This window comes from Narcine bancroftii, chromosome 5, assembly GCF_036971445.1.
Source record: "Narcine bancroftii isolate sNarBan1 chromosome 5, sNarBan1.hap1, whole genome shotgun sequence".
Classification (NCBI taxonomy): Eukaryota; Metazoa; Chordata; class Chondrichthyes; order Torpediniformes; family Narcinidae; genus Narcine; species Narcine bancroftii.
In genome coordinates, this window is record NC_091473.1 from 100,249,919 (window position 1) to 100,740,747 (window position 490,829).

The 490,829-nt window shown below is 40.7% G+C and overlaps 3 protein-coding genes and 2 long non-coding RNA genes across 17 annotated transcripts; 2 read left to right on the forward strand and 3 right to left on the reverse strand.

Annotated features, from left to right (window-relative positions):
* Positions 1-11,498: 11,498 nt before the first annotated feature.
* fggy (FGGY carbohydrate kinase domain containing) lies at positions 11,499-359,275 on the forward strand. 9 transcript variants are annotated; one of them, XM_069938509.1, is made up of 16 exons: positions 11,499-11,767; positions 21,203-21,390; positions 22,051-22,162; positions 35,632-35,783; positions 70,393-70,481; positions 146,700-146,815; positions 187,679-187,807; positions 206,002-206,105; positions 237,351-237,458; positions 240,151-240,212; positions 245,763-245,910; positions 248,575-248,649; positions 251,707-251,827; positions 281,292-281,366; positions 353,349-353,410; positions 358,791-358,865. In XM_069938509.1, exons 2-15 carry the CDS (start codon positions 21,214-21,216, stop codon positions 353,393-353,395), a joined length of 1,515 nt encoding a protein of 504 aa, XP_069794610.1. In that variant the 5' UTR covers positions 11,499-11,767; positions 21,203-21,213; the 3' UTR covers positions 353,396-353,410; positions 358,791-358,865. The 9 variants fall into 9 exon arrangements, with proteins under 9 accessions (XP_069794610.1, XP_069794609.1, XP_069794608.1 ...); XM_069938508.1 differs by having other exon boundaries at positions 11,500-11,767; positions 358,810-358,897; XM_069938507.1 differs by having other exon boundaries at positions 11,500-11,767; positions 281,292-281,386; positions 358,791-358,863.
* LOC138763785 (uncharacterized) lies at positions 103,427-109,077 on the reverse strand. Its single transcript, XR_011357785.1, has 3 exons — positions 108,628-109,077; positions 105,812-105,956; positions 103,427-103,537 (listed from the first exon to the last, which is right to left on the reverse strand). It is a non-coding gene; the product is annotated as an uncharacterized lncRNA (long non-coding RNA).
* Positions 268,473-313,666, reverse strand: LOC138763784 (uncharacterized). Its single transcript, XR_011357784.1, has 2 exons — positions 313,230-313,666; positions 268,473-269,314 (listed from the first exon to the last, which is right to left on the reverse strand). It is a non-coding gene; the product is annotated as an uncharacterized lncRNA (long non-coding RNA).
* A 13,722-nt stretch (positions 359,276-372,997) lies between the features above and the next one.
* LOC138763786 (E3 ubiquitin-protein ligase RNF170-like) lies at positions 372,998-395,350 on the reverse strand. 2 transcript variants are annotated; one of them, XM_069938516.1, is made up of 6 exons: positions 395,151-395,350; positions 392,375-392,465; positions 387,539-387,647; positions 378,532-378,605; positions 377,072-377,182; positions 372,998-373,482 (listed from the first exon to the last, which is right to left on the reverse strand). In XM_069938516.1, exons 1-6 carry the CDS (start codon positions 395,192-395,194, stop codon positions 373,174-373,176), a joined length of 738 nt encoding a protein of 245 aa, XP_069794617.1. In that variant the 5' UTR covers positions 395,195-395,350; the 3' UTR covers positions 372,998-373,173. The 2 variants fall into 2 exon arrangements, with proteins under 2 accessions (XP_069794617.1, XP_069794618.1); XM_069938517.1 differs by lacking the exons at positions 392,375-392,465; positions 395,151-395,350 and adding an exon at positions 388,382-388,649.
* A 9,415-nt stretch (positions 395,351-404,765) lies between these two features.
* Positions 404,766-461,465, forward strand: LOC138762761 (uncharacterized). Of its 4 annotated transcripts, XM_069936334.1 has the most exons (10): positions 404,799-404,858; positions 406,235-406,793; positions 408,221-408,270; positions 408,358-409,437; positions 413,768-413,977; positions 416,506-416,559; positions 453,526-453,606; positions 456,021-456,390; positions 458,382-458,609; positions 460,941-461,465. In XM_069936334.1, exons 3-9 carry the CDS (start codon positions 408,243-408,245, stop codon positions 458,425-458,427), a joined length of 1,869 nt encoding a protein of 622 aa, XP_069792435.1. In that variant the 5' UTR covers positions 404,799-404,858; positions 406,235-406,793; positions 408,221-408,242; the 3' UTR covers positions 458,428-458,609; positions 460,941-461,465. The 4 variants fall into 4 exon arrangements, with proteins under 4 accessions (XP_069792434.1, XP_069792437.1, XP_069792435.1 ...); XM_069936333.1 differs by lacking the exon at positions 406,235-406,793 and having other exon boundaries at positions 404,766-404,858; XM_069936336.1 differs by lacking the exon at positions 406,235-406,793 and having other exon boundaries at positions 404,766-404,858; positions 453,532-453,606.
* The last annotated feature ends 29,364 nt before the right edge of the window (positions 461,466-490,829 follow it).

The following is a 490,829-nucleotide window of genomic DNA, read 5'->3' on the forward strand; positions in this document are numbered from 1 at the left end:
GATACAAAGCTGCTTTTGCTTTATTCTTCTGGCATTGTTCTCAATATTTTTATGTTTTTCTTGCTTTTTTTGGCTTGAGTCTCAGCACTTAGTGGAACTCATTAATTGCAACTTGTAGCAGCATTGATTCACCACAGCTTACAAATAAAGAATACGGTCATTCGTTTCTTTCAGCATGCCATGAAGTTGACTTTATTAGTCACTAGACACCACACTGCATTCTTCAACTCCCCAAACACCACCCAGCTAAACTCCTCTGACCTTCTCATTGGCTCACAGCCACACAGGTGATCCAGACACAATCTCTCTCTTCCTCTTGCATCTGAGATTCATCACCTGTATACTGGCATCATAAGCTGGCACCACTCCTGATGAAGTTAAGTATGTGACCACGACAGCCACCCCTCAGTCTCCAAGCCATGCAAGGAGGGAATTGATTGGAAATGTCCCACCACATAATGGTCCGGAGGGCTGACAATTCAGCCCATCTTTATTTGAAACTTCAAGACAGAAGTTGCACAGTCCGACTGGGAAGGGTGTGACTGGTCCTCCGACTCTGGCTCCAATGCAGAACATGGAACGTCGATAGATGCCAACTTTAACCTGACGATGGAAACTGCGTCAGCTTTTCCATTCCTGTCGATCACAAAAGTCATTGGGTGGCATCGTAAGACCTGAAAAGGACTATTGTAAATGGGCTGAAGTGGTTTGCGTACAGCGTCATACCGAAGGAAAACGAGTATAGCGTTGTAAATCATTGGGCACAAACCCTGCACGTGTTGCTTGCCGCGTAGTAGTAGGTTGAAGTAATCTCATTTTTTTCCTGAAAATTATCACTATAACTAGCCAGATCATAGAGCATTGTGCTTGGACTCGGATACATGAACTCATGTATTTACCTTCCTTAGGTGCGGTGTTGGCCGCCGTTTATGATGTAAGCGAAACAACAAATTAAAGTTGGGAATTGTTTCATTAACTGGATAGGTTTTCCATTTCATTGACAATTCAAGTAATAGATATGGTTTTGATAATATATAAAGTGCTTTTGTAGACCATAACTGCTTCAAATATCACCAATGTTTGTAATGTCCTAATTTCTTTGCAGAGAAGCACCCTGACTTACAAAGAAACTCAAAAATAGGTTGTTTCTTTGTTTCGCTAAATGCTAAGTTCACAGTCTATTAACTCTTTTTCAATTTTATAAAAACATTTATCTCTTTTTCATCCTATGCTCACCTCCCTTTATTTTATTTCCAATTTATGATTTTATATTTAATACATAGTCTAACTTATACTCTCTATTTATAGACACATTGACATGATCAATCATTTATGACTTGGACATACAGGTCCTAAATCTTTTATCGAGTGTGCAATTTTGTTTTGGTTTTTAATGTTGTTTATTCATTGCTGATCACTAAATATTGGCCATTATCTTTACATTACCTTCAACTAACATGATCTATGATAGGAATGTACTGAAATTATACAGGTACTCCTCAACTTACCATTTTTTATTATTAATTTTTAAAATATCTTTATTCCATACTGAAAAAAAACATTAATGTACACAGCTGAATGCACATTAGGCATGAAGAATGTTTGAAGCATTGAGACGGCGAGCATGGTTGAGTCAGCATCGTGAAAGAGTATGCCATACAATACTGTTGCATGATACTGCCATTGCCTAGCATAGAGAGTAGTGTACTGCATATCGCAAGCATGGAAACAGATTGGAATTCAAAATTGAAAATACGGGTTTGAACCATCGTAACTTTGAAAAATCCTAAGTAGGGGAGCACCTGTAAATTATTTATTTTATATTACTGGCAAATCTGTCAAATGTGTACATCCTATTACATAATTTAATGGTTGCATTAGCTGCTGTGGCAGTCTCTTCTTAATGAGGCAGTCCTGTTGGCATGGTTGTCAGCCTTGAGATTATAGAGGCAGAATCTCAGTATGTCCTTGCCACAAAGGGCTACTCAAATATCCAGTGATTATCTACACTGTCATTGAGGTGCAAAATGCTACCTGAATGGGCTTTTCCAGGCATATACTACCAGGTTACCAAACTTTGTACTTCTGGATTTGCTCATGACCATTCTGAGATTGCATTGATATCCTCCAGGTGCCTTGGAATCCTCCCACATTCCAAAGTTGTGCAGTTTGGTAAATAGCCACTATGTGAATGCGTGGTAGAATCTGGGAGGGATGGGAGAATAATATGAGATTATTAAAGGATTAGTATAAATGGTTGCTAGGTGATAAATAGGAGCTCAGTCTGCTGAAGGCCTGATTCCAGGCTGTGTGATTCTATGACAAGAGCAGTTTTAAGGTTATCTGTAATGCACTGCTGTTTAAACCCATTTTTAAAATAAAATATGAGTGTTAAAATTTCTCTGTAGGTGCCAATCCTCTGGGACACCAAATATACTTTTAAAAATAAGTTGAAATTCTTCATGAAAGTTAAATTCTTATTTAACCGAGTTTAAAAAAAATGCCTGCTGCAGATTGTAAACTAAAGGTAAACACAGTAGTTACCAATTAGACAATTAAAAATAGTGATACTATAAATACTCTGAGATCTCCTCTTATCATTCTTCTCTTTGTTTACCATTTCTACTTGCTTTACATGAATGAATCATGAACTATTTGACACATCTTCCACAAAGAGACTATCTATAATTTCTGGGGTTCCATTGTGTGTTGAAGGTATGGAAAATTATTGTCTGGCCCCATCTTCAGAAGAGCACAAAGGGGAAAAAAGATGAAAGATTTATCAAAGATGAAGCACCAGCTTTTGCAGCTGTAATAGTAGTGTAAATTTTATCACTTTTAGAGACTGACATAAGTTTCTGCTTTATTTTCACTTAAAAATTATAATCTTGAGATTTCTATCAACGATACCCTACACCTTGACAGAGGATGTTATTGCACTCTACCTAGACTCTGAACTGTAGTAAATTCTTTTTTAATGGACTATTTTGGCTAGAAATATAATTAAAATGATACAACAGGAATGGCAGAATTTGAAACAGTGTACGAAGCTGAGAAATCTTTAAAAAGATATTTTTGCACTGGGATTTAATTTCCCAGAATAATTATTTCAAAATTCCTCAAATTCCTATGCAGTAAATGGTTATTATTTTTATGTTAAAATTTCAGCCTCTGCTTGAGTATATTTCCTAATATTTATTTTGTTGAATTGAAATTCTTTTATAGAATAGTAATGGTCTTTCGCCTAATTTCTCCAAGCCAACCAAATTGTCTATCAGAGTTAGTTCCCTTTGCCTGCATTTGGCCCTATTCATACATGTCTGTTTGATGTTCTGAGAATTTTTCATTTCAAATGGCTATTCCATTTTAATAATATTTACAACTGTGTATGTCACAGATTCTTTATGAAAGGCACCAGAGTGCATAAGGCAAAATCCTCACCAAAGAGCCATTTTAACCTGTATCAATGGGTGTGCTGCCCTTATGCACTTTTTAACCCATCCATACACGAAAACTACTTTCCCATATAAAATTTAGCAAACCAATCTTTGACATTGTGGTTGTAGGTGTACCACTGTGGGCAAGCATAAGCCCAATTTTTTCAGTCTTGTAAAATTAGTTCTAAATTTTATATATGCTCATTAGTGAGTTGTATAAAGGAAGGGGATAAGTCAGCATACAGGATGGAGATTGAAAACTTGGCTGAATGGTGCACCATCAACAACCTTGCACTCAATGTAACCAAAACTAAGGATCTGGTTGTTGACTTCAGGAAAAGAATGCCAGAGGTATACAATCCAGTGATCATTGGGAGATTAGAGATGGAGAAGGTGAGCAAATTTAAGTTCTTGGGATTCTCGATATTAGAGGGTCTTTCCTGGAGTCATCACACTAATGGCATCGTGAAGAAAGCACTTACATCCTCAGGAGTTTGTGGTGGTTTGGTATGACACCAGAAACCCTAGCAAATTTCTACAGAGGTGTGGTGGAAAGTGTGCTGACTGGCTGCATCATGGTCTGGTATGGAGACACCAATATGCCTGAGCATAAAGCCCTCCAAAAGGTAGTTGGCACAGCCCAGGACATCACACTCAAAGCCTTCCCCACTACTGAGTACATTGATAGGGAACACTACCGTCGGAGGGCAACAGCAATCATCAAAGACCCACACCACTCAGCACATGCTCTGTTGTCACTGCTACCATCAGGAAAGAGGTATAGGTGACATAAGATTCACACCACCAGGTTCAGGAACAGTTGCTACCCCTCCACCAATAGACTCCTCAATGACAAACTCGGTCAGAGACTCATTTAAGGACTCTTACTTGTGCACTTTATTGATTTTCTTTTTGTTCTCTATGTATTGCACAGTTTGTTTGCAGTTCTTAAATTGTTTACACTGTGCACATGTTATTTTTGCACTACCAATTAGGGCTAATTCTGCTGCGCCTGCAGGAAAAAGGAATCTCAGGGTTGTATGTGATGTCATGTATGTACTCTGACAATATATCTGAAATCTGTTATGATATTGTCCTGATGTGATGTGAATGCCAGTGAGATCCTTCAACTCTACACCTTCTACTTCTGTGCAAAATTTGTGTATTCAACCAGTCTGGTGTTACATTAGTAAAACGTGATGCATTTGGGATATTAGGACCTTGTAATAAAACTGCCAAAGTTTTCATTACTGTCTTTTAAGAGCGAAAAATCTTTATTCGTCATTTTAACCTTTTGCAGATTAAAGCTGTATTTCTGCAACAAAATGAAAAATATAACAAGACTAAGACTTTCACATTTTAAAAGCACTGAAGGTGACAAAAAACATAAAACAAATGTGTCGAGACAAAAAAAATGGCAGCATGAAATAATTCAGTCTGGGCAAAGTTCAGATGTACGCACAGAATACTAAGATTATAATGCAGGGCATTTTATCAATTTGGAGAAAATCTGCATCATTTCCTGGACTGCTATTAATCAGCACAGTAATTAAAGTAAACTAATGAAAGTAAAATGACAGGATTCTAACACTAGCATCATTTGACAGGATTTTTAATACTTATTTTGAACCAGAATATATCATGTAAACATGTACCGTGACCTTAACTTTTCAACAGTGTTGAAACCTCACAATTCAGTCAGAGAGTCCCAGAACTTTGTAAATATATGGGGAACTAGTGTATCAGTTAAGCAAACCGATTCCTGAAGAATGGATGAAATGGAGCAAGAGACACTATGGAACCAAACTGATACAGATGAAAATAAAAGCATGACTGAAGGGATTAAGTGGTTGGGTCATAAGAAAATAACTGATACAAAAAGGGCAAGGAGCATGATGAGGATAAATACTCTTGGTGGTTAGTGCAATGCTGTTTTAGCGCCAGCAACCCGGTTCGAATCCACCGCTGTCTGCAAGGAATTTGTACGTTCTCCTCGTGTCTGCGTGGGTTTCCTTCAGGTGCTGTGGTTTCTCCACCCTCCAAAAACATACAGGGGTGATAGGTTAATTGGGTGCACTCAGGCCTGTGGGTCAGAAGGGCCTGCTACCATGCTGAATTATTAAATTTACAAAAGCAGGAGATAAACAGTTGGCAATTGCCAAATCAACACAAACTCCCTCTTTTATGAAATGTGGCTTGAATAATCAATGTTGAAACAGCACTCATGCTTGGAAATTCAATATACTAATGATTTTTCTTTCTCATGGTTGAATAATGATAGGCTGCCATTTCTGGGTCATTTTGTCCTGTTGGGAAAATTCTAAAAGCACTTCCTGTTGAGGGCCACATTGACATCCCAATGCAAATTCCACATTAAGGACACGCAGAATTACATAACTAAATTTATCTTGATGACATCAGTGGATTTATTGGTGACCGTCTTATACTGAAGGCCTCGATTTGTGGTCTTCCCTTCAAATGAAAGCATTTTCTTTACATCCATGCTTTACATCCACACTTCAAAGCTTTGGAGACATCCATCAGGTCCCTTTGCAGCCTACGTTTCCCAAGTAAAATGAAATCTAGAATGTTCACCCCTTCCTAATGTATAGCTTGCTGTTCTCCTCCTCCTCAAGGTTTCTAAGGATCCTATGTAATTTTAGACATTTTTTTTCAATTTTAAAGACTGATTACTAATATGAAATGGTGAATAGCATATGGAATATCACTACCTGTCCGCTATTGTAGGTAGCTGCTCATTTATTCCCACACTCTACTTTGCGTTAGCCGGAAACCTATTCTACTACTTGTTCACATTCTCTGATTTCAATTCCTAATCCATTATGGAGAACCTCACCAAGACCTTCTGAAATCAGATGAATTACAATGAAGCACCATAGAAGCAGAAATGAGATTTAAAAATAGTCACTTTTAAGCAGACTCACTTTTTGTCTTCTTGGATTATTCTAATGCATGCACGATAGCCCTTCAGGTAAAATTTAATCCATATTCCCATTAATTTGCTTCCATCTCAGTTGTTGATACAAATGCATTCTGCTATTTTGATTTAGTATTTATTGATTTTTTTAAAAAAGTGGCAAGTGCATTATACCTCCAGAGGTATAAAATTTAAATAGGTCAAACCAGTTTATAAGAAACTCAGAGACTAGTTTTTTTTTGGCTTTGTAGGCTAGTTGATGGGACTCATTGCCCATGTGATCCAAAGGAATCTCTTTTTCAAAATCTAGAGAGTATATTCTAATATTTTTCCTCTTATTCCCTTTAGCTACTTATCAATGCATCTCTAAAAAAATTAAAACCGTCAAAACCATTTCAAGACACAGATAGAATCCACACTCTGAAAAAAATGACTATATTGAAAAATGTGAGATACAGTAGAAGTTGGTTAAGATACATAGCTTAGTCATAATCCACAATGATAAACAGCAGAGTCCAGCAACTAAGGCTATACAAGTGTTAGGATTCCAAAAAATAGAAATTTAGAGTAGCAATTGGTCAAGTGGAGATGAGACACAAGGAGATCAGGATCATTCAGGTAAATTGTCTTGTTGATGAGTCTACCTATATTTTTCTTGTGAAGTTCCCGGATGGTTTGATTACCTTCTGGAATGAAGTTCAATGAACAATATCTGACACTTAAAAGCTATTTCATTGGTTGCCATGACTTGTTTAATTTTTCATAACTGCTCGATTCAAAATAATTGGAAGCAGAATAAATCACACCCTCTGTGTTGCACAAGGTTGGCTAGGTTTCTTGCCCCCAAGCACAATTCAAAGCCAGTTTGAACTGACCTGGAAGCATGTATCAAAATAATCTTTGTACAGGGATAGTTACAGGTATGCTTCTGCTCTGTTGCATAATGTCAGGGTAAAGCAGCAAGAAGTCAGGGAGATAGAAACACAAGCAGGTTATCCTCAAGGGAACAATCACTTTGGAAAATAGGGAAATGGAAGACATATTTGATAATAGTACTGTGAAGCAAGTGGTATTTTCATTGGGTTTAGCTGTAAAGTTACAATAAAATTGTACAAGACTGGCTAATTTTAAGAGCTCTCAAATATTTTTTTTTAAAAATCCGTTAAAAGCACAGATTATACATTTGGATGGCTGATACTATGAATATCTGGTGTAGGCTTCATGGTCAAGAGCTTCATTGCCTCCAAACTATGAATATAAAATTTTGATTAGACAAGTTGAAATACTGGAACTATTTTTTTTGTGGAAGAGAGAAAGTTATTGCAGAATGAGTGACCCAGTACCCCCATTTAACATTGTTATCATGATAGAGTAAAAGTTTATCTTGGATGTTGGGAGAAGAATAGGTGGGGCGGGGGGGGGGGGGGGGTGTATGCTGGTACATTTATTGGTGCTGCTGTTTTACAGTTCCAGAAACCCACATTCAAGACTGACCTCATGCTGTCTTTGTGGAGTTTGCATATTCACTGCTGGGTTTCCCAGCATGGGAGTTCTGATTGTCTCTCACATTCTAGAGATGTGAGGTAAACGAGGAGTGATAATGGGTTATTTTGCAACAATAAATTAGTCCATGAATGTAGGTTAAGGGGCAAAAACAAAAATGAAGGTGGGCTCTCGGGCGCAAGAGAGAGAAGAGGTTGTAAGGCCATTGGGAAATTAAAAGGGGGGAAATGGGACTTCTGCAATTGCTCTGCTGGGAACCAGCACTGACCAAATAGCCTCTTGTTATATTACAACAACTGAGAGAACATGTTTTGCTAAAGAGGAGGCAGAGTCATCATATCTTGATGAAAATGTGGATAGAGGCTATGGAACTATAGAGAATAAATGGCCATCAAGACTAATTTTGACCACTGCAGCAAAACATTATCAAATTTTGGCCTCCTGAGCTACTCTATGTCGTAGATATTTGTATATTTCAGATCAATGGTTTTCAATGCTCAAAGCTCATCACTAATTGGATAAGCAGAGATCGATCAGTGGCACCCAGCATGGGTTTGTGAAGGGAAAGTCATGTTTGACGAATCTTGCTCAGTTTTCTTGAAGAGGTGACAAGAAAAGTGGATGAAGGTAGGGCAGTTGACATAATCTATTTGGAATTTAGTAGGACTTTTGATAAGGTTCCGCATGAAAGGTTAGTATGGAAGGTTCAGTAACTAGGGATTAAGAGATAGTGAGATGGGTTCAGAGGTGGCTGGAAGATAGACAGCAGAGAGTCATGGTGGACCACTGTCTGTCAGAATGGAAGCCTGTGATGAGCAATGTGCCTCAGGGATTGGTGCTGGATCCCCTGTTGTTTATCATTTATATTAATGATTTGGATGAGGGGGTGGTTAACTTGGAAAGCAAATATGCAGACGATACGAAAATAAGGGGAGTGGTGAATAGTGAGGAAGGTTTTCTTGGATTACAGAAGGATTTGGTTTGTTTGGAAAAGTGGGCTGAAAGATGACAGATGGAATTTAATGCAGACATGAGCGAGGTGCTGCATTTCAGGAAAAATAACCAAAATAGGACATAAGCAGTTCAGGGGAGGGCACTGAGGAATGCAGAGGAACAGAGGGATCTTGGAGTTATGGTACAGAGTTCCTTGAAGGTGGATTCCCATGTAGACAGGGTGGTTAAGAAGGCATTTGGTATGCTGGCCATCATTAATCATAGCATAGAGTATAGGAGCTGGGAAGTGATGTTGTGACTGTTTAAGGCATTGGTGAGGCCAGGTTTGGAGTATTGTGTTCAGTTCTGGTCTCCAAATTATAGGAAAGATATAAATAAGGTTGAGAGGGTACAGAGAAGATTTACAAAAATGTTGCCTGGCTTACAACATCCAGAGTACAGAGAAAGATTAAGGAGGCTGGGACTTTATTCATTGGAACGTAGACGGTTGAGAGGGGATTTGATAGAGGTATTTAAAATTATGAAGGGAATAGATAGACTAGACATGAGTAGACTCATTCCCCTGAGGGCAGAGGAGGTTGGAACAAGAGGGCATAGTTAAGGGTAAGGGGGCAAAACTTTAGGAGAAATGTTAAGAGGATACTTCTTCACTCAGAGAGTGGTGGCAGATGGAATGATCTTCCAGAGGAGATAGTTGCGGCAGGGTCCTTTCTGTCATTAAGAGAACGTTGGATGTGTATATGGATATGAGGGGGTTGGAGGGTGATGGGCAGAGAGTGGGAGCGGGGGGGACCTAGTGGAGTTGTTCAAGTGAACCGGAGCGGACTGAAGAGCCAATATGGCCTGTGTCCACGCTGTAAACTGTTATATGATTAGGTCAGCAGCAATTGATTGAACAGGAAAATTCCTCAAGGATACATTTGCAGAAAGGAATTCCTAACAGTTGGAGATAGTGCAAATGCAGGGAAGTTTCTATCTGACCTCTTCAATGCTGTGCATATAGTTGGTCTGTGACTCTAGTGGTAAGTTCAACAAACATTCATTCATATCCTGTGGCAGGAACATCAGACATAAAAAAATTGGTCCTATACTGGTAAACCTATCATCAAGGATAACATGCAAGCAAACTTTAGAAGGAGCATGCAATAGAAGATAAGCAATAATATCTGGTTAAAAATCTGCAGATTTGCCATAAACTCTCATGAATGTAGGGTAATTTACAAATTAAATTATTATTCATAAGCATCCTCATGCTCAAAGAATGTGGAGCTCCGAAGTAAAATACAAAGGTCAAGATCAAAGAAATAAATGGAGTAAAATACAAAAGTCTGCAGACACCTTGGTTGAAGTAAAAACAATACTGGAGGAACTCAGCAGGTCAAGCAGTGTCCTTTGTATAACAAAGGTAAGGATACATAACCAATGTTTCAGACTTGAGGTTATGAAAAAACGTAGATAGGCGGCCAAACTAAATGGTATGGCGAGGTGGGGAAGGGCAGGGAGAGGAGCACAGTCCCAATGGCAGGTAGCCAGCAAGCAGAGAGAAGAGGGATGGCTCTGTTAATGGAGAGGGAAGGGGTTGGAGAGCTGGAGGAAAGAAGGGAAAGGGAGGGAGGACAGAAAATAGGTTAGCAGAAACCAGAGAAGTTGATGTGAATGCCATCAGGCTGGAGTGCCCAGATGGAAAATTAAGCGTTGCACCTCCAATTTATAGGTGGTCTTGCTGGGACAGGGCACGAAGCCACGGACAGGCAGGTCAGCATCGGAACGGGGCACAGAATTAAAATGGTTGGTTACTGGGGATCCCCTCCCCCCAATGGGGACAGAGCAAAGTGATCTCAGTCTGGGTCCAGTCTCCCCCAAATTAGAGAAGTCCACACCAGGAGCAGATTCCTGTCCCCCCCCTCCCCCCAAACACCCATTGATACCAACAGTACCCTCTGTAAATAATCTGCTCAGTTTGAGTTTCACGCAACCTTAAAACTCCCCCCTCGAGAAAATAAAAGCTGCCACGTACTTTAAGGATAAATAATTCAAATAAGGTTCAAGATATTCCTACTGGGAAAAAAACCAGGTGATGAATTTCTGCCTGGACACTGGGATGGACGAGGCCAGGGAAATTCAGTCGCTGACATGCTTCCCGGCAGAAATATGAAAATAATAATGGGGGGGGGGGAAATCCTTCCGTAATTCTGGTTCATCTCTGTTCTGAAATGAGAGAGCGAAACAAAAAGGCGTCGGTGGTTTACTTTCCTCCGCAGTTCTCATGGGCGAGGAGACAGGAGGCGGCGGTGCAGGTCATCGTGGGGGTCAGTCGGCTTTCCGTAGCGCGCCGACGTCAGCGCCACCCCGCTCCAAAGTTGAGTGCGGTACGCGCCGACGTCAGCGCCACCCCGCTCCAAAGCTGAGTGCGGTACGCGCCGACGTCAGCGCCACCCCGCTCCAAAGCTGAGTGCGGTACGCGCCGACGTCAGCGCCACCTCGCTCCAAAGCAGAATGCGGTACGCGCCGACGTCAGCGCCACCCCGCTCCAAAGCTGACTGCAGGAGCCCTCGGGACGTGACACCACGGCCCCCTGTGATTCGCAGAGACGCCAACGCCGCCGCCCCTCCGATTGGCGTGACGTGTGCGTGCGTTCCCTGCTGACCCGCGCCACGTACCACCCAACCGAGCCGCCTCGCTCCCTTTCCCAGGCTGCCAATTAAACAGCAGCTCGTCAGCGCTTCCTTGAAACGCAGCCGTTCCCCTCCCTGGGGGCCTGGAAACTTGATGACTCGTGGCCTTAATCGCCCAATGGGGTTGCTGATGGTCTGTGCGTAAGATGCCAAGGCCATTGACCCCGGAAGGGCCGTTCGTCCCCTCCTTGTTTGTGGGTGTAGTCCTGCACAGACTGGAAAACTGAAATAACCAAACGCAAACTTCACCAAATGCTCCGGTAACGCAGCAAGTTTGTTTTTGCGAAATAACCGCCGGATAGTAATAACACTTGTAAAGTTGGCAACTGGGGTGCTTTGCTTATGAATGGAGTATGAGGTAGCTTTCCGACCATGAATTTGATGGCCTTAATTGTGCAGAGAATGCTCGCTGCTAACATTTGCAAAGAGGGTGCTGTAATATTCTCCACTTGTTGGGATAAGGGCAGTTCAAACAATACCTAGGCATCTCAACGCTATTCCAAACACTTCAGACCAAAGATCCAAACAATCCATCACTCGCATGCTGAACACCACCTTCACGTGTATAATGTTCATCAGTATATCCCTCCTCCTTCGGTTTTTGGGTTTCCAGTAACCCTGGAATTTCTTTACCTTGTGGGGAGCACCTTCAACTGTGGTTCCAGAATGTAGAATCACAATAAATAGCGGCTTTTCCCATGACAAACGGTTCTCAAAATGTAGTTCAAAAACAAGGATCGTGGCAAATAGAAATGGTGGGGGGGGGGGGGTGGGGGGGGGGGTGGGGGGGGGGTTGGGGGGGGGGTGGGGGGGAGAGGAGCAAATTTTATTTTGCAGATGTCAAGGCTTAGGGATTTTCAGAATTTTGCCGCTCTGTTTTGTCATTGATTCCATTGGGGACTGTTAGAAATATCTAAAAGATGAAAATAAATGTAGCTGCACAGACTCGATTAGAACTTCTTGTAAAACTAAAATGAATATATTAAAATAGTGTTTAAAGGACTGTAAAAACAACAAGTTAAATATTCATTTCTTTCATTAATTTTTAACCATATTATTTCATGTGACTTTTTTTTTAAAAAAAGCATTATTTTGTTGTATTGGTGATATTGGACCAGACCTTACCGACCTGCTCATAGTCCCCCGCACTTATACATGCCTGGCCCAGATGCAGAATTGCAATTGTGCTTGTCTGAAAGTCAATGAATATCAGGCACGAATCTCCTTTTCTAAAAATGTCTTTAACAACCAACACAGCTATCACTTCATATTTATCAGTTTTAAGTGCTGTAAATAGTTTTAATAGTTTACACCCCCCCACCTTTTTGCTTCAGTATTGACAAAGGGTTTCTACTGGAAAGGTTGACTGATCATTTCTACCAAAGGATGCTGCCTGACCTGCTGAGTTCCTCCAGCAGCTGATTGTTTGTTCAAATTTCCAGCATTTGAAGCTTTTATGTTTCTGAATTACATACAGAGTCCTGTGAAATCCCACTGATAACAGATTTCTAGACAGAAAAACACCTGTCAACAATTTCAGATTCGGTATTGCAGTCTCTCTTGGATTCCATGCCTTTGATTTTTTTTTGACCAACCTCCTTTATGAGTGTGAGTGCTGCTGTGTGAATAACTCTGAAGCAAAATTCACAGACTGTACAGCAGACTTTAATTAACTTAAACTTATACACACCAGTCTCAGTATCTTTGCTGGCTCCACATGTCTGGCTCTCAGAAGGGCTCAGCTCTAGTCTTTAGACAGGCCAGTGATTGACAGCCGGCAGGTGGGGGTAGCCTCCTAGGTTGCCTACCTGCAGGTATAGTGGTTGACCTCTACAATAGGCTCTTGGGAGTGTGACCAGTGTAGTGGTGGTATCACCACAATGAGACCATGTCAAAAGTTTTGCTAAACCCACCTAGACTGCATTAAATTCAGTGCCCTCATGGAGGAGTTACTTCAAATTAGTTAAACAAAAACTTCCTGAATGAATGATAAGCCTCCTGATTAATCTGTGCATTTCTTATTAGAAGTTTATATTATCTCTGACAATTGATTCTAATAATTTGAATGCCTTTAAAATTAAACTAGCTGGTCTGTATTTACTCAGATTATTGAATTGTAAAATTACAGAATAAGTTTAGAGAAATACTCTGATCATTGGGTATCACACCTGGGCCAGCAAGGATAAAATTATACCAGGTAAACTGTTTCCTTAGTTATCATCTTGCTGTTTACATAAAGGCAGTTCCTGGCTTATAATAGGGTTCTGTCCCTAAGAATAGTTCAAATCCTGAATCATTCATAAATTGGAAATGGGCAAGATCACACAAGGAGCTGTGACAAGAGTGTGAGCAGGTGTGGGAAGAGCAATCGCCAGTCGACTTCAATGATTAATTGAGTGAGGGAACACGTCTGCTCAAGGATTCCAGCTCTGCTCAGCCTATCCCATTCCCTGAGTTTTGTTGCAGCTTAGTGAGGTGGTGGTGGTGGGGTTGTAGGTTGGGGAGAGAAGGAACACAAAAATTCCCCATTCTTTCTCATCTACTAAAAGATGCTTGCAGCCCCACGGCAGTCAGCAAATCCATCACCAGGCATCCTACTGGTTTCCCAAATGCCCAGGAAAATACCAGGCTGGTGCTTGAAAAAGACGACATGTAATCCCACAGCAGCCAGCAAGTCCGTCGCTATATAGACTGAAACGCTGGCTAGTCAATCAATATATAGACCTCCAAGCAGCCAGCAAGTCCATAGGCTCAAACCATAATTCCCACAGAAAATACCGCCTCCACCTTAGCAGCCTTGCTCAGGTTCCTATCACATTGGCTAACTTCAAATCACTCGATTCACCTCACAGACCCACCCTTGAAGCTGTAAAGTTCAGGAAGTTGAATTTGTTTACAAATGTTTTAAAAAATCGTAATATTTTTGCAAAGTTAAAATTCATGTCAGGTCTTTAATAACTTATGGTCTTGCTATACGACCAAATCCCTTTGGATTTTCTTTGATTTCACTTGCCAGTAATTTTTTTGTACCCTCTCTTTACTTTCTAAATTTACTTTTAATTTCAGCCTTTCACTTTCTAAATTTACTTTTGATTTCACTCGTTCACTTTCTGTACTTAAAAGCTTTTGTTATATTAAGTTCTTAACATCTCTTCTTACCTTCCATGTAGTTTGAATCCAAGAGAGTATATATTTAGCATAGAACATAAAACAACACAGCACCACCCAGAAGCGGATCCTTCAGTCTATGGTGTCTGCACTGATATGATACCAAATTAAATGAATTTTGTCTGTCCATTTCCCTATATGTACATGTACTTGTGCCTAACTAAATGTCTCTTAAGCAATCTCATCTGCTTTCATACTTCACCCCCTGGCCACCACAGCACTGTGTTCCAGGGATTTACTACTTTGTGTAAAAATAATATTTGCCTTGCACATGCCTTTAAACTTTTCTCCATTCATCTTAAACTTATGTCTCTAGTATTTGACATTTCTATCCTGGTAAAATAAGTCTTGACTATCTACCCTACTGATTCTTCTTATAATTTTATAAACTTGTTTCAGGTCTTCCCGTATCCTCTGATGCACCAGAGGTATCAATATAAACGTCCATCCTCTCTATACGTTGTTTAAATAACTTCTGTAGCCTCTCCAAAGATTCACATTTTTACTGTAATGCAGAAACCAGTTTTGTACTCAAATGTACTTCAAATGTGGCCAAACCAGTTTTATGTAGTTGCTACATGGCTTCCTGAAAGTGCTGATCTTTTTCTTTGTGGATCCCTTGAACTGCCCAGTCCCAATGCTCCACATAGGCTTTAAATGACCCGTTAGAGGAACTGAGAGTTTTTTTTAAAACCCTCCATCCTCGGTGTCTGTGCCCAATATGCTGGTGCCTCTGCTGGGCCACGCACCATGAGGGGGGGGTTACAGACGCTGAGAGAGTAGCGGACTGGAGCACGGCACAAGAAACAGAACACTCCCCTGTTGAGAAGGGGAAGTATAAGAGATGACTCGATAGGAGGTGACCATGGCAGAAGACCAGTGAAGGGCTGTGATAGTACAGATTCTATCACCAATGTGTACAGATTGTAGTGTAGGTTGACTGTGATTGGCTGAGAGTGTAGCCACGCCTACTGGCAGGTCTTAAAGGGTTTCTCCTAGCCAGACCAGGTAATTCTGGACTGGTCGACCTACATGTGATACGCTCCAGTCTTCTTTTTTTTTTAAACTTTATTTAAAATTTTATGACATGAATAAAATAAAAATTACATTTAAAGAAATAATAAAAAATAAGATAATAAAAATTAGAATACTACATCATTAAACTACACAAATTAACCCCCCCAATAATTATAACACAACATTAATCATCTAATTTAAAATTAGTCCAACCCTCCCCCCAAAATAAAGAGTGAAGAATTAATTAACAATATTGTAAATAAAATAAAAAAAACCCCACTTACACAAAAGGATAAAACTTAACAACAAAAAAATTACTAACAACAAAAAAATATCAATACTAAAATAATACCCTTAAACATATATTTAAATCAAACATAATACATGTATTTAACAAATGAAATCCACTTTAAAACTAAGTTCAAATATTAAAATCATATATCAACCACATATCTGTTATTCAAAAAAATCATAATAATACATAAATACAGAATTTCCATTAATACCAAGTTTCCTTTATAATTCATCGAGAGAACAAAAACATCCCTTAGAAAAACAATCACGCTCCAGTCTTCTAGTTAATAAAAGCCTTGGTTTGGATCAACAAGCCTTTGATTCTTTCGACGCGCTTTACAAGGGCTAAGCGGCTGAAGGACTGTTTTGTTGAGTAAGTGTCAGGATTAGTGGATTCAAAGAGAAATGAGTCTGGACACGTGTTTGCAATCAAACAAAACGTTATTAACACAATAATTAATAAGATACAATTTAAAAGGGAGCATAGGAATATACGTATAGAATTTATAAGCATGGGAACATATGCACAGAATTTATAAGGGAGCGTGGGAACACAGGCACAATTTATAAGGAGCATGGGAACCAATTGTAGCGGGAGATAAACAGGGAAGAATGTTAGAAGTACTAATTTACACAGTAGTAATTTACACAGGCGATGCAGTTATTTGCACCCTATAAGCAGGGGTTATGCACCCCCTCCCAGACCCCTGAATAAGGGGAGGTGGATCTGTATACACAGGGGTATTCGCACACTCTTGGAATCCTGATCAGTTGAGAGTGGCGGCTCTACTGCCAGTATTGCTATATTGCAATTTGAGCTATAGCAATACCATGACTCAGCTTCACTGCAGTATGCACCTTACCTGCGACCCTTCCAAGTAATGAATGCAACAGCAACCTGGCATGGAGTGGTGTCCAAGGCTAGCACTACAAGGCAGAGAGAGAGTGAGTATCCTCAGTGCTGGTGCTAAATACAGGGTTCTAACCAATAAGGACTCTGATAAGGTGTACACTGACCAGTGGTCTGAGCCCAATCTTAACTGGCTTTCTACCTGCAGTTTGTAGCATTGCCTATAACTTTGTAACTTCAAGTGAAACAAAGAGTACACCATGTTCTGACAGGTGATGTGACATCCAAATGAGTTTTAGGTGGGGAGCCCACGTGACCACCAGCAATAGGCAGGGAGTCTTTCCCACACAACAAGGACCCACTCAGGCTGCAGGCGACTTGTGATCAAAACTGTGGGTTGCTAGAGACTGACTCACGGGAACCAGGTATCAGAACCAGAATTCGAGATGATGCTGAGGGCAAGAAAGGCTCCTGAAGGGTCTCAGGTGCTGAAGGCTTCCTGATTGTATTGGAGCTTTGGATCTGGAGTTTGGATTGCCAATGGTTTGAACTACCTGCAGAGGCTGCGTGATTGCTGGAGGGACTTTCTTTTGGTTCTCTTTCTCCTATTGTTAGAGGCACCAGGCAATGTTCAGGGTGACTCTATGTTTATAGTATGGCAGACAAAAGTTAATTATGTATATTACATTTTTAAAGGAGTTATTATGTGATAATAAAAGAAACCTTTGAATATTCTTGAATGCCTTTCTTTGAATCCCTGAGACTGATAAAAACCTTTTGCCATGTGTTTCTAGCTCACTTTTGGAGAATACCTTCTCAGACCAATAAAATTCATATTCCTTGACTGGCCTAGTTCCAAATGAATTATGAACACCATCACCAAATGCTTTCTTACTGACTTTGCCCAGCTTCGGTCCCTTACTTATATTAATTTAAAATTGCCTCACTCATGTTAACCTTCTGATAAGCTGGAAAAATATCTTCTCCTGAATGCAATTTAGTAATTTTGCATCCTTTATACCTTTTTGATTGACGACTTCTCAGTAAGTATGATGATTCAACTTATCCACTTGTACTACAGTTGTGTGTATTTGTCAGATATTTGCCTGGAAATTTGCTTCTCTACTTGGACTATTTGGAGGACCTCATTAAATTCCTAACATTGAGATTGCTTCTTTTCTATTTTTTGACTATTTGATGATCCACCATTATTTTTTAAGCAATTTTATCATCTCTTTTTACCACCTTCTCTAGCTCATCTGAAAACCTTGTAACCAGCAATATTAAGATGCTCATATTTTCTCTCCTTCAGTATTAGCTAAAATATTTTCACATCTTCAGTGTCTTCATTCATGCATCTGCCTGCTTAACTGAACTTGGCCATGTACCATTAAATACAAGCCGTCTTCTTGCATGTCAATTTTCAAATGTTTGTTAACTTGGCCTTTCAAGTTCTTTCGTTATCTGTTGGCTCCTTTTTCAGTTCTGCTTTTCTCCCTTTAAAGCTTTCCGTCCCGTGACAAGATTTTTAAAAACTTACTGCAGCAACATAATCAAACTTGCTGGTGATGAGCATTATTTAGGTGCTAATATTTTAGTCTGAACTGTTAGAATGATAGAATCCCACAACACAGAAATAGGTCCTTTGGCCAACTTGTTCATGTTGACCAATCTAGGCCCATTTTCCTATGTTTGGTCCATATGTATCTAAATGTTTCCCATCCATGTACTTGTCAAAATGTCTTTTGAACATGGCAATTGTCCTTTCATCTACTACTTATTCTAGCAGCTTATTCCATATATCCACCATCATCTGTGTGAATAAGGTGCCCCTCAGATCCATTTTAAATCATTTCCTTCTGACCTTAAATCTAAGCTCTCAAGTATTAGAATGGCTTATTCTGGGAAAAACACTATGATTATTTAGCTTATCTATGAACATCATGATTTTATAAAGCACTATAAGGTTTCCCCTTTTGCACTTCTATGTTCCAGGGAGAAAAGTTACAGTCTATCCAGCCTCTCTTCATTATCTAAGCTTTCCAGTCTCAATAACATTTTCATGAATCTTTTCTGCACCCTTTCAATCTTAATGATATCATTCTCTCTTTCCTCAGGATTGCTCCCATTGCCCAAGAGTGTAAAGCCCTTCTTCCTGAACTACTTCTCAAGCCATTTATTCATCTTCACTGTTCTATTTCTTTACTCACTAGGGTGTGGCACAGGGAGCAATCAGGATATGTTACCCTCAAGACCATGCAAATCCTAAGGAAAAAATTTACCTGCAGTATCTCATTCATATTTGGCACCAGTGTAGACGATGATCTCTGACTGTTACACTCCCTCTTCAGAATATTCTTCAGCTATTTATGTCTTTGATTCAGGCATCAGAGAGGCAAGATAACACGTATTTTCTCTCCTAATTATGGAATACCTAAACCTATTGATCATCCTTCTTTCTCCCTGTATGGTTATGGCTTTGGCTGCTGTTCAAATCAATATCCCATTCCCCATCAGTATTAAAACCAATTACTGGTTGGAGGGCCCATACCCTTTGTCAGCTCTATTTTGTCTTAGCATTCACCCAGTTTCTCTTTTGACTTCTTTCTTGAGCTGTGGGGTGACGACATCCTGAGTATGTTATCCAGCCTTAGTTGATGAACTTTAATGATATCAGCTGCTGCTCCAGCTGACAACATTTCCTGTACCTGCAGTGTTTAGGATATGGGAAGTATTCTGGAGTCCATACAACATATTTTGTACTGGTCTTAGGTGCCTTAGCTTGAACTCTTGTTAAATAACCTAATGAGCAGAGATAAAGTACCAAAATAACAACTGTTCCAAGATGTATAGGAGCAATAATCTGTGGAATTGGGCTCCATGCTATTCTTCTAAATATGCATACAACCCAGTTATGAAAGTGAAACCCTCCTGTTACCATCTAATGTCTGCCTCTACTGAGAGGAATTACTAGGTAACCATGTCCACCTGGCTATCTCACTAATTGGGCAAATGTCACATTCAAAAAGGATTTGTATAATTGATGAGCATTATAACATAAACTGCGAGCTAAAGTCAGACAAATTAAATGCTAACTGCCTTAAGTTACAAAATTCTAAAAAGAGATCAAAAATTATATCCTTTACAATTGCTCCACTGGCCAAAATCCCTGATTTTGTGTTCTGTACGAATAGTACTGTGTGGAACAAGTGACTTGAAATTTACCTGTTTGTGCTGCCACATCTACTGTATGCAAACATACAAATTCTTCATTCCATACAGTATAATAGTATGCTGTGACAAATTCTGACTACAGGTGATACCTGCGCTACAGAAGGAGGAGGGGGTTGCTTTCATAGAACACGTAATCATGATTTTCAATAATATGGAGCTAAGCTATCAGTGCAAGCATAAAGTTGAAAATAAAATCTTTTTTTTCCCCCACACAAATTTCATGAGAGCTCATTTTATTTTGTATCTTAAACTTTTGGGTAGTGCTTTGTGAATTCTGTAAAGACATATTTCCATTACCTCACAGATTTAATTATGGTACAGGTACTTCTCAACTTACGACAGTAATTGGAACCGAAGTGGACATAAGTCAGAATTTTGCCCCTGCATGTGAAGTGCTGAAGTCTTAAAACACACCTTTTAAACAAATCTTTCTTTCATCGTAGATTTGATGATAACAAAAAGCTTCCTAAATTTGTCGATCAACCTTGGTGAACCTTTCCACATTTTGGTCCATGCTTACCTTGCTAGTCGGCATCCTGGGGTCCATCATCTGGGCATGGCCATCTTTATTTCTGTGCGTACATTCGAGTCTTTGGTTGGCCCATGTGTGAGAGTTAAGCTCCCTAAATCTATTGAATTTGCGCCTTTAACTCTTGCGCATGCGCCAACCGAACTCCAATACGTGAACCCACCATGCATGCACCAACCGAAGACTCACTCAGTGAAAGGTAACAGGGATCCTGTTCTCCCTATTGTTGTGCACTTCTGGGACAACATGGTCTTGTCAACATAGCCCTGAATGAGGATGCTTGTCTTCTAAGTCCTTCAAATGCCATCTCCTCACACACCATTGTCTAATGATATCCTGTTCAATCCATACCTTGTGATCTACCCAACCACACTGAAAATACTGATCATTGACTAGAATGTTCATTCTGATCTTGATGCCCAAATTGCTAATATTCTTTTCAAACAAAGTATTGAGACCTAATAGCTAATACATGGAACTTTCAAAAAGTGTTGATGAATTAGAAATATGAAAAGTGAGGGTTGCTATGTTAGTTATCCCTTAATTGTTTTGTTATTCATGAATGAACAGATCTTTCTTATTTGTGACTCATTGACTTTGTAGACGAACCCAACATGCACTACTACATGGGGATTGATGTGGGGACCTCAAGTGTACGGGGAGCACTTGTAGACCAGAATGGCAAGGTGATCGTCCAGGCTGAACAACCAATCCAGATCTGGGAGCCGCAACTAGATTACTATGAACAGTCTTCTGCGGATATTTGGACAGCATGCTGTACAGTTTCAAAGGTACATTTATAAGAATTGTAACATGACAATATTGAACAAAAGAACTATTCATAGACTAAGCTGTATTTTTGTAAGACAGAATCCAGCACCTATTTAAGACATTGAAATGGAACACCATAGTTTTGTTAACTCTCAATGCATTTGTAAATACTAATGACAATGACACAAGTAACCTTAGTCCTTGTGCCAGTTGGCAGGAGGTACATGATTATTAATGAAACATTTCCAACTTTTCCTGAGTGAGCAATTGGCAAACAGTTACCTTCATAAAACCAAACTTTCCTGGCATGAGTTTTTGAGCATTTATGATTTTCTTGATGGAATGAATGTTGAACCATTGGAAAAGAGCACTGTTGTTGGTTATTTTGGAACCAGCTCATTTTTTTCTATGCTGTACTTCAACATTATATTTAACTGTCTCTCAATTGCCAGAAATAGACTTTGTTCCCAAGAATAATATGTTTACTCTAGAAAGTGACAGGCTCGATATGATGTCCAAGAGATTTTAAAAGAGCCCACATTTTTGTGATTAAAAACTTTGAAACTTCATTAGATAGCCACGCAAGTGAATTTTGAGGAAAATGTCATTATATGAAAAAAATATTGTAATGGTAAAAATTAACATTAAATTTTATTATTGCATTTCTTTTCATTTGATAGAAAATAGTTCAGGCAGTTGATCTGAGCTATATCCGAGGTGTAGGCTTTGACGCCACCTGTTCGCTTGTTGTACTTGATGGAAACTTTGAACCTCTAGCTGTCAATGCAGAAGGTAAATCTGTCATTATTTCCCATTACATAAGAGAGACATATATACATGCACATATATATGTGTGTATATGTATGTATAGAAGTTTTAGTTGTGATAAAATTACAATTAAAGGGTAAAAATTAAACCATGACTTCTAATTCTTTGCAGCATATTATTATGTAACATGGTCAGCTTTGCTTAAAGTAAAAAAATACCTTCAGAGTCATGCAGTACGATATTAATCCATGAAGAGTCTATTGTCATATACGTAAGTACAATGTACAGATTCAAAGAAAGTCTTATTTGCAGGTATATAAAGAATCCTTTAAGTATAATTACTACCTATGACACTATGAAGGGAAAAAAATATAATAAGAATAAAATGAAAATAAAAAAAATATCAAATGAATATTTATAGTTTGGCTCTACTTTCTAAGGAGTTTGAGGACATTCAACATGTTGTCAAATGCTCTATAAAACGTCTACAAGTGCACTGCAGAAAGTGTACAGCCTGGTTGCATCACAGCCTCGTTTGGAAACTCAATAAGAAGGCTGCAGAAAATAGCATACCTCGCCAAATTCATCAAGGGGACTGACCTTGCATCCATTGAAGGAACCTATGAGAAGCACAGGCTCACGAAAGCAGATACCATTACAAAGGATCGTTATCGCCTTAGTGAGGTTCTCTTCTCACTGCTACTTTGAAGTGGAAGGTACAGAAGCCTGAAATATAGCACTTGCAGCTTCAAGAACTTTTTTTCCAAGAGCTATCAGGCTCTTAAACCTTTGCTGATGTTTGAAGGTAGCAACAAAAAGAGAGCATGGCTAGGGTGATTGGGATCTTTTATGATTCTTGTTGCCTTCCTGAGGGAGCATCGCATAGATGCCTTCAGTGGATGAGAGGTTGGTGCCCATGATAGGTTTGGCTTTGTCTGCTACTCTCTTTAACCTTTTTGTGTTCCTATGCATTAAAGTTTCCTGGATTCGGAGAAATTACACTGCACAGTATTGCTTGCCAATTATTCACTATGAGATTGCAGGTTTACAGATTGGCAGGATTTATAATTTGTCCTCTTGACCAATTCAAGCATACTAAAAATCCAATCAACTATATCTAATGAAGCTTTAGTAGCTTCATTCTCTGTACTTGCCATAGGCTTCTTTTGTATTTTTCTTAATTCATCCTTGCAGGACTCTTTATCCTGTTGAGTCTAATGTGAGTGTTGATAAAATTATTTGAGAATATACTACATGTAAAGTTTGCGATAAACCAATGATTGTATGGCTTTGTTAGTGATAAACTTGTTGGACCAATTTGAATGAGTTTTTGAAGAAGTAATGAAGTGCATTGATAAAGGCAACGGAGTTGATGGAATCTTTATGGACTTCAGTAAGGGCTTTGGTAAGGCGAATGGGAAATAATGTCCAAAAGATTAAGAGCTCATGAGATCAAGGGCAAGTTGAAAATTGAATCCAGGAGCAGCTTAATTGTAAGAGACAGAGAGATTTGGTTCTGTGACTGAAGCTCATGACCAGTGGTATGCTGGTAACTGATTTGGAAGTTTTTTCAGGAGGCTTGATGAGTTAGTCTGCAGATTTTCTACCTGTTCTAAACATTTCCTTGGCATGGTAGTCCAGGTAGATATCACTATCTGAGTATAAAAACGTGCTTCGCAAACGTTCCGTAAACTTTTTCTCTCTCATCTTAAACCTAAGCCTATCTACTATCCCTCTGCCCATTTTACTAACTGATCAGATTTCAGATTTATTGTCAGAGAACATACATGACATCACATACAACCCTTAGATTCCTTTTTCCTGCGGGTGTGGCAGAATTACCTCTAATTGGTAGTGCAAAAAATAAACTGGTCTCAGTGTAAAAATATAAACAAGTAAAAGAAGTGTAAACAGATAATGAATGTAAATGATATGTACCTGGACTACCATGCCAGGGAAATGTTTAGAACAGGTAGAAAATAACATTTAAGAGGGATTTAGACAGACACATGAACTGAAAGAAAATGGAAGGATATAGACCCTGTGCAGGAATATCAGAATAATTTAGATCAGAAATCCCTATGCCAGAGTTGTAAGGAATTACTTAAGGTGGTATGTGAGTGGAAAGAAAAAGTTTGAAAACCACTGTTTTGACTCGTTATGTAAACAGTTTAAGAACTCCAAAGGAAATGGGGCATTGACAATTTTCCTAAAGCAAAATATTTCAGTAACAATTGGGTCTAGAGCAGTGGTTCTCAACATTTTTATCCTACTCACGTGCCACTTTAAGTAATCCCTTACTAATTCCAGAGCACCTATGGTATAGGGATTACTTAAGGTGTTTGGTGGTGGAAACCATTGATTGAGATTGATAGCATGGTTGTCACAGACATGATGATCTGAAGGGAATGTTCCTGAGTTGTACTTTTAGATGTTATAATATTGAAAACAGAAAACTAAAAAACCCAAAAATCTACGTTATAAATTAATTTTTAAAAATCTTAATAAAACAAAAATATAAGCACAGTGTTACAAGATCAAACCAGCAACCAGAAGGCATATCACACAGAGGTAAAGATGAACAATTACTTTATTAACAAAAATTCACCTTCAAACTTTAATTCAAAATTCCCCCCCACCCCCCACTTTTTATAACAATGCCCACTGGTTACTATGCAAATCTCTATAACAGTGTAAAACTAATAAATCCCCCAGCCTAAATATAACATATGTAATTAAAGTCTAAGTTATATTTCCAACCAGCCCACAGAAAAACTTAGACACAAAACAAACACACAACATACAAGACTCACAAAACTTCGATCTCAACCGAAGCAAAGATCACAAACAAAATTCAGTTTGTTTGGTAAACTGAAGCCAAAAGATCTTTGATAGAGAGCACATAATTCGAAGTTGTCTTATTGTTACTTGCAGAGAGAGGAGCAATGGCTTGGTCCAGATCCTTCTGGCTGCCTTCGGAATGTTCATCCTTTTCTCAAATCCCAACATTCTAAACTGTCTTCCAGACAATAACTCATGTTTTGGGCCTCCTTCCACTCCACAGCACCCCCAGTGGTGGTTTATCATCCAAGTCCAGAAATTTTTAGATCATTTTCTGCACATGCTCAGTTCATTTCCCACACTCTCAGCAGTCCACCTTCACCTTGGCTATCTAAGGCAAACTCACTTTTTAACATAAAACCACACAACACATAGGCCAATACACAACACAGAACTCTATAACACCTCCCCTGCTAAAAAAAAATTGTTCCACAAAACAAATTTTTAACAATTAATGGAAGTATTACATAAATAAAATAAAATAAACACTCCATTTTTTACAGTAAGTATGTGAAACTACTCAGATTACATATTGACAAACAATCTGCTATTATGTTATCCATTCCCTTTATATGTGTAATAATTAAATCATACTCTTGTAGCATTAAGCACCAGTTCAATAACCGTCTGTTCTTATTTTTCATTTTAGACAGAAAAACTAATGGATTATGATCAGTATATATTATTAATAGTTTTTGAGCAGTACATCAAAATGTTGCAATGCTAAAACAAACACTAATAACTCCTTCTTAATGGTTGAATAATTTCATTGATGGTCGTTAAACTTTTTCGAGAAGTACGAAATGGGATGTTTTACTTTATCACCATCCTTCTTCTGTAACAGTATAGCACCAAACACTTCATCACTAGCGTCCACAGCTAAAGAGAATGGCTTTTCAAAGTTAGGGGACACAAGTACAGGCTGATGGTATAAAATGGCCTTTAACTACAGAAACGCTTCCTGGCATGCATCTGACCAGATAAATTTTTCTTTCTTTCCAATGGGAGTGCAATTTCTGCAAAGTTTTTACAAAATCTAGGTTAGTAGCCAATCATACCTAGAAATCTCCGAAGAGCTTTCTTATTACCAGGGATAGGGAACACAGTGATAGCCGATACTTTTGCTCCAATCGATGCCACCTGTCCCTGTCCTACCACATAACCCAGATAAATTACAGTGGCATGTTCAAACTCACTCTTGTGCAAATTCACTGTGAGGTGTGCTTCCACCAGTCTCTGAAACAACTGCTCTAATTCAAGCATGTGTTCTTCCCAGGTATTCGTACTAATTACTAAATCATTGATATAGGCTCCTGTGTGCTCTAAACCCTGAATTACTGCATTAATCATTCTCTGAAATGTGCCAGGTGCATTTTTCATCCCAAAAGGCATAACATTATACTCATACAATCCCGAAGGTGTAACAAATGCAGAAATCTCCCTGCCTTTCTCTGTCAAAGGAACACACCAGTATCCTTTTAAGAGATCAATCTTTGTAAGAAACTTAGCCTTCCCCACCTTATCTATAAAATCACCTATTCTGGAAATAGGGAACACATCAGTCTTTGTCACCATGTTTACCTTTCAATAATCTGTACAAAACCTAATTGAGCCATCTGCCTTAGGCACCAGAACACAGGGTGAACTCCAATTTGAACTTGATTTTCGGATGATGTCATTTTTGAGCATATAATCCACCTCTTGTTCCAACAATCTGCTCTTTTCCTGATTAACTCGGTAAGGATGCTGCTTAATAGGCTTAACATCACTGACCTCCACATCATGACAAACCACAGTAGTTCTTCTTGGAACATCTAGGAATATATCCTTAAATTTCATAAGTAATGTCTTCATTGCTTCCCTTTCTAATTTAGTTAAATGCATTAACTTGATGTCTAAGATTAAACTCCATCCACCGGCAGACTTGATCTTATCCCTATCGTAACCAGGCCATTAACTAAGTCTGATTTCATCACTATTCTTTGGAAAGGTATAGGCTCTGCTTCACCATCAATGCCTTTAATTAAATTTTCATCTCCAGTATCGGTCTCCTCACCAAAATTCAAAACATTGCTTAATACAAGTGATTGGGCTGCTCCAGTATCCCACAGGATTTTAACTAGCACTTGATTGGATTCTTCTTTAACCAAAATGAAAACTTCAGTCATGAATGGTTTAAAAATATCCCTAACTTTCTCACTCTGATCACAGGCAGTTGGTACCACCCCTTTCTCTTTCTTCCTTTTCAGTACAGGACAATTTGCTATTATATGCCCTGGCTTCTTTCATTAGTGGCAAATAAGAGTCAAAGATTTTTCCTTCACCCTTTCATCTTCCTCTCTTCCTTTAACCTCACTTTTAGATTTTCTTTCCCCTCTACTTGGATTATCAGCAGTATTTCTTTGAAAGGTTTTCCCTAGTGTCCACTTAGGCTTGTGGGTTAAAGCATATTCCTCTGCGAATTTAGCCAATTCTTGCCAAGTTTTTCTATTTTTCTCTGCCAAGTACACTTGAATATCGTCAGGAACGCAATTTCTAATCTCCTCAATCAGAATGATTTCCCTCAATAAATCAAAGTTATTTTCTACTTTCATTGCGACACACCACCGATCAAAACACACAACCTTCCTATAAGCAAAATCCAGGTAAGATTGGGTTGCTGCCCTTTTTAAATTCCTCAATTTTTGTCTATAAACCTCTGGGACTAGTTCATAAGATCGGAGTATAGCCTGCTTTACAAATTCGTAATTAGCTGCTTGTTGTACCGTGAGACACAAATACACCTGTTGGGCTCTCCCTTTAAGGACACTTTGGAGCAGGAGTGACCACTGGTTTGGTGGCCATTTTAAATTTACAGCTACTTTCTCAAAATGGTAAAAATACTGGTCTATTTCAGCTTCCTCAAATGGAGGAACTAACCTCACTTCTCTACTGACCAGGAACTTCTCCTCATGACCAGCACGTGGGTTTTGGGCTTCTCCTCCTTGGTTTAGGGTTTGCCTCAATTTTGCTAGTTCTAGCTCATGTTTCCATTCTTTCTCTCTCTCTCCTCCCTTGCGGCTGCCCTTTCCTCCATTTCTGCCTGCCTTACTGGTTCCCGTTTGGCTTTCCTTTCTGTCTCTCTTTTTTCCTCTAACTTTAGTTTTGTCAAAACCAACTTTACCTCCTCTGAAGTTTTCTCCTTTGGAAACTGTTCTAATGCAGCTTCTTCAAAAGTGCTTTCTACATAAATGCTTAACAATCTTTCGGGCAATTTCCTTTTTTTTCATCCCAGTTCTTAACTGTAAGAAGTTTTAACTTGCCAACTCTTACCATCAGTTCTGACTTTTTAGCCATTTTTAAATTAACCACTGAAGGGTTAGCTATGAACTGGTCAATATTCATAGTTGCTGGTTTTTCTGCTGGTGATTTATACACTCACCGTTTATTTTTAATTTCAAGCTGGAGGTTGAGTCAAACGCAGACAACTGATAACTAAGCACAAGTCCAATCGCCCCCAAAGCTTCCACATTGGTGCAGGAGTCACATAATGGAGTAGAGGTCGATCGGGATAACCATCCCGCTCCAGAAAAATAGGAAAAAAGTTAGGAAAAAGCAAAGCATAACAAAAATAAAACATAAGAAATAGAAGATAAAGAGAAAGATGTCTCCCAAGAAGGAGAAAGTAAAAGCAACTGGAAAAAAAGACATAGAAAAGTCGCCGGAGAAGATAGAAGAATGCCTTACCTGCATGAAGGAACAGGACGCTCTGGTGGCGAGGAGCGCCCTACCCTCGAGGTCAGTACCTGCCCTGTGGAGTCGCGACCCACCAGCTGGTGCACTACAAAAATGGCTCTAGGAGCCAAACAAAAGTGCGCAACTGCGCAATCAAAGGAGAAGGAGGACACCAGCAGGAGGGGGGGCTCAGCCGAGGAGCGGGCTGTCACAGAACGAACAGCTGAGGGACGCCCAACACCAGGGCGCTCAGCTGGAGGACGAGGAAGCCAGCAGATGAGGGAGCAATGAAACAGTCAGGGAGACAGACGGAAGGATGACCGACAAGGAGATCAACGTCAGGAAGCACAACAGATGAGCATCCCAGGAGGGGAGGAATAGTAACAAGAGGTCCAGCAGGAAGAGGCCCGATAAAAAGATACAAGCAGCTCATTAGGAAAAACAGAAGAGACACAGACACAAAGGAGAGAAGAAGAAGACACAAACATAGATACAGACACAGAAGAAGAGGAAGAAGAAGACCAAGATCTTCACAGAGAAATAGAAGGTTAAACTGATGCACAAAGAGAAATAAAAGGTAAAACTGATGAACAGAATATAGATAAAGTATTTTTTGAAGAGCAAATGAGATCATTAAAAGAATGGTTGTCATTAGAGTTTAATGCAATTAAAAGGAAAATGAAAAGAGCAGAAGATAAAATGCAAAGGTTAGAACTGGTAATGACAGAAATAGGGAAAAGAGTAGAGAATGTGGAAGAGTGGGAAATGGCCGTTGAAATGGAAGTAAATGACTTAAGAGAAAAATTGGAAGAAAGAGACAAAAAAATTAAAAGAGACGCAAGAGTTGTTATCTCAGAAAATTGATATGTTGGAAAATTATAGTAGGTGAAACAACATAAAAATAGTGGGCCTGAAGGAGGGTGAAGAAGGCACAGATATGAAGGAATTTATAAAAGGATGGATCCCGAAGGTCCTGGGAATGACAGAAATGCAAGAAGAAATGGAAATAGGAAGGGCATGCAGAGCATTAGCTCTGAAACCACAGGCACATCAAAAACCAAGATCCATCTTAGTAAACTTTTTGAGATACACGACAAGAGAAAATATACTGGAACCAGCAAGGAATAAAGTTAGAGAAGATAATAAACCATTAGAATACAAGGGTCAAAAAATATTTTTTTACCCAGACATACATTTTGAACTCTTAAAGAGGAGGAAGGAGTTTAATACAGCAAAATCGATTTTATGGAAAAAATGTTACAAATTTATATTAAATCATCCAGGCCTACTTAAAATATTTATACGTGTGGAGCAAAACAGACTGTTCTTGGATCCAGAGAAAGCACAAGAATTTGCAGAATGTTTGCAGGACAGGAGAAGAGATGAAGAGATGTAACAAGAATGAAGAACGGCGATAAAGTATATATAAAGATGTAAAAACAATGTATGTGTAAAGAACTAAAGAGGGAAAAGAGAAGGGAAGGAAGTAAGGGGAAGAAAAAGAGAGAGCTTTGTTATATGTGTTAAAAAAAGTGTTTTCTGGAGAGGGCTCAGTAGTGGGGGAATAACTGTCATTGCAAAATCAGTTGATGCTGCAAACAAGATCACAATCCAAATGAAAAGGGGAGTTGTGGTTGCCCGACAAGGGATATGGAGCCACTCAGAGAGGGGAGGATCTTTTGGGGTTAAGGTATTAGTGGATGTGGGAACTGCGGGGTACTTTATGTTTTAAATGTGTTGTCGTACGTAAAGTGTAATAAGAGCAAAACTAAGAGATGAAAATGGGGAAAAGGGGGATGAAGGTGGTGAAGAGGTTGAAAAGAGGTGTATGCAAGATATAAGATGGCCATGTTGAACTATATGACTATTAACATTAATGGGTTACATAACCAAATTAAAAGGAAGAGGCTACTAAATTTATTGAAGAAGGAAAAAATAGATAGAGCATTTGTGCAGGAAATGCAGCTAACTGAAGCGGAGCATAACAAACTAAAGAGAGACTGGGTAGGACATGTAATGGCAGCATCCTATAATTCAGAAGCTAGAGGTGTAGCCATACCAGTTAACAAAAATGTATCAATCAAAATAGTGGAGGAAATAATAGATCCGGCAAGGAGGTATGCAAAGATAAAGTGTCAGATATACTCAGAATTTTGGACTTTGCTCAATATATATGCGCCTAACGAGGAGGATCAAAAGTTTATGCAGGATATTTTTTTGAAGATTGCAGATACACAAGGAAATATACTGATAGGAGGGGATTTTAACCTTAATTTAGACCTAATGTTGGATAAAACTGAACAAAAGACAAATAAAAAGAATAAAGTAGCCAAATCAATGCAGGAAATGAAACTTATGGATATATGGAGGAGGCAACATCCTAGAGTGAAGGAATTTTCATATTATTCGAGTAGGCACAAAACTTACTCAAGGATTGATATGTTTTTGTTGTCAGCCCATATTCAAGGGAGAGTCAGGAAAACAGAGTATAAAGCTAAACTACTACCAGATCATTCAACCCTATTATTATCAATAGAACTGGAGGACATCCCACCAAGAACATGTAGATGGAGGTTAATCTCCATGCTACTTAAAAGACAGGAATTTAGGGAGTTTATTGAATGCCAAATTAAAACATATTTTGAAATAAACACAGTATCAGTGAAAGACAAATTTATATTATGGACACAATGAAAGCCTTCATTAGAGGGCAGATAATAAGTTATGTGACTAAGATGAAAAAGGATTACAATTGGGAAATAGAGCAGTTGGAAAAGGAGATAGTAAGTACAGAAAAGGAATTAGTAAAAAGGAATGATATAACGAAAAGGAGAGAATTGGCGGACAAAAAAATTAAATACCGAACATTACAAATGTACAAGGTGGAGAAGAACATAATGAAAACAAAGCAAAAGTATTACGAACTAGGAGAAAAAAATACATAAAATATTAGCCTGGCAACTTAAACAGAACAAGCTAAAAGAACGATATTGGCATCAAGGAAAAAGGACAAACAAATTACATATAATCCAAAAGAGATTAATGAAAATTTTAAGTGATTTTATGAATAATTGTATCAAACTGAGAACGAGGGGAAAGATGACAAAATAGAGGAATTTTTAGCTAAAATTGAACTGCCGAAATTGCAAGAAGAGGAACAAAACAAACTAATAAAACCATTTGAAACAGAGGAAGTACAGGATATATTAAAAAAGCTACCGAACAATAAAACACCAGGAGAGGATGGATTTCCAATAGAATTCTATAAACATTTAAAGAGTTATTAATTCCTCCTATCCTGGAAGTAATGAACCAGATAGAAGAAACAGAAAACTTGTCAGATTCACGTAAGACAGCAATAATTACAGTAACACCAAAGACGGGGAAGGATCCATTAATACCAGCATCATATAGACCAATATCTCTACTTAACTCAGATTATAAGAATATAGCAAAATTATTAGCAAACAGATTGGCCGATTGTGTACCTAAAATAGTAAAACAAGATCAAACTAGATTTATTAAGAAAAGACGAACAGCGGACAATGTCTGCAAACTTATTAATCTAATCTATGCAGTTCAAGGAAATAAGAAACCAACAGTGGTTGTTGCTCTAGTCGTAGAAAAAACCATTGACAGAGTAGAGTGCAATTACTTATTTAAAGTGTTACAGAAGTTCAATCTACCAGAAAAATATATAAATTGGATTAAAGCATTGTATAATGGACCGTTGGCGAAGGTAACAGTAAATGGATATGTATCAAGTCACTTTAAATGAAATAGGTCAACTAGACAGGGATGTCCACTATCCCCCTCATTGTTTGCCTTAGCAATAGAACTTTTGGCAGAACTGTTAAGAATGGAAAATAAAATAAAAGGAATAAAAATAAAGGAGGAGTATAAAATCAGCTTATTTGCAGATGACATCATCGTATACCTAACAGAACCAGAGGTATCAGTAAAAGAACTACATAAGAAATTGAAGGAATATGTAGAAATATATCAGGGTACAAGATCAACGCAAATAAAAGTGAAGTGATGCCAATGAGTAACGCAGACTATACAGAATTTAAAAAAGAATCACCATTTAAATGGCAAGCGCAAGCAATCTGTTACCTAGGGATCAGGTTAGATAATAACTTAAGCCACTTGTACAAACTAAATTATCAGCCACTAATAAAGAAATTGCAGGAAGACTAAGAACATTGAAAGAATTACTGCTAACGTTGATAGGGAGGCTAAACTGCATTAAAATGAACGTGTTCCCAAGGATACAATATTTATTTCAAATGTTACCAATTCCTGTAACTGAAAAATTCTTTAAGGAACTCAAGAGAATAATAAAGAAATTCTTGTGGAAAGGGAGGAATCCAAGGGTAGGATTAGATAAATTAGCAGAGAGCTATAATCAAGGTGGTTTGCAGTTACCAAATTTTAGAAATTATTATAGAGCTGCAAAATTAAGGTATTTATCAGATTTTTACCAGACAACGGAAAAACCAGATTGGACTAAGATAGAACAAGATAAAATAGGGGAAAAGGTACCAAAACATATACTTTATAAGTGGGATGAAAAGCTGGTGCAATATAAAAACTCACCAGTATTGCATCATTTACTTAATACATTGTAGAAAATCCACTTAGAAAGGAAAAAAATGAATTATGAAATACCAAAATTACTATTGACGCAAAATCCGCTAATCCCTTTTACTATAGACAACATTTCCTTTAGAGAATGGGAGAGAAAAGGAATCAAAAGAATAGAAAATTGTTTTTTGGGAAGTAAATTATTAACATTTGAACAGTTGAAGAACAAATTTGGAATAACTCATGGTACAATGTTTGCATATCATCAATTGAAAGCTTATTTAAAGGATAAATTGGGAAACAGCTTGAGATTACCTGAAGGAAGCAGCTTTGAATAAGTGATTACAGACACAATGATAATTAAAAGATTTATAACCAACATATACATTAAGCTGCAAGATAAGGAAAATGAAATAAACTATAAACCTAAGCAGAACTGGGAAAAGGATATAAACATTAAGATAAAAAATGAAGTATGGCAAAAATTATGTTCTGGAACTAAGAATACAATAAACAAGGTTACGCATGATACAGTATAATTGGTTACACAGGGTATATATTACTCCTCAAAAATTAAAAAAATTGAACTCAACATTATCGGATAGATGTTTTCGCTGTAAGAAGGGATGGGAACAACATTACATGCAACTTGGGCATGTACTAAAGTAATTGCATTTTGAGAAGAATTAAATCAGATACTAAATAAAATTACAAAATATAACATACCAAAAAAAACAGAGATAATTCTTTTAAATAAAATAAGAAGTAGAGAATTAGGCTTCAAATTGGATAAAGTGCCAAAAAAATAATTATGATAGCCTTAGCGATAGCAAAAAAATGTATAATGTCAACTTTGAAAATGGAAGAGAGCATGAGTATACAGCAATGGGACATGGAAATGAATAAATGTATTCCATTGGAAAAAAATAACATATAATTTCAAAAATAAAGACACAATGTTTGAACAAATTTAGGAACCATACATAGAACATATCAGAGAGAGCTTGCCTACGACCTCCATCCCCTAAAATGAGAATGAATATGATAAGAAGACAAAACGACTAGATTCAGTGATGCATTTTTCTTGTTTATTTTCCTTTGTGTGAAGATATTGTTTTATGGTTTGATTGTATTGTAAATGTTGAATATTTATGGGTTTTGGAGGGGGGTGGGTAGAGGGGAGGGAGGAAAAGTGGAAAAAGAAGGGGAGAAAAGACCACTGTGTAAATTTAATGGGAAACATTTGTATATATTTTGGTTGATATGTTTCATAGCGTGAAAAATTAAAAAAATATTAAAAAAGGCTTCCAAATTGCTCTGATCCCGGACAATGTCCCAAAATTATGTTACAAGATCAAACCAGCAACCACAAAGAAGGCATATCACACAGAGGTAAAGATGAACAATTACTTTATTAACAAAAATTCACCTTCAAACTTTAATTCAAAATCCCCTCTTTTATAACAATGCCCACTGGTTTCTATGCAAATTTCAAGAACAGTGTAAAACTAATAAGTTCCCCAATCTAAATATCACATACGTAATTAAAGTCTAAGTTATATTTCCAACCAGCCCACAGAAAAACTTAGACACAAAACAAACAAAACACATAAGACTCACAAAACTTCGATCTTAACTGAAGCAAAGATCATAAACAAAATTTAGTTTGTTTGGTAAACTGAAGCCAAATGATCTTTGAGAGAGAGAGAGAGAGAGAGAGAGAGAGAGAGAGAGAGAGAGAGAGCACAAAATTCAAAGTTGTCTTCTTGTATTGCTTGCAGAGAGAGGAACAATTGGTTTGGTCTGGATCCTTCTGACTGCCCTCAGAATGTTCATCCTTTTTGAAATCCCAACATTCTAAGCTGTCCTCCAGACCATGACTCATGCTCTGTGCCTTCTTCCACTCCACAGCACCACCCAGTGGTGGTTTGTCCTCCAAGTCCAGAATTTTTTAGATCATTTTCTGCACATGCTCAGTCCGTCTCCCACTCTCTCAGCAGTCCACCTTCACCTTGGCTCTCTAAGGCAAACTCACTTTTTAACATAAAACCACACAACACATAGGCCAATACACAACTCAGAACTCTGTAACAACAGAGTCTGCCCTCAATAATTTGATATAGATTAAATTGTATTCATCAAAATTCATGCTAAGGATAGTTTAGGATTTGCTTTCCTATAGCATGTGATAAATGATCAGAAAATGAAGCTTTAGTGCTAGAAAATTTTTGCTATTTGACAATGTGTTGTGATATTTGGTTTGCAGCTTCTGTTTTTTGACTTGTAGAATCATGGTATTAAGAGGTATCTTATTCTGTGGTTTTGATAGTTTTCTGGTATATATGATGTAGGGGTGAACAACAGGAACATTATCATGTGGATGGATCATCGAGCAGTTGATCAAGTAGACCGAATAAATCAAACAAAACATTGTGTACTGCAGTATGTGGGTGGAATGATGTCCCCAGAAATGCAGCCACCTAAACTTCTCTGGTTAAAAGAAGTAAGTCTTTACTTTTAAACCTTTGAGCTTTCAATGAATATGTTCCAAATAAGTAATATTGAAAAAAAAATAGTCAGTGAATGTTTTATTTTTTATATAAAAGCTATAGAGGAGAAAGAAAAGCTCATAAAAATATGGATCATAACTGTTCTAGCTCTGCACCTTTCTCCAGAAGGAAACTATCTTGCGCAAATACTTATTTGCAGCCCTGTCTATATATATCGAAAGAGAAAATTTAAGGCTTAAGTATTTTAGATTTAGAGCATTAAAATCATCAAAGATTGTACAGATAGACCCCGACTTAATGATATTTCAAAGCAAGGATGATCAGAATCTGTACCTTTGATTTTGAGTTCTGATCTTTATCTGCACTTGCGATGTCTTGGCCATCTGCGCATACTAACTCCGAATGCCACGGCCACCCACACATACTAACTCTTGACACCACGGCTGCCTGCGGATTCAAGCTGCCAATGCCACGGGCCGCATTCCAAGCTCCCGTCGGGCTCATGGCAGGAGCAGGGATGTCGGGCTCACGGCGGGAGTGTGGATCTCGGGCTCTTGGGACCTTGGCAACCCCTTCTTTACGAAACGTAGAGTGCAATATAGTTTTGACTTGTGATCATTTTGACTGAGGATGAATGTCCTGGAACCGATCCCCATCGTAAGTCAATGTCAACCTGTAGTTGTGATTATGGTTCTTGTTCAATGTGTCTATCATATTCATACAATCTATTCATAGATTATGTTTTCAAGATTGGCTTTCATTATTATTAAACGCCTGTATATTGAATTTTCCACGATTACAGCAAGGGCAAAATGAACCTTGGGTACTTACCTTTCCCAGCAAAAAAGGGTAGATGGTAATATCAAAATAGAATTTTAAATGAGAGGCAGCTTGATCTTGGAAATTGAAGTAATAGAAAGCAAGATTTGATTTTTGTGATGCTTTCTTCATCGATATTCATAGTCACAGGTGTGCAGATTGCTGGTGGGTGGTAGCATTGGTAAGTAGGAGATGATGACAGATTCTGTCATCAAATGGAGTTGTTCTTCAGCATTTCTTTAATGGCAGGGTTGTTCTAACCAAGAATTCAGCAGATGTCTTCTCTTATGGTTCAAGTAAGCAAAGGTCCCATTAAAACATTTATGAATCAGTTAATGTCAGATACTGTTCTTGTAGGTGCTGTAATTTTCATCAGGAAATGGAAACTAAATCTTGGAAGATGCCTTTGCATCTCCCAATCAATTAGCTTCCAATTTTAGTTTCTAATTTTGTTGCAAGTTTTATTTAGGGGATTTAAATGAAAGTTTTTCTGAAGTTCTATAGTGGTCAGCTAACTAGCTGAGTTCCAATCCTGTTATGCAACCTACCTGTTGCATCAATGCATCTCCTAGTAGTTTTCTGTACTTTCTACATTTTTGTACGCTTTGGTGAAATTCCACTCTCCCACCTGAGTTTCTAAAATAATAACTTGGAATTAGAAGCCTGAAAAAAATGTGATGGAATTCAGGTACAACAAGATTGTGCTTGAAATGCTGAATTTTAGAAATTCTCATGGGAAAAGAGTATTCAGTCAGAGGTAAATTCCCATCTTAACCTTTGACAGGCACCTTTTCATTACAGACTTTGTTATGGATCTTTATAATTGAACGCTGAACTGTGGTATTTACTTTTCACTAAAGTCTTTCAGCTCAGTTAACTAATATCCTGATTGTATTGGAGGTTTGGATATAGACCTCAGGTTGCTGATGTTTAGAACATGAGTCTGTGTGACTGTATGGCCTGCGAGATTGCTGGAGGCAAATCCATTGGCACTTCGTGTCTCTGAGGTGTTACAAGATCAAACTAGCAACCACAAAGAAGGCATATCACACAGGGGTAAAGATGAACAATTACTTTATTAACAAAAATTCACCTTCAAACTTTAATTCAAAAAACCCCCCTTTTATAACAATGCCCACTGGTTACTATGCAAATCTCTATAACAGTGTAAACTAATAAATTCCCCAGCCTAAATATAACATGTAATTAAAGTCTAAGTTATATTTCCAACCAGCCCACAGAAAAACTTAGACACAAAACACACACAAAACACACAAGACTCACAAAACTTGGATCTTAACTGAAGCAAAGATCATAAACAAAATTCAGTTTGTTTGGTAAACTGAAGCCAAAAGATCTTTGAGAGGGAGAGAGAGGGCACAAAATTCAAAGTTGTCTTGTGTTGCTTGCAGAAAGAGGAACATCTGGCTTGGTCCGGATCCTTCTAGCTACCTTTGGAATGTTCATCCTTTTTGAAATCCCAACATTCTAAGCTGTCCTCCAGACCATGACTCATGCTCTGGGCCTTCTTCCACTCCACAGCACCACCCAGTGGTGGTTTGTCGTCCAAGTCCAGAATTTTTTTAGATCATTTTCTGCACGTGCTCAGTCCATCTCCCATTCTCTCAGCAGTCCACCTTCACCTTGGCTCTCTAAGGCAAACTGTCACTTTTTAACATAAAACCACACAACACATAGGCCAATACTCCATGGAGTCCCCATGGAGTTCAATGGTGAAGTAGGTATTTGCTGAAATTCATCAGCTCTTGAAGATTCTATTAGTAGATTTTGCACCAAGTTGAACCTAGTGGAGGATCCATGAGTCCCTTCATTTGCATGGGAATTGTAAAACAGCATAAAAATAAATGAAAGATTAGGGTATAGCCAACAGCTACAAAGAAACACACACACACACACACAGTGTGGCAGGTTAAGCTCACTCCTTTATTAAGGCTGCTTTTATACTGTTCAAATTCCTGCCGTTTTTGCTGATTGACTGAGTCAACCATATGAATAACAATAGCAGGCGGGAAAGTCCATGCAAATGAATGCCCTTCTTCTGCAGTCTCTTTCTGCTGAGTTAGCGGGTAGATTGACCAACGCCATTTTAGAGCTGTTAATGCTGCCCCAGATTCAACCTCCACTGGTTCGTTGTCCTGGGAATCGCTTTAGCGATCTCTATCCGCGTCTGCTGCCACGCGATGTGCCGGCCCGATCTCCGCAATTGCATGCCGCCACAAAGGTTAGTCAATTTTCTTGTATTTTTTTTGTTCTCATGGTATTTTATTTGTATCACGTTAGAATATAGAGCAGTGCAGCACAGGAGCAGGTGCCTCGCCCCACAGTGTTTGTGCTAATTAAGTTATTTCAACTTTTTGTGTTGATTGCAATATTTTAAAAAGTGTTTTTCTCTTAAATGTTTCAGATTGTAAAGGATTGTGAATCTTTAGGATTCTCAACTCCAGAGATTTTGCATTCTGCATGATTCAGCTGGAATGTGTTCAAACCTGCCTGCATCCCCCTTTCACCTCTTGCAATTGTTCTTTTTTTTAGAAGCAACTGGTGTCTCCCAGTTTCTTGGAGGGAAATTATTAGTGCAACTGACCCATGAGGTAACTTTGAGGGATTATTGGTCTCAGGCACACAAGCCTCATGCTATCAGAAGTCCTCTTCCACTGTCTATAAATGTTTCTGATGATAAGAGATACTTGGAAACAGCTGAAGTATATTTAAATAATTTAGAGAATCAAAAATTACTTTAAAATTAAATATATGAAGTACATCCAGCTGCTCAGATCAGTAAAAATCTCTTCTGAACTGTATGGTAGGTCTAGGGATGGAGTGAGAGATTAGATGTGGCAGCATTGAACCGTCAGCCTATTCTGGACTTGAATAGTGCTGGTTGCAGGAAGAGAAGTCCAGAATGTGCTGACATGAGCTATATAGTCGACAGTTCCCTTTGAAACCATTGACTGGCTGTCAGTGTGATATGACTTATTAATTCAATTCAAGCTAAGATTAACTTTTGGGCTATAGGGAAACAAAGAATACAGGGCTCAGACAGGAAGTTATGGCCAAAGATGAGACCAAACCTGATAGTTTTGAAAGGTAGAACGGACTCAAGAGTTGAACTGCTTCTCCTTCTTCTTGCATTGCTGTGTTCATATGTTGTTCTTTTTTGTTGTGTTTATACTGCCTTACCTTGGAGCAAAGAGGTGTAAAGAAAGTCAGAAGAGCGAGAGAGGGGAATGGAGGAGAAAATAAAGGGATGCTTTACACTCACCCACCCACCCACTTTCCCACTGCTCTACTTTCTCTCCCCATTATTCCTACATTTCATCATTATTTCCTGTATTGAATTTCTTCTCCCTTACTATATATTCCTCCCTCAAAGGTGAATTATTGTTCAATGGAAAATGGCAGCATTTAAGACTACACCCTAGAGAATATTAAGGAAGAGAACTGCCTGAAAGTTGGGGTCTTGCTCTGTGGGATCTGTGCATTCCTGGCGCTTTGAGTTTGCTTGAGCATGTTTGTTTAGTTTCTATACACCTCGTGGGGGTTCAGGATATAGATCACACATGTCAAACTGAGGCCCGCAGGCCAAATTTGGCCCGTGATATAATTATATTTGGCCCGCAAGATCATATCAAATATGTTTTAGAGCTGGCCCGCTGGCTGCCGTGCCAGTATAGCGCATGCACAGCTAATACTACAAATCCCAGAATGCTTTGCAAATGCGTTGGCGCCGGCCCGTCAGCCCGCTAATCGCCCCCACCTCCTCTGTTTACTTTCATTGGCATCTGCGACCTGTCGCCCAACTCACATGTAATAAACCCCTTACGAAAAATGGCCAAACCAAAGACAGAAAACAGGACCTTTCAAGACAGGTGGGAGGCAGACGATATGTTCATCATTTTAAAAGACCAACCTGTTTGTCATTGAAGCAAGTTGTTATTTTTTTGACTTGTTGGCTTGTGAAAAAAAATACATTTAAAAGGAGCTTAAAGGCTATAGAGAAATATTATTTATTGAATATTTTATTTCTCATTTGTTAATGCTTCTTCTGGAAAGAGTTTAACCAAAACTATTATTAAACATTTATTTTAATAAGAAAAAGTTTAACATTACATATGTTGAAAGAAGAGAAAACATGCAGATGTTGTTGAAAAATTTCAATAAATATTTAGTTTGGCCCACGACTTAGTCCAAGTTTTAATTTTGGCCCTCTGTGAATTTAAGTTTGACACCCCTGATATAGATATTAACATCTTTATCTTAAGTAATGTTTAAAAAGCTCAAAAATAATACATTAATGTTGAGGTATTAATAATTATTTTAATTAAATAGAGCTTCAAAATAATATTGGTACAATATCTTCATACCTGCTTAAATAGTCAAGTAGAACTGTACCTATTGGCAAAGGATGTGGTTCTTTTGATTTAAGCATAAACAATATTCACATTGGAATGAGTCTTCAGATTTGTTGTTCTGAATCTACCTTCTTCCACAATTCAGTCATGCAGTTTTTATTGACTGTATGTTCTTCAGTACTAACCACATCTATTGCTTTTAATATTTAGTAGGCAATGTTTATAACTGACTGGTTATAGCAGACGGTGTAAGTAACTGCTTCTTTGAGTTCATTTGACTTCATATTCAAGTTTTATGTGAAGTATACAATATTTTATTTTAATTCCCATAAATTATTCAGATAAATATAAACCACAGAAACTCCTTGTTCAAATTGTATTCACAATTGTAGTGAAAGATTCATTTTGTTAAATATGTTGCCAGACTTCAAAAAAAAGTTTGCAATAATTACACTGAACTATATTAATTAGAAATTTTAATAATGTGTTTATATTTACATTTCGGAGTTAAATTGATTCCATACCAGAAATATATTAAACCTTTCATGTTGACATATGGCTTGTAAATGTTTGTCAGATGCAAGCTAGAATTTGGGGTTTTTTAAGTTCCTCATTGCCTTCTCCACAATGAGATTTTCTTTCTTCAGCTGGACCTAATGATGCCTGCAGCTGTGTTAATGTGTGCCAAATGTGAACTCGTTTTCAGTCTGCTTTGAGCAGCTGGGGGCTCATAACCTTATAAACATGGAAAAGCCACAGTAACAAGGTTCAGGAAGTGCAAGAACAACAAAGCTGAGGGCTTAGCTTTAATCCCTAAGAAACAGCTTTGTATTAATTTTCCATGGGCATTTCTGAGAATGGTTTGAAGTTATGCAATGGGATGGTCCCATATTTGATCTCCAATCTATGCTGAGGTCAGTTAAGCAACATTTTGAGTGCCCTTTTTTTGTCTTATTATTCCTGGTATTAGTCCGTCCCACTCTGTGATGTAGGAACCATGTTTTTACAATGGGAAAAGCTCAAAACTTATTTGCCCCATTCATCTTGCCAGTTCAAAAGTACAGTATAGAAAAAAGTGCTATACAGTATTGTGAGAACTTGCTCATCAGAAAATATAATGGATTAACCTGCCCACAAGTAAGGTATAAATCAACATAATTTCGTAGAGTGATCATCTTGACAAGGCAATTGATGGATCAATTTACTGGTGTTCCTATATACAATCCATTTAATAACCTTCGGAGTGTGTAAATTTGAATAGTTAGCTAAGATTGCAACCTAAACACACATACAATGGAGGAAATTCTGAACTGAAGGATCAAAAAAATAAGGTAGAGAAATACAAGAGCTGCAGATGTTGGAATCTTGAGCAGAGAAAGAAATCCTGAAGGATCAGCAAGCCAGACATGGGTAGAAATGGTTTGTCAACATTTAGGGTTTGAACCCTTTGTCAAGAAAAAGTGATAAGGTGCCATGTATGGACTACACATGGTAAAGGAGAAAGCATCTATTATTTTTTAAACTGTTATTGTGGTTACATTTACGTTGTACCATTTTTCCAACAAGTACATGGTGAGGTCATTACATGTATTGTAACAGAATTAGGAAAAATGTAAAGAATGGTGTACTTGTTGCCTTTCAAATGTAACATGGACAGAGCATAATTTTACAGTCCTATTATTTGAGATGATGTGTGAAAATTTCTACGAATATTTGGATTGCACCAACACTATGATGTGTTAATGTGTTGAATAAAAGGATATATTTGTTTTGGTTAAATTATGTTTCAGTCATTGGAGGTAGGGCTCTTAAATCTTTTCATTTATACGATTCGTAAGGATGGCAAAAATCTGACAGAGTGAAACTCCCAGCTTTCCAGGACTGCAGTATACCATGAACTTGATATCATGCCAGTGTCCTCTTTCCAGGGGCGATAAGTATTTCACTTTCTATATTAACCTCAACAGTGCAAAAGTGGTTAGTTTCCAGTTACAAAAATCAATTTGTATTTTTATATAACCTTTTGGTTAAAGCAGTTATTTTAATGTCCGTCCTATGACATGCACATATTCCTTCATTTTTGTTACATTTATGAATACGATGGAATATCCATTGAAGACCAAGTAAAAGCCTGAGGCAGCAGAGCTATAGAGCTGCTCCAAGAGAAATTCAAATATTTTGGTAGGTCCTGCCAATGCAACTCAGATTTGTAGTGGTGTGTAGTATCAAGGAGGATCTCAGAGACTTGGAATAAACTCTCCTCTGCAGATAATGAAGACCTGAATGAATGTGAGGGACCAGCTGCTGAAGAAGGAGTGTAATTTGAACACCTTGAGGAAGAGCAGCAAAGGATGAATTAATCATAGAAGAACCATGACTTGCTTCTTTTCCTAAGTTGAAAATTCTCACTGTTCTTGTAACATCTCTCCCTTAATCCTATAACAAAGATTGAAAGCACTCAGCCAAGTCATATATCAATGACATACCAATCTTGTAGATTTAGAAGCAGATTTATAACCACATTGCAGACCATAGAGCCAAGTGATTAATATGAAGAATTTAATTCAACAAAGAATTGATTGCAGTTCATCTCTTATTTAGCAAATTCATGCTGCTTTCATCTCGGGAAGTTTTCTAAATTGACTGTTCATTTCTAGAAGTACCTCCCCTAGTAGCCTAAGCACAGCCTGGAAGGCTGTTATCCCTGGCTAGATACTTCAGATGCTTATGTTGCCAACTTTGGGAGTTTTGATCTTTGAAAGCCAAATTAAAACCCCATGGCTTCCACTCACCTGAATCCAGCTAATTTCATGATACAACACATATTCAACTGAAGTTATCTGCATTATTGGCACAAAATAGAAGTTCATCAGAAGGACTTAAAATATGTAGCTACCTATGACAGCAAATCTCATGGCTTATCAAGTAGCAAATAATAATGGAGCAGCAGACTAAAAAATCCTCCAAATTCATAGAACATTTAACAGTACAGCACAGGAACAGACTCTCAGCCCATGATGTCTGCACCAAACATTAAACTAAAACTGCCGCTTACACATGCTATTGCTCAATTCATATGTCTATCTAGAAGCCGATTAAACACTCTGTATTTTGCTTCCACCACTTTCCACCTGGCAACCCATTCCAGGCACAAACCACTCTCTGGTAAAAAAAAATGCCCTGCACATCTCCTTTAAAATTTCCCCCTTACCTTTAATGCATCTCCTCTAGTATATGATATTTTGCCCTCAGAAAATGTTTCTGACAGTTTGTCCGATCTATGCTCCTCAACTATAAATTTTTATAAACACAGTAATAAAATGAACTAATATCCATGGCTTCTTCCATGCCAGTATCTTCAATGTTGGGGCCCTAGTTAGTCAGGGATATTGGGCAAGCTTTATTACTTGCATGCATTATTGTAGGTTCCCATAATATTTTATTTCTAGTTCTATCATGAGAAAATATTATCAGATAGACAGGAAAAGATGTGCTCAAAGCTTTCTTTAAGAAATGCAACAACTGTATTAGATTTGTGTAAGGACAGCAGAAAACCTTATATCTAGAAATGGAATTCTAAATTATTATTTGGCCCTACTAAAGCATTTAATTAAAATATGGAATGAAATTAATGGTCAAATTGGGAACAAGGGGGGTGTTTCACCTAAAACACCCCTGGCTCAAAATATATTAATTTCATTAATGATTAATAATAAAATTCCTGGACACTTGGTCCTTGAGAGGGGTCATGTGTATAGAGGATTGTTATGAGCAGGGACAATTTATGACATTTGAGCAAATTAGGAATAAATATGATGTTTTAAATACATATTTTTTCTGCTATCTTCAGTTAAGATCTTACTAAAAGGACATATTAGGTCCAGCACTAACCTTACTGTAGTGTGGCAAAATAGAGACTTTGGTTTGAAAGGAGAGCACACAAAAAAAATGCAAAAATGTGTTCCTTAGTTTGGGCAGGACCCCTGAACAAGGGCTTGATAAATCAAGACCGTTGTGTCTGGGTTGTACCATCTGAAGTCTTAATAAACACTAGAAAGGCTTGTAAGTTTATAGCACATTTCTTTACTCACATCAAGCTACTAGATCACATATTGACGCAATGTCACTTACTGTGCATGCACCACTCTCAAGTGTGATGTGGCTCTTACAGTATTAGTGTTCATGCTCTAGCACAAAATAGTCCCAGGTTTCCTCAGTATATAACATCCCTCTTTCTTAAAATATAATTATTTATATTTTAAAGATTTATTACAACTTAAGGTTTCTTAAAAATAAATTGTTACTGCTTCTTTATCTGCAATTGCAATGAATAATTAACTATTCTATTCACACATTTGCAGTTCTATATTCTTTTCAGCAGAATTGCACTGGTGGTAGGATGTTGCTTCTCTACATTGTAGACCTTGTAGCAACTGTTTGGTTCTGCGGTTCCCCTGCTTCTTGCTGTGCAGTTGTTACAGTGTTGTTGGTTGAGGTTTCTCCTCGCGTTCCTTCACAAGTTGTTGGAATTACAGAAGCCTCTGATACTTCTGGTGTTTTTTGTGTCAGATCTGGTGCTGGACGAATGTGGGTCCTGTTTCGTCTCAGTTGCCTGCCATATTCTGTCTCAATTATGTTTGACCTTGGCATCTCAGCTTTTCTAACAATCTTTGCTGGACTCCAGGATTTTATCACTAGCTCTTGAACATGCACATGCTGCCCTGTGAAGAGTTATGGTAATGTTTGTGCATGTTTGTAATAATGTTGACAACTTTCTTCTTGTATTTTAGTCAACTTTCTTATTATTTCCTCTTGGTCGTCTAGTGGATAGATTTTCCTTGGCAGGGTGTCTTGTACTTTATGCCATTCAGAAACTCTGCTGGGGACTTCATGTTGGCCCTCAAGGGTATTGCTCGCAGTGACAGAAGAGCAAGGTAAGGGTCTTCCTTTGTCTCTCGACATTTAGTGAGAGTGGGTTTAATTGTCTATACTTGCCTCTCAATGAATCCATGGCCCTTGGGGTAATATAGTGATGGTGAACCCATATTCTGCAGCTATTTCTCTGAATTCATGAGATGTGAATTGGGTCCCATTGTCACATATCACTTGTCCGGGTTTCCCCTGTTCTGTGAAGAGCGCTAATACTGTAGCAGTGATGGTTGGTGCTCTCAGGTCCTTCACTTTCCTGATGAAGGGGAATTTGGAGTAGTAGCAGGACACAATGAGATACCACTCTTGGTTTTCAGTGAATAGGTCCGCTCCCACAGTGTGTCATGGCATGGTAAATATTTCAATGGGAATCATCTCTTCCTTTTGTCCTGTATTTCTGGCATGCTGGACATGTAGCCACCATTTTTTCAATGTCTTTATACATGCCTGACCAGTAAACTGCTGACTTTGAGTTTGCATTTCTCCATTCCCATGTGGCCTTTGTGTATTTTCTGGAGAATTTATTTTTGCATTGTCTCTGCTTTTATCAGCTGACTCCCTGCTAGCAGTACACTGTTCTCCAGGGATATGTCATCCCTGATAGATCAATACTGACATATTGTAGGCTGTACCTGTTTTATCCTTTCTGGCCATCCCTGTATCACCTGTTGTGAGAGCAGCTGCAGCACCTTGTCCATTGTGGTTTCTTCTTTAATCAGGTTTAGTTTGTTACTGGTCACCCTAATAAAATGATGTACTTTGATCTCCATGCCATTTATTTTGTATTTTTCGTTTTGGAGAAAGATGTGACAAAGCATCAGCAAGCACCATTTCCTTCCCTGGCCTATACTTCAAGATGAAGTCATAACATTGGAGCCGGAGGAGTAGCCTCTGTAATCTGACTGGTGCCTTGCTGAGGTTCTTTTTCTGGATGTGTTCAAGTGGGTGATGATCACTCTCTACCACAAACTGTCTCCCATAGAGGAATTTGTAGAATTTTTCATACGACCGCCAAAAGCTCCATTTCGATATTGGCACATCGGGTCTCTGCTGTTGTCAAGGCTTTTGAGGCAAAGGCTATCTGTTTTCCTTCCTGCACCATTGCTGCCCAAAGGCTCTGATGGAAGTGTCTACTTGTAATATGACAGCATTTTTTCTGTCCTGGTAGCTCAGTTCTATTTTTCTGCAGACCACTTCCTTAAGCTTGTCAAAATTTAATTGATACGATGGTGACCACTGAAACTCTACATCCTCTTTCAGCAATTTTCTGGCTGTGTGGTCTGACATGTGTGGGCTGAAGGAACTCATGTACTGGACTAGGCCAAGGAAGTTTCCTAGTTCCTTTATGTTCTTTGGGTGTTCCATTTCAACAATGGCTGCTACCTTCTCTGGGTTTGGCCTGACCCCATCAGGTGTGTACACCATTCTGAAGAATTAGCACTTCTTCTCCTTAATGATGCATTTGTGTGCATTGAGTTTGATGCTGGCCCCTCTTGTTCTCTCCATGACTTTGTGCAGGTGAAGGTCGTGGGTTTTCCCATCTCTACCAAAGATCTGGATGTTGTCTGCGATGCCGACAGCACCCTTACATCCCTTGTAGGACTCATCTATCTTTTGCTGGAAGATGTCTTGGCTCATCTTTGGGGCAAAAGGTAGTTGCAGGAACTTGTACCGGCCGAATAGAGTATTGAACATTGTGAGCAGTGTCGATTCTTCATTCAGCTTCATGTTCCAATATCCATTCTTTGCATCTAGTTTGCTAAAGATTTTGGATCCCTCTAGTTCAGAAGTGATGTCTTCCAGTGTTGATGTTGGATAGTGACCTCTTTTGATTGCTTGGTTTAGATCTTTTGGGTCCAGACATATCCTCAGGCAGCCATTCGATTTTTCATTTATTACAATGGAGTTCACCCAGTCGGTTGGCTCCACCACTTTCGCTATCACTCATTTTTCTTCCATTTCTTTGAGCTCCTCCTCTAGCCTTTGTTTCAGTTCTAATGGCACCTTCTTTGGAGTATGGATTATTGGTTTGCATTCTGGGTCCATGGTTATGTGGTATTCGAAATTTCTGAAGCACCCGACTGTGTCATCAAAGCATTCAGGGTACATGTCCATGAGCTCAACCTTATTTGTGATTGGAGGACATCACTCAAGCAGAATGTCACTGTTGATCGTCTTGGACATTACCTTCTCCCTGATCTCATTGTTTACAGAGATTAACTGTAATTCCTGACAACTATTCAGGCCTAGGATTGATGGTCCATTGGCGTCAACCACGAAGAATGTGCATATGATGCCCTTTCCTTTATGTCTGCCTTCTATTTGGACTCTTCCTAGTTGTTTAATCATGGGGCCACCATAGGCTGTGAGGGTGACGTTTATGGTTTCTAGTGTGCCTTCCTTTGGGTACCCATTCTCCATGTTCTCAGGAACATCTGATGGTACAGTCTGAGCGGGAGGAAGTTGCTTTGTGATTCAGTGTCCAACTTTATTTTCAAGTTGAATGTTGTCGGTTTGTTTCTGATGTTTCTTTTCACTTGGATCTTGGTGTGCAGTTCATTTTTTTCTCCCTTCCTTTTCTTGGAGGTCTCATGGAGGAGTGTTGTTTAAATGTCGAGCGTCAGTGTGTCTGAGTCACTGCTGTTGCTTCCCTCGACGTAGTGTAGTTTCCTTCTGTATTCTTGTTTTCTCTCTCTTTTCGTGCCAAATGTACACATCTTTTCCCAGTGATTGGCCCTCCACTTTGAACCATACATAGTGCATTTCTTGTGGTCATTGAAGGGGGGTAGTCTGCCGCACCTCCTACAGTTTTCAGATATCTCCGGCATCGACCCTTCTATCACTGTGCTGCATGTTGGCCTGCATGGAGAAAGATTGCATTTGCCTCCTAGTGGCCTCAAAGGCCCTAGCTGTGTCTATGACATCTGCTAGTTTCAAACCGTCTTTTCCTATGAGAGCTTTCTGCACTTCAGGATGAGCCCTTCCCCAAATTAATTGGTTTACTATTCTCTCCTCTATTTCTTTGAATTTACATTTCACAGCAATATTCCTTAACCTTGTGAGGAAATTATCTACTGACTCATAAGGCTCTTGTTTTAATCCCTGGAACTTGTATCGCTTTATTCTATGGTTGGATCATGGTTCCAGATGAAAGGAAAATTTTTCAAACATCTTTTCTGGGTTATTTTCTTCCTCTTCAGCCAGCTCCCAGCTATTAAACAGGTCTAGTCCTTGCTCCCCCATCCAAAGAAGGATGCAACTAACCTTTTCCTTTGGTGTAGCTCCCTTGAGGAAACCTTTGAATGCCAGGTTGCACTTCTGCTTGAACTTTTGATGTTGTTGGCTTCCCCATCCATTACTGGGTGCAATGCTGCTGCTGTGGCCATTTTCTTCTTCAGCACTGGTAATCAGATAATGGTACTTTTTCTTTGTTTTCTTCTTTAAGTGTTTTTTTAAAATTCTTTATGGTGTGGGTTTCGATCGATCCCACCACTGCCACCATGTTTTGTCTGGGTTGTACCATCTGAAGTCTTAATAAACACTAGAAAGGCTTGTAAGTTTACAGCACATTTCTTTACTCACATTAGGCTACCGGGTCACATATTGATTCAATGTCACTCACAGCACATGCACCACTCTCAAGTGTGAAATGGCTCTTACAGTGTTCATGTTCTAGCACAAAATAGTCCCAGGTTTCCTCAGTATATAACAAAGACAAAGGTGGGAATCAGATTTTGGTATAGAAATTGATCCATTTTGCTGGTCCAACTTATGTTGGGACATCATGATTAACACGATTAATGTAAGGTATTGGCTGGTGCAGTATAACTTCTTGCATTACCTATACCTTACTCCACAAAAGTTACATAAATTGAAGTTGGAAATTCAGATCAATGTTTTTGATGTGGTCAAGAAATAGGTATTTTCTTGCATTCAACCTGGACATGCCCTAAAGTGAGGCCTTTCTGGGAAGGTTTGGGTAATCTCCTAAAAATAATTACAGCGCTAAGGACCCTAGATAAGTCAGGTTATTTGTCACTTAATGGGAGTGAGGTGAAGCCAATCTTTTTCTTATTCTTTCTCTTTTTTTCTTCTTTCATCTTTCTTGGGGTGATGGAAGAGTTCTTTCTCTCTGCTATCTTTTTCTCCCTTTGGTTCAACATGGACATTGAATTTGCATTTTTGTAGTATTATAATTTTTCTTTCTTTATAATAATTAAATCACATGTTCACTCTTTTTTCTCACTTTATTTAATATCAACATGCAGATCGATACTTGTATTATTTTGTTAATATTATGGATAATGATTTCTTTCTTTTTGATTATTCTTCATTTTGATTGCATGTTGATTGAAAATTCTCAAAGTAAAATAGTCAGAAAATAAAGAAATGCACCATTGCTCCATAGGAACATAGGAAGTAGGAACAGGAGTAGGCCAAAAATGGCCCATCGAGCCTGCTCCGCCATTCAATACGATCATGGCTGATCTAATTTATGACTGAATCTACTGAATCTTGGCCCATGATTATTCAAGCATGGATGGTGTGGAGAATCTAGAGTGGCACACAGAAGTTTAATTGATGGAAGGAGCTTATCTCATCATAAACGACCCACTTACTTGCTCCATTAGCTATTACCTGGCCCAATTGGGACAGAATCTATAGCTTCCACTGACTCAGCCCACAAAACAGGATTGGAAATAAGTCATCCTCAAACCTGAAGGACTGCGTAAGAAATCAAATTTCCTTTTCACAGTTCAGTCCATACTAAACTAGTATGATTAACCATGTCCTGGGCTTTCTCTCTGATTAAGTTCTTTCATAGCTCACAATACTTGGTGATCATCTATGTAGCACTACCAAAGTTACACATCATGCCAATGTCTTTGTTAGTGTTTGGTAGGAATGAACATGTAAAGATACATCTTTGATGCTTAAAATGGACACAAATGAAAAAAAAAGAATGACATTGAAAGGTTGCCAATATTTATATTTAGAAATTATGAAGCAAAATGAAGATTTGGTCAGGTGATTGAGGACTAAATGTGAAAATACAGATGCACTGCCAGCCTGACCTTCCCTGATGTTCATGACTTTTCTTGAATCAGAAATTCCGAAGAATTGTTTTGATGAAGGCCCTTTGACCTGAAACATTAACTCTTGTTTTTCTTCCCACTGATGCTGTCTGACCTGCTTTCTCTGTTTTTATTTCAGTATCTGCAGGTTTTTGATCCTACTTTTAGAATGTATAGAATTGCATAGTACATTCAGGCAATAACAACTGTAGGACTGCAGCTTTACCAAAAAAAAAACTATTTTCTTGGACATTTGAGAGATTCTCAGACTGAAATCTAATGAAAAGAAGTGCAGAAGTAAAGTTCGCAACTCCAAAGAATGGTACTGTGCAGTTAACAGTGGACTTAAGATGGAGGTAAAACAGTTTTACACACATTCTCATTGTCTTGCTGTCTGCTTGGAAAATCAACTTCTGACTTTTGTGCTAGATATTGCTTAATCTTGCCCTTTTTTCTGGCATAAAAAAAATCTCAAATGATCATAATAATGGTGCAGGACTCAAAATATGCCTTTAACTGCATTAATCTGAAAAATAAGCATTCTTGTTTACTCACAGGACAAGCTGTGTTCAATCTGAATTATCTATTGACTGTATCCTTAAATAGAACATCATCTGTACATTTTGACTTTATTTCTCATGGAGATCAGGGTCATGTCACTGGTTGAATAAATTACAGGGAAATAAAAGGAGATTATGAATGATAGGGTGTTTGGAGAGCTGGCATGGATTTGATGGCCCAGTTGCCCTCTTTCCACATCATATGAGGTCATAGGTTAGGGTTTGGATCAATTTGAGATGCCAATCACTGCCATACCTCATTGTTAGATGCTTAGTGCTACATTAAATTACTGCTACATAGTGAAAGCAAGAAGGCTTAACTTACAAAGAGGTTTGTGTGCATCTGCTTGCATTGCAGGCACTCCTCAGTGCACTCCTATCCTTAAAGAGACCTTCGTGGCAACTTTCTGTCAGGACACCTGGCTGTAAACACAGAAAGTCCCTCAGGCCTCCTTGAACAAATAACCTGCTTCCTGCAGGCACTGCATCAGTTTGTCCAAGTCTCTCTGATTCCTAGAGAGCACCTTCCAACATTCTTCTTGTTGCAAAATCCTTTCTCTCAGTTATAATACTTGCTTGGACCTGGAAGAGTGTTTTTTTTTTCTTTCATTGTATGTTCCTTTAAAATCTGGCTGAAGATGTTGTACCTGGAAATCTAAATGCCAGCTGCTCTGAGAACTTGCAGCTGAGTTGATAATGTTGTGCTGAAGTTGATACTGCCAGTTTAAGTATCTTGGATGTCATCTCTCTTCCAATGACAACCTTAATGACAAGATCCAGCTTTAAATGTGCTGGAACAGCTTTTGGACGTCTCTGAATAAGAGTCTTTCATAACCGTGTCATTCGAATAGACACCAAAATATTAGTGTCGGAAGCAGTAGTGATCCCAATGCATCGAAAACATGGACAACATACCAATGACCTCTGAAGGCACTTGAAAAGTTCCATCAACATTGTCTTCAAAGCATTTTAAATAATAACTGGAAAGATAGAAGAACTAACATAAATATGCTAAATGAAGCAAAAACAACAAGCATTGAAGCCTATGTCATGAAGATGAACGTCTGCCAAAACAAATCTACTCCCACCTTAAAGAAGGCAAACGTAAAAGAAATGGACAACAGAAGAGATTCAAAGATGTCTTAAAATCCAACATGAAGAAATGTAACATCAACATCAATAATTGGGAAACCAATGCCAAGGACAGGAAACTCTGGCAAACCATCATCTGAGAAAGAACAGCTCCTTTTGAATCCAAAAGATGTGCAGAACTAGAAGAAAAGAGAATTAAATGGAAAGAGAGGCAGTAACAACTAAAGCCCGTTCTTCCATCTGGAATTACCTGTCCTGAATGCGGAAGATGGTTCAATGCCAAGATTGGACTCATAGGCCACTTGAGAGCTTATAAATAGATCAACGGAATGAAGCCCATCATTCTTGACTTCGAAGGATAGCCATAATGATGATGACTGTCAGTTTAAGTCTGGTGAAAGCACAGAGATAATGGAGGACCTTACCCGGTCTCGCAGCATCCATAGGAGGTAAAGATATATTACTGATGTTTAAGGCCTGAGGCCTTCCTCAAGGTATAAATAAAAGGCATCTGTATAAAAATCTTGGGAAAAGGAAAGAATGGGAGGTGGAGGAGTACAGACCAACAGTTAAAAGATGTTAATTGGATATGATAAGAGGACAGGAGAGAGGAAAGGTGAGAATTAATTTTAACTCTGTGAAAGGGTTCAGAGGGTAAAGGGGAGGGAGAGAGAGAGAATGCAAGAGAACAAGAGACATGGGGAAAAGTTGGGGAAGGGGTTTTTTCTAATGGAAACCGGAAAAGTAAATGTTAATACTGTGGTGATACTGAACACCACCTCCAGTACTGGAGGGGCTGAGTTCACCTGGCTGGCTGTCAATCAGCCGACCTGAATATAAACCTGAGCCGGCCCCTCTTCAGCCAGTCACATGGGGAGCCACCAAGGCATGAACTGTTGTACAGACTTTTCTGAGTTTGTGCTTGCTTGCTGCTACCTCAGCACACCACAAATACTATCCAGTTGGAGGGCGCCCAGATAGAATATGAGGTGCTGTTTCTCTAATTTGCAGGTGGTCTTAGACTGGCAGTGCAAAAGACCATGGACAGATGTCAGCAAAGGAATGGGGCGGGGAACTGAAATGGTTGGTCACTGGGAAATCCATGCTATTGCAGCAGACAGAGCTGAGGTACTCATTGAAGCAATCTTCAGTCTGCGTCCAGTCTCTCATGTGGAGGAGACCAAAACAGAAGCACCGTATGCAGTAGATGATTCCTGCAGATTCACATGAAATGTTGGTTCACTTGGAAGGAAGGTTTGTGGCCCTGAATGGTGGTGAGCAAGGAGGTGTGGGCACGAGGACCATCTTCTGTGGTCACAGGGGTAGGTGTCAAGGGGACGATTGGTGGGAAAGAAGAAGTAAATGAGGAAGTCACGGATGAAGTGGTTCTTGCAGATGGCGGAGAAGGGAGGAGAGCAGAATCTATGTCTAATGGTATCATGAAGTAGGTGGTGAAAATAGCAGAGGAGGATATGTTAGATGCTGAGGCTGGTGGGGTAGTAGATGATGACAAGAGGAATTCTGTCCTTGTGCATGGGGGCCAGGGCAGATGTGCAGAAAATGAAGGTTATGCAGATGAGTACCAAGTTGATGGTGGCAGAAGGGATACCATGTTGTTTGAAGAAGGAGGGCACCTCTAATGATCTGGCATGGAAGACCACATCCTGGGAGCAGATATGGTAGAGATTGAGGAATAGCTCCAGAGGAAATGCTCAATTTCTCCACCTCCATCGCATCTGCTCACAGGACTCCCTCCTCTACTTCTTCCCCTCTCATTCCCTTTTTCCTTCACCTACAAAACAGATGCTTGTCTATCTTTTCTACTCTTATCTTGAGGCTCAAGCCTGAAACGTTGTAAATATATATCTTTGCTTCCTATGGATGCTGCAAGACTGGCTGAGATCCTCCAGCATCTGTGTTTTTACTACAATCACAGTGTCTGCAGTCCTTCATGTTTTACTCAGTTTTAGCGTGGTATCTCTCAGGGAAACACAGCTGTGTTTTTCTTTTGATCTTGCCATTGAAGATCTCAATCTTTTTTTAAATTTTTAAAAATTTTTCACACTATGAACCATATTAACCAAAATACACACAAACATTTCCCTCTTGAATATACACAGTGTCATTTTCTCCCCTTTTCCCCCCTCCCTTCCCTCCCTCCTTCCCACCCCCCTCCCTACCCACTAAACGTTCAACATATACAATACAATAAACCCATTATACAATGTCATCACACAATGAAAATAAACAAGAAAATTGTGTCATCTACTTTTACACACTGGGTCAGTTCATTTTGTCTACATTCTGTTATTTTAGGGGGTGGAGGTCCGAGGTAGGCCCTCTCTGTTGTGTTCCATGTATGGTTCCCAAATTTGTTCGAATACTGTGATATTATTTTTTAAATTATGTTATTTTTTCCAATGGAATACATTTATTCATCTTCTGATTTCCAGGTTGACATTATAAATTTTTTTGCAACAGCTAAGGCTATCATAATAAATCTTTTTTGTGCTTCATCCAAATTGAGGCCTAGTTCTTCTTATGTTACTTAGAAGAAAGATCTCTGGATTTTTTGGTATGTTGCTTTTTGTGATTTTATTTAATACCTGATTTAGATCTTCCCACAACTTTTCCACTTTCTCAAATGCCCAAATTGCATGTACTGTTGTTCCTGTTTCCTTCTTCCAGCGAAAACATCTATCTGATACTGTTGGGTCCCATTTATTTAACTTTTGGGGCGTGGTGTATAGCCTGAGTAACCAATTATATTGTATCATGCGTAACCTCGTGTTTATTTTATTTCTCATAGTTCCGGAGCATAGCTTTTCCCATGTTTCATTCTTTATCTTTATGTTTAGATCTTGTTCCCACTTTTGTTTGGGTTTACAGCTTATTTCATTGTTCTCTTTCTTTTGCAGCTTGATGTACATGTTGGTTATAAATCTTTTAATTATTATTGTGTCTTTAATCACATATTCAAAGCTGCTTCCTTCTGGTAACCTCAGCCTGCTTCCCAATTTGTCCTTCAAGTAGGTTTTCAGTTGGTGGTATGCAAACATTGTACCGTGAGTTATACCATATTTGTACTTCATTTGTTCAAAAAATAAAGTATTTCCCAAAAAACAATTTTCTATTCTTTTGATCCCTTTTCTTTCCCATTCTCTAAAGGAAAGGTTATCTATTGTGAAAGGGATTAGTTGATTTTGCGTCAATAATAATTTTGGTAGTTGATAATTTGTTTTTCTCCTTTCTACGTGAATCTTCTTCCAAATGTTGAACAATTTGATACCTAGGTCTTCTTTGGCTTGGCTTCGCGGACGAAGATTTATGGAGGGGGTAAAAAGTCCACGTCAGCTGCAGGCTCGTTTGTGGCTGACCAGTCCGATGCGGGACAGGCAGACACGATTGCAGCGGTTGCAAGGGAAAATTGGTTGGTTGGGGTTGGGTGTTGGGTTTTTCCTCCTTTGCCTTTTGTCAGTGAGGTGGGCTCTGCGGTCTTCTTCAAAGGAGGCTGCTGCCCGCCAAACTGTGAGGCGCCAAGATGCACGGTTTGAGGCGTTATCAGCCCACTGGCGGTGGTCAATGTGGCAGGCACCAAGAGATTTCTTTAGGCAGTCCTTGTACCTTTTCTTTGGTGCACCTCTGTCACGGTGGCCAGTGGAGAGCTCGCCATATAATACGATCTTGGGAAGGCGATGGTCCTCCATTCTGGAGACGTGACCCATCCAGCGCAGCTGGATCTTCAGCAGCGTGGACTCGATGCTGTCGACCTCTGCCATCTCGAGTACCTCGACGTTAGGGGTGTGAGCGCTCCAATGGATGTTGAGGATGGAGCGGAGACAACGCTGGTGGAAGCGTTCTAGGAGCCGTAGGTGGTGCCAGTAGAGGACCCATGATTCGGAGCCGAACAGGAGTGTGGGTATGACAACGGCTCTGTATACGCTTATCTTTGTGAGGTTTTTCAGTTGGTTGTTTTTCCAGACTCTTTTGTGTAGACCTAGGTATTAGACTAGATAATAACCTAAGCCATCTATACAAATTAAATTATCAGCCATTAATGAAGAAATTACAAGATGACTTAGAACATTGGAAAGATTTACCACTAACACTGATAGGAAGAGTAAATTGCATTAAAATGAATATCTTCCCAAGGATACAATGCCTATTTCAATCGTTACCAATTCCCTTAACAGAGAAATTCTTCAATGAGCTAAAGAAAATGATAAGGAAATTCTTATGGAAAGGGGGGAAACCTAGGATAGTGCTAGATAAATGAACAGAATGGTACAAATAAGGGGGCTTACAGCTACCAAACTTTAAAAATTATTATAGAGCAGCACAATTAAAATATCTATCAGATTTTTATCAAACAAGGGAAAAACCAAATTGGACCAGGTTAGAGCTAGATAAAATAGGGGAGAAGGTACCAGAACATATACTTTATAAGTGGGATGAAAAGCTGGTGCAACATACAAGTTCACCAGTACTGCACCATCTGATGAACATTTGGAAGAAGATTCACGTAGAAATGAAGATCTCAATCTTAATGTGACTTTCACAAATGAAGTTAGGATGAATAAGTCAGAGTGACATTTTAAATTGTTGGAGGAAGGGAAGGATTTCAGTAAGGCCTTTGATAAGGTACCACTTGGAAGGTTTGTAAGGAAGATTCAGGTGCTAGGTATTAATTTTGAGATAGTCAAATGGTTCATCAGTGGCTAGAAGGTAGATGCCAGATAGTCACGGTGGATAACTGTCTCTCAGGATGGAGGATGGTAACAAGTGGTGTGCCTCAGGGATCGGTATCGGGTCCCCTGTTATTTGTCATTTACATGAATGATCTGGATGATGGAGTGGTAAACTGGATTACTAAATATGCAGATGATGCAAAAATAGGTGGAGTTGTGGATAGTGAAGAAGGTTTTCAGAGACTGCAGAAGTATTTGGACTGTTTATAAGACTGGGCTGAAGGATGGCAGGTGGAGTTTAATACTGAAAAGTATGAAGTTCTTCAATTTGGAAACAGGACATATGCTGTAAACGGGAGGGCATTGAAGAATGCAGAAGAACAAAGATCTAGGAATAACGGTCCATCGTTCTTTGAAGGTGGAATCTCATGTGGATAGAGTGGCGAAGAAAGCTTTTGGTATGCTGGCCTTTATAAATCAAAGCATAGAATATAGGAGTTGGGAAGTGATGTTGAGACTATTCAAGGCATTGGTGAGGCGAAATTTAGAATGCTGTGTACAGTTCTGGTCACCAAATTATAGGAAGGATATCAATAAGGTAGAGAGGGTGCAGAGAAGATTTACTAAAATGTTGCCTGAATTGCAGTATCTAGATTACAAAGAAAGATTGAGTAGATTAGGTCTTTATTCATTGGAAGGTAGAAGGTTGAGGAGGGATTTGATAGAGGTATTTAAAATTATGAGGGGGATAGATAGAGTAGATCTAAATAAGCTCTTTCCCTTGAGTGTAGGTGAGATTCAAACAAGAGGTCACTAGTTAAGAGTTGGGGGAAAAAGTTTAGAAGTAACATGAGAGGGAACTTCTTCACTCAGAGAGTGGTGCCTGAGCAGAATGACCTTCAAGAAGAGGTGGTCACAGCAAAATCAATTTTGTAATTTAAGGAAAAGTTGGATAGGTATATAGATTGGAAAGTTATGGGCAAAGTGCAGGTAGGTGGGACTAGAGGAAATCATTTAAAGATGGCCTGTTTCTGTACTGTAATTGTTATATTGTGGCGGCCCGCAATTGCGGAGATTGGGCCGGCACATCGTGTGGCAGCAGACACGGACAGAGATCGCTAAACCGACTCCCAGGACAATGAACTGGCGGGGGTAGAAGCTGGGGCAGCATCAGACCAACAGCCCTAAAATGGCGTGGGTCAAGCTGCCGAGCTAACTCAGCAGAAACGGGCCGGAGAAGGGCCTTCATATGCATGGATGTTCCTGCCCGCTATTGTTATTCATATGGATGACTCAGTCAATCAGCAAAAACAGCGGGAACTTGAACAGTATAAAAGCAGCCTTTCCAGTCCTAATAAAAGAGTGAGCTTAACCTGCCACACTGTGTGTGTGTGTGTGTGTGTGTGTGTTTCTTTATATCGGTCGGCTACAATATAGTTACATGGGTGAGGAGTACAGGCTAGCAGGTGATAGGTAGATATAGGAGGGAGGGTGAAGGAGCTGAGAGATGATGGGGGAGGAGGCAGAGGGCAGAGAAAGATACTGTCCAATAGGAGAAAGGAAAGGAAGTGGGTGGGGTGATGGAGGTAGGGAAAGAGATGAATGAGGTTGAGCAAGAGAATGCGGGTAAGGGGATAACGGAAATTGTAGAAGTTGTGGCGGCATGCCACTAGGCAAGAGAACCGGCCCCGCTTGTAATCCACGCGGTGGGACAGCCGGCCAAAATGGCGCCGTCGGGGGTCTCACCTTCTTCTCAACACCAGGCTCAGAAGCCTGTGCAGGGGGACCAAGTGACGCCTGAGTGAAGTCGGCGCCCCCCCCCCCCCCCAGCGCGGTTCTTAGCCAGGTCCGAGCTGGGAGTATAAGTTCAGCCAGCAGCCAGCAATAAACCAGTTTTGTGCTCACTGAGCTCTTTCGGTAGCAGTGTAGCTGCCACTACAATTGGTGACCCTGACTGGTTCAAATGTCTTTGAACCCAACATGAGCGAACCTGGGATCAGTGCTACAGCCGTCAAGCTGCCTGACTTCTGGGTTCAGGAGCCGGATACCAAGTTGGCCACACGGAGGCTCAGTTTCACCTCTGCCAGATTTTGTCTGACACCACCAAATTCTACTATGTGGTCGCCTCCCTGGACCAGGCTACCGCCAAACGTGTGCTGCACCTCATTCAGCATCCTCCCGCTGAAGACAAATACGGGACCATCAAGCGAGTGCTCACCAGATCCCTCGGACTATCCAGGCCTCATTGTGCCGCTCGGATGCTGCACCTCGACATCTTGGAGGACAGGTCCCTGGTGGAGCTGATGGACGAGATGCTCATGCTCATGGGTGATAACACCAACTGCCCACTCTTTGAGCGAATTTTCCTCGATCATCTGCCCGATGGCATCCGGCCGTTACTGGCCAAAGAGAGCTTTACCGACCCGAGGAAGGTTGCTCTGAAGGCCCAAGTGCTATAACGCAAGCGATTGCTTGAGGGCTCGGCAGTCCAGCAGATCATGAGGCACGGGCATGACCACGCCAAGCCTGCACCTAGTGCTGTGGTAGAACACCCGGACCCTGCAGGGGCCACCAAGAGCATAACCAAGGGCGCGGCAACCGCTCTCGACCGCTGCTTCTATCACCTGCGCTGAGGAGCCAAGGCTCGGAAGTGTCATCAGCCCTGCTCATTCCAGGAAAACGAGCAGGCTGGCTGCTGTTAATGGCTGCGGCAGCTGGCCAAGGGCGCAGCCTCCTCTACCTGTGGGACTCAGTCAGTGGCCGGCGCTTCCTCGTCGACACTGGGGCCCAGATCAGCGTCATCCCGGCCACAGCCATTGAGTCCAGGAACTGACCCCGAGGACCTTCCCTCCGTGCGGCCAACGCAACAGAGATCTGGGCTTATGGGAACAAGACAGTCCACTTCCAGTTCGGCCGGTGAAAGTTCTCATGGAGGTTCACCGTCTCGTCCCTTCCAACCCCCATCCTGGGTGCCGACTTCCTCCTCACCCATGGCCTCGTGGTAGACATTCGCGGTAGGCGCCTGGTAGATGCCCGGATTTTCCAGGTCATTCGCCTCGACACCTCCCGCACAGGGCAGCCACAGATGGCCACGATCAAACGCCCAGAGACGAGTTCCAGCGAATCCTGGATGAGTTCCTGGCCCTCCTCAGGCCACAGTTCTCTGCTGCCTCACCGTGCCATGGGGTGTTCCACCATATCCCCACTCAGGGTCCACCGGTTCATGCCAAGGCTCGCCGGCTCCCGCCTGACAAGCTCCAGGTGGCGAAGGAAGAGTTTTTGCATCTGCTGGAGCTGGCGATCAGTCGGCGCTCCAACAGCCCGTGGGCCTCGCCGCTCCACCTGGTCCCAAAAGTCTCTGGCGGCTGGCGCCCCTGCAGAGACTATTGATGACTCAACGAGGCGACAGTTCCTGACCATTACCCCATCCCTCACATCCAGGACTTTACGGCCAACCTGCATGGTACGAGGGTTTTCTCCAAGGTTGACCTGGTGTGGAGGTATCACCAAATCCCGGTGCACCCTGAGGACATACCCAAGACGGCCATCATCACCCCCTTCGGCTTGTTCAAATTCCTTCGCATGCCGTTCGGGCTAAAGACCGCTGCTCAGACCTTGCAGCGCCTCATGGACGGACCTGGATTTTGTCTTCATTTACTTGGATGACATCCTCATTGAAAGCAGGGATCGGACGCAACACAAGGCCCACCTGTGCACCCTCTTCTCCTGGTTGGCCGTCTTCGGCCTCACCATCAACCCAGCCAAGTGCCAGTTCGGGAAAGAGTCCGTGCAGTTCCTGGGCCATACCATGATGGCCGAAGGAGCCATGTCCGCTGCTACGAAGGTCGCCACTATCAAGAAGTTCCCATGCCTGGACAACCTCAAGGGTCTGCAGGAGTTCGCGGGTATGGTCAACTTCTATAACTGATTCATCCCAGGAGCTGCGCACATGATGCAGCCGCTATTTACCCTCATCACAGCCAAACACAAAATGCTCACCTGGACTCCAGTGCATTCGAGGCCACCAAGGACGCCCTCGCAAAGGCTACCATGCTCGCCCACCCGCACACCGACCTGCATATGTCGGTCTCCATCGATGCCTCTGCCACAGCCGTCGGCGCTGTCCTGGAGGAGCAGGTGAATGGACAATGGAATCCGCTGGCATTCGTCAGCCGGCTTCTCCGCCCACCAGAGCCCAAGTATAGCGCCTTCGACTGTGTGTTACTGGGCATGTACCTGGTGGTGCGGCATTTCTTGGAGGGGAGGACTTTTACCATCTTCACTGACCATAAATCCCTCACTCAGGAGCTCGCGATGGCAAAGGATCCCTGGTCGGCCCGCCACCAGCGTCACTCTCCTTCGTGTCGGAGTTTACCACCGACATTTGGCACAAGGTTGGGAAAGATAACATGGTCGCCGATGCACTCTCACGACTGGCCATCTGCGCGCTGACACCCGGCCTCGACTTCAACCAGTTTACCCGGGACCAGAAGTCCGATGAGGAGACGCGAGCCTTCAGGACTGCCATCACGGGCCTGTAGTTCTGAGACCTCCCGACTCCTAGTGGCGAAGGCACCATCCTATATGATGTCTCCATGGGCACCCTGTGGCCAGTGGTTCCACAGCAGTGGTGCAGGCAAGTCTTCCATCTCATCCATGATCTTTCGCATCCGTCCATCAGGTCCACGCTCCGTATAGTGGCAGAGCAGTTCGTCTGGCATGGGCTGCAGAAACAGATTGCGGGCTGGGTCAGAACATGCACCCATTGCCAGATGTCCAAGGTGCACAAGCACACCAGGGTGCCCGTGCAAGAGTTCGAGCACGTCCGGGAATGGTTCAGCCACATTCACGTGGACATAGTCAGGCCCTTACCAATTTCTCGGGGCAGACCGCACCGCTCATTGGCCCGAGGCGATCCTCCATGGACAACTGCTCCCAAGGACTGTTGCACGGTTGGGTCACCTGGTTCGACATTCCTGTTCACCTCACCAGCGATCGTGGCACCCAGTTCACCTCTGCGTTCTGGCCACAGCTCGCCAACAGATTGGGGATAGAGCTATACCGTACCACGGCTTATCACCCACAGGCCAATGGGCTGGTTGAGCATCTGCTCCACCACCTTAAGTCAGCACTTATGGCCCGACTCACGGCCCGCCCGCGGCACCTCTGCAGAGACCTTACGAGCGGCTGTACAGGGTTGTCTGGCGTTCAGGTCTACGTTCACGCTGGACATCGGCGGCAGGCAGGAGCTGTTTTCTGTGGACAGGCTGAAGCCAGCCCACCTCGACCCCACCGAACCAGTAATTGTGGCCCAGCCCAAGAAGCGAGGCCACCCTGCTAAAAAGGACATTGGCGCCGGTTCTGGGGGTGGCTGTATGGTGGCATGCCATGAGGCAGGCGAACCGGCCCCACTTATAATCCACACAGTGGGGCAGCCGGCCAAAATGGCGCCATCGGGGGTTTCCCCTTCTTATCAGAACCGGGCTCAGAAGCCCGCGCTGGGGGATCACGTGACTCCCAAGTGATGTCGATGCCCCCCCAGCGCGGTTCTCAGCCAGGTCCGGGCTGGGAGCATTCCAGCCGGCAGCCAGCAATAAACCAGTTTTCTGCTCACTGAGCTCAACCCGTCTGGTTGTGTGTTCTTTCGGTAGCAGTGTAGTTGCCACTACAAAGTCGATATTGATGTGAATGCAAAGATGGAATATAAGGTGTATTGCACAGTCATTTTGTTTGCTTATATCTTCACGGGTACAGTTTTTATGCCCTACTGATAAATAGAAACTCTGCCTGGCCACAGAATAAAGAATCTGAGGGTTGTTTGTGATGTCTTCTGTGTTTTCTGCCAATAAATCTGAACTTTGAACTTGTTATTCGCCCAATATTTGTATGGCCTCAAGCTGGCAATACATGAGGTCATGAACAAACATGTCAGTGTGGCAATGGGATGTGGATTAGATACAGGAGGTCCTTGCTGTTGTAGCAGACAGACCATAGGTGCTCAACAACATGATACCCTAATCTGCATCCAGTCTCCCCAATGTTGAGGAGGCTGGACTTGGTGCAGTGAATGACTCCTACGACACAAGTAAGGTGTTGCTTCACTTGGAAGGACTGTTCAGGCCCTGAATGGTGATGAAGGAGGAGTAAAGTGCAAGTGTAGCACTTCTTATAGTTACAGAGGTAAGGACCAGGCAATGACTGATGAGAAGGGATGAGTGGATGAGGGAGTCCTGGAGGGAACAGTCCCTAAGGGAAGCAGAGAGGGGAGGGGAAGATTTTTCTAGTGGTGTGATCATGTAAGTGGTAGAAATTGTGGAGAATGTGCGTGTTTTTTACTGGGACACCTTGTATCACTGCAAATTTTTGTCTCCCGCATCACCGCGTATTTTACGACTACCCGAACTGTTTCTACTGAGCGATAAATACGCGGTGATGCGGGGCGATGCGAGGTGATGCGGGGCGATGCGAGGTGACCAGGAAGTCGCGTTTTTTAAGGTCACATATCAGGTGGTTTTGTTTTCCCATCCAAAAGGCCCTTCACCATCATTTTGTGATCAAGAATCGCTGAAGATCAAATGTCCAGTTGATACTGTCCGACATATTCCAACGAAGAAACGAAAAAGTTATTATAACGACAGACAAGCTTGATATTTGTCCAGGGAAATTACTCCAATTTAACGATACACAAAGGAACAGCAGAGGCAATATTAATGCCGTATAGCTAGCTAGTAGGTAGCTTGTGCAGTATATATACACAATAAGATAATGCACTGTGCCGGTGTGTGCATGCGATGATCAATTGAAAAGCACGGGCGAAAAATCGAGACTTCCGTTACACCGCGAATTCATTACTCGCTGTGTTTCTACTGAAAAATTGTCCCTCGCATCACCGTGCATCGACCACCTCAAAAGGTGGACGACGGAGCACCTCGCATCTCCGCGCATCGGCCACTACCCGATGTGTTTCTACTGAGGAAAAATTCGAGGTGTTACCTCGCATAACCGCGCATCAACTCGCATCACCTCGCATTGCCCCGAATTTTGATCGCTCAGTAGAAACACGGCCAATTATATGTTTGATGAGGATGCTGGTGGAGTAGTAGGTGAGGATGAGGGGAGCTTTTGTCCTTACTGAGTCTGGGATGGGAGGTGTGGGAATGGGCCAGAACAGATCTATGAGAAATAAAGGAGATGTGGATGAGGGCCGAGTTAATGGCAGTAGAGGGGAAGCAATGCTTTCTGAAGAAGGAGGACATCTCAGATATCTAGAAATGGAAAGCCTCATCCTGGCAGGAGATGCGGTGGTGATGAAGGAACTGAGCGAAGGGAAAAGAATCTTTACAGGAGTCAGGATGGGTAAGATGTGTAGTCAAATTAATGGTGGGAGTTAGTCGATTTCTGAAAGAGATCTCTAGATAGTTTGACTCCTCAAATGGAGTTAGAGAGATCAGTTAGCAGAGCAGTTAGTTAAGGACTGCATGGTTAGCGTTGTGGTTCACACACTGCTATTGCAGTGCCAAAGACTCAGTTCAAATCTGTTTGTTTTCCCCATGTCTGCGTCCTTTCACCCTTCAAAAACGCATGGGGATTGGAGGTTAATTGGTGTATTTGGGGAGGCACAGGCTCATGGACCTGATGGACTTGTTACTGAGCTGCATGTCTAAATTTAAACTTAAAATTTAAAAAATTGAGAAAAGGGAGAGAATTATTGGAGATGGGCCAAATGAGGATAGTGTGGAAGTTGTGGCACAATTGATAAAATTGATGAGATCATTATACATGCTGGAGGCAGAACTAATATCGTCTTCAATATTGCAGAGAAATAATTGAAGAAGCTTGTCTGTGTTTACATTTTAATGTCATCAAATGGTAGTAATTCAATTTCCATACACAATTTCTTATGTTTAAAATCAAAAGATTTCTTCAGCAAATATGTTCACTAAAATTGTTTTTCAGTTGTTTGGTTGAGTATTCTGGTCAACTAAATGTTCTTCGACTCCTTAGGAAAAAAAAATGTACCTTTGTCAAAGGTCAAAATGCCATTTGCTGGTTTTTAGAATCCTATATTTAAATACTGAAACATTGGAAAAGAAGAAGGAATTATAGAATTGTTTTTCATCAAAAATATTTCATTCATTTTGCAGTGTTTTAAGTTGTGTTAGTTGATAAAGCATCGTGTTGATTTATGGAACTGAATGTGGAGAAGTGAGTCGAAATGGCAGCCACTGCTGTGCACAGGTTTTATTAGCTGTGATTAAAAATTCATGTCTCCTCCATAATTTAGCATGTGTGACATCTCCTGTCACAGAACATGGGCATGAATATGTGAAGGAAGCTGATCATTAAGTTCATGTTCAAATTTATTGCCACATATATCAAGGTACTGTGATAAAGTTTATTTTGCGAGTAGTCCAGCTCATATATAATGCAGCGAGTAAGACACAGTACAAAAGTGCAGAGTTACAGTGAGATAAAAGTTTATACAGGAAAGGCAACATAGTGTGTGGTTCATTAGAAGCTTGGCAAAAGCAAGAAAGAAACTGTTCTTTAACCTATTGGTGCATGATCTCATGGTCTTGAATTTTCTTCCTGATGGAAGGGGTTTAAAAGAGTGTAGCCAGAGTGGAATGAGTTTTTTTTTATATGTTAGCTGATTTCACTGGACCACAATTTTTTTGAAAAGCTTTCTTCCTGAAAAAAATTGGGGATTATGATAAACAACGTCAAGCTGAACCCAAAAATAATTTCAGATTTGCTGTATCATGAAGGAAGTTGGAGAAACATTAAATTAACTTTTTATTAAATTTAGTGTGTTGAATCACAAAATGATGTTGGCACATTGCGTTAGTTCAACTGACCTAAAAATGTTTGGCTGCTGATTTTCATTTATACTCAGCATCTGATGCCTCTTGTGTCAGTGTCCAACAATAGTCAACATTGGTCGCAATGTTCTGGTGAAACCTTTCACCATATTCATCATTAACTGCACCAAGATCAAAGCAGAAGTCCAAGTGTGAATGCAGAAAATTAATTTTCAATGGCGTTGAACTTCATGGTTTTGTGTGCTTGAAGCACGTTAGAAATATGACAGGAAATCACAAAAAAATAGGTTATATCTTAAAAAAGCAGTTTGTGATAGGAAAGTTTTAAGGTGATTTTCATGACAAGTCGCCTAAAATCCATAAAATAGACCCAGAAGTGTTCAGAGCAAAATCTTCATTGTTCAGTGTTTTCCAAGGCAGCAGGTTTACCCCAGGAGCTTAAAGGTGTCAACTATCTTCACCTCATCATTGTTGAAATAGACCAGAGGGTGAGCTCCTCCCCTCTTCCAGATCTATATTAGATCCTTGGTCTTGCTGACATTGACCTCGATCTTTCTTTTATATTCTGACATTGTTATTCAAAATTCTGCCGACGATAATCGTGTCATTTGCGCGTTTTTAGATGGAATTGGAGCAGTGTTTGGCCATGCAGTTATAGCAAGGGATTGAATGCCCAGGCTTGCCGAGCACTGGAGTTGATGAATGTGGAGGAAGGGCTGTCACTAATCCTCACTGACTCTGGCTCTGGGGTAGAAAATTAAAGATTCAATGACAGAAAGGAATGCTGATGTTAAGGCAATGGAGTTTTCGGATGAGTTTGTTTGGTATTACTGTGATTTTGTTGTTTTGGTGTTCCACAGTTGAGTGTAGGGCCAGGGTGATGGCATCTGCCATGAATCAGTTGTGACAGTAAGTGAAATTGAGTGGGTTGTGGGAGGCATCATCAACCTCTCGAAGCACTTCATAATGGTGGACATCAGGGACACTGTCACCACGTTCTTCTTTGGCACCGGAATGATAGTAGCCACTCAGGTGGGCATCCACCTGTAGGAGGAAAAGATTGAACCTGTGACTGTGAAAATTATGAACAATTGGTTTGTGCAGACTCGGAAGACATGTCCAGGGATTCTATCCAGGCCAATTGCTTTCAGTGGATTTGCTCTCCACAAGACTGATCTGATGTCTGTGGCAGTGTTAATGGGTACAGGTGTGCCTGAGGCTGAGATGTGTGCTTCTACCTCACTGCCCTCTTGATCAAATCAAGTGTAGTTCATAAATAAGGGATACACATTCTTGCTATTTTCTATTAAATGTATCTTAGATGTTTTAGGAACCGTCCATAAGGTACTATTGGCAGAACCTGGGAATGGATTTGTAGTCTTTTTTAAAGAATGTAAGATGAATTGAACTGTAAGGAAACAGGAAAATGTTCCAATTAAAATTGATTGGGACAGTCCATGTGAATAGCAGTGGCATTTGATTCTCATCTTTTAAAAAGTTGTTCATAAATCACTTTTCTTTACTTGCTTGAGTGTTTTTAATGAATTTCAAGTACTTTGTGTTTAAAATAATTTTACTTTTTAATAATTTTAAATATATTTTTAATATGGAGATATTTTGAACTGTTTTTCGGCACTTTAAAAATGTAAAGTTAAAAATCATGGAATATTTTGGGGAAGACATCTCAGAAATTGCCATCTTTGGCCTGGTCACTGCTTGCTTCTTGCATTGACTTGTAGGATGGTCTCCCGCAGTTTGGCCTCCATCTGAATTAATTGTTCTAATTGAATTAATTGTACTGCAAAACAAAGCAAAGTGCATGTCAAAGTCCATGTAGTAAATGGTCCTGCCCATTATCTTTTAGTTCCCAAATTGAATGACAAACTATAAGATGCAGGAAAATTGAAGATTGGTTTTCTTTGGCTTGGCTTCGCGGACGAAGATTTATGGAGGGGGTAAATGTCCACGTCAGCTGCAGGCTCGTTTGTGGCTGACAAGTCCGATGCGGGACAGGCAGACACGGTTGCAGGGGAAAATTGGTTGGTTGGGGTTGGGTGTTGGGTTTTTCCTCCTTTGCCTTTTGTCAGTGAGGTGGGCTCTGCGGTCTTCTTCAAAGGAGGTTGCTGCCCGCCAAACTGTGAGGCGCCAAGATGCATGGTTTGAGGCGATATCAGCCCACTGGCGGTGGTCAATGTGGCAGGCACCAAGAGATTTCTTTAGGCAGTCCTTGTACCTCTTCTTTGGTGCACCTCTGTCACGGCGGCCAGTGGAGAGCTCGCCATATAACACGATCTTGGGAAGGCGATGGTCCTCCATTCTGGAGACGTGACCCACCCAGCGCAGCTGGATCTTCAGCAGCGTGGACTCGATGTTTAAAAAACACAAATGACTAGAAACTCATTCTGAGGTGATTGCATCAGTAGTGTTCTGTCTCCAATATTTATTCAACTGAAAACCATGAATTTCCAAACAAATAATTTTAAAGTAACATTTAAATTAGAACTATTTTATGTGTTAATCTTGACATTTTAAATTGTGATTTATTATGCTGGTAAATTTATTTATTTATATGTATCTTTTTCTTTGGCTTGGCTTCGCGGACGAAGATTTATGGAGGGGGTAAAAAGTCCACGTCAGCTGCAGGCTCGTTTGTGGCTGACCAGTCCGATGCGGGACAGGCAGACACGATTGCAGCGGTTGCAAGGGAAAATTGGTTGGTTGGGGTTGGGTGTTGGGTTTTTCCTCCTTTGCCTTTTGTCAGTGAGGTGGGCTCTGCGGTCTTCTTCAAAGGAGGCTGCGGCCCGCCAAACTGTGAGGCGCCAAGATGCACGGTTTGAGGCGTTATCAGCCCACTGGCGGTGGTCAATGTGGCAGGCACCAAGAGATTTCTTTAGGCAGTCCTTGTACCTTTTCTTTGGTGCACCTCTGTCTCGGTGGCCAGTGGAGAGCTCGCCATATAATACGATCTTGGGAAGGCGATGGTCCTCCATTCTGGAGACGTGACCCATCCAGCGCAGCTGGATCTTCAGCAGCGTGGACTCGATGCTGTCGACCTCTGCCATCTCGAGTACCTCGACGTTAGGGGTGTGAGCGCTCCAATGGATGTTGAGGATGGAGCGGAGACAACGCTGGTGGAAGCGTTCTAGGAGCCGTAGGTGGTGCCGGTAGAGGACCCATGATTCGGAGCCGAACAGGAGTGTGGGTATGACAACGGCTCTGTATACGCTTATCTTTGTGAGGTTTTTCAGTTGGTTGTTTTTCCAGACTCTTTTGTGTAGTCTTCCAAAGGCGCTATTTGCCTTGGCGAGTCTGTTGTCTATCTCATTGTCGATCCTTGCATCTGATGAAATGGTGCAGCCGAGATAGGTAAACTGGTTGACCGTTTTGAGTTTTGTGTGCCCGATGGAGATGTTGGGGGGCTGGTAGTCATGGTGGGGAGCTGGCTGATGGAGGACCTCAGTTTTCTTCAGGCTGACTTCCAGGCCAAACATTTTGGCAGTTTCCGCTGACATGGTCTTTGCCCTCAGACAGCTCCAAGAAAAGTGCAGAGAACAAAACAAAGGACTCTACATCACCTTTGTTGACCTCACCAAAGCCTTCGACACCGTGAGCAGGAAAGGGCTTTGGCAAATACTAGAGCTCATCGGATGTCCCCCAAAGTTCCTCAACATGATTATCCAACTGCACGAAAACCAACAAGGTCGGGTCAGATACAGCAATGAGCTCTCTGAACCCTTCTCCATTAACAATGGCGTGAAGCAAGGCTGTGTTCTCGCACCAACCCTCTTTTCAATCTTCTTCAGCATGATGCTGAACCAAGCCATGAAAGACCCCAACAATGAAGACGCTGTTTACATCCGGTACCGCACGGATGGCAGTCTCTTCAATCTGAGGCGCCTGCAAGCTCACACCAAGACACAAGAGAAACTTGTCCATGAACTACTCTTTGCAGATGATGCCGCTTTAGTTGCCCATTCAGAGCCAGCTCTTCAGCGCTTGACGTCCTGCTTTGCGGAAACTGCCAAAATGTATTTATATGTATATATATATATATATATATATATATATATATATACACACATCTTTATATGCATTAATTTACATGTAAGAGTTTTTAAAAATTGTGATAAATAGTTTTATGCAGTTTCAATTAAAATCAGTAAAGCAAAAGATTTGATAAGTACCACATGAAAAGGATATTTTCTTGGAATGATGTTAACTGTTTGTTGTTTGAACTTTGCCAGAAACTCCAAAGCATTTGCTGGAAAAAAGCTGGTCATTTCTTGGATCTCTCTGATTTTCTGTCTTGGAAAGCCACAGGTGCAACTACAAGGTATTTGTTTATATGAAGTCTGGTATTGCTGTAATAAAGATTGTTCATTACTCCAGTGGGAATCTTCAAGGAGAAAGAAGTAAGCTATGCCAGAGTGGTTGGGGGTGTTGGCAACATTCCAGCCGGACCTTCTGATACTGAGCCAGAAGATGAGGTCATCTTGGAACTGGAGGATAAGCTAATCCTGGACAATGTGTCTTAATTTGACAAAGTAAAGATTGCTCAATGAAACACTTTATAAATTCCCTCACGGGCTGTGGGATGGGGGTAGAATTTGCAGGTGATGTTGTGGATCAAACTCATACTATGAAAGAGATCCTGCTGACATTTGCAAACTCCCTTTCCACTGCCCGGCATGACTCAGTGCGTCTGCACTCTCAGTGAAATAGTGGTTTCATGTGAAATATGAGAGGCATATGCAGTTTTCTATTTCAAGAAAATGATCTCAAGGAGTGAATGTTAGTTTCTGTTAGTTTTTGGACACAGGATAAAATGGTTTAATGATGGGAAGAAGAGAGCAAACAGTGAGAGATGTCACCAAAGTAATGCCACCTTCTGACCAAGCAAAATAATAGCTGACACAATAAAACTATTGTAGATTTGAACAATGACAGAGCAGACTAATTTTGGAAATCAGTTGTCCTACACAAATATTTTGTAGAGCATCCAAAAGCATTTTAGAAGCAAGGAATTGAAATGATATGGAAAATGTTGTTGAAAATCATATAAACAGAAATTAAATTTATATTTCACAAATGGGTGTATTCTAACTTTGATGCTAGAGCATATGTTACAATTTTGTAAGGTTCCTGAAAATGTAGTTGTTTTAGTAAAAACAAATTGTATCCAGTGTAAAGTATTTATTTACATTCTCTGCTCCAAACTGGATTCTGCAACATAAATTTTCAGTTGACATTCCAAGGCAATAGTAAAGGCCTTTTCTGTCTTAACTCGTAGATATACAAATTCTTTGATTCTGTTCAAAGAATAGCAGAGCCCTGCAAAATTTCCTGGAAGATATCTTGCCTTCAACCTCCAATGCTAAAGCATATCTGCCAAGGCCCATCACTCTCTCCTTCGGAATGTTTCTCCATTCCTCCCCAAAATAGAACAGCCAGATCACCTCTTGACATTCAAATGTATTAAATCCTCACCCATTCCATTCCAAATCAAAGGCTCCAAATACTACCATCCTCTCAATCTTGTAAGCCTGGACTTGTGAGAGGAGGAAAATGTAACACAGCATCTATTGTGACTAATGCTTTGGGCTTGGCTATTACTGCTTTTTGATTGGAGCCAAAAAGAACCAAGGTAATTGTTAACCCATACTTTGAAGCACATTGACTTCTGAGCACTTTAGGATATCCTAAGGCCATGAAAAGTACTTAGTTTTTGCATGTTTTTTTCATTAAAAACATCCACTAATGCAGCACTTTAACTTAAGTCATCATTTAAAGGCGTGATTCTTTGTCACCACAAGCGATATCAGGACAACTGATTATGCTTGGCCAAAAATAAATAGACATTAAAACATGTGTAGCAGGAGGAAAGAGCAATAAATGGGTAGATTGTTTACAAATAGGAATCAAGAGCTTGGGGTTTTGCATCTGAATGCACAGGTACTGATAATTGATCAATTAATATGGGATTGGGTGCCAGAATTAGAGGTACTGCTCCAATGCATCATTTTATAGTTAACAAAATGTTGGAGATATAATGAATGTATTATTGTATGATATGTTCTTATTTTTTTATTCCTGAAGATAAACACTGCCATACTTACAGGGAATTTGCTACTGGTGATTTCAGTACAAGTCAATAACAAGCAAAAATTAAAAGGAACGTCGTATGGTTATTTGTTAGATACATTATTACTAAAATGTTAAATAAAATGATTTTAATGCTATAATCTCCTCTTCCTTTTCCACTTCACTGGTTGTGTCTGTCCAAAATTCTCTCCTGTTATTATGTTGCCATCTAAGTTCCTTGTGATTAAAGGTACAGATGTACCCTGCTTTACAAAACTAGAGCGTTCCTACGGAACCTTTTGTAAGCTGAAATGGCGTATAACAAAGAAGTGATTTCCATTCATTTCTATAGGAAAATATTTGGGCGTTCCCAGAACCAAAAAAACCCACCAAATCATACCAAATAACATATAAAACCTAAAACAACACTAACATATAGTAAAAGCAGGAATGATGTGATAAATGCACAGCCTATATAAAGTAGAAATAATGTATGTACAGTGTAGTTTCTCTTAACAGAATCGGGAAGAAAGCGAGTTTTGACAGCCCCACCGGCCGCCCTTTGATCGACCCGCCGGCCGCCCCGTGACCACCCCGCCGGCCGCTTACTGATAGCTCCATCGGCCGCCCTGTGACTGCTCCACTGGCCTCTTTTTCATAAAACCAAAAATCCTTTTGTAAAAGCGAACACAGGTTGCTTCGTAAAAGTGAATTCGTGTAAAGAGAGCATTCGTAAGGCAGGGTATACCTGTACATGACTCTGAAACATTTTTTGTGTTGGAATTGATCGCTTTGATTGCTGATGAAGCTCTTAACCTCCTTCTTGTTAAGATAGAATATGTTACAGTAAAACCCAACATTGATTCTTCTGATGTCCAATTGTTGCTTAGTTCCCAGTGGAAGTGCCTTACTAATGTGATATTTTTGGCATTGTGTGCATATTACATGTGATGTTTTGGTGTGGAGGAAAATAGATAAAGTATTAAAGTCAGTAACGTAAAATGATAGGAGTTATACAATCAATTAACTTGAAGTGCAGTCTAATAATTAGAATTGGAAACTATTGAATATCATGTATTGAAACCATGAAATTGAATTCCACCCATTTTTACTGGATCTACTGACTGCTGCAGTTTGCAACTAAGGTCTCATTTGTCCAGTGCCTGTTGGGAAGCATTAAAGTGCAGATATTTTCATCTTATTGGCACACAGTGCATCAAATAAAGGAGGAGAATGGAAAATCTTAGCTGTTGCAAGCTGTTGCACAAATGCTGTAATCTTTTATAGAGCTTACTGTGAGGAAAGAAGAATTAAAAATTATTCTGGGGAACTGGTGAAAATGAAACTCGCATCCAAGCAGGGACCTTTTAATTAGAATTTGTTTCTGACTTTCTGTTCAATTTCCACCCTCTTTTATTGTAAGTGACTAAGGAAAGTCATATAATGTGGCTTTTTGATTCAGCGTTAACCCTAACCCTATCCCTAACCCTAATGTGCCACAAACATTTGTGATTTTATCATGTGAGTCAATGATGTCATGGAAAATGGCAGTCGATATCTGGTTCAATTTTCTGATGGGCAGGACTTTAACAGGAAATAGATGCACATTTTAAAATAGAGATAAAACACATTTTAGGAGCCAAGTAAAAACATATTTTTCCAATCCAATCCATAACCTTGACTTTTGTGATTGGAAAATGTCATTATTGCAAGAGGATCTATATTTTCTAAATCATGCATATTTGGGGTTTAGATAATCCCTTTCTCTCTGATGCGGAGCTTTACCTATGTAGAGGCACTTGCTAAAAGTTGAATCGTTTTTGGCCCAATGGAGGTCTTTCTCAAGTTCCAACTGTAGTTGATAGGAGAAGAAGCCTTGTAAAGAATTAAAATTTAAAATATTGTGTTAAAGTGAATTTGTATTGTTAAATGACATATTATTATTGTACAGGCAATGAGAAGCTGGGTAGGCAGTGTGCATGGGTAGAAATTATGTGTCAAAGTTTCAGGATGGCACCCTTTATTGAGACTGAAATAAGGGGCAATATCTATTTATCAAAGGGGATTTTATAAAGTGGGGCAAGGAGCTGGGGAGGGGGAATATGAGGTGATAGTGTATTGGATAGAGCTGGGAGAGGTGTAAGATTGAGAGAAAGAGTACTAGGAGAACAGGGAGGTAGAGAGAAAAGTAAGGTCAGGAATAGATAAAAAAGATATGACAACAGTGGAACCATTAGAGTGAGGGTTAGCTAAAATTGGAAAATACATTGTTCATGTTGCTGGATTCCTCATCAGGAGGAATATGATATGCTGTTATTCAAGTTCACAGTTGGCCTCACCCTGGCAATGGATGAGGCTGAGGACAGATATGATTGGCAACCAGAAGGTCTAGCTTGCACCTCCAGAAAAAGAAGAGGCCACATCAAGCATACCCAACTCAGTAGATTAGGTTGGATGATGTGCATGTAAAACTCGACCCCACCTGGTAGGTCTGTTGGTTGGTTTGTGGCCCTGGATAGGCTAGTTTTGCTTTTTTCTGTGATTACATTGTGCCTTCGAAGTTGCAAGGCTAATTCTTGCTAATTCTTCTTTATCCTTTGCTGTTTTGGCAGCAAACTGAGCGAAGGTTTGCCTTGCTTGACTCCTGACAACTGTGCCTTCCATGATGCATTCCTGGGCAGCAACCTGACATTTGTTGAAACACACCTCTTAGTTTTTGATTAGCACTTTTGTATTCCCTTATACCTATGACATGTTTACCTTAAAGATTGTGCATGAATTACGGAAAGGACACAAGGGTTCAAAAAAACATTTCACTTTCATCTTCTGGCATCCAGCGATGACTTTTAAATATTTGTCTTGCCAGAGCCTAGCCATGAATATGAAGATGCGATAATATGATTTTTCATGTCACAGGGACTGTTTGGTAAGGATATATCAGCAGCTATCTCCTCTCCTTTGTAATTATGGACAATTGAGCAGTATCAAATTTCTAAGGTATCTTTCTGGAGTGCCAGACAATTTGAAGTATCTTAATGAATTTTTTGACTAACCATGTTAGGCCTTGTATTTATTCTCTGGCATAATATCAGGGTCCACATAAATTCAGATACTTCAGTAAATCCATTTTATAGAATTTTGGAGCATAGAAAGAGTTCATCTGTTCTTATTCTGAGTTCTATTTGAGGGTTTGAAAGTTTTCAAAGGTACCTTTACTGTATATATGCCAATTTTGTCATTTTCCACATTCAACATTATTTTTTAGAAATGGCAGCTTAGTATTACCACTATGAAATTCTGGCAAAAAAGCATGATAAAGGTTATGATTCACATAGTTTTCAATCAAATCCCTTTGTTTTTGTTGAATAAGTGAGATTAGGGGTTATGAATTCCCATATTACTATTATTAGGTTCTGAGATTTGTTCCAGAGCCTATTTGCAATTCTGTTTGTAGATGCAATAAAATCATTGGGGCTAAAATTTATGATATAGTGAAGCAACTCTTGTGGGTTATCTACCAGAGTGACAGAGATAGAATAGATTGGGTGCCTTTTCCATTTAGTAGCCATCAAAATTCTGAATGGGAGCAGGCAAGGCCTCGTCCTGTTAGACACTTTATCAATCACCTTTAAAAATCCATATTCGTAACATTTGTGAGAAGCAATGTTGCAGTTAGCAATCCACATGCTGTGTCCTTAAATAACTACCATGAAATTGTCAGAAATGTGAAGAGCAGCTGTAAGAAACTAACTCTTGGTTCCACTGAAAATGATGAATGCATGTTGTACTACTACTTTGGATCTTTTCAAAATTAATTTCAGCAGGCTGACTTTTCCAATTAAAAGTAAGGTGATGGGAAGCTGCCGAATCTTATTTTACAATTGAATCAAAAGAAACTTTGATGATTTGTCATTACCTAATGTTAAGAGTGAAATTGAGAACAGTGATGCAATAAGGCCTGTATTTCTTCTGTTGTTACTTTGGGCAAAAAAAAATTGTTCAAAAGAAAAGAAAGACATAGAGCTGTAACAGACTTTTTAAAAATATATTTTTAGCACTGCTGCTGTCGATCTAGTTTTTATCTTTAAATGTGCTCATGGAGATTACAAAACACATTTTAACTTTAAAACCCACAGAGTCTTTGTTAAAGTTGTGTTACAAGTCCATATGCAGAATTGAGTTTGGGATGTACAGTACAAGCAAGATCCGACGGCTGCATAGAAATCATGTTAGCTTAATTATGGTATGACAATTTTATATTGACCACTCAATGAAGGCATTGTTCTGAACATACAATGGAGGCAAGAACTTGTGCAAGAAGAAGATTAGCTGTCTATGATTCTTAAGTGTATTTCGCTGGAAGATGGGCAGTAGGTACTGGTCCTTGGTTGTCAGTTCACGAATCACTATCAGATTGGCCACCTGTCGAATCTTCTGACATTTGCTTTGTGAACTTCAGTGGATCAATGTGTCACAAGAGGAGTGCAATTGACCAGCCCTTTAGTGCTGTAAACTAAGTTAAAATGTCTGCCTATGGTTCATAACATCAGGCCTGTATGTACTTTAGAAACTAACCTTCTTGCTTGTTTTCTAATTAACATATTTGGTTTTTTTCTAAGCACACAAGATCAAACTAAAAGTTTTTAAGCTCTGTTAGGAGATAGATTTAGAAGCTGGCATGTGGTTAAATTCGTAGAAGTTGGCTTTAAATCAAATACCCAGCATAAACTGGACTTAAACCAAATCCTTCAGACTGCTATTGGAAAATGCCCTTAGGAGAGGTGTGGTGTAAATTTAAATATGTTAATCTCTTTTATATAAAAGCATTGACAGCAGTTTTGGGACCTTCTAAAGGACATTTGTAGCTCTGCAGATCATTTTATGAAACCTTTTCTAACGAGGATTTATATTGGTTCTTTCATTCAGAAAGTTTGGTCAAAACTTTTGTAAAGCTTTTGTTAAAACAGTGAACATTGCAGTTAATATTTATTGTTTTGAAGCTGCCTTCGTAGTCACAGTATTTAGCAGCTGCCCAGGTCACAATGGGTACTCTTCATGAAGTGAACCTAAGGAACTAAGCAGATGACTGCAGTCAACAGCACAAGAACCTTTGAACACCAGCAGGCATTCTACATCTCTACAGAACAGTTTTTTAAAAAAATCTGGCTAACTCGCCACAAAATTGTTGCTGTTGTCTCAGTCCTCTTCATTGGCAAGGTCAGAGAAGATGGTAGTGAGTTATCTTCTCGAATCAAGGCACTGGGAAAAGACAAGATCTATCAAGGACAAAGGGGGGAACTTGTGCTTGGAGTTAGAGGAAGTGGGTAATGTCAGAAATAAAACTTCTCACACATGAGTCTCTTTAAAACTGATGACACGACAAGCTTTATTTACAAGTCTGCAGAGTTGGACTCAACTGGCTTCTCACCAGTTAAGCCCCGATACATACAGTGCATTGATTTTTATACCCTTGTTGTTTGCACTTCCCCTACTTATTAATACTGTTTTAATTGGTTAGTATTGCAAAAGCATTCTAAGTACAACTGCATTTTTAATTATCACGTTTGTTACGTACGCTGCAAACTCTACATACACTAAATTCTGTTTCTCACCCTTCTTATCAATCTTTTGTCTCCTGCATGTCTCTCACTATGACCATGGAAAGATATGTTTAAAAAAAACATATCCAGCTGAACCTTTTGTCCTTGGCTGCTAGTAAGCTCCCTGTCCGTTCTGGCTTCCCTTTTTATGATTAATCATCACATTTTAACTTAAGCCATTTTAACCTAAATTCTCTATATATAACAATCCACCCCTTTCTCTCTTTAAAATGTGTGTATGCAAAACCAGAGTCCATCAGGGCATGGTGGGCCTGAGTCACCCTTCCAACCGTTAAGAGGGAAAGGAGTGGTATTAGGAATCTGTATATAATGACCCATATTATTTCCTTTTTCCACACAAGGGGTATATGGATGTTGGGTGGTATTTTCTGCCCAGCATTTCTCAGGAACTGAGGTATGGGAAATAAAATTACCCTCCTTTCTTCCCCAAATGTGGTCCTGAAACAGGACCACTGTGTCTCTGCATTTCTTACATTTCACACCTGATAAAGACATAGGCAAACTAAGAAAAATCAAAGAACATAACAATAACATTGTGAATCAAGTCTTTCTGCGAAATCGCAAGGTAAGAGGTTTTTCTCCAGGAACACAAGTCCAATCTGAGTTCGTATCAGGGTCCTGAGGCGCCTCTACAGGTCCCTTAAATCTCGATGCGTGCGTCCACCCCTTCTCTCTTGTTCGTGCTGCAGCCTCTGTAGTTAAGAGAACTTGGTATGGACCTTCCCACTGGGGCTGGAGTTTTTCAGTTTTCCAGGTCTTGATGAGAATCCAGTCTCGTGGTTCCACTTTGTGTAAAGAAAAGTCTAGAGGCGGTGTTTGTGCCAATAGTCCTCTCTTTCGTAAATCTGTAAGAGAGCGTGACAGTGCCTGTAAATAGTTCCTAGCAAATATATCCCCTTCCCCCAAGGTGGGACACCCCTCAACTGTACTCCAGAAGGGAAGCCCAAACATCATTTCATAAGGGGACAACCCTACATCTTTTCGTGGGGCAGTACGAATTCTTAATAAAGCCAGGGGCAGACACTTTATCCAAGGCATTTTAGTTTCCACCATTAATTTTGTCAATTGCATTTTTAGGGTTCCATTCATACGTTCAACCCTCCCTGAGCTTTGTGGATGCCAAGGGGTATGCAATTTCCAAGAGACCTGTAATGCATTACAAATCAATTGCTGGATTTTTGAACAAAAATGTGGACCCCTGTCTGAGTCTATAGAATCCATTATATCATATCTGGGGATTATCTGCTCGAGGAGGAGGCGAGCTACTGTAGAGGCTGTAGCATTTACTGTTGGGAAGGCTTCCACCCATCGGGTAAAGTGATCTATTACCACCAACAGATACTTCCATCTTTGGACTTGAGGTAACTCTGTGAAGTCGATCTGGATACTTTGAAAAGGGCGTATGGCTAATGGTTGACCTCCCATGGTCCCTGTCCTCATCACCTTTTTATTAATTTTTGTGCATAGGTGACAATTCTGCACCTCCTGTTGGGCCAAGGTGTAGATTCCCTTACACACATATTCTCGAAGCACTGTGTCACATAAGGCTTGGGTGCCCCAGTGGCTCTGATGATGCAGGTGTTTTAAAATATTGCGAGTTATTTCTTTATTTAGAACCATTCTTCCATCTGGTGTCTTCCATGTTCCATCAGGCAGCTGGCTTGCGCCCAGCTGAGCCATGTCCTTTTCTTCCTTAGCAGTGAAAATGGGAGCCTTCTTTATGCCTTGTCTTATTGGGATTAAGGTCAGCAAACGGACTTCTTGTTGCATGGTTGCCCTTTTGGCTTCTTCATCAGCCAGTCTGTTTCCAATTGCTGTCGGGGTATCTCCCCTCTGATGGCCTGGTATGTAGACCACTGCTATTTCCTGGGGTAATGTCAAGGCTTCTAAAGTCAGAGTAATCATCTGTTCGTGTGCCAATTCCTTTCCTCTTGATGTAATTAGACCACGCTCCTTCCAGATCTTACCAAAGGTATGCACTACCCCGTATGCGTATTTGGAATCAGTGTAAATCGTTCCAATTTTCTTTGCCAGTATTCTGAGGGCTCTCTGCAAGGCATATAGTTCACAGGACTGTGCTGACCAGCTTCCGGGTAGTCTCGTGGATTCTACTACTTTCCAAGTATTTCCTTCTATTATAGCATACCCACTTCTTCTCATTCCGTCAACACATCTGGCGGAGCCGTCAATGTAGAATTCATATCCTTCTCCCAGCGGAGTATCGCAAAGGTCTTCTCGGGTCTTGGTCTGAAGATCCGTCAACTCGACACAGTCGTGCTCCACCTCTCTCTCTGTTTCACTGCCGTATAAAAACTAAGCTGGGTTGCAGCTATTAATCTTTGCAAACTGTAGATCTTCTCCAACCATTAAAATGGTTTCATACTTTAATATGCGAGAATCAGTCAGCCATCGATGGGCAGTTTGTGTTAATAAAACACTCACAGAATGGGAGGTGTACACAGTCATCTTTCCTCCAAAAGTAAGTTTACGTGCTTCCTCTACCAACAGAGCAGCAGCCGCTACTCCCTGGATACACGTCGGCCATCCGCGAGACACTGGGTCCATCATTTTGGAAAGGAAAGCCACTGGGTGTCGCTGACCGCCTTTTTCCTGTGTTAAAACCCCCACTGCTGTTCCTTGGTTATGAGTGACAAATAGCTGGAAGGGCTGTTTTAAAGAGGGCAGAGTGAGTACCGGGGCTCGTGTCAGGCGATGCTTCAAGTCCTCAAACCATCCCTCCTCCTCCTGGGTCCATTTCAATGGATATTCATTTTCATTTGTCAGCTTTTCATACATAAACTTCACCAACGCTGAGTAGTCCTCTATCCATAACCTACAGTAACCTAAGAGTCCCAGGAATTGTCTTATTTCCTTCTTATTACGGGGTAACGGCATTCTAGTGATTCCCGCAATCCGTTCAGAGGTAATCCGTTTCTGTCCTTTACTTATCTGGTGTCCCAGATATACCACAGTTCTCTCAACGAACTGTAACTTGTTCCTGGACACCCGTAGACCCTTTTTCCCCAGATAATTCAAGAGTCTAATTGTATCTCCCCTCATTTCTTGTTCCTTGGATCCTGATAATAGTAAATCGTCCACATACTGCATTAGTTGGGAATCATCAGATTGTGGATAGTCCGCCAGGATTTGTTCTAGCATTTGTCCAAACAGGTTCGGAGATTCAGTGAACCCTTGGGGCAATACAGTCCACCGAAGCTGTCTCCGTCTACCTGTCCATGGATTTTCCCATTCAAACGCGAACATATCTCTACTTTCCTCTTCTAATAGACACGTCCAGAAGGCATCCTTCAAGTCGATAACACTAAACCACTCATGGTCTGGGGGAATCCGACTCATAATAGTATAGGGATTAGGCACCACTGGGTGGCGGGTCTGAACAATAGCATTCAAACTTCTTAGATCCTGAACTAGGCGATAGGATCCATCTGACTTTTTCACTGGGAGTATAGGGGTGTTATAAGGTGACATGCATTCTTCTAATAGTCCGTCTCGTATTAGAGTCTCAATTACCGGCTGTAGCCCTTTTCTCCCTTCCAAAGAAATAGGATACTGACGTTTCCTTACCGGCTGATGACCTGGTATTAATGTGACATGTAAAGGTGGGATGTCCAGACCTCCTCGATTTCCCTCCTTATACCAGACTCTCTCGTCAATCTGCCGTTCATCCTCTTCCTTTAGAGCACAGAGGTGGACTCGCACTTCTCCGTCCACAGGGAGAGCACCCAAACCTAGGAGAGCCTGTAAGTCCCTTCCTAGGAGGTTAAATCCAGCCGACGGTAACAACAAGAGGTCTTGTACCCCTTCTCTTTCTTCCAGTTTCACTGTTACTTGGGGAATTATTGATACCATTCTGGGAGCCCCTTCTATCCCAGAAATTTTCAAATTACTTTTTACAGGTTCAGTCCCGATTGGCACAGTTATTACACTACTTCGTTCCGCTCCTGTGTCCACCATAAACACCACCGCTTCTCCCTTGGGACCAATTTTTAGTTTTACCAGGGGTTCCCTCTTATACTTGGTCCCTAACATTTGGAACCCCTGACCCCCCTAATCTTCTTCCATAAGTTCGAGGGCACGCAATTCCCTCTTGTATCGGGGGCATTCCCTCTTAAAGTGTCCTTCCTCATTGCAGTAATAGCACTTAACGAACCTCCGGGGTCTTCCCTCTCTTGGATATCTTGGATTGTTTAGAGGAAGGTTTTGTTTTCTTTCCCCTCTGGATTCGGCATTCATCTGTCGGATAGTCTGTACCATAACCTTTGTCGCCCTCTTTTGATCTTCTTCTTCTCTCTGCACATATACTTTTTGCGCCTTTTTTAACAGGTCGCTTAGGGGTTTTTCGCTCCAGTCCTCCTCCTTTTCTAGTTTCTTTCTAATGTCCTGCCATGATTTGGAAACAAATTCAATTCGAATAAGCTGTTCACCCATTGGTGTACTAGGGTCCACGCCCGCATACTGTTGGACATTCTTTCTCACCCTCTCCAAAAAATCAGTAGGGGACTCGTCTTTCCCCTGGTGGTTCCCAAATGCCTTGGTGAAATTGTGACCCTTTGGCACAGCCTCCCGTATCCCTTTAATTGTCCACTCTCTATATTGTCTCATACTTGCCAATCCCTCGGGTGTTCGTTTGTCCCACCTGGGTTCATTTAAGGGATATTTTTGTTCATGGGGTCTGGGGTCCCCAGGTTGTTCATATTCCCACATGAGGAGGGCAGCCCGTCGAATCATCTGCCTCTCCTGGGGTGAGAATAATGTTCCCATTATTGCCTGCATCTCTTCCCACGTATATGTGTTTGGTCCCAGGAATTGGTCGAGCTGTTCGGCCAGTCCTATAGGATCTTCCAATAACTTTTTCATTTCTTTCTTAAATCCCCGCACCTCTGTACTAGTTAGGGGAACATTCACATATCCCGTTCCCCCTCCCGGTCCTCCCATAGGAACTTCACTCAGGGGATTTAGGCTTATTGAAAACTTTGATGGTCCTGGACCACTCTGGGATCTTGTCCAGGGTCGGTTTACCGGTGGAAGTTTAGGGTCCGACTCCCTTAATTCATTCTTTTTTTCCCGGCCCCTTTCGGGGCAATCAGATTCATCACCTTTCCCCTCCGGTAATGAGCTTTCCTCGGGCGCAGTAGGCACCGGGGGAATATAAGGAGGGGGAAGGTTGTCCAGAGGTTCCCACTTCTTTTCTCCCGCTACCCTCAATTTAAAACATTTTGTTAAGGATCCTGGCCAGGGAACCCAACAAAATGCATATGCTGACTCTTCTTGATTCACCTTTGGTCTCGAATTTACATATATGTTTAATGCTTGTCTAACCCAATCCTCATCAGATCCAAATTTCGGCCACCAGACCGAGGAACCTTTAATAGGTTGTTTCGACCAAAGGAGACAATATTGAACCATCTTTTTCTTGTTTTTATCTCGATATCTTTTACTATCCCAATTTTCAAACATTCTCCCCAAAGGGCTGTCAAGGGGAACTCCCAGGAATTGTCCTGAATTTTCAGACGAGCCCTTAGATTTTGATCCTCCCATTTTCCCACCTAGATCCGTTTATCGTTGCTGAGGACCCTCTCATTCTGGACCCTACTCCCTTCTTCTCAGACGCCTCGTCGGAGGTACTGTCCCTCCTTCGGTTACCGCTGAGGTTTCCCTGGGGTCGACCCCTCTCTTCTCGGCACTTCGTCGGAGGTGCTGTCCCTCCTTCGGTTACCGCCGAGGTTTCCCTGGGGTCTATCCTAGAGTCCCACGACAGGGTCCTCACGCCACGACAAAAGCTCTATACCTGATCTATTACGTTAGGTTTTTTTATCCTAACAGGTGTATCCCGTTACACCTGTTACGCAATCCCCACACCACAATCGTAAGTCGTCACTTACCGGTGTCTTCTCGGGGATTGAACCGTCACCCTTCTCCTCTCCGTCTTGTCGTGTCACCTTGTCCGGATACCACTCGCTCAAGCCGCCCGAAGCGACGAGCAAGGGACTAGGAGCCGCTGAACTCAGTGGGGTGCACCACCTCCGATGTCCCTCTTCTCGCCTCCCCTCACGGCCGGAGTGTAGATCCCGGACGAGCCCCCATTTGTCAGAAATAAAACTTCTCACACATGAGTCTCTTTAAAACTGATGACACGACAAGCTTTATTTACAAGTCTGCAGAGTTGGACTCAACTGGCTTCTCACCAGTTAAGCCCCGATACATACAGTGCATTGATTTGCTGCTGAAGATCCAGCTGCGCTGGATGGGTCACGTCTCCAGAATGGAGGACCATCGCCTTCCCAAGATCGTATTATATGGCGAGCTCTCCACTGGCCACCGTGACAGAGGTGCACCAAAGAAAAGGTACAAGGACTGCCTAAAGAAATCTCTTGGTGCCTGCCACATTGACCACCGCCAGTGGGCTGATAACGCCTCAAACCGTGCATCTTGGCGCCTCACAGTTTGGCGGGCAGCAGCCTCCTTTGAAGAAGACCGCAGAGCCCACCTCACTGACAAAAGGCAAAGGAGGAAAAACCCAACACCCAACCCCAACCAACCAATTTTCCCTTGCAACCGCTGCAATCGTGTCTGCCTGTCCCGCATCGGACTGGTCAGCCACAAACGAGCCTGCAGCTGACGTGGACTTTTTACCCCCTCCATAAATCTTCGTCCGCAAAGCCAAGCCAAAGAAAAGAAGAACTTATTAATACTGTTTTAATTGGTTAGTATTGCAAAAGCATTCTAAGTACAACTGCATTTTTAATTATCACGTTTGTTACGTACGCTGCAAACTCTACATACACTAAATTCTGTTTCTCACCCTTCTTATCAATCTTTTGTCTCCTGCATGTCTCTCACTATGACCATGGAAAGATATGTTTAAAAAAAACATATCCAGCTGAACCTTTTGTCCTTGGCTGCTAGTAAGCTCCCTGTCCGTTCTGGCTTCCCTTTTTATGATTAATCATCACATTTTAACTTAAGCCATTTTAACCTAAATTCTCTATATATAACAGGTAAGGTACAAAATGAGTACTCTGTATTGATATTCACTGAGGATAAGGACATGGAGGACAGCAATAGATAGCATAATGTGGAGAATGCTCATGTGTTAGGATATTTTCCAATAAAGAAAGAGATGGTGCTGAGGGTTTTGAAGAGTGTTAAGATGAAATATATCCCCAAGGCCTGATGGGATGTATCCCAGGTTATTAAACTAAGCAAGTGAGGTGGTTTCTGGGGCCTTGAAAAAGATGTTTGTATCCTGACTAACTACTGTTGAGGTACCAGAGGACTGAAGTGTACCCAATGTTTTACTTTTGTTCAAGAAGGGAAATGGGGCAATCCAAGAATTGGAGACCAGTGAACCTTTTACCAGTCATAGAAAAACTATTAGAAACTATTGGATGTTACATGAATAGAGGGTATAAGATATGAGGAGAGATTGCACAAACCTAGGTTGTCTCTTGAGCAGTGGCAACAAAAGAGAGACCCGATAGAAGCTTATAAATGATGAGGGGTATTGATTGGATAGACAGAATCTTTTTTGCAGGGTAAAATGTCACATGCTGGAGGGCATGCATTGAAGGTTAAGGAGGAAAGTTTGAAGGTGATGTGTTGGGCAGGTTTTTAACATGGAGACTGGTGGCTGCTTGGAACAGGCTGCCAAATGATGACAGTATGTTTAAGAGGCTTCTAGTTAGACATATGCATGCGTTGGGAATAAAATTATATGTATCACGTGCATGCAACAGAGTTTTTAGTTTAACTTGGCCAGCATGTTCGCCACGCACTCGTGAGCCATAACTTTAGTTATGAGGAGAAATTGGATAGGCTAGGTTTGTTTTCTGAGAGCAAAGGAGGCTGAAAGGTGAACTAGAATGTAAGAAATATGAGTAGAAGGTATGTCATCTCACCCATCAAGTCTGCTCCGCTATTCATTAAGAACATTGCTGTTCTGGCCGTGGTCTCAGCTCCATCAATCTGCCTTTTCACTAAATTCCCTAATTTCCTCACAATGCAAAAATCTATCTAACTGTGAGTGGTTCTATGTTCTAACTGCTGAAATCTTCTGTTCCAACAAAATTTCCACACTGTTTTTGACATTTTTGATTTTTCCCTGCTGTTCATTGTTAAGCATAAAAGCAACAGCTCTCTCGTTTGTCAGCGGAGTGAAGGGACTGCCAGCCATATAGTGCCTCCAGTGACGCATGGCCTCCACTATATCCTGTGCCTCCTTCTCAATGGCTGAGTGCCTGAGTTTGGGACTATGGAGGGTTCAGGAAAATGCAACAGGCCTGCCAGGGTAAAGTCAGAGGCATAGCTCTGCTTGAAAAGGGATGGATTCATCAATAGCATGCATGGCAGCCTTGGCAATCTCCCTTTTAATGCCCTTAATGCCTCATGGGCCTCTGCCGATGGAGGAAAGGTGGTTGTTTTTACTGGGGGTGGGCTTTGTCCATGTAGTTGGTGATCCACTGGGCATAGTATGAGAGGAACCCCAAACATCTTTTGAATGCCTTGGGGTTCTGGGGCAGTAGATGTTCCAGCAGGGGCACAAGCACTTGGTGTTGGGAGCAATACACCATGCTCCATCACATACCCCAGTATAGCCAGCTGTGTGGTACTGAACACACACTTTTTTTCTGATTGTATGTCAAAATCAGGGTTCCAGAAACTTTTGCATGCTCTCATCATGTTCCTGTTGGGTACGGCCGCAGATGGTGACATTATCCAAATAGGGATACGTGGCTTTGAATTTATTATCATCCACCATTTCCATTTGGGACACTGACAGTCCATTCGTGAGCCCAAATGGGACCTGAATAAAGTGGTAGAGGTGGCTGTTGGCCTCATATGCCATGTATGGGCAGTCCTCTGGGCAGAGCAGTATCTGGTGGTACACTGACTTGAGATCTATGGTGGAGAAGACCAGGAATTTGGCGATTTCATTCACCGTGTCAGCTATGCAGGAGAGGGGGTAGGCATCCAATAAGATGAACCTATTGATGGTCTGGCTATAATCGATGACCATCTGGTGCTTCTCCCCACTCTTAACTACCACCACCTGTGCCCTCCAGGAGCTATTACTTGGTTCTATGATACCCTCTGCTAGTAGCTGGCCCACTTAGGCTTTTATGAATTCCCTATCCCTGGGGCTGTATCATCTGCTTTTTGTGGCAACAGGTTTGTAGTTGGGGGTGAGGTTCTGGAATGGGGTAGAGGAACCTGAAAGGTGGCCAGCCCACAGATCGGTTGCCCTTGACGGTGTTTCAGAGTGTGATTGGCCACATTCGGAAGGGGGTGGGCCCTCCAGGAATTAGTTATTTCTGACCATGATTGTGGGGCTGATCCATCAGCATGCTCTTAAGCTGACACTGGAAATCTAGCCCCAGTATGACTGGGGCCCAGAGATGGGGCATTACTAGCAATTTGAAATTTTTATTCTTCGTGCGCCTAACATTTAGGGTCACGGTACAGCACCCGCAGATTCCCGTGGAGTGGGACTTGGCTGCCAATGCTACCTTGTACTTTGCAGGGGACACTGGCAAGGCACAGCAGTGGACTGAGGATGGGTGTATAAAGCTCTCTGTACTCCCTGTGTCAAACAAGCATCCCGTGGTGTGACCATTTACCTTGATGTCCATCATCGATCTCACCAGTTGGTGTGACCTGTTCTGATCCAGCATGATGGAGTCCAGTGTCAACTAGCTGTTGGAGTCGCTGCTGCTCTAACATTGGGACAACTTCCCTCAAGATGGCCACCCAGGGGATCTTAAAGATGACTGCTCCCATGGATCGCATGTGGAGGGATCCAGAAGGGAAACCAAACCTGATGTTATCCCTTGTTGTCGGTCTCCTGTTCCCGCCGTTCAGTTCTCGGCTACAGGAAAAGGGTCGAGCCAAGATGGTGACGCGGTTGTGCCCTGGACGTGGCGCTGCTGCAAGGGATATTAGAGCGGCATACCTTAGCATGGTGCCCCTTCCTATGGCAGTTTGAACAGGTAGTGCTATGGGCCAGACAGTATTTTCTTGGGTGTTGGGTTTGGTCGCAGTTATTGCACTTTGTATGCTCAGTGGCTGCAATAATGGTAAAGGTCCCTGAGCCCCAAGGTAGTGGTGCTCCATCTGGCAGCTACGTAGTTTGCTGAGTAGGCCTCCACATTCTTTTGGGCTGCTTCTAACGGTCGGGCCAGCTGTATAACTTCCTGGAGGTCACCCTTTACCAGGAATCATTTGCAGATGTGGTTGAAATGGAAACCAGCCACTAATCTGTCATGGTAGGCTGCTGCCATTGCATCCTTGCATCCACAGTATCATCCCAGCTCTCTTGTAGCCCTCACAAAATTATCGATAGACTCCCAGGGCACTGGCGTCGGGTGCCCAGTAAATACCGGGGATACATTGAGTTCATAGGGGCCCCATATTGCTGTCGCAGGAGGGCCATTGTATTGTCATAGTTCTCACAGTCCTGTATTATTTTGCATTGATGCAAAAAGCAGATCATACTTATCGCTATCAGCTGTGATCTTGTAGTGTCTCATGAAAGCCTTCAAACAGTGTAGCCACATATTGAATTTAACGGAGGCCTCTGGTTCTTTGGGATCATTTTTCAGCTGCTCTACTTGTATCACCTTGTCCATGGCTTAAATTGTAGCTTGATCAATGACCACACGCAGACATGAAGCACACGGCCAAAGGCTTTAATATCGCGAAACCTCCAGCATACAACTACATGCTTCTCGCCCGGATCCAAGGCTGGAATTGAGGGATGAGACTCGGGCTCTCAGCCTTTAATGAGAAACTACGGAGAGGCGGGGCAGCCTGAGCAGTCCAGTCAGGTCCCCCACCTGCATTACTATGTTCCACCACAGTCCAGAAGGTTAAGGCAATTGTGATTCAGGGTATGCTAACTAATTTGATCCAAAATTAGCTGGTGATATGAGAAAGTGGGTAATGGTGGAAGGGTGCTATTTTTGATTAAAAATCTGTTATTGGTATTGGGGCCCTTATTATTTGTGATATATTTTCATTACTTGGATGTGAATGTATGATTAATATATTACATAGGAACATAGGAAGTAGGAACAGGAGTAGGCCAAAAATGGCCCATCGAGCCTGCTCTGCCATTCAATACGATCATGGCTGATCTAATTTATGACCTAACTCTACCTACCTGCCTTCTCCCCATATCCCCTAATTCCTCTATCATGTAAAAATGTATCTAACCGAATTTTAAATATGTTTAGAGAATTCCAAACATTCACTACTCTCTGATAAAAACTATTTTTCCTCATGTCTGTCCTAAATCTACTCCCCTGAATCTTGAGACTGTGTCCTCTCGTTTTAGTTTCCCCGGCCAGCTCAAAAAACCTTCCAACATCTATCCTATCCATACCCTTCATAATCCTATATGTTTCTATAAGATCTCCTCTCATTCTTCTGAACTCGAGCGAATACAATCCTAGACGATTTAATCTTTCATCATAAGTCAACCCCTTCATCCCAGGGATCAACCTAGTAAACCTCCTCTGGACTGTCTCCAAAGCCAGTATATCCTTCCTCAAATATGGAGACCAGAACTGGACACAGTATTCCAGGTGCGGTCTCACCAGTACCTTATACAGTTGCAACATTACCTCCCTACTCCTGAATTCAATTCCTCTAGTGATGAAGGCCAACATTCCATTTGCCTTCTTAATAACCTGCTGCACCTGCAACCTAACTTTTTGCGATTCATGCACAAGCACTCCCAAGTCCCTCTGCACAACAGCATGCTGTAGTTTTTCACCCTTTAAATAATATTCAGCTCTTTTATTTTTCTTGCCAAAGTGGATAACCTCACACTTACTAACATTGTACTCCATCTGCCACACCTTTGCCCACTCATCCAGCTTAACTATATCCCTCTGCAGACTCTCCACATCCTCATTACAATTTGCTCTTCCACTCAATTTGGTGTCATCCGCAAACTTGGCTACACCACATTTTGTTCCCTCCTCCAAGTCATCAATGTAAATGATGAACAGTTTTGGGCCTAACACTGACCCCTGCGGCACCCCACTTACCGCAATTGGATAGTGAGGAAAATTGTCTAAGGCTATAGATCAGGTGAAAAGTTGAGCGAAGCAGTTTCAAGTAGAAGTTAATCCTGACAAATGTGAAGTGATGGTTTTTGGGGAGTCAGGTAGGGCTATGACTTGTAGGGTAAATGGTAAGGTGCTAAGGAATCTTGCTGAACAGAGGAACCTTGGAGTTCAAGAACATAGTTGAAAGTGACAATGCAGGTGAAAAGGGCTTATGGCATGCTTACCTTCATTGATCATGGCTTAGAATAGAAGATGTTAAGACATTATGATGCAACATAACAGAACACAAATACTAGTTAGGCTGCACTTTGAATGTTGAATGCAATTCTGGCAGCCACAATAGAAAGAATGTGATGGTGCTGGATATTCACCATGATGTCGTCTGGATTGGAGGACTTCATTCGTGGGGGGATATTGGATAGGCTAGGTTTGTCTTCCTAGAGTAAAGGAGGCTGACCTCGAACATAAGAAATAGGAGCAGGTGTCGACCGTCTGACCCATTGATCCTGCTCTACCAATCTTCATTTTCACCAAGCCTCTTAATTTCCCTACAGTGCAAAAATCTATCTAATTGTGATTTAAATACATTTAATAAGGCAGTCTTCACTGCTTCCTTGGGTTTGATAGAGCAATATAAGAGACATAGATACTGTAGATAGGCTGAATCTTTTTCCCAGGGTAAAGATATTAAAGACAAGAGATCATCAGTTTAAGATGAGAGGAAGGGATATTAATTTTGGAGGTAAGATTTTCATCCAGAGTTTTTTAAAAAATGTCCTGCTGGAAGAACTCAGTGGGTTGACCACTATCAGTGGGAGAAAAGGAATGATTAAAGTTTTGGTTGGTGTCCTTTATAAGAACTCCAGCATATTTTATTTGCTCCAGATTCCAACATCTGTAGCCGTTCATATGTTTCCTGTTTACCTCGAGTGGTTGATATCTAGTATAATCTGACAAAGGAGATGTTGGACTCTGATACAATTTCTATATTTAAAAGATATTTAGACAGACATTTGAATAGGCAAGGCATTGTAAGATACAGGCCTAGTCCAGGCAAATGGGATGAGTGTACATGAACAAAAAGTGGACATGAATATTGTGGGCTGAAGAGCTATTTCTGAACTGTTCAGCTTTGTAACTTTACTATCTCAGCTGTAGGATTGCATTTCAAAATTACCACACTTCTAGCCATGCTGTTCTTATTCTAATAAAATTAGGCCCCTAAACAACATATAATTTTATTCAGATAAATCCACGATGTCACTTGGATAGGCACCTGTGGATGGTGTTCAAATGTGCCTATTGTCTTGCCCTTCTTAGTAGTGGAATCTCCAGACCTGGGAGGTGGTTTTGAATGAGCCAAGCCAGGTAACAGCAGTACATTTTGTAGATGGTACATACTGCAGCCATGCACGAGTTCTGGAGATAATAAATATTTTAGATAATGGATTCAAGATTCAATTTATTGTCATACTACATGAAATTGCTTTTGCCTGCTGTAAGGCAGACAGATTCGCCATTGGCAGAAATCACCTGAAGCTCCTCTTACAGTCAGAGAAAGAGAAGGAAAAGAAAGCCCACCCAAGTGTCTGTAAATTCACCTCCAGAACTTCCGCAGCCACACAGAGTCAAGTCCCGGGGTATACTATATTTAGGAAGGATCGGCAAGAAAGAAAAAGAGGTGGGGTAGTATTGATGGTAAGAGAGGAGACCGACAGGATTTACAGAAAGGATATCAACTCGGAAGATGCAGAATCTATATGGGTAGAACTGAGGAATAGCAAGGGGCAGAAAACGTTAGTGGGAGTGGTATATAGGCCTCCAAATAGTAGTGTAGAGGTGAGGGAAGGCATTAAAAGAGAAATTAGAACAGCGTGCAATAAGGGAACAGCTGTCATCATGGGAGACTTTAATTTGCATATAGATTGGAGTAGCCAAATTAGTAAAAATACTGAGGAGGAGGAATCCCTTGAATGTTTACGGGACGGTTATCTAGACCAATATGTCGAGGAACCAACTCGGGAGCAGGCCATTTTAGATAAGGGGCTAATCAACAATCTTGTTATACGAGGCCCTTTGGGTAGGAGCGATCACAGTATGATAGAATTCTCACTCGACATGGAGAGTGAAGAAATTAAAACCAAGATTAAGGTTCTGAATTTAAATAAAGGGAATTATGATGGTATGAGACGGGAGTTGAATAAGATTGATTGGGTGGTGTTTATGGGGGAGTTGACTGTGGATAGACAATGGAAAGCATTCACAGATCCAATGGAGAAATTGCAAAAATCGTTAATACCGGTTTGGCATAAAATTAAACCGAAAAAGGTGACTCAACCGTGGATAACAAGGGAAATTAGAGACAGCATTAGGTCCAAAGAGAGAGCATGTCAATTGGCCAAAAAAAGTACCACAACTGAAGACTGGGAGCAGTTCAAGATGCAGCAAAGGAGGACAAAGGGATTAATCAAGAGAGCAAAAATAAATTACGAAAGTAAGCTTGCGGCAAATATAAAAACTGACTGCAAAAGCTTTTATAAATATGTCAAGAGGAAAAGATTGGTGAAATCCAGAGTAGGTCCCTTGCAGTCGGAATCAGGGGAATATATAATGGGGAATAAGGAAATGGCAGACCAATTAAATTCTTACTTTAGTTCTGTTTTTACAAGAGAGGATACAAATAACCTCCCAAGGATGTTAGGAAACATAGAGACTAATGCAAGGGAGGAACTGAAAGAAATCAGTATCTCTAAGGACATGATCTTGGGGAAATTGATGGGATTGAAGGCAGATAAAACCCAAGGGCCTGATAATCTACATCCTAGGGTACTTAAGGAAATGGCCATTCATTTAGCAGATGCTTTAAGAATTATTTTCCAGAACTCGATAGACTCAGGATCAGTACCCATGGATTGGAGGGTAGCTAATGTTACCCCTCTATTTAAAAAGGGGGATAGAGAAAAAGCGGGGAATTATAGGCCGGTGAGCCTTTCATCAGTAGTGGGCAAAATGATGGAATCCATTATTAAGGATGTAATAGCGGAGCATATGACTAGCAGAGAAGGGATCGGACGGAGTCAACATGGATTTACAAAAGGTAAATCGTGCTTGACAAATCTATTGGAATTCTTTGAGATGGTGACAGGTAAAATAGATGGGGGAGAGCCAGTGGATGTGGTGTACCTGGACTTCCAAAAGGCCTTCGATAAGGTCCCGCATAAACGACTGGCTTCCAAAATCAAGGCTCATGGGATTGGGGGCAAAGTATTGATGTGAATTGAGAACTGGCTGGCAGGTAGGAGACAGAGAGTTGGGATAAATGGCTCATTTTCTGAGTGGCAGGCGATGACTAGTGGGGTGCCACAGGGATCTGTACTGGGACCCCAGCTGTTCACAATTTACATTAATGATCTGGATGAGGGGATTGGATATAATATCTCCAAATTTGCAGATGACACTAAGCTAGGAGGGGTTGTGTGCACGGAAGAGGGGGTCAGGAAGCTCCAGTGTGATTTGGATAATTTGAGGGACTGGGCAGATACATGGCAAATGCACTACAATGTGGATAAATGTGAGGTTATCCACTTTGGTAATACAAACCGGAGGGCAGATTACTATTTGAATAGTAATAGATTAAGAGATGGGGAAGTGCAGGGGTACTTGTACACCAGTCTCTGAAGGCGAGCATGCAGGTACAGCAGGTGGTTAAAAGGGCAAATGGTATGTTGGCCTTCATATCAAGAGGGTTTGAGTATAGGAACAAAGATACATTACTACAGCTGTAAAGGGCCTTGGTGAGACCACACCTGGAGTATTGTGTGCAGTTTTGGTCACCTTATCTAAGGAAGGATGTTCTTGCAATGGAGGGAGTGCAGAGGCGATTCACCAGGCTGATACCTGGAATGGCAGGAATGACTTGTGAGGAAAGATTGCGCAAATTGGGATTGTACTCACTGGAGTTTAGAAGATTGAGAGGGGATCTCATAATCTCATAGAGACATATAAAATTCTGGCAGGACTGGACAGAATGGATGCAGATGGGATGTTTCCAATGATGGGAAAATCCAGAACCCGGGGCCATGGTTCGAGGATAATAGGCAAACCATTTAGGACCGAGATGAGAAGGAATTTCTTGACCCAGAGGGTGGTGAATCTGTGGAATTCATTGCCACAGAGGGCAGTAGAGGTAGGTTCATTAAATATATTTAAGAGGGAATTAGATATATTTCTTCAGTATAAGGGTATTAAAGGTTACGGAGAGAAGGCGGGGACGGGGTACTGAACTTTAAGATCAGCCATGATCTTATTGAATGGCAGAGCAGGCTCGAAGGATTGAATGACCTACTCCTGCTCCTATCTTCTATGTTTCTAAGTCCAAACCTTTGGCAACCCGACTTCCAGATTTGAAGTTCTGACACAGTCAAGAATCCTTCAACGCCTTCGGCACCCCCTCGCATCCTGGTTCTGATATCTACTGCCCCTTCAGCCAGTTTTGACCCAGTCTCCAGCAGTCCATAGCCCAGTGTGAGCCTCCCGACAGCAGTCTCCAGCAGCCAACAGCCTCCGTGGGTTCCTCGCCTCGAGTCTCCAGCAGCCCGCTGCATGCATTGGTCTTTTAGCTGCAGTCCCCTCACTGGTCCGTCGTCAAGGTCATTGTCCCGTGGGTCATCTCCTCTGCTTCTCTTTCTCAGACAGGGGATGGTCTCTGTTTTCTAGTGCCCTGCGCCAGTCCTCCACTCCCTTGGAGTCTGTAATCCCTCGTGGTATCCATTAAGCAGGTTGCTTGTCCTGGATACTTTTGGGCTTCCTGATTGCTAGTGGAGCTGTAAACCAAGCATTCCATCTGACTCCCAGTTTGTGCATTACAGATTGTAAAAAGACTTTCAGGATATGCATCTCTCGCCAAAAGATACCCAACCACTGTCCTGCTGTTTTATCTCACCCAGCTAAGTTTTTGATCAGTGGTTAGTTACTACCAGGAAGTTTATGTGGGACAGTCTACCTGATGGTAGTGCTTGTTGAAGGTAATAATTGCATGACACTTGTTTGGTTCATATATTACTTGCTATTTGTTTGCCCCTTTGTGAAAGTTAATATATTTAATGATGTTGCCCTCTACTTCTTTCGTGGGAGGAGAATTCCACAGATTCATTACTCTATGAGAAAAACAGTTTCCTCCTCATCTTCATCCTAAATATATTCCCCAAAATGTATAAGGCTATGCTCCCTAGTTCTAGTTTCACCTAGCAGTGGAACCAACTTTCCTGCCTTTATCTTATCTATCCTTTTTCATAATATATGTTTCTGTAAGATCCTCTCTCATTCTTCAGAATTCCAGTGAGGAAAGACCCATGCAACTCAATCTCTCCTCATAGGATAACCTTGTCATCACTGGAATCAATCTTGTGAACCTCCTCTGCTCTGCCTCCAAAGCCAGTTTATCTTTTCTCAAATGATTAGACCAGAACTGCATACCATATGCCAGGTGCAGCCTCACCTGCAGCCTGTACATGTAATAGAACTTCCCTGCTCATAAATTCAATACTCTAGCATTCCATTTGCCTTCTAGATAAACTATTGCACCTGCAAACCAACTACTTAAAATTAATGGACAACACACCCAAGTTCCTCTGCACAGCACCGTGCTGCAATTCTTCATCTTTTAAATAATAATCTAGCCTATAATTATCTGCCATTTCCCTGTATCCTTTTTAAACAGTGGAGTGTCATTTGGTTCTTTGCAATCTATCGGGACATGCCCACAGTCCAGAGAATTTTGGTAAGTTACCATAAACCCATCTACCATAACCTCTGCCATTTATTTGAGTACCTAGGATGTATTCCATCTGGACCAAGGGACTTGTCTACCTTTAGACCTGCTAGTTTGCTCATGTGTAGATAATTCCCCTTGTGATAGTTCCCCTTGTGATAGTTTTGTACCCAAGTCCTCACCTCCCATTGTATTCTTAATATCACTCTTTGGCATGTTAGGTCTTCCATTGTGAAGACTCAAGTGAAGGTTTTCCAGTGTGAAAGTCATTCACTGCCTTGGCCATTTCCACGTTGCCCAATATTAATTTCCCCTTCGCATTTTCTACAGATCTATGATCATTTAAGCCACCCTTTTCTGTTTTATGAAATTATAATAACTGCTTCTCTCCGTTTTTATATTTTGTGCTAGTTTACTTTCATAAACAATCTTTCCTTTTTTATTGCTTGCTGAGTGATTCTTTGTTGCTTTTTAAAGATTTCCCAACATTTCATTTTCTCACTACTTCTACTTCATATTCATGAGATTTTAATTTGATGTCTTCCTTTATTTAGTTATCCAAGACTGGTTCTCCCTACCCTTGTTGTCTTTGTTTTTAACTGGGATATACTTTTATTGAACATTGAAAAGTCTTACTGAAAATCTTCATCTGTTTCTCAACTATTCCACCATCCTGCCTGTGCTCCCAGTCTATGTCAGCTAACTCATCCTTGCAATCTCCTTTGTTTAGTCATAATGTACTATTGCACCCTCCATTTGTATCAGAAATTAAACCATACTGTGATCACTTATTCTTGGAGTATCCCTAAGGACAACATCATTGATTTTGCCCATTTCCTTACACAGGTCCAGATCTATGATAGTAGATCTTGTGCATTTGGTAACCTACTATTCAAGAAACTGCTGTGCCCTCCTTCCCTTATCCACCTCTTAGCTCCTGCCTTTGGGACCGTGGTCCTCCCCCTTTCTCTCCCCCTACCATTTAGTTTGGACATTTGTCATTTTTCCATACCATGATGAAGGACTCAAGCCTAAAATGTTGGGTATGTATCTTAAAGTACACTATTTGATCAGCTGAGTTTCTCCAGCATTGTGTTTTAAGCTCAAAAAATATTTTATGGATTCATTCCAAGAACTCCTCCTCAAGGTTACCTCGAGTGACTTGATTCGCCCAATCTATGTTGAAGTTAAAATCCCTCAGGACAACTGCCATTGCATCTTGCATGGATCAGGTCCTTCTTGGTTTATTTCCTGTGCCATTGTAATGTTATTATTTGGCAGCTTATAAACTTCTTGCACCAGTGTTTTTCACTTATTTTTCCTAATTTCTGGCCAGATGGATTCTACATTCTGTTTCCTATCTTATCCTTAATTAAGAATGCTGCCCAATCTCCCTTACCTATCTACCCATCTTTCTGGATTACATGATATCCTTGGATATTTAATTCCCAATCATCTCCACCCTGCAACCATGTTCCTTTACTGGCCATTCAATCATGCCTCTTTGTACTGATTTGTGCCACAGGTTCACTTCCCTTGCTTCAGTGCTTCCAATACTATGGGCATATAGATAAAGGGCAGAGTGTTAGGGAACTTTTACAGCTGAATAATGTTTGTGTGTTTGCATTTCACGTTTCTGTTCCCCGTTTTTACATTTCTCTTTAAATTTTGCATTGGTCTCTGCATTGCTTCCCTCTGTCTTTCTGCATGGATTTCCATCCCCTTTCCATACTAGTTTAAACCCACTACAGCAGCTCTAGGAAATAATCTCCCCAGGAAATAAATAGCGGTGCTGCGGGACTTGCTGTAGCAGCCGCAGAGCTGCTGGTGTGGACCTGGGAGAGTGGGAAGTGGAGACACAGTGCTATTCTGCTGGCCCAGTCTTAATACTGAAAGTTCTGTACAGGCTTTAAGCAGTCTGTTAATTTATCTCCCGGTTCCCTAACTTCTGCTTCTAGGAACTTTTTTCACTTTGTACCACTTTTTTTCTGATATCATTTGTATCTGCATGCACCACATTAACTGGCTTTTTATCCTCTTCTTTCAGAGTGGCCTCTAGCTATTTACTGTACTGAGTGTGTATTTCAGCATATGGAAAATAGGATTATTCTGTAACAGCCCACCATGTCCACGCATCATGGTTCATTGAATAATTCATTGAATTATATTTTTCCAGCTTGCAATTGGAAAGATGATTTTACTTCCTCAGTAAAATCATAAATATAAGTACATTTCTTTAAATTAAAGGAAATAAGCTATGAGTCCAGTTCTGTAGTCCTCTTCCCTGATTAACTCTTATTTCTATGCCCTGGATTATTATAAATCTCCATAAGGTCACCTTTCACACTTCCGCATTCCAATCTTTACTTGTAACCATAGCTCTCCTTTCCAGACATTTTTAATTTTTTTAAATTTTGATGTACATGCCCTTCCAATAATGAACTCATGCCGTCCAAATTCCTCAATTAACCTGCAACCCCCGTACATTTTGAAGGGTGAGAGGAAACTGGAGCATCCGATGGAAACCAACAGAGGTCATTGGGAGAATGTACAAACTACTTACAGACAGCGCCGGATTTTAACCTGGGTCGCTGGTGCTGTAATAGCATTGCACTAACCACCACACCAACCTTGCGTCCCTAACAACATTCTGGTGATTTTTTTTCTGCACTCTCTCAATTGCTACCACATCAGAAATGTACATATTGCTCTTAAGTGTTGCTTGACCAATCTTTTGTACAGCTGCGACATGACATCCTAACTCTCTTACATAATGCTTTGGCCCACGAAGGAAAGTGTATCAAATGTACTCTGCTTCAACAGGACATCTTATAATTTTTGCTTTGGAATAGGTAATCACCATACAAAATGCACTCTACACTATCACTTTAGATTCCAATGTTTGTTTGTGCATCAATATTCTAACATTTCCTGCCATTTACTCTATATTATTTATCTATTATAATTTGACTTCCCAATGTACACCTTTACTCATCATGAGATTTACTGCCAACTTTGGTACTGCTTTTCTGGGAGTCATATCATATTGTATATGTATATAATACTGACATTTGTAGACATGTAGTCACTGAGTTTATTAAATTCATACATCAACTCCATCTGAGAATGTGTTTGCGATATGCATTATATCTGGCAAAAACTTCCTAGCCATGTGTGTTAAACCACTGTATGTATGTTTGGATGTGTTAGGACATGCTCATGCTCATTACTGACTGTGCCTGAGGCTCCTCCCACTGATCCCTGAATAAAGGTGACTGTACCACAGATCCTTTCTCAGTCCAAGACAGACAACCAGCATGGACGTGCCTCCATTCTGATGTGAATAAAAGCCTATCAGTTGTTTACAATTTCTAGTCTTTGCAGTTATTGATGGTGCATCAATTTTATTCACTGTTTTTTGATAACGGAGCAGATTCCGAAGCTGGAAAAGCTGGACATTGACCGACAATTGCCTGACGCATCCAACAGCTTCGAATTCTTTTGAAACTTTCCTGCAGGCCTCCTCTGTTATTAGAAAATGATAGGCTTGGGCTCTTGGTATACTTGGAGATGCCGAGTTGTACCCAGCGGTGATGGGCATAATGAAAAGCCAGTACCAGAGGAGGGTAAACAAGGGCTAAACTAGGCACCTCCTGGCTACCCAAAAACAACAACCTGAGTACCTTTGGGCCTTGCGAACTCTTGGACAGGCCTGCGACAGCAAGGCCGTGACGGCTGCGGTGAATACGGAGGACTTGATCAGAGATGCCTATGTCACGGGCATCAGATCCAGCTACATCCGAGAGACTGTTGGAGCAGGGTGAGCTCAACTTATAGAAGGCAGTCGAGCTAGCACTAGAGGTGGCCCTCAAAAACATGGACGCATACTCAGCTGACAATGCGGTCACCTCGTGGTTACTGCAGGCACCATCTTGGGAAGTGGGAGGGCCACAACCCTGCAGACATCACCACATCCAACCAGCAACCTAATGGTGGTACTCAGCGAGCACCCGAAGTGCTATTTCTGCAGCCTGCACAAACACCTGAAGAAACACTGCCCAGCAAAAGATGCAGGTGGCACTAGTTGTGGGAAGAAAGGACATTACTCAGAGGTGTGTAAATCCTAGTCACCCTCCAAACCCAGCAGCGTCATGTGCAGACCATAGGGGCTGCCATCTTGGATTCCGCCATCTTCCCAACCTTGCAGATCTGCATGTGGGCCACGGGGCCATCATCTTGGAACCAAATGCCTGAACACTCCACTGTATCTACAGAACCCACCAGTGTCTCAACACTGGCCTCCATCGGCTAGGTCAAGGGAGCCCTCACCAACGCGCCGGATCAATGATGGACATCGGGGTAAATGGTCACGTGACGAGCTGCCTGTTTGACTGTGGGAGCACAGCAGCACTACTCCTTCATAGTAAGACCAGTAAACCACAAAGTCTCTTTGGATGTTCACGGCTACTGTGTAGTGACTCTGACTGTATGGGACACTGACCACAAGGACTTTAAGCTCCTTGTGATGCTGCAGCTTTGCACTGCTGTGCTGCTGGGGCTGGAGTTTCAATGCCACCTTAAGAGTGTCATGATGGAGTATGATGGGCCCCATTCTCCCCCTCACCAGCATTTTTTAAACCTTCAGAAACAACCCCCCCACCCCACCCACCCAGCCTCTCCTCCCACTATTTCCAGCCAGCAACCTGCTGATTGCTCACCATGCATGAACTGCGGCCTTTCAACCCTCAAGATCATCCCTTCACTGTTGTCAACTAAACTCACCCCTGACTGAAAACCCATTGCATCCAAAAGAAGATGATACAGTGCCGGGGCCAGGGCCTTTATTAGGTCAGAGGTGCAATGGCTACTGAATGAGGGGATCATTGAAGCCAGCACCAGCCTCTGGAGAACCTAAATGGTAGTAGTAAAGAATGGGGCAAAGCACAGAATGGTCATTGTCTACAATCAGACCATTAATAGATATACGCAGTAGGACACGTACCCTCTTCTCCACATATCCGACATAGTAAATCAAATTGCTCAATATCGGGTATTTTCCACTAAAGTCAGCATAGAGGGCCGACAGTACTTGCCGGCCAGAGGGCCCCCAGTATACTGCCTTTGAGACAGATAGCTGCCTTTACCATTTCTCGAGGGTTTCCTTCAGCATCACCAGCGGGGTCTTGGTCTTCCAGCTGGAGATCGACTGCATGATAGACCAATACTAGCTGCAAGCCACATTCCCATATGTCACCATTTGCAGCCAAGACCCGCAGGATCATGACACCAATCTCCCAAAATTTCTCCAGACTGCCAAACTCCTTAATCTTACATACAATAAGGATAAGTATGTATTTAGCACAACTCGCGTCGTTATCCTTGGCTGCGTCGTAGAGAACAGAGTCATTGGCCCTGATCCCAACTGCATGTGCCTTCTTTTGGAACTCACCCTTTCCCACAGCCTTAAAACTCTGAAAAGGTGCCTGGGCTACTGCTTCGACTATGCTCAGTGGGTCCCCAATTATCTGGACAAGGCCCGCCCCCTCGTCAAATCCACTTCTTTTCCCCTGACATCAGAGGCCCTTGCGACCTTCAGCCGCATCAAGGCAGACATTGCCAAGGCCACAATGTATTTAGTGGATGAATCCACCCTGTTTCAGGTGGAGAGTGATGTGTCCGACTTCGCCTTGGCCTCCACCCTTAACCAGGCAGGCAGACCCGTAGCCTTTTTTTCCCTGCACCCTCCGGGGCCCTAAGATTCGACATTCCTTTATCAAGAAGGAGGCCCAGGCCATTGTCAAGGTGATACGGTGCTGCCTCACCGGCAAATTATTTACCTTGTTGACTGACTAATGTTCATGTTCATGTTCAATAATCAGTAGCAAGGTAAAATCAAAAACTGCAAGATACTGAAGTAGGAGAATCGAACTGTCCATCTACAATTATGATATCTTGTACTGGGCCAGAAAGTCAATGATCCTCCGGATGCCCTATCCCATTGAACATGTATGAGCCCTCTACGATGGCCTCTGCCACCCTGGGATCACCAGATTCTTCCACTTTATCAAAGCTCACAACCTTCCTTACTCCATTGAGGAGATCAGGAGCATTACCAGAAATTGCCAGTCTGTGCAGAATGCAAACTACGCTTCTGTCGAGCATCTGATAAAGGCTACCCACCCCTTTGAACGCGTGAGCATAGATTTCAAGGGACCTCTCCCCTCCTCTAACCGCAACATGTACTTCCTCGCCATCCCTGCCAGACATGACCACTCCCACAGTCACCAAGGCCCTGTGCAATCTATTCACCCTGTTTGGGTATCCCGGGGATCCTCTTATGAGTGACGAGCTGCGACAGTACTTGCCGGCAGAGGCATCACATGAGCAGGACCACCAGCTGCAATTGCCGAGGGAATAGCCAAGTGGAAAGGGAGAATGCTACCATCTGGAAAGCCATTCTCCTAGCCCTGAGGTCTAGAGACCTTCCAGTCTCCTGCTGGCAACAGGTCCTCCCCAATGTGCTCCACTTGATCAGATCACTCCTATGTGCCGTCACCAATGCCACTCCACATGAAAGGATGATTTTTTTTCCCCAGGAAGTCCGCTTCAGGGCTACTCCGCAAGTGAGAAGCCATAAGCCTGACCCACTGGTCGAAAGGATCCATTTCCTCCACGCCCCCCCAATACATCTATATAGCATACCCCGATGAGCAAGAGGACATGTCCTCTGTTCAGGAATCCCTGAGACCATTGCCGACCACCCTGCTCCCCCTTCATCTATGGCAGTGGTTCTCAACCTTTTTCTTTCCACTCATATACCACTTTAAGTAATCCCTATGTCATAAGTGCTTTGTGATTAATAAGGGATTGCTTAAGGTGGTATGTGGGTAGGAAGGGAAGGTTGAGAACCACTGCTCTAGACCCAATTGTTATTGAAATATTTTGCTTGAGAAAAATTGTCATTGGCCCATTTCCTTTGGAGGTGTGAAACCATGCATGTAATGAGTCAATTAGGTACAATTAAAACAGTGGTTTTCAAACGTTTTCTTTCTACTCACATACCACCTTAAGCAATCCCTGACTAATCACAGAGCACATGTGACATAGGGAATACTTAAAGTGGTATGTGAGTGGAAAGAAAAAGGTTCAGAACCGCAGATCTACTGCTATCCATGATGCATCAGTGTCATGGCATGTCACCTTTGCCCCAGTGGATGACTTGTCAGATCTGGCGCCATGCAAACACCAAGCCAATGCCAACAGCAACATACAGGTGTTGAAGACCAACCAAGATTGAACACCTGCCCCGCAGCCAGTACTATGATGGTCGCAATGGCAGACTAGACCACTCGAAAGACTCAATTTGTAAGAACATTTAATTCACTTCCACCCCACTGGACTCTTTCTTCACCCTACTGGACTCTTTCTTAAGATAAGAGGTGAATATGCTTGGATGTGTTAAGACATGCCCATTGCTGACTGTGTCTGAGGCTCCTCTCGCTGACCGTTGAATAAAGGCAACTATGCTACAGCCCCTCCTCAGTCCAGGACAGTCAACCACCATGGACGTGCCTTCGTTCGGTTGCGAATAAAAATCTATCAGTTTCTCTACAACTTTTAGTCTTTGAAGTTATTGATGGTGGATCACCAGGCTAATTGTACCACCAGTAAAATTTTAACTAGCAAATTAATTTCTATGTTAATAGATTAGATATAAAAGATCAAAGGTGTTCTCAAATTTAATTGTTGCACTCCAACATTTAGGTAGATCACTTCATATGCAGGCAGTTCTGGTACAGATATTGAGAATTTACCCTCATGGACTCTGGAATATGGAATAAAAATTCACTCTTCCAACATTTGTGCAAAAAAATAAATATAAAGAAATGCAAACTTATTTTCAACTTGCATTTCTTGACACATTCACAGGTAACATTACTTTGTGTTATGGAAAATCCTGATGTAGACCATTTCCTGGGAACCAGCCCTTTCCCATGATGCATATTTTTATTAAAAAAAAACACTTTATTTCATTGAGCCATAATCAAAACAAATGAGTGCCAGTTCAAAGAATAAAATATTAGGATTGATGGAAACTTTGTCAGGATGGTTTTAAAAAGGGTTAAAAAAAAAATGAGAGAAATGTTGAGATACTGAAAGGGTTTGAATAGTAATTCCAGATATTTTAGTAAATGCAACTGGAGCTCCAGTCTGATTTGAAAAGATGGAATTGTAAGTACACACATCAAGGTTAGAGTACTGTAGGGTGTTATGAAGTTTGGAATGGAAAAGTTCATGAAAAAAACATAAATTGAACCAAGTGAAGACAGGGATGATGAATAAATAGAGCTGTGGTTAAAAGCAGCAAGAGTATTGAATGAGCAAAAGTTGACAGAAGGCGCAAGAAGGCCAAGAATGCTTCTGAATATTTAAGGATGAAGGTGAATTAAGCCTGAATAAAAATTTCAGTAGCATGGATGGAGGTAGAAGCAATATTTGTATTGTACAAAGTATGGGGATAGTGCCGGAGGATTGGCGCATTGCGCATGTGGTTCCGTTATTTAAAAAGGGTTCAAGGAGGAAGCCTGGCAACTATCGGCCTGTAAGTTTGACGTCTGTGGTAGGTAAATTAATGGAGAAAATTCTTAGAGATATTACTTATAAACATCTGGATAGACAGGGTCTGATCAGGAGCACTCAACGTGGATTTGTGGGAGGAAGGTCATGTTTGACCAATCTGATTGAATTTTTTGAAGAGGTGACTAGGAATGTGGATGAGGGTAGCGCAGTGGATGTTGTCTATATGGACTTCAGTAAGGCCTTCGATAAGGTACCACATGGAAGGTTAGTTAGGAAGGTGCAGTCTTTAGGTATAAATTTTAAGATAGTCAAATGGATTGAACATTGGCTGAAAGGGAGAGGCCAGAGAGTGGTAGTGGATAATTGTCTGTCAGGCTGGAGGCCGGTGACCAGTGGTGTGCCTCAAGGATCTGTATTGGGCCCATTGTTGTTCGTTATATACATTAATGATCTAGATGATGGGGTGGTGAATTGGATTAGTAAATATGCAGACGATACTAAGATAGGTGGAATAGTGGATAATGAAGAAGGTTTTCAAGGATTGCAGAGGGATTTGGGCTGCTTAGAAAAGTGGGCTGAAAAATGGCAGATGGAATTTAATGCTGATAAGTGTGAGGTGCTTCATTTTGGTAAGAAGAATCAGAATAGGACATACGTGGTAAATGGGAGAGCATTGAGGAATACAGAAGAGCAGAAAGATTTAGGAGTAACGGTACATCGTTCCCTGAAGGTAGAAACTCACGTGAATAGGGTGGTGAAGAAGGCTTTTAGTATGCTGGCCTTTATCAATCATTGCATGGAATATAGGAGTTGGGAGGTGATGTTGAGATTGTATAAGACGTTGGTGCGGCCTAATTTGGAGTTCTGTGTGCAGTTCTGGTCGCCTAATTATAGGAAGGATATAAACAGAGTGGAGAGAGTGCAGAGAAGGTTTACCAGAATGTTACCTGGGTTTAAGCATCTAGAGTATAGGGAGAGATTGGACAGATTAGGTCTTTATTCTTTGGAGCGTAGAAGGTTGAGAGGGGATTTGATAGAAGTATTTAAGATTATGAAAGGGATAGACAGAGTGGATGTGGATAGACTATTTCCGTTAAGAGGAGGAAAGATTAAAACAAGAGGACATGTTAAGAATTAAGGGGCAGAGGTTTAGAGGTAACATGAGGGGGAACTTCTTTACTCAGAGAGTGGTAGCCGTGTGGAGTGATCTTCCGGGAGAAATAGTGGCGGCGGAGTCAATTGTATTATTTAAGAAAAGGTTGGACAGGTATATGGATGAGAAGAAGATGGAGGGTTATGGGCATTGTGCAGGGAGGTGGGACTAGAAAGGGGTGTTTGGTTCGGTGCGGACTAGAAGGGCCTAATGGCCTGTTTCCGTGCTGTAATTGTTATGTTATGGAATTGGAAATTCATTTTGAGATCAAAAAAGAATGGGGATGTTAAAAGCCTGTCATTGGGATGGAGTTCAATTCTGCAGACTTATGACTTTTGAATGTTCCATGATAGTCCTATTACAAACCTCAGGTCTTAACACTGAATTTCAGATAACCAAACTCTCCAATTTTTATCTAAACTTCGCAGTTCAGACTCAAAAGGTAACTGAGATTTCCTCCCTCCATGGATAATGCGTGAGCTACTGCCTTTCCATGATCTTGCATCTTCAACTGAAAAACAAAAGAATGGCCGATGTTATGAATCTAATATAATAACAGCAAATGCTGCTCTGGCATAATAAAATTCAAAGTTGCATTCCTCTAGAACGAATTACTTATAATTTGAGAAATAGGTTTAAAGATTTTTTGAAGATATGCTCCCCATACATGCAAATAACAGGCCAGTCTGTTTTGTGATTCCTTTATTCACTCTGCAACCTAATTTTGATGATAAGGTACTATTATTTTAGTATACTTTCTATGTTCGTCAGTATTATATTTTTTGAAATAAGTATTAAGTAGTGAAATAATCTTTTGGACTCTCTCTTGTAATATGATATCTAATAATTAATAGTAATGTAGTAGTATGCAATATTTATAATATATTCATTACTAACTATTAGAAATGATATTTCTATATAATTCCCGGTAACATATATATTTATAGATATATGTTAGTCGAAGAGTTTTTTTTTCTTTCCTTTTTTTTCTTTCTTTTCTATGGGATCCGTTCTTTAGCAGGAGTGTGTGGGGTACAAGGGAGGGAGTAAAACTATTAAAAATTGTCATGTATGAGAAAAAAACATTGTATATCAAATGTTCTGTAATTGATTTATATGTATTAATACATAAAAAAAATTAAAATATCAGCAAATGCTCAAAATGCTCAGCAGGTTAGGCATTATCCATGGAGACAAAATAGAATTAACACTTTAGATGGATGAGTTTTCATCAGAACTGAGAAACATAAATCAAACAAATTTTAAATTGCAAAGAAATGAATGAGATTATTCAAAAACAAAGGAAATCTCCACTCCTCACCCTTTTCTGCAACTTATGTCAATTTTGTTTACTTTTTTTACGTTGTTCACTTCTGATGAATAATCAACAACTTGAAACATTATCTTTGATTTTATTTTTACTCATAGAAACAGTACAGAAACAAGCCCTTTGGCCCTCAATGTCAGTGTCAAACATGCTGCAAAATTAAGCTAATTTTTCTTTTGCTTACATTTGATACATACTCCTTTATTCCCTGCATATTCATATGCTTATCTAGAAGCCTCTTAAACACAACTATCATATTTTCTATCACCACTATCCCTGGCAACCCATTCCAGACATCCACCACTCTCTGTGTATAAAAAACTTGCCCTGCACATCTCATTTAAACTTTTCCCCTCTCACTTTGGACACATGTCCTCTAGTATGTGACACTTTACCTTTGGAACAAGGTTCTGACTGTCTTGCCTATGAATGCTTTTCATAATGTTATAAACTTCCATTGATCTCCCCTCAGCCTCCAACTCTTCATATAAAACTACCGAAATTAGCCCAATCTCTCGTCATAGCTTCATACTCTCTGATTTTGGCAGTGCCTTGGTAAATTCTTCTGTATCCTTTCCAAAGCTTTCACATCCTTCCAAAAATTCACACAATACTCTTTGTGCAGCCCAAACAAATTTTTATTTCACTGCAACATGACTTCCTTATTTGTAAGTCCTTACTTGTGGAAGAAGGGCTCAAGCCTGAAATCTCAGTAATATATTATTATCTCCTATGAATGCTGGGAGACCAGCTGAGTTCCTGCAGACTTTCTTGTTTCACTTCCTTATTTGTATATTCAATGCCCTACCCAATCAAGGCAGTCGTGCCACATGCATCCTTCTTTATCACTCTGTTTACTTGTGTGGCCACCTTCAGTAAGCTATGGACTTCGACCCTCTGACCCCTCTGCACATCATTGGTGTTAAGAGTCATGTTAGTAACTCTGTACTTTCCCCTTACATTTGACCTTCCAAAGTGCAAACCTCACAGTTGTTCAGATTAAACTCTATCTGCTATTTCTCTTGCCATATGTGTAACTGATCTATATCATGGAGCATTCTTTGATCAGCCTCTAAACAATCTACAACTCCACCAGCGTTTGTGTCATCTGCAAATGTATGAACCCACCCACCAATATCTTCATCCAAGTCAGATAGAAATGACAAACAACAGAGGTCCCAACACTGATCCTTGTGGAACATCACTGGTCACAGACCTCCAGCCGGAATAACACCTTTCCTGTTTTCTCTGGGCAAACCAATTCTGACTCCAAATGAATCCCACGTAACCTTCCCTCTAGATCAGCCTACCACAAAGGACTTTGTCAAATGACTTGTTAACACCCACTGCCTTATCCTCATCAATCTCTTCATGGATGCTCACTGTCCTAGAATTTCCTGTTTTGTTTTTTTTTGCATTTGTAATATTTTCTCTTTCGATCACTTTCAAAATATATTTTTCCTTGTTGAGTTTGATATCACACAGCCTCCTTTCATTTTACTTCTCACCTAAGCTTTGGCTTTATAAACTCTTTCCTGTGATGTTAGTGGCTCCATAGGTAACCATAACTCCAGTGTCAATAGAGATAATAAATTATTGTGGTATGTCCATTCATTTTAATCCAGGGTTACCTAGTGTCCAAACTTTTCAAATTCCTTCACTGCATTATATTTGTCTATCTTTATTTTTCCAAACCATTGAATCTTTTATACTAGGAGAGGGAAAGATAAATACATTTTTGTTTAGCAAGCTTAGAGGCTCTGGTTCATGAAGACAAGCAGAATTTTCAGAACTGTCTCCAAATATCCACATTTATGGGCAAAATTAGTGGTGCTTATTCCTTCCATCCACTCACTGTTGTTTCTGGCTCCTCTGCAAGTGGCACGCCCCAAGTTTTCCACCAATTTCTGTTCCAAGAATCTAAATGTTGTGAATGAAGAAACTGGAGGTGATGAGAAGAAGCTGAATGGTTAGAAAGGCACGCCAAGATAAACTGAGAAACAAGGAAAATGTCAGTGTTAACAGGAAGGGAGCAGTGGGAAGGAAGAATACCAGCATGAACTGAAAAAAAGAAAAGATGGGAGTGATATCATCAATGACTGAGTTGAAGGAGGACAGAACTGTGCAAGTTTGTACTTTGGGAAAAGAGTAGATCAATTTCAATTTAAATTGAATGTAAAAGGGAGAAGAATGCTGACATGATAGAGAAGATTGCCAACATAAACAGGGGAAAGAAGAAGCAAATCAACATGAAATGAGGAAGGAGGTAGAAATATGTCTACATGAGCTGAGCTGCATGGGTTACCATGCTTCAATTTAGAAAGGAAGCGTTCCAATAAGTGAGAATTTCAAATTCAGATTCTGGTTTCAGATTTATTGTCAGAGCACATACATGACATCACAATCAACTCTGAGATTCTTTTAATGCATGCGAGACAAAATTATCACTTACTGGTAATGCAATGGTGTGTACATATAAACAAATAAGGAACTGTAAACAGATAACAAATGTAAACAAACCAACTGTGCAATACAGAGAGAATAAAAATCAACAAAGTGCACAAATAAGAATCCTTAAATGAGTTTGTTGTTGAGGAGTCTGATGGTGGAGGGGTGGCAGCTGTTCCTGAACCTGGTGGTGCGAGTCATGTGGCATTTATACCTCTTTCCTGATGGCAGCAGTGAGAACAGAGTGTGTGCTGGGTGGAGTGGATCCTTGATGATTGCTGCTGCTCCTCAACGGTAGTGTTCTTTGCAGATGTTCTCGATAATGAGGAGGGTTTTGCCTGTGATATCCTGGCTGTGTCCACTACCTTTTGCAGAGCTTGATGTTCAGGGGTATTGGTGTCCCCATACCAGACTGTGATGCAGCAGGTCCACACACACATCTGTAGAAATTTGCCAGGGTTTCTTGTGTCATATCAAACCTCCTCAAACTCCTGAGGACGTAGATGAGCTGATGTGCTTTCTTCACAATGCCTTTAGTGTGTATGGTCCAGGAAAGATCCTCTGATAAAGTGTCTCCAAAGAACTTAAATTTGCCCACCTTCTTCACCTCTAATCCCCCAATGATCACTGGATTGTATACTTCTAGCTTTCGCTTCCTGAAGTCAACAATCAGCTCCTTAGTTTTGGTGACATTGCACAATTCGGCCAAGTTTTCATTTTCCCTCCTGTATCCTGACTCATCACCTTTCTTTATACAACCCACCACAGTGGCATCATTGGTGGATTTGTAGATGGTGTTATTGTCATACTGAGCCACACAGTCGTAGGTGTAAAGTGAATAGAGCAGATGGCTAAGTACACGTCCCTGTGGTGCTTCGGTACTGATGGAGATTGTGGAGGAGATGTTCTTGCCAATTCTTACTGATTGTGGTCTGGAGGTAAGGAAATCCATGATCCAATTACACATTGGGGTGTTGAGTCCCATGTTTTGGAGTTTGCTGATCAGTTTTGAAGGGATGAATGTTGAACTGTAGTTGATAAAGACATCCTGATGAATCCATCTTTACTGTATAGGGCTTTGTGTAGAGTCAGTGAGATGGCATGCGCCATAATCCTGTCGCTACGGTAGGCAAACTGGAACGTATCCATGACACCACTCACACAGGACTGATAAGCTTCAACAACAGCCTTTCAAAACACTTCACTGTTGATGTAAGTGCTGCTGGCCGATTGTCATTAAAGAAACATAATGTCCCATGAACTCAGGTGGAAAAACAAGTAAACTGTATCTAGGGGAAGTAAAGTGCCTCCATGTCATTAAGATCACTCTAAATGTAATTTTAAATCATGTTAAAAATGTTCACACATTAGTAAAGTATGACACAGAGGCTTTGTACATTTATTTTCACATCAATGGGACAAAAATAGCTAAACTTTTATAAACTAATCTTTTTTTTTGCTCTGACGAGATGACAATTTAGTGTATCAAACAAAATTATTGTTAAGCTGTAATTAATAAAAATAAATAGTGCAGGGTATGGAGAAGAATACAAAAAGATAGTGCAGGGAATAGGGAAAACATTAGATATAAAAGATAGTGCAAGGCATTTTTTTTCTTGTGTGAGATCCAATGAAGAGTGTGATAACAGTAGGAAAGAAACTTTCCTTCAATCTCGATGCTCATGTTATCAAGCAAATGTATGTTTTGTCTGATGGAAGGGGAGAGAAGAGAATATGACTGAGGTGGGATGAGTCCTTTTATATGTTCGCAATTCTCCTGAGACAGCAACATTTACCACTCTCTGTAGTTTCTTGGGATCTTGGGTAGAGCATATCATACCAGGATGTGCTGCATCAAAATGGGGTATTTCTTGTGGTAAAGTTGGTAAGGGACTTCCGGGGCATGTCAAATTTCCACAAGTGTCGAAAAAAGTATAATCTATTATATGCTTTCTTGGTTGTAACATCAATGTGGTTAGACCAAGACGGGTAATTGATGATACGCATGACTAATGACTTGAAGTTCACCACCATTTCCACTTCAGCACCTGTGATGCATACAGGAATGTGTGCTCCTCTATATTTTTTGAAATCAATGGCTATCTCCTTCATTTTGCTTACACAGAGGGAAGGTTCTTATCCTGACACCATTCCACTAGATTTTCTATTTTCTCTTACTCTGCTTCAGCATTTTTTGAGGTCCAGTCATGTCACCTGCAAACTTGTCAATGGAATTACAACAGTCTTTAACAATCATGAGTGTAGAAGGCAGTGGTTTTCAAACTGCCCCCTAAACTCTCATTCCACCTTAAGCCATCCCAATGCCAGAGATGCTCTGTGATTAGTAATGGATTGCTTAAGGTGGTATGTAAGTGGAAAGAAAAATATCAATATAATAACCATATGTGTCTATTTAGACCTCTAATAACAGAAATAAAACCTGCCGTTCATTAATATACTTCGCCATTTATCCATCACGATTTCCCTCCCCAGGAAACATAGATATTTCCCCACTTTTGAGTATAGATGTCTAATTTATTGAATTGTTTGTAAGACGTGTTCAAACGCTGCCACTCTTGAAATGATGGTCCCCCCCAAATTCTTCCAACCTCTATGTATTTGTCTTCCTACCATTACACTTGTCTGAATCCAATTTTGAGAGTATTTATCCCCAAATAACCCAAGTGTGTCTTCCAAGACATAAGGTCTGGGGAAAAAAGGAATTTGAATACCTGAAACTTCACCAAAATATTTATGTATCATAATCCAAAATTCTTGAATTCATGGGACAAGACCAAAACGCATGTGCTAAGTCTCCTATATCCACCTCACAGCGCCAGTATTCAGGGGTATTTTTCAACTCTAATCTGTATAATCTTGCTGGATCCCAATTGAAATGATACGGAATCTTAAACTGAAATAGGCGCTCTTTCAGGTCTCTTGACATTATTTTGGCATTTTTACATATTTTGAACCATTCTTCCAACTCAAAAACCACACTCAGGTCTATTTCCCATGCTCTTTTAAGGCTGAATAATAAAATGAGGTTTTGTGACCTTTACCACATGCAGCAAATACAGTAGACAGTATCGTAGCGACTTGTGTGTAGCATATGAAGCAGTTGAAGATATCTCCAAAATTGTGACCTAGAGATATCTTACTGTTAGATTAATTGATTAAAAGATTTTAAACTGTCACCATTATAAAAGTTTCCCAATTTAATTATACCTTTACCCTGCCATTCTCTCCAGAAAAAAAAGAGGACTTATCAATACACAACTTTGGATTCATCGAAATACTCGAGGCTTCATTCAAATATGAATTAAATTTAAATAATCTGGCTAATTTATTTCAAAACAATTGCATATGTGATATAATTAGATGAGATCTTGCCTCAGGAGGTAACTTGATAGACAAACATTGTATAGGAGGAAGAACAGGACACTCAATATGATACCAACGAGGCGCTGTCTCCAGAGGGAGAGACTAATGTGCTAAATGCTTAAGAGTAAGAGCATAATAATAGTGCATTAACTCTGCAAACCTAAGCCCCCCCCACCCCCCGCCTCCCCCTTTCAACTGGCAATTGTAATTTAACAAGTTTTAAGCGTGGGCGTTTACCATTTCAAATAAAAACCTTAATTATTTTATCAAATTACTTAAAATATGTTAATGGATTTGCCCTGGTGACAATTGGAACACTATTTATCTTCAAGACATTTACTGTTCCTGACATTGACAAGTTAAATGATGACCATCTATCTCCAGTAATGGATCAAAATTTATATTTAGTAAATCCTCTAGTTGAGGGGAAAAATTAATACCTAAATATCATATACCCTTCTTTGGCCAATAAAATTGGCCAGGGTAAAAAGCAGATGCAGGACAGTACGCAGTCAATGGTAATACTTCTGATTTTGTCCAATTAACCTTATAAGCTGAGAATCTAGAATAAGACTTTATAATATTCAAAAGACATGGCACTGACTGACCAGGGTCCAACGCATAAAATAAAATTTCATATGTATTATGCATCAGTTTATGAACCTATCCTCCCACAGATATCCCTACAATGTTCTCATTCTCTCCAATAGCTGCTGCCAGGGGCTCCAATGCTTGACAGACTCACATACCACCTTAAGCATCCCTTACCTATCACAGAGCACTTGGCATAGGGATTGCTTAAGGTGGAATGTGAGTTTAAGGGGGCAGTTTGAAAACCACAGGTATCGTGGAAGACTAAGGAGGTGAGTATTCAATTTCTCTCAGGATTATCATGGAAGAGGTGTTATCACCAATCTTCACTGCTTCCAATCTGTAAATCAGGAAGTCAAGGATGTGGTTGCAGAGGGGATTGATTGTACAAAACTGTATGAAAGCACTGGCATATCATGAGAAAAGAATATAGTAAATAAATATAGTAACTTAGTACTGTAAAATTTCCTTAAACTAGCAGGTGTAGGACTTTGATGGTATCAGACTGGCAGATCTTTCTGACCATTTATTTTTATTCCAACACACTGCTTTTTATATGATACACATTTATAATAAAATTTCTCACAAGCCCAATATTTAAAGGGAGTGAGGGAAACAGAACCAGGTGAGTTTCAAAGTAGCATGGAAAATGGAGTCTTGGTGAATTTAAAGGGAATATGGAAATTGTTTCCACAATGTGTTGAAGGAAGTGTGGGACCCTTGGGGCCTAGTGTGTTGAAAGGACTGCAGGAACATAGGCCCCAGCGTGTTGATGGTAGCAATGGGATCTCCAGCTCTGGTATGTTGAAAGGAGCATGAATACCCTGAATGCCAGGCTTTTGAAGTGATTGTGAGAACCCCTGACTCTGGTGTCGTAAAAGGAGCATAGAAACTCTGAGTAATATATGATGTGGAGAGCACAGGCTGCAGCACCGGTGAGCTGGATACTGAACAATCAGATCATGGATTTAAATGAAGCATAGTTCATGCAGCAATAACTAACTCAGACATTGTCAACTTGATTGCATATAGATTTACAAATTATTACTTTAAATATGAGAGAGAAAAAATACTCCATTGTGAAGCATACATTCTGTGTTTGGTTATTTATTTTTTTATCCAAGAAAAACTAAAAGCACTTTGCACCTAGATTCACATTTGTGAAAATAACATCTGGGAAATATTATTTAAATCTTATTTGTGAATTGGTTACAAAAACATTTTCTTTGATGGTAATCCGTAACCATGTTGTGTGGGTTTGCAGCAATAAATGAAAATGAAACAGAAGAGAGGGACTGGGAGTGAAAGATGAAATTGATTTGGCGCAGGCTTCGATAAGACAAGAAGTTCTACACCACGTCTAGAACATCAGTAATCTTTATCAAATGCTGCATTTAAACACATTTCATCTCTAAAATTATGCCAATTTTTATGTTACCTCATTACTCTCAAGTATTTTGAGATTTGAAAATTAATTACATGCAACTTCATTTATTAAATTCTGTAAATATTACTTATTGTTTTAAGTATACTGCGATGGGTAAAATGAAGGAATACTAATATGATTAACATTTCAACAGCAGTATGAATTCTATAAATTAATATATATTCAACAAGCAAAAACAAATTGGTCTTGGCTGATGTAATATTAAACAGCATGCAATTTTGATAATTACGGCCTTTAAATTACTGGAGGTGTGTGTCTGTAAATACTTTTATATTTGGCTTTGTTCAAGCAAGATCCTCAAACATAATTGACCTCATCCTCACCAATCTACCAGCTGTGCAGGCATCTGTCAGTGGCAGCTCTGGTAGGAGTTTCTGTGGAAGTGAGGTACAGTCTTTGCACCAAAGACATCCCCCATCATGCTCTATGGTACAACCATCATTCAAAATGCAATTCAATCAGAATACCTCAAAAATGGGAAATCATGAGATACTGTGGAGTATCAGGCAGCAGCAGGAATGCATCCACCACAATCCATAACCTCATGGCCCAACTTAATCCCATTTCTATCTTGGTAATCAACCCAGGGGAAGAACTCTGCTTCAATAAGGAGCAGAGAAGGATAGAGTGAGAGCAACAGACACACTCAGAACTGGTCAAAAAAGAGCAGCTGTAATACATGTTCGTTGTACCGCAACAAGAGTAACTAATAGATAAAGCTATCCCACATCCAATGGATCAGATGAAATCTCTTGTCAAGTCATGAAGTCAGCTAACAGGAGAAGGCAGAAGAATATCCCATTCCTTAAGAAAGTTGAAACATTTGTAGCCTTGTTGCAGTCGACTGTTGAGGTGAGCAATGGTTAGTTCCCACAGGAGGCACCATTGGGAGAGAGCAGGAGGAGGAACTGTGGGAATTTCAAGAGACTGGCGTTTGAAGTGAGTGGTGATTAAATTCCACATGAGGCACCATAGGAAGAGAGCAGAAGAAGGAACTGAGTGGGAGTTTTAAAAAAACCCACCAGTTGAGGTTTGTGAGAATTAGTTTCAGGTGAGTATTAAACGAAGGTGAGGTCTTAAATTGAGGTGTTGCTGGTTGTCCAGGTGTGGGTGTTGGTGAATACCATCACACTGGCGCATCCCTGATAACTACATACAGGAACTATATCCAGTTGCAGTTCCTGACAGACTGCATGGCGACACTGGAGCTGTGCATGGATTGACTTTGGAGCATCCACAATGCTGAAAATATTGTGGAAAATACAGTGCCCTCCATATGTTTGGGACAGAGACATCTTCTTTCCCGTTATTTGCCCCTGTGCTCTGGAGTTTTAAATTTGTAATCAAACAATTCACATGTCATTAAAGTGTGCAATCCAGATTTTATTAAAGTGCTCTTTATATACATTTTGGTTTGACCACATAGAAATTACAGCACTTTTTATACATACCGTCCCAACATTTCAGGGCATCAAAATATTTGGGTCGCAGCAATGGTATGCATATTCAAGTAGTCATGTTAAGTACTTTATTGCATATCCCTTACCCAAACCTTAGGATTACCAAAATCAATTGTTTAAAACATCATTAAGAAGACAGAGCGTACTGGTAGACTCAGTAATTCAAAGGGGCTGGTTGGCCACGGAAGACCCCCACTGCGGATGACAGAAGAATTCTCATGATAATGAAGAAAAATCCCCAAACACTCATCTGACAGATCAGAAACATTTCAGGAGACAGGTGTGGAGGTGTAAAAGATTACTGTCTGCAGAAGATGTCATGAAATACAGAGGCTACACTAGTTAGGTATGCAAAAAAGATGGGCAGATTATAGTTTTCCAAGAAGCCTTTAAAAGAGCATGCAGAATTCTGGAAAAAGGTCTTGTAGACAGATGAGACCAAGATTAACCTGTATCAGAGTGATGGCAAGAGCAAAGTGGGGAGGCATAAAGGAACTGCCAAAGATTCAAAGCGTACCACCTTATCTGTGAAACATGGTGGTTGGGGTGTTATGAATGGCTGTCACAGGAACTGGCATACTTATCTTCACAGATGATATAACTGCTCATGGCAGTAGAAAAATTAATTCTGATGTGTATAGAAACATCTTACAGCTCAAGGTCAAGCAAATATCTCCAAACTCATTGGATGATGCTTCATTCCACAGCAAGACAATGATCCCAAACCTACTAGTAAAGCAACAAAGGAGTTTTTCAAAACTAAAAACTGGACATTTCTTGAATGGTCAAGTCAGTCACCTGATCTAAACCCAAATGAGCATGCCTTTCAAATGCTGAAGAGAAAACTTAAAAGGACAAGCCCCTGAAGCATGCAGGAGCAGAGATGTCTGCAGTAGAGGCCTGGCAGAGCATCACTAGAGAAGATACTCAGCACCAGGTGATGTCTATAAATCAAAGACTTCAAGCAGTCATTGCATGCAAGGGATATGCAAAAAAGTATAAACAAGGCTAATGTACATTGCTATGTCCAAAATATTATGGTGACCTGAAATGAGGGGGCTATGTATAAAAAGTGCTGTAATTTCTACGTGGTCAAATTTAAAACTGTGGAGCACAGCAGCAAATAAAGAAAAACATTTTGTCTTTGTCCCAGACATTATGGAGGACACCGTATGTTCAGTGAGTTGATCACACTGCAGTTTAAGGGCCTAAGGATAGATAGGGAATCAGTGAACTACAGGCAGAGCAGCAGCAGTAGAAAGTTAGAGCAGGAGTTCCCTGCAGTCATTTCCCTCAAAACAGTTAGCTTGTGCTTTTTTTTTAAGAACACGGCCTGGTTAGCTGGCTGGGCCAAACGCTTTTCAAGAATTTACCCTCCTGAAGGTTCTTTGAATGTCAGTTCAATTAGTTGGGTAAGGTGTACAATATATTATCCCGCTAACAGTATTGAAATATATGACCCACTAGTTTATTTTAGATGCTGTTCATTGAGAATTAAAAATTGAACCAGTCACTGTTTTAAAGTTGATCAACTTTGGATCAACCTATAAGATCCTCCCAGAAAGTGGCTTTTGTCAGGAGTCCACGCAAACTCATAAAAATCCTGGAAAAAAAAGTTAAAGGTTTTAGACGCATTGTTAATATTGTATGTGCTCTTGCCTTCCTAAAGCCTAATGGAAAAAGGAGAAAGTAAAATTAGTCTCTACATTTTCATATTAAATTTCTTCTTTGACCTTTCAGATTTCTTTGTACCTTTGATGGCATGTAAAACTAGCACTAGATTGAATCACCTTCTCTACCTTACCATATCTCATTGAGATGACCCTTTGTAACTTTCAATTTGTGCTTACCATTGGGTTGAGCAGTACATTTGCCAGCATTTGTCACACATAGTCAAGCTAACACAATCTTCCCTTGACATGCTGTGGTGTTACCACTATGTGTATAGATGTATATATGTGTGAAACTTTGTCAGTTACTCTGAAGAGATGGAGTTCCTGCAGAAACAGTACCGGGCTTCGACGAACTTTTCTCTTTTACACCTCCACACCTGCCTCCTGAAGTGTTTCTGATCTGTCAGACAAGTGTTTGGGGATTTTTCTTCATTATCATGAGAATTCTTCTGTCATCCACAGTGGGGGTCTTCCGTGGCCAACCAGCCCCTTTGAATTACTGAGTCTACCAGTACGCTCTGTCTTCTTAATGATGTTTTAAACAATTGATTTTGGTAATCCTAAAGTTTGGGTAAGGGATATTCAAAAAAGTACTTAACGTGACTACTTGAATATACGCATGATTGCTCCTGAGCAGCCGAAAACAAGTGCCGGGTGAGTCGATCGATGAATACATGCAGGCACTGTGGTAGCTGTGGCGAGCCTATGACTGCTGAGAAGTCTCTGCGGCCACTCAGCTCGAAAGCCTAATATAGGACACATGAGTGGCCGGGTTCAGCTCTGGCTATATCAGACAGAGGCTACTAGAAAAGGGCAATTGGAGCCTGCAGGAGGTAGTGGACTTAGCTAAATCGTTGAAGACAGTGCAGCGGAGCCCCGAAGCATTCTTTTCAGGTAACGCGGCCGCCATGTGGGGGACACGGGAGCCACCATCTTCGGACGCGGTGTCCCACGACACTACTGCCACTATTGAGTACCAGAAGTGCTATTTCTGCGGGTGTGGGAAACACCCCCGTAAGAGCTGCCCAGCCTGAAGTGCCACATATTCCCTGGCTGCCACGCTCAACCAGGTAGGCAGGCCCCTGGCATTTTTTTCCGGAACCTTCCAGAGCCCTGAGCTCCGGCACTCAGCCGTCGAGTAAGAGGCCCAAGCCATAGTGGAAGCTGTGTGCTATTGGAGGCACTACCTAGTTAGAAAACCGTCACCCTGCTGACTGACCAACGTGAAGTCGCTTTTATGTTTAACAACAAAGAGCAGGGAAAAATTAAGAAGAAGAAGATCCTGAGGTGAAGAATTGAGCCATCCACCTACAACTACAAGACCTTGCACCAGCTGGAAGCTCAATGAGCCTCCTGATACCCTGTCCCGGGGACATGCGCCGATGCGCAGCTGGATCATCTCCAAGTCCTCCACAACAACCTCTGCCACCCCAAAGTCACCAGGCTCTACCACTTTGTTAGAGCCTGCAACCTCCTCCACGCCAATCCCCAATATGCCTATGTGCAGTATCAGGATGGTCGACAGGACACCGTCTCCATCTGGGACCTGGTGCATGCAGGAGATCCCTCGATTGACCGGCCAATCCCCTCCTCTGATAACCTCAACCATCCAGCCCCACCTGATTTTGCGCCCCAAACTCCAACCGACCCAACCAACTCCTGCTCAGCCACCAGAGGCACTGCCTGTTGTGCAAGACACAGGCCCGGAAACGACAGCTTTGCCACAACAGACCCTGGTATGGTCCCAGTGACAGACGAGACCACCGGACAGGCTGAACCTGTAAGGGACTTTGGAACTGTAATGAACACTAAACTACACCACCCTGCTGGACTTCATTTAAAAAGGAGTGAATGTGGTGCTACCACTATGTGTATATATGTGCTGTACAGACTGCCCCACCCCCCTGATCCTGTGACCCCTCCCTCCTAGATATCTCCATAAAGGCTGTTACGCCCAAACCCCTCCCTCAGTTCCTGCCTTGGAACTGGGCCAGCAACATGCAAGCTGTGCTGACACTTTAAGCCTATTAATCATGACTCTCTGTGTTTGATTGGTAGTACACGTACATTTTTTCTTTGATGCAGTTCTTGGTTTGAGATTGTTCTCAGAAAATTCTGAGGATTTTACGTGGGTACTTCCTTCAAAATATCTCCAGACAGGGAGGAATTATTGTAAGCACTCTTGGCAATGTTACAACATGTGAAGGATGTTGGTTTTAAAGTACCTTAATTTTGAATTTTTCCTATTTCACAGGCATCCTGATGTTCTTAAACACAGGAATGAGCGAGTTGTTTCAATTTTTTAAAATAACTATTCAGTTGAAATACTAAAATTCAATTTTTCTTATTGCAAGCTTGGAAAAATAATCAAATCTTTCATTCATAGCATTGATTTACATTTATCTATACTTTTAAAAACACAATTTTAGTTGGGTATTACATTGCATGAGCTTGTTTACATACATAAAGACTGTCTGTGGATATTAATCATGGCTGAGAGAGAACAAAACTTCACAAGAGTCACAGAGTTTTACAGAATGGAAACAGGCCTTTTGGCTCAACTTGTTCATTCTGACCAACTTGTCGACCTAAGCTAGTCCTATTTACCTAAATTTGGCCTATTTCACTACAGGTTTTTCCTATATATGTCCTGCCTAATTATATTTTAAATCTTGTTACAGGTACACAATCCTTTATCTGGAGCCCTTGGGGGACAGTGTGTTCCGAATTTCGGATTTTTCCGGATTTCGGAAAGCCAGATTTAAGCCCACCTGAATTGTGCTACCGTATCCACCCCCACCCCCTTCCAGTTGCACTACCGTCCACACCCCCCTGCCCTCGCCCGCATGACTCGCGCTGCTGGTCTCCCCCACTCACCCGCCTGACTCGCACTGCCGGTCTCCCCCCTCGCCCGCCCGACTCACGCTGCCAGTCTCCCGCGCCCCTCGCCTGCCCTACTCGCGCTGCTGGTCTCCCCACCCCACCTCACCCGCCCGAGTTGCGCTGCCGGTCTCCCACCCTCGCCCGCTTGACTTGGTTGCCGGTCTCTCACCCTTGCCCACCTGACTCACAGTGCTGGTCTCTCACCTGCCCGACTCGCGCTGCTGGTCTCTCGCCAGCCTGACTCGCGCTGCCGTCTCTCGCCCTGGCCCGCCCGAGTCACGCTGCTGGTCTCTCGCCTGCCCAAGTCGCGCTGCCGTCTCTCTCCCCACTTGCTGGATTTTGGAGCTTTCCGAATTTTAGATGTCCAGATAAAGGATTGTATACCTGTATTGTATCCACCTCTATGACTTCCTCTGGCAGTTTATTCCATAAGCTTACCAACCTTGGTGAAAAGCATGGAACCTCAGGTCTTTTTAAATCTTTTGTAGCTGCAGTAATTTAACCGGTGTACACAGAATTTAAAGAATACACTCACTTGTTTTTTAGTAAAAAATGGAGTTGATTCCTCTTTATTCTTCCCAGACACAACAATGAATTCTTTATCCCACTCAGCCAAACCCCTTTGACCTTTTCATTGGTAATCCGCCATACTGCGTCCAGATCTATCACAACGTATGCAGCCTTCTGAACTAACCCGCGCATGTGTGCTATTACATCAGCGGCGACCAGCACCACTCCTGACACTCCTGCCATCGCAACACTTTCTCCTTTCTTCTTAAATCTGTGCCCTCTAGTTATAGACTTCCCTGTCTTGGTTTAAAAAAAACTATGACTATTTACATTAACTGTACCCTCATGTTATTTGTATACCTCTACAAGGTCCCCTCTCTGCCTCATACACTGCAGGGAGAAAAGTCCCAGCTTATCCAGGCTCTCCTTGTTACTAAACCTTTCAGCCCTGGTACCATCTTCATGAATTGTTTATGCTTCCTTTCTAGCTTATGGCATCTTTTCTATAGCTGGTGGCCAAAACTGCTCACAATACTCAAAGTGATCTCACCAACATCTTGAACAGTTGTTGCATGATGTCTCAACTCCTGTAATTAATGCCCTGACTGATGAAGGCAAGTGTGCTAAACACCTTCTTTACTACCACAGGTCGCCACTTTCATAGAACTGTGTATCAACATGGCTTCCTCTCTATCACCATCAATTCGGCTCTCACCCCATATCCTCCATTACCCACATACCTACCTTGGACCCCTCCGTCCCCTTGTCCTCACCTATTCCCCCAGCTGCCTCCGCATTCAACATATTGTCCTCTGCCTTTTCTGCCACTTACTACATGATTCCACCAGACACATCTTCCCTTCTCCTTCTCTCTCTGCCTTCTGCAGGGACTGTTCCCTCCATGACACCCTCGTCCATTCCACCCTTCCCTTGAATTGCCCCCTTGGCATCTACCCCAAGGACAACAAGAGGTACTCCACTTGCACTCACACCTCCTCCCTCACCACCATTTGGGGCCCCATGCAGTCCTTTCAACTGAAGCAACATTTGACTTATGAATCTGTAGGGGGTCATCATCTTCATCTGGTGCTCCCGTTGTGGTCTCTTCTATATAGAAGAGACTGGACGCAGAATGGGAGATCACTTCATTGAGCACCTTCGCTCTGTCTGACGCAATAGCAGGGATATCACAGTAGCCACCCATTTCATTTCCCCACTTCATTCCCTCGTAAATATGTCTGTACATAGTCTTGTGCACTGCCAGTCTGAACCCACCTGCAAACTGGAGGAACAACACCGTGTATTCCATCTGGGCCTCCTCCAACAGTAGGGCATTAACATTGACTTCTCCAGTTTCCATTAGCCTCACCCCTCCATCTTTCCCTATGTCTCCTTTCCTCTAGCTTTGTCTCCTTTCCCCCAACTCTTCTTTCTAGAGTTAAAAATACCCTCCCTTCCCAATCTCACCTTTCGACTCTCCTGTCATCATATCAAATTAACATAATTTGTCTATTGATCTGTGCTCTTCCTCATCCTACCCATTCTTTCCTTCTCCCCAGCCTTTTAATTCAGCTGCCTGCCTACTTTTACCTCATACAGTGAAAGGCTCAGGCCCGGAACGTCAGTTAGAATCTTTGCCTCCTATAGACGCTGCGAGACCTGCTGAGTTCCTCCAGCGTTTCTGTGTTTTTACTTGTACTCTGTTCCACACACTCTCTAGGGCCCTACTATTCACTACGCAAGTCCTGCCTTGGTTTAGCCTACCAAAATGCAATAGCCAGACTTATCTGAGTTAAATACTATATGGTATTTCTTGGTCTGCTTTCCTAGTTCACATAGATCCTGTGGTAATGTCAGATAGCCACACTCACTATGCACTATACCAGCCATTCTCAAAAGAGGCCCTTTGTCTCTCCTGGAGGCCACAGCACTTTTAAGTAAAAGCATTGTATTTTTTCATCACCCGTGACAAAATTTTTTTAAAAATGTTTTTTACCTGGTTGGTTGGAGAGAAGGACGGAAGAAAACAAAACTTGACACCTTCACAGGCAAGGGGGCCCATAAATTTTGAGCAGAATCCTTGGGGGTGGTGGGGGGCATATACAAGAAAAGGTTGAGGATGGCAGCACTATATCTCTAATTTTTTATCATCCACAAACTTGCTCTTCATGCTGATGACATTGCTAGACAGTGGACACAGCCAATTTCTGATTTCTATATTGGGACTTGAAAGAAAATGTTTGGTTTTAACTCCTGCTTGTCCAAATAGAAATCTTTTTTTCCAATTTTTTTTAACCTTTAACTTCACTGAAAATGTCTGTGCCACGGACCTTTGAGAACATTAGGCCACAACCTCAGCCAGCACATAGTACCTGCCTAACTGTTCTTAGATTTTCCAGAGAAAGTGCCAGGGGTACAAAAATCAGAATAAAAATGTGATTAAAAAAAAAAATCAAGTACTTGATTTGTATTTGCTTTTACATTCCCAGCAGAAACAATAAATATTTTTATAATCTCTTGCAATGTTGTCTATGGCATAAGAATGGATAATGTGATTTGATTTATTTTTACTATCTATTGTACCTGTTCGGATGAAAGATTCTAATTTGTAAAATTAAATCCTCATCTTTGATTTTCATTGCAAAAATTCTGATATTTGTTTGCAAATTAATGCAAAAATAAATAGAAATAGAAAAAAAATGAAATCCTCTTCTTTTTGATATCGTGTTTTTCTTTCTTTTGTAAGCATTAATAATAATGCATGTGTATACTATCACAAACAATCTGGAAATGCCATGAAATAGTTACTAAATACCACATGAATTAAAAACCAGGGGGCTGCATCTGACTAATTAGATTTCAGCATTTAATCTGATATTAGAGAACCCCAACCAACCCACCATTTTTCCCCTGCAGCCGCTGCAACCGTGTCTGCCTGTCCCGCATCGGACTTGTCAGCCACCAACGAGCCTGCAGCTGACGTGGACTTTTACCCCCTCCATAAATCTTCGTCCGCGAAGCCAAGCCAAAGAAGAAAGAAGAGAGAAGAGCATAAACTTTTTTGTTCTCTGTTAAAATTCAGAGTGGTAGGAAGGAATACTATTACCGTAACAAATAAATTGCAAATAAATGAAAGGCATTGATTTTTAGTTCAATCTTTGTGATTAATAACAGCATTAAAATGATAAATGGACTTTGTTGGATTAATTGTCTCTGAGAATGAACATCATTTAAAATATTTTAAATTTGATTTAGCAGTGCTCTTCGTAAAATTGGAATAATTGCCCATTAAGGGCAAGAAAAAAGGCAAAGTAAATTTGCCAGACAAGAGTAGACTAGGTCGTAACAAGGAACATTTCAAATGCCCTTTGAAAACATTGCTGGAATCTTATTTCATCAAGGCACATTTTCCACCTACCTCTAAACTGAAAGGAACCCTTTTTGAGACAAAGCCATCCTGTAACTGATTCCTATTTATCTTATTCTGTCCTTTAATGGAACTTGCAATATATTCGAGGCAAAAACTATTCAAATTTCCAGTGGTAACCAGACAAAAGCAAAAATATTGAGAAAACAGGCTGTGATTGTTAGACCCACTCAGCATTGTGGAAGAAAGATGAATCGTGTGGAATTAATTTTGTGCCTTCAGCAGAACGGTATAAACATGAATATTCTTCATCTTTGAATGCATTCAAGAAGTGAAGCACAAATTATATTTGATATTGCTATAAAAAGTAAAGCACAAAAATCTGCAGACACTGTGATTGGAGTAAAAACACAACGCTGGAGAAACTCAGCAGATCAAGCAGTGTTCTTTATATAACCAAGGTAAAAATACAGAACTGACGCTTCGGGCTTGACTCCTTTGAAGTATGGAAAAATGTCGGCAGGCGTCCGAATGTCTTGATTTTGCTTTGTTTCTTCAATTTGAAGTAACGGTTCAAGTTTCATAATCACAAATATAACATTTCATTTATCTCCCTATTAACACATTTTAGACTGAGAAGTGTCTGAGTATTGTACATTCACAGATATCAACTAGCTTTTGCTGATATCATGCCTCACCTTTTAAAAAAGGTAAATACTGAATCAAACTTCATTTTTCCATAAATCTAGATTTAGTATCTTTAATTAGCTTAATGTGGATGTAACTGCATATTGGCAATGTTCTGTGTTTTTGTTTTTGGAAAATTTTTATTTCAGAAGGAGTGAAAGGATGAACATGGGGGTCAGGGTTAATGTAATTGTTAACTTCTATATATTCTCCTTTCCCTCTTTCCAATCAAAGAATTCAGAGATAGGATAAGAAAATGGTGTTGAGATAGAAGAGCAACCATAATCCTGTTGGACAGCAGAGATTTTTCTTCTGTTCCACTTAATGTCGTTATGTGGCAGGCATTTCATAAACATGTACATGTGGGTCAAGGAATTCTGACTCATTGCTGTATATATAGTCTACATCAATATATAGAAACCCCAGTATGAGGTTATATTTTGATCAATGATGAACCTTGGTATATTTTTGCTACATTTGCAAAACAATAGTAAGTGGCTCCATAAAGGTACAAACTAAAAGGTGGTTTGGATTAATTTCTTTATTATGAATGAAGCTATCAGGACTGATACGACATACTCTTAACCAGAAATGGTCATCATCAACATCATCTCTGGTATTGTGACAATACCCTTGTGAAGGGCAGATAGCAGATAATGACAAAGCATAAGACTAGATTTTCTGAGTACAGCAGGGTACTCTCTGTGCAATCCAAACAGCAGAATGTCCTATTAAGAACCAAATGGGACATTCCATTCTGTATAAATAGGTACCCGAGTGAAACTGTGGTTATGCTCACCTGCATGAACAAGAACATGGACAAGAGTAAGAAAGCAAAAATTAAAGATGTTGTCTTTGGTCCTTGACCATCATGTTAGTGGAAGTATGGTGGACATAATGGAATTGTTAAGTGAGCTTCCTGTATGCATGGAATTGGCTGTAATATTTTCTAGTGATAGGTTTGGTTCGGTGCGGACTAGAAGGGCCTAATGTCCTGTTTCCGCGCTGTAATTGTTATGTTGTGTTTTATATGTCATTCATAATCTGCAAATTCAGGAAATGAAAGCATTTGTGGTTCATGAAGTGTTCCAAATTCCTGTATGGATCATGGATGTGCCACTGTCCATCATTCCCAGTTTCGGCAAAAATTCTGCAATCCTGACTCATTGTTTTTCAGAAATATAGCATGGACCATCTCTCCAAATACATCAATTAACCTACAATCCCCATACATTTTTCGAAGGTGGGATGAAACCAGAGTACCAGAGAAAACGCAGCCAGACGTGGGGAGAATGTAAAACTTACAGAGAATGTCGGATTCGAACCCTGGTCATTGGCACTGTAATCTTTGGCTTGGCTTCGCGGACGAAGATTTATGGAGGGGGTAAAAGTCCACATCAGCTGCAGGCTCGTTTGCGGCTGACAAGTCCGATGCGGGACAGGCAGACACGGTTGCAGCGGCTGCAGGGGAAAAATGGTTGGTTGGGGTTGGGTGTTGGGTTTTTCCTCCTTTGCCTTTTGTCAGTGAGGTGGGCTCTGCGGTCTTCTTCAAAGGAGGTTGCTGCCCGCCAAACTGTGAGGCGCCAAGATGCACGGTTTGAGGCGATATCAGCCCACTGGCGGTGGTCAATGTGGCAGGCACCAAGAGATTTCTTTAGGCAGTCCTTGTACCTTTTCTTTGGTGCACCTCTGTCACGGTGGCCAGTGGAGAGCTCGCCATATAACACGATCTTGGGAAGGCGATGGTCCTCCATTTTGGAGACATGACCCACCCAGCGCAGCTGGATCTTCAGCAGCGTGGACTCGATGCTGTCGACCTCTGCCATCTCGAGTACTTCGACGTTAGGGATGAAAGCGCTCCAATGGATGTTGAGGATGGAGCGGAGACAACGCTGGTGGAAGCGTTCTAGGAGCCGTAGGTGATGCCGGTAGAGGACCCATGATTCGGAGCCGAACAGGAGTGTGGGTATGACAACGGCTCTGTATACGCTTATCTTTGTGATGTTTTTCAGTTGGTTGTTTTTCCAGACTCTTTTGTGAAGTCTTCCAAAGGCGCTATTTGCCTTGGCGAGTCTGTTGTCTATCTCGTTTTCAATCCTTGCATCTGATGAAATGGTGCAGCCGAGATAGGTAAACTGGTTGACCGTTTTGAGTTTTGTGTGCCCGATGGAGATGTGGGGGGGGGGCTGGTAGTCATGGTGGGGAGCTGGCTGATGGAGGACCTCAGTTTTCTTCAGGCTGAGGTTGGCCTGGCACTGTAATAGCATTATGCTAACTGCTATGCGAACCGTGTCACCCAAGAAGGTGATGAATTACTCTCTCGGTGAGTTGACAACATTCAGCAGTGCATATGAAAGCTGTCAAATATGATGGATATCAAACTCCACTGCCAGAATTTCAGGATGATCTAACTATGGGCATATGGTTGGACTCTGCTTTCAGAAATTTATTGGTGTCTGTCATCATTGACACTGAAAACATTGCGGTTTAAACAGCTGAAAGTAGGAGCATGATTCCTGGAAGGCTTAAGAATTGGTCCAAAGGGGCAGGAACCTTGTTTCCTCCTTTACACCTTTCTGGCAAGACCTCTCTATTTGTCCTCATCAGTCTGAAAATCACAATAAGAACCATACTCATTTAGAACAGTGAAAAGGGGAAAACCTGGCTCAGGACTCACCTAGACTCTGCTAATAACTTTTACCTGGTGCGTTCAGTCTGATGGATGCTCCAAACGCTTCAGATTCCAGCATCTGCAGTCCCCTATATGTCTCTTTCATTCCAAATAAACCATACAGATCCAGGACACACGCCATGTAAAGATCTGGCTATAGGATGCATAATCCCAACATCTACCCTATCATGTCCCATAATTTCAACGGAAATAACCTCCCACTCTTCTCAATTTCAGATAGCACAAAGAACAATTTCCTCCCTGACCCCAAGTCCCAAACCTTCTTGGGAATCCCATAGATCCCAACTACTAATTTTTCTCTGCCTTCTCATCTGCTCCAGTTTGGTCCCAGGCAGCACATTTTCCATTGTGAAAGAAGTGTCACAATTCCTACGTCATGCTGGTTGCTCGTGTTCTAAGTGGTCATAAGAAGCCCAGTGTAATAATCATCCACCATTCTTAAATTTATGGACCATGCCCATTATCTTTTAAATTTACCAGATAAATGTAAGCACAACATGACTCGTTATGAAATGTCCAACTTAAATCCTAATATTAATGGTACACAAATGTTGCTTTTGAGTAATTGAGCAATAAGGATTTATATCCTCTGAAGATTAAAAAAAACCAAGACGCCTTATTGAAAAGGTATGAGGCTGTTCCCTCAGGCTAAAACAGTTAATACTAAGAAAAGGATGAGGTCGATTTATTCACTCAAATTATTTTGAATCATCAAGGTTTTCTAACTTAGATCTCTGCCTATGCTCAGTCAGTGAATATTTTAATTGAAATTTTTTAACAACCCCAGAAATTAGAGGGCTCAGGGCAGTTGATGTGGGATACATACCGTAATTTCAACTTGATGGTACATCAAGTTTAATTTTTTATGTTCTGATAGATTTCATATGGTACAACAAACTAAAAGTTCTAATACTGTTATGAAGGTTAATGAAATACTTGAATAAACTTCCATCCAAAGAAAATATTTTAACCAACCAAATCAATATGCTAACGATGTGTCAGTTCACATCACTCATTTTTCTTCTTTGTTATACCTAAGTAGTCAAACGAATACCAAAATGTAGAAAACAGTACTTAGATGATTGGCAAAAAACGTTGCTATGAAAAGTGGATTGAGCATTCATTATTCATGAAGCCAAAGTTTATAAGATGCCTCTTTACTTGTCTCTAATGGAGAATAGTGACAGGTCCTTTGAAAACAAAGCTGACTTTGGCGTGAAGCCAAAAGACTGTATTTCCCTTTGTATTTCCAGACAGATGGTTTTGAAATGGTCAATAATTAAACCAAATAATTCTACAATTTAAGAATTGCATCCTGTTCATCAAATAATTTGATATTTTAATTGATTCACTGACTTAAACTGGTTCAAGTTTGTAACCTGTCAGAATTTTGCATATAGCTAATTATTGATTGTATGGTTGTCTTGTTTCTTTTCACAATAAATCACAGCCATGTGGAATTTAATACCACATATCAAAGGAACTGCTCACACTAACCATCCGAGACTTTCGTATTCATGAAACAATGTTTATTTATTTGTATAGATGAAATACTTGTCCTGCATATGTAGTGTTTGTCTGTAAGTGAGTTATGTCTGGTTATATGCTTGCGTGTTTTGCACTAAAGAAAGGAGAACACTGGTTCGTTGGGTTGTACTTGTACAGTTAGATGACAATAAACTTGACTTGATTTAGCTTGACTGAAAAGTCTATCCTCAGTGTTTCTCATTCCTATGCAAATGAGCCCTTTGGAATCTTATTTTACACTTGTTAATTGATCAACAACAAAACCTGAAATATGGGAAAATGTTCTGAAATCACTGATGACAATATTGTAATAGCTTTCATGTAAATGATAGACTTTATAAAGATGAGGCAAATGTCTGAATAAAGGGAGGCTGGAGGGACTCTGCAAGTCAGGCAGCATCTGTGGAAAGAAATGATTAATCAACATTTTGGGTATGAAATCTTTATTTACGAACCATGTGTTTACTAGGATTTCAACTTGTCTGTGATAGGATGTTGTATTGTAGATTCATGATGAAGGTCAGAGCATGTGAAGTATACCAAGCAACATAATAGATCACAAACGGTCTACAAAACAAAATGTATGAGTTAAAGGTGGAATATTAGAAATTGTGTCCAACAAGATCAATGCAAAAGACACCGGTGCTAAGTTTAACAAAAACTTATGGACATAATTTGATTGTGTAACGTAGTTAATATTGAGAAAAATGCAAAGCTTCAGAAAAGATGCCTAAGTGACAAGCTGACTTTCATTTAGGTCATAGTGCAGTGTTTATTTCCAGAGGAAGAATAAAAGGGAAAAAGAGCAAAGGGATAGAGATGTATAAATTCACAAATTATTAAAAATAACAACAAGCATTATCAATTAATGGGCTGAAAAAGAGCAGGAAAATCACTAGGATTTAAAAGCTGAGAAATGTTAAATTTTCATTGAACTTTGTTTAAATCATACATAACTAATGTTTTGGCCTTGACCCCTTCATCAAGGTATGGAAGAATGTTGGCAGGCATCCAAACAAAAGGGTGGTTGGGGAGGGGTGGCAAAGGCAGGAGGTGATAGGTGGAGAAGAGAGGGAGGGAACAGCAATGATCATGGGGAGGAGGGATGGCAGGGTTTGTGGAGGGGGAAGGGAAGGAGAATTGGAAAAACTGGAAAGGGGGGGAAAAAAAGGTGAGTAGGCTAGCAGAAGCCAGAGAAGTCGATGTTAATGCCATCTGGCCAGAGAGTGCCCATATGGAAAATAAGGTGTTGTTCCTCCAATCTACTGATGGTCTGGGTGGGATAATACATAAGGCTATGGATAGACATGAGTATGAAAGTGTGACTGAGAATTGAAATGGTTGGCTACTGGGAGGCCTCAGTTGCTGTAGCAGAGGGAGTGGAGGTCCTCAGTGAAGTGATCTCCCAATTTGCGACTGGTCTCTCCAACGTGGAGAAGACCACAAAGGGAGCACCATATGCAGTAAATCAGCCCCGTGGATATACAAGTGAAGTGTTTCTTCCCTTGAAAGGCCTGTTTGGGGCCCCGGACCATGGTGAGGGAGAAGGTATGGGCGCAAATGTTCCACCTCCTGCGGCCACAGGGGTAGGTGCTGGGGGAGGGTGGGGGTGGTGTGATAGGTGGGGAGGGAATCACATAGGGAGCGGTCCCTCAGAAGGCAAAGAGGGGAAGAGAGGGGAAAAGGTGTGTGGTGGTGGGATCCTGTAGTAAGTGCCAGAAATTTTGGAGAATAATGTATTGGATCCCGAGCTGGTGGGTTAGTAGATGAGGATGAATGGGATTCTATGTTTGTTGGGTCTGGGGACGGAAGGGAACCAGAGGAGATGAGCAGGAAATGAAGGAGCTATGGGTGAGGGCTGGTGGAGGGGAAGCCACGTTTGTGGAAGAAGGCAGACATTTCAGATGACCTTGAGTGGAAGGCCTCATCTTGGGACAGATGCAGCGGAGACAGAGAAATTGAGAGAAGGGGATAGAATCCTTGTAGGGGAAAGGGTGTGAGGAACTGTTCTCGATAGTTGTGGGAATTACAGGATTTGTAATATATGTCAGTGGAGATGGAGAGATCCAGGCAGGGGAAATTGTTGTTTGGCATGGACCAGGTGAGTTTGAGATCAGGGTGGAAGTTGGCCATGAAATGGATGAAGTTGACAAGCTTATCATAGGTGCAAAGCACTTCGCTTCTTTTGGGACCAAAGACCAAACCAGCTTCCCTCTACCATCACCCTCCTCTACTTGGCATGGCTTGTCCTCACTTTAAATGACTTCTCCCTTAACTCGTCTCACTTCCTCCAAATTAAAGGAGTAGCTATGGATACTTGGATGAGTCCCAGCTATGCCTGCCTGTTTGTGGGCTTTATGGAGCAATCCATGCTGCAAGCCCACACAGGCAAGACCCCTTAACTCTTCAGTATATCGACAACTACATTGGTGATGCCTCATGCACCTGCAATGAGCGTGTCAACATCATCCACTTCACGGTCAACTTCCACTCTGATCTCAAACTCACCAAGTCCATCTCCGATAACACTCTCCCCTTCCTGGATCTCTCTATCTCCATCTCGAGAGACTGGCTTTTCACCAACATATATCATAAACCCTCTAATTCCCACAACTACACTTCCTCAAACTCTGTCCCCTGCAAGAATTCCATTCCCTTCTCTCAATTTCTCCGTCTGCACCGCGTCTGTTCTCAAGGTAAGGCCTTCCAGTCTAGATCTTCCGAAATGTCTGCCTTCATCCACAAATGTGGCTTCCTCTCCACCACCATCAACTCAGTCCTCACTCACATCTCCTCCATTTCCTGCTCATCTACCCTGGCTCCCCTCTGCCTCCCACCCCACCAGCCTCCACATCCAACACATTATTCCTCCGAAATGTCTGACACTTACTACAGGATCACATCACCAGACACATTTTCCCTTCTCCTCCCCTCTCTGCCTTACACAGGGACCACTCCCTACATGATTTCCTCATGTACTCAACTCTCCCCACCTATCTTCACCCCCCCCTCCCCCCCCACCACCACGGCACCTTACCCTGTGACCTCAGGAGATGCAACACTTACGCCCACATCTCCTCCCCACAGTCTGGGCCCCAAACCGGCCTTTTAAGTGAAGCAACACTTCACTTGTATATCCACAGGACTGATTTACTGCAATGAGTGCTCCCTATCTGGCCTTTTCTACATCAGAGAGATCTGTCGCAAATTAGGAGATTGCTTCACTGAGGACGTCCACTCACTCTGCTACAGTAACAGAGACCTCCCAGTAGCCAACCATCTCAATTCTGAGTCACATTCTCATACTCTATGAGAATGGCCTTATGTACTATCCCACCCAGACCACCCGCAGATTGGAGGAACAAAACCTTATTTTCCATCTGGGTACTCTCCAACCAAATGGCATTAGCATCGATTTCTCTGGTTTCTGCTAACCTGTTCACCTTTTTTTCCCCTCCTTCTTTCCAGTTTTTCCAGTTCTTGTCCCTCCCTTCCCCCTCCACTCCCCCAGCCATCCCTCTTCTCCCTGAACACTGCTGTTCCCTCCCTCCCTTCTACACCTATCACCTCCTGCCTTAACCCCCTCCCCATATACCCTTTTGTTTGAATGCCTGCCGACATTCTTCCATACCTTGATGAAGGGCTCAACCCTGAAACGTTGATTATGTATTTTTACCACCGCTACATAAAGGACCATCGGTTGAGGATGGAGATCTTGTCGCTGAGGAGGACTTTGCCGTCTGAGCTGCGCAGCGGGCTTTGGACTTGGGGTGAGGGGCCGTACACAGCCTTTAGAGCCTCGTAGAAACCCCTGAAGTCGCCAATGTCCGCGCTGAGCTGTGTTCGTTTGGCGAGGCTAGTCCACCACTCATTATGGATCTCCCGGAGTTTGCGCTGAAGATGGCTGCATGCGCGACGGAAGGCTTGTTTTTTCTCTGGACAGGACGGCTTTGTAAGGTGAGCCTGGTGGGCAGCTCGCTTCTTTGCCAGCAGCTCCTGGATTTCCTGGCTGTTTTCGTCAAACCAGTCCTTGTTTTTCCTGGAGGAGAAGCCCAGTACCTCTTCAGTGGATTGCAGTATGGTAGTCTTCAACTGATCCCAGAGGGTTTCAGGGGACGGGTCCGTGAGGCGGGTTGCATCGTCGAGCTTTACTTTGAGGTTTGCCTGGAAGTTTCCTCTCGCTTCGTCTGACTGCAGTTTTCCAACATTGAACCTCTTTCTGGGGGCTTTATTGTTCCTGGGCTTTGGCTTGAAGTGAAGGTTGAGCTTGCAGCGAACCAGCCGGTGGTCAGTGTGGCATTCCGCGCTAGGCATGACCCTGGTGTGGAGCACATCTTGTTTGTCACTTTCTCGCACCAGGATGTAGTCCAGGAGGTGCCAGTGTTTGGATCGGGGATGCATCCAGGTGGTCTTAAGGCTGTCCCTCTGCTGAAAAAGGGTGTTTGTAATGACAAGCCGCTGTTCTGCGCAGAGCTCCAACAGGAGGCGCCCATTGTCGTTGCACTTGCCGACGCCATGCTTGCCCAGGATTCCTGGCCAGGTTTCTGAGTCTTTGCCGACACGAGCGTTGAAGTCGCCCAGGATGACAACCTTGTCGGCTGTAGGGGTACGTTGGATGAGGTTGCGCAGGTCGGTGTAGAACTTGTTCTTTTCTGCTGGTTCCGCCTGGAGGGTTGGAGCATAGACACTGATGAGGGTGATGTGACGCTTGTTTTGAAGTGGGAGTCGCATGGACATGATTCGGTCCGAGAGGCCTGTCGGAAGGTTTTCGAGTTTGGAGGCAATGAAGCTCTTGACCATGAAGCCTACACCAGATAGGCGTCGTTCATCCGAAGGCTTGCCAGACCAGTAGAGTGTGTAGCCCGCGCCGCGTTCTTGGAGGCTGCCTACATCTGCCAGGCGGACTTCACTGAGAGCGGCTATGTCGATGTCAAGTCTGAGGAATTCATGTGCAATGAGGGCAGACCGACGTTCAGGTCGGTGGCTGTCAGTCTTGTCTAGCATGGTTCTGATGTTCCAGCATGCTAGCTTGAGTTTGTGAGCATCTTTTGAGGGGGGAGGACGTGGAGGGGGAGGACGTGGAGGGGGAGGACGTTGAGGGGGAGGACGTGGACCTGTCCTCGGGCCTGCGCAAAGGAGTTCTGACCGATGGTCAGAACACTTCCAATCTCTTTTCAGTACCAACCGCTCAGTCCAAGATTCCGCCCTGCTCCAGCTCCCTCAACAGCCCCTAAGGCTAGAGCTGGATGAGGTTCCCACCCTGGATGAGACATATAAGGCAATCGAACAACTGAAAAGTGGCAAAGCAGCAGGTATGGATGGAATCCCCCCAGAAGTCTGGAAGGCTGGCGGCAAAACTCTGCATGCCAAACTGCATGAGTTTTTCAAGCTTTGTTGGGACCAAGGTAAACTGCCTCAGGATCTTCGTGATGCCACCATCATCACCCTGTACAAAAACAAAGGCGAGAAATCAGACTGCTCAAACTACAGGGGAATCACGTTGCTCTCCATTGCAGGCAAAATCTTCGCTAGGATTCTACTAAATAGAATAATACCTAGTGTCGCCGAGAATATTCTCCCAGAATCACAGTGCGGCTTTCGCGCAAACAGAGGAACCACTGACATGGTCTTTGCCCTCAGACAGCTCCAAGAAAAGTGCAGAGAACAAAACAAAGGACTCTACATCACCTTTGTTGACCTCACCAAAGCCTTCGACACCGTGAGCAGGAAAGGGCTTTGGCAAATACTAGAGCGCATCGGATGTCCCCCAAAGTTCCTCAACATGATTATCCAACTGCACGAAAACCAACAAGGTCGGGTCAGATACAGCAATGAGCTCTCTGAACCCTTCTCCATTAACAATGGCGTGAAGCAAGGCTGTGTTCTGGCACCAACCCTCTTTTCAATCTTCTTCAGCATGATGCTGAACCAAGCCATGAAAGACCCCAACAATGAAGACGCTGTTTACATCCGGTACCGCACGGATGGCAGTCTCTTCAATCTGAGGCGCCTGCAAGCTCACACCAAGACACAAGAGAAACTTGTCCGTGAACTACTCTTTGCAGATGATGCCGCTTTAGTTGCCCATTCAGAGCCAGCTCTTCAGCGCTTGACGTCCTGCTTTGCGGAAACTGCCAAAATGTTTGGCCTGGAAGTCAGCCTGAAGAAAACTGAGGTCCTCCATCAGCCAGCTCCCCACCATGACTACCAGCCCCCCCACATCTCCATCGGGCACACAAAACTCAAAACGGTCAACCAGTTTACCTATCTCGGCTGCACCATTTCATCAGATGCAAGGATCGACAATGAGATAGACAACAGACTCGCCAAGGCAAATAGCGCCTTTGGAAGACTACACAAAAGAGTCTGGAAAAACAACCAACTGAAAAACCTCACAAAGATAAGCGTATACAGAGCCGTTGTCATACCCACACTCCTGTTCGGCTCCGAATCATGGGTCCTCTACCGGCACCACCTACGGCTCCTAGAACGCTTCCACCAGCGTTGTCTCCGCTCCATCCTCAACATCCATTGGAGCGCTCACACCCCTAACGTCGAGGTACTCGAGATGGCAGAGGTCGACAGCATCGAGTCCACGCTGCTGAAGATCCAGCTGCGCTGGATGGGTCACGTCTCCAGAATGGAGGACCATCGCCTTCCCAAGATCGTATTATATGGCGAGCTCTCCACTGGCCACCGTGACAGAGGTGCACCAAAGAAAAGGTACAAGGACTGCCTAAAGAAATCTCTTGGTGCCTGCCACATTGACCACCGCCAGTGGGCTGATAACGCCTCAAACCGTGCATCTTGGCGCCTCACAGTTTGGCGGGCAGCAGCCTCCCTTGAAGAAGACCGCAGAGCCCACCTCACTGACAAAAGGCAAAGGAGGAAAAACCCAACACCCAACCCCAACCAACCAATTTTCCCTTGCAACCGCTGCAATCGTGTCTGCCTGTCCCGCATCGGACTGGTCAGCCACAAACGAGCCTGCAGCTGACGTGGACTTTTTACCCCCTCCATAAATCTTCGTCCGCGAAGCCAAGCCAAAGTAAGTAACATAAAGGACATTGTTTGACCTGCTGAATTTCTCCTGCATTTTGTGTTTTTAATTCAACTACGGCGTCTACAGATTTTTGTGATTTACTTTGGTTAAAATCATACTTGGAATACAGTACCTAATGGATATTACGAACTAGAAAATAGACATAGCTTTACAAGGATGATTTTAGAACTAGGAAAGAACAAGAGAGCATCTTTCTTACATAAAATTATCAATACTATGTAAAATTATCTATTTGAATGGTGCTTTTGGTGGCTTAGCATTTAGTGTTGATGCCTTAAAACTCCAGATACCTGGTATGATTGTGACACTGAGTGCTGTCTGTGTGGAATTTCCATATTCCCTCTGCGAATGTATGGGTTTCCTTCAGGTGGTTTGGTGGAATAGTATGATTAAAAAAAACAATCAAAAGCATATTTTGGAAGATTGAAGTAAAGAGTAGAAGATGGCTTAGTTGTTCATGTGTTGTAAATATTGTGTAATTCTGTTGGGTGGTCAGTGACTAAACTGACTCTCCTACCAGGCTTGCCTGGTGAGGAGAGTGGCTAGACATGCTGTAGAACAAAAAACAAGACCTGTTATTTTTATTTTTTTTATTTTTTATTTTTCACACCATAAATCACAATAGCCATGATATACACTTTTTCTTTTTCACACATTTACAGTGACTTTTTCTCCCCCCCTTCCCTCCTCCCAAGCCACCCCCCCCCCCCTCATCCATTTTAGGTATACAATCTAGGTTGCATTAATTCAGTCAGACAATGTTGTCATTCAACAAACAAGACCTGTTAAAGGGCAGATGAACCCTCCAGTAAGGTCAATGCCCAACTAGCAAATCATGCAATGAAGCATAGAAAGGGGAACCCTTGCATCGAAGCTTGGCTTGACCATTTACTGCAACAGAACTTCCTGCAGCCGTCTTGGACCTTGTCACTGGATCCGGGAGGGGATGTTAAGAGGGTAGATCTGGACCTGTGCAACCCTTACTCACCTAAATCCATTCACATACACACTGTTCCTTTCTGAGGAGTGGGGTATTCTCATATCAAACCCCACAAATTGACTGAAAGGAACCATCATCATCCTAAGGGATGGATAGCCAGATTGTGGTTGTGATTCATGAGTAATCTATCCCAGGTCTCAACTACTGTTTTATGCTAGTTCCCTTTTGCCGTCAATTCCCCAATACTTCAAAAATTTACCAAATTCCTTTTTAAGTATCTCTATTGAACTAACTCAAGGTTTTACAAAATTCCAGATTTACACCACCATCTGTGAGAAGCATGGCTAAGTTAACAAAGCAACATTAACATCAATAATGTCTATATCCTGCGAAAAATCAATCAAATCGACACTCTGGCTGAGAGTCAGAAGTGTAATGGTCCAGATATCGGTGAATAACTTGCTTCTGATGCCTTGGAGCCTTTTCACTGTCAACAAGGTACAAGTCAGGAGCATGATGAAATACTCCTTCACTTAATTGGATGAGTGCAACCTCAAAAATATTTAAGCTGAACATCACAAATATTAACCACCAACCCCTCCCCGCTATAATTGTACCATAGCTCTATTTCTGTGCCAAATGCACAGTGCTTTACAATTACTTACCAGAGCTACATCAGTAATCCTTCCAAAACCATTATCTCTTCCACCAAGGACAAAGGCAGCAAGTTAAATGGGAACAGCACACCCTGCAAGTTCCTCTTCATACCACATCATTCAGACTCAGTTACCATTTCATCTTTGTCGCCAACTCCAACGAATACCTCTGTGGGTCTAATTTCGCCAAAACCATTACAGATTGACAAGTGTTGGTATTCCCTGGTCTGTCCATATTCTGTAAATGAATTATGAAAAGAATGTCAGCACCAAAGAGAAAAAAAAACAATAAGGCACCTTCTAATAATGAGGAAATTGCAGAAACAAATGTTAGGGAGAGATAACCAGGAATGGATTCCTTATTGTGTGCTTAAAAAGTTGTTTTGCCAGCTTTCAAATGAAGCATATAGCAAAGCAAGAAATTCTAAGTAACTTACTGAATCTTATGAGAAAACAAAGCTGGGCAGTGAATTTGTTAACAAAGGATTGTTATTATTACAAGAGAACCACATGTATCTCAGTTTTTAAACATGCTTTGACTTGCTTGAAATATATGATCTTAAGGAATAACAGGTTATATTGCAGGTGCAACATAAATCACCCAGATGGTGTCTAAAATTAGGAAACAAATTACAGCAATTATTTTGCATTCCGCTAAATGTGGATCATGAGTTTATTTTGGGAGTTTATTTTGCTAGCTCAGATTTGAAAAATCTTGGAATGTGATAATTATCAGTCGCGGCTAGACCTGTAGTCTGTTTATTGCTGGCATGAAAAATCAATAAAAATGCAAGCTTTAAATTCAAAATATAATTATCTAATTATTTAGAACTATGAGAGTTAAGTGTAGTTTGTGTTTAGCATATTATTCTGCAACAGGATTCCTTTTTTTTCCTATTTTGCTTTTATTCTAATTTCTCCTCCTTCCTCCAATCACGAATGCCAGGTTCTCTGTAATTTGAATGGTGGTGACATTTTTAGTTGTGTTCCACCACTTATAATAGATTCTGTTTTTCCTTCTCTGATTGTCTTTTTTTTAAATTTTGTGTATCCACAGTCTCTCCACACATCCAGGATGGGTTGAACTGCTTTTTCTTTTGCTGGGGAACTTTTGCTAGACCCATTAATCTGGCAGTGGGGTGGACACATTGTAGCAGTGTAGCCTATGAGAAAGTTGTAACAAGGAGAGAAGCTAAAGCAACCAAGCACAGTTGGCATGTCAGGAAAGGGCAGGGCAGGAAATGAGGAAGTTCTGAAAGGCTAAATCTCATTTATTTTAATGCCAGAAGCCTGACAGGTAAAGCAGATAAAACTCAAGGCATGATATTATGATATTATAATGACAAAAATATGGTTGAGCAATTGGCAGGACTGCCAGTTCAATTACAGTTCAGCTGTACAGATTCTATAGGGGAGGAGGAAAGAGAAAATGGGGAAGTTGTGATATTGGTCAGAAAGATCATCACGGCAGTACCTGAAGCACATATTTATGGAGAACATCTGTTGAGGGTCTATGAGTGGAATAATGAAGGGCAATCAGTTTGATGGAATTGTACTATAGATCCCTCAATATTGAGTGGGAATTAGAGGAGCATATAAGTAGGGAGAGCACAGATAGGTGTAGAAACAAGACAGTTGCAATTTTTCAGAGATTTGCCATAATGTTAAAGTGGGGCGGAGTTCATGAAAGATGGCCAGGAAAGTTATGAATCATGTAGATGACCCAACTAGAGAAGGGGCCAAACTGGACCTTCTCTTTGGAAATAAGTCTGTGTCAGTGGAAGAACACTTTGGGACCATTATCTAAAGAACTGTAGAACACTACAGCACAGAAAACAGGCCATTCGGCACTTCTAGTCTGTGTTGAAATATTATTCTGCTTGTCTCATTAACCTGCACCCAGTCCATAACCCTCCAGAACTCTCCCAACCTCTCCAATTTATTCTTAAAACATAAGAGTGAGCTCGCATTTACCACATCAGATGGCAGCTCATTCCACACTCCCACCACTGTCACCCTAATGTTCCCCCTAAACCTTTCCCTTTTCACCCTAAAGCCATGTCATCTCAAATTTATCTCTCAATCTCAGTGGAAAGAGCTTTCTGGCATTTATTCTGTCTATACCCCTCGTAATTTTGTGAATCTCTGATAAAGAATCTCCCCTCATTCTTCTATGCTCCAAGGAATGAAGTGTAGATCTGTTTAATCTTTCCCTGTCACTCAACTCCTGAAGATATGGGAACATCCTAGTAAATCTTCTCTGCACTCTTTCAATCTTACTGATATCCTTCCTGTAGTTAGATGACCAGAACTGCACACAATACTCCAAATTTGGCCTCACCCAATGTTTCACCATAATATCCTAATTTATATACTCAGTACCTTGATTTATGAAGGCCAAGATGCCAAAAGCTTTCTTTACAACCCTGTCACCATTTCAGGGAATTATGTATCTGTCTTCCCAGACCCCTTCGTTCCTCCGCACTCCTCAGTGCCCTATCATTTACTGTGTATATCCTACCTTGGTTTGTCTTTCCAAAATGAAAGCCAAGATGCCAAAAGCTTTCTTTACAACCCTGTCACTATTTCAGGGAATTATGTATCTGTCTTCCCAGATCCCTTTGTTCCTCCACACTCCTCAATGCCCTATCATTTACTGTGTATATCCTACCTTGGTTTGTCTTACCAAAATGCAACATCTCACACTTGTCTGGCCCATTTTTCTAGTTGGTCCAGATCCCTCTGCAAGCTTTGAAAGCCTTTCTCACTGTCCACAAATCCTCTAATCTTAGTGTCGTCAGTAAACTTGGTGATCTAATTTACTATGTTATCATCCAGATCATTGATATGGACAACAAACAACAATGGCCCCAACACAGATCCCTGCGGCGCACCACTAATCACAGGCCTCCAGTCTGAGAAGCAACCATCCACGATCACTCTCTTTTCCCATTCAGCCAATTTTGAATACAGTTGATAACCTCTCCATGGATACTTAGTGTCTGAACCTTCTGAACTAACCACCCATGTGGAACCTTGTTAAAGGCCTTATTAAAGTCCATGTAGACAACATCCACAGCCTTTCCTTCATCTACTTTCTTGGTAACCTCCTCAAAAACTATGGGATTTGATAAACACAACCTATCATGCACAAAACCGTGCTGACTATTCTTAATCAGCCTTTGTATATCCGATCTCTCAGAATAACCTCCAATAATTTACTTGCCACTGATGTCAGGCTCACTGGCCTGTAATTTCTTGGTTTACTTTTGGAGCCTTTTTTAAACAATGGAACTTCAATCCTCGACACCTGGTTAAGCACATTTTTAAAAAATTTTCTAGGGCTGCAATTTCTACACAAGTCTCCCTAAAGGTCTGAGGGAATATCATGTAAGGCCCGAGGGATATATCTACCTTTATTCACTGTAAGGCAACAAGCACCTCCTCCTCTTTAATTTCTATATGTTGCATGCCACTACTTCTTGTTTCTTTTCCCTCTTTATACACCATGCCAGTTTCCTGAATAAATACTGATGCAAAAAAAACTGTTTTAAAATCTACTTAATTTCGTCTACAGATAGACGGCAACTCTGATCTATCATTTTACACTTAATATACTTGTTGAAACTCTTTCTGTTTACCTTCACATTATCTGACAAAAAAAAACCTCATGTCTTAATTTTTCCTTCCTGATTTCCTTCTTAAGTATTTTCTTACATTTTCTATACTTTTCTAGTAGCTCATTTGCTCCTTGTTGCCTATACCTGCTCTTCATTGCTCTCTTCTTCTTAACCAGATCACCAATATCCTTTGAATTATGCTTATTTTAGAATATGGTAGTCATGCAAAATGATAGGACTAGCCCATGTTAAAATGGGGCAAGGCTGATTTTGGTGGTATTAGACAGGAACTTGAAAATGTTGATCGGAAGAGTCAATTTGCAGACAATCAGGACATAAGGCTTTTAAAAGTGAGATAGGGAGAGTTCAGGGCCACCATGTACCTGTTAGAATGAAGGGCAAGGTTGACAGGATTAGTGGTTGATAAGGGATATTTGAGGCTCTGGTCAATAAAAAAAATTGGTGGATTGTATTAAGTATAGGCAGATGGGGTCAAGTGATTCACTTTAGGAAATTTGAAGGACAGAAAACAAACACAAGATATGATTGGTAGATAAGGTAAATGATTCTATTATTATGAGGAAAAGGTAACTGGAGAGATAGTAGGTCCCCTTAAGGATCAGTACAGTTTTCTATATGTGGAGCTACTGGAAATAGATACTTTTTGTGTGAAATTGCAAAGGGGATGGTTAAGCACATTAGCAGGGAAGATAGCAGTGATAACCTGAAACATATTGACATAGTGAAAGAGGGGGAGGTCTCAATCTGTTAATTCAATCAACCATGTTTTTTCACATAGATGAAAATCTTCAATATAAGGAAATACCTGTGCAAAGTTTGAAATTCCCTGCTAGGTTCAAATGAAGAGACTATTGTGACAGAGTATTTAGATATGTTTTTGGGAGATACATTGGGAAAGGTTTGTTAGAGTAGGTCACATGTAAATACCTTAAAACAGATCTTATTTAAAATAATGGAGTTCTGCCCCATGCTAGACATGTTGGGGCCAACAGTCTTTGCAAGAGCTTTGGAGCGTGTCCAAGAGACTTCATTAATGGATTGTTGTCTACAAAAAGGCAACAGATGAAAGATCTTGATGGAGCCACAGATTGTCTGGAGATGTTCTAAGAGGGTCATGTGGTTTTGCAAGCAGAGAGAGTCAAACAGAGACTTTCTCTCAGAGAAAGAGAGAGAGAGAGAGAGAGAGAGACACACACACACACACACACACACACACACACACACACACACACACACACACACACACACACACACACACACACACACACACACACATACACACACACACACACAGATCTCACAGCAGCTGGAACTGGAACAGGACAAAGTGGCAAGCTGGTGGAAAACCTCATTTGGAAGATGGGTTGTGAGTTCTTAATTCAGCCTGGTCAAAGCCCTTGTGGTTCATGCAAGAGGAGAGGACTGGCTGTCTAATGTTTCACTTTGAATAAAAGAAAGAGTTTATCATCTGGAGAACCCTGAAGGTGGCAAGTTTTGTCAGCAAGACACTGGAGTGGCTGATTATAAAGGATTCAATTGTGGAGGTCCTGGAACGATATATCTCTCTCTGAAAACCAACAAGAACCTTCCTAAGTGGTAACCATTTACCTTTCAAGCACCAAAGCCTGCTGAACTTTATATATGTTAAATTCTGTGCAAAGTATAAGAATTGCCTGCAAGTGAACTTGGAGGAATGAGAAGTGAGATTGGACTGTGAACCAAATAACTTTTCTGAATTTACATGCACACATTAGAATTAGAAGGGGGTTAAGTTAGGATAAGTAAGTCAATAGTGATAAGTTAAAGTGTGAGTCTATTTTCATGTTTAAAGATAATTAAAAGCAACTTTTGTTTAAGTAACCATTTTCCTTGGTGAATATCTATTGCTGCTGGGTTTTGGGGTGCTCTGGACTCGTAACACTGTTATCACATGCAAAATCTGATGATGCTGACTAGTTACGCCATTTCAGGTTTTTCTTTGGCAGATCATTTAAGATCAACATTTTGTAATTTGAAATATTCAAATTTCTGATTTGCATTTGAGACCAGTTTTGAATGTTTGAAAAATGAATATGTTGTTTTGTCACTTTATTTTGAAGAATTTGATTTATAGATTAAATTTGAATCCTGGTAGCTGACTTTCTACCCATTTCAGTTGGCATCGGGCAGTGAAAGATTGCAGTGAATGTCTGCTGAGACCAGTGTAATGCCATGAATAATAGAAAGATCATGTACAGAAGTCTTTAGAACAGTAGATGAGATTGCAGTACGCAGACACAAACTGTTCTTTTGGGATGCTGTTGAGAACCTACTGTATCAATACTGAAATATATGCACTTGTGATCTGCCATTGCAGAATTTCCTTATTTTATGACCTGGAACATAGCTGCTCCATAAAAATGTGTAGGGTATGAGTGGAAAAGTTACAGAATGTAATTTGCATAAAATTCTGTCCTGACATTTTCACACTGCCACTGGAGCAGAAATGTTCTGCTGTTCAGTGTCTGTGTAAAAGTGCCTAGAGGTGGCTTATATCCTTACCATTTCATCTCTCTGTCAGGTTTAGTTGCCATACTCACTCTCTAAATCACTTCCTACTTGACAAATCTCTACCTGAGCTGCATGACCTACTCTAGTTCATATACTACAATTCGTACTGCAAATGTATTCATCAGAACTCCAACCTACAATAGAGAGAGTTTGCTTTTAGTGACAAGAGAATGATAATTGTTACATTGCAATGCATTATCAGTCATTCTTGAGGATGAAAGGGAACTGAGAAAAATGGGAAACAAACTAAATGTGGCGAAACCACTATTGTGTGGCGATGCACATGTTTGCAGCAGCGAACTGGCCCCGCCTGTCACCTGCAGTCGGCGGGCAGCCGCGGCAAGGCTGAGGTCGCGGGACTGGAAAGGTACGTGTGCGCTTGCATCATCATCATGCAAGTGCTGGGACGTTGGGGGCAGGACCGGAGATGGGCTTAAAGGCTGCAGCGCGGAATTCAAATTAAAACAGTTGTGATACTTGAGCTCCCAGCCTGTTGTCTTGGTCTCTTCACTGCACTCGCTCACAACCCGCTACAATTGTACGTATTTGTTAGGTGTTAATTACATGACCTTTCCTGGTTGACCTTGCTCTAACTGGCTGGCTCATGACTCCTCCCCTTTCTTCCTCATAAAGGCTGTCATGCCACAAGCCTGCCCCAGTTCGAGTCCGGGTCAGTGTGAGCGACCAACACGCGGATGTTGTCCTTCTCTTGCAAATAAAAGCCTTCAGTTTGGGCAACTTCAGTCTTTATGTAATTTATTGTGCATCAATTTTATTTGCAAGTATTTTTTTGGAACATAGATAAGTACATGAAGTTGGATCTCCTGGAAATCGATTTGAGAGAACCCGAGGCAGCTGACAAGTCTGCGTTCTGGTGCAGCTGCTTCAAAAAGTTCCTCGCAGCCTCCTCAGCTATCCAGGACGACAAGGACAAGCTCCATCTGCTCTACTTGTACATCTGGACCCCTCAACCAGCTGACTCGTATGCCCCCCACTAGCTCTCCAGGGGCCACCTTCCTAATCCTCACTATCCCTGCCAATCTGACAGTCGACACACAAACCCCTATCTCCCCCCCCACCCCACCCCGGCTCAGCCAAGTACCCCCACCAGGCCAACGGGGATAGATCAGCTGAACCCGACGGAGACCACTACGGACCCTCCAGACGGGGATTCACCAGTCACAATGCCAAAGAAGACCGCTGAACTGAACACCCCGATACTTTCTTTTAAAAGAGTGTGTGAATGTAGTGAAACCTCTATTGTACATATTGGTCATATGTAAATAATATGTTATTTTCTGGTTGATCCTGCTCTCATTGACCAGCTCATGACTCCTCCCCTTCCCCATGAAGGCTGTCATGCCACAAGCCTGCCTCCACTTCTAGTCTGGGTCATTTTGAGCAACCGACACAGGGATGCTGTCCATCTCTTGCTAATTAAATCCTTCAATCTCAGCAACTTCAGTATCTGTGTAATTGGTCGTGCATCATAGAGAAACATTGTTCACACCCAAAATGTTGACTGACCATTTCTGTCCATGGATGCTGTCTGACCTGTTGAGTTCCTCCAGCAATTCTTCGTTGGTGAAACACATTATTATTTGCTGAGAAAAATAACAACTGTCTGTGCTGATTTTATTTGAAATACAAGCAATGGCATACTATTCAGGCCTCAAAGTTACTTCAAAATAAAATCATCCATCCCATAAGGAAAATAGAGATTGTGGCAAAGTGTGCACCTCAGATATTTTAGAATAGATCATGCACTGGCCTTTTTTTTCTTGGGTGAATATTCAGAAATTGTCAATGACTTAGATTGTCACCCAACAAACGTAAAAATAATTTTCTGACTTAATTCTGGGCGGCACGGTTAGTGTAGTGGTTAACAAACACTGTTACAGCGTCAGCGACCAGGACCAGGGTTTGAATCCCACACTGTTTGTAAGGAGCTTGTACGTTCTACCCATTTCTGTGTGGGTTTCCTCCAGGTGTACCAGTTTTCTTCCACCATTCAAAACATACCAGATCAATTGGATGTAATTGGGCGGCATGGGATTATGGGCCTGTGGCGAATCTCTGCTAAGCTATCTGTCTTCCCTTCAGCTAGCCTTGCTGTCCTAACATCGGCTGTGCATTATCTCTATTGTCTTTCATTATTGTACTGTTAATTCTGCTAATAAAAGCCAGGATTCTTGTTTGACCACATCGTCTTTGTCTCCTTCGTCAACTGGCCTGTTATTGTGATGTGTGCCTAAACTTTTTTAAAACTGTTTTTAATTCTGCATGACTTGCTGAGTTTTTCCAGTATTTTCTGTTTTTCATATTGTAAAAAAAGTATCAAATAATTCATGAAAATATGTTAATAAATTCAGTGAAATGTAGTAACTGTTTCCTTTACTATTTTCTAGATCTCTCTGTACCTTGGTTTGTAAATGGGCCTACTCTGCACAAACAGGCTGGGATGACTGCTTCTTGAAGCAGATTGGACTCGAGGATTTAACAATGAACAATCATTCCAAAATAGGTACGCTGTAGCATCAGCTTTTATATATATATATATATATATATAATTTATATTAATTTTGGTATTTTAAAATGGGATGGTTTGTACTTGTACATTGTTTGTCATATAACAGAGATGTGTGGTTTGGTGCTGTATTGATAAATAGTTCTTATAATGAAACAAGATTCCTGGCTAATACATTGAGTACACAAGTTCCTCTAATATGTTCATGTGAAATTGCTTAAATTTCCCCCCATTTGGCTGATCCAGAGAATATTTTACTTTATTTAGAGGTTAGAAGAATTTGGATCAATTATTGGTTCTGTAATCTAAGCTTGCCAATTAAAAATATGTAAATGCATCTCTGCAAGTCAATATTAAGATTCTGGGGGTTACAATGCATTCCTATTGGCTGAAATGTGGGGTAAAAATGTGGTAAGTATTCAGCTTGCTTTGAACTTGAAACCCAAATTGAAAGCACGCAGGCATTCTAAGCAGAACTAATCGGAATTATGTGCATCCAATGTGATGTTACAAATTTTAACTCATTTAGAAACATGTTACATATAATTTTACTTCATGACTATGGTCAGAAAAATGTTACAGCACTTTTTATCATAATAATTGTTCTGACCCGTGATAATCAGTTAGTCCACATGAGAATAATTTTACACTGTTTTCTTGTTCCTTGCAGCTACTCTAGTGATAGAACATGATCATTTTAGTTCCCTTAAACAAATTACTTTTACACTCTGTCTTGCTGGCCCAGGCCAAGGCGATATTCCCTGCAGCAACCCACAAAACACTGCCTGCCACTGGGAAAGGGATTGATTTTTTGCATTGTAGTCTGGTTTGAAAATTCAAATGCAGAAAGTCACAGAAAGGGGTAAACCGAGTCAAGACCATCCTGGGCACCAACCTCCTATCCATTGAATGCATCTGTGTGAAGTGCTGCCTCTAGAAGGCAACCAACGTGGACCTGGTTACAATTTATTCTATCTACTATTTTCAGACAGAAAATAGCTTCAAGACCAGGACCTCTCAGTTCATGAACAGAGTTTTTCCCAACAGCTGTCAGGCTCTTGAATATCCCCTAACTGTTGGTCCTAAGCACCATTGATTTCTTTGCTAATTTGATTTCTTGTCACAAGACCTTGACTTCATGATAACTGGGAAGTTATTCACATCCTCCGCTCTGAAGATAGAACCAAAGTACAGGTTTAATTGTCCAGCTACTTTTCAAATCCCAGTTATAATTTTCCCTATTTCTGCATAGAGGGAACCTAAATTTGTCTTCATTAATCTTTTTCTCGTTACTTATTCCTTGTACAGTAAACACAAAGCATGCAATGTAGAGCAAATAATTAGAAGGCCTTGGTGAATGTTGAAATGTTTTCCTTTGTTCCAGGAGAAATAAAGCACAAAAATCTTGTGCAATTGCTGAAGGCATTTGTTATGCAACACCTGGACTACTGCATATAATTTATTAAAGGAGGGATATATTCATTTTACAGACAGTGCAAAGAATGTTTCCTTAGTGGATTCCTGCGATGAAGGGGTTACGAGAAAAGGTTGAGACGATTCCACTGCCATTTCCTCTGAAATTTTGAAGAGTAGAAACGTGTAGAAGTCAGAGCTACTTTGAGGAGCTGATTGTTGTGGATGTTCCCTCAGTTGGGGAAAATGAAAAAAAGAACCGACAAATAGTCTCAGAATTAAGGGACCTTGTTTAATTTTGAGTTAAGGAAAATTTTGGTCTCTCAGAGTGAGTCTTTGGGATTCTGTATCCATGATAGCTGTGGACAAGTATTAATTGTTATGGTCTTCTTCTTATCAAGTGGAAGGGTAATTGGCTAGTGGTTATTGTTCTTGCCTATCACTGTCGAGAAAATGTAGGTTTAGATTTTATCCAAATCTACATGCAACTACTCCCAGTAAAGAGTTTAATAAATAGCTGCTGTCATCTTCACCTATATCAAGATTTAGTGTACATCTGAATTTACACAGGTGAAAAAGAATCTTAGCATTTATAAATTTACATTTCTGACAGGGAAATTAATTTCAGAACTTAATTATGTCTGTGTGATTGAGACTGAATCTATGGTTGCCTGGAAACCAAATTGGCTGCCCCAAATATTATAATTCTACAATTTGGAAAATGTTGTACATGGGTATTATGGTTTGACATTTCATATATTTCTTTAACTTTCAAGGTGAAATATCCTGAAAGAATTTTCCACTGTGTAATCAGAAATTGTTACACAGCTGGCTTGCAGAAAACAGACACATTTTCCCAGTTGTAGGAGAATTATTCATTATTAGCGTTTAGGAACAAGGAAGTGCACGCTCAGTTTTGTACTGCATTTGAAATATCTTGTCACATACAGGCATAAATTTTTATTTTAGTTACGTAAATATGCTTTTGTTTATACAGAATTCTGAAGTAATAAAATGTTACAGGTGAATATTATTTTGTAAATTTAGAGAAGTCCATGTACCTGTAATTTGGACTTTAAAGAGAAATGATTCCATCAGTATAGCTCTAAATGTCCTTTATGTTTTGAATGTATAATCTAGGTTTCCTCATGACTCATCCAGAATTCATCTGCTAGGCATTGAATAGAGTGTCCTGAGGGTGGGTAATTCAGCTGTAAGAAGTGCTGATTTCAGCTAGGAAGGAATTAATTTTAATACTAATTTGGAGACAAAGATGAAGCACCTAGAACCAAGTCATCATAAGGTAAGAAACTGCAGATGGTGGAAATCTGAAATAAAAACAGAAAGTTCAGGCAGCATCTGTGGAGAGAAAAACAGAATTCAGTGAAATTATTTTTCATTAGAACTGTAAAAATTAGAAAGCAAGTGTGGTTCATATTGTGGACAAGGAGAGGGCAGAGGGAACAAAGGGAATCGATGATTAAATAGTAACAGATTGAACAGGTATGGATAAAGCTAAAGGAAAAGAAAGCAAGTGAAAGATTATTGAAGCAAATAAAAATAAGACAAAGTTTAGAAAAGGATAAGCATTTCATCTCAGTCAAGACAGAGACAAATGTGAAAAGATGGGTGGTGAATATAGGACTGAAAGAAAGTATTGTGTTTAAATGCATCCAGTGAACGAAACAAGATAGATGAGCTTAATGCTCAGTTTGAAATTGGCAGGTATGGCATTGTGCACTTCAATATGAAGGTCAAGTGGGAAAATAAGTTTGTCGTTGGATCCCGTCCGAGAAAAGGAATTTGATGAATGCCAACAAGATGGCTTTTTAGATCAGCTTATGGTTAAACCCATTAAGGAAAAGATATTTCAGGATTTTATATTGTGCAATGAACTAGATTTAATTGGGAAGCTTAAGGAAAGAGAACCTGTTGGAGGTGGTGACCACAATGTGATAGAATGCACACTGCAGTTTGAGATGGATTCTGTTATATTTTATATTATGTTTTTGGAGGATAAATTGTGGGGTTTTTTTAGTGTATGAGGCAAACTTGGGTTAGAAAAAGTCAAAGACAAGATAAAGCAAAAGAAAGGGTATGCAATATTGCAAAGATTAGCAGGAAGTTAGAAGATTGGGAAGATTTTAAAAGCCAACAGAAGGTAACTTAAAAGCAATAAGGGAGAAAAGATGAAATATGAACATAACTAACCAGTAATATACGAAACATTTTTGTAGATAAATAAAGGCAACAGTGGACATTTGACTACTGAAAAATGACTCTGAAGATGTGGTAATGGGGTACAAAGAAATGGTGAATGAACTGAATAGTTTTTTTGTATCATTCTTAACTGTGGAAAATACCAGCGCCATTCGATAAATGGGAAATAGTCAAGGGACAGAAGTGAGTGGAGTTAATATTACGAAGCAGAAGGTGCTTGGGAAGCTGAAGGCTCTGAAGGTTTTGAAAGAGATGGCAGAAAAGATTGTGGAGGCATTAATGGTGAGAATATTTTTGCTTTTCTGCGGTCTTTGACTTCCCTTCCCTTCAAGAAATTCTAGTCAGGAATGATTCCAGAGGATGGGAAAATTGCAGATATCATTTTACTTTTGAGAAGGGAGAGAGACAAAAGACAGGAAATTATAGGCAGATTAGCCTGACTTCAGTGGTCATTTTACTATGATTCTAGAGTCTGTTATTAAGGATGAGGTTTCAGGGTTCTTGGAAGCACATGATAAAAAGCCCAAAGTCAGCTTGGTTTCCTTCTGACACATCTTTTTTTTATGATCACAGATGAACTACTTAAATTCTAGGCTATTTCCAACAAAACAAACCCAGACCAAGGGCTCAGTAATGGCTAAGGCTCTCCTTCCCAATTTGAGATAGTTTCTGGAATGCTCTGGGATACAGGTGGCCCCTCCTTATCTTCAGATTTTTATTTGTTGCAATATACAGACAGTAAATATAAATTGTTACAAACACAGAATTTTACAGAGAAGGTGAATAGTTTGTATTTCACTTGAGGTTGTTGACCTCTGATATTATCAAATAATAGTTTAAAATAAATATCCCAGCACTTAGTAAACTGTAATTTTGATTAAAATATTTCATTTCAGTTGAAGTATTAATGCAGATTATCATAACGTTTAACTTGGAGGCTATAAGAAGACAAATGGAGTAAGACTTCATATGACAACATTTGTATTGCTATTTGATTCACTCGGTCATTAACATTTAGTCGACTATAAATGTTGCTATCAATCCCACCATTGTAAATCAAAGTTGCAGACAGATCAATGATTAGTGGTAAGTTTAATTAGGGTTGCTTTTATTCTTGTATTCTTGTCTAGAATATCTCTTTAATTCTAAGTGATTTTTTTTGACAGTCAGAAAATCATTGGTGCATGTCATTTATCTCCTCAATAAATAGAATGATCTGCACAAGGTATCAGCTGCCATTAGGAGTCCTTAACATCCTTAAAGAAATTTTGGAATACAAACAAAAAAAAAGTTGTTCTTCCCACACTCTCCACATTTCTTGATATTCTAGAATAATACCTCATCTCACTTTCTGTAGGTTGAAGGGGTAGCCTGCATGTGCCTTTTTGTTTGGCTACATGGAGCAATCCATGGTATAAGCCGATACAGACAAGGCCCCTCAACTCTTTCTCCACTACATTGATTACTACTTTGGTGCTGTCTCACGCACCCATGATGAGCTAGTCGACTTCACCCACTTTGCTGCCAACTTCCACCCCGACCTTATATTCACTTGGTCCACCTTTAGCAACACTCTCCCTTTCCTCGATCTCCCTCTCTATTCAGGAAACAAACTCTCGACGGACATCTTCCACAAACACACCAACTCCCACACCACCTCGACTACACCTCTTCCCATCCTGTTCCTTGTAAGGATTCCTTTCCATTCTCTCAATTCTTCCATCTCTGTCGCATCTGCACCCAGGACAAGGACTTCCATGCCAGATCATCAGTGATGTCCTCCTTCTTCAAACAACATTGCTTTCCCTTTACTACCATCAACTCGGCGCTCACCTGCATATTCTCCATTATCCGCATATCTGCCCTGGCCCCCTCCATCTCCACATGCAACAAGGACAGGATTCCTCTTGTCCTCACCTACCACCCCACCAGCCTCTGCATCCAACACATCCTCCTCCACCATTTCCATCACGTACTATGTGATCCCATCACTAGATGCATATTCACCTCTCTGCCTTCCTCGGGAACCGTTCCTCCGTGACTCCCTTGTCCATTCCTTCCTCCCCACCAATCGTCCCCTTGGTACCTTTTTTTGAATGAAGTCTGGCCGGGTGATGCGGGGCAATGTCCACTGGCACGAGTCTTGGAGCCCATACAGTTCAAAGGTTCAGCCACTCCGGTGGTTTTGTATGTTGCTGAGATCTCCGAAGACCACTGGTTGTATCGTTGGTTCCGTCGGAACAGTGGCCTGTTCACTCAGCCGGGTGATGGGGGGCTGAACAGTGACTGTGTCTACTGGATCTGTAGGGGGTGGGGAATTTGTTTGTAACAGTGGTGGAGGGGGAAGACACTCAAGTGGTGGGGGACCCTTGGGAGGCTTTGTTGGAGGTGGGATCACTACTTCGTCTGTCAGAGTGATACCTGTGGCCGACTGGTCACTGCTTTGGGGTATTGGGTGCACCTTCCGTGCCAGGGCCCCTGCTCGATCAGGTCCCAGATGGACATTGTATCGTTCTGTCCGTCCGGGTACCTTACCAGCGCATACTGGGGGTTCACATGCAGGAGATGCACTTCCTCGACCAGTGGGTCCACCTTGTACGTTCTAACATGCTTCCTGAGAAGCACCGGCCCTGAGGATGTCAGTCAGGCCAGCAGCGTGGTTCCCGAAGCCAACCTCCTAGGGAAGGAGAACAATTTTTCGTGGGGCAATGCGTTAGTTGCCATGCAAAGTAGGGACCTGGTGTCATGAAGCACCTTCGAAGGACCTCTTGCCACTGGGATACGGGCATCCCTTTCGACTTGAGGGTCAAAAGGACTGCCTTCGAGATTGTACCATTCTTCCTCTTCACCTGCCCATTCCCACGGGGGTTGTAGCTGGTGGTTCTGCTCGTAGCTATGCCCCTGGAAAGGAAGCATTGCCGCAACTCCTCACTCATTAAGGGGGAGCTCCGGTCGCTATGAACATAACTGGGGTACCCAGACAGTGTTGACAATATATCTTTGTCTCCTATAGACGCTGAAAGACTGGCTGAATTTCTCTAGCATTTAGGTGTGTTTTTATTAAAAAATGAGCCTGCTGGATATGTGTTGCATATGTACTGCCGACACCAGCAATATATGTAGATTTAAAAATTGCAAAGGGTTTTGTGTAAAAAAAATGCATTGCATATCTCAAGATTGTGCCATTTAAATTTGGAGTCTTAACATGCTTCAAGAGCACGAGTGATGTTGAGTGCCATTATGAAAAGAAAGCCTATACCCTCGTACTGAAATTTGCTTGTTAAATCAGCCCAATTTGGCATTGTTGTTTATGGATTCTGGTTGTGCTTTTTGTTGCAAATAATCATTTATTTTACAAGGAGCACAGGAGTATGATTACATAATTTCTTAAGGGTGGCTTCATCTGTAAAATATATTTAATTTCCCATGAATATTTTATGCAGATCTTTTTTCCATGGGTGTCTGCTTGCACTTCTGAATAAGCAGAAATTTTCAACTAAAAATTCAGAAAATTGAAACCATTATCTTATATGGCAACTGTAAACTATGTCCTCTAATCTTCATCTCCAAAACTCTCTGACCTGTTTTTAACCAAATGTAAGCTTGGAATTACATTTAACTCTGAAATAAGTATCTCAACAAGCATTTTCTTCATTCCCAGGTAATCGGTATTACATAGCACATTTTTGTTACTCCCTCAGCACACCTGTTGCTAAAACTCTCATCTGATCTATCTTGAATCAATGAAACCATTACATCACAGTGGGAGGCCATTCAGTCCATCAGTTCATGCAAACTGAGAAGAACAATCCTACCTGAACTTACCTCCCAGCAATTGATCAACAGGTCTGCAGGTCATAAGTCTTCAAGTACGAATTAAATAAATAACTCCATAACTGAGGTTGAACTAACTCCCTCATAAATATTTGGTTTATTCTTTCTTCCCTTTGTTCACAACAGTAAACATTAACAGTCTCCAACACTAGCCCAATTTACATCATTAGGGATGATTGAAAAATAAGAGTTTGTCAGTTTCTCCCTTGTTTCTTTTGATATCCTGGGATTCAGCTCATCCAGATCAATGATTTATCCACGTTCAAAGGTCCCTACATTCTTTAAAACTTGTTTATCCTGCTTGTCTTACACACCGCTCCTTAGCTTTACGATTAGCATAGGGCAGGATGGTTAGAATACGGCAACACGGTTAGTATAGTGGTTAGCAGTAATGCTATTGTAACCTGGGTTTGAAACCGGTGCTGTCTGTCAGGAGTTTGTATGTTATCCCCACGTCCACATGGGCTATTTCTGGGTGCTCCAGTTTCCTCCCTCCCTGCATAAATGTACGAGTTCTGTACTCTGATTCACGTTTATGGGTGACACATGCTCATGGGCCAGAAAGGCCTGTTCCCAAGCTGTATCTCTAAATTAAGAATGAGCATTGGTAGCCGCCTTTATGTGTTCTTAAAATTACTTTCACATCTACCTCCATGTTATTAGCCAGTTTAGCCATTTTACCCTCACCACTTTCTTCCACATCACTTAGATAAATTGCAAAAAGTTGTGGCCCCAGCTCAGATCCCTGTGGCACACCAGACATTACATCTTCTCAACCAAAGCAAGACCCGTTTATGCTTGCACTTAGTTTCCTGTTAACCAGCCAAACATCTGTCCGTGCCAATTGACTCAGCCTACATCATGAGCTTCTACTTTTCATGTAAACCTTTGATGCAGCATCTTATTAAATTTTTTTTCTGGAAACCAAATATATTGCACTCATCAGTTTCCTAGATCTACAGCACATGCTACTTTTCCAAATAACTCCAAGTAACTGATCAAACATTAATTTTCTTCTGAAGCTACACTTCTCTGCCTTTTGGGTTTTTTTTACAGTTACCACCCCTTTCTCCAACTCGCAATGGAGGTGTGTCCACCTTCCTGCTGATGGCCCCTTGCTCGGGAACCTTGCACTAATATCAGCCTCCTCATAGTTCAAGTCCCTTGCTGTACCAGTTGTCAGCTCCAAACCCCTATCTTGGCAAGTTTTGACAGTGAGATTCTGAGAATGAGGAATAATTGAAATGTACTAGAACTCGAATGAAGTTGGAGAACAGTTTTAGGAATGGGCAGTGACAGGATTACAGGGGTAGGCTTTGCGGAGTTTATCTTTTGTGAAAGTTTTAATTGAAATAAGTTACAAACTAAATTCCAAATTTAATTTGTTAGAATAGTTTTAGCTGTGGCTAAGAAATGTATTGCGAATACTTGGAAATCTGACTCCCCTCTACACATAGCATGACGGAAGATAGAGATGAACCTCATATTATGGGGATAACATACAAACTCCTGACAGACAGCACCGGTTTCAAACCCAGGTTACAATAGCATTACTGCTAACCACTATACTAACCGTGTTGCCGTATTCTAACCATCCTGCCCTATGCTAATCGTAAAGCTAAGGAGCGGTGTGTAAGACAAGCAGGATAAACAAGTTTTAAAGAACAAATTTGAAGTATTTATAAAAATATGGCAAACATATTTGGACTATATAGGGGCCCAAATATAATATTTTTAAAAGGTGCTACTTATATAAAAATATCTGACTTCCCCAAGGCAGGCTTTTTTACAAACCCAGCTGTAAGCCCTGACATCGTGAAGAGGGGTGGGAGGGAAGGGCTTGTGTTTATTTGGTTTTGTAAGAAAACGTTATATACTGTATATTGCAGCACACAAGCTGAGTCGTAAAACCCTCTAAAATCACTCAAAAAATAAAGATCAACTTATATGCCAGATATACTTTTGAGACCTTAAATACACCGAAGAAACCAGATTAATGTGGATTCAGCATATAAATTGATGTTGGAAGCACCTCCCCACTGCTGGCGCTGTTGCTCCCCGAAACCTCCCCACTGCTGGGCGCCACCATTACCGCTCCTTCCTGGGACCCCAACATCACCGTTGCCGCTCCTGCCTGGTAGGCTGAGGTTCCTTCTCCAACTAGGAGCATGATGTCGCCGCTCCAGTTCCATGGACTGGAAATAACCATGCGGTTATTTTTCACTTACTCAATTTACAGCTTTGTTACTTATGATTGGGGTGTTTTAAAAAAAAAATTGGATTTCCTGGGAGGCCCATACAGCTGAAAAATGGGGGTTGACTTGTACGCCAGATATACCATAAAACCATTATAATGAGGCTAAAACAGGGGGTGAGGTTGACATATGTGCTGGTTGACTTACATTCCAAAATATATGGAGGGTATATCTTGAAAATGTAAAAGTTTGATATGTATATTTATGGAACAAAAAATATTAAACAAAAAGAATGGGCAGTGATCTTCAAAAGGTGTTTGTGAAATGTCATTTTAATTTTAATTTAGCCATACAGCATGGTAACAGACCCTTTGGGCCCATGAACCTGTGTCACCCAATTATACCCAATTGATCTACATCCCTGATAACATTTTGACTCAAAGGAGGAAACTGGAGTACCCGGAGGAAACTCATGTAGACACATGGAAAACATACAAGCAGCGCTGGATTCAAACCCAAGTCCTGATTGCTGGCGTTGTAACAGCGTTGCACTAAATGCTACACTAAATGTGCTGCCATTTTCAGTGTGATAGGGAGCATAATGTTGTATTTAAATTAACAACATTATGTGATATGATCATCTTATGTATCTGTGCCGAAATTCCAGCATCAAACATAACATAACAATCACAGCACGGAAACAGGTCATTAGACCCTTCTAGTCCGCACCGAACCAAACTCCCCTCTCTAGTCCCACATAACATAACATAACAATTACAGCACGGAAACAGGCCACTAGGCCCTTCTAGTCCGCACCGAACCAAACACCCCTTTCTAGTCCCACCTCCCTGCACAATGCCCATCACCCTCCATCTTCTTCTCATCCATATACCTGTCCAACCTTTTCTTAAATAATACAATTGACTCCGCCGCCACTATTTCTCCCGGAAGCTCATTCCACACGGCTACCACTCTCTGAGTAAAGAAGTTCCCCCTCATGTTACCTCTAAACCTCTGCCCCTTAATTCTTAACTCATGTCCTCTTGTTTTAATCTTTCCTCCTCTTAACAGAAAGAGTCTATCCACATCCACTCTGTCTATCCCTTTCATAATCTTAAATACTTCTATCAAATCCCCTCTCAACCTTCTACGCTCCAAAGAATAAAGACCTAATCTGTCCAATCTCTCCCTAGACTCTAGATGCTTAAACCCAGGTAACATTCTGGTAAAATAACCAATTGTTATTTATAATAATAAAAACTAGAAATCACTTATAAATTAGATAAATGGATGAGAATATATTTATGGTTTTTGCACATGTAACATTAATTTCCCATGATAAATTAGCATACTTACCTCCAATGGCTGTTCACACAGGCAGGTGATTTGTGGTGATTTCAGAGACTGGGTGTTTGAGGTGGGGTAGGTTGAATGAAAGTTCCTCCAAATATAACTGTTTTAAAAATGTTGAGCAAATATTCTCCATTTTGAGAGGGAACCCCCCCCCCAGTTCCCTATCATCCCCATCCCTGCCATCCCCACCTCCCCCCCCCCATAGGTGCCCTCTTTTACCTTCGGTGGAAAGGTGACTCTCGGCCCCAAGCACCCAGTGGGAGAGAAGTAGGATGAGGCTATAGCTGGATTAATGCGGGAGCAATGGCCATCTTCCTTACCCATAATCCCTCACACTGCTAGAACTGCTCTGCATATCCCTGGCTCTAGCAGAGCAGTTCCAGCTGCTTGGAGGATTATGAGTTATGAAGATGACCATTGCTCTGGCACTGGGCTGTCACTGCGAGCCAGTGCAGCACTCCAATGAACTCCAGGCTTGACAGCACTGCACCCCTGCTGCTGTGTTGGGAGTTAGTTGGTGCAGGAAGGTGGGTTGACAGACAGCTGGAGGTGGGGATGACGGATGGACGCCGGGGGTAGTGGGGCAACAGACAGACATGGGTGGGGGGGGAATGACGGACGGTTGGGTGGGGGAGGGATGATGGACGGCTGAAGGAGACAGACATTGGGGGATAAGAGCAAGGTGGTTGCCATATTGTTGCAGACAGCCTGCAGTTCAGTTTAGACTGCAGGCTGGCCACAAAAATGTCAAGGGTTCCTGCAAGAAAAACTCCAGGATGGAATTTTAAACAGCCTGCGTTGCAGGAAATTTTCACAAATTTCCAGTTTCTCTGCGACATTGTAAAACTCATAATAGAAATGTGAAAATATAAAAATGTAATTCAGTTTTGCTTGGCATCCAATCAGGACAAGGCTGCCTATTTTCCAGCTTCCTTTTCCTCGAGATCACTACATTTCTTCCCAGGGATGTGTCAGCACCTCCTGCACATCTTATTAAATCTGTCCCAGAAGTTATCATTAGGATAGAAGTTTTGGAATCCCATCGCATCTTTCAAGTGTCCAGTGCCCAACCTGTGTTTTGAAGCAAGATGCTTATCTGCTTGATTATTAAACATATTATCAACTCATTATTAAGTGTTCACATGCTCAAAAGACCTAGCATGACGGGTGAGGCACCATCATCTCCTCCGCTTGGCTCACTGGGTATCGGTGGGAATGGTTATTGGACCCAATGAATGTATGTCCCTATTGTTGTCATTCATAAATATCTAGTATTACATGGAATCAATTTATAAAATTAAAGCTGATAAAAATATTATCTTGCGTTTGCTTTACAACACTTAAAGCACCTCCTTCACATGCTGAAAGCAATTAAAACATTGAAAGTAACTGAAATAAATAAAACTAGCAATACAAATAGTTTTAAAGTTAGGTAAGACTTCTGGTCCTAATCATCTCAGGGCCTGAAAGAAATGGCAGGAGTTATACCAGAGGCATATGCGATAATTTACCAAAGTTTTCTGGATTCTGGGCATGCCGTGATGAATTGGCAGACAGCAAACATCAATTTTTTAAAAAGCAAGACATCTGGATGGAAAATGTTCCATCCGGCAGAATCAGCATGGATTCAAGAAGCGAAAGCTGTGTTTGACAAATTTACTGGATTTCTTTAAGGATATTAACATTTGGATTGGATAGAGAGAAACAGATGGATGTTGTATGCTAAGATTTGCAGAAGGTTTTCGATAAGATGTCACATAAAAAACGTATCCATAAGATATGGATGCTAGGTGTTGGGGCTAAAGTATTAGCAAGGGAAAAGGATTGGTTAACCAATAGAAGGCAAAGAGCTGGGAGAAATAGGTGTTTCTTTTGTTATTCAGTGGTGAACAGAGTGCTGCAGGGGTTTGTCCTGGGCCTGCAAGTGTTCACGGTACACATCAATGATTTGGAAGAGGAGACCTAGTGTCATATATAACCATATAACCATTTACGGAGGAGAAACAGGCCATGTTGGTCTTTTGAGTCTGCACCAGTTCACTGATTTTGTGTGCCCTCTAATGGTCCTGTTCTTCTTAACCAGATATCTCTTGAAAACCAAAGTTCCATACACCTTCCGTACATCTTACCTGTAATTCAGATCCTGATTAGAATGTTTAATAAAAAGATTGAAAAGAATAATGGAACCTTTACCTTCAATAAAATTGGACTAGAAGATGGACATTCATCTGGGTCCTTTCCTTTTTTCAAAACAAAAGATATACTATCATTAAGATGAATGAAGCTTCTCATCCTTAAATGAGTCATCAAACACAGAATTCTCTGAAATGCGTGTACTTTAATGCAAGAAGCATAGTGGACAAGGTAGATGAGCTTAGAGCATGGATTGGCACTTGGAACATGATGTCTAAGTTTGCTGATGGTACCACACCGAGTGGAAAAGCAAATTATACAAAGGATGTAGAGATATTCAGATAGGTTAAGTGAGCAGGCAAGGGTCTGGCAGATGGAGAACAATGTTGGTAAATAAATGGAGTAAGGGGAATTATGAGGTGATCAGGCAGGAAATTGGAAGCTTAAAATAGAAACCGATGTTCTCAGTGAAAACTGGATGAAATGTCACAAATGTTCAGGGGATATTTATCTAAAGTTCTGCATAGGTACATTGCAAGGAGACAGGGAAGTTATGGTAGGGTACAGGAACTGTGCTGTACAAAGGCTGTAATAAATCTAGTCAAGAAGAAAATAAAAGCTTACCAAAGGTTCAGAGAGCTAGGTAATGTTAGAGATCTAGAAGATTATAAGGCTAATAGGAAGGACCTTAAAAGGAAATTAGGAGAGCCAGAAGGGGTCATGAGAAGGCCTTGTTGGGCAGGATTAAGGAAAACACCAAGGCAATCTAAAAGTATTTGAAGAGCAAGAGGATAAGACGTGAAAGAATAGGACCTATCAAGTGTAGCATTGGGAAAGTGTGTTTGGAACTGGAGGAAATAGCAGAGAATACTTCAGTATTCACTATTGGAAAATCATCTTGGTGATTGGAGGGATGACTTGCAGCAGACTGAAAAGCTTGAGCATGTAGATATTAAGAGAGAGGATGTGCTGGAGCTTTTGGAAAGCTTCAAATTGGACAAGTCACTGGGACCAAATGAGATGTACCCCAGGCTATTGTGGGAGGTGAGGGAGGAGATTGATGAGCTTCTGGTGATGATCTTAGAATAATCAATGGGGAGGGGAGAGGATCCAGGGAATTGGAGGGTTGTGGATGTTGTTTTTTTATTCAAAAAAGGGAGTAGAGACAGCCCAGGAAATTATAGACCAGTGAGTTGGTAAGTTGATGGAGAAGATCCTGAGAGGCAGGATTTATGAAAATTTGGAGAGGTAGAATATGATTAGGAATAGTCAGCATGGCTTTGTCAAGGGCAGGTCGTGCCTTATGAGCCTGATTAAATTTTTTGAGGATGTGACTAAGAAGAAAGAGCAGTAGATGTAGTGTACAGATTTCAGCAAGGCATTTGGGTAAGGTACATCCGTCAAGGCTTATTCAGAAAGTAAGCCTTTAATTGTTCTGTTTTGTTTTTCACGTGAGTCAGATATAGCTTTGTCTGCAACTCAGGAAAAAGTTTTAGCTTTTACTAGACTAATGGCCAGATGAGCAATTTTACTGAAATGGAAGGTTGATTCTTCACCTACCCATGCACAGTGTTTACATGATGTAATGTATTTCTTAAGCTTGGAGAAAATTAGATACAATATTAAAGATAGAAAATTTCAGTTTGTAAAGATATGGAGCCCATTCTTGGAATCCTGTTATGATTGGAAGAATTAACAACTCTGAAGAGTCTGAGAGTTCGCCATTCGATGCCTGGAGGTCACTATCTGATTCCAAACGTCCTTTTTAGTAACCTTGATTAGAGGGAGGGGGTAGATTAGTTTTTAATTTTATAAGCTTTCTTTTTTTAATAACACAAATAATTTGGTAAATGGGTTTAATTATGTATGTTAATAGTATGTTAATTGCTTTGTTTTTCATATGAATAGGCAACTAGCTAATGCCATTATATCATTCTTTCTGATTTTCTTTACATGTATTTGTTATGTAGCTCATTGAATTTTGTATGCAAGCTTATATATTGCACTCAATAAAAAAATATTTTAAAAAGCAAGAAATAAAGTAAGTAAGGAGGCAGGGGACATTGTTTTGTAGAACCAGAATTGGCTTGCCCTCAGAAGGCAAAGAGTGCTTGTTGACGGCTCATATTCTGCATGGAGGTCGGTGACCAGTGGATCTATTCTGGGACCCTTACTCTTTGTGATTTTTATAAATGGCCTGGATGAGGAAGTGGAGGGATGGGTTAGTAAGTTTGCTCGTCCTCAATTTTTCCTTGGAGCAATGGAGGATGAAAGGTGACCTGATAGAGGTGTATAAGATGATGAGAGGCATTGATCATGTGGCTAGCCTGAGGCTTTTTCCCAGAGCTGAAATAGTTGCCACAAGAGGACACAGGTTTAAGGTGCTGGGGAGTAGGTGCGGAGGAGATGGTGGAGGCGGATATGATAGTGTATTTTAAGAAACTTTTCGATAGGTACATGGAGCATCGAAAAATAGAGGGCCATGGAAAAGCCTAGTAATTTCTAAGGGAGGGACATGTTTTGGCACAACTTTGTGGGCCAAAAGGCCTCTATTGTGCTGTAGGTTTTCTATGTTTCTAAATGCAAGTTCATCCACTTTGGAAGGAACTATAGTTGGTCATCTTATTATTTAAATGGTGAGAGATTGCAGCATGCTGTTATGCTAAGGGACTTGGAGTGTTTGGGCATGGATTGAAAAAAATTGGTTTGCAGGTGTAAGAGGTTATCAAGAAGGCACATGGAATGTTGGTCTTCATTGACAGAGGGATTGAATTTAAGAGCAGAGAAGTTCTGCTGCAACTGTACAAGGTACTGGTGAGGCTGCATCTGGAGGACTGAGTACAGTTCAGCTCTCCTTACAAGATCAAATACAGGGATATACAAGGTTCTCGTGAGGCTGTACCAAGAGTACTGCGTAAAGCTCTTACCTCCTGACTTGAAAATAAATATACTGACTTTGGAAGCCATGCAGTGGAGGTCCACCAGATTGATTCCAGAGATGAGGAGAGATTGAGTCACCTCGGACTATACTTGCTGGAATTCAGAAGAATGAGAGGGGATCTTATAGAAACATATCAAATTATGAAAGGTAAGATGAAGACAGGAAAGTTGTTTCTACTGGTAGGTGAGACTAGAACTAGGGGACATAGCCTCAAGAATTGGAGGAGAAGTTTTAGGATGGACATAAGGAGGAACTCCTTTTCTAGAGAGTAGTGAATCTGTGGAATTCTCTGCCCAAGGATGCAGTAGAAGAGTGGTTCTTAAGCTTTTTCTTTCCACTCCGTACCACCTTAAGTAATCACCTATGGCATCTATATCATAGGTGCTCTGTGGTTAGAAGGGAATTGCTTAAGGAGGTATGTGGGTGGAAAGAAAAAGGATGAGAACCACTACAGTAGAGGCTACCTCATTAAATATATTTGTCACTTAAATAGATTTTTGCATATTAACAGAATTGAGGGTTGTTGGACCAAGGTGGGGAGTTGGAGCTGCCAATCAGCCATGATCTTATTGATTGGCAGAGCAGGTTTGATGGTCAAATAACCTCATCCTGTTCCTATTTCTTGTGTTGTTATGTAAAAAGCTATGTGTATCTTTCTCCTGGCAGTAGAAATTGGTGATAAATTGGACTGTGAAGAAGGTTTATCTAGTTCATCTGGGAAAGTGAGCCAAGAAATGGTAGGTGAAATTTGCCTCTGAGAAGTGTGAGGAGTTGCATTTTGTTAAGTTAAACAGGGAACTTCCACAATAAATGTTGGGGCTATGGAGAATGTTGTTGAACAGAGAGAGCTTTGGGTATAGGTACATCATTCCTATATCTTCTTTCTTCTCTTTAGCTTGGCTTCACGACAAACATGATGATGAAACAGCTTTTGGCATGCTTGCCTTCATCATTCAGGTCATTGAGTATGGATGGGAGTTGGGATATCAAGTTGTAACTGTACAAGAAGTTGGTGAGACCAAACTTGGAAAATTATATGTAGTTGTAGGCACTGAGGAAAGATGATATTAAGCTGGAAAGAATGCAGAAAAGATTCACGTTGGCGACATTAGGACTGGAGGTTTTAAATTACAAGGAGACAGACTGGATAGAATGGGACTTCTTCTCCTTGTGCTTTGAGCTGAATGGTATTATTATAGAAGTTTTTTTAAAAAATCAAGAGAGGCATAGTCATTTTCAGGGTGGGGAAGTTTAAACTAGAGGGTGTACATTTAAGGTAAAAGGGAACATTTCAAGAGGAGGGTATGTCAGAGAGTGATGGGTATATGGAATGAGCTGTCAGAGAAAGTGGTAGAGGAAGGTACAATTGCAATATTTAAAAGTCATTTAGATAGGCACATGAATATTAACATTTCTGAAGAATATGGACTAAATACAGCTTAGTGGAACGAGCTTGGATGGAAAACGTGCTCGACAAGTTGTGCTGAGGGGTCTATTCCTCATTTTAAAACTCAAGATCTCTTGATGTTTCCCATTCATTTGAAGGAGGCTATTGTAGGTTTAGCCTGTCACAGATTCAATGAGCAGGTTATTATCCCATTGGTTGAGAGGTCTTTGATGCATCCTGCTGCCCTATTAAGCTCCATTGATGCAGAGTAAAAGAGCAGCTAACAGCCCAGACCAGGTTAGGTCCACATCATTGCTAGAAACCAAGATTTCTGTGTGCAAGTGAGTAAATGGCCAGTGAGCTGAAGTGAGCCTGGAAGTTCCAGGCCAAAAAGAAATAAACTTATTTACCTTTTGCCACCTTCTCTAGTACTTCATTATAAGACAATTTTATTTTTATGCTGTGTTCAACCAAAGACTGATCATGAAAAGACTGACTTTAATATGTTGGGTTAATAGTTATGCAAATTGGGAAACTCTGAGCTCTGGAAGACAGTAGCCCCTGAAACATTCATGAACTGTATGCCACAAAAGTATTCTTTTGGAACACTGATTTGTCTAATATGCTTTGGGATTTCATCCAACCCAGCCAGATGGGATAAAACTATCTCAGACAGCTATTGAAGTCTCAAGTGACACTTATGCAGTCTGAAACCATCTAAAATCACAGCACAACCTGCCTCCAGCTCTGTTCAGTTGGCACTGATTCAGAGATACTATATGGGAACTGGGAAAAGCCAATATATGTGCAGTGGGAACTCTTCTTTACACAGCTTGGTGGAAAGATTGAAAAAGGTTGCTGTGTATTGGATGAGTATTGTTAATTGCTTGATTTATAAATCTTTGATATATCAGGTTTGTTAAAGGTAAAATCTATGTCTGATTTCTAAGTAGGTATTCCTTGCACGTAAGGGTTCTGCACTGTATTTCATATCTTGGCACTTCATCCTTTACTTTGATGTAAATATTGGTTCTGAAATTTTACATTACATGTTCATCAACTCACACTCAATACAAAATCCCGCATTGTCTTTTATCTTTGTTGCAACATGAACCCTTTGCTGTGGCTGGTTTAAATATATATTGCCAAGTTCACAAATTCACTCTAATTCTAATTGATTTTGTAAACATTAGATAGAATTTAAAGATATATCTTGTGAATTGATTCTTCTTCAACCTGACTTGGTAACTGATGTTGAGATCTGTTTTCACATTTGTGGCTTTTCCTGTTCTTGTTCTTCTTCTTTGGCTTGGCTTCGCGGACGAAGATTTATGGAGGGGTATGTCCACATCTGCTGCAGGCTCGTTGGTGACTGATAAGTCCGATGCGGAACAGGCAGGCAGGGAAAGTTGGTTGGTTGGGGTTGGGTGTTGGGATTTTCCTCCTTTGTCTTTTGTCAGTGAGGTGGGCTCTGCAGTCTTCTTCAAAGGAGGTTGCTGCCTGCCGAAATGTGAGGTGCCAAGATGCACAGTCGGAGGCGATATCAGCCCACTGGCGGTGGCCAATGTGGCAGGCACCAAGAGATTTCTTTAGGCAGTCCTTGTCCCTCTTCTTTGGTGCACCTCTGTCTCGGTGGCTGGTTTTCAAAACTGAAACTGACTATCCCAGCAAATCTTTCAAGGTCCAACAGTCATGGAGGCTGCCTATCAGTAGTGGGAACATTGATTGTATTTCCTCTTTCTAATTCAAAACATGTTAAGCAACCACAATTACCAGTGTTGACCTTACTAACTGCACAAACTCAATAGCTCAAAATGATACATGCCATATATCTGTTAGGGCATCAATTACATCTTTTTTATGATTTTCAAAAATGAACCATTGAAAATGGACAGACTAACCATGCTGTAATTTTGGAGTTGATGATCGGCTTAATTCCCGTGTATGTCTCATGGCTGATTTTATGAACTTTCACTTCCAGCCCATACCAGAAATCTTTGTGAAGAGGTCAGGGAGAGCAAGGGAATCTTTCCAATACACATGAATAAGCATTACCAATATCATCCAAATTCCTGTTCAACACTCAAATAGACAAGTCTCCGCAGAGGAAGCGTTAATTCAGAAAATATACTTTATAGCTGTAATTTTAAATGCATCTATACAGCACCTCCCTCAGGCAAGCTGAGGAGAGATCAGGTTTACAGAGCAGGGCTCAGATCCAGCAGGCATGTGAGGGCAAAAGTTTTGTTGCTGACTTGGTTTAATTGTGAAGTAGTACTGTATTTACTTGCTGCTGAGTTTTGTAACCTTGGAACACACAAATATTCATCTGTTCCTGTTCCAAAACAAGTTTAAAGATATTTTGTTATCGCATATTGTTTGTGGTGGATACAAATCTCTGTTGCTATGGAATAGTCCTGACTGATTTGAAAGGCGGAGCCTTGAAGGTAAATCACCTTAAACTGCCTCATTGTCCTCCTAATGCTGTTGTTTTGGATTTACAGCAAACAGTTACCACCCTAACATTGTTCTAAGCAGAATCTTGAACAAGAAGACTTTCTAATTTCCAAGAATAAATCCTACTTTTATTTCATTCACTTTAGACAGGGTAACCATCTTTTTAAACATTAGAAACAGTGTCTCTTTCTTCTTTTTTTGGCTTGGCTTCAAGGACGAAGATTTATGAAGGGGGGTAAAAAGTCCACGTCAGCTGCAGGCTCGTTTGTGGCTGACAAGTCCGATGCGGGACAGGCAGACACGATTGCAGCGGTTGCAAGGGAAAATTGGTTGGTTGGGGTTGGGTGTTGGGTTTTTCCTCCTTTGCCTTTTGTCAGTGAGGTGGGCTGTCCTGTGCCTGAAATTAGTACTGGGCTCCTTTGCAAACTCAACAAAGGAACATATTGTATGTCTTTTTTGCAAGGTTTCATTCAGAAAATTGTGATCTATGTGCAGTCCAATCAGAAATCCACACATACATACAATACACCAAGTTGTGCAGGTATGCTCCTTCTGATCACATCCAACTGCTTGCCCAAATGGATCACTTCATTACAATCCCCTCTCCTAACACCTACTGCAGATTCCATCTGGTGGTTCTCTATGTTCAGAAAGCTACGCCAAGATGCCCAGTAGGTCTAAGTATTTTGCAGTCTCATTAATTGTTTGCATTTAATATAGTATGTATTATAGGGACCCCCATCACAGTGCAGGTATTGTTTTCAGTGTTCAGTGTGTGCTGTCTACCTCTTCTAGTAAAATTAGCAATTTGTGAAAACATAACATTTTAAAATCATAAAAGGTTGACAATTCAGTAAGCTATTTGTTCCATTTTATCTATGGAATCCCACCTTCTAGCATGGCCCTTACAAATACAGACTTTTATTTATACTGCCTCAGGCAGTGAACTCCAGATGTCTGCCTGCATTTGATGAAAAATGTGATCAGACAAAATTTATTCACCTGAAGTTGAAAAGTTTTCTCCTTCTTATTAGCCAGATGAGTAATGTTTGAAAACATTTTATCATGTGCCTTGGATCTCAGCCTAAGTTGTTAATATATACACATAAAGGGAATGGAACCGGGTGTGGTGCTTTGAGGAACCTCACAGGTATGTTTTCAAGATACAAAATTACCCATCAATCATCACCCTGACACTGAGCCAAATTTGGAACTAATTTTCTACTGTAAGGGTTAAAATGCAAGTTGCAAGCAAATTCAGCAAGCAGCCAGTGGATGTTGACATATTTCATGCTGTCTCCTAGTAACATCTTTGCTTCAGGGTTATAGCTAGTTTTCCTTTGCAGGTTTGAGAAAAGCATTCAGTTTGATTTTCTTCGTTTTATAAAAATGCAGACATTAGAAGAGTTCTGACAACTTTTAATGACTATTTTAATAATTTTAGTACCGTCTAACAAAGTTTTAATTGCTTGTAATAATGAAGTAACTGATATAATGTTCAATAAATGATGGAAAACTCAACTCAACTTTAGTATGGATTTGTTTAAACAAGTCATAGACAACAACGATATTTCTAATTTCTGGAAGCGATTATAAAGGAAAATAGTTGCTATAAATGTTAGTCAATAAAAGATGGACTTTAAGACAATAGAAAGTTAGAAAGTTGGAAATTGGATTTGGAGTTCAGAGTGGATCGATTGGGCTCTGTTTAGAGGATTTCAAACTCAAATAGGCCCGATCATCAACAGCATCGCAAATGCTATTGAAGAACCAGTAAGCCTTACTAAAGGATTCCTTCAGTGTGTTTACTACAAGTTACTAAAGTTGCTGTTGCTTGTCCTTTGAGGACTGTTTTGGTTTTGGACTTTAAATTGTGCCTGTTCGATGTCTGAGTGCGAAGGTCGGCTTATTGGATAAGATGACAGCCGCCACTGAAGCTGTTGCATCTGTGGAGCTACGTGTTGAGAAGATGAAGGTCATGGAACTTAAAGAAGAATTACAATGGCGACAATTAAAATAAAACTATTCTTCAAGCAAGATTGAATAAGGTAATAGAAAGAGAGGAGGTGATGGTTGCTTGGAGTTTAAATCCCACAGAATTACTGTAAAAAAACACATCAATAAAATCTAAGATCAGCCACATGGAAATAGCTGAAGGTATGCCACAAGGTGATGATGTGGAGGATGGGCTCCAGAGTGGAGATAAAGTCAAATCTTAAGGTGACATCTGATATGCAGGATGATGTACAACCAGAAGATAGTGTGTCAAATTCTGAAAGCAGGAAAATCAAGAGATGTTTTTCTAGAATAAGCTACAGAGCTTCCTGTACTTCAAATGCTGCATATGAATGAGTTAAAGGGCAGGCTGAAATGGCCGCTCTTCAAGCAGAACAAGATGTGCTTGATGAGAACACGTCTTGGAGGAGCAGCTAAGGAGGTAGAAAGTGGAGCTAAGAAGGAAAATGGAGCATCTGGGGCTGAAATCAAAATTTGTTGCTACGGAGGTTAAAGTAAAGGTACTAACAAGTTTAAAAGGAGCTGAAGTTAGACAATCTATCTGAAATATCTGTTGGTAGGGTGTCACATTTGGAGGAAGTACATCAGAAAAGGAAAATATTTAATACCAAGGCAAAGCCAGTTAAGCAGTCAAAACTATGCTTGGTTGGACGTTAATGGACCATTAGGAGAAAGAAAAGAGGTTCAAAAATCAATTGACTATAAATGTTAACAAGATAGCAATTGTTAAGCTTGATAGGCTGTGGGAGCAGCAGTTCAAGAATGACTTTCCTGAGTACATCAGGGATGACCAAGAACCTTCAAAGGAAGACGAGCAGTTCTTGGAATCGGTGTCAAAATCTGCCAAGCTGGTTAATGATCATTATTTCATTGGATTACCTTCGAAGGAAAGGGAAATAAGCATGCCTGATAAAAGAAGCATTATCAAACAACGTACTCTGAATTTAAAGAAAAGATTCAAGAAAGATTCTTCCTTTCCTTCAGACTACTCCAATTGCATGTGTGCTATGATATCCAAAGGATATGCAGAGAAAGTACCAGATAATATCTTGGAACATGGCGATGGCAAAAAATGGTACTTGACCCACCACGGGATTTTGCATCCACTGAAGAAAAAAGTTATTATGGTGTTTGATTGTGGAGCAAGCTTTCGGGTGGTTTCACTAAATTCTCAATCCTGATTTGACCAGTACGTTGATAGGAGTCTTAACTAGATTCTGTAAAGAACCTGTTGTCATTACTGCAGACATTGAAGCAATGTTCCATCGGGCGAAAGTGCTGAATGATGACCGTGATTTGTTACGATTCGTCTGGTGGCCTGATGGAGACTATGGTCAGAACATGGTGGAATGCAGAATGACAGAGCATCTATTTGGAGCAGCTTCATTACCAAGTTGTGCACATTTTTGCCCTTAGGAAGTGAGGTGAGGACAATATGGATCAATTTAGCTCAAACTATAAGCACCATCCAGAATAACTTCTGTGTGGATGACTGTTTCCCTTCTGCAGCTAAAGTGCAGAAGCAATAGCTCTTTATCATTAATTAAGACTGATCTGTAACAAAGGGGGCTTTCTTCTTACCAAATGAACAAGTAACAGTTGCCAGGCCTGAAATAGAGAGAGGGCAAAAGAAATGAGGAATTTGGACTTAGGCCATGACCACCTTCCTATGGAGAGGGAGTTAGGGGTACAATTGCATGTTCAGTGTGACGTCTTTAAGTTCAAAGTCATTTTGAAGGACCAACCTCACACAAGAAGGGGGGATCCTGTCAACAGTCAGTTTGATATATGATCCTCTAGGAATATTGGCACCAATTGTCCTGTCTGCAAAGAAGATTCTGCAAGCTTTGAGTAGGAAAAGGATTGGTTGGGATGATGAAATACCAGAAACCATTGTACAGAAATGGACATGTTGGAATTAGGATCTTCATAAGCTGGAAGATTTCAAAATTGACAGATGCTTCAAACTGACAAATTTTGGAACTGTGACATCTTCTCGATTGCATCATTTTGCTGCTGCATGTGAAGACGGTTCTGGAACTGTTAGTTACCCGTTACTGCATGATAACCAGAACCAGGATCAGGTACGTTGTGGATTTGCAATGGGAAAGGCCAGAGTGGCTCCATTAAAGCCAGCCACTATCCCACGAATGGGATTGATGGTTGCTACCATGGCGAGCAGAATGGACACAATACTGAAAAGAGAGTTGCAGATGAAACTAACAGACTCTATATTTTGGACTGATGGCACCTCTGTGCTCAAATCTTTCTTTGGCTTGGCTTCGCGGACGAAGATTTATGGAGGGGGTAAAAAGTCCACGTCAGCTGCAGGCTCGTTTGTGGCTGACCAGTCCGATGCGGGACAGGCAGACACGATTGCAACGGTTGCAAGGGAAAATTGGTTGGTTGGGGTTGGGTGTTGGGTTTTTCCTCCTTTGCCTTTTGTCAGTGAGGTGGGCTCTGCGGTCTTCTTCAAAGGAGGCTGCTGCCCGCCAAACTGTGAGGCGCCAAGATGCACGGTTTGAGGCGTTATCAGCCCACTGGCGGTGGTCAATGTGGCAGGCACCAAGAGATTTCTTTAGGCAGTCCTTGTACCTTTTCTTTGCTGCACCTCTGTCACGGTGGCCAGTGGAGAGCTCGCCATATAATACGATCTTGGGAAGGCGATGGTCCTCCATTCTGGAGACGTGACCCATCCAGCGCAGCTGGATCTTCAGCAGCGTGGACTCGATGCTGTCGACCTCTGCCATCTCGAGTACCTCGACGTTAGGGGTGTGAGCGCTCCAATGGATGTTGAGGATGGAGCGGAGACAACGCTGGTGGAAGCGTTCTAGGAGCCGTAGGTGGTGCCGGTAGAGGACCCATGATTCGGAGCCGAACAGGAGTGTGGGTATGACAACGGCTCTGTATACGCTTATCTTTGTGAGGTTTTTCAGTTGGTTGTTTTTCCAGACTCTTTTGTGTAGTCTTCCAAAGGCGCTATTTGCCTTGGCGAGTCTGTTGTCTATCTCATTGTCGATCCTTGCATCTGATGAAATGGTGCAGCCGAGATAGGTAAACTGGTTGACCGTTTTGAGTTTTGTGTGCCCGATGGAGATGTGGGGGGGCTGGTAGTCATGGTGGGGAGCTGGCTGATGGAGGACCTCAGTTTTCTTCAGGCTGACTTCCCGGCCAAACATTTTGGCAGTTTCCGCAAAGCAGGACGTCAAGCGCTGAAGAGCTGGCTCTGAATGGGCAACTAAAGCGGCATCATCTGCAAAGAGTAGTTCACGGACAAGTTTCTCTTGTGTCTTGGTGTGAGCTTGCAGGCGCCTCAGATTGAAGAGACTGCCATCCGTGCGGTACCGGATGTAAACAGCGTCTTCATTGTTGGGGTCTTTCATGGCTTGGTTCAGCATCATGCTGAAGAAGATTGAAAAGAGGGTTGGTGCGAGAACACAGCCTTGCTTCACGCCATTGTTAATGGAGAAGGGTTCAGAGAGCTCATTGCTGTATCTGACCCGACCTTGTTGGTTTTCGTGCAGTTGGATAATCATGTTGAGGAACTTTGGGGGACATCCGATGCGCTCTAGTATTTGCCAAAGCCCTTTCCTGCTCACGGTGTCGAAGGCTTTGGTGAGGTCAACAAAGGTGATGTAGAGTCCTTTGTTTTGTTCTCTGCATTTTTCTTGGAGCTGTCTGAGGGCAAAGACCATGTCAGTGGTTCCTCTGTTTGCGCGAAAGCCGCACTGTGATTCTGGGAGAATATTCTCGGCGACACTAGGTATTATTCTATTTAGTAGAATCCTAGCGAAGATTTTGCCTGCAATGGAGAGCAACGTGATTCCCCTGTAGTTTGAGCAGTCTGATTTCTCGCCTTTGTTTTTGTACAGGGTGATGATGGTGGCATCACGAAGATCCTGAGGCAGTTTACCTTGGTCCCAACAAAGCTTGAAAAACTCATGCAGTTTGGCATGCAGAGTTTTGCCGCCAGCCTTCCAGACTTCTGGGGGGATTCCATCCACATCACATTCAAATCTCCCCCAACATCACATTAGAGTTCGATTGTCCAAGTAATAAAGACATATCCACAACAAAAGCTGTATCCTCAACATTAGGAGCATAAACATCAAGCAGTCCATGCCTCATTAAAGATTGTACAATTTAATTTTAATAATCTTCCACCATTTTTCTCTTCACTCTGTAACTAAAATGGTAGATTCTTATGTACCAAAATTGCCACACCTTTTGCCTTAGAATTAAACGAAGAATAAAAAACGTGCCCAACCCATTCACATTTGAGTTTCAAATGTTCCTTATCTATTAAATGAGTTTCCTTTGCCATTGCGACCACCGTTTCTTCCATTTCTTCCAGAAATCAAATTCCCTTCTTGCAGCTCTGCCCTCTTTGGAGACCGTGGAGGACCTCGTCGTTCCTGGAATTGCGTAATTGGTAAAGACTGAGCAAAATCCATAGCTTCTTTAGGATTATCAAAGAACTTTGGTTGATATCCATCCTGAAAAATCTTCAGTACCGCAGGGTATCTAAATGTTGCCTTATATCCTTTTTTCCACAATAATTCTTTCACAGAATTAAATTCACGTCGTTGAAACATAATTTTCTGACTCAAATTCGGATAGAAGAAAACACGATTACTCTGAACCATCAAAGGAGATTTGTTTTGCTGTGCATTTCTAATAGCCATATGTAAAATAGTCTCTCTATCACAGTAATTTAAACAGCGAACCAGAACAGGTCTTGGATTCTGTCTTGAAAAAGGTCTCCTTCTCAAAGCTCTATGAGCCCGTTCCAATATTATACCTTCAGAAAACTTATCTTGTCCCAATACTTGTGGAATCCATTCAGTGAAAAATTTTCTTGGATCTGGCCCTTCTATGCCTTCTGGCAAGCCGACAATTTTCACATTATTCTGACTGGATTGGTTCTCCAAATAATCAACCTTTTTTGCTAATTTTTTATTCTGAATCTGTAACGTTTCAATTGTTTTATTCACATCTTGCAATTGATCTTGTACATCAGATAATCCTTGATCACACATCTCAAGTCTTTCAATAGTTTCAACTTTAAAAGCTCCATAATCAGCCATCTGTTGAGTATTGACATCCACCAATGCATTAATCTTAGAAGTAAGATTATTTATAGAACCACCTAAATGCATCATTGAAGAAAATATCTTATGTTCAAGACTCTTGAAAAGTATATCAACTTCAGTAGATCCAGACATGGTGGGATTCTGCTGTTCTTGTGGAATCAGAGGACCTTCTATCCCTTCTTTTAATTTAGTAGCTTTTCTTGCAGTTTGACTCCGTGTAAGAGCCCCTGCCACAGACCCCCCAGAAGTGTCAGGAGGCTGATGATCAGGGTTATCTTTGATCCAAACCTCCTTTAAAAGCTTCGTTACGTCAGTATCTGGAAGACCTGTTATAACTGGTGGTATAGCAGTCAAATAACAACTCTTTAACTCTCCAACTGGTGGCGCCCCAGCTAATTCAGCAGTCAAAGTCTCAGTAGACGTTGTTTGAAATACTGGCATCCGGCCAGCCCTTTGTTCTAAAGGCAGCTGAAAACAACCTTCAGAAAGATTTACGGAATCAGAACGGAGCTCCAAGGCCGAATTCTTCGCTTGTTTTTCTGGATCCATTTCACGCTGAGTCGTAGCTTTTTGTAAACAAGCAGGCTCAGATAATTTCGGAAAATATAATTTTTTAACAATCTGTTGATGTTTCCTTTTACTTTTTGAGTGGCCTCAAAATCTTGATAAATTTTTAAAAATCTACCTGAAATCAGGAGTAAGACTGCAAATGCTGTTCAGATAAATTCTGAATAAATAGATTCAGTTACTTGCTTAATCCATTACTTCTCAACCTGGAATCATTTGAGAAAAGGCAACAGTGTGGATGCTCTGATTTAAAAGATGGTTTCTGAATCAGAGCAGAAAGAACAAGCAAGCAAGCGATGTTCATGCTCAATTTTAATTGGATAACGTCCATCAATTTTCAAAGCTTTCTGCCTCTTATAAGAGACAGATTTGGTAATTGATCTATACAGAAAATCTTGATCCTAACTTGACATACAAGTCCTCTTTTGTCCTGGATGGGATCAACAATCTTCCCCATCAACCAGAAATTTCGAAGCACTGTCTGGTCTATGATGATCGCGACATCCCCAGCAGTCAAACTGAGCATGAACTTCAACTATTTCTGTTGCTCCATCTTTTTCAGAACAAATCCGATATAAATTGCACCTGCTTCCACCTGCGGCACACATACATATCTCCATCAAGGAGATCTACCACAAAAGACAGGTGATCTTGAGACTCAAGAAAAGGGAGATCTCACAGTTAAAAAAATTATTAATGCTGAGATGGAGACAATCCGCTTTTGCCAGAGGAAGAGATTTGCAGATGAAATATCAAGTCTGAAGAAGGGAATGAATATCAAAAGGACAAGCCACATTTGTAAACTCAACCCTATTGTCAAGAATGGTGTTTTAAGAATTGGTGGGCGCCTTAGTAGGGCAGTAATGCCAGAAGAAATGAACCATCCTGTCATACTGGCTAATGATTTTCACATTTCAAATCTAATTCTTCAACACATTCATGAAGAGATAGGTCATGGTGGTTGCAATCATATGTTATCCAGACTACGACAAAAATATTGGATTTGTGATGCCACAAATTAACCAGAAAATTTATCATGAATTGTGTTGTTTGTCAGTGTGTAAATACTCCAGGACAACAGCTGATTGCAGATTTGCCTCTAGACAGAGTATCTCCAGATGAACTCCCATTTATATATTTATTTTGATTATTTTGGGCCCTTTGAAGTGAAGCGTGCAAGGAGTATTGTGAAGTGCTATGGTGTTATTTTCACATGTTTAGCTATAAGAGCAATTCACATCAAAGTGGCATCATCACTTGACACAGACTCTCATCAATGGTCTTTGGCGTTTTAAAGAGAAGCGTCATAAACTGGAATCAGACTCAAATCCGCAATGAACTATTTCAGAAAAAAACTAATTGGCTCTTCAATCCCCCTGCTGGCTCACATCATGGAGGTGTATGGGAAAGATTGATTAGATCAGTGCGAAAAATTTTTAATTCCATTCTAGGTGAACAGAAGCTTAATGAGGAAGGTCTTCAGACAGTTCTATGTTAAGTTCAAGCTATTCTCAACAGTCATCCAATCACTTAAGACTTTAACAGATCTAAATGTTCTTGAAGCACTTATCCCCAAACCATATTTTGCTTCTTAAAGGTAAACTGCCACCAGGGCAGTTTCAGAAGGAAGACATATATGTGTGCCGCAGGTGGAAGCAGGTGCAATTTATATCGGATTTGTTCTGAAAAAGATGGAGCAACAGAAATAGTTGAAGGTCATGCTCAGTTTCTCGGCTGGGGATGTCGCGATCATCATAGACCAGACAGTGTTTCGAAATTTCTGGTTGATGGGGAAGATTGTTGATCCCATCCAGGACAAAAGAGGACTTGTATGTCAAATTAGGATCAAGATTTTCTGTATAGATCAATTACCAAATCTGTCTCTTATAAGAGGCAGAAAGCTTTGAAAATTGACTTTCTGTTCCTTTTGAAATGTAGCTGTATAAACACTCCTATGTACTATGTTTGATTTTTTTGTAATGGTAATTTTTTAAAAATAATAATTAGGGCCCATTATTGTAAGGATTAAAATGCAAGTTGCAAGCAAATTTGGCAAGCAGTCTGTAGATGTTGACATATTTCATTCTGTCTCCAAGGTTACAGCTAGTTTTTCTCTACATGCTTGAGAAAAACATTGTTTGATTTTCTTTGTTTTTTGAACATGCAGACATTAGAAGAGTTCTAACAACTTTTATTGACCCTTTTAATCATAATTTTCATACCGTCCAACAAAATTTTAATGGCTTTTAATAATGTAGTAACTGATATAATGTTTCTTTTGAACAATTGAGATACAAATTTAAACTTCCAAATAGACATTTTTTTAGATATTTACAAGTTTGTTCAGTCTAAGCTTTCCGATTTTCCTTGAATCTTGGAAAAAAAATTAATATACCTTTTGATTTGCAGTTTTCCAAATATGGATTAATATCAATTATTTAGAATAATTTAATAGATTTAACAGTGGCCTAAATGATTGGGAAGGTGATTTGAACATATCGTTTTCAGACCAAGATTAGTTTTCCACTCATTTTGCTGAAACTTCATTTTGTGGATGACATTGTTTGCTACAATTTAAGGTGGTGCATAGGATACATATGTTCAAAATCAAATTATCTTGTTTTTGCTCGGATGTTGATCCAATATGCGATAAGTGTAAAATCTTTGAAGCCTCATTGATTCATATATTTTGGGAATGCCCTAAATTAGAAAAAAAATTGTAAAGATTTTTCAGACTTTATCAAAGATTCTAAAGATCCGATTAGAACCCTGCCTTCTCATTGCTTTGTTTGTTTTTTTCTCTAAAACAGGATATACTTCCACCTTTGAGAAAATTTTATCTTTTACCTCGTTAATAGCTAGATAAGCAATTTTAATGAAATGGTAGGATGACTCTCCACCTACTCATGCCCAGTGGTTACATGATGTTTAAACTTGGAGAAAATTAGATACGACATTAAAAATATTAAGTTTCAATTTGACATGATGTGGAGCCCATTCATAGATTACTATCATAATTGGAAGATTTAACAAATCTGGATGCTCCAGAAACAATCTGTCTAGTGCCTGAAGGTCGCTATTTGATCCATATCTTTACAATTTACAAGTTAACCTTGTTTAAAGGGAAGGGTTAGATTAGACAAGATTTTTCTTTTTTTTCTTTTTTTTAAATCAGTTAATATGGAAGTCATGGATCATATAATTAATTAGGATAGAATGCACCCTTTGTTTATACAAAGGGATTGTCTAATTTAGTCTTATATATTTTCTATCCAGAACTATATTGGAATATATTATGATAAAGGGATAAACTGTTAATTACCATACGGATAGAATTTGATATCTGAAAGAAATAAGTTAAACAAACAATTATTGATAGGTTTTTGATTTACATTATATGTTTAATTAGTAATGTGTACATGATAGGACTTGCTGTTTGTTATATTAGATGACTTTGTATGTAGGATTTATATGTTAAACTCAAGAAAAAATTGTGTTCCAACAACTTTTATTTACTATTTAATCATAGTTCTAATCACTGTTACTAAGTTTTAACGTCTTTTAATAACTGATGTAATGTTTAATAAACCGTGGAAAACTCAACTCAACTTTAGAATGGATTTGTTTGATTGAGTCATAGACAACAATAACATTCTAATTTCAGCAAGTGATTGAAAGGAAAATAGTTGCTATAGCCACTCTTCTTCAGATTCCAAATATATTCACTTCTCTGTCCATAAGAAGATAAGAAACAGGAGCAGGAGTTAACCAGTCAGAACCTGGTAATAAAAACACAGAAATGCTGGAGGAACTCAGCAAGTCTTGCATCGTCCATAGGAGGCAAGATATATGATTGATGTTTCTGGTCTGGACCTTTCTGAGGCCTGTTCCATCATTCAGTGAGATCATGTTTGATCCAATAATGGCCTCAGCTCCACTTTTCCATTTTTTCTCAGAACCTTTCATATTATTATAGTCTACTTTTAGATTTTGTCAAACAATCACTGGAATTTATTGTCAGTCTTGATTAAGGATCCCAACCTGAAATGTTAACTGTCAATTTCAATCCATCATTGCTGCTTACCCACTCTCCCTCCAGCTCCTCTTTGTTCATTAAAAATTCTAGAATCTACAGTTTTTGTTTCTCTAATTGCTAGAAGTTACTTCATACCTTAATTTATATAAGGCCTAATGTATAAATGATTTTGAATGAACAGGATCTCAGACCTTTAAATGTATAAATCCTTGAATTACTCAGACTTCTTCGGCATTACTAACCAGTATTAATTGCCCATCTATTGAAAAGTTTTATCTATTTAAAATGCAAGGAAAGAGTGGCAATATATCGCCAAGTCAGGGTGATATGTGATTGCAGGCGATGGTGTTCTGCCCTTGTCCTTGGAAGGTGCTTTTGGAGTATCCTGGAAAAGTATCAATATTGTATTTTGTGGACAGTATACACAACAGCCTCTGAACATTGTTGGAAGGAATGAATGTTTAGGATGATGAATGATGTCCCATTTGAATGGGTTGCTTTTTTCATGGATGGTGTCAAGCTTCTTAAGAGTTGCTCTTGCTGTACTTATCCAGATGAACGCAGAGCATCACATCATGCTCCTGACTTGGGTCGTGTGCCTTGTACTTGTTAGAAAGGCTTTGGAGTGTCCGGACCTGAATCACTTGCCGCATGCTATCCAAATTCTGAGCTGCTCATGTGGCCATGGAATTTGTATGCCTGGTCCAGCTGGTCCCAGAATATTGATGATGCACTCAAACTGGATGGAAACCTTGCTGGCATTTTTCTAAAATAACTTTAGAAGGCTTAACTGTATCATGGCATAGACTGGGAATTTACAACTAATGCAAATAAACCACAAAGAAGTCTTGATAAGGAACCATCAGTCTTTCCTTTACCAAAAATAAAGACTGTTATGTTTTCTAAATCTTATTATTGGTTGAAAATAAGTCACATAATAAAATTGTAGAGCTCGTCGAAAGAACCAAAGACTTGTTGATCCAAACCAAGGCTTTTATTAGCAAAAGACCGGAGCTCTTCACAGGTGGCCGACCAGTCCGGAATGATCCGACCTGGCTAGGGACACAACCCTTTAAGGCCCAGGTAATAGGTGTGGCTTAGCTCTCAGCCAATCGCTGTAAGCACAGTCTAGATACAGTAACTATATACACTATGTACATTGGTGATAGATATGTACTATCACACATTTAAAAAATGAAACTCTCTTGAATACAGCTGTGTATTCACTGGGAACTTTCATAAACCAAACCTGGATTTTCATTCTTGACCATGAGTTCATTGTGGGTATGATTGGCATGCATGCCTGCATCTTATCAAACTAGTTTCTTGCTGAGGGTATGCAGGAATAGGAAAAGGATATTTGTATTAAAGTGTGCAAGATTCAAGTCCTTGTCCTGTGAAGAAAGCATTTTTATTGCATCAAATGTTGAAAACTATTTAATGAGACATAAGCAAGAATATAATGCACTCTCCCTCTGCTATTAAAGGGAGATGAAAATGAAAATCGAAATGCTCTATGTAAACATTAAAGGAAATCACAAGGGATATATTCAGGCAAAATCATTGGAAAGGTCAGGGGAAAAATATTACACAAAAATGACAACTCTACTTAAATGTAATTTCAATTTACTTTGATCATTTAAATGTGAAAAAAAAAATCATTCTATATTCATTTTATCCAGCCAGACAGAGTGCTTTTCCAGTTTCCAAAACAAATATTCTGAGTGACATGAAACCCCATCAAGGTGACTGTGATGAGTAGTCTCAACCTTAAAATAATGCTTATTGCCAAGAATATTTGGAGGTAGTTGTCTGTGGCAAGTTGAATATTTATTTTCCATCCCATGTTTTCTTCACAAGATGGTAAAAGACTTTCATATTGAAACCACTGAAAATGTGGTGTGGTGGTTTAATACAGCTGAGTAGACTGCCAAGCCACTTAAAAGTTAACCACAAAGGTATAGAGCTGGAATTGCATTCTGGCCAGTCTGGGCAATAACAGCAGGTTTTTTTCCTTAAAGGATATTAATGAACTCATTGGGTTTTTTAAAGTATTTCAGAGCTCTTGAATATTGATTCATAGCAGTTTTATATCAACAGATTTTTAACGTATACACACGCACCCAATAATATTTGGGAGAAATAAACTTTTTCATTTATTTGCCTCTGTGTTGCAGTTTTAAATTTGCAATCAAGCAATTCACGAGATTAAAGTGCACATCCTAGATTTTATTCAAGGTTATTTGTACACCTTTTGGTTTGACCATGGAGAAATTACAGCACACTTTGCACATAGTTCCCCCATTTCAGGGCACCATAATATTTGGATCATTTGGCTGCCCAAGTGTTGGTGATGACTCCAGATAATTTTAATTGCTTCATTGCTACTGTCTGCAAAAGACTTCATGACGAGAAATACAGAGACTACACTGCAAGATGCAAACCACTAGTTAGCTACGGATTACCGTTTGCCAAGAAGTATTTAAAAGAGCCTGCAGAATTCTGGAAAAGGTTCCTGTGGACCGATGAGACCAAGATTAAACTGTATCAGAGTGATGGCAAAAGCAAAGTTTGGAGGCATAAAGGAACTGCCCAAGGTACAAAGCATACCACCTCATCTGTGAAATATGGTGGTGGGGGTGTTATAGTATGGGCATATCTGGCTGTCACAGGTACGGGTGCACTTATCTTCATTGATGATGTAACTGCTAATGGCAGGACCAAAATGAACTCTGAGATGAATAGAAACATCAGCTTAATTTTGAGCAAATGCCTGTAAGCTCATTAGACAACACTTCATCCTACACCAAGACAATTATCCCAAATGTCTTTTTTTTTCTTTCTTTGGCTTGGCTTCGCGGACGAAGATTTATGGAGGGGGTAAAAAAAGTCCACGTCAGCTGCAGGCTCGTTTGTGGCTGACCAGTCCGATGCGGGACAGGCAGACACGATTGCAGCGGTTGCAAGGGAAAATTGGTTGGTTGGGGTTGGGTGTTGGGTTTTTCCTCCTTTGCCTTTTGTCAGTGAGGTGGGCTCTGCGGTCTTCTTCAAAGGAGGCTGCTGCCCGCCAAACTGTGACGCGCCAAGATGCACGGTGTGAGGCGTTATCAGCCCACTGGCGGTGGTCAATGTGGCAGGCACCAAGAGATTTCTTTAGGCAGTCCTTGTACCTTTTCTTTGGTGCACCTCTGTCACGGTGGCCAGTGGAGAGCTCGCCATATAATACGATCTTGGGAAGGCGATGGTCCTCCATTCTGGAGACGTGACCCATCCAGCGCAGCTGGATCTTCAGCAGCGTGGACTCGATGCTGTCGACCTCTGCCATCTCGAGTACCTCGACGTTAGGGGTGTGAGCGCTCCAATGGATGTTGAGGATGGAGCGGAGACAACGCTGGTGGAAGCGTTCTAGGAGCCGTAGGTGGTGCCGGTAGAGGACCCATGATTCGGAGCCGAACAGGAGTGTGGGTATGACAACGGCTCTGTATACGCTTATCTTTGTGAGGTTTTTCAGTTGGTTGTTTTTCCAGACTCTTTTGTGTAGTCTTCCAAAGGCGCTATTTGCCTTGGCGAGTCTGTTGTCTATCTCATTGTCGATCCTTGCATCTGATGAAATGGTGCAGCCGAGATAGGTAAACTGGTTGACCGTTTTGAGTTTTGTGTGCCCGATGGAGATGTGGGGGGGCTGGTAGTCATGGTGGGGAGCTGGCTGATGGAGGACCTCAGTTTTCTTCAGGCTGACTTCCAGGCCAAACATTTTGGCAGTTTCCGCAAAGCAGGACGTCAAGCGCTGAAGAGCTGGCTCTGAATGGGCAACCAAATGTACTGCTAAAGGAACAAAAGAGTTTTTCAAAGCTAAAAAACTGGAAAACTCTTGAATGGCCAAGACAGTTGCTTGATCTAAATCCAATTAGCATGTCTTCCATATGCTGAAGAGAAAAGATAATGGGATAAACCTACAAAAGAAGTAGAAGCTGAAGAAGGCTGCAGTAGAGGCCTGGCAGAGCATCACCAGAGAAAATACTCAGCATCTGGTAATGTCTATGAATCACAGACTTCAAGCAGTCATTGCATGCAAGGGATACGCAACAGAGTAATTAACATGACTACTTCAATAGATATACCTTTGCTATGTCCCAAACATTAGGGTCCTGTAATTTCCACATGACCAAACCAACATGTATCCAAATAACCTTAATAAAATCTGGAATCTGCACTTTAATCACATGAATTCTTTGATTACATTAAAACTGTGGAGCGCAGGGGAAAATAAAGGAAAACTGTCTTTTTCCCCAAACATTATGGAGAGGTGGGGGGCTGTGTATACAGTTCAATTTTCAATTCTATTTTAAAAATCAATCTGTATATATATGTATGTATGAGCATGTCTATACATACGTATATACATGTGTGTGTGTGTGTGTGTGTGTGTGTGTGTGTGTGTGTGTGTGTGTTTATATAGTGTATACACACAGAATAATGTGTGTGTATGCGAGAGCAAAAACCCTTAGGAGTTTCCTTCACATTGTCTCCCAAAGCAACCTCATGTCTTCTTTTATTATACCTGATTTATTTCGTGACGTTTTCTCATATTTTCTATACTCCTCAAGTACCTCATTTGCTCCATGTTGCCTATACCTGCTATACACCTCTCCCTTCTTCCACACCAGATCCCCAAAATCCCTTGAAAACCAAGATTCCCTATACTTGCTAACCTTGCCTTTAATCCTGAGAGGAATATACAAACTCTGTACTCTCAAAATTTCATATTGTAAGGTCCTCCACTTACCTCGGACATCCTTGCCTAAAAAAAACAACTTATCCCAATCCACTCATTCAAAAATCTAAATCCTTTCCCATTTCCTCAATATTAGCCCTTCTCCAATTTGGAATCTCAACTGAGGCCTAGCCTTCACCACAATTGACTTGAAACTAATGGCATTATGACCACTGGACCAAAATGTACCCCTACACGTACTTTCACCTGTCCTGTCTCGTTCCCCAATAGGAGATCCAGTATTGCACTCTCTCTAGTTGCTACCTCTATATATTGGTCTGTAATGCAACCCCATGAGTATGATCATACCTTTCCTGTTTGTGCTGGAGCACAGTGGTGCAGGTGTAACCTCACTAGACTGTACAGGCTGACCTGCCTCCATCCCTGTAACTCCTCCCCGTAAAATCCTAATAAAGGCTGATAACTCTAGTCTCCTCCTTCTATACCAGCCTTGGATCTAGGCCAGCATCATGTAGAGACATGCCCAATGTTTCTGGATATTAAAGTCTTTAATCACGCACTTCGTGTCTGCTTGTGGTTATTTATTGTGCCACACTGTTCCTCTGCTCCACCCATATAGCCTCAGTAGAAGAGCCCTCTGGTCTCTCCTGATTGAGCCCAGCTATGATAATTTCCCCCACCTGCCCACCATTCTATCGCGCCTAAAGTAACAGAAGCCCAGAACATTTGAGCTGCCCGTCCTGCCCCTCCTGCAACCAACTTTCACTAATGGCCATAATGTCTTAATTCCACCTGCCAATCCATGCTTTAAGTTTGTCTGCCTTTCCTACAATGCTTCTTGCATTGAAATAGATGCACCTTAGAAATTTTCCACCACATACAACCTGTTGATTTTGAATGGTGCATGCAATTTTCACATCATCTTTTCCCTCCTCCACTCCTCTATCTGCTCTGGCACTCTGGTTCTCCTCCCCCTACAAATCTAGTTTAAATCAGCCGAAGCAGCACTAGCAAACCTTCCCGCAAGGATATTAGTCCCCCTCCAGTTCAGATGCAAACCACCCTGTTGGAACAGGTCCCACCTTCCCTGGAAGAAAGGCCAATGATCCAGAAACAAAACTCTGCCTCCTGCACCGTCTTTAGCCATGTGTTGAGGTGCATTATCCTGCTATTTGTAACCTCACTCGGACATGGCACGGGAAGCAATCCTGAGATCACAACCCTGGAGGTCCTGTCCTTCAACCTAGCACCTAACTCCCAGAACTCTCCTTGCAGGACTTCCTCACTCTTACTACCCACATCATTGATGCCAACATGACCACAACATCTGGCTGCTTACCCTCCCTCCTGAGAATACCGTGAACTTGATCTGAGATATCTCGGGATACTCAATTTCTTCCACAGTACATCTGTTGCCGTAACTTTGGAATCCCCTAGCACTACAACTCACCTCTTCTCCTTTTCCTTCTTAGCCCAGGACCAAACTCTGTGCCAGACACATGATCTCCATGGCTTGTGACTGGTAGCTTCTCCCCCATCCCAACGGTATCCAAAGTAGTATACATTATCAAGGGAAATGGCCACAGGAGTGCCCTGCACCTGCCAACTCCCTTTCCCTCTCCAGACTACCCTCATCTACCCTCTTCCTGCCTCCTAGGTGTGATAGTGTCCCTGTAACTCCTGTCTATCACCCCCTCTGCCTCCTGAATGATTTGGAGTTCATACCAACTCCAGCTCCTCTTCCTTAACTCGACTCGTCAGGAGCTGCTGTTGGATGCACTTCTCGCAGATAAAGTCGACAGGAATACTACTGACAATGCACATTCTGAAAGAGAAGCATTCCCCTGCCTTGTCTGCCATTCCCATTGTTTTTGACTTGAGGAACAAAATGTATGATATATAAAACCTCCCCTTACCTGTGTGTGCCTGCTGAAACCTTTTGGTTCCTTGAATAGGGTAGCCTTTTCTTCAACTCCTAATATCCCTCGCCTCTTACCTGTTCTTGCTGAAGCCTGTTGAGTCAAAGCCTTACCACTCTGACTCAGCTCACTCCGACGATGACCGCTCCGCTACACAGTCCCTCACTTTTATAGTGAATCTCAGCTTCTTCCATCTGTATCCTCAGTAAGATTCCTAATGACAATATGCCAAGTCTTCTTTGACAGGATCTCATCAGCCCTGGACTTCAAACACTTAAGAGGACAAGGAGAATAAGGGAACATAACCACCTGCAATGTGCCACACTGCATGATTTAATTTTTTTTAATTTAAATTTAAATTTTAAATGTTGACATAGAGCACGGTAACAGGCCCATTTCAGCACACAAGTCCATGCGCCCAATTTACACCCAATTAACCTACATCCCTGCTACATTTCAAACAGTAGGAGTAAACCGAAACACTTGGGGAAAACAAATTTCATGACACATGTTCATAACAATAAACCTGATTTTGATTCTGATATTACTGCTACTTCATCATCACTAAGTCAGAATCATGGAGCTTTTAACCATATAACCGTTTACAGCACGGAAACAGGCCATGTCGGCCCTTCACGTCCGTACCGGTTCATTTGAACAACTCCACTAGCTCCTCCGCAAACTCCTGAGGAAGTAGAGGCTTTCTTCATGATGCCATTGGTGTGTTGGTTTCAGGAAAGATCTTCCGAGATAGTGACTCCCAAGAACCTACATTTGCTCATCCTCTCAGACAATTACATTAGAAAGCAACGATTTTACCACATAGATTCAAAAATAATAATAGTGTAGCAGTTAGCGCAAAGCTATTACAGTGCCAGTGACACGTGTTTGAATTCCACACTGTCTGTGAGGAATTTATACATTCTCCTCGTGTTCATGTGGGGTTCCTTCCTTTCCTCCCATGTTCCAAAGACATTAATTGGCCACATTGGTGTATTTGGACGGCACAGGTTTGCTGGCTGGAAAGACCTATTCCATGCTGTATTTCTAAATTAAGTTTCAGTTTGGCACTGCCATTTTTAGCTATCCCAACATCACATTATTACGAATTAAAAATAAAATAGCATTGTGCGATTATGAACCCATCTTCTTGGATTACTAATTTAGTATCAATGTATAGCAGATAGTTTTTTTGAGGAATTTCTAAAATCATGAAGAAATAATTACCTTTGATAAGATCATTTCTGTTATTAAACTAAGTATTCTGCTCTGAAAAATATCACCTGTATTTGGTTTCACTGAAGAACAAATGGGCAATGTTCTATATCACCCAAAATAAATCAAATAAAGGTTCACGCCCAACCTATTCTCTGCTAATGGGCAAGCTACAATTTGGCCAAGTTTCTGGACAGAAGGAAATTAGGTAGATAATTCATAATCAAGAAATATCTGTGATTTTTGATGGAACATACACACCCTTGTTTGGTGAGGACAAAATAAAACTTAGCTTAGATGCATAATAGAGATGAATATTTTGTGGGTTGTCATTGTCTCATTTCAAATGTGAACAATTTCATGGATCTAGGTACTGCTGGAAATATGAAACCATACTCAGATGTGAAATGATTAAAGGTACACGATCCTTCATCCGGACATCTAAAATCCGGAAAGCTCCAAAATCCAGCAAGTGGGGACCAGCGGTCGGGGGAGACGGCTGAGGGACCGCGGTCGGGGAAACGTCCAGGAGGCCGAGGGACCGCGGTTGGGGGAGGCGGCCGATGGATCGCAGTTGGGGGAGACGTCTGGACCACCGAGGGACCAGCGGTCGAGGTGATGGCCAGGCGACTGGAAGGGGGTGGGGTGGATACGGCAACACAATTCGTGTGGGCATCACTGCCTGGTATGCAGGTGCCAATTCTCAGGACAAGAATAAACTCCAGAGGGTTGTTAACTCAGCCTGTGACATCACAAGCACCAGACTTCATTCCATCGAAGACATCTACATGAGGTGATGTCTTAAAAGAGCAGCCTCTATTCTCAAAGACCCCACATTCAGGCCATGCCCTCTTCATTCTGCTACCATCAGGGAAAAGATACAGGAGCTTAAAGACGAGCACTCAAGGGCACGAGGACAGCTTCTTCCCCACTGCCATCAGATTCCTGAATAATCAATGAACCAAAGACCTTACTTTTCGTGCACTATTATTTTTATTTTTTTTAATTTATCGTAATGTTGCAAGATGGTTATAATATGAATGTTTGCTCGATGACGCTGCCGCAAAACCCCGAATTTCATGACTTGTTCACGACAATAAATTCTGATTCTGATTCTGAAAAGTGGAACTAGTAATGCCTAAGTTACCAGAAACAATTAAGGTTCAAAACACCTTTGGAATACACAGGTTGAGAAGGATTTCGTAAGAGAAGTAGTTATTTATTTTCATTTCATTGATTTCAACAAACAGCATCAATATCTGTGTCAATATCTTGTCTGCATGAACCTGATTCAGGTCTAAATGTAATGTTCTATTACTGAACAATTTTTTTTCTTTCTGATCCAGGGAATCATGTATTGTCTCCTGGCAGCAAGGTGGGAAATGGCTTGACTTCAGTTGCTGCTCAAGAGCTTGGACTCCGCAAGGGAATTGCTGTGGCTGCATCTATGATTGATGCCCATGCTGGAGGTTTAGGTATTCTGAAGGGATGGGAACTAAACAGAGGGTGCTCTTAATGTGACTTTAATGAAAGCTAGTTTATATTTTCATTAATCATTTTATTCCAAATTATTATTTATATTATAATAATAAATAAAAAATAATATTAGTAATAATATACCTTGATGAAGGTCTCAGGCTCAAAATGTTGGTTGTATACCCCCTCCATAAATCTTCGTCCGCGAAGCCAAGCCAAAGAAAGATAATATACACTGCTTGGCCTGCTGAGTTTCTGCAGCATTGTACTTTTATTTCAGTTGTTGTGTTTGTAGACTTTCGTGTTTTACTCTTAATTATTATTAATGTAGTTACTGTATTAAGGACTATATAGAACATAAAACAGTACAGCTCAGGAACAGACCCTTTAACCCACTTATCTGCCCAAATTAAATGAAAACTCTGCCATTTGCACATAATACATTTCCTATCCTAGCATATTCATGCATTTGTCTAGAAACCTCTGAAATGTTACTGTAATATTTGCTTCCACTAATACCCCTAGCAGCCCATGCTAGACACCTACGACTGTCTTGCACTGCAAATCTCCTTTAAACTAACACCAGCCCCCTTCCCATTTTGCCCAAAATACATGCCCTCTCGTACAAGGGTGGCAAAACTGTGGCTCTTTGACCTTTAATATGTGGCTTGTGGAAAATTTGAATATTCTATAAATTACGACCATTACCCCCCCCCCCCACCGCCCGACTCACGCTGCCGGTCTCTCACCCACCTGACTCACGTCTTTAATAGCCTGATATTTGTAGCATTGTATTTTAGTCATAAAAATATAATTATAATAAAAATAATTTTGTAAGGTGGAAATCTGATTAAAATATCTCTCATTTTTTGGTTTACCTTTTTACATATTTGTGTCTTTGTGATTACTGAAACTAATACAAATTAACAGTTTAAAACTGCATGCATAAATAAATATTATTGCATTTAATATGCATTTCTTAAAATTTATATAAAATTTTTGTAACAAAATGAGTATGTAACAATAAAAACGTACGTGTGAATTTTGTTCATGTCCTGCGGTTCTCAAGCATCTGAGCTTTATCGTTTGTGGCTCTTACATTAAGCAAGTTTGGCCACCTCTGGCTTCTACCCTATGATTCTTTTTTCACTCAAGAGAAAACAACCCAAGTTTGTCCAACTTCTCTCTCCTTCATACTGTCTAGAAAAATGGAACATTTTGTAGCTCCAAAATAAAATCAGGAAACACTGGGAACATCTTACAGGCACTTTGCAAAATCAAGAAGTCGTGAAGGCTGTTCAATAATCTGTCACATTGAAAATTCAGGATCGAAGGTATAATTTTTCAGTGATAGTTTTGTTCCTGTAATTTGGCTCTTTGATGCTGGATGATAGAGATTATAGGCTCTGAATGAAAACTCTGGCGTAGGTTGTACGTTCTTTCTCATTTTGTTGAATGAGAAAGTGTGAATTTGCATGTGGCCTGCAACTTTGAATCAACTTAAACTAACTGCCTTGGCTGTCATTAACCAAATAACATTATAACACTTTTCATTGAACTACCATTATATCTTTTGATTCTCTATTTAATGTGTGCTCCATCCAAAAATTCAGGTACAAATCATCTTAGGATATATATTTGCTTTATAAATATCCAATAACCTATGTTTACAGAGGACTGCATTGAAATCTCTTATGTTAAAAAGAGCTGCCCGCATGCACTCTTCTGTCATCTACATCATCTATCAACTTCAAAGACTTGGACAGCTTTTTTCAAAATTTCTCGGTCACCAATACACTCAGTTTCCCTGTAACAGGATCTTTCCCAAACACCACCATGGACATTTGCCAGATAGTATAGACTACAGATCATTCCTTTACAAAGAAAGTGAGTGATGCCTTGATTGCAGGGAAAGACCTTCAAAACTTTTCCAGTGCAAAGAAGACATTAGTTTGAAAAACTTTACTGCCTGGCAGACTTCCAAGATTTCATTCAGCAGATTAGATATAAAACCCATGTCACCAGCAGATTGCCATACTCTAACCAGAACGCATAAAACAGCAGGATGGAGAACCACTTGTTAATACCATTAAAAAATACAGAGCGCATCCATGCATGTTATTTAAGGAAAGTTTTTATTCTTCAGTAATTCCCATTGCCTAATTTGTTTGACATTTTTTAGAGGATTACCAGATGATTGCTAATAGATCACGGCTTTTCTTTGTAGTCTTGGTTCATGATCCACTGCATGGCAACAAATAAATTGATACCCATTGTTATTCAGCAATAATTATTTAATTGGGAACATTGTTTTGGTCAATTTCTCCAAAATCAAGCTCTCTTGCTAGGTACAACTAATATTTATTTATTAAAAGTAAATGAGAACGTGCGGAAAAAATCATTCTCAAGGTACACAACAGAACATGAAGATAAGGTTAGAGTGGATTGAGAGAATGTAAGGATGTAAAAATTTGTTTGAAATGTTAAAAAGTATTAATTGCATGAGTAGCCACTCATTGCCACTCAAAATCTTTATTTCTCCCTCTACTTTTCTACCTCTCCCACAATTTGTCCAATACCCCTCTGTACCCCTCACCCAACCATTTCCCCCTTAATATCTGAAATTTTACATATTATTAACATAGTCTTGATAAAGCATTCACACCCAAAACATTGACTGACCATTCTACCCATAGATGCTGTCTGATCTGCTGCGTTCCTCCAGAAACTCTTAGTCTTTACAATCACTGGGCTGCATAAGAACCCTGTGATGCCTGCAGGCCATTATAATATTGACTGCCTGTCTGCCATCCCATCACCCCATTCTCTCCTCCAAAAATTTTTGAGCCCAGCCCTTTTATTCTCCTGAACCTCCTCGACACAATGACCCACTTTCCAATGTCATAGCACCTAGTCCTGATCTGCTGATCCCCAGAGGTCCTTCCCTTCCCTTCCCCACCCTTTATACATCAATTCCAGGCCCTGATTCTTTCTGACAGCTAACTGAGATCCATCCCCCTTCTTTCCTATTGAACATAGCCTCAGACAGAAAACTGACTGCAAGCACTTTGCAAGAACACTCACTTCTTCCCCTCCACTATCAGACTCCTCAACAACAAACTCAATCAGGGACTCATTTAAAGACTCTTACTTGTGCACTTCATTAATTTTTTAAATCTCTCTGTATTGCAAAGTCAGTTTGTTTACATTTGTTATCTGTGACAGCGGTGTACAGTTTTTTTTCACTACCAATAAGTGGTAATTCTACCTCACCTTCAGAAAAAAAGAATTATATGTGATGTCATGTATATGCTCTGACAATAAATCTGAAATCTCTCTTTTTTCAACTCCTGGACCAGATCTCAGTCACAGAGAACATACTTTTCCTTTTACATAAGCAGCACACAAAAACAGAACTGAAATTTTGGTTCAGTAACATCTAAATGATGGCGGTTTGAATCAGCAAACTTACGGCCAAAATGACTGTTGAAATACTAGGTAATGGTGAGATGTTGTGTATTTAATAGGTACGACAGTTATTAAAACTTTTTAACAACAGTTTAAGACAATTCATTGGAACAACATCTCCTATTTCGCCTGGGCAGTCTGCAGTTCAATGGTACAAATCTTGAATTTTCTAATTTCAGGTAATAAATCCCCTCTCTCTTCTGAGTTTGTTCTGTAGTTTCTCCTCCCTGCCCCAACCTAATTTTGTCCTATTTACCACCTACCCCCACCCAGACTTCACACATTCTCACCCCCACTCCATTTCTGGTTCCACCCTCTTTCCTCCACATTTTCCCCAGGATTCTTCCTCCTCTAACCTCACCTGTCCCCTCCCTGCCCCCAAACACTCCCACTAGTTGGACCTGGTCTCTCATTATACTATTATTGTCACTTCCTTTTCTCATCAGATTGCTATAGTGGCAGCCTTTGTCTCCACTTATCATCCTCCTGCACCATGTATGACTCACCTTCCTGAGCTATTTTTTTCTTGAATCTCTGTCTGTCATCTGCCAATCAGTTGGCTCTGTCCATCATCCTTTACCCTTCCATGGTTCACCAATCTGGGGAAGCATGGTTGGCGTAGCATTTAGTGCAATGCCATTATAGTACCAGTGATCGAATTGGGGTTCCGATCCCACACTGTCTGTAAGGAGTTTGTATGTTTTTTCCGTGTCTGCATGGGTTTTCCCCGGGGATCCAATTTGCTCCCACTGTTCGAAACGTACCGGGTGTAGGTTAATTGGGTGTAAAATGGACACCACATGCTCATGGGCCAAAATGGCCTGTTTCTGTGCCATGTGTCTAAATTTAAATTTAAAATCTTCTACTGGCCCCTATCCAATTCTTCTCACCTTTGTCTTGGATATATTGGTTAACACCATGAAGTTCTCAGTCTTGGTGAAAGATTCCGGCCTGAAACATCAACTATTCTTGTTCTCGCTGTGATGTTGTTTAACTTGCTGAGTTCCTCTAGCAGATTGTTTTCGAGGTTTGTCAAATCTCTCCTTATAGCTAATACACACAATAGTCAAGCAGAACAGCACATAGTGGGAAGAGAAACAGATATGTTTTTTACACAGCTGCTGTGTTCTGGGAAATTATTCCCAATTTTACAAAACACAGTTTGTGTAAAAAGATCATAAAAGGACTTACCGTTCTGAAATTTTACCTCTGCGACCCCTAGACATTTACATGGATCACCTGCAGTCTAAACTGAATTACAGGCAATCTGTGAAAATGGGCTAAGGAATAGGATGTAAATACTGTATTTCTGGTATTCTGTCTAAACTCGCGGTATGATAAGGATATTTGGAGTTTAGGTCATTCCTGTGTGAACGACCATTCCTGGATGGTAGGGGAGACACATCAGAACTGAAAAAAAATAAGTTCTCTGTAAAAAAAAACATAAGAGTTAACGTTTCAGGTTCACTACCCATTGTCAGAACTGAAAGGGAGAGACAAGAAGCTTGTTAAACTGCAGGAAAGGTTAATGAGTGAATATGAGCTGTTAATGTGGAAATGTAGATAAAATAACATTGACAAAAGGCTGTGGATGCTGTGAAATGTAGAGCTGGAAGATCTGCCTAGCAGGTCAGGTGAGCATTTTCTCCACTCCAGTTGGAAAAAAAATGCAAAGAAAAAACATGAATAAACTGTACAGCCAGAAACCAAATTACCTGACGTTGTAGAAGGCTGTAACTTGTCCAAATGAAAGATGAGGTGTGTTCCACAAGCTTGTGTTGGGCTTCATTGTAACTGAAAGGAGGCGACAGGTGACCAGTGAGTAAAGGAGTAGGATGGAGAATTAAAAAGGCAGACTCTGGAAATCTCATGGACCCTGTCTCTGGCCACAGATGTAGCCTGATGTGCTAAGTACTTTCAAAGTCTTGTTTTTATTTTAGGTTTCCAGCAATAGAAGTTTTTTTATATATATTCTAATTTCTATTGTATTTATTTGAGCCATTTGGTTGGAATTGTGAAGGACAGTACCTTTCTTCCCTAAAATGAACTGCTGCATGAAATTTCACCCTTTGCAACAAAATATCAGTGAGTTTTTATATCAAAGAAAGTGTTATGTTAATTTTATGTTTTAATTTTAAGATACAGCACAGTGAACAGAACCCACTGTCTGACAAGCCCACACTGCCCAAATACACCAGTGTTGTCAATCAATTTACCAACCCCAAATGTCTTTGGAATGTAGGAGGAAACCGGAGGACACCCATGCAGACACAAGGAAAAATAAAAACTCTTTATAGACAGTGCTGGATTCAAACTCAGGTCACTGGCATCGTAAGAGCAATGTGCTGAACACCACACTAACTATGCCACCCCAATGTCCTTCACTGGCATTACAGCAGCAGGCAGAATGAAGAGAAGTGGAATGAAAGCCAGAAAATGTATTACGACCAGAGTTCACTATCAAAAGCAAATGGTCCCCTTCCTGTGGACCCATCATTTGAATATATGTCCACAGTCTGTTTGGATCAGCAGCAGATCACGCTGAACACTCGTGCACCTCAGGTGCTGTGTGCCCAGCCCGCTCCTGTTCTCAATACTATCTGCTACTGCAACAGATCTAGCTCCAACAGGATCATCAAGTTTGCAGATGACATGACAGCAACAAGGTGGAAACTCTCATGAAATGGTCCAAGAATAACAACCTGAGTCTCAACGTGGACAAGACGAAGAAGATGATTGTGAATTTCAGGAGGTTCAGGGTCAACCACCTTCTACCGAACATTAAAAGCTCGGTTGTGGAGAGAGTAGAGCGCACCAAATTCCTTGGAGTCCACTTAAGTAGTGACCTATCCTGGATGGAGAATATCTTCTCACTTGTCAGGAAAGCACAACAGCGACTGCACTTCCTGAGAAGACTGAGGCAGGCAAGGCTACTGACCACCAGCCTGTCAACTTTCCAAGAGATCATCCTGGCTGCTGCTTCGCAGTGTAGTATGGTTGCTGTGGAGCAGTGGTTCCCAACCTTTTACTTTCCACTCATATACCACTTTAAGTATTCCCTATGCCATAAGTGTTCTGTGATTAGTAAGTGATTGCTTAAGGTGGTAGGTGAGTAGGAAGGGAAGGTTGAGAATCACTGCTCCAGACCCAATTATTACTGAAATATTTTGCTTGAGAAAAATTGTCCTTTGGAGTTATGAAACTGTGCACATAATGAATCAATTTGGAATGATTAAAACAATGGATTTCAAACTTTTTCTTTCCACCCACATACCACCTTAAGCAATCCCTTATTAATCACAGAACACTTACGGCATAGGGAATACTTAAAGTGGTATGTGAGTGGAAAGTAAAAGGTTGGGAACCACTGCTGTAGAGCATTGGATTAGAGGTCAATCCACAGGACCATAGTAGTGACAGGGAGGATAAATGGGGTTTCCCTCACCACCCCCCCACCCCTGGATTTCCTCATCTCCAGACCCTAATCACTGCAGATTGGCAAGAACATCTCCACAATCTCGATCAGACCCCAGAGCACCACAAAGCTGCTTAGTTAGGCCCCTGCTCTATTCTTTTTACACCTATGACTGTGTGGCTCAATATGACAACTAAATCATTTACACATTTGCTGACAATACTACAGTAGTGGGCTGTACAGGAAGTGGCAATGAGTCAGCATAAAGGAAGAAGATTGGAAACTTGGCTGAATGGTGTACTAACAACAACTTCTCACTCAATGTCACCAAAAACCAAGCAGCTGATTAGGAAGGGAAAACCAGAGGTGTACAATCCAGTGATCATTGAGGGATCAGAGGTGGAGAGGGTGAGCAAATTTGAATTTCTGGGAGTCACTATCTCAGATGACCTTTCCTTAGCCCAACATTCTAAAGGCATCATGAAGAAAGTATATCAGTTCCTCTACTTCCTCAGGAGTTTGCGGAGGTTCAGTGTGACATCGGAAACCTCGGCAAACTACACAGATGTGTAGTGGAAAATGTGTTGATTGCTGCACCATAGCCTGGTATGGGGGAACTCATACCTTTGAGCAGAAAGCCCTGTAAAAAGTAGTGGTTAGAGCCCAATACATCACAGGCAAAACTTTTTCCACCATTGAGGAAATCTACATGGAACGCTGCTGTTGGAGAGCAACAGCAATAATCAAGGATCCACACCATGCAGGACATGTTCTGTTCTCATTGTTGCCATCAAAAAAAAGGTATAGGTACCACAAGACTCGTACCACCAGGTTCAGCAACAGACATCGGACTCCTAAACAGACTCATTTAAGAACTCTTGCTTTGCATATTATTTATTACTGAATATTTATTTTTTCTGTATTGCACTGTTCGCTTACATTTATTTCTTGGCTTACGTTTCTCTATTTTGCATACCTATCATTTTCTTGAGTACAGTTTACACTACTGATAAGTAGAAATTCTTATAAAATTATAAAAATAAGAATCTCAGTATTGTATGTGATGTCACGAATGTACTTTGATAATACACAAACTCATCTACAGGAGTTAAAACACTCTATTGTGGTCGTATTCGGAACATTGAGGGAAGGATTGCTGTGGATGAGGCATTGAGGCAAAGGTCTGCAATAAATGGAACATCCGGATCACCCTGTAACGGAAGAGGAAGGATTTTAGACCTATGATTCGGAGGATGTCAGAGTTTTAACTGGGGTTTGAATTAAATCAGCAAAGAGGAAGAAGGGATGGTCAAATAAAACACTGCAGTTAAGAGGGACTGAGCCACTGACCAGATAAGGCTGGTTCCACCTTAAACAATTTAGGCACAGGCCTCAACTCTTCAGTTAAGGCCTCAATCTGTCTGTGCTTGTACACCTCACACACACAAAATTTCACATGAGATGTCAGGGCATGTACCAAACATGTGTGACCTCATGCATGGAAACCTTTCATCAAATCATAATACCTTTTTGTTTTGTTCTCAAAAATAATGGTGTGTTTATTCATGACTAAAACTTGGTCTCTATTGTATCTCTTTCTGTATGGTATCACTTGAAAGTATTAAGTGTTAACAATAATGTGACTAATTGTAATGTGAAACAATGCCAATCCACTGGTTTTGGGATTATATTGCTCTTAGTGTTCCTGAATCCTGTTATCAGGGTTATGGTCTAAAGTTTGGTTTCTGTCCCAGAATGATTCACCCACAGACGCATGACTCACAGAGTACTGCTTGTTTGAGGGACTCTCCCTCTGTCTGTGCTACTGAAGAACAGAGCTCCCTTTCCTATCTGCATATCTCAAACAGGATGCAGTGGCATAGAACACTACCACAGATTGCAGGGACTGGTACTACCATCTGGGATTTCAAAGAATAGAACATTCTTTCAGGGGACTTTTGAAAAAAAACACCAGCTTAATTTACATGCCTCATGTTTCAAATAATGTCCACTCTTGTTTCCTTCTTCATATGCACAGTTCTTTTTTTTACCATAACAAAATAATTGTTAACTATAAATATTTAATAATAGTTTATAATGTATGCAACAGATTTCTTTTTATCCATTTACATTTTTTCCTTTTTGCTTTGCTTTTTAATTTCTCCTATGTTCTTATTTGCTGCCCTAAGCTCAAGCTTTTACAAGCAATGCTGCTGAGCCAAGGCAATGAAAGATGTGTAGGGAAGCGAATGCATACTGGCACCACTTGGAATTGTCTCTTGTCTTTTGGGATAAGGAGGCTATGCTCAGTCTCTTTGCCTGAGAGCAAAAGAGATGGCAAATTTCAAAGGTATGCGATTAGATAAACTATTCTAAGCCTTTTAGTTTATTTGCTTTATGGAAGAGTACACAGATGCATTTACATTTTTCTATATTGCAATAAATTGCAAGTTTCCTTTTCCTTTGTGTCTGAAAATATGCGCAAAATAAATTAATGTACTTAAATGCTACCTAGATAAGGGAGGGGCAATTTTTCAGGGTTCATCCTTGTGGCTGCTTCTGAAAGACTGCATGCGCATTAAATTCAATGGTTGTACAAATTGCAATTGCCAAAGCATGAAGTGTTGGAGAATTACATCCAGTAAATGAACAAAAGGTGTTCTATATACGTGCTAAACAGAAGGATGACGAGAGTGAAGGTTGGGCCACTTAAGGATAAAGGAGGCAATATGTGCCTGGAGGCAGAGGAGGTTGGGGAGGTCTAATATTTTGCTTCAGTATTCATCAAAGGACCTTGATCAAGATGCAGTCAGAATAGAACCAGCTTGTGTGCTCGACCATGTTGAGATTAAAGAGGAAGTGCTGGTTCTTCTTAGAAATATTAAGATTGATATGTCCCCGGAGCCAGATGTGATATACCTAGGTTGCTGTGGGAAGGGAGGGAGGAGATAACTGTGGTGTTAGCTCTGATCTTTTCATCCTCCTTGGTTACATAGGAGGTGCTGGAAGATTGGAGAATGGCAAATGCGGTCCCCTTGTTTAAAAAAGATAAAAGGTAGAATCCTGGGAATTATAGAATGCTGAGTCTCGTGTCAGTGGTGTGTAGACTATTGGAAAGGATTCTTGAGGACAGGATTTATGAGCATTTGGAGAACTACAGTTTTCTCAGGAATTGTCAGCATGGCCTTCTGAGGGGAAGGTCATGTCTCATGAGGCTAATTGAGTTTTTGAGGAGGTTACAAAAGAAATTGATGAAGTTAGGGTGGTAGATATGGTCTATATGAATTTCAGTAAGGCATTTGACAAGGTCCCCATGAGAGAAGTGTGAAGTGATGTAGTTTGGAAGGTCATATCTGAAGGCTGATAACAGGGTTAATCATCAGATACTTAACAGCGTGGATGAACAGAGGATCTTGGGGTCCAAATCCTCACACCTCTCAAGATCGGCTGTGCAGGTTGATAGGCCTATGGGATGTTGGGCTTCATAGGTAGGGGGATTGAGTTCAAGTTGAGACGTCATGTTGCAATTCTATAAATCTTTGGAGAGACTACTCTTAGAGTATTGTGTTCAGTTCTAGTCCATTGAACCATAGAATGATACAGCACAGAAAACAGGCCATTTGGCCATTCTATTCTATGCTAGTCCCAATAACCTGCTCCCATTCCATAACCCTACAAACCTCTCCCATCCAGGTTTCTATCCAATTTATTCTTAAAACATAAGAATGAGCCCGCATTTACCACCCCAGATGGCAGCTCATTTGACACTCTCACTACCCTCTGAGTGAAGAAGTTCCCCTAATATTCCCCCTAAACCTTTCCCTTTCATCCGAAAGCCATGTCCTCTCGTATTTATCTCTCTAAATCTCAGTGGAAAGAGCCTTCTGGCATTTACTCTGCCTAAATCTCTATCAAATCTCCCCTCATTCTTCTATGCTCCAAGGAATAAAGTCCCAGCCTGTCTAATCTTTCCCCAGAAATATCCTAGTAAATCTTCTCTGCACTTTTGAATCTTATTGATGTCCTTCCTGTAGTTAGGCGAGCAGAACTGCACACAATACTCCAAATTTGGCCTTACCCAATGTCTTAAAGAACTTCACCATAATGTCCCAACTCATATACTCAATATTTTAATTTATGAAAGCCAAGATGCCAGAAGATTTCTTTACAACCCTGTATCTGTGACATAATTTCAGGGAATTACGTATCTGTTTTCCCAGATCTCTCTGTTCTACTGCACTCCTCAGTGCCCTACCATTTACTGTGTATGTCTTACCTTGGTTTGTCTTTCCAAAATACAAAATCTCACATTTGTCTGCATTAAATTACGTCTGCCATTTTTTGTCCCATTTTTCCAGATGGTCCAGATCCCTCTGCAAGCTTTGGAAGCCTTCCTTGCTGTCCATAACACCTCCAATCTTAGTGTCATCAGCAAACTTGCTGATCCAATTTACCACATTATCATCCAGATCATTGATATAGTCAACAAACAACAATGGTCCCAGCACCGATCCCTGAGGCACACTAATCACAGGCCTCCAGTCTGAGAAGCAATTATCCTCTACCACTCTCTGTCTTCTCCCATTCAGCCAATTTTGACTCCAGTTTACAATCCCTCTTTGTATACCTTGTGTCTTAATCTTCTGAACTAACCTCCTATGTGGGACCTTGTTGAAGGCCTTACTAAAGTCCATGTAGGCAACATCCACAGTCTTTCCTTCATCTACCTTCTTTGTGACTTCCTCAAAAAACTCTACAAGATTTTTTAAATACGACCTACCATGCACAAAGCCTTGCTGACTGTCCTTAATCAGCTCATGGCTGTCCATATACCTACATATCCTATCTCACAGAACTCCTTCCAATAATTTACCTACTACTGATGTCAGGCTCACTGGCCTTTTGTTACTGGTTTACGCTTGGAGCCTTTCTTAAACAGTGGGACAACATGACCTACCCTCTTATCCTCCGGCACCTCTCCTGTGGCTAAGGACATTTTGAATATATCTATCAGGACCTCTGCAATTTCAACACATCTCCCTCAAGGTCTGAGGGAATATCATATCTGGCCCAGGAGATTTGTCTACCTTTACTCACTGTAAGGCAGCAATCACCTCCTCCTCCTTAATCTCCATATGTTTCATAACACTTCTATTTGTTTCCCTTCCATCCTTATGCACTATGTCAGTTTTCTGAGTCACTTCATTATAGGTGAAAGCTATGGACAGAGTGCAGAAGAGATTTACCAGGATGTTCCCTGGATTGGAAAATAAGTCCTATGTGGCAAGGTTCACAAAACTAGAACATCTCTCTTTGGAGTGAAGAAGAGAGGTGACTTAATAGAGGTCAACAAGTTTCTGAGAGGCATAGATAATATCAGCAACATTTATCCAGGACGGGAGTAACAAACACCAGAGGACATCTGAAGAAATAAAAGGAGGAAAACTTGGGGAGACATCAGGGTAAGTTTTTACATAGAGAGTTGTGAGTGCCTGGAATGCCTTGCCAGGATTGACTATGAAAAAGAACCATAGGATTTGCTTTGATACAAATTTCTTTCTCAGGCTGGAACATTAGGGACATTTAAGGGACTCTTAGACAGGTACATGGATGAAAGAAAAATAGAGTTATGAGGTAGAAAAGGTTTTGTACTTTTTGGTAGAAATATATAGGCTGGCACATCATTCAAGGTCTGTGCTGTGCTGTAATGTCCTCTGTAAATTGTCAAATGTTTGTGAAAAGTTGGAGAGAGGAGATTCCCATGTTATGCTCATACACAACAAGGCAAAATTCAATCCCAGCACAATGGGTGGAGGAGAAGCAATATTTTAAGGGGAGAGAAGTTGAAAACATCAGGAGGGAAAGTTTGATTGAGGATAGCATATTAATGACATAATCATTCAAATTACAGATAAATGATGTAGATATCAAATGCAAGGAATAGATGTAATAGAAGCAGGTCAGGGTTCAGCCATTTAGTCCTTTGAGCCTTTTCTAGTATTTAGCAAGATTCCTGGAGCAGTCATTTCAAATATTTACAACACATTGAAAGAACATATTTACCCAGCTCAAACCTATATACCTGCTTCCTTATTGTGAGATTGCAATCTAGGTTCCATTTAAAAAAAGTTTACAACATAAATAAGTTGCACCTCCCTCCTCCAGCCAAATGAGAGGCTGGAGAGCCTGCCAAAATTAGATGATTGATTATCTGAGAAAGAAATTTGTATCAAAGCAAATCCTATGATTCTTCTTCATAGTTAATCCCCACAAATTGAGGGTGATTTGCTTCCACTTGGAAATTATGTCCACTCATTTAATTGATAAGGTCAATGTTGGAACTGATGCCTCCACTGCAGCAGTCAAGGCCTCTTTGTGTTTCCACTTCATGGACTCAATGTTCACAGTACCACCCGGAATGCTCCTTCTTCATTTCGAGTGGTTGTTGGTTGTAGGTCAGAGACTTCCAGGAGTTAGATGGAGTCTCTAAGAGACTATGAGCTCAGTCTTTTCATCTGTCTATCTCCTTTGACAGAGGTTAGAATAGAATGCCATTTTGGGCTACCTGATGGCCAGTATTTGAATGATTTGCCTTACTCGCCATGGCCAAGTAATTGTAATTAGAATGTTGATCTAGAAGAGGGGATTGCCTCTGGTTTTCTTATCCTTCCAGTAATTGAAGTTTTCATTGTAAAGTGAGAGTACATATTTCATGGTTGCTGTTCCTTTGATATGCTGGGCAGACAACTAGGAAGTAGGTTGGCAGCAAACCAATTGTTTTAGATGTCATGCGCACACTTATGGTGTTGATCAAATAATAAACAATATCTCCTATAATGCTCGTCACATATGAAATTAAACGGCTAATAATATTGCCCTTACTTGGGCTGCCCATAGTTGAATTAACTGATTACCATATAATGATCGAATTTTTGTACTTGCGATAATTCTGCAAAATTACATAAAAACAGAACCCACCCAAGTATTTCATTCACATTGTAATACTTGAAGCAAAGAATTATCTATTACATTGATAGATTCTTTGATAGTAGCAAAATTATTTCAAACTGCCTTTGAAGGGCATAAGATTTTTACATCAGAGAGTATGGCCATTATCATCGTCTTTAATGCAAGAATGTTTTAATTTTTTTTAGTTTTTAGATGCTTATTATTGCATTGTTTATCAGGTAGGTCATTTGTTAAACAATAAGAGATTGGATAGTATTGATATTCAGAGGGATGTTGGTGTGCTTGGATTAAGTCAATAAATGTAGGTATTTTGAGTGATCAAGAGGTACATGCTTTCTTATGAAAGGATTTGAATTCAGGAGTATGTAAGTCATAATTTACAATTTTTAAGGGATTTGGTGAGATTGCACTTGGAGAATTATGAACAGATTTGGCTGCATACCCGAAGAAAGGTTTTATTGCACTGGATGAAGTACAGGTAATATTTATTAGACTCTTTCCAGAGATTTGGGGTTTGTGATTTGAATAATGATTAAATGGACAACAGGTTCTCTGGAGTTTAGAAAATGGAATGTGATCTCATTGAGCATATGAAATTCTTCAATAGGCTGACGGGTTGGAAGCAGAGAAGATTTCCAGTTTCCTTGCCTAACAACAAATACCATTACTGTTATTGGAGATTAGGAAACACAATGGACAATTTGTGCACAGCCATTTCCCACAAAGAACACAATAATAATGTCCAGATAATCTTTTTTAAAAATAATTGAAGGATAAATAATTGAATCATTATCGGCCTGTAAGTTTGACGTCTGTGGTAGGTAAATTGATGGAAAGCATTCTCAGAGATAGTATATATAAGTATATGGAGGGACAGGGTCTGATCAGGGACACTCAACACGGATTTGTGCATGGAAGGTCGTGTTTGACCAATCTTGTTGAATTTTTTGAAGAGTTGACTAGGAATGTTGATGAGGGTAGAGCAGTGGATGTTGTCTATATGGACTTCAGTTAGGCCTTCGATAAGGTTCTGGTTGGGAGGTTAGTTATGAAGGCTAAGTCCTTGGGTATTAATTTGGAGATAGTCAAATGGATTCAACAGTGGCTGGAAGGAAGGTGCCAGAGAGTAGTAGTAGATAATTGTTTATCAGGCCAGTGATAAGCAGTGTACCTCAGGGTTCGGTATTGGGACCATTGCTGTTTGTCATATATATATTAATGATCTGGAGGATGGGGCGGTAAATTGGATTAGTAAATATGCAGATGATACTAAAATAGGGGGAATTGTGGATGATGAAGAGGGTTTTCAAAGATTGCAGAGGGATTTAAACTGCTTAGAGGAGTGGGCAGAAAGATGGCAGATGGAGTTTAATGCTGATAAGTGTGAGGTGCTTAATTTTGGAAAGAATAATCAAAGCAAGACACAGGTGGTAAATGGGAGGGCATTGAAGAATGGAGTGGAGCAGAAAGATCTAGAAATAATGGTGCATTGTTCCCTGAAGATAAGACCACATGTGGATAGGGTGGTGAAGAAGGCCTTTAGTAGGCTTGTCTATATAAATCAGTGCATAGAATATAGGAGTTGGGAAGTAATGATGAAACTGTACAAGGCATTGGTGAGGCCAAATTTAGAGTTATGTGTGCAGTTCTGGTCACCGATTTATAGGATGGATATTAACAAGATAGAGAGAGTGCAGAGAAGATTTACAAAAATGTTGCCTGGGTTTCAGCATCTGAAATACAAGGAAAGATTGAGCAAATTATGTCTTTGTTCCTTGGAACGTTGAAGGCTGAGAGGGGATTTGATAGAGGGGTTTAAGATAATGAGAGGAATAGATATAATTGATGTGGAAAGGCTTTTCCCATTGAGAGTAGGAGAGATGGATATAAGAGGTCATGGATTGAGAGTTGTTGGGCAAAGGTTTAGGAGTAACAAGAGGGGGAACCTCTTTACTCAGAGAGTGGTTACTGTGTGGAATGGGCTTCCGGGAAATGTGGTGGAGGCAGGGTCAATTTTGTCATTTAAGAAAGAGTTGGATAAGTATATGGATGGGAGGGGGATGGAGGGATATGGGCAGAGTGCTGATAAGTGGGGTTAGAGGAGGGTACTTGGATCAGTGCAGACTAGAAGGTCCAAATTGGCCTGTTTCCGTGCTGTAATTGTTACATGGTTAAATATTTGCCAGGATATTTGAATTTAAGAATTTAATTAAAAAACTTAGGTACTATTGTCTTCCAACGTTTTTCAACTAATATTCTTTAAAATATAACAGAAGCCTCGCTAATTACCCTCCACAGATCTCTGATCTTATTGCAATGATAATCTAAATATCTGCCTTTACCAAAATCTTCTTATACCCCAGATCATTCCAAAGACTGGACTTCCTGAACAAACAGCCTTTGCATCTGATATACACAAAATGACCTTTCATAACAAGCACCAATCAACGCTGTCCTGAAAAATTGTCATTGTGCTTATTTATCTACTTTTAGAATCAAACACCGTAATTGCGTATGTGGTAGTTCTGCTGTGCAACAGCACCAGTGACTTGGTTCGATCCTGACTTCCAGCATTTGTGCAACATTTGCACATTCCCTCTGTGACAGTGTGGGTTTCCCCAGGTTCACTAGGTTCTTCCCACATTCCAAAGACATGCTGGTTGATAGGTTAATTGCCTGCAGTATATGACCCCTTTGTTCATCGAGGTAAGGGGGGGTTTGGGAATAGGAAAATCTACGAAATAGAAAAGAAAGTTAATGGACATGTAAAAGAAAATACATTACAACACAAATATGTCGGGCAACGTGGTGATGGGATCGCTGGTTTAGACACAGTGGGTTGAGTGGCTTCTTTTTGTCCCAAGAAAAAATAAAAATTAATTGCTAACCATGTGGAATAGGTAAATATTTTTACTTTTCCAGTACCCATCAGCTTATGGCCAAGTTAAGTACCTATGGCTTTGTTGCTGAGATTCTCACAGATTTATTGATTTGCATAGACCTTCACTGGAAGATATAACTATTTCTTATGGTTTTCCTATTCTGTCACCTTTTGTTGCATCATGTTTCACAACATGATTTCTGCTCATTGAAAGGTATTTTTTTGAATAGAAGACTTGAATTAAGCAAGGAGTTGTAAACTATCAGCTTGATGCTGGAAAAAAAATGAATTTTCAAATAATTTGTATGATCTGACTGGGATTAACAACATTCAGGGGTAGGTGTTTTATAATATCATGGTCAAGACTAGCTATACTGTCAGAAAAACTTTGATGTAGTTTTAACTCAAAGAACCACTTTGTTCTACACTTCAAGCCAGTAATTAAATGGAGATGCAGGGGAAAAAAAATGAAAAATGTCTCAGCTGATGTGATAGAAAGATATTTATGTCAAAGCTTTCATAAAATAACTTAATATTGCAAGCTTCACCTTGGAGCAAGTTCAATCACAAAATATGAAGTATAAACCTACATTTTGAGGTACTAATACTGTGTTTTCATAATATTAAACACTATTGCATGGAAAATACTTCCAGAGAAAATATTTCACAACCACAGTTTATGTAACCCATACAATATTTTATGTATTTACAGTCAATACATTTGTAAATCAGTCATTACATTCATATTGAAAAATATTCTTTATTGTTTACCTTTTATATTTTATATACAAATATTCATACAAAATACTACTTGCAGTGATGAAGTTAAATTGAGAGGACAAGTTCATTATGTACTTGTTATCACTTTTAACGTGAGAAAAACATTAAAGTCTGCAGACACCATGATTGCGGTAAAAACACAACGCTGGAGAAACCTACCAGGACAAACAGTGCACTTCATATAGCAAAGATAAAGATACAAAATCAACATTTTGTCTTGGACCTTTATCAAGGTATCAAGGCACCAAGCCCAAAATGTTGGTTTTGTATCCTTATTTTTGCTATATGAAGTACACTCTTTGTCCTGGTGGGTTTCTCCAGCATTGTGTTTTTACCACTTATTATGTTCCTAGTAAATTGCTGCTACAGTACTATACTTTTGTTTTTCTTACTTCTGGGAGATTAGAATAAGATGCGAATGAAATTAAGTATTGTTTGTCTGTATGTGTTTCCAGTGTATTGCATCGAGGACCAAAGAAAGTTGTTTTGTCAGGTTGTTCTTGTAAACTTGAACTTGAAAATGATCCAAATTGCAAGTAAATGGACTAGTGTAAATAAATTCACTAGCTAGCATGTATATAGTGGGCCAAATAATCTGTTTCTGTCCTGTATAATTCTATGTATGTCAGCAACATTTTACTAGTTGCCTTCTCATGAAGCTGTTTTGTTTTCTTTCATAGGTGTAATTGGAGCAGGTGTAAGAGGTTCTAACTTGCCTTGTGAAAACAAACCAATTACTTCAAGGCTTGCTCTCATCTGTGGAACATCCTCCTGTCACATGGGGGTAAGTAAGGACTTTTACCCTGATGGCCATCTAATTCTCATACAAGCTGGACCTCAGTTTCTTTTTAATTCTTCACAATTTTGATAAGAACCAAGTGTGTTCACCAAAACAGAATTATCATAATAGCTTAATAGAACCAATCAAGTAATTTAACAGCTAACGACTGGCATTTAAGTGAACAAATAAATTAATGCACTGTAAATTCAGAATAGAACTATTTATCTTACACTAGGCTGATACACAAATTTAATTTCATAATATAATGCACAAAATTCTGAAAATGTTTAGGTGGCAAAACAAATTATCAATGGCTGACATTTCTTTTTATCTTGATTAGCATGCCTTTCTCCTCCTGAAGCTTTTGGCATTCTCATACGGTTGTCCCCAGCCACCTCTCCCCACCCCCAACTCTGACCTTATATATCAAAATAGAGTTGAAGATCAGAGAGTTAAAGGTGGATTGCAAATTCCACAATTTTCTTTTCAGGCCATCATGCATTTGACACACTTTACAAAGAGTAGCATTGAAATACATCTAGACATCCCCAATCTCATCTCATCCCAACCTCACTATCAAACCCGCAGACAAGGTAGGTGCTGTTGTGGTCTGGCGCACTGGCCTCTAACTGTGAGAAGCCAGACAACATTTCTTAGACACTACCTCTTAACTTACCCTTTCAACAGGACCCCACCAAAACTCATCAAACCACTGTCTCATGCACTATCTCTGAACTCATCACTTCTAGTCATCTCCCTTCCACGGCCTCAACCTTGTTTCCCAACCCTGCTCTGCCCAGTTCTACTTCCTACACAGAATCCACAAACCCAGTTGTCCCAGATGACCCATCGATTCCACATTCTCCTACTCCACCAAACTGGTATACCTCAACTCCATTTTGTCTCCCCTGGTCCAGTCCCTCCTCACCTATATTCATGATCCTTCACATGACCTCCATCACTTCAACAACTTCCAGTTCAATGAACTCAACTGCTTCATCCATTCCCCATACTGAAGGCCTCAAAACCCTTTGTTTCATTCTCAACAACAGACCGCATCTGTCCCCCTCCACCACCACCCAGCAGAACTTGTCCTCACCCTCTTTCTTTCTTTTTAATATATTTTATTGTTTAACATAATAAGCATGCATAATACCGCACGGATGGCAATCTCTTCAATCTGAGGCGCCTGCAAGCTCACACCAAGACACAAGAGCAACTTGTCCGTGAACTACTCTTTGCAGACGATCCCGCTTTAGTTGCCCATTCAGAGCTAGCTCTTCAGCGCTTGACGTCCTGTTTTGCGGAAACTGCCAAAATGTTTGGCCTGGAAGCCAGCCTGAAGAAAACTGAGGTCCTTCATCAGCCAGCTCCCCACCATGACTACCAGCCCCCCCACATCTCCATCGGGCACACAAAACTCAAAACGGTCAACCAGTTTACCTATCTCGACTGCACCATTTCATTAGATGCAAGGATCGACAACGAGATAGACAACAGACTCGCCAAGGCAAATAGCGCCTTTGGAAGACTACACAAAAGAGTCTGGAAAAACAACCAACTGAAAAACCTCACAAAGATAAGCGTATACAGAGCCGTTGTCATACCCACACTCCTGTTCGGCTCCGAATCATGGGTCCTCTACCGGCATCACCTACGGCTCCTAGAACGCTTCCACCAGCGTTGTCTCCGCTCCATCCTCAACATTCATTGGAGCGACTTCATCCCTAACATCAAAGTACTCGAGATGGCAGAGACCGACAGCATCGAATCCACGCTGTTGAAGATCCAACTGCGCTGGGTAGGTCACGTCTCCAGAATGGAGGACCATCGCCTTCCCAAGATCGTGTTATATGGCAAGCTCTCCACTGGCCATCGTGTCAGAGGTGCACCAAAGAAGAGGTACAAGGACTGCCTAAAGAAATCTCTTGGTGCCTGCCACATTGACCACCGCCAGTGGACTGATATCGTCTCAAACCGTGCATCTTGGCGCCTCACAGTTCGGTGGGCAGCAACCTCCTTTGAAGAAGACCGCAGAGTCCACCTCACTGACAAAAGACAAAGGAGGAAAAACCCAACACCCAACCCCAACCAACCAATTTTCCCCTGCAACCGCTGCAACCGTGTCTGCCTGTCCCGCATCGGACTTGTCAGCCACAAACGAGCCTGCAGCTGACGTGGACATTTACCCCTCCATAAATCTTCGTCCGCGAAGCCAAGCCAAAGAAGACATAATGAATCAATTGTATACAAGCAAATACATACCAAAGGGAGAGGAAAAAAAGAATAAGTAATAACATGTACATATCTACATTAATAATTAGTTGTAATAATTCCATTTGGTAATAAATGTAATGAATGCAACCATGTCAGACCCATTATTAGATAGTTATATTAAAATAATAAGGATTTAAAAAATGAAAAAACCTAAAGGACTGGACTAAACTAATCTAATCCTCTTTCTCTAATCAAGGTTCTCACCATCAATAACCTTTCCTTTGACTTTATCCAAGTACCCACATGGACCCAGCTATATCTGCCTTTTTGTTGGCTACATGGAGCAATTCATGTTGTAAGCCAACACATGCAAGACTCCTCAACTCTTCCACCACTTCAGTGATGACTACTTTAGTGTTGCCTTATGCAGCCATAATGAGTTTGTCAACTTTATCCATTTTTGCTGCTAACTTCCACCGCGACTTCAAATTCACTTGTCCATTTCTCGTAATGCTCTCACCTTTCTCAATCTCTTCATCCCCATCTTTGGAGACAAACTCTTGAAAGACATTTTCTACAAACCCACTAACTCCAACAGCTACCTCAACTACATCTCTTCCCATCCTGTCACCTGTAAAGATTCCATTCCTTTCTCGTAAGTCTTCTGTTTCCATCGCATCAGCTCCTAAGATGAGGTCTTTCATGCCAGAACATCAGAAATGTCCTCCTTCTTCAAACAACGTGGCTTCTGCTCTAATGCTATCAACTTGGCTCATCCACATATCCTCCATTACTCCTCTGGCCCCCTCTGCCCTTACGTGCAACAAGGTCACCTATGGAAACAAAACAGCTTCCTTGAGAAGGCAACTAATAAAATGTTGCTGACATACATAGAATTATACAGCACAGAAACATGCTCTTTGGCCCACTATATACATGCTAGCTAATGAATTTATCTATTCTAGTCCTTACCTACCTCCCCACCAGCCTCCAAATCCAACATATAATCCTCCGCTATTTCTACAACCTACTATGTGATCCCACCTCCAGGCACATCTTCCCTTCTGCTCCCCTCTCCTCCTTCTGCAGGCACCGTTCATTCCATGCCTCCCTTGTCTCCTCCTCCCTTCCCACTAATCACCCCCTTAGCACCTTCCTCCTCAGCATCAACCCCTGTGGGCTACACTTGTGCCCACACCTCCTATCTTATCACTTTTTGGGACCCCAAACAGTCCTTCCAAGTGAAGCAGCACTTCACTTATGAATCTCCAGGGGTCATCAACTGCTACCAGTGCTCCCATTGTGGTCTGCTCTACATTGGTGAGACTGGGTACAGGCTGGGAGATTGTTTCATTCAGCATCTTAGCTCTGTCTGCTGCATTAACGGGATCTCTCAGTGACAACTCATTTCAATTCCCCACCCAATTCCCATGCTGACTATCCATGGTTTCATGCACTGCCAGATTGAGACTACTTGCAAATTAGAGGAACAACTTATCCTTAATTCTCCTTTCTTCTCACTCTCTCTCTCTTTCCCTTGTGTTTCAACCCCTCCACCTCTCCCTGTAACATTTCTTCCTTTCTCCCCCAACCTTTTTATTCAGAGACCTGCCTGCTGTTTGTCATACCTTGATAAAGGGATCAGGACTGAAACGTTGATCACTTTCTCCCTCAACCTCTCTTTTCAGTTCACAAGCTCATGAGCCATGCCCTCCCTCCCCTTTACAATTCATCTTAAGATCTTGATTCTTGAACTGAATACGATCACCTCCCAACTACTAATTGAAAATGTGTGACTACAAATCATAATCCATGATTACCAATCACACCACTCTACCCCCACTACTTGGCTGCTGAGTTTCACCTCAGCCTCTCTTCTTAGCAATTAGTACTGATCACTTCCTTTCCATGTCCCTTCTGATCCCAACATCCCATTCTGCCCTGTAACTTCTGTGTCCTATATTCCCCAACCCAAGGCTTGGACAGGGCTTAGTTTACTTGCAATGGTAGGGCCTAAAAGGATAGGCTTATCCTCATGCAAATCTGATGGAGATAAATTGGTCTTGGATGTTTGTTGGCTCTGAATTTCCCAAAGGCAGGTTTCTCAATTGAGATATTTACAAAGCACTAATACACAAGGCTGCCAATTTCATGTTAATAATATTTTAAAACAACCAGTGATGATTAAAAAGACCTACAACATGTTTTCCTTCATTAACTAAGGCGTAGAATATAAGAGGTGGGAGTTTATGTTTGGATTGCATACAATACCAGCATAGTTTAAGAAGTGTTAAGGTTCTAATCATCACACTGCAGGAAATATCTAATCACTATGGGTCAGTTACAAGGACCTGCAGTGATGTTACCAAAACTAAAAAAAAAATGCTGTAAACAAGGCTGGATTTGTTTAGGTTGTTTTCTTTGGGACAAAAAAGGCCGAGCAGAGACTTAATTAACCTGTATAAAATTATCAAGGTCCACGGTGGACTGAGGCTTTATTCCCTGCAAAAAACTAGAGGGCACAGATTTTAAAAGAAGCATTAGAAGGGTGATGAAGGAACTTTTTTCAACTTCAGGATCATAGGAACTTGTTGCCTGAAAGGGTGTTAGAGGCAGAATCTACACCACAGGTTTTCTTCAATCCATAACTTGCAAATGCACTAAATGGCAGAAAGTGGGGTGAGGTTCAGTAGCTCTTTCTTGACCAGCACTAAAACAGAGGCCAAATGGGCTCTTTTTGACTTATAAGTTTTGTGTAACTATTCAATGAAGAAATAATGCAGTATACTTGTAATGGTTAACTTACAAAAATCCTTACATTGAAATGGACAAACCCTTACTTCCTGTGGCATCGTCGTACTTAGGGATTGGCAGGTGGGGCAGAGAACAGGGGCGCCACTTTCCTCACCTTACCTGCCCAAAATCTGAATCCTTAGCCCAATAATCTCCACCCCAGGAGTTGAGTGCTGCACTACCGGGGTTCACCTGAGCACCCCTGAGCTCCGCTCCAGACCGCCATCTCATCGGGCTGCTTCAGAGCTGTTCCAGCATGGTTGGCACCTCGCTCAATGTGGGTTGAATGGGAAAAATGCCATCTTTGTCTTCCTTACCCATAATTCCCCCACACAACTGGAACCACACTGCATTTCCCTGGTGCTGGTGCCTGGTAGAACAGTTCCAGCTGCAAGGGGGAATTATGGGTAAAGAAGATAAAAATGGCCATTTTTCCCATCCGTCCCACATTGGGCGGATCTGCGACGAGCATTAGCAAGGACGGTGCATGGGCACCAGAAGGCAGAGACAGATGCGGAACTCTCCGCAATTGCTGGTTTCCTGCCGCCGGAGACGGTGGCATTGGCACACAAGGCAGGGGGTTACAATACCTCTGCGTCGGAGAAGCTCTGCACCTCTTCGCCCAGTCCCGAGGCAGTCACAGCATCGAGGCGGTGGGAGAGAATAGGTAACATCGATATGAACAGGAGGCACATGTCCTTGCGCTACTCTGCAGCCCAGGAGTCCCAGAGCATGGGCCAGCAGTCTCCAGAACCCCTGGCTGCAGGGATGGGTCATTCGAAGCACATTGACCACTGGACTTAAAGCTGTCTATGAACCAGGCAGCAGCATCAGGAGAGAACCAGAGCCACCACCATCATCCCAGCGGCTTGTAGAGGTCACCGAGATTGGTGAGAAATCACCAGCCAGACGCAGGCTGCGGCGAAGATCCAGGATTTGTTCCAAGGTTACCAGATCAAGAAATTATCAGGGAGCACTGGCAAGCACCTGGAGGTGGAGGAGGGAGGCACCTCCGTGGGGAATTCAGCGAAGTATCCACAGATGCTGTCGGGGAATAACCTTGAGAATGTGCACCTGCACACGAGAGTGACGTGGGATCTCAGAGTGGAGAGGTGGCGAGTCGGAGAGGACAGATCAAAGCTGAGGGACCAGCAATTTGGATCAAGTGCAATACTTGCTACAACCCTCCTCCCCCCCAGCATAATGACCATACATGTGAAGGTGTCTGTGGCAAACATGTGCTGAGATAGGTACTTTGGAATAAAAAAGATAACAGCCTACAAATACACCAGGTTGGGTGTGGGTCACAATACTTTGTTTGGAAGGGCAATACCCGCAAATGCCCCCCCCCCCCACCTTGGCACCAACCCTCATGCCAGCTTTAACCTGCCAACGGAGCACAACATTTTCTTTTCCAAAGAAAGTTTGACCTTCACTAATTTTATCTATGCTCTATCATCTGATTTCTGAAAAGAACCTTTGCGAAAATGGCCAGATAGAAACCCTCCAAGCTGATAAATTCAAATAAAACAAGGTGTGTAAGTTGTAGGGCTAGGGGGAATATTAATAAAACCTCGCTCGCTGACATACTATGATAATGTTTGTCATTCCTCAATCAGACTGTCAGAACTTATCGCACTAACACTGGGGTGTTATAAAGAAAACAGGGGAAGAGTTTAATTCAGAGGGCATTTTTGCGCTTTTTTATAATGGGGGCGGGGGTGGCAATGTCAGTGGCAGCTCTAGGGCACCACTTTACTTAGATATGCCACTGAACACAACATCATTCTACATAATTTAATTGAGTCACATAGCATGACAGCAAAGCTCAGGACAGAGCCTTTCAACTCTGATATCTGAAAACAACTTCTAATTTTTTTAATTGAACATTCATCTGCACTCATCTGAGGTTGTGGACCAATATTTATTCTCATTTAAATTTTTTTGATTATCTTGCAAAAAAGCTTTTAGTTGTATTGCACATTTTAGGTGCAATTTTTAATGTTCCTGTCACACAGGTTTGCAAAACCCAACAATTCAAGGTCATGTTTTGTTTCAAAGTGCCCTGAGGCAGTGACAATAAATGCGCGGAATTAATTTACTGCAGTGAGAAGCCTGTCTGATCAAGCTGATGCTCAAACTGCTTTTGATCAGTTTCAGGCATACCCAGCCCTAATGCATCACCAACAATTGCACCTTTGTAAAATAATCTGCAGAATAGAATCGCTCTGTACATGAACTGATTGACTTGCTTTAAATACAACTGTATTGACTAAAATAGCATGGATTTGAAAGATGATTGAGCAGCAACTGAAGAACACTGTTCATGAAACTTTACTGTTAAGACCCTTGAGCAAATCTTTAGATTTTGGATTTTAAAATTCAGTAAATTCATGTAATTTCGGTAATTTATTATTTCATAGTGGGTTTTTTTTTTAGTGTTTGACTCTGTGACTCACCTGTATCTTGTTGAGATGGAATGCTGAAAAACCTTCAGTGGTTTTATATATGATGACCATATTTCAAACAAGCAATTCAGCTGAATGCTTGGACAACGGTTTCATTAGTTGGTAACTTTAATCTTTTAAATAACTTTTGGAGGGAAGCTAATACTCACTAGGTGTTAAAATGACATTGCTACTGTGCGTGAAATAAAATAGTAAGCGTGTCGAGACACCACTATCGGCTGTTTTGTTTTGATGGTGTAGTGGCAGGGAACAGGGAATGGAATGTCTTCATCAGGTTTGATCCTGAACACCCTCCAAAATTTAATACCTGAACACTGTGAAGTCACCTGAACCTGAAAAAAATATCTTTTACTGTCATCAAATTATATTAAAATATTTCAAACTAAAAGGTAGAAAAACTGCAGTATACCGTTTTACATTGTTGCTTATTTTTCACTATTTTCAAAATGAAGGGTATCCCCAGTACGTGTTCAGATTCATGAAATGGCAGTTTCTGACCCCATTATTTTTTAAGGCTGCATCGGTTCATTATCATAATGAAACTTTCAAAACTGACATCATGCCAAAAGCACATTAGCTTACAATTAGTTTGAAGCAACATTCAAGGCCAGAGAAGGCCATAAATAAATGTTCATTGCAGTTTAAAAATGATTATTATGTGCAAATTTAAAACATACAATTTCTCATTGAAGTTTTAGGCACTTAGCGACCTATATGGACTATGTGGATTTATTCCTCAGATTCGACCTGGTTGTAAGAGGCTAAATTGGATGGTCATAGCAAGGTATCCTGCTTTGCCCAACCTCTGCTATTTCTCCAAATCCTGCTACAATGCAAGGGGAATGCCTATTTATTCAATAATGTCTGCGAAATAACTAGTTTATGCAGAGGTCTTGAAGTCAAGAGATTCATTCAGCACCTCACACACTGCTCCTTTTAGAATCAAACCTAACCACTATTTGGAATCAAACAACAACTAACCTCCAGCTTGCTGGAAATGCTTTTTATCTAGAATTGGGGAGGTGAGTGGTGGGGAGTTCCTTCCTGCTATTGTGCTCAGGTGTTGGAGACTTTAGCTGCTTAGCTGCAATGTTGATCTTAAATTTAAATTTAGTCATACAAGTAACTGGCTATTTCAGCCCATGAGTCTGTACCGCCCAATTTACACCCAATTAACCTAAACTCCCAGTACATTTCAAATGATGGGAGGAAACCAGAGCCCCCCCCCCCCCCGGGGGAAACTCACGCAGACAGAGGGAGAACGTACAAACTCCTTACAGACAGTGTGGAATCGAACCCTGGTCCCGATTGCTGGCAAAGGTGTTGTGCTAACTGCTTTGCCAACCGTGCTGCCAATTTGGTGTTTCTGCTGCCAAATAACATAACAGAACATAACATAACAATTATAGCACGGAAACAGGCCATTAGGCCCTTCTAGTCCGCACCGAACCAAACACCCCTTTCTAATCCCACCTCCCTGCACAATGCCCATAACCCTCCATCTTCTTCTCATCCATATACCTGTCCAACCTTTTCTTAAATAATACAATTGACTCCGCCGCCACTATTTCTCCCGGAAGATCATTCCACACAGCTACCACTCTCTGAGTAAAGAAGTTCCCCCTCATGTTACCTCTAAACCTCTGCCCCTTAATTCTTAACTCATGTCCTCTTGTTTTAAACTTTCCTCCTCTTAACGGAAATAGTCTATCCACATCCATTCTGTCTATCCCTTTCATAATCTTAAATACTTCTATCAAATCCCCTCTCAACCTTCTACGCTCCAAAGAATAAAGACCCAATCTGTCCAATCTCTCCCCATACTCCAGATGCTTAAACCCAGGCAACATTCTGGTAAACCTTCTCTGCACTCTCTCCACTCTGTTTATATCCTTCCTATAATTAGGCGACCAGAACTGCACACAGAACTCCAAATTAGGCCGCACCAACGTCTTATACAATCTCAACATCACCTCCCAACTCCTATATTCCATGCAATGATTGATAAAGGCCAGCATACTAAAAGCCTTCTTCACCACCCTATTCACGTGAGTTTCTACCTTCAGGGAACGATGTACCGTCACTCCTAAATCTTTCTGCTCTTCTGTATTCCTCAATGCTCTCCCATTTACCACATATGTCCTATTCTGATTCTTCTTACCAAAATGAAGCACCTCACACTTATCAGCATTAAATTCCATCTGCCATTTTTCAGCCCACTTTTCTAAGCAGCCCAAATCCCTCTGCAATCCTTGAAAACCTTCTTCATTATCCACTATTCCACCTATCTTAGTATCGTCTGCATATTTACTAATCCAATTTACCACCCCATCATCTAGATCATTAATGTATATAACGAACAACAAAGGGCCCAATACAGATCCTTGAGGCACACCACTGGTCACCGGCCTCCAACCTGACAGACAATTATCCACTACCACTCTCTGGCCTCTCCCTTTCAGCCAATGTTCAATCCATTTGACTATCTCAAAATTTATACCTAAAGACTGCACCTTCCTAACTAACCTTCCATGTGGTACCTTATCGAAGGCCTTACTGAAGTCCATATAGACAACATCCACTGCGCTACCCTCATCCACATTCCTAGTCACCTCTTCAAAAAATTCAATCAGATTGGTCAAACATGACCTTCCTCCCACAAATCCATGTTGAGTGCTCCTGATCAGACCCTGTCTATCCAGATGTTTATAAGTACTATCTCTAAGAATTTTCTCCATTAATTTACCTACCACAGACGTCAAACTTACAGGCCGATAGTTGCCAGGCTTCCTCCTTGAACCCTTTTTAAATAACGGAACCACATGCGCAATGCGCCAATCCTCCGGCACTATCCCCATATCTAATGACATTTGGAAAATTACCACCAGAGCCTCTGCTATTTCCTCCTTCACTTCTCTCAATGTCCTGGGGAAGATCCTGTCTGGTCCCGGAGGCTTATCCACCTTTATATTCTTCAAAAGCCTTAAAACTACACCTTTTGTAATCTCTATATTCCCCATATTTACCCAATTTGCTTTTTTTATCCCACATCTCCCAATATCCTTCTCCTTAGTGAATACCGAAGAAAAGAAACTGTTCAATATCTCCCCCATTTCTCTAGGTTCCACACACAGTTTTCCACTCTGATTTTCTAAGGGACCAATTTTGTCTCTAGCTTTCCTCTTACCATTAACATATTTGTAGAACTCTTTTGGATTAGTTTTCACCCTGCTTGCCATAGTTTTCTCGTACCTTCTTTTAGCTTTCCTAATTCCTCTCTTAAGATTCCTCTTACATTCAATGTATCTTTCAAACATCTCCTTAACTCCATGCTTCTTATATCTAATGTACGCCTCCCTTTTTCTTCGAACCAAGTTTCCAATATTCCTTGAAAACCACGGCTCTCTCAAACCTTTTGCCCCTCCTTTTAACCTAACAGGAACATAAAGCTTTTGCACTCTCAAAATCTGATCTTTAAAAGACTTCCATCTCTCTACTACATCCTGCCCATAAAACAAATTGTCCCAATGCACACCCTGCAAGTCCTTTCGCATCTCCTCAAATCTAGCTTTTCCCCAATCAAAAACCTCAATCCTTGGCCCTGATTTCTCTCTTTCCATAATAACATTGAAGCTGATGGCATTATGATCACTGGACCCGAAGTGCTCGCCAACACTAACCTCCGTCACTTGACCCATCCCATTTGCCAACAGTAGATCTAACACTGCTCCTTCTCTGGTCGGCACCTCTACATATTGTTGTAAAAAACTATCTTGCACACATTTCACAAACTCTAACCCATCCATTCCCTTCACAGAATGTGTTTCCCAATCTATATGTGGAAAATTAAAATCTCCCATAATTACAACCCTGTGCTTATCACAAATATCTACTATCTCCCTACAGATTTGCTCCTCTAGGTCTCGGTCCCCTCTGGGTGGTCTATAATACACCCCTACAAGTGTAACCTCTCCTTTCCTACTCCTCAGTTCCACCCAAATAGCCTCCGTGTTGCATGATAACTGATGTCTGGATCCGCCTGCTCTACATACTTCTGGCAATGACCTTAACAGGAAGGCAGTATTGCAGTAATGCAATTCAGGCCACAAATGTGCACTTGTGACTTTTTTCTTAAATTTAAACATACAGCATGATAACAGGCTATTTCAGCCCATGAATCCTTGCTGCCCAAAACACACGCAGACGCGGGTGTGGTGCCCTGTGGAGCACCAAACACAAAACCTGAGAAGACTGAACTACAGGCTTTAATCAGCTTAAAGTGGAACACCGGGTGAACACCACAGTCTGTGTAGTCTCTGGTTCCATGTGCCCAATTGATCAGGAAGGGGCCGGCTCATCATCAGGGGCGATGATTGACAGCCGGCATGGTAGTGCCAGCCTCCCAGGTGGCCTATCTGCAGGTACAGTGGTTGCCCTCTGCAGTAGGCTAGTATGAGTGCGGTTATAATGGTGGCTGTATCACCACATTCACCCCCTTCTTAAAAGAGTCCCAAGGTGGGGGCAGGGATGATCTAGGGATTTACAATATTTACAAGTTCAAGCGGTCCAGTGATTGCCTTTGTCGTTGGGACCATCACAGGGCAGGCTCCTGGTCAATGGTTTATGGGGGTGGGGTTGCATGAAGGTCGGACTGGGCCGGGGTAGTCAGGGTGGCCAATGGCACAAGAGGGGTGGTGCTTGTCAGAGTGGGGGTGTAGGTATGGGGTGGATCCGCGGCAGGTTGGGGCCTGTGGAGAGGCAAATGATAGGTGCTGTCCCCAGGGGAATCCTGAATGGGCCAGGAGTGGCTGGGGTAGAGGGGCAGGGTCCTTGCTGATGCCAGATCTCTGGTTGAATCAGTGTCCTCCCGTCCATTGGGGTACCTGATATAGGCGTAGTTTTGGTTTGCGTGGAGAAGGTGCACCTGCTCGACCAGGGGGTTGGACATGTGGGTCCTCAAGTGTTTATGGAGGAGCACCAGTCCTGAAGATATCAGCCACCCTGTTAGGGAGATGCCAGTCATCAATTTCCTAGAAAAGGAAGAGATGTTAGTAAGGCGACTGATTGGTAGCCGTGCACAAAGAGTGACTGTATGGTGTGAGGCACCTCGGGGGGAGGGTCTCTTGCCAATAGTTGGTGGACCATCCTTTCGACCTCAGGGCCAAGAGGACTGCAGGTAGGCAACTTGGGAGGCTGGCCCCACCATGCCCACCATTACCCCATTTTTGCATTCAACCTGGGGTTATAGCCAGTTACCCCTGGGGTTTTAGCTAGTCATGCAACTAGACACAATGCCTCGGACCACCAGAAACTGGTGCAGCTCCTCATTCATGAAACTGGATGCCTGGTCGCTGTGGATGAATGCTGGGTATCTGAACATGATGAAGATCTGCGGCAGCACTTTGACAACCAACGCAGTGCAGGTGTCAGGACAAGGCATGGCGAAGGAAAAATGGAAGTATTCATCTATAACCAAGAGATAATAGACGTTCTTGTTCATGGAAGTCAGTGGTCCCTTGAAGTCGACGCTGAGTTTCTCGAAGGGCCGAGTGGCCTTCACTACATGGGCCTGTGGTGGATGAAAGAAGCGTGGTTTGCACTCTGCACAGACCCTGCAGGACTCAGTCATGGTCCAGACTTCTTGGACGGTGAAGCGGAGGTTCTGGGACTTAATGAAGTTGTACAGGTGCGTGACATCCAGGTGGCAAAGGGTGTCGTGCAGCGCTTGTAGTTGCTTGGACTGTACACTAGTGCAGGTCTGGGACAGGGCCTCAGGGGATTCATTGAGTTTTCCCAATGGATGTCGTAGCTAAACATTGCTAGCTCGATTCTCCAGCACAAGATCTTGTCGTTCTTGATCTTGCCTCTGTGGGTGATGCTAAACATGAACGCCACTGCGCACTAGTCAGTGAGAAGTGTAAACCTTCTGCCTACCAGGAAGTGGCGCCAGTGGCAGACTGTTTCCTGATCGCTTGGGCCTCCTTTTCGATGGCGGAGTGCCCGAGCTCTGAACCGGGATGGATCCAGGAGAAAAAGGCCATGGATCTGTCCTCTTGATTGAGGTTGGAAGTGAGGGCAACATCAGAGGCGTCACACTCCACCTGGAATGGGGTGTTCTCATCATGGCATACATCGTGGCAATGGCGATGACCTGTCTGATGTGGGTGAAGGCTGTTTGTACCTCTATGGGGAGGGGAAAGGTGGTGGCCTGGGCAGTGGGTGGACCTTGTTGGAGAAGTGGGGGATCCACTGAGAGTAATACGATAAAAGCCCTAGGCACCTGTTGAAGGCCTTGAGGTGGAGGAGGGCAAGTTCCATTAGAGGACGCATGTGTTCTGGCTCAGGACCGATGATACCATGTTCCACAAAGCAACCCAGGATGGCGAGGTGGTTGGTGCTGAACATGCACTTCTCCCTGTTATAGGTGAGGTTTAACGGCTGTGCCATCTGGAGAAATCTCTCCAGGTAGGCTTTGTGGTCCTGCTAGTTGTGGCCACAGATGGTGACATTGTCCAGTTACGGGAAAGTCACTTTTAGTTTGTGGTCCATTTCCCACTGGAAAACTGAGACTCCGTTTGTGACTCCAAACAGGACCCAATAGAACTGGTAGAAGCATCTGTCTGCCTGAAAAGGCAGAATAAGGTTTATTCCGGGCATGAATGGGGAGCTGGTGGTTGGCCAACTTCAGTTTAATGGTGGAGAAGACCCAGTACTGGGCTATCTCATTGACCATGTCAGCGATGCAGGGCAGTGGATAGCCATCCAGCTGGGTGAACTGGTTGATGGTCTGGCTATAATCAATGACCATCCTCGGTTTGCTGCCCCCTTTTACTACTAGGACCTGGGTTCTCCATGGGCTGTCACTGGGTTCTCTAACTCCCTCCACCAGGAGTCGTTTCACTTCGGCCTTGATAAAGGTCCTGTCGGCTGCACAGTAGCGGCTGCTTTTGACCGCTATTGGTTTGCAGTCCGATGTTAGGTAATTGAGGGATGGCGAGGATACCTGAAGGGTGGAGAGTCCACAGGTGGATTTGGAACTGTCGCTGGACTTTGTGTTGTGGACAGTGAGTGGGAGGAGTGGGCCACCGAAGGCAAGAGTGAGGCTGTGGAGGTGACACCAGAAGAACACTGAGTTTCATTGCTCTCAGTACTACGCTATCAGACAGCATTATGTTACCTTCTCGTTGACAGCAATGTCCATCATTGAGCACCTGAGTCCATGGGGAATGTCCTGCATTAGCTGGTGGATGCTAGGACCACCTCGAGGTTCGAGTCACTGCTCCCCAATGGTTGTGATGGCCTCTGGACCATGGGGTGTGACGAGTAGAACACTGGGTGTAGTCTCTGGTTCCATATGCCCGATTGATCAGGAAGGGGTCGGCTTGGGTCTTTATATGGACTGGTGATTGACAGCCGGCATGGTGGGCCAGCCTCCCAAGTTGCCTACCTGCAGGAACAATGGTTGCCCTCTACAGTAGGCCGGTCGGTAGGAGTGCTGTATCACTACAGTGGGGAGAACGTTTAAACTCCTTACAGACAGTGTGGGACTAGAACCCCCGTCTGGTCCCAATTGCTGCCACTGTAAAGGTGTTGCGCTAACTATTACGGCAACCATACCACCTATAGTATTTGTTCAAAAATGGTTGAAAAATCATAAATGCATCATGAATGAAGGTGTAGGTGAAGATGTTTGAATGTCATAGTCTGAAATGAATTGTTGATATTTATGTTGTGGCATAAGGACGTTCAAAGTCATGCCATTTAGATTTAGATAGGCCCAACTTTAAAGTTCTAACTTTTGGACAGATAATATTCTGTGGTCAATATTATATGAATGCATGGAGGAGGATAAAACTACAGCTTGTCTCAAATATTATGCTGCATGTTGTAACAGCAGCACTGATGTTGGTGCTGACTGAAGGATCGTGGAGAGCAGAAACACTGGGGTACCCCCATGGGGTCCAACCACCCATTCTGAATGCCGTCGGCTCTGTACAGGCTTTAAATGGCCTGTTAAAGGAGCTAACGCAGATTTATTTTCAAATCCTGTGACTGCGGGGTCTGGGCTCGAGATGGCAGTGCCTACGATTGGCAGCGGCCACAAGGGATTGCAGACTCCGGAATCATACGACTGATGCAGGGAACCCGAAAATGAGGTTAGAGTGTGCCAATATAATGTCAGGGTTTTCTTTTTGTGTCTGCTTCTTCACATTTTAACTCTTTATATGCCAGTAATAAAATAATCCTTTAAACTGTTGCAGTTCACGAGAGTTCATAAGATGCACAAATATCCAATCACTTTGTTCTGACAATGGTTGTTTTTTTAGTCCTCACCTCCTTTAAAGTTTGTGTGAAAGCCCAAAACAAAGAGGATAGTAGTAACCATGTAAATAGCAAAGGAAAATGAAGTACTTTAAACAAAATAGACCTTAGACAAAAGGCAAAAACCACACCCCAAAACTTCACTAAAAGCTGTTTTTTAAATACCTCTGAATGTGGCTGACATTCAAAAACTGAAAAATAAACAATACTTATAGTAAATGTTGAAATAAACTGACATTATCTTAAAAAACATAAAACATATTTTAATAAAAATATTATAGCTAACTGTTTATAAAGTAACATATCATTTTTCAATCTTTGCATTCATACATTAATTGAAATGAATGCATTTCCATATTCACTAGAATAAATTCCATTGTGAGCGCAGGGAAATTCTAGCAAGTTGCTGCTCCACCACTGGACTACATACAGAAAAGTCTGGCACTGGTGCATTGTGACTGACCCACCAGCCAGCTTATTTATGAGTGCTCCTAAATCCCAAGTGTTCTGGCATTCATCCTGCTAAGTGTTGTGGGCAGAGGGAACAGTAGGCAGGAGACTAATGATGTGTCATCATCCATGGACATACCTTCCTACATGTAATTTGATGATATTTCCATGAAATTTGTTTAAAATATCTTCAGATGCTCAAGCTGGGACTTCAGGGTTGTGTTAACCATTTTGGTCCTTAAAAATTGTTAGCTTAAGGAGAGAAGTGATTGGTTTATTGACCTTAATGTTGTTTGACTGTTATCAATTTGAATTCACGGGCATTTATGAAAGCTGAAGGTTGTGAGTGCTGGCTACCAGCAAACTCTAAGCTCTAGTTATTAGAGTAGAATGTAAAGGTATGTTATAATTGTAGCTGCAAACATAACTGAGCAGAACAGTATTAGGAAGATGTTTTAAAGATAATCAGTCTATTAATTTCAATGTGCAGCACCATATTTCTGTCCCAGAGTTGACTATTTTTAATCAATTGCTAAATGTGTTCCAACCTTCTTAAGTTAAAAGTAGTCCTGCATTTATATGGGTCTAATACACAGAAGCCACCGGTTATGCACAAATAGTGTCACGAGTGCAGTTTTTAATGTCAGTTGCACATAAATAGTTCAGCACTTTCCACACTGTTGTTGGACTAGACTAAAATATTAAGGCATTAATTAAAAAGTCGCAGACATTAGCTGGTTTGCTCTCAGGTGTCTGAGATATCCATTGCTTTCTGGGTAGGTCCAACTTTCAAATATTTTCTGAATTTTTGCTCACTTGCCCTTACTTCACAATTGGTGTTATTTTAGATATTTTCACGTTGGGCCTCCACTTCGAGGCCGACTGCAGAGGCAGATAAAAATTTTAAACTTAACCTGTTCGTGGAGCAGCGAAGGCTGCTCCAGTACTACTTTTATGCAGAGTGACACCTTGGTGCGTTATACAGAGCCGCTGTAGGCAGGGGCGGCTGTTGCCTGTCGTAAATATGTGGCAGGGGAATGGCCATCTTCCCTACCCATTATCCCCCACGAAGCTGGAACCGCTCTATTCACCCACATTATTCACTTACCAAAACATTCAGCAATCATGATCTGATCAAAAACTTGCAAGCCCCACTGCATCCCAAAGGATTTAGGAGTGCTGAAAAGTTCACTTTGGCCCATGGCAGATTGCATGTTTAGTCAGTTGATTTTGATGGATATTCTAACAATTAATCATCCATATTTTATGGTCTCAATATTTAAAAGCCAGATTCATGTTCATTCTATCCTGTATACTGTCACCCATGTGTAAATTAGCCTCACTAATCCTAAGTAATGTCTGCTGGAAAATGAATGCCCATTATGTCAACTGTGAACAACTTGTTTATTTGGTGCTTGCAATGCAAAGAAACACAGTTTGGGAGAAGGACTGGAGGACTGCCAGCATTCTCATAACTACACATCAGCATGTAACAGCACTTTTAGCAAAGGAGGAGATAATGTATTGTGTGCTCCAGTTCATTTTCATTTGAGTGGGACTGTCACTTTAAGAGAACAAATCAAGCTGCAAGCCTTGTAAGCTTTGGAGATTGACTGTGGGCTGACAGGCTGGGACAGTGTGTACTCACTTTTGCTACTTCTGAAGAGAGAGGAAGTATCCCTGGAACACAGGTGCAGAGACCATTTGAGCAACATATTAAACCAGCACATGGTTTGATCAGGGGACATTTTAAGGAAGTAGCACAAGAGCAGCAGCTCTTTGAGGAATACTGTGCTGAACTGGCTTCGTGTAGCCAAAGGAAAGGTCACTTTTGAAGGGGACTTGTAGAATCCTACCATGGCCAAAGGAAAAGTCCATTCTGGAGGGAAATCATTTAAGTCCTATAGTGACCATTGTAATGGTCATTTTGGCTGACCCACAAAAGAGTTCTGGAATCTTTGTGAATGCCACTTGCTTTGTTTCCCCTATGCCAAGAAAAGAGAAATTTTGACTACCATTCCTCTGAAAGGACATTTCTAGGGAAGCAACTCAACAGGATTTTGTGAGTTTACAACAGTCTGTCACCTGGTCTCTCCCATCTCATCTGTCATCACATCAAATTAAGAGTCTTCATGTCAACACTGGATTTCTGAGACTGAACTTTGAACTGACATTCCAGAATTGTGCCTGAGCTGTAATGGTTTGGGATCATTCCACCCACACCCATGGACATATCAGTATATTTGCCCATAGTTGGGGGTTAAGTTTAGATAAGTTAGATAAGGTGTTATATTATTGGTAATTAATAATAAAAATATTATTTCAAATGTAATACTATCTTGGCAAATGTCTATTGCTGCTGTCTGGAGACATAACAGTTGGAAAACAAAAATAATAAAGCATCCAGTTAATTACTGTTTTTGCACAGATAAAATGAATCACATTAATGCGTTTGAATATTGTGGACAGCTGCATAGGGTATTTATCTGTAGAACATAAGAATCATGATAAAAGAAGGTCATACACTACACACCTCAACTCATGCCATGAGATTACAGATAGATTTTTATCTTCACTTTATCTTTTCATTGTCTAAATGTCTTCTAATCTCAGAATTGAGTAATCAACATCCATGGTTTGTGATAAATAACCATCCATAGCTCTCTGGGATTGAGATTTGCAATCCTCTAAAAAAGAAATTCCTAACCATTTGCATCTTAATTTCTCAATCTCTATTCTAGTGACCACTTTCCCTGATCTAGATTTTCTAGATCAGTGGTTCTTAACCTTTTTCTTTCCACTCACATACCACTTTAAGTAATCCCAAATGCCATAAATTAGTCAGGGATTGCTTAAGGTGTTAAGTGGATGGAAAGAAAAAGTTTGAAAACCACTGTTTTAATCGTACCTAATAGACTTGTTATGTGCATGGTTTCATAACTCCAAAGGAAATGGGTCAATGGCAATTTTTCTCAAGCAAAATATTTCAGTAACAATTGGGTCTCGAGCAGTGATTCTCAACCTTCCCTTCCCACTCATATACTGCCTTAAGCAATCCCTTACTAATCACAGAGCTTTGATGGCATAGGGATTACTGAAAGTGGTATGTGAGTGGAAAGAAAAATCTTCACTGTTCTAGATTTTCCCCATTAGCTTATTCACTGTATCCATTCATTTTTGTAAGATCCAAATCAAGTCGGATTTTGAACTTCCGGTAGCCAATCATTGCAACTTCCCTCACCATTTCCCCTGTGCAGATATGTCTGTCCTTGGCCTCATTCATTGCCAGGATGAGTCAATGTAAACTTGAGGACAACACATCATATTTCTTTTGGACAGCCTTAACCCAACTACATGAATAACAATTTTTCTAATTTAGATGATCCTCACTTCTATCTGGGTCCACTGGTTTCATCTTTCCTTTATCTATTCCTATTCTTTCTTTTTTCCCTAATTACCCCTCCCATCTTAGTGGGATCTCCCTCTCTTCGTCTCTTCACCACTCCCACTACCTGGATAATATCCTATCACTTCTTAATCCCTCCTCAGCTTCTTTCCCAGCTTAATATACTTTCCATTGCCTCTCCCTACTTTAATCTCGATAAAGGACCCCTTTATAAAAGTTGACTGACCAGTTCTACTCTTGGAAGCTACCTAACCCACTGACCTCCTGCAGCAGCTAATTGTTTGCTCCCATGAAACCTTTCCTTTCCATAAACCTGTCTAAATTACTTTTAAATGTTGTAATTGTACCCATCTTTACCACTTTCTCTGAAAGCTCATTCCATAATTTTACCACCCTCTGTGTACAAAATATACCCCTCAGGTCTCTCTTAAATCGAGGGGCTCAAGTTTTAGACTCATAGTTTTATATATTGACAGCGTCACCCCTCAGCCTTCTCACTCCATTTTATTCCCAAGATATTTACCATTGGATTTGTGCTGACTTTGTATCTATACTTTGATTTTAATAAAAGAGAGAATAGTTTTATCTGTTCGAATGCTGCCTGCTCTTAAAGCGCCTCGTAAGTCATGAAGAAGAAGTTATTTTACACCATCTCCATCTGATTTTGTTGACTTTTCATCCCTTGGAAAGATAGGCTTTCCTGTTCTTTCAATATCCTTGTTTGTGTGTTCAACCATCAATGGTAGTCACCAGTTATAAACTGTTGATTTCAACATGCAAATCTAGGACTGGAATTAGGGCTCCTCGAATGAGCTGTATATGAGAAATGTTTGTATACATATTGAGCAGGTTTTTTTTAATATTCACTGTAGCTGCACGTTGTGTGAAAGAAGACGCACACATGTAGTGTAATCAGGTTAAGGTCCAAGTTTTATTAGGGCTCAGGCCCATCTTTTATACTTGCACTGTTCCCGCCGTGGCCCCTATTGGCTGACGTCACAACATGAATAACAAAAGCGGGTTTGCCACGCGTGGGTACTTTCCTGCACAACAATGCCCTTCTTCCCCTCGTGCTGTCCCTGTCTGTTGGCTGCGCAGCAAGGCCAGCGTCATTTTGGGGTCGCTGTCCTTTAAGCAGCCCTTTCCATTCACCCACTGGTTCGCTTGTTGGGGCCAGTGCTGCTGCACAGGCTGCTGGCCTTTGGTTACACTTGCTGCCTGGAGCATTGGCTCGATCACCACTGCGGTAGGTCGCTAAATGGCTGCCCCCTCAAAAACGGCGGTATTGTCCTTGTTATTGTCTTTGGTCCCCAGAGGCAAGGGCCTTCTGTGGCCTGCTTCTTCGACATGGTGCTGGTGTCTCGACTGGGCATGTTGAGTCCAGGTGTGCCAGCTTCAGCCTGTCTGTGGTGAAAACCTCCATCTTGCCTCCGACCTCCAGCTCGAACGTGGCCCCTTTGTTGCGGATGACTTGGAACGGACCCTTATATGGCCTATGAAGTGGTGGACAATGTGGGCCCCTGCGAATGAAAACACACTCACAGTCCTACAGGACTTTGGATATGTTGGTCCTTGTGTGTCCCTTCCTGGAAGGTGGAGTCGGGGCCAGGCTGCCAACTCTTTCCCATAGCCTGCTGAGAAATGCTGCAGAGTCATCTTGCTATCCACCTGGGGATGGTACGAATTCTCCCAGGACCACCATTAGAGCTCCGTAGACCACCATTAGAGCTCTGTAGCCAAGGTCAAAGTTGTGGTCCTCCTTGGGTGCCATGCGGATGCCCAACAATGCCCATGGTAGCTCATCTACACAGTTGGGTCCTTGGAGTCTGGTCATGAGTGCAGCCTTGAAGTGCCTGTGGAAGCACTCCACCAACCCATTGGACTGTGGGTGCTAAGGTGTTTTGTGATGCAGCTGGGCACTCCACAAACTGGCAAGGTCGGACCACAGACTGGAGGTGAACTGGGCCCCTCTGTCGGATGTGATATGGGATGGTAACCTGAACTTTGCCATTTAGGATGAGATGAGGGCCCTGGCTTACAAGGTTGTGGAAGTGTCTGCCAGTGGGACTGCTTCTGGTCACCTGGTGATGTTGTCAACCACCGTGAACAGATAGCAGAAACCCTGGGATATTGGCAAGGGTCCTACTATGTCCACGTGGATGTGGTCGAACCTTCGTTCTGTGGGCTTGAAGTGCTGAGGTGGGGTCTTGGTGTGCTGCTGTGTCTTGGTTGTTTGGCAATGTGTACACGCCTTCTCCCACCCGCTGACCAGTTTCCACAATCCACATCACATATTTGCTGGCCATCATCCTGATGGATGGGTGAGCCAGTCCATGGATAGAGTCGAAAACCTGTCATCTCCAAGCCGCTGGGACGATGGGTCTGACCTGACCTGTGGCCACGTTGCTCATGAGGGTGCTGTTACCTGTGCTGACTGGGATATCCTGAAGCTGCAGTCCCGATATGGGAGTCCTATATTGGGGCATCACCTCGTCTTTCTGCTGCGCCTCTGCCTGTGCCACGAAGTCCACTCCCCTTGAGAGCACGTGGATAATTTGCCTGGACAGTGCGCCGGCCACCACATTGTCCTTGCCAGAGATGTGTCTTACATCCATGGTGTACTCCAAGATGTAAGACAGGTGTCATTGCGGGCCAACCAGGGGTCCGAGATTTTAGCCAAGGCGAAAATCAGGGGCTTGTGATTTGTGAAGCTGTGAAGTACCTGCCCTCTAAGAAGTACCTGAAGTGGCAGATGGCTAAGTACCGCACCAGTAGCTCTCTGTTGAAAATGCTGTACTTCAATTCTGGAGGTCACAGATGTTTGCTGAAGAAAGCCAGTGACTGCCAACTTCTTTCAATCTGCTACTCCAGAACTCTGCCGATCGCCATTCCTGAGGCATCCCCCATCAGGGCTGTTGGAGCGTCTGACCTGAGATGTGCCAGGAGGGTTTCCTTGGCCTTCACAAAGGCTTCCGCTGACTTGTCGTCCCAGGTGATATCCTTCGCTTTGCCTTCCATCTGGGCGAATAAGGGCCGCATGACCCTGGCAGCTGAGGCGATGAACCTGTGATAGAAATTGATCATCTTCACAAACTCCTGTAATCCCTTGGTCATGTTGGGTGTGGGGAACTTCCGGATGGCCTCCCCTTTACTAGGTAGTAGTGTGGCTTCTTCCCTGGCCCGGAAGTCGATGGCCTCCAATCCGAACTGGCATTTGGTTGGGTTGATCATCAGGCTGAACTCACTCAGTTGGATGTAGAGGTTGCAGAGATGTGCCATATGCTCCTGTTGGTTCCTGCTCGCCACCAGGATGCCATCCAGGTCTCGGCCCACTGCTCCAAGAATCGCTGGAAGGTCTTTAGCCCAAATGAGAGGAATTCAAAGAGGTCGAATGTGGTGATGATGGCGGTCTTGGGGATATCATCGGAGGGTACCAGGATCTGATGATATCCCTGCACAAGGTCCACCTTGTAGAAAATCCTTGCCCTGTCAGGTTAGCCGCAAAGTTCTGGATGTGCAGCACAGAGTACCGATCCGGTGTTGTGGCCTCATTGAGCCAGCAGTAGTCGTTGCATGATCTGCAGCCCCCAGATGCTTTCAGCACCATATGTAGAGAAGAAGTCCATGGGCTGTCTGACCGCTGTACAATACTGAGCTCCTACAGATTCCTGAATTCCTCCTTTGCCAATTGGAGCTTCTCCGGAGGATGGTGTCTTGCCCTTGCGTGGAGTGGCAGGCCCAGGGTCAGGATGTGGTGCTGTACTCCATGTCAGGGCATCACCATGGTGAATTGGAGGGTGATTACTGCAGGGAACTCGACTAGGACCCTGGCGTACTCCAATCTCTGTACGGAATTACAGGTGGACTGTGGGAGCCTGGCGTCTTTGAGGGGGAAATTGTGAAAAGTCTTGGCATGGACCAATCTCCTTCCCTTGTGGTTCACTAGCAGGCTGTGTGCGTGCAGGAAGTCTGCCCTGAGGAGCAGCTGTTCCACTGCAATCAGCATGAACACCCATGAGAAGAGGCTGCTTTCCAAATGCAATTGGACCTTGCGGATACTGTAGGTCTGAATCATGCTGTTGTTGGCAGTTTTCTGCATGGGACCAAACTTCCTGTTCCTTGTGTCCTGTCCCGACAGGGGCAAATGCTGACCTCTGCTCCTGTGTCCATGAGGAAGTGTCATCTGGACTGTTGGTCCCAAACATACAGGAGGCTGACTTGGTGGCTAGTCATCGTGGTAATTAGCAACGGCTGGCCCCGGCATTTCCCGGATCACCTCCTCTTGGGATGCTGCTGTGGTCTCGGCGGCTCAACACAGGTCTGGCTGCGGGTTGTAGTGACGAGCCCATGGATGCCGAGCACTCTCTCAGAAGAGAGAGTCCACAGAATGTCCACTCATGCTGTAACTTTCTAGGGGGGTGGAGGGGGTCACTGAAATCCGCGTCATCCAGGAGCAGTTGGATGTCCTTGGGTAGTTGCTCCAGGAATGCCTATTCAAATGTGATGCAGGGCTTGTATTTGCCCAAGAGGGCCAGCATCTCATTCATGAGGGCTGATGGGGGCCTGTCCCATAGCCCGTCCAGGTGGAGCAGACGTGCCCCTCTCTCACGATGTCAGAGTCTGAAAGTCTCGATCAGCAAGTCCTTGAAGGCGATGTACGTGCCTTCTGATGGGGACTCCTAGATGAAGTTGACCACCCAGCCTGCTGTGTCCTGGTCCAGGGCGCTCACCACAGTGTAGTACCGGGTGGATTCTGCTGTGATCTGCCGGCCCTGGAACTGTTCCTCAGCCTGGTCAAACCGTGCACATGGTTGATTCGTTGAGAAGGTCGACAGCTTGAGAGGATCATGTTGACTGCTGCCTGTTTGCTCATTGCTGGGTTTAGATGCCATCTGAACCATCAGGGTCATCAATTGCAGCCGCACGCTACTCGAAAGAAGACACACACATGTAGTATAGTCAAGTTAAGCTCTGAGTTTTATTAGGGCTCAGGCCCGACTTTTATACTTGCATTGTTCCCTCCGTGGCACCCTTGGCTGATGTCCCAACATGCATAACAAAAGTGGGTTTCCTGCACACGAGTACTTACCTGCATAACAATGCCCTTCTTCCCCACCCTATCCCTGTGTGTTGGCTGAGCAGCAAGGCCAGCCTCAATTTGGGGTCACTGGCCTTTAAGCTGCCCTTGCCGTTCACCCGCCGGTTCGCTTGTTGAGGCCAGTGCAGCTGCATGGGCTGCTGGCCTTTGGTTGCACTTGCTGCATGGAGCGCCGGCTCGATCACCGCCGCGGCGGGCCATCACATCACCACTAAATAATTCCTATTTTTCAATACAGACTTAAATGATTTGGATTATACTGTCAGTAAGACTATTTCTTACAAAATCTTGAATTTTGGACCTAATTGTGGAATACCATAATTTAGGCACCAATATATGCAAACATTTCTTCAGCAATATAATGTGTGCTACATCTGTTTTTTTATCTTTTGAGGCAATCCTTTGGAACCGTGGATGATATATTTCCATTCTGGTTTTATGTGTTCTCTGATAGCTAATGAGGCAATGTGTAAACTGCAAATCTTTTCACAGATGTAGTGGGTAATGATGAGGTGATGTATTTCTGAGTGCTCTCAATACATCAGAATCAGAATTTATCGTCATGAAGAAATCATGAAATTTGGTGTTGACAGCAGCATCGTGCAAACATTCATATTATAACCATCCTACAATACAATAAATTTTTAAAAATTAAAATAATAGTGCACAAAATGTAAGGAAGTTCATTGATTATTCAAGAATCTGTTGGCAGCAGGGAAGAAGCTGTCCTTGTGCCATTGAGTACTCATCTTTAGGTTCCTGTACCTTTTTCCTGATGGTAGCAGAGTGAAGAGGGCATGGCCTGGGTGGTGGGGGTCTTTGATGATAGAGGCTACTTTTTTTAACACACCACTTCATGTAAATGTCCTCGATGGAGTGAAGTCTGTTGCCTATGAGGTCGCAGGCTGAGTTAACAACCCTCAAAAGTTTATTCTTGTCCTGAGAATTTGTGCCTCCGTACCAAGCAGTGATGCAACCAGCCAGAATTCTCTCCAAGATACACCTGTAGAAGTTTTCCAGAGTTTTTAGTGACATAAAGAACCTCCTGAAACACCTCACAAAGTATAGCCACTGGCGAGCCTTCTTTGTGATTGCATCAACATGGAGGCTCCTGAACAGATCTTTGGAGATGTTGACACCCAGGAATTTGAAGTGTTTGACCCTCTCCACTACTGAGCCCTCGATGAGGACTGGGACATGTTCCTCTGACTTCCTTCTGAACTCCATAATCATCTCCTGGTTTTTGCTAATGTTGAGCTCAAGTTTGTTGTCACACCATTCAACGAGTTGATCTTTCTCCCTCCGGTATATTTCCTCATCGCCGTTTGTGATTCTGCCAACAACTATGGTGTCATCGGCATTGGAATTGTGCCTAGCCAGCAGTTAAGGGTGTATAATGAGTAGACCAGTGGGCTAAGTATGCATCCTTGGGGTGTACCTTTGTTGATATCAGTGAGGAGGAGATATTGTTTCCATTTCGTACTGACTGTGGTCTTCCAATGAGAAAATCAAGTATCAAGTTGTAGAGTGGGGTACAGAGGCCTAGAGTTTGTAGCTTCTTGACCAGCACTGAGGGAATAATGGTATTGAAGGCCAAGCTGTAATAGATGAAGAGCAGCCATATGTATGAATTGCTGAGCTGAGTGGAGACCCAGCAATATTCCATCTGCTGTAGGGCGATTGTGATGATAGGTGAATTGCAGTGGGTCCAGATCTTTAGGTATGTGATAATTCTGGCCATGACCAGCCTCTCAAAGCATTTCATCGCAGTCGAAGACTGGGTGGTAGTCGATGAGGCAGGTCACACTACTCTTCTTGGGTTCTGGGATGATTGATGCACTTTTGAACCAGGTGGGAACCTCTGACTGCCACAATGAGAGGTTGAAAATGTCCGTGAACACTCTAGCTAGTTGGTTGGTGAAGATTTTCAGTTACCTGCCAGGTATGCAATCTGGGCCTGATGCCTTTCAAGGGTTCACCCTCTTGAATAATATTCTGATGTTGTCTTCAGAGACAGATATCATAGGGTCCTCAGCCTTTTCAGGGATTCTAGTCGGCACTATTTGGTTCTTCTTTTCAAAGCGGGCATTGAAGGTGTTCAGCTCATTGGGTAATGAAACCTCACTGCCATCTACCATGTTCGCCCTCACTTTGTACGCAGTAATGGCCTGCACTCCCTGCCATAGCTGGTGTGTATCTGTCTGTCTCCAGTTTCCCCCAGAATTGACACTCTGCTTCAGAGATGACCTTCCACAGGTCATACCTAGACTTTTTGTAAAGATCCCATTACCCGGCCTTAAACGCCATTGTTCTCTCCCTCAGCAGGTTACAAATTCTCTGATTCATCCAGGGCTTCTGGTTGGGGAACACCCTGTATGTGCGTGTGGGCACACACTCATCCACGCAGGTCTTGATGAAGTTGGTGACATATGTTGCCTATTCATTGAAGTCTATGAATGAATTCTTGAATATGTTCCAGTTCACTAAATCAATTCTGCAGACACTTACCTGGCTCCCTCGACCATACTTCCGCCATATTTCCGCCATCGTCACCACTGGTGCTATGACCATCAGTCACTGCTTGTTCTCCGGAAGTAGAAGTGCAGCCAGGTGATCAGTCTTGCTGAAGTGTGGTCATGGTATGGCTCGGTATGTGTTCTTCATGGTGGTGTAGCAGTGGTCGAGTGTGTTGGTTCCCCTGGTCTCACATGTGATGTGTTGGTGGTAGTTTATCAGAAACTTCTTCAGGTTAGCCTGATTGGGAAGGCATCAGGATGTGCTGCCTCATGGGTGTAAATCACAGCGCTCAGTCCATCCAGTTAGCCTGGGGCAGAATGTACGCTGTGACCAGGATGATGGCGGCAAACACCTCTCGCAGGTAGAATGGGTGGCACTTGATTGCCATATGTTCCAGGTCGAGGGAGCAAGACTGGAACATGACCATCACGTCTGAGTACGATGATGAATTGATGATGACACAAATGCCACCTCCCCTGATTTTTTCAGACGCCAGTGTTTGGTCAGTGCAATGGATGGTGTAGCCCTTTGGCTGCAGTGCCGTGTCTGGAATATTCATGGTTGACCATGTTTCCGTAAGACACATCATGCAGCAATCCCTGATGACTCTCTGATATTAAAGTCTGGCTTGGACTTCGATTTTTTCTCCGAGGATTGTACATTGGCCAGGAGGATGGTAGGGAACGGAAGCCTCAAGGCCCAGCGTCTCAGTTTGACCTGTACCCACCCCCCACCCACATCCACATGGTTGGGTCTTCTTTACTTGGCTCGTGGGTCTACTGCTCATAGTTCCTACAGTGTTTAAATGGCCCATGCGCTGTTCCTTTAAATCCCCCACAATGTTTAAATGTACTGGATGTCTGCTGCTTGCAACTCCCACAAAGTTTAAATGGCCCAATGTTTAAATGTTTAAAACTCCCTCCCTTTTGTTGTAGTTGCCTGAATGCCTGCTGTTTAAAGATCCTGCAGCTCAATTATTCCTTTTCTACTTTTGAGTAGTAATGATCATTGGAAACCAGGAGTCATGGGCATGTTTTATTTCTTCCAAGAGGCAATAAGCACATCCTTGAATCTTTTTTCTCTGTTTTGCAATTTCTTGGAATAGAATGTCCATTTCAGGGATTGGTGTTGTGCATGAAAATGATGAGGTCTGACCAATGTAGCCTACTTAGGATTTAAAACGGGCTTAATTTTAGGGATGTTGGCCTGGAGAGGACCCTGATATTGCTTTTCTTGACCCAATGAATTTGATCAATTTTGTGGAGACAGCATCATCTAGTGTCTTGAGATAATTACTTTGAGCAAGTCGACATATCAAAAGTATATAGGAGGACAAAGATCTTCTAACAACTTTCCTGCACTGCAAATATGGCAATAATGGCTCATTACACGACCATAAAAATATCAACAATTTCCCATACCTTGGAAGTCACCTCTCAAGCTCCTTAATATTTAGCAGTAGCCAAACTCTGACAAATAACACCTAAATGATTGTCTAGTGTGCTATTCCAATAAAAACATAAATTCCTTTACCAAGACAAGAACTTAAACTAAACGTGGGCTGAAATCACACTTATATTGATGCTACTTTTCATCTTATGTATATAGGGAAATGTGTATCAGTAAAATTTTGCACTAAGTTCACTACTTGATGTTTCCCCTTCTTCAATACAAATTTTAACTTGTTGGAAAGTTTCATGGTAAAACTGATTAAATGTTAATGTATCCAAAACAATTGTATTTTTGATTTAATGTGATTTAAATGACAGTAGGTTGAGAAAGTTAGTAATGAACCAAATCATTGATTTGAACTGAAATTTCAGTCAAATGGATATGTGGTGAAGAGTTCATCATTTAGGGCCCGGGGAGGGGTTCAAACTTTAGTTCTCCTTCTTACAATGCCCCTAAAAAAGTTCCTTCTTTCATATGTAGGAAATATTTTTCACTTAGCTGAAGATTCTGGGTCAAGCGGGTAAGTTTCAGAAAAAGGGATAAGCAGCTTATGATGACATGAGATGCCTCAAGGTGAATCTTTGAGATTTCTGCCCCTGAGGGCTGTTGAGGCCCAGTCCTCATGATCATTAAAACAGAGATTGATGGTTTGTTAGAGATTAAAGGAATTCTGGGATACATGGCTAATGGTGTGAATGGTGCTGAGAGAAAAATTAGCTATGACCTTAATGGCTGGAAGTACAAGCTTCAAGGGTTACATGGCCTGTTTCTGCTCTCAGTTTATATGTATTTATATTTTAAAACATGGTTAGTTTTACTCATTCTGTGAAATAAACATTGACTGAAGCATTAGTAATGGCAAAAGCAACAATATTTATGAACAATGTACTGAAAGAAACAAAGTGTTAACCTGTTAGTGATTCTATTATTTGGAAGCAAGGATATCATTTTTAAACATGAAAATATGTCAACTATTTTTTGATTACTAATCTGACACTTTAAATTTTTGTAAAATCACTTAAAGCTTAAAATTAATGGATGATATCAAAATCAGTGAGGTATATTTTAAGTTTTAAATGTTTACTCAGCAGTGTGTACCAGCAATCTATGTTTGAACTAACAGGTAGACCCAATTTATTTGATTTTCAGTGTTCATAAGCAGAGACAAATGAGCTGATCCATTAAAGACCATCAATTGCCCTAATTATCCTGTGGAGTACCTCAAACTCCTTTTCCCTCACTATAGTTAAACAAAAATGAGACTTTCTTTGACATTTTCATCTGGTATAAGTATGTGTAATGTGGTTTGGATTTTATTTACGAATGCATCATTAGAACTGATCTATAAATTAAATACTACAAACAAACATGCACTTCAGCCATGCTTTGAGAAGTTTCTTCACCAAGAGTGCTGCAGTAAAGTTCAAGTTTATGGTCATGTGTACGAGGGTGCAATCAGAAAGCTTGTTTTGTGAGCAGTTCAGCTGGATTGCCCGTATGTAGAGCAGCAAAGGAAGATACAGTACAGAAATATATAGCAGTTGGTGCAGAGACAAAGTAACATAATTTTAATAGTGGTGGTAGGATAGCCACACCTGAAACAAAAAACAAAAGAATAGTGTTAGTAATCTTGAAATTATTAGCATGGAGAGATAGGAGAGTGGAGCGATTTTAGAGTGTGAGAGAAGACCTGTTGGAGGTTGCTCACAAATTATCACTGCGCCCCGTGCCATTATTTTAATTTTAAGTGAACCAGCTTAGTTATTAATATTTTAGGATTAGTCAGTAGTATTTTATTTCTATCAGGTAGATTAATGAAATATAGGACTGTTTTTTTCCAATAATTTAATACCTATTTCAAAATGTGATTTTGTTTCACAAGTTAAAGGAACTGAAGTTAGCCATTTGACCCATCGAGTCTGCTCCGCAACTCCACCCTGAGATAAACTGTTCTCACATCTAGTTCCAAATTCCAGCTGTTTCCCCATATCCCAAGATACCTTGACTAATTAGATAGCTAACAATGTCCTCCTTAAACTCCCCCAATCTTTTTAATCTTTTTTTCATATGTTGACGTGAGCCTCAAGCCCACACCATTTGATTCAGAAATGAAAATATTGCCAGTAAACTGTGCTAATGAAATATTATGTGGAATAGTGGCATATATGTTTGGAATACACATTGAGTTTAAAGTTTCACTTACAATATGTTGAAATAAATCCTTGGAAGAAAAAGGACACTGGGTAATTTTTTCTACCCCAAATGTTTGGTATTAAATTAATTACTTTTATTTTTGACATTTCTGAAGAGATGGCATTTCTAAATACAATACTAATTGAATTTAAAATGTTAAATGATATTTATTTACCAGGTATTAGCTATTTCAATTAGCATCCTTAATTCTATGTATACACATTAAAAAACACAAATTTCAACTACTGAAGTAGAGAGCATAATGTGGCCTCATCATTACATCATGGATATAATTTAATTTACATGTAATTTTTTTTAACCTTTATCCTCAGATTAGTGAAAGTCCAATATTTGTGCCAGGTGTCTGGGGCCCTTATTACTCTGCTATGATTCCTGATCTCTGGCTAAATGAAGGTGGGCAGAGTGCTTCAGGAAAACTGGTAAGAACAATTCCAAAAATCATAGTTTAGGAATCTTGGATTTGTTTCTATTTTTGGGGCATCTTTCTTTGGCTTGGCTTCGCGGACGAAGATTTATGGAGGGGGTAAAAAGTCCACGTCAGCTGCAGGCTCGTTTGTGGCTGACAAGTCCGATGCAGGACAGGCAGACACGGTTGCAGCGGTTGCAGGGGAAAATTGGTTGGTTGGGGTTGGGTGTTGGGTTTTTCCTCCTTTGCCTTTTGTCAGTGAGGTTGGCTCTGCGGTCTTCTTCAAAGGAGGTTGCTGCCCGCCAAACTGTGAGGCGCCAAGATGCACGGTTTGAGGCGATATCAGCCCACTGGCGGTGGTCAATGTGGCAGGCACCAAGAGATTTCTTTAGGCAGTCCTTGTACCTTTTCTTTGGTGCACCTCTGTCACGGTGGCCAGTGGAGAGCTCGCCATATAACCATACTCAGAAAGCACTTCACAACACTAGAGTATCTGTACACACTTAGGATTTATTGTGCTATTTTTTCCTCAAAACAGATATTTTTTCAATGTTTTCAATTCTTTGTAAGAAAGCAGTTGAAAAAACTGAAAGAATAACAGAGAATAACAAATAAGAGGAATATATTTGGATTAATAGTAAATAGTATAATTTTTACAAATCTTCTGGAATGTTTTTGAAAGAGCACAACATTATTGCTATCAATTTAACATTACTGCTTTTGACTGTCTATGTGTCCTTAATTTTTTTGTAAAGAAAGCTCCAAAGTAAACTAATATAGTGCTATCCTTTTGCAAAATGGAATTTCTGTTTTTTTTATTGCATAACACATTAATTTATAAACATTGGTTATGCTGGATTTGCATCAAAATGCAGTTGTGCATTATGCTTTACCTCTACTGCCAATACTATATGGTCAACCAGCCACAAACTTCCAGACATTGAAGTCATATTGTGAAGCAATTTTATGAAATGTGTTGCCAAACCTGCTATATGTAAACAAGTTACTATAATTATTACAAAAATAATGAAGGAAAAGTTTATTTGGCAATTAATGAACAGTTATTTATAAATGCTGCTGTTTTCCAGCACAGGAGCTCATGTTTTAAGTTATCTAGGCACTAAACTCTTCTCTACCTATCCATTGCTCTCTTTTAAAATATTCAACAAAACCAAGATAAAAATGTCACTTTTTGTTGTTAATGTTCTTGTAACCATATCTTCTTTCTTCTTTGGCTTGGCTTCGCGGACGAAGATTTATGGAGGGGGTAAATATCCACGTCAGCTGCAGGCTCGATTGTGGCTGACAAGTCCGATGCGGGACAGGCAGACACGGTTGCAGCGGTTGCAGGGGAAAATTGGTTGGTTGGGGTTGGGTGTTGGGTTTTTCCTCCTTTGTCTTTTGTCAGTGAGGTGGGCTCTGCGGTCTTCTTCAAAGGAGGTTGCTGCCCGCCGAACTGTGAGGCGCCAAGATGCACGGTTTGAGGCGATATCAGCACACTGGCGGTGGTCAATGTGGCAGGCACCAAGAGATTTCTTTAGGTAGTCCTTGTACCTCTTCTTTGGTGCACCTCTGTCACGGTGGCCAGTGGAGAACTCGCCATATAACACGATCTTGGGAAGGCGATGGTCCTCCATTCTGGAGACGTGACCCACCCAGCGCAGCTGGATCTTCAGCAGCGTGGACTCGATGCTGTTGGCCTCTGCCATCTCGAGCACTTTCGATGTTAGGCATATTAATACATATCATAAACATAAAAAAAATTAAGCAAACGCAATTATTTTTATTTAAACAAACATTTTAGGCATTGTTGGTCAACATACTCTTACCAATCCTCTATGATTTTGAAAATAATAAGGGATCAGTAATTTCTATCTTAAAAGATGAACAGAAAAATACAAAACCCTGAAAGATCCAGCATCCCCAATGCCCAATTCATGTCTAACCCATCAGCCAAGATAATTACCTAAAGCTTGCTGTGTGGTTTGAATTAAGAGCCTTGATATTTAACATTGTTGAGACAAATTAATGCTTTTATTTTGATTTATAATGTCATAGTTGGAGGATGTAGGAAGATTTTCTTTCTTCTATCTGAATCATAAAATAACAAATATGACATAAGAATTCCATTGTAAATTATAATGTTGAAGCTTGATCCAAAGTTTTTTTTGATTGTGTTAGAAATTAGAGTTATATCAACTGGAGGCTAGTTTTGCTGGACTGAAACCATGTCACTCATAGTTTCTGAAACCGTATAAGCACTAATGAAATAAAACAAATTTTCAAGATTAACTGTTATAGCTTGGCAAATCACTCAAATTTCAGAATATATGATTCACCATCATTATTAGTCATATTATAAATATCTTGTTTTGTATTTCAAACCTAATATTGTTAATTATTTAATTTTATGGAAAATTGTCAAGAGATTCCAAATTGCAACCATGAAAAGGTCTAATTTTATGCTATGTATAAAAATTATAAACACATTGTTTATATTGAACTTTTGGGACATTCTTACAATAAGCACACAAAAGATTTCTTTCTCCACCCAGCTTCTGTTTCCTGTAATAGCCAATAATTTTATACTGAAATTATAGTGAGGAAGATTGACACTTTGAAAGTGCATAGAATGATTTGAACTTAACAGATCTTACCTATTCTGAAAACTAACAGCCTTGCTAAATGGTTTTTCTTTGTTCTAGATAGACCATGTTGTTAAAAGTCACGCTGCATTTCCGGAGCTGGAGTCCAATGCCAAGGCTAGGTCTGTGTAGCTCTGATCGCCTTCTGGCAATGCTTACTTTACCATTTTTTTTAGAAGCTTATTAGAATGAATGCTGATATGGATAAACTTTCTGCTGTCCTGGAATGTGTACTTTATTGGAAGATATTTTACTTGCTTTACATTGATACAGGTTGAATACCCCTTATCCTAATTCCCGAAATCTGAAACGATCCAAAATCCAAAACTTTTTTTGTCCATGGTCCCACAAAGTAATACATTAAGAGTTCAGAAATCCCAATTGGAGAACAGGGCATAAGAGCCGTAAGTAGTGCATTATTGATCCTTACCCCCCCCAATGCTTGTCCATCCGAACTTCTGACTGAGATCCTCGCCTCGGCGCCTGCCCCTCCAGACTCCTGACCATGGATCCTCATCCTAGCCACCCACCCATCTGAGCTATTGTTGCCCCAACCGTGAACTTATCACCCAGTCCCGGCCATCTGAGCTCCTGATGCCTTGAACGATGCAGGTACTCATGAGGTTGAAAGTCGAACCTCCCTTCCTTTTTTGCCCCAAAAGATTTGATGATTACCCAAGTACATACAGTATTTGTGTTGTAAATTGTATCTTAAGGTCTGAGTGAATAAGTGCATTTTTTAAATGGTGTTCCAAAATCCAAAACTACAATCCGAAGCATTTCTGGTCCTAGGCATTTCGGATAAGAAGAATTCAACCTGTATTCTTCATTTAGCTATATTTTTAACCTTTTTTTGCACATGAGCTTCATTGGCATGGCTAACATTAACTGCCTTTGCTGTGCAAACAATCCTCAAATCCATTATAAATTTGCATCAGAATAAGGATAAAATGACATTATATTCTGTAATTCATTGAATACAAATTTACCACTAATATAGCTAATACCAATTTTAAAAATCCAGTGCCAATCCAAATGAAAAAATTAATTTTTTATCTCAGAATTCTTGGAAATTACAGATGACAATTTATATGTACAATGTAAACAGCACAGGGGAATTAAAATGTTCAATTGTTGTTGAAAGTGGAATTGAGGTTGTGAAAACGGGCACCACTCTCGGTTTCATTTATGAGTGTCAGCCAGAAAGATTGGGACGGTCTTAGGTTTCCCCCTCCCATCCTCTTAAGCTGTTTACTGCATAGTTGGTGGCAGGGTGCTTATAGTTGTGAGGATTACAGGTGTAACATTGTGAAATGATCAATACCAATGTGGTGAACTGGAGTACGCTCATTAATCTGGCTCCACCTCGACCTGTGACTGTACCCGTGGCTCTTCCCTCTTGACCCTGTATAAATGCTGCCACACCATAATCCCCTCCCCAGAAAACCTGGGTCACAGCACAGGATGACTTTCAAGTTTATTGTAAATAAAAGCCAATAGTTCTGTAACTCTAGTACAGTTGATGCACATGTGTTGACGTCATATTACTGTTGCAAATTCCTTAATCAGGTTTCCTCAGCTATCGTTCTCCCTTTCTTCTATCCTACATAAAAAGCCTTGACCCTTTCTGGTCTGCTTCAGCACCAACTTGCCTTATTCCTTTCAGGTCTGCTTGAGCAGCAAGCTGCTGTAATGTTTCTCATTACTGGGATCCTTTACTCCACTCTCGGACAATCCCTGTACCTGGTTCGTGCTCCACATTTGCCTTTCAGATCCACTTGTGCAGCAAGCAGTCGTACTCCTTTCAGATCTGCTTGAACATGGCACTGCCATCTCCCTTTCAGATCTTTTTAAGTACCTCGCTGCATCTGCCTTTCAATACCTTGTCAACATGTACCAGCTTGTTTACATATTGTCCAGTCCACTAACAAGTATCAAAATGCCCACTCCTCTACTTCATCCAGTGGCCCTGTACTGTTGCGCATTCCTGAATTAATTTTATTTGGTGCTCGGACCATCCATATTACTAGTTCACATTACGCAGTTGGCTAGGCCTTCGCTCCTTCAGGTCCATTTGATCTGCAAGTTGACGTATTCCTTTCAGGTCCATTTCAACATATTGTTGCTCTCTCCCTTTCTGGTCTACTTGAGTGTCTCACTGCATCATCCTTTCAAGCATCTGGCCAATTTCTTTGAGTTTAGCAATACCTCACTCTGCATAAGCTTGCAGCTACTCAGTGAGTTATGGAAAGTTCTGTGTATATGGAATTCTAGTAATCAGCTTTAATCATCAATTAATATGTAATTTACAGACTATTTCTTTAGAAAACAACAGTGGTCCTAATAAATGGGGACTTTAGCATTGAGTAGGAAGTGGTTATTGGGAAGATGGGGAGGGATAGGAGCTAGTGGCATGCTTTATATTATGAGTGAAACATGTATTCAGCCAGCGATGGGAAAATATTAACGAGAACTTTACGTTTTGGTGGTGGTTATGAGTTGCATTCTGATCGATGATCTATTTCTGATGCCTCTTTTTTTTTAATATGACTAAACTTTCACCACAGTTCCATTTAGTACTTGCTTAGGCTTGTGCCTGTCTGTCCCGCATCGGACTTGTCAGCCACAAACGAGCCTGCAGCTGACGTGGACATTACCCCTCCATAAATCTTCGTCCGCGAAGCCAAGCCAAAGAAAGGCTTGTAAGCGTTGTATCTCCCACATTCCAACCACTGTCCTTGTCTGTGAATTCAACTTCATTTGAGACAGGCTGCCAGAGCTATGTTTATTTATTTTCCAAAGGAACTATTAATGACATTAAACTCCAACTCATGGAGTTAGCTGAATAGCAAATAATGACTTCAATGGCCTTAATTTCCAAATGCATCCACATGAAAGACAGCTTTTTTTCAACCATTCTTGATTCACCATTTCTTAATTGAACAGTTTAAATATGACTAATTAGAATTAAAGCAGAGAAAACAGGTGAAAGTAACAGTTTGCTTTCTGAGTGTAAATCACAGCAGCAAACATATCTTTCAAAAATGCGATTGGAACTAAGTGAACTTGCAGTAAAATTAAAGTTCATAAACCAGTTCTTAAAATGTGCAATGTACCTTCACATATGTATAATGCATTACTAAATCCAGCTCAGAAGATGAAGAAAATTGAGAAATAAGTGCATATGGCCAACATTTTTATGTCACACCTGAGTTTCCTCTTCTGTGACTAATTAAAATTCTGGCATCGCAATTGAAAATGATTAAAGTCTGAATAATTTCTGTATCATTGCATTTACTTGAAAACGTTCAGTATAAATGATGATTTGATGACTTCAACGGTAAATGTTATTGCAGAAAGAAAGGACAAATGAAGAATATATAATGAGGTGTAATTGCTCCATTAATCGCAAATGAATTTTACATTCTGGAAAATGGCACTTGCTAAGACATTTATTTTTTTTAATTTAGACATACAGCACCATAATAGACCTTTCTGGCCCTCGAGCCCTATGCTGCCCCAAATACCCCAATTAATCTATAACCCCCATACAATTGAAAAAAAATATATATATATTTATTTATTTGAAAGTAATAGCTGAAATTTAATAACAAACGTGGGGAAAATGGCATGCGAGCAAAATACACACACAATGAACTAGTACACACAATGATCAAGGTAAAATCACTATGATGCCCCACCACCCCTTGACTCAGTGCAGGCGCGGCTCTCTGCCTCAAGGGACAATAATTAAATGCTCCCAACCCTTTTAACAGTACATATCTTACCAAATTTCTCCAATGCCCTTCCACATTTCTAGACCGGAAGTGAAGCAGGATAGTCCCAAGCTGGCAAAAAGAGAGCAAAGAGCACATGGTACCTTAATAGTGCTCGAGGGTCCAGCCCAGGTCGCTAGCAGGACCATGAGGGTTCATCCAATTACAACAGCCAGTGGTCCAAGGCCAAGTACAGGCAGGCTGGGGAGTCCAGTTCAGGTAATTTACATGGGTCCAAAAGCAAGGTGTGCACTAATGGCCGAGGTGAAACCAAACCTTGATTGGCAACTAGTGTGTCCTCTGACTAGGTAGGGGGCAGTGCTGTCACTTGACAGCCACAACCCTTCCCAATACAAAGGGCCTCTGCAATTTCTGCACTAGCTTCCTTCAAGGTGAAAGGGAATACCTTGAAAGGCCCTGTGAATTTATCCATCTTTATTTGTTTAAAGATGGCAGGTAATCTATTTTGGTTCTATCACCTCACTGCTTGTTTGCATCTCTTCCCATGACTCTGTGCCAGTTTCCTGAGGACAACTGTGTAGCAACACATCAACAATGTAGAGTGTGTGATTGAAGATGAACTTTAATCAACCAAGAAACCTAATTCAGCCTTGCTTCTAGCCGGGAAGGTCAGAAGTATTCAATAGGCGATTGTCTTACCTTTATATAGTGAGTGGCCAGAAGTGATAAAATGGCAGGTATCCATATCATCACATTCTCTCCCCCTTAAAGAATTTTGAGCTCCCCCCACCCCCGCATCTACATACATGCATTACAGTCCCCATCTCTACATTTTTACATAGTCATTTCACCGGGGCTGTCTCGAGGAAGTAGAGTTAAAGGATTGTTTGGGAGTGTCTGCTCAGCAGTGTCTGGCATCAGGAGTGATGAAAACACATTGTCCTGGGGCCCTGGCGATAACATCACAGTCCCTGGCGCTGGTCGGGGCGTTCTTGGTGAAGACAATGGTTCCTCCTCCTTCTGCGTTCCCCACCAATGCAAGGTCCTGCATGAACACCGAATCCTGTCTTCCATCAGGGTATTCCATGAAAGCATACTGTGGAGTTACATCCAGCAACTCCCCCTTTTCGACACTCAGATCCATCTTTTGCGTCCTTCCATGTTTCCGAATGAGCACTGGCCTTGGCGTGCCTGATGTAGATTTCATGTGCTGTGGCGTCTGCCAAACTGTATGGACTTTCCTGATTTGGCTGGAGTGTAGTTAGCATCTCCTTATATTCGTCCTCTCCTGACAATGTTGTCCTCAGCCCTGTGTCCCTTCTGGTCCAAAATGCACCCCATACGATATTTGAAGGGTGGGTGGAAACATGAACACCTGGACAAAACCCACACACACATGGGGAGATTGTTCAAACACCTTATAGTCAGTGTTGAATTTGAACCCAGGCTACAGATGCTGTGATAGCATTGCACTAACACCACGCTAAATGTGCTGGCCTTAAATGGAACATTTCTCAAACTAATTAACTTTAAAGGTTATTTAAAAAGGAATAAGCATGAATAATCATGCCCTTAATTGCATTTTAAAAAAATCCACATTCTTAGATTTCATTTCACGGAATATAGCTTTAAAAACATTTTAACTCCATTTTAAAATAAACAGCTGAGAAGACACTTTACAAACTATATATTTCATTCTTGTGTGTGCATATTTGCATTACATGCATGCCTTGAATATGCCCTAGTGACTTTAATGTGTAAACACAGGCTCGTAAGTTTATTTTTCAATGCAAAACAAGCTCGCTGATCAAGAATCTCATACAATTTTATTCACAAAAATGACAGCAACAAAATGATCATTTTTATTGTTGGCTTATAACTAAGCAATGTTACATTTAAAAATTGGAGATTTCAGAATGTTTTCTTTTCTTTTAGAGGGAAAAATATCTACATGTACTTAAACTGTCACCTGGAGTCTATTAAAAAGTGTTCTGCAGTGGGCATGCTTACAGTTGATTTACATGTTTGGCCTGATTTCCATGGTAACAGATCTCCCTTAGCTGATCCTACTCTAAAGGGCATGGTAGGTAGATTACTCTGTTATAAAAAGATTTTTACAGCATTAGTTTGAAAATGATGAAATTTTCTAAAAAAATTATATAAAATTTGTTTGTACCTGCCAATTTGATTAGTTTTTTTTAAATAATTTATTTTTGTCAATGTATGCTGATACTGTATATTTTACTTCATTAGTTACCTTTTCCCATTCACGTTGTTGTCTCAGTTTTGTAATTTTTGTTCCAATCCAAAATGTCTGAGCAAAATACTTCTAATGTAGTTTTCAAAGAACACTGAATAAAAGAAATGTGATTAGATTTTTCTCTTGTACTTTTCATGTCTCATTGGTCTAACATTTTTTGCCAAAAGCCCTACTGAGATAGGCAGAGCTGCACATACTTGTCCTGAGCCTTGAACTATAGTCGATCAACTAGTAGCTCGGTTCTGGTTGCACAGGATGAAAGGAACATGAGAATGTAAAATAGGATCAAAAGTAACCTCTTGAGACTATTCTGTATTCAATAAGATTAAAGCCCATTTAAAGCTCATCCAACTTTATTACTTACACAGAAGGAGGCCATGGATCATAAGCCTCCCTATCCTGGGCCTTGTTCAATGATTCAGCTTTTTGAGTTTTCTTGGGTAGATAACTTCAAAGGTTCCTGATTCTCCAAGTGAAGAAATTCTTTTTTTCGCCCATCTTAATTGAGCAACCATTTTTACTAAAAGTTCAATTTCTGGCTTCCCACATGTGAGGAAAAGTACCCTCAGAATCTTGTGTTTTAATAAAATAACCTTTCATTCTTCAAAACTCAAGTGAGTATGAACCAAACCTATTTAACCTTCTTCCCAGGAGGGGTTTGCAGAGGAGATTAACCAGGATGCTGCCTATTTGGGCAACATGTCTTATGAAGCAAGGTTGACCAAGATAGGGTTTTTCTCTTTAATGATAGAAAAGATGAAAGGTGACTTAATTAAGGTTTATAATTTTCTGAGTGGTATAGTTAGAGTGGCCATCCAGCATCTTTTTCCAGGGGTGACAACAACAAATACCAGAGGACATCTGTTTAAGGTGAGAAGAGAAGCATTTAAAGGAGATGTCAGATGTACGTTTTCTACACAGAGAGAGGTGGGTGCCTGGAATGCACGGCCAGGCTTGGTGTTGGAGGCTGGCAGGACAGGAACATCTAAAAGACTCTGGGATAGGCACATGGATGTAAAAAAATTAGAGGGTTATGAGTGTGAGATAGAGATGAGTTAAATTGTTGTGGAGTAGGTTTATATAGGTTGGCACAACATTGTGGGATCAAGGGCATATATGGTGTTGTAATGCTCTATATGCTACAATGAAAGGAATTGTCTAAATTTACCATAGGATTTAGATCAACTGGGAAAGTGGGCAAGAAGGTGTCAGATGGAATTTAACTCGCACAACTGTGAAGTGACATATTTTGGAATGTTAAACATGGTCAGATTACAGTGAATGGCAGGTGCCTGGGAAATGTAGAACAGCGAGACTTTGCAGTACAAGTACATGAAAATGGGAACATGCGTAGACAGGATGATAAAGAGCTCATGTTTTCAATGCAAGGAAGGAAGCTGAGGGGTGACCATACTGCGGTTTATAAACTTATGAGGGGCATGAATAGGGTAGAGAGTCACAATATTACATCCAGGGTATGGAATATAAAATTAGAGAGCATTGGTGGTGAGTGGGGAAAGATTGACAGGGGATCTGAGGGGCAGTTTTTTTCAGAGAGAAGATGGTGGTTATATGTAACAAGCATGTGTACAATTACTGCCAAACCAAGGCTACCCTTAATTGGTGGAGTAACACCTAATATTCCATCTGGGCCCTTTCCAACCAGATGGCATTAACATCGACTTTTCCGGTTTCTGCTAGACCACTCTTTGTTCTCCCCTATCCCTCTGTCTACTTTCTTCCAGGATTCCACCTTTTCCCTTTCCATTCACAGAGTCATCCCCTCTCCCACTGTTTGCTGGTGTGTCCTCCCTCCCTTATCCACCGCCTGCCCTTGGGATGGTGCTTATCCCCTTCCCACCCCTCCCCCACCAATTTGTTCAAGTACCTGCCCAAATTTTGCTCATACTTTTATGAAAGGCTCAAGCCCGAAACTTAAGTTATGAATCTTTATCTTTGCTACATAAAGTACACTTTTTGACCTGCTGAGTTTCTGCAGCATTGTGTTTTTGCTTCAATCATGGCATCTACAGACTTTGATGTTTTACTCATGGATACAATTACAATGATATTTGGATAGAAAAGGTTCAGAGAGATGTGGGCCAAATACAGCCAAATGCGATTAGTGTAGATGGGCATCATGGTCATCTTGGAAGCATTGGGCCGAAGGGCTCGTTTCTTTGTTTCATAACTCTATGAACCTATATAAACAAATGTGATGGAGTTTTAATTGAAATAACATTGAAATAGGAAATCTGCTAGCTCATTCCTGAGTGCATTGGACTGCATTTTGAGTGCAGAAGTTAAACACTATCCATTCCTCCCAAACCTTTCAGCAGGTAACCTTTCAGGATGAATTTTGTGTTGATTATTTAGAATAATTGTTTCCTAACTATTCCAAAATGAATTGGAAAATGCAGTAATTGTACTTCAGACTTGAGTTGTGTCTTAAAGTGGTAATTAAGTCCCTTTCTTCTTCACGAATAGGTAAGCGGGTTGGCACTATCCAACAGCCTTGATGATCTTGCTAAGCTTTACTTAGCCACAGTTCAAGCTATAGCTGTAAGTAAAATGTTTAATTATTCTATATTTTGAACTTTTTTCTATAATGTTTTCTCATTATAAGTGCAACATTATCTTCATTTTAAGTGATCATAGAATGGCAGAACATTGTCAGAAATCAAATCACTGGTGGAAATTGAAACAATTTGAGCAACCAGATCTAAATTCACCAAGATCCTCTCAGGTTTCATAGATATAGCAATGTTGCTTCACATGACTATATTGTCTAATAGTGGAGGCCACAGCCTCAAAATAAAGAGGACTAAGACTGAAATTTCTTTACCCAAAAGGTAGTGAATATTTGAAATTCTCTGCTTGAGAGGGCTCTGGAGTTTCAGTCATTTTGTGTATTCATAGCAGAGAATGATGGATTTTGAATTATAAGGGGATCAAGAGATATGGGATTAATACAGAATGAGGCACTGAAGTAAAAGATCGGTCAAGATCTTGTGCAATGGTAGTTCAGGCTTAAAAAGCTGAATGGTCCTATTGCTGCTTTTATTAACTTCTTATCAGATCACAACCCTATATTTGAAAGGTAAATTTGGGTTAGGCGTTTGTGGCTTTCATTGTTTGAAATCTGAATTTTAAATACTAATCATGTCTAAAGATAAATTTGGCAGAAACTTCTAAGCATAGTTTTGAAATGTCGAGTACTAGAGGACATAGCTTAGAAATGTCAAATACTAGAGGCCATAGCTTTAAATTGAGTGGGAGAATGTTTAAAGGAGATTTACGAGTCAAGTTGTTTTTTCAACAGATAGTGGTAGGTGCCTGGAATGCGCTGTCAGGGAAAGTGGTGGAAGCAGATGTAATAGCAACATTTCAGAGACGTTTAGACAGACACATGAATGTGCAGAGAATGGAGGGACATAGGCATTTCAAGCATTTTTGATTACTTAAATTGGGATTATAGTTAACACATACAACGTGGGCAGAATGGCTTGTTCCTGTGCTCAACTGATTTATGTTCTGTTGACAAATCAAAAAAAGGCTCAGACATAATTTTTGCAATAAGTAGTTTGAGATATTGGCAAAGGTGATCTTGTAGGATATGGTGCCATTGGCAGAAAGATAATAATCAGTATACTGAGCTGACGCATTCTCTTCCATTTTGGAATTCAAGACAACAATTTCTCTTAATCCTGCCCAGCTGGACCTAATCAGCAGAAGGAAGCTACCCCCTCCTGAGCAAATTAGAGGGTTTATGCAGGCAGTTTTTCATTGCCTTTTGGTTCTTAATGTACCTCTATGGGTTTTTGGTTCCTCATTGATTTATTTAAAGTTGGTAAGACTGGCAGGAATGGTTTGACCGGTGCTGAATGACTTTGTCCTGATTTCGAACCTACTGCATAAATCCTGTTTCCCCCAGATATTGCTTTATAAAATGAATCAGCCCACAGCTCCTCACTATCTTATATTGATGATTTGGAGGAGGGGTATTCAAGTTTGCTGATGGAGGCTAAGAGGAGACCTGATAGAAGTATATGGAGAGGCATGGAGAGGGTAGATATCTTTCTCCTTGGGTGGAAATGCCAGACACTAAAGTGCAGAGCTTAAAGGTGAAAAAGGGGGGGAAGGCCTAAAGGAAATTTACAAGGCAATATTTTCTGGCACGCACACCTCCCCCCCCCTCCCCCCCCACCACACACACACACACACACACACACACACACACACACACATAGCTTAGAAATACAAACCAAAAAGTGCATTCACACACACACACACACACACACACATAGCTTAGAAATACAAACCAAAAAGTGCATTCACACACACACACACACACACACACATAGCTTAGAAATACAAACCAAAAAGTGCATTCACACACACACACACGCAGGTGCCTGGAATGAGAGGTGGTGGAAGCAGATATGACGGTGACATTTATGAGGCATTTAGACAAACATGTGAATCTGCAAGGAATGGAGGGATATAGTCCATGTGGCGGTGGATCATGGTTTGCACAGACATCATGGATAGAATGGCCTGTTGCTGTCTCTCTTACTGTTCTCTTGTTTTTAATTTAAAATCAGCTGTTGAGATATTTTCAAATTTTTGAAATTAAATATCTCTGATCATTTAGAAAAAAAACCTTCCGAAAGCACAACAGCAAGAGTCGTCTGAATTGAAGGCAATGCAGCCAAATGTAAAATTGTTTTCTTCATTGTTACACCCATGATTACACACTCAGAGAGGAAATAAACAGAATGTTCTTAAAGAGGAAATGTGTTAACATAGCATAGAATACACAACAATGCTTTGCTACCCACAATAAGACTAGTCGATTCATTATACCTTGTCTGTTGGTGGAAAATAAAGATAATATTTTTATGTTTGCCTGGATTCTCTTACCTGAGTGAAGCCATGTTTATTGTCCAGCATTTCTAACTTCACCTCAGCAAAAGCTTTCAGATTTTTGCAAAACATAACTGCCCTCCCAGTTTATCTTTTTACCTTCTCTGTGATCTGAAGCATTCACAATCCTGTTCAGCTGTATGTGCCGAATAGAGGATTCATCTTGGATTCTCCTAAGATTCTCATCTTCACAGATCCCAGCCTCCAGCTAATGTTTTGCACTCTATATGATATCAATAGGCAGAATAATAGTTTGGCACAGACTAGCAGGGTCAGAAGCCCTGTTTTCTCTGCTGTCATGCTCTATGGTTTGAATAGAAAGCCAAAAGCCTGGCTACATGCCTAATGAATATTCTTGCTGTGGTACGAAAGACCTGCACCCCTGAGCTAGCTGTGGCTATAGCCAAGCATTTCTAATACAGTATAAATTTGGCATCTACATAACAAGGTGGAAAATTGCCCAGATTTGTTCTGCTCACAATAAGATCGACATATCCAAACTAGATACAAACCAAAAATGGACCAAAGAATTCAATTTCGGAGGTGAGGGAAGAATGACTGCTCTTGAAATAAAAAGCATCATTGTGGTGTGGCATCTTGGAGCACTGGTAAAGCTGAAGTCATTAGACATTAAAAATAATTTTTTTGATAACTTTAGAGCTTGAATTGATGGGTGTTTGTTCTTTTATCCAGTTGGGAACTCGTCACATTTTGGAAACCATGCAGAATGCTGGACACCAAATCAATACCCTTTTTATGTGTGGTGGATTGAGCAAGAATCTTTTGTTTGTCCAAGTGCATTCAGACATTTCAGGTTAGTAAACGGTCAGAAGGAAAAAAAGGGAAAGTAAAGGAGAAAATTCAGCAATTTGAGATGTTAATTTTTCTGATTTACAAATGGAGAAAGAGCTGGATGACCTGAAGATAACAAAAGAAGTTGCACTGAATCAATAAGATGTGCAAAAGATTCATAGTGTTTACTTAGGGGCAGCAGTTTGACCTGGCATTGATGTATTTTGTGGGATGGTCAACATCACAGGCCACCACTTTGTGATGTCACATTTGGACTGGTTTTCTTCTGGTGTTTCCTGTCAGCAGAATCTACTCTGCTAAGAACAAACAAACTAAAATAGCCCTTCAATCCTGTTCCACATGATATATGTAGACCTAATTCTTTGTGACTTCTGCCTCACAATCATGCTGTCAAAACATGGAGATGTTTCCTTATTTCTCATAGGTTATCTTTCTCAATTTTAACAGAATATAATTTAAAAAAAAGTACATGCAGTAAGGCATCTGTGAAAATAGAAAGATTGGAAGAACATTTCAGGTTAATATCGTGTCATCACATGGAGATAAGGATCATCAATGCAGAGGAATAAAAACAGTGAGGGAAACAAGTATCTCACCTCAACACTTACAGACCACACCCTCTATTGCCATGATACCATCAGATATTTCTTCCTTCCCTCAAGTTCTTAATGTATCAAATGCCCTCTCATTTTCGCTAGGCTTGATCCAATTCCTCATCACACCACCTTCTGCTCTCTTTTCCGTGGCAATAAAACACTTTGAATAAAAGAATGGGACTTGGTGCAAGTTGGATGCAAACAATTGGATTATCTAAAATATGGGCAGGTTAGAAGCTGAAAGGTGCTGGAGATCATGGGAATAGCCAACTCAGGAGGAATAAAATGGTCAAATACACAGTCCACCATGAAGTTAACATTCTAATTTTGAAGTTCTGAGCAGTAACTTCCTATCTATGATTTTCTTTCCACAGAAGATGCCTGGCCCATTGAGCATTTCTAACATTTTCTGGTTTTTTTTTTAAAATCAGTCTTCCAGAACCTGTAGTTTTATTTTCTTGATTTTCGCTTGCTTTATATGGCCCTGATTGCATTGATTTTACAGGTAACAGCTTTGCACTTTTGAATTGGCACTGATCGCATTTTTGGTATTAAAGGAGCAAAAGAAGTGTATATTCCATTTTAAGATTTTTGTCACCCATTTAAAACTATTCAAATGGAGTAGAGATCTCCCTGACTACATGAGACGAGGTACAGGATAACATAGCAATATCTTTAGTGCTCCTTGATTTGCTTTGTAACTTACATCAACACTTTATCGTATGAAGTTTAGCATACGTGCACTGTTTCCTGGCAATGCAGAGTCGAATGAAAAATCAACAGCAAAAATCTCATTTTAAAATAATGACTTGGAATTAGGTTAAAACCAGAAAGTTTTGCCTTTGTTTAAAACTGCAGTTACCCAAACAAAGCAAAGCATTGGACAAAAGTTCTGATTTTGAGACATGGAAATCCCCACAAAGAAAACCTGGAATTCACAGGGCAAAGGTCAGGAGCCAGAAACTATCTGGACTGATCCTGTTTGAAAAGATTAGCAAAGAACAAATCTAAAGATTTAGTTTCTCTCTACATCAGCAGTCTACTCTTTGATGTGGTTGCAGTGTCATCTATTTTTAAAAAAATACATTTCTTATCCTCACAAACAAAAATTCCTGATAAAAATTGAGGATCATTCATCCTGATATATTTGAGGAAACAAGATAGCTATTCTTGAAAAACATATAAAAAGCTGTTTTCCTGAATGGTAATCTTATACTTAAGCTATGTTAGAGTATATTCTTCACAATATGAGGTATTTTCTTTTTTTTCAACATTAATTTTTACTGTTTCACACACCTGCATTTAATAGGACAGAAAATAGAATTCTGAAGAATGAATAAAAATTGAATCTTAAAATGGATGATAAGTTGAAAATTAGATATAATGAGATGATGTTTAAAAAAAAACCCAATAAATATTAAACAAAAGTCAAGAAATATTATTTCTCAGGAGAACAAATGCATGACTGTGGTCTGTGTTTTCATTGAGAATAGTCTGCAGAACATGTTTTTCATCAAGATTACATTTCTATTTAAAGAACTGATTTGGATTAAGGTTATTGATTGAAGAATTGAAGATCAAGTTAATGTTATCTATATTTTTTTAAATAACCATATAAATAGCCATCATTTTTTTAAATGCACCAGGTACACAATTTAATTCCATTGTGCATGTTTTGAGGCCTTAAGTTATAAATGGTGTCTGATGCAAGTGTTCACATCTCTGAGTTAGTTACAAAGGCAACTGCTAGAAACACATAAATAGATATACCCACCAGATAAAATCTGGACCATAAAGGGATTATTAACTACCTTCTAGATAATGAATTTTCTTCATAACCAAATGGTCTCTACTGATTGCTTATTGATGGTTCCATGGAGAAAAACAAGCTGGTTGAAGTGGTCAAGTGAAAATGTTCTTGACTTTGATGACTGCATATTGCAGTACTTATTTGACCAAGCTTTAACTCATTTCCTCTAATATTTCATTTGGATCAGTGTCATTTTTTTTCTTTCTTAACACCCATGAAGTACCTTGAGATGTTAATTTTATAATTAATTTTAGATTTTTCCTTATCGGTTTGTAATTCTACTTAAATTTGCTCCAGTCTTTAGGCAGTATGGCAGGTGCTAATGACTTTGTCCTGCACAAACCAGTTAATGCCAGACTTGGCTACACAATTAAGAATTCTCTTTAGAATACAGTCTGACTGAGAAAATGAGCAGATGCTATTACAGAGCAGAGCAAATAGCTTGAAGAAGGAAGAGGAGAAGAAAGGCATTAAACAAGAAAATCTCCAGATACTGGGGTGGTGCAACACACAAATGTGCTGGAGAAACTCAGCATGTCTTGCAGCATCCAGTGTTTCCAGCCTGAGTCCTTCATCAGAAAGAGAAGCTCAGACCCAAAACATTAGTTACCTTTTACTTCCTATGGATATTGCGTGGCCTGCTGAGTTTCTCCAGCCCATTTGTGTACTACAGAAGAAAGGCCTTCAGCTGTGAGAGATAACCACACTTGAGGCTGGAAAATGGATATAAAGAAAATCCATTTGTGCTTTTTTATGCATAAGTAGAGCAACTTTAGGCATGTTTCACCATATTTACCAATGGTCCATCTTGGCACTGTTCACCTATATAATGGTCACTGCCCTGTAACATGATGCAGGTGTAATTATGTGATCAATATTCACTTAATGGCACTTAATGGCAGGTTGATTAACAAAGATAATAATTAACAAGGTTAATGATTAACAAGGAGTTTGTCTTAGGAGACCCATGTGTTGTAAATCTTCTCCCCCATTTCTCATCAACACTATTAAAAAGTACATATGGCATTGCTGTTGTCTGTCCTGTCAGCAAAATTGGAAGTATGCAAAATGATACTTGCCATCTTTGACCAAGCTTTAATTTACAGTATCTCCTCCAATATCACATTTGGCTCAGCTTCTGTTTCAGTGAGTATATCCTGGCTTAAATCTGAAATAAACACATTGCCAGGAATGGTTTTTACCTGTTATGGTGCTTCCTGACTGCAGTCTAGCTGCCATTATATAAGGAAGCTCAACATCTTTCAAGAGAATTCTGTACCTCTCATTTGCTCTTGCCAAAGAAAATGAACAAAATGAACTCTCTGCAACAAGAAGATTTTTTTTATACTTCGAACAAAGGTGAAAATCCTTTGAAAATATAAAAGGTAGTTACAAGGAACCAGGGCTATCCAGTTTTATGGCTTGGATGTACAACTTGCACATATGAAAAAAGCCATGCTGCCATATACATCAATAGTGCGCTGAAATAACTCACCTTTGCCAAGATTCCTGGTAGACTTTCATTTGCTGCCTATCTCTGTCAAGGAGCAGAGTCCCTTCCCCCAACTATAGAGTAGGTAACTGAGGAACAGGAGGAGGAAAAGGGAAAAAGAAGCTCATTTATAGTTGTGGCTCTACCCTGTCCTGTGACTGTACCCGTGACTCCTGCCTCTTGACCCTGTATAAAGGCTCCAACACCATAACCCTTCCCAAGAAAGCCTGGGTCACAACCCAGGATGACTTTCACATTTATTGTAAACAAAAGGCAATGGTTCTGTAACTCTAGTCTTTCAAGTCACTGATAGCACATCAGTAGTCTCTTTGTAATAAATAGGGTTACCTGTGAAGAATGCATTCAACTATTATAGCAGAAAATCCTATTATTCATGAACCATGAATGAACCTTATCTCCCTTCCTCACTTAGCTGTTGATAATGCACCTCTTCATCACACAAAAAAGGAAAGCCAGAGTAATCAACCCAAATTGATGAATCAAAGCATACCATACAAAAAGAAAAGTCAACTTATCAGTTGACATCCGCTTAGTACCTGCCTTTCATGCACCTTTTCTAGTCGTGATGCTGTTATGCAGAACAAAACCTTAACTGTAGCATGACCTGTAGATGCTGGTGGGAGAGTAGAATTGTAGAACTCTTGGAAGATGACTGAGGAGTTCAGGACTTGGATAGCAGTGAAGGAAGGACATTTCAAGAAAGGGACATAGTTCTTGCTTTAAGGGGACACTATAATTTTCCCAGGACAGTACCTGGATTGCTGTGGAGCAGACTCGATGGGCAGGTGGGTCTACTTCTGCTCCTATATGTTCTGATATTTAACTTGTCCTGGAGCAAGTTGTTCTTCCTTTGAAACAGTCTGAATTTGCATTATAGTTCTGTCCACAAATATACAATTTGTTTGATCTATTATTTACATGCTGGAAATCATGGTCTTCAAACTCTGTACATCGTCCTGGAGCTAAAATCATCCATGCTCTTTGAGATTACCGTTGTAATTTCTGGTGGGCTTGTCCATGCATTTTGACTTCTTCTGCATACTGTCCCATTAAAATCTAACCTCGATTCTTTCCATCAGTTATTTGTAATCTCCTAAGCTGGAGACCTGGCACACATTCTCCTTATGGCACCAATCCTTGGCCATTGGCAATGGTGTTTGGTGCCTCACTGTATCCTGACCATTTTTTTTTCTTTGGCTTGGCTTCGCGGACAAAGATTTATGGAGGGGTAAAGTCCACGTCAGCTGCAGGCTCGTTTGTGGCTGACAAGTCCGATGCGGGACAGGCAGACACGATTGCAGCGGTTGCAAGGGAAAATTGGTTGGTTGGGGTTGGGTGTTGGGTTTTTCCTCCTTTGTCTTTTGTCAGTGACGTGGGCTCTGCGGTCTTCTTCAAAGGAGGTTGCTGCCCACTGAACTGTGAGGCGCCAAGATGCACGGTTTGAGGCGAGATCAGCCCACTGGCGGTGGTCAATGTGGCAGGCACCAAGAGATTTCTTTAGGCAGTCCTTGTACCTCTTCTTTGGTGCACCTCTGTCTCGGTGGCCAGTGGAGAGCTCGCCATATAACACGATCTTGGGAAGGCGATGGTCCTCCATTCTGGAGACGTGACCTACCCAGCGCAGTTGGATCTTCAGCAGCGTGGATTCGATACTGTCGGCCTCTGCCACCTCGAGTACTTCGATGTTGGAGATGAAGTCGCTCCAATGAATGTTGAGGATGGAGCGGAGACAACGCTGGTGGAAGCGTTCTTGGAGCCGTAGGTGATGCCGGTAGAGGACCCATGATTCGGAGCCGAACAGGAGTGTGGGTATGACAATGGCTCTGCATATGCTAATCTTTGTGAGGTTTTTCAGTCGGTTGTTTTTCCAGACTCTTTTGTGTAGTCTTCCAAAGGCGCTATTTGCCTTGGTGCGTCTGTTGTCTATCTCGTTGTCGATCCTTGCATCCGATGAAATGGTGCAGCCGAGGTAGGGAAACTGGTAGACCGTTTTGAGTTTTGTGTGCCCGATGGAGATGTGGGGGTGGGGGGGGGCTGGTAGTCTGCCCATACCTTTAAGCTAAATAGCACCCATTGCGAATATTTAAGCTGATGGCTATGAATGGATTCCTTTTCTAATATTGTCTTCTAGCACTTCTACTTGGTTACTCTTTGTATTGCAGTTTTGAGATACTGAAATGTGCAAGTTATCTTGGGAGGGTCCTCAAGAGGAAAGTGCAGGCTTCCTCCTGAGGCATTAAGTTGAGGGAGAAAGACAGTGTAAGAAGATGGATTAAGCATGAGGTGGGACTGTCAGCTTCTAATCGTTCCAGTCATGGTTTGTACCTACACACCTACATTTTGTTGTTTACTACTTCTGTTCCTTCCAGTAATGACCTCACATGAGATGCGAAGATTATCATTGGGACACAAGTTAATCCTGGCTATGGTGACTGTCACTGTTTGCCTTCTCTTCCATGAATAAGAGGGAGCACATATGGTTTCGGCTTGCAATAGGCCCCATTTTCACAGTACAAATACCAGCTGTTTCTGGTTATTGTGCACTAACTTCTGCAGAAGTAAAACGAGAAGAAAGAAAAAAATTGGTGAGTTATCGTTGTAAAAAATGTGCAGCTTTGTCTGACAGTTTTCATTAGTGCAGAGGGAAATGCAAGATCAAATGCAACCAAGTGGGACAGGTGTCGGACTCTGGCTTTACCTTACTCTTAATTTAGTCTATGTGTGGTCTGAGTCCAGCATGTTCTTTGAGTGAAGTGATAGGAGAAGGTATTCGGTTCAACAGTCAATTTATTACACAGCACAAGAATAAAGCTTAACAGAGCTCTGGATCAGTCGTTAGTTCATAGGTCACCTGCACAGTGAGCTATTCCCCAAGACTGACCCCTATTGTCCAGTTGGCTCAGTTTATATAGATCAACCTTATCATACAGAACAAAAGTTGGCTTCCTTTGCTAGATTTCATTATCATACAGAACAAAAGTTGTCTTCCTTTGCTAGATCTTTTTTCATAAGGGTTATCACAAGTCATCTCCTGTTTTGCAGATATCTGGGTTGTAGCACTCCCATCTTAATCCTCCAAGCCAGACTATCCTGTTGATTGGATCAGAAATTAATTCATCCCCAGATATTTCTAATCACCATTCTGTCCCTGTCTGGCCAATTTCTGCTGTTCTCTTTAACACCTCCTCATGCCTTAATCTTCCTTCCTAGACTGGTTTTCCATTCCCTTTGTTTCTTGCAGGCCATTCTTTGTTCTGGTCTGGCCTGTGTCTCCTGTGCTACTCACCACTTCCTTCAGTTTGAGCATTCCTCCTAAATCGTTTTATGCATTTCCTCTCCTTGTATTTGGGAGCAGACCATTTTGCTCGGCCAACTTTGCTCCATGCTGTGATTACCAATTCATCACATTCCTCTTTTTCCCAGAACCATGCAGTAAATATAAAATTATTAATTAATCATTTCTTTCATAATGTTTTAACCTCTAGATTCCAACACAGGGTAAAATGCAAAACTCATTAGCAAAACCTAATATTTACCAATGGCTAAAGCAAAATTTGGTTTGACCCAGATGTAGAGCAGAAAGTGAGCAAATGGAAAGAGGATAGGATTATTCTTCCTTTCATGGAAAAGATTGTGGTACAGGAGAGAGTGCAATCCTGTGATCATTAGGGGATCAGAGGTGGAGAGGCTGAGCAGATTTAAATTCCCGAGAGTCACTAGGTGCTTTCAAATTGAAGCACCCGGGTATCCTTCCTGGGACTTGGGTGCAGGACGCACCTTTCAAATGACAGCCAGACCTACCTGATAAATTGCCAACCTGGCAATTAAAGGGGGGATCTCGCACCTGCAATGATGTGGTGAGTGACGTGCCAGGCAGTCAGTTCCCTTTCTGTTTTAAAATTCGCCTAAAATCCCTCCCCATCCCATCGGTCACCCCCACCCCGGCCATCAGATCACCCACCCACCCCTACCAGTTGTGTGCCGCTGCCATGAATGGTGGGGGGAGGGGGGGTTGAGTGGTTCTTACCGCGATGCGCCACTTGGACTTTCGGTAATGTCTCAGTGCGGGAGTGTGGGAGCAATGGCTGTCTTCCATACCCATAATCCCCCATGTCACTGGAACAGTTCTGGTGCTGGCAAACCTACAGATGTGTAGTGAAAAGTATGGTAACGGATGCATCACAGCCTAATTTGGGGGTACAAATATCTGTGTGGAAAGCCCTGAAAAAGGTAATGGACACAGCCTAGTACATCACTGGCAAAATTCTCCCCACCTTCGAGAAAATCTACAGGGAACACTGCCATCGGAGAGCAGTAGCAATCATCAAAGACCCACACCACCCAGAACATGCTTTGCTCTCGCTGCTGCCATCAGGAAAGAGGTATAGGTGCCACAAGACTTGCACCACCAGGTTCAGGAACAGCTGCTCCCCCTCCACCATCAGACTCCTCAACAACAAACTCAATCAGGGACGCATTTAAGGGCTCTTACTTTGTACATTATTTATTATTGAATATTTATTTTCTGTATTGCACAGTTTGTTTGCATTTCCTTCTTGTTTACATTTCTCTCTTTTGTATTTCTATTTTCTTAATTATAGTTTTTTTTGCATTACCTCTAACTAGAAATTCTGTCTGGCCTGCAGGAAAAAAAATGTCACGGTTATACATGATGCCATGCATGTACTCTGATAATAAATCTGAACTTTGAGAGGATTAAAAGAAAGGAGGTGGAAAGAGGGATGTAATGGTTGGTTGTAATATAGGGAAATATAAAAGGATCAAGTTCACCTTGCTCTGCTACTTGGCAATTTGGCTTTATGGTTTTTAGGGATCATTAAAACCCACAACCCATACCATGTCTGGATGAGGCATTAGGATTTTACCAGTTCATTTTTGCTTTCTTTATTGTTCATAAGTTCCTGCTAGGTTTCTGGCAATGTAAAGTTTAAAGAAAAGGATCAGCCAAGCCTAGTGTATTTTTTTCCCTCCATGAGTTATAGAGCAGAAGAAAGAAAGTGTCGTTTTCAGTTTTTCTCTTTTTCTTGTTCGTAATTTATGACAATTTTGCAATTACTTTGATTTCAAGTTTGCTTTTATTGAGCTGAACATTTATCATTGTGCACTGTTCTCTTTATTCAGTCTGCCATACCCTCCCCCTTCTTCCTGATGTCCGACTGATAACTTGCTCTTTCTTTCTGTTTATAAGAAGACCAGTCGTTTTGCCTGCCATCTCACTGATCTTTTTTCTGTCTTGTATATTTGAGCCTGCTGGTCAGTAATCTTTTTGCTAGACCATCCAACATTACTCAGATTCACCCATGTAGACAGCACTTTACTCAGATAAAGGAACTTGACTGTCCATAATGACAGCATTACTTTACCCTGCTCTCGAATGATTCAACTCATTGCCCTCCCTCACCTTCTCTGCTTCTTCAACTATCTTGTTTTTTTTCCCCTCTTTCTCAGTTTTTATGAAAGGTCCAGATTTTTGCCAGCATTTTCTGATCTTGTAACAGATATTCCTGATCTGCAATCCTAAATTCAGTGAGCAGAGTCTTGATTCTTGTCTCCTTCTAATCATCTTCGCATCTCATTTACAACTGTCAAGGAAGAATACAATTGATGCTTTGTCTTCAAGATGATCGCAAGATCCCTATGAGGTTTTGATGTGATTTTAGCACCTCGAACAATTAAGTTCTTAAACTTTCAAAATAAATAATGTGCTCAACCCAAATCAGGGTTTGAACTCATATTTACTGATTCTGAGCTGAACCAAAGTAAGTTTAAACTTTTTCAGGCTTGTTGGAATAACAAATTATCCATTAATGTGAAGATGAAAAATCATGATTCATTGCTGTATTGGACATTGACAAGGAGTCACATTTCAAAAAATGCCTCAAGCTCCTGGAACTGGGCATTTGTTCACCACTAAACCAATTAAAATGTCAAAAAATGGAATTAGACATTGACAATAATAAAGATGCAGTGTCTCAAATGATTGATTGATGTAGCCGTGGTCTCAGAGAGCTCCCTTTCCTCAATGCACCAGATTCAGGATTTTAAAAAAGGGGGAAATGCCCTCTTTATTTGTTTCTTCCTCATTGTTTCTCCAGAGGTTTTGAAAACTAGACCAGGATCTGTTCCTGTAGATGGAGCAGGCCTTTATGTCTATTGAGACATTTATGATGCCTCTAACAACGTTCCTAGTTCCTACTCTGCTTTCTAGCACCAGGTATCCAAAAACTAGGTATAGAAAGAAAGCAGGAAAAATGTTTGATGGAACAATAGAATAAAAGAACACAGAAAGATCAATTCAGCCCCTTCTGCTTATGGCACCTTTTTTGAATGGGGTACCCTCAAAATTGTATAAAACATCCATTTTATAAGTGATCTTGCTTATTGGCATTACCTTCCAATTCATACGGTTTAGCTTTTCTTATCGTCTGCATGTTTTCCGCAAATGCATTCTTCTGTTTTGATACTTTATAATTTAAGCGAACAATCCCAAAGGAAATCGTAATCAGTTCTTAAGATCCAGTTTACCTACTGGACTACATGTTTCTCTTGCAAAATTATTTTACAGTTTGTCTCTGAAGTGGAATTACTCTTAGTATCTCCTGCAGATTTTAGAAGAGGAATATGATGTCGAAATCAAGCTAAAACTCTTGTTGCTTGCACATGACAGATATCCCTCCACTCCCTTCATATTCATGGGTCTATCTAGAAACCTTTTAAATGCTGCTACTCCTGGCAGCCTATGCTACCACTTTCTGTGCAATTAAAAAAAAAATTGCCTCCACACATCTCCTTTAAACTTACCATTCCCCCTTCCCCCACCTTAAATGCATGACTTCTAGTATGTGAGAAATATATTCTGACAGCTTTCCCTGAAGGAGGAAGTTTAAATGATGTTCTAAGATACATCACCATCTTTTGCATCTTCTTCCAGTCTTGGGCAGAGCAGCTCCATATCATTTGCTGTGATGCAGCCAGCAAATATGCTTTCAATGGTGTACTTGCAGAAGTGGTTGAGGGTCATGGGAGACATGTCAAACTTCCTATGAGTTCTATGAAAGTAGGGATATTGGTGTATTTTCATCACAGTCACATCAACGTGGTTGATCCAGGTCAGGTCTCTCAAGAACACCAACATTCTCTCAAGAACTTGAAGCTATCTGTTCCTCTTTCCACCAGCATCATTGATATGGACAGAGGTTTGGTCTCAACATGCTCTCCTGAAGTCTGTGAACATTTTACTGACCATGATTTCTCAATACCTCAAAAAACTTTGTGAGACATAATCTCCCCTGCACAAAATCTTGTGACTCTTCCCAATCAGTTTCTGACTTTCCAAGTGAATATAAATACTGTCCTTAAGGATATTGTCCAATGATTTCCTCACCACTAATGTAAGGCACATTGGCCTGCCGTTTCTAGGCTTATCCCTCTTGCTCTTTTTTCAACAAGGGGACAACATTAGCTATCCTCCAATCTTCTGGTACCTCACCCATGGCTAATGAAGATGCACAAATCTCTGAGACTGTCCCAGAAATTTCCTCCATTGCTTCCCTTAGCATAATGAGATTGATCGCCTCAGGCCCTGTAGATTTATGTACCTAAATATATATAGTATTTCTTATATTTTCCCCTTCTTGATAGGGCATCTACTTTCCTTACCTTCTTTCTTGCTTCTTATATATTTTTAAAAGGTTTCAATTTACCTAGGTAATTCCTGGCCCCCTTTTCCCCTTTGTTACCTTGATATCTTGTTCTCCTTGATACATTTGATAAAAATCACAAGACTTGTTCAATACCAATTTTTATATCTGACATAAGCTTCCTGATCAAGTCTTCAAAATCCCTTGTTAACCAGGGTTCCATAACTTACCATCTGTGTTTATTACCCTCACAGGGAGACACTGACTCAGAACTCTTAGTTGGACCTCCTACTTATAGAATGTGGTTTTCCTCTCGAGCTGTTAAGTTTATTGAAATCTGATTGTACAAGTACAACCCGACGAAACAGCGTTCCCCAGTCCTCGGTGCAAAACATGCAGACACACAATCAGACACAAAACACATACAGAAAAAAATAATGCATATTTAGGACAAGTATTTCATCTATACAAACAAATAAATAAATAAACATTGTTTCATGAATATGAGAGCCTCAGATGGTTAATGCGAGCAGTTCCTTTGGTCCTCCAATGCTGGAGGAGCTGCTCCTCCCAATCTGTTTCCTCCAAGTCCTGTCTTACTCTATTAAAATCCTGCTTGGCTTAAGTTAAGAACTAACTATCTTCTTTCAGGATAACTCTGAAGCTTGCCAAATGTTGGTCACTGTTCTCAAAGGGTTCCTCCATAGGCACTACTATACTTTCCCATCATTTTGTAGAGAAGGTCCTTCAAATTCTAGTTTAGTTTCAGAGATGACTTTAAGGTCTATTTACAAACAAAACTTTTCATCATGATCACTGCATAACAAGATAAAATAACTAAATTGCAAATACAATATTCATCAGATGTGTCTTGAGCAGGCACAGAAGTTCCATCTTATCAGGATCAGGAGTAATGATACCATGTAATCTGTATAAATATTATTTGGAACATCATGCAAAATATACCTTTCTATCCAGAAAATTGGCAGAGAGTTTGGAAACTGTGTGGCGTGGTTGAAATGCATTCTCAGCCTTGAAAGGAGGCTTAGGCTTGTCTTTGCATGTGGCTTTTATCATATTGTATGAGAAAAATATCTCTCACAATACCCCCATCTTCCATTTCTCATGTACTGCAGATTTGTTTTTTGTTTTGAGCTGTTTAAATAGTAAACTATATAAATAATCTGTTCTGGATCTATGACAAAATTATTCAGTCATTGGCATAAAATAACTGTTTTAACTGCAATATACAATTAAGGACCTTCTTTAATTTTCCTGACATAGAATCAATAGATGGGAGCATGGTGAGAATATTTGGGGTCCTCTAAGTCTTTAAAAGAACAGTGCTATGGGTCAGATCTGAATTTTCCTGTGCCTCCTGTAAGGTAAAAACATCATGAGTTGGGACCGGAGAAGGAGTCACCCAGTACTAAGGAGTAACAGGATGCAGGTGTGACCTTGTACGCTCAAGATAAGTGTGGCAATAACAAGATGATGTGCAGCAGACTAACAGAGAAGGGTAGCAACAGCTTATTCATTGGACAATGTAATGGTATGATAATTTACTAAGTGCGTGTCCTGAGGTATAAAAAAAACACCACTTGCTGATATCGGGAGAATGCGCCTTCTCCAACTAACACTGTTAGTTGCAAGTGTTACAATCCGGTAATAAAGAACCTTGATTTCGACTCAGTCTGGTGTCTGACTCACTCATTCTCGAACAAAGCAGACCTAACACTCCAAAGAATGTACTTGTTCCTTGTGTCAAATTATTAGAATTGGTTCCATTCATGCTGGTCAGGAAAATAGGAGAGGAAAGTATTTTTGACTTTGATCTAAAGAGGCAAGTTTTAAGAAATATACAGTAATAGATTATATGGAATCAATTTATTCTTTGTTTGAATTTTTTTAAATTCTAAGTGAGTTTGACTTCCATCGTCTCCAGTATTATTCAACATACTTTTGACATTGTAAAAAAAAATACAAGTTGTAAGCAGTGAGTGATGTGATACACCATCTCTCTAAACTGGGGAATGGTGGAAGATCAATTAATAAGGGCATTTCCCCACACCAAGAAGCAAAAAGGAAAATTAAACCTATAATTTAATGGAAAGACAGAAAATCCAGAAAAAGAATGTGACCCTCTTCTACCTTTTTTACTATGCAAAGTTCTTTGGATCCTCGATTGTCTTTTGTAAAGGGACATCAATGCAATTTACCTGTAAACAGAACATTATATCATGATTGCAGGAATATGTTGTAAATGTGTCAACTTGAGATGATCGAACAGTTATTTATAACATAATTTCAAGTTCAATTTCTGATCGTACAAGTGCAACACCATGAAACAGTGTTCTCTGGTCCTCAGTGCAACTCATTGCAAACACACATACAGGCAAACGATACATATGCCCAGCACTTATATACAAATATTAAAATAAATAAATGTTATTGTTAAATAAATACGACTCACAGAGGCTTTTTATGAGCAGTTCAACAGTCATTTTGAAGTCTCATGGCCTGTGGGAAGAATCTGTTTCTCAGCCTGGTTGTCTGGCTCTGATACTCCTGCATCTCTTTCCCAAAGGGAGTACTGGAAGATGCTGCATGCAGGTGGGAAGGGTCCTCATTGATTTTGAGAGGCCTCTTTAGGCAATGATCTTAGTAAATCCTATTGATGGGAGGAGGGAGACTTTAAGGATGCTCTCTGCTGCTCTTATGGTCCTGTGGATTGACTTCTGATCCAATGCTCTACACTCTACAGCAACCATTCAACATTGTGATGCAGCACGTCAGGATGCTCTCAATCAATCTCCTGTAAAGGGAGTCGCAGTCGTTGTTGCACCATCCCGACAAATGAGATGTTGTGTGTCCAGGACCGGTCACTTCTAAAGTGGACTCCAAGGAATTTGGTGCTCTCTACTCTCTTCACTACCGAGCTATTGATGTGCATTGGAGGGTGGTTGACTATGGTCCTCCTGAAGTCCACAATCATCTCCTTCATCTTGTCTATGTTGGAACTCGCACCATTTCGTGAGATTATCCACCTTTTCTCTGTAGTGTAACTCATTGTTGCTGGTGAGGCCAACTACTGTCATGTCATCTGCAAAATTGATGACTGTTGGAGTTGGATCTGGCATTGCAGTCATGGGTCAGTAGCATGAACAGGAGTGGACTGAGCACACAACCCTGAAGTGTGCCTGTGCTCAGTGTGGCAGTGCTTACTGTTCTACTACCGACCCAGACAGACTGTAGTCTTTCCGTTATGAAGTCCAGAATCCAGTTATTGAGAGGGGTGTTGAATCTGAACAAGGACAACTTCTCCATGAGCCTCTGGGGTATGATTGTATTAAACACCAAGCTGAAATTTATGAGGAGCAGCCTGGTGTATGAGGCTTTGTTCTCCAAGTGGGTCAGGATGGAGTGGAAGGACAAGTTCATAGCATCGTCAGTGGAATGGTTCTATGTTTAGACAAATTGAAATGGGTCCAGTGTCTCTAGGAGGTGGCTTTGATGCAGCCCATCACCAGACATTCGAAGCATTTCATAATCATGGAGGTCAGTGCCACTGGGCAGTAATTGAGGCCTGTTAATATCTCCCTCTTTGGTATTGGTATCATGGTGACTGTCTCAAAACCTGCGCAGACGATGGACTGCTGCAGTGACATGTTGAAGATGTCCATAAAGATCACTGTCAGTTGTCCTGCACAGTCCTTGTGTACACAACCTCATAGGTTGTTTGGTCCCACTGCCTTGTGTGGGTTCACCTTGGATAGGGTTCTCCTCTCCTTGGCAGCAGCTATGAAAGGGACCCATTCATTAGGGAGATGGAGCTTTCTTTGGTGTCAACCTGTTCTTCTCGTTGACCTGTGCATTGAATGCATCGACATTCAATAAAGAAATAGGTCTATACAAAGACACTTTCGATGGGTCTCTATCTTTTTTTGGGATTACAGTAATTAAAGCACTAGAGCAAGATTCTGGTAACTCATGCTGTTCAGTCACTTGTTGTAATACCTCCTCAAACACTGAAGATAAATCTTCTTAAAAAGTTTTATAGAATTCCACCAAAAACCCATCGTCACCTGGTGACTTCCCATTGGGCATCTCCAACATGGCCGCCTTAATCTCTAATTCTGTAAATGGAGCTTCCAGATCCATCTCATCCTCCTCTTCTAATGCTGGTAATGCTAACTTAGATAAATAAGAATCCATAAAACCACTATCCTGTTTCCCCTTAGAAGTATATATTTTTTTAATAAAATGAATAAAACTGGTCATTAATTTCCTGAGGTTTATAGATAACTATTGAATTCTAAACTTGTTTCATCTTCAACTGCCATGCAAGTACCTTATATGCCCTCTCACCCAACTCATAGTAACGCTCCTTAGATCGATTAATTAAACGTTCAAATTGATAAGTCTGCGATGTATTATAATACAATTTCAGTTTAGCCAAAGCCACTTTTTAAAAAAAAATCTTCTGTCACTTCCTTCTGAAATTCCTTCTCCAATTCATCAATTTTCCTTTCTAATTCTAAACTTTCTGCCATATACTGCTTCTTAGTTTCAGTGGTATAGCTAATAATCTGTCCTCTTAAGTAAGCTTTTAATGCATCCCATAACACAAAACGACTTTCTACTGAATTAGCATTCTCAGTCAAAAACAAAGTAATTTGTTCTTTAACAATGGTAACAAACTCTGGTATTTTCAACAACTTTGTGTTAATTCTCCATCTATAAGATGAACCTACCACTTCTGAACTTACGCAAGAAAAAATAATTAAGAATGATCTGATATAACCCTGCTTTTATATTCCGCCTGTAGTACCCTTCCTTGTAAATGTGCCGATACTAAAAATAATCTATTCTAGAAAATTAATCATGTCGAGACGAGTAAAAAGAAAAATTCTTCTCTGTAGGATTAACCCTTCTCCAAATATCTACCAAATTTAAATCCTTCATAAAGGCCCCAATTTGTATCGCCATCTTTGATTTCTTTATACTTTTTGGGGATCTATCCAGCAAAGGGTCAAAGACACAATTAAAATCTCCCCCAACTAAAATACTTTCATTAGCTTGATTTAATAACAAAAAAGCATCCAAAATAAAACACTCATCATCCATGTTAGGTGCATAAACATTAAGCAAGATTCAGTAAAAATTTTACAATTCACCCTTAAAACCCTTCCAGTATTCCCTTCCATAGTTTGCAATTCAAAAGGCAAATATTTATGAATTAAAATTGCTACACCACTTGCCTTAGAATTAAATGAAGAAAAAAACACATGTCCAACCCAATCTTTCTTTAATTTCATATGTTCCTTCTCAGTCAAATGTGTTTCTTGTAAAAAGGCAATATCAATTTTCATTTTCTTGATATAAGCCAAAACTCGCTTTTGCTTAATCAGATTATTTAACCCCTGAACATTAAAAGTTGCAAATTTCAAATTAGACATCCTTATAAACTAACAATATAATCGCTTACTACAAAATATCGCTCCCCTTATAGTAACTTAAAATCACTCTCCCTCCCATAAATATTTTTTTATGTAAAAAAAAAATTATCCCCTAAAAAATACTACCCAAAGGTAGTAACACCCTAAAATATTGGGTGTGGTAAACCCCACTAGGCAGATGACTATCAAATATTTTAGTCCTCTTCATCCACCCCAGCCAGAAATACATCATTCACATCAATACAATCCAGTACTGTAAATATATTCAACCCAATGACTCCATTCCCAATTATTGTTCCAGATCTTCAATGTCAGTAAGACTTTGTGTTAAAACTTCTTTCTTTCCATTGTTTTCAATTTTTTCCATTCTTCCCATTTTGCCCATTTCCATTTCCATTTGCTTTCTTTTAAGGCGACAGTGGCGAAACTCTTCCATGTCCTCGTAAATCCTGTAATAAATTAGCAAAAATTAATGCATCATGGTCATTCTCAAAAAATTGAGATTGAAAGTTGCCACAGCAGGGTATCAAAAAACAAATTTATAATCCATCTGTCACGGTATTTCTTTAACCAAATTAAATTCCCGTTGTCGCCTAATAATTTCCTGACTCAAATCTGCATTAAAAAATACTCTGTTATTTTGAATCATCAGTGGAGATTGACTGTGTCGTGCCTTCTGTACGTCAACCGTAATATCATTTCTCTGTCCTGATAGTTCAGGCAATGAACTAAGACCACCCATGGCGGTTGTCCCGGTAACAGTTTCTTTCATATTGCTCTATGTGCCCTCGCCAATACTAAACCTTCTGAAAAAAACTCTTTGCCCAACACCTCGGGAATCCAATTCTTGAAAAATTTTATTGGATCAGACCCTTCAATGTCTTCTGGGAGACCCACAATTTTCACATTATTTCTCCGACTTTGATTTTCTAATGAATCAATTTTATCAGTAAGTCTTTCTTCTGGATTCCCCAATCCACAAATGAATCTTCCACTTTCTCAATTTTTTCCTTATTACGTTCAACTTGAATTTTACATTCAGAAAAAGCTGTTTCAATTTTCTTGCACTGATTTAATACATTTACTGACATCCCTCTTAACTGTAGATATATCTTCAGACATATAAGATGTTTTAGTTATCACATCCAGAAATTCTTGAGTCATTTGTTTAAACATATTGATAGCCATTCCCTTCCAAGACTGTGCAAACAGACTCCATTCCAGATTCCAATTCCAAATTTTGAGGCTTACCTTCTCTAGACTCCTCCTCCAATTATTCCCGCGAACTGCTCATTAAAGATAAGTCTTCCTCTTCTTCCAGCATTATCGGTCCCTTCCCAGTGCAGCTGCGGGTCTGCACACCTGACAGCGATGTCATCGCTCGGGCCCCCCCACAGCCCACACGCGGTCCAGTAGCTCACAGACCTTTGAAGCACCACACATGCCCGGTAAGGCCAGGGACTGCATAGAGGCGGCTTCCGACGCCATTCCGCGCGTCCCCGGCCCACCTGACGGCAGCCCGGGCTTAAGGGCTCTTCTCAGCTAGGTCACCTGCGTGCCCGACATCGCAAATGAGCAGATCGACTCCAGCCGAGCTCGTCATCATGCCAGCGCCATCTTGTGTAGACAAGATTGATACCGGTGTAATACTCAGCCTGCAGGAGTTCTCTGTGCCTTGGAGGTTCCAAATGACAATTCCGAGGCTTCAGTTGAACAGGTAGGCCTCAATTCTTCAGCATTTTTAAAAGGTAATTTCTTCTGTAGTTGAACTTTCGTTTTTTTTAACATTAGTTGCCATTATGACCCACTAATATTCCCAAAAATAAAGGTACAACTTTTATATAAACTTTAAAGACGGATGCTTAAAAAACTGGCTGAGGAAAGGTGGGATCGCATGTCTGCCCTCTATGCCATCTTGCCACGCTCCCCTGTAATACTATTTTCAAGCACTTTTCAATTCACCACACTCCCAGCACTTGCCTGCAAACATTTGTGTGTTGTGACATGTTCATGACAATAAATTCTGATTCTGACATTCTATCAATTCAGAATTATGCTGAACCCTTCCACACTGTACCACATACTCACATACATAGCACCATTGAAGGCTCACACCCACATCACACTAGTTGCACATATTCCCACCATGACACCTAAACAGATTGCATAACATTCAGCAGTACTGTTCCCTCTGTTCTGCTATTTGGCGCACAACCAAATACAGCGAACAAGTGGGGTTATTTACACTTACATATCTCAACCCCATGGAATTCACTGTCATGGCTATAATAGGAATGGCCATACTTCAGGCCATTTCCACACTAAGGAAAGAAACAATAAAGGTGAGATCAAATGAAATATTTCTTCTCATATTCTACCCAACTCAGCCCACACACCCTGCTGACTTACAAGCCACAGATTGTGCAATCAGCCACCTCCTACTTCTTCCTGCTGTCTTTTCCATCCATCCTTAAATCTCATTTGTTTTTTTCATTTTTAATATCTAAGAATTACAACCTGTTCTAATTTGCCCTCTATTTATTTTCACAATGACCTGTTTTGTAAGAGGAATGTCTGTTAAAGTTGACATTGTGAGCAACTGGTTGTAAAATCAAAAAATAGTTCATCGTCTGCCATATCATTCCTGGGAGCTTTTGCAACTTGAAGAATCTTAGCAATAGCAAGGTTTGGGGTACAAATGTGCTTCAATGAAACAAGTGGAACACTGTTACCTTTTTAATGTCCATGACAAAGGAAAGATAAACGTGTGTCGGAGTCAATGTTGAATTCTGGGACAATTGGATTGTGAACTGGGCAACATGCACTTGAATGTAAAACAATGCATAGACATGAAGGACTCTAAGAGGGATAAGGCAGGATACCGGCTGAGATAGTGAATCTGTTCTCGGAACCATAATCCTAGGATAGAAGGATTGCCTTTGAAGACAGGGATTAGGAGAGATGTTGTTGCTTGGAGGATTGTGAATCTTTTAAACTCTTTCCTGCAATATCTCTGGGATGCTAAATCATTGAGTATATTCAAGGCTGAGATCAACAGATTTTTTAAAAACTGAAAACAAAGGGTACAGTGGATGCAAAGGATTAGCAATGATTTTACTCAAAGGTGGATTAGGCTATTGGGTAAAAATGTCCAACTTCTCCTGTTCTTATATACAAGTTGTAGACAAAACTAATGTAAGTAGAAATACTTAAAATACGGGTATCAGAGAGTAACAAATTTGTTTTGCAGGTGCAGCAGGTAAATCAAGGAAGCAAATGTGATGTTGCTCTTCATTTCTTGAGGGATTGAACTTAAGAGCAAGGATATGGGCCCTGAGTACTGTGTGCAGTTTTGGTCTCCTAACTTTGGAGGCAGCGTAGAACAGGTTCACCAGGTTGATTCTGAAAATGAGGGAGCTAGCTTATGAGGAGAAATTTAGTGGCCTGGAACGATACTGGAGTTTAGAAGGACAAGGGACGGTCTTATGAAAGCAGTAGATAGGCTAACAAAAGGAGGTTGTTCCCACTGGCAGGTGATACCAGAACTAGGGAACATAACAGCCTGATGCAGATGTGTAGATATAAGACTGTTTCTCCCAGAGAATAGTGAATTTGTAGCATTCAAGCTTTAAGTTCAAGGATCCTTTCATTGTCATGTTATAAGGCAAAAAAAGAGTTGCCTTGCCAAACAAAGAGGCGCCCCCTAACATTTAGAGAAAGAGCAAAAGAGAGTCCTTTCAGAGACACTGAATGCCACAGATTTACCTCCAGCGTTCCTGCAGCCGCACAAACTCTGGTTCAAGCCATTGGCAACCTGAGCTCCAGTTCCAACCACTGATACAACCAGAAAGCCTTCAGCACCTGGGTCCCATCGGGAGCCCTTCTTATCCTTCGCACCCACTCAATTCCCAGTTCTGATACCTGGTTCCCATGAGCCAGTCGACTTCAAGTTCACCAACAGCCCACATCATATGTGGCCATTCTCCAGCCAATGAAGTATTCAAGTCTGCCTCATTAAATGTACTTAAGGTATAGAGAGAATTTTGACTAGTAGGAGAATTAAGAGCAACAGCTAGGTCAGTGGAGCTGAGTCCATGGACATATCCACCATAATCTTACTGAATAGTGGAGCAGGCTCAATATGCCAGTTGGCCTACTCCTGGTCTTATTTCTTACATTTTTATGTTAGTGAAGAGAGAAACAAATTAACATTTCAGAACAATGACTGAAAAATGTGAGCTTAAGATGCATGGAGGTGAAAGGAGTGAAGTGAATTATCTACGATGGGAGATCAAGCTTATCCAATGCTATCTTATTTGTTGTACTAATCTGTCTTCAGGAATGTTCATAGCTAAAGTTGAATGAAGGCAGCTCTGGGGAAAAACTTAACAGTAACAAAATAGGGGAATTCTGAAATGCAGAACAGCACTTACTGGAAATCTGAAGTAAAAAAAATAGCAAATTAGTAGATTAAATAGCATCAGAGTGAATAAACAATGAGCTAATGTTGCAGGTGGATGACCTTACATCAGAATTGTTCTAATTCCTATTTGATAGGCTACTGAAATATTGAAATCCAAGAATTGCAGTGTTCCTAGATGGAAGATCTAGTGTTCTTCCTTGAGCTGAAATTGGGTTTTGTTGGAACAGTACAGGTAATGAAAGAGAGGGATCAGAGAGGGAGTGGGATGGAGAATATAATGATGCTATTGAAAACTCAGGGTCAAGCTTGCAGACAAAACTGATATCCTGAAAATTAAGTCACCCCATTTTTGTTGGATGCAACGTGTAAACAAGGAATTGAAAGAAATGCATGTCATTAGTGTTTCATTTGGAAGGATTGTTTGGGTTCATGGGTGGTGGGAATGAATGATGCACAGAGGCTTTAGTTGAGAAGGGAAGTGATTGTGGAGAGAGAAAAGCAAGAAGTCCATGAGGTAGAAGTCATTTAGTTGAACCATTGAAGCTAATGCTGAAGTTGATCTTTGATAAGCAGGGTTCAATGAGCTCAGGAGGGAGGTTGAAGTGAATAAGGCCCATGGAAAAATTGAGAGGCTATCATGTCAGCAGATTGAAAAGCGAATAATTACAAAAGTCAGGCAGTATGTATGAAGAGAGAAAAATATATTTTTGGTTGTTGGCTTTTCATGAGAACAAGGCAAAATTTGGAGTTTGGAGAAAAATTAGATTTTAATATGTGTCATGTCAACTTTGTTTCAGTCCACTAATTCTGGCTAACCTGCTGATTATTTGTCGTGTTTTCTTTTTTTTATTTCAGACTAATAGCTGCAGCATTTTGCTTTGGGATTATTTTTCACAAGTCTGCTTATGTGAAATTTTATCCATGTAAAATTACCCTTTCTATTGTTGATATTCTTATGTATATCTCTTGGTAATTGTTAAACTTTGTAATGCCACTGTTCAACTTAGTGGCTTCTTGGAAACTTTATTTTGCTCTCAACTCAGTTGTCTGCAGCTTGTCCAATTGGCCCATTACTCATATCCTTGCTGATGCATTGGATTAAATTTGAAACATTCAGTTCCTCAGGTCTCTCCATAGTTTTCACCTTTTCACAAATAATCACTGCAACGTTTTCTCTTAAGTTCTGTTGTGTCTTATCAGCTGTCCTGGAAGGCAGATCATTTGCTTTGGTTCTTTCCACATTCCTTGCCTTCCTCATTCAAGACCTAACCAGGCTCCACTTTTCACTGCCTTAAATACCATTTTCAGGATTCATCCTCTCCACTCAGATGTTAGTCCTCCATCCCACTGTCATCTTCTACAGCTTGTTGATGATTTCTGCCATCAACATTTATTTTTATGCATGAAGCCACTTCATAAATGCAGATATTTTTTGTTGGTGAGATGGAAATAGTTGGCAAAATGCTCATCGTGCAAAAGCTGAGCTAAGAATCCAAATTATTCGGCAACGGTTAAAGAAAAGTAAATACAAATGTTCCTCTAAATGTATAGGGGCAGACAAAAATTATAAATTATGTATGTCAATTTGTGTTGTGTTTTACTTTAAGGTCCAAGTACCCCTTATAAGCTGTGGTTTGTACCAAAGTCAAATATAGATAAATTATATCTAATAAACATACGAAATATGGTTGTTTCAGAAATTATATGTGTGTTATTATTCAATATGTTTGGCCATGTTTGATAATTCTGTGTTATGAGGCACTTTAACAATGGCCAAAAAAAATGAGATCTTACCCTTACATAGTCTGCTATATGGGTGCTGTTTAGTACTAATGCCTATTGGGGGACTCTAATAAAGAAAATTAGTTAAATTACCTTTAACATTCATTTGGATGTTTCTTTCCCACATTGTTGCATTAAAATAGAACCTATTCCAACCATGGGAAATGGGTCAGATCTTAAAGATAAGTTTCCTTGGCCACTATGTTGTTTAAGGACAAGAAGAACTCCTGATGGCCCTCAGGTGCCAAAGGCTTCCTGATTGTATTGGAGGTTTGGATCTGGAGCTCGGGTTGCCGCTGGTTTGAACTGAGTCTCGGCAGCTACAAAGGCTGCAGGAATACTGTGGGGAATCCACGGACCCTCAAAGTCTCTCAAGGGACTCTCTTTTGCTTCTCTTTCTCTTATTGTTAGGGGCGGTGGGAAATAGTCATGCCCACTCTTTGTTCACCTTAAGGCAGACAAAAGTTGAGCTATGTCATGTATATCACATTTTTTTAAAGTTTTGCTGAATTACATGACAATAAAAGGTTCCTTGTAACCTGTGATAAGAGCTGTGATGGAGATAAGGAACAATGCACAGGAGGAGGAACATGTATTGTAACGAACCCAGATGACCCATAAATCCAGCAGCAATAGATATTCACCAAGACAAATGGCTACTTAAACACAAGTTACTTTTAATTATCTTTAAAAATGAAAACAGAATCACACTTTACCTTAACTTAACTAACCTAACTTACCCCCTTCTAATTGTAGCGAATGTGTGTGTAAGTTCAGAAAAGTTCTTTGGTCCACAGACCAAACTCAATTCTCATTCCTCCAAGTTCACTGGTTGCAGGCAATTCTTATACTGTGCACAGAATTTAACATTTGTAAAACTCACCAGGCTTTGGTGCTTGAAAGGTAAATGGTTACCGCTCAGAAAGGTTCTTGTCAGTTTTCAGAGAGAGATTTGTTGTTCCAGGACATTTAACCATATAACAGTTTATGGCATAGAAACAGGCCATCTCGACCCTTCAAATCCACACCAGTTCACTCAAACAACTCTGCTATATCCCCCACACCTATTCTCTGCCCATAACCATCTAACCCCCTCCTATCCATGTATATATCCATCATCCTCTTAAATGAAAGAATTGACTCTGCCTCAACTATTTCCTCCGGAAGATTATTCCATTCTCTGACTAAAGAAGCATCCTCTAATATTTCTCCTAAAATTTTGTCCCCTTACCCTCAACTTGTGTCCTCTTGTTTCAACCTCCCCTGCTCTCAGGGGGAAGAGTCTACTTGCATCTAGTCTATCAATTCCCTTCATAATTTTAAACACCTCTATCAAATCCTCTCTCAACCGTCTACATTCCAATGAATAAAGTCCTAACCTATTCAATCTTTTTCTGTATTCTAGGTATTTTAAGTCAGGCAACATCCTTGTAAATCTTTTCGGCACCCTCTCTATCTTATCTATATCCTTCCTATAATTTGGAGACCAGAACTGAACACAATACTCCAAGCCTTAAACAGTCACAGCATCACTTCCTAGCTCCTATACTCTATGCTATGATTTATGAAGGCTAATATACCAAATGCCTTCTTAACAATCCTGTCAACATGGGAATCCACCTTCAAGGAATGGTGCTCCATAACTCCAAGATCTCTTTGTTCTTGTATATCCACAACTGATTTACTTCCATCATCCACTTCAGTGTCTTGCTGATGAAACTTGCTGCTTCAGGATTCTCCAGATGATAGCCTCTTTCTTTCAGGTCACCACAGAGTTCCTTTTTGTTTCTGTTATTCCAAGTGAAACATTAGAAAGCCAGTCCTCTCCTCTTGTATGAACCACAAGGGTTTTGACCAGGCTGAACAAAGCACTTACAACCCATCTTCCAAATGGGATTTTCCACAAGCTTGCCAGCTTGTTCTGTTCCAGTCCCAGATGCTGTTGATGACTGTAACACTCTATAAGTGATCTCTATCTCTCTCTCTGAGAGAAAAAAGCCTGTATGACTCTCTCTGTTGCAAAACCACATGACACTCTTAGAATAGCAAGCTCTACTCCAGACAGAAGGTGGCTCCGACAAGATCTTACAACAGTCCATTAGTGAAGTCTCTTGGGCACTCTCCAAAGCTCTTGTAAAGGCTATGGGGCCGATATGTCTAACATTAGCAGAGCTCCAGTATTTCAAGTAAGATCTGTTTTAAAGTGTTTGTATATGACCCACTCTAACAAACCTTTCCCAATTTATCTCCCAAAACCATATCTATATATTGTCACAGTATTCAGACCAGACAACTATACACTCTTCCACACTTATGGTCAACACTATTGATACTTTCCTGTGCTGGAAATGATCCATACCATTGCTGGACATGAGTTCTCAAATCTGCAAAGATCACAGTATGCTTGGAGTCTTCATATGCTACATCCTGGAGCAGAAATTAATTTACCAGAAGAAACTGGGTGGGTTAGGCAGCATCTGTTAAAGCAGAATGATGGTCGTGATGTATTGCCTCAACCCGAAATATCATCCGTCCCTGTGCCTCCACACATGCTGTGAGACCCACTGTGTTCCTCTCACAGTTAGTTTGTTGCTCCAACATAGCAGTAGCCAGTTAATAACATCAATTTGTCAATTTCTGAGTGGTTTGTTCCTTGTTTTATTTGGAGTTTAAAATATGGGCTGTAGATTGTACCAATTTCTGTCTAAAAGGTGGAAAGGAATCTTGCACACATCAATGATGTCAATAATTAGCATAAATAACACTATAGGAATGGCACCCTGTGTTGGGTGGATCAAGACCACATGTAATACAAATATAATACATAAATTAGGCAACAATTAGGTTCAATTTCCAATCTCATGGACAGGCTCGTTGTTACCAATACCCTGCAGTGAATGAATGGCACAATAATAAAATGGTTTTGTTTGAAGAAATGAACTTGTGAAACTGCTGAATTATGAGTGCTTATATTCATTTAACCATAACCATATAACCACTTACAGCACAGAACAGGCCAGTTCGGCCCTACTAGTCCATGCTGTAGCAAATCCCCACCCTCCTAGTCCCACTGACCAGCACCCGGTCCATACCCCTCTAGTCCCCTCCTATCCATGTAACAATCCAGTCTTTCCTTAAATGTAACCAATGATCCCGCCTCGACCACGTCTGCCGGAAGCTCATTCCACATCCCCACCACCCTCTGCGTAAAGAAATTTCCCCTCATGTTCCCTTTATAATTTTCCCCCTTCAATCTTAAACCATGCCCTCTAGTTTGAATCTCCCCCTTTCTTAATTGTTGAATAGACTTATATTCACATTGATTTTCATTTGTTTTACTTCTATTTTTATAGATTTTTCACCTGCGAGGCATTCACTAGTCAACATTTAAAAAACAGCAGCGGTAGAATGAATACCTTGAACAAGCACTTAAGATCAGTTCACATGAATTACAATAATATTGGCTAGATGTTATGGGGAAATCTGAACAGTTCTGCATGGAACTGCTGGAATTTCCTCTTGTAAACAGAAAAAACTTCTTGGTTTTTCTATGTCTCTGTGAATACTGGCAATTCCCCTAATGTGCTCCAAAGTTGGAGCAGTTAATCCTGGGAAATCGACTTAAGGACCCTGTACTTAGAACTAGCTCAGGAAGTTCCCTTCTATTGAGTTCAATGCAAAAGAGCTACGGTTGTTAAGATATCCATTCTTTAATTTATTCAAGTATTCTTCAATGTTAGCAATGCTGTTTGGTGTTAATTATTTTTGTTTAATAGTTCCATACATTTCAATACATTTGGCGTAGCAGTAGCACAACACCTTTAGAGCACCAGCAATTGGGACTGGGGTTTGAATCCCATGCTGTCTGAAAGGAGGTTGTACGTTCTCCGCATGACTGCATGGTTTTCCCCTGGGGCTCCGATTTCTTCTTACCGTTCGAAACATACTAGGGGTTCTAGGTTAATTGGATGTAATTGGGGCAGCACAGGCTCATGGGGCCGAAATGGCCTGTAATCGTGTTGTATGTCTAGATTTTTAAAAAATTCTGAATGCCTGACACATGTGTTACAAGGCCAGAGGACCCATAAACACAGCAGCAATAGACTGTCACCAAGACAAATGGTTACTTAAACAAAAGTTGTTTTTAATTATCTTTAAACATGAAATCAGAATCACACTGTAACTTAACTAACCTAACTTAACCCTGTTCTAATTCTAAGCCGACTTATATGTAATGTGAGTGTAAGCTCAGAAAAATTCTTTGGTTCACAGTCCAATCTTACTTCTCATTCCTCCAGTTCATTGGTTACAGGCGATTTTTACACTGGGCACAGAATTTGACATTTATAAAGTTCACCAGGCATTGGTGCTTGAAAGGTAAATGGTTACTGCTCAGGAAGGTTCTTGTCAGTTTTCAGAGAGAGATTTGTTGTTCCAGGACATCCACAACTGATGTACTTCCATCAGCCACTTCAGTGTCTTGCTGAGGAAACTTGCCTCTTTCTTTCAGGTCAGCACAGAGTTCCTTTTTGTTTCCCTTATTCCAAGTGAAACATTAAAAAGCCAGTCCTCTCCTCTTGCATGAACCACAAGGGCTTTGACCAGGCCATCTTCCAAATGGGGCTTTCCATAAGCTTGCCAGCTTGTTCTGTTCCAATCCCAGTGGCTTCTGCTGGCTGTAACACTGTAGAAGTGATCGCAGTCTCTCTCTCTTAGAGAGAAAAGACTGTTTAACTCTCTCTGCTTGCAAAACTACATGACCCTCTCCTCCAGACAGAAGGCGTCTCTGACAAGATCTTTCATCTGTTGCCTTTTGTAAACAACAATCCATTAGTGAAGTCTCTTGAAGACTCTACAAAGCCCTTGCAAAATCTGTGGAGCTGATATTTCTAGCATTAGCAAAGCTCCAGTATTTCAAATAAGAATTGTTTTAAAGTGTTTGTATGTAACCTACTCTAACAAACCTTTCCCAATTTATCTCCCAAAAGCATATCTATATACTCTGTCACACATGCAGAATATTTTATGCTCTTTTGACATCCAGCCTTGTAAGAATGCAAGGCTAAACTTCTTGTCAGGTTTTTTCAGTATTTCATGGGTGTGGGGTTTGTTTCAATTTATTCAAAAACTTAATTCATAAATATAAACACAAGGATTGCAATACAATCAATGCACATCTTTTATTACATTCATTGTGCCGCAACTCACAATAAATTTCAAAGCATAGTCTGTAGATGCCACTATTTTATAGAGCAAAAAAAATGCAATTGTAAAGCTAGAGATTCTCCGCCCTCTAGTCGCTGACCCAACCGTCATAAATGCTGCACAAGTGACTCCAAGATGTTGACTCTGATCCTTCCAGGGAGTAGTTCCAGCAGTGGAGTGGAGTGCTCCACCTCGCTTCATAAATGGGCTACCACTGCAAGTGGCTGGCTAGGGACGCGCTGATGATGTCACGATGACGCTGTCAGCCTGTGACCGGTTACTGAAGAAACACATAATGTTTACTTTCTGTAATGTACATGAATTAAACTGTTTATATTTCAGGAGAGAATGTGGTGAAAGAGTCCTACAGAATGTACCTGCATGTTTGCATGGGATTAAAACAGCCACTTCTCCACTTCCAGTGCCTGGCAGAAGAATGATCAATGGCTGTCCTCATTACCCATATTCCCACACGCAGCTGGAACCACTCTGTGTTTCCTAGAGCGGTTCCAACTGCATGGGAGATTATGGATAATGAGGATGGCCATTGCTCGCTGCGTATTTATGCAGTTCATGTTGATGGCCAGCGCCACGGCAACAGTTGCACCACCTACATCAGCTCCAGAGGACGCTACGAGGCACTGTTCTTCATAGCAGCCTTTTAGAGCTGCTCTATGAAAATGCGAGTTCAAATTTGTCTCTGCGGATGTAGCCGGCCTCAAAGCGGAGACCCAGCATAAAAACACCCACTGACTATAATATGATATCCAGTACAAAGAGTGCAGTGTGATTGTGCAATGCCTCATGACTGAGGTTACAGCTGAAAAGTTGTCACATTAGGTCAGTGCAACCTTTTCTCATAGATTAGCAAATAAAGAATGATGTGTCGATACGAATAAATTAACATTTTATAATGAAATGTAAATTAGGGTGGGGATTAATTTAGGACATAATTTCTTCAACTGTACTCTAATAGTGCATTGCTTGTAACGTCAACTTTAAAATATCTTATTTAGGTATGCCAGTTGTCCTTGCTGAGGAGGTGGAGTCAGTTTTAGTGGGCGCTGCTGTTGTGGGAGCCTATGCCTCAGGTGACTTTCAATCCATACAGGTATGGTTGAATTGCTTGTTGTGTTGTAAATATTCCTATTCAGTCTGCATCACAAGTTCACAATTATTCAGTATTTCACAGCTTTTGTTGTCTTGACTTTCAGTGATGGACTGAGGGCATTTTAAAGGGAATTATGGTTACCTGTCACCTTCAATGTTTCTCCTTTGTTTTAAATAATTAATGTGAGAAAAGCATGCCCAGTGGACCAGTGTGTTACAGTGAATTGTACCATAAAGTGGGAGATCAGTGTGATGGTTTACTTTGCGATTCTATCCACAATAAATTTCCAATCTCAACAGTACAACTCAATGCCAACTGGAGTCAATGTTTTCCGAAGGGGAGGCCTGCAAGTCTAGCCAGTCCGGGTTTTACTATTGCATTATCTAGCGGGCAGTGACAAAGCAAAATACTTAGCCGAAGTGTCTGATGTACCGTGGCATAATTAGGGAATGGCTTACTCTGCAAAGGAAATAAAAATAAAATATTAATAATGGAAGCATTTTGAAAATATTACAAAAAAAAAGAGGTGCTGTCTTGCAAAACCTTTGATGGTATGACCTGCCAGAAGAAGGATTATCTCTTTTAGAGGAACTGAAAGGAACGATGTTTTTCAGAAAACCAGAAAGAACAGAAGCCTCTTGTGCTATTGCTGTGTACTGATACGTGACACCAGCTGACATCTGTTGCCCTTCTCTTCTGGTGGTGTTCATGGTATTTAACATTTAGACAAAGTGCAGAAGTGCCTTGATATAAAATCCTAAAGATCATTATCATAAACGTGGCTTCTGCAGCCTGCTATACTTGGCATAGAGTGTAGATGCCACAGTTTATACTAGTCTTGGTCACTGACTATAACATGATATGCCACATAAACAAACAGTGTAATGTGATCCTGTGTCTGCCTTTGCTATAAAATACAAGCACTTTGAAGGTCTTGATAACATGTTTATATTATAATTACACTTAAGCTTGGAAAAATATACCTGTTTTTAAGATTTCATGAATTTCCCTGAAAAGTGCAAGAAATTTGTAATGTTTTATAGGTACTGTAAAATACAGAACATACATACACATTGCTATTTTTGAATTTGCAGATATACACAGAACAAGAAAGCTAGGGTTAAGTGATTTCTCCTCATTTCACCTGAAAATATGCAAGTGTACAGTCAAGAATTCTGAAACTTGACAAAATTGTGCTTATGTGTGAACCTGGGCAATGACTTTTGGTGGATATTCTCTTATCTTCGCCGATGCTGTTCCCATATGAGGGTCCATAGATTGGGGGAGATATTTAGACATGGATCAAAAATGAGAACAGACTTTTCCTATCATTAGCCAACACTGCTGAACTCAATTACTTCTTGAGACTGTAATTAAATAATTAATGCACAAATACTTGTAGAAAACATGCTCAAACAGATCAAAATATTATCTCTTTTTTGCATCGTTTTTCACAAAATTGTTTATGGAGAAAGAAAATCCATTATAACTGGACTGTATGTGACTTGAACAAGAAAGTTGATAGCACTGCCATGTTTCATGCACAACAAAATACAGCTTAAGGTGACACACCTTTGGATGTTTTCAATTCTGGCTCAGAAACCGCGTTTAAATAACATAGAAATTGAAAATTATCTATGATTAGTGCTGAATAACACCTGGTGTGAACTAAACAACTTTCAATAAGTGAAACCCATTATTTGGGTGGAGTGCTGGGGCATATTCAGGATTATTAAAGGCTTCATCAAAACAGAGTTAAAGAAAAGAAATTGCAGACTTAACCAAAAAAAAACATTAATTGATCCTGTACCTTTTTCAATTAAAATCAGCACACGATCATCTTATTTTCTATCATTCTAACCTTTCCAGGAAGAATCATGCCAAAACAGTGTGAAGGATTTCAAATTAATATAAATTCCAGAAATTCTGAGTCATGACGTTGGTTGGTTTGTTTGTTTGTTTGACCAGCCAGGGAGGTTACGTGTTAATTTTTGCTGATGCTGTATTTCTTTGAGCCAGGCTAAGTAGTATATTATATGGATCAAATAGTAGGACCCCCTGACCTTGTGATCTCCATTGTTTCACCAGATCATTGAAAATTTATTTATAGCAAGAGAGTGTTGAATTTGTGGTATTTGTGATGGACTAAGTTGTTGTGGATATTTAAGGGAGAGATTCATAGCCAGAGCATCAAAGTTTATGGGAAGAAGGCCGAGCACTGGGGTTGAGAGGGAAAATGGATCAGCTCATGATTGAATGGTGGAGCAGACTCGATGGGCTAAATAGCTTATTTCTTTTCTGATCTCTTATGGTCTTAAAAAAGGAACCTCTGGCTAGCATCAGAGAGAAAAAGGGAATAGATTTTTTTCAGAGAAAAGTACAATGAACAATGACTTAGAATTAGATACCTGCCCTTGTCTGCTCATTTTTATATGAAACTACTTTCAAGAATCTTACCGCTACTGTTAAAGTGTCCGATGTATTACGAGCTCCTGGTTCATTTATCGTGAGTATCACTTTAAGGGCTAGTACCAGCTGCAACCATTCCTAGATGTGGAGAGAGTGGACAGCAACAACTAGTATAGACTGGACCCAACTTCCCTACTTTGGAGAGGAGAAGGAATATTTGTTGCTTTTTCCAAAGACATAGGTAGTAAGGGTCATGTGAGTCAGGTCAGCGCCAAGGGGGAGTGCATCCATGGGCATTGCCCCCCAAGCGAGGTGCTGTGCCCCTCCATACGGTCATGGCCATCACTTGCCAGACCCACCCTCACCCCCTCCAGCATCACTAGCGACTAGCTCGACACACGCAAGGGACTCTCCACCTGCCCAGGCCGTGTCACTAGCGTGCGTCAAGCGGCTAATGACCCTTGACACCATAAAAGCAGTGCTTGTGGCACCTACATCAGAGGGGGGGGGGGGGAGGCTGATGGTAACAGCACCTCCCTACCCATCCCCCTGCTGAGTGAGTTTATGAGCTTTGCACTGTTCCCCCATCTAACAAACTAATGCCCCCCCTAACATATGTTCTGGGGCCAACACAGATGTGAGTGGAACCTTGAAGAAACAACACATTATTGACTAGCAAGAATCTTCTTTGGCTTGGCTTCGCGGACGAAGATTTATGGAGGGGGTAAAAAGTCCACGTCAGCTGCAGGCTCGTTTGTGGCTGACCAGTCCGATGCGGGACAGGCAGACACGATTGCAGCGGTTGCAAGGGAAAATTGGTTGGTTGGGGTTGGGTGTTGGGTTTTTCCTCCTTTGCCTTTTGTCAGTGAGGTGGGCTCTGCGGTCTTCTTCAAAGGAGGCTGCTGCCCGCCAAACTGTGAGGCGCCAAGATGCACGGTTTGAGGCGTTATCAGCCCACTGGCGGTGGTCAATGTGGCAGGCACCAAGAGATTTCTTTAGGCAGTCCTTGTACCTTTTCTTTGGTGCACCTCTGTCACGGTGGCCAGTGGAGAGCTCGCCATATAATACGATCTTGGGAAGGCGATGGTCCTCCATTCTGGAGACGTGACCCATCCAGCGCAGCTGGATCTTCAGCAGCGTGGACTCGATGCTGTCGACCTCTGCCATCTCGAGTACCTCGACGTTAGGGGTGTGAGCGCTCCAATGGATGTTGAGGATGGAGCGGAGACAATGCTGGTGGAAGCGTTCTAGGAGCCGTAGGTGGTGCCGGTAGAGGACCCATGATTCGGAGCCGAACAGGAGTGTGGGTATGACAACGGCTCTGTATACGCTTATCTTTGTGAGGTTTTTCAGTTGGTTGTTTTTCCAGACTCTTTTGTGTAGTCTTCCAAAGGCGCTATTTGCCTTGGCGAGTCTGTTGTCTATCTCATTGTCGATCCTTGCATCTGATGAAATGGTGCAGCCGAGATAGGTAAACTGGTTGACCGTTTTGAGTTTTGTGTGCCCGATGGAGATGTGGGGGGGCTGGTAGTCATGGTGGGGAGCTGGCTGATGGAGGACCTCAGTTTTCTTCAGGCTGACTAGTTGCGGAACTAGCAAGAATGACTCTGTGTGAAATGGACAATTCAGCTAATTCTCCATCAGCAGAATTATTAAATCTAACTGACCAAAGGAAAGGTCACTTTGAGCCATACCTGTGTTTTGGACATATCGTGGAAGTCGCTCATTTTGTTTCCCCTACGTAAGGTAAAGGGGAGTTGTGACAACTGTTCATATGGAAGGATCTTTTCTCTGGAAGAAACTGTACAAGGATTTGTGAGTTTTTGTCAGTCCAGCACTCAGTCTCTCCCACCTCCTTTGTGATTACTTCTGTGCATCAGTTTAAAAGCCTGCATTTCAATACTGGATTTTTTAAAATATTTTTATTAATTTTAATAAAGAACATACAAAAATACAATTCAATATGGATAGATACACAAATTTAATAAAACATTTGGTATATTCAAAACATACATAAATTGTAAATCATATCCATAATTCATATTCCAAATGATACATATTTTTAGTCACAAAAAATAGAAAGAAGAAAAAAAGAAAATAATAAAGGAGAAAAATCAAAACCCTTGCTTAACAGCATTGCCAGATACTACATATGATTAATATTAAAAGAAAAATGAAGGTATAAAAAATATGAAAAGAATGTGGAAAAGATGAGTTAGACAATTTAATTACATTGAATTTAAATTATAAAGTAAGATAGTGAGTCGTAAATGTCCTCTATAATGTCTTATATCTCAATTATTAACTGAATAACAAATCTTTTCCATATTCAAACAAGCCATGATGTCATATAACCATCATGAGTAGGCAATACATTTACAAAGTGACAAAGAATCATTCCCCCCCCTCCCCCATTCTACTGAAGAGGGCCATCAAAGGATTCAGTTTTAAATCTATATTAAACATTTTTGACAAAGAATGGAAAACCTCTCTTCCAGTATTTTTCTAGACTATATGAATTAATGATGCTTCTCCACACCTAGAACTGTCACAACAGGGGTTCATATCAGGATAAAAATGAGAAAATATAGCCTTAGACAAATGTGTTTTGTGTACCACTTTAAATTGTAATAAACAATGGCAAGCACGTAACGAAGAGCTATGAACCAACTTAAGATGTGTGTTCCAATTCACAACTGATATAGTCAAATTTAAATCCTGGTCCCAAACATTTTTAATTTTAATCAGTACATGGCTCTACCTAATTTGAGCCAATATACAAAGTCTTATGCTTTGTACCTTTATTCATAATCATTCTAATTACCCATTATGGAACTCATTTGCCGCCCCCCCACCCACAAAACAAATTTCTAATTTAGCACTTCTAGGTTCTTCACTTCCATTTTCAACTAAGTTAATAGATAATCAAATTAATAAATTTTCTATAAGAATTTTGGCACTGTTTGGAAAACATTTTGCATTTCATAATTTCTCACTTTCAAGCCCTATTGTATCTTATCACTTTTTTAAAACCGCTTTACATGATGCTATTTTTCAGAGATGGTATAGAGAGGGTATTCAAATTTTTAAGGATCTGTTCATCATTTGAACAGTTTTCTGCCAAATTTAATCTGGCCAAATCTCAATTTTTTAGATATTCGTAAGTCTTGAATCACAATTATCTGATTTTATGAGAGAGTCATAATCAAAGTTTTTAGATGATTTTTTTTTAGTTTAATGCCTTCTTGTAAAGGTTTAATGTCCACTATTTACAAAAAATTGTTATGTTTACATCAGACTTTGTTAGTCAACACTTGAGTTTTAAGAATAAACTTTGGAATGACTTTCCAATATTGTGCCTAAACTGTAATTAATTGGATCTCTCTCTCTCTCTCTCTCTCTCTCTCTCTCTCCTCTCTCTCTCTCTCTCTCTCACACACACACACACACACACACACACACACACACACACACACACATGCACATAGTTGGGTTGGATTTAACTAATGCGTTATATTATTAGTAGTTACTAATAAATATATTGTTTTAAAAGAAAAACAATAATATCATCTTGGTGAATTTCTATTGTTGCTGGTCTGCGATGTAACAAATTGGTGATTTGTCCGGTATCTGACCAAAATTGGACCTTATTGATCGATTGATTTTTGATTTGATTAATTAAAATACTTTTTGAAAGCCAGTCAAAAGGCATGTATGTGTGGGGAAACAGCAGCAATGGACAGTGATGAGTTTTTGAAATTGCCTTTCTCTGTGGGTTTACAGAGGGTGAAAAGGGATGAGTTATTGCCCAAAAGTTGGTTGATGCCCAAACTTTGGAACTTGTTGTGATAAAACCGTCTATGAAAATGATGGAGATCTAGGGAATTACAGAACAAAACTATTTGGCTGCAGGGAAATTTAGAGAGGAGTTTGAACAGTTTCTCGGGAGTAAATCCCTTGAGCTACATTTACTGTTGAACAGATAAAGTTAGGAAAATGTAAATTTGAGCCAGAGGAAGCAGAGGAACAAAGTCAGATTGAGAGAGAGAAGAGGAGAAATGGAGTTCCACCTTCAGGTCCTAGTGAGAGGTTTGTGACCAGGTTAGATTAGTTCCTCCATTTGGTGAGGCTGAAATTGATTAATACTTCCAGGATTTTGAGAAAGTTACTGAGAGTTTAAAATGGCGAGAAGGCCATTGATCCATCATGTTATAAAGCTTGATTCAAGGAAAGGCCCAGCAGGCTTACTCTGCCCTTATAACTGAAAAAGCTGCTGGTTATGACACTGTTAAGCAAGCCATGCTTAAAGCTTATGAATTGGTTCCAGAGCTTATAGGCAAAAATTCTGAAATTTGAGGAAATCGACAAAGCATATGACAAAGCTGTGTGCTTTGACTGATGGTGCACATCAAAAAAAAAAGTAATTATAACAGACTGAGAAAACTGGTGTTTTAGTTAAGGAAATTAAAAGGTGATATTATGACATAAAAGCACATTTAGATGAAAAAGGAGTGGGAACTTGGCAGGAATCATCTAAATTAGCAGATGAGTATGCTTTAACTCACAACGTTAAGTTTGTAACAAGTATAACCTTCCAAAAGGGATATATGGACTACACTAGCAAGTTAGAAAATACATTGTGAGGTAGGGTTAGGGGTAAAAATGAAGGGAAGCAAGTGAAGGAAAAACTTTGGGTCCATTTTGCCATGATTGTAAGAAACCTGTTCATGTGATAGAAAATTTTTCCATGCTGAGAAAAAAGAAAGTAAAGGATGCAGTGCAGATTGTATGTATTTAAAGACATGAAAAGCATAGAAATCATAAAGGTCCTGACCTGCTGATAACATTAGCGATGAATTCAAATATTTTGTGTCAGAGTGTTTGGTTTTGGTAAAGGAAGAGCCACCACAACTGACAGTGATAATCCTTTGAGATAGTGGGGCCACCCAGTCACTTGTGTTGGATAGTGTTTTGGAGTTTGGCATTGAGACTGCCACGGTTAAAATACATTTGATTTGAGGTCTGTGGGGATGATCCAGAGTTGATACTTCTGCACAGGATAGTGTTGAAATCAGCATTAGTTGATTAACCTGTTATGATAGGGATCCGATCAAGTTTGCCTGTGCAGGGAGTTTCGATAGTTATTAGGAAATGACCTTGCAGAGAGTAAAGTTGCCCCTGTAGTGCAGTTGACAGCTAAGCCTGTCATTGATGAGACAAAGACAGATTTGGATATATATCCAGCCTGCACAGTGACTCAAACTGTGGCTAACAAGCTTTTCAGTACAGACAGACAGTCCTGTGCAGACTGATTTCACAGGAAGCAGAATCTGTGATAGCTCTCAGGTTGTAATTACCTGCCAAAGACAGGTCCATCTTTATTGGACCAGAGTTCTGATGTTAAACCTGAGTGTAAAGATGTGTCGTTATCTTGAAAAGAGTTTATAGCAGGGCAGAACAGAGATCCTAATTTGACTGAAGTGAAAGGCTCTCTCTGATGATGAAGTGCCAGATGGCTATTATTTCAAGGAACAATGGATTAATGAGGATGTGCAGTTGAAGTTCTTAGATTATGTTTCAAAGTTTAAAGATCATTTGCAGAAAGTTTGTAAATGACCTCAAGAGAATTTGAAAACCGCTCAAGGCAAAATGTGATTTTAAAAACTTTTAAACTATGGGATAAAGTTTTAATCCTTTTCCCAACAAATTCCAATCCCCTTAGGGCAAAATTTTCGTGGCCATACGAGATGGAGTCAAAGGTGAATGAAGTCAGCTATGTATTTAGAACACCTGATTGGAGACGTAAAACTCAGAGTTGCCAGGTTGATATGTTAATACTTTATTTTAGCAAGGAACAGTCTTCACCAGCAGTATTGGTTGTTGATAGAACCAAGGAGTCAAGGAACCATGAGATGGTAGAAGCTGACTCTTGTGAGGGTCACTTCTAACAAAACATTGTCCTGATTTGATTGTTTTGCAGAATTTGGATGTTCAATTGGCTCATTTTCAGGTCCAGGGAAAGGAGCAAATGAAACAGCTTAATTTAGGAAGCTGTTTCCAGATATTCCTAAGAGAATGGCAATAGCGTCAATATCTTGATGTTGGAAATGCAAAACTTATCAAACAACATCCATGTCGAATGAATGTTGAAAAGTGCAAACTGAGATCAAGAGATTGAATATGTTAAAGAATAATATTATTAGATATTCCACTTCAGATTGGAGTACTCCTGATGTCCTGTTGCCTAAACCACTTGGAACAGTTAGATTTTGCATGGATTATAGAAAAGTTAATGTGGTAACAAAGACACATGCTTATCCTATCTCTAGGGTGGATGTTTGTGTGGACAGGCTAGGTTTCTTTTGAAGATGGACTTATTAAAAGGTTACTGATATATTCTTTTAACAGACAGAGGTAGGGAAATTTCTGCATTTGTGACCTTGTCAGGGTTATATGAATACAATGTTTCATCTTTAGAATGATCATTTCTGTGAATCAAGGTTTAGAGCATATTGTTACGAGCCCAAAGGACCCCAAAACTCAGCAGCAATAGACATTCACCAAAACAAGTAATTACTTAAACAAAAGTTGTTTTTAATTATCTTTAAACATGAAAACAGAATCAAACTTTAACTTATTTCTATTAACTAACCCAACTTAACCCCCTTCTAATTTTAAGCACATGTGTATGTAATGTGTGTGTAAATTTAAGAAAATTTATTTGGTTCACAGTTCAATCTCACTTTTCATTCTTCCAAGTTCTCTGGTTGCAGGCAATTCTTATACTGTGCACAGAATTTAACATGTATAAAGTTCACCAGGCTTTGGTGCTCAAAAGGTAAATGTTTACCACTCAGGAAGGTTCTTTGTAGGTTTGCAGAGAGAAATTTGTTGTTCCAAGATTTCCACAACTGAGGTACCACCATTAGTCACCTCAATGCCTTGCTGATGAAACTTACCCCATCAGGGTTGTCCAGATGATAACCTCTTTCTTTCAGACTACTACAGAGTTCCTTTCTGTTCCACTTATTCCAAAAGAAACATCAGGCAGATAGCACTTCCAGCCACCCGCCACTCTGGAGTTTCTGTTTCAGTTCCAACAAGTTTCTCCTGCTTATTTCAGCTGTGACTTTCTCTCTCCATCTCAGATTCCAACTGCCAGCCACATGTCCTTCTCTCCCTCACTTGCCAAACCCTCTCTTTATCCAGCAAACAATAGGAGTTAGTTTTCTGCTCCCTTCTGTTGTTTTAGATAAACAAACCTCTCAGTGACCTTTGAGTAAGCACTTTGCAGAAAGGTCAGAAGTCTTGTAAAAAATGTTCAACACAGATGACCTGTCTTATGATATCATTTCAATTAGCACCTACTTCTGAAATGTGCATAGCATTCTCCATAGTTTCTGTAAAGTCACTGAATATGAATTCTTCAGTATTTGAAATAAGATCGGTTTTAAAATGTGTATGTATATATGTAACATACTCTAATTTTACCAATTTATCTCCCAAATATTCCATCACATTATGGATGAGTTGGCTACAGGGAATTACACCTGGAAGCATATATCTCAGAGTTAGAGAAATTGTTGGACAAACTTTCAAAAGCAAATCTTAGCCAAAAGTAAACTTGGCCTTGCTACTGTGACTTAACTTGGTTATGTTGTTGGTCAAGGCAAGTTGGCGCCTGTTCAGACAAAAGTTCAGATGATTTCTGAGTTTCCCATTCCCCCAGGTAAGAAAGTTGTTGGGAGGTTTCTGGGAATGATAGAATATTACCAAAAGTTTTGTAGAATTTTTGCTGAGATAGCCCTTCCTTTGACTAATCTTCTGAAGAAGGGTTTTTGGACAGAACTTTGTCAGGAAGCATTTGACAAACTGAAAGCCGTTTTATGTTACCAGCCTGTGCTTAAGTCATTTGACTTTGAAAAACCATTTTTTTAGTAGTTAATGCTCGTGATGAAGTTGTGGGATTAGTGTTATTACAAAAGAAGGGTTGTGATGATATTGATCATCCAAGAAATTCAACGAACATCAAAAGAATTATTGTACCATAGAAAAATAATTATTGTCCCTTCTACTGGCTTTGCAACATTTTAATACTTATATCTGCACAGCTCAGGGACCACTTGTTGTGTATACTGACTATGATCACTTAGTGTTCTTGAGTAAAATGAAAAACAAAAATGGACTATTGTTAAACTAGAGTATAATTCTGCAGGAATATGATTTAATGATAACTCATATTAGAGGCAAGGATAATGTAATTGCTGATTGCTTTTCAATATGTTTGCAATGTTTTGCAGAAAATTGAAACTTATTATCTGTATCTGTTGCCAAAAATATTATATGTGTCTGTATTCTTTGTTCTTTGGCTTGGCTTCGCGGACGAAGATTTATGGAGGGGGTAAAAGTCCACGTCAGCTGCAGGCTCGTTTGTGGCTGACCAGTCCGATGCGGGACAGGCAGACACGGTTGCAGCGGCTGCAGGGGAAAATTGGTTGGTTGGGGTTGGGTGTTGGGTTTTTCCTCCTTTGCCTTTTGTCAGTGAGGTGGGCTCTGCGGTCTTCTTCAAAGGAGGTTGCTGCCCGCCAAATTGTGAGGCGCCAAGATGCACGGTTTGAGGCGATATCAGCCCACTGGCAGTGGTCAATGTGGCAGGCACCAAGAGATTTCTTTAGGCAGTCCTTGTACCTTTTCTTTGGTGCACCTCTGTCATGGTGGCCAGTGGAGAGCTCGCCATATAACACGATCTTGGGAAGGCGATGGTTCTCCATTCTGGAGACGTGACCCACCCAGCGCAGCTGGATCTTCAGCAGCGTGGACTCGATGCTGTCGACCTCTGCCATCTCGAGTACTTCGACGATAGGGATGAAAGCGCTCCAATGGATGTTGAGGATGGAGCGGAGACAACGCTGGTGGAAGCGTTCTAGGAGCCATAGGTGATGCCGGTATTATATCATGTATAAATAGTGAATGTATTATTTCAGACATTGTAGGCTACAGTAAAAATTATGCTCTTACAGCTCAAAATTTTCTTTGTTATGGAGAAGTATTACGAGTTCCCATTTCATTTAGTATGTGTATTACTTTAAGGGCTAGTACCAGCTGCAACCATTCATAGCTGTGGAGAGACTGGGTGGCAGCAACTAGTACAGACTGGATCCAACTTCCCTACTTTGGGAAGGAGAAGGCTCATTTGTTGCTTTTTCTAAGGACACAGGTAGTGAGAGAATCGTGTGAGTGGAACCCCAAAGAACCAACTCATTATTGATTAATAGCCATCTCATCAACCACAGAGTAGGAATGACTCTGTGTGAAATGGACATTCGGTTGATACTCCCTGTCAAGGAAATTATTGAACCTCATGGTGACCAAAGGAAAGGTCACTTTGATTGACACATACCTGGGTTTTGGATGCATCGTGGAAGTCACTCATTTTGTTTCTCCTATGCAAGGAAAAGGGGAGTTGTGACAACGGTTTGTATGGAAGGATCTTTTCTCTGGAAGAAACTCTCGAGTTTTCAGTAGTTGGTCACTTAGTCTCTCCCACCTCCTTCGTGATTACTTCTGTGTATCATTTTAAAAGCCTGCATTTCAACACTGGATTTCTAAGACTGAAGTTTGGAATGACTTTCCAGTGTTGTGCCTAAGCTGTAATGGTTTGGGTGTTACACACACACACACACACACACACACACACACACACACACACACACACACACACACACACACACACACACACACACACAGAGAGTTGGGTTTAATGAATGTTATATTATTAATCGTTATTAATGTATTGTTTTAAAGTAAATAATACTGTCTTGCTGAATTTACATTGTTGCTGGTCTGTGGCATAACAAATGATATAAATGTATAAATATGTACAGATATCTAAACAATGATGTATAAAATCCATAGCTGGTCTGTTATCAACAGTTCTCCCATAGAGGTTAAAGTAAGCCAAAAGCCTAGGATGTGTTGGACAATTTTCTGCAGAATTCAGCTCAAATTATTTTTGACCGCAAAGTTATGGATGTACAAGTTGACAATGGCACGCAGGAGGCAGCAGGATATTTGTCATCTCAGAGAATGATAGACCAATAAGATGAGGGAATTGCAAGCAATGCAATGGAAGGGTAAATAATGTAAATTCATTGTCAAATTAGAAAAAAAAAGTTAAAATAACAGAGAAAGCAAATTTGATTCATCAAGTGAAAATGATGGAAAGCAGAAAAAATGCAAGAAGATTAAAACCACCAATAAAAATTCAAATTCTTAACAGATTGAGGAACTAAACCTTTAATTCAGAAACACAAAAGATGCAGATCCCGGAATCTAGAACAGAGAAAGAATTGCTGGATGCATTCAGCAGGTCAGTCAGTTCCCATAGGTAGAAATCATTAGTCAATATTTTGGTTCTGAACCCTTTATCAAGCTAGGACCCTCCCCAGCCTCTTTCTACTTTTACATATGTAACATCACCCCTTCCCTTTACTCTCAGTAAAGTGTCCAGACCTGAAATGTTGAATGATCATTTCTACCCATGATGCTGTTTGACCTGGTAAGTTCCTCCAGTAATTCTTTGTTAGCTCTGCACTTTCTCTTGTTCACTTTCTGTAGTCGATTAATAGCCACAAATCATTTATGCAGAAAATCACTGAGCATGACTTTTCGTGAAAAATGTAATTTCTAAGGAATATGCAACTTGGCAAAGCCTACGAGTTGAAAGGCAAGAAGCTGTTTGTGTAAATCTAATGTTGGTATCATCCAACAGGTTTCAGCCAGTGACAATTCATGAGTCCTCATTACAAGTTGCTGACCAACTTTCATTGGTTTTCTCATGTTGTTATTTGCCTTGCAGTTTTTAGGACATCCTTCCATGTATTTTTAGTTCTGTTATCTCAGAATCATGGTGAATGTAAAAGATTGGCCTGAAAATCCAGAGAAATGGCAGCAGTTGTGCAATTCAGTCCAGAATTGTCAAGAAGATATGGACTCCCACACACACATGGAAGGCCCAAACCACTTGACAGGTTCGCAGCACAGGTTTTCTGACTATACTCTTGGATTTCTCTTGGAGTTCAGTGGCAGAGCACCAAATTCCTGCAGTTTTACAGCAATTACATCGGGGAATCTGCCTGCACAACATATGCCAGGTTAAATATGGTGCAAGATCTACATCTCCATTCATTTCATTGAAGGAGAGAATCTGCAAACAAGTAAGCTAAATTTCATTCAACTTTTATTTTTCTGAATTAGCTCAAATTATTTAATAATGGTGGAGCTTCCACCATGCTTCAATATTTGAACTGAAAAATAGAACCAGTGAAAATTTCTTTCACATTGGAAAACCCACAGAGGTCTGCGGCCAGGCAGCCTAGAACATGAGGGTTGAAGGCTCTGCAAAGCAACAGATTGGTGCAGGGCAGCAAAGCAGCCCTCTGCCCATCAAGGAGAAACCTGAGAGTGGTTTGACAGGATAGGGGACCGCAGAATCAGAATTTATTGTCATGCACAAGCATGAAATTCAGTGTTTTGTGGCAGCATCATAGAGCAAATATTCATATAAACCACTTTTACAACAATAAATGTTAAAAAAAAACAAAATAGTGCACAAAACGTAAGGCAGTGTCTTTGGTTCATTGATCATTCAGGAATCTGATGGCAGTGGGGAAGAAGCTCCCCTTTTGCCACTGAGTGCTGTTAGGTCTGCTTTGTTCATGAATGAGTGAGACAAACACCAGACTGAGTCGAAATCAGGGTTCTTTGTTCTTTATTACCGGATTGTAACACTTGCGACTAACAAAGTTAGTCGGAGAATGCATTCTGCCGTTATCAGCAAAATGGTGATTTTTTATACCCTTGGATACATGCTTAGAACATCATCATATCATTACTTGTCCAATGACTAAAACTGTTGCTATCCTTTCCCTGCTAGCTTCCTGCCTCTCAATCCATCAATGTCTCTCTTATCTTGTAAGTACAAGGATGCATTCTGTTACTCCTTAGTACTGGGTGACTCCTTCTCCGGTCCCATCTCATGATGTTTTACCTAACAGGAGTACAAGGACACCTCCCCTTCTTGTTACTGCCCTGTACAGGGTAACTCCCTACACATTCCCATCTCATGATGTTTTACCTTACAGTGCTCATCTTTAGGGTCCTGTACCTTTTTCCCTGATGGTAGCAGAGTGGAAAAGGTATGGCCTGGGTTTGGGGGTCTTTGAGGATAGAGGCTGCATTATTAAGACACTGCCTCTTATAGATGTCCTTGATGGAGTGAAGTCTGGTGCCTGTTAACAACCCTCGAGGTTTTTTTTCTTGTCCTGAGAGTTGGCGCTTCCATACCAGAATGTGAAGCACCAGCCAGAATGTTCTCCACAGTACACATGTAGAAGTTTTTGAGAGTCTTCAGTGACATACCGAATTGGACTAGCATGGAACTCAGTGGCTGAAGGCCTCAAATCAGGCTGTAGCAACTGGTGACGAGCTTCTGGAAATCATGGGTGAGTCAACGTGCCAATGGCAAGCATAACTCCGAAGGGTCTTCAGTCGCTGGCAGCTTCCTAATCACATTGGGTATTCAGAACCAGGGGCCAAGGTTGACTTGGAGGCCTCAAGCTAATATTCACCCCTGGAACGTACAGGAGGCCATATGTGCACAGAGGTCAGGGGAGCACAGGAGATGGCATCATCAATGGAGGTGGTGGGATCCAGAGACACGTAATGTCTTTCTCATCTTGATAATGGTGCTGGAGAAATCACGCCTCTTTGTGTACCTTCACTGGGTCTACAGGAAAGCAATCAAGGCATCTTGAATATTGAATGCTTTCTTACGTAAACTATGAAAGCATTCCAGTGGGTGTCATTTGCTATAATGGCCAGAGAGCCCTGGATTGTATGTGGTCTCACTGGCCATGTTGGAATCATTTAAGAAATCGCTGTCAGAAGATGCACTTAAACTTAAACTTAGTGTGAACCCAGGGAGTTCCTGCCTAATATCTACAGACGTTTGTCCCTATTGTCTAGTCCAATTATATCTCTAAGCATATCTAAAGTTTTCAATACAGTTGATCAAAGTAAATTAGTTCCTGTCTGAATGCAGGAGTTAATCTTCAAACAATGGCCTTCCTTGTCATCCTGCATGTTCCATTAGATATTAACCAAGGAAGGTGAATTAAATGTAGTTTCTGGAAAGTGAGAATTTCTCAATATTCCTAATTAAATCTGAAAGGACACTGGCCTATTAAATGTGTTAGCCTAAATGACTATAGTATTTATTATTAATACTTTTCTTTCTTTGGCTTGGCTTCGCGGACGAAGATCTATGGAGGGGGTAAAAGTCCACATCAGCTGCAGGCTCGATTGTGGCTGACAAGTCCGATGCGGGACAGGCAGACATGGTTGCAGCGGTTGCAGGGGAAAATTGGTTGGTTGGGGTTGGGTGTTGGGTTGTTCCTCCTTTGTCTTTTGTCAGTGAGGTGGGCTCTGCGGTCTTCTTCAAAGGAGGTTCCTGCACGCCGAACTGTGAGACGCCAAGATGCACGGTTCGAGGCAATATCAGCCCACTGGCGGTGGTCAATTTGGCAGGCACCAAGAAATTTCTTTAGGCAGTCCTTGTACCTCTTCTTTGGTGCACCTCTATCACGGTGGCCAGTGGAGAGCTCGCCATATAGCACGATCTTGGGAAGGCGATGGTCCTCCATTCTGGAGACGTGACCCACCCAGCGCAGCTGGATCTTCAGCAGCGTGGACTCGATGCTGTCGGCCTCTGCCATCTCGAGTACTTTGATGTTAGGGATGAAGTCGCTCCAATGAATTTTGAGGATGGAGCGGAGACAACGCTGGTGGAAGCGTTCTAGGAGCCGTAGGTGATGCCAGTAGAGGACCCATGATTCGGAGCCGAACAGGAGTGTGGGTATGACAACGGCTCTGTATACGCTAATCTTTGTGAGGTTTTTCAGTTGGTTGTTTTTCCAGACTCTTTTGTGTAGTCTTCCAAAGGCGCTATTTGCCTTGGAGAGTCTGTTGTCTATCTCGTTGTCGATCCTTGCATCTGATGAAATGGTGCAGCCGAGATAGGTAAACTGGTTGACCGTTTTGAGTTTTGTGTGCCCGATGGAGATGTGGGGGGGCTGGTAGTCATGGTGGGGAGCTGGCTGATGGAGGACCTCAGTTTTCTTCAGGCTGACTTCCAGGCCAAACATTTTGGCAGTTTCCGCAAAACAGGACGTCAAGCGCTAAAGAGCTGGCTCTGAATGGGCAACTAAAGCGGCATCGTCTGCAAAGAGTAGTTCACGGACAAGTTTCTCTTGTGTCTTGGTGTGAGCTTGCAGGCGCCTCAGATTGAAGAGACTGCCATCCGTGCGGTACCGGATGTAAACAGCGTCTTCATTGTTGAGGTCTTTCATGGCTTGGTTCAGCATCATGCTGAAGAAGATTGAAAAGAGGGTTGGTGCGAGAACACACCTTGCTTCACGCCATTGTTAATGGAGAAGGGTTCAGAGAGCTCATTGCTGTATCTGACCCGACCTTGTTGGTTTTCGTGCAGTTGGATAACCATGTTGAGGAACTTTGGGGGGCATCCGAGGCGCTCTAGTATTTGCCAAAGCCCTTTCCTGCTCACAGTATAGAAGGCTTTGGTGAGGTCAACAAAGGTGACGTAGAGTCCTTTGTTTTGTTCTCTGCACTTTTCTTGGAGCTGTCTGAGGGCAAAGACCATGTCAGTAGTTCCTCTGTTTGCGCGAAAGCCGCACTGTGATTCTGGGAGAATATTCTCGGCGACACTAGGTATTATTCTATTTAGGAGAATCCTAGCGAAGATTTTGCCTGCAATGGAGAGCAGCGTGATTCCCCTGTAGTTTGAGCAGTCTGATTTCTCGCCTTTGTTTTTGTACAGGGTGATGATGATGGCATCACGAAGGTCCTGAGGCAGTTTTCCTTGGTCCCAACAAAGCTTGAAAAACTCATGCAGTTTGACATGCAGAGTTTTGCCGCCAGCCTTCCAGACCTCTGGGGGGATTCCATCCATACCTGCTGCTTTGCCACTTTTCAGTTGTTCAATTGCCTCATATGTCTCATCCTGGGTGAGGACCTCATCCAGCTCTAGCCTTAGGGGCTGTTGAGGGAGCTGGAGCAGGGCGGAATCTTGGACTGATCGGTTGGCACTGAAAAGAGATTGGAAGTGTTCTGACCATCGGTTGAGGATGGAGATCTTGTCGCTGAGGAGGACTTTGCCGTCTGAGCTGCTTAGTTTTAACAATTTTGGGTCAGTTCCTCACTGGCTATCTAGATCTCTAATAGGATAGGAAATGCACAACATATAGAATTGAAACTACTAAAGCTAATTCTTCACTACAAATAGGATGTTATAAGAAGATTTAAGTAGTGGAGGATTGTTTCTCAGATTGGATATCTATGACTAGAGGTGTGTCACAGGAATTGGCAAGTTCCATTGTTGTTTGTCATCTATATTAACTACTTGGGTGACAATGTAGTTCGTATTCTGAGTAAGTTTGCAGGTAACACCAATGTTTGTGAAATAGTGAGCAGTGAATTCAGATTTATTGTCAGAGTACATACATGAGATCATAAACAACCATATAACCATTTACAGCACGGAAACAGGCCATGTCGGCCCTTCAAGTCCGTACCGGTTCGCTTGAACAACTCCACTAACTCCTCCGCAAACCCCTGAGGAAGTAGAGGCTTTCTTCATGATGCAACCTTGAGATTCTATTTTCTGCAGAGCAGGCAGAATTGCCACTTAGTAGGGCAAAAACAAACAGTACCGTGTAAACAAATAAAGAACTGTAAACAGATAATGAATGTAAACAAACTGACCGTGTAATAGAGAATTTTAAAAAGTGCACAAGTAAGAGTCCTTAAATGAGTACCTGATTGAGTTTGTCATTGAATAGTCTGTTGGTGGAGGGGTAGCAGCTGTTCCTGAACCTGCTAGACTGAGTCTTGTGGCACCTATACCTCTTACCTGATGGCAACAACAAGAACAGTGCGTGTGCTGGGTGGTGTGGATCCTTAATTGATGCTGCTCTCTGACAGCAGTGTTCCCTGTAGATGTTCTCAATAGTGGGGAGGGTTTTTCCTGTAATGTCCTGGGCTGTGTCCACTACCCTTTGGAAAGCTTTATGCTCAGGGATATCGGTGTCCCCATACAAGACTGGGATGCAACTGGACAGCACACTTTCCACCACACATCTGTAGAAATTTGTCAGGGTTTCTGGTGTCATTCTAAACCTCTGCTTACTCCTGATCAAGTAGAGGCACTAACGTGATTTCTTAACATTGCCATTAGTGTGTTGGGACCAAGAAAGATTCTCTGAGATAGTGACTCCCAAGAACTTAAATTTTCTCACCATCTCAGCTTCTGATCTCCCAATGATCACTGTATTGTGTACTTCTGGCTTTCCTTTCCTGAAGTTAACTCCTTAGTTTTGGTGACATTGGTGTACCATTCAGCCAAGTTTTCAATCTCCCTCCTGTATACTGACTCATCACCTTTCTTTATACAAACCACTATGTTATCATTGGAAAATTTATAGATGGTGTTATTGTCATACCAAGCCGCACAGTCGTAGGTGCAAAGTGAGTAGAGCAGGGGGCTAAGTACCCAGCCTTGTGGTGCTCCAGTACTGATAGTGATTGTGGAGGAGCAAAGTTTTCATTCTCCCTCCTGTATACTGACTCATCACCTTTCTTTATACAACCCACCACCATGGCATTGTTGGAAAATTTATAGATGTTGTTATTGTTATATCGAGCCTCACAGTTGTAGGTGTAAAGTGGCGGGGGAAAAGGTTATCTAAGATTACAATAGGATCTAGATGAATTGCAAATGTGGCCAAGAAATGACAGATGGAACTTAATTCTGACAAGTGCAAGGTACAGCAATTGGTAGGGTAAATCAGGTCAGGGCTTGCATGGTAAATGGTAGAACAAAGTGTTACAAAACGGACTTTGGGTACAGATTTATAGTTCCATGAAAGTAGCAGTGCAGGTAAATAGGTTGCTGAATATGGTGTTGGCACATTCAATTTCATAATTTAGGACATCGAGGACATGTTTCAACTGTACAGGATGATGGTGAGACCACACTTTAATTATTGTGAGCAGTTTTGACATCGTACCTGTAAGTAATACATAAAGTTGGATACAGTGCAGAAAAGATACATGAAAATGTTGCTAGAACTGGATGGAATTGGGGACCTGAATTATAAGGAGAGGATAGATTGGCTGGGGGTTTGCTTTCTAGAACCGGGAAGCTCAAGAGGAACATATTTTGAGCTTTATAAAATCATGAGGGCATAAATAAGATAATCATAGTCTTATTTCCCCAGAGTTGGTGAATTTAAAACTGAAGGGTATAGAGTTAGTTAAGAGGGGAAATATTTAAAAGAGACTTGAAGATGGTGGGTACATTGAATGGCCCAACTGAGGAAACACTGCCAGCAGGGACAGTTGTATTGCTCAAAAACATTTAGACAGGTACATGGGTCGAAAAGGTTTAGAGGAATATGGGCTGAATGCAGGCAAATTGGACTAGCTTGGTCAGTGTAGACTAGATGGCACAAATGACTGGTTTTCATGCAGCTTATTTGTATGACTCCATGTTTTTTTTTTAATTTAGACATACAGCACAGTAACAGGCCACTTTGGCACCCGAGCCTGTGCTGCCCACAATCACACCCAGTTAACCTACAACCTCCGGTATGTTTCGAACAGTGGGGGGAAACTGGAGCCCCCAGGGATAACCCACACAGACATGGGGAGAATGTACTGCTACAGGCCCAGAGAACCCCAAAACCCAGCAGGAATAGAAATTCACCAAGGCAAATGGTTACTTAAACAAAAGTCATTTTTAATTTTCTTTAAACATAAAAACAGGATCAAACTTATTACTCTTAACTTAACCCCCTTCTAATTCTAAGCAAACATGTATGTAATGTGTACAAGTTCAAAGAAGTTCTTTGATTCACAGTCCAATCTCACTTTTCACTCCTCCAAGTTCACCGGTATCAGGCAATTCTTATACTGTGCACAGAATTTAACATTTATGAATTTTCACCAAGCTCTGGTGCTTAAAGGTAAATGGTTACCACTCAGGAAAGTTCTTGTCGGTTTCAAAGAGAGATTTGATGCTCGTTGGACACACACAAACTGATTTACTTCCATCAGTCACTTCAGTGTCTTGCCGAAGAAACCTGCCCCAACAGGGTTTTCCAAATGATAATCTGCTGCAGGTCACCACAGAGTTCCTTTTGTTTCCATTATTTCAGGTGAAACACTCTAGCCAGCCATTTCCTCTTGTATGGACCACAAAGGTTTTCAACAGACTGAACTCAGAACTCACAACCAGTCTTCAAAATGGGGTTTCAACAAGCTGCCAGCTTGCCATGACTACAGAAACCAGTCTCTCTCTCTCTCTCTCTCTCTCTCTCTCTCTCTCTCTCTTAGAGAAAGCCAGTTTGGTCTCTTCTTTCTCTCTGGTTGAAAAACCAGTGTCTTTGTAAAGACAATAAAAGCTGCTTTGCTAGAGACTTCATAAGTAGATGTTAATTGGATATGTTATGGAGTAATGGATTACTGTTTTGAAAGCAACAGATGAATGGGCTCTGTAGTTTTGGTCCGGTGCCACAATCTGTCTGGTTTGAGCAAAGCTCTTGCATTTTAAATGAGATTGGTTTTCTAAAATCTGATCGGTTTGTGCTTGGACCTACACTACCACCACAATCCATTTCCTTCAAAAATATATCTATATACAATATAAAATATGATATAATCCATCACAGTACCAACACCTCACAGACAGTGTGGAATTCGAACCCAATCGCTGGCACTTTAACAGCATTGCAGTCAAAGACATTAGTCAGGTAAATGAGAATATTTCCCCCTTTCAAATGTAGAATATGAACATTAAGCATTTCAGAGACCAAAACAGGAAGTGTTTTAAATACAAAACTGGTTAAACAACTTGTGCTTGGTGTTCATGTTTCATCTTTCCTGTGATACTATGAGGCCAATAGAGCCTGTTTGGCTGTGCCAGAGTTTTGAAACACCTCCCTTTCCAGTGCTTTAACTCATCAGACATTCTTTTTGTCCTATTTTGTGTTGGTTTGGTTCATTTCATTTTGCAGTCACAAACTTCAGACATATCATTTTAAAATTTAACCAGCTCTGTTTTTCACCACCACTTTACAAATAAATCTGTGGAATTATCTCTGTGAATGTGTGTGTGTGGCTACTTACAAAAGAAGCCTCATCTTCAAATTGTGTGTAATCCATCATCATGTGAGAAACTACAGAGACCTTGACCTTCCTTGCAGTGGCATTACAGTGCTAAATGTCTGAGACAAAAAGGCACCCAGCATTATGAAAACATAATCCAAGAGAAATATTTCAGAGGTTGGATTCCCTTATTAATAACTTGTTACACAATATTGATTCACCATTAATCAAGGACAATACCTCAAGACCAGAAAATGGAATGAATAGGACATGGACCCATGTGAGTGTGGTGGTCAGTCCCAAGTACATTACAATTTATACTTTAGCTAACCAAAATCTCCATGAAAATCCATAATCCATATTTAAAAAATCAAGACCAATGTGTGTAGATTAAGGAAAATGGGCAAATCAATTGGATGTGTATTTCCATTTCTGTGCAAAATCCAACATTTCTAGGTATGTTTGAATCTAAAAGCAATATATTGAAGTATCGAGGATACCTTGTGTGCCTTATTGGTCAACTATTTTAGAAAACTTATATTTTTACCCAAATCTCAAGAAGTGACTGGAAGGCAAGTGATTGAAGTGGCAGTGGCATTAATGTGAGAGATGAAACCACTAATCTTCCATATGGTGAAGTGATGAATGTAATTGGCACTTTGAAATTTTGGAATTATAAGATTAAACTTACCCATTAATTTTACAGTAAGCTGAGGCAGTTGTGTACCTATTTTCATCTTATGAGCACTTTGTAGAGAAAATTGCCTATAAATTGATCCCATTTGCTTTTTAAAAAAATTTTTGGACGTTTATCCTTTTATTTTTCTTTGGCTTGGCTTCGCGGACGAAGATTTATGGAGGGGTAATGTCCACGTCAGCTGCAGGCTCGTTTGTGGCTGACAAGTCCGATGCAGGACAGGCAGACACGGTTCCAGCAGTTGCAAGGGAAAATTGGTTGGTTGGGGTTGGGTGTTGGGTTTTTCCTCCTTTGTCTTTTGTTAGTGAGGTGGGCTCTGCATTCTTCTTCAAAGGAGGTTGCTGCCCGCCGAACTGTGAGGTGCCAAGATGCACGGTTTGAGGCGATATCACCCCACTGGCGGTGATCAATGTGGCAGGCACCAAGAGATTTCTTTAGGCAGTCCTTGTACCTCTTCTTTGGTGCACCTCTGTCTTGGTGACCAGTGGAGAGCTCGCCATATAACACGATCTTGGGAAGGCGATGGTCCTCCATTCTGGAGATGTGACCTACCTAGCGCAGTTAGACCTTCAGCAGCGTGGATTTGATGCTGTCGGCCTCTGCCATCTCGAGTACTTCGATGTTAGGGATGAAGTCGCTCCAATGAATGTTGAGGATGGAGCGGAGACAACGCTGATGGAAGCGTTCTAGGAGCCGTAGGTGATGCCGGTATTAATAAATTAATAAATTAATAAATTGTGAAAATAAAAAGTCTTTTATCTGGATTCAAGTGTTTTCACCAACAATACAATTGGTACAGACTCTTCCTATTGAAATTCATCCTAGCATGTGTGGTACTTTAACAATAGAAATTGGATCAAGGGTCACAATTTATATACTTCATACTTCACCATGAAATCAATAATCTTTGGTGATCAATGAGATATCTTCATATGTAAAAATAATATTAAAAACCTAATGCTCATTTCATTCTTCCATTTACAATTTTTCACAGTTGAAATAATGAAGACAGTTCTACCTAAAATATCTTCAACATCTCCTCAATCTATAAGATGTATCACAATCTTTGTAAATGAATATTTCACTGGAAAATATTCAAGTTCTTGAATGTATCCATTTTGACTTCCATTTGGAAGCAGAGACATTAAAAAGTTCAAGACTGCAGGTTCTCAGAGTCTTTGGATGCCTCAATCAATTAACATGAGCTTGAAAATGTCACTCTTGAATTTTCCTTCATAGCTACACATCTGCTACACCTCTATTTTCACAGAATGGGACTGGATTGGTATCGAGAAATGGTAATCTTTGTCCTTTTTGGGCAGGTTTACAGGACTTTTAAATTAGTCTTGTAGCAGCACTATGGCACCACTACTACTCCCAAGAGGCAATGGACCAGCCATGACGTCAGTGCGTGATGACGTCAGTGTGGGTCAAGTGCAGGATTCTGGCTTTTAAATGGTTGCACGGGTGATGAAGAGAAAATTCATTTGACTCACTCCAGAAATGCCTTGTGTGGTTATTTCATAGTGTCCACTGCAATTCCATTGGCCACAAATGATGACCCCGATGAGTACAAAAACATATTTTTTGGACAAATATGGACTCTGCAGCCATTGTTGTGAAGCTGCCACCTTTCTGGACAGCTGAACCTGAACTGTGGTTCCAATAGGCTGAAGCACAATTTCACTTTCACAAAGTCAAATTGGACACCACTCGTTATTACCATCTCGTCAGTGCCCTGGATCAGGCCGTTGCTAAGAGGGTGACTTCCTACGGGATCCACCATGTACCAGCAAGTATGACGCTTTAAAAGCACTTTATATGGCATGTCTTGTAAGGAAAGGGAAACCAAACTACTACATCTCGAGGGTTGGGAGATCGCGCCCCTTCAGAACTAATGGATGAAATGCTGTTCCTGGCAGCTGGTGAAAGGCCCAAAATGTTATTCGAACAGCTCTTTTTAGAGTAAATGCCAGATGATATTAGTCTCTTATCCATGTGTTCATTTGAACACCCAAGGGTTGTAGCGGCGGAGGCAGACTTTCTATGGCTGGCTAAAAACCACAGCAAGGAAAGACAAGTCTGCACAACCAACCCCTCTGATATTGACTTCGTGTCACATGCTAGTGCTCTTAGCACATCACTCCCTACAAGCAGGCAATGCCCCAAGACACCTCGTACCACAGGTGTTGGGGAGTAAATGCTCACAAGTGCCTTCTAACCTGCCCGTTTGCAGGAAAATGCCCAGGCCAACAGCCATTAAAGGCTGTGGTGGTTGGCAAGAAACCTGCAAGCCTACTATATGTATGGGACAAGTGGTCCCAACAAAAGTTTCTGGTGGACACGGGTTCAGAAGTTGGTGTAATTCCACCCACCAGTTTTGATACACACCATCCTACCCCTGACCTGCAACTATGAGCAGATAACAGTTCCAACATTCTGACCTTTGGCACCAGGAAGATAATTGTTGAGTTCAAGAATCATCTCTACACTTGGCCATTTATTATAGCAACAGTGTCCCAACTTTTACTTGGTGCAGATTTTCTACAGGCTCGTTCATTCTTTGTCAACTTAAAAGGGTGTCATCTAATAGATGGAACTACTTTTCAGACTATTCCTCTGGAAGATGCCTATACTCCTGCTCTGTGCCTTCAAACATTAAGTAAACTAGTAGATAAATTCTCCAAGTTCCTTTGTGTTTTGGGTCCATATGTAATGGAGATGCCCAGGGAAGAATACCCTGATATTACTACTCTACAATTTTCTGCCTCCACTGCAAAGCACGGTGTTACTCACTGCATTTGTACTAAGGGCCCTCCTATCCATGCTAATGCGTGCCACTTGCCTCCAGAGAAACTGCGCTTAGCTAAGAAAGAATTTGCCAAGATGGAGGAACTAGGCATAATTTATATGTCTGACAGTCCCTGGGCATCTCCATTACACATGGTCCTGAAACACAATGGTGACCTTGTGGAGATTATTTGCAGCTTAACAACGCCACCAACCCGGATTGTTATCTGATACCACATATTCAGGATTTCTCAGCTAATTTGCAAGGAGCAAAGATCTTCTCCAAAATAGACTTGGTACATGACTATTAACAAGTACCAGTAGAGCCAGAAGACATTCCAAAAACAGCAATGATTACCCCATTTGGCTTGTTTGAATTTTTACGAATGCCATTCAGATTAAAGAATACCACTCAATCATTTCAGTGGGTGATGGATGCCTTAGGGTGTGGTATGACCAATGTCTTCATTTACCTCAATGACATTTTAGTAGCCAGTGGGACTAAGGAAGAACATTTGGAACATCTTGGTACACATTTTATTCATCTTCAGAAGTTTGTACTGGCCACTAATTAGGATAATTGCATTTATGGACATGAAATTATTGATTTCTTGGGGCATAGGATTACTCAGGAAGTTATGACTTGACTGCCATCCAAAGTTAAGACCATTACCAAATACTCAAGACCTGCTATGGTTAAAAGCCTGCAAAAATTCTTGGGAATGGTAAATTTTTACTGTCGGTTTCTTCTGGGAGCAGCTCACATCATGAAGCCTCTTTTTGATTTACTGTCTGGAAATGCCAGAACCATCCATTGGACTGAAGAGGGAAACAATGACTTCTTGAAGATGAAAAATTTTCTGACTCATGCCACTATGCTTAGCTACCCAGTTTTAAATGCACCCACCGCCCTTTCTACAGATGCTTCCAGTATGGCCATAGGAGGTGCACTTCATTAATATGTCAATGGGCAATGGAAACCATTAGCATTCTTCAGCCACCATCTTCGTGAAGCAGAGAAGAAATAGTGTTTTTGATAAGCAACCTTTGGCCATTTACTTGTCTATTCGACACTTTCATTATTTTTTGGAGGGGAGAGCTTTTACTATGTACACCGACCAACAGCCCTTAACATTTGCATTTTCCAAGGTCACAGAGCCCTGATCAGCATGACAACATCAGCAATTATCATTAATTTCAGAAATCTCCATAAAAATACTAAATATTTCCGGAAAAGACAGTGTAGTAGCTGATGCACTTTCCCACTCTGCTCCAATTAAGGTTTCATCTGTTGATCAAGGTATTGACTACACAGCTTTGGTCGCAGCCCAAGAACATGTCCATGAGACAAATACTTATCAGACTGCAATCGCAAACCTGCAATTGAAGGATGTCCAGTTTGGAGTCAAAGGCAAACTACTCCTCTGTGATATATCAACGGGACCCCCACGGCCAGTAGTTCCAGCACCATGGAACCGTCAAGTATTCGACTGTGTATGGTCTCTCACATCCATTAATTAGATCGACTGTTTGTATGGTTTCCGACAGGTACATGTGGCATGGTCTTAAAAATGATGAGGGCTTGCATTGCCTGCCAAAAAGCAAAGGTTCAGCAGTATATTAAGGTACCACTGCACTCCTTGCCTGCAGTTACTCAGCGTTTTGCTTATGTCCACGTGAACATCGTTGGTCTGTTTCATGTTTTGAGAGGACCGTTATCTTTTTACAGTAAAAAACAGGTTTACGTTGTGGCCCGAGGCAGTGCCTATATTAGATGCTACTGCAGACACTTGTGCTCGGGAGTTTCTCAGTTTCTGAGTGTCTCATTTTAGTTTACCAGTGCACATTACTTCAGATAGAGGACCACAATTTACTTCCTCGCTATAGACGGCCTTGTCTTGTTTGCTCAGTACAACAATTCATCATATGAATGCCTATCATCCCCAGGCCAATGGAATGGTGGAACGAGTTCATCGACATCTCAAGTCAGCCTTGAATGTTCAGTTAGAGGGCCTGAACTGGGTTGATGAGCTGCCCTGGGTATTACTGGACATTAGAACAACTCCAAAGGAGGACCTCCAAGCTTCATCTGCAGAACTCATGTATGGCGTACTGTTGATGGTCTCGGGGAGTTTGACCCTTTCCATTCCAACTTCAATGATGATCCTAAGGAACTGATGAGCAGGCTAAGGGAGACCATCAGAAAATTGGCCCCTATACCACCATTGTCACATGGAGAACACTACTTTTGAGCCTGAAAACCTAAAAAACTGCAAATATGTCTTTGTCCAAAGGAGAACACTTGGTCAACCTTTACAGATACCCTACAAAGGGCATATGGGATACTCAGACAAACTAGGTTGACCTGAATTTTGCATATTGGAGGGAAGCCACAGTCTTTCACTATTAACAGGCTAAACCAACTCATGTGGACAAATCTTCTCCACTGCAGCAGCCAACAGTCCATCACAGAGCTCAACAGCCTAAAAGACATACAAACCTTTCTGCCGGTTCTGGGGGGGGGGGGGGGGGGGGGTGGCATCGATCCAGCCATGTGACATCAGAGCATGATGATGTCAGCACAAGTTGAGCATGATGACATCAGCGTGGGATTCTGACTTTAAAAAGGTTGCACAGGTGATGAAGAGAAAATCTGTTTGATTCACTCGAGAAATGCCTTGTGTGGTTATTTCGTCATGTTCATTGTGATTCCAGTGGCCACAGTCTCACTGTTTTAGTCTTTCCTGATAATAGTTCAATTTTTTCTCTCCAGGCATATCATTGATTCTTCTCTGCATATTACGATAGAATCTGTTTCTACCAGCATACTTTGTACATTTACTTTAAATGTTAATCTTCTGGCTTCTCTGAGTGTAAGTCAAATTGGGTTTCCCTGACATTATTGATGTGTAATGTGTATTCATTGATCCAACACACCATGGAAGGTCATGGTATTGCAACTTTCATGAACAAGTTTTCTGCAAAAGCCTGGAATTAAGCCTTCTCAGGATCCCCTTTAGGCTTCTGCTATTGCAAGGTTATTTAATTTGTTGCACTCAGAATATTCCAAATTGCTGACCCTACCCGCACTTGTAGAGGCTTACATTAAGGAAAGTTCTTTTATTGCACACTCTCCAACTTTGTCAGTCTTGATTTTGAAACCTGTGCAAAATCTGGTCAGTAACCAAAGATACCCTTAAAGATTTGCTTGTTGAATTTCAGGGTTTATAACTTAAACATGAATATCGGAGCACGTTGAAGCATATCCATACTGGCAAAAGGTGTCATACTGTGCCACTTTATTGAACAAATGGGGCATCATTGCAATAATTGAACCAAGGTGAACACGAGTACATAGTGAAGCAATCTATTTAATGTCAACAACCATTAAAACTTCTTGCTGCTCATGCTTGCCTTTATTTTATAAAAGAAGAACTATACCATGAACTGGATGGCAGAACTGAAGTAAAAGTATTCATTCTTTCAGACCACAAGATTCACGAGCAGAAGTAGGCCATTTGGTCTGTTGAGTCTGCTCCACGATTCCATCACAAGCTGATCCATTCTCCCACTCATCCCCACTCCTGCTTTCTTCCCATAACCTTTGATACCCTGACTATTCAGATACCTATCGATCTCTGCCTTAAATACATTCAATGACTTTGCCTTCATAGCCAACCATGGTAGCAGATTCAAGAGATTCACCACTCTCTGACTAAAGAAATTCCTCTGCATCTGTTTTGAATAAGCAGCCTTCAATCCTGAAGTTGTGCCCTCTTGTCCTAGAATCCCCTACCATAGGAAACAACTAGGCCACGTCTTCTCTGTCCAGGCCTTTTAACATTCAAAATGCATCTCTGGAGGTACCCTCATTTTTCTGAACTCCAAGGAGTACAGTCTAAGAGCTGTCAAACATTCCTCATATGCTAATTCCTTCATTCCACAAATCATTCTTGTAAATCTTCTCTGAACTATCTCCAATGCCAGCATATCCTTTCTTAATCAAGAAGCATAAAACTGTGGCCCATACTCAGTGATGTCTCATCAGTCCCTTATAAAGGTTCAACATCAAATCCATGCTCTTGTATCCTATTCCTCTAGGAATGAATGCCAACAATGCATTCACCGCCTTCTTCACTAACTCAACCTTGAGGTTAACCTTCAGGGTATCCTGCATGAGGATTCACAAGTACCTTTGCACCTCCAAATTTTGAATTTTCTCCCCACCCCAATAATAGTCTGCTCTTTTATTCTTCAACCAAATACATAACCATACACTTTCCAACATTGTATTTCATTTGTCACTTCTTTTCCTATTTTCCTAATCTCTTCAAGTCTCTCTGCAGCCTATCCATTTTCTCCTCACTACCTGCAACTCCACCTATTTTTGTATCATCTGGAAACTTAGCCACAAAGCTCTTTATTCTGCAATTAAAATCATTAATGTACTATGGAAAAAGAAGTGGCCCCAACAGTGACACCTGCAGAACACCACTGGTAACCGATAGCCAGCCAGAGTAGGATCCCTTTATTCTCACTCTGTTTCCTGCCAATCAGCCAATGCTCTACCCATGCCAGTATCTTTCCTGCAATTCCATGGACTCTCGTTTTATTTGGCAGCCTCATGTACAGCACTTTGATAAAGGCCTTTTGAAAGTCCAAATATTCAACATCAACTGCATCTCCTTTGTCCAGCCTGCTTGTGCTTTCTTCAAAAAATTGCAGGTTTGTCAGGGAAGATTTTCCCTTGAGGAAACCATGCTGACTTTGGTCTATCTTGCCACGCACCTTCAGGTACTCCGTAACCACATCCTTGACAATCGACTCCAACGACTTCCTTTCTGCGGCCTCCCTCTACTTTTAAATAGCAAAGTGATCTTTGCAATTTTCCAGTTCTGTGGAACAATGCCGGAATCTATTGATTCTTGAAAGATCATTACTAGTGCCTCCACAATCTCTATAGCTACTTCTTTCAGAACTTGTGGGTGCATTGCATCCTGTCCAGGAGACTTATCTTCCTTTGACCTTTAAGTTTTCCATGCACCTTTCCTCCAGTGATCATGACTGCACCCACCTCTCTTTCCTGACACCCTTGAATGTCTTCCACTGTGAAGACTGATGCAAAATACTCATTCAGTTCCTCTGCTATTTCCTGGTCTCCCATTATAATTTCTCCATCATCTTTTTCTATTGGTCCTATATCTACTCTTGCCCTTTTAATATACTTTAAAAAGTTTTTAATTTCCTTTTTGCTATTATTTGGTAGCCTCCTTTCAAAGTTTATCGTTTCCTTCCTAATGACTTTAGTTGCCTTATATAGGTTTTGAATGCTTCACTTCAGCTTTGCCTTCCTTTGTCAGTCATGGTTGTTGCTTTGTTCCATTCAAATAGTTTTTCTTTTTTTGGAATATACCTGCCCTGCACTTTCCTTATTTCTTGCAGAAACTTCAGTCATTGCTGCCATCTTCCCTGCTGGCGTGCCTTTCCAATCATCTATGGCCAGTTCCTCTCTCACATCTCTGTAGTCCCCAGGGGTGGTGCCAGACTATTTTGCACCCTAGGCAAGGACAACTACTTGCACCCTCCAAAAAAATATTGCCAACTTCAATGTTCAAAAACAGATGTTTTGTAGAAAAAATGAAAGCACAAAACTTGAAACTTCTAAATTTATTTTAAATCGCAAGGATAAATAATACATCGATCTTTGATTGTCTTTCGCAAATACAAAAGAAAATATTTTGGCACACAAATCAATTTGAACTAAAGGACACTCAGTAGAATGCAAACCTCTGCCAAGGGCAACACCACGTTAAAAACTTTTACTTCCCTAAGTCCAAAAATGATGCAATATGAAATGGCCCATCAAGTTTGCTCTGACTTTCCCATAACCATTTTTACAAATCTATGCAATTACCTTTTTTTAAATTTTCCCATATTTCTATCATTTCCCTCACATTCCACAACTCATTTACACACTGCAGTAATGCCCAATAATCTACCCGCCCACATCTTTGGGATTCGAGAGGAAATTGAAGCATCCAGAGGAAGCTCACATGGTCACAGGGAGAATGTGCAAACTGCACACAGACAGGGCCAGAGTTCAGGGCAGATGCCAGATCGCTGGAGTTATGAGGTAGAAGCTCTACACATTGCACCACTGTGAGACAGCATCAACTAGAGCAATAATAATGTTGATTACATGTCTCCTTAAGAACTGCCTGGAAGGAATGTATCTCCATATTACACAACAACTGTGAGAACTTGCAATAAATTGATAGAGAACCCTGAGCAAAATGTAACTACAATTTCAGCATGGCTTTATACGTGGAAATTTAAAAATGCTTTTCTGTTAGTCTGCCGTTTGAAATTCTCATTTTTATGAAACTTTGACAACTAGAATAAACAAAATCATTAATAGAACGACAAAAATAAAATAGCATGGAGTAATTTCTGAAATGATTTCTTTTAAGAATTTATATACTTTAGGGGGCGTGGCAAGATGTCATAGAAGAAAGACGTGTATTCCACCTTTCCCCAGCTGGATTACTAAATATCCAGTTTTTAAAAAGCATAAAAGTGGTTAAAAATAATATTTACAGTTGTTTAAATAACAGTGATTTATGATGGCATCTAATGTGAAAAAATTTAAACCTCAACTTCAGGAAAAAAATTACCATACAAAAATGCAGAAGAATTGAGGCCTACCTGCATAGCTGAATCCATGGAATCGTTGTTGGGAGTCTTCAAGCCTCAGAGGACTCCAGCCCGTTCGAGTTTGACCTCGGCGCCGATCCTACCAACGCAAGGTGGCGCTGACACTTTGGTGAGCTCGGCCGTTGCTGACCTGCGTTCACGCGAAGCCGTGCGCGTGGGTGGCATGGCCAACAACGGGACCCACGAACCCGCGATCTTGCTAGGCGGCCCGGGGGAGCATAATGTAGCATCGGAGGACGGTCCTGCGCGTCCAGCGACTTTGCCTGGCTTGCGTGGGGCATCCCTGGTCCAAGAATTGCTGGACAAAGTATGGGCTGTGGGGGAGCCCGAACGCCAACATCCTGAAGAGGTTGGGGTGCCGGCGTCGAGTGTCCAGACCCACAGCCATACAGTTAAAGAATCTACGATGACTAAGGAAGAAGAGGAACTTACCTTATTGGAATTTGTCCAGGAGGAGGAGCCTGTAGTTAAAGGAGGCAGACCTCAAAAAGTGGAGGTGGAATCTGGAATGGATTCAGTGTTTACTGTTTTGGAAGGGATTGCTTGTTAAATGCACAGTATGTCAAAACAAATATCAACTCAGGTGAATCAAGGATTTATGGAGATGAAAATAAAAATGAATATCCTGTGTGATGAAATGTCAACTATGAAACAGGAAATGACTGTAGTTAAGAGTGATATTAATAGATGTATAAAATCAGTTGATACTATGCAAGATAATTTTAAGAAAATTGAAACAGCTTTTTTTGAGTGTCAAAATCAGGTGGAACGTAAAAAAGAAAAAGTGGAAGGTTCCTTGTAGATTGGGGGATTAAAAAAAGATTTATTGAAGAAGATTGATTCGTTGGAAAATCAAAACCAAAGGAAAAATGTGAAAATAGTTGGTCTTCCAGAGGACATTGAAGGTTTCGATCCTATAAAAAATTTTAAGCATTGGATCCCAGAGGTGCTGGGTAAAGAGCTTTTTCCTGAAGGCTTGGAATTGGATCGAGCTCATAGAGCTCTGAGAAGAAAACCACTTCCAGGACAAACACCGAGAGCAGTCTTGGTTTGTTATTTAAAATACCAAGACAGAGAAATGATCTTATGTATGGCGGTACAGAAAGTATGGCAGAATCAGTCTCCATTAATGGTTCAAAATAACAGAGTGGTTTTTTATGCTGATTTGAGCCAAGAGGTTATTAGAAGACAATGAGAGTTTAATATGGCCAAAGATGTTTTGTGGTGAAAAGACTACAAGTTTGATTTTCATTATCCTGCAATTTTGAAGGTTTTTTATGTAAATTTTCAATCTCAATTCTTTGAGAATGATCATGATGCTTTGGTTTTTGCTAATTCTTTGCTGGAACTGTGAAGAAATGGGCGTTCTCCTCCGTTGTCTCCTAAGAGGAGGGTAAATGGAAATGGAAATGGACATGGGTATAGAAAGAATGGAAAGTATGGAAAGAATGGAAAGAAAGAAGAGTTGACACAAAGTCTTCTTGATGTTGAAGATCCGGAGCAGTCATTGGGCTTGGAATCATTGGGCTGAATATATGGACTATATTTCAATGTGTTTAATTAAATTATTAATATGTATCTGGCTGGGGGGGGGGGGGGGGGGTGGATGACACTGAAAACTTTGATCGTCTCTGCCGCTAGTGAGTTTACCACACCCAGATTTTTAGGATATTACTACCTTTTGGTGTTTTTTTGGGTTTTTTTTATTTTATTTTTTGAGTGTTTTTTTTTTTGAAGAATTATAGAGGGGACCATTATTTTATAGTGTGTAAATATATTACCTGGAAGTTTCCTCTCGCTTCGTCTGACTGCAGTTTTCCAACATTGAACCTCTTTCTGGGGGCTTTATTGTTCCTGGGCTTTGGCTTGAAGTGAAGGTTGAGCTTGCAGCGAACCAGCCGGTGGTCAGTGTGGCATTCCGCGCTAGGCATGACCCTGGTGTGGAGCACATCTTGTTTGTCACTTTCTCGCACCAGGATGTAGTCCAGGAGGTGCCAGTGTTTGGATCGGGGATGCATCCAGGTGGTCTTAAGGCTGTCCCTCTGCTGAAAAAGGGTGTTTGTAATGACAAGCCGCTGTTCTGCGCAGAGCTCCAACAGGAGGCGCCCATTGTCGTTGCACTTGCCGACGCCATGCTTGCCCAGGATTCCTGGCCAGGTTTCTGAGTCTTTGCCGACACGAGCGTTGAAGTCGCCCAGGATGACAACCTTGTCGGCTGTAGGGGTACGTTGGATGAGGTTGCGCAGGTCGGTGTAGAACTTGTTCTTTTCTGCTGGTTCCGCCTGGAGGGTTGGAGCATAGACACTGATGAGGGTGATGTGACGCTTGTTTTGAAGTGGGAGTCGCATGGACATGATTCGGTCCGAGAGGCCTGTCGGAAGGTTTTCGAGTTTGGAGGCAATGAAGCTCTTGACCATGAAGCCTACACCAGATAGGCGTCGTTCATCCGAAGGCTTGCCAGACCAGTAGAGTGTGTAGCCCGCGCCGCGTTTCTAACTTCCAGGCAAACCTCAAAGCAAAGCTCGACGATGCAACCCGCCTCACGGACCCGTCCCCTGAAACCCTCTGGGATCAGTTGAAGACTACCATACTGCAATCCACTGAAGAGGTACTGGGCTTCTCCTCCAGGAAAAACAAGGACTGGTTTGACGAAAACAGCCAGGAAATCCAGGAGCTGCTGGCAAAGAAGCGAGCTGCCCACCAGGCTCACCTTACAAAGCCGTCCTGTCCAGAGAAAAAACAAGCCTTCCGTCGCGCATGCAGCCATCTTCAGCGCAAACTCCGGGAGATCCATAATGAGTGGTGGACTAGCCTCGCCAAACGAACACAGCTCAGCGCGGACATTGGCGACTTCAGGGGTTTCTACGAGGCTCTAAAGGCTGTGTACGGCCCCTCACCCCAAGTCCAAAGCCCGCTGCGCAGCTCAGACGGCAAAGTCCTCCTCAGCGACAAGATCTCCATCCTCAACCGATGGTCAGAACACTTCCAATCTCTTTTCAGTACCAACCGCTCAGTCCAAGATTCCGCCCTGCTCCAGCTCCCTCAACAGCCCCTAAGGCTAGAGCTGGATGAGGTTCCCACCCTGGATGAGACATATAAGGCAATCGAACAACTGAAAAGTGGCAAAGCAGCAGGTATGGATGGAATCCCCCCAGAAGTCTGGAAGGCTGGCGGCAAAACTCTGCATGCCAAACTGCATGAGTTTTTCAAGCTTTGTTGGGACCAAGGAAAACTGCCTCAGGATCTTCGTGATGCCACCATCATCACCCTGTACAAAAACAAAGGCGAGAAATCAGACTGCTCAAACTACAGGGGAATCACGTTGCTCTCCATTGCAGGCAAAATCTTCGCTAGGATTCTACTAAATAGAATAATACCTAGTGTCGCCGAGAATATTCTCCCAGAATCACAGTGCGGCTTTCGCGCAAACAGAGGAACCACTGACATGGTCTTTGCCCTCAGACAGCTCCAAGAAAAGTGCAGAGAACAAAACAAAGGACTCTACATCACCTTTGTTGACCTCACCAAAGCCTTCGACACCGTGAGCAGGAAAGGGCTTTGGCAAATACTAGAGCGCATCGGATGTCCCCCAAAGTTCCTCAACATGATTATCCAACTGCACGAAAACCAACAAGGTCGGGTCAGATACAGCAATGAGCTCTCTGAACCCTTCTCCATTAACAATGGCGTGAAGCAAGGCTGTGTTCTCGCACCAACCCTCTTTTCAATCTTCTTCAGCATGATGCTGAACCAAGCCATGAAAGACCCCAACAATGAAGACGCTGTTTACATCCGGTACCGCACGGATGGCAGTCTCTTCAATCTGAGGCGCCTGCAAGCTCACACCAAGACACAAGAGAAACTTGTCCGTGAACTACTCTTTGCAGATGATGCCGCTTTAGTTGCCCATTCAGAGCCAGCTCTTCAGCGCTTGACGTCCTGCTTTGCGGAAACTGCCAAAATGTTTGGCCTGGAAGTCAGCCTGAAGAAAACTGAGGTACTCCATCAGCCAGCTCCCCACCATGACTACCAGCCCCCCCACATCTCCATCGGGCACACAAAACTCAAAACGGTCAACCAGTTTACCTATCTCGGCTGCACCATTTCATCAGATGCAAGGATCGACAATGAGATAGACAACAGACTCGCCAAGGCAAATAGCGCCTTTGGAAGACTACACAAAAGAGTCTGGAAAAACAACCAACTGAAAAACCTCACAAAGATAAGCGTATACAGAGCCGTTGTCATACCCACACTCCTGTTCGGCTCCGAATCATGGGTCCTCTACCGGCACCACCTACGGCTCCTAGAACGCTTCCACCAGCGTTGTCTCCGCTCCATCCTCAACATCCATTGGAGCGCTCACACCCCTAACGTCGAGGTACTCGAGATGGCAGAGGTCGACAGCATCGAGTCCACGCTGCTGAAGATCCAGCTGCGCTGGATGGGTCACGTCTCCAGAATGGAGGACCATCGCCTTCCCAAGATCGTATTATATGGCGAGCTCTCCACTGGCCACCGTGACAGAGGTGCAGCAAAGAAAAGGTACAAGGACTGCCTAAAGAAATCTCTTGGTGCCTGCCACATTGACCACCGCCAGTGGGCTGATAACGCCTCAAACCGTGCATCTTGGCGCCTCACAGTTTGGCGGGCAGCAGCCTCCTTTGAAGAAGACCGCAGAGCCCACCTCACTGACAAAAGGCAAAGGAGGAAAAACCCAACACCCAACCCCAACCAACCAATTTTCCCTTGCAACCGCTGCAATCGTGTCTGCCTGTCCCGCATCGGACTGGTCAGCCACAAACGAGCCTGCAGCTGACGTGGACTTTTTACCCCCTCCATAAATCTTCGTCCGCGAAGCCAAGCCAAAGAAGAAGAAATTGATAAAACCAGAATTTGTTACTTTTGTAAAAGAGCATATCTCTTTATTTTTGAGTGAGAATGTTAATTCTGTGGATAGTTATTTTGTAATATGGGATGCTTTAAAAGCTTATTTGAGGGGGCAGATTATTAGTCATTCTACGAAAGTTTAGAGTTAGAAAATAAGATTCCTGAGTTAGAGAAAGATTTTCAGAAAGGTGTAACAGAAGATTTAAAAAAGTCACATTAGCGAGGTTGAAACGACATTATAATACTTTACAAACTTATCAGTTTGAACGCTTAATTAATCTATTTAAACAACATTATTATGAGTTGGGGAAAAGAGTTCATAAGGTACTTGTTTGGCAATTGAAAGCTGAAAAGACATCTCAGACTATTAATGCTGTTAAGAAGAATTCAAAAGTTACATAAACCTCAGGAAATTAATGACCAGTTTTATTAATTTTATCTAAAATTATATACTTCTGAGGGGAAACAGGTTAGTGGTTCTATTGACTCTTATTTATCTAAATTAAAGTTACCGGTATTAGATAGAAATGATGTTCAGGAATTGGAATCTCCATTTACAGATTTTGAAATTAAGGAAGCTATTCAGGAAATGCCTAATGGAAAGTCCCCAGGGAATGATGGATTCTCTGTGGAATTTTATAAACTTTTTTTATGATGATTTCTCTAATGTATTTGGAGAAGTGTTGAATCAAATTACTGAAGATCAGAAGTCACCAGAATCATGTTCAAGTGTTTTAATAACTGTCATTCCAAAAAAAAATAGAGATCCATTAAAAGTATCTTCATATAGACCTATTTCTTTATTAAATGTAGATTATAAAATTATAGCGAAAGTATTAGCTAATAGACTTGCTAAATATTTACCCAAATTGATACGTATTGATCAAACAGGTTTTATTAAGAATAGAAATGCATCAGACAATATATTTCGATTAATTACGTTGGTCAATGCATATCGAAAGCAACCTAATGGTGGTTGCATTAGATGCAGAAAAAGCTTTTGATAGGGTTAAGTTGGATTTTTTATTTAAAGTGTTAGAGAAATTTAAATTCGGCCCTTTTTTTATTGGTTAGGTTAAGGCTTTATATACGAACCCGATTGCTAGGGTGGTGACAAATGGACAGATTTCTTTACCATTTAAATTGACTCGTTCAACTCAACAGGGCTGCCCATTGTCACCAGCCTTATTTGCATTGGTTATTGAACCGTTAACTCAGGCTATTAGACAAAATGAAGAAATTAGAGGGATGAGGGTTAAGAATGAAGAATAAAAAAATAACTTATTTGCGGACGATGTGTTGGTATACTTGACGGAACCGGAACAGTCGTTGAAACAATTGCAAGAGTGTTTGTTGAAATTTGGAGAATTATCGGGATATAAAGTTAATTGGGATAAAAGTGAAATTTTACCAGTTGGAGTGGGAGATTATTCTGAATTTAAAACTATTACAAAATTAAGGTGGACAAGTAAAATTAAATATTTAGGTGTGTTTATGGATACTAATTAAGACGGATTCAAGCAGATTTGATTAAGTGGAAAGATCTTCCATTAACTTTGATTGGTCGGGTTAATTGTATTAAAATGAATATTTTTCCTCAAATTCAATATTTATTTCAGTCAATACCTTGTTTACTTTCTAAGGGCTTTTTTCAAGATTTGAATAAAGCAGTGCGAGAGTTTTTATGGAAAGGTAAATTAGCTCAAGTGGCATTGCATAGACTTACATGGAAGTATGCATTGGGCGGACTACAATTACCATATTTTCAAAACTATTATGAAGCGGCCCAGTTGAAGTTTGTTAGTAGATTGAGGGATTTAGATCAGCCTCCTAGCTGGGCTAAAGTAGAGATGGCGTGTATTTCTAGGGTTGACATACATGAATTTATACTTTGTTGGAATTTGATTTTGTTACAGCAATATTATATGCCAATATTGAAACATTTCTTAAAGATTTGGATTAAAAAAAACAGGGTGTTAGGGTCAAAAGATAAATTATCAATTTTAACTCCATTGTATAATAATCGGCTTATTTCTTTTTCAATGTTTATTTCAATGTTTAATAATCATTTAAAGATTTGGGATTCTAAAGGTATAAAGTCAATACAAGATTGTTTTGTAGAGGGGCAACTTCTTTAAAAAAAAATAAAGAAAATAATTTATATACTTTTATTTATCATCTATTAATATTGATAGTTATTCTGGTATTAGAAACCTATTCTGAGTTTACGATGCCTGATTCCGAAGGCTGAACCTTCCCCTCAATAGTCACCTTACAGGTGCACACCAGAGCTCTCAATCCCCAACTCTAAACCCTCCCCTTGGCAGTTGGTCTACTGCATACTGAAGCTCCCAACACCGACTCCAAACCCTCTCCTCGGCCTACCTGAACTGTGGTGCATAATTTGCTCTCTACTACAGTGCCCCTCTGAGGTCCTCACCCTAGGTGACTGCCACGTTGGCCCTGGTAGTTCCCATTATTCCACCTCTGATTTTAGTTTCTCCTTCTCAAACTGCAGGGCAAATTCGATCATGTTATGATCACTGCCTTCTAAGGGATCTTTTACCTTCAGCTCCCTTATCAACTCTGGTTCATTACACAATACCCAATCCAGATTTTCCATTTCCCTGGCCGGTTCAGCAACAAGCTGTTCCAAGAAGCCATTCTGAAGGCATTCGATTAATTCCTTCTTTTGCGATCCAGTACCAACCTCGTTTTCCCTATCAACCTGCATATTGAAATCCTCCATGACTATTGAAACATTGCCTTTTTTTAATACCTTCTTTATGATATTTAGTTTAAGTTGTGCACCTTGCTTCAGATGGAGAGAAACACACTATCAAGACTTATGTATCCTCCTTATGTGTTTCATTGAAGATTGCTTAAAGCGCAACGTTTTTAACTTAAAGCAAAATGGATTGCCTCAGTATTATTGTCCTCTGAAGATCAATAATCATTAAAAACAAACAGAGAAAGTGACTGTCGTACAAAGTTAATGTTCTTAGTAACACTGTGCCATATATTGGAGTTCCTTTTCATATTTAAATCCATTACCCAAGGATTATTTGTGCTATATTGCCACCTGCTGTTCAACACTTAAAATTTCTCTTTTAGTTTGTAGGAACAAGTGCTGGAATGACTGAGTTTATTTAACCAGGTCCAGATATACATAGAATCTGTGCAGCAACTATATTAGATGGAATATAACCAATTTAATAAGCACTGGGTGGTTTATTTTATCATCTTGGTGCATAACCAAGAAACTAAATAAGGAGAATTAAAAACATCTGTTGATTGATGGCCTGAAACTCTCAAAGGTGGGTGGAGGTCATCTTAAATAATTTTGCACATTTCTGAAGAAATATTGAAAAGAAAGCATCCATAGTTTCTGACACAATTCTGAAGACCTTGATAAGCAAGACAGAGAGAAAAAGCAGTTTTCTCACTTAGGGCCAGGAGATCAAGCAGTAGTGAGTTAAACATAAAATGTCAAACACAAGTCACAAGTAAATGAACACCGTGCCTAAGCAGTTTGAAGACCTCACATGATTATTGCCCCCATTGAACACAAAATGGCCCTTTATTGTATCATGAAGGACTTAGGTCACAACTCCTACCCAAATGTTGGGAACATACCAATCTCCTCTTTCTGCAATGTTAGCGATCAGCCTGATATTCAAGGAGCAAATCCTTTCCAGTTCTTGTACATTTTCAAATGTTGCTGGGCAGCTGCAGGCAACCTAATTATAGTTTATGGATTCCTGCAATACAGGTAGACCCCAACTTACAATAGGGGTTCCGTTCTGGGACTCACATCATTAGTTGAAATTGTCGCAAGTTGAAGAAATACCATATTCCATCATTTTTTTTAAATTTAAACACTGAAAATCTTTAATACAACATAATTTAAACTGAAAAAACATTACTGCAATGCACACTACCTTCTTTAAAAATTTATTTAGACGCTAGAAATCTTTATTATAATACAATTTGCTGCAATGCAAATTTGGCACAACAAGAATTTTAAGCAATGCGACGTGAATTTTACGTGACTGATGCGATGTGACTGAATTTATGCAACGCAAATTTTTACATGACGCGACGCAAATTTTATATGTCTGGTTTGCTGTACAGTACTCTTGTGCTATGCTGCAATTGTCCAGCATCATGAGAGAGTAGCGTCATTGTATCACTGTGCCATGCATTGCAAGTGTGGGGAAACATTGCAACATGAAGCTGAAAGTACCAGATTGTGACTATTGTAATTTAGAAATATCACAAACTGGGTCGTCACAAGTTGGGGTCTATCTGAATTGGGGAAATCCCAATTAAAAAGTAATTGATTCACTTTTCCAGTACACAGATCTTTGTTATGCAGTAGAATGATGCAAATTGAGAGATGTTGCAGATGGTCCCATAACAGCCTGATAGGCTCTAGGATCACGAAATTAAATGTTAGTATTGATGGCAATGTGATTGCAACTTGTGGAAAATCTCAGTGAAAACCTTCTTGAAGGAGGAGTCTCTGTGCATTGTACCTCACTAGGCTAAATGTGGAACTACTCCATACATGACTTTATTCCATTGTTGAAGCTCCTTCTTCCTGTTCATGCAGGTTGTCCAAGCCTGTAGACCTTCTCCTCTTTCATGTGCTATTCACCCAAGTCCTCTTGTCAGGCAATAACACTTTCTCAAACCTTCAGCAACTCTGAGGTTATCCACACAGAGAACATAGGAATAGGCCCTTCAATCACAATGTCTGTGCAAACTACAATACTAAATCCTGTCTAATTGCATATAGTCTATATCCCTCCAATCCCTGCCAGTTCACATGCCTGTCTAAATGCTTCTTAAGCACTGCTGATGTATCTGCTTTCAACACCTTTCTTTGCACATCTCCATTGTGCCCCTTCTCACCTTGAAACTATGCTATTCAGTACTTGACATGTCTACTCTGGTCAAAAGACACTGCCTTCTCAATTAGAAGTATGTAATTTTAAATACAGTACTTCTATCTGATCATTCCTCAGCCTTCCACCTCCAGAGTTTGTCCAACCTTCCTTTATTTCTCATATTTTCTGATCAAGGCAACATCTTGATGAACCTCTTTTGTTCCTACGCTAAAGCCTCCATGTTCTTCAATGTGATGGAATCATGTGACCAGAACTACACAGGGTTTTTCAAATGTGGCCTCACCCAAGTTTTATAACTTCAAATTGGACCAATTCTTCACAATCTCTACCTCTGACAATGAGTAGTCAACAACATTGCAATTATTTTCCGTAAAAATCAGGATTTAATTAGCAAATAGTTATTGCACAAGGATCAACTTTTACACTCTTTACACAAAGTTTTCATGGACATGATAGGGTAGATGCAGAGTTGTTTGCCTTAATTTGGTTGTCCAGAGGAGTTGGTCATACACTCAGAATAAGGAATCAGACACAAAGTTGGAGAAGAAATATCTTCCCAAGACTCTAGCAAATCTTTGAAATTCTCAATCTTAGAGGGCTGTTTTGTCACAGTCCCAGAATCAATTTAAGATAGAATGTGAGAAATAAATATGGGAGTAAACCATTCCTTGTAACTACTTCACTATTCAATAGTGGCTAATCCTTTACCTCAACATTACTTTCCTGTAATAACTTGATATCACTTGATTACCTAAATATCCAGAAACCTATTAATTTCTGTCTTGAGTATACTGAAGGGTTCTGTTTTTGAATTCTCAGATGTTCTTGATCTGCAAAGAATTTTTAGTACAACTCCTATATCTGAAATCGGATTCTACAAAATCCTCAGTTATCTGAATTTTTAAAAAAATTTCAGATAAAGGAGGATATCCAAATTCCTACTTTATCCAAAATTTTTTCAGAGTCAAACTGACTGGGGACATCAGGCTTCTGACAGCAGCAGTGGACTGCGGGCTCCCACGCAGAAAGTGGGACCATCGGGCTCCCAGCACAAGCTGGGCCTCGGCGGTGTGGGGGGGGGGGAATGGGAGGAGGGGTGCGGGTGTGGGTGTCAGTGATTGGCAGTGACCAGCATTTTTTTTGGTGAGAACAAAATATTATTTTAATGCTTAAAAAGCCTTACCTTATTTGTTGTTTTAACACTGTTAGAAATGATTTGTCGTTGCTACTAGGCCGTTTTTTTTTAAATGACCAGTTCTCTGAAAAAAACATTTATCTGAAATGGGCCCAGTCCCGACCATTTCGCATAAATGGAGTTGTACTGTCTATTTTTTTTTAAATAATTTAATTCATATCCAATTGCAGCCAGGCACTACTCCACCTTCTGACATCTTTATGTATTGAGCAGAGAATGTGCACAGTGATGTGGGGAAGAAAAAGGAAAATAACACATGGAAGTTTGCTGTCATTTTCTGCCACATATTAGACATAAACATGAAGAATTCAGCCAGGTCAGGTAGGTCTTCCCTTCCTGGCTTCTCAGATGAGTCGAGATGAGCCAGATTTAGAAACCAGTCTAAGTAAAAGTTTTTCTCTGAAATAACAGGGACAGAAAATGGGTTTATAGTTATTGGGTGTTTACCACTGTTCATCTGGTCATGAGCATGTTAAGAGTAGTTCAACTATTTCTCCAGCCTAACTATGAGTTGTTTAAAATAATTGAATTTGGTTCAAAATATTTGATGGTGGTCCTGAGTGTTGTATCCCCCACACCACCTGCAGATTTATATTAGCCATCTCTAAAGTGGAAAGGATCACAAAAATCAAGGTAATTAAATTCCTCTGAACAAAAAACCAATGGTTGAATCAAACACAAATCCCTCCAGCTTAAAGCACACCATGTAAATGCAAAATATCTCAATAAACCTCAAAGTTATCCTTGAGGTAGATGAATCGCCCTGACCTCCTCCTCAGGTTTCATTATGTTAGCTGTACTACATGGAGATTTGGGGGGGGGGGGTAGGAGGGCTGCAAATGCAATGCATCTCTCCCTAAAACAGCCTGTTTGTCCATAATGAAATTCTGTCTCATTAAGTTAACCAGGTTACATTGCTGAGTAGAAGCTAAATCCTTACAGATCCAGAAGTCTACAACCATACTACCACTAGGCATTTTTAATGATTCTGACACAAGTCAAAACACCATTTCTCTGGCTGAAAGCATTGTACAAAGCACTTCCATTACTTAGTTTGAAAATTGACATTACTTGGTTTGAAAATTGACATTAGAAGAAAGATATTGTGGGTTAATACTTTCGAGGGCTCCATTTTTGGGTCAAGAATTAAGCAAATTTCAGGAATCACTGAACCATTAGTTCAGTCTTCATATCTTTTAAGGTTTTATTGTGTCTCTTTTTCATAATTACACGGACCTCCACTGTCCTACTTTCTATGAGTGCACACTTTCTGTCGGGCAAATTTGTGGATGACGCAGAACAGCACTCTAACATGGAAAATTCATTGTGGTTGGTTTTGTAGAGCTAGCGACTCGTCTACCAATTTTTTCTGCTTTAGTACCTCTGAACCTTCAGTGATCTTGACAATAATTGACAAAGTACGGCTCTCAGTCCAGCTGGCAGCAATTGTTATTGCAGGTTTCTGCACAGAATTCAAATGGTCTTCCTGTTAAAGGAGAACCTCTGGCTTCACTACCCAAGATGAACTGAGGGTATTGACATTGGGCACATCTTCCTCACTTGCATCCTATCTGGTGCAGACCCTGCAGAATACCCTTTAAACACTGTATCATTGCTTTAACAATCCACTCCTGGTCCTTGCTACCAGGTTAAACACTAAGTGAGACTTCAAATAGCCTGAATTGCATCTGGGGCACTCAGAAAAGCAATGTAAACTGCAGGCCCAAGACTGAGGTGCTGGTAATGTATGAGATATTTGGCTGTTAATAGTTTAACCTAAATGCAAACTTTTTTTGGGTTCTGAGCCTTCAGGGAAAACTGTATATTACAAAATTATACTCTTTTTATCCCGTTGTGAAGAGTTCAGCAATGTGGTGGCTTGCAGAGAGAAGCCCATGCTTGAGCTTGCTCTGGGAGCCATTTTGTTTCTAGCATTTAGCAAGTTGGTTTCTGTCACTGTTTACCCCACTATTGCTAATGCCAACCAGTTAATTCTTCATCTGTGAATTAAGGCTAGCAAAAACTGCTCATTGTAAGCTCTTCGGGAATTTAATGCAGAATTATATTCTTCCAAATCAATTTTGATTTTGTCCCTCATATCTACTAATCGTAAATTAAGGAACTTTATATAACAAAGTTAAACAGGGAAGTTTGCAGACTCTGATAGAAGGGCACTATACAAAAATGGTGGAGAAACTCAGCAGATCATGCAACATCTATTAGAAGGCACAGGTATACAAAATATATTTTTTTTTATTTGTGTAGGGCAAGGTTCTCATTTATGTAGGGCAAAAATCAGCAGCTGCTTTAAGGAAAAACAAGTTATAATATTTAATTGAACCCAATCCATGCCTATACTTCAAAGTAATTAATACTCAAGGATTACAGTGACTGAAGCATTGATTATTTTCTTTATAGCTTATGATTTAAATTGATGCTACACTGCTAACAACATCTCTATTTTATTGATACCAATGTAATGGAAGAATAATTTACCAAGCTCCCCCAACAACTTGTTATGAGCAGAGATGCCTCCGTAATTTCAGGATTTTGGTGCCTTATACATTTAATTGTGGTTAATTGCATTTCCAAGTACTCAGTCTTTCCTTCCTTAATGCTGCAGTCCACATTCCCCTTATCTCTCCCAACTAACTTCAGATCTTTTCTGAATGTGGGAGTATGTGTCAAAGAACTATGACAACAGTCTTATTATAAATCTTCCAATTTAGCAGCCATCCAGATTCTCAGATATATCAGTTAAGAAGTGGGAAATAGAATAAGAAATAAGATTATTCTAATGGGGCGTTGACAATAGATATGCTGGATCCTTCTTGTCAATTCTGGGCTCCTCAATTGCTGATACAAAAGTGTTTGTCCCTGTTTCTCACACCGATGAGAACCCATGTCACAAATTAAAATGTGGTTGCTCTCATATTTGATCTGTTCATCGTATCACTTCTTGGCACTTTTCAGTATAAAGGATAACTCCAAATCTCATTCAAACAGACTGGTTTCAAGACCACAAAGTAAAATGGCAATCATAATTTTCTATGAGTTTCTGCCACAAAAAAAAGTTCTCATCTATGGGTTTATCGTTGTTTTGTCCTTGCAAAGGAGAATGGGCTAAGAGAAGTTAATAATGGTTCTGTTAAAAACAGTTTTAGCCCCAGTATGTGAAAATATATTCTCAGAAAAAAATTAAAAGCAATACTTCTTAGTACGTTTCATCAGTGAGTAGACATTCTCCTGTAATTCATGCTTCTGTCTCAGTGACCACCAATAAAAATGATTAAACCTGATTCACTGTTTTATGATCAATTTCTAGGCATAAGCATCACATTTTATCATATTGCAAATAGGACATTAAAGCATCATATAGCCTTTCAGCCCACAATGTTGTGCTGACCTACTTCACAACAATCCAATTTTCCCCACCTCACAACTACTGAGTCTATAGATTCCGGTTACATGTTTCAGATAAGTTGAAATCAAGAGATTATTCTTTGTCTAGATGATTCAAAATTGTCCTTACCCATAAGAACCTTTGAGGGAGACAAGATGAAACAGAGGGTTGAAATTTACAATATACAGCTAGATGGAATAGTTGAGTCAAGGGTCACATTTTCTAAAAAATACTAATTGTGTAAGACTTCAACTGGAAAGCATCAAGAATGGTGAAGAATGATTCATTGGTTATGGCGGCTTGTATAAAAGCAAGGACAAGAGGAACCCAGCACTTCTGGGGGGAAAGGAGAAGAGTGAGACTAGAAGAACAAGAAGTGGAATGGGTGTCCTGCCAATAGTTGAGGAAAAAGGCAGAAAAAGGGGAAGCTCTGATATGGAACACTAACATTGAGAACAAATGGAACATAGATGAGGGACACTGGGACAATGGAAGTGAATCCTTACCAAAAGTAAGTCTAGTCAAGGTTGCTTCACAAGGTAGTAGGTTGTAGTGAATATTATAGTTTATTTCTCACATTTGAGATAGAGAAGTCAGGGAAGGAAAGTGACAGAGTTAGAAGGGTGAACATTTGCAACACAGTTGCTGAAATTTTTCCTGTTCTGGAAAAGAACTGGAATCATCAGGCACACTGAGAAAAGAAATGAAGGGAGTTGACTTAAAATGAGCTGGAAATTTGAAAATGTTAAATAATCTGAAGTAATTACAGAATATGTTGGAGTACTTCGACATTTGTTTCCGATCTCTAGGATCAGTAAGATCTGACTTGTTTCCTTGATTACAATTCTAATAGTATAACTCCTGTCTCTCTCACCCACAAGAGGGGATTCACCACGTCAACGTGTAGGGGAGCAAGAAGTGCACCTGCCCCCACTTGTTTTAACAATTACTTTCCAATCACTTCATACACTCTTACCTCTCACGACACATCTAAGAGAAGAAGTATAGGCATCATGAAATTTTACTTTAACAATATGCTGGTAGGTCCTAGCATAACACTAGAAAACTCTAGGAAGTAGTACATAATTTTAATTGAAAATTAAATGTTGTTAGCTTCCTTAATCGTGCCAGATATCTTCAAAACAAGTTGTCATGTATGCTATTCCTGAATTAGTATCTATTTAAATTCATATGGTATTTAAAGAAAAACTACAGTAACAGATTTAGCAAATACATTTTGGGCTGGGCTAAAAAGACAAGTGAAAGGTAATGTCTGCTTCTGAGGTGATTTCTTGAAAAAGGAAATGCTCATCTTGTGTTGATATTTTGGGGGAAAAAAATGTATTTTAGTACACCATTCACTAAACAAAAACTGTAATATGAAAAGACAAAATTTCTAGCAGTGGCCACCCAGATTTCTGATGTGCATCTGCATTCTGTACTGCAAGTACAAATTTTCAATTCAAAGGAATTTTTACTAGAAATCAGCTGGCTCGTAGAAAACAGATAAAATGCCATATAGCTTTCATTGCCATTGAATTTCAGTCTTTGAAGAGTCATCTTTGTTTTCGCTGCTGAAGAATGAGAGAATCGTTTTACCTATGCATCAGAATGAATAATTAATATTTTCAAGTTGAATGGAAGTATTCAAATAACCCTTCAAATCAATGTTCTTCTCTTAACTGCTTTAAAGAATGCATCACAAATTATGATGAACTATACAAGTTAACCTCAGGCCACAATACATTCTTTGAGAATAAGCTTGGTTAAATTAGATGGTATATTATGCAGTTTAATGGGCTTCAAAATACTGGCATGTATCATTTTTGTCATTGTTTTCATTTTCCCCAGACAGTTATTGAGATTGCTTGAGTTAAAGTAAAAGTAAAATGGCATTTTGATCTTTCCAAACCAATGGCATCTTTGTTCGAACACTGGCATTAGCAAGATTGCTTTGGAATACCATGCAACAAAGACACAGTCATCATGAATAGTTTCTGTTTGTACCAGTCTCTCTTTCTGTCATTAAGTAGTTTTGAAGTTTTATTTTCTTCTCAGAGTTTAACCTTGGATTATTGCCAGTAAAAAAAAAGCCATCTGAAATTTTTCTTTTCTTTCTTTTTCAAAATAATAACAGTAAACCTATGAGTGAAATACGGAATTATTTCAAACTAGAGCAAAAAGGGACTCTCAGAGAGTAATATGTTTACAATGGAAACACATATCAATGTGTGTCATTAAACAGTCTTTAAATCTTTTTGTGACTAAAAATTTTAGGAATTTACTTTCTCTTTTTGATAAAATAAACAATTAAAATATTTCAAATTATTTGCCCTTAATTTATACATTAAACTTTGCTGAGCAAAAGCTGTTGAGGAAAAAAAATCTTATATCCATGAATAAAAAGTACAAAATAGCCTGTTATTACAGAAAATGTATGTATTTCTTGATCAGGATTATAATTTTACTGTATCTGTTTCCCAGCAATTTATTTGTAATTATCTGATATAATTCCATGTGGTACCCCAAGCAGATTGTCCTAGGCTACAGTAAGATATTGATAAAATGAGTGAAGCAATAACACATGGAATTTAATCCTGATAAGGGTAAGGTGATGCATTTTGGGAGGACTCATAACAAAAGGACAGCATTAATAGTGAATATTGAGGAACAGGGGACCTTGGTGTACAAGTCCAATGATCCTTCAAGGTAGATAAGATGGTGAAAATGCCACATGGGACACTTCCCAATTTTTTTGGAATATTTTGGTTACGATTTCCCAAGCTCAAACAGTTATCAACATTATCAGTTTCAATGTTAACAGCATCAGCATTGTATAAAATTTATAAATGTAAATTGTAGTCAAAGTTTTCTGCAGAGTTCAAGCTCTTTCTGTTCCCTTTCCTCCCACACCCTAAACATTTACCACTTAACTAACTATAGTTACACATGACATTGAAGACCCTCACAACAATGGTGTGAAAAATATATCAGGGTTTTTGTGGGTTTGTCACGGCACGGCGGCCAGAGCTCAGGCTGCTTTCTTTTCTCGACTTTTCCTGGTTGGGATAGGATGGACTCCCTACCTCACCAATTGAGGAATAGACGGGAAAGGTAGGGTAGCGAGACACGATGGTCCACACTATAGTCATGTTCCTGTGGAATTTAAGTATGGTTGCCAATTTTTTTTTTTAAATGTCTCATACTTTCTTCTTAAGTTGTAAGTAATTTTAGGACTTCCAATATTGACCAAGGCCCTAAAATAAGAGCAGTGAGGTTATGGTACAACTTTATAAACCATTTTATAGGCCATGGCTAACTTGTTGCCACAGAAGGATGTGATTCTACTGGAGCAATTGCAGAGAAGATACATCAGTCCAGCTCAAAAACAGGGAGCAATCTCTTGTTCATGATTGGAAAACATTGTTAAATGCAAGGAAGACTAAAACCTGCAGGTCTACCAAGCCAGATCAGAAAGGTACTGTGCAAATACAACTTAATAAAATTAGCTACTCCAACACCAATCTGAAGCCTTCTACAAAATCTCAGCAAAAAGGTCATCGGAAATGGTGTACAAATAGGTAGAAGTGCAGTAAGCGAGCTGAAATTTGTGTAAGACTCAAAGCGAATCCATCCAACTTCATGCTCCAAATAATTTTACTTGCAAATGTGTGATCTCTAGAAAGTAAACTGGATTACCCGTGACTGCATCTGAACCAGAGGGAAACGAAGGACTGCTGTAGTCTGGTAATTACATAAACATAGCTCAAGGATTCCACTTCAGATTCAGCCATCTATTTAGAAGACTTTATCTCCTTATGGGTAAACAGAAATGCTTCTGGTAAGATCCACAGAGGGGTGTTGTGCTTAGATATCAGCAATGATTGGTGTACAAATATCTCTATAGTAAAGCTCCACTGCTCATCAGATAGTTTTCATTGGTGAAGTGTAGACCCTTCTACTTACACAGGGCATTCACAGATACTCTATGTTCCTCCTTCTGCAAATAATGGGGAGGCATTGGCAGAGCTTTACAAGGCCATCCGTGAAGCCCAAGCAACTAACCCTGATGTCTGTATGATTGTCAGTGACTTCAATCACGTCAACTTAAAAACAGCTCTGCTGAAGTTCCAACCACATGTCAAGAGGAGAGAATAACATTGATCTGATTTACACAAACGTCCCTGGAGTTTACAAGGGTGTCCTTCACCCCCACCTTGGATATTCAGAACCACAAATACATCTTGTTAATCCCTGCCTCTAGACCTCTGGTAAAGCAAGTTAAACCAGTTCACAGGTAGATCAAGACTTGGCCAGAGGAGGCCAATGAAATACTTCTTGGAAACTACAAACTGGTGTAAATTCAGGAAGACTGTCTCCTACAACATTCATATCAATGAGTGACTTGCTACATATGCAAGTGTATTGAGGATGTCCCTGTGATCAAAAACTACACAGCCAGGACATACCAAAAACCACGTCTAGATGCAAAGGTTCCTGCATTACTCAGAGTTTGTGATGCTGCTTTCAGGTCGAGAGACAAGATGACATTAAAATCAGCAAGGGGTGAATGCTACTGTGCATTCAGGAAGGCAAAGGATGAGTATCGCACAGAGAATCCACAGACACCTGTGTGACACCAGCAGCACGAGGTGCATGTGGCAGGGTATTCAAACCATAACTAACTACAAGTCAACCTTGCAGGTCAGTGACAATAATACCTAACTTCCTAACAGGGTGAATACCTTTGACACGTGGTTTGATGAGATAAACAAGGCCACATCAAAGAAAGCTTCCTCTCCCATGAAGAACAGGCACCCTGCATAGTTGCAGCTGAGGTGAGGAATATTCAGGGTGAACCCACACAAAGCGGCAGATCCAGATAACATAAGTGCTTAAGATTTTTGCGGCCCAGCTGACAGAGGTCATAACACGTATTTACATCTCATTGCAACAGTTCACTGTCCCTGCAGGATTCACGGCAATCACCCAAGAAAGCGACAGTAACCGGACAAAATGACTACTGCCCAGTGACACTGACATAGAACAGTAAAGGACAGTATAGAGCCTTCAGGCCTCGATGTTGTACCGACCCATATATTTCTTCCTAAAAAAAAGTACTAAACCCTCCCTACCCCATAATCCTCTACTTTTCTTTCATCCATGTATCTAAGAGTTTCTTAAATGCCTTCCACCATCATCCCCAGCAGGGCATTCCAGGCACCCTCAACTTGGTGTTTAAAAAAAACTAACCCTTGATGTCTCCCCTGAACTTCCATCCCTTAACTTTGTATATTTGCCATTCTCCAATCCTCCCGCACCTCCACTGCAGCCAAAGGAGGATTCAAAGATCATAGCTACTGCCCCAGCTATCTCTTCTCTCACTTCCCACAGCAGCCTGGGGTATATTGCATCTGGCCCTAGAGATTTAACGATCTTGATGTTTTTAAGAATATCCAACACTTTCACTTCCTTAATCCCCACATTGTCCAACACACAGGCCTGTTCAATTTTGACCTCACCATAATCAAGATCCTTTTCTCTTGTGAATACTGATGCAAAGTATTCATTTAAGACCTCCCCAACCTCCTCTGCCTCCAGGCACATGTTGCTGCCCTTATCCTTTAATGGCCCCACCTTCATTCTAGTCATCCTTCTGTTCTTCACTTTGGGGTTCTCCTTGTCCTTTCTTAAGCTCCTTCCTGGCTAGCATATACTTCTCATGAGCCCTTCCTGTTTCCTGTATCCAACGTATGGTTCCTTCTTTCACTTGACTAGTTGCCTAACTCATTTCATCAACCATTGTTCCCTTTTCCTACCATCTTTTCCTTGTCCTAGTGGAACAAACCTATCTTGAACCCTGCACAAGTGGTCCCTAAACTTCCACCACATTACTTCTGTGCATTCACCCTTAAACATTTGTTTCCCATTTATTCTTTCTAGTTCCTGCCTCATCCCATCATAATTAGCCCTTCCCCAGTTTGACTGTTGATATCCTTTTCTGTAGCTATGTTGAAGGTAAGGGAGTTGTGGTCACTCTCAGCAAGATGTTCCCTCATCGAGAGGTCCACCACCTGACCAGGTTCATTCCCCAGAACCATATCTAGTCAACCGATCTACAATCATGAAATGTTTTCATGGTAGATGATGGAATGGAACAAAGCGCACCTTCCAGCAACATTGGACCCTCTCTAGTTTACCTACGTTCCAAACTGGTCCACTGATATTGCAATAGTCTTGGCCCTCCACTCTATCCTGACCACGTAAAGAACAATGCATCATATGCCAGGCTATTGTTTATTGACTTCACCTCAATGTTTAACACTGCCATACCTCAGATACTAATGGATAAACTGTCCTTGCTGGGCCCCAGCACTTCTCTCTGCATCTGGATTCCAACATCGACAAAAAGACCACAGTCTGTTCAGGTTGGTAGCAAAACCTCAAGCCCCATCACACTGAGCACTGGCAGTGTGTGCTCTGCCTGTTACTGTCCACGCTGCTGACTCGCGACTATACTACGAGATTCAGTTCGAACAGAATTATCGTATTTGCCGACGGTACAATGGTAGTTGGCTTCATCAGCAACGATGATAAGTTGTATTACATAGAGGAGGTTGAAAGGCTGATAAAATGGAGAGAGAACAACAATCCGAGTTTGAATGTGGACAAGCCAAAGGAGATGATCGTAGACTTCAAGAGGATGAAGGCTGACCTTTCTCCGCTACACATCAATAGTTCTGTGGTGGAGAGCACCAAGTTCCTTGGCATGCACATGAATGACAACCTTTACTAGATTCACAACACCTCCTCATTAGTCAGAAAAGTTCAGCAGCGGCTTTACATCCTCAGGAGACTGAGGAGGGCAAGGCTACCAGCCTCAATCTTTGCAACTTTTCAAAAGGAACACAGTCGAGAGTGTTCTGCCTGGTTGCATCATTGTGTGGTATGGTAGCTGCAAAGCATCAGATCAGAAGTCTATTCACAGGATCATTAAAACTGCCAGAGGGTTATGTGAATCTCCCTTCTATTGAGGACATTTACTGGGAGTGCTGTCCCAATTGGGCTCACAGAATTATAGAAGACCCTTTCCATTCAGCGCACAGTTTCTTTAATCGGCTGCAAACAAGGAGGATGTGCAGTAGCATCAAAACCAGGACTGCCAGGCTGGATAATAACTTCTTTCCATTGGTTGTGTGAATGCTGAACAGGGCAGTACATTTGTGTAGCTGTTTGTACAACCTATTACAATGCTAGTGACCTGGGTTCGAATCCAGCACTGTTTGTAAGGAGTGTGTGTCTGCATGGGTTTCTTCCAAGTGCTCTGGTTTCCTCCCACTCTCCAAAAACATATGGGATTTGTAGGTTAATTGATGTATTTAGGGGCACATGCTCGTGTGACGGAAGGACCTTTTATGGTGGCGTATGACCCAATTTAACAATTTATCTTGTAACTGTGCAAATCATCCCAAATATTTATATATATTTATCTGATCATTTTGTTGTGTGTGTGTGTGTGTGTGTGTGTGTGTGTGTGTGTGTGTGTGTGTGTGTGTGTGTGTGTGTGTGTGTGTGTGTGTGTGTGTGTGTGTGTGTGTGTGTGCACCATGGTCTGGAGAGAAGCTGTTTGTTAGGTTGTACATGTACAGGTCAATAAACTTGAGCTTGCACCTCAGTTGCTAACCCACTGTGTGCAGTAAAAAGGACCATCTTGCTCAATTTTTCACCAAAATCAGATCTTTACTACAATCTGGAATAGGAGAATGGCAAAGCCCACATTAGTTCTGCTCAGATGACCACTTTGATGGAGCAGTTTATGGAAGGCAGCTGATAGTTGTGTACCTCTAAATATTTGGTACATTATTCAAGCTGCTGAAAAGCAAGATGCCAAAATTCATAAAATCAAGGAGCCATAGAGTTATACAGCATGGAAAAAAGACCTTCAGCCCAACTGGTTCAAACCTATTAAGCTAGTCTTATATGCCTGTGTTTGGCACACACCCTGCTAAATATTGTTTACCCATGTACATGTCTAAACATCTTTTGAAAGTTAGCACATCTCTGTGCTTCTACCACTTCCTTTGGCAGCTCATTCCATATAATCCACCTCTATCCTCTGAGAAGTGCCACTCAGATCCTTTCCTGCTTATCTCAAATATATGAATTCTAGTTTTAGATTACCCTGCCCTAGGAAAAAGGCTATGCCTATTTCTTTCATCTGTGCCTCTCTTGATAATCCTTTATAAGGATGCTCTAAGATTCCTCTGCTCCAGGGAGAAACATCCCAGCGTATAGAGACTTTCCTTGCACAGGGCTTTGCATAGAACCTGGAATCCTTCCATCCCACCATGAAGGGGTAGTCATTTGAACGATTGTAGACAATGCAATGCTTCATGGCTGATCTTTCAGTTTCCATTGGAGCACAATCAGAAACCTCTGAGTGTGGCATTTATAGGAGCTTTATAGATTTCATAGCTCAATAGACTGACGATTACCAGGTTATAATGAATTTTAAAAAATATTTTATTTAAATTTTTTTTAAACCATATTCATGTTGATTATAATAAATTCATATGCAGAAAATATAGAAGTAAAAATTCCCCCAAACCTCCCTCCCCTCTAATATCCACCCTCCACTCAAGAAAGAATGAAGAAAGGAGATCATCATGTACAAATATTCAACTATTGGACTGTGAAAACAAAGACGCCACACCGGAACGGATTGAGAGATCAAATCTTCAAACCAAGAATTTTTAAATATGGGTTCTACACTTTTACAAAAAAAATTATATTTATCCCTCAAATTATATATAGAAAGGATTTCTATATAAAGTCTTAATCCAATTAATAAATATTGACCCAAATTGAAATTTTTCCAAAACCTTAAATAAATAATTCCATTCCAATCTATCAAAAGCCTTTTCGGCATCTGATGATAAAATGAAAGCTAAATCTGACTTTTTCTGAGAGATACAAATTAAACTAATTAATTTAGTGATATTATCAGCAGAATATCCCTTTTTAATAAATCCCTATTGATCTAAATGAACCAATTCAGGTAAATATACATTCAATCTATTAGACAAAACTTTAGCTACAATCTCAACATTTAATAATGATAGAGGTCTACAAGACTGGTTTTAATAAATCTTTATCTTTCTTAGGTATTACTGTTATTATGGCATTTGAAAAGGATTCTGGTAATGAGCAAGTTTGAGTTGCTTGTTTTATTACATCCATTAATAAAGACATTAATAAATCTTTAAGCTTTTAAAATAAAATTCACCCATATTTTGCATAGAATTTAAAGCCTTAACTTCTTTCAACACAAACGGAGGATCTAAATCATTACAAGCTTGAAAATTTAAAGCTGGAAGTTGAAGCATCTGTAATAATGCATAAATTTTCCATTCATCATCTACTGGCTGAGATGTATATACTTAATGTAATACTCTTTAAAAGAATCATTTATATCTTGCAATTTATAAGTAATATGTGAATTCTTTTTAGCAGCATTAATAGTTCTTGATGCTTGTTCCATTTTCAATTGCCAAGCTAATACCTTATGTGCTCTTTCTTCTGATTCATATTTCTTTTTAGTTCTATGAATTAATTTCTCCATCCTAAATGTCTGTTTTAAATTATAATCCATTTTTAATTTATTAATTCCAACCTTTTTTTCCTCAGACAAATCTTTTTGCATTTTTTCCAAAAATTGCTATTTTTTCTCTAATTTATCCACGTCTAAAATATTTTTTCTTAATATTAGTTGAATAACTTATTATTTGACCTCTTAAATAGGCTTTTAATGCATCCCATGAAACAAATTTATTATCAACTGAATTAGTATTTATGTCTAAATATATTTATATTTGATTCCTCATAAAATTACAAAATTCTACATTTTTTAATAAAGAGTTAAATCTCCATCTATAAATTGAATCAGTTTTATCAGAACTTAATTATGATATCAATAATGGTGAATGATCTGATACAAATCTAGATTTATATTGTGCGTATTCAATTCTTCCTTGCAAATGAGCTGAAATTTAAAAAAATCAAAGTGACGTGAATAAAATGAATAATCTCTTTCCCTGGGATTCAAATTTCTCCTAATATCTACCAGATTCAATTCTTTCATTAATAATAAAAACAAAAACTGCTAAAAGAATTTTGATGTTAAAGACTTAAAATTTTATCTAAAATTAGATCTAAGCGCGAATTAAAATCTCCATCAATTAATATATTTCCATTTGTTTCTACCAAATTAAAGAAAGCATCTTGGATAAATTCTCATCATCTGTATTAGGTGCGTAAACATTCATAGAAGTCCAAGATTCTGAATAAATTTGACAATTCACCAAAACAAATCTTCCCACAGGGTCAAAAACCATTGATTCTAATTTAAATGGTAACTTTTTATTAACTAAAATAGCCATTCCTCTGTCTTTGGAATTAAAAGACGAGGCTATAACTTGACCAACCCCTTCTCTTGTTTACTTTTGATGTTCTTTCTCAGTCAAATGAGTCTCCTGCAGAAAAGCAATATCTACTTTCAACTTTTTAATATGAGCTAAAACTCTCTTCCTTTTAATTGGATTATTGAGCCAGTTCACATTAAACGTTATATAATTCAAACTATGTACCGCCATAATATAATTTCAAAAATACTTGACTCCAATTTCCATCCTGGCATGTCTCGGTTCCACAGCCAATCTTAAAAGCATTCAACATCTCCAAAAGGTAGAAAGTAAGAAACCCCAACAATAAAATTTAAAAAAACACAAAAGTTCTGATTAGATCAATAGACAATTACGAGTGGCACAAGGTCTCTGAAGAAAAAGCAGAAAAAAAGACCCTCCTCCCCCCCAAGACAGAATATCAAAAATTGTATCAATCAGTCCATATGGTATAGTAAGCTTCTTCAAGGTCTCTTTTAACTTGATTGTCATCAATTTTGACTTGAATTTCCGTCGGCTTTTGACTCTCTGTTAAAATTTCTTCTTTCCATTTTTCTTGACTCATTTTCATTTGCTGAAATGCATAACTTTGCCTCCATTTTGCTTATTGTTAGGTAATTAATTAGCAAATTCCAAAACTTCGGATTCATTAGCAAAAAAATTGCTCTTGGTATTCTGCATAAAAGACTTCAAGAAATGTTGGATATTGAAAAGCAAATTTATATCCCTTCTTCCATAAAACTGACTTTGCTGGATTAAATGCTTTTCTTCTTTTAATGACAGCATTACTCAAATCCACATAAAAGAATACTCTATTATTCCGAATTATTAAGGGACTTTGTTGTTCCCTGGCTTCTTGAACTGCCATCTTCAAAATCATTTCTCTATCTTGATAACATAAACATTTAATCAGAATAGAGCGTGGTGGTTGTCCTGGATATGGTTATTTTTCAAAGAGCTCTATGTGCTCTATCAAATTCCAATCCATTTGGAAAATTTTTAGGTCCCAAAATTTCAGGCAGCCAATTTTGAAAAAAAATTGCACACTAGATTAGTACCCTTAAAATCTTCAGTAGACTAACAATTTTGACATGATTTCTTCAACTCTGATTTTCCAACATGTCAACTTTTTGCAATAAATCCTTTTTCTGAATTTCCCAGGCTGTAAAATAATCTGTATCTTTACATTCTTCTTCTTCCATATGACTGTAATGGAAGATTTAAACCATGTTTTTTACTTTTACAGCCTTTGCTTCTGCAAGGCTGAGAACCTGCTTGTTTTTAGAATCAGCAGACATAAGCTAAATTCCACCCAGGGGCCAGAGATGCAGTTATCTGAAGAAAGGACATCTGTGTACCAAGAACATTTAATCTTCCTGCTTGTTTTGGTCACAGACTGTCAGGGGCCTAGTCTTGACGCAAAATAAACCATTGTATTCAAAGTGATAAGCTGAAAATTACGTTATTCAATAGAAGCCTAGCATGCTAGCTTGCTCACTTATCTTTCTTTTTGTGCTGGGAATAGGTGCTTGGGTAAGCAGTTTTTGGGTAATATAAGCCATGGTCCCGCTGCTGAAGTTTGAGACTCTCCGAGAGGTGGCAACATCTCTCAGCAAGAAGAAGAACTTCTAGAGTCCGGCCAATGTCCTGGTCGGGGGAGGTGGAGAAGCTGCTACCGGCGCCCCAACAACTTACTACAAAGTGTGCAGTCGTTGCCTCGCCTTGGCAGTTGGGACCAGTCCAGGCATTGATAAGTATAATTGGGAAGGGCTTGCATATTGTAGTTTGATATCAACTTTTTGAATTTGCAATAAAGATTTGTATAAACTGAACTGCTCTCGGTGTGTGTGTCTATTTGCTTTCGGTAGCTCAAACACTGTGACCAATCTAAAATGAACAAAGTGAGAGGTACAAGTTTACCCAGGACAAGGACGATCTTGAAAATCTTCTTCAAACTTTTGAACCTTAATTTTAATTTAATCAGCAGTTTTAATACACTTTGCCATGTCTGTCTTTATTAGTCATTTCTTCCTTAATAGCTCCCAATTGTGCAGTAAAATCTGTTCTTCTGCAAACTTTGCACCATTTTTTCACTCATTGAATCAATTTTTTCAGAAATTTTATTAAAAATCTGTGGGTTAAAAGGTTCTGGAGTAACATAATATGCACCAACTTTACCTTGAGTATATTGACCTCCTCCTTCTTCTTCTGACTACTTTCCTTGCGACTGTGGAACATAACTTTCTTCTTCCATTCTGACTTCCTCCTCCTCTTCTTCTTCTGTAGATGTAGCTACTGGTTGAAACTGTGTACAGGCTCTTTGTCTAGCCCTCATCTGACATGCGATGGTACTTGCTGTCAGGCCCATAGGCTCCAAACTGGTTGGCTCCATGTGCACATGCGCGATGATCTGCGCATTCACGGTTGTTCAATAGTCTCTGCCATCTTTTTCTGTGCTCCAGCGCCATTTTCTCTACCTCCCTGAGAAGGTGGCGCTGGAGACTGAATTCGTACCCGAGGAGGTTGCACTGAATGAGGCTGGAGAGGAATCAAGATCTGAGCCTGAATTTTCAAGGTAGGCCCAGCTTCTTCCATTACAGTTACTTCTGTTACTAGCTAATTTTATTTTTAAACTGTTTGAGCTTTGGATTTTCTTTCAGCCATTTTTTGAAACCTTTAGAAGAATTTTTAAATTATCCACTATTTTAGAAAATGTTTTAAAAGTCTGGTTTTAATTAATTCAGCCAGGAGAGGCATTTTGCATGTCTTCCCCTCCCCCCACCCACGCTGTCATGCCACCCACCTCCCCTGGTTACATGATTTTTGAAGCCAAGCTAGGAGAAACATTAGTTCCCTGGATTTACTTTTTTTCCCCCTTGCTAGGATTCGGCATTTGTACCATTAGAATCAGAATTTATTGTCATGAGCAAGTAACAAAATTCATTGATTTGAGGCAGCGTCACAGAGCAAATATTTATATAAACCACCTTATAAAAATTGGGATGGTATGGTTGGCGTAGCAGTTAGCACAACCCCTTTACGGTGCCAGTGATTGGGACTGGGGTTTGAATCCCATGTTGTCTGTAAGGAATTTGTATATCCTCCTTGTGTCTGCATGGGTTTTTCCTGGGGGCTCCAGTTTCCTCTCATCATTCAAAAACATACCAGGGAATGAAAGTTAATTAGGTGTTACTGTGCTGTAATAATGCACCAAAAGTCAAAGTAAAGCAGTGCTACTGAGTGCACATCCTCAGGCTCCTGTACCTTCCCCCCCCCCCGATGATAGCAAAGTGAAGAGGGTTAGACCGGGTTGTGGTGGGGATCTTGAGGATAGAGGCAGCTTTCTTAGGACACTGCCTCTTGTAGATGTCCTCTTTGATGTGAAGACTGGTGCCTGTTTCGCAGGCAGAATGAACAACCCTCTGGAGTTTTTTTTTCTTGTACTGAATGTTGGCATCTCCATAGCAGACAGTGATGCAACCAGCCAGAATGCTCTCCACGGTACACCTGTAGAGGTTTGAGACTCTTCAGTGACATACTGAATTTCCTCAAACACCTCAAAGTATAGCCTCCATGAGGACTGGTTCATGTTCTCCTGACTACCTTCTGAAGTCCACAATCACCTCCTTCGTTTTGTTAACATTGAGTGCAAGGTTGTTGATGTGACACCACTCAACGAGTGGATCTCCCTCCTGTATGTGTCTGTTGAAGTGTGATTGTGACAATAGGCAAATCGCAGTGGACCCAGTCCTTTGAGTAGGTACATGTTAATTCTGGTCATGACCAACCTCTCATAATATTTCAATCATAGTCAATGTTGGTGCTACTGGGTGATAGTGATGAGGCAGCTCCCTCTGCTCTTCTTGTGCACCAGGATGGTTGATACCCTTTTGAATAGGTAGGAACCTCTGACTGCAGCAATGAGAGAGTTGTTGGCTCGCTAGGTTTCCCAAACTGTTCCCCTTCATGGTTAGATAGTGTCATCTTAAACTGTGCCTTTTAGATTTTGAGCTGTGCAGGTACACCCTCAAGGCAATTTCCAGCTTCTTCCATTGCAAGTCAGCAGGCCTACCTCCAGTTTCTTAGGAAGCAGTTTGAAAGCCAAAGGAAAGCAAGAACCGAGGGAATGTGCAGCAATGATTCATTGATGGCTATCCAAATGTAACCTTGATTTATTTATTTTTTTAATTTAGACATGCAGCATGGTAACAGGCCATTTCAGCTCACAAGTCAGTGCTGCCCAATTTACATCCAATTAACTTACATCCCCAGTACGTTTCAAACAGTGGGAGTAAACCGGAAATTCCCCCCCCCCCCAGGGAAAACCCACTCAGACACAGGAAGAAAATACAAATTCCTTACAGGCAGCGTGGGATTCAAACCCTCATCCCAATCGCTGGCACTGTAAAGGTGATGCGCTAACGGCCACACCAACCATGCCACCCAACTGTGACAAATCTTATTCTGAATGTTCTGCTCCACTTGCTCCTCCTCTTTTCCATAGCTGCCATTAGTACCGGAGCATCACAGGGTTGTGTTCTTAGCCCCCTGCTCTAATCACTTTACACCTACAATTGTGTGGCTCAGTATGACAGCATCATCATCTACAAATTTGCTGACAATACCACGGTAGTGGGTTGTATAAAGAAAGGTGATGAGTCAGCATATAGGAGGGATATTGAAAACTTGGCTGAATGGTGCAACAACAACAACCTTGCACTCAATGTCGCCAAAACTAAAGGAGCTGATTGTTGACTTCAGGGGAGGGAAAACCAGATGTGAGAGGTGGAGGGGTGAGCAAATTAAAGTTCTTGGGATCCACCATCTCAGAGGATCTTTCCTGGACCCAACTCACTAATGGCATCGTGAAGAAAGCACATCAGTGCCTCTACTTCCACAAGAGTTTGCAGAGGTTTGGTTGAGTCAACTGTATTAAAATGAATGTATTGCCAAGACTTCAGTTCCTCTTCCAAACACTGTCCACATCATTGCCCCAGAGATTTTTTTTCAGAATCTAAATAAACATATTAGAAAGTTCCTCATGAACTGTAAGGTGGCAATAATCTTCATTGAGAAATTAACATGAGATTAAGCCCTGTGAGGATTACGGCTCCCAGATTTTAAAATATATATATTATTTGGCTGTCCAGTTGAAGTTTTGCCTCTCTCTCGGTGGGGGAGGGGGTATGGTGAGAGATAGACCATCCTGGGCACAAATGAGCTGCACAAGATGGGTGAGAGGTTAGCAGGAGATTTTATTTATAAATGATATGCTAAATTGGTTTTAGGAATAGGAAAAGTCCCACTATTAAAACATGTAATTAATGTTTGGATAAAATAAATCAGCAGATTGGAAATTAAGGTGGGGTTATCAGCAAAAACACCCTTTTTTTTTTCACACCATAAATCACATTAGCCATGATATACACTATTTCTTTTTCACTCATATACAGTGACTTTTTCTCCCCCCCCTTTCCTCCCAAACCACCCCCCCACCCCCCCCTCTCATCCATTTTAGGTATACAATCTAGGTTGCATTAAGCCAGTCAGACAATGTTGTCATTCAACAAAATTACACCAGAAATTCTACTGAGTCCATTCTTTTCTTTCCTTCTCCTTCCATCAACTTAGGTACTGTTTGTCCCCGGTAGGTTTTCGTTATTGTATTTAATGTAACTCAAAATAGATTAATACCATCAAGATCCTGGGCACCTGGTCTCAGAAAGGGACCAGATGTATCGAGGACAATTATGAGCAACTTATATCATTCAATCAGTTTAAAAATACGTATGGTTTGTTAAATACCTGTAATTATTTTCTCTGCTCTCTTCAAATGAGTTCTTATTTTAGGTCCTCAATGACTTTACTGAAGTGCAGCGATTTAAACACTGATTCAAAAGGGAATTCTAAAGAAATTTATTTCAGCAGTATATTTGCTATTTCAAGCAAAAACTCCTAAAAGGGGGTTATGTAAGTCAAGATAGAGGAGGGAATCAGACTTGGACGTAATAATTAGAGAACAGTGCTGATCCGATGTATGTCGAGACAGTATGAGAAATACAGTTAATGTTAGATATAGACTGGTATGGTATAATTTCTTGCATCAGATATATCTCACACCAGAAAAATTAAATAACTAAATCAGAAATTTCAGATCAATGTTTTAGGTGCAGAACAGAGTTGGGAACCTTTCCACATTCAACCTGGTCACGTTCCAAGGAGAGGTCCTACTGGGTAGATCTAGGGAATTTCCTAGAATAAATTATAGGAAAACACTTTCTACAAGCACAGAATTGTTTATTTACAGGGAAACATCATGAGGCTGTCCAAATTTCAAACGCAATTTATAAAGATCACATCGGCGGTGGCCGGGAAATGAATAGCGGTTACCTGGACGTGTGATTCCCATTTAGGAATGGCACAATGGAATGCAGCAATGCAAAGTTGTGCTCCACTTGAGAAAAATCACATACAATTTGAGGAACAAATATGATCAGCCATGATCGTATTGAATGGCGGAGCAGGCTCGATGGGCCATTTTTGGCCTACTCCTGTTCCTACTTCCTATGTTCCTATGTTCCTATGATGTGTTTAATCAACATTTGGCAGCTGTATTTACAGAAAATAGCTGTAAATCTTTAGTTTTTTCCCCCCTTACCACCTTGTTTCAGAGTCCCCTGTCTGCACCCCTCATGGATTTTGAAAAGCTAGATCATTTAAGGCCCGGAAGATGGACAGTGCACAACTGACAAACTTTTTTTTCCCCTTTTTTAAGTTTAGTCTTGAACTATCTTGTTTTCTTGCTCTATTCTTTGAACATTTCTCAAGGGAGGGGAGGTATGATTAGTTACAGTTAGACATGCAATAGCTATTAATGGATGTATATTACTATTTTTTTTCAGAAACTTATTTTATCTTTTGTACTATTTCACTTAAATTAAAAAAATTTTTTTTTTTTAAAAATGGCATCGTGAAGAAACCTCGTCAGCACCTCTACTTCCTCAGAAGTTTGCAGAGGTTTGGTATGACACCAGAAACTCTGGCAAACTGCTATAGATGTGTGGTGGAAATTGTGCTGACTGGCTGCATCATGGCCTGGTATGGGGACACCAATACCACTGAGCGTAAAGCCCTACAAAAGGTCATGGACACAGCCCAGGACATCACAGGCAAACTCCTTTTCACCATTGAGAACATCTACGGGGAAGAAAAAAAAAATCGCTGTTGTAAGAAAGCAGCAGCAGTAATCAAGCATCCACACCACCCTGCAGATGCTCTGTTCTCACTGCTGCCATCAGGGAAGATATGCAGGTGTCAAAAGACTTACACCACCAAGTTCAGGAAGAACTGCTACCCCTCTACCATCAGACTCCTCAACAACGAACTGAATCAGGGACTAGTTTAAGGATTATTTTTGATATTTTATTTTCTGTATATTGTGCAGTTTGCTTACATTCATTATCTGCTTACAGTTCTTCATTTGTTTACAGGTATACAGTGTATAGTTTTTTTTTGCACTATCAATATGTAGGAATTCCATCTCGCCCGCAGGTACAAGAATCTCAGGGTTGTATGTGATATCATGTATGTACTCTGACAATAAATCTGAAATCTAAATTTGCCAGTTTGTAGACAATCCATCAGAGGCTCACAAATTTGTAAACTTGTTCTACGCTGTCGTGTGTTTTAGCTGTCACACAGTCAAGGTAGTGGAAGCATTGCATTGGAACACCAGTGAACTACTTGATACTGTTGCCATGATAGGAAAGTGTCCTGCTATGTAACCATTTAGACTAAGTTTGCTTATTGGGTGAACAATCCCTTTTTGTGTGATGTAAATGAGGAGCCAGATGATCAGAAGATCTTGATGTAATGAAAGTCATTAATTTTTTTCTCCGACTGATGCTGCTGAACCGGCAGAGTTCCTCCAGCAGGTTTTTTTTAGATCAAAAGATTTCAGATATATTGTCAGAGTATATACATGACATCACATTCAACCCCGAGATTCTTTTTCCTTAAGGCCAGGCAGAATGACCACTTATTGGTTGTAGAAAAACTTTACACAATGTGTACTTGTAAACAACTGACTGTGCAATACAGAGAGGAGAGGAAAAACAAACAAACAATAAAATGCACAAGTAATAGTCTTTAAAGGAGTCCCTGTTTGATTTTGTTGTTGAGTAGTCAGACGAAGCGAGAGGAAACTTCCAGGCAAACCTCAAAGCAAAGCTCGAGGATGCAATCCGCCTCATGGACTCGTCCCCTGAAACCCTCTGGGATCAGCTGAAGACTACCATACTGCAATCCACTGAAGAGGTACTGGGCTTCTCCAGGAAAAACAAGGACTGGTTCGACGAAAACAGCCAGGAAATCCAGGAGCTGCTGGCAAAGAAGCGAGCTTCCCACCAGGCTCACCTTACAAAGCCATCCTGGCCAGAGAAGAAACAAGCCTTCCGTCGCGCATGCAGCCATCTTCAGCGCAAACTCCGGGAGATCCAAAATGAGTGGTGGACTAGCCTCGCCAAACGAACCCAGCTCAGCGCGGACATTGGCGACTTCAGGGGGCTTTACGAGGCTCTAAAGGCTGTGTACGGCCCCTCACCCCAAGTCCAAAGCCCACTGCGCAGCTCAGACGGCAAAGTCCTCCTCAGCGACAAGATCTCCATCCTCAACCGATGGTCAGAACACTTCCAATCTCTTTTCAGTGCCAACCGCTCAGTCCAAGATTCCACCCTGCTCCAGCTCCCTCAACAGCCCCTAAGGCTAGAGCTGGATGAGGTCCTCACCGAGAAGAGACATATAAGGCAATTGAACAACTGAAAAGTGGCAAAGCAGCAAGTATGGATGGATCCCCCCCAGAGGTCTGGAAGGCTGGCGGCAAAACTCTGCATGCCAAACTGCATGAGTTTTTCAAGCTCTGCTGGGACCAAGGAAAACTGCCTCAGGACCTTCGTGATGCCATCATCATCACCCTGTACAAAAACAAAGGCGAGAAATCAGACTGCTCAAACTACAGGGGAATCACGCTGCTCTCCATTGCAGGCAAAATCATCACTAGGATTCTCCTAAATAGAATAATACCTAGTGTCGCCGAGAATGTTCTCCCAGAATCACAGTGTAGCTTTCGCGCAAACAGAGGAAATACTGACATGGTCTTTACCCTCAGACAGCTCCAAGAAAAGTGCAGAGAACAAAACAAAGGACTCTACATCACCTTTATTGACCTTACCAAAGCCTTCTACACTGTGAGCAGGAAAGGGCTTTGGCAAATACTAGAGCGCCTCGGATGCCCCCCAAAGTTCCTCAACATGGTTATCCAACTGCACGAAAACCAACAAGGTCGGGTCAGATGCAGCAATGAGCTCTCTGAACCCTTCTCCATTAAAAATGGCGTGAAGCAAGGCTGCATTCTCGCACCAACCCTCTTTTCAATCTTCTTCAGCATGATGCTGAACCAAGCCATGAAAGACCTCAACAATGAAGACGCTGTTTACATCCGATACTGCACGGATGGCAGTCTCTTCAATCTGAGGCGCCTGCAAGCTCACACCAAGACACAAGAGAAACTTGTCCGTGAACTACTCTTTGCAGACGATGCCGCTTTAGTTGCCCATTCAGAGCCAGCTCTTCAGCGCTTGACGTCCTGTTTTGTGGAAACTGCCAAAATGTTTGGCCTGGAAGTCAGCCTGAAGAAAACTGAGGTCTTCCATCAGCCAGCTCCCCACCATGACTACCAGCCCCCCCACATCTCCATCGGGCACACAAAACTCAAAACGGTCAACCAGTTTACCTATCTCGGCTGCACCATTTCATCAGATGCAAGGATCGACAACGAGATAGACAACAGACTCGCCAAGGCAAATAGCGCCTTTGGAAGACTACACAAAAGAGTCTGGAAAAACAACCAACTGAAAAACCTCACAAAGATACAGAGCCATTGTCATACCCACACTCCTATTCGGCTCCGAATCATGGGTCCTCTACCGGCATCACCTATGGCTCCTAGAACGCTTCCACCAGCGTTGTCTCCGCTCCATCCTCAACATTCATTGGAGCGACTTCATCCCTAACATCGAAGTACTCGAGATGGCAGAGGCCAACAGCATCGAATCCACGCTGTTGAAGATCCAACTGCGCTGGGTAGGTCACGTCTCCAGAATGGAGGACCATCGCCTTCCCAAGATCGTGTTATATGGCAAGGTCTCCACTGGCCATCGTGTCAGAAGTGCACCAAAGAAGAGGTACAAGGACTGCCTAAAGAAATCTCTTGGTGCCTGCCACATTGACCACCGCCAGTGGGCTGATATTGCCTCAAACCATGCATCTTAGTGCCTCACAGTTCGGCGGGCAGCAACCTCCTTTGAAGAAGACTGCAGAGCCCACCTCACTGACTAAAGACAAAGGAGGAAAAACCCAACACCCAACCCCAACCAACAAATTTTCCCCTGCAACCGCTGCAACCGTGTCTGCCTGTCCCGCATCGGACTTGTCAGCCACAAACAAGCCTGCAGCTGACGTGGACATTTACCCCTCCATAAATCTTCGTTCGCGAAGCCAAGCCAAAGAGGAAAGTCTGATGGTGGAGGGGTACCAACTATTCCTAATACTGTTGGAACAAGTCTTGTGGCACCTATACCTCTTTCCTAACACAATGAGAACAGAGCCCATGGAAAAAAAAAACACACAAATGCCAGAGAAACTCAGCAGGTCAAATAGTGCCTTTATGTAGCAAAGGTAAAGTCCATCACCAATATTTCAGGCTTGAGCAGGCTAAAGAACAGAGCCTTTGATGCCTGGTGTGGATCCTTGATGATTGCTGCTGCTCTCCAACTGCAGCATCCCCCTTTGATGTGGGAACAGTTTGCCTGCGATGTTGTGGGCTATGCCCACTACCTTTACAGGACTTTACATTCAGGGGCATTGGTGTCCCCATACCAGGCCATGATGCAGCTCTGTCTCTCTCCCTTTTCCCTGTCTCACTTTGCACAGGCTTTACACTTTGCACAAAATCAATTCTCACCTCTCCCCTGATCATATCCAATTAACACCTTTTGTTAGTTTGGACCCCTCCCCAAGCCAGCCCTGTCTCTATTCTGAGATTTCCTGTCTTTTGCTTATTCTTTGAACAATGGCTCAGGCCTGAAACATCTCCAATGTATCTTTATCTCCAGCATTTTGGTGTTTTTACTCTAATCATAGCATTTGCAGTCTTTCATGTTTCACCCAGTGTTATACAAGGAGTTCAGGATGTATCAGAGACAAGAGTAGTGTAATTTACAATCCCACATTGTACTGCATTGCCTTCAGCAACAGTTCAGTTTAACATCCAAGGAATGATGGTGTCTAACTATACAAAAAAATTGAGCATGCTTTGTTTTCATTAACTTCATTCATAAATGCACTTCCACTCCTTTGTTTCTTTCCTACTCAGGCCCCAAGCCAAATCAACTGCACCTAAGCAGAACTCAACCATTAAATTATTTTTGCTGTCAATTTACACCTATTGTCTGCTTCACATTTTTTTTTCTCAAAATCTTCCCATTCATCTACCTGTAACAGGACCATCTGCTTCAAGCTCACAGACACCCTCCCACCCTGCTTCCTGTAAATTTCAATTTCCCAGTTCCTTCATCTCTCATATTTTCTCTGACAACAAGACATTGCAAATTTCAAAATTTCCTCCCTCTTCAGGAAGTCTTTTCCTCTACCAGAATAGACAGACTCCTTTCCTCACTCCTTGCTCCCGCTCCTTACACATCTGGACAGAGCAAGGATAGAGTTGCCCTGGTACTTAGCTTCCACATTCAATAGATTATCCTTTACAATTTTGCCAGGTCCAACAAGATTCCACCACAGATACATATTCCCCTTGAGATTGCTCCCTTCAGAATTTTCTAGCCCACTTTCCATCCCCACCTCCTACTGCCAATCTTATTACACTTTTCTATGCAAATGCAGCAAGTGCTCACCTGCCACTTCACTTCTTCCCTTCCCACCATCTAGGGAACTAAACAGTCTTTAGAAGCAAAGCAGTGATTCATATGCAGTTCTTCCATTCTGGAGTACAGCATTCCATCCTCTCACTGAAGAAACCCAGTTCAGATTGGATGCTCACTGTGGAGCATCTGTATTCAGGGTGCATGCCATTTTGATTCACCACCCCACTCTCTCTCTACCATTATAATGAGGCCCAACATCTTTCTTTGGCTTGGCTTCGCGGACAAAGATTTATGGAGGGGGTAAAAAGTCCATGTCAGCTGCAGGCTCGTTTGTGGCTGACCAGTCCGATGCGGGACAGGCAGACACGATTGCAGCGGTTGCAAGGGAAAATTGGTTGGTTGGGGTTGGGTGTTGGGTTTTTCCTCCTTTGCCTTTTGTCATTGAGGGGGAGGACGTGGAGGGGGAGGACGTGGAGGGGGAGGACGTGGAGGGGGAGGACGTGGAGGGGGAGGACGTGGAGGGGGAGGACGTGGAGGGGGAGGACGTGGAGGGGGAGGACGTGGAGGGGGAGGACGTGGAGGGGGAGGACGTGGAGGGGGAGGACGTGGAGGGGGAGGACGTGGAGGGGGAGGACGTGGAGGGGGAGGACGTGGAGGGGGAGGACGTGGAGGGGGAGGACGTGGAGGGGGAGGACGTGGAGGGGGAGGACGTGGAGGGGGAGGACGTGGAGGGGGAGGACGTGGAGGGGGAGGACGTTGAGGGGGAGGACGTTGAGGGGGAGGACGTGGACCTGTCCTCGGGCCTGCGCAAAGGAGCTTTTAGGTGGAGTGCAGTGCGCGCAGTACTGGCCCCACCCTTTACACCCATGGTTCATGTGCCGTGGCCAAGCAAGCTGGGACGTGGCAGCGAGGTCCTTGGGTCGTAGGTTTTATATCGGAGTGGCCTTCTCCTATGCAGGTTTCTTACCCGGGCTGGAGGGGCCTGCCTCCCCTCCTAGGTCGGTCCATACTGCCCGGACCGGGGCCGAGGCCGCCGCAGTTCACCCTGTGCCTGGACTGGGGCCACCGCCTCCCACTCCCTGCCCGGACCGGGGCCTCCGTCTGCCTCACTCGACCGAGGCCGGGGCCGCCGTCTCCCCCTTGCTCCTGCCCGTATCGTGGCCGCCGCCGTCTACCCTTCGCCCGGACCGGGGCCGGGGCCGCTGCTGCTCTCCCTGTGCCCGGACTGGGGCCGCCGTCTCCCCCTTGCTCCTGCCCGGATCGGGGCCGCCGCTTGAGGAACAACATTCATTGATTCATTGCCCATCTGAGCATGTTGAAGTCTGCAGGACTCAATAATGTATTAGTCAACTTTAAATAAAAATACCTTTTCTGTTTGCATTGAAACTGTTAGTTGGGGCCTGCCACCATGTTGGCTCAAATTCTTCTTGTATAGTTGGGGCCTGCTCGGCATGTTCTTACCGTTAACAACACATTACACAGTCAAAGAAGTTTATTCTGATCTTAACTGCTAAATGAGCACCTGGTCTCACCCTCTCAGAGATAATTGATTTGTTCCCCACTCTGTTCCCCACCCACCCCCCCAACCCACCCCACAACCCTTCCCTAAGCCCAAACTTCATCTTGCTTCCAAAGCCAATTGGTTTCATCTTTTTCTTTGTTATGATGATCCTGATGCTCTTTATTCTCATTATGCTGGTACCAGCCAAAGGAACATGGTTCGCGTCTATATTCTCATTATGCTGGTACCAGCCAATGGAACATGGTTCGCGTCTTTATCCTCATTATGCTGGTACCAGCCAATGGAACATGGTTCGTGTCTTTATTCTCATTATGCTGGTCTACCTGCCAATGGAACATGGTTCGCGTCTTTATTCTCATTATGCTGGTCTACCTGCTATTGGAACATGGTTCGTGTCTTTATTCTCATTAAGCTGGTACCAGCCAATGGAACATGGTTCGCGTCTTTATTCTCATTATGCTGGTCTACCTGCCAATGGAACATGGTTCGCGTCTTTATTCTCATTATGCTGGTACCAGCCAATGGAACATGGTTCGTGTCTTTATTCTCATTATGCTGGTCTACCTGGCAATGGAACATGGTTCGCGTCTTTATTCTCATTATGCTGGTCTACCATCCAATGGAACATGGTTCGCATCTTTATTCTCATTATGCTGGTCTACCTGCCAATGGAACATGGTTCATGTCTTTATTCTCATTATGCTGGTCTACCTGCCAATGGAAGATGGTGAGTGTCTTTATTCTCATTATGCTGGTACCAGCCAATGTAACATGGTTAGTATCTTTATAAGCGCAGCACCATTCAACGCCAGGAATTGATATTTAACATTATCATGGCTTCATGAAAAAAAACTCTTTTTAAGTCTAATAGTTTGAGCAAAGGCTACTACAGTGTCTTCTTGATGGTAGGAGAGTAAATAGTTCATGGTTAGGGTAGGTTGCATCTTTAATGATCTCCCTCGCCCTGTCCAAACCTTATACACTATAGATAGATTCGATGATAGGCAATTGCATTCCAACAATCCGTTGAGCAGTTTTCACTACCCACTGGAGTGCCTTCCGATCTTGTACAGAACAATTCCCGTACCATGCCAAAATGTTGTATGTCAACATGCTCTCAATAGCGCATCTATAGAAATTCAATTGTATTCTAGGGCAGAGGTGCAACTTCCTCATACATCTCAAAAAATAAAGACTTTGTTGTGTTGTATTTAAAATCAACATTGATAAATTCAAAGACCACGTGAGATTATCGGAGATATGGACCCCCAGGAATTTAAAGCTCTTTAACCACTCCATTCATGTAAGTCAGGTAGTGCATATGGCTTCATGCCATCTAAAATCCTCAATAATTTCTTTTGTCTTCTGGGTATTCAGTAGCAAATTGTTCTCAGCGCCCCACAAGGCTAAGAGCTGAACCTATGATGAAGGATCCCATCCATCTTCACTTATCTTTTTACTCCTTTCACAGTTGTTGCCTTACCTGCTGAATATTCCTAGCATTTTGTGGTTTTATTTAAGACCACCATGAATTTACTTTTGTGAAACATTGGTGATTTTTTTTTTCTGGGCCTAAGCTTGAAGAACAAATCATACAAGCATCAGGGAAATGGCTTCATATGTCAAGGGATTTGATGATACGCCAAGCTCTATTATATTTTTCCTTTCTAGATCTCTGATCAAAAAGAATTGCCTAATGTATCATGAATTTCATATTACATTTAAATTAAATGGAATAACTCTGAATAGCCTGTATAATGGGAAACCTTTTTTCAATGTATTCAACAGGAAGCTATGGCAAAAATGGGAAAAATTGGAAAAATAATTCAACCTGACCTGGAGCAAAAGAGGTAATTATCTTAAAATATTCTTAGTTTTAAATCCTTTTGCATTTTACCTTCCTCATGAATTTTTATTCATGAGGGAGGACAAATAAACCTTTCTATTTGCCACTCCCTGTCTCATGCTATCCTCTGAAGGATGATCATCAGTTTCACTGCAGATGTGGGAGAAGGTGCAGGGGCAGATAAAAATAAATAGGAATACAAAAACTTAAACTGGAGGGGCACATTACACATGAACATTGTACACATTTCACAATTATTTTTGGAAGGGCTGAAATAAAAACAGAAAATATTGAATACATTCAGCAGGCCAGAGAGTGGAAAGAGAAGCAACATTAACATTTCAGGTTGAAAAACCATCAGAACAAGGAAAACAGTTAAAAACATGGTATTTTTAGTTTGGGTGGGTGGGAGAGAAGAGATACAGGACAAAGGAAATATCTCTGATCGGGTGAGGCCAGGATTGTGGTCATTGATGGAGCTATTTATTTGAGAGGGTAATGAGGGCAGTTGCAAAAGTGAATTGTAAGTAGGATCTGTGTGAACTACCCAGCAGATCAGACAGTATCAATGGAAAAAGAAAAAACTGAGTTATGATTATGGTGGATAATCTACAGCAGAACTATGCAGTTCTGATACAAACAGAAGGAAGCTATCTGAATTGAGCCCCAAAAGCTGCAACATAACTGGATAAATAAGCTGCTGTTCCTCAAGCTTATTTAGGGCCTTGTTCAAGCAGCACAAGAGACTACAGGCAAATAGGTCAGAATGGGATAGCAAATTAATGTGACAGGCAACTGGAACTCGAGTTCAATCTTTCAGGGTGAGAACCGGTGCTCTGCAAATCGTTCACTTTGCCTGTCTTCATTTCCAGCTTCTCCCTAAAACTTAAGCTCGTCAGTTCTGGTAACTTCCTGCTGAATCTCTTCTAGATCCTTTCCAATTTGTTGGCATCCTTTCTATAACTGGGTGACCAGTCTGCACACATTACTCCTTGTATGGTCTCACCATCCATATGGTTTTCACTACATTTTAGTAGGTTATATATGGTTACAGATGGTAGTAAGGTCACCTCTCGGCTTAGGAGGTGGAGGAGTGACCTAAAAGTATACGGTCATGAAGGGTATGAATAAAGTGAATGCACATACTCTTTGCTTGTCCTAAGGTTAGCAATTCTAGGTCTGGAGGGCATAACTTTAAGGTAAGAGGAGAGAGATCTAAGAGGGACCCGAGGACAACTTTTTCCACTGAGATCATAGTCCATATCTGGAACAAGCTGCTACCAGAAGTGATACAATTACTACATTCAAAAGACAATTGACAAATATATAGATAGGAAAGGGTTAATGGATCATGATGTATGGATCAAAAGCAGGCAAATGGGACTGGCCCAATAGCTAACTTGGTCAGCTCAGACAAGTTGGGGTGAAGGGCGTGTTCCATAAGACTGACACAGAAGCAGAAATAGGCTATTCAGCCATCGTCTGCCCCACCATTCAATCATGACTCTTTCTGCTATATTCATATCCAGATCATTAATAAATGTTGCACAACACAGGCCTCCCATTGCAAAAAAAAACACACTGAAACATGACCCTCTTCCTCTTATCACTAGGCCAAATTTTGAGCCATTTTGCCCTGAGCTCATTGTCGCTCTCCCTTTGTTAGGGGGTTTGATGAGGAGATCAGGGTTAACATTAATCCTACTGTTCTGCCAAGATATTGACCATGCCTTCCTTCAATCTTATAACCTTTCACCTGTCCACCCCTTCCCTTGTATCCTCCCTTTCTGCAAATTAAAACTAAATTGTGTTCTCTCTTTCTAAGCTCTGATGAAGGGACTTTGATCTGAAACATTAGCTCTGTCACTTTTCTTGCAAATGCTTCCAGATCTACTGAGTGTTTCCAGCATTTTCTGTCTTTATTTCAAATTTAAAATACCTGTAGTTTTTGATTTTCTTTCAGGAAGGTTATGGCCCCACACACTCTCCTTGTTGGACAGTAAAAGAAAACAAACAAAGCTCTGTGTAAAGAGATGTATAAATTACAAAAAAAAAATCAATGACAGACAAAATGACTAATGAGATAAATAAAATACAAAATACAAATCCAGAAGAATTCTGAAAGGCAAAAATCTGATAGTACAAAATGTGTTTCCACCTATAGCCAAAGTCTAAAGAGGATGATCTATCCCATTCTGCTTCTTGCATTAAGAATACATTGATAATAAATATCTATTAACAATACATGCAAGACATGTATTATTTGGCTGCCGGGTTGTAATTGCTCCTAATCGGTTTCTCGAGCTATAGACTTAAACAGCACAGCAACATGTCCTTTAGTTGAACCCATCTAAGCCAACCAGTAAATTGAATAGCAGAAAAGTTAGCTCGACACTACTACAATGCCAACAACCTGGATTCGAATCTGATGCTGTCTATAAAGAGTTTGTATATTCTCCCCATGACCTGCATAGGTATTCCCCGGATGCTCCAGTTTCTTCCATCCTCCATAAATATATGGCTTTGGATGTAATTGGTCAGCATGGGTTTCAATGGCTGGAATCAGCCACCATGTTGCATCATTAAAATTAAAAAAAAATTAAAAGTTAGGGATCCATTTGTAGAGAAGGCTACTGAGCCCTAGATCCTGATGTTTGGGGATGAGTTTTCTGGGGATGGTGGTATTGAAGGCAGAGCTGGATTAATGTATTGTAGTCTAACAGGTTTTCTGGGACTGTGGAGAATTAGGGAGATGGCATCTGCTGCAGATCCATTTGGCCAATAGGCAAATTGAGGTGGGTCCAGGCTGGCTGTCAGCCTAGAGTTGATGTTAAATATGTATTGTAGTCTAACAGGTTTTCTGGGACTGTGGAGAATTAGGGAGATGGCATTTGCTGCAGATCCATTTGGGCAATAGGCAAATTGAGGTGGGTCCAGGCTGGCTATCAGCCTAGAGTTGATGTTAAATATGACCAGCCTCTCAAAGCACTTCATGATGGTGTAAGTGAAAGCCACTGGACAGAAGCCACCAAGGCTGCTATTATGCATTTATTTTGGTATTGGTATGATCATGGCCTTTTTGAAGAATTGGGGACTTTGGCTTGTTGTAGGAAGAGAGAGAGATTAAAGATGTCTGTTAATTCGTCCAACAGTTGATCCACGCAAGCTCTCAGGTTAGGTCCCGGGACTCCTTCTGGGCCATTCGCCTTCTAGGGGGTCACCCAGTGGAAGGCCCTCCTGACTCCAGTAGCAGTGACCCTGGGAGCGACACCTTTTGCAGTAGTTGACATGACTCCTTGTTTGAAGGAAACATAGGACACGTTTAAGTCATTGCGAAGTATTTTGATGCTAGGCTTTGCTTTGTTTTCCATGATACCATGCATGCCCTGCTAGAACCTGCTTGTGTCTATGATGGTCTCTTAGGACTCAGGCTTGGTGCCTTCAATAGTGAAACAATTTTCTAGCTCATTCATTTTCTTGAAAAGTTATTGTGTCCTTTGAAAAGGCCCACTAAAGGCTACCCAATATCTAAACAAAATAATCAGCCCCTTTTTAAAAAAAAGCCAAACAAATAAATAAATATTAATTTTGAAGGTTGCACTTATCATGAACTTTCCCAATTCACTTTTTACTTTACCAATTATTAGCTTGGAAAATCCCATAACATCCACTCTGAAGATCTTTCTAATTTTTTCCAATCTCCATTAAATTTGCATGTTATTTGCACAACTTCATCAGCTTCATTTCATAAACTGGGATTGTACTACAAAGTGCTAGCTTGGACTCCTTTTATGCCATTATGACTCCATGAAAAATATACTGCATGATTTTGCCTGGAAGCATCCAGCTATTTCAATGGTGTCAGTACCACTTCCATTAAAGGGGCCAACAAAACAAAAATCAGAGAAATGCTGGAAACTTTCTACACTGAGAAACAGAACAATAACTATCACATGGAACAGCTAAATCATTTTCAAAAAAACAAAATTGTCATGTGATGAAAATGTTACAAACATGCAACTTATAGAAATAAGTAAAACACGAAAGTCTGCAGACACCGTGATTGAAGTGAAAACACAATGCTGGAGAAAGTCAGTAGGTCAAACAGTGTCCTTTATATAGCAAAATACTTATTTCTTATCTGTTAACAATGCTATGTAATAAATTTCTCCTGGACTTTATGTACACATTCCACTACCTTTGAATATCCCTTGAACTTTGCTTACAAATAAAATTTCTGATATCAAGGGTCTCCAGCACATTTTATTATCCTTTGCAAATAAGCAAGCCTCCCTGTGAAACAAAGCAAAGTCAGTCTGCCTGCCAATTAGCAGCTTAGGTAATGAAACAGTTTTTCATCTGATCAATCGCCCAAAACCAAAAGAATTTCAGCTCTGTTTGAAATTCCATCTTTTACTAACTAGCAAGTATCAAACTCAACAGTTCAAAATCCTTTGAAGTGAGATAATGCAATATATTTAATTGCACTCAAGACATACAATATTTAAATGCAAAACAGTGTTAAATATCCTGGAAAATTATAACACTTCATATACTGGTATCTTTCTTACAAACATGTATACATTTCTTTTACATAATGTTACAATATAGTTAATTAAATCAGGAAAGAAACCCATTAACTCTTTCAAGTATATTGCTATGAGCAATTTAAAGTTCATTACACTGCTCCTAAGGTTTCTCAATTTCAAACAAAAATTGCACAATCAATAACTGCAATAAATAGAGGGAAAGTCATTTTAAACCTTTGATCTGATATGACTGAATTTGAATCTTGTTCCAAAATTAAACATCTCAGATTGCAACCTAATCTGAACCCCTTTATTAGTCTAAATTCACTTCCTGCCTGCTGGCAACTTACTCTACACAAAATGAATCTCATGTTCCCTTCATGCCTTTTGTGGATAAATTATTGTTTTGGTTAGATGTTCTTTATGCTGATTTCACAGAAAAACTGCAGCTAGCCTGAAGCATTTGAGTGAAAGTTGCACAGCCACTGAACACAATACAAAAACAGCTAAGACGAGGCAGTTTTTCATCCACCATTGGAGCACAACACAGGAAACATCTGGGACCCAAACTTTTGCATGTTAGGCATCATTCCCATGTGTCTGCTCATCGATGCTATACAAAGTAAATCTCAAGGTGGGGGGGGGGGGTGGTGTGGAAAACAGACTCTACCCTCAGGACCAATAAAATTTCTATTACATTGTTGTTTGGTTGGTTTTAATATGCCAAGTTTCAAATACAGAGACACATTTCTGTAATGGGTTACATTCAAATCACATTTTGCTGTCTTCTGAATGAAACAAATCAGACCAAAACAACTAGAATCACTTTGAAGTTATATTTTATGATGAAAATAGTTATGCTATATTTTTGTAGGTATTACGACAACAAATATAAAGTCTTCCTGAAGCTTGTTGACCACCAGAGGGAATACAGAGCTATTATGCAAAAAAATTGATTGCCACAGCACACTAGAGGAAATGGTCAGAATTCATTTACAATCTTTTGCTACTTTTCAACTTACCATTAGTAGACGTGTTCTTTTCAAAAACAATTACGTTGTGTAGAGCATTAATCCTAATGCGTGGATAATTCAGTGGAAATAAATGCTATATTGTGTATTCCTAATAAAAAAAAATGAAAGCAGTTATAATTAGCAATTTCACTTGCACATTAACATTAAACCATCTTGTAAATCAAGTGTTCAGGAGATTTATTCTGATGTCAAGTTGTTCGCTAATATGAAGTTTAATGTGCATGTGCACTAATTTGACTATTTAAATGTATGCAAAAACATGTTGGATTATTGTAAAACCAAAGAGTTTACAAATTTGTCACAAACAAATGCTTAATTGTATTTAAATGTTAAAGAAAACCCAAGGCCTTTTTTTAAGATTTACCCCCACGATTGCAGCAGGCTTCATTAGGGTCAGGTCCAGGATGTATTCAAAATAATGATTCCGACACTTCATTACTGCTTTCCCAACACATCTGTGCCAGCAATCTAATTGCCATGTTTCCTGCAATTTTGTGGCCACCTGCTTGCAGCCTCATTATTATATAATTATTGAGTTGTTCAGACTCTGACTTGATCAAAACTACTGATTAGAACATCTGTACTGGATTGAATGCCTGGCCACCCTCATCTTCTATTCACACCCCAGTAATCAAAATCAGTGAAAGTCCAGGTAAGAAAGTACTTTCCCATTTGTCTTGCTTTCTGAGAAGGGTATCCCTTTCTGTAGACATGGATTTATGATTTTCCACTGCATGGCTGGCATTAATCTATTGTGAAAAATTAATATTTGTTGCACAAGTTTAAAGGCACATCAGAACTGTAACTGGGCTTTGCTTTACACTCATGCACATGCTTGCATACTTAGGGTCTAATTTCAAATTCCAACTGAAGGTGTTCATTTCATTTATAATTTTAGAGTAAACTACAGAAACTCCAAACATACCTAAATTGTCATTGGAATTGAACTGGATGGTCATGATTGGGTTGAGATGGTCAGCGTAGACATGGTAGGCTGGGAGCCTCTTTCACAAGGCCACAGAATATTATACCACAAAAACACCCTTTTGGCCTTCTAGTCTGTGACAAAGTGTTATTCTGCTGTCCCACTGACCTGCAACCAGTCCACAACCCTCCATACCCACACATCCATGTACCCTGTTCAGATTTTTCTTAACTGTTAAAATTGAGCCTGCATTCACCACTTCAGCTGGCTGCTCATTCTACACTCCCACCACTTTCTGTGTGAAGAAACTCCTCCTAATATTCCACCTAAATTTCTCTTCTTTCACTCCCTGGTTTGTTTCTCGCCTAACATCAGTGGAAAAAGCATGCTTGCATTATCTATGGATATACCCATCATGATTTGATATACCCCTATCAAATCTCCCTCATTCTTCTCCACTCGAGGGAATAAAGTCGTTACCTGTTTAACCTTTCCCTGTAACTCAGTTCTTGAAGTCTGGGCAACATCCTGGTAAATCTTTTCTGCACTCTTTCTATCTCATTGATATTGTTCCTGTAGTTAGATGACCAAAACTGCTCACAAAACTCCAAAGTTGGTCTGACCAATATCTTGTACAACTTTACCATAACATCCCAAATCTTATACTCAGTACTTTGATTTATGAAGCCCAAGATGCCAAAAGCTCTCTTTACAATCCAATCCACCAGTGATGCCACTTTCAAGGAATTATGTACCTCTATTCTCAGGTCTTTCAGTTCTACCACACTCTTCAATGCCCTACCATTCACTCTGTATGTCCTTTCTTGGTCTGTCATTCCAAAAAGCAACACCTCAAACTTGTCTGCATTAAGTTCCATTTGCCATTTTTCAGCTTACTTTTACAGCTGGTGCAGATCCCTCTGTAAGTTCTGAAAAACGTTCTTGCTATATACTACATCTTTATGTCATCTGCAAACTTGCTGATTCAATTTACCACATTATCAGCCAGATCATAGATTATTGATGACAAACAACAATGGACCCAGCACCAATTCATGAGGCATGCCACTAGTCAGATGCCTCCATTCAGAAAGGCAACATCCACTACCACTCTCTGGCTTCTCCCATATATCTCTAAATAGCCCCTTAAAATCTTCATTTGCACATAAAGCAACATCTAGCGGTTCCACCACTAGATAAAAAAACAGGGGGCTTAGAGGGCAACCCTATCTAGTACCTCGATGCAATTTTTAAAACTTTGATTGTTGGAAATGAGTATGAATTGAAGCTATTGGGTATGCATACAAAAGGTTTAACTATTGACTAAAAATTAGGCCAAACTTAAATCTTGATATGGTAGCAAACAGATATTCCTATTCTACTGTATCAAACATCTTTTCAGCATCTACAGAGAGAATGCATTCATTAGAATGAGTGGGTGGAGAGGGTATAACATTCAATAGACTATGAGTGCTATAATAAGAATAACCTTTTTTTAAGATCACTGAAATTGAAGCCTTACTAAGTAAAGGATGTAACTTTCCTTCTTGAAATGACTCCTTCAATAGTAAACTTAATTGCAGAGCAAGTTCTTTAGAAAATAATTTATAAAACTCAACCATAAACCCATCAGGACCAGGAGATTTTCCTGATTGCAAAGAAAACAATGTCTTTTGCAATTCCTCTTGTGATATTAGAGCCTCCAAACCTTTCTGGTTTTCATGAGGAAGAGTAGGTAAATTCAAATGATCTTTCAAAAAAAAATCCTTCCTCAAATCTTGTTCATTATTAAACTCAGAAGAATAAAGTTTAATACAGTATTCTCTAAAAACATCATTTATTTGTTATACTATCGGGGAGATGTATCCTATTAATTTGTTTTTAGCCAAAATTCCTTTCAATTGAGTGGCTAATAATTAACCAGATTTCTGCCCATGAATAAAGAATTGACTTTTAGTCCTCAATATCTGTTGTTCAATTGGATGGGTAAAAAATAAATCAAATTTAGTTTTAAGTTCAATTCTTCTGTTATACAACTCCAAGAATTTATTTTACGCAAATTGTAAATCAATGTTTGATCTAATTAATCAAATCCACTCTTTCTTTCCTAGTCCTTTTATTTGAAATAATTTGACCATGTAAGTAGGCTTTCATTGTATCCCATACTATCAAATTGGAAATTTCTGGAGTTGAATTAACAGCAAAGAAAAAAATGTATTTATTTTTCTAGAAATATCAAAAAATCTTTAAGTAGTGTTAAATCGCCATTGTTTTTTCAGTCACTAGAATACCGTGAAATTCCAAATTTAAAATTACTGTGACGTGATCTGAAATAACTATACCTTGATATTCACAAGTTCTGGTCATAGTAATCAATTGATTATCTATTTAAAAAGAAATTGATCCTAGTATAAGAACAATGTAGTCCCAAAAAAATCTCTACTAGTGGGATTCAAAGATCTCCATATATCTGAGACTCCCATATTGGATAAGGATTGCCGATTTGGTAGGATTAACAGATCTATTCGAAGAGCGGTCTGATACAGTACTTAAACTACAATTAAAATCCCCACCTAGGATTAATGAATTTTGAGATAGACCTGATAATAGACAAAAGAAATTAAATAAAGTCAGTTAATTAACATTTGGAGCATCTACATATTAGCTAATACAACTAAATTGTTGGGTCATTTCTGAGGGAGAATAATCTAATGCCCCATTTTATCTATCGTGCTATTGTGTTGTACAAATAGAACATGTTGATAAATTAATATGGAGACACCCCAAATCTTAGCTTCTGAAGAGGAGTAATAGCATTGTGCTCCCAATTTGAACATTTATCTGACTTCTTAATATGTGTTTCTTGGGGGAAAAAAAGTAATAGTTTTGTTTTATAGGTTCATTTAACCCTTTAACATTCCAAAAGATGAGTTTTATAGTTCAAAGGATTTTTGATATGTAAGCAGCAATAAATGGATGCTGTAGCATGCTTCATCTTTACTCCAGAGGCCGCTGTCCTGCCTCCATGCTGCAAAACAGAACACAAAAAAAAGCATGAACTATTAATCGCAAACTTGTACCTAAATAACCAAAACAAAATCCTCCCTTCCAACCCTACCATACTTGAAGGATACTGAACAAATTTTTGACCAGCTCAAAAAAACCACTGTTGATGTTACTGCACCTAATTCTTATCTCAAGTAAGAAATGTATGGTTTTAAGAATAAACAAAATTTCCACCAGACTGGTAACACTCTGTTAGTGTCTGGAAAATGTTCTACAACATCCAATTACATATGCCCACTCTCTTAGAAACAGTTAATCAACCAAATATCCCATTAAACAATTTCTGCTAAAATACAATTATTTTACAGGGAAAGATTTTCAAAATTTAAGCAGTCTGCCGCTAACAAAGGTCTTCTTGTCATACAGTCATCACATTTATACAATACCATCAGATTTAAACTAGCATATTATCCAAAAAGAAATGGACAATAAAATTTTACTGGTTTTAATAACTAAAAATGAAAAAAAGGTCATTATCATTAGTTAAGAAAAAAAAATAAAGCATTCAAATTATTAGACTGTTCAAGTAGAGGGTGAGCTACTAGCCTTCTTACACTCAAAATAAAGTCTCTAGTTGTCCAATATGTATGTAAATACTGCCAGTATTGCCAAAAACTATACTCAATAAGTACAAAGTTGTATCTAATTAAATACATGTCAAAAATCCCTCCCCCAAAATGGAATTCGCTAAGCAAACTGAGTCATATTATACAGATCACTTTAGAAAAATGGAGGAAGTGGGTGTGGCAAGATGGCGTAGAAGAAAGATGTGTGTTCAACCTTTCCCCGTTTGGATTATTAAATACCCAATTTTAAAAAGTATAAAAGTGGTTAAAAATAATATTTAGTTTTTTGAATAACAGTGATTCACCATGGCTACCAACGTGAAGAAATCTAAAACTCAACTTCAGAAGGAATTACCATATAAATGTGTAAATGATCTGAGGCCTACCTGCACAGCTGAATCCATAGAGTCATTGTTGGGAGTCTCCAAGACTCAGAGGACTCCTGCCCGTTCAAGCTTGACCTCGGCACCAATCCTGCAGTTGCAAGATGGCGCCAGCATTCTGGTGAGTTCGGGCGGCCCGACCGACAAAGGGACCCATGAGCCCGCGACATTGCTGGGTGGCCTGGGGATGCGCAGTGTAGCATTGGAGGATGCTCCTGCATGTCCAGCGGTTCTGCCGGGCATGCACGGAGTATCCCGAGTCCGTGACCTTTTGGAGAAAGTGTGGGCTGTGGGGGAGCTCGAGTGCCAGCATGCCGACGAGGTCGGGGTGCTGGCGTCGGGTGTCCAAACCCGCAGCCACGCAGTCAGAGGACCTATGGTGACTGAAGATGAAGAGGAACTTACCTTATTGGAATTTGCCCAGGAGGAGGAGCCTGCAGTTAAAGAGGGTAGACCTCAAAAAGTGGCTATGGAATCTGGATTGGACTAAGTATTCACTGTTTTGGAAGGGATTGCTTCCCAAATGGATAACATGTCAAAACAAATGTCAACTCAAATGACCCAAGGATTTATGGAGGTGAAAACAAAAATGAATACTGTGTGAAGAAATGTCAACTATGAAACAAGAAATGACTGTAGTTAAGAGTGATATTAACAGATGTATAAAAATCTGTTGATATTGTACAAGATCATTTTTTTTTTTAAATTGAAACAGTCAGATTTTTAGGGTGTTACTACCTTTGGGTGTTTTTTTTATATTTTTGGTGGGTTTTTAAAAAAATTTTTGTTTATTGAGAGGTGGGTTTTTTTGTGTGTTTTTGAAGAATTATGAAGGGGAACATTATTTTATTGAATATAAATATATTAGTAGTTAGTAAAAATGTCTACTTTGAATTTTGCAACTTTTAATGTTCAGGGATTAAATTGATATTGCCTTTTTACAAGAAAAACATTTGACTGAAAAGGAACATTTGAAATTGAAAAGAGATTGGGTTGGATATGTGTTTTTCTTCTTTTAATTCTAAGGTAAGAGGGGTGGCAATTTTGATTCATAAAAAATTATAATTTGAATTGAAATCTTCAGAGGGAAATGTAGGTAGCGTTTTACGGGTGAATTGTAAAATGTTTGCTGAATCTTGGACTTTGCTTAATCTTTATGCGCCTAATATAGATGATAAGCGGTTTATTTCAGAAGCTTTTTTATTGTTAACTCAAGCTAATGAAAATATTTTAGTTGAGGGAGATTTTAATTGTGTTTTGGAACCTTTATTGGACAGAAACCTGAAGAGTATAAGGAAATCAAAGACGGCAATACAAATCAAAGCGTTGATGAAAGATTTAAATCTGGTAGATATTTGGAGGAAGGTTAATCCTACATAGAAAGGTTTTTCTTTTTATTCATCACGACATGATTTGTTTTCTAGGATTGATATTTTTTGGTATCAACACACCTACAGGATAGAGCACTGCAAGCTGAATATAAAAGTAGAGTTCTATCAGACAACTCATTATTTTTTTTCCTGTGGAAGTTCAGAAGTTCATCGTAAAGATGGAGGTTTAATGCAATGTTATTGAAAAAAACAGAGTTTGTTAATTTTGTTAAAGAACATATCTCTTTATTTTTAACTGAGAATATCAATTCTGTGGATAGTCATTTTGTAATATGGGACTTGTTAAAAGCTTATTTGAGGGGACAGGTTATTAGTTATTCTATGAAAGTTAAGAAACAACAACATATGGCAGAAAGTTTAATATTGAAAAATCAGATTACTGAGTTAGAGAAAGACCTTCAGAAGGATGTGACCGAAGACAAAAAAAGCTGCATTAGCGAAATTTAAATGACGCTATAATACTTTACAAACTTATCAGTTTGAGCGTTTAATTAATCAAACTAAACAACGTTATTATGAGTTGGGAGAAAGAGCTCATAAGGTACTTGCTTGGGAATTGAAAGCTGAACCGGCATCTCAGACTATTAATGCCATTAAAAAGAATTCAATAATTATCTAAAAGCCTCAGAAAATTAATGATCAGTTTTATTCATTTTATCAAAAATTATATATTTCTGAGGGGAAGCAGGATAATGGTTCTATTGGATCTTATTTATTTAAATTTAGGTTACCGGTACTAGATGAGAAAGATATTCAGGAATTGGAATCTCCATTTACAGATTTTGAAATTAAGGAGGCTATACAGGAAATGCCTAATGGAAAGTCCCCAGAGGATGATGGATTTCCTGTGGAATTTTATAAATTTTTTTTATGATGATTTATCTAATGTATTTGGAGATGTGTTAAAACAAGTCACTGAAGAACAGAAACTGCCGGAATCTTGTTCAAGTGCTTTAATAACTGTTATTTCAAAAAAAGATAGAGATCCATTAAGTGTCTTCATATAGACCTATTTCTTTATTAAATGTAGATTATAAAATTATAGCTAAGGTATTAGCAAATAGACTTGCCACATATTTACCTATGTTGATACATACTGATCAAACAGGTTTTATTAAGAACAGAAATGCATCAGATAATATTCTTCAATTAATTACTTTGGTCAATGCATACCAAAAGCAGCCTAACCACACTAGATGCAGAAAAGGCTTTTGATAAGGTTGAGTGGGATTTTTTTATTTAAGGTGTTAAAAAAAGTTGAAAATTCGGCCCTTTTTTATTGGTTGGGTTAAAACTTTATATATGAACGTGATTGCTAGGTTGGTAACAAATGGTCAGATCTCTTTACCATTAAGGTTGACTCGTTCAACTCGGCTGGGCTGTCCATTGTCACCAGCCTTATTTGTGTTGGCTATTGAACCATTAGCTCAGACTATTAGGCAAAATGATGAAATTAGAGGGATGAAGGTTATGAATGAAGAATATAAGATTAATTTATTTGCAGATGATGTATTGATATATTTGATGGAACTTGAACTGTCGGTGAAGCAGTTTTTCTTTCTCACTGTCCTCTTTTAGACCGAGGATACAAATATTGTTGTGAAATCTCTGTCCTTCAAAGTTTAATATACGTGCTTTTAATTTTTATTATTATCAGCCATCAAAATTTGATTTTATTCCTCTAATTTGTCTAATCTAGCATTCATAGTAATCCATTCATCTTCTAATGCTAATAAATGTTCTTCAATCTGTGACATGGATACCAGCACGCTATCTAATTTATTTTCAATCTCCTTAGACTAAACTTTAAGAGCTTTCTTTATATCTGCAGACAGCTTTTCGATCATTTTAGTAGCCATTATGATAGTCAAGGGAGTATCCGGTTCAGTCTCAGATTCTTCCTCCATTTCTTCTTCATATTCTTTTTCCTTTGGGTACTTTTGTTCTTCTTTGCAGCATGAAATAACTCCTGGTGGTATTTGCAGATATTAAAATCAAAACTTAACCAATTTGGTTAATTAAAAGTGAGTTTAAAAAGTTGAGAATTATTAAAAGTTAGACAGAGCTCATGACCACAACTCCTCACTTCATAGACTCGCAAGCCAGAAGTGTCAGTCTTCTATTTACCGAACACATCCTTGACAGAAAACACACCTTCTAGATTCTTTCTTATTTCCTCAAAATTAGCTTTTCTCAAATTTAAAATCTCAACCTGAGGACCAAACCTATCCTTACCATAATTATCTGAACTTTGATTATTGAACTCAAAGTGTCCCTCCACACAAACCTGTCAGCTGTCTTGTCTCATTTCCTAATAGGAGATCCAGTATTGGACTCTCTCTAGTTGGTAGCTAAATATATTGATTTAGAACATTTTCCTGAACACATTTGACAAACTAAATCATCCAGCCCTTTTTCAGTATGGGAGTCCCAGTTATTATCTAGGAAGTTAAAATTACCTGCTATCTCAAATCAATGTTTCCTGCAGTTGTCTGCTATCTCCCTGCAGATTTGGTCTTCCAATTCTTACTGACTATTGGGTGGTCTAGAATACAACCCCATTAATGTGGACATACCTTTCCCATTCTTCAGTCCCACACACATGGCCTCAGTAGACACATCGACTAGTGTGTCTTTTCTAAGCAAAGCTGTGATAGTTTCCCTGAGGAGAAATGCTACTCCTTCTATCTCTCTTAACTCCATTTTTGTCACTTACTAAAGTTAATTCAATGTGGGAGAGAGAATGGGTGCTTGATTTGATCAAGGTTATGGAAACTCTGAGTAATATCTCCTTTTCCTATTATAAAATTGCAGCTCCTACATATACCTCCACTTCGATTGCACTATAGACCCCCCACACCAACTATTCTCCAACTCCATTCAGTGTTGTCATGAAACACCACACAAACCCAGGGGTAATGGTAGACTCCAGTGTTCCTGCCACTCTTGCGGTCCTGTGGATTGATCTCTGATATACTTCACTGCAGCGATCATACCACACTGATGCAGCCGCCCAGGATGCTCTTGATAGAGCTTGTGTAGAAGGTTGACATAAAGGTGGCCGGTAGCCTTGCCTGCTTGTCAGGAAGAGCAGTCTCTGTTGCACCTTCCTGACAAATGAGGAGATGTGTGTCCATGTTTTCACTTCACTTTTCCCATCAATGCTTTTCCAAAAGGTTAAAAATCTGACATGGTTAGATCTCTTTTCTTTCTTCTTTCGCTTGGCTTCGCGGACGAAGATTTATGGAGGGGGTAAAAGTCCACGTCAGCTGCAGGCTCGTTTGTGGCTGACAAGTCCGATGCGGGACAGGCAGACACGGTTGCAGCGGCTGCAGGGGAAAACTGGTTGGTTGGGGTTGGGTGTTGGGTTTTTCCTCCTTTGCCTTTTGTCAGTGAGGCGGGCTCTGCGGTCTTCTTCAAAGGAGGTTGCTGCCCGCCAAACTGTGAGGCGCCAAGATGCACGGTTTGAGGCGATATCAGCCCACTGGCGGTGGTCAATGTGGCAGGCACCAAGAGATTTCTTTAGGCAGTCCTTGTGCCTTTTCTTTGGTGCACCTCTGTCACGGTGGCCAGTGGAGAGCTCGCCATATAACACGATCTTGGGAAGGCGATGGTCCTCCATTCTGGAGACGTGACCCATCCAGCGCAGCTGGATCTTCAGCAGCGTGGACTCGATGCTGTCGACCTCTGCCATCTCGAGTACTTCGACGTTAGGGATAAAGCGCTCCAATGGATGTTGAGGATGGAGCGGAGACAACGCTGGTGGAAGCGTTCTAGGAGCCGTAGGTGATGCCGGTAGAGGACCCATGATTCGGAGCCGAACTGGAGTGTGGGTATGACAACGGCTCTGTATACGCTTATCTTTGTGAGGTTTTTCAGTTGGTTGTTTTTCCAGACTCTTTTGTGTAGTCTTCCAAAGGCGCTATTTGCCTTGGCGAGTCTGTTGTCTATCTCATTGTCGATCCTTGCATCTGATGAAATGGTGCAGCCGAGATAGGTAGACTGGTTGACCGTTTTGAGTTTTGTGTGCCCGATGGAGATGTGGGGGGGCTGGTAGTCATGGTGGGGAGCTGGCTGATGGAGGACCTCAGTTTTCTTCAGGCTGACTTCCAGGCCAAACATTTTGGCAGTTTCCGCAAAGCAGGACGTCAAGCGCTGAAGAGCTGGCTCTGAATGGGCAACTAAAGCTGCATCGTCTGCAAAGAGAAGTTCACGGACAAGTGGAATCTACCATAGATTTGCTGGTAAAAGCTTTGCTACGTATGAATAACAGCTGAAATAGTGTTCCAAAGAGGACCAGAGATCACCTTGCATTTATTTGAGAGTTTAATGTAATGTGCAGCTTCCAATTGGATAGCAGAGATACTTGTGCATAGCTGGAAAAAGCAAGTGTTCCAAGGTTATTCTTGATTAATGATAAATCCTCAATTGGTTAAGGTCATGTTCTATTACCCTCGGACTCCAAAGTTCACATTGATTGTATTCCTGCAGGGCTGTTGATAGTCATTGTCCTTCTCTCTCTCTCTCTCTCTCTCTCTCTCTCTCTCTCTCTCTCTCTCTCTCTCTCTCTCCCTATTACTATTTAAATGCATGTCAGGAAAGAAAGAAATTTTGTGAGAGAGTCATCAAACCACAAAACAAATATGAGTTGCAATGGGATCTCAGTGAAATAATGCAAACCTGTATTCTAAAAAGTCATGTTATTTACATCAAAAATCATTTAGAAGTATCTATCTGATCAAATAATTATGGTGACATTCACAGCTATATTCACTGTAATAATGTATGACAATGAATCTATTGCTGATTGCTAGTGGAGTGCCACAGGGATCTGTTCTGAGACCCCTCCTCTTTGCGATTTTTATAAATGACCTGGATGAAGAGGCAAAAGGTTGGGTCAGTAAGGTTGCAGATTACACAAAGGTTAGAGGAATTGTGGATGCAGCTGAGGGGTGTCAAAGGTTACAAGAAGATATAGACAGGATGCAGAGTTGGGCAGAAAAGTGGCAGATGGATTTCAATTCGGATAAGTGTGAGTTGGAGCATTTTGGAAGGACAAACCAGAAAGCTGACTACAGGGTTAATGGTTGGTTACTTAACAGTGTGGATGAACAGAGAGTTCTTGAGGTTCAAATCCATGCATCCCTCAAGGTCACTGCACAGGTTGATAGGATAACTAAGAAGGCCTATGGAATGCTGGGATTCAATAATAGGGGAACTGAATTCAGGAGTAGAGAGGCCATATTACAACTACAAATCTTTGGTAAGACCACACTCAAGAGTATTGCATTCAGTTCTGGTCACCTCATTATAGGAAGGATGTGGAAGCTATGGAAAGGGTGCAGAGGAGATTTACTAGGATGTTGCCAGGATTGGGAAACTAGTCTTATGAGGCAAAGTTAGGCTGGGATTTTCACTTTGGAGCGAAGGATGAGAGGAGTCATGATAGAGGTCTACAGGATTATGAGAGGCATAGCTAGGGTGGACAGCCAGCACCTATTTTCCAGGGCAGGATCAGCAAATACCAGAGGACATGGGTACAAAGTTAAGGGTGGGGGGAAGGAGTTTAGTGGAGACATCAGAGGTATGTTTTTAACACAGAGTTGTGAGAACCTGGAATGCCTTGCCGGGGATGGTGGTGGAAGCTGAAATATTAGGCCTATCTAAGAGACTCTTAGACAGGCATGTGGATGAAAGAGAAATAGAGGGTTATGGAGTAGGGAGGATTTAGTACTTTTTTTAATAGAAAAGAATGCAACATTGAGGGCTAAAGGTCCTGTATTGTGCTGTATTGTTCTATGTTCTTAATTTTATTGATTTCTTTTGAGTCACCCCTCAGCCTCTGATGCTGGATAGAAAACAACCCAAGTTTGTTCACCCTCTCCTTGTAGCTCTGTGGTGGTACATCACTGGCCTACTGCAGGGGGCAACCTCGGTACCTGCAGAACAGCTTGAGGACAAGACAACACCTGGCTGGCTGTCAATCAGTTGACCTGACTAGACCAAGCCCCACCTGGTTGGGTGTCAATAACTCTCTGGGATATAAGCCCGAACTGGCCCTTTGAAGACACTCTCAGAGTTTACAGCAGCTCTCCTCACAGCTGGCTCTGTGGAAGTTCATGTTGAATAAAGCCTGTATTTAGGTTTTATGTGTTTCCTTCTGACCGACAGTTCACCACAATTTATTTGACATAAATTCTTAAAGCTGCTATGAAAAAGCTCCTGAGCACTGGGAGCCTCGAAATCAACCCACGCCACCCAGAAGCACAAACACGCTTTGAGATCTGGAAGCACATGGTCGAAGTGATCATCGAGGCTCTCGCCGATGACATCCTGGACTCTGATCGAAAGAGGCTCGTCTTACTCTGGTCAAAGCTGGGTCCCTGAGCTTTCCAGGCACTCAAAGACTGCACCGGGTACTCTGAAGCGATGAACACCCTCGAGATCATGTATAAACCTCCCATGAATGTGGTCTTTGCGAGGTACCTCCTGAGTATCTGTGCCCAACTACCTGCGGAGATGGCTGTCCTACCTGGGAGCCCTGTGTGAGTTGGCCCAACCTTGTCTGGCTGAACCCAGGGTAAATGAAAGGGAAGTCGAGAGGCTGATCGGAGATGCCTACGTCCGAGGGCTACACACGAGGGCCTTCAGGCAGAAGCTGCTGGAGGACAATATCTACTCCCTGGCCAAAACAGTGGAGGAAGTCCAAACCCTGGAGGCTGCAGCCCTGCACACCGAAGCCTTCAATTCCAGGCTTTCTCAGGCCTCTGTGTGGTCAGCACATTCGGTTGGCCCTAGATCAAGCTGGAGAAGAAAACATTGCTGCTGCAGGCACTCAGCGCCCATGTTGGTCTGACCGTCGATTGCACCATAACTACCTGGACAAAAACCAGTACTGTTCGAGATGTGGCAAGAAAGACCACTTCGCCAAAGTATGCCTCTCAAAGCCAGCCACACATTTGGGTTAGGGTCAAGGCACCTCTGCCGTAACCACAAGAGGGTGAGAAGGGGGTGTGAGCAAGGGAGGTAGGTGAAGAATCAGTTTAATTTTTTTTAATGTGGCCAGCCTTGTGCAAAAATAAATCTGAGTCTCATTGGATGAAAATGGCATCGAGGCTTGATGTCTGCACTATTTTGTTTTGTTAGCATTAAGGCAACTGTTTAGAAACAGGTTAAAAAGTAATTTAAATAAAAACATGTGTTTTTTTTTTTTTTTTACAAGTACTCATTTCTTCCGCTGAACTCCTGTGTCTTTCCGTGGAACCCAGTTTGGGAAACGCTGCCAGATAGCTTTGCTAATTATATAATATGGTGTTCACACAAGGTCTAAATCGCATAACGTCCTATTTCAAAGAAAGTATCATGACTGTTTTTTTTTAAAAAACTTGCCTCGCACATCTCTTTTAATCTTTCTTCCTCTCACCTGAATCCTATGCCCTCTAGTATATGACATTTCCATTCTGGGTAAAATACTCCAAAAAATCGGTCCCATAAATGCCTCTCACAATGTTGTACGCCCTGATTAGGTTGTCCTCAGCTTCCAGTGTTCTAGCGAAAATAATCGAAGGTTGTCCAGCCTCGTATTTTAGTTATACAATACAATTCACTTTACATGTGGGTTTTTTTTTGGCTTTCAAACAGATATGATTACATAACTATGATAATATGATTTTAAAATATCATTTTGGGCATCCCAGTCAAATGCAAAAATAATTAGATTTATTAACATAACATTTTGCACTGGTTATGGTTTTTCAAACAATAATATTAAATACTAAGCAATAGTAACCTTAAAAATCTATATATATAGCCATCAATTCAAGCTGGTAAAGTATATTTACAGTATTATAACATTTGTTAGACAGCTCCTGTCCTATGAAATGTCTGGTTGTAGACTTTGGGTTGTGATGTATGTTTGACTTGTTTGTTCTTGCTCTGTCTGCTGGTAAATATTAATCAAGCAGAAAAGCAGCAGGATTACAACAGTGAAGTCATCGAAAGTCCTCAAGATCCCATTGAACGCGTCGGGTATTACGTCGAGGGGAGACGTGAGGTGCACAATTGTTCCAAAGAAGCAAATTGCAATCCTCAAACAGAAAATCCACACTAATCCAGCCATTGTCAAGAGCCCTCTGAAAACCAGCTGAAGTAACAGTGGCATGTCGAAGACATAATCTGCAAACTAATCAAAAGCACAGGAGGTTACGGGGAAGAAAAGTAGCGCAATAATGACCAACGAACAATAATTTTATTACAATTGTGAGAATATGTAATGGGCAATAAGAAGATGGTAGGGATGGTAAACAAATACGTTGTGCTTCTCCTTGCAGAAGGAAACATCAAAATATCACCCAAAATCAATGAGTCCAGTGAGAATGAAGGGAATTGGTAAAAAGCAAATTACTGGAGAAATTCATGAGGTCAAAAGCCACCCGTTAATTAGAACTAGCCATAGAGATATTGGATGATCTGCTTTCCATCTTCTAAATTTGATAATATGGTTTGTGTGGGGAGGTCTTGGTACAACACCTGGAGGACTACAGGTCTGATATTTTTATTTGAGGAAGGATTTACCCTTAAATAATGCACCATCCTTTGAAGAAAGATTCAGGGAAAAAAAAATTCTAGATTAATTAGAATTTAAAAGAATTTATCTCATTGAAATATCTACAATTATGTAATCTCTAACCTGGTAGTTGCTTCCAGTAGAGGGCAAGTAAGAACCAAGAATAAATCTTAAGGAACCAAGTACCTGAGACTCAGATGAAGAAGAATTTCTTCTCTTTCAGGGTTGTGAACCTTGGATACTCGACTTAACGTGTTGTGAATGCTGAGTCATGAGGACAGTCAAGGGATCTTTGAATTGTTGGGAAATTAAGGGTTTTGGCTGTTGGGTGGGAAAATGGTGTGGATCGGATCAACCAGGATCTCTTTAAATGATGGAACAAGCTCAAGTACCAAAGTGGCCTATTGCTGCTCCTATTTCTTTGTATTCTAAACTTCCTCACTCACAACTCGCATACAACCTTCCAATGCATAATCATATTCTTGGCATGATCATCTCATATGGGTTGGCAGCTCCCATTGTGTCAATCACATACCCCATCTCCCTCCCCTCCCAACCCTATTTGCTGTCATATTCCTTCCTGGAAAAAACTCACCTGAGAACCCTTAATAGTAAGGTCAAAATGTACAACTTTTGATCCAACTCTCATTATATTTGTCGTAACCTTTTTGCTCAACTGTATCATCATTTTCAGCAGAATCTCTAAAAAGGCACCCATCTGTCTTACTGATGTGACCTTTTTTGGCATCCCCTGGTCGTGCATTTATAAGAATATGAAAGTCAGTCAGTTTAACCTGTTTGACCTGGTTGGATCAATCAAAATGCTGTTGGGCCCTGTATTATCCAACAAATAAACTTGCCATTTCAGCTTAATCCAAGAACATTAGGATAACCACTGGATCCTCTTCCATACTGCAAACCGTCTTTCTATATACCTCGCACCCACCTCCCACCATCTTCAGCTCCAATATCAAGTCGTGAAGCATCACAGCACATTTCGCGCTGAATGATGGCCTTTAACTTGTTGCTACGCCTTAGATTTTTTTTTAGCAAATAATAGATAATTAAAACAAATTAGTTTCAGATTTTGTTCTGAGTAATTTGATTATGGGACACAATGTTCTGAAACAAAGTTGAGTACCTTGTGTTCCTTTCATGTAACATCATTTAAAATCTTGAGCTTTTTTCCCCAAATTAATATGTCGGGAAAACTTGTGCCCAATTGATTTTTCTCTCTCCGTCACTGAAGTTTTTTTTGTGTTTATGGACAGTGAAATTATGAACATTTTCAAAATAACTTTTTCCTGTCTTCTTGCATGATGCCCATCCACCACCACCCCCCACCCCCGCCTACAAAACAGATGCAAACCTCATTAATTAATTTGGGTCCTCTGTCATGTTTCCAATTATGATTTTGATCATCAACTGGTTGTTTATTAAAGACACAACTAAACAGTCCTTTAAAATGAACAATGCTGTTCACTTCACAAATAGTTTCAAATCTGCAGTGTCTGTGAAATCTGTGGATAGTACATGTTCCTGCTGGCCTCGTGAATATTTTCCTAGTTGGCCACTAACTCTCCATATTACTTCCACTGCCTCCCTTCCTCCAGATTATTTATTTCCCCTCATCCTACTCCGCTAACAACTGTGCAGAGGACTGACACCTTGAGCACATTGTTTAAACAAGGCATATCCACTCCACGGATAATGCCAGAACTGCTCAGTATTTTGAGAATTCTGTTTTTATTACAGATTTCCAGTATCTGCATGTTTTTGTTTTCATTAAAAGGATGTACGGATTCTTTTGGTGAATTATCTGAAATATGTACCTGTGATCAAACTCTTGAATGGTTATAGAAGATACCTTGCACTGTCTAACTATACTAATTAAACAGTGGGGACATGGTTAATGCTGCTACAAAGCCAGTGATTGGGGTTCAAATCCAGCTGTCTGTAAGGAGTTGGTACATTCTCTGAGTCTGCCTGGGTTTCCTCTGGGTGCTCTAGTTTTCTCCCACCCTTTAAAAACATACTGAGGTTTTAGGTCAATTGAGTGTAATTGGGCAACAGGGGCTCATGGGTCGAAAGGGCCTGTTATTGTGCTGGATCTCAAAATTATTTAAAATTTTTTTTACTTTGTTCTCTTTAATGCCATACCCTGCATGTCTTCTTTTAAATAATTACACTAACTGATGTACTATACAGAGTTTGACTTGCCTAGATAGCACACAAAACAAGAGTTGTTCATTACATCTCAGTACACATCAGAATAAGCAATTCAATTCAATCCCATATGCGGCTCAAATGAAACCTTATCATAATGAAAACAGAAATGCTGCAAATTCTCAGCAGCTCAGAATGCATCAATGGGAAAATAAATCTAAAAAGTTGGCTTTCCTTATCTTCCAGAGACATGAGAAACCCCAGATGCTGTAGCTCGAGCAAACATTGGAGAGACTGGAGGGAATCAACAAGGCAGGCAATATTATAGAACAATTACAGCCCAGAAACAGGCCACCTCCACCCCTCTAGTCTGTGCTGAACCTAGTCCCACTGACCTACATCCAGCCCATAGCCCTCCATACCTCTCCTATCCACGTACTTGACCAAATTCTTCTTAAAAACACTCCAACCGCTCCCTATGTGAAGAGTTTCCCCTTTCACTCTTAAACCACATCCTCTGATTGTATCTCACCTACCCTCAATGGAAAAAACCGACCTACATTTACTCTGTCTATCCCCCTCAATTTTAATACCTCGATCAAATCTCCCCTCATTTTTCTACGCTGCAGGGATCCATGGAGCGAAATGGACAGACAATGTTTTGGGTCAGGACAGCCAATCATTTGGATCTCTCTAGATTCTGATTGTTAGCTCCTTTTCTCTTTCCACTGTGTGCCTGACCTAATGAACATTCCCAGCATTTTCTATTTTAGAATTCCCATTGATGTTTTTATTTTAAATTCTCACCTAGGCATGACAAAGGACATGCTTTAAAATCTTGATCAGTACTGGACATTTTCATTGAGCCTTTTTCAGTTTTTCTTTAAAATAAATGTAAAATTTTCCTTGAAGAAATTTGATGAAGATTCCACATGATTTGCCTTAATTTGTCCAATTACATCTCAATGGATAACATTACAATGAAATTGTAATGATTCTCCTGTACATAAGTAGATCCATTTTTAAAGAATATGCTTACAGATCGAGGCTGTCCAGAGAAACGCTTGTTGTAGTCTTTGATATCTCGTAGAATCTGCTGCCCACATCTTTCCTGGTGATTCTCATGGGACAGACCATAGAGCAAGCTCACCTGAAGTCAAGAGAAACAAAATCATGCTTTTTATCGTCATGGATGAATGAACTGGGCTTTTGCTTCTCCCAATGGAGGTTGATAATTTAGAGGGATTAGTGTGGTCTATTTTAATTGATAATCCAAATGTTTCAAAAATACATTGAATTATCAGCATTAATTATTAATCAACATAATATTTAGCTTTGAAAATATGTTAGTGTATATTGTTCTTTGGCTTTTACTATATATCTTACAAACTATGTATATTATAATTCTTTGGCTTGGCTTCGCGGACGAAGATTTATGGAGGGGGTAAAAAGTCCACGTCAGCTGCAGGCTCGTTTGTGGCTGACCAGTCCGATGCGGGACAGGCAGACACGATTGCAGCGGTTGCAAGGGAAAATTGGTTGGTTGGGGTTGGGTGTTGGGTTTTTCCTCCTTTGCCTTTTGTCAGTGAGGTGGGCTCTGCGGTCTTCTTCAAAGGAGGCTGCTGCCCGCCAAACTGTGAGGCGCCAAGATGCACGGTTTGAGGCGTTAATCGCATAGAAATAATCATACATCCGAGAAAACCGTTTAAGTTTTTGTAATAGAAAACTATGGTAGTTATTTCAAAAAGGTGACTATTCATTGGCAAGCATCAGGTCAGGATTTTCTGATGACTCTGAAGTAAAGATTTTAATTTAAGGGAAAGTTGGTGAATTGTGTTGAGGCCTTCTAAGGGGGAAACACAATGAATTCTTCAGTAACCTTTCCAGTGCACAAATGGACCAGATACCACACATTAACAGAAACCATGTGAAGAATGAACCTCTGCCTGCTCCTCCAAGGCCAGGAAGCCCTCCCTCAGGAATTTTCAATTTTTGAGTCCTGTTTTGGGGCTAGACGCTGATACTCAAAATGAGATAGAGTTTGCCAATCTCCAAAGGGACACATCTCTGCCTCTCACAGTGAAGGATCCTGGGATATTTCAGATGCATCGGCATTGTCTCGATTTGCAAGATGGTTTTAATCCCAAAACCAATCTCATTAAAGCCTCTTAACAAGATTGCAGATGATTGTGGGATCTAACTGTGTGTGAATTGGCCTCCATATTTTCTTCTAGACTAACACTGAGTAATCTTGTGACCATCCCTTTCCTGGGCTTGAAGCCCTAGGTAAATACTTCAGCCACACCTTTACTTTCATCCTTGACAACAGGGGTCGATGAATTTCTACCCCTATATCTTTGACAACCAGTGAGAATGATCAATACCACAGCTGCCCCGGCACCTCTGCTTCCAATATAAAATTTAAATAATCTATGCTTAATTGGGATTTATCAGACTCCATTTAATTCATGTTTTCTTTTCATTCTGACTTTTATTTACCTTTTGCCGGCATAGAGGACAGCTCACAGGTCCTAACCAAGACCCATGTCTCCAATATTCAATTAAACATGATCCTGTTAGTGAAAGAAAACCAGAAAGTAGTACCATTTCATAACAATGAGCATTAACCACTGCCTTTTAAGTTCTAGAACTTGGATGTAAAATCAGTTCAACCTTACATAATTCTAAAAATGCTGGAGTCAATTTGATTGAAATAAGAATCCAGATTTTGGAACAAACTGACATTAAAAGTATAAGTGAATTTTGTTGTTAACCTTTAATAAAGCAAAATATTTTGGGCATGCATTTATGTAAACATTTCAGTATCCACTAATTAGACAGTAACTTGTAACTGATCCCCATGGAATAGCTAGTCTACCATAGTCTAGCTCCAAATATTACTTCAAAAGTAGCCGGGATGCTAAATGGAGCTCCTGCAAACATCCTGGAAACATAACTACAAAAAAGGTATCAGATACAGCTGTTTAATTCACTCGCTCACCTATACATTTTCAATAATCTTGAGAATTGAATTCTGGACGTGGGTTCATCTTTGAGCATACTAGGTCACACAGACATGTGTAATGATATGGTATTGTATGTACTGACCAGTACAGGCATGGGCTGGCCTGCCCTCCTGATGACATCCTCTCCTAGACTCCTCCCCTGTGACCCAGGCCACAAAGGTTAAGCCACCTCTTCCCTTCACTTCCCTAGCTTGGAGCCGGGCCAACAGTCTTGTGTGTAATAAAGCCTATCATTCCACTCAGTCTTTGTCTCTGTAATTATTGGGGCTACTGAGAGTGCCCAACAACATGTTTAGAAGTTTTCTCATTTTTCTGTAGTTTTATTGAAGTTAATTTCTGCAATATGAATTCATGAATATCAGATCACAGGTCCACAAGCATAATCGCAGCGTATGTGAATGTTCTGAATAGCTCAGAGGATTTAATCTCACATGAATTAAAAATAATGCATTCTCTTTGGTTGCCCATACTTTTTGAAATTGTATATTTCTAAGTGCTGTGAACTTCCTTAAACTAAAACAAGTTAATATTTACCATCAGTGGGATGTGCTCTTGGTTACTCAGTGAAGTTAATTGCTAGAAATTGTTGTTGTTGGAAAAATAGCCAGTAGTCCAAGTTAACAAACAAGGGTCATTATTAAATGGAAGGAAAGCATAAGGTCAGCATAACCTTTTCTACAGAAAATAGAAAGATTTTTTGGCAAGTTCCATGCTAAACATTGTTATAACATACAGAGAAGAGCCAATTAAATGGTGTCAGTTTTGAAATGATAAAGCCGTAAAACAGCAATGAATGAAAACAACCAATATTGCAAATAAAACGTCTCTTTCACTCTTATTAAAGAGCAAAAATGAATTAAAATCACACAAAGAGCCAAAATAATTGTCACCTCCTCAAGTTGGGCAGGAACTTGTTCAGATAGTTCTAGCTCAACTTAATTTGCATCTCTGTGCATCATCTAATGATTAGATGATCAGTTTCCAATCATGGTCTAACTTTGTTCTTTCAACTATTTTTCCTTCTCCATCAAGTTATTGCCTGTTGAAATCTTCACGTGCAAGCATCCAATCTTTGTTGAAATTCCTGTGATGCTGACATTATCACCAATGCCATCTTCTAAATGGTAGGTCGAACCAGGGGCATATGCCAGAACCCATTTTTTTTGCATCCAAAACACTAATGAATTTTGCTCTGCTTCTGTCTCTCAAAACATATTCCATCATCTTCATAATGCAGAGGCAACCTTTATTTGACCTTACGACATACTAATTAGAAGTAGGAAGAAGCCACTAGCCCCTCAAGCCTATTCCACCACTCAACAACCAATCATAGAAGGAAGGCCTTTCCACACTGACCATTGCATCAATTTATAATGATTCCATTTATCTGCATTAGGTCCATCTAATGTTTACATAGTTCTATCTTTTAGAGCTGGAGTTTGTCCATCTTATCTAGAAGCATTACATTTTATCAAAAAAGATTGTTCTTCCATGAAGTTCTGATCAATCAAAGATGTTGATTATAGTGTCATATTGTTGTATGCCAGAAAATAACAATTTTGTGCAGCTCAAAAAGTTCTGAAGTAACTTGCTTATCAGTAAGTGTTGATTCAGGGATAATCTGTACCTGGTAAAATGAGTGTAAGTAGCTGAACCCCTCAACAATTTAAATGCCACAATAATACAACTGTTTAATAGTATTCTGTAGGTTCTTGTCTTGGAAATAAAAGCTTAATTTCACCACACCTTCTCCTTTTTCAGTTCTGTTCAAATCTTTCCACAACATCCTAAGCTTGTTTTAGTCTGTGTCCTATCACAGATCAGGCAGTCTCCTGTGTGTCTCCAGGCAGATGGAGATGTCCTTTTCTTATATAAATAGCTGAAATGTATCATCAGCGTTGATAGTTAAAAAATAATTAAAGAATGCGGTGAATATTTCAAAATGACTAACTGTCTTATAGCTTTGAAAACTATTCTCACGTTCATGTAATTTATGGATTCTGTTTCCTTGAATAAATCTCCTCAATCTCTGCCTTGTAATCGAGAAAGATGAACAGACAGTCAGTGGGAGACATCCAAGGTTGATGTAATGCATGCTATGGATAGGCAACAATGGGTAAATTTTCTCTGAGTGTGAGTTCCCAGAATGGAAAGGATGATTCAAACCACATGTGCTCAAGATACTTTGTCAGAAGAGTGTAGTAACTTGCCTTAATGACTATCGGCCAGTGACACTTATATCAATGGTGATGGAGTGTTTAGAAAGGTTTGTGATGAAGCATATCAGCTTCTGTCTGAGTGGTCACATGGATAAATTCCAGTTTGCCTATTGTAGGAACAGGTCTATGGCAGATGCCATCTCTCTGGCTCTACACAAAGACCTGGAATACCTTACATCAGGATGCTTTTTATTGACTACAGTTTGGTATTTAACAATATCAACCCCTCAAAACTGATCAGCAAACTTTGACTTGGGAGTTAACACCCCACTGTGTAATTGGGTAATGGTTTTCCTCACCTCCAGACCACTATCAGTGAAGACTGGTAAGAACATCTCCTTCACAATCCCCATCAGACCCCCTGAGCACCACAGGGTTGTGTTGTTAGCCCCCTGCCCTACTCACCTGGGAGGGAGGTCATTGGCCAGGCTGAGGATCGCACTGGAGGATTATGAGAAGGTCTCGGAATAAATCTGGACAAGAATGAGATCAAACCTTTGACGAAGGGTGATTATAGACAACTCAACAGGAACAAGAAGGCATTAAATATCTGGGGATAAACATAGATAAGATTTGCTCAATTTATTCAAATCAATTATCTCCCTTTGCTCCGGAAGACTGAGGAGGACCTTGTAGATGGAGAACTTTGCCCTTAACCTTGGTGGGTAGAGTTAACCTGTTAAAATGAAGGTGATGCCAATGCTATAATATCTATTTCAGTTATTACCAATTCTGTTTCCCCAGGACTTTTTAAATTGCTCAATAGATGTGTCAGAAAGTTCCTGTGGAACAGCAAAGTGTCTAGAATCTCCATGGAAAAGTTGATTTGGGATTATAAACTGGAGGGTTGAAAATTGACATTTCAAAAAATATTAATGGGTGGCCTAGGCGAGATTTACTTCCTCACTCTGAGGCACCCCGATCCCCACTCCCCACCAAATCCTGGGCACAAATTGGGCTGCATGCGGTAGGTGGAAAGATGGCAGGACAATTCATATATAAGACACCAAATTATTCTCAAAGAAAACAAATGACCCCATATTAAAGCATGTACTTCAGTCATGGAAAATAATAAATCAATGTATTGGACTGAAGGTGGGGATATCTCCCAAAATGCCCTTGACCCATATTACAAGCTTCTGTTTTAGTAAAATTGGATTATCACTAAGATATAGTATAGACAGGAGAGAATGAATGGTCACAGTTAACATTTTACATAAGCGCAAGTCATAGCCTGGCGATAATTCAATACATTGGAAGAACTGAAGGAAGGTCTGTCACAGTCTGTTCCAGAATTCGATATATTTGCAAAGGCTTTGTGATTTTGCAAAGGGAGAACCATTCGGACTGCGAAAGTGAAAGCAGCTTTTTGAAGCAGCTCTGTGGCCAGCCATTTTTGGTGGAATTCAGAGCAAAGTCTGCTCTGTGAATGACAGCCTTTTCAGTGGATTGACCTGTGTCAGGAGGGTCTTTTTGGGAGGCAAAGTGCTCCATTCTATTTGTGACTAACAGTGGAGGTCACTTGGAGAGACCGGTACCAGGGTCTTGGAAGCTTCGTGGAGGCCGCCCAGTTCGAGTCTTGCCTACAAAAGGACCAGGAGTGTTATGACCACAGCATGTGTGGATGGACATTTCTTCAAAGGGAATACAAAAAGAATCTGTGAGTCTGTAGCAGCCGCAACTCCAGTCTTCCCATCCGTTCACCATCAATTCTGGGCATCAAATTTCAAAGGCCTACACTTCAACACTGAATTTAAAAGACTGAACTTTGAAGTAACTTTCTAGATTTTGGCCTGGACTGTAATGGTTTGGGTATATCACACATACATACAGAGGCATACACTAGACACCTACGCATAGCTGGGGATAGATTTAGTGTTAAGGAAAGTTTAAAAGTTAAGACTAGTTTAAGAGTTAGAAATAAAATTAGTGTTTTAAAATAAATCACTGTCTAGTTCATTGCCTATTGCTGCTTGTTATGTGTGGTTCATAACACCCAGAACAACTTAATACTTATAACTGGACAATAAGATCCTGGACACCTGGTGCCCAAAAGGGATCAGGTGTATTGAGGATTGTTACAAGCAAGGGCACCTCATGTCATTCAAACAATTGAGGAATAAATATGATTTGTCTAATAGAACATTCTTCTATCTGCAACTAAGATATTTTTTGAGGGACAAATTGGGACCATCTATGACCCTGCCCATGTGTAGTGGCGATTCTAATTCGAAGGCAGAATGTGCATATGTTTATTTCTATTATGTATTTCATATTCCAAAGTGAGAACCCAAAAGCAGGCTTACACGGGTCAAGGGAAAGGAGGCAGTTGGACTTGGGCACAACAATCCATGAGCGGTGCTGGTCAGACCTGTGTCTGAATGGCAAGACAGCTGTTATTAATGCCAGGTACAGGTTGGTGCAATTCAATTTCCTGCATCAACTGGACTGCACACCACAAAAAATTACATAAATCAAAATCAGAAATCTCAGAAATGTGCTTTAGGTGTGGTGTGGAGACTAGAGCCTTTGTCCATTGAACCTGGCTGTGTGCAAAGATGAAATTCTTGTGGGAGACCTGGGGACATTCTGAAAAAAATTACAAAGGTGGATTTTCCACAGAATCCGGAATTGTACCTTCTGGGAAACATAATGGATGTGAGTTTTAAACTGTCCAGGTACCAAATTCAGTTTGTGAAAGTCGCCTTGATGGCAGCTAGGAAATGTATGGAGGTCATGTGGAAGTCTGAATCCCAACTAAATATTACACGATGGAATATGGAAATGCAGAGTTATATTCCCCTGGAGAAAATCATGTACAATTTAAGGAGGAAATATGACACATTTGTTAGAGACTGGTAATTTTATATGAAATATAAAATATAAATGCAGACATGACTACCTGCCTTTGGAACAAGGGTACTGAAACAATCCATCTCAACTGGGAAATGATTGGGGTCAATGAAGTGGGACGTGGTGCAGATGAGGTGCTCTCTTCTTTTGCTTTTTATTGTTTACCTTTGGTTATTTGGTCACCTTGGTTGTTTTTTCCATGGAATGTTCCTAGATATTTGTGTTTTTTGTATCTGTATAGGTTCTATGACTATTTTCAGTTGTATTGGGATGGGGTGGTGGTGGGGAGGGATGGGGGGGTGGTGGTGGGGAGGGATGGGGGGGTGGTGGTGGGGAGGGATGGGGGGGTGGTGGTGGGGAGGGATGGGGGGGTGGTGGTGGGGAGGGATGGGGTGGTGGTGGGGAGGGATGGGGTGGTGGTGGGGAGGGATGGGGTGGTGGTGGGGAGGGATGGGGTGGTGGTGGGGAGGGATGGGGTGGTGGTGGGGAGGGATGGGGTGGTGGTGGGGAGGGATGGGGTGGTGGTGGGGAGGGATGGGGTGGTGGTGGGGAGGGATGGGGTGGTGGTGGGGAGGGATGGGGTGGTGGTGGGGAGGGATGGGGTGGTGGTGGGGAGGGATGGGGTGGTGGTGGGGAGGGATGGGGTGGTGGTGGGGAGGGATGGGGTGGTGGTGGGGAGGGATGGGGTGGTGGTGGGGAGGGATGGGGTGGTGGTGGGGAGGGATGGGGTGGTGGTGGGGAGGGATGGGGTGGTGGTGGGGAGGGATGGGGTGGTGGTGGGGAGGGATGGGGTGGTGGTGGGGAGGGATGGGGTGGTGGTGGGGAGGGAAACTAATTCTGTTTACTTGTTCAAATATAATTAAAAACAATTTTTGATTAAGTAACCATGTGTTGTGATGCACATCTATTGCTACTGGTTTTTGGACTGCTCTAGACTCCATAACAATACACTTCCAAATAGAAGTCAGCTCTCCACTCTAAGATGTCACATTGCATTCTCTGTGATCTTTTGAACACAAAACCACAAAAGAAGAATGGTTTCAAATTTACCTGGCATATGAATATTTCATAGTGGTGATTTGCAAGGGATTTTAAGGGGGAGTAGTGTAGAATATATAAAGTCAAGTATGCCTTTAAGGATGGAGTGGGGTGTGGAAGTGTGGTTTAGTAAGTAAGTGGATACATGAAAATGGGTGGAATTGTGGATAGTCTGGAGGGTTGCCCGAGATTACAAAGGGACATTGACAGGATGCAGAGCTAAAATGAGAAATGGCAGAAAAGTATGAGGTGATTCATTTTGGAAGGTCAAATTTGAAGGCAGAATCCAATGTTAATGGGAGGACTCAGCAGTATGGAAAAACTGAGAGATCTTGGTGTCTTTTTCCTTAGGACAATCAAATTTACTGCACTGATTGACAGTGTTGTTAAAAAAGTGTATTGTGTGTTGGCCTTCATTATGTTTTAGATATACAAGACCTTGGTTAGAACCCATTTGGAATATTTTATCAGTTCAGGTCACTTCAGTTACAGGAATTATGTGGATACTATAGAGAGGGTGCAGAGGATATTTATAAGGATTTTTCCTTGATTAGAGAGCATGCCTTGTGAGGATAGGTTGAGGGAACTTGGACTTTTCTCCTTGGAGGGACAAAGAATGAGTGGTGACCTGATAAGAGGTGTACAAAATGATGAGAGCCATTGATTGTGTGGCTGCCCAAGGCTTTTTCCCAGGGCTGAAATGGCTAACACAAGAGGACATAGTTTTAATGTGCTTGTAGTGTCCATTAGAAGGGAGGGATGCAAGAGGCAAGTTCTTTGCACAGAGAGAGCTGGGTACAACGGTGGTGGAGGCAGGTACAATAGGATCTTTTAAGAAACTATTAGATAAGTACATGGAATAGAGAAAAATGGAGGGTTATACAGTAGGGTAATTCTAGGCATTTTCAGGCAATTTGTTATTATGTCAGCATAGCGCAATGGGCTGAACAGCCTATATTGTGCTATAGTTTCTATGTGATATAACTTTTGCTTCCTTGTTAGATATCAGCCACTGCTGTAAATTGAATGTGTTGCTTGTCAACAACATAAAATGTACTGTACTCCTTGCACATACTGAATCTGTAACTATTATAGCCAAATTAATGTTCTTGATATATCAGCATGGCAGAAAATACCAAGGGAATTGTTTGAACACAAGCACAAGGTATAACTCATTCTTATACTCTTTCTGGCCACTTTCCAAAGGTTTCTAATCAAAAGTAATCATCAGTAAGAAACTGACAGATAGACTCAGAGCAGAGTGGCAGCGAATTAAACCTTGGACTTCCTGGTCTTTAATGTACCACATGATGAATTAACATTGGGAAAATGAAGCCATGAGTTGAAATTCTTTTCTAAATGCTTGAGTGTCCCATCAAGATTACCAAAGGAAGATGAGATCATGAAAGTTAGATTTGCATTTTCAACAGCTATGAGGATTTCCGAAATCAATATGAGTAGCCTCAATATAACAGTAAGATTGGGGGAAAAAGATTTGTTTTTTATTGGCAAAGACTAGATTAAAAAAAATTATTGATCTGTTGTAGTGAACACTCAGCCCTTTTTTTGTTGTTGCTATTTTATTTTGATAGGTTAGATGGGGTTTTAATAACAATTTTTTGAATATTCAAAATTGAGGTGAATGAGTTAATATTGTTCGATGTCATAATACGTTGTATTGTGTATTGCAATATACTAATGTCTCTGTTTTTACTATTAAATTCTGTATTCTATTCATATATTGTTTACTATAAAATAAAAAGATTGAAAAAAGAGAAAGAAAGCCATGATGTCAAAAGCTTTCTTTACAACCCTGTCTACCTGTGATGCCCCATTGATCCTCCACTCTCCTCAGTGCCCTACCATTTACTATGTATGTCCTACCTTGGTATGTCCTTCCAAAATGCAACACCTCACACTTGTCGGCATTAGATTCCATCTGCCATGTTCTGGCTCATTTTTCCAGTTGGTCCAGATCCCTCTTGCAAGCTTTGAAAGACTTCCCCCACCCACCCTATCTTAGTGTCATCAGCAAGCTTGTTGATCCAATTTACCATATTATCATCCAGATAATTGATATAGAAAACAAATAACAATGGTCACAGCACTGATCTCTGAGACACACCACTAATCACAGGCCTCCAGTCTGAGAAGCAATCATCCACTACCACTCTCTGTTTTCTCCCATTCAGCCAATTTCTAATCCAGTTTACAATCTCTCCATGGATATCTAGTGTATGAACCTTCTGAACTAACTTCCTTTGTGTGACCTTGTCAAAGGCCTTACTAAAGTCCATGTAGACATCATCCATAGCCTTTCCTTCATCTTGGCACATTTCACAGAATTCAACTCCTCGAAGTCAAACTTACCACAAAATAAATGACCACAGCTGGTTTCCACTGGAAATGTAGGAACTTGGAGACAAATGGGACATTGGAGATCACCATGGAAAGACGACTTTGAACGGGTTTGTAATTCCTGCCACAAAACATAAATATTTTTATACATTTTTATCTTTATGTTAAATCTATTGCTTCTATTGAATAGTTATTCTAGTTACTTGCAAATGTGACAGTCTTGTTGCTCAAAAATTTGATGTGAAATCATTAATAAATTAAAATTTATTATGATTCCTCTTTACTCTGTTGAACATTATAAAAACAAAATGAATTGCTATAAATAATGTTATTGAGCTCAACTGATATAAAATATTGAATAGTTTATGTGGCTGTTATGTAATATTTTAAGTATTAGCACAGAATCTGTCAGTTTTAGGAAATTTCATCCTTGGATGAGCGCAGCCTTAGGATCTTGGTTTTGACAGTCAAGCAGATTTTGAAAACTATTGACCCATTTTTATTTTGCTTATATATGCTACATAGTTGTATCATGAATTTTCCAACAAACCCATTGAGTTGAAAGGGGCAGAAAACATTAAAACACTTCAAAGATTGGATTGTTAAGATGTATGGTGTGATGGCCTTGATTAGATAGGGGATTGGGTTTGAGAACAGCATTTTCAGAATTTGTCTGTGACATGAAAGTCTTATCAGAAGGTTACAATGTGCTAATGCACAAGGAAATTAAGTGATGAGCAATCTGTTAAATTGTCCACATTTATCAGGTCATCGATCATACCTCTAATCATTAGGTATATAAAGGTTGGTCAGCAACTCTTCACAAGGGGCTGAATGCTGTTTTTTGATGTGTACCTTATTATCACTTTCCTGATTCGCTCTGTTGCATTTCATCAAGAGGTTTCTCAGATCAGTCTTATAACTCTCAAACTTTTTTCTTGCCTATGCTACTCCAACAGAAAATATTACTAAAAATTCCATAGATTTCAAATGAGCTGTTTCCGATCATCAGCTAGCACTGCATTTATTTTTGAAGGAGGTGTAGTCAGTGTGCTGTGCCACGAACAAAAGAAAAAAAAACACACAGTAGCTGTGAGTTGAACCAACCAACTGACTTTACTGGAACTCTCCAAGAACTTATCAGCACCATTCCCATGATCCTTTTCACCTCCTCCCACTGGGTCCATTGTGATGTGAGCCCAGGGCAAGCCTGCACTTCAGTGACCTGGTTTGCTTGAACATCAGTACAGGCCACTACATGGCCATCCACCCCTCACCCTGAACTGGTGTTCAGAGGTTCCTAGTCCATAAATCGTGAACAGTTTGTACATTTGAGAGGCCAACCTCTCAGCTGCAGAGCTGGAACAGTTACTGGTTGGTCGAGATCAAGATGTGCTGGTTTGAGGCGGTCAACCATGAATGTTTCCTGTCTACCCCCAATGTCCAAAAGGCAGATAGTCCCATTGTGTCATAGCACCTCATATGAACCCTCGTATGGGCCTGAAGAGCCATCCGATACACACCTCTCCTTGTGAAGATGTATTTGCGGTCTTCAAGGTCATTCAGGACATAGGATGGAACTGGATCGTGGCATGAGGTTGGTACGGGAGCCAAGGTGCCCTCATGGTTGCATTAGCAGGGCTATAGGCGTTTCCTCCTGGCTGTGAGCCATTGGCATAAGCTTCTCCCAGGACTGTCAGTGTAGCTCCATAGACAAGCTCAGTGGAAGACGTGGCCAAGTTCTCTTTCAGTGTTGTGTTAATGCCAAGGAGCACGAAGGCAGCTTGTCCACTCAATCCGGGCCTTTGAACCACCTTCAAATGCCGATGGAACATTTCAACCAGGCCGTTAGAGTGTGTGTGGTAGGCTGTGGTGTGATGTAACTGTGCCAGCACTGCCCATAGGCTGGATATGAACTGTTTCCCCCCCCCCCCCCCCCTCATCCGACGTGATATTGGAAGAAAGGCCGAAACAGGCTATCCAGTTGGCAATGAGGGCCCTGCTGTAAGAATGTCATGGAGGTGTCCGAGAGTGGGACCATCTAATGAACCTGTCCATCATCGAGAACAGGTATGTGGTGCCTCTGGACATGTTACAGAGAAGTGTGGTTTCGGACACCCCGAAACACAGAAGTTCCAGCTGTAGCCCTGAGACTGCTGTGCAGTAGGTTGGTATCTCGCCCTCCTGCCGTTGGACCACTGCGAGCGCTGTATATTTGATTCCATGGGACATGGAGTGCACAGACAGGACAGACATATGGGACAGAGGTTGATCTTGCCGAAAAAGTGCTTGATAGCTATTGTGTACTCTGAGATACAAGAGATTTGATGCTGCTGCCTTGCCGGGTGAAGGCAAAAGAGAAAGGCTTGTGATCGGTGAAGACTGTGAAATCCTGTCTTTTGAGGAAAGAGCGGAAATGGCGTATGGTAGAGGTAGAGGACTAGCAACTCCCTGCTGAACACACTATACTTCTGCTCCGGGGGGGGGTCACTGGTGTCCACTGAAGAAAGTGAGCTGTCTCCACAATGGGAAGGGCTGAAAAGGATCATGGGAGTGGTGCTGATAGGCTCTCAGAGAGTTCCAGTAAAGTCAGTTGGTTGGATCAATTCACTCACAGATTCTGTTTTTTTCTCCCATTTGCTGCGCAGCACACCGACCACAGTGGTGTCCCTTACGTGATGTCAGCCCAGTGCAAGCCTGCACCTCTGTGACCCAGGTCGCTTGTGAATCAATGCAGCTCGCCACAGAGGTTTACTATTTTCCTATTACTGGAGTGCTAAAATATAAAAACATCCCACTTAAAGAACGACTTCCACCTCCACCTTCCACAAGCAATAAAACACAGTATCTTTTTTTTTTGGCTTGGCTTCGCGGACGAAGATTTATGGAGGGGGTAAAAAAGTCCACGTCAGCTGCAGGCTCGTTTGTGGCTGACAAGTCCGATGCGGGACAGGCAGACACGATTGCAGCGGTTGCAAGGGAAAATTGGTTGGTTGGGGTTGGGTGTTGGGTTTTTCCTCCTTTGCCTTTTGTCAGTGAGGTGGGTATGCAGATGGGTTAATGCCACAAATAACCATGGGATCTCAGCAAAGAAGATGGTGTAGACGAGATTCACCTGTAATGAAATATTTCAGTTATGAAGAGAGCCTAGATAAGCCAAGTTGATTTCCTTGGAGTAGGCAAGGCTGAGGTTTACAAAACTGAGGTAGACAGAAAACTCTCCCCTTGACAGAGTTGTCTAAAATGAGGGCACAGAAGGGATCGAAGGATGATTTTTTTTTTTCTCTTAGCAGATGTTGGAATCTGGACCACCCTGTCTGAATGGATGATGGAGTAGTTACTCTCACCATGTTTTAGAAGTATCTGGATGAGCACTTGAATCACCAAGGCAGTAGAAGTTTTGATGAAATGCTGGTAATGGGATTATTAGAGATGAGTGCTTGAATATCAAAGTGGGCATCACAGGGCGATGGTCTTATCGTTTTGCAATGATTTTTAGATCGTGCTTTATAAACAGCCTTCATACCAGAGCAACTGAACACAAATAAATGTGACCCATTAGTATGTCACAGGATGTAAGAAAATCAACAGCTGTTCATCTTGAAAAGCTGCTTAAAAGCACCATAAAGCAATGACTGATCATGGTACTTTATTATTAGATAGATACTGAGACTCATGAGCCTAACTGAGTTTTTCCAAGGAGGAAACAAAGGAAATTGATGAAGCTAAGGTGGTGGATGTGGTGTATATGGACTTTAGTGAAGTGTTTGACAAGGTTCATAAAGTCACAAGGCATGAGATCCAACTGGCTTGCCCGTTGAAAGCAAAGTGTAGTAAATAGAAAATATTCTGCTCGAAGTCAATGACCAGTGGTGTTCTGTAGGGATCTGTTTTGGACCCCTGCTCTGTGTGATTTTTATCAATTAGTTGGACAACAAAGTGGAAAGGTGGATCACTAAGTTGCAGATGATACAAAGGTTGGAAGTGTTATGGATAGTGCAGAAGGTTGTCATAACAGAATATATGCAGGATGTGGAGTTGGGCAGAGAATCTGTTCAATCCAAATAAGTGTGATGTACCAGTAGTTTGAAAGTGGAACTTGAAGGCAGAGTATGTGGTTAATGGCAGGATTCTTTGTAGTGTAGAAGAACAGAGAAATCTTGGGATCCAGGTCCACAGCTCCCTTGAGGTTGCCATGCAAGTTGATAGGTTAGTTAAGAAGGCATATTGTGTGTTGGCATTCATTAGTCAAGGTATTTAGTTCAAGAGCCATGAGATAATGTTGCAGCTTCATAAAAGTCGGGTTACAACTTGGAATATTGCATTGAGTTCTGGTCGCCTCATTACCAGAAGAATGTAGATGCTTTAGAGAGGGTGTAGAGGATATTTACCTGTGTTGTTTGGATTGGAGAACATGTCCTATGAAGCAAGCATGAGAGAACATGGCTTTTCTCTTTGGAGTGATGAAAGGTGAGAGGTGACATAGAATAATATGAGGGGCTTAAGTAGGGTGGACAGCCAGCACCTTTTTCCTGGGGCGACAGTGGCAAATACCAGAAATTTGAAGGGAGATGTCAGAGGCAAGTTTGTTTTTTTATAGAACAGAGTAGTGGGTGCCTGGGGTGCATTGCCAGGGGTGGTAGTGGAGCTGGTACAATAAGGATATTTAAGTGACTCTTGAATAAGCACATGGATGTAAGAAAAATACATCCATGTGTGAGGTAGGGAAAAAATAGATTGTTGTGGAATGGGTTTATAAAGGTCAGCCCCACATGGTGACCTGAAGGGGCTTGTACAGTGCTGAAATATTCTATAAACCTCCGAGTGAGGAAATAAAAGTGCACTCACTAAGTAACTATTGTTGTAGCTGGCACTAAGGTGGCCCAAGCACTGTTTCCTCAGATCTTTTGGCTTTTTGTTGTCCATTGTTTGGTTGAATCTGAAAAATCAAATGTTTCAAAAAAAAAAGGAAAGGTCAACCTTATCTATTCAATTAAATTAAGAGTTTTGACCAACACTTTTATTGATAACCATAGTTTTATTTCATATTTTAAACTATTTTTTCTTTAATTTTTCTTTCTTTTTAAAATATTTTTATTGATATAAATCCTACATAAAAATAACAGGTTGCATCATACATACATCACAAATTAATATAAATGTAATTCAAAAAACTTTTCCATATTTGTTTATTTAACAATAATTCTGAATAGCACCCAAGTAAACCACATAAGATAATCCCTTGATCTAAATAAAGGGTGAATTCTGTCTAATTTAATGATATGATCCAAGATCTAAATCCATATTTAAAATTTTGATTTTATTATTGGACAATTAATATTCGTAATCTACATTTTGATAAATTAGTGAATAGCCTTTTTTGGGTAGAAATGGAACTGAAGTTTTCTAAAAAATCATCTATGTTGGCAATTTTGGGTTCCTTTTTACCCTTTTCTAAATTGACACATAATCTGATAATGAGAAATAGGTCAAGAATATGGGCTCAATTTAGAAATTTTTTTTGGTTAGAATAGTTTTTCTCTTGCTAGTCTCGTTAGATGCAGGCTTTAAGGAATGGTATACATTAAGCATTAAAAGTTATAAAAACCTTTTTGTTCAAGATATTTTTGCCTCTTTTGAACAGTTGTAAGATAGATTTAATCTATCTAATAGACATTTTTTTAGATATTTACAAGTTAGGCATTTTGTTCAGTCCAAACTGATTTAATTTCTTAAACTGAAACAACATGTAATACTAGTTCAAACCTTCCTACCATAAACAGCTTCCTCCTTCACTTCCCCATCTGAAAAGTAAATTATAAGTGAGGCTTATAAATTATTACTATTGTTTCTCTGTGTAATGAATTTGATACATTAAGCTTTCTTGGATCTTCTGAAGTGGTGGATAAACTCGAGAATTTGTGTGGAAATTTACAAATTATGCTCAGTAAATAGGCTTTTAAAATGATTTCTCAGGACATTCTTTCATGTTTTAATAACAGAAAATGGTCTTTCCTCACAGTTTGAAAGTATCAAGCAAACATTGAAAAAATAGATAAAATACTCAAAACAATTGACTACTGCTACCTAATTTTCAATCTCAACCTATATTTCAGTTTTTGAAATGATTATTGAAACATTAAAGTAATCCAAAATGTTGAGAAGAATTATAGGACTGAGGAAATCAATTATTCCTCTTATTTATCACATTTGCTCGAGGTAGAAATTTACCTAGAGCCAGGTGCATTTTCCAACATGGCAATGATGTCTAGACCAACAAAGGTATAAAGATGCCATATAAACATGTTTTCACTTTGGTGTGAAGTAGTCTGGGATTTCAGCAGCAGCAGCTGGGACTGGAACAGGACAAGCTGGCAAGCTTGTGGAAAAACCCCATTTGGAAGACGGATTGTGAGTGCTTAGTTCAGCCTAGCCCAAGCCCTTGTGGTTCATGCAAGAGGAGAGGACTGGCTGCCTAATGTTTCACTTGGAATAAATGAAACAAAAAGGAACTCTGTGGTGACCTGAAAGAAAGAGGTTATCATCTGGAGAACCCTGACGGGGCAAGTTCCTTTGGCAAGATGCTGAAGTGGCTGATTAAAAATGAATCAGTTGTGGGTATCCAGCGTACAACAAACCTCTCTCTGAAAACTGACAAGAACCTTCCTGAGCGGTAACCATTTACCTTTCAAGCACCAAAGCCTGGTGAACTTTATAAATGTTAAATTCTGTGCACAGTATAAGAATTGCCTGCAACCATGAACTTGGAGGAATGAGAAGTGAGATTAGACTGTGAATCAAAGAACTTTTCTGAACTTCCATTCACATTACATACACGTGTGCTTAAAATTAGAAGGGGGTTAAGTTAGGTTAGTTAAGTCAATAGTGATAAGGTAAAATGTGATTCTGTTTTCATGTTTAAAGATAATTAAAAACATCTTTTGCTGAAGAAACCATTTGTCTTGGTGAATATCTATTGCTACTGGGTTTATGGGTCCTCTGGGCTCGTAACACCTTCATCAAGGTATGGCATATTGTCGGCAGGAGTTCAAACAAATCTAAAAATCGTTTTATTTGTATATTGCAACCAAAATAAGGTTTCAGCGTGTCATGCCTGCAATTAAAAAAAAATGATCCTGGGCAGAAATTACAGATTTCTCCAAAAGTATTAATTAACTTTGATCTTGTATAGAATCTAGCCTCGATAAGTGAAGCTGAATGGTATGTCTGGAATGCAATAAAGACACCCAGCTTCCACCTGCATTTCTTGTACTGCAATATTGACTGCATTTTCAAAAATCCTTTTTAATACATTTCTCAAGAATAGTCTTCTTTTATCTTGTATGTAAACATGAAATGGACATCTTTCCAATAGAGTAGGAAAATGTATTAAAACTGCAGCATGGAATCCAATATATCATACAATAATTACTTTGTAAAATAAACTCAGCTACAAAACTATGCTAATGCAATTCACTGAAGAAACAAAATTAACCTGACCTTGTGCAAAATTGGGACGATTCACTAAAAATTCAACTATCGGTACTTTGAAAAGTGATAACCAACAAAAGCAGAAGAAGGAATGGTGCTGTATTAACATTTTTCGAGTGAGAAAATTTCTTACCTTATTTCCTCTTTGTTGGGGCAGAAGTAATGTTGCTTCAACATCCTGGTATTCTGTATGAGCCGGTAAAATTTCCACAGCTCACTGGAACTGCTTGATGATATTCTTCAAAGTTCAATTGACAAACTCATTCATTGTAATTAAATATTAACAAAAATAACATTTGATAAAGGCATGGAACACTTAGAAAATCCCATTTTACGGGAACTACATTTCATTTAAATTCCTTGGTTAATAATTGATAGAACATGCAAGATGACGAAGCAGTTCATTGTTCAAAGATTAGCTCTAGCATTGAAATAGGTGTTCAGGCACTTTGATTATGTAACATTTGGCCAATAATCTTTGAGTTAATTGGTGAGAGACAATGGCACCATTTTTATTGTACAATTAGCTAGTAATCTATAGATAACATTTTGAAATTAAAACTTGATAATCAAAGCCCTAAATTTGTTGTGATGGCAATGGGGGTGTGATTTGTTTTAACTTTATAAATCAGGTCATAATTTTGAAGAACTGTTAATCTCACTAATTGTTGGACAGCTTGCACAGTTGCATCATCAGTTTATTGTCATTACATAAACACAGATATGTACCAAAATCCTTTCTTACTGCAGCCAAACAGATACCTTAAATACAATGGGACTGTATCAATTAAATTACTGTAGTGTGCATTCTACACAAAGTAAGAACAAACAGTTGAGTCAAGGTTGAAGACTGATTTATGGCACTGCCAGCTTTGTTTATATTTTCTCCCTGTCTATGATGACAGGACTGAGGTCATCGCAGCGCTGGCCTCCGACTGGTCCGCTGTTTCCTGCCAAGCTAGAGGTCACACGGGATGGCGGCCATTGGTTCCTGTGGGTCCCTCGTGATCGCCCGCGTTCACCTGCCATTTTGTGAACCAGGTCGTGACTCAGTTCACGGGCCGCTAAATTACCACAATATGCCAAGACAGAAAAAGAGATAATAAATACAAAAGGAAAGATAAATAAATAGTCAGTTATTGTAAATATGTATTATTATTGTGAATTATTCTAAAAAGGGTGTCTCATCCTTAACCTCTCTGCATTTGAAACGGTTGCCATAAAAAGTTAAAAAATTAATGCCAATTGCAATCAAGCCCTTTGGGTTGAAGACACAGGTAATATGCCATATCTGGAGCAAAGATCAATCTACTGAAGGAACTCAATGAGATGAGCATCATCAGTGGGGAAGGGGTGAATTGTAGGCATATTGGTTTGAGACCTTGCCTCAGAAGCAATGGAATCATGGAGTCTCATTCTCAAGTGGTGAATTATTAGAAATTCTTACAATGTCTATAAAAACACAATGCTGGAGAAACTCAGGTCAATCAGCATACTTTTATATAGCAAAGATAAAGATATATAATCAATGTTTTTGGCGTGAGCCCTTCAAGTTAAGATCAATGTAGGCACTTGCCTACAAGATTTCACCTCCTGACTTTCTCCACCATTATGCTCTTACTTCAATAATGGTGTCTGCCGACTTTCATGTTTTACTCCTATTAAAATGTCTGTTGTTTTTGATTTTCTTTTCCACTTTGTTTTTTTCCTTTTTATCTTGATCCAATCTTACTTAGTTTTTAAATTACCACTTCTTTATGAGATTTAGCATGCATCTCTCCTTCCTTCCCAAATCTTCTTCTCAATTCTTGGATGTCATTCTTTTAAAAATGCATTAATCGCTCTTTTTTCCACTAAGATTTCAAATTCCCCAATGTCCTTGTATAGAGGCTGCACTTTTAGCAACTTTATGAGAATGAACATTTTTCAGCTAATAAAAGTCAAACTATCAAGGTGCCCCATGTAATACTTCAGCAATTCTGGGTAATTTTCAATTACAAACATAAATATTGCTGGATAGCAATTATATTCACAAATTTAAAATGTTAGTTGTTTGACAAGTTGGGAAATAGTTCTCTACAATTACTTTATTGAAAGCAGATGTCAATGTTTCTCTTTTGAAATATTGCTTGGCAATAGATAAGCACAAGAAATATGTTCAAGGATTGTGCAATACTTTCTGTTGGTGTATTTCCACTGGTGTCATGTAAACAAGGCATGATGCAAACCTTTTATTGAAGGTTACTGAGATTTATAAAGGCAGCTTAAACAAATATAGTAGGCTATTGACTAACAACCAGTTATGAACATGGCTGTTCTGCAGAAAAGCACTTGGGATTTGAAAATAAGGTGATTTTGTTGCTTTATCTTTTTAAGGATCTCCAAAGATATGTCATTAGAAGCCTTTTTAAAAAAAAAATCTCAACTGAAAAAACAATCTCAAATAATGAGCATAACTGCCAAGGATCCAAAGCAACATTCTTTGGGCTTTGGTTGAAAAGATCCAATATGGGAGTTTTTGCAAAGTTAAATTTCAAATTGTTGGCAATTGTCCATTTGTAATACTCAAAATGGTTATCAAACTGATCAGGGCAGTGGAATGGCCTTTAATTTCATCCTTGAATCTGAGGTTGATGATTCAAAGTCCATTTTGTGTGGAATAAATTAAACAGTGACTGAAATAGGCACCAGGAACATAATGGGTGATTAACCTACAATCACCTGATTTGGTACAGGTTACACTCAAAAGCAGCATTTCAAATTCATTATCATTTACCAGCTGGTGCTAAATTAAAGGTTGTGTTTTCTTTAGCTGGAAGTTATTCAACAGGTTTGGAAAGTTTGGAAGAATCCATGGCAAAGCAAGAATGAAAGCACAGTGAGGTTTTTGAGTTCTTTTTAAACAACTAGATTTAGTAACTAAAGCAAACAGCTCTAAGACAGAACACACACAACAGGTCCTCATGAGGAGACATCCACATTGAACCTGCCTAAGATGCAATAGCATTCCCAAGATGCAACACTCCCCAGATGCCATCTCTGACTCCTCCTAGTGACAGCACTCTATCGCTACATCCCCTTTCCTTGAGGTGTTTACTCTAACATGACTCTAATACAGTATTCATTTCTATTTAAAATCCAACACAAACTAACATGAACATCAGCAGCACAAACTTTTAAGTGTGCAGTTCTTTTTCTTTTGGAGAATCAGTCTGTCAAGTACTTTGACAACTCGTGTAAATCTTCTTAGTACAGGTGCTTGTGTCGGTTCTGCTGGTCTACTACTGTCTAGCAGAGGTGGTGTTTACTCTGTCGCTGTGCAGGCTGAATCCTCTCCATCTGTTTGTTCCTGCAGTGTCTCTATCATTTTCAGCAGGCTCCTTCTATTCCTCCTCAGTATTTGACCCTCCTCTGTGTAGGATCTTGGATTTACATCCTCCAGAACAGTGGCCTTTTTGTCCCAAGTGTTGGAATCTCTGAGTCTCACTTTGTCATGTTGTGCCAGTGGCCCTAAGCTGCTTGCTAACGTCATAGTTTACCTTTTTTCTCCCTTGCAGATATTTTTGTTTCCATTCAACATCTTGTTTCTTGTTTGGGTCTGTAGAGTAGGGAAGTGTGGTGCATAGTCTATGTCCCATCAGAAGCTCAGTGGGTGACATGCCATGTTCATGAGGCGAAGCTCAATAAGTCAATAGAGCTAGATAGAGATCTGAGCCACTGTCTAGAGCTTTCTTGATGTGAACTCCTTTCTCTGACTTGTCATTTGACTATAGAGGCAGAGGACTTGAAGTCACATGTTGAAAATCATACTCTTCTGGAAAGTTTTGGAATTCTCTACAACTGTAGACTGGTTTATTGTCATTGTAGACAATTTGAGGAATTCGGTGTCTTGCAAAGATCAATTTCATATATTGGATCGCACAAGCAGCAGACATGCTAGGAAGCAACGCAATCTCTGGATGGTTTGATAGATATCAATAACCAGCAAGTAATTATTTCCATCCATGTGGACAGATCAGTCCCAACTTTCTGCCATGGTTCTGCTGGTACATCAGTTATCATCATGGATTCCTTTTTCTGCTTTGTGTGATATTGCAAACAGGTCTCACAGCTTGAATCTATTCAATCAATGTCACCATTTATCCCTGGCCAATAAACAACAGTTCTGGCCCTTCTCTTGCATTTTTCCATTCCAAGGTGCCCCTCGTGCACCCTTTTCAGCATCTCCTGTCGCAGTGATTGAGGAATGACAATTCTGTTCTGTATGAGTAGAAGCCCATTGACAACACTCAGCTCCGCTCTGATGGCTGACATTCACCACCAGGCCATCCTTCATTCAGATTCTCAATGACCTTCTGTCGAACTGTGTTCTTTTCTGTTTCAGCTGTGATCTGCTTGGATTTCATGTCAGATACAGGAAGAGATTCAGTGATTAGATTCACATCTGTCATTGTGAGCTTCACTCCATGTCATTGCCTTGGATAACACATCAGCTAACACCATGAGTTTCCCTAGTGTGTAAACCAATTCAAAGTCATAATGTTCTAGCTTCATCATCAGTCTTTGGATTCAAGATGACATTTCACTGAGAATTTTCTTGATTATCACTATTAAGGGCTTGAATGTTGGTAGACCATGAATATGATTGTGGAATTTCTCAAGTCCATAGACCAGACCTGGACATTCTTTCTTGATCTGTGCATATCGACATTCAGGTGACATAATTGCCCTTAATGCATATGCTACTGGCCTCCAATCTTCTCTTACAGCCTGAAGTAGTACCACACTGATTCCATCTTTTGAAGCGTCCGTGGATATTTTCATCCTTCTGGATACATCAAAGAATGTCAAAAGCACTGGTTCTGTGGTTAGGATGGTCTTCAGTTGTCCCCATTCTTCCTTGTGGTTGTCTGTCCACTTTAATTCACATTTGTCCTGTAACAACTTCCTTAGGTGAATTGTTTTTGGAGACAGGTTTGGAATGAATTTACCAATGAAATTGATCATTCCCAGCACTCTCAATATGTCTTTTTTTTTTGTCAGTGGCTCTAGACATCTCTAAAATTGCTTTTACCTTGCTCGTCTGGATCCTCACCTGCTTCTGACAATTTATCTCCCAGAAAGATGATTTCCTTCACACCAAACTGATATTTTTTTTCTGTTTAACTTTAATCTATACATGAATGTGTTATAGCACTTTGATGAGCTTCTCATTGTGTTGTTCCTTTGTGGATCCCCACAGGATCATTTCATTCATGTACACATATACATCGAGTCCACGCTGCTGAAGATCCAGCTGCGCTGGGTGGGTCACGTCTCCAGAATGGAGGACCATCGCCTTCCCAAGATCGTGTTATATGGCAAGCTCTCCACTGGCCGCCGTGACAGAGGTGCACCAAAGAAAAGGTACAAGGACTGCCTAAAGAAATCTCTTGGTGCCTGCCACATTGACCACCGCCAGTGGGCTGATATCGCCTCAAACCGTGCATCTTGGCGCCTCACAGTTCGGCGGGCAGCAACCTCCTTTGAAGAAGACCGCAGAGCCCAACTCACTGACAAAAGGCAAAGGGGGAAAAACCCAACACCCAACCCCAACCAACCAATTTTCCCCTGCAACCGCTGCAACCGTGTCTGCCTGTCCCGCATCGGACTTGTCAGCCACAAACGGCCTGCAGCTGACGTGGACATTTACCCCCTCCATAAATCTTCGTCCGCGAAGCCAAGCCAAAGAAAAAAAAATACCCCCTTTATGCCTTCTATGATGTGCTCCATTGTCCTGTGGAAAACTTCCAGAGCTGAGGAAGTTCAGTCAGGCAGATCAGCCAAACGATGTATTAAATGTACAGTGTTTTGTGCAATCATCAAGCAGTTTTATTTGCCAAAAGCTCTGGGATGCATCCAATTTAGTGAAAAACTTTGCACCCACCATCTCACTTGTAATTTCATCCCTCGTTGGAATCTGATAATGTCCCCTTTTCATATTGGCTTTCAAGCCCTTTGAGTCCATGCACAAGCATAGGTCACCATTCTTCCTTTTGACCCACACCATTGAATTCACCCATTTCATGGGCTCTTCCACTTGCTTTATGACCCCTAGTGCCATCATTCAGTTGAGTTTCTGGTTGAGCTTTTCTTTTAGTGGCACTGGAACCTGCTTCAGGGTAAACGTTATTGGCTGTGCGCCCTCTTTTAACTGTATCTTATAAGTGAATGGTAGAATTCCAAGCCCCTTGAAAATGTCTGGTAATTGATCCAGTATTTCCTCTACGTTGTTCTGTGATACACTCTCTTGATTGTGTTTGAGTTTTCACATACTTTTTAACCAAGGAGTGATTCATGTCCATCTGGGTCTACTGTGAACCTGAGGTGGTGCTCTTTATCTTTAACTTTCACGTTGAGTTTACATGTTCCTTTCTTGTCGATGCTCTGTTCATTGTATGCTTTGAGCAGTTCAGGATTTGTAAAGATGTATGGCTTTATCTTCATTATCTTAATGTCACTGTCAGAGATCAAATTGAACTTTGTCTCTGTGTCCAGCTTGAAAAGAATATTTGTTCTATTTGTATACAATGACACAGTCCACTTATCCTGTTCAACACTGTTCACTTTGGGCTCTACCATGCCCACAAAAAGTGTATAATTGAGAGTAGGTTCTTTGATAGGGCATACACTTTCGCTTCTGTCTTGCCCAGTGATTCTGCCCTTTGCTCTTATTACAGCCTTTCCCATAAGCTGGGCATTAATTTGGTCCATGTTTAGTCCCCACATAGTTTACAATTGAATGTCTCTCCATTTTTTTGTTGTTCGCTCTATCTCCTATCTTGTTTATGTGTGTATCCAGACATTGTGGCTACGACTATGCCTTTGTTTTCACTGGCTTTTACACTCTCACCGAACTTTATCACGTGCTGCGGAGCTATTTCACTGCCGTGGTATATCTTCACAGCTCCAGCTAAGGTCAGCTCTGTCTCTCACAGCAACCTCTCTCTCACTCTCTTGTCATTAATTTCGAACACAATTTGATCATGGATCATTGAATTTTTCAATGATCCAAAATGGTGTGTTTTTGCTTTTAAGTCTGTTTTTAAAAAAATGTGCGTGAGCGAAACACATTCTTAACAAAGGTTTCATTTTTCTTTGGTGAATAGTGTTCATCAAACATCTCAATAACCTTATCAAATTTGCTCTGGTCTTCTGCCTCGGCAAAAATAAATATATTGAAAACCTCTAGAACTTTTGTCTCTGCCACAGTAAGTAGCATTGCAATCTTCTGTGTATCTGGTTTACAATCGATTCAAATGGCTTGCAGGTACAGCATAAATCTTTGCTTCAACAGCCTCCATTTGTGGTCGACATTTTACAGCATCAGGGGTTTTTAAACTCTCCATAGTTTCTCTGCTGATATCAACTGTTACTCACTATGCACACTGTGGCATTTCTTTCATTCCTGTACACAGCAGCACACACCTGATGCTTCTTTTATTACAATAAAAAAATCTTATGTTTTTTTTTAAACAACTAGATTTATTAAGTAAAGCAAACAGTACTGAGACAGAATACATACAGGCAGGTCCTCATGTGGACTCATCCATCTTGAATCAGCCTAAGATGAAATACCATTCCCAAGGTGCAACACTCCCAGATGCCACACACTCTGTCTCTTCCTGGTGGTAGCATTTTGTCACTACACCTATCTTTCAGGTTGGGAAAGTTTGGAAGAATCCATGGCAAAGCAAGAATGAGAAAAGTCTCTCTTGCTTTTAGGTTCAGAAAGCCTTGGTTGAAAATAGATTCTTTACCTAGTCATTAGAAAGACTGTAAAATATTAGCCAAATTACAATGAGGGTATTGATTACTAACAAGCTTCATTGCAGGAATTAAGTCCCAATGTGTCTACACATTTGTGAAAAAAAATTACCAAGGTTTTATAAGGCTCATCCTGATTTCTTTGCTTTTCTATGTCTATATTCATTATGCTCAGGATGTGTCCCGACATATTTTCCATACACCCCACAGACCCTCCCCAAATATTTTTGTTTGTTATCCTGTTCTGAATTGTACCCCTGGTTTTCACTGCCTCTTTTTATTTTTCCTACTGAAACATAATATTTCCTAGTTGTCAACACAATCAACCCAGATTTTCTCTCCTCACAATTCAACAAATTTAGAAATTGAGCCAAGCATGTGTTGTGAGTGAGGAAACAGATTTGGTAGGTCTCAAAGGCAAGGACTCTGAACACAGTTTAGATGTAGGGAAGGATTTTATTTACAGAAGACAAGTGTGGGAAAATGGCAACTGATGCAGAGCACACACACAACACACAATGAACTGGTACACACAATGATCAGGGAAAAATCACTCCGATGCCCCACCACCCCTTGACTCAGTGCAGGCGCGACTCTATGCTACAAGGGGCACTAATTAAACACTCCCAACCCTTTTAACAGTGCATATCATACCAACACTTTCTCCAGCACCCTTCCACATTTCTAGGCTTGCTGTGAAGCAGGGAGGTCCCAAGCTGGCAAAGAACACATGGCACCTTTATAGTGATGGAGGGACAAGCCCACATCATTTACTGGGGCCCAAGAGCTCAGTGGCAGGAGGGTTAATCTAATTACAATAGCCAAATCCTAATATAGTTAGGTTGCTTTAATAGTATAACATTGAACAGCCTGGGCTTGTACCTACTGGAGTTTAAAAGAGGGGAAAAAACACTAGATGTCATCTCAGGATATGGAGCAAGTTTAGGACAGAGATGAGGAGAAATTTCATCACCCAGAGGGGGAAGGGGGGAAGGGGGAAAGGGGAGGAGGAAGGGGAGGAAGGGGGGAGGAAGGTAGGGGGAAGGGGGAGGAAGGTAGGGGGAAGGGGGAGGAAGGTAGGGGGAAGGGGGAGGAAGGTAGGGGGAAGGGGGAGGAAGGTAGGGGAAGGGGGAGGAAGGAAGGGGGAAGGGGGAGGAAGGAAGGGGGAAGGGGAAAGGGGAGGAAGGAAGGGGGAAAGGGGAGGAAGGAAGGGGGAAGGGGGAAAGGGGAGGAAGGAAGGGGGAGGGGGGAAGGGGGAGGGGGGAAGGGGGAGGGGGGAAGGGGGAGGGGGGAAGGGGGAGGGGGGAAGGGGGAGGGGGAAGGGGGAGGGGGGAAGGGGAGGGGGGAGGGGGGAAGGGGAGGGGGAGGGGGGAGGGGGGAGGGGGGAGGGGGGAAGGGGGAGGAAGGAAGGGGGAAGGGGAAAGGGGAGGAAGGAAGGGGGAAAGGGGAGGAAGGAGGGGGGAAGGGGGAAAGGGGAGGAAGGAAGGGGGAAGGGGGAAGGGGGAGGAAGGAAGGGGGGAGGGAGGAAGGAAGGGGGGAGGGGAGAAGGGGGGAAGGGGGGAGGGGGGGAGGGGGAAAGGGGGGAGGGGGAAAGGGGGGAGGGGGGAGGGGGAAAGGGGGGAGGGGGGAGGGGGAGAGGGGGAAAGGGGAGAGGGGGAAGGGGGGAGGGGGAAAGGGGGAGGGGGGAAGGGGGAGGGGGGAGGGGGGAGGGGGGAGGGGGGAAGGGGGAGGGGGGAAGGGGGGAGGGGGGGAAGGGAGAGGGGGGGACGGGAAGGGGGGGACGGGAAGGGGGGAGGGGAAGGGGGGAGGGGGGGACGGGAAGGTGGGGTAGGGGGAGAGGCGAAAACGGCTCGAGGCGACAGGACGCGGACCCTTGCTCCCATTGAGCAGTGTCCGCTCGCTGTCCCTCCCTCCCGTCCGTCACGCCGGCAGCGGTGGCGTCGCTCACGGCCCCTCCTCCCTTCCCTCCCTCCCGTTACGCCGGCAGGCGGGACGTGCAGAGCGGCGGGGGGGAAAGCACAGTCTCGGTGTCCAGGTAAGATGCTCAACCTTGCCCGGTGCTTGGAGCCGCGGAGCCGGAGACGGAGGGTTCCTGGCCCGCAGTGTTGAGCACCAGGGTCGCGGAACATCGGTTCTGGCTCAAATGACGGCGCCTGGCGAATGGGTCCAGAGCGGTGGCCACTGGAGAGATGGGGGCCTGCGGTAAAAATCTGGGCACGGAACAAGTTTCTCAACCTTCGCAGATTTCTGTGTCCTCCCGCTGCAAGTCAGTTTCATCGGATCGTTCAGCTGCCCCAATGAACAAGATTGTCTGATCCAGTGGGCGCTTTCTTGTCCTATTTCGAATGCATTTAATTTGGGGGGGGGGGTCCCCATTGTGTCTGACTCCACACAAGTGGGGGGGGGGTCCCCATTGTGTCTGACTCCACACAAGTGGGGGGGGTCCCCATTGTGTCTGACTCCACACAAGTGGGGGGGTCCCCATTGTGTCTGACTCCACACAAGTGGGGGGGGGTCCCCATTGTGTCTGACTCCACACAAGTGGGGGGGGGTCCCCATTGTGTCTGACTCCACACAAGTGGGGGGGGGTCCCCATTGTGTCTGACTCCACACAAGTGGGGGGGGGGTCCCCATTGTGTCTGACTCCACACAAGTGGGGGGGGGGTCCCCATTGTGTCTGACTCCACACAAGTGGAAACAGGCACTGTCACTGTCTGGTTTTATCATTAGAATTTCTCTAAAATCAACACACTTGGACCTTTGATAAGAATTAGTTGTATGATCCATCCTTTATTTTGAAACTGGAACTTTGGTTTTATTCTGTGGAAATTCCATCCTTGAATCCAGTCAAATCCATTTCAGAGATGGCCTCTCATTTCTCTTAACTCTGGAAAGACCCATCTGCTTCATGTCTCTTCATGGGACTATTATAACTTTCCTTGCCCCACTCAAAAAGATAAGCATATCCTTTAGTCAGTGCATAATATTCCAGATGTATAATTTCTGGGAGATACCTTTTACATTTTCTCCCAAATTTATGGATTGGTATATTAACACTTTGATTGGCAAATGATCCCATTTCAATTCAACAGTTGTCAGTATCTCACTGTTCAAAATAACGGTTGGAACCATTCTGTAATGTAAAACTTTGCAAGATCCAATATAACATTTCCAGTGACCATCTGTAAAAGACTGTAACATCTTCTCATTACATTATCAGTCTGCTCTCATGCTTGTTGCTAAATTATTCTCAAATTCAACTTTGTATTTCCTCATGAATGTCTTGGTACTGTGACAGATTATGTTGTGTTTGTATTGTATATACATATGTTTTTGGGAGATAAATTGGGGAAAGTTTGTTAGTGTAGGTCACATGCAAACACTTTAAAACAGATCTTATTTAAAATACAGGAGCCAAGAGCCTTTGCAAAAGTTTTGGGGAATGCCCAAGAAACGTCACTAATGGATTGTTGCTTACAAAAAGACAACAGATGAAAGAACTTGTCAGAGCCGCAGACTGTCTGGAGTGGAACTTGCTGTTCTATGAGTGTCATGTGGTTTTTTTGCAAGCAGAGAAAGTAAAACAGGTTTTCTCTCAGAGAGAGAGAGAGGGGGGAGGGAGATCAGTTCTGCAGTTTTACAGTCAGCAGCAGAAGCTGGGACTGGAACAGGACAAGTTGGCAAGCTTGTTGAAAACCCCATTTGGAAGACGGATTGTGTGTGCTTAGTTCAGCCTCGTCAAAGCCCTTGTGGTTTATGCAAGAGGAGAGGACTGGCTAACTAATGTTTCACTTGAAATAAGGGAAACAAAAAGGAACTCTGTGGTGACGTGAAAGAAAGAGGTTATCATCTGGAAAACCCTAAGGGGGCACGTTTTTCAGCAAGACACTGAAGTGGCTGATTAAAAGAAATAAGTTGTGGGTGTCCAGCGAGCAACAAATCTCTCTCTGAAAACTGACCTTCCTGACTGGTAACCATTTACCTTTCAACCCTAACCCTAAAGCCTGGTGAACTTTATAAATGTTAAATTCTGTGCACATATACGAATTGCCTGCAACTGTGAACTTGGAGGAATGAGAAGTGAGATTGGACTGTGAATCAAATAACTTTTCTGAACTTTACACACACATTACATATGAGTGCATAGAATTAGAAAGGGGGTTAAGTTAGGTTAGCTAAGTTAATAGTAATAAATTAAGGTTTGATTCTGTTTTCATGTTTAAAGATAATTAAAAGCAACTTTTTTTGAAGTAACCATTTGTCTTGGTGAATATCTATTGCTGCTGGGCTTATGGGTCCTCTGGGCTCGTAACAGTACACTTTGCTGAATTCTGAAATTTTCCCAACTTGGTGTACTTTTTTTAAAGTAACGTATGCTTTTTTTCCTTCAAACTTAAGAACATAAAAAACAGGAGCAGAGGTAGAACAATTGCCTTTTAAAGCCCTCTATCTCATTCAGGACCATTGGTTACACTCACAACAAATTTCTTTGTGCAGCTAAACACTGTATGATGGAAAGACTCAGTGGGTCAAGCAGCATCTGTGGAAGAAAAAGAATAGTTGATATTTTAGACTAGAGCCCGTCACCAAGTGAAGAATGCAGAGAGAGAAACCAGTGCCCAAATTTAAGAGTCTGTCTTCAGATTTCATTGTGTTGGAGCTTCAATGTATTAAAAACTCATGGTACTTCACAAAAGTATAACTTGACAAAATCATTATGCAACTGAGTACAAACTTAGTCAAAGAGGTCATCAGCATTCTGTAAGGGGGAGGTGAGAGGTCTTCAAATGCTTTTTCAAAAGCATCATTGGTAGTGCAAAGAATTTTGGCAGAACGCAGAAGCCAGAGAAATGCAGAGTTCTTAGAGAATTATAAACTGAGAGATAACAAGTGACAAAATTATTTAAGTGTGACGTTAAAATTTTAAATTTGTGTCCTGATGCTAATTCAGCTCATGATTTAGAGCACTGGTTTTCATACTTTTTCTTTCCACTCACATACCACCTTAAGTAATCCCTTATTAATCACAGAGCACCTGTGGCATAGGGATTACTTGAGGTGGTATGCAAGTGAAAAGAAAGAGTTTGCAAACCACTGGTTTAGATAAAAGATGGGTTTATGGTCCTGAATAAAGTGGATGCTGTGTAGTTTCTAGACGATTGTAAGATGGAACCTAGTCAGGCAAGTTTTAAAAGGCTTGAATCTAATAAATGGATGAGGGTATAAATAAAGTTTTCAGAAGCAAGTAGATTAAGACAAGGGCAAGGATAAGCACAAATAGTGTTTTAGAGATAGATATAGAAATGTTTATGGGTTTTTTTCTACATTTTTCTAATGGTGAATTTTTTTAATGTATTGTTTATACTTCAGTATCTTGTTTCAATTTATTTGTTACAGATAATACCCACGTGAATTTGGCATGGAAAATATGGAAGTCAAACGAAAAGGTGAGTTGAATTGTAAGTATTTGATAAGCCCCAACAAATAGTTACATGATATTTGATTAAATTTCAATTTTTACATTCTTTTTCCAGATTATACATTTCCAAAAGAAAGCCATTCTAATTCAGTGTTTCATGTGACACGTGAACACCTTGAACTGTTGGTGATTTGGTCGCACTGTCATGGCAATCAGTGCACATTTACCCCAACGTGGAGAGAGATCGTTGAAGAACACCAAAATGGAGTCTTTGCGATTCTGTGGGAGTGTGAAGCAGGTCACTCATACCACTGGTGGACTGGAGGCCTGTGCCAATTACCATGTGATCAAGATAAATCCAGAGGTCAGTTGCCTTCAGAATCTAAGCATTTGGAAGATGGATTGGCAACACCTGGACAGATACGAAAGGCAATTAGAACCAAGATGACTGACCATGATTTAACCAAAGAAACTGATCCATTTGATGATTCTTGCAAGTCTTTTCCACACAGCAATGTTAAGGCACCTTGGAATGGATCATCAGTTTCACAATCACTTCCTACACATCATTCATGGAGAGAAACAGCATTTGTTGGTGACAAAGGAAAATTTGGTGTTGGTGGAGCAGTAGGTAAAATATCATCTGGTAACAGGCCTGAAGTTGTATACATAAAAACTGAAAAAGAAGAAAGCACAGATTTTAATAAACACTGTGAAATCAAAGATGAAAATAGAAGTCAAAGTCAAGAGCTGAAGAAATATTATTTGAACAATAGATCCTTGGTTTCAGGGCAATCACCTGGACACTGTGTATCTTCACCTGATACATGCAATATGCCAAATGGCTGTAGAAAACGATCACCTTCATTTACTGATGACCAGTGCTCTGACGCATTGCTAATGTCTCACTGCAATAACAATAAAGTTCATATTACTGAGCTACACCATTCCCCTCAACCAGTGTCCCGAGGATCTTGCTTAATGGACACACCAATGAAGCAATTAGACTTATCAGCAGGGCATTATTGCGTTAAGTCAGCAAAACTGACAGATCAGGATCAGAGTGGTACAAATCTGGGGCGACTTTTAGATTCTGAATATAGTCAATCTTTGTCCCATAATCGTATAAATTCTGATGTTGACGAACCCGAGTTACGGTGTGACAGTCCAGTGATTGGGCAGGAGGAAATTGTACGTAAGTGCATTTTTGTTTTCACAACTTTGCAGTTGTAAAGCTGCTATTTCAGTAACTTACAGTGGCATTTATAATTAGTTTAACTGTAGAAATGTAATTTGTGTTCACATGTGTTATATTTGATAGCTTTTTTTCTGCAAGAAAATATGTTTATTTCAGTAGCTGTCTTAGATTTGCCTTTCTATCACTAAGAATACTTTTTAAAATCACTGTTTCATGTACAATACTTTCAATGTGAATTTGACACAAATGCTATCAGAAATACTGTAAATATTAGTATATAATGCGTTCTGTGTATAGTGTGACCACCCCCCCCAATTTTTGAGGGGAAAAATTTTTACCCCCGTGTATAATACGATCCCCCCTCCCCTCACCTGCCTGAGTTGCACTGGTATCTCTCCGCTCACCTGCCCACTTGGCCTCCTGAGTTGCGCTCGCATCTCCCCACTCGCCTGTCCGCCAGGCCTTCTGAGTCGCGCTCGCCTCGCTTCACCCGCCTGGCCTCCTGAGTCACGCTCGCGTCTCTCCGCCCGCCTGGCCTCCTGAGTCGCACTCGCGTCATTCCACCTGGCCTCGTGAGTCGCGCTCGCGTCATTCCGCCCGCTTGGCCTCCTGAGTCAAGCTGCCGAATACCACCTGTCTGCCCGGCCGGGTGTCCGAGTCGTGTTGCCGACTACCACCCACCGCCTGCAATATATTTTTTTTTAAATTTTACTCTCGTGTATAATGCAACCCCTGCCCCCCCCCCCCCTATTTTTGAGGAGAAAAAGGGGGAAATTTTTTTTGCACTAAACACAAATATTTACGGTAGGTTTGCAAGGTGATATATTACTTCAAGATACACTTTCTCCACAATTTATGGGAGTTTGTTTCTTGTTTTAATTTTATAAAGATGTAGATCTAAATGAGGAGATTTACCAGGATTTTTCCTGGATTGGAAAACCAGTCTTATGAGGCAAGGTTATCAGCGCTGGAACTTTTCTCTTTGAAGCGTAGAAGAATGAGAGGAGATTTGATGGAGGTCTACAAGATTATGCGAGGCATAGCTAGGGTGGACAGCCAGCACCTGTTTCCCAGGGCAGGATCAGCAAACACCAGAGGACATATGTATAAAATTATGGGAGGTAAATTTAGGGGAGAGATGAGGGGTAAGTTTTTTTTTTACACAGAGTTGTGGGTGCCTGTAAATGCCTTGCCAGGGATGGTGGTGGAGGCTGAAATATTGAGGGCATTTAAGAAACTCTTAGACACATGGATGAAAGAAAAATGAAGGTTATGGGGTAGGAAGGGTTTAGTACTTTTTTTTTGGAAGCAATATATGGGTTGGCACAACATCAAGGGCCAAAGGGCCTGTACTCTACTGTATTGCCTTCTTCACAGTGTGCTAGTTCCAAAGAGGTCTGATTTCCAGGAACTCGAAGGTACTAGCCTTCTCCACCCCTGTCCTAGCAATGCAAACAGGTCCCTCAGCTTCCTCTTCCTTAAATTATTATGTTCCTTGGTCTTGTTGACATTGGGAAAGATTTTTCTGGCATTAGCCAACCAGATTCTTGATCTGTATCCTGTTCTGACTCAATATTTACAGTTATTTGGCCATCAGTGGTGGTGTCATCACTAAACATTGCTTTGGAGCTGAACTTAGCTACACAATCATGAGTATATAGGGAGTAGAGCAGGAGACTAAGCATGCAGCCGGTGTTGATGGTCAGCTTAGAGGAGGCAACATTGCTAATGTGCACTGATTTGGGTCTGCAGAGGAAGTGAAGGCTTAAATTGCAGAGGGACAAATAGAGTCTTAAATCCTTTGGTTTGATTGCACGTTTTTCTGATATGTTGGTGTGAATCCCGAATTGATGAACAACAACCCGATGTTGGTGTTCTCGAGGTCTGAATGATCTAATACAGGGTGGAGGGCCAGAGAATGGAAGGCTAGAGGGTGGATGGCATCTGTTGTTGACCTGTTGTGATGATTGATGAATTGAAGTAGGTTCCAGGGTCTTCCTGAGATGGGACAGGGGTTAGAACATTACAGTACAGGCCCTTTGACCTACAATGCTGTGCCAATCCATATAAATCTATTCAACTAACTAAACATTCCCAACCTCACACTCATAACCCTCTATTTTTCTTGCATCATTATGCCTGTCCACATGTCCCTATCATGTCACCCTCCACCACCACTCTGGCAATGCATTCCAGACACCCACTACTCACCTCTCAAACCACTTCTTCACAATAGTCTCAAGTTTCACCAGCTGATAGTCATTGAGGCAGGTCACCTTGCTCTTCTTGGACACCAGAATAATGGGTACCTTTTGAAGTAGGTGGGGACCTCGAGCAATTTTAGCAAGAGGTTGAAACTATTTGCAAAAACCCAAGAGAGTTGGTTCACACAGGTTTTAGGAATGTGACTCAGTACACCATCTGGACCAGATGCTTTCTGAGGATTTAACCTCCTGAAAGTTCTGCTTACATCTGCCTCAGAGCACAGAATTACTGGGGGGTGGGGGCTTGCAAGGGGGCTTCCTCATGAAGTGAGCATAGAAGGCATAGAGTTCATCTGGAAGAGATACCAGTCTATCGCTATTAATGGTACTACTTTTATTTCGCCTTATAGGATGTGATGTGCCAGCCGGCCACAGCTGTGGTGTCCTCCTGAGATGCCAACTGGTCCAGAATTGGTTTCTTTTATTGATAGTGACCATCTGGAGGTTACTGTACATCTCTGAATCTCCTGAATTGAATGCCACAAATCTAGTCTTCAGCAGTTTGCAGACCTCTTGATTCATCCGTGGCTTCTCGTTAGATTACACTGGATATCCTTAGTAGGAACACACTTTTTCTGATTTTCCCACCCCCTAAAGCATTATCTGGTAACATTAGTAACCACTGTGACATATTCCTTCAAATCTGCCACTGAAACCTTAGCATGGCCCAGTTCACTGTCTTCAGACAGTTATGAAGCCACTCTTCTGCTTCCCCAGTCCATCTCTGTAGTCTTCACTACCAATTACATTATCTTCAGCTTCTGTCTATATGCAAGAGGAAGAAACACTGCCAGATGGTCTGACTTTCCAAAGTAACTGGCGTGAATGGAGTAGTAAGCATCCTTCATGGTTGTGTCTCGATGACTGAGAGTGTTTAATCCCTTGGTGTTGTAGGAATGTGCTGTTGTTAGCTTGGGAAAAACTTTAAAGTGGTTTGGTTGAAGTTCTAGGCAATGACTGAGAAAACGTCGCAATACTGTGTTTGTTATTTGTGAACCACAGTGTATAGGTCCTCCAATGCTAGCTTAATGTCTGCCTGTGAAAGGATGTAGACTGTGGTCAGGGCAACAGAGGTGAATTCCCTCAAGATAGAAGGGTCGGTACTTCTGCACCAGATGTGTGAGGGGAGCAGCTGTGGAATAAAATCACCATATTGGGGCACCATAAAGAGTTAAATGCCTCTTCCTTTACCTGAGGACTGTCTGCTCCATGTGGTGCATGTAAAACATTTGGCGGAAGAACCAAGTTTGGAGAATTGGCAGTGACCATGTTTCTGTGAACCAGAATAGACAGCAATTCCTTATGTCCTTCTGATACAGCAATCTGGCCTTTAGGCCCACAATTTTATTCATGATAATGCTGGAAACAACAGGATGGTGAGCTATACATCGGGGTTAGGGAAGTTGTTGGAGAAGTGTTTTGTGAGGGACAAGATTTACATTCATTTGATAAACTAGAGACTGATGAGGAGGCATCGGCAAGCTTTTGCATGGAGAAGATCACACTTCCCAAATTCGACTGAGTCAATAAAAAAAAAACTTGATGGGCTTCATTTCAGCTTTTGTATAGTATAGAAGGTTAAGGCACAAAAGATCCAGTTAGCAAACTGGATCTGAAATATGTTTAGTGATAGGAAGCAGCAGATTTTGGTGGATGGGTGATTTTTGTGACTAGAAATTAACAAGTGGGATTGGTGCTGTTGTTTGTTTAATCTATTTTTTTTATATATGATTTGTAAATTTGCAGATGACATGAACATAGATAGTGAAGAAAGCTGTCGAAGGATAGCTTTGGACATAGATCAACTGAAAAGGGGTAGAGTGGTGGCAGATGGAATTTAATCTTGGCAAGTATGTAGTTTGAGAGGTCAAATTCTGGTAGCACATGCAGATTTTAGGAACATTGATGTACAGAGGGACCTTGGGCTGCAGGTCTATATCTTGATGAAAACTAGGCACTGCAAGGCTAAAATTTATTGTTTGAAAAGTGTTTGGTGAGTAATCTGTGTACCACAGTATTTTAAAAATACATTAAACAGAATGCTTCACTTTTTGTATTCCCAGAGTTCTTGCATGCCATTTTGAAAGTTGATGTTGTGAATGAGATCTTCTCTAATGCTCGATTAGCAAATGAAACAGATGTTGAAGTTTTGACGGAGAACCTCAGTGGGAAAGAAGCTGTTCTTCTGGATCCTGGAATTCAGACAAATGCCCGAATGTATTTCAGTGCTGGTGGATGGGCAGCAGTCGCAGCAACACTTGAAGCACTGGAAGGTGAGTGAACCTATTGATCGTATGTGTTCTCATAATATTTCTGCAGCTTACAAATTGCACACTGAAAATGCCATATATGGAATGCATTCAATTCCTAAATTCACAACAACTATGTATTTAAACAAGGATTCTTTCATGAATGATTTCCATTAAGGATTTGATGGGTCCCAGGTTTTCTTATTTTAGCTAACAATAGTATACAAACTGAGTTAAAGAAAATACTTTTGAGAAGTGTGATGTAATATTTGTAGATGTATTTGGGAGATAAATTGGTAAAATTAGAGAAGGTTACATACATACACACATTTTAAAACAGATCTTATTTGAAATACTGAAGAATTCATATTCAGTAACTTTACAGAAACTATGGAGAATGCTATGCACATTTCACAAGTAGGTGCAAATTGAAATGATGTCATGAAATGAATGGACTGGGGACAGGTCACCTGTTTTGAACATTTTCACAAGACCTGACCTTTCTGCAAAGAGCTCACTCAAAGGTCACTCCTGGGTTCTTGTTTACCTAAAAACAACAGATGGGAGCAGAAGACTAACTCCTATTGTTTGCTGGAGAAGGAAGGGGTTTTCCAAGTGTGAGAGAGAGGGAAACTGAAGAGTCAGCTGAAACAAGCAGGAGAAGCTTGTTGGAATTGAAACAAGTGGCGGATTGTCGGAAGTGCTATCTGTCTGATGTTTTTCTTAGAATAAGTGGAACAGAAAGGAACTCTGTCGTAGCCTGAAAGAGGTTATCATCTGGAGAATCCTGATGGGTCAAGTTTCATCTCTGGGAAGATGTTTCATTTCTATTTGCCAAGTGAGAAAAACAATTGCCTTTACGGGTTTGTCATGTATAGGAATAATACGTACATAAAGAAGAGTAAGCCAGTGGTCCCTGATGGATTGATCTCATTAGAATTGTTGAAACCAGCAACACAGATGAAGGCCACTGGTGTTGTGCTGAGAATTCTTCTGATTCATAACATTTTCAACTTTTCCCCTTGCACAGAGAGCTATTGCTTAAACTGCTCTTTCAGAGACTGTCTGCTTTCCTGATAATTTTTGTCTTCTCAATTCCTCTCTAATTCAATGGGTTACTTCAAATCTGCATCTCCTGATTATTGATCTTGTTGGTTGGTGAAGTAGGCACATTGTGTGCATCCCAGATACAACTGGATAATTTTCTACACCTTGATTGAATCCCCCTTCCTTCGGCTTTCTATATTCCGTGAAATGACTCCAGCCAAACCTATCCTCATAAATAAAAATACCACTTCTGCCACTATCCTCACAAAACTTATCAATCCCTTCTCCTGCTACATTTTTCATAGTGATCTGATCTCAAAACACTATCCTAGCTGTCGTTTAACTGGAGTTTTTTTTTTAAGTACCTTCCTTGCTTTACTGTGCCTTACCAATAAAAGCAAGTACAAACCCCCGGCCCAGTATCTGGCACCTACATGCCTAACTAATATACCTGTATTATGAATAAACAGTTTAAAAGACAGTACAAAATATAAAGTCATTTGGAAAAAAAATCAGTATTAAAACCTTAATTATGTAAAGTTCACTTTAATCAGGTAATTCCTGTAACTTACAAAATTTAAATTCGAACCATTGTCGCTGGCTCTAACCATGCTGCCAACATAATTAACCCCCCCCCCCATCTAAGTTTGCAGATAAAACCTTACTAATATACTGTATTTAATAATAATAATAATAAAAATAAAGGCTCTTACTAGGCAGGGATAGGGAGAGTCACCCCAGCAGCGTGTGGCATTGGGCGGCTCGTCATCCTGGGCGCTGCTATTTATTTAAACACAACTTTATTCAAACAGCTGCTGCAGGTGGGGCACAACCGGGGTGTACTGCTGGCTGAATGATTCCTCCTATCTTCACCTAGGGGTTGTGAGTTGCTTCAGAGAACATATACTTTTACAATTTTAAACTTTTATTGACATTTTTATTTCTTCTTCTTTATTTTAATTTTATTTCCATTTTTTTGGCTAGTTGGTTGAATTCCTGATACAGGGTATTTTACTATATCCGATATTCCTTTGTAAGCCCCTCTATTTTGGGGTGCCTCAGAAGAAACTTCACAATTCATCCAGTCTCTTGTGTTTAGTGTATCCTGTTGGTTCTAGTTTATTCCCTCATAATATTTCCTCTCCCCAGATGCATTTCCTTCACTTCTCAATATTAAATTCCAGTTTGCTTCTTGACCTTGATGTGTTTTTGCGTCTCTGTTGATTTTCCTTTCTTCCTATTGCACAATGTTAATATAATCTCTAAACTGTTAATGGAAATCCAAAAGAATTTGTTTAGTTATAAAGCATTATACCTGTGTCCTTACATTTTCTCATCTTGCTAATCTATCCCAATTTAAATTAATTTTACTGAAAATCTAGGCAATGAAAGCAACTATTTAGGCGGGGGAGGGGGAAGCTCCTCAAAAATAAAGGAAAATAAATTGCATTCAATTTAAAACTGTTTACAGAATGCGTTTGTAATACCATTGTTCTTTATAACAGAAGCCTTGGATAAGAGCAAAGGTGGCCAAGATATGGATGACTCCACAACAGAAGGTAACTTTGATCTTCACTGATTTTACTTTTCATGTGCTGATCCATTGAATTTTCACTGGGTGCTCATCTCAATGTACTCGTGAATACAACCAGCATTAGTTAAGCAGGTGAGGTTGAAATTCAAACTTTGCCGCTTGTATTAAATGCCCGTGTACAATAGGTGTGGATTTCATTCTTGAATGCTGAAATTAATCCCATTGAAGTTCATGAGGACAAATTTCTGTGCTATTAAATTGTTCTATAGACCTTGCTGTAGGCAGTGCGGGCTGGCATATTTCACACTTTGTTTCAATGACCATATTACAAAATTGCTTCATTAACTTGTCATTACTTTGTCAGAAGGTTATATAAATCCATTTTTAAAAATTTTAAATGCATGAATTTAGTTTTGTTTGTACATGGGGCAGCGTGGTTACCGTAGCGGTTTGCGCATGCTGTTACAGCGCCAGCCATTAGGACTGGGGTTCGAATCCTGCGCTATCTGTAAGGAGTTTGTACGTTCTTCCCGTGACTGCGAGGGTTTTCCCCAGGAGCTCCGGTTTCCTCCCACCATTCAAAATGTACTAGGGGTTTTAGGTCAATTGTGTGCAATTGGGTGGCACAGGCTCATGGACTGAAAGGGCCTGTTACTGTGCTGTATGTCTAAATTTAATTTTTTTAAAATTTAAATTTAAGTAATGAATAATGACTGATGTGGGTAAATGAATCCTTCCCCTTTGTAGGCAAATCAATTTTTTTGGGGGGGGGTGTGTCCTTGCCTGATAATCCAGTGAAGTGATAAGACCATTTGGCCTATCGATTCCACTCCACCATTCTCTCACCCAACCTGCCTTCTCCCTATAACCTTTGATAGCCTTATTATTTAGATACCTATCAATCTCTGCCTTAAATACACCCAACAACTTTCTGGCTTAAGTATACCCAACACTGGTGAAATAAATTCCTCTGCTTCTCTTTTAATTGGGTGCCCTTCAATCCTGAAGTTGTGCCCTCTTGGCATAAACTCCGCTACCATGGGAAACAACTTTGCCACATCTATTCTGTCTAAGTCCTTCAACATTCAATATTCTTCTATTAGGTCCCCCCCCCACCCCATTCTCCTGAATTCCAAGAGTACAGTCTAAGAGTTGTCAAGCCTTCCTCATATGCTAATCCATTCATTTCAATAATCATTCTTGTGTATCTTCTCTGCTCCCTCTCCAATGCTAGCACATCCTTTCTTAGATAATGTGGCTAAAACTGTACCCCATGCTTCAAGTGAGGTCTCATGAGTGCCTTGTATGCCTCAACATCACATCCCTGCTTTTTGTATCTGTCTCTGACCCCTGCAGAGCACTACAGGTAACCAGTAGCCAACCAGAATAAGATCCCTTTATTCCCACTTTCTCTTACAAAGCCCTTTTGAAAATCTAAATATAAAACATCCATTGCATCTTTTTTGTCTAGCCTGCTTCTGGTTTTCTTAAAAAAAAATTAGGCAAGATTGTCCCTTAAGAAAACCAGGCTGACTTTAGCCTACCCTAAAACCTCATCCTCAATAATCAATTCCCACAACTTCCCAACCAGTGATGTTAGGCTAACCAGTTTATAATTTCTTTTCTGCTGCCTTCCTTCCTTTTTAAATAGTAGAGGACCTCCAGTCCTCCTGATCCATGAAAGATTTTCTTGATTCTTGAAAGATCATTACCAATGCCATAATCTCTACAGCTACTTCTTTCAGATACTTGAGGGTGTATTCCATGTGGGTCAGGAGACTTCTCTACCCATAGGACCATTCAGCGTCCCAAGGACTTTTTCTTTGGTGATCAACTTACCTCTTTTCTCTGATACCCTTGAAAGTCAGGTATACTGCTGATGTCATCCACAGTGAAGACTGGTGCAAAATAATCATTCAGATCCTCTGCCATCTCCTTGACTCCCATTACAATTTCTCCATTGTCATTTTTGTCAGTTCAATATTTACTCTCACCTTTTTGTAGACTGAAAAAAAAACTTTTAGTAAAAACACAGTGCTGGAAAAACTCACCAGGTCGAACAGTGTACTTTATTTAGCAAAGATAAAGATATGCGTGCTTTGGGCTTGATGCCAAAACTTTTTTTTAAACCTATTTATTTTCTGTGATTTTTATTTTGCCAGTTGCTTGAGGCTTCTGGTTGCTTGAACTCCAGATAACAGGAATTTTATTGTATCCCTCTTTCCTTTTAGTTTGGCTTTGACTTCTCGTCATTTTCCCTTTCAAATATTTCTTTGTTTGGAATATACCTATCCTGCACATTCCTTGTTTCTCACAGAAACTGCAGCTATTGCTGCTTTGCCATCCTGCCTGCTAGTGTGCCTTGCCAAACGAATTTTGCCAGTTCCTCTCTCTTAGATCTGTAGTCCCCTTTATTTCACTGATATACTGACAGATCTAACTTTAGTTTATTCCTCTCAAACTGTAGGGTAAATTCTATCATATTATGATCAGTGCTTTCTAAAGGTTCTCTTATCTTCACTCCTTTATCAACTCTCCTCGATGACATAAGCTCCAATCCAGAATGGCCATTTCCCTGGTCGATAAATTCCTTCTCTTGGGATCCATCATCAATCTGGTTTTCCCAATCAACCTACATATTGAAATCCCCCATGATTACTGTTACATTATCCTTTTTCATGTCTTCACTATTTTCCTCTGCAGTTTTCACGCCACTTCCTGCCTATTGTTTGGAGGCCTCGATAGAACTCCCCTCAGGGTTGTTGTTTTTCTGCCTTTTCAAGTCTCATACCAAACTATTTAATTACATTAAGCTCAGAGAGGGAAGAAAGTGGAAAGAGCTTCCTAAACTGCCACCTTGGGACTAAATCAGAACGTGCCAAAAGGTTACCCTTCATGTAGGATTCTGCAATACTTGAAACTGATGCCAAAGCTGGGACCAGGGGCTGGGAATCCACAACTCCATTCATTTCCCAAACAATATTTCTTTATTTTCCAGATACAGTGCATTAGGCCTGTCCTGCTGTATATGCTCATGGATAGTATAACCAATTAACTGGAGGATGATTTGGCTGAAATATTTGCCAACATCTTCAGTCGGATCTTCAGATTAGCTCTTTGGGTGTCCTCCATCCTGATGTCAGTCTTGAGGTAACTCTGTATATTCTTGTGATGTTGAGAAAAGGAATTGTGGGATCAAACAAATCTAACATTGATACCTAGTTGCTTGTGCTTCAGAACTAGCTGTGCAATTTCTACCTGTTATTCCAATAAAGTGCAAGACTGTCATTTACATGAGTATGTAGAAGCTGATACACGTGTGCTTTCTCCACAAAAAACAGAGCAAGCCTGCTCTTGGCAAAAATGCTTTATAACCATATAACCATTTACGGAGCGGAAACAGGCCATGTTAGCCTTTCGAGTCCGCACCGGTTCACTGATTTTGTGTGCCCTCTTCAGGCATTGGTCCCGGTAGATCTTCATTCAATAACGATGGGCGAATTCAATGCAGGTGGAATCAGATAATAGCAAAACTATGAGCAAACAGATTGGCTGTCTGTGTACCAAAAATAGTAAAACTTGACGAAACTGGATTTTTTAAGAAAAGACAAACAATGGACAATATCTCTAAGTTCATTAACTTAATCCATGCAGTACACGGAAAGAAGACTCCAACAGTGGCGGTTGCTTTTGACGCAGAGAAAGGTTTCTTGAACTATATTAAAATGATGAAAGGTGTTGTTAATAGTAGCCCCTTTCACACTTGCATCCCATTAAATTGGCCATTCAGTGTCCTGGGATAGGAATGGAGGTTTGGCTTTTCACACTTGACCACTCCTAACTGGGACACTGAACACTTTCACACTTGCAAGGAGCCATCCCTGGGGTTAGGACTGTTCTACCTTCTACGGGTGATGTCACGACCTGCCCTAAATCCTGATCAATGTTCTATTAGTAAAAATACTGAGGAGGAGGAATTCCTTGAATGTTTACGGGACGGTTATCTAGACCAATATGTCGAGGAACCAACTCAGGAGCAGGCCATTTTAGATTGGGTATTATGCAATGATAAGGGGCTAATCAAAAATCTTGTTGTACGAGGCCCTTTGGGTAGGAGCGATCACAATATGATCGAATTCTCACTCGACATGGAGAGTGATGAAATTAAAATCGAGACTAAGGTCCTGAATTTAAATAAAGGAAATTATGATGGTATGAGACAGGAGTTGTATAAGATTGATTGGGTGGTGTGTATGGGGGAGTTGACAGTGGATAGACAATGGAAAGCATTCACAGATCTAATGGAGAAATTGCAAAAATCGTTTATACCGGTTTGGCATAAAAATAAACCAAAAAAGGTGACTCAACCGTGGATAACAAGGGAAATTAGAGACAGCATTAGGTCCAAAGAGAGAGCATATCAATTGGCCCAAAAAAGTACCACAACCGAAGACTGGGAGCAGTTCAAGATGCAGCAAAGGAGGACAAAGGGATTAATCAAGACAGCAAAAATAAATTACAAAAGTAAGCTTGCGGCAAATATAAAAACCGACTGCAAAAGCTTTTATAAATATGTCAAGAGGAAAAGATTGGTGAAATCCAGAGTAGGTCCTTTCCAGTCGGATTCAGGGGAATATATAATGGGGAATAAGGAAATGGCAGACCAATTAAATTCTTACTTTAGTTCTGTTTTTACAAGAGAGGATACAATAACTTCCCAAGGATGTTGGGAAACATAGAGACTAATGAAAGGGAGGAACTGAAAAAAATCAGTATCTCTAAGGACATGGTCTTGGGGAAATTGATGGGATTGAAGGCCGATAAATCCCAAGGGCCTGATAATCTACATCCTAGGGTACTTAAGGAAGTGGCCATTCAGATAGCAGATGCTTTAAGAATTATTTTCCAGAACTCGATAGACTCAGGATCAGTACCCATGGATTGGAGGGTAGCTAATGTTACCCCACTATTTAAAAAGGGGGGTAGAGAAAAAGTGGGGAATTATAGGCCGGTGAGCCTTTCATCAGTAGTGGGCAAAATGATGGAATCTATTATTAAGGATGTAATAGCGGAGCATATGACTAGCAGAGAAGTGAATCGGACAGAGTCAAGATGGATTTACAAAAGGTAAATCGTGCTTGACAAATCTATTGGAATTCTTTGAGATGGTGACAGGTAAAATAGATGGGGGAGAACCAGTGGATGTGGTATACCTGGATTTCCAAAAGGCCTTCGATAAGGTACCGCATAAACGACTGGCTTACAAAATCAAGGCTTATGGGATTGGGGGCAAAGTATTGATGTGGATTGAGAACTGGCTGGCAGGTAGAAGACAGAGAGTTGGGATAAATGGCTCATTTTCTGAGTGGCAGGCGGTGACCAGTGGGGTGCCACAGGGATCTGTACTGGGACCCCAGCTGTTCACAATTTATATTAATGATCTGGATGAGGGGATTGGATGTAATATCTCCAAATTTGCAGATGACACTAAGCTAGGAGGGGTTGTGTGCACGGAAGAGGGGGTCAGGAAGCTCCAGTGTGATTTGGATAAATTGAGGGACTGGGCAGATACATGGCAAATGCATTACAATGTGGATAAATGTGAGGTTATCCAATTTGGTAATACAAACCAGAGGGCAGATTACTATTTGTATGGCAATAGATTAAGAGATGGGGAAGTTCAGAAAGACCTAGGGGTACTTGTACACTAGTCTCTGAAGGCGAGCATGCAGGTACAGCAGGCGGTTAAAAAGGCAAATGGTATGTTGGCCTTCATATCAAGAGGGTTTGAGTATAGGAACAAGGATACCTTACTGCAGCTGTACAGAGCCTTGGTGAGACCACACCTGGAGTATTGTGTGCAGTTTTGGACACCTTATCTAAGGAAGGATGTTCTTGCAATGGAGGGAGTGCAGAGGCGATTCATCAGGCTGATACCTGGAATGGCAGGAATGACTTATGAGGAAAGATTGCACAAATTGGGATTGTACTTGCTGGAGTTTAGAAGATTGAGAGGGGATCTCATAGAGACATATAAAATTCTGGCAGGACTGGACAGAATGGATGCAGATGGGATGTTTCCAGTGATGGGAAAATCCAGAACCCGGGGCCATGGTTGGAGGATAATAGGCAAACCATTTAGGAGCGAGATGAGGAGGAATTTCTATACCCAGAGGGTGGTGAATCTGTGGAATTCATTTTCACAGAGGGCAGTAGAGGTAGGTTCATTAAATATATTTAAGAGGGAATTAGATATATTTCTTCAGTATAAGGGTATTAAAGGTTATGGAGAGAAGGCGGGGACGGGGTACTGAACTTTAAGATCAGCCATGATCTCGTTGAATGGCGGAGCAGGCTTGAAGGGTCGAATGACCTATTCGTGCTCCTATCTTCTATGTTTCTATGTTTCTTTGTTTCTATTTGAGCAAAATTAATCATGGCTAATTATAACATAATTAAACTTTGTGTACAGCACACTATGATCCCTTCAGCTCCTGTTGTTGTGCCAACCTATATAAGGGACCGTGGGAAATAGCTAGCAATAAATAGCAATACCAGACAATTTTTAAACGGTGGGAAAGTTTGTAGTGCTTTAGTGCACAATTTATACAGTATGGGAAAATTTGTAGCGCTACAGCGCACAATTTAGTGTGGGGAAAGTTGGTAGCACTATCGTGTACAATTTATAAATACTGTAGGGAAAAAGTGATAGCGGACCTGCCCTCCCAGAATGCCGTGTGGCAGAGAAAGGGCTGTATGCCCGGCTGCATTCATGGAGCACTCATAGAAGGGTTTCTGCCGCACGGCATTCTGGGAAGTCAGGTCCATCATTGCTTTCTTCCCGCACAGTCTTTATAAATTGAGCACTATAGCACTATCAATTTTCCCACGCTGTTTTAAAAATTGTCTACTATTGCTATTTATTCTCTCTCTCTCTCTCTCTCTCTCTCTCTCTCTCATGTCCGCTATCACTTTTTCCCTACGGTTTTTAAAAATTGTACATGGTAGTGCTCCCAACTTTCCCACACTAAGTTATGCGCTATAGCGCTACAAACAGGCATTCAATGCATACATGAAAAGCAGAAGGTAGGGCCGCTGAATAATAAAGCAGGCACAACATGCACCTGTAGGCGAAAGATGTAGGGGAGGAATACTTTGCTTAAGTGTTCACCAGGGAGACTGACCTCAGAATAGAAAAAGCATATGTGCTGGAGCTTGTTTAAGAAAGACAAAGTGTAGGATCTTCTTAAAAATATTAAAATTGATGAGTCCCTGAGACTGGACGAGATCTACCCACGTTACCACAGGAAGTAAGGGATGAGATTGCTGGGGGTGGGGGGGCAATGATCTTTGTGTCTTCTCTGGCCACAGAAGAGGTACCCGAGGATTGGAGAATGGCAAATGTGGACTCCTGTCGTTAAACAAAAAGGAAATGGGGACATTTTTGGGCAATTGAGTCTTGTGTCAGTGGTGGACAAACAATTGGAGTGGATACTTAAGAATAGAATTTACGAAAATTTAGAGAAGTATGGTCTTCTCAGGGATTGTCAGCGTGGCTTCTTGAGGGGTGTAGGTCTTGCCTCGTGGGCCTAATTGAGTTATTTGAGGAGGTAACAAAATAAATTGATGAAGCACAGGTGGTAGATTCAAAGTTCATTTTTTATTGTCAGAGTACATACATGAGATTCTTTTCACTGCTGTGCAGACAGAATTTCTACTTCATCGGCAGTGCAAAAACTGTCCTCAAAAAGCATACGAGTACAAAAGAGAAATATAAGCAAAGAAAGAAATGCAAACAAACTGCAATGCAGAAAATAAATATTCAATAATAAATAAAGTGCAAAGTAAGATCCCTTAAACGAGTCTCTGATTGTGTTTGTTGTTTAGGAGTCTGATGGTGGAGGGGTAGCAACTGTTCCTGAACCTAATGATACGAGTCTTGTGGCACCTATACCTCTTTCCTGATGGCAATAGTGAGAAATGAGCATGTTCTGGGTGGTATGGATCCTTGATGATTAAAGCTGCTATCCGACTGCAGTGTTCCATGTAGATTTTCTCGATAGTGGGGAGAATTTTGCCTGTTATTACTGGGCTCTGTCCGTAACTTTTGCAGGGCTTTCTGCTCAGGTATTGGTGACCCCAGACCATGATGCAGCCAGTCAGCACTACTTTACACATATATCGCAGTTTGACAAAGTTTTCCATGTCATTATCAAACCTGTGCAAAGTTCTGAGAAAGTAGAGTTGCTGTCGTGCTTTCTTCACAATAACATTTGTGTGTTGGATCCAGGTAAGTTTCTCTGAGATCATGGTTCCCAGGACTAAATTTTCTCATTATCTCTGCTTCTGATTTTCCCCAATGATCATATACTAAATCATGAACCTCTGGGTTTTCCCCTCCTAAAGTCCATAATCAGCACCTTGGTTTTGGCCAAGTTTTCAATTTTCTGTCTCATTTTTATACAACCCACTACAGTGGTATTGTCAGAAAATTTGTAAATGATGTTTTTGTCACCCCAAGCGCATATATGGTGCGTAGATGTGTATATGGATTTAGTGAGACATTTGACAAGGTCACCTGTGGTAGTCTTGCTCAGAAAACAATGAAGCAAGGGATGTATGGAACCTTAGCAAATTGGAATCAGGTTTGGCTTGCCTGTGGAAGCCAGATGGAAGTATTGGATGGAATGTATTCTACCTGGAGGTCAGGGACTAGTGGAGTGCCACAAGGATCTGTTTTTGGACCCCTGGTATTTGTAATCTTTATAAATGACCAGGATGAAGAAAGGATGTGGAAGTGTTCTATGAGGCAAGGCTAGCAGAACTAGGGCCTTTCTCTTTGGATGAGAGGTAACTTAATAAAGATCCACAATAGTGGTTCTCAACCTTTTACTTTCCATTTACATACCACTAAGTCTTCCCCATGCCATAGGTAATCTGTGATTAGTAAGGGGTTGCTTAAGGTGGTATGTGGGTGGAAAGGAAAAGGTCAAAAACCACTGTTTTAATGGTACCTAATGAACTCGTTGCGTGCACAATTTCATAACTCATGGAAATGGGCCAATGACAATTTTTCTCAAGCCTTGGGGCGAGAGTAGCAAACACCAGAGGATATCAATACAAAGTGAAGAGAGGAAAGTTTAGGGGAGATGTCAGGGATAAGATTTTTTACACAGAGTAGTGAGGTTGAGGGCTGGTGCAACCAGGACATTCAAAAGACTCTTTGGCACATGGATTAAATAAAAATAGAGGGTTATGAGTTAGGGAAGATTTAGTTTTTTTTAAGTAGGTTGCTATAGGTTGGCACAACATCATGGGCCAAAAAGCCTGTAAAATGCTGTAATGCTTTATGTTCCGTTATGTTCCGGTGAGACCATTTGAGCAGCAGATTACATCAGACACAAAGGAACATCCGGTCCAGGACCGGCATGTTGCAGTGTGAAGAAAGGATAGGGATTGTTTTTTAAAAAAAAAACAAACTTGAATGATGAAAAGGGTCATGAACTTAGTCAAAAAGAATGTTCAGGTTGAATGCAACATAGTAACAACACTGATTTACCACAGCTTACAAACAAATAAAGAATATACTCAATCATTTCTCTCAGCACATCATGAAGTTGACACAACATTGCATTTTTCACCACCCAGCTAAACTCCTCTGACCTTTTCACTGGCTCACTGCTACATGGGTGATCCTGACACTCTCACCACTTTCACTCTCCTCCTCCCGGAGAAGGTAAGTATGCGGTCTGCGACAACCTCACCCTACCACCACCACCCCCTCCATCCCCCACCACAGCCTCCAAACCATGCAAGGAGGCGACTGATTGGAGCTTCCTCATGACGTAATGGTCCAGAGGGCTGACAGTTTGGCCCGAAATCGTGCGATAGTGCAAGGCAAGTGATGGAAGGCTTGACTGGTAAGGATGCAACTTGTCCTCCAATTCTGGCTCTGACGCAGACCATGGACCATCGATATACGCCAACTTGTCGATGGGAACCGTGTCAGCTCAGTCGATCACTTAAGTCTACAGGTGGCATCATAAGGACCATCGTAAACGGGCTGAAGTGGTATGCGAACAGCATCATGCCAGAGGAACACATGAGAATAGCATTATAAATCATTCAGCACATACCCTGCGGGTGAGGCCTGCCATGTAGGAGTAGGTTGGAGTAATCTCATGTTTTCCCAAATATGTTCAACGTAACTAGCCAGATCATAGAGTTTTGTGCTTGTACTTGGATTCACAACTCGCCTGGCAAGGTAAATGTACTGCCATGTACTAGCTATGTCACTAAACATCCAAGATCTGCCTTAACTGAAGTACGCACTCCAAGGAGAACCATGGGCAAAAGTTCGCTTCATGTAGATGCATCACCACCGCTGTTAATGCTGCTTTCAATTGTCGATGGAAATGCTCAATGAGACCATTGGCCTGTGAATATGGGTACGCTCAGAAGATCAGTGAGAGCTCAGACTAACTTGAACTGAGACCCTCAATTCATTGTAATAGTGACCAAAACACTGAAAGTTTGAATCCAACAATCCACGAAAGCCTGAGCGGATAGTCTCCGCAGAAATGTCAGTGATAGGGATGGCTTCCTGCCACCCGATAGTTTGGTCTTCACACGTGAACAGATAAATATTTCCATGAGATGGCAGAAGTGGGCCCGCCAAGTCTAGGTGCATGTGCTGGAAACAGGAATCCGGAACAACAAAATTCCCCAGCTTGGATTTCGTGTGTCTGGAGTCTTTGCCCCATAATCTAACATCTTGTTTAACATGAGGCCAGGTAAAATGTTCTATAACTAGTTTGATTGATGCTCTTCTACCAGGATGCGACAGATTGTGAAGAGACTCAAAAATATCCCACCTCATAGCAATGAACACAAAAGGCCTAGACCTTCCTGTGGAAAAATCACAGACTAACTTTTCACCTGATTCATTCAGTCACATCTTGAAGATGGAGACCAGAGTTGATCCAGCGATACCAGATGGGATTGGTGTACCGTGCAGGAGCCATGGCACTGAAATTTATGACAGTAAGGTGTCAATGTCGCGCCTGGACAATGTGTCAGCCATGGTATTTGTTTTTCCTCAGATGTGCTGTATGTCCCATGAAAATTGTAGGTTGAAGTCCCAGTGCTGAATCTCTCTGGGTGAGTAGAGATGTGTGCTTGTATTCACTCTATGCGTAAAAGGGTGATGGTTTGTATAAATGGTGAAAGGACGATCTTCCAATTAAAAAGCATAAATGTTTCACTGCGCGATAGATGGCCAAGAGTTCTCAACCAAACGTTCTATATTTTGCCTGAGCCGATGACAGTTTGGCTGAAAAAAGTGCCAGAAGTTCCAATTAGCTGCTGCTCCCACAGCACTGACAGATGCATCTGTGGCAAGAGAGAGCTTTGATGTACAAATATCATGGCATTCGCAAGCGCAGTCTTCACATCGTTGAAAGTGCACACAGCATCATTTCCCAGAGTTAATGGTCTTTTAGACACAGACTTATCCTTTTAGTAGTTCAATAAGGGGTACAAGGACTGCCTAAAGAAATCTCTTGGTCCCTGCCACATTGACCACCGCCAGTGGGCTGATATCGCCTCAAACCGTGCATCTTGGCGCCTCACAGTTTGACGGGCAGCAACCTCCTTTGAAGAAGACCGCAGAGCCCACCTCACTGACAAAAGGCAAAGGAGGAAAAACCCAATACCCAACCCCAACCAACCAATTTTCCGCTGCAACCGTGTCTGCCTGTCCCGCATCGGACTTGTCAGCCACAAACGAGCCTACAGCTGACGTGGACATTTAACGCTTCCTTAAATCTTCGTCCGCGAAGCCAAGCCAAAAAAGAAAGGGGTAATAGAAATGCTGCAGCATTTGGCAGGAATCAGCGATTAAAAGTTCATCATGCCTAAAACAAGTTGTGATTGGGCAAACGTAATGGGTGTAGAAAATACTCAAATCTCTCATACTTTTGATTCAGGCAAAATACCATGTTGCTTAACTCAAAAATATAAGATCAGCAGTTCCAAAAATGCATTTAGTGGGGTTGATCACGATGCTAAACTCATTAAGCCTCTGAAAAAGTGGTGGCGCTTGTGCTCTCCTTCATTCACACTTGCATCTAGAATATTGTCGATGTAAACAAACACAAAATTGAGTCAACTCCATATAAACCACTGGAATGTCTGAACTGCAATCAGTAGACTGAATGGCATTCAGAGAATCTCATATGTACCAAAAGGGGTAATTACTGCTGTCATTGCAACATCAGAAGGCTCAACTGGAATCTTATAGTAAGCATGTACTAGATCTATTTTTGCAAATACATGTTTGCCATGGAAGTTTGCTGAAAAGTCTTGTAAATTGGGGTGTTGTATCAGTCAGGCACGGTGGAATTGTTCAGGGCACGATAATCACCACAAGACCGCCAATCCCCAAGAGATTTTTTGGAATCACAGTGAAGCCCAGCAGCTGTCAGATCTGCGGACTATGCCCAACCCTTGCATGTGGTCGAATTCTGATTTCACAATTTTAAGACCATCCGAGGGTAATCTACAAGCCCGGGCTACCACCAGATGTCTGTGTGGTGATAAGATGGGGTATTAGATGAGGGAAACACTTGAGCAAGGCTAGGAAAGAGCAGGAGGCTCGTCAGGTGGCTGACATCATTGGAGAGACAACAAATGCAGCTCTCTTGCACACAAGAGCTGCAGTCCACAATTCAGCAATTTTTCAAATCCACCAACAAGGAAAAATGTGACAAGAAATCAGCTCCCAAAATGGAATTTGACACATTTGCAACTGCAAAAACCCATCGAAAAGATTTGTGAAGACTGAAATCCAGGGTGAGTGACCTCTGGCCATATGTTTGAATATGAGAATCCTTCACGGCTGAAAGAACACATGACATATTGGGGTGTCTGTGTTCCTCTGTGGTTGGAGGGAACCACTGAAATTTCTGCACTGGAATTGACAAGAAATTGAACAGTCGAGAGATGGTCTTTGACGAAAAGACGGCGGCTGACATTCCCATCCTCAACCACCGTGATTCCAACCAGGTTGATGGAAGGAATTCCATTGCATGCCCAAAGCCTGGATCTGCGTAGTCAGTGCTGCCATTTGCTGCTCCAACTCAGTTATCTTTGATTGAGAAGGTGCTGGTGCAGTAAGCAGTTGTAACATTTGCTCCTGTCAACTAACGGAAGAAGTCAATCCTTCTATCTTTAATGCAGAGGTCGTGGACGTAACGGACAGTTTTGAGTCATCCGTTACCAAATCATTGCAGGCGGATCAGCGGTGAGGCTTTGGTGAGGTGGCCTTACATCGGGTCAGCGGTGATGCGAAGTCCAACGGGAGCTGCGGCAAAGGGATGTTCAATTTTTGGTATTTTAGCCATTCTTAATATTTTAATTAATCCTTTAATTAAATTAGGAGTAGGTAATGGAGTTAGCTAGAGCAGTGGATTGCTCCACCTGCAGGATGTGGGAAATCTGGGCAGCACAATTGTCCCTGGTGACTACACCTGCAAAACATGCATCCAGCTGCAGCTCCTGAGAAACTGTGAGAGCGAATTGGAGCTGGATGAACTCCGGATCATTCAAGAGGCAGAGAGGGTGATAGAGAGGAGTTTCAGGGAGATAGTCACCCCCAAACATCAAGAGGTAGGTAGCTGGGTGACTGTCACGAGAGGGAAGGGGAATAGACAGAGAGAGCAGACACCACTGTTGATGTTCCAATCAACAATAAGTATACCATTTTGGATTCTGTTGGTGGGGATGACCTACCAGGGACAAGTTGGTGCCAGGGACATGACCACTACAAGACTGGACCATCAGCTCAGAAAGGAATGAGGCAAAAGAGGAGAGCAGTAGTGATAGAAGATTTGATAGTTAGGGGGACAGATAAGAGTTTCTGTGGGAGAGATCGAGAATCCTGGATGGTCTGTTGCCTCCCTGGTGCCAAGGTCCGCGATATCTCAGATCAAGTTCTCGGAATTCTCAGGAGGGAGGGTGAGAAGCCAGATGTCATTGTCCATGTAGGGACTAATGATGTGGGTAAGATGAGGAAGTCCTGCAAAGAGAGTTTAGGGAGCTGGGTGCAAAGTTGAAGGGCAGGTCCTCCAGGGTTGTGATCTCAGGAGTGCTACCTGTGCCACATGCTTTAGAAATAGGAAGTTAATGCAGTTAAAGAGATGGTGCAGGAGTGAGGGCTTCATGTTTTTGGACAATTGGGCTTTGTTTCAGGGAAGCTGGGACCTGTCCCGAAGGAACAGTTTAGACCTGAACTGGGGGGGGGGGGGATCTAACATTCTTGCAGGAAGGTTTGCTCATGCTGCTCTGGGGGTTTAAACTAGATTGGCAGGGGGATGGGAACCAGAGTATAAGAGTAGATATTACATAGGTTTGTATGTAATAGAAATGTTCTCATGTATTTATTTCAATGCAAGGAGTACTGTCAGAAAGGCAGATGAACTTCGGGTGTGGATTGGCATGTGGGATTACGACATTGGTTCTATTAGTGAGACAGTTGCAGGAGGGGCAGGGTTGGCAACTCCATGTTCCGGGGTTCTGTTGTTTCGGACGTGATAGAGGGAGAGGAATGAAAGGGGGAGGCATGGCATTACTACTCAGGGAAAATATCACAGCTGTGCACAGGCGGGACAGCCAGAGGGCTCATCTACTGAGGCCATATGGGTGGATCTAAGGAACGGGAAAGGTGTAACCACACTGATAAGGTTGTATTATAGATTGCCAAATGTCAGAAAGAATTGGAAGAGCAAATATGTAGAGAGCTAGCAGATCAATGTTTAAAAAAAAAACCCAGAAAATTGTGATAGTTTTAACTTTCCACATTTTGACTGGGATTCCCATACTGTAAAAGGGCTGGATGGCTTAGAGTTTGACATATGTGTTCAGGAAAGTCTTCTGAATCAATATGTAAAGGAACCAACGAGGGAGGATGCAATACTAGATCTCTGTTTAGGGAAACAGACAGGTCACATGACAGAAGAATATGTAGCTGAATATTTTGGACCCAGTGACCATAATGTCATTAGTTTTAAGTTAATTATGGATGAGGATAGGTCTGGTCCTCCAGTTAAGATTCTAATCTGGAGAAAGGCCAGTTTTGTGGAACTGAGAAATTATCTAGGAAAGATGGATTGGGGAAAATTGTTTTCTGGCAAGTGTTCAGTAAGTGGAAGGCCTTCAAGTAGACAATGTATTGAAGGTGATGAATAACATTACTTAAAGGAAGGATAAGTTGGAAAATAAGTTTCAAAATGGTCGAGAGGACGTACAGCGTATTGAAGAGAGATCTAATGTATCTGAAGATTTGATGACTAGTTTAATTTTGATGAATGGAGAAGGTCGATATTTTGGAAAATTATAACAGAAAAAATAATGTTAAAATAGTGGGATTATCTGAAGGTAAAGAAGGAGATGATGTGATTCACTTCTTTCAAGAATGGATACCGAAGATATTTGGAGAGGAATATTTTGAAGACAAGATTTTAATTGAAAGAGCCCATAGAGCAGGGGTGTCAAACTCAAATTAACGGAGGGCCAAAATTAAAAACTTGGACTAAGCCGAGGGCCGAACTGAATATTTATTGAAAATTTTCAACAACATCTGCATGTTTTCTCTTCTTTCAACATATGCAATGTTAAACTTTAGGATATAACTTTAGGAGGATAATGTTACAGGTCAGGAGTAGGTAGCTCAAGTTCACCCTTTGCTTGGCCTGAGGGAAACATATTTGGTCCCTGTGGAGATGTAGTCACCATTCACAGGCTGTGTCCATTTTGGCCTGCATCAGGACTCAGCATTTCCTGCTCACTCCTCAGGCTCTAGGCCTCTATTCACCCTCGACCCACCATCCCTCTACCTGACCAGTCCTTTACCCAACCTCTACTCACCCCTCACTCCACTCGCTCTGCCTCTACCCACCCCATCCTATACACGCCCCTCTACTGCCTCTCCCCTCAACCTGTTCCTCCCTCTACCCGTCTCTCACCCTCTAATCACCCCTCCCCTACTCGCCCTGCCCCTCCCATTTTACCTCTTCCCTATCCACCCCTCCTTCTACTCATCCCTCCCTCTAACTGCCCCTCGCACCACCATAACTTCCCCTGCCCATTACTCCTCACCTACACCCTCTGCCCACCCCTGCTAACCCACCCACTCAGGCCCAGCGCGCTGCCGATCAGCCTTTGCGGACAGCCACCATCTCTCTCTTCACGTGCAGGGCCGAACCAGCCGTCCCTGGGGTCCGCGCGGGTGCAAGCGCTGAAGGATGTGGCGACCAGGAGAAGTGCGCTCGCGCTGTGGAAGGGCCGTCCGGTGCCAGTCGCGCGGGGCTCGTGCTGCCGGGGGGCCATGCACAGCCTGCCATGTCCGTCGAGCCGACAGGCAATCACAGGTGCTCGCCCATCCGCCGCACCGCTCGACAGGTGGGAGAAGTGACTGGTTGTGCGGGGAGCCTTCCAACTGGCTTGCTGGCTGATGACATCAACAGACTTCACGTGTTACAATTTCTCGTGTTACAATTGGGAAGGATGTGCAATGAAGGGGGAGGATGGTGGGGGTGACATTACCAAAAAACAGCATCGGCTCTCGCTGCAGGGCGGGCCACCTCTAATACATTTTTGAAATGATCATGCGGGCCAAATATAATTATATCGCGAGCCAAATTTGGCCCGCGGGCCAGAGTTTGACATGTGTGCCATAGAGCTTTAAGACCAAAGCTAGGTCCGAACCAGAGACCCCGATCTCTCCTGGTCAGATTTTTGAACTACCAGGATAGAGAGAGGCTTCGAGGTTTGGCAATGAAAAGGAAGTAGCGATTTTATTTAAGAAGGGGATAAAAAATATTATTTTATCCAGATTTTAGTTAAATTTTCTTGGAGAGAATTTAATCTAGTTAAGAATGTTTTGTATGATAAAGGTTACAGATTTGTGTTGTGTTATCCTGCTACTTTGAAAATGTTTGTACCAGGTCAACAGAATGTTTTCACAAATTTTGTTCAAGCCAAAGAATCTGCTCAGTTTGTCTAAAGCCAAAGTAACAGAAGTGTCTGCTTTGTTTAAAATTAATTTTATACTTTTTTTTTTCTTTTTTGATGGATGAAGAATTGATATGACATTATCTATTCCTATGTTAGATGGAATTAATTGGTTTATTAAATCAAGTTTTTTTTAAAATCCTGCGGGAGTGAGATGTGTTAAGTTGGTTTCTGATGGTTGCTGTGACCCATAAAATGGAGGGAGATAGTGGTGGTTTTTACAGTACTTATTGGGTGAGGATTTTTGTTTTCCTTTTTTTAAAAAAAAATTAATAATTAAATATGTTGTGTTTAATCTGAATTATTTTAATGATTTTGGATTGCAAATGGTGGTGCTCAGGACCAAATTATTTTATGGGAATTCTTCTTGAAAGGCAGTGATGAAAAGGGATTTTAAAAATAAGGGAAAATGAATAAGGCAATCATGATTATAAGTTTCAATATTAATGGGATAACGGGAAATTAAAAAGGAAGAAAATATTGTTTTGTATTAAGAAATTAGGAGTGGATATTGCTTTTTTTTAACAAGACACTGAAAAAGAACACCTGAAATTGAACAGGGATTGGGTAGATCAAGTAGTTTTTTCTTCATTTAATTCTAAAGCCAGAGGAGTAGTGATTTTATTTAAGAAAAAATTAACAATTAAAGTTCAGAGTGTTGTTACTGATCCTGCATGTAGTGTGGTAAATTGTCAAATATTTTCTGAGGAATGATCTTTGTTAAATATATAAGCACCAAATTATGAAAAATGTATACAAGATATTTTTTTTTAAATTTGGCAGATGCTGAGGAAAATATTTTAGTCGGATGTGATTTCAATTTTTGTTTGGATCCTTTATTAGATAGATCTTCAAGAACAATAGTTAAATCTAAAGCAGCTAAAATTATGTTATATTTAATGAAGGATTTAAATTTAGTGGATATATGGAGAAAGAAACATCCTAGGGATAGAGATTATTCTTTTTATTCTAATAGTTTTGATACATCCTCTAATCTTGATTTATTTTTTTTAACTTTCAGTTCAAAATCAATCAAAAGTTTTGAATATTGATTATAATTTAACTGGAATTGAAATTTATTGAAAAACAGCAGTCAGTATATAGATAGAGATTAAATTCTTTGTTATTAAAAAAGGAAGATTTTTGTACTTTTATAAGACAGCATATTAAACTATTTTGTGATACTAATTTATATTCAATAGAGGATAAATTTATTATTTGGGATTCATTAAAGGCATATTTGAGAGGACAGATGATGTTTTACTTCAAAAATTAAAAAGGATTCTAAGAGATGTAGATAAATTAGAAAAAAAATAACAGTATGTGGCGATTGCAGGAGCTAAAGGAAATCATTGCTACCACACCGATGGTCATTAATGACTTTTTATTCAAATTTAGCGCGCCCATTTAAGGGGAGCATGAGCTCAGTCACCTGGTGCATTGTGACATCATAATCACTGCCCAGTGATTATGACTACGCCATTTCCTCATGGCTGTCCCGCCACGTGGCGATACAAGTGGGGTCGATTCGCCATGAGGATGTGCGTCACCACACAACCCCACCCCTCCCCGAACCGGCTATGCGTCCTGTCGCTTTGGCGGCCAGCCCCGGTGCTTGGGTGCAGCCGTCTGCACCGGGTATGATAAGTCTAAATTAGCAACTTTTAAGTGGTCCACAGTAAACAGTTCTTCCCTGCCCCCCACATCTAAAGTAAAAGTCACACTCGACCACCGGGAATCCTTGTACGGCCCTTCGTATGGAAGCTGCAGCGGTGCTCTCTGTGGTCCTCTCCGGACGAACACAAATTGTGGCACATCCAGATATTTCAGTCGATGGGGAAGGCGGGATTAGGTTGCCCAGTCGTTTATGGAGGTCCACGAGCTGCTCACCTTTGTTGTGCATCGCTCGGCCTCCAGGCCGAAGAATTCGCCTAACAGGGAGAGTGAAACGGTGTAAACCATTTCTGCTGATGAGGCTTGCAGGTCCTCCTTGGACGCTGTCCTAATCCCAAAGAGAATCCAGGGCAACTTGTCCACCCAGTTGGGGCCGGAAGGTCTTGCCATCAGAGCGGATTTTAGATGTCGGTGGAACCTCTCTACCAACCTGTTAGACTGTGGGTGGTAGCCATGGTGTGGTGCAGTGTTACCCCTAAAAGCCTTGCCAGCTGCGACCATAGTCCAGATATAAATTGAGCGCCTCTGTCCCTCGTGATATGCGCCGGCTCGCCGAAATGAGCAATCCACTGGCTAACCAGGGCTCTAGCACATCTCCGCTGACGCCTCACAGACTGGGATGGCTTCCGGCCACCTGGTTGCTCTGTCCATTATGGTAAACAAGTATCGCGACTCCCTGGACACCGGCAAGGGGCCCACAACATCCACATGGATGTGCTGGGATCTCCGCATTGCCGAGTCAAAATGTTGAACAGGGGCCTGCGTGTGCCTGTGGACTTTAGACATCTGGTACCTGATGCAGTTGCGGGTTAGCACTGCCATCTCCTTCTTGAGGCCATGCTAGACAAATCGCTGCACCACCATACGCATGGTAGTTTTTACTGAGGGGTGGGCGAGATCGTGGATAGAGCTGACGACCCTTGCCCTCCACTCCTGTGGGACAGAGCAGCAGCTGGGTGGAGTCAGGAAGCTGGATATCCTCGAGCTGGAGACCTGAGATGGCGGACTGGAGAGATTGAGTTTCGGCGTCGTGGTGCTGGGCCAGCACTATTTGCGCATAGTCAAGGCCGGGAGCTAGTGTGCTGTTGACCGGGTAGGAGTGTGCATCTGTGACCACATTGTCCTTCCCCGCCGTGTGTGCTTCCGGGTGTGGATGAACGAACAAAGTCACGTCTGCAAGGGCCTGCTTCGTTGCTTCTCTTTTGTTATGATCAGCGCGAAAAGAGGGCGCATGATGCAGGTGGCGTTGCGGATGAATCTAGGGTAAAAATTTACCATTCCCACAAACTCCTGCAGGCCCTTGAGGGAGGATGGTTCAGGAAAATGCTGGACGGCTGCCACTTTCTCTGGTGCAGAGCTGCCCCAGACGCTAAGATGGTGTGCCCCAGGAACTGCAGTGTCTGTTTCCCAAACTGGCTTTTGGCCTTGTTGACTGTGAGGCCGAATTCTGCCAGCCGGGCGAACAGGGTATGGAAATGGGCCTTGTGGTCTTCACGGCTGCGGCTGGCTACGAGGATGTCATCGAGGTAGATAAAGACAAAGTCCAAATCCCTACCCACTGTGTCCATGAGGCGCTAGAATGTCTGGGCCACGTTTTTCAACCCAAACAGCATCTGGAGGAATTCGAACAAGCCAAAAGGGGTGATAATGGCAGTCTTTCCAACGTCATCGGAGTTGACTGGGATCTGGTGGTATCTGCGCACCAGATCAACTTTTGAAAAGAACCGTACACCGTGGAGGTTGGCCACAAAGTCCTGGATATGTGGACCGGGAACCTGTCTGGAGTCATGGAGTCATTTAGCCGTCTGTAGTTTTTGCAGGGCCTCCAACCCCCTGATGACTTTGGGACCATATGCATTGGTGCCGCCCAAGCGCAGTCCGACCACCAAACGATGCCCAACTCCTGGAGCCTGGAGAATTCCTCCTTTGCCTGTTTTAGCTTCTCCGGTAGCAGCCGTCTAGCTCTGGTGTGCAGTGGGGGATCTTTTGTGGTGATGTGATGGAAAACTCTATGGCGGGAGGAGGTGACGTTGAAGCATGGCTCCAGGATGGCAGAGAACTCACAGAGGATCTCGGCGAACTCGTCTGTGGCAGTGGCTACCGTGGCGATTTTGGGTCTGTCGTCGTCCGCCGTGCCCAGGTGCACTGAGCGAAAGGTGTGGGCATTGAGCAGCCTCCTGCCCCTCATGTCCACCAGCAGACTGTGAGCCTTTAGGATGTCAGCCCCTAACAGCACGGTGCCCACCGAGGCCAGGACAAAGCTCCAAGTGAACTTTTCATCCCTGATCTGTATCTGTGCCCTACGGGTGCCATAGTCTTGATTGTGGAACAATTGACAGCCCACAGGGTTGGACCGGGGGTCCGGGTTTGAGTTTCCAGCACTGTAGGGGGGAGGATGCTCACCTCGGCCCCTGTGTCTACCAGGAACTGGCAGCCTATGACTTCTCAGTGATGTAAAGGAGGCTGTTCATGTGGCCAACCTTGGCAGCCATTAACAGCGGTTGACCTGGCCGTTTCCCTGGAAATCGCAGGGCTGGCTGGAAGTTGAGAGGCTGGCTGGAAGTCTTTGGGCTGAGGGCACTTGCGTGCTTTCACTCCCCGGTGCTGGTAATAAAAGCACCATTTTGACTGGGTTTCCTCCAGCTTGTGCTTGGGGGTATCCTGCAGACGGCAGGACCCTGGCTTGGATAGTTGGCTGAGGGCTGCCTCGTTCTCCTGTTTTGCGTGCCAGAGGACATCTGCCTGGGCTGCAGCCTTGCGGGGGTCAGAAAAGTCTTCTTCAGACAGATCGAGTCGGATATCTTTTGGCATCTGTTCAAGGAATATCTGACAGAAGAGGAAACACGGATAATGATCCTCTGCCAGGGCCAACATTTCATCCATGAGGGCTGAGGGGCTGCGATCCCCAAACCCATTCAGGTGTAAGAGTCTGGAAGCACGCTGCTGGAGAGTGAAGCCAAACTTCCCCAGGAGTAGATTTTGGAGGGCGGAATATTTGCCCATTGCTGGTGGCCGGTGAAAGATCTCATCCTCCCTCACTGCCGTGTCCTGGTCCAGCCTGCCCACAACATGGTAAAATTTTGTGGAGTTGGCTGAGATGTTGCAGAGGTGGAACTGTGTCTCCATCTGCCTGAACCACGTCCGTGGGCAATGGGGCCAGAAAGGGGGAAGTTCTGAGGGCTACAGCGTTCACCTCAGCTGCGTCCATTGTTCGCTGGGTCCAGATAGACTTCTGGGCCCGTCGGGGTCACCGCTGTGCCGATTGCAGGAGCTGAAGGAAATCACTGCTATCACACCAATGGTTGTTAATGACTTTTTATTCAAATTCAGCACGCCCCTTTAAGGGCAGCATGAGCTCAGTCCCCTGGTGCATTGTGACATCATAATCGCTGTCTGGGGTGCACGCTGGAAGGGATGCTGAAGTCAGAGAGAAACCTCTGATGACGCCATTTCCCCATGGCTTCCCTGCCACGTAGCAATACAAGCAGGGCTGGTTCACCATGAGCATGTGCGGCGCCACAAATATTTGAAAAAGATACTCAGATATCACCTTCAATATAGTCATTTAATTAATAAAAGCTTACAATATAATACAATGTCAACTTAGAACAGAGAAAATTATTTTTAGATCTAAACAGAAATCTTATGAATTAGGGGAAAGATCTCATAAAGCTTTGGCTTGGCAATAAAAGCAGAACAAACTTCGAGAATGATTTAATGCCATACAATGAGATCATAAGAAAGTGACATTTAAACCATAAGAAATAAATGAAACTTTTTGGGAATTCTATGCAAAATTATATACTTCAGAATCATTACAGGATGAAACTATCATAGATAATTAGTTGTCACAAATAACATTACCCAGATTAACTGAGATAGATAAAAATAATTTGGATAGACTGTTTAATGAAGTACTTAATTGTTTACAGAATAATAAGTCTCCTGGAGAGGATGGATTCCCTGTGGAATTCTATAAAGAATTTCAATATTTAACAATTCCTTTATTTATGCATGTAATAGAACAAGCTTTTAGGTTACATGTTCTTCCAGAAACTTTTTCTATAGTGATAATTGCGGTTATTCCTAAAAAAATAGCGATCCATTAAAACCAGCTTCATATAGACCTATTACATTGTTAAATGTTGATTATAAAATTGTGGCGAAGATATTAGCAAATAGAATAAATAATTGTCTTTCTGAATTAATAAATAGGGATCAAATAGGCCTTGTTAAAAACAGACAAACTTCTGAAAATATAGTAAGGTTATTAAGTATAATTCACTTAGCACAATAGAAGGATTTAAATATAAGTCATTGCTTTGGATGCAAAAAATGCTTTTGGTAGATTAGAATGAGATTTTTTATTTAAAGTTTTAGGTAAACTTGGTTTTGGATTTAATTTTGTAAATTGACAAAAGCACTTTATAAAAGTCTTAAAGCTAAAGTAATAACTAATGGACAAATATCACAATCATTTAATTTGACTGGATCAAGTAGACAGGGATGTCCCTTATATCCAGCTTTGTTTGCTTTGGCGATAGAACCTCTTGCACAAATGATTCGTATAGTCCAGCAGTTAAAAGTTTTTATGGTAAATCAAATTGAGCATAAGATTATTCAATTTGCAGATGATGCGTTGGTATGTTTAACTCAACAGCAATTATCATTACCTAGACTTTATAAATAATTGATAGTTTCTGGTTATAAAATGGGATAAAACTTAGGTAATGGAATTAGTACAGGGTGATTATTCACAATTTCAAAAAGATATTCAATTTAATTGGACTGATGTTGGGATTAAATATTTAGGAATATGAACAGATAATTTGAAAAATTAATATAAATAAAATTATATTCCATTACTTAAGAAAATAAATGAAGAGTTGAAAAAATGGGTAAACTTACCTATAATTTTAATTGGAAGGGTTAATTGTATTAAAATGAATATTTTTCCAAGAATTCAATATTTGTTTCAGACTTTACCAATTTCTGTACGTCAAAAAAAAATTCAGGAATTAAATAAAAATTTAGAAATTTCTTTGGAAAGGTAAAATGACAAGAATATGGTTAGAAAAATTAACATGGAAATATGAATTATGTGGATTACAGCTTCCTAATTTTAAGAATTATTATAAAGCAGTGCAATTAAGGTTTTTTGCTTCTTTATTTGGAAATATTAAACTGTCATGGGTAGAAATTGAGAAAAATAAAATTGGAGAAAATATACCTAAGGAACTTGTTTATAAATGGTAACCAAGGTTAATGGTTGTTGACAGAGACGCTCTATTATTGAAACATTTGATTAATATTTGGAATAAGGTTAAGTTAGAAAATGATGGAAGTCTTTTGTCATCGAAAAACCCATTTATTAATCATAATTTTTTCAAAAGATAATCCTTTAAATATTTGGTATATTAAAGGAATTTCTAAAATAGGAGATTGTTATGAGAGTGGTAGATTGATGTCATTTGATCAATTAAGAATTAAATATGATATTCCTCGTAATACTCTTTTTTGTTATTTACAATTAAGAGCTTATGTAAGAGAGAAATTAGGACCAGATATGGTATTAAAAGATCCTACAGATTTAGAACAGTTGATTGTTAATGGAATTGTTAAGAAGTTTATCTCAATAGCATACATGAAATTACAAGAGAAAGCATTTAAATTAGGTTTATTTAAGTCAAGAGAAAGATGGGAACAAGATTTAAATATATCGATAGATCAATAAATTTGGCAAAATGAATGTAAAGAAATTATGTCTAATACAATTAATGTAAGATATAGATTTCTTCATTATAATTTTTTGCATCAGTTATATATTACACCTTAGAAATTGAATAGATGGAAATCGAACACATCAGATCAATGTTTCATATGTGGTGTAGATATCGGAATTTTTCTTCATTCTACATGGTTCAAAAGTTTGGACCTCTATTAGTAAGTTTTTGCAACAGGTTACAGGTATTGTTTTTCCGTTGAATCCCGAGTTATTTTTGATGGGAAATATTGAAAATATAACTTCCAAATTACATTTATCAGATTCTTGGTTGAAATTTGTTAAATTAGCTCTGGTGATAGCAAGAAAATGTATTGCTGTCACTTGGAAATCAGATGTTTCATTAACTTTAGAAAGATGGAAAACAGAGATTCAAAGTTGTATTCCATTAGAAAAAATTACATACAATTTGAGAGGTAAATATTCTATGTTTTTACAGATTTTGAGCCCATATGCTTAAACGTTAGGTTTGAATTTATAACAAATTTCTTTGAATCCTCCGGACCAGAGAAGTCTTCCCTGAATAAATAAATAATGTTTTCTTGTGAAATGTTTTTGGAATCTTTGAGCGTTTCCTAAAGCAATTCAATATATATTCATAATCATTATGTAGTTTAGTAAGTCAGTTTTTTCTTGTAGTTAGTATTTTAGTGGGGGGATAGAAGGGATTGGGAGGGAGGGTTTAGTTAGAGTTTAGGTGGGGTTCTTTTGTAGTTTTTTTTCTTTATGTAAATCAATATGTAGTTAATCAATAATTTTGTATCAATGTGATGTTTTTTCTTTATTTATTGTACATGTGTGGATCTTAAATAAAATATTCAAAAAAAAAAGAAACTACTTCAGACACATCGACTCTGAAAATGAACTCTTTGAGTTTCTGTAAATGTAATGTGGTCTGTGAGTGACCCTGTATCCAGCCCACAAACTAACTTACTACCGTAAGAAATATGTATTTTATAACTAAAGATTAACACAAATCTGTTACAGAGGGTAGCTCATTGTTGTTCTCTTGTTTTTTAAAAAAAAGCTCCAAAAGTAAACCAGGAAATTACAGTCAGTGAGTTAAATTATTGGAGGGTGTTCTGAGAAATCAGATATACAAGTATTTAAGCAGCCAAGGGCTGATTAAGGATGGTCAGCATGGCTTTGTGCATGGTAGGTCATGTTTAACAAATCTTATAGTTTTTTGAAGAGGTTACCAAGAAAGTAGATGAAGGAAAGTCTGTGGATCTTGTCTGTGTGGAATTTAGTAAGCCGTTTGACAAGGTGCCACATGGGAGGCTAGCTCAGAAAGTTCAGACACTAGATATCCATGGAGAGGTTGTAAACTGGATTTGAAATTGGCTGAAGAAGACAGAGAATGGTAGTGGATGATTGCTTCTATCGAACTCTGGCTTTACCCTACGCTCAATTTAGTCTTTGTGTCGTCTGAGTCCAGCGTGCTCGTTGAATAAAGTGATAGAAGAAGGTATTCGGTTTCACAATCAGTTTATTACACAGCACAAGAATAAAGCTTAACAGAGCTCTGGTTCAGTCGTTAATTCATAGATCACCTGCTCAGTGAGCTATTCCCCAAGACTGACCCCTATTGTCCAGTCTCTTCTGTTTATATAGATCAACCTTATTACATTGACCAAGAGTTGGCTTTCTTTGCTAGATTCCTTGCATAAGATTTATTTCAAGCAATTTCCTGCTCTGCAGTTATCTAGGGTGTAGACCTCCTATCTTAATCCTCAAGGCCAGAACATCCTGTTGTCTTGATCAGAAATCAATTCATACCTCAGATATTCCTAATTATTTCTTTGTTCTCGTCTGGCCATAGTCTTCTGTTCTACTCAACACCTCCTTATGCCTTAGCATTCCTACTAAATTGGTTTATCCATCTTCTTTGTCTCTGACATTCTCAGTCATGGTACTCTTTGTTCTCATCTGGTCATAGTCTTCTGTTCTACTCAACACCTCCTTATGACTTAGCATTCCTACTAAATTGGTTTATCCATTTTCTTTAACTCTATTCTCAGTCATGGTACTCTTTGTTCTCGTCTGGCCATAGTCTTCTGTTCTACTCAACACCTCCGTATGCCTTAGCATTCCTACTAAATTGGTTTATGCATTTTCTCTCTTCTGCATGCCAAATTGCATGAGTTTTTCAAGCTTTGTTGGGACCAAGGAAAACTGCCTCAGGATCTTCGTGATGCCACCATCATCACCCTGTACAAAAACAAAGGCGAGAAATCAGACTGCTCAAACTACAGGGGAATCACGCTGCTCTCCATTGCAGGCAAAATCTTCGCTAGGATTCTACTAAATAGAATAATACCTAGTGTCGCCGAGAATATTCTCCCAGAATCACAGTGCGGCTTTCGCGCAAACAGAGGAACTACTGACATGGTCTTTGCCCTCAGACAGCTCCAAGAAAAGTGCAGAGAACAAAACAAAGGACTCTCCATCACCTTTGTTGACCTCACCAAAGCCTTCGACACCGTGAGCAGGAAAGGGCTTTGGCAAATACTAGAGCGCATCGGATGTCCCCCAAAGTTCCTCAACATGATTATCCAACTGCACGAAAACCAACAAGGTCGGGTCAGATACAGCAATGAGCTCTCTGAACCCTTCTCCATTAACAATGGCGTGAAGCAAGGCTGTGTTCTCGCACCAACCCTCTTTTCAATCTTCTTCAGCATGATGCTGAACCAAGCCATGAAAGACCCCAACAATGAAGACACTGTTTACATCCGGTACCGCACGGATGGCAGTCTCTTCAATCTGAGGCGCCTGCAAGCTCACACCAAGACACAAGAGAAACTTGTCCGTGAACTACTCTTTGCAGACGATGCCGCTTTAGTTGTCCATTCAGAGCCAGCTCTTCAGCGCTTGACGTCCTGTTTTGCAGAAACTGCCAAAATGTTTGGCCTGGAAGTCAGCCTGAAGAAAACGGAGGTCTTCCATCAGCCAGCTCCCCACCATGACTACCAGCCCCCCCCCACATCTCCATCGGGCACACAAAACTCAAAACGGTCAACCAGTTTACCTATCTCGGCTGCACCATTTCATCAGATGCAAGGATCGACAATGAGATAGACAACAGACTCGCCAAGGCAAATAGCGCCTTTGGAAGACTACACAAACAACCAACTGAAAAACCTCACAAAGAAAAGCGTATACAGAGCCGTTGTCATACCCACACTCCTGTTCGGCTCCGAATCATGGGTCCTCTACCAGCATCACCTACGGCTCATAGAACGCTTCCACCAGCGTTGTCTCCGCTCCATCCTCAATATCCATTGGAGCGCTTTCATCCCTAACGTCGAAGTACTCGAGATGGCAGAGGTCGACAGCATCGAGTCCACGCTGCTGAAGATCCAGCTGCGCTGGGTGGGTCACGTCTCCAGAATGGAGGACCATCGCCTTCCCAAGATCATGCTATATGGCGAGCTCTCCACTGGCCACCGTGACAGAGGTGCACCAAAGAAAAGGTACAAGGACTGCCTAAAGAAATCTCTTGGTGCCTGCCACATTGACCACCGCCAGTGGGCTGATATCGCCTCAAACCGTGCATCTTGGCGCCTCACAGTTTGGCGGGCAGCAACCTCCTTTGAAGAAGACTGCAGAGCCCACCTCACTGACAAAAGGCAAAGGAGGAAAAACCCAACACCCAACCCCAACCAACCAATTTTCCCCTGCAGCCGCTGCAACCGTGTCTGCCTGTCCCGCATCGGACTTGTCAGCCACAAACGAGCCTGCAGCTGACGTGGACTTTTACCCCCTCCATAAATCTTCGTCCGCGAAGCCAAGCCAAAGAAAGAAGAAGATTTGGAGGCAGCAAATTCTACACGTTCTATTATCAGCCAACTTTTCTACATACTGTGTCTGTTACTTAATTGCATTACTATTTCCCTTAAACAGTATAATTGAAGTAAATAGTAAATTGTTACATAGTAATGGATTAATGAATACATAATGAATAGTGCATAGGCATATTTTCCATGATTACTTAACCCTTTGGTTCCAACAGTTCTCAGACTGGAGGCCTGTGATTGGTGGTGTGCCTCAGAGATCAATGCTGTGACCATTGTTTATATATCAAGTTTCTGGGTGATAATGTGGGAAACTGGATCAGCGAGTTTGCTGATGACACTAATATGGTTTGAGACTGCAATGTCAGGAAAATTGGAGAAAAATTAACATAATTACTGCCCATGTGGTCATTCACACTGGGTGCCTTTGTAGAGTGCAAGTACCTGAGTGCAGCAGACCCGGTAGTTGGACGTACAGTACAGTGGATGACCATCATTTATATTTCTGGTATGATTTACTCTGCAGGCTTCCTCCAAAAAGTTGTAGGGGTCATGCAAGATTAATTGTGGTGCAGGAATTGACTCAAAATTCATGCACATTCCTTTTCAGATTGCCTATGTAGCAGATAATTGTGCTGTTACATGGCTGCAGTCTTAAAACCATACAAGATTGGAGATGTTGTAGACAGTGAGGAAGGCTTTCAAAGATTGCAGAGGGATCTGGACCAACTAGAAAAATGGGCCAGAAAATGGCAGATGGAATGTAATGCAGACAAGTGTGAGATTTGGAAGGACAATTTGCATTTAGGGGAAGGACAAACCAAGGTAGGACATGCATAATAAATGGTAGGCCACTGAGGAGTGTGGAGGAACAAAGGTATCTGGGAATACAGTAGCTAATTCCATGAAAATGGTGTCACAGTAAGACAGGGTTGTAAAGAAAGCTTTTGGCATCTTGGCCTTCATAAATCAAAGTATTGAGTACAGGAGTTGGGATATTATGGTGAAGTTGTGTAAGACGTTGGTAAGGCCAAATTTGGAGTATTGTGTGCAATTCTGGTCACCAAACTACAGGAAGGATATCAATAAGATTGAAGAGTGCAGTGATGATTTACTAGGATGTTGCTGGGTCTTCAGGAGTTCAATTGCAGGGAAAGATTAAACAGGTTAGGACTTTATTCCTTGGAGCAGAGAAGAATGAGGGGAGATTTGATAGAGGTTTACAAAATTATAAGGAGTATAGACAGAGTAAATGTGAATAGGCTCTTTCCACTTAGATTAGGAGAGATAAATACAAGAGGATATGGCTTTTGGATGAAAGGGGAAAGGTTTACGTGGAACATTAGGGGGAACTTCTTCACTCAGAGCGTGGTGGAAGTGTAGAATGAGCTGCCATTTGACGTAAATGCAGGCTCACTCAGGTTTTAAGAATAAATTGGATAGATGCATGAATGGGAGAGATCTTATGGAATAGGTTCAGGTCAGAGGGACTAGCAGATTGATGTTTTGGCATGGATTAGAAGGGTTGAATGGCCTGTTTTTTGTGCTGTAGAGTTCTATGGTAATCATTTTGCATATTTATCCTAATCAGTCCAAACATTTAAGACTATTTATTGACTTGTTTCTGAAGCATGTCTTGCTCCATTGTCTAACGGTTTGCTGAAGATGTGGACCCCCAGCATCTTTTTCCCAAGGCAACAATGGCAAATATCATAGGACATCTGCATAATGTGAGGAAAGAAAAGTTCAGGGGAAAAATCAAGAATAAGTATTTTACACAGTCGTGGATGCCTAGAATCCATTGCCAGGCGCGGTGTTGGAGGCTGGAACAATAGGAACATTTAAAAGACTCTTGAACAGGGACGTGGATGCAAGAAAAATAAAGGATTGTGGTATGAGTAGGGAAGGTTTAGATTGAAGAGTAAGTTTATATAGGTTGGCACAACATTGTGGGCTGATTGACTTGTGCTGTAATGTTCTATGTTCTCTATCATAATTATGTTAAAAGATGTGCTTTCACAATGTCAATACTTCATTTTATCTTGTGATAACATGGATAAGGCATCAGGTTGAACAGTAAACTTAAATTTTTACCAATTGATATCTGATCTTACCTAGTAATGTTAGTCACTCAGCATACTGACTATTGAGTTAGTGACTATTGGGAATTCTAACTCGTGGCCATTTTCCCTCGCAGTCCATTGCATTTGCTTCCATATCTTCACCAATTAGCCTTAATAGATCTTCAGAATCAAAATCAGGATTTATTGTCATGAACAAGTCATGAAATTCATGTTCTGCAGCGTTGACTTTAACTGTACAGTATTTTCTGCAAGAAATTAAATTCTGCAATACTCACACCGATCCGATCCAGATGTTATGCAAACTCCCTTTGTGCCACCTTGAGAGAAAATGTCTCTTATGAGATCTGTAACAAGAATTCATGTAACTTACACAGTGCTCTTTCTTTTCCAGAATGGAGCTTTTTCAACTGTCTTTTGACTCTGGGCTTCTGTTATGTTTGTGCTTTGTGATGGATGAAATTCTTAATAATTTTTCATTGTTAATAACTTAAATTTTCCAAATACAATTAAAAAATGACATTCATTGTTGCCTATCAACTGACTGGACCCTTTTGCCAATTAAGCGATAAACATATCTCTTCTGCAATGCATGTTGATAAAAGCAAAAAGAGCTAGTGAAATTTGTGGTGGCTGGATATATCTTTTGAAGCTACGGTATAGTCACTAGCCGTTAAACTAAATGTATAGCTATCTGCTGCTTCAGGAGGACATCTTGTTGTGATATAACAGAGTTCAGAGCCATCTCTGTCAATAAGATACTCTGTCTGCAATCTCATTCTGCAGTACCTGCGCTTTCTCAACATGGACCCAACTCAAAAAAATATTATTCACCATAACGAACATTTCCATCCTGTGTACATGCATTCTTCACTGTGATGACTCACTTGTTTGATTGAGTGCTTTTCATACATGTATAGTAGTTCAGGTGCTGTCTCACAAATGCCAATATAGTTGTGGCAAATGAAGAGTTGGCTAGAAAAGTGGCAGATGGAGTTCAATCTGGATAAGTCTGAAGCTGTGGCAAATCTTCCTATATGGCTTGTCTGCCTTTTCACTACCATTTTGCCTCATTCCCATTCTCAATATTGCCACTACTTCTCTCGTCTTTTTTTTTTGTTTATAATCAGTAGATCTCTCTGTGATGCAGATTACCACATTTTTGTGTATTTAATTATCTATTTCCATCTAGATTTACCAACTTTCTGTGACCAGGAAACTCTTGATACTTTTCTCTCTTCAACTGCTGTCTAGATGACTCGCTGAGAGCGCCATCAATCGGAAATACTCTATGTGCAGAAGTTTTTTTTCCTGTGGAACAGAAACTTTGTTGTGATTATTCTCATGGCCAATTATAGTGTATTTGTTGGTTGTTTGTGAGCCAATTTTCTAAAGCTGATATCTTCAAACTATTATAATCCTTTGGAGACATTTAGAGCAAGAGATTGTTCTGCATTGCAGATAAACAATTAATGTGTGTGTTTGTGGGACATTTACATTTGTGACATTACAAGTAGATCAATTTCTTTAGAAATAGACATTTCTCCATTGTGTATACAAGTGAGTAATAGTCAGCCTGCAGCTGACGTGGACTTTTTACCCCCTCCATAAATCTTCGTCCGCGAAGCCAAGCCAAAGAAGAGAATACAAGTGAGTAATAGTCGATGCGATGTAAAAGTTGACCCTCTATTTATGGGCCAAAATCTGGTGTTTTCCTTATATCCTGTGTAAAAGTTGACGACCCTGCGCCCCCTCCCCCTTATTTTTGGCTCTGGCTACCCGTTCGGTGGAGCTCCTGACACTTCAACTGCAGACTCTCACCTAGGCTCAGGCTGCCCACCCAGCAGAACTCCTGATGTCCTAAACGCGAACTTACTACCCAGTCCTGTCCAGCCACCCACCCATCCAAACTACTGATGCCCCAAACATGGACCTACCACTCGGTCCTGGTCAGCCACCCATCAGACTTCCCTACGCCATAAGCACAGACTTATCACCCGGTCCTGCCGCCCATCTGAGCTCCTGACGCCCCAACTGCAGACTCTCGCTAGGCCTAAGCCGCCTTCCCTCCAGAACTCTCAATGTTCCGAACACAGACTTACCACTTGGTCCCAGCCCCCCATCTGAGCTCCCAACACTCCAGACGCCAACCTACCACTCGGTCCCGGTCGGCTGACCATTGGAACTCCCGACACACTGAACATGGAATACCACCCAGTCCTGGCCACCCACTCATCCAAAAGTAGTATGTGTGTAATAGTTGACCCCCTAAATTTTACCTTAAAAATTTATCCACAAAATTTGACTGTGACACGTATATATGGTATGTAAGAACGTGAGGCCTCTTTGCGACTGGCTATTTGGTGAGACCATGATTAATCCCTAATCCATTTCCATGCATAGTCTATAACTTCTATATAAATTTAAAATTCATATTTATAAGAATCAATTGCTCTTTTCAGTAAAGTCAAACTTCCACCACATTCTGAATGTAGAGTTGATTTGTTTTCCCCATCATGCTGAGAGGAATGGCTGTAATTTCTCTAAGTCAGCCATTCTTAACATCTATTCAGCTATGGTCCCTCTTAAGACTCAGCTCAAAGTTTGAGTTCCCTTTGATACCAAGTACATAAAAAACACAAAAAAAGATTTGTTTAGCAAGGTGAAAACATCCCCTTTACTTAAATCTCCAGGGAGATTCTAGGGTCCCGGTTGAGAAAACCTGCTGAATGCCGATCACTCCCATTTCCTGGGAGTGTCTGAAGAACTCCACAAGAAAAAAATCTAATGAGCTGACAAAGTCCAGATCATTTCCCAGAAATAACAATTATAAATAAAGCAAATGATCTGGACTTTGTCAGCTCATTAGCATTGCTTTGAAATGAGGTGGGTGTGGGGGGTGCTCCTACATCTAACTCCTAGTAGTAAAATGAATTGTAACTGAGTCATCTCTTTGGAAAGAAGAATCAGCAAAAATATTTGCTGAACTACTTGAATCCTATGGATGCCATTTGGAAAAAGAGAAAAAAATCTTTTGTTTTGTTAGCCTCACAACCAGTGACAATTATGGTTTTTAGACTGCACCCCGGCAACAATTAGGGACAATGTAATGAGAGGGTTAGGAGGGTTGTTGGATGTGATTTCTTCGTGAGCAGAATTCCAGGTGTCTGGGACTTTTGTCATCCGTGACAATGCAAAGATCTTTGTCAAGACCCCAGCAATTTCTTCACTTGCCTCTTTTAATAACACAGGGTCTTTACCATCAAGCCCAGGGGGCTTATCCACCGTAATGCTCCTCAAAAGATCCAAACACCATCTCTTACTTGATCTCAAAATGTCCTAACACATGAACATTCTCCACATGATGTTCACTGACATTGTCCACATGTCCTTCTTTAATTCTGCTAACTAGGGACATTTCTTGGCCCTTTTGGCCTTCCAGATGCCCTGCTTGAACTCTTTCCTGCAATCTTTACATTCTTTCAGGGCTCTCTGTTTGCAACTTTCTGAACCTTGCATATGCCTCTTTTTGTAAACTAAATTTATGACCTCATCATTCAAGGTTCTCATAACCTTCCTTTGCACTTGAACGTGCCTGTCTTGAACTCTTAATTAGTTGGTCCTTAAACAACTGTCATATGTAAATTGTGGGCTTGCCTTATGACAGATTACATCAAATTTTATATTGTTTATGAAGGAGATAGATTGTGGGGATAGTGTCAGTCACAAACAAACACAAACACTTCACAAAACAAATCTCATTTAAAATGCAAGAGCTTTGCTCAAACCAGACACTCTGGAACTTTGTAAAGACAATAAAAACTGCTTTGCTTCAGGTTTTCATAAGGAGGTGCAAATAGAAGAATCCGGGCTCAAGAAGCTTCACAAGTAGGTGTTAATAGGACATGCTGTGGAGTAATGGATTGTTTTTTTGAAACAACAGATAAATGGGCTCATGAGTTTTGGTCCAGTGCCGCAATCTGTCTGATTGCAGTTTGCTGTTCTAAGAAGGTCATGTGCTTTTTCTACCAGAGAGAGAGAGGAGACGAAACAGGCTTTCTCTAAGAGAGCGAGGGAACTGGTTTCTGCAGTCATGACAAGCTGGCTGCTTGCTGAAACCCCATTTTGAAGATGGGCTGTGAGTTCTGAGTTCAGCCTGATGAAAACCCTTGTGGTCCATACAAGAGGAAATGGCTGGCTAGAGTGTTTCACCTGAAACAAGGGAAACAAAAGAAACTCTGTGGTGACCTACAGAAGAAGACCGTGATGGGGCAAGTTTCTTCGGCAAGACGTTGAAGTGGCTGATCAGACGGAATCAGTTTGTGTGTGTCCAATGAGCAACAAATCTCTCTCTGAAAATCAAAAGAAACTTCCTGAGTGGTAACCAATTACCTTTAAGCACCAGAGCTTGGTGAAAATTCATAAATGTTAAATTCTGTGCACAGTATAAGAATTGCTTGATACCTGTGAACTTGGAGGAGTGAGAAGTGAGATTGGACTGTAAATTAAAGAACTTTTTGAACTTATACACACATTACATATATGTGTGCTTAGAATTAAAAGGGGGTTAAGTTGATAGTAATAAGTTAAAGTATGATCCTGTTTTAATGTTTAAAGAAAATTAAAAGTTACTTTTTAAGTAACCATTTGTCTTGGTGAATTTCCATTGCTGCTGGGTTTTCGGGTCCTCTGGGCCCGTAACAGCCTGGTAACACGTGCTTCCAATTTACTCCCTCTATCTCCTATCTAATCATGTTATAATTTTTACTCTCTCCCAAATTAACACTTCTATATAAGGCCCAAATTTATCCTTGTCATAACTATGTGGTAATCGAAGGAAGAATTAAGGCTAATCTCGAAATGTTCCCCGGTTTGAAATTCTGATCACCTGGCTAGGCTCATTTGTCAATATAAAATCTAGTATGCCCCGCTCTCTGGTTGAGCTCTGAAGCTTCAAGAAACTCTCCCAGAAGCACAAAATAAATTCTGCTCTGTCCAAGCTTATAGTACTCAGGATTTTCCAGTCATTATTGGAGAAATTAAATTCTTCTTGCTTTTGCAACTTTCCATAATCTGTCTACACATCTGTTTCTCCACCTTCTGATGGCTCTTGGAGACCTACAGTATGGCCCAGAGTGATCTCTGCCCTCACTGACTCAGTTGTGAACATTTTCTCAGAAACATTAATGTTAATAGAAACATTTTTCTATTCATGACAAGTACAATATAATTCTGATAATTAATTTTCTATTTATTCAGAAATTGAAAGGGCTAACTCACCAAATAATATTTCTCCACAACCTTTTAGCTTGTCAGTATTATTTCCATCATGTATCATTAATCCCATACTCATCAGCAATTTCATTCCCATGCTTTAAATTCACTGAGGCCAAATGCCCTCATTCCTTTTAAAAAATATTATTACAAAATTTATTTTAAGCTCACCCAGATCATGTTCCTCGACTCTTTTTAAAAGGGCATTGCTTCTATTTTACTTTTTAACACAACATGGCTCCTTTCCACACACTATTTAAATTTGCCTAAAAGTTTTCAATGTAATTTGTTTTATACTATTTTACTATGTAAGGTCTTTTTTTGTGTAGAGTGCAGTTCCGATTATCCGGAAACTGATCTACCAAAATTCTCAAATATCTGAAAAAATTTTCAACTGAGACATGACGTCACAATTTCCAAAAAAGTTTACCGACCGTGCTCAAGTGGGGGGGGTCTGACGCGCAGTTAGCACCATTTTGAATCAACAGAGCTCTTGTGTACTGGTAAAAGATATAGCTGCAAGGGCAAGATTTCACCCAATTTCTCAAGTGGGGCTCTGGCACCATCAGAATCACGGAGCTCTTGTATACAGTACTGTTCAACGATACTGCCCTGGTAGTGGTCTGTTGTGTGGTTTGTGCCATTTTGAATCAACGCAGCTCTTGTGTGCTATTCAAGTATACAGCTCTGGTGTGAGTGTCACCCTGTTAGCACCATTTTGAATCAGCAGAGCTCTCGTGTTCTGTTCGAAGATAAAGCTGCAGTGGCAAAAAGGTCTGCAAATAGTACTGTCGATGTCATGAGAAGAAAAGGAGGAAGCCTTTATGTCTATCTATAGAACAGAAAGTCAAGCTGCTTGAAAAACCTTCTGTTGTTATTGTTGTTTAACCACAGATACAAGCTTATGCTACTGGTCCACTTAAGGAAATATCTTGATTATCCAAAAAATCTGAATAACCGAGATAAGTCATGTCTCAAGCATTTTGGATAATTGGAAAAGTACTATATTACCAGTGTTTGGTATATTGATTGGAGTAACATGCAGTAGCCTGGAAATTCTGTCAGTCCTCCACCACAAAGTCTGAAGAAGACCAGATTATCATTGTTTTACTGGACAGGAGAAGATTTTTTTTTAACAATTTTACAATTAATGCCTATCTGCATTATAAACAACCATGCAAATTAAAATACTTTACTCATCTTCTAACTAAGGAGCTTTGCATTTGTGTTTAGTTTTTGTACTAATACAACAATATATTTCTACATGGAAATTATTTAGCTGCTTTTTGTCCTCATGTTATTTAACTTTTAAGTTTCAGATTCTGGACCAAAGTTGATCATCATGAATCCATATCCATCTTGTAATATCCTTAATGCCATGGCAATGGATGAAGGTACCATTTATTTCAAATGAAATTCCTATGTTTTAGGAAGTTACAAAAAGCATTACCATTAGGAGACCATTTTTGTGAGAGTGATCATAATTCAATTCAAATTTCCATAGTTTTGGAAAAATAACAAAGTTAAATAGTTGAGGCTAATTCTACCGAACGAAGGAGTGATTTAGCAAGAATGAACTTGAAGCAGTTAATTGGTTTTGTATTCAAGAACTAAATTTAATGGGTAAGAGTAAATAGGTTCTCACCAAAAACGAGTCAGGGCTGCTAAATCCACTGACACAGGAAGACAAGCTATGTAAAACTATGACGAAGAAAATAGCAAGTCATGTCAGACGCCAAGAGCTTAGTACAAGAGAAACCCCAGCAGAGCATAGAAAGTATAGGAATTGCATTAGCATGGAAATCAGAATTGCAATTAGAGATATAATAAAATCAAAGAAAATTCATAGAAATTCTGTACATAAGAGTAAAAACATAGTCAGGAAAGTGCAAATGCCTTGGGGGCTAAAAGAGTAACTTGTACTGGAGGCAAAAGACATCAGTCAATGTTCTTATTGACTACTTCATGACTATGTTAAGAGAGGGAGATGATCCAATGATGTAATTTGAAGTGTTCAATGGGATAAGTATATAACAAAGGAGGAACTATGAAGATGTTTAGTGCATTTGAAAGTGAATAAATTGCCATGCCAGGTTGAAATATATCCCAAGCTGCCAAAGGATGCTGCAGAATAATGCAGAATAATGTGTACTTGAATAGCACACATTGTTTAATAAGGAAAGAAGGGCTGAACTAACAGGTCTGTTAGTTTAACTTCAATTGTGGGCAAATGTTTGGAACCAATCCTGAGGTGGGGCGGGGGGGGGTGAACCTTCATTTAGAAAGATACAAATGAATCCTATGATAAACAGCGTGTTAAAGGAGAGATGCTTGGTTGAATTTTTTGAGAAGATAGTATGTTAGGTTGATGAAGGCCTATGTATTTTTGGATGTTGCATGGATTTTAATTAGGCATAAATAAAATTCCACATGGCAGGCTGGTGACAAAATGCAAAACTTATTGGATCCAAAGTGGAGTGGCAGTTTGTAACCAAAAGTGGGTGAATGGTCAGAACCAATGTTAAATGGATGATCTATTTATGATTATTACCAGTCCAAAACCACAAGACTTAGTACTCTTTTCCTTGCTTTCTATAAAATATGTTTGATTTGGACCTAAGTGTGTTGATGGTACAAAATTGGTCATTTGTTTGACCTGACAGAAAAATGCAGGAAGATATGGACGGTTTGATCATTAGCTCAGAAAATGACAGGCATTATTAAGTTAGACTATCAGTATCATTTTCCCATGGTAAAAATATCACATATTAGAGAACATGCATTGAAGATGAAGGGGGAAAGTTTAAACAGGATGTGTGAGACACAGAGGGTGGAAGTGGGGTGGAATGGGCTCCAAGGATTAGTAGTAGATACAGATACAAGGGTTGCAGTTAAGCGGCTTCTAGCTAGACATAGAAATGTGCAGGTAGCAGAGTTTAGTTTAATGTTTGGCACAGAAATGTGGGTTGACAAGCCTCTACCTGAGCTGTATTGTTTTATGTTCTATCCATTGAACTGGATACATTTGAGAGATCTTGATGCAATAAATTTGAATTTCACCTCTGAGCTCAAATTCTGAGGGCATGTTTTAAACAATTGGGAGAAAGATTTGAGAGGAGATGAAGATTTATTTAAAACCCAGAATGTGGTTGGAGATTACCACTCTGTCAGGCAATGGGTTCTAGAGTTAGAAACCTTCGACATGTTGAAAATGAATTTGAATCTGTCCAATTTGTGTTGTGGCCTGTTGTGCTGAGTGCCAGAATGGTAAGGTGTGATAGGACTTGGTAGCTGATTTTCTTTTTGGCTGGTATAAGTGCAGTGGGTTGAATGGCCTATATTATAAATTTTGATTGATTCCATAACAATGTAAGAAATAGGAGCAGGAATAAACCATACATCGTCTCGATCCTGATTCACTATTCTTTACTCCTTTACCTGAATCTTATAACCATCAACAAAATATGTCCAAATTATTGGAAAAATCTGATGGTTCTTTCTTCATCGATAATAATAATACATTTATAACGTTCTAAAGAGATAATAAGCATGAAAATCATTGAGTGGCATTCCATTCAGTATTTGTACATACTCTTAACACATACCCTAAGAAGATGGATAGAAATATTTTCAGTTTAAAAACCTCAATTGCAAAATGGTGAAAGAAAAACAAATGTATAAATATGCTTTCAAAAATGACAATGCTTTTACATAATTAATACACCTTTTGAATATGTTTTGGTTTGGTCCAATGTGTATTTAATTATTTTATAAATGACACATATATATCACTTTGTTTCTGTTCCAGAACAAATCGTTGTTGCCCATGTACCAGCTTTGCTCCCCTCTGCAGATGATAAAAAGAGAAAGGTTAAATACCCCGTGACCAAGGGAGAAATTAGAAGACGTATTATTCCCCCTGAAAAAATGTCCAAAACTGTCATTAAAAGCTACTTGAGATTAAGGAGGGATAACCGTTTTGATATCCGTCAGCTTCTGGATCTACCTGTAACTGGTTATGACCGAACTCTCCACACTTCTTTTACTCGACTCTGTGAGGGAGAGGCAAAAACACTGACAGAAAACTTTCACCAGCTGAACCTTGGCTACTTTCCTGTTGATGAATGTGCCAGCATGGTGGCAGAAAACAGTGCAGCATCAGAAATATTTGCAGCAAGGCAAGTGAATAATCTCTGTATTTCATTGGGAACAACTGAATGTAATTAGTTAATACAAGTTTAATGTTGGATCTGTCAGGAGGACCTCAATATGAATCAACTTTAGTAGGTAAGTTTTATCAAATGTAAATTAATTTCCCAGTGGTAAAACAAGAAGTTTTTTTTTTTAAAAACCCCTTTCATTCTGACAAAATGCAATGGTTGCTGTGAGGAAATGTCTATTTTCTGGACCTTTCCATTGGATCGATCCAAGAAAATCAGAGAGTTCAATGCTACAATTGAAAATTTTCCTCTATAGATCTGTTTTATTGCATATAACATGCAGAAGAACTTACCCAACTGATGAATTGTGCAAAGCCAATAATGAGATTTGCACTTTAGATCAGAGTTACCCCAACCAACCAATTTTCCCTTGCAACCGCTGCAACCGTGCCTGCCTGTCCCGCATTGGACTTGTCAGTCACCAACGAGCCTGCAGCAGACATGGACATACCCCTCCATAAATCTTCGTCCGCCAAGCCAAGCCAAAGAAAAGAAAGAAAAGTGGTTGTCAAATGATTATCGTGATTTTACAGAATAATGAAGATGTCAGGATTTAGTTTTGTGGTTGATTTATAATTTGGGTAAATAAGGCTTCATGTGGGATAACACAATCAAAACTTTTACCCTGCAGCCCTTAAATTGTGGGAGCTTGTTGGGGTTTTTGCTGATCTTTGGAATATGTTGAACAGCAATTCTCCTTGTCATGGGCAGAAGCTCTCAATATTTATTAATTTAAAGTGAATTTCCATAATATAATTTCTTGGAAAATAATGTATGCTAAGATTTTTTGATGTGAAAGATTTGTGGAGTATTTAATGTGTGTGGTATTTTAGAGGAGAAATTATTTTCAATTTTGCCATAACAAACTAAGGATTGGATTGTAAAATGAATATCATCCTCAGGTTATAGACAATGCCATCGGAACTTGATATAACAGGCAGAATTATGAGTTGTTTCCTGTAACATTTGCCATCAGCTTGTGCAAAGCAGATTCCAATTGAAACATTCTGCAGAAAAATGGAATTAGAATTTCTTGCCCTCCCTTCCTATCACTAGAGAATGATTAAAACAAAACCTGCTATTCAACTTTTGATGTATTTCACAAGAATCGTCATTTTTAACATGTCTTGAATTTTTTTTTTAGTTGCCTTTTGCTTTTCAAAGTAAAATTTGGCAGTAATTTTTTTGTTTCTAATGTTTGCCTGGTTTCATGTTAACTTTGGGATTGTTTCAGTGCAAACAGTATCTATTATTAAATGGATATTATTCACATTACTGAACAAAATAGTTGATGTGAAAATATATGTCAAGTTGCCTTTTTGAGTTCTGCATATACAACTCAGCAAATGAAAAATGTTTTAAATTGCTTGATTTTTTTTTAGCAACCTACTTCACCATATTACAAACATTTTTTTAAATCAATTTTCATGTCACATGCAGAAAAAATGAATGTTAACTTCCCGCTCAGAAATCTTGCTTTGAATGTTCTAAATTTAAGGCAACAGTAATGCTCAGACTTGCCCAAGTTTTTCTGAGTTCATCCAGGATTTCAGGACAGGCCTGAATCTACATTGGCATCTTCCTCCATACAACCTCTCATGTAGGTTGCCCGTTTATTACATCAGTTGGCTTTTCATCAAGTAGGGAAATGTGGAAATAAAGCTAAATTAAATGTGCTACTAAATTGACTCAAGTACATCAGTATGTCCTTTTAGTTAATTTTAAATGTTTTTCATTGCTTTTGTTTTTATTTTTATTTTATGACAGTTTTCAAGTGATTTTTAATGTTTAATGCTAAACATTCAGTTTTGGTGACAACTTTGATAGATAGTGAGTTGGGAGTTTGGCTATATCCATTTGATGAGAAGAACAGCCACTCAAATCAAATAGAAAGATGGGATTTGTTCAGATATTTGTTTGAATGGCAGCTTTTGTTTGGGCCTTTACAGGAGTGACCAGCACTGCAATACCAGAGAAAATCTAGGACAAACTTGAGACTTGTTTCACAATATTTGCAATCACCCCTCACAATTTTTAAGGATGGCTGGTGTGGGAAGTTGAAAAATTCAGATTAATGCACATGGAGTGAAACACGAAAGTCTGCAGACACTGTGATTGTAGTAAAAACACAAAAATGCTGGAGGAACTCAGCAGAGGTCTCGCAGCGTCCATAGGAGGTAAAGATATATATTAATGCATATGGGGTGTTTTTCTTAAGGTGGAGGTGACCCTGTTTCAACTGATCCTGTTTCCTAATGACATTGCTGGATATTCAAAATAAGATAAATACTGTTTCTCTCTGATTAATCATTTTGACATTAAAAGAACTAAAAACGTCTTCTGCGGATATGCCTTAATCTTTCTAATCTATTATCTAATCTTTAATATATGATTTGGAAATAAGCACCTACTGTCATTCATGTTGGAATAACTTGAGCAAAGCTTTATTTAAATTTAGACACACTGCACGGTAACAGTCCCTTTTGGCTCATGAGCCCATGCTGCCCAATTAGTACACCCTATAACCCCAGTTTCCTCCCAATGGTGGGAGGAAACCAGAGGACCCAGGGGAAACCCTCGCAGACATGGGGAAAATGTGCAAACTCCTCACAGTCAGCGTTGAATTTGAACCCAGGTAGCTGGTGCTGTAACAGCATTGCTCTAACTGCTACGCTACCATGTCATCCCTTCTTACTCCATTGTAAAGAAATTGGGTATTTCAAATTGATGTCTCCCTGTTGTAGCCATGTTACTTTTAAATAAATGACTAAAATAAAATATGGCATTGAATGTATTTTTAAGTTTTATAGTTTGGATCAGTATATTTGCATAGTCACATGTCTTTTAAATTATTTACCAGTCGTCCAAAGTTTCTTGTGGAAAGGAGTCTCTGCAAATGTTGAATTTTCTAAATCAGTTCAGGTGTATTACAATTGTTTAAAACAAATTGTCCTTAACAACATAGCAACAAAAAAAAATCCTGTAGATTTGTATATTACCAAATACCTGGTAATTCTAAACTTCATATAAATATTTCAGCCCTTGGTCACTTGAGATTGAATGATGTGGAGTCAGTCGCTCACTGGAGTAAAGAAGAGAAATTTGACACTGTTTTTGGACCAAAATATTTGAAAGCATGTGGATAAAAATAAGGTGTAGGTGTTGGGGATAGAGTTGAACAAGTTGAGATGCTTGAATGAGTTGGTGTAATTTAGCGATTATACTACTGCTTTGAGATAGAAAACCCATTCAGTTAGTAAGAGAAATTTTTTTACCAGATAATGTTATTTATCTATCATAAAACTTTAAATTGCTAGTGATGGTTTTTCCCAGGGTCAGTAATTTTGAAAAATTGGATTAGCCTGGATGAACTCTTTTTGATCAACATTGTATATTTTCTACGATTCCAGTGATGTGACTTGGTCACAGGAAAGGGAGGAATAGGAAGAGAAGCCAAGTGAGAGGTGTTGAGGAAATGATTTTTCTGATTTTTGGACCAGCACCCAACCTCTGCACTTTTGTGGAGATTGAAATTTAGAGCTATAAGGGAACCCAGAGTTTAAGCCTGGGCAATGAGCATGGAATAGCATCAACAAGATGAGTCCCATGGGAAGAAAATTAAGATGAATATTAGACACATAAATTAAAAAAAATTGGGAAAGTTATTCAAAACAACAAATTATATTTTAAAAGAGATTGAGGTGGGGGGGGGAATTTCCAATGGGAGGTTTTTTTTAACCAGGGGCATGGGATTAACAAAATAAAGGAATAGCAGAGGCAAGTTTTAAAAAAAAATGCACAAATTAGTTGTAATCTGAAAAGCAAAGTTTGAAAGTGTTGGAAACTTATTCAGTTATATCTTTTGGTAGGAAATGTATCAAGTACAGATTAGTCTGTTGTGCTCTGTGTTTCATAAAATAGAAATGTACACAGAAACTGGTCTTTTTGGCCCACCTCCTCCTTAGTGACTGTATGTCTAGCTACTAGCCCCATTTACCCACATCATGTATGTCTCTCTCATTGTCTTTCTTATCCAATTACCTGTTATTTTCTTGCTTCACTTTGAGCAGAAACAGTTATTAAAGGTTTCCCCAATTTTTGATTTAGTGAAATAAACCTGTTTGTTTATTTCTCACTCCCTTCCACTTCCTTCTCCATCTAGTATACATAATACATTGGATTTTCCAGCGTGGATGATGAATAATAAATAACAAATGCGTGTTTTAGTGTCATTGGTATGCAATCAGTCAGTTATACTGTGGCTGCTACTTTTGAAAGAAATTTAATTTCAGGTCTACTTTTATCATTTGGGTCTGTGCTTCTGTCTTTGAAATTTTCATTAATATTGGTAGGATTTTTTTCAGTTGGGACTCTAAAACCTGTTTTATCTTGAGACCTCTGCTTCCAGAAATAGATTTTGATTTCTAATTTTTGTCACTGAAAAAGAGTGAATAAAAGAAACCCGTAATGTTGATTGAGAAGCTTATTTTTGTTTTAATTTTCTGCAGAAAGGTGATTGAAGATCTTGACTCAATCATGGACAATTTTCTATGGCAGGAACATCCATATAATTTAATCACACATGGATTTGGTCCTCAGAACATCAAGGTGGTTTTGAATTTGATCAAGCTACTTCTACGACAATCACTACGAAAATCCTCATCCTGATGCAAACAGATTGGACTACTGGATTTTTTTTCTAAATCAAAATAGTGGAAATTGTTTTTGTTCATTGTCTGTTTATCCAATTAAATACATGTGTAATTAGCTTTGTAAGAACATTTACATAAATGCTCTTTTATAATATAATTTATACAGAAGCCCCTCTCCATAATACTGTCAATGGAACATCGATGAAGTACTCTGTGGAAAATTGGAAAAGAGCAGGCATCTTATAAATTTTGTTAGAAACTTAGAAGATTGTGTATCTTTATGGCTACTATACTCCAAATCAAAATATATGCCCAGAAATTTGTATGAAATGTTTACACAAATCAAATAAGCATATGTTATTAAATGGTTAAGAATTAAAATACACTGAATATATCATTTTTAATGTTTGCTAAATTAAATAATCTATACAAACAACACAGTGAATCATGTACAATATAACAATAACAGTCCTTCCTGAAGTTAGAAATTAATTTTGCACTTTCACACAATTAGCATGGATGAAATTGAAACTTGATTGAAAGAAAATAGAAAAACTCCAGTTAATGGTCATTTAGCTTTGCCACTGTTCATTGGTAATCAAGTTTTGACATTCATACATAAAATCATTCCAAGACAAATTGTATTTTTTTATAAATCTGGTGCAATGAAAATATAAACAGGAAATAGTGGAATGTGGAGTGAGTGAAAGTAATACTAATCATTTTTCATCTGTGCATTGTATTTATTTAAAATTAAGTGTTGCAAACTATTTCAGGTGAGAAAATGCAGACTACGTTGATAATTTTATTGAAGGACCAATAAAGGACAAGTATAGCAGTTTAGTTGCAAAATACGTGAGCGAAAGAGTTCAGTAGCTGGAAATGAGTGTTTTTACCTTGAACATTGTTGAATCTATTGCATGACATTTGAAAGGGAAGCAAATTAAAGTGCAAAGAAAATGGGAAAACTAACAATACCCAGCTCACACATCACAAGATATAAGAGTGGAAGTAGGCCAATTGGACCATTGGGTCTGCTCTGCCATTTAATCATGGGGTGATCCTTATCACTTAGCCTCACTGCCCAGCCTTTGCCCTGTAACCCTTGATGTCCTGACTAATCAAAAACCTGTCAATTTCTATCTTAAATGCACCCAGCGACCACTTGTGGCAACAAGTTTCACAGACTCAAGACACTCTAGCTAAAGAAATTTCTCAGCATTTCTGTTTTAAATTGACTCCCTTTTATCTTGCTATTGTGGCCTCTTATCCTAGACTCATTTACCATGGGAAACAACTTAGTCACATCTACACTATTCTGGCCTTTCATCATTCAAAATGTCTCTGAGGTCCCCAATCATCCTTCTGAAATCCAATGATTACAGTCTAAGAGCTGACAAATGTTCCTCTTATACTAATTCTTTCATTCCTCATGTAGTGGCCTGCTAACCAGGATGTGACCTGGTGCACAAAATGGCCAGCAAACGAGGGGTGTGGCAAGATGGCATAGAAGAAAGACGTATGTTCCACCTTTCCCCAGCTGGATTATTAAATACCCGATTTTAAAAAGTATAAAATTGGTTAAAAGTAATATTTACAGTTTTTTTGAATAACAGTGATTCACCATGGCTACCAATGTGAAGAAATCTAAAACTCAACTTCAGAAAAAATTACCATATAAAAGTGTAGATGAACTGAGGCCAACCTGTTCAGCTGAATCCACGGAGTTGTTGTTGGGAACCTTCAAGCCTCAGAGGACTCCTGCCCATTCAAGCTTGACCTCTGTGCTGATCCTGTAGTCGCAAGATGGCACCGGCATTCTGGTGAGTTTAGTTATAGCCGACCTGCGTGCACGTGAAGCCGTACGCGCGGGCGGTCCAACCAACAAAGGGACTTATGAACCCGCGACATTGCTGGGTGGCCCGGGGACGTGCAGTGTAGCATTGGAGGATGCTCCTGAGTGACTGGCAGTTCTGCCGGGCATGCGCGGTGCATCCCGGGTCCGTGACCTTTTGGAGAAAGTGTGGGCTGTGGGGGAATCCAAGTGCTGGCGTCGGGTGACCAAACACACAGTTAAAGGACCTATGGTGACTGAAGGAGAAGAGGAACTTACCTTATTGGAATTTGCCCAGGGGGAGGAGCCTGCAATTAAAGAAGGTAGACCTCAAAAAATGGCTATGGAAGCTGGATTGGACTTGATATTCAGTGTTTTGGAAGGGATTGCTTCCCAAATGGATAATATGTCAAAACAAATGTCAACTCAAATGACCCAAGGATTTATGGAGGTGAAAACAAAAATGAATATTTTGTGTGATGAAATTTCAACTATGAAACAAGAAATTACTGTAGTTAAGAGTGATATTGACAGATGTATAAAATCTGTTGATATTGTACAAGATAATTTTTTAAAAATTGAAACAGCCTTTTCTGAATGTCAAAATCAGGTGGAACGCAATAGAGAAAAAGTGGAAGGTTCTTTTGTAGATTGGGGGATTCAGGGAAGGGATTTATTGAAGAAGATTTATTCATTGGAAAATCAAAGCCGGAGAAATAATGTGAAAGTAGTTGGTCTTCCAGAGGACATTGAAGGTTCTGATCCAATAAAAAATTTTAAGCATTAGATCCCAGAGGTACTGGGTAAAGATCTTTTTCCTGAAGGTTTGGAACTGGATCGGGCCCTTAGAGCTTTGAGGAAAAAACCACTTCCAGGACAAACACCGAAGGCGGTCTTGATTCATTGTTTGAAATATCAAGATAGAGAAATTATTTTATGACTGGCCATACAGAAAGCGCGGCAGAGTCAATTCCCATTGATGGTACAAAATAATAGTGTTTTTTAATGCCTATTTGAGTCAAGAGGTTATTAGAAGACGACGGGAATTTAATTCAGCTAAAGATGTCTTATGGCAAAAGGGCTACAAGTTTGTTTTTTGTTATCCTGAAATTTTGAAGGTTTTTTATAGAAACTTTCAATCTCAATTTTTTGAGAACGATCATGATGCCTTGGTTTTTGCCAATTCATTGCCAGAATTGCGAAGAAATGGGCGGTCTTCACCATCGTCTCCTAAGAGGATGGTAAACAGAAATGGAAATGGAACGGGAATGAGTATGGAAAGAATGGAAAGAAAGAAGAGCTGACACAAAGTTTTCTTGACACTGAAGATCCGGAACAATCATTGGGCTTGGAATCATTGGGTTGAATATATTTACTATATTTGATTGTTCTTAATTACATAATGAATATGTATCTGGCTGGGAGGGTGAATGACACTAAAAGCTTTGTCATCTACCACTAGTGGGTTTACCACACCCAGATTTTTAGGGTGTTACTACCTTTGGGTGGTTTTTTTTTTAATTTTGGGGGCTTTTTAAAAGTTTTTTTTGTTTATTGAGGGGTAGGTTTTTTATGTTTTTGAAGAATTATAAAGGGGAGCATTATTTTATAGAGTGTAAATATATTAGTTAGTAAAAATGTCTACTTTGAATTTTGCAACTTTAATGTTCAGGGATTAAATAATCCAATTAAGCAAAAGAGGGTATTGGCTTATATTAAAAAAATGAAAATTGATATTGCCTTTTTACAAGAAAAACATTTGACCGAAAAGGAACATTTGAAATTGAAAAGAGATTGGATTGGACATGTGTTTTTTTTTTCTTCTTCTTTTAATTCTAAGGCAAGAGGGGTGGCGATTTTGATTCATAAATATTTACCATTTGAATTGGAATCTTCAGAGGGAAATGTAGGTAGAATTTTATGGGTGAATTGTAAAATTTTTGCTGAATCTTGGACTTCGCTTAATCTTTATGTGCCTAATATAGATGATGAGTGGTTTATTTCAGAAGCTTTTTTTTATTGTTAATTCAAGCTAATGAAAGTATTTTAGTTGGGGTAGATTTTAATTGTGTTTTGGAACTTTATTGGACAGAAACCCGAAAAGTATAAGGAAATCAAAGACGACAATACAAATCAATGTGTTGATGAAAGATTTAAATCTGGTAGATATTTGGAGGAAAGTTAATCCTACATAGAAAGATTTTTCTTTTTATTCATCACAAAATGACTCGTTTTCTAGGATTGATTTTTTTTTTGGTATCAGCACACCTACAGGGTAGAACACTGCAGCTAGAGTTCTATCAGATTATAATAATCTGACATTATTACTTTTTTCCTGTGCAAGTTCAGAAGTGGTACGTTCATCATATAGATGGAGGTTTAATGCAATTTTATTGAAAAAAAAACAGAGTTTGTTACTTTTGTTAAAGAAAATATCTCTTTATTTTTGAATGAGAATATTAATTCTGTGGCTAGTCATTTTGTATGTATGGGACTCATTAAAAACATATTTGAGGGGACAGGTTATTAGTTATTCTATGAAAGTTAAGAAACAACAACATATGGCAGAAAGTTTAATGTTGGAAAATCAGATTACTGAGTTAGAGAAAGATTTTCAGAAGGATGTGACCGAAGACAAAAAAGCTGCATTAGCAAAATTGAAATTACGCTATAATACTTTACAAACTTATCAGTTTGAGCACTTAATTTATCAAAGTAAACAAGTTGGGAGAAAGAGCTCATCAGGTACTTGCTTGGCAATTGAAAGCTGAACAGGCACCTCGGACTATTAATGCCATTAAAAATAATTCAATAATTACCTATAAGCCTCAGGAAATTAATGATCAGTTTTATTCATTCTATCAAAAATTATATACTTCTGAGGGTAAGATGGATAATGGTTCTATTGGATCTTATTTATCTAAATTAAGGTTATCGTTATTAGATGAGAAAAATATTCAGGAATTGGAATCTCCATTTACAGATTTGGAAATCAAGGAAGCTATACAGGAAATGCCACATGGAAAGTCCCCAGGGGATGATGGATTTCCTGTGGAATTTTATAAATTTTTATGATGACTTATATAATGTATTTGGAGATGTGTTAAAACAAATTAATGAAGAACAGAATTTGCCGGAATCTTGTTCAAGTGCTTTAATAACTGTTATTCCAAAAAAAAATAGAGATCCATTAAAAGTGTCTTCATATAGATCTATTTCGTTATTAAATGTAGATTATAAAATTATAGCTAAGGTATTAGCTAATAGACTTGCCACATAGTTACCTAAGTTGATATATACTGATCAAACAGGTTTTATTAAGAACAGAAATGCATCAGATAATATTCTTCGATTAATTACTTTGGTCAATGCATACCAAAAGCAGCCTAACCATCCTATGGTGGTTGCACTAGATGCAGAAAAAAACTTTTGATAGGGTTGAGTGGGATTTTTTATTTAAGGTGTTAGAAAAGTTTAAATTCGGCCTGTTTTTTATTGGTTGGGTTAAAGCTTTATATACGAACCTGATTGCTAGGGTGGTGACAAATTGTCAGATTTCTTTACCATTTAGGTTGACTTGTTCAACTTGGCAGGGCTGTCCATTGTCACCAGCCTTATTTGCGTTGGCTATTGAACCATTAGATCAGACTATTAGGCAAAATGATGAAATTAGAGGGATGAAGATTATGAATGAAGAATATAAGATTAATTTATTTGCAGGTGATGTATTGATAGATTTGACGGAACCGGAACAGTCGTTGAAACATAGAAACATAGAAGATAGGAGCAGGAGTAGGTCATTCGGCCCTTCAAGCCTGCTCCACCATTCAATGAGATCATGGCTGATCTTGAAGTTCAGTACCCTGTCCCCGCCTTCTTTCCATAACCCCTAATTCCCTTATAATGAAGAAATATATCTAATTCCTTCTTAAATATATTCAATGAACCTGCCCCTACTGCCCTCTATGGCAATGAATTCCACAGATTCACCACCCAATGGGTAAAGAAATTCCTCTTCATCTCAGTCCTAAATGGTTTGCCTATTATCCTCAAACCATGGCCCTATATTCTGGATTTTCCCATCATTGGAAACATCCCTTCCGCATCCAGTTACAAGAGTTTTTGTCAAAATTTGGAGAATTGTCAGGATATAAAGTTAATTGGGATAAAAGTGAAATTTTACCAGTTGGAATAGGAGAATTTAAAATTATTACAAAATTAAGGTCGACAAATAAAATTAAATATTTAGGTGTGTTTGTAGATGTTAATTATCAGTCATTGTATCAGTTAAATGATGTGCCTGTATTAAAACGGATTAAAGCAGATTTTATTAAGTGGAAAGATCTTCCATTAACTTTGATTGGCCGGGTCAATTGTATTAAAATGAATATTTTCCCTGAATTCAATATTTATTTCAGTCAATACCTTGTTTACTTTCGAAAGGTTTTTTTCAGGATTTAAATAAGGTAGTGTGGGAGTTTTTATTGAAAGGTAAATTAGCTCGAGTGGCATTGTATAAACTTACATGGAAATATGCATTAGGTGGACTTCAGTTACCACATTTTCAAAATTCTTATGAAGCGGCCCAGTTGAAGTTTATTAGCAGGTTGATGGATCTAGATCAACCTCCTAGCTGGGCTAAGGTGGAAATGGCGTGTATTTCTGAGGTCGAGGTACATGAATTTATATTTTGTTGGAACTTGAATTTGTTACAGGAATATAATATGCCGGTATTGAATCATTTGTAAAAGATCTGTATTTTTTTAAAAATAGGGTTTTGAGATCAAAAGATAAATTATCAATTTTAACTCCAATGTATAATAATCAGCTTATTTCTTTTTCAATGTTTAATAATTATTTAAAGAGTTGGTATTTTAAGGGTATAAAGACAATACAGGATTGTTTTGAAGAGGGACAATTTCTTTTAATCAATTGAGAGAGAGATTTGATATATCTGTAAATTCTTTGTGTATTACCAACTTAGAGCCTTGGTAAATGATAATTATGGTAGAGAGATGAATTTACCTCTTTGTCAAGATTTGAGTCTTTGATTTCCTCTGTACAAAAGAAGGGTTATATTTCAGTTATGTATAATTTGTTACAAGATAATATGGATAAACCGGATTGGGAAAAATCTAAACTTAAATGGGAGAGTGATTTAGTGTTGATTTTTCCTGAAGATGATTGGGCGGATATGTGTCAGGACAATATAATCAAATTGACTAATGGTCAAATTGGAATGGTTCATTATAATTTTTTACATCAATTATATTTGACTCCGGAGAAACTGAAAAAAATATGGGTTTAGTAATTCAGACTTATGTTTTAGATTTGATTCATGTATTGGAACTTTTTTTAACATGCTGTCTGGACTTGTGTTTAAGTTCAAACATTCTGGCAAGGAATTAAAGTAGTTTTGGAAAAAAATTGTATAACTTTACATTACCATTAGACCCAATGATTTCTTGTTGGGCAATTTAATTTCGTTGAGGGGATTGGGTTTGGATAAAATTCAAATTGCTTTTGTACGTTTGGTGTTATCAGTAGCGTGTAAATGTGTTGTGAGTACTTGGAAAGACAATACAGAGATTAATATACTATGTTGGCATAATGAATTGAAAATGTATTGTTATGGAAAAAAATCACCTATAATTTACATGATAATTATTCCTTTTTTGTTACCAAATGGTCTCTGGATTTAGAATATATGCATTTAGACATACTTTGAATTGTTCTTAACATTTAGAATTTTATATATATATAATTTATATTTTTGGCTCCCTTTGAAGGAGCTGGCTGAAGGGGTGGGAGTGTGGGTTTGGGTTTTTTTTTGTTTTTTTTAAATATATCTTTGTAAAGTCAATTTTTGATGATTACTAGATTGTAATTTTTTTTTCTATCTTTAAATAAAGTTTGAAAAAAAATGGCCAGCGATTGCAGTGACAGCACAGTCCCTGTGGGGCCCAATGACCTTCACCTCAAGTGATCAGCAAGCAACAGCGGGAACAATTCCCAGTCAGAGATTAGGGCTGCCGTGATATCACTCCCGATGTCAGCAGTGAGGAATGAATATAAGCAGAGCTACCAGTGCAATAAATCAGTCTTCGACTTTGACTCCTCATATGTGTCTTCTTTCCACACTTTGTGGTAGCATGCATGCTGCATTAGTGACCCTAACAGATGGCAGAACAAGTAGTTCTTTACGTGGTTTCGTTGAAGTTGCCAACTTTATGGGGCGTCGCAGCCACACGCGTATTTCAAACAGGCCAAGCCCCAGTTCCTCCTTCGCCAGATCAACACTGATGACAATTGTTAATACTGCGTGGTGAACTTGTTCGACCAGGAGACAGCAGCAAAGGTCGTTGTTTTCCTACTGCAGCCTCCAGAGCAAGGCAAATACAATGCACTCAAGGTGCTATTAACCTGCAACTTTGGGCTCACGGCACAAGCGAACCACCTAATTGCTGCATATGGAGGTTAGGGAGGACAGGGCCACATTTGCCCTCATGAGTAAAGTCCCCTTGCTGGGGGACACATGCCTTGATTGCTCTTTGAGCAGACTTTCCTGGAGCAGTTTCCCAAAGATATCCAACTTTTGCTCACCGATAAGAACGTCAGTGACTCCAGGAATGTCACAGACTGGGCGGATGTGCTCTCGAGAGTGAAGAAAAAAAACGGCGCCTTGGTGGAGCAGGTCACTAGGCCTCGCACACACCTGGTGATAAGGCCACAGCAAATGGAGAGGCAAGTAGACAGCCCCCCAATCCAACAGTTTAATGTCGCCCACCCTGGGTGTTTCTGGTAAACGCCATGGCCATCCATCATTGCGGCAGTTGGCCAACGTGGTAGCCTCCTCCATGTGTGTCAGGAAGGTGCTTTCTCATGGACACTGTCCTTTCCCCCCCCCCCCCCCCTTGGTCTATGATACCCAGAACTTCAAACCCTTCCCAGCATTGAAGACAGTGAACAGCATCACCATACTGCACCCACACTATCTCCCTCCATTTTGGCAGCAACAGGTTCATGTGTACATTCATGATTGTGGCAGTGGTGCAACTGCTCCTGGGAGCAGACTTCCTGTGAGCCCACTGCCTGCTGGTGGACCTTAAAGGCGGTGTTTAGTGCATGCCAGGACTTTTCAAAGAATTCCCCTGGGGAAAAGCCATTACCTGTCCCCCCCATCTCACCTCTGTTACGCCATCCGTTAATGCATTCACATGGTTCATAGGGTAGTTCTCTTCGATCGTGGCACCAGTTTTCCACGGCCAAGCTGAAGCACAGGGTAAGTCACGATATCCTCACCAAGACACCCTCACCAAGGGGGGAGTTTTTAAAAAAGAATGGAAGAGCTGGGGATAGTGCAGCATTCCGGCAGCCCCTCAGCCTTCCTCCAGCACATTGTTCTGAAGCCATCAGGACTGTGGAGGCCACATGGTAACTATCGCTGCCTCAATGAGGCCACCACACCAGACAGGTACTCCATGCCCCACATCCAAGACTTTACCGCTAATGAGACCTGCGCCAGGGCACTGATTAACACCTGGGTGTTAAGGCTCAAAGTCCTGGAGCATATGTCCTCCAATAGAGGTATGCAGTTCACTTTGAGGTTCTGGGTGGTGCTGTTCAAGTTGCTGGGTCCAAGTTCCTCCATACCATCGCTTAGCACCCTCAGGCCAATGGGTTGGTGAAGTGGTCCCATGACTCAATTTTTGACTCAAGGGGCCAAAGTGGGTAGGCGAGTTACCCTGGGTCCTCCTGAAGATCCACACTGCCGAAAGAGGATTTCAATGCCTCCACAGCCAAGATAGAATATGGCACAATATTGGTAATACCCAGAGAGTTCTTGGCCACCACCAAGGTCCCGGAGGGCCTCATGGCCTCATTGACTAAGCTGAGGGAAAAGAGCACTCTAGCACTTCCATAGCCTCTGCCGCACTGCCAACCCAAAAAATACATCCCTAAAGACTTAGAGACCTGTGAAAATGTTTTCAATCAGAGGGATGTACACCGAAGACCTCTGCAATGGGCATATGAGGGGCCTTATAAAGTAATTAGGCACAATGGGTCAACATATGTGGTAGATATCAGCAGTAAGGAAGAGATTTTCATGATTGACCACCTCAAATGATCACACCTGGACTTTAGCCAAACATCTCCCTGCCGCCCTCGGAGGTGGGCCACCAAAAACGATAAACAATCCAACAATCACCGGTTTGGAGGGGGATGGTGTAGCAACCCGCTAACCGGGATGTGACCGGTACACAAAATTGCCGATCAACGTGCAGACCTCATGGGGGCCAATTACCTTCATCGCAGGCGATCACCGACACGGCGTGAAACAGCGAGCAATGCCACCCATTCAGAGATCAGTGCTGCTGTGACCTCACTCCCAAAGTCAGCATCAAGGAGTGTGAATATAAACAGAACTGCCAGTGCATAAATCAGTCTTCAACTTCGACTCTTTGTGTGTGTGTGTGTCTTCTTTCCACACTTTACGGTACTGTGCATGCCACACTGGTATAATTCTAGTAAATCTTCTCTGAAAATTGTCCAATGTTAGCACATCCTTTCTCAAATAAGGTTTGCAAAACTACACAGTTCTCCAAGTGAGGACTTACTAGTGCCCTGTTGCATCTCATCATTACACTCCTGTTCACTTGCTATTCCTCCAGAAATGAAAGCCAACATTGCATTCACTTCCTTCACTACTGACTCAACCTGGAGGTTAACTTTTAGGGTATCCTGCACGAGGACTTGCTAGTTCATTTCCACCTTTGAATTTTCTCCCCATCTAAATAATAGTTTGTCAGTCTTGTACTAAAGTGTATGACTGCACATTTCCCAACATTACATTTCATCTGCCTTCACTTTGCCCATTCTCTCTGCAGCCTTTCCATGTTCTCAGCACCACCTATTTTAGTGTCATCTACAAATTCTATTATCCAAATCATTTATATAAAATATAAAAATAAGCAGCCCCTACAGAACACCAATCTGAATAGGATCCCCTTATTCCCACTTTCTGTTTCCTGCCTATCCATGCTTGTATTCTTCCTATAATTCCATGAGCTCTCATCCTGTTAAGCAGCCTCATATGTGGCACTTTGTCAAAGGCCTAGTGAAAGCCCTAGTACACTGCATCCACTGCTTCTCCCTATCTGTCCTGTTTGTTATTTTCTCAAAAAATTGTAGTGGGTTTGTCAGGTATTATTTTCCTTTCAGGAAACCATGCTGATTTGGGCCTTTCTTTTCAGGCATTCCGTATCTCGGGCCTATCTTCTGATGCTTCTCCAGGTAATCCGTAATCTCATTTTTGAAAATTGATTCCAACATCTTCCCAACCACCGAGGTCATACTAATAGGTCTGTAGCTTCCTTTCTGCTGCCTCCTTCCCTTCTTAAACAGCAGAGTGACATTAGCAATGCTGGAACAATGTCAGAATCTACTGATTCCTGGAAGATTATTACCAATGCCTCCACAACCTCCTTCAGAACTCAAAGGTGCATTCCATCTGGTACAAAAGACTTGCCTACCTTTAGGCCATTTAGCTTCCCAAGTACCTTCTCTCTCATGATCTTGACAACACACTTCACTTCCCAGAGGCTCTTGAGAGCTACTAATTTCTTTTACTGTAAAGATTAGTCAAAAATATTCATTCAGTTTCTCTGCCATCTCCTTGTTTCCCATTAAAATCTCTACAGCATCATTTTCTAATGGTCCTATGTCTACTCTGGTTTCTCTTTTGCTATTTATATACTTTAAAAAAAACTTTTAGTATCCTCTTTGATATTATTTGCTGACCATTCATAACTTCCTTTTCCTTCCTAATCACCCTCTTAGTTCCCTTCTTTAAGTTTTTAAACATTTCCCAGTAATTTTTTCCTACCTTGTTTGCCTTCACTTTTGCATTTTCTTTGGCTTTAACTTCTCACATCAGCCACATTATAGAGCGCTTTTCCATTCAGTTTTGGCCAGATCCTCTCTCATGCGACTGTAATTTCTTTTACTCCATTGAAACATTGACACAACAGACTTTCCTGTTCAAATTTTACAGTGAACTCAATCATATTATGATCACTGCCTGCCTCCAAAGGATCCCTTTAGCTTAAGCTCTCGAATCAACTCTGTGTCATTTGAGAGCATCCAATCGAAAACAGCCAATCCCCTGGTGGGTTCATCAATAAGCTGCTCCAAAAAGCCATCCCATAGGCATTCCACAAACTCCTGAGATCTCGCACCAATCTGAATTACCCAATCTACTTTCATTTTAAAATCCCCTTAGATTATTGTAATGTAAATAAGATTATTGTAAACATCATGGCACTCATTTAAGAAAGGGTTATATGGTTAATGAAGTATTAGTTCCCTCCAAAGATCTATTGTGAGAATTATGAAGTTTTATTGGCAAAGATGATCATAATTGTCCTCCATTCATATGCTTTGCTGAAATTTAGCAGCCATAGCATATGTCCCAGGAGTTGGCAATACCATTGAGGTGAGGCTGTTAATATTCTGAATTGTACTGTTGCAGAGAAAAGTGAGGTCCAGAAATTGAATGTCTATATTTGGGAAGAAACAAAGTCTTGTTTTATTTTTTTTTGGTGCAGAATTTCCAAGCAGTGATACAGATATTAAGCTGGTTTACGCACTGGAATTTCTGTTTCTTTCCCCTGAATAATCTTTGCCTGGACTTTAAAACTGATGTAAAATAAATGCAAATACAGGGCACTCAACGATGCCGACATTTTCTTCCAGGATGTTCACTCTGTGCCTTTTACTTCACCTTCTTAACCATTCAAAATTGAGAAACAAAGACTTGAATAAGGTTACAAAGATTGAGAATGCTATACCAGGGGGATGTCACATGATGACGTAGGACCAGAACAAAAATTCTGGCTCCTCTGAGAAAAAGTGCAAAAAAAAGTGAAGAGAAAACCTTTGAAATTCATCTGAACAAATTATAAACAATCAGGGAAAATAATGCAATGCCACCAAAGAAAGACAAAGAATCAGAAGAAATTACAGAGAAGATGGAGAAAAAAATAACTAGAAGAAAAAGAAGGGCCTACCTTAGAGAAGAAGCTGGGACCTATAGTGAACTCTACTCTTTGGATGAAGAGAAACTCCCGACTGGCCTCCCAGTGAGCTGCGGTATCCTTGCAACAACAGGGATGCCCGGACAAGTCGGGGAGAGGAGCGACCTGACTGCGCAGGTGTGAGGAGTCACACATGAGCAGTCGGCAACAATAGAAGGCCCTGTCAGAGTGGCTCACTAAGCCCTTAAGACAGGCTCCCAAGCAGTCCAAAAGGCTGTCTGAGGGGGAAAAAAATTATCGGTGCTGGAAGAAAATGAAGGAGGAAGAGAAGAAGAACAAAGCTCAGAGGAATTGTTGGAATAAGAAGGGGTAAGAAAGAACATTAAAGTTTTCCTGAAGTCTTGTGACCCAGTAGTTATTATTATGGAAGAGTTGAAATTAATAAGACATGATATTAAGAGATCAGAGGCTAAAGTTAATAAAACATGTGAATTTGTTAGAGATGCAGAAAAAAAACATCAAGAAATGGAAGAAAAAATTCAACGTATTAATTTGCAAAATCAATTTCTTCAAGAAAAAAGTAGATAAAGTGGATGAAGATTAGAACAAGTGTTTGCGATGAATAAGCAATTGTCTGAAAAGTGGATTCACTAAAACATTTCAGTCGAAGAAATATTAAGATTATTGGCCTGGAAGAAGGCAAATGGTATGTTGGCCTTCATATAGGAACAAGGATACCTTACTGCAGCTGTACAGGGCCTTGGTGAGACCATACCTGGAGTATTGTGTGCAGTTTTGGTCACCTTATCTAAGGAAGGATGTTCTTGCAATGGAGGGAGTGCAGATATCCAGGTATCACCAGGCTGATACCTGGAATGGCAGAAATGACTTAAGAGGAAAGATTGCACAAATTGGGATTGTACTCGCTGGAGTTTAGAAGATTGAGAGGGGATCTCATAGAGACATAAAATTCTGGCAGGACTGGACAGAATGGATGCAGATGGGATGTTTCCAATGATGGGAAAATCCAGAACCCGGGGCCATGGTTTGAGGATAATAGGCAAACCATTTAGGAGCGAGATGAGGAGGAATTTCTTGACCCAGAGGGTGGTGAATCTGTGGAATTCATTGCCACAGAGGGCAGTAGAGGTAGGTTCATTAAATATATTTAAGAGGGAATTAGATCTATTTCTTCAGTATAAGGGTATTAAAGGATACGGAGAGAAGGCGGGGACGGGGTACTGAACTTTAAGATCAGCCATGATCTCGTTGAATGGCGGAGCAGGCTCGAAGGGCCGAATGACCTACTCCTGCTCCTATCTTCTATGTTTCTATGAAGGTGAGTTAAAAGATATTATTCAATTTTTTAGCACTGGATTCCCCAGACTTTTGAGCAAGGCCATTTTAAAAGAGAGATTGAGATTGAGCGAGCCCATAAGGCCCTTAGGCCTAATCCCCAGCCAGATCGAGAGTTGAGGCCCATTTTGGTCAAATTTCTTCATTATCAAGTAAGGGAAAAAAATTAGAATTAGCAGCCAAAGAGGCTAAAGAAAGAAAAGCACAGTTAGAATTTGGAGGGAACAAGATTTTCTTTTATCCCGATACAAGCTATGAATTATTGAAGAAAAGGAAGAGTTTCAATCCAGTTAAAAATATACTGTGGAAGAAGGGATATACTCTTACTCTGTGTTATCCTGCAAACTCTGAAAGGAAGTCCAAGTAGATTTTTTTATTAATCCAGAACATGCTCAAGAATATGAGGGAAGTTTGCCGGACATGCATCAAGAATTGACCCAAAGAGTTGACATTTGAAGACAGTAAGTTATATTACTGTGGTGAATGCGATCTGGAAGTGGTTTCAAATATTGCAGAGATGAGTTTAATATACTCAGAGGAGCCAGAGATATGCTGACTGGTTCCTGCCAAACCGTGAATGTTATTTTGCGACTTTAGTTGCAACCTGATAAATGGAGGGTGGTATCATTGTCAAGAGGTTTCATGACAATGCATGGAATGGGGGTGGGGGGGGGGTTCCTTCTCTACTTTTCTCTTTCTTTCTTTTAAGTACCCAATCAAGTACTATCTTTATTACTGGATTTAATTATTTTTTTTGTATTTAAAAGTTTGATGAAGAGCCGGGGACTGATGAAGAGGCATGATGAAAAGAAGAAAAGTGTAAGAATTTTTAACTTTCTACCATAAGTAAAGGATTACATTTTATGTTTTAATGTAAATGGGCTTCAAAACCCTATAAAGAGAAAGAATTTTTACACTTTTAAATATGTAAGTAGATTTGCTTGTCTACAAGAAACATATTTAATTGAAAAGGAGCATCAAAAATTTAAAAAGGACTGGGATAGAATGGTAGTAGCATCATATTTTAATACAAAAGCTAGAGGAGTAGCAATTTTGCTAAATAAAAATCTTCCAATTAAAATTCAAAATACAGTTTTAGACCCTTTTGGTAGGTTTGTACTAATAAATTGTCAATTTGTTCTGAACAATGGACATAATAAATACTTATGCACAAAATGTGGTTGATGGTAAATTTATACAATAAACTTTTTTTAAATATGGGGAAGCTAATGAAAATATTTTAGTAGGTGGAGATTTTCATTTTTGTCTTGCCCCATTATTGGATAGATTTACAAAGAGTGTGCTGAAATCTAAGGCAGCAAAAATAACTTTATCATTAATGAAAGACTTGAATCTGGTTGATATTTGGAGAAGGATATATTCCAGAGAAAGAGACTAATCATTTTCTTCTAATAGACATGACTCATACTCTAGAATTGATATGTTTCTATTGTTAGCAAGACTTCAAGGTTGGGTTCAACAGGTTCATTATAAGGCTAGGCTCATATCAGATCATTCTCCTTTGTTCTTAACATTATATTTAGAAGACAAGCAGGATATGAGTTTTAGATGTTGTTGAAAAAGGAAGATTTTTGTCAGTTTATTAGGAATCAGATAAAGAAATTCTTGGTCATTAATGTTGATTCTATGGACAACAAATTAGTTCTATGGAATGCAATGAAGGCATATATATGTGGACAGATAATGTTTTATTTCCTAAAGTGGAAAAAAAGGGTATGAGTCTCGAATCAATAATTTATAGGGAGGAATATTAAATTTAGAAAAGGAATTACAAAAACAATCATCAGAATAAAAAAAGAATAATCCTTCTGAATAATAAGTTACAGTATAATACATTACAATCTTATATATGGGAAAAAATAACGAGTGTCTGAACTTTACTGACTAATCTCTCAGGTAGGACCTTACAAGGTCCATCTAGAAAACATCCACAGCCTTTCCTTCAATGTTACTGGTAACCTCCTCAAGAAACTCTATAAAATTGGTTAAACATGACCTACCAGGCACAAAGCCATGTTGACTATCCCTGATTAATCTCTGGCTATCCAAATACTTGTATATCCAATCTCTTAGAACACCTTCCAATAATTGACTACTACTGTTATCAGACTGACTGGCCTATAATTTCCAGTGTTACTTTTGGAGACTTTTTTTAAGCAACGTGAGCTACCCATCACACCCATGGCTGTTTCTGCAATTTCTACATTAGCCTACCTCAAGGTTCAAGGGAATATGTTATCAGGCCCTGGTGATTTATCCACCTTTGTTTGCTTTAAGATAGCAAGACCTCCTCTTTAATCTGTATAGGTTTCATGACCTCACTGCTTGTTTTCCTTACTTCCCTTGACCCTGTGTCAGTTTCCCAAGTAAATACTGAAGCAAAAAAAACCCATTTAAGATCTTTTCCATCTCTTTTAGCTCCATACATAGCTGACCACTCTGATCTTTGAGAGGACCAATTTTGTCCCTTATTATCCTTTTGCTTTTAATGTACCTGTAGAAACATTTAGGATTTTCCTTCACATTGTCTGCCAAAGTGACCTCATGTCTTCTTTTAGCTCTACTGATTTCTTTCTTGTGGTTCTTCTTGCATTTTCTTTATACTCCAAGTACCTAATTTGCTCAATGTTGCCTATATCCATTATACATCACTCTCTTCTTCCGAACGGATGCCCAATCTCCACCAAAAACCACCTAAGCCTGCTAACTTTGCCTTTAATCCTGAACACACAAACTCTGTACTCTCACATTTCACCTTTGAAGGCCTTCTACTTGCCTGAAAACAATTTGTCCCAATCCACACCCTCTAGATCTTTTCTCATTGCCACAAAATTGGCCTTTCTCCAATTTAGAATCTCAACCCAAGGCCCAGACCTATCCTTCTCCATAACCAACTTGAAATTAATAACATTATGATCACTGGACCCAAAATATTCCCCTAAAAATACTTTTTGTCACCTGCCCTGTCTTGTTCCCCAGTAGGAGATCTAGTATAGCATTCTCTCCAGTTGGTATCTCAATATATTGATTTAGAAAACTTTCCTGAACCCAATGGACAAACTCGAACCCATCCAGCCCTTTTACAGTATGGGAGTCCCAGTCAATATGGTAGAGAGTTAAAATCAACTATCACAGCCTTGTGTTTCCATCAGCTGTCTGCTATCTCTCTACAGATATGTTCTTCCAATTCTTGTTAAATATTACGCAGTTTATAATACAACCCCATGAGGAACAAAAATGATTCAGCAGGTAGGCAAGGGTCAGTGCAGGTTTAACCCCCGTTCCTCAGCTCCACTCATATAGCCTCAGTAATTGAGCCCTCTTGTCTGTCCTGCCAAGGAATGGTACTCCTCCCCCTTTCATCCCCACCCCAACCAATTCTAACACATCTGAAGCAATGGAAGCCCGCAACATTGAGTTGCCAGTCCTGCCCCTCCTGCAACCAAGTTTCATGAATGGCCACAATGTCATAATTCCACATGCAAATCCATGCTCTAGGCTTGTCTACCTTTCCTAAAATATTCCTTGCATTGAAATAGATGCACCTGAAAACATCTCCATCATGTACATCCCGCTGACTTCTAACATTACATGCAATTTTCACATCTTCTTTTCTCTCCTCCACTCCTCTATCTGCTCTGGCACTCTGGTTCCTTTTCTCCTGAAAATCTAGTTTAAACCTCTGTAACAGGATTAGCAAACTTTCCCACAAAGATATTAGTCTTCATATGCAAATTGTTCCATTGCATCAGGACCCCTTTTCTTTGAAAGGAAGACCAATGATTAAGAAACCTGAAGCCCGCCCTCTTTCACCATGTTTTTAGCCATGTGCTGAGCTTCTTTATCCTCCTATTTCTAACATTGCTGGTGCTTGGCAATCCTGAGATCACAACTCTGTCCTTCAAACTAGTGCCTAACACCTTGAACTCTCCTGGAAGAACCTCCTTACCCTTCCTACCCATGTCATTGGCCCCTTCATGATCTGGTTGCTCACCCACCCTCCTGAGAATGCCATAAACTCAATCTGAGATATCTTAGAAACTGGCACCAGGGAGGCAACATACCTTTCAGGATTCTTGATCCACTCCATAGAACCTCTAATCTGACCCCAAACTATAGAATTTCTTATCACTACATCTCACCTCTTCTCCTCCCTTCCCTTCTTAGCCACAGGACTAGACTCCATGCCAGAGACCTGACCACTGTGGCTTGTCCCTGTAAGTCCCCCCCCACCAATCATATCCAAAATGGTACACTTGTTATTGAGGGGAATGGCCACAGGGGTGCCCTGTACTGCCTGTCTGTTCCCTTTCTCTCTCCTGACTGTCACACATCTACTCTGCTCCTGACTCCAATGTGTGATAGTGTCCCTGTAACTCCTGTCTATCACCCACTCTTCCTCCAAAATGATCCAGAGTTCAGACAACTCCAGCTCCAAATCCTTAACTTGGTGTGTCAGGAGCTGTAGCTGGATGCAGTTCTTGCAGATGAAGTCGTCAGGGATACTGCTGGCTTCCCTGATGACCCATATTCTGCAACAGGTGTATTCCTCTGCCTTGGCTGCCATTCCCACTGTCTATAACTAGAGGAAAAATTATATGATATATTAAACCTGCCCTGACCCTTGCCTACCTGGTGAATCCTTTTTTTTCCTCCAATAGGGTGGCCCTTACTTACTTCAACTCCTGCACCACCACCACCACCTCAGCTCCTAATGCCTAACACCTCCTGAATCAAAGCCTTTTCACTCTGACAATGATCAGTCCACTGCACAGTTCCTCTCTTTTAAAGTGATGCTCGGGTCATCTGACCATGATTGCCCAATCAGCTGCTATCTGCTAAGTCTCCTTTTCAAGCCTTTGTATTCAACTGTTGAGCTTGATTACCCAATATATCTTTGAATTATGCAAGTTACGCCAGTCAAAGGAATGATCAAGCAGTAACTATAGCACTCATTCTAGTCATGTATGCTAACTCTTGTGTGTTGTAAATTTTGCTTGTATTTGTACCTGCATTCTCTTCTTTAAAGTAGTTAACTTACTGCAAATAATATGGAAGGGTTACTTCTTGGGTTGGTGGGCATGACTGGTGGATATAATTCTGTCTTTATACAAGAGTACTCGAAGGAATAAGTTGGAATATTAGACAAATTTGGTAAGTTCTGTCAAAAGAGCATAACTGACTATTTCCCTTCAATGCCATAAAAATCGTGATGAATCCTTGTGTTTGCAGTTCACTTACTCTGTTGTTTGCAGAGCATTCATTTATACATTGCCACATGATGGCGCAAAACTAACTGATGTAATCAAAATAATTTGGAATTATATCATATGGAATGATTCCTCTTGATCTGTGAATGCATGGAGCATTTGATGTGTATTAACATTTTGGAATTCCTCTGTCATATTGGGATGATTCTGTGCTTCTTGTAACACTTGTCAAACATTCATTGTGTGATGAAGTAATTGTGACCACTCCTGCTAGTGTTGGTAAATGCATTATTTTAAATATTCAGTGTATAACAGGATTATTTATTGATTAATGATTATTGAAATCTAAACTTTCCAGACATTTTTCATAGTTTAGAGTGAGTTTTGTAGTCAGAGTAAATTTGGTTGAAAACAACCAAATTAGAGTATGAATTCTGTGAAAATTTAGTAAGGCAGATAACACAGTGACTCTCAGACCTGCTCCCCTCCAAAAAATCCTTTCAAAGCACTATATATCAATTGATGATGTCTAGTAGTATAAAAAGGTTCCCAAACCAAAACTATCCCTGAGACATTGTATTCATTAGAAACAAATCTAAACTTATACACAATCTAAATATACATAGAGTTGTTCAGCATTGATAAAAAATTGATATTGGATCAAGAATTCAAAATGTGTGTCGTGTCGTTATACGTTCTGTCTTTTGGAAAGTAAAAACTCCAGGAAGCAAGATGAAAACTTTATAATTCTTTGACACCACAGCTTGTTAGTTGAAATTGCTATGTGGCTAAAATATGTCATCTTCACACTACAACAAAAATATTTCAGTAACTTATTTCTGTTGTAGTGTTAAGTTAGCATTCTAGTTCAACAATAATTAATAATATATGTATTTCATTAGCGCTGAAGAACAATGGTTTCCATAGTTACTTGGAATGCCAGAGTGTAAACTTTGCCAGGGCAGCACAGTGAGTGTAGTAATGAAACACAACGACAGCACCAGAAAATGCGACTGTGGTTTGAATCCGATGCTGTCAGTAAAGAGTTTGTACATTCTCCAAGTTTCTGCATAGGCCTCCCCTGGGAACTCCAGTTTCCTCCCATTGTTCAAAATGTATCGGGGGCATAGGTCAATTAGGTGGCACAGGCTCGTGGGCTGAAAGGGCCTGTCACTGTTTTGTATGTCTTTGTATGTACATGTCTAAAATCAAATGATTGATGTTTTGAGCCCAGAGGACCCCAAAACCCAGCAGCAGGCCTGTTTCTGTGCTGCAAATGGTTATATGGTTATATGGAAATAGATATTCACCAAGACAAATGGTTAATTAAGCAAATGTTGCTTGTAATTATCTTTAAACATGAAAACAGAATCACTCTGTAACTTAACTTTAACCTAAGTTAATCCCCTTCTAATTCTAAGCACACATGTGTGTTATGTGTGTGTCAGTTCAGAAAAGTTCTTTGATTCACAGTCCAATCTCACTTCTCATTCCTCCAAGTTCACTGGTTGCAGGCAATTCTTAGACTGTGCACAGAATTTAACATTTATAAAGTTCACCAGGCTTTGGTACTTGAAAGGTAAATTGTTACCACTCAGGAAGATTTTTGTCGGTTTTCAGGGAGATTTGTTGTTCCAGGACATCCACAACTGATGTACTTCCATCAGTCACTTCAGTGTCTTGCCAAAGCAACTTTCCCCCTCAGGGTTCTCCAGATGATAACCTCTTTCTTTCACCACAGAGTTCTTTTTTGTTTCTCTATTTCAAGTGAAACATTAGACAGCCGGTCCTCTCCTCTTGCATAAACCACAAGGGCTTTGACCAGGCTGAACTAAGTACTCACAACCCATCTCCCAAATGACAGCTTGTCTTGTTCCAGTTCCAGTTGCTGGTGTTGACTGTAAAACTGTAGAACTGGTCTCTGTCTGTCTCTCCCTCCCTCTCTCACACAGAGAGAAAAAAAAAACATGTTATTCTCTCTCTGCTTGCAAAACCACATGACCCTCTTACAACAGCAAATTCCACTCCAGACAGTCTGTGGCTCCGACAAGCTCTTTCACCCGTTGCCTTTTTGTAAACAATCCATTAGTGAAGTCCCTTGGGCACTTTCCAAAGCCTTTGCAAAGGCTTTGAGGCCCCGACATGTTGAGCAATGACCAGAGCTCCAGTATTTTAAATAAGATCTGTTTTAAAGAATTGGTATGTGATCTACATCAACAAACCCTGCTCCAATTTATCCCCCAAAGACATATCTAAATTTTGTCACAGCCAACAGGACAAATAACTTAATACATACATAGTATTGCCAGCATATTGTCTTCAGTTCTTCTGATAATGTGGTAAACCAGCAGATGTTAATTATACATAATATATTGGTAAATTTGTTTATAAATGATGGAAAGCAATGATACTGCCCATGGAGAGAACTAAGGCATGTAAGTTTAAATTAAGTTTTATTGAACTAATTAAAGGCTTGAAGTCCTGCTCAAGCATATATCATTTATGTATATAAATGTAACAATGTGGACAGTAATTGTCTTACATCATTTTTATAACCACCCTGTTCTGCATCCTTTAAAATACAATATATAATTAAAACACTTGGATAATGTCTTGCCAGTGGTGGTGTTGGAAGCTGAAACATTAGGGGGAGTTATGAGACTTATACAGGCATATGGATGAAAGAAAAATAGAGGGTTTACAAGGCAGGAAGAGTTTTGCTTTTTTTGGTAGGAATATATGGATTGGCACTACATTGAGGGCCGAAGGGCCTGTACTGTGCTGTAATGTTCTATGTTCATGTTGAGAATTTATTTTCTCTAGACAGGAATTTTCCTGTCCAGATACTGAGAGTTCAAAACACATCACTCTTCAACTCTGCATCCCAATCTATTTAGTTATGAATATGTTTAAATTCCAACCTTCTGTTATTCTTTTCCAAATATTTTCACACATCTTTCAGGCTATTTTAAAATCCTCTAAACAAACCTCTTGGCATTTTGTCTAATGTTGATCTTGGAGTCAGCTTTTCTCTGATCATATGAAGTGCCTCTGCTCTCTTTCTCTCCTAAAGCTCCCAATTAATTGTGTTGTTTGTGTACAAGACTATTAAAGGTCTGTGTTGCGTCAGTTTGTTTACATTCTTCAATTATTCTCAGCCATCGTTGGCATAGAGTGAATTCTCAAGGTGGCCAAAAAAACTTATAAATTGCTTAATAAGTTTATTGCAGATTTATCAGATTTCAAAAATCTCATAATTGAAATGCTACTTTGTTTAGATATATTTCTTTTAAGCCCAAGTAATAGCTGTGATTTGTACTGCAGAATGAACTGCCAGTATAATCCCATTTGACTAGCAAGAAATTCAGCACAGTTACAAAGGTGTATGTGAAAATGAAAGGCTCAAACTTTCAAAGGGAGCCTTGGAGAAAACATTTGCTGTGAAATCTACCAGTTTGTGACTACAATCCTTTCAAAGAGTGGCTGAAGAAGACTGGTAAGCTGCAAATTATTTGGATTTATTGTGCTAACTTGAATATAATTAAATGTGTCTTTTCAAGTTAAATGTTTAAATTTTAATGTATTATTTTAAGTTTTGAATGCCAAGCATAAACAGGTGTCACAAACATACAAATGATTTCCAATAGAGAGCCAGGAGCTGTGGAATTTCTGTGGGATAAGTTTACAATTATAACTTAAAAGGCCCTGTAAACTATTCATCTCATTTATTATAGAAATATATTTTGGTAATTGCAAATAAAAAATTTTGGTCTTATTACATATGTTATTATATATGTTATATACATATTCAATTATTTGAATCAAATAGCATATTTTATTGTCAAAATACTAATTTTCAGTGATATGGCCTTTCCTGAAATAACGTTTTCAAAGATGTTACCACAAACATTGATGAAGGAAAAGCAGTGGATGTTATCAAAATTAAGGCCTTTGACAAGGTCCCACATGGGAGGTCGGTCAAGCAGGTTTAATCCCTTGGTATCCAGGATGTGATGGTAAATTAATTATTGGCTTGGCAGGAGATGCCAGAGAGTGGTAGTAGATGATATTCTCTCTGTCTGGAGCCCTGCTACTAGTGGTGTTCCTCAGGGATCAGTGCTGGGTTCCTTGTTGTTTGTCATTTATGTCAACAATCTGGATGTTATTATGATAAATGGGATCAGCGAATAGAGGTATACTGGTGTAGCGGAGCCCGGCGGGGTGAGCTTCTTTTTGTTTTAATGTGGGATCATTGGTTGTCTTTGTTACCCATAGTCTCCCATGCAGCTGGAACCACTCTGCATTTCCCAGAATGGTTCCAGCTGTGTGGGGGATTATGGGTAACGAAGACGGCCATTGCTCAGTACATATGTTTGACCTCATGACAACCAGTACTGGACCACTTGCCATGCCTCCCTCAGCTCCAAGGACAACTCCTGATGGCGCTTTCCATTAAAGCAATGCTGGATCAGCCTTATAGGCTTTCTTCATAAAAGGTAGGTTCACTTTTTCTTTTCCTCATTGAGTCAGCTTCAATGTGGTGTCAGTCCATCAAAAGGGCTTAAGATTTGGAGTGTAATTGTCAACGAGGAAGGATCTGGAGCACCTGGAAAAATGGGCTGCAAGATGGCTGATGGAATTTAATGCAGACAAGTGTGAGTTGTTGCATTCAGGAGGATGAACCTGGGCTGAATTTGCATGTAAAATAGTAGGGAATCATGAAATATGGTAGAACAGGGGGACCTGGGGATAAAGATGTATAATTCCTTAAAAGTTAAATCACAGGTAGATAGGGTCAAAAAGAGAGATAGGCATATTGGTCTTCATAAATCAAAGTATTGAGTACCTTGGGATGTTATGATGAAATTGTGTAACAAATCAGTGAAGCCAAATTTGGTGTATTGTGTACATTTTTTTTGTCACTTCCTTACAAGATGTCAATAGGATTGAAAGAGTACAGAGAAAATGTAAAGGATGTTGCTGGGACTTGATGAACTGCATTGGACGGAAAGGTTGAAAAAGTTAGGACTTTATTCCCTGGAGTGTTGGAAAATGAGGGGAAATTTGATGGAGGTATACTAAATTATGAGAGGTACAGCTAGGTAAATGCAAACAGGCTTTTTTCCCACTGATATTAGGGAAGACAAGAACTGGAGGAGATGAATTAAAAGGGAAAGGTGAAATGTTTAAGGGAAAAATAAGAGGGAAGACACCAAAAATGTTGGAGGAACTCAGCAGGTCCCTTCAGCGTCTATAGGACACAAAGATATATTGCCAATGTTTCAGGCCTGGGTCCTTCTTGAAGGAAAAATCAGAAAATGCACAAGCAGGATATGTCAGAATGTCTCAGAATTCAAACAATGGGGGAGGAATCAGACCAACAAAAGGTGCTAATTGGATGTGATAAGGGACAAGGTAGAATTTATTATGTCTGTGCAAAAGGAAACAGGAAATGGAGAGATGACAAGGGAAGGGGCGGCGTGGGGGGGGGATTCGATATTAATGCAATCCATTTGGAGTGTGCCCAGTCAGAAGATGAAGTGTTATTTCTCTAATTTACAGGTGGTCTCAGGCTGGCAGTACATGAGACCATGGACTGACATGTTGGCAAGGGACTGGGATGGAGAATTGAAATGGGTAGTGTCATGATAATGAATATGTATGAGATGTACCGGAAGTCACGTGGTATGAGAGAGAGATAAGAACACAAGCAGGAGAACAAAGGGAAACTGGAGAATAAAGCCACTGAGAAGTTTACCTGATAAAAATTGTGTTTAATGTTTTATTAACTTCACATTTTGGGCCACAAATGTGACATTGGCGACGAGGATGAAAGAAGCTTGAAGAAAATTAAAGACTAAACAAGATTACAGAGGATTACAGACAACTTCAAGGTGATAAGAATTTTCTCTTTGACTTAGTACTTTTGGGGCTGGAATATTTCCTCATGGCTGGGGCAGACTTTCTAACACATAGTGGAATTGCTCATTTTGACCCAACGGGTGATGCAAGTACTGTAAGTGTGAAGTGGAAGGCATGGCTGGAAGAATTTGAATCCTACGCTGACAGTCGTGGCCTATTTCTAGATACCGGTACAGTTGAACAAAAAGCGCAGAGGAGGGCGTTACTTCTTTTCACTGCAGGACCCTCAGTTCGGGCAACATTTAAGACACTTTTGAATACTGGAAGAAAGGATGAGTACCGGAAAGCGGTAGATGAATTAAATGCACACTATGTAGTGACACCGAATGCTACATTTCAACGCCATTTGTTTCGGAGAACGAGACAAGAAGATGGCCAGACAATTGCTCAGTACGTGACGAGACTACGCCAGCTAGCTGTTGGATGCAATTACATGCCAGCTGATTTGGACAACCAATTATTGGATCAAGTCGTACAGCACTGCAGATCAGATAAACTCAGAAGACGTCTACTGGAAAGAGGGAGTGAGTTGGAACTCACCGATGCTTTAACCATTGCTGCTGCATTAGAGGCTGTTGAAGGGCAATTTCATACCATGACCCTGAAAGACAACTCAAGCCAGCAAATTAAGAGGCTCTCACATCACCATAATCAGCCAAGATATACGCCGACACATGACGTGGAGTGTTATCGATGTGGAAACCGAGGTCACTTTGGAAAAGACCCATATTGCCCGGCCAAAGGCAAAGTTTGTAGAAAGTGTGGAGGTAAGGACCACTTTGCAAAGAAGTGCAAAAGCAAGTCCAATGCAGACCAGAAGAGGAAGAGTACAACTTCCAAAGGCAAAGCCTGGGGAAAAGGAAAGTATCCTGGAAAGAAAGATACCATTCGCCAGATAGATGGTGACGATGATGATACCCAGGAGGAACAGAGTTGTTACCAATTTACGTTGAATGAAGTACATCATGAGAAGGCCCCACTGATCGTTGGTGGAGTGACAGTGCAGGTCATTGTAGACTCAGGCAGTGACAGTAATGTGATTGATCGACATTTATGGGAGAAGTTGAAAAGGAAAAAGATCATCTGTACCTCAAATAAGTGTTCCAAGAAACTGTATCCATACACAGCAACCAAGCCATTGCAGTCCATTGGATGTTTTACTGCAACTGTTGAAGCTGGAGATAAGTACACCGAAGCAGAGTTTATGGTCATAGAAGAGAGGGGAGAACCATTGTTGAGTAGAAGCACAGCGCAAGACCTGGCAATACTTCATATTGGAGCTTGTGTCAATTCAATTCAGTCATTAGAGGATATGAAGCAAGAATTCCCCACAGTCTTCCAAGGAGTAGGAAAGCTGAAAGGTCGACAATTGAAGCTAGCGGTAGACGAAACGGTCAAACCCAAGGCACAACCAATGCGCCAAACTCTGTTTGGACTTCGTGGGAAAGTCGAAGCCAAAATTAAAGAATTGATCGAACAAGACATTATTGAACCGGTGGAACATTCGACACAATGGGTCAGCCCAGTAGTGATTGTGCCCAAACCAAAGGGTGACATAAGACTATGTGTTGACATGAGAATGGCCAATGAAGCTATAATTAGAGAACGACACCCTATACCAACAGTGGAGGAAATTCTTCAAGAACTAACTACCAGCAAGGTATTCTCAAAAATTGATCTGAAATGGGGCTATCATCAATTAGAGCTGGATCCAGGTTCCCGAGATGTGACAACATTTGTGACTCACAGTGGATTGTATCGTTACAAGAGACTATCATTTGGAATTAATGCAGCTTCGGAGATCTACCAGTATGAAATCCGTCGAGTGATTCAAGGCATTCCTGGAGTTGCCAACATTTCTGACGACATCATAGTTCATGCACCAATGAAGGAAGAGCATGACAAACGGTTGAGGCGTGTACTATCTAGACTACAGGAGGCAGGCCTTACCGTGAATAGAAACAAGTGCCAGTTCGGTGTGTCAGAAATGGATTTCATGGGACACAGACTTACACGGGAAGGACTAAACCCTGCAGAGGCCAAGGTGAAAGCTATTGCAGAGGCATGTGCACCTCAGAACGCAACAGAGATGAGGAGTTTCCTGGGATTGGTTAATTTTTGTGCAAAGTTCATTCCTAATTTCGCTACAGTGGCAGAACCACTAAGGAAACTAACCAGGAATGGTGTACCATTTCATTTTGGATCTGAGCAGAAGAAAGCGTTCACAGCGCTGAAGCAAAGCCTGACAGATGCAAAAACTCTTGGATATTATGATCCGGCGGCATCAACCAAAGTCATAGCGGATGCCAGCCCGATTGGTTTAGGAGCCGTGTTGGTCCAGATGCATGATGGAGGACCAAGAATCATTGCCTATGCCAGCAGATCGTTATCAGATGTGGAAAGAAGATACTCTCAGACAGAGAAAGATGCACTCGGACTTGTATGGGCCTGTGAGAGGTTCCATGCATATTTATATGGCATTGAATTTGAACTCATCACAGATCATAAGCCATTAGAGGTGATCTATGCACCTAGATCCAAACCATGTGCCAGAATAGAGAGATGGGTACTCAGACTACAACCCTACAAATATAAAGTAATCCACATAGCAGGGAAAGCAAACATTGCAGATCCGCTGTCCAGATTGGTGAAGGATGGTGGTCCACAATCCAAGTCAGAATTGGGAACAGAAACAGAGAGCTTTGTACGCTTCGTAGCTATTCATTCGACACCGAAAGCTGTGACTACGAAGGAAGTCGAGAGAGAATCCGAACATGATCCAGAACTCATGGAAGTAAGAGAATGCATACAGAGTGGACAATGGGACAAGTGTACTCACAAGGCTTACATTCCCATTAGAGACGAACTTTGTTGCATCGGACAGTGTGTATTAAGAGGTTGCAGATTGGTGATACCGCAAAGATTGAGACCGAAGATCGTATCCTTAGCGCATGAAGGACACCTTGGTATTGTTGGTACCAAGCAAAACCTCAGGACCAAGGTATGGTGGCTAAGTTGTGATAAAGACGCAGAGAAATTTGTTAAAACTTGTCACGGATGTCAAATCACAAGTAAGAGTAATCCGCCAGAACCGATCCGGAGTACTCAACTCCCGACAGGACCATGGGTCGACGTAGCTGTTGATTTTCTTGGACCTTTACCGACGGGTGAATCAATTATGGTAGTGATAGATTACTACAGCAGATACTATGAGTACGTGGTGTTCAAGTCCACAACCACTGAAAAAACAATACAAGCATTAGCAGAGATATTCGCAAGATATGGATTACCTGTTACATTATACTCTGACAATGGTCCACAATTCATTTCAGAGACATTTGCGGAATACATGATGACCACAGGTATCCACCATCATAAAGTAACTCTGAAATGGCTGCAAGACAACGGAGAAGTAGAGAGACAAAATCAGTCCATTGAAAAACGATTGAGGATTGCACACGCAGAAGGACAAAATTGGCGAGAAGCATTGCTATCTTATGTGGCTGTCTATGGAGCAACACCTCATGCAACCACTGGAAAAAGTCCTGCAGAAGCATTTTTTGGGAGAAAAATCTGCACAACAATGCCAGAAATAAAGGAAATCCGAGACGACCAGGAGATGAGGGACCACGATGCTGAAAAGAAAGGTGCAGCAAAGCTGTACACAGATTCGAAACGTGGAGCCAAGTACTCAGACATCATGCCAGGAGATAATGTTCTAGTGAGGCATGAAACTGGTGGTAAGCTAGACACACCTTATTACCATCAACCCTATACTGTCGTATCCAGAAGTGGCAGTATGGTGACAGTCAAGTCTCCGACTGGAGTCCTGTATAAGAGAAATGTATCAGGTGTAAAAAGGTACCAGTCCAGAGATACATCGAGCGAAGAGGTTGAAAGGCCAATACGAGATACTGAAACTGAGAGACCTGATGATGTTCCAGAGCCAGTTACCAGCACTCCTGATGAAGTGACTAGAGCGCCAGAAACACCCGAAGCCGTGGCGAGCAGTATTTCCGACGCTGAGAGTGAACAACTGAGAAGCGACGACAATATCGCAGGCAGGCCGAAACAAAACCGGAAAGCGCCCAAACAATACGAAGACTTTGTGCCATAGTTTTAATAAGAACTTTGGGACAGTATTTAATCTTATATCATAAAGTGCATGTATGAGTGCTGTAGGAAGTAAATTTTATGTAGTTGAGTTATAGTATTACCATTAGTTACGATGTTTGTATGTTTCCGAGGGATATTGGTAAGTGAAGGTAAAGTTTATTTCTGATTAAAGGAGGGATGTCATGATAATGAATATGTATGAGATGTACCGGAAGTCACGTGGTATGAGAGAGAGATAAGAACACAAGCA

Excerpts from the sequence above, each read along its gene's own strand:
- fggy (XM_069938506.1), top strand. The coding sequence starts at position 21,214 with ATGCACTACTACATGGGGATTGATGTGGGGACCTCAAGTGTACGGGGA. Across the intron at positions 70,482-146,699 it reads GCCACAGGTGCAACTACAAG|ATCTCTCTGTACCTTGGTTT; the intron begins GTATTTGTTTAT and ends ACTATTTTCTAG. Across the intron at positions 206,106-237,350 it reads CATCCTCCTGTCACATGGGG|ATTAGTGAAAGTCCAATATT; the intron begins GTAAGTAAGGAC and ends CTTTATCCTCAG.
- LOC138763786 (XM_069938516.1), bottom strand. The coding sequence starts at position 395,194 with ATGTTGAAGCAACATTACTTCTGCCCCAACAAAGAGGAAATAAG. Across the intron at positions 392,466-395,150 it reads CCCAACAAAGAGGAAATAAG|ATTCAACCAAACAATGGACA; the intron begins GTAAGAAATTTT and ends TTGATTTTTCAG. Across the intron at positions 373,483-377,071 it reads TCTCTGGACAGCCTCGATCT|TTTGCAGATTATGTCTTCGA; the intron begins GTAAGCATATTC and ends GCTTTTGATTAG.
- LOC138762761 (XM_069936333.1), top strand. The coding sequence starts at position 408,243 with ATGGAAAATATGGAAGTCAAACGAAAAG. Across the intron at positions 408,271-408,357 it reads TATGGAAGTCAAACGAAAAG|ATTATACATTTCCAAAAGAA; the intron begins GTGAGTTGAATT and ends TTCTTTTTCCAG. Across the intron at positions 453,607-456,020 it reads TGCCATGGCAATGGATGAAG|AACAAATCGTTGTTGCCCAT; the intron begins GTACCATTTATT and ends TTTCTGTTCCAG.